Below are 576,716 nucleotides of genomic sequence, written 5' to 3'. Positions count from 1 at the left end.
ACATCTGACTTTAAGGGCTCATACAGATCAGAGCTCCTTTGCCTCACATAACGAGAGGACTGGTTGCTGGTGATGGGTCAGCAGCTGACCGTGCTGTCAGGGACTCAGTCATCCCTCACTTTCATCCACTGGATGAATTATAAGTGAGTCCACCCTGTTTAGTCCTTCTACTGAAGGGGAGTTCTACGCAAAGGTAGTTTTAGAGGCTAGAGAAAAAAAAAGTTAAAAGTAGTGTTAAAAATAATGAGCATGTGCTTTAGGATTTGGCAGTGTTCTCTCTTTTTTTTTTTTTTTGTGGTACGCGGGCCTCTCTCTGTTGTGGCCTCTCCCGCTGCGGAGCACAGGCTCCGGATGCTCAGACTCAGCGGTCGTGGCTCACGGGCCCAGCCGCTCTGCGGCATGTGGGATCTTCCCGGACCGGGGCACGAACCCGTGTCCCCTGCACCGGCAGGCGGACTCTCAACCACTGCACCACCAGGGAAGCCCGGCAGTGTTCTCTTTAAAAAGTGTTTTGCCTCATACCTGGTCCTGGCCCTTGTCATACTTAAGATAGATATTTTCTCTTTTGTTTTGTTCTGCTGCCTCATGTGCTGTAGGGCCAAAGTCATTGCCACGAGTAGGGGCGGTATAGAGCAGAGACAGCAAGGACTCTGGGCCCTGGAACCACACGAGTCAGTTGATCTGTGACCATTTTTGACCGAAGAAAAGGATGATATCTGGTAGTTCATCATAATCTGACTGAGTGTTGATTATGAAGTAACTTTCTCAGCTCCTCAGTGACCAAGCGAGGACTCAAACACTGTTTGTGGTGCCATGCCGCCTCTCTCCAATTTTTTTGGAACACTTTGGGTCTTCTCACCTCTGGGTAATAAAGCTAAAGATGGAAACTTTTCCTACTTTTCAAACTTTCCTGTGCCCCCTCAGAAGTTGTGAGAAAACACAACCAGCATCTTCTGGAAGATTAGGAAGGCAGTAAGATTCCGGAGCCACCTTCCGGCTGACATTTGAGCCCTGCTTTCAGCACGGTCAAGCCTTTTGGAGGCAGCGTATGGCTTGTATCAAACTCTATATTTAGGAAGAACAACTGTGAGCTATGACAGGAATTCTCTTTAACACTTATCCTTAAACCGAGTTCCCCTCCAGCCCCGAGCCAGGAGCAGCTCTCAATACCGGGTGAGGCACGGAGCACTTGAGCTATTTCAGCCACATGAAAAGCATCGGAACTGAGATCGCAGCTCAGAGGACACCGGGCGTCCCTTCCACTCACTGAGGAGCCTTGTATTCTTGCACCTGGCTGCCTGGAACTTTACTCAGGCAGGAAACAAGTACATAAAGCAGGTAAGCAGGAGGACCCAGCTCAGGCAACTGGGCTTTCTGAAGGAAATTTCCTTGCTACCTAACTTGAAGTGGCTACTTATAACTTTGTAGGCTTGTAACCAGTGGGTGTAGCTTCCTTGTAAATTCACTGTTCATTGGTGATGTTGCTGCCTCTGTTTTATAAATTGTTGGGGGGCGGGGAGGTTGAAAGAATATTGAACTAAAAGTAGTTTTCATTGATAGGGACATTAAGAAAATTTCCACAGTCCAGATATGATGACTGTGACCCTGAACATGAGATCATTTTGATTCTTATGGCCAGGATTACAGTCAGTCAGCTGCAGACTGATTCGGGCTGTAAGCCTAGAAATAATCAGGAGAATTTGGGTCAGAGAAAAGCTATAATGCTAGCTCTTTGGTTTACCTAAATGCAAATTATTGCCAGAGCTGTTAACACAGTACAAGATAAAACGCTTTTCTCCTCTCCCTAAGCACCAGGCTTGGCCTCAGTGATAAAGTTCTATCAACCTACAGATCCATTAATACTCCAGATCCATCTTTTTGAAAGCCTCACTTCGATCGCAGTGTTCCCCATACCCAGCAGAGTAGAGGGCAGCAGCCCTGTCTCTCCCTATGTGGGCACCAGATTCTGATACGTGGCAATGCTGAGTGTCTCTTCCCTCTCGGCATATCTCAGGCAGAGTTGAATAAAGACTTAGTTCGGACAGCTGAACATCTTTCTACACCCTTCTTGGGAATTATTTTTAGCAGCAGACAGAAGATAATTCCCCGTGAGACTGAGCTGTAGCCACTTAATTGACCTTTAAAAAGAACAAACGAAGCCCCCTCTCTCCATATATTGATTTATTTTCCTCTGAATCCCTGCTTATTAAATTAGCGATATTAATGTTCACAAATTTTTAGTAAGTGAAAGAGTCTTACTTAGAAGTCAGATATTAGATGCTGTCCAATCAAATACCAGCAGAGGTATACTGTACATGACTCAGCATACGGACCATTAAAGATCCCCACTGACTTGCAGAACTGCCAGGAAAACTCAACTGTGCTAAGCCGGCAAGCATTTCCATTGTAGTATAGGCTTTGTAAAAGTCAATATATGCCTGGTAAAACTTTCCATGTTCTCAAATTGTAGCCAGAACCAGGAGACACAGTAATATAGTGCTTTAAAGAGTACCTCTTTGGATGAAAAGCTGTGGCCCCGGTGTGAGTGGAGTTGTGCATCTAAGGCATAGCTTTCTTTTTTGGTCCTGGGATGAGGCATGCAGATACAGAAGGAAGGTGCATTCTACACCCTGCATCCCTAATGGAGGTGAACGCAGGGCCAGGGAAAGAGCCAGGGAACACTGTCTATTTTTATTCATCAGTGTGCTTTGCCCTGATTTCTCTGAGAATAATGAGGACAGCGGGAACGGCTGCAGAAATGATTTACACAAATGTTATCTAGCCCGTTTGCAAGGAATGAGAGCTGGGATCTGACCAACTTTCTAGAGGTGTCTGTCTCACAGATTGATGTATATGTTAAGAAGGAATTTGTATGCAAATGAGATTATACCAACGCTATACAAGGCCAAGGAATATCCATCCGCTAGGCTGAGAGGTCCACAAAATACAAAGCAATCCAGGACTTTAGCGAAAAAACAAAATCAGCCTAATTAAAAAAGAAGTCAATGCGGTATAAATAACACAATCATTCATTGCCTAATTTTTTTCCACATTTCAACTTGCTATTGTAATAACATAAAGAAATTCCTAATCTCCACATTTCAAATTGACATACAATAAATTTTTTAAAGTTCCCAAGTGATATTAGTTAAACTTTAATTGTACACGTACAGAGAATGCTATATGATGAGATATTTAAAGTCCTGTGAGAATTATTGCTTTGCATGTCTTCTAATAGCTTTTGAGGAATAGAAACATTAAAAATTAAACTACCAAGCTTTTCCTTTTGATATTGAGCTGTGTGTCCTAGATCCAAAAATTAAAAATCCTTCATTTGACTTTTTGACACTGCAGGAAAGACAGCAACCTATCTGAAACATATCATAGAGCAAAAATGCATTCCTAATTGTTCAACTTGTTATTGCTTTTTAATTTTTTAACCATATTTTAAAAAATAAATTTATTTATTTTTAAATAAATTTATTTATTTTTGGCTGCGTTGGGTCTTTGTTGCTGCGCTCGGGCTTTCACTAGTTGTGGCGAGTGGGGGCTACTCTTTGTTGCGGTGCACAGGCTTCTCTTGTTGCCGAGCACGGGCTCCAAGTGCCTGGGCTTCAGTAGTTGTGGCACTCGGGCTCAGTAGTTGTGGCTCGTGGGCTGTAGAGCGCAGGCTCAGTAGTTGTGGCGCACGGGCTTAGTTGCTCTGCGGCATGTGGGATTTTCCCGGACCAGGGCTCAAACCGGTGTCCCCTGCATTGGCAGGCGGATTCTTAACCACTGCGCCACCAGGGAAGTCCCTAATTTTTTAACCATATTGAAAATAGTTCTACCTAGACCCTTATGCATGGAGGTTGTATCTGTGTATTACCAAAACATTCAGGTGAAACTTAAAAAAAAATCCCATTGTTTTCATGTATGTGACTCCAAGGACTATATAGTTGAGTATACTAATTACAGAGATTTTAAAAAAATATGTAATTGTTTAACTTCGTATAATAGAGCCTAAGATTTTGAAGACCTCAGAAAAAAAAATAGGAAGTTTTTCAGAGTTCTCAGATCATAAATTTTATCTCTAAAGTGTGTGGGGCATCACTACAGCAGTTTTCACTCTGTACTTAGAGCTGTAGACCAGTATAGAACTAAAAAGTCTCCAGCTAAGGGCAATGGCAATAAAACAATACATATTTGCACCATGCTTTACAGTTCGCAAGGCATTTTCAGGAACCTAACGTCATCTTGATTTGTACCACAACCTGTGAAGCAGGTGAAATTTAAGGGAGAGGAAATGGGCCTAGAGATGTTGACTGACGTAGTCCAGAGGACACCGGACGTGCAGCAAATGCCAACACGGCTCTCGGTGTTCACTGACTCACCAGTGAGCCCACACACTTACACCAGTCAATTGAGGAAACTCTAGTCAACCCGGTTTATCATTTGGGTTTAAAAAGCAGCGTGTTTTTAATTCACTGAATTTCAAACTTTTTCACTCCGTCCTGTCGACATTTAATAGACCAAGCTGTAACATCACTTGTACAGAGGTGGGCTGTTCCCTGCTCCCTGAGCCCCAGTAAACCTCGGCCACTAGTCCCTGGGCTCTAAGTCAGGTCTCACGAACTGAAAGAAAGCAAAGGTCCTTTGGGAAGGAAGCACTGCTACCACTTAGGGATCTGACATGGTCACATAAGCCCTATTTGCCTTCTGAGACTGATTCGTTAAAAGAAAAGAAGACAGATGTGAGGCTTGCCTGCCAGCTGCCTGTTTTACAGAGCCCAGGCTCTGGACGCACAGAGCAGGGAGACGCGGCCCATGTCCCCCAGGTCTCTGTGCAGAACAGACACGTGCACAGCGAGCAGGGAGCATCGCAGTAGTAAGAATGTGGTACGGGCCATTTCTCTTTGGGTGTTTGACGGAGGCGAGGCGGTCCCGATGGACTGACGTGCAGCCCTGGCAACAACTCGGTTCAGATCAAAAGTTCAGTTTCAAGCAGAAAGCTTCTGAGGCCCCAAACAAAGGTGTCTTATTCCCACAACCTCTTTGCTTTGCTGTTCTTGGCAGGGGGGCAAGAGGGCAGGGAAGGAGATGATAGCGCCTTTCAAGTTTCTGATTGCCTATCATGAGCATCAGGGGCGAGGCATCTCAGCATTTCTCCTCCTGAATGATTTATCCAGCGCTCTAGTGTTCCCTCTCCCTGAGGCATTAGGAAGGAGAGTCTCTAAGTAACCGGAAACTGAGACTGAAAGAATATATGGCCAGTGAAAGGGGTGACTGCCCAGTTGAATCATGAGTTAAATTCAAATTTATCACAATTGAGAATCTGAATGCCGCCACCTCTAACAGTTTCTTACCTGTTTTTTTAGGGATAAGACCTTGTCGATATGTCGAAACAGCCAGTTTCCAATGTCAGAGCCATCCAGGTAAGTAGCCATATTTGTGTTTTAACATCAGCAACTTCCAGTCTGTTTGCTTAATAAATCAGACTTTTTGTGACTGTTCACCCCAACTGATGATTCACTTCAAAAAGAAAAGAAAGACTCGTGTAAGGTACAATTAAGGAAGGATATAAGGCTGGTAATGTACAACTGAGAAGGGAGAAGCTATTTTTGTAAGGGAGTCAAAGTTTATAAATGAGAATTAAATGGTCTTCTACAAAAATGCAGTGTGTATGTTTTTTGATATGCTTTTTGGTGTGTAAGTTTTTGATATGCTCATCGATCGGAATTTAAAAATTCATTTTCCATTTTTATATCCAATTGAGTTTGTTGACTCATCTGTTTAGAATACATCTTTCTTTAAATAACATCCTTTTCTTGTCAAGTGTTCTTCTCAAGGCTTGCATATTTATCTTTTAAGGTCCGTATGCTATTATGTCTCCTCATGCCCTCTCAACAAACAAATTCTTTGGTTGTTTCATCTGACTTAAGTGTTACCACAATAAGGGGAGGGGGAAGCAGGCATTTTGGAACACAAATACAATTACGGAGAAAATTTTAGTATTTGTTTTGACTCAATACTAAATTTGTTATTTCTCTTAAGAGCTTGGTGTTTAACTCTCAAGTGGCTCCCATACTGAGACGGTGGGCACAATGCTTTATTGTAAAATTCCATCTTTCCTTTCCATCAAGATGGAGCCATTTGTACTTTCTCTAAAGGAACTTTAAAACTTTTTCCCCCTGGGCTTTCCTGAATACCGCACAGCATATGGTAGTTTCTGAATACTTGGGGTCTGATGCACCATCATACATACACTAACCATAAGCAACTGACTGTATTTTGAAGGGACATGCATGTGGTCAGATTGTGGGGTGAGGAGTCCTAGCACACACCGGTGGTGGAAGTGGGTGGAGGGACGTATCTTTACCCGTCATGACTAATGCATAGCCTTAAATGGATGGGGTTCTTAAGTGGTAAGATATATAACAACCTCTGGAAACCTGTCACAGAACAAACCACCAAGGAAGGGCCTCTTGGTAAGGATTCAACTCTGCATTGCCATGTTTGGCCCTCTGGTGTCCATCTAGTGAGTTTCTGATGTACGTACCCTGACATTGGTAGTAGAATTCATTTTGCCTTCCAGGCCTGTGAGCATCCTTGAGCCTTTGAACCTTCTCTTTTACCCAGTGTGTACAGCTGTTAGTAGCATGGGCTGTGAAGCCAGATTAGTGGAGTTTGAATCCTTAATCCATTTGGTACTGGTGTGGGATCACGGGAAAACTACTTTACCTACTTTACTTCTCTGCCTCTGTTTCCACATCTGTAAAATGGGGACAGTACTCACCTCCTAGGGCTACACATATAAGATGCTTAAAACAGCACAGTAAGCCCTCATTAAGGGTCACATTGTTACTATAATACTTATCATTCCGGAATGCTCTGTGTTAAAGTGACAAAAAATAATACCATTTAATCACTGCATTTGAAGCTCTCAAAGTGCTAAACATAAAATTTCCTTTTTATTTTGCAGGACACAAAAACATAGTCTCTCAGGCTGCCTTTTATTCTCTTCCTTTTATAGCTGAAAGTGTGTTGATTTTTCTTCCTTAGTGCTTCCTGGCCTCCCTCAAATCTACACTGAAAATTCACCCGTATTTTATCTGTTAATTTTGACCTTGATATATTTTTAGGTCTGTAATATTTAGAAAGCTGCTATTGACTGTTCTCAATAGCTGTTATTATACTGCATTAAAAAAAAATCCATCTACTCTACCAACAAAGGCAGTGCTTCCTTATGGATGTGGTATTGCCCCTCTCAATATATTTTATGCCAGACAGAAAGCCTAATTTAATGCACCTTCAAATGAAATACTATTTCTTGTGGCTAAATAGGATCTGCACTGATATTTTCCTATCATTTCTGCATTAAACGTAGGGTCTATTAAATAAAATATGAAAATGGTTACTCTATACAAAATGCTTTGTAGTAGGAACATTACCTAGGCTATGGTCTTGTGTGGAACAAATAGAAACCCCAGCTGATGAAGGAGTGCCTTCGTTGTATAAATACTAAAGGTCTTAAATGTTCCATTCAACACACTCTAGTCACTTCTTTTTATTAGGATCTCATTTCCAATTCAGTTCAACTGTCACATTCTGGGTGCATACTTTGTTCCAGGCACCATACTAAGTGTTGGCTATGCAAAGATGAACTGAAACCTGATCCTTGAGTTTGAGGAGCTCATGGTCTCCAGGACTCACTAGCTATGCGACTTTGGGCAAGTTGTTTTATCCTCTTTGTGCCTCAGTTTCCTCATCTGTCAAGTGGGGAATTAATAACATGTGATCTCATAGGGTTGCTGTGAGGGTTAAATGAATCAATACTTGTAAGTGCTTAGGCCAGTTCCTGGCTCATTGTAATTGCTCAATAAATAGTAGCCATTATCATCAATCATCATCATCGTAATCATGTGGTTCAACAGTTCCCAAAGTGCGTCTCCTGGAATAGCAGTTTTATGGGATGTTGTTAGTTAAAGGGTTCCATGCTAAAGTGTTTGGGAACACAACATTAAGCAAAGTTGAACAGGATCTTTGCTGCAGGATTTCTCAGAGTCCATAACTTGCTAATGGCTTCATATAGTTCCAAGAAGGCAGTGATGTATACAATGTTTTCTAAACATATTGGACCTTTGAAATGAGTATCTTGTAGGATAGTATTTTGCAGTGCAAACTTCTAGAAGTAATGACTTAGATCTCTATTTTGTCTGGGTTGAGCATATTTAAGCCTCTGTCAACCATATTTCTAACAGTCAGGCATAGGTAGTTGAATTACTGCACCTATGTACACCAGACAACATGGAGCCAAATGGTTATAAATCTCTACCTGGCCACTCACTAACTCTGTGACCTTAGTTCACCCTTAGTTTACCCTTCGGTAAAATGAGGACAATCATACTACTTAACAGGATTGTTATAATGAATACACAAAATAATGTATGGCAAGTGCCTAGTTTATAGCACACAAAGTCCTTAAGAGATGGCTCTTCTAATTATCCAAGTAATGCATGGAATGGCCTTGTTTTCTCTTCAGCTGCTTCCATCTCCTCCCTGCCCCAGAATAAGCGGGAGGCCAGAATCAGACCCACCCTCAGAGGAGATGGACAGTTGTCTTTCACATCCACACTGAAGAAGAGATGGCCTTTGAATTGTAAGGGGATTCTATCTAAGTCTGCATTACTTTTCAGTTGTATTAGTGAAATCTCATTTATCCCAGGGACATAAAAACATCCTGAAGGAGTCAGCTGATTCTTCCATAGTCTGGAGAGGGCCTTTGTCTCCTAAGCAGCTGATAAGGCTCTAGACCAGACGTTGGCCCACCTTTTCTGTAAAGGACCAGATAGTAATCAATACTTCAAGATTTACAGATCACTGGGCCTCTGCTGCACTATTCAGCTCTACTGTTACAGCACAAAAGCAGCCATAGGCAATACATACATGAATGGCTGTGGCTGTGTGCCAATGAAAGTTTATTTACAAAAACAGGTGGCAGGTTGGATGTGGCCCATGGGCCGTAGTTTGCTGACCCCAGTTCTGTGCTCTGTAGGCTGCTTGTTAAAGCCCACTGTTGATGGGAATGGAGTTGCAACCAAGGTAACATCAGCACACTAGGCACAGTGGGTCTGATCCTTTCAGATGAAAGAATTTGACATGACAGGTGGTGGGGAAAGCTAGAGCTGCCGGGAAATCTAATCCCATCAGCGATCTGTTTGGTAAGTCTAATGAGACCAAGTGACACTGACCACTGGCAGCACCTGCCTGTCCTTCCCCTTCTTCCTGAACACACCCCCTTTGGCAACTGCCATGGGCGTCCCCAGGGCCTCAGCGCCCCCAGAGCCAATGTCCTCCGAGTCGTCACTGGCCCTTTCTCTTCACCACTGATCAAAGTAAGCTGAGTATTATTTGTTCTTTCCTGTAAGATCTGAGAGTTTCATGGTTGAACGGAAAAGAGCCCTGTGCCCTAGTCATAGCTCTGCTCCGTGACTTCATCCCCCGGTCCTCATGAGCTGCAAAGGGCAGGAGGCGGGGATGTTGCATTAAATGACCTGTAAGCCTCTGTCCAGCTTCTAATAGTTCATGAACTTCTTGAGAATAACTTCTAAGGTTTATTATTAGGACGATAATAATAGTTTCTTCAGGGTTTACTATGTACTTGGCACAGTGCAATGGGATTTCCATGGATTATAATGAAAGGTTTGGAGAAGCAAAAAAACTCACCCAGGATCACACAGCCTGTGAGTAGGAGAGTCAGGAACTGAACCGAGTTGCCTGATCCCAAAGCCCATGTTTAGAACCATTTTGCAACAGTGACTAGTCTCATTACTTACCATCTCCAGCCCGGCACCGAGAGTGAAGATGGAGGAGTGGGTGTAATCATAACTACCAAGGCTGCTTGAAGGACAATTACCATTTTATGGATGCTGGGTCCTCCCTTTTTTTTTTTTTTTTTTTGCGGTACGCGGGCCTCTCGCTGTTGTGGCCTCTCCCGCTGCGGAGCACAGGCTCCGGACGCGCAGGCTCAGCGGCCATGGCTCACGGGCCCAGCCGCTCCACGGCATGTGGGATCTTCCCGGACCGGGGCACGAACCCGTGTCCCCTGCATCAGCAGGCAGACTCTCAACCACTGCGCCACCAGAGAAGCCCGGGTCCTCCCTTTTAAAGCCCTCAACCGACATTCAGAAAGGGTGCCAGCATTTCAGCAGAAGCAGCTAATAGCTTACGCTGATTAAAGTCATCTTAAATGTAAGTTGGCTAGGAGTGAAAAGTACAAAGTAAAGTGACTCACTAACAAACATGGTCTTGAAATACAAATGACCATGGCCACTGAATCCCACCTCTCTGCTTAATTGACTTAATCAAGCTGCTCGTGAAACTAAAACTAACTCCTTTATCATACATTTTACAGGAATGATTATATGAGCCTTGCATCATTAGTTACTGTATGGCTTCCTACCATGGGAAGTTTCCATTGTCACCCAATCCACATGTAGAACAGAATATCTTGATGCCCTGAGTTTTAGTCCTTCTTTCCCTTCCCCACCCGTTACCATTGCTCTTCCAGTCTCCATTGCTCAGGGCATAAGGGCTCCGTGGAAGAAGAAAACAGCCCGACAAAAATATTTACAGACAGGTGTTAGGGACTCTAATTCCATCTAGGACTTCCAGTTTAAAAAAGAATTCAGGTATATGACAATCCTTGGTACAAAGGAACAGACTATCACCACCCATGGCTGGTCAGTTAATCAAATACATTTATTAAAGCTAATAATAGGGGCTTCCTTGGTGGCGCAGTGGTTGAGAGTCTGCCTGCCAGTGCAGGGGACACGGGTTCGTGCCCCTGTCCGGGAAGATCCCACATGCCGCGGAGCGGCTGGGCCCGTGAGCCATGGTCGCTGAGCCTGTGCTCCGCAACGGGAGAGGCCACAACAGTGAGAGGCCCGCGTACCGCAAAAAAAAAAAAAAAAAGCTAATAATAATAATGATGATACATACCTTCCTTTACTATTGCATTTAAATGCGAAAGATAAAATATGAACTTTCATTTGTCACGTTTTCCCTTTGACCTTGGATCTACTGTTTCTTTCTTAGGTAAACCACTATAACACAGTGTTTATGATTTCCACTGCTGGTTTCTTTGAAGTGTAGCCAGAACTTGAAATGTAGCAGTTTGATTCTAGAGCTACCTCCAGCTGGTGATCTTTGCTGCTCTGCCAGGGCTCCATATTGGTGACATATACTGACTAAGGGATGTCATTTTTTGAGGCTGACATTCACAAGTACTTCAGAAATATAACCTGCCTTCAACCGATTGTAGACATTCTCTTAATAGCTGTACGGTACATTATTGAAATCTACTTTCCCCTGGATGACAAGACTACAGTTGAGTCACTCAGGAAATTACTGAAGAGAACAAAAAGTGTTGAGAACAGAGGGGAAAAAAAACACAACAACCTTTCAGTATGAAACATCTTGGGTGAAAAACAGTGGCTGAGTGGGAGTTTCTCAAAATTGTATTGAGTGGGAAAGTTCTGTGTGTTCTGAATCTATTTCACATTTCAAGAATCCCTAAAGACAAAGAAGTCATGCATTCTAGTGATACAGAGCTTTATTTTAAAATGGGTTGGATATATTTTAGTTGGTGTATGTGTGTGTTTGTGTGTCTGTCTGTCTTCCTAATTTAGGCTAATATATCAAATAAGAAATCTTTTAAAATTAGCTATTGGGAAAACACCCCTCTTTCTGAGAGTCTTCTGTGAAGATGCTAGAAATCTCAAAATGTCATATCCTGCTCCATTCAGAGAAGGACTAGGACTGTAAGAACAGGAAAGCACAGAAAGAAATACTGTAAAATGCAACCCTATAGGGGTTCCTCTTCCAGCGGCTGGGCGAAAGCCATGGGGAAGGCCATAGATTCTGGCAGGTGCTGCTGGAGACCTTGGAAAACTAAAGATAGAACCCGTGGGGAGTCATCTGAAACAAATATGCAATGGCAGGAAACTCCAAAAGCCTGAGCGCTAAAAGGAGAGACGGAGTGGGGACGAAAAGGGAGGGGGAGATAAGAGAACAAGGGCTCTGGAAAGCAAAGTGGAGTGGGATTGTCAGTATCTAGTGGCTAGCAGCTACAGAATCCAGCCCACTGGGGAAAGATGCCATTGCACTGTAAGTCACACAGGAGCGGCTGGGGAGGGAATACTGTTTCCAGAATTCTCGGGCTCAAAGCCTGGAGCCAAGCAAGAGAACAATACAAATAATTAAGGGACAAGTGGAATTAACTTACAGGGAATTCTTTCGGCTTTTCTTCACCTGGTGAGATCAAGTGTAGTATTCATTTCACATCAGATAGGTCTATTATCAGGGAACTGTATCCTGTTCTGGCAAAAGATGATCTAGTAGATTTTTTCCATTCCAAGTTTGAGGATGTAACAAAGTATGTATAGCTTGGGAAAGTGATGCACTGGGTCTGCTACGTCAGGGGCATATTTAGAAATATCTAAGATGAATAAATCTCAAGCAGGGAAAAAAAGCAAGGGAAGGTGTTACAAAAGGAAAAAACCAAAGCCTGCTTCCTTTACACTTATACAGAATCTATATAGAGAAGGAAGTCCAACCTCGTATCAACTCCAGGTCATTGATTTCTGTTTGTTTATTCTTTCATAAAAACATAGCTCATATTCCAAACCCATTTTGAGTAGCGAATACCATGTTCAATTTGCAGATGGAAAAATTGAGTCATTGAGAGAGTATTTTGTTTGTGTTCAAACAGCAAGTCAGTGAAAGAGACAAGAATATGACACCAATCCTCTGGTCGATGGAACAAAAACAGAGAGCTACAGGTCTACACATTTCTATGAAATTCAAGTTATAAGGAATTTTTCTTATGGTTCTAATTTAGCCTATAATTTGTCACTCAAATATCACCGCCCTACAATTATATTAATGAATTGTCTCTAATCAGTTACAAAGCAATCCTCTGACGCTCCCTTAAGGTGTACATTAATGATTGGATACTTGACACGTTCACAGGCTGCTCTGGATCCTGTCAATATTTGCTGTCAAAAAAAACCATTTAGGTTCTGGGTTTCTTGAGTCATGCCTTAAAGATGAAAAAGCATCAGGCTAGTGAGTTAATGGCTCATTTTTCAAACGTGGCTTTTTTTGGATGCCTATTCTAGAATTATCCATTTGGCGTGCCCCTTTTCCAAGGCCATTCTCAAGGTGTAAGTTTGTGTGGCCTTGAGCATATCACCTAACCTCTTTGAGGCTCAGTTTCTTTATGAGTAAAATGAAGATGATAGTCTGTACCTCAGAAGTTTGTTGTGAGGATGAAGGTGTTATGACAACCTAGCTGAATCTTGGGGTTTTAGGGTGGATAAGGGTGGTTTGTGGTGAACGTGGGGAGGGGTAGTTACTGTTCCACAACCTCACCACCAGGTTAAGATGAAAGTTAGTCCCAACCCAACTCTGCCACTTTGTTAAACACGCATTTGTTAGCAAACAAGCAGAAACCATCCATACAGTCTGTCTGTGAGCCTGATGAAGCCTCAGCTCTTGTCCCTTTAAATGCTCTGAGTGACTGCCAGTTTGCATAAAAGGTTCATGGGAGGCAGGTGGGGATTCTGTTGCCCATAGTTGGCAGCAGCCAGCTAGAAATCCTCATTATCAATGACTGGAGACAGGCCCATTTAGGGACCACTCCTCTGAGCTCTGTCGCTAAAGATGTAAGCTAGAGGCATCAGATTCTTACACTCTGTTCAGCAGGGTGGGAATTGTCTCTAAAATAATTTAACCACTCTACATATCTTAACCTCCTCCAACTTCATCAAGAGAAGCCATTTCTAATAGTCATTCCATTATTTCACTGATTTTTTGCCATTTATGCAAATATTAAAGCCTCGGTTATTGGTGGAGATAAACCTAACAGAAAACACTTGAAGCAGCAATCTGGGGAACGTGGTCTTAGTAATATTTTACCACCTAACCACCCCAGGAGGATGAACTCCCAATGAGAGCAATAGTGTTCCCTACAGCTGTAGTTTAAACCAACCTGTGTGTATAAAATATCACACTGTCTATGCTAAAGTAGTTTAAAGTAAATTACAGACATCATAACAGTGGGCAGAGTGAACATTTTAAATGCACATCAATACTCATTCACTTAGGGGTGATCTCTTTCAATGGTTGTCAGATTTGGGCCCCCAAGTTCCTTGGAAGTGCTCACGGTCCAGGGCTTGGGGGAAGCAGATGGGGTCTGGGCTCCCTACAACCTTGGCCAGAGCAGCTCCACCTCCACCTAGTTTGCATTTCACATATTCTCACAACACTTTACTGAAAAGAAGGGTTCCATGGCAAGAAGGGTTCCATTAGTGAAGGCTAACATTCACATTAAACAAGTGGGGAAGAAAAGACCCAGAGCAGTTGTCACTCTTTCAAGTACAGAGAATCTACAGCCACTCCTAGCATTGGGCTCTTTTCACTACCATAGCCACCCAGGTACCATGGAGAGGCTACATGCATTGCTAAAATCAATCTCTGAGCAAGAAAAGGTGGTATTTCCATAGCATGCGCTTTACTGAATACATCATCCTGGATGATTTTTACATGTTCCATTACTGAAAACTACAACCCACCATAGAGCATACACTCTTGATTAAATGGGTTAGTTTAACAATCATATCTTTCAGAAACAATACGTTAACTTGAACTTCCCATTAGGAAGATGCCCTCTGTACATGCTTAATAAATGGGTCAGGGTAGTGGTGATCTAATTAAACTTTTAGCCAGTTAACTGTCTTCCAAATAGTCCCTATATCAACTTTTCCCCTCTTTCATCCAAACTGTAGTAATGGAAATAGTTATTGGTTCAATACACATCATCTTCAGTGAGTCTTACTTACATTGTTTTGATCTTATTTCAGGACCCTAGTGATATTTCATCCTATCTAAGACACTGCCAATTGTAAAATACCAGTATTTTATGTCCTAAGAAATAAAACAAGTGTGCCCATTAAAAATTTAAGATACCACTGACTGTAAGACACACTCTGATTTCAGAGATATTAAAAGAGGTGCATCTTGGAGTTCATGAAGTATGCTACCATATTTGCCACCATAGAAGACATGTTTTCCCCCTTGTCTTATACCTCCTCCTCCCCCCCACTCTAGGCCACCTGATATTTCCATTAAACAGAGGAATAGCATAGAAGGCTCAGCCTTAGTTTTTCCAAAATGCTTCCCTCTAAAATTGTGCTGCACTTATATTTTAGCATATATGATACATACTGACCCCAAATACTTCTTGGCTTGTTGGCCCTAGGAATGGTGATGTACCTCTCTTGATATCCACCACAAACACTTTGGATCTGTTTCCTTTCTGTGGGATCATCATTATTCTAGTAGAGACGAAAGTTTTAAAGCCCTATGTGGAAAAAGTCACTTCCTGTTCTACGGAGCAGAACATAGATCCACCATGTTGCATGAACACGGACACTGGATACTTCCTGTGTCTTGAGTTAAACATTCCCCTGGCAACAGAGCTCATATCAGGCAGTTCCAAATACCACACTTCCTAATGATTTTGCTTGGTGTGGTACCAAAATTGCCCAAACTGAGTCATACAGTAACAAAATATGCTGCTCCTTTTGCTCGGGCATCATTTTCATTCATAACATCACAGCGCAATTTCAACTTTTCAAGCCCACATATCCAACTACTCATAAGGCAACACTTTATCTCAAGTGGAAAAAAATACATTCTGCCTTAAAAAAAAGTTTTAATGCATGTTTTATGAGAGTGATACTCCTGGGTGAAGATGTTTTTGGTCTGCATTAAACATTCTTGCCTTTTGATAACAGATGAAGAAGTATGGACAAAATTCAGATTTACATATTCTCTTTCCCAAGTTTGAACTACTATGTCGGTATTTTCCTTACATAATTTAATGTTTAGCATATTTCATGTTTTCTAGAAGGTATTTTATGTTTACTGTGGGTAGAAATTGGTATTGCATCTTAATAAAGGACAAAAATCTATGAACTGTGATACCAATGAACTTGACTTTCCAGCACTCTCCTTACGCACTGACCCACACAGTGGGGTGTCGGGGAGAAGGTAAAAGAGTGTCAAATTACAGAGACCTAAGGCAGTGCTAGAATAGCCGTAGGACATTATGGGAAGGAGGAGGTGGTTTGGGAGGCGTGATTGCCCCCCTCCCGTGGTAAATCTGAAGGAAGCTGAAGGAGGGCTAAGATGTGGGATGGTTTCTGCAAATGCCATGGCCTCCTTTCCTATCATTATGTGTTCTTTCCTCATCCCAGAGAGCGGAAAATATTAGGCACCACAGGAGGGCAACAGCCAGAACAAACTGTCTTCCAATTTTTCCAGCCAGTAGGGAACTGTGAAATCACTGCACAGACCTAAGGATGAGTACAAGAAATCTGGAATAAATGGAAGTCAAATTTTCCTTGGCATATTTTTGTACTGTCATAGCAATTTTCTTGAGGTAAAAAGCTTTAAAGGCGTACTCTTCAGATTTGTTTTGCCTCACAATGATTACCATCTCAGAGTGTCATTGCAATTTCTTACTTTCCTTAAGCTAAATCTTCCCTGTTTTCTCCTTTAGGCAAATATCAATATCCCAATGGGAGCCTTTCGGCCAGGAGCTGGGCAACCCCCCAGAAGAAAAGAATGTACTCCGGAAACGGAGGAGGTGAGGAAAACTGAGCTGTCAGAGCTCAGCACCTTCTTTCTCCTCCAACATCCTGACTAGAGGAGGCAGAGGCAAGGCGAGGGCCAGCTTTCCAGGACAAGGAGGGCACAAATGCATGTGGGTCAAGGAGTCATCATGTAGTACATACATTTCTTTGGTTGTCTTGCTCAGTCAGCCACGAAACACACTGACCCGCACTTCCCTCCAGCCAAATCTAAGTGCCTGGCCCAGGTATTGAAGATGCTGAGTTTAGCATCTAGTTTATTGATTGCGTGTGTGTGTGTGTGTGTGTGTGTGTGTGTGTGTGTGTGTGTGTGTGTAGGGGGAGGGGGAACCTCTCAGATGCTCTTGGTTCAGCAACAGTCAGTAGCTTGCTAAGTTTTCACTCTGAAGCTTTTATTCAATCTAGCTGGATGTATGTAGTACAGCTTCTGATGAGTGATGAACCCCAGTGGGAACGCAGGTAATAAGCACGTGAAATTACTTGTGAATTCAAACAAAAAGCCCCAATCTCTGGGTATTTCCTTTGAAAAGAGGAACTTGCAAAGGAGTCTATCAATTTCTGTATTTTTCCCTCCCTTTATTTCTTTTCCTTTCCTCCAAATTCAAATACCCAGTCTTCTAAAATGGGGGCTAAAATTCATCATGGGTGCAATAAATATAGTTCCCTGCCCAAATGTTTATATTTTTTCCTCAATTCTGACTTTTCTGATGAAACCTGGAAGGTCTGGTTCTAAAAAAAGTTAAGGTCTTGGAGCAATAAAGCCACAGGGCATTGCAAACTGTATTTTATCTTTTTTAAAAGGTGAAGAGGCTTTTTAAACTTTTGTAGGTGACCTTTTTGGTATTTGCTAATAAAACTGGTTGTCCTGCATCTAACCTTTTTCTCTCATAAATAATTCCTGATGTGGTCCTAAGTTAGTGGTTCCAGCCTCCTATAAATAGAAAGATAATTTTTGAAAGGAAGAGATAGAGTATTTGAGTGACATCGCCATGTTCTGGAGTTTCAGTCACTAAGTCACCCTTGATGAACAACAAATTTTCAACATACAAGCTGAAAACGCCTGGCCCTACTCGGCTCTGAGGGTACATAATTTCAAGTTCTGCTGCTGCTAACTTGGCCACCCAGGTAGCTCATGATCATGAGCTCTCCCTCTGGGACTTTGGTCAAGTATCTGAGTCTCTGTCTGCAAAATATGATTCCGTCCATTCCTCAGAGGGTTGCTGTGAGGAAAGAGTCATGTATTCAATAAATGACTGTTCATCGATTGATCGAATTATCCAATTTTTATGAAGGACTCCTGGGCCTATTATTTCACATGTTGTAAGAAAAAAGCACAGGGAGGTAGAAGGGAGGGCAGAAAGGCATTCTTTCTACATCTCCATTCATCTGTAATTAGGTTTTCTTCCTGTGCTTCCTCGTAAGCTGTGTGTCACTGTGTCTGGCAATCAGTTGGAAGGTAGCCTGACTCTCTTTTCATACTAAATGGACTGATGTGCCTGTTGTTTTGGAGGCTTGCATCCATCTTACTCTGTGGTAGAGACGGCCCTCGATTCTTCTCTACAACTGGTACTTTCCTCCACACAAGTGTCCCAGTTAGGAGCTTGGGAAAGCACTCTGCTCGTACTCTTGCCTTGTCCCCAGCCTGATGGTTCCAGCACATTCTAAAATAACTAAGAACTGATACAGCCTGGGTTTTGAAAACTTACTTTATGACCAACCATATAAATGGTCAGCCAACATTCTTCTCAGGATGGAGGGAGCGGGGTATCCACAGAGATCCAGAGACCCCAGGAGTGTTTCTTGAATTGAGCTACACCTTCCTTGTGGGGCTCACCGGTCGGGAGGGTGGCAAGGGGTGGTATTCCCTTATTGTGAGAGCAGAAAGGGACTCTCAGGACTTGTGGGGTCTTATAGAGAGGTGGGATCTAATGACTCAAGTTCTGGGCTGGACCTTGGAGTAAGTTTCTCATGGAAACAATATTGCAAGTGGAGCAGTTAGGCAGCTTGGTTTGGCTACGAGGCCCCAGCCACCTTTGGTTGCATAATTTGAATGGGAAAATGGAATCTGAATTCAAATAACCTGTAGAGCCCCGCTTTTCTATTACTATCCAGTTTAATATCTCGGAATTGCTTACTTTCTTAGATTTGGGATTCATTGCTTAGCTTACCATTAAGATAACCACTGTCTAAAGTCGAGGGCATAACAAACCACTCCTGAACAGAACAGGCCACCTCTATCACAGCCAGGAGCTCCCCCATCTCAAACCTGCCACCATCTCAGACGTGAAGAAGATGGACCCTAGCAGGAAGCCAGACGGGCCATCTGACAAGGCCTGTGAGCACTGGCTGAGTCTCCCGCCTACCTATGGTCTCTGTAAGCCCTTGCTCTGCATAAGACAAGGCAGCTGCTTGATTAAAGTGATTTGAAGTGTATTGACAAGCCCCTGCTCTGCCTCCCAAATCTCTCAATTACATCATTATTAAGCCACAAAACAGCACATTGGGATTTTCCGTTAATTACTTCCCTCTCCACCTGATCCCTTCACATGATGCAAATACACTATTTAATTCTAGTCTTGCTACTTCCTATAGCTGTGAGGCCGTGGGCAAGTTTCTTACCCCCCCCTCACCTCGTGCCTCAGTTTCCTCAACTGTAAAATATGGATAATAATGGTAGCAGATTGAGAATTTTAAATTAATTAATTAATTAGTTAATTAATTATTTCTTGGCTGTGTTGGGTCTTCATTGCTGCGTGTGGGCTTTCTCTAGTTGCGGTAAGTGGGGGTTACTCTTTGTTGCCGTGCGCGGGCTTCTCATTGTGGTGGCTTCTCGTTGCAGAGCACCCGCTCTAGGTGCGCGGGCTTCAGTAGCTGTGGCACGCGGGCTCAGTCGTTGTGGCTCGCGGGCTCTAGAGCGCAGGCTCAGTAGTTGTGGTACACGCGCTTAGTTGCTCCGCGGCACGTGGAATCTTCCCAGGGCAGGGATCAAACCCGTGTCCCCTGCATTGCCAGGTGGATTCTTAACCACTGCATCACCAGGGAAGTCCCAAGGATAGAGAATTGATGTGAAGATTAAATGAGTTAGTAGGTGTAACTTAGAAGAGCTAGCAGTGTGTTTGCTGTTATTATTAAGTCTCCAGTGTATGAGCATAACAAGCACATCAGCCTGCTGTGTCGTACAGGAGAGAGTTTAGGGGAAAACTAAATAGGGCATCTGGTAGTAAAGAGGGAGATGAAGGTGAGATAGCTGGGAAATGGTTCACCATTTTGCCAAATTTTACAAATACTCTGTCACCCCCCAAGGGGGGCATTTCCCTTTGACAATAGCCATTTCTGAAACTGGGAATGGCGCGGGGCTGATAAGCCTTCTCTCAAGCTTTCTTTATCTAAAACCAAAGAATGTCTTCCATATCCCTTCTCAATTCAAATATCTACTTACAAAAGAAAAGAGAGCATACTTAGCCAAATGGAGCCATCTGGACCCTGCCTGTTCATGCCTTAATGTATTATAATTCTTATGATAACAAATTCATAGAAAAAAATGGAATCTGATTAACATTATTTTTTAAAAGATGAGAGAAGATTCAGTTAAGAATATGCACCACCACTAACCCCCTCCTGAGTCAATATCTTAAAACCTACTTCTTAAATATACCCACTTATAATTTTCCATTATATGTGACCTTACCAAATCAAGTGTTAAAAGTTTTACCTTGATAAATAAAACACAGTGCATTGAGGTTTTAATAAATTCAAGTATTTTCATCCTTTAACTGTGTATGTTTGCACAGTAAATCTTTGCACACAGACACATAACTGCACACGCTGGTTTTCTGTGTTAATTGTGCCAGTATAGCACATTTTGATATTAGAAAGATAGTGATTATGACTCACCCAGGAACTTAACAGAAGGAACTGGAAACATTTTTCTCCTTCATACTTCTTTATTAAGATCTACCCACCTAACAACCATGGGAACATTTATAAGTGAGGAAACATTTTTCATTTCACCACTACATATATATATATATATATATATTTTAAATGAGCACGTTATAGCCTTGTTTAAAATTTCTTTCCAAAAGCCCAACAAAGAACATTTTGGAATACCATGTCCTCCAAGTGGATGTTTAAAAGTTTTAACTATTGCTTCTAAATCTGCATTTATAAATGATGAATGTGTGTGCATGATGAAAGGAAGCTGAGCCTATGGCTCTGTACATTGACCTGGGGAAACATTTTCCAGATATTTACAACAGATATGTACAACAGGTACAGTCTACATCGAACTACTGTATCATTTAGTGTGGGTGACATGTTAGCTATTTCATCAGCACTGAGTCAGATTCAAAGAAAATGACTATAGGAAAAAACATGAGCCCCTCAAATAAGCAATTTAAAAACGTTTCTGTAAAGGACACATCTACCAAATAATTTGTTAAAGTTTGGGAAGCTTCAACATTTTCTGCCCTTTCCCTTTAGGGTTTAGACAATTTGAGAACTAGATGTAGGAGCCAGATGGGGGCTAAAGCACGGCATTGGCTTTAATACCCAAGTTACAGGGCTGCCTAGTAGGGCCGGCAACACATATGGGCACGGGGCTTGCACCTGAGAAAAACGTGCAGTTTCTTATTCTTTTTCCCAGAACTGTATTGGTTCACTCCGTTGCTGGCCCAGCAGGTGGAGCTCTGCCAGTCTCATAGGGGGCCTGTTAATTTGGGTCCTCCAAGAAGCAGATCCAAAGATGGGATTCGATGGGCAAAACATTTATTGGGGAAAACACTTGTAAGGAAAAACGAGAGGGTCCTCAGACCGTGATGCAGGTGAAGGAGAGTGGGACAGAGGGTTGGGCGGAAGCATCTTAGACAACAGTGCTGTTCTAAGGAAAATTCTCGAGCCCAAGTCCCTCCCAGAGGAGTCCCAGGTCTCCCAGGAACAGGCCCGCCTTAGGATCCTATGACACTCAGTCATTGGCCACGAGCAGCCGTGGGAAGTGTGACCTCAGCGTGGTGATGGGCGGGTTTCAGGGTGAAGCAGCTGGGCCTGTCATTCAATTATCCTCCCTGCAGGAAACTGATCCAAGAGGCGGGCTCCTGTGGCTGCCACAGAGATCAAATGTTCCTCCAACACCTTCGTTCCAGGGCCCTGGGGAATATGCCCCCCACTGCTAGAAAATAGGAGGAATGAGCTAACCAGCAACTGTCTGTAGTAATGAATTGGAGTTCTAGGAGCTACACACAGCAACGGATCTTACTGTTTTACAGCCACTGTTAATACATGTGTTTGGTGTATGTACATAGAGACATAGATTTGTCACTATGGCACATTCTCAGGCTTAATCAGCTAAACCACCATCAACAAGTGTGCCTATGCACTTCTGCCTCAGGAAACTGAGGCCACGGGCGGGTCCTATGCCAGCGGGGCTTCCCTGGTGGCACAGTGGTTGGGAATCCACCTGCCAGTGGAGGAGACACGGGTTCAAGCCCTGATCCAGGAAGACCCCACATGCCGCGGAGCAACTAAGCCCGTGCACCACAACTACTGAGCCTGCGCTCTGGAGCCCAGGAGCCACAACTACTGAAGCCCGCGCGCCTAGAGCCCGCGCTCTGCAACAAGAGAAGCCACCGCAATGAGAAGCCTGCGCACCGCAACGAAGAGTAGCCCCTGCTCACCGCAACTAGAGAGAAGCCCACGTGCAGCAACAAAGACCCAACACAGCCAAAAACAGAATAAAATAAATTAAAAAAAATTTTTTTTGGAGGAGCCACAGAAAAAAGTATAGGATATGGTCCCACCCTAAAGCCACAACAACAGAAAAACATAAAACGATAGGAAACGTAAAATACTTTCCAAAGCAGGAGGGGAGAGCTGGGCCTCCTCTGCCACTCCATCCTATCCCACCCATATTCAAAGAGGTTTTGCTTATGTCAGTTTCAGTTTGTTTCTGCTTCCCAGAAATGTCATTGTAATAAAGGCTGGCAGCCACTGCACCCCAAACAAAAGAACGGAAAACTCCTGGACCAAGTCCTTGTTAGAGGTAGCCGTGCACTAACAGTCCACAAACCTCTGCCCTTCAGGCGTCTAATTATGATACCAAATTAAATTTGATCTTGTAAGATGCTTCTCTTGGAAACACAACACAAATCCTTTTAACTAGTGGTAATTTTTATTAGCTATCAGACACTGAACAGTACTCTTGTGTTTTCTAAGTGATGCAGAAATTACTTGTTTTCTTCTTCCAACTTTATTCCCCTATAAACTTCAGGAGATCTTGAAACTCTCAGGGTATTCCAACAGCACAAGAAAAAGTCACTCTGCTAGAATTACTCTCTGACATTTTTTTTTGCGGTACGCGGGCCTCTCACTGTTGTGGCCTCTCCCGTTGCGGAGCACAGGCTCCGGACGCGCAGGCTCAGCGGCCATGGCTCACGGGCCCAGCCGCTCCGCGGCATGTGGGATCTTCCCAGACCGGGGCACGAACCCGTTTCCCCTGCATCGGCAGGCGGACTCTCAACCACTGCGCCACCAGGGAGGCCCTCTGACATTATTTTTGCTTTAATTGTTTTCTGCTTCATGTCCATGACCTAGAGAGACCAAATGTCTTTTTCGGTGAGCTAAATCTTTCTCCTTTTTTTGTCTTCAGGGTGCTCCTCCCACTTTGGATGAGAAGAAGCCAATTCCAGGAGCTAAGAAACTTCCAGGACCTGCGGTCAACCTATCAGAGATCCAGAATATTAAAAGTGAACTGAAGTATGTCCCCAAAGCTGAACAGTAGTTGGAAGAAAAAAGGTGAGTGAAAAACTATTTTCTTTGTCTCAAAAAGACCACTATAAAAATGGTTTATGGAAGCCTTGCGCCGAAGGAGTCTGGAATTCCAGAAGTGTTTACTAAGGATCAGGACCTTCAAGTTAGACCAGTATTTCCGGTGCAAAGTTTTTCTGGTATGTAAAGCCAAGCTTTTAAGCCTATCTTATTCCCAAACCAGTCAGAGGGCCATTGAGGATGTTTGCCTGCCATCCCCTTGCTGGTTACCTTCTTGGTTGGGGAAGGGTGGGGTTGGGAGAGGAAAGATGCTTGGGAGGGGGGCCTTGAGGAGCTTTTGATCTTCAGGTACAGGGAGCCCGCCATCATTGCATGCCTCAGTTTCCCTACCCAGATGCCCCAAAGAGCGATGAGCTACTTCTGAGCTGGAGGATCAGAGGGGCAAGGAGCTGCGGAGGTCTGGTGGTAACCCAGGTGTGTGTAAGGCAGACCAAGAGGACCTGGTAATGACTCTGTAAGTAGAGGAGGGAAAGGTAGGCTCAAAATTGTACCTGCCACCCGAAGAGGCACTGCAAGCAGGGCCTGTGACTTTATTTTCATTGGCTCTGTTCAGTAATGATCCCCTGGTGAGGGCTCAGCCCCACCCTTCACTGCAGACCTGATGCCTGCAGACTGGTGTGGGATTTCTGTCAGTAGTGGGCTTGTGGAATTGGCCCAAGTCATGGCTCTTTCTCCTATGAGACCCTGGGAGCTTTATCCAACATTACTGAAGGCCACCATGCACAGTTTATTCCATTTCTTAAGCAGAAGTTTAAGTCTAGAGGAGAGGAATCTATATTGGCAACATAAAACAGGTATTTATCTGGCTGACTGTCCATTCATTTGTTCATTCATCCAGTCATTCGTTTATTAAAACCAATATTTATTAAGTATCTGCTATGTACTGAACACTAGATACATATACTGATTACTTATCATGTGACAGGTACGGTGTGAGGAGCATTCTATTCATTGTTTGTTAAGTTTCATGATACACTCCCTGTGGGTATTAGGGTGACATCTTCTGACCACGTAGATGGCAAAGGCAAGCACAGCAATGGGGCCCTACAGTGTCTTCTGTAAACATAATGAAGAACAGACGTTCTGTGAGACAATCCCATGCGTGATGGTAAAGTTACTGGAGTCACGCTTATGCTGACTTACTAGGACATTTGCAAGTAAGTTCTGCCGAAAAGATTTCTTCATAGTGTAGGAGCCAGTTTGAGTTAAAAGAACAGAACAGTATCTAGTGTTTTCAGCACAGTTACATGAAAGAACAAAGGAGTAAGAGTAAAACACAGTGGATTCTATGACCATAGCATGAATCCCAGGAACCTGGATGGGGACAGAGTGATGTGAGCAGGAACTGACCTGAAGCATGGCCACACACACTTGGTATTAATTATGACAGAATGAAGCAAACTGATGACTATCATTATACTCAGTCCTGCCTGTGTTGCCAAGCTGAGATGAAATATTCTAATATGCTTGGGACAAAGCTACAGAACTTTCTTGTGAGAAAGCCCGCAGAAGTGAAATGAACTTTTGGGAATATTTATTATCATCACCCAACCAAGGCTGTTCAGTTAGACATGTGAATTTTTTTAAAATTAATTTATTTTTGGCTGTGTTGGGTCTTCGTTGCTGCACGCGGGCTTTCTCCAGTTGTGGCGAGCAGGGGCTGCTCTTTGTTGCGGTGCGCGGGCTTCTCATTGCAGTGGCTTCTCTTGTTGTGGAGCATGGGGCTCTAGGCGTGCGGGCTTCCATAGTTCTGGCGTGAGGGCTCAGTAGTTGTGGCTCACGGGCTCTAGAGCGCAGGCTCAGTAGTTGTGGCGCACGGGCTTAGTTGCTCCACGGCATGTGGGATCTTCCCAGAGCAGGGATCGAACCTATGTCCCCTGCATTGGCAGGCAGATTGTTAACCACTGAGCCACCAGGGAAGTCCTGACACATGAATTTTTAATGCAAATTTTAAAGGGTTTTGCTTTTATGAAATCCTTGTCAACCTAAATTTAACCCCAGTTCCAGTTTCAGAAGAATTTTGTTTTGAAGATCCAAAGGAATGCTGTTTTAAAATTAGTTCAGAGAGGGGATGGACTTCCCTGGCGGTCCAACACTTAAGACTCCACGCTTCCACTGCAGGGGGTGCGGGTTTGATCCCTGGTTGGGGAACCAGGATACCACATGCCGTGCAGAGTGGCCAAAAAAATAAAATAAAATTAGTTCAGAGAGAATCTTGTGGTGTTATTCAGCAGCGAGGCTGATTCTGTAGCCTTGGATCTATGGTTACAGTAATGGGGAACAATACCAACTCCATAAAATAGCAAAAAGGTACTAGAGTATCCAGAAAACATTTTTTATTACTTCATTTTCTCACAGAAGACTTTAATGATTCTTCTCTCCTGAAGAAATTCTAATAATGCAAAACCACTCGGAGAGGCCTATTTGTCCTTATTCTACAGGAATGTGAAAACCTAAGTTGTCCAGGTAATTGATCTGAATTCCTGATGAGGACAGTCATTGTTTTGACCCAAGGAGTGATCTTTATTTCTTGTAGGAGAGGTAGTGAGCTGGTTTGTTTTTGACTCATCAGTTCTTCTGCAAATCTGTCAGATTTTGAGACTTCCGTGGTCATGGTTTATGGTCACAGAGGGAGAACATTTCTTAACGTTTATTGATTCAGTGGAATCATAAACAGTAAATACCCTGGACCAGCCATCATTTAGCCCCTCACTGGCTGGATTTGATTTTCTCCTTTTGGACCACCACTTCATCACCTGCCCTCACCATGTATTGTTCAATGATTTAATCAAACAGGTCGTTGTTTGAAGACTGAGTGAATAAGTCCATATTACCAAACTATGAAAACCACAAGACTTAAGGCTCAAAGTCTAGGATATAACTATTACAATATTTTAGACATAAGACAGAGCAGCACCTCCTTCTAGCTAAGATCAGCACTTCCTTTTAAGTGGGGTTTCAGATTCTTTCCATGCCCTGTGTCATGGCTAGAATTGTTCATGAAAATAGATAAAAAACACTATAGGACAAGAATCAGAAAGGCCAATGACTAGCCAGTTAGAGATCAGTACTCACAGCTTGTGGCAAAGGAGTTAGGGCCTGGACCTCATCAGGAACCAGAACCAGGCAACACAGAGGCAGCACATACCAAGTCAAGACCAAGAGACACGGGAGAATCCCAAATGGGGCCCTAATCCACGCTGGAACAGGCTGGGGCAGGGAAAGGCAGGTGTTCAGCCCCGTACCTCTCAGGATGCTCCTGGCTGTGGTTTAAGGTGGCCAAATGGTGATTCAAGCAAGCCCAGGAGCCAGATGAAGAGACAGGACCAGCAGCAATGTCTGAAAACCAAGAACCCTCCCACACTCGCATGCCTGCTTTTTGCTGCATGATCAGGAATCCCCCACCCCATGTCCACCGTCAAAAGCCACTGTCAGCTTGTTTGCTTGTAGCTGCAGGAGATGCTACCTCAGACTTCACGGACAGGAGTCTGGGGAACCTGGAGGACTGCTAAGGGCGGGTGTCCAATAGATTCTGTGTCCACTCTCAATGCCCAGACCAGACCACAGGTGCCCAGTAACGAACCTTTGTAACTAGCTTCTGCACCGTAGGCATTTTCTTCATTCCGTGCTATAAGATATATAAATGTCAGACTTGGTCCCTGCTCTCAGGATACTTAGGTCTTGATGGAAAGATAAAAATAAAAGATAGGTAACAATTCAAGAACTAGATAGCAGCTCAGTGATTCAAGATATCCCATGGTTGTTTATGACCCACTAACAAGTAGGCAGTAAAGCAAAGCAAGGTTATGACTTACGAGAGGGGGAACTCACAATGATTTGGCATCAGGGACAATTTCAAGGAGGTGGTGGGAATGGAATGGTTTAAACAGAGGCTCAGAGATAACCTCTGGATGTAGGGAATGTCCAGAGCATCATTATTGGGCCAGCCTGCTGAGACCAAACAGTTCCTCTAGGGCAATACTTCTTAGACTTTTGGGGCAGAGCAAAACAAGATTCCACAACCTGCCTACATCATCTCTTCTCTTTTTCCAGCAGTAAAAGAACTCAGTGATAACAAAGAATTAGAGAGGAAAAAAATAAGTATCAAAGTAGCAGCAATGCAGCAGTTATGAGAAGAATGATTAACAAAGATAAACCCTAAGAAGAATTCTACAATTATGTTAATGAACACAAAGATAGCAGCAATTGAAAGCCCTGGGAGTGATGAAGCACTAGAAAGAAAGTGTCCTTCTGAAGTGGCAGGAATTACTTATCTCTGTGTTGGACATTGCAGCATGGCCATGTGTTGTGCGACAGCCAGACTTGATGATTATGTACTAAACCAGGGTTTTAGAAAAATGCAAAATTGTAGTGATTCTTAATAACTCACTTAGTAGCTTTTGGCCATGTATATAACTGAAAGTCTATGGAATGAATCTCCATTTTGTTGTAAGAACTGAGGAAAGCATTTGCATTTTGGAATCAGGAAGTCTTTCGAAGTCACCCAGTGGGCATTGGACCATACTTTGAGAAACATTGCTATAGTGCAATAAGTGAGAGTGAATTGGAATGATCTGTAACTCCTGTACACCCATACACTGCCCCATGGTCTCAAGTTAGTCTCTATCCCATACCCCACATTGGCCAACCAGCCTTGATTCTAGATTTTGTAGTTTGGAAAAGAACCATTATAATGCCCTGTTGGGGGAGGCATGCCGTCTCCATCCAGCACTTTGCCCCAACTCTGGCATCTTCTGTTTATGCTGTCACAATCCTTACCAAAGTGATGTATTCATTTGCTTTTTAAATCTTCTTCATGATGCCAGCATATAGCTTCTTAGAGGCTAGGGCACATCTGATACATCTTGAGCACACATGCCTTATTACTGGTGCCCTGACCACAGCAAGCCTGGTGTCCCCTAGAAATGTGTTCTTGTAGACTTTCCAAGTCCTTGTATTCTCAGGGAGATCACTACTTAAAAGCAAGACTAGCTTTTCTGTCAAGGACTGACGGTAAGATTGTTGACCGCAATCAGTAAAGGGCTCAGAAATTTGACTTTAATTCATTGATTATAACTTTATTCCTCTGGGAAACTGAGTAATTAGGGAAAATGTCAAGGTTGGCTCATTTTCCTCAAAAGAGGAGAAAAATATGTAAATCCAGAAGAAAATCATTTAATTTTCAAGAATTCTTTGGATTTATTTTTCAAAGAACGTCTATGTCCAGATAAGACATATTTACCAACCAGTCATCGAGAAAGATGCCATCTCTGATCGAGGAGAACATAAGGTGTTCATTACTCTTAAATGTTAAGCATTACGCATCACGATTGTTCTTGCTGATTCAAAGGCTAATTTTGACAGTGTTAGCAGAAGGGCAAATTGATGTACTCAGACCCTTGATGAAGTGTGTTTAGCACCTAACAACAGACCCCCAAAATACATGAAACAAAAACTAAGAGAACTGGAGGGAGAAATAGACAATTCAACAATAATAGCAGGCAACTTCAATACTCCACTTTCAATAATGAATAGAGCCACTAGACAGAAGATCAACAAGGAAATTGTCTCAGTCTCTTTGGGCCAGTATAAAAGAATACCATAGACTGGGTGGTTTATGAACAACAGAAATTCATTTCTCACAGTTCTAGAGGGTGGGAAGTCCAAGATCAAGGCACCAGCAGATTTGGTGTCCAGTGAGAACTTGCTTCCTGGTTCATAGATGGCCATCTTCTCCCTGTGTTCTCACACAGCAGAAGGGGCAAGGAAGCTCTCTGGGGTTTCTTTTATAAGGCACTAATTCCATTCATGAGGGCTGCACCCTCATGACCTTTCACCTCCCAAAGGCCCCACCTCCTAATACCATCAAACTGTGGATTAAGTTTCAACATATGAATTTGGGGTGGGGGGACATAGACATTCAGTCTACAGCAGAAATAGAAGACTTGAATAACACTATAAACCAACTAGATATAACTGACATCAGCGGCACACTCCACCCAACAACATCAGAGTACACATTCTTCTCAAGTGCACATATGGCACATTGTCCAGGACTTATTTCATGTTAGGCCATAAAACAAGTCTCAGTAAATTTAAAAGGATTGAAATCATGGCAAGTATGTTCTCAGAGTACAATAGAATGAAATTAGAAGTCAAGAACAGAAAGAAGTTTGGGAAATTCACACGTTGTGGAACTTAAACAACACTCGTAAATAACCAATCAGTCAAAGAAGAAATCACAAGGGAAATTAGAAAATACTTTGAGACAAATGAAAATGAAAATACAAGATACCAAACTGTGGCATGCAGCAAAAGCAGTGCTTAGAGGGAAACTAATAGTTGTAAATGCCTATATTAAAAAAGAACAAAGATCTCAAATCAATAACCAACCAATCAAATCAATAACCAACCAATCAAATCAATATTAGCAGCTCCATATTTGGGAGCCAGGCCCTTTATCATCTTAGAGTAAGCTTAACCCATACCTACATAAATGGCAAATGATTAAACTGATGCATGAATGGAAATATCAGCCCTTTTAAATGGTAAAATGTAATAAGCTAAAACAATCTATTTATATAAACACTGTAACAACATAATAGAAGCTGGGAAATAAAAAGTAATCACCTGTAAGATCACCAGTTATCGTAATACTCAAGTTGGTATCTTCCCTTCCAGTTTTCCCCTTGGGTTTACATATGGAATGCAATACAACTAAGTTGCTAACAATATGGGGCTTTAGGTCATGAAGACTTGGTCTCATTACCTTCTACCTTTGCAACTTTGAGCTCTATGTCTCTATTTCCTCGTTTCATAAAAAGCAGAAAATGGTGTCTCCCTCATAGGGTTTAGGATTAGGGAGATGTGAAGGATTAGGGAGAGGTATTTTAAGAAGTACATCTAGGCACCTGGTATAGAATAACTACACATAAATGGGAACTGGTTCTCCTTTTACTTTTTTCCTACAGAGCATCATTCATAGCACATGTATGGTTTTGAATCTTGCTTTTTCCACTTCACATTTTCTCATAAGAATATTTTTCCAGTTTTACTGAGAAATAATTGACGTACATCACTGCCTAAGTTTAAGGCATACAGCTGGATGGTTTGATTTACATATACTGTGAAATGATTATAGAAATAGGTTCAGCTAGCATTCATCATCTCATACAGATACAATAAAAAGAAAAGAAAGGAGAAAAAAGAAAAACTTTTTTCTCCTTGTGATGAGAACTCTTAGGATCTACTCTCTTAACAACTTTCCTGTATACCACACAGCAGTGTTAGCTATAGCCACTGTGCTGTGTTGTACGTTACATCCCTAGTACTTCTTTGCCTTGTAACTGGAAGTTTGTACCTTTGGACCACCTTCCTCCAATTCCCCCTCCCCCGCTCTGCCTCTGATAACCATATATCTGATCTCCTTTTCTATGACTGTGTGTGTGCATTTTAGATTCTACATATAAGTGAGATGGTATAGTATTTGTCTTTCTCTATCATAAGAATTTTTATGCTGCTTTGTAGCTTTCAAAATTAAGATGATTTATTTTTCATAGTCTTTGACTTATCATGATTTCATAACCTTTTCCCTCTGCCAGAAGACAGAGGACTGATTTATTGTTTTACACAGAACTAAACTTACCCAACAACTTCTCCAAATTGTCTTCTCTGTGGTTTGCTGGAAATTTTTTGTCCTCAATTTTGGAATGTTCCCTGCTTTGACCCAATTACAGAAGCTCTATTCATTTTGTTTGAAGGAAATGGTTTTATGCTGAGATTTTTCACTCTCTAGTGAAGCCACATTTCTTTTGATTTGTGATGCTCTTTTTTTTTCCTGCTCCCCACTTGGTTAGGATAAAGATGAGTTTTGCAGTGGTTCTGAACTGCATCAAGGTTTTATTCATTTGTTAACCTGCCTGGCAAAGCTACTGTTCTAGGCCCTGGTTACAGCCTGTGTGGGTGTAAAGTACTCGTGAGGGCAAACGTGAGGAGCCTTTGAGCTGATCGTGGCAGTTGCTTTAAGAGCCTCTCTACAGCAAACATACAGAAGCTACCTGGATGGTTTCTATTAAAACAGAGATCTGGAGGGCCTAGTGTGTGAATTCTCAGTAGGGATGTGGAATTGGTGAGAATAGATCCGAGCCCAGAGAAGCACATCTGCTCCGGCCAGCTCTCTAGAAGGCAGAGGTGACTCAGGACCAAATTTTGTAAAACCTTGTACTCTGGCATGTAGATTTCCACGGGCTAAAGGGCAGTTACCACTGGCACTTGCCCTGATCCCAATGCAATGGAACTCATTACCCTAACCCAGTGGTTCTGGGGGCAGAGGGCCATGTCTAGATACAGTTTGAGTTGTCACAACTTGAGGGAGGTATGGGCTGCCACTGTCACCTAGTGGGGAGATGGCAGGGATGCTGGTCAATGTCCCACGATGCCCAGGACAGCCCCCACCCCCCACAACAAAGAATTATCCAGTCCTAAATGTTAGTTGTGCTGAGACTAAGTAACCCTGATTGATCAATTTTAAAAGTTGATGTCAGGACCAACTTGCAAACGTTCCTTTCCAAGCAATCAATGCACTGCATTTTACAGAAAGCAAAACATTAATAAAAAGAGAATAGTAGGGGCTTCCCTGGTGGCGCAGTGGTTGAGAGTCCGCCTGTCGACGCAGGGGACGTGGGTTCGTGCCCCGGTCCGGGAGGACCCCATGTGCCGCGGAGCGGCTGGGCCCGTGAGCCATGGCCGCTGGGCCTGTGCGTCCAGAGCCTGCGCTCCGCAGCGGGAGAGGCCACGGTGGTGAGAGGCCCGTGTACCGCAAAAAAAAAAAAAAAAAAAAGGGCTTCCCTGGTGGCGCAGTGGTTGAGAGTCTGCCTGCCAATGCAGGGGACACGGGTTCGCGCCCCGGTCCAGGAAGGTCCCACATGCCGCGGAGCGGCTGGGCCCGTGAACCATGGCCGCTGAGCCTGCGCGTCCAGAGCCTGTGCTCCGCAACGGGAGAGACCACAACGGTGAGAGGCCCGCATACCACACACACAAAAAAAAGAATAGTAATTAACTGCCCAATATTTATAATCTCTTCACATTAATCAGAGACTTAGCAATCAACCACTCCTAAATATGATTCTGTTGTCAACTGGTAAACTAAATATATTTATGGTATATGGTACATATTAGGCCTTAAACACAACTATTTTTGGTAGGTTATTTTTTCACCGCAAATGTATCAGAAAGCAGTAGGTTATCTCAGCAGCTCATCAAGTCTTTTATTTATTTTTTAATCAATCAATTATTTATTTATTTATGGTTGCGATGGGTCCTCGTTGCTGTGGGCGGGCTTTCTCTAGTTGCGGTGAGTGGAGGCTACTCTTCGTTGCGGTGCACGGGCTGCTCATTGCGGTGGCTTCTCTTTGCTGTGGAGCACGGGATCTAGGCATGCAGGCTTCAGTAGTTGCGGCACGCAGGCTCAGGAGTTGTGGCTCGCGGGCTCTAGAACGCAGGATCCGTAGTTGTGGCGCATGGCCTTAGTTGCTCCGCAGCTTGTGGGATCTTCCCGGACCAGGGCTTGAACCTGTGTCCCCTGCATTGGCAGGCAGATTCTTAACCACTGCGCCACCAGGGAAGTCTCTCATCAAGTTTTTAAAAATGTGAATGTTAAACATTAAGTATTAGTAATCATCAGCACTAACATCAATGTCATCATTTTTATTGTCATTCTTAGCATTTGTTATATGTTCGTGATATACCTGACACTGTGTCTTGCACGTCGCATACATTATTTCATTTACTCCTCCTGCTGACTGCATGGAGTATATACTGTGATGCCCATTTCATTTATAGGGAAAAGAAGGCTGAGAGAGTTTGTGTAACTTGACCAAAGTCTTCCAGCTTTTAAGTCATGGAGATGAGATGCCAACTGTCATGTGTCACACTCCACAGCCAGTCCTTTTAATCACTAGCACCCACTGCATTCTTTAAAAATGTTATTTAACTGTAGTCTTCTGGGCTTCTCCAATATTTCACTGCGTTAGGTCACAGTAAAAACAAAGAAAGGCTTAAAGAGGCTGCAGAAACTGTCACCTCCACAAAGAGGTGACACCACAACTCTGACATGTTGGTTTATTTACTTGTTCATTTGTTTGCTCATTCATTTATCCAATTCATGCATGCATTCAGTCAGTCATTCAACAAGTATTTAGTGAGAATAAAGCATGCACCAGGCGCCGAGGTTGTCAGCTTTGGGGATTCAAATACACATCAGGGAGTCTAGCAGGGGTCAGGTGAATAGGCAGAATATTGCCTGGAAGTACAAATAATTTGCTCTATTTAAGGGTCTCGGAAAAACAGAGGGTTCATTAATGTCTGTAAATATCACAGAAAGCCTGAGAGAGACACTGAGAGAAAGGCCAAGGCAGCGAAGGAAAGGAAGGAAAGGAGGGGAAGAGGAAGGAGAGGGGATGGAACAGCAGCAGTGGTGCCTGCACCTGGGATGCCGTGGCCCTGGCCCAGTGCTGACAAAACTGCAGCAGAGGAAGGCCAGGCCTCTGCAGAGCCCTCCTTTGCTCCTGGGCTGAGCGAGGGCTTGGCAGGCGTCTCTGTGTCATCAAGAGGCAGCCGTCTCCTACCCATGAAGCCTTTTCTTTCATTCCTTCTCATGCTGTGTGCAACCCACGTAGAAAACTGGGGAAGTGAATTCCAGGCTGTCTAATCAGGCTTGGCTGCATCGTGACAGCGCTGCTCGTTTTAACTCCCCCCGCACGTTGTGGCATTTGAGAAGGAGAAAGAGTCACGAGGGGGAAATCGAGACTTGCACATTTAACTTGTACTCCCTCGCCACGGCTCCCTGCCCGGGAACTGATCATTCCACACCCTCCGGTTTAGTGCTTTACGCAGATGGCGAGGTGGTGGCAGCTTTAATCCCAGGCAGGGACATTCAATTGGCTTCTCACTGAGGGACAATTTCTTTTAAGCAGCGGACAGACTGGAGTCGTTTTCAACCAGGCGGGTGACACAAAGACTGCTCAGAACCATTCATCTTGACTGCTGGAAAAACAGCAGAAAGCAAGCCTGTCTTACCACCCAGAAGTCACTGGATGCCTTCCAGCAAGGACAGTGGCACTTCCTTCCGTGACATGTCACACGCGCAGCCAAATCCTTAGCACGTCATACACATTTTTCTGCGTAGCTCTTGCCTGAAGCCCAATTTTAGATACAAATGATAGGAACCATGGCTGCTCTTTAGTTCCAGAAGCAGGAGTTCCTGAAAACTTACCAAACGGGGTTATTAAATTCTGAGTGTTCAAACATCCATTTATTCAGACTCAATTTTAATTTCCTAATCATTTTGTACTTGGGCTACCTGGAATTTACTTTGGCCGAATTAACGTTTTTCTCCATAAAACAAGTTAACAGCATGAACTGAGTTTGAACAGAAAGGGTTAAAGTACTGGAATGAATTCACTCCTTTAGTAAGTGAACATCTGGGCACCTACTCCATGCCAGGCACTATCACACTAATGGTAGGCAATACAAGACAATGTCCCCCGAGGGACTCCCAGTCTAGTTGGGTGTGAATGTGAGAGGGGACTTTAGCACATAACAGCTGCAGCAGGAAGGAAGAAACAAGTCATGGCCTTTGAATACAAGTGACAGAGATTCTAGACAGGATGTTGGAAAACAAATATTCTACTGAAAGAAGGTTGAAGAGCACACAGTTTAGAGGTGATACAGGCGTAGGTTCATGCCCTGGTTTTGTTATTCTCTTGGTCTGTGATTTGGCTTAGCACTGTTTCCTTTTCTGAAAAATGAGAGAAATGCCTACCTCATGGGGGCAATTTCACTCCCCGTCCTAAGGGACATTGAGCAATGTTTGGAGACATTTTTGCTTGTCACAACGCAGGGTGGGTACTATTGGCATCTAGTGGGTAGAGGCCAGGGATGCCACCAAACATGCCACAACGTGCAGGACAGCCCCCCACAAGAAATGTCAGGAGTGTCGAGGGTGAGAAACACCAAGTTAACATACATGGTGTGTACAAAGTCCCCAGTGCAATGGGAGCTATTATTATTACTAACGATAGCATGCTACCAACTTAAGACACTGAGCACTGGACATGCTGGATGTAGTGGGACATACTTGCGTTCTACTTCCGGCTATGTCACGTAGTAAGTCTGTGATCTTGGGCAAGTTCCTGACCATTCTGAGCCACGTCTATAAACAGAAATGACAATCCCAATCTTCAGAGGCAACCATTAAAGACAGTGAGTTGACTCAGATGGGGCACCTGGCACAAAGTGGCATCTAGAAAATGTCCTTCCCTTTGTTGTCCCCACAACTTGCCCATACCCTCTGCTCTCAGCCCCTTTCTTCCAAGGCCAAATGTTGGTTGGTTGGTTTTTAAATGAAATACTCTCTGAAGAGTGGCTCTTCACATTTCCCCAGGGGATATGAAAAAGCTCACTGAAAAAGAAAACTCATTAATTGTTTGTGACTAATCTGAGCTCACTGAGACCCTTGTAAGTACCTGGGAGGACCCCTCCTTGAAGTATTCCTGAGATGATTTCTAACCTGCACTTACCATCTTTCTCCTGGAGGAGGCACTGCAGTCCCATTTTTCAAAACCTGCAGCAGCTCCTATTTCCAAAGCCAGCAAAATGACAAGCATTTCACTTCAGCACTTTCATTTGATTTTGGAGACTTCAAGGGATCTCTATTTCCTCCCCAGCCACTTTTTTTTTTTAATGAGAAAGCACCAATGCAGTTTATTTTAATTCTTCTAATTTATGAGAATAACTTCTTAATGCTACATCAGAAGTCAATTCATCAATACTGAATTTGGAAAGCACAATCAAGAAAGACCCAAATTTTTATTGGGACTACACAACTTAGCATATACTAGATACCACGATTCTAGAACAAAATCAAAAGCAAAAATCTGAAATATGCATGACAAAAGTTCTTAAACTCCAGGGGATCCATGAACCACCCCAAACTGTATACAGAAGATTGTGTATAGATTCTCCCCTCTTTTTGGTATCACTGGGTTCGGGGGATTTTCTTTGTGGAGGTTCCTCTGCAGTCCTAGCACTGACATCTTGGACATTTGCAGTAGAACTAGACGCACCATCGTTAGAAAAGCCATAATTGGCCTGATACGTAACAATAAAATCTTCAGTGATCTTGCCTTCTTAGTCCAGGTCCCACTCGTATGGGGTGTCAGTCGGCTGCTGCTGGAAAGAATCGTTTTCTCCACCGGGATCTTTCTCGGTGTCGCCGTCCTCAGTGCCTCCGTACAATTCTTGCATTCGCAACTGCTCATCAAACTCGTCGTTCTCATCCAAGTTGTTGCTGCTCATGTTGCCGACTTAGCCCAGGTGCAGTGTCCGGGAGAGCGAAGGGGCCGAAGTGACGCTGGCCCGTCCCGCTGGGTCTTGACACCGCCGCTCGAACCACAACGCGGCGGGAGCGGGCACAAGGTGTCTTTGCTCCCCGCCGGCCGATCCTAAGATGACTGCGTGTCCAGCCGCAACGTCTGGAAACCGCTTGACAACTGAGGCCCGCTCACGCTGACGCAGTCGCCATTGTTGACGCGTCGCGACGTCGCGGGTCCCGCAGACATGCCCCCAGTGGCGTCAACAGGCGCCGACGCGGGCACGCCAGCCACTTTTAACTACCAAATATGTCCGATTTGCAATTTCTGATCTTTCTCTGAAGAAAATCAGTTAAAGAAATATTTAAAGAGTCAAGCTGCCGTTCTCTTACTATCAAGGAAAAGTGAAACAATGCATTTCAGACACCATTTTACTGAGCATTTTGAACGGGCCTGATGGCCAAAAAAAGAGGCATCTCATCTTTTTAGTAATCTTTTGTACACAGACTGTGTACTGTTGAAGTCTGCTCCAGAAACTGAAACAAGATCCATGTCGATCTTAACATCCAGAAGTGCCCTTGTGTCTGCTCCATGACATCCTGTCCTGGCTTATGCCCCATTCACATCCAATCTCCCCACCTTATTATTCTCCAGGAGTGTTTTCTCCCTCTTTCTGATGTTACTTAATTTGACAATTAAGTCATGTCTACTTTGTAATAAGAGTGAAACAGGTAGGCAGTCAGTAATAAATACAGGTGCCACATAACACGGCAGCTTGGAGACTCTGTGAAATGGCCACTTTAGGGGGAGCCATGAACTTGGCAATGAGGAAACAGAGGCTTATTTAGAGTGTTATGGCAAGTTTTAAATCCCATCTTTTAACTAGAACCTACTTGTAGTAATAATATTAACAAGCCCTTGCTCTTGATTTTAAGAATTCCACCATACTTCTGTGTTCATTCTCTTTCAAGGCTCACAACAGTTCCATGAGACAGGTAGGACAGGAATCGAATTTGCAGTTCATTCTTATGTGACTTCCAACTTCACCCAGGGTGGAAGATTGTGGGATGTATCGTCATGTCCCTCAAGAGGAAGTTTGTTCTAAGACTAATTATTAATTAAGTCTAGTCACGTCCATCTGTAGAAGATGAGTGTGATCCCTTTTAATCAGAAAAGTAGGACCACCAATGCAGTGTGCAGCAGGTGCCAAGGAGGGGTTAGTTACAAACTATGCTGTGGTCCAGAACAGGACAGGTAATGGCTCTGCTTATACCCAGAGGGACTTCTCTCACTGACAGAGAAAGAGAGCTAGGATTAAGTTACCCACTTAGATCTATACATATATTTCAAAGGAAAGGTACTATCTCAATTTCCATTTCTATTTACTGTTTTCTTGCTGCCTAATTAAAAAAAACATACTGTATCATTTATACACACACACACATATTTGATCATGGAATTTGAAAATCTGGCTAAAATGTCTTAATTTCAGAAAGACCAGGTGGCAAACCAATGGGCCTGGGGAAAACTTCACTTTAGGATAGCCCCAAATCATCATCCTAAAGGTCAACTCTTCTGGAAAGCTCTCCATTGTCAGCAACAGCCAAGAAATGACATCCCAGATTCCCTGCAGAATTATACACGAAGTTTACTTCTGGTTATCTGTCAGGGGAGAGACAGCCTGGGAGTCAGTCTGAGCCAAATCCAATCCAATTATGGGTCAATTATAGACCTGCTTCCACTGCCAGGAGCAGGCTACACCACCGAGCTGGTCTTAGAGCCCCTGGCTGGCAGGGAATCCCAGTGCATGGGAAGAGCACGTGGCCCAGATAAGACAAAACAGCTGATAATGCTCAGAGACCAGAACAGATGGCAAATGCAACTGCACTAGAATGACCCCGAACCTTCCCACCATCTCACTGCCATCCCTTCATAATTGACTGCAGACTCTGTTTTCTCCTGGCTGGCACCCTTTCTCACTAGGTGATCAAATTATGAAATGCCAAGAGGTGATGGGCAGGGCTTTGCTCCTGTACTCAGGGTCAACCTGCTGCAATCCTACAGTCCTGGCCATGATGCTAACTAGAAATGTGGTGCCTGGATACCCACCATCACTGCTGACAACCTCACTGAACATGTAGGAGTTAAAATGCCAAGAAACTTGAGTTAGAAATTTGCGTTAGGTAAAAATAAAGCACTATTAAAAATCGCAACTTTGCGAATTTTGGCTGGCACTTCCAACCGACTGAGATCATTTCAGGTCCACATTCCAGCATCCAACAGTGTAGTTATCCCTCCAGGCTGGCTTTGCATCTCTGATCTGTTAATTTGAGAAGCAAGCTCGTCCCTATATTTAACTGAGGTCTTGAGGAGAGTGGGGACAAGGCAGCACCAAGGACAGCATCCTGTGGGCTGTGGCAATGGAAACTCTTCAGATTGGCCTAGAGTAGTGGTTCTCAAACTTTCTCATACATCAGCATCATCTGGAGGGCCTCCTGAGACTTAGATTGCTGGGCCTCACCTCCAGTTTCTGATTCAGTATAGGTCTGGGGTGGGCCCGAGAACATGCATTTCTGACAAGTTGCCATGGACTGTTGCTGCTGGTTTAGGGGCTACACTTTTAGAACCACTGACCTAGAGCCATCAATCTAGATTGTTTAGGCCTGGACATTCCAAATCCCCTAACTATCCCATTATCTGGTCCACGGTTTTACAGCTAGTATCCAAAGGTATAGTGAGCAACTAGGCCAAATTTTCTTGCTGAAATTCAGATACATAATGCATCAATGAAGCAACAATCATTAGTGCTTATAATAGTGCTTCCAAGGGTCAGGCACTGTCCCAAGCACTTTACCTTGTAATTCTTAAATGAGGTAGTATACATAAGAGCTCCGTTTTACAGGTGAGAAAACCGAGGCATAGAGAAGTTACATGACCTCCCCAAGGTGGCACAGCTAGACGGTGGGGCAGCCAGAATTCAAATCCAGGCTGTCTGACTCTGAACCATTGCCCCAGGCTGATTCTCCATGCGGCAGATGAAGTTCCATGGGGGTGAAATGTACTGTGTAAATTATGAGGGACAATCCTAATAATAATGCATGAGGAATGCTAGTGGCATCAACTTACCTACCAGTCACTTAATCTCACTGATACAATATTAATTTCTGTAACTGTTAAGTTCTAACACTGCTACAGTCCAAGGGTTGGCAAACCAGGGTCCAGGGGCCAAATGTACCCCACAACCTGGTTTCCTTTTTAAACTTTTTATTTTGAGATAATTTTAGACTCACATGGAATTGTAAGAAATAATACAGAGACCTCTGGATGCAGCGGTTGGAAAGAAAGAAGAGGAGTCACTTTTCCAATCTCTATAGAAATATTTCTAAGGAAGGCCTCGCCAAGTTTCAAATATATGCAGAGACCAAAAAGCCAGATTTGATCATCTTCATTCAATTATACTGTTATGGATGTCCAGGTAGTGGAAATAAAACACAGAAGACGTTCTAAATTTGAACATCTTTCAAGTCCAATACAAGACAGGACCAGGATCCCAGCTACCTGGCAGATTGATAGGCAGTTGTATAGCTTTTCTCAAATATTATGGCGTAAGAACTGAAGCCAGTTTCTGAACAACTGAGTTGTCCAGCCTTGGGCTTTGGGTGAGAATCACTTATTTTTATTCTAGTTATCTTAGTCCTGGAGTCAGGCAGCAGCAAGTTGCTGGGTACAGTTAGACCATCCACAGTGCTGACTGCACACTAGGATCACCTGGACTTGCCCAAGCCCCACCCTGACCCATAATTCCTTGAGGGAGGGGTATGTTTCACAAGACCTCCGGGTGAGTCTAATGTGCAACTCAGGTCAGAAGGACTGAGTTAGAGAATGTTTCTCAGATCCTCCACAGACAAACCAAACTGAAATCTTTCTTATTTGGAAAAGTATTTCTTCAGTTGAATGTCAAAGTGGCTGGGATGAAAGTCTCTAAACTATGGAAAAAAGCCACACGTTCTTGGAAAGCCATGCAGCATATATGTACATTTATTCAGAGGGTGATCCAGTGGTAAGCCACAGCCTCTGTTTGGCACAGGACATGGGGAAGAGATACTAAGTTATCCAGACTGCCACATGAGTCCAAAAAATAGCTTAGAAGGGCTTAGAAGGGGTTGAAGACATGCTGTTTCCCCCTAGTGAGTGTGCTGTGCCTTGTTAGTGTCGTGATGTGTGTCTATCCCAAGATACGTAGAGTCATATTCTCACAGGTTAGGGCACCACCAATGCCACTTAATCTAACCAAGGCCCAGGCCCATGCAGAGGTCCTCTCTATACCCCCTGCTTTACAGCTATGTCCCCCGCCCTGGAGAGTCACTTGAGTTTAACCATGAAATCAGCAACTTTTAACCCCTAGCCCAATTCATCTCATACTAAAAACTGCTAGGGGTGTTGTTCCCTCCAAATAATCCCAGTTGTACCCTTTGGAGTGACTCATTAAGAATAGAGCCCAGGTAAGTCCCCATTCCATTGAAGTTTCTTTTAACAAGTTCAGTGTCTGGGTGTAAACATAATATAAATGCGATACGTTTTTGGTAAGATGTGCTAAGGACTAATTGCTGGGTGCTGAACTATCGCACTGTAAGCTTTGGTTCAAGGTCAGCCAGCTGTGTTGGCCTGCTTCCACAAAGTTGAATCCATGAGTTCTCAGGACGCCAGGTCTCTAGAGACTGGCTACTCATCTTTTTAGAAATGCCTGAAGCAATACAGTCCTACCCTGCAGCTAGGATCTGGTTTTTGACATAAATGAAATGCCAACTTTTCAGGATTCCCAGAAATAACACCTATTCATTGACATATAAAATATAAGAGCTGGACTTGGCTTAAGGCAACCGTATTAGTTATATATTGCTGTATAACAAATTACCCCAAACCTAGCAGCTTAAAACAATAATATTATCTCAGAGTTTCTGTGGGTCAGGAATGCAGAAGTGGCTGAGCTGCATGGCTCTGGCTGGCATCCCTCATGAGGTTGCTGTCAAGATACTGGCTGGGACTGCAGTCATCTAAACCCTTGACTAAGACTAGAAGATCCACTTTTTTTTTTTTTTTTTTTTGGTACGCGGGCCTCTCACTGTTGTGGCCTCTCCCGTTGCGGAGCACAGGCTCCGGACACGCAGGCTCAGTGGCCATGGCTCACAGGCCTAGCCGCTCTGCAGCATGTGGTATCTTCCCGGACCGGGGCACGAACCCGTGTCCCCTGCATCAGCAGGCGGACTCCCAACCACTGCGCCACCAGGGAAGCCCCACAATCTGTGTTTTAACACGACCCCGGGTGATTTGTATCTCCACTAAAATCTGAGACGCACTGCTGTGGCAGTCATTGAGGAGGACCTCACGCCGTATCTCGTTTGTCCACCTGAATTCATCAGCAGATATGGTAGACGGTTTCCAACAGGCCAATAGCGTCAAATGCCTGCACCTTAACTCCTTGCAAGCCTACCGGAGTTGATGCCACCAGGTAAACCCACAACCAATGAGGGACTGAAGCCAGCGCATAAATGCCCCATTCTCCCCATCCCTTAAAAAATTTTTTAAATTTATTTTATTTTTTGTTTTTTGGCCACGCCACACGGCATGTGGGATCCTAGTTCCCCAACCAGGGATCGAACCCATGCCCCCTGCATTGGAAGGGCAGAATCTTAACCATTGAAAAGCAGTGTTAAAGGAAGTCAACTCAATTAGAGACGGAAAAGGCTGATCGTCGCACATTTTCTGCTCTAGATCAATATCAGAGAAGGATTTTTTTCCTGACTACATGTTTTCAAAACTATAAAGATGATATTATGATGACTGAAACAAAGTACTTTTTTTTTTTTTTTTTTTTTTTTGCGGTTCGCGGGCCTCTCACTGTTGTGGCCGCTCCAGTTGTGGAGCACAGTCTCCGGATGCGCAGGCTCAGCGGCCATGGCTCACGGGCCCAGCCGCTCCGTGGCATGTGGGATCTTCCCGGACCGGGGCACGAACCCGTGTCCCCTGCATCAGCAGGCGGACTCCCAACCACTGCGCCACCAGGGAAGCCCAGAAGATCCACTTTTAATTTGGCGCACTAATCTTAAAGGTGATCAGCTAGCTGTTTGGTGATGACTGTTATCAGGAGGCCTTGGTGCCACTAGGCTGCTTGAGTGCCCTCACAACATGACAGGTGGCTTCCCCCAGAGCCAGTGATCCAAGAGAGAGCAAGGCGGAAGCTGCACTGGTTTTTATGACCCAGTCTCGGAAGTCACACTTTGTCATTTCTGTAATATGCTATTGATTACACAAGTCAGCTTTACTTGGTGTTGGACAGGTCTATACAAGGGTATGAATGCCATGTGGCAAGACTCACTGGGGGCCATCTGGGAGGATGCCTACACAGCAGCCTACCCTTCTTCTTCTTTTTTTTTTTTTTTTTTTTTTTTTACAGATGAGAAAACTGAGGTCTGGAGAAGTGAAGTTTTGCCCAAAGTCACATAGCCTTAACATTTCAGTATTTGCTTTTCTTTTAACCTTACTGATCCTCACCATCCACAAGTTCTTGTATTTATTTAAAACACCAAATGTTGTTTATCTTTGGGGAGATTAGAAAGATTATTTCCAAATGTGAAGCCAGTTTCCAGGATGTTTTTAACAGCAGAAGCTTTTATAAACCAGACAACATATAAGCAAAGTGCAAACTCTGAGCACTTGGGAAACGTTTTTCTTCACTTCCTTGAGTCATTATAGAGGAGGTTCTCCAAAAGGAAGGAGAAGAAAGTGGAACCTCTTAGGGAGGGCAAATCCAGAAGTAAACTAAGAAGTCAGGGTCGGAGGGATAAATCTTAGCTTGTGGACTACTCCCTCTCCTCGCTTTGTTCTCCTATTGTGATAGTTTTCCTGTTCTCGATTTCCGAGGGTGAAAAAAAGCAGAGAGTAACACCAACAATCAATGGAAAGGCCACCCTCCTTAGGAGTTGCTGTTTCATTAATCCCAAATGAAAGACAGTGATCAGCCATAGGGACTCCCTAGGAGAAGCACAGAATTTTTTTCGGTAAAAACTTATGTTTCTGAAAACACATACACACAGGTTTTTAAGCACAAAACTCAAAACTGTGATAAATACTATCAGTTCTTTTCTTTTCAGGATCCTCTTTGAAACAGCCATCTTGTAAGAAGGACAACAACCAGAAAGAAACCTCTTATTCTCTATCCTTTTTCAAACAGTTAAAAAACAACAAGGCTTGTCACTCTGATCCACGTAACTAGCAGGAACAGGGCGACTTTCTTCCTGCCTGACCTATTTCGCCTAATGGGGCCACTCCTTCGCCCTCTGACAAGCTACCTTCTCTCCTGAGTTCCATTTATAGTAGGGCTTTATTAATGGTTAAATCGTTAGGAATGGGTCCTTCTTCCTCCCAAGGCTTATTTCCCCTGTTCAATAAATTAAGCCATGGGATCGGAGAAACTGTCCATTTCTGCTTTGTTTAAGCTCAGATTCTTCCTAGCCCACAAAATACTGCGCACTGCCAGGTGAGAGCCCGCGCGGCAGTCTGTGGTCACTTGTGATTTGTCTCGTATTTAGTTCTCCAAGTAAAGTGGGAGGCCCGTGGGAATTTTTCTAAGCCCCTGCTGGAAGTCTGAGATCTGGAGCAGAGATCCTTCGGTGGGGAGTCCCTGGGCCTTTGCTGATGGTGAGGGGCTGCCTTTCTCAATCTTCAGGCGAGAGCCCTTGGATAAGTGCTATGAGTTTCTGAAATGTTTGACCCCTCTTTCACCTTGAAAGCAGGTTTGCAAGCTCCATTCATCCACCATGCTTGTTGCTGCCACGCACGTGACCTCACCGAATAATCGGAGCATTAATAGCCCACAGCCGTCAGAGTGACCTGTGCCCTTCACTCCTTAAAGCCTTTTCTCCCTCGTTTTTCATCACCAGAGCCCTGTAGTAAACAGGTTTTTTTAAAAAGTAAAAACACAAAAGTGATCATGTCACTGCCCTGCAGAACAGGCCTCAGTGGCTCCGCACTGCCCCCAGGGCCTGCACCAGCTGGCTCAGACTCACCAGGTTCTCCCAACTGGCATTTCTGCCCACTCAGGGCATCCCTTGCTCCAAGCCACTTCAGGGAGGTGTCATGCTGACTCTAGGCCTTTATACATGCTCAGAATATTATTTTCCAATCTCTCTCCTCCCCTACCCATGAGCGGGCTAACTCCTACCCATCATTCAGGTCGCAGTTTAAATACAGTTTTGGGAAAGCCTTTCCATAGCCCCTTAAACTGGATAAAGCATCCACAGCTGCCTTTGTCCCATCACAGCTGCACCCATCACCATGGAGGAATGGATTGCCATCACTTATTTTCTTGTCTGACTTTCCTTCTAGATGTTCAGCTCCATGAGGGGGGATAACTTGCCCACCAGTGTATCCACAGTGCCTACCTAATACATTTTCTGGCATGTAATGTAACCAAAATAAAACCAGGCATCTGGTTTCCACCTTTAAGACCATTTAAGCACATTTAAGCACAGAGCCTCCTCCAAAAGAAACATAAATTGATCATTGAAAGCGGTGTCAAAAAGGAATGCAAATCTTCACCTTCACCTAAGATTAACATTGTAAAGTGACCTAAACATTCTTGATTCATTATCAGCCTGAAAGTCCTTCATCCTAGAGGCTTCTTACCCCAAATGTCTCTTCATTCTTTCCCCCGAATCCGGTTATCCGATTGCCCCAGCCCTTCTTTTTTCTGTAATTTCAACTCAATTCACTGCTTTCAGTGCTCTCCACCCATTTAGACCTCCACCAGCCATCAGCGCCACAAAGAGCTTGACGCCAAGACAACAAAGACTCAGTCTTGCTTGGACGGCAGAGGAGGAGGGCAGGCACGTCAATCTATAAGCTTTTTTGGGTCTTCAGCTTGGAGTAATAGTAACAGTTCACATTTATCGAGCATTTACTATGTGGGAAGCACTCTGCTGAACACCTTAAAATGTTACCCTCACAACAGCCCTGGGAGTTTGGTACTGTTACTTTCCTGTACTTAATAGAACACTTACCCAAGGTGAAGCAGCTAGAAAGTAGGATTGCTGGGATCTGAAAGCGGAGTCTGCACTACAATGTCTCCACAGAAGGCACTCAGTAAACAGTTGAATTTATAGACAGGGTCCACCTGGGAAGCAGCTTGGAGGCTGGCAAGGCAAAGGGTGTTGAAGCAATTTCTCTGATGAATTCATTGCCAGCACATGTCAAAGCTTTATTTCAAAGCTGCTTAAAGAGGCTTCAAAAAGCCAGTTCAAAAACTTGGAATAGGAAAAATTGTGGTTAGACAACACTGTTAGACTGGGTACAAGTGGTCTTTAAACTCTGTCACAAGGCTAATTTAGTGAGGCAGGTAAATCTAATTTCCCACAAGGGGCTCTTAATCTCATTAAAGTTGATCAGGAAAAAATCACTCATATGTTTTATCAGAAATGCTTCTCAGAAGGGACCACTCATCACACCAGAGCAGACAGCCTTCCAGCTCAGGTTTGGGATCATTTTTATTCACAGAACCAGCCCTCTCTAGAGTGGGGTTTCTCACCCTCAGCACTATTGACATTTGGGCCAGATAACTCTTTGGAGTGGGGGTTGTCCTGGGGCCTGTAGGCTGTTTAGCACATCCCTGGCCCTACCCACTAGATGTCAGTGGCACTCCCTCCTCCTGGTTTTAATAACCAAAAATGTCTCCACATATCGCCAAATGGCCCCTGGAGGGCAAAATACCATCCCTTTCGTTGAGAACCACTGCTCTAGACCCTCGATTCTCAAAGTGTAGTCCATGGGCCAACAGCAACAGCATCCCTTGAGAGGTTGCTAGAAATGTACAACCTCAGGCCCCATCCCAGGCCTCCTGAGTCAGAATCTGCAGTTTAACAGGATCACCAAGTACTTCCTCTGGACATTAAAGTCTGAGAAGTGCTCCTAGGCCAGCGGTTCGCAACCTTGGCTGCACATCAGAGGCCTGGGAGCTTTAAAAAATACTGAGCCCACCCGCAGAGACGCTGATGTCATTGCTCTGGGGGAGCCTGGGCCTCGGAAGTTTTAATAATTCACACAGATGATTCTAATGTGTAGCCAAGTTTGAGCTCCTGTTCTGGGGGGTTTAAAAAAACTCACCCTCCTCCCTAACTTTAGGAGTGATTTACCACAGCTTCTAAATAAGACCCCACACCTCCAAGGCGATGCTTTTCTTTCCATGAACATCCTTCTTTTTTGACCTCTTATCACTATTTTTTTTTTTTTTTTTTTTTTTTTTTTTGCGGTATGCGGGCCTCTCACTGCTGTGGCCTCTCCCGCTGCGGAGCACAGGCTCCGGACGCACAGGCCCAGCGGCCATGGCTCACGGGCCCAGCTGCTCTGCGGCATGTGGGATCTTCCCAGACAGGGGCACGAACCCGTGTCCCCTGCATCGGCAGGCGGACTCCCAACCACTGCACCACCAGGGAAGCCCTCTTATCACTTTTAAGGTAATAAAATTAAAGGCCTTTGATGATGGCTTCAAAAGGGAGGGTTTGGCTATAACTAACTTTAAAAATAATGGTTGGAATGATTTGGGGAAAAAAATGAAGGCATTGATTTAAGCTTGCCCAGATAGCTTTTTAAAGAAGAGCCATCAAAATCATCCCTCAAAATCTTGCTAATTAAAAATCAATTCCGTACTTGAAAAAAAAAACCCAAACATTAAATGGTGAACTCTATCAAGAAAAGTGTTTTGCATGAAGTGTACAATTGTATAAAGAGCCCATGCAAATTGGGAAGCAAAACATTAACACCTTAATAGATAAATAAAGGAAATGAACTCACAATTCACAGAAGTAGATGTATAATTAGTAGAGAAGCCATGAGAAAATATGCCTCACTAGTATTCAAAGGGGGATACTCAATGAAAAAAGAGTTAGCAATTTTTCTCTTGTAATATTCACGAAAATAAGTGGGAAAATGATCATGAAATGGACACTTGCTCATCCCCTCAACAGATATTGTCTTCTGTACAGCAGGCACTATGCCAGTCTAGATGATGAGGGTGTGGGGCTTAGTAAATGGAGAAAGTTCCAGCCATTGTGGATTTGTATGTCCTCCAACCCACTTAGGCCTTGATGGACGCCATCCTAAAGAAAATGTGTGGGAAAAGTTTTGTTCACTTATGATAGCAAAATTGATTAAGAACCTGTGTCCAACAATACGATTACGATTAATTCAACTCTCATATATCCACCTGATGGAATAGTATGCACACTATCTGTGCTATAATGAATGATAAATGAAAAAGAATACAAACAGTAGAAAACTGGATAAATGATTCAGTAATCAAGTAAATTTTGAAATGCTACATGATATCATCCTCACACCCAATATACACAATATATATTTGTAATATTTAAAGCTCTGAGGAGCTCTAAAACTAAGAAAATGGTTTATCTGTGCTTAACCCCGTATTCCTCAATTTATCTGACCATGGAAAGATTTTTTTCCCTCCCCTCCCCTCCCTTTCTTTCAAAGGTGAAACTTGCTTTATCATCTCTTGGAACTAGTATTTCTCAAACAAACAAACAAAACCTTGATGATATATTACTGGCATACAGGGTAGTATTTAAGAGTTATGTAAAAATAAGAGCCATACATGGGTATATACATACATAAAAAAATTCATGAAGCTGTTCACTAAAGATTTGTGCATTTTACTCTCTAAAAATATTAAAAAAAACTCTACTAAATTCTGACAAGGCAAAAATATCTTTTGAAATTAAAATTGGATGTTTATTAGAACAAGTACAAGAATGCCAAGTCAAATTATTTGTACATTACAGATACATTTCTATGTATCAGTTGTTCATGCAAGGTGCCTCTAATACCGTCAGTCAACATGTAAAGATTTATTGTAGGGGCTAAGAGCTCCAGACAGGCTTTTAATCCTCGACCAGCCATTAACTAGCTGTGTGACCTTGGACCTTCACCTTGGATTCAACCCCTCTGGATTTTAATTTCCTAATTTCTCTCTCTCTTTTTTTTTTTTGGCCGTGCTGTGCAGCTTGTGGGATCTTAGTTCCCTGGCCAGGGGTTGAACCCAGGCCCTTGGCAGTGAAAGCGTGGAGTCCTAACCAGTGGACCGCCAGGGAATTCCCTAATTTCCTAATTTATAAAAGGAGGAGCAATAAGAAAACTCAAGTTCCATTCATCTTCGAAAACAGTTTTACTATTTTAGAGGATTATAAAGCTTTTATACCTGCCTGATGGTGTACCAACGGCCAGGTTTTTAATTTGAATACTGAGATTATGGACCACTGACTACCATAATTGTTACTGTAGAAATAAACAAACAAAATGTCAATCAGCTCTAAGGGGATCTCTGTGACAATGTGCTTTCCAGGATGTCTTATTAGAGAGAGACAGGGAGGCCTACATTTATTTCATATGTTAACTTTATGTCAAGAAATTGCTTTTCCGTTTGGATGTCCCAGGACCTCTGACTGCCAGAGACCGTGCCAGACAGTTCTAAGAGGATACTGGGTATTTCTGATGTAAGCACCATTGTCCCTAGGTCTCAAATGCTCAAGCCTAAACAACATAGAAGGGTTTTGCCATCTTTGGAACCTCTTGTTAAGACAGCTGTCTACTCGACTTGTTCCTTACTTTGTCTACCTCTGCGCGTTATCGAGCTCTGCTTTACTAGGAAGTCTCGGGCCAGTGTTTCTCCAGTAAAATCTGTGGCCCCTTTAGAAACAGGGTGGTCTGTGCTCTGACAGGTGGAGAAACTGACCACAAAACTAGCAGCCACCAGTGGTGACTGGTCTTGGATTATACCCCTTATTCCACCAAGATCTCCCCAAACAAATTCAATTTTGTCTCACCTGCCGGATCCTGACTTGATATCCAAGGCAACAAACTCTCAATACAGTAGGATTAAAAAACCCCTTTTGAGCTTATTTTTAATGATTTGACCTGGACATGCAATTTGCCTTCTCCTTAAGGTCACTCAAATTCTCCTCACCCAGCATGTAACACTGTTGACTCTGGATTTTAGGTGCAGAATTTTACCCCTCAAATGTCCTGCTCTTTGTGTCTTTCTGCTCTTCCCTGCTTTTACTAGTTATTGGTAGAAACATTTCCATTTTCATTTTAGCCACCAAAGGCTTCATGACGCACAAAACCCAATTTGGGTGGATATTTTGCAGTTTAAGAAAAAAGTTTTAAAAGTTTTTACTTAGAGCTTTGTTTCTTTTACTTTATGAGTGGCTGGTGGGGATAAAATAGTCTTGGGTTTGGAGTTACCCGGGTGCAGTTTCACGCCGTGCACTTCCTGTGTCCCCAGCCTTGGCATGGAGGTGTGCTAGGAGCTCTAGGGGACTCCACAAATGCCCTCTAACAAACTCCAAAGCTTCAACCAGTTTGCTCTGGGTGCCTGGTCAGTCATTGCATATGGAACCAGATGGAACACAAGGCACGGCCTTTCTCTCGATTACGTTTGAGTGCCACTGTGTTTATGGCTCTATGATTTAGCACCACGTAGGAGGAAGTAATTATTGCACCGCCCCCGAGTATCTGGTTAAAGGACCAAATGCAGAGCAGTGTTGAGTGGACTCCATTTCCTAAATGATGTATGTGGGGCTGCGGCAAGTATGAGTAACACAGCTATAAATGGGTTGGGGCAGGGCGTAAACATCACATGCTCCTCAGCCTGGACCTAGAGTGACACATGGGAGATATCTGGCGTATCACCCTTGCACCAGCCAGGGTGTGCCTTTCCCAATGTAAACTTTTTTGCTTTGGGTACAAAAGGGGTGTGCCGGTAGCTGGAGAGTGACTTTTCTGCAGGGGGCCTCGCATTCGCCATCATTCTCACCAATGTCCCCGACAGGAGAACAGGACACAGGAGAATAGCTGACAGCTGTTGTCTAGGCAGCAAAGCAGTGTGGCCCTGGACACCGCCCAACACACTTGCATTCCAGCACCCCGACAAACAAGTGTGCTTTACAGCAGGGGCAATTTTAGCTCTGGATCCCTTCCCATTGTTCCCATTTTTAAATTTGAGCCCTCACCCAGGTCTCTGAATTCCTGGATTCTGGTATTCTGGTAACATAAAGGTGTTCTGAGAACACCCGGAGTCCCACCAGGCCAAGGACGGAGACTCTGGTCCTCTCGGGGCCTTGCACTCCTGGAAGGGCCATCTGTGACCTTGGCCACCAGCAGTGTCCTGTGTCCAGGGCTGCTGGGCCCTCTCAAATTCTCCTGGGATCCGGGAGGGAGGGGGAAGCTGGGGGAGGGAAGGGTGGTCTGCAGAACAACAACTGCAGTGACTCCTCTGTTCCATCAGCTGCCTCCTGCCCAGTTCCTTCTACAAGGAAGACCAGGGCTCACTCTGTAGATTAAATGAGGTTACTGTGTAAAGTCAGCGGTTCCTCCATCCCCATATGAAGCACAGTTCCCCTGGGGCTAGTACTGCATAAAGAATTGTGCATTTGCTTTTCCTAAATAATATGGTGATCTCAGTGGCCATGGTGGTCTGGGCAAACTGCATCAAGGTTTCCTTATGTTTCCCAAACTGTCTTAAAGTCAGAGAGGTCCACAAGCTGAAACCGGTCATGAGGGGCACCTTAGGGCTTTTAAACAGTCACTGGAGGGTCACTGCAAATGGCTCATCCTCTCTTTCTCAGTATAGCTATAATTCTACCGATTTGAGACAGATGTGTGGGGGTCAAAGTCCGTATCAAGCCTGTCATAGAAATGGTTCCTATTTCTGGTTGCAGATGAGGCTTCACAGTCTGGACACTTCTTGGAGAGAAATGCCACCTCATAGAACAGGCTTCAGTGACAATTTACTATGAATCATCACCCCTTCCATGCTGCTCAGAGAAGCCCAAGGAATGTCTCGGTTTCAAGGGCAGCTTGTGCTGGGCCTCTCACTCTGCTAGACAGACTGGCCATATGTCACCCAGCACAGTGACCACAGCAGTAAAATGGCTTGGGCACACGCTGGCCATGATGGGGCTACGGCTGGGGCCTAGGAGAGGTGTGACAGCACAGTGGGGACGCAGCGCAGCTCATCAACACTGACGGTTTCCTGCATCTTCGGTCCCTCGCCCACTCCTGCTGCCTCACCAGCACTCCGATCCCACTTCTTGTCCCGCTCTCACCCCTCCAGCACTCCACCTCACCAATCCCTAGGCTCGCGCTTTGTGTCAGGTGCCATGATAGGAAATGGGATGCAATAACGAATAGGGCATGTTCATACCCTTCAGAAGGTCACGGCCTAGAGGCAGGACAGCTATGGCGGGAAAGAGATGAGCCGGGAGAGAGGATGCATATAGGCAACTAATTACACCGCAGCCTATGATGTGGAGAGCCATGGGGGGAGGGGAGGATTTTAGTCAAAAGTTATCAGGCAAGAGGGAGTGGCCTGAAGGCTTGAATCACGTTACACAAGCAGTGAGTGTCCAACAAACTCGGTTCAGGTTGCGCGAGGGAGAAACAGACAGGCATGGGGAGGAGGGCGCCCTGGTGATGCTGGGAAGCTGCTGGTCAACAAAGTACATTTCAGGCAGGAAATCCTGGGCTGGGAAGGAGATGGTATCTTGCTTCTTCCTGGTGAATGACCTGGACTAAAAATTGAGTTTCTAAAAAAGAGAAATAAATGCTAGAAAAAATACGTGAGCCAGTGCTGACGGCTGTTGGTAACATTTTCAGTTCTGCACTCAATGATGCCTTCCTACCTTCCCCTCCAGTTCAAGGACCATCCAAACCTTCCCGTTAGCAGAGTGGAAGGAGCCCTACAGTCAGGACACAGGAATTCAAATCCCAGCTTTTCTCTTTACCAGCTATGAGACTTTGGGCTACTCACTTGGCTCTTTGAACCTCTAGGTGTTTCATCTCAACAATGAGTATAATACAACCTGTATCACAGCAATGCTATATAAATCTTAAGTGATGCAACAGGCTTTGTAATCTCTAAAGAAATACACAGGAAAGCAAAACTCTCTAAAAGACCTCTGCTGCAGAATTCTCCTCCGGGCTCAGTGGCCACAACTGCGTCACATGGCTGCCCCAAGCCATGAGAGACTGGGAAAGAGAGTATTTGGCTACCAGCCTTTGTAGTAGAGAAAAGCAAGGGAGAAGGGGATTGTGAATGGATATGGAGAGAGCCAAGTCACAGTGACTGCTGCACGGGGGTGGGGGGATCCTTGTCTCTGGAGTTTTGTTTCTACAGCCATTGGTACTAAAAAAAAGTAAGCATTCTATTTCTTAGAAAAGATTCAGCCCATCCACATAAGTAAAACATGCAAGAAAAGACAGCAAAGAATAATGGAAAACAAATGGGTGAATAATGTTCAACCATCTCGGCACTGCAAGAGCCTTTAAGAGAAATGGCACCGTATCAATTAGCTATGGCTGCATAACCAACCATCGCCAAATCCAATGCCTTAAAACAAAAGCATTTATTACTCTGGTTCATGTGTTTGTGGCTTAGCTGATATAGGCTGGGCTCACTAATGTATCTGTGTCAGCTGGGGGCTCTGTTCCACATGCTGCCCATCCTTCTCTGGGAACCCTCAGGCAAGCCTGGGCATACCCTACTTGTGGCAATGGCAGACATACAGGAGGGAAAATCAAAACACGTGATCCCTCCTGAGGCTCAGGCTCAGAACTGGCACACCATCACTTCTACCTCATTCTGTTGGCCAAAGCAAGTCACATGACTAACCTCAGGCATGAGGAATCCTACCCTACTCATGATGGTAGGAAACTAAAAAGTTACATGGCAATGGGGGTGGCTCTAGGGAGGGGTGGAGAATGGGAGCCATGAATTTACCAAGGCACCAAAGGTCTTGCAAGTCATAATCATAAGGTCGGCATTATAGTCTAATCCTTCAGAAGGAAGCATTCCTCCTTTAGTTTAGAATTACTCAGATCACTAGAGCCAGAGTTGATGGTGACACCTTCTACTCATAGTTCACTTTACCTTCATGGAATCGAGAAATGAAGTTTTCAAGTGAAAATGAGGCCTTCAATTTTGACTTGTACCTATCATATTGATTTACAAGCTGTCCCTAAAAGTAACTCATGGAAACTCAACTAATGGTTCCTTTGCTTTTTCCTTTGCAGGCTTGATGTGAAGAATTGAAGAGTAAGAGAATGGATTCAAATGAAAATAGCTCACTGAAAAGTTTTATATATTTGTATGAAGATTATGTACCTCCCGAATGCCTAAGACTCTAGCAGAAACGTCCTGGTTGTACATTTATATATCTTCCTTCTAGCTGGCTGCACTACTTACTTTATCTTCACGTTTGGCAGCTTGCAGAGCAAATCAGCTCAAGAATTCACCACCTGGAGGGTGTGGTTTTGAGGAGGGATATGATTTTATGGAGAAGGATATGGCAATATGCATAGCAATGATTTTGATTGAAAGTTCTCTGAGCTACTTCCCACACTATTTTGGTCAATATTTGGAATGTATTTTAGTTCTTCATCTTCTAAATTATGTCAATAAACTTTTTATGAGTTCAAATAAATATTTGAGTAAATGTAAAATGTGAATCTAGACTACATTAATTTTCATATCTTCAGATAGCTACATATTCCCCCACATGGATAGAAATGAGATGTAAGCGCCAACCAAATTCCACATTGCCTAAGTGGGGGGCTTCTCATTCTGAATTACTGGGGACCACAGGTAAAGCTATGGCTGACTTATCATTGCAAATGAAGTTAAATAATGCCTGAGGAACTGGGCATCACTGACATTCCTCCTTCAGGGACAGCTTTTATGGTGAGTGCATTTTACTTCCATAGACGCTCAGAAATTCCCCTTGGCCAAGTGGAGTAGAGTCCATTATAAGGCACAATAAAGTAAAGCTGAGCGATCAGAAGGAAAGTGAGGGGCAGCTCATACCTTAGCTATCCAAAGAAAGATGAAATGTGTCTACTGGTGCTAAGATGGAGAGTCTCTATGAAACAATCACAAGCCAAGAAGAATTAGCCATGCCACGCTAGAGTCTGCTGATCTTCCCAGATGTCCCTGTAACTTCACAATACGAAGATTTGAGGGACCAGGTTCTCGAGATCACACCGTTCTAGAGACAAGTGTATCACCCACTTGGTAGGCAGACACCCCAACACCATGACTTTTTTCCTCACTTCACTGCCTGCCATTACAAAAAAACCAGATGTCCTTTCAAACATCCCAAGCACAAATTAGTCTTTAGCTTTTCCGTTTCGTAGAGATAGGTTTCCAAAAGCAGGGCTATTACTGCACACACGTGACTGGCTGCAGATTAAGGCGGTGCCTGATGAGCTTAGGTTTTGTGAAGGGGCGCCCACCTGGTCGTGGGTCCCAGGCACCTCGCTGGGCTGTGGCTTAGCCTGATGATCTAAATCTAATGTAGACATACGGGGCGGGGAATGTCAAGCAGAACAAAATATACCAGATCATCATCTGTCAACAGAACAGATCCTAAGTAATATGGCGACGTGTTGCCTCAGGCCATTCCACTCCTTCCTAATTAGGGTAGTTGGGTAGGGTTACAAAATTTGCCCCAGTGTTCCTTTTGTTTATATATAAATGATCCATGTTCAGTTTCAAAATGAAATTCTGATTTCATGGTATAAAAACCGTCTTCATATTTTAATGCACTCTGTCTCCCAAGTCAAATTTGCAGCATAAAGACCAGAGTCATTAGACAAATTCAATGTATTTTTTTTTTTTTTTTTTTTTTTTTTTTTTTTTTTTTTTTTTTTTGTGGTACGCGGGCCTCTCACTGTTGTGGCCTCTCCCATTGCGGAGCACAGGCTCCGGACGCGCAGGCTCAGCGGCCATGGCTCACGGGCCCAGCCGCTCCGCGGCATGTGGGATCTTCCCAGACCGGGGCACGAACCCGCTTCCCCTGCATCGGCAGGCGGACTCTCAACCACTGCGCCACCAGGGAAGCCCAAATTCAATGTATTTTTTTAAAGTTTTTCACTTAATATGTATTTTATTTTGTTAAGACTCAAATTCACTCTATGGGATTTAGCAAGTTCCATAGTCTATCAGTCATTGGACAGTACATATAATCTAGGGAAAGACAGATTTTATTTTCAATGAAGTTATAATTTTAAAAATTCACACATGTCATGCTAAATGCCTCTTTAAAAACTCATCACACTGAAGCACTGTGATTATTTACCTTACAGGCTTGTAAACAACTGATTATTCTGCAGCTTTTCCGTGGGGGCAGAACAAGGTACAAGTAGTTGAAGTTTTGTTAGGAGAGAGAGAGAAAAAACTAGAAACAACACCGGTTTGAGTAATTAAAAGCAAGCACAGGTACAATGGCGTTTTCAGTGCATGTGCTATAAAAGGTCCAACTATCAGCGACTCTGCTGACAGGTGAGGATGTTTGAGGGCAAACTACAGTCCTTCCACCCACCTCAGCTGGCTGCCCACCTTGGGCAGGCTCCACAGGGAGTGCTGGGGGGAACACGGCACCTTCACCTAGAACATCCCCTTGCGTCTCTCCCCTCCCAGGGATGGGATTTTGTGTTCTGTGCTTGAGGCCCGAGTGAAAGAAGAAGGCCCCACAGGGTCCAGGACTGCGCGGGACACTTGAAAAGCTTCTCCCTCTGGAGCAGAAGCCATCTGGAACAAGTAAGGCTCTCCAGAATCGTCTCAACCACTCACTTTTTAAGATCTTTACATTTCGAGAGCACAGATTGGAGGGTAATTAGCTTTGCTTCCAAGGTTACTTCCTGAGTAGCTGAATGACACAGTAGAATTTTTAAAGTGAGGCCCAGGGCAAGGGGGATTATAATTACCCAAATGTATCACTCATTTTGAACTAGAGCAGTTAGAGGATTTACACAAAGCCTCCTGTTATGGTCCCTAGAAGGAGTGGGATGTGACTGTGCCATCCTGTGACACTCCCTCTCCTACACTCTTGGGCTGACCTAGAATTAGGGTCCCCCCTCTGAGATAAGATGTGGAAAGGTTCAAGGGGAATGAAAACAGAGCTCATTTGGATTCAAAGACCACAGGTTGATCAATTAAAACTTCCCTTGGAAGGCAATGTGGCATTCTCCCGTTGCTTTGCAGTCTCTAGCTTAAAATAGAAACTGCATTTAACTTGGTAATTGATGCTCCCTTGGGATTTCAACCTGCTGTTGAATAGATGCATCAGTGGGCCCACAGCTAGTTCCTTGCCTCACACACCATCAGTGAAATTTCTGTGCTTCTCCAAAGGAGATGATAAACTTTCCTAACATTCAGACGTGATCGTGTATTCAGTCAACAAGCCACGCACGGTGCTACCATTCAGGGTAACACGACCTGCCAGCATGTTGCTGGGCGAAGAAAACCCTTAGAGCTCATACACTGAGTTCATTTTTTCTCTAAGCAAATGACCAAACCTGCTCAGATCCCGCACTGAAGGCAAATCATACTGTCAAAAAAAAATTGTGCTGATTATAAAAGAGGGAAATCGGCTATAAAATAAGATTATAGCCTTAACAACACCATCACCTAAAGGTGTTCTTCAGAGAAAGAAAAACAACCTCAATTGAGCAATCTTTTTCAGATTCTGGGAAGCACTTGGCTCATATCCCTCAACACTATGCTTGTTTATTAAAGGAGAAAATAGCTCCCATAACATTTGACTTCAGTGCAAAATAATTCAGTGCCACCCCGGACTACGAGAGATGGCACTATAACAAGGCTCTTTTTTATGACCTGCTCTTCCCCTGGTTCAATGAGGATACAGTCAACAAGCAGAGTCCAGGAGGAAAGGGGGCTCCACCCTTGGGCATACCTGCAGATGAGCTACAAAGCAAAAGCAGGCCTGCACTCTAACATCTAATTTTCAAATCTGATCGCGAGTTGGGCGGAGCGACGGGGAGAGGAAGCGCAGGCAGGATTTCACCCTGGTGGGCAGGCTGCTCTCGACAAACAGAAAGATGGCTCTAGGCTTCTCTGCAAACCCCTTCTGCTCCTTAATATTGCTCAGGACGCTACAGTGCACTAGACAGGGCAGGGTCCCGGAGGAATTTCTGTTCAGAAGCACTTTGGAACACACTGACATTCAATCCACCTGCACACACAAGCTGCACTGCCTTACAGCTAATGGCAGGCTTTAGGCAAAAACAAAACAAAACCCCACCAAAACAACAACAACAAAACAAAAATGGGGAAGGTTTTGAGGTTTACTTACAGCTTTGTTTTTTGTTTTGTTTTGTTTTTTTTTGCGGTACGCGGGCCTCTCACTGTTGTGGCCTCTCCCGTTGTGGAGCACAGGCTCCGGACGCGCAGGCTCAGCGGCCATGGCTCACAGGCCCAGCCGCTCCGCGGCATGTGGGATAGTCCCAGACCGGGGCATGAACCCGTGTCCCCTGCATCGGCAGGCGGACTCTCAACCACTGCACCACCAGGGAAGCCCCTACAGCTTTGTTTTATACTGTGTCTTCTGGCTCCAGCCACACAAAGATTTTTGGGTTCACGCAATTCTCACCCTCCCTCACCCACTTCTAGGGGGCTGGACACCCACCAGGGCGTGGACATTTCTGCTTAGTATTGGAAATTAGGCCTTTGCCTAGTGTTCTAAAATCATCTGGGTGAGTCCAACTTTGTTATAATGTCTTGAAAATGGTATGTCGCCTTTATTTAAACTTGCAGGCAAGGAAACAGGCATAGCCGTCTCCAGTGATTAGTAACAATTGTGCATAGACCAAGACTCCTTAAACCTTAAACAGATGAACACCCCGCCCCAAACTTAGTGTTTTCCAAATCTTGAAGTCATTGCCAGGCATCATGGTTGTGATAATGATGGCCGAGGAGGGGGAGGGTGGGAGCTCCACTTGGAATACAGACAAACCACACACACACACACACACACACACACACACACACACACACACGTGGTGGGGAATTCACAAGGAGGAAATAGCCAGAGAGATGTCGCTTAATGAGAGACCCAATGGGCTCCAAACTCTGTAGTTAGATCGTGGTGAACTGCTGGGACCCCCAACCTATAGATTCAACATTGTGACCCTACTTTACTCATTGCTTGCTTATTTCCCTAGACTTCTCCCGACATTTTCTTCACCAGTTTGGGAAAGGAACCCCACTCTCTCCGTGGCTCTGCAATCTTCCCATCTGTATAACTGGACTCTAGCTGCAGATACTATACCAAAATGACTGTGGCATTAATTTCCTTGGAGAGTGTGCTTCTTCCTACTAGAGGCTTTACCAGTATCTACCACCCTGGAGTCATTCGTTCCATTTGGCCCCGGACCTAAACAGTAATGCCTATTGCTGGCTGGAAAATAAACCGTGGGAATTGGCATGTTTGTCAGTGAGAGGTCATGGGGAACAGCGCTGGCAATGGCCCGTGGTATCCCCCAGACCTTTCATTTAGAGGCCGAACAGAGGCAATGATCTCTAACAGATGCACCATTAGGCAAGACCTACATCTGAAAGCTTTGTTGATTCAGACACTCAGTAATTAAGTTGTGGGCCAGCGAGCACATTATCTGCAATCAAACATGTCTCCGATCAGCGATTAGATGGGCAAACATGTGACCTCATTTTGTCTGCCGAAGGATGATTATGTAACAGTCTCTCGTCCTCGGACAGCATGGTTATGTGCCAACTTTTGATCCCAGTAAATAAGCAGAAATCACTTGCTGTGTTCTGGGAATCAGATTTTCAGAACGACTGACTTCTCCTCTGGAGGCTTGATTGTACTCGACCTGATTATTGATGTACTAGAAACTCTACAGAGACCCAGACCCAAGGTCAGTGGGTCCAAGAGAGGTGGGAGCTGTGAAGGAGGGGCTGGCCGGGGGGGTGGGGGGTGGGGAGTGGGGAACAGCCTGGTGTCACATGACTTCACCCAAACAAAGACAGTCAAAGCACGTCTGCTTTTAAACTTCAGAGCTGTCTTGCTGCATAAGAGGCAGTAAAGAGAAAGGTGAGTAGGAGGGTAGGGGGAAGGGAGAGAGAGAATGAAACAACATGAGAGAGGGAGAGAGAGGAAGGGGAGAGGAGGAGAGTGTGAGTGCACTTGCTCTAAAGTAGAGGTGACCGAAGAAGATTCTGTGGCTTCTCTGAGGTCTGGCTGAGCAGGGGAAGCCTATCTGTTTCATACACAATCGAACACTCATCATCTATTTTCTTCTGAAGGGTATTAAGGAGGATGTGTGAGAGCTTTCAAGTGCATGTGGTGAAGCCAAGCGAGGACTAAAAGATAATCTGGCTTGGGGTGACCCGAGACATTTAAATGTCACATAGTCTCAAATGCACATGTGACCTGGAACTGCCCTGGGGTGACTCAGGCCCCAGCCCTTTCTTAATCCCTTATTTGCTCTCCTTACTCCAGTGAGATTAACACAGCCCTGGCCTGCCAAGCAGCTCCCGGCAGCCCTCCCTCCTGCTCTTAGCTTTCAGGGGCCAGTACCCAGATTTTGCACAGTTAAGAGCTTGGTCTCTGAACTGAGGCTGATCTGCATTTCAATCCTGGATGCTCTATTAGAACGAGAAACAATCATTTAAAATGCTTCATGTGTTTTCAAAACGAAGCCTACAACCCGATTGATAGGCGATGAGCCTCGATCCAGTACAGGGCCAGGCCCTGTTGGAGCAAACAGTACTGCAGTGTGGAGTCCCTTCACTCAGACACTTCCAGAGTTTTGATGAGTATGTTTGAGGGCTACACTGAGTGCCACGTTTGATGAGTATATGGAGAGCTAAATTATAGGGAAAAAATTATCAACAGTGATTTAGAATGAATCTATCCATCTAGTGATTTAAGTCATGCTTCAAGTCATTTTGATTTAATTTAAATCCCTCACAGTCCAGATTCCTCCAGGGTAATAAGCAAATCAATAAGCATTTCTTTTTGTTTGCTTCTGTGTTCATTTCTTTCCCCAGCAGCAGACTCTGAGACAAGGAATTAAGTAAAGGTAGCTTATTTGGGCAGGGAAGGAAATACCAGCAGGGGCTGGGAAGATGAAATAAGGCAGGGGAGGCAGCTGAAGAAGGAGGTTGTGAAGCTAGTTATAAAGACGGGTAACTGGAACTTAATCCCGCAGGGGAAGCTCTAGGAGTCTGAAGAGAACACACGCTCCAGAGTGGTCCCAGCTCGAGCGAGGGAGCTGGAGTATTTAGGTGCCAGCTCCCATCCATCACTGATTGAGGGCCACCTGCCACACCAGCTGGCAAAGTACACTTCGCAGGTCAGGGAAAGCCCCGCGACAAAGGTATGTGGTGACTGGCAGGTTGGAAGCTGGGTCATGTGATGAAATGTGGAAGCCAAGAGGATATGGGTGAGGTACAGGGTACAAATAGAAAAAAATAAAATTCTTATTGTAGATCATAGACATTTTCTACTGAAGATGTAACTGGCTAAATATACATCATTACTTTAAATCAGAAAGTGAATTATTCCTGGTATTTTCCCTTTACAAATGAGAGGTAGAATATCTTCTGGATAGGGGAGTGGCATCCTTGATTTTTCCTACAAGGGTAACCATTTTGAAACAGTATTGACGCTGAAAATAAATTAACAACTAGAAATTCTACAGGGCATCCTATGTCAATTAATTTCACAAATATCCCCATCCCCTCATATTTTCCAAACTACATTTTCATCATAACGCTATAGCGATAAAGCCAGGGAAGCCTATATCTATAGTAAATATACTTCTATATAAATATATAAATAAACATACCTATAGAAGTATAGATAATATTACATGAGTAACAATACTTGCTCTCCATATACAATTAACACACAAGATTACTATCACTATGAGGGCTTGTTTTTATTTTTAAAATAGATGTATCCCTAGAAATCAGTTGATTAGACCCAGATTTCCCTTTTCTGTAAAAGCAGCATGTTTTCATCTATTAGGATTTTTTGAAAGCTCCAATAAAATATCCTCATGGTTAAACCCCATGACCCCAAAGCACTTGAGACTGTCAGTCTTGTTTATGTAAGTCATTGCAAAACTGTACACGACTTGGGGCTTAAGTATCAGTTCAATAAGAAAGCACCATTGAATAAACTGATAAAAAGAGCAAAAGAGTAAGAGAACTTGAATATAATGTGTAATCGATATCAATGATTTGGTAGCCTGGTAGGCTGTGCAGTGAAAATGGCAAATGAGGTAGTAGCATCAAGAAGGAATAGGAAATGAAAGCACCAGCAATGGAAATGTGGTTGAGTATATCATTATATGATATCATGAGATGCCCTGAGATTGAAGGGTGGCAAGCAAGTCTCTTCCATTGAATGGCTTCCCTGCCACGGTGATTTGGGGGGTGATGGGAGCACAGAAAAGGGAGAAGGTAGTTTCACCTCTGTAAATGTAAAAATGTCTTGAAAGTGGCAGAGAGAGGTAGATGTCCACTGATACTCACTTTCCTTCCTCTTCCTCGGTAATGAAACCTCTGAATTTCAACTGGCTGCACAACTACTCTTCTTGCAGCTCACAGTGGCCCTGTGACTAAATTCTGGCTAAGGGTCATTGAGCAAAACAGTGTTTATAATTCGTGGTAAATGTCCCTGAAGGGAGAGGTCAGTTACTTCTTTCTTCCCCTTTTCCTCTCTCTACTTCTAGCTGCAGTGCAGATGTAATGATTGGAGCAGGAGTGGCCATCTTGGACCATGAGGTAGAAGCTGCGTGTTGTTAGCAGCCTAGGTCCATAGAGTCAAAATAGCAGACTTGGGCTGCTTACATTTCTGAAGGAAGAAAACAAAACCATTTTCTTGTCCTTTGGGGGTTCTGTTACTCAGAGCTGAAGTTTATTTTGACTAATATAAACTATTAACTATATACTAATATAAACTATTAGTATATAGCTAATATATACTATTAGCTATAAACTATTTTGGCTGTTCTTCCATGGAAATGAATATGGGATCCTGCAAGTTATTAACTAGAAATAGATTTCCCTTTTTGACCAACAACCGTATCCAGTTCTTCGTTTAGAGGTGCAGTCATTCTGAATCTCTCCCTGCCTCCCACACAGAAAGGATAAATACTTGCCTCCATAGGGAGCTAGAGCATGGGCTGTGTGAAGGCAGGCCATTTGAGTATGGAAAAAGGAACAGTGAACAATTTAGAATTTATTTAGAAATCATTCTAGATTGATGGTAGTGGCCTGCCCAGTCTAATGGCAGCAGTGTCTGAGGCAAGGCTCAGGACGGGGCAGTGGTACACTGATGTCCTAACCAAACTTTTCTGTGGCGTGTTTTTCTGTCATGCTCACCTCCTTCTCTTACTGTTTTTCCAAGCCTGTTTCTCCAGCACTGCCACTGAATATGTGAATTATCCAATATCCTTCCAGTGATGGGTCAGTATCTACTGCTTACAATCATAAACCTTGACCCACACATAAGTTGGTATCTGGGCATGAGCTTCAACAAATAGCCTTAGGGAAATGGAGGTTATCTGAAGGGAGTTATTGTCCTAGTTGAGTCTGAAGGCAGTGTTAAGGGGTGGGACTGTGGCAGCCGCTGGCAAACGAGCACCTGGAATAATGTCCTCTTTGAAGATGTGCTCCTCCTTGGACTGCCACATCTCCATTGGCAGCATCAAGAGTGAAACCCTCCCTCATGAGGGGGAATCATTTCTCTCCTGGCAGGAGAGATGAGGCAAGCAGCTCTAGGCCCCCATCTCTCTCGCCCTCCCCTCACTCACACCCCTTTACCATTATCTGCCTTAGGACCATCGGGACTAATCTCATTGTGTCCTTCATTCATCACAGGAAGCCCAGACCGCCACATCACCCTCATCTTCTGTGCTTCAATCCCGCATGGCTCTGCATATCCCCTATTCAGATCCCACCTCCCACCCCTTCCCAGCTCCTTTGAGGTGCCCTCTGTAACCCCTAGTTGGTCATCAGCAGAACCCCCTTGGCTTCAGTTTCTTTTCTGAATGACCCCTTAGCACAGGGTTCCCCAATGGAGCACAGGGCATGTTCTAACAGAAACTGTTAGAAAGCCTCAGGGCTTTTGCATGAGTACATTGCTTCCTCTGCAACCCTTTCAAATGGTGGCTGTTTTTATTTTTCATCCCCATCTTTCATACAGCATAGGGCATGGAGATGCCTAGATGTCTTCTTTGCTCCTCATGGCCAGTTCCAGACCATTCTTCCTCCCTCTTCCCTCCAAATTGGAGTCTCACATCAGACTACATTCCCACCAGCCCTCCTTGTTGCGGGTGGCCACTCTCCTACATTTATTGAAGGTTTTATCTCCTGACTCTATTGCTCTCTCCAGTACTGTTGTCTTTCTTGAGTATTCAGGTATATGATGTATGTGTATTGGTATATTCCTTTCTATATCCTAGTTTCTCAGTTCCTTGACCTCTCTCGTTGTCCACCTTACCTCATCCACTCATTCTCATGTTCATACACAGACCTTAAAATAGTCACCAAAAATTGCAACTCCTCCATAGTCTGAGATTCAAAGATCCAGTCTCTGACCATCACCTCTTGTATTTACAGCTTACTTCCTTTAGGACCCAGACTGAAACAATCCAGCCACATTAAGCTGTGTGAGTACAGAAATGGACTAGGCAGAGAGCTGGGTTTAACCAGGGTAGGTGAATGGAGTGATTGACCAAAGAAATTAAGCTGGATAGAAAGGACAATGGGGACCTAAAAGGGAAATATGAAAAGATGGTAGGATCACTGGCTGTAGGTCCAGTTAGTTCAGGGATTTGTTTGACAAGGTCATTACGGTGCCAATTACCCATTTGTCCATTCATTGTCTTCTAGAGCTGGACCCTGTAAACACTTCTCCTTTGCTAGCTAGTATGATCCTAAGGGCTGACAGTAGAGGAGTACTGCAAGTGCAATGCAGGAGGAAGGGGCTTCTCTTCCCGATCCTGGTGTGTTTGCCTTGTTTCTTCAGCATCCAGTGGCTGAAGTACAAGACACCCAGTGGGGCTCACTATCCAGCAAGTTTCAGTGCACCCCTGCGGGTGGTTTCCAGAAGGTTCCACCAGTATCTCAACAGTTGGCTTCCTAGTGAGTTTCACTGACATTCCAGCAGTTGGTTTCCTGCTTGCCCCATCTGACCTGCAGCATCTCAGGGAACTTCTCTGTCATCCAGGACTACAGTCATGCTCCCTTCACCAAGGTCTGAACTGCAGGCTTGGTGGATGGAGCCTCTTCCAGATTTGTTCCTTCCGTGGGTGTTCTGTCTTAGCTTAGAGGTAGTGGCTGCTGCCTATATCCACCATTCCTGTATTCTTTAAAGATCTCCATACTATTTAGCACCTAATCTCCTGTTACTAGATAGTAATCCTTCAAATTTCCCCCCAAATTACTATGTGGTTTCTGTCTCCTAACTGTCTAAAGAAAGAAGCTCAATAGAAAACCATTTCTCACTGTCTACTCCTTTGATCCCTAGAGTCAGATCAGCATGTTCTGGTAGCCAATGATCAAGTACCCCAGAAGAAGGCTTACACACCAAAATAATTGTAGGTTGTTCACAAAACTTTGGGGAATATATCTAGAAATGAGGGCGCTACACCAAAGACGGAAAGACATACTTTATATTAGGCTGAATTCATCAATATGGGTCCACTTATCAGAGATTCTGGATCCTGCAGCCTAGCTAAAGAAGCTGAAAGTAGGACTCTCCTGGCGGTGCAGTGGTTAAGAATCTGCCTGCCAATGCAGGGGACATGGGTTCGAGCCCTGGTCTGGGAAGATCCCACATGTGGAGGAGCAACTGAGCCCGTGCGCCACAACTACTGAGCCTGCGCTCTAGAGCCTGCGAGCCACAACTACTGAGCCCACATGCCACAACTACTGAAGCCCGCACGCCTAGAGCCCGTGCTCCGCAGCAAAGAGAAGCCACCGCAATGAGAAGCCCGCCCACCGCAATGAAGAGTAGCCCCTGCTCGCCACAACTAGAGAAAGCCCGCGCACAGCAACAAAGACCCAATGCAGCCAAAAATAAATAAATAAATTTTAAAAAGAAAAAAAGAAAAATTTCTTAAAAAGAAAAAAAAAGCTGAAAGTAATTCTAATAGTTTACTTGGTGGACTAAAACCTGATTCAATTGGGGCTCACCTCTTAAATGAGGTTGAGAAGATGCAAGGATTTGTAAGGATTCTGAAGACTTATGGACACAGTAAAGCTTGAGTTCATTCTTTGGTGTGTTTCCACTAATGTCACTTGAGAACTGACCAGAAGACAGTCCCTTCCCATGGCCTTGAGAAATCAACTGGTGAGGGGAGTGCTCTTCTCAGTAGGCCAGAATTACTGACAGGAGATGATATGTGGAAATGGGCTTCCCAATATCAATGTGTCCTACTATCAAGAGGCCAAGGGGCACTACTTAACCATCAGAAGCAAGATGATCATGGTTACTAGAGTGGGAATCAGAAGGGTCCGAGCCACAGGGATCTTTGGCAGTAATGGAATGACCATGGGATTGCCAGGTCTGAAGATCACGGGTGGTCTACCAAGGCCCTATTCGACTTTGATGACAACAACAAAACTCCATATCCACTTAACAGAGGTTAGGCATGTGCCCCCAAATAAAAGTACTGAGTTGAGAACTCTCACCCAGTTCTAAAATCTGAGTCACCCAGCTCCCAGACCAGAGCTCCTTGAACGAAGGAGAGGCTGCATGCACCAAGAAGGAACCCTGTAAAGGCTTCCCTAGTATCTCCTGGATCTTCCTTCTAGCCCTCATCAGAGAGAGTTCATCATTTACCATAGTAAATACATGCTGGGAAAAGGGACTCACATACATCTTTGGGGGATTTTTGGACACTGGCTGTAAGATAACACTAATTCCTGAGGACCTGGAAAGTTACTGTGGTTCTTTAGTTAGATTTGTCAGAAGATAAATGGATGTTAGACAGGAGTCCACCTCATGGTGATACCTATGAGACACGGAACCCACCCCAGGTTGTTTCTTCAGTTCCTGAGTATTGATAAAACATATTCTCAGCAACTATGGCAGATTTTATTTTCCAAAGATAGCTGCAATGCTATCTCCCATCCCAATGGTGTTCGAAAATGTGACCCTGCAAATACCCCAGTAAGAGGAAGAGTCTATTTCTCTACTGCCTTGAATCTGGGTGGGCCCAGTGACTACTTTGGTCAATAGAATAGGGCAGAAGTGATGCCATGCCAGTTCTACGTATAACCCTTAACTGGCCAGACACTTCCTGCTTCCTGCCTTTTGGAAGACAGCCGCCCTGTAAGAAGAGCAACTACCTTGAGACCACTACACTGGGAGAAGCCCAAGTCAGTATGAGATGCCATGTGGAAAAAGACATAGACAAGTCTGATTTCACCAACTGGTTTGACAATGAGGATGGGCTTTCCCACTTAGATGATATGGCAGACACTTTAACTTGAATGAGCTAAAGCTGCAGTTTCAAGCTTATGGTAAAAATGTAATTAAAGCATGTGCCAATATAAAAGCACTTTATAGTGTGGTGAAAAATAGTTAAAAGAACTTGCTAAACTTTTCTAAATGAGATGCCTGTTGGAGAAATCACACAACTATTAATTTTACTTGTTGTTCTAAGTCATAGTAATGTCTTTTTAGTTTACTTTCTGAAATGGAGAAAGTAAATGATGCAAAGAGTAGATGACAATTTCTCAAGTCATATAGTTCTAAGTTTTTGCCTTTAACAAGGTTGAAAATCCTATGAGCTGGGAACTGGTACATTATTAAAAATAGTTTTTGTTGATAGATCACCACATAACACTTAGCACATACTTGGAAAGAGTTCAACAAGTTGAGTGACATTGGTATGGCAAAACTCTTCCATTCCTATATACTTATTTGTGTGAGTAAGATTTCAGAACTCACATGTATAACAATGAAAAAATAGAATAAATTGTTGAATTGTTGCCAAACCCTACCTCAATCTAGCAATAAGTCATATTCATCCATGGATACATGAGCTAATTTTTAAAAAGTCAGCCACTTCCATATAACTAAGAAATCCAATTTCAATTACATTTTGCTTTTGTGTCTTATGATTGTCAACATTTATATTTATGTTGTTTTGGTCAACTGCGTACAAATAATAATTCTAATGATAACTTAGTCCAGAAGAATATTTTTAACATTTAGAGATAATATTTAAAATTTATAATTCCAGTCAAGATTATACATATATATACACACACACACACACACAAATTTGAGGAAATATTATTCCAATATTTCAAAACTTATCTGATCCAGTAAAGCAGTCATTCACGTCACTGATGAAGGAATGAAGTTCCATTATATATCTTCAATTTTTTTACTTCCATCTTACTTGTTAATGCAAACAGAATGATCAACCAATATCCATGTCAGAACTACACTCATTAGTTAATGACTCAAGCAACTTCCTGACTGAATCAGACAGTACCCAAGCCTTTATTTCTACTCTGATTTTGTCAAATCATGGTTGAGTTATGACCACAGGCTGGTAAAAACAACAACAGCAATAACAAACAACCCCCCCCAAAAAAAACCCCCAACCATTGACAATCAATTGGCTATATGGAATTTATAATAAAGAGCATTGTATATTTTATTATTAGTTTTAAAGTGTGTGCTAAACATCCTCTATATTAGTAAAATTTGTAATGAATATCTATTTTTTCAGAGAGCTGGTTAAACCTTACCAACATACCACTGCAGCCAGACCAGGTGGGGCTGAAGATAATGGGACCATGAAGGGGTAATAGTGGATGGAAGTCATAAATACCTCATCATCAGGTGCAGAAACAAGGACCACAGCCTCCACCCAGATTCTCTTCCTCACTGCACCACCTATTTATTTACACATTTTGAAGTGATTATCCTTTCTTTCCTTTTCCTTTACTTCACTAAAGCACATAGAGTGTGATGGTGGTTGAGAAGGGATTATGAGAGAAACAGATATCCCTCAGATGCCCTGGGCGAGGGCTAGAAGTGACGGATGGAATAGCAGGATATTTTCTTTGGAAATAGAGTAGGTTGCATTATTTGAAGTGGGAGCACTTAAAAAAAAAAAAGACACATGAGAAGATGAGTCTTCTGAGGTGTTGGACAGTCAGAGGGGTGGAAAGCTGTGTCTACCTTGAACCCTTTTCTATGTCTGGGAAACGGCCCACAGTGTGAGTCTTGGAGGGAAGAAAAGTCCTGCCTCCTACTGAGGAAACTCAAATTATGTGCTTTTCCTGACCCTTGGTGGCTGGAATTTTTTGCATGTTATCTAAGCTGAGAAAAATTAAGTCCGTCCACTTGGGATTTTGGATCTGGAGATAATGGGGAACAGTTCAGAATTCTTTGCAGCTGCAGCCACAGTAGCCAACTTCCAGAAGTGACAGTCAGGGGGTGGGTGGGCAGCATTGGTGGTTCAGAAGTGGCTTCTTTAATCAATTTTTCCTGTGATGTAATTTTAGCAGTGGATCCACCTGCTTGGCTTCCTTTGTTGACTGCTCATTGTCAGAGCTGATTCTCCAAATCTTCCTGTTAATTCTGTGAAGTATTTAATAAATTATTGCAATAAATGCATTTTCTGCTTAAGTACAGTTGGTTTCTGTTATTTGAGTTAATAAAATATGCCCAGATGGAAGCCTTTTAAAGGATCATACCATGATTCTAAAATGCAGGTATTTCCTAATGAGACTCCTGGTTAGAAGTCTGTTGCTGGGAAATTGAGAAGACCATTAAGGCTGTGGATGTGCCCAACTGTCTAGCCTAACATCCGTGGGAAATGACCAAGATAAATTGCTCAAAAGTCCCTGCTGTTCTCATATGTCTATTACAGGAGAAAATTGTCTTGATGATAGTTAAACCTCTTTTTTCCAAATATGCATTTCATTTTGAACATTTTTTTTTGCAATAGTCATAGCTCTGTGTCATATTTTTACAACAGGGCTGGCCAGGAGTAATAATTTCTGATGCCCATCAGCATTTCCCTTTATTATGTTGGAGGACTCTGTAGAAAGGAACATCATCTAAGTTGTCACCATCACAACTCATATTTGGCAAGTCAACAGTCAGGCTAAATGTTCCAGAAGTAAATTGAACACCAAAACTTGCCAAGTTTCTCATCTTTCAACTTGTGGTTTGTGTTAAACAGTTTTAGTGACATTCACTTTGATTTTTGGCTGGCCTGAGTTCTCTTCTGGAGGTTCTGGAGAAGAATCTGCTTCCAGTATTTAGGTCGTTGGCAGAATCCAGTTTCTTACAGTTATAGGGTTGAGGCCCCCATGTCCTTGCTGGCTGTCACCTAGAAACCTCTCTCAGCTCCTTAAGGCCATCTGCATCCCTCGCCACACTGCCTTCTCCATCTTCATTCCAGTGATTGTGCAGCATCTTTTCTGCCTCCACTAAGAGAAGGTTCTTTGCTTTTAAGGACTCATGTGATTAGACTGGACCCATCAAGATAATACAGGATAATCTCTCTGTTTTAAGGCCTATAGTCTTAACTACATCTGCAAAGCCCCTTCTGCCATGTAAGATAACATACTCAGACGTTCCAGGGATTAGGACATGGACATCTTTGGGGGGACAGTCTGCCTACCACAGTAATTCACCATCAGTCTTAGCCAAAGAATCCCAAGATCGGGTTTCCCACCACTTCTATTAAGCTGTGGCTAAAACTTCACCAAGGAGGTGAAAGACCTATAAACTGGAAACTATAAAATATTGATAAAGAAAATTGAAGGTGATTCAAAGAAATGGAAAGGTATCCCATGCTCTTGGATTGGAAGAATTAACATCATTAAAATGGCTGGACTACCTAAAGCAATCTGCAGATTTAATGCAATCCCTAATACAATACCCATGACATTTTTCACAGAACTAGAACAAATAATCCTAAAATTTATATGGAACCACAAAAGACCCAGAACTGCCAAGGTAATACTGAGGAAAAAGAACAAAGCTGGAGGCATAACCTTTCCAGACTTCAGATTACACTACAAAGCTACAGTAATCAAAATAGCATGATACTGGCACAGAAACAGACATTTAGATCAATGAAACAGAATAGGGCCCCCGAAAGAAACCCACACACCTATGGTCAATTAATCTATGACAAAGGAGGCAAGAATATACAACAGAGAAAAGACAGTCTCTTCAGTAAGTGGTGTTGGGAAAGCTGGACAGCCACATGGAAAAGAATGAAATCAGAACACCCCTTTCCTGTCTCCCTAATGACATCATCATCAGCTATTTGATTATGCCAAACACTTGGGATTCATCCTGTTTGCTTCCTTCTCCCACTCTCAGCCACTTACTCAATCATCCCCAAGCCCGGGTATATACCAAATCCTTTCTGTCACTTTCCCTTTACCCCACAGCCGCAGTAACTACTGAGCCAGGCAACCCTGATTTCTCCATTAAATCCACTGCTCCTTGTAGCAGCAAAATACATCTTTTACAAGCTTTAATTGGAAGTAACAAAGCCAAAATGCTGAGAGGTTATTTCTGGATGGTGGGAATGTGGGTGGATGTTATTTTCTTCCTGGTACTTTTTTGCACTTTAAACCTTTCCATAAAAAACTCAAAACAAAATGTTCCATAAAAACAAAAGCAAAAATAAGACGTTACCTTTTCAGAAGGGCTCCCTTCCCCTTCCCCATCCTTACATTACTATCTCTAATAGCATCCTGTTATTTTCCTCTCTTGGTCTTTATCACACTTTGCAGTGGTTTACATTTTATTTGTTTGCTGGTTTATTGTCTCTCTCTCTTGTGCGCGCGCTCTCTCACTAGCTGTAAGGCCATGAGGGCAGCACCATATTTATTGTGTTGATTACGATACACCCAGCACCCAGGCCTATGCCTACCATGCAGTAAAGGTTTAATTCACCCAGGTGTCCCTCATTATCTGAACTCTCACTATCCAGCTACCCACTAAAATTATTTGCAAAAATTCCAGATTTATTGTCTGAATCAAAACCTGTTATTGCATACCAGCAAACAAACACCAGAAAGCCTGTTTAAGGTGCAAGTGAGTACAGGTAAGAGAATGTAGATTATGTTGCAGTCCTATCTCAGTGGCTGCCTGATACGGATACTTATTTAAATGTGTACCACCGACATCCAGATGATCAGTGTTCCCAGTTATTAAGTGAAAATGTCTCCGCAGAAAGTAGTACTCATTCAGCTTCATGTTCATCATCATTTGGAGGAAAGGGAAGAAGAGGATCCATGTGTGGAATTTTCAAAAGAAACTGCGGATTACATGCACAAAACCATTGCTGCAGCCAACTGAATGTGATCATGATATCAAAGAAAGCACTGCACTCCAGAAATGCAATGACAAGCCCTGTCTTATGCTATCGGGAGCTGTATAACCTTCACCAAAGAGAATATGAACAGATGTTCATTTGAGAGTTTTCCCCCTACACACTGTTTCATCTACAGCTCCAGACGACGGTTCAGAGCCACAACCACTTCCAGAGTCTTGCATGCCAATCAGAGATAGCTGTCCCCAGTTCCTTGTGTTTGGACTTGTAGGATGTGATGCATCTACCGTTCTACTCAGTCTTTCACTCAACCCCAAACCCCAACTGTGACTGAAGCTTCCATCTCCTTCCTCTGGCCACTGGACTCTGCTCAGGCAGCTCTTCCATTGGTCAATAACCAGAATTTGAAAATTACCATATTATTTCATTTTATTTTTCTAAGTGAAATTTTCACTCATTATTTAAAGTATCGTGAACATTTTATTTCCACTATAGTTATTTATGTTTCAGTAATATTCACTGAGTTGGAAGAAAGATGAACTTCATCTATTCCACAACATTCCTCCTCTCAATGTTGTCCTGGACCAGACCAGCTGTGTCAGTATCACCAGGGAGCTTATTAGAAATGCTAATTCTTGGGTCCTAACACAGACCTACTGAATCTGAAACTCTGGGTCCCAGGATTCCATGCTTCAACAAACTCCCCAGATGATTCTGATGTACGCCAAAGTTTGAAAAGCCCTGCTATATAATGGAGTATTGTACACAAAAAATCAGATAGTTGATGTTTTAAATGTTTTTACATTATGTAGAAATCCTTGGTGGATGGTTTTAGAGGGCTTTAAGAATATTTTAGTGATATTTAAGAAAATTGGGTGTGGATTTTGGATGGGCTGGGAATACATTATTATTGCCATTTAAAATAATAGACTATAAGCTTCCTTTATCTGAAAATTTGCTATCCAACATGCTTTCAGGAATGGATTAGATTCAGATAGCAAGAGAGGTCTGCATTCATAAAAGGAATGTTGGAACTTTGAGAGGCATAAGCCAAGAATTCCTTCACAGCATTAAGAGCCTGTCTTGTTGAAAGGCTGACCCTTTCTTGCCTCATCTGTAACTGCCTCATGATAGAACATATACGTGGGCCAAAGAGGGAAAATCATGGGACAGTGGTATGAAATACTTGGGGAAATATGTGATGACTTTTTAGGATTTTAAGAAAAAAGAGTTCAAGGAAACACCAAGGGAAAACTCAAGGCTGCACAAAATGTCAGCTCAAATTCTCACTCCAAAAAGTAATGATGGAGAGAGAATGGCAGTTCGCAACTAGAAATGATGTGAACCAGATTCTTCAAATAGCTTATTTCTGCAGGTCTCTATCAACCACAGCCAGTCAATGACATGTCTAAGAGAAAACTCTGTTTCTAGTGGAGCACCACTTGGCAACTTTCCAAGGGCAGATGCCATTAACTAAGTTTACACTCAAATCTTGCCATTTCTCCCAACAGACATGAAGCAGTCTACTGATTATGTAAAGTTCCAAAGGAGTCAAACAGCATAGGCTGATCCAAAAAGAGAATTTCTTGTGGAGACAGGTGATCTAGAAAATCAGCGTTACCATTCTGTTTCAAATATACATAGTTCAACACATACACACATTTCCCTTAACTCTGGGAGAATCTCTGTAAGAATAACTTAAAATGCCTATCCAGTCCAGGTAAATTACATCTGGTCTGGAATACTCACAAAAGGACCCAGGATAGGCAACACCAAACAGAGGTATACAGAGAATTTCAGAAGAATAATGCTTTTAATTAGGCAGTTATAAACCATGGTCAGGGAATTTATTTCATGACCAAATGTGTGGCCCTAAATGATTTCAGAATTCACTCAGCATATACTGAGTTATTGGAGGGAACCAACAGTAACTTTAAAGTGGAAATTATACTGTTTGGCAAACCTTGATTGCATCAATAGCTGTAAGGAATGAACTGCAATACTCTTTGTTTATCTCTACCTGGAAAGTCTATCTGTTCCAGGAATTCTGGAAGTGGGTCGAGGTTAGTCCTGCCATAACAATTGAGACCATATGTCTTGATATTGAAAGCTTACTATATTTCCACCAGATATAGACAATGGAGGCAGTTGATTCTACAAAATTAATATGAAACTATATATTCTATAAAGCACTTGTCCTTTCTTGATACAGTATGTAATCAGCATTTTGTTCTATTTAAACAAACCTAACTCTATTCATAAGCACAGTATTTTTCTATCTGCACACTTACCCCTCAAATTATTTCCCTTATTTGGAATATCTTCCATTTTCTTTCTGAAAACAGGTAAATCTTATCTTTCAAACTCCTTTAAAACTTTTCCTTAAAACCTTCCCACACTAAAGTTAGCTGGCCTGGTCTTGTCAAAAAATACTTAATGAGCGCATGGAGAAGTTAGTCTCTACAGCAGGGAGGAAGGGAATGTGTATAAAGAGACTGCACCATCCTCTCTCTATTCCAAGCCTGACCTGGGGGTAGAGGAATCAGATGAGTTTTAAATTGACCTTGAGACTGAAATTTGAGAGTGAAGAGGACTGAGTATTTAAGCTGAATGGAAACTGTTCTGATAATCAAAAGTGACTGGTCAAGATGTTTTAAAGGACCTGCTACCGAGTACAGAACGGGGAAGCAGTAATTGAACAAAACCCAAACAAACAAATTGAGACTCCTCAATAAACCAGTTCCATCTGTTTAGAGGGCAAGGGAAGGCTTCTCATGGGAAGTGGTACCTTGCAATAAGTGTTAGTGCATCTTATTGATAATTCTGGGTTTTGTCACTCTTGGCACCTAGAAAGATTTTATGCTTCTGTCCACTGGATGTTAGGCAGGGCCTTGGGCTTGTGACTATTCTGCTAATGGGTTGTGTGAATGCAAGTGACGTGTCATTTCTAGGCCAGAGCAATCACTGGTTGGTAGGGGACGCAGCTCTCCCTTTCCCCTGCAACAGTGACTGTGGAGGCCCAAGCTGATATGGAGGTGCAGTGCTGAGTCAGCCCAAGGAGGAAAGCTGACCTTAAGGGTAGGCTAGGACAGCAAAGGACTTTGTGTGACAGAGAAAAAACCCCCGTTGTTTTAAGCTACAGAGATTGGGACTTTGTCACTGTGGCACGACTTAGCCTATCCTGGCTGATATACAAGTTAACTTGAGAGCCAAAGGTTAGCCATTGGAAGGAGGATGTGGGAAAAGTGTTGCAAGTAGGAGCAGTATGTGTGAAGTCTAGGAGGCAAGAAAGAGAATGGAATATTCTGTGACCTGAGGGAAGTACAGAAAGCTAACTGATGGTGGGGAGGGCTGGTTTGGTATCGTTGATGAGGCACCGGGAACCGGATCACGAAGGACCCTGTCAACCGTATTTAGGAGTTTGGGCAATTTTTATTTATTATTTATTTATTTATTTATTTTTGCGGTACACGGGCCTCTCACTGTTGTGGCCTCTCCCATTGTGGAGCACAGGCTCCGGACGCGCAGACTCAGCGGCCATGGCGCATGGGCCCAGCCGCTCCGCGGCATGTGGGATCCTCCCGGACCGGGGCACGAACCCGCGTGCCCTGCATTGGCAGGCAGATTCTCAACCACTGTGCCACCAGGGAAGCCCCTGGGCAATTTTTAGATCATGATTTCTGTAAGGGCCAGGCTACAATTTATCCTTCCCAATGAGTCCATTGCAGAGTTAGGTGTGGGACAAGCAGGTAGCAAGTGTTAGAGGTGGCTTTGCCACCAAATTGAATCTTAACATTCAGTTTTTTCATGGGTGAAATTTTGCTCCCCTTACTAGTTTTTTTAGGGTTCAAAGAAGGGTATCCGAGATCTTTGCAAATTGGACATTAATTTGAAAGATAAAGTGGCTGGCTTACTAACAGAGACTTCATAAACATTTATCAAGTGAACAAAAGCATGAATAAATAGAAGGCTGTTTTAATAGAGCCACTAAGCCGCATGCATCTCTTGGTTTCACAAACATGAGTGGAGAAATCGCCATTATTTTGATTTTGATATATGTCTCCAACTCTGTGCTTATTAAAGCATGGCCCACATGGCTATATACATGCTCCAATAATTCATGCAGTTTGTAAGAGATTAATAAAATATATCATATCAATGTCACCATAAGTTTGCATAATTCTACTGAATTTCTTCTCCTCACTAGACCTGATATTCATAATTTCATCAGATTCAATACACTGTTGATCTTCACAGCCTGGTTTGTGAAATTACCTCATCCTCTAAACAAATATTAATGAGCAATCTTTATCCCTTGAACCTGGAAGCACTGCTGAAACCCACAGAAGCTAAAAATAGAGAATTGGCCTTTTAAGTACCATGAGCACCAGATGCAAGAAGGGAAAAAACATTAGGCCCACGGCTGAGAAATTTTATATACATTAAAAAATAAAAACTGGAAAGGAGAAAATGACAAAAGAATGATTATTACACAAAGTTCCACTATGCAAGTTATTTATGGTGCTCCCGCTAAAACTCCTGACCCTGGGATCAATTTCTAAATCAACTGGAAACCAGTCTCATCCCAGAGTGCAACCCATACATTCCCATTCAGAACCAGCTGGTATCTTTCCATTGTTCTCCCATCATCCTCCTGTGGATTATATTTCTGGATGTGGAAAAAGGAAGAAAGGAACTGTCCTTTCTCATTTGCCTTCTGCCCAGGACAGTTTTTAAGAGACACTTATCACCCCCATGGTTCAAACCAGTTATCCATACTAATTCTTTGTGATTTTTTTCTTTTCTTTTTAAAAAACTTTTTTATTATGGAAACATTTAAAACATGTACCAGACAGAATAGTATAACAAACTCCCATGTACCCAGCCACTTAGTTTACCATTACCAACTTGTGGCTGATCTTGTTTCATCTATATACCCATTCAGATCTCCCCTCCTATAAGAATTTGAAGTAAATTCTACTTCATTTATAAACTTCCAGAATGTAGAGGGCTCTTATCATTGGATACGAAATTCACCACCCTTCCTCTCAATTCTCTCAGACGGTGACAACTGAAGGTTACCTGGTGGTGTTATTTAGAGAGTCTCCTCTTTGCAGGCTGCTCTGAAGGCACATATCTTGTCACGCTACCCATGTATCCCATTTCAGGAACTCTACTCTACTTGCAGGCAGGAAAAATGATGACCCACATGCATCATTCAACCAGCTGCCCCTCTTCTGGTCCGTGGCAGAAGCATGAAGGACCCGAATGCTTTTCATCAACTGTTAAGTTTTTGCTTATTTTTTCCCCTAGGTATATTTCTGCTATTGGTTTCTGGTTTAATCCACTGTAGTCAGAGAGCTTACTGTGTATGATTTCCACCCTTGATTTATTAAGACTAGTTTATGCCCTAGAATATAGGTTTATTTTGGTTAATGTTCCATGAGATTTCCACAGGTGTTCTGCAAATGTCAATTGGGTCATGTTGGTTAATGGTATATTTAAATTTTTTATATCTCCACTGATTTTTTCCCTACTTGTTCTAGCAATTAATGAGACAGAAGTTTAAATCTGTGCAACTAAGATTGTTGATCTGTCTCTACTTTTAGTTCTGTCAAGTTTTCCTTTTTATATATTGGAGCTATGTTATTAGAGCTTCATTCAGATTTAAGATCATTATGCCTTCCTGTTGAGTCAACTCTTATCATTATGGATCATCCTCTTTATCTCTAGTAATACTTCTTTCCTTAAAGTCTACTTTGTCTGGCATTAACATAGCCAGAGAATTTTCTTTTCAGTGTATTTTTCTCATCCTTTTACTTTTAATTTTGCTGTGCCCTGATATTTAAAGTTTGTCTTTTATAAACAGCATATAATTGGGTGTTGAATTTTTCATCTGGGCTGTCTTTCTTTGTCTTTTCATTGTAGTGTTTAGTCCATTTACATTTAATGTAATTATGATTCAGTTGGGTTTAAGTCTACCAAGTTGACTCTATTCCCCAGCCTCCCTCACCGCCCCAGAACTCAGCAAAAGGCCTGTTGGAGAAAACTAACTATATGTTTGGGGCTCCTTTTGATTCCAGTCAGTCATGCCAGCCACACAACGGTTAGAAGGTTCCCTCATTTGTTTTTACCCCTACAATGTCCTTCTGCATACAGCAGGCTTGATCCTCAGTCCTTGCCCACACTTGGAAAATGCTCTCTGGGAGGAAAGCAGTTGCTGATCTCTGCTTACTTAGGAATGGTCCTTCCCTCTTTGGAATTTTATTAAATGGAAAAAAAAAGGAACAGAGAATAAGTGAAATGTGGGGCAATGTAAGTGAGTCTAAATTTCCATATATCCTATGCCTATATTCACTAATTGTTTAACATCTTGCCACATTTGCTTAATCTTTACCCCTCCCCCCTCAACACACAAATGTTTTATTTTGTTTTCTTTTTGCAGACAATGAAGTAAGTTGTAGATATCATGGCACGTTACCTCTAAATGCTTCAGCATGCATCTTGTAAAAATAGACATTCTCTTACATATCCACAAGACCACTGCCACACCCAAGAAATTTAATGTTGCTACAATAATATTATCTAATATCCATTTCACATTCAAACTTCTCCAATTTTCCCTGAAATATCATTTGTATCTTTTAAAAAAATCTAGGGTCAAGTCTAGGATCACAAATTACATGTGGCTATCATGTGTCGTCTTCTTTAATTGAGAACAGTCTCTCCATCTTTACTCATCTTTCATGACTACTGAAATTTTAGATTTGTCTAAACATTTCCTCACTATTAGATATTGGTTAAACATTTTTGACAAGAATTCTACATAATTCTACTGTGTCCTTCCACTGCATCATATCAGGAGGAACACGGTATCAGTTTGTCCCATTACTGGACGTGCTAAGTTTGATCATTTGTTTACGGTGGCGTCCACCATATCTCTCTAGTATGAAGATAACTTTTCCCTTTGAAATTAATAAGTAATCTGGGAGGTGATACTTTGACATTATATGAATATCTTGTTCCCCAATAACCTCTCACTCATTGGTTTTAGTATTCATTGATGATTTTTGCCTGAATCAATCATTACACTGTTGGCTGTGAAATGGTGATTTTCAAATTCTATCATTCCTTCTATATGTCTCAATGGACATCCTTTTGTAAAGAACTTTCCCTCCTCCCACCTTTATCCTTGGTGTACAGTATTACTGTGGACTCACTGATTTCCTTTTGTTATAATCCATTACTATCATTACTCATTGTGATCCTCAAGTTATACCAAATTTAGCCAGTGGGAGTCCCTTCCAGCCAGCCCATTGTCCTTCGGATGTGTCCCCATTGTTTGAGCACTTCCCTGCTTTCTGCACCAGAGGATGTTCCAGGCTCACTTATTACCTGCCCCGTGCCTGGAATCAGCCATTTTTCCAAGGAGGGTAGTGGTCTTCATGGTGGTGTCCAGAAGTCAGCAGTGCACAGGGTATCAAAGCCCAGGGGAAACACTAACAGTGTCTATGTGGTTCCAGCTCTGGGGTGTGATTTGAGGCATTCTCCTAGCTCATAGCCTCCCAAGCCTTGTTTTCTAGCCCTGCTGAGGATTTTATGAGCCACCCGACACCAGTTAATCATTCCTTGTGCATTTAAGTGAGCCAGAGTGTCTGTTGCTTGCAGCCAAGAACCTTGATTGATACAACCACCAAATGATTCACATAATAAGCCTGAACTCCCTGTTCTCTGGGTGGCAGTAGATAATCCAGAGCCTGTGTAAAAGTGTGATGTGATAATGGCTCATAAGAGCAGACTTGATAAAAATGAATTTAATAGCGCTTTTCAGTTCCATGGTACTTTAAGCATCATCTTTAATACACTTGACATGTTTGAAAGATGTATTATTTTCCTCATTTGAAAGATGGGAATTTGAAGTAAATGTTATAAGAAAGTAAGCTCAAAATGGATTAAAGACCTAAATATAAGGCCAGAAACTATCAAACTCTTAGAGGAAAACATAGGCAGAACACTCTATGACACAAATCACAGCAAGATCCTTTTGGACCCACCTCCTAGAGAAATGGAAATAAAAACAAAAATAAACAAATGGGACCTAATGAAACTTCAAAGCTTTTGCACAGCAAAGGAAACCATAAGCAAGACCAAAAGACAACCCTCAGAATGGGAGAAAATATTTGCAAATGAAGCAACTGACAAGGGATTAATCTCCAAAATTTATAAGCAGCTCATGCAGCTCAATAACAAAAAACAAACAACCCAATCCAAAAATGGGCAGAAGACCTAAATAGACATTTCTCCAAAGAAGATATACAGACTTCCAACAAACACATGAAAGAATGCTCAACATCATTAATCATTAGAGAAATGCAAATCAAAACTACAATGAGATATCATCTCACACCAGTCAAAATGGCCATCATTAAAAAATCTAGAAACAATAAATGCTGGAGAGCGTGTGGAGAAAAGGGAACACTCTTGCACTGCTGGTGGGAATGTGAATTGGTACAGCCACTATGGAGAATAGTATGGAGGTTCCTTAAAAAACTACAAATAGAAATACCATATGACCCAGCAATCCCACTACTGGGCATATACCCTGAGAAAACCATAATTCAAAGAGAGTCATGTACCAAAATGTTCATTGCAGCTCTATTTACAATAGCCCGGAGATGGAAATAACCTAAGTGTCCATCATCGGATGAATGGATAAAGAAGATGTGGCACATATATACAATGGAATATTACTCAGCCATAAAAAGAAACGAAATTGAGCTATTTGTAATGAGGTGGATGGACCTAGAGTCTGTCATATAGAGTGAAGTAAGTCAGAAAGAGAAAGACAAATACCGTATGCTAACATGTATATATATGGAATTTAAGAAAAAATGTCATGAAGAACCTAGGGGTAAGACAGGAATAAAGACACAGACCTACTAGAGAATGGACTTGAGGATATGGGGAGGGGGAAGGGTAAGCTGTGACAAAGCGAGAGGCATGGTCATATATACACTACCAAACGTAAAATAGATAGCTAGTGGGAAGCAGCCGCCTAGCACAGGGAGATCAGCTCAGTGCTTTGTGACCACCTAGAGGGGTGGGATAGGGAGGGTGGGAGGGAGGGAGACGCAAGAGGGAAGAGATACGGGAACATATGTATATGTATAACTGATTCACTTTGTTATAAAGCAGAAACTAACACACCACTGTAAAGTAATTACATTCCAATAAAGATGTAAAAAAAAAAAAGGAAAAGAAAGTGTATTAGAACTGAACTGTTTGAAGATAAAAGATGTACTGAAAACTCAAGTTAAAAATTAGAAAAATATACCCAAATAAATTTTTTTGGAAGTCACTTCAAGAAGTCAAATCAACAAGAGCATCCAAATGTTACTATCTAAAGCTACAACTATCTTAAATTGTCCTGGACTGGTCATTTATCTGTAGAGAGTTTTAAACTGAATTCATGAAGAAACTCCAGTAATAATTAAAAGGGTTGTACTGAAAATACAGTAAGAAGAGTCAGCAGTAAAAAGAAACAGGGCGTAAATTACTGAGATAGAACGTTAATTTTAAATGGCAGTGGTCTGTCATAGCCAATTGAACTAAAAATGTGATCCACATTAACTTCACTCTCTTTTTGTAAACTCCCCATAACTACTCTTGACATTCTCACATGCTTTGTCTTGGCTCAGTAATTCTCCATCAGGGTGAATCGCCTGGAGGTGGTGTGTATTAGTATACATGAATCCAAGTGTATTAGTTATATTTGCTGTGTAATGAATTACCCCAGGTCTTAGTGGCTTAAAATAACACACGCTTAAGGTCTTACAGTTTCCGTAGGTCAGGAGTCTAGTTATGGTGTAGCTGGGTCCTCTGCTTCATGGATTTTCACGAGACTGCAATCGAGGTGTTGGTGGTCTAGGGTCTCAGTCTCATCTGAATGTTCAGCAGGGAAGGACCTGTTTACAAGCTCACTCTGTGGTTGTTGGAAGCATTCTGTTCGCTGCTGGCTGTTGGCTGGGGCTGCTCTCAGCTTCTTGAACATGGCCACGTGCTCCTTCAAAACATGCAAATTGAGAAGTCAATAGAGTCTGTTAGCAAGACAGAAGTCACAATCATTTGTCACCTAATCATGAAAGTGACATCCCATCACTTTGCCATATATTTTTGGTTAGAAGCAACTCAGAGGTCCCACCCACACTCCAGGGCAGAGGACTGCGCTAAAGTATAAACACCAGGAGGTGGGGATCACTGAGGGCCATCTTAGAAAGCAGCCTACCACACCAAGGACACGGTTCTGAATGGAGTGTCACAGTCCTTCAAAAACGGGCTGTTCTCAGTGAGAAGGAAAACAAACCTTGGGCTTACTGTGATCCATAGTATCTCTGAGTCATTGTTTCTTGACTTTCTAAAAAGTGGGCGCTTCGAGGAAATTGTGATTGCTGGACATTTTCGTTGTTTATTTTTGAGGGCAGATATTTCTTAAAACATACATTTTAATAAGTCAATCATCATTTAAAAAAGACATTAGGGACTAAATTTTATTCATCCCAGGACCACATGTGCAGGGAGGTAGGGGGAAGGATGTCCTGTATTAGTTTTTGCTGCATGTAAATATAAAATGTTCATCTGCTTAAAAGTATTGTCATTGATCCTCCTGAGATTCCTTTCCCCTGCTGTGTTTTTTATTTACATATTTTCCCGTTACCTAGCACTCACCTATAATTTCCCCTGATGAAGGGCTTTGAACCTCATCAGGAATCTCCTTTATTAGGTAAACTGCTTGCGTTTACCCTTTGAAATATTCCACATATTTTTCCTAAGCCATGTTTTTCTTATGATCCTATTTTTCTTTACAGACACAAGCCCCGCAGCAGTGAGTTATGGAAAGTGCCAGAAGGAAAGGAGGCTTTGGCCTCCAAAGTCTTTTTAAAAATTAATTAATTAATTAATTGATTGATTTTTTGGCTGCGTTGGGTCTTTGTTGCTGCTCGCGGGCTTTCTCCAGTTGTGGCGAGCAGGGGCTACTCTTCGTTGCAGTGCACGGGCTTCTCATTGCGGTGGCTTCTCTTGTTGCGGAGCACGGGCTCTAAGCACGCGGGCTCAGTAGTTGCGGCTCGCGGGCTCTAGAGCGCAGGCTCAGTAGTTGTGGCACACGGGCTTAGGTGCTCTGCGGCATGTGGGATGTTCCCGGACCAGGGCTCGAACCCGTGTCCCCTGCAGTGGCAAGTGGATTCTTAACCACTATGCCACTGGGGAAGTCCCTGGCCTCCAGTCTTGAATGATGCTTTATTCAGTTGGTTGAGAAACAAAGAGGGAAAAAATGGCAGGGAAATAAGTTCCCCTCATCTTAAAGGAGTTGTCCCCACTCTACCACCAGCACATGAGGGGCTAGTGGTAGCGGTGCTGAGGCGGCTGGAAGCTGGGGCTTCAGTGACACAGTGGAGCAGGTGGGAAGCCTGGGACCCAGGGCAGGAGCAACAGGAACATCAGAAACCCCTCCCAAAAGGAGTTCACGAAGGGTCAGTAGCAAGACTTCTCACCTATTCAGCCATCACAGGGTAGGATGAGAAGGCTCTAAACCGCCACTGAGAAAAGAATAATACAACCATCAAACACTGGAAAGTGGGGAAAGAGAGGTGTAAGGTGGTATGAAAGTATGAGCCTCCTCATTGTTTGTAGCAGGGAGTCAATACTGTCTAAACAGGTAGTCTAAACATTCTAACTCCAACCACTTAACAATATTTCTGAATCTTTTTTTTCTTAAACTCAGGAATATCTTAGAAAATACTATCTCGTGGTGAAGAAATATCAATTAGGAGTTCTTCAGTTTCACTTCAATTTCTTTTTTTCTATGATATTCAAGTAAAATTAAAAGTAACCTTTTAATTAAAATAGCACTTAGCTATTTCATGCTTACTTTAAGAAACAGCCTTTTTTAAAAACACTTCCCTCTCTGTATCTGTCCATCTCTCTACTAATCTATCTTTTTGCATGAGCCTAGGTAGTTGAAAGGAACTCTCCTAATATCAGTGATAATTGCTTCTGGATGGTGTTTTGGGGGTTACTGTCAACTTCCTTAACTTTGTACTTTTCTAAACTATTTGAGTTCTTCAAAATAAGCATGTTTTATGTTAACAAAAGAAGACTAATTTTTCTTTAAAAATAAAAAAATCAGAAAGAAAGGAAGAAAACCCACTGGTTAGAATGACCATCATCAAAAAGTCTACAAACAATAGATGCTACAGTGGGTGTGGAGAAAAGGGAACCCTCCTACACTGTTGGTGGGAATGTAAGCTGGTACAACCACTATGGAGAACAGTATGGATGTTCCTTAAAAAACTCAAAATAGAGCTACCATATGATCCAGCAATCCCACTCCTGGGCATATATCCAGTCAAAACCATAATTCGAAAAGGTACATGAACCCCAATGTTCACTGCAGAACCATTTACAATAGCCAAGACATGGAAGCAACCTAAATGTCCATCAACAGAGGAATGGATAAAGAAGATGTGACATATATATATATATATATATGTATATATATATATATATATGTGTGTATATATATATATATATATATATATATATATGTAAAATGGAATATTACTCAGCCATAAAAAAGAATGAAATAATGCCATTTGCAGCAACATGGACAGACCTAGAGATTATCATACTAACTGAAGTAAGTCAGACAGAGAAAGGCAAATATCATATGATATCACTCATGTGGAATCTAATTTTTAAAAAATGATACAAATGAACTTATTTACAAAACAGAAACAGACTTACAGATATCAAAAACAAACTTATGGTTACCAAAGGGGAAACATGTGGGGGAGGGATAAATCAGGAGCTTGGGATGAACATATACACACTACTATATATAAGACAGATAACCAACAAGGACCTACTGTATAGCACAGGGAACTCTACTCAATATTCTGTGATAACCTATATGAGAAAAGAATCTGAAAAAGAATGAATATATGTATATGTATAACTGAATCACTTTGCTGTACACCTGAAGCTAACACAACATTGTAAATCAACTATACTCCAACCAAATTAAAACAAAAAAACAACCCCCCACCAAAAAAAAGTGAAAAAAAAGAAATGAAGAAAGGAAGAGAGAGAAAGAAGAAAAAGGAGAGAAGGAGGGAGAGAGAGAAAGAGAAACCATGTAAACAAACAGGCCAAGATATTAACAGAGGTTTATTCTGGATGTGTAAATATGGACAATTTTTATTTTCTCCTTTATACTTTCTTGTTTCGTTAGATTTTCAAAAACTGTTTTGTGTGTTGCTGAGGATATGGGAGCTTTCGGTCTCTTTTCTCACAAAGGACAATTTGAAGAGTAGGACCACTATTAAGTGAAGGGTTGTAAAAGGTTTTTACTTTGCAATACGAGCCTCATAATGAAAGGCTGGGAGTGAGTCCATGGCCCAGCCTCCTTTAAATTACTCATGCAAAATTCCTGAGGGAGTCTATGGGTAAGTTTGATGGGACAGGGATATAAATAATTCACTGCTCCCATGTGTTGTTTCTCGTGGGTGAATCACACACTGGATACATGGCTCACTCAGTATGCTTCCCCTGGCAAGCAGGTGGCCACCTGGGGTGATAACACAACGAAGCTCCAAGGATTTGAGCATATTGACTTAGAACTAGTCATGTGGACATGCTTCTATTTACCTGTGAAAATGCGGTGGCCTTAAGTTTTGTTTTTAGAGTTACCCTTTGAGGTTTATACCTACAAAACCTGAAGATGTTCAGATGTAAGACTTGTGTAAATTTTAAAAATCCCTCTTGTAAAAACTAAGTAAATGTCAACTTGGAAGTTTCTGGTATTGTAACATTTTCTTTGGAGAAATGTTAAGCTTATCATAAAAGGAATTCTTGTGAGAAGAAAAAACCCAACTCTGTACTGTCTTTGGAAGGCCACTGAGAGCTGTGAGGGGGCTTTTGTCTTCAATAGATTTTTAGGGCATAACAATCTTAAGAAAGAAGCCCTTCTGCACAGTTCAAGTTTAGTACATCGCTTCACTATGGAAGAATAAATCAGTTAAAGAAGTATCCAAAAGGCAATAAACAAATAGAAAATTATTTCATAAAATCCCAAGACTCAAATCAAAGAAACAGCAGATTCATGACAGCAGATCAAGGACTGACTAAATGACTGAAATGGTTTGGAAATTTAAAATATCACCAGACATATATACAATTGAATATTACTCAGTCATAAAAAGAAATGAAATTGAGTTATTTGCCGTGAGGTGGATGGACCTAGAGACTGTCATACAGAATGAAGTAAGTCAGAAAGAGAAAAACAAATACCGTATGCTAACACATATATATGGAATCTAAGAAAAAAAAAAGGTTCTGAAGGACCTAGGGGCAGGACAGGAATAAAGATGCAGACGTAGAGAATGGACTTGAGGACACGGGGAGGGGGAAGGGTAAGCTGGGACAAAGTGAGAGAGTAGCATTGACATATATACACTACCAAATGTAAAATAGATAGCTAGTGGGAAGCAGCCCCATAGCACAGGGAGATCAGCTCGGTGGTTTGTGTCCTCCTAGAGGGGTGGGATAGGGAGGGTGGGAGGGAGTTGCAAGAGGGAGGGGATATAGGGATATCTGTATATGTATAGCTGATTCACTCTGTTATACAGCAGAAACTAACACACCATTGTAAAGCAATTATACTCCAATAAAGATGTTAAAAATAAATAAAATATCGCAGGAGAGGCCACCAAGGTCAGTGATACAAGACCCATCCATATGACTCTGAAGGCTGATGTCCTCCCTACTTTCGGGAGCTTAGGGACAGACTGTCTCAGTAGGTCTAGTTAACTCAAGAAAAGGACAGGCTGATAGCAGCTACTGGGTCTGGAGGCTTCCCCTTTCTAATAAGGCCACTCGTCCACCCAGGAGGCTTCCACTATGTTAACTAGTTGCATCAATGTCTCCTGGCCTCTTGACCCTAGAACTACAGTATGTGGAGCATCTTGGGGAGGGAAGGGTCCTCTAGTGGAACACTGGCCATGGTAAGCAATGCGACGTGAGTTTGGAGGGATTGCACATGCTTTCCTTCTCCTCTTTTATACATTTTCCCTCAATAAATGCTATTTTTTTACTTGCACCATGTGTCACTAATGGTGTGTGTCCTGATGGTCAGAAACTTGATTTTTGAAAAGAAGTTCATCTTATAGATATATGTCTTCATACCATGAAGAAAATGGTGCTTATCTCAATGTACAGTGATGTTCCATGTTCCCATCTAACAGCTTGCTTAAATTTACAGCCAGACTGAAGTTTCGTCTGATGCATAATCCAAGTAAAGCTGGTTAATGATGACCCAGGGCAGGCGCAGAACTTGAAGCTTTCAAAGCTTTCTTTGTTTTATCAGCACATCTCTCGGCTAGTTGCTCACAAATATGATCAGCTGAGTTTTCCAAAAGTCCGGTCAAAGAAACTGTCCCCAAATCTCGTAACTCTACATTTTAAATCTTTCTGATTTGTTATAGCAATATCAACGCAAGAGTCTTTGTTATTATCGATAATATTTTTAATAAAATTGATCATTTTCTCCCCGATGTAAAAGTAATACTTGTCATGGTAGAGAATTTGGTATATGTAGAAAAGCACAAAGAGAAAAAATATCCCCTGTAATACTCCCCTGGATATAACTACTCTTCATTTAAATGTATATCCTCCCAGTCTTTTTTTTTCTCCATATATGTGTGCAGATTTAGTCAGACTAATACTGCATTTACTCTTTTGTAACCTTATTCTTTCACTTGACAATAATATATTCTGGGCATATTCCCATGTCATTACATATTCTTCTAAAAATAATCTTAAAGGTGACCTAGTGCTCTGCCATTTGGATCTTTCTTGAATTTCACATATTTGAAAAAATGTTTATAAATAATATGATAATCAATATCCTTGTATGTAAATCTTGTATACTCATCTGATTATTTCCTTAGATTCAATTCCTAGGTATAGAATTGTTGGGTAATGGGTATGAGTAAGTATGAGGCAGCCCAATTATTTCCCCCTTGTAGATGCTTGCCATTGTCTTCCTGGATACTTGAATTTTTTCTTCATTTCAAAGTTCAAAAGCTTAAAAAGAGACTATATCTCAGTGTTGGATGTTCTGCATCATATTTCCCTGGAATGAAGTGTAACCTTTCAATCAGCAAATTCATTTATTTCTTTATTTCAGGGATATTTTCTTGTATAATACTCATGAATATACCTTCTTTCATTAGTGAGCATCTCTATTTCAGGGATGTCAATTATCCTTATGTTGGATCATCATTATCTGTCTTACACATATATTCACTTCTTTTTAATTGTCTTCATCTCTAATCCTTTCATCTATATTCCTACGATTATCCCAAGTATTTCTCTATAGCCATAATTAGGTTTTAGCTAATAGCTCTATGAATATTAAAATATATGATAAAATATATGAAAATTAAAAATATGGATGAGGAAAAAATTACCTACAGTTCACCCAGTTAGGATTACTGATAATATTCTGGCTCCTACCCTTCCAGACTTTTATTTGCATATTCAAGTGCTTATATATATGCCTACCTTTAAAAAATACATTCTTCCTAATCTAGGAATTCCACTCAGGGACTTTATCCTAAGGAAATAATCACACAGGAATGCAAAGATGTTTGTATAAGGATGTTCTCAGCAGCTTAGTTTATAAGAGTGAAAACCTGGGTGCAGCCATTATGGAGAACAATATGGAGGTTCCTTAAAAAACTAAACACAGAGCTACCATGTGATCCAGCAATCCTACTCCTGGGCATATATCCAGAGAAAACCATAATTTGGAAAGATACATACACTCCAATGTTCACTGCAGCACTATTTACAATAGCAAAGGCATGTTTAAGCAACCTAAATGTCCATTGACAGAGGGGTGGTTAAAGAAGATGTGGTACACACACACACACACACACACACACACACACTGGACTATTACTCAGCCATAAAAAAGAACAAAATAATGCCATTTGCAGCAACATGGATGGACCTAGAGATTGTCATACTGAGTGAAGTCAGTCAGATAGAGAAAGACAAATATCATACGATATCACTCATATGTGGAATCTAATTTGAAAAAAAGATACAAATGAACTTATTTACAAAACAGAAATAGACTTACAGATATCAAAAACAAACTTAAGGTTACCAAAGGAGAAACACTGGGGGGAGGGATAAATCAGGAGCTTGGGATGAAAACATACACACATACACACACACACACACACACACACACACACACACACACTACTATATATAAGATAGATAACCAGCAAGGACCTACTGTATAGCACAGGGAATTCTACTCAATATTCTGTAATAGCCTATATGCGAAAATAATCTTCAAAAAGAGTGGATATATGTATACATATAACTGAATCACTTTGCTGTACACCTGAAACTGACACAACATTGTAAATCAACTATGTGCCAATAAAAACTTAAAAAAAGAGTGAAAACCTGGAAGTAATCTGAATATCTATTAGGAGATTTGTTGAACTTTGCTATATTCATCTAAATAACAGTATACAAACATTAGAAAGGGTATTTATAGCCATAAACATTTACTGGGGAATATCCTCAAAACATATAGTTAAGTAAAAATCTTGACTTTAAAATAGCACATGTGGCGTGATCCCACCAGTGTTAGTGGTTACTAAATGGAAAGATTTCTGGCATTTTTGCTTTCTTTGTTATTCCTTTCTGTTTCATTCAAGATTTTGAAATTCCTATATCTTTGAAGAGAGATGGGGAAAATTAACAGCATAGTTTACTTAAGGGGAAAATGTGTGTATGTTAGAAAAATGCAAACAGTATGTATTACCTATTATTATGCAATGAGTCAATTGTAAGAAATGTGGTTCCATGCTCATAAAGACAGGAAGATGGCTGATCTCCTGCATAATCCTTAGTCTGAACACTGACACAGAATGTCATTACCAGGCCACCATGGTGTCAGGTGCACCCTCCAATTAACAGTCATAGGCTTATATGATGTGCTCTCCTTACAATGCCAACTTGTAAAACTATTCAATGTTTACTGTCTATTAAACATCTGTACTACACAAACTCATTCCTCATGGATTTTTGGCTGAAAGAAATGGTTTGCAAAATCCCTTTCTGCTGTTTATTTTAATCCGAGAACATGATTGCAAGGATACCCTCACTTGGTGCTACTTTTCATGTTGTGTACTTCCCAGGACATTGCTATTAAATACCATAGTTCAAGGGTTACTCTATGCTTTTCTGTAAGGTGCTTGAATATTTTGCCTGAGGAAGAATGAACAATATAGGTAAACTCTTCACTGAAAGTCATTTTTTCCAGGACTATGTGTATTTCCCTAATGTACTTAGGGAGAATGTCTATCTATGTTTATTATCTACATCGTACCCAGCACTATTAACATACCCCTCACGCCTGTCCTATGTATTTCTAGGATGAGAAAGCTGAAACTTGGGAATCACATGAATTGTCCCACATTAAATGGCTTGAGCATGGTAGAACCAGGATTTGAAACTGAACATGTTGGTCCCAGAGCCCACCCTAACACTGTACTAAATGTCTTTCTTTCTGTAGGTAAAAGCACAAAGGGATGAGTTACTGAGGGAGTCACAACTGGTTGCTAGGCTCAGGGGAATAAGAAATATCAATGAGGGAGATAGGGACAGATTGGGATGAGAGAGAAAGAGCAGGGCAGGTCCACGTAGTCACCCTCAGGAGTCTTATTTGGATAGGAATGTGCCCAGAGCTTGCCATCCTTCAGTGGTCCACAATGTCCACCTGGAGGGTGAGGGTTGGGAGATGCTAGATGACTGTTGCCCTAGTGGTGGACAGCATAAGAATGAAAGTATGTTCCAAACTCCCTCGCAGCACCTGTTAACTTGGCCCTGTGATTTGTCTATTTACTGATCTTTGGGCATTGAGCAGCATCTTTGGCGTCACCCGTCTTTAGTTACGCAGCCCCTGAGGACAAGTCTGTTCAATGCTTAATGGGCAACAGGTCTACTCAGCATTTCATGTCAAGCATTACCTTGGTAAGATGTGTCTGATCCTCATGATACCATCAATAGCTGACGTGCCTGGGACCACAGATATACCCATCCAGTCTTCTCCTGGAGTGGGAATGCTGGGGTCTCAGAACCTCCCTAGATGTATGTAGATGTCGCTGACTTTGTTAGTTCAATGTGGCATGGCAGGTGCGGTCAGTGCCCACCCATATCCCTTGGCCCCCTTTACCATTTTTGTGCCCACCTGCTTCTGGTGGAGGTGCCTTCATTCTCAACAACAAACACCTCTATCTCCCTTCTGGACGACCACCCCCAGCTGCTGGCACCTGCTCTGCCTGTGCAAAGAGAGAACTGGATGACTGACAGTCCAGGAGTAGCAACTCCAGCCTCTGTGCTCCTGATGGGGACAACTGAAGTGTGACCTCCACTGTCCTCAGAGCTCCCTCAGGACTGAGTCCAAGTTACCCTCCGTGGGCTTTGGTGGCTGCTGCACCGTTGCTTGGCCTCCTTCCTTCCTGGGCCCTTCACCTCTACATTAGTGTTTTTCTTGGGAATGCTTCCTACAAAATCACTTCCATGTGCTAGGAGTGCATTCAAAGTTCAGATTGCTCCCAAGTCTGCCCTGGTGTTTAGTTTCTGCCAGACTCCTACATCCCCTTCACACAGTGCAGGCTCTGTCAGTCAGGGATATGCGTACAAAAGTTCCTTGAAGGCTCCTCTGGGTCTGAAAAGGGAGACCCAAGACACGGTCAGGGAACAAGACAAACATGCCCACATTCTCTACTTCTATTCAACATAGAATTGGAAGTTGTAGCCAGAGAAATTAGGCAAGAAAAAGAAATAAAAGGCATCCATATTGGAAAGGAAGAAGAAAAGTTATCTCTGTTCACAGATACAGTGATCTTCTATGTAGAAAGCCTGAAGAATCCCCCCACCCCCACCCCATGCCAACAACACAGTCAGGTCTAGCCAGGCAAAACTGCCCAGAGAAAGAGAAAACTAAAATGTTTTAAACAATGAAATGGTATATGTTTGGGGTTTCTGGGAACAATCTGGGAGAGAGGGGGGTGGTGGGGGAAGGGTAAAAGAGGAGAGGGCAAAGAGACAGGGCCAGCAACATGGCATAGCGGCCCCTAGGGAGGAAAAGCTGACAGGTGGGCACTTTTAAAAACAAGAATAGCTATAAATTCTGCTATTTTATGCTTGTTGCTTCTCTGTGCCTGTCCTACCCAAGTCTTCAGTAAAAGTTTTATTTATTTTTTAATCCATCACAGGTTGTATGGGAAGTCAAGGGAGAGAAAAAAGGCTTAGGGGCCGTGTTCCTTGGGTGGGTAAGTGCAGAGTAGAGAGCATGGAACAACCCCAAGAAGCAAAACATGAGTGAAATGGGGCATCAACAGAAGCACGAATTGAAACAAGGAGTTACTAGGAGAGTTGTAAGCCCCTGGAATTTCCTCAAAGTTATTGGAGCAATGCTGGCTTTCCCCACCATCCATGGGAAGGCGGCTGGCACCATTTTTTACTAAACTATTAAAGGAAGCTGGAAGATTTCGGGCCAGCCAGGTGGCTGGGGTGGGGGTTATGCTTGTTGTACCTTGAATGGTTGTGAGTGGCCCTCCTACAGTGGGTAGGTTCTGGAAACACTGCTCTTGCCCCTGTGTCCTCATATTCTGGTGGCATTGTGCTCTTTGCAGGGTGACAGGGCAGGGCAGATCCAACTGCTTACTGGGAAATGTCTCCTGCTTAGGGTTCAAACTGAAACATCCTGAGTGACGACATTAAACGTTACTCAGAGAACAGCCACTTGTTTAATGACGGTTTCTTGCCCATGATTCTATAGGTAAGTTTTAGTAGATACTTTTGCAGAATGTTTCTTAACAAATGGACAAATGCCACAAGATTTTCAGGCTGTTAAGATTACGAATTATAAGAAGTTGAGAACAAAACTATCCTGTAAGCTCCCTGGTGCTGGAAAGATCTTGTGTAGAATTTTTCCCTGTTAGTCACTGGCCAGCATCATTAGAAAGAGATTCTGAAATAGCAGAAGTAATTGGCACAGTGGACATGCTGGCCATAGGTCAGACACAGAAAAATTCAGGAAAGGGTATAATATCTCTGTAGAAGAGTACTGGTTTAAAAAAAAAAAGCATTTAAAGTCTCAGGTGCAACAACTCCTTAAACAGGTGCCGGTGATTGGAGAAATTTACTAACACCCCGAGGGTGTTCTTCGATTTTAGTTCTGGTTGTGCTCAGATGACATATCTGAGCCACTTCCCATTGTATGACTTGGTTTGTACTACGCACTCATGTGGAAAGGTGTATAAGAGACTCTGAGGTTGATGTCAGAACATTGTTTCATCTTTCTGAAGAAGGTCTAACCATGGGAAGTCATAGGTTTGGTTGCCCGTACACACCTGAATGTGCTGACAGCTGGCCCTTTGGGGTCAGATACTAAGAGTAAACCACTTCATTGTGCCCAGAGGCAGGGATTCCTCCTGAGACAAGGATTCCTGTGAAAGTCATTTATTAGGAAGTATTCCCAGAAAAGACAGGCAGGGGGCTGGCAATGTGAGACAGGGAAGGGAAGGTCAAGCGAGTGTGTGACACCAAACAGGGTCCCACAGGAGATAGCTGTAGCTCAATCGGATAGGGGAGCTCTGGAAACAGTGTGAGCCATACCTGGAAAGGGGGCTGCCCTCCACCTGTCAGTCAGTCGTTGGTCAAGGGTAGCCCCTGGGAGATGTAAATTTGCGGGCACTTTTTGCTTCTGTTCATGTGCACGGGGAAGGTGGGCTCCAGCAGCCCAGGGGTGCCTGCCCACAAAGGGACACAGGTGCTGGTTGCTGGGAGCAAAAGCCACTGGGATTGATGTGCACAAAAATGGTAAAGGGATCGAGGGGATATGGGTGGGGCTCTGACAAGGTTTGCTAAATCACATCACTTTGGACAAGCTTCCTGTCTTCCCCGAGCCTCAGGTAACTCTTCTTATGGCCTGGCACGTTCTACTTCTACTTATATGTTTTCTTTCAAGGTTCTCTATTGCTAGAAGGTTCTTATTTATGCTGTGGCAAAATTTTTCTTCGTAACTTCCACTTACTGGTCCTGGGTCTGCCTTCTGTGCCTCTTGCCCTTCAGAGAGTTGAAAATAGCAATCATTTAACTCACCAGAGGGTTCTTTCCTCTTAGTCTAAAATCTCCAGCTCCTTCACCTGCTCTCTCCATGAGAAAGAACATTTCCAGACACTCCCTCTTTCTGGCTGCTCTCCTTGGGCATTCCCTGATTCATCAAAGGGCCTCTTAACATGTGGCATCCAGATAGGAAAACTGGCTACAGTTACATTCTGATTTGAGTATTCAATCAAGTGTTGAGAAAATGCTTCGGTTACCAAATCATCTCATGCCACAGAGATCGCTGTTAATATCGCCAGCTTGTCTGGGGTAGGGAAGGGCAAACAAGTCCACAATCTATTTTAAAGTCATATGATGTGGGGCACAGCCACTGAATTTTCCCATCTAAGTCTCCAACCTCTGACCTTTTGGAGCTAGTAGGCTTCCTCTCTTTTTTGGGGGGAAATGTTGACATTACGCCTGGAATAAGTTATTACTGAGATTAGTGAATTTGGGATGTAGCAGAAATTATGAACAATTCTCTATTACAGTGGTTCTCACACTTTCATGTGCATCAGAATCATTGGGAGGGCTTGTTGCGAAGCAGATTGCTGGGCCCATTCCTGGGGTTTCTGATGCAGTAGAAACCGTAACAGGTTCCCAGGTGATGCTGCAGGAGGACCACTGAAAACCACTGCTTTATTACATTTTCTGGCTGCTTGGCCTCTGGTATTATGAGTTTTCAGAAGGCTTTAAGGGAGGGAGAAGGAAGAGAAACTCACATCTATTGTGTATACTCGGGCCAGGAATGGTCATAGATACATAATTTTATTTTAACAGTGCTATGAATGTAGAAGCGGTATCCTCCTTTTAAAAATAATAAAATGACACTCACAGAACTTAAGTCACTTGTTTAAAGTCTAATGGAGCAGATCTGGAATTGGAGCCCAGGTCTGTCTGAGCCCAAAGCCCAGTCCCTTCCCCACCTACCACACTGCTTCTTTAGCTGTCAGCTGGGCCAGAATGCCAAAATCACTCATGACTAAAACACACACGCACACACTCCACCCCTTGAAATCCTTTCACTTGAACTGCATGTCACAAAGATAAAATAACATCTCACATACACAAAAAATGGTCTTGTTAACCTGGGTGAAGTTAACATGGGATATTTTTTCTCTACTGCATGTCTGTTATTGTTTGTAATCATGTTTTCACAATTAGTTTAGTTAATGCGTCAATTTCTAATAATAAGCTCTCCACGGAGGATGCTGGAAGCCGTGTGTTGGAAGTATATTGGTACTGAAAGGAGTCAGTAATGATAGATGATAAAGAGTTAACCTGCCGAAAACTGTATCCTAAATATCACAGGGCCTATTTTTTAGAATGTTGTGGTTTTGAGAAAAGGTTCCCAATGTTATTATTATACAAATCCTTTTTTTCCTCAGAAGTGCATTACAATGGATGAACCTTGAAAACATTATGCTAAGTCAAAGAAGTCAGTCACAGGAGACCATGTATTACATAATTCCATTTACGTGAAATATCCAGAATCTACAGAGATAGAAAATAGATCAGTGGTTGCCTAGGGCTTGCGGGACAGGTGGTACAGGGAAGTGAGAGTTAAAGGGCACGGGGTTTCTATCTGAGATTATGAAAATGTTCCCAAATGAGACTCTGGAGATGTCTGCATAACTCTGGAAATATGCTAAGAACCACTGAACTGTACACTTTGAATGAGTGAATCGTATGGCATGTGGATTATATCTCAACAAAGCTGTTACCAAAAAAAGCACATTACATTTGCAAAAAAAATTTTAAGTGCCTATTATACATGGACATCTGTAGTTTTCAAATTTTTTTGACATATACAATTATTTTAGAGGTGAGAGCTATGGAATTTACATTTAGCTAGGTAGGGCCAAGTCAGGGAAAGTGGAGCGCCACGGCTGACCAGCACTGCCACTTTGATGTGGGAAGTGAGGCGGGTGCTTGGAGGACTTTAGTTCTAGGCTCTGTCACAGGAGGTGCAGATGTATGGAAGGGATCATCGACAGCAGGTCACAGTCCTGACAAGGGGTGGGGAGTTCAAGATAAATTGCAGGGTCCCAACAGGCATGCTGGAGTGTGTAGCTGGGCCTTCGGCAGAAGCCTGGCCATAGAAAGTGGGGTGTGGAGGGGCTGCTGGGGCACCGGGGGCCCTGTGTCCGGGGAGGAGGAGTAGCAGTGTATCTGACTGGATGCCAAGAACCATGTGGGGCTGGCCTTGGTAAAGGACTGGGGTTGTAGAGCAGGGGGCTGGATGAAGTGGTAGGGCCTTCTCTCAGTTGCAGGCCACCCATGGTGACCCACTTGATTCCTAGGGATGTTAGCTCATGGCCATACCAGGGTGTGTCTGCAACCGAAGCTGTGTGAAGGGAAGAAAGAGAAGCAGAGAGAAAGAAGTAACTGCCTCAGTCAAGTTCCTAACAACCCTTTACTCCTCCCACTGACAGTCTCATTCCCTCTATCTGTTCAACTCAACATTATTTATGCCGAAGACTGTGACAGGGGCTGGATATACAAAGACCAAGAAACAGTCCCCAGCCTCAAGGAGTTCATAGTCTAAAGAGGGAGGACAACTTAGAAGCAGATCATTTTCAACAGAACAATCACATCCATTTTCAACAGAACAATCACATCCTAGTTAATATTGCCCAGAAATTAAAATATCAATACTTTCCATAAACATTACTCAAAGGACAAGAATGTTCTTGGATGGACTGACAGTTACATTTTCTAAACAAGACCTTGTAGACACATCTAATATGAAAATTTCTTCACGTAACACATTTCATCATATCCTCAATGGCAAAACATGTTGAGGTGGCATGTTGGGCCAGCAATGAACAGGTACTTGTTGTATAAAATTGGATTTTTGATGTCAAGAGTTTAAAATCTTCCACAGCATCTCTATTCTCAAGTAAGTGTGACATTCTGGATTCAGACTGAATGCATGGTGATGGACAGATCTGATGGGCTGTGGTCCAATTTCAGGGTGAGAAATATGCTGTTTAAAAAACTGTATTTAAACTTTATCGCTCTGAAATTTGGTTTAAATAAACTGACTGTGTGTTGCACTATTTTATTTTTATCATACATGAGGTCACATAATATAGTGGGGAGGGAGCCCTGGATTCTGGTCCAGACTCTGTAACTCAATATCCAAGTCACCCAGACAAACCGTACTCTCTCTGGGGCTCATTTGCCACATTTTTAAAAAGAAAAACAAGAAATTGGGGAGGATAGGGAGAGGGTTTGGCTAAATGATCTCAAATATCCCTTCTAGCAAAATTCTATCAGGTTGAGTAAAGGCCATTTAATTTCACCATACAGATCTGTGCACAGCGAACCAAACTGGTATTTTATTTTTGAACTAAGAATTTTAGGGCTTAAAAAAAAAAGAAAGAAAAACCCAAACCAACTAGCACTGCCCGCCCCCCATCTGTAGCTCTAACGTTAGGAATTCAAATTGCAGTATTCTTAGTCCCTGGAGTTTAAGTAAGCCCTTAACCTGAGCCCCTGCCTGCATTTTATAATTTGACTAATTTAAGTCATAAATCAGTTTCATCTTTGACAACAAAGCAAAATCATTTTACTAATATTTTTATGTACTTCAAGAATTGCTTCTAACTGGAGACCCTGTAAGTACCGATGGCATACCAGGAAGAAAACGATGAATTTTATCCTTCCTTGGATTTTTTTAAAATGAAATACAACCCTAACTCTCAGAAATGCAAGTTATTTCAGATGCCTTCAAAAGGTGCACTTAAAACAGATTACCAGAAGGGTTGCATTAGAAAATAGAAAAATCAATTCTAGATGAAAGCAAAACACACAGAACCCTCCAAACTGGTAAGAAAGAACAGCTATATTAATCATTTAGTTATTTAAGAGCAGGGTGTCAGAGATGAGAAATGCTTTCCTGATGTCTCAAGATTGGGGTGGTTTTAGTCATCATTTCCGTGCTGGGTGCATCTTATAAAAATAACTTCATGAGGATGGGCCCTTCAAAACTCCAGCCTCTACCGAGCTTTGCAACCTTACTGACCATTATCACGTCACGGCATTGAGAATGGAGCAGGCAGTAATTACATCAGAGCCTGTAAAGCCAGGGAGACAAACTGGAAAGAATTATTTTCTTAAATGAAGTGGTCATTCAAAGGCAGAAAACCCAAGTCACCTACAATCTCCTTGTCCACTTTGCCAAGGGATGGGCCGGGTGGGGTCTAAGAACACGAAGGGGGAACTCAGCCGGGGTCGGGGAGCTGGGTGGGAGCAAATTCCTGAAAGCGGAATGTGAGACAAGCCAGAGAGACCTCGGGAAGGGCGCAGAGTAGGCCCAGCATCTCGCAAGGGTGAATCCAGGTGAGGGGCGTGCTCCGGAGAGCCTCTGGCGAGGAGTGTCGCTTCGCCCCGGCGTGATTCCCGCCAGTGGCTCCTCTGAGCGCAGTGGCCTCCTGGGTGTCAGCGCGCAAAATCGCCGCTTAATCCCCGCTCTCGCTGGATTAATTAGGGCCTCCTCAAAGCAGAAAGTTGCGAGCCAGGGGCTTCTTTCCCAGGCGCAGAGACACCGGGGGGTCGACACTCCTCCAGACCAGCCGGGAGCCCCTCCCCAGACACCAACAGGCACAGGGTCCCCGCGACTGGCGCCTCTCCAGTGAGCGCCTCCCGCACCCCAGCCGGGTTCCCGGGACTCCCTGGTGACCGGTGGCTTGTGGGGTGGCTGGAGTCATGTCCCAGGCCCGGGCCGCTTACTCCCGCGTCCCGGCCCTCCGTTCTCAGCCAGCAGCCGGGGCGCGGGGCGGGGCGCACCGGGAAGGCCGAGGCCGCGCGCTATTCCTGTCGCTGTGAGCTACCGGCATGTTATGTGCGGCGCCCAATCACGCCTCCGACCCTCCGCGCTGACCCGAGCCCCACCTCCCTAATCCCCTAGGCTTTGATTTGATCCTCCGCGCGGAACAAGCTCACCTCCCTTGCCCCGTAGCTAGTTGTCCCCGGCCCTCGCGGGTGCCCGCAGAACCCTCCTTGTCCACCCCCGGGGAGGTCAGAGCCCTCGCCCCGCACTCCCCGGACGGCCCGAGTCGGGCCACATCTGCGCATCTGGGCCGTCGGAGATCCAGCACCCCACTGGAGTCAGTCTACCTGCAGCTCCACCCTTCCAGGTGATGGTGCGCGGCCACTGCGGCCCCTGGCGCGCAGGTGTGGGCTCCCCAAACTGGGCCGTGGAGGGGGCTTTGGGCAACGCTCTGGCAGCCTCAGCAGCCGCTGAAACCGAGCCCCGCACCTACCGGAAGACTCCAAACTCCGTGCCCTCCGCTACTAGGGCCTTCTGGAAACCGTTCCCCGACCGGATTTGCTCTGAGAGGGGGACAGGGAGATCTGCGGACCTGTATGAAGGAGGCCTGGGATTTAAGCTGAGCAGGCAAAAATGGGCCCCTGCTAGGGGCTCTTCGGCTCGCACGGCGGACCTGGCGGTGCCGTGTCCCGGGATGTCTCCGGCCGCGCCCGGCTGGCCCCAGCCCCGGCCCGGCCACTTCCCGCCCTGGGCATCATGAGTTACTTCCTGTCTTACTGCAAAGCTCATGGCGGCGCGCTGCTCACCGGCTACCAGGCCCTGCGCGCCGAGGGCTTCCTGTGCGACGTGACTCTGGAGGCCGAGGGCAGCGAGTTCCCGGCGCACAGGTCGCTCCTCGCGTGTTCCAGCGACTACTTCAGGGCCCTGTTCAAGAGCCACACCCGGGAATCCCAGGCGCCCGTGATCCACCTGCATGTGCCGTCGGCGGCCGGCCTGCAGCGCCTGCTGGACTTCATCTACACCGCCTGGCTGCCGCTCTCCATGGACACCGTGGAGGACACGCTGGAGGCCGCCAGCTACCTGCAGGTCACCGAGGCCCTGGGGCTGTGCGGCCGCTACCTGGAGCGCCAGCTAGCCCCTGAGAACTGCTGCTTCGCCGCCAACATGGCGGCGCGCTTCGGCCTGGTACACACGCTGGGCGCGGCCGAGCGCTGCATTGTGAGCCACCTGCGGGAGCTGCTGGCGCGGGGCGCGGGCCCCGCCGGGCTCCTGGAGCTCAACCCCGCGTCGCTGAGGGCCGTGCTGGGTGCCCCTGACGTGGCGCGCGTGCCCGAGGCCCGGCTGCTGGGCCTGGCCCTGGCCTGGCTGCGGCAGGAGCCCGAGGCCGAACGGCTGGCCCACTGCGCCGCGCTGCTCGAGCGCGTCCGCTTCGGCCTGGTGCCCACCGACGTGCTGCGGCGCGTGTACTCGGGCTCCGGCCTCACCCTGCCCTCCCGGGTCAAAGGCCTCATCATCCAGGCCCTCAACTACCACACGTCGCCCTCCCGTCAGCCGCTCATGCAGGGCGAGCAGACCAGCGTCCGGAGCCCCCAAACCCGCATCTTGTTGGTCGGGGGGTGCAGGGGGCGGGAGGTGGTGACTGAGGAGGTCGTCGCCCCCCGGCGGGCAGCCAGAGGGAGGGGCGCCGCGGCGGAGCCCGAGGAAGAGGAGGAGGAAGAGGAGCAGGTGGAGGAGGAGGAGGAGTGGGAGCTTACCCGGGACGTGGTGGCCTTTGACGGGTACAACCACCGCTGGCGCAGCCTCACGCGCCTGCCCGCTCCGCTACTGGGGCACAGCGTGTGCGCCGCGGGCAACTTCCTGTTCGTCCTCGGCGGGGAGATCCCGTCAGGCGGTGGCTCCTCCCCCACAGCCGACGGCCTGCGGGCGGTCACGGCCCAAGTGCACCGTTATGACCCGCGCTTCCACGCTTGGATGACTGTGCCCGCTATGCGGGAAGCGCGGGCCCATTTCTGGTGCGGCGCCGTGGGCGAGGGGCTCCTGGCCGTCGGGGGCCTGGGCGCGGGCGGCGAAGCGCTGGCCTCAGTGGAGATGTACGACCTGCGCCGGGACCGCTGGACAGCGGCCGGGGCGCTGCCGCGGGCCCTGCACGGCCACGCGGGGGCCGTCGGGAACTGCGGCGTCGTGTACATCTCTGGGGGCAAGGCGGGGAGAGGCGAGGGCGGCGCGAGCAGCCTCCGGGACGTGTTCTCCCTGGGACCCGGGGAGCAGGCGTGGAGCAAGAGGGCGCCCATGGGCACGGCCCGCTTCGGGCACCACATGGCCGCACTGCGCGGCGCGCTGTTCGCCTTTCTGGGGCGCTACGAGCCCTTCTCCGAAATCGAGCGCTACGACCCCGGCACCGACCAGTGGACTCGGCTGCGGCCGCTACCCTACGACCGCTTCTGCTATGGGCTGGCCGTGGTGGAGGAGACGGTGCTGCTGCTGGGCGGCCTGAAGTGGCGGGACTCACGCCAGGTGCCTACCCGCAACGTGGTGGGTTATGACCTCGACCTGGACCGCTGGGAGGACACTGGCTGCGCGCTGCCTTGGGCCTGGAGCGGCCTGCAGTGCGCAGTGCTGCAGCTGGCCGAGGGTGGGGATGAGGAGAGGGAGGGAGAGCCCGGAGAGGCGCCAGATTTAGTGCTGGGCTTAATGGGTCAGTGAGCAAGTCGCGCCTGACCAGGCTTACAGAGCAACCCATGGGCTTTTCCTTAGGCTTGGCCAAAGAGGAACATTTCCCCTTACTCTGAGAATGGGATACAGGATGGGTCAAATTTAGAAGGATATATGAATCATCTTCAGTGAACTGGGGATTTCTAGAAATTCTCATGCTGGGCTAGAGATGGACTTTGAAAATAAAACATGACCCTATTTTCCCTCTGGTAGTTAGTGTTTCCCAGGCGCTAAACAGAGATTACTTTTGTGCCAAACAGCCAAAAAACGTACCATAAGAAGTTATGTACAAGACCAGAAAATTCTTAGCTATAAAGACTGTAATAAATGGTTCTAGAAGATGGCATTATCTGAATAAGTAAATATCTATCTGAATAAATAGTGAAGGTAAAGTGCCTTGGTTAATAAACACATGCAATCATTGTAGGGAGAACTATGATTTTATGATCCAGAATCATGGTTATAGTTCTGCTCTGATGGTTTAATATAGATATGGAACTGAGAGGAAAAAAATCTCTAAGAAAGCACCATTTTTTTTTTGAGAAAATAACCTAGGTTAAGTTTTTCTGTACTTCATCCTTACTTACCCTAGTCTGCTTTTGCCCTGGCTTTTGGCAGCTCATTGGTTTTAAGTTTTATTTCTACAGCCCTTAGCCATAATAATCAGGCTTCTTTGGTTTAGTGGAACACCTAACAAAAACAAATCAAAACCCTATTTCATTCATCCTCTTTAAATGTTCATTCTGCAGACATGCTGTAGGTAATATTTGTAAAAAAATATTTTTAAGCTTATTTTTAGTGGTACCCCCCACCCTCTGCCCCACCTTCCCAAAAGAATCACAGAGAAACGAAAGAGGAGTAGGTGAAATTTTAAAGTTCCTGTCAGGTAAATGGGAAACCAGCTTGATTTTGCAGGATCTCAGAGAAGATTCTTGTATACACTGGACAGGTGCTTCTTCTGGCTTGTACCACCAATGGAGTGACAAAGTTAAAACTTGTAACCGGGGGTGGGGTGGCGGGGTGGCGGCGGCTGTGTGATTAGGTCACAAAGAAATGTGATGAGGACTGCATGAATAAAATAGGTGCTTTATAAGGATTCATTAAGAGCTGAATTTATTTGACTTCAGTTTACAGTGCTGCCTCTCTCCTAGATTTGAAACTAATGCAATAAAATGTACAGATATATAGTGTTAAAAGGTCTCTTTCATGCTAGGCTAGCCACGAGTCTTTTAAAATTCATTAGTTTAATTTTTACCATTTAAAACAACAGAGCCAACTTTACCAAAGTAAAAGCTGCTTAGTAGCAACACAGCTAGTCTTTCTATCAAGTGCTCACTGTTTCCAGGGCACAACCTGGCCACTGTATCCACGACACATCCATCAGGTACAGATATTTTTAAGTAAATGTACACATTTGGTCTAGTAAACATTAACAAGTCTAAACACCTGTAACAAGCACACTTCATTTTAGGACAAGAGGTTTTTGTTTTTTTGCTTTTTGTTTTTGTTTTTTTACATATACAAAATCCCACAAATTTAATGTGCGTCAATACCCATGCAGTAAATAAATGTTTTTACAAATAGTTTTTTTTAAATGATAAAAATATTACACCGGACCCAAAATTCCATACAAACATTAATACATGATTTCTCATCCATTTTGACTAAATATAGGATTACTGAAAATGTGCTGTAGAAAGGCCACTCTCCTGTACAGTTGTGCAAAGTCTGCAAAACGATAGTGATTCAATGGTGGTTTCAAAAGCAAAGGAAAAGATCCCCGCTGTGGAGTTTTTACTTTCTCCTCTACAGCAAAAATATTCATTGGCAGATATCTGAACTCTTAGAGATGAAAGTACATTCATTCACTGAGCTGTACAGGCAACAGTATAAAGCTGATTAGAAGTAGATTTTAGGATATAGAATAGTAAAGGAGGGTCTCTTCCTCCTCCTAAAAAAACAAAACCCAAAACCAGCAAATTGTGACTTACACGTTATGCAGCCAGACACTAAAAAGCAGCACAGTCATTATCATGCTGTGATCACTTTCAAAAATGAGATGCTTATAAATGGAAATATATGAAGAGGATTTTTTCATAGACTTCATCCACTCTATAGAACAAATCATGAAACTAGGAAAAACCTCTAAAAATTGTTTCTCTGTATAATTCAATGTAATATATCTCTGAATGACCATCATCCTCTTGCTCCTCAGGAGAGAGGTACATTTTTCTTTTTCAACATTGTTTTCTATATTAGAACATACATCAGCCTGTAAGTAAACATATTTTACTTCCCTGCCTGAAGTATAATTATATATAAAGTTTAACTAATGGACTAGGGGGAAAATTGACCCTAACTGGGAAGTTGATCCATTTACATTTATACCTTGTAACTTTTTAGAAGTTGGAGTTTAAAAACATGAGTTTGGGCTGAAACTATATATATATATATATATATATATATATATATATATATATATATATATATACACACACACATATATATACATATACACATATATATATGTTAGCTGCCTTTCTGGGTGAGTTAAGTGTGTTTTAAAAAATCCACTCTCAAAGTCCTCTATACACAATCAGCATTTCATCACTACAAAAATAAAGGAAGATTTAAACCAAGAAAATAAAGCAGCTCTATCTTCAATTTTGGTCTCAGTTACAAAAACATCTTACAAAGCTTTGCCCTGATACACCATTAAGTGTCCCCATGGATTTGGAATAGTATTTCCATTAACCAGCTTTCACAAGTTAATAGACTATTAAGACGAATATTAGATACCTGAACTTTTCTTATGTTGATGCTCTTCTGTTTTGCTTAACTCTTGTATGCGCATCTACATTTCACAAAAATAAAACTACAGCATTAAACTTTGTGCAATGTTTAAGAAAATTCTTAGAACATTTTAATAAATATAAAAAAGGTTTAAATTCTTTCCCACCCACAAGGATGTCTGCACCTGAAAAAATGTGATTTAGTTTTGAAGTCTTGTTTATATAAAATTAACTTAAAGGGAGAAAAGATGACCTTAGATAGAAAACCGCCTTTTTGTTTTTTCTACTTGAAGACCACCTGTCTTCAGAGTTGTTTGCAAAAGTTAATTTTAAGTCATTGAAGACAGCTGATTTTGCACATAGTAAACATAAGCTGAGCACTAACTGCATATAAAATATACAAATGCTCATTAAAGACAGTGGTATTATGACCATATAGGGTTTGTTTCATATAGTTTTGGTAACATTGAAGTATAGCTTGTCAAGTGTCCCACACGTTGATATAAAAACTACCTTATATACTTGTTCAAAGTACCAGAAGGTACCACACGGCCAGAGGGCAGAATACACTTACACATGCGTTTCAATGTATGAATGAGTGTGTGTTAGGGAGGAAGTGATTACATCTACTTCAGAAGAAATACTTAATGGGTCATTTGAGGTGGTGTTTTGACAGATATCCAAGAAAAGATCGAGGTACATCTGCTTCCATTGTTGGAATTCTTTTGATGTCAAGTCTGGATTGTCTAGGACTTTATCAATAATGGCTACTTCCCCTTCTCTGGCCTGAAAAGCAAAAGGATTCAACAGTTACAATAGGGACATACTGTTCTTCAAATTTAAAATAAAAAGTTAATAGGCAAACTATTAAGAAGCCCACAAGAAACAGCTCTGGTATACTCAAACTCAGCTATTTAGACTCAAATACTAGTGTACTTTTTCCTACACACAGGCATGCCTCGTACTGCCCACTCTGTATGGTTTATTTTTTCTTCTGGCCTGTCCTGTTTCCCATCTCTGCCTACAGAAACCTTCCTCATTCTATAACATCCAGTTCATATGCCTCTCGTTTCTTGAAGCCTTCCTTCGACAACTGGAAAAAATGTTTTCTCCTTCATTTAGATAAGTCCCCGTAACACTTGATCACTGCTGTTGAGTGGACTTACCACATTCTATGTTTTGAGTTACTTTTGCACAGTCCTTTTTCCTTCTGCTAGATGGTCACTTGGTGGTTTGGACCTGAATGGGGGTGGGGTGTGTAGCTCTGGGAGGAGGGAGGGTTAGGATATCTTTGGACTAGAATTGGGCACCGGAATTATTCTTATGAATATTATAGCTCTTTTAAAAATTCTGGTCTTAGTTACCAATAGGCCACTAAATTATCCCATGGATTTGCAATAGTATTCGCATGAATACCAACTGAAAGCTAACTGACTGAAAACTTGGCTGCCTGCTACCAGAAATGTTTTCAAATCATGCATTTCCTATTTTGTTTATCTCTTTGGTATTCACCTCTGTTTCAAAATTCACAAAACCTCAGCAGCATACTACAGATCTGCAATATTTCCCAAAGGAGCTCTTTGACCTTTTGTTTCCTGAAATTACTGCGTCACAAACTCTGTATGACATTTCTTTTCTGTTTTTGAGTTTTCCAGGGTGCAGGGTCTGCTTAGGGAGAGTGTGTATGGCACGCCCTCTCCCCTGATACACACACAGTGAGGGGGCTGACTCTTCTGGCTCCTTCTTCAACTTCCTGCCTCTGTTTCCCTTTCCTCACCACCTCCTCCCCAATCTGGGGGTGGCATAAGAAGACTGGAGACTATGTAAACGCTTATGGAAATGTATAATAGGAAAGTAACATGTCAGTTGGGAACTGATGGTGTATACAGAACAATTATAAAATTTCTACATGGAACATGAATCACTATGGCTTTACTCCAAATGTGCTGCAGGAGATATTCACAAAATATCTCAAACAGTTTTAGCACCCACTATTGCATTCTGCATGCATGCTATGTTCTTTTAGTAACTATATTAATTCCACGACATGGCATATTTATCTTAGGAAAACAAAAGACTGAGGAATAACACCAGCCCTGCATTTTTGGAAAAAAAATTAATTACGTCCTGTTTTCTCCTAGAACTAAGTCATATAACATTTAGTCAGTGCTTTGAGATAAAAAGTTTAACATTATTTCCTTTTGGCCAAATACACTCATTATGCTAAAGAAACAGCTCGGCTTCGGGCATTCGGTATGTTTATCCTCCGCTCCCCTACCCCCCGCCATTTTGTATTTTGTCCCCTGGAGTATCTGATAATCCACTTTGAGTTCAGGAATGAATCCCTTAAAAGGAATTTCTCCTTCCATTTCATATCTTACCTTTAAAGTGCTTTTGAGAATTCTTAGCCTGTGTAGTTTTTCATTCATCACAGGATCATTACATCTCTTTATAAATGATAGCTTGTATTCCATCTTGGTTGAAATGCGATGTTCTCCCAGTGGTGACAGACTGGCTTGCTCCAATGCCCTATATAAATCTTGCAAAGAGTCTCCTAACTTTTCTTCCCTACTTTCACCTGCAATGTCCAAAAAAAAAAAAAAAAGAGAGAAATAAATCCAGTGTAATAAACAGTTATTTGACACTCCAAAAATCTAAAAAAAATCTGAAAAACAGGATAATGAATGATTGGGAAAACACTCTCCTACATTAAAAAAAAACAACAACAACAAACCCCACCAAACCCACAGTTGCTAGTTATACTGGGTAAGACTAGCTACAGGCAGCCAATTGTTTTAGAATGATCAATTAATAGGATGCTTTGATTAACAAAATATTCTCTTAGTAGCAAATCACTGTACATATCTTGAGTCCATTAAGTTCAAAGAATTAGAGTACAAAAGGTACACAACACAGAAACAATCCTGCACGTAATTTAATATTTTAAAACATTAGTGAATATCCCTTATCATTATACTGATAAGCATAGAAGTGCTAAGTAACAGAGCTCTCCTGGTTTAGCAATACTGAATGAACTGATTTTTACATTTTTCCAGACTTCATAAGATGGAATGGCATTCACTGGAGTATATATCATTGTAAAAATCTTCTAATAGTGTGCCGTAGAGGATTATTAGGTTTCATGTGACTGCCATAGTAATGCCTGCCACATTGTAAATATAGTAAATGATCATAAATTATCATCAATAATAATGCTTTAATTAGAATGAGATATGGGAATGTTTATATGCAGATGTAAGCAAAAATCTGGCATGTACTAAAAGAAGCTACTTAACATTTGAAAGACCTGGGAAGAAAACACTCCAATTAAATAGTTTTGAGAAGAAAAAAAATTAGAGACTGGTTCAGGAAAGGATCTTAGATCTATCTGAACAAATCAAAACTCCCATATTATTCTTGAATTGTCTGAATATACTGATGTCATATCTTTCTCAATGATAAACAAAGATGAACTTGGATCTTGCTTGGATTGGGAGAGAGGATTAGGGTTATATCACATTTCCTCTAATAGAGAGCTTAAGAGTCCTATTTGAGGAATACTAATTACATTGGCCCAAGAAGTAAATATGGAATGTTGTTCATTCCACCATGGTCCATGTAAATATTTTAGGCTTTCTGTCATAGTTAAAAAAAAAAAAGACGCCCTAATTGGTAATAATGTAGTTAACATTTGTAAGTGCCGGGCAGTAGGGTAAATGCTTAACATTCATGATCTCATTTAATGCTCACAGCAGTACTAGGACTAGATCTATGTGATTTTCATTTTATAGCAGGGAAATACCTTGCTCAAGGTCACATTTAGTAAGTGGTAGTGGTAGAGCTAGAATTCCGACTGGGCAGTCTGGCTCCAGAATCTATGATTTTAACAAGAATTCTAGACTGCCAATTTTGTCAGGAATCATTTGAACTGTGTATTTAACAGTAGGTGTTAATGAATTTGTGAGACTTGCTTAAAATGCAGCATTCTAAAGAAAACTTTTTAAAAGAGTATACCTAAAACTGCCCCCAAAGCCCACCAACACAGTACCTTAACTTGAGGGGATCATCTTTAGGATGAAAAAGTAACTTCATTTAAGTTTCATATTCAATTTTTGGCTCTGCTGCTGAGGTTGGCAGCTATTGGTAAGTATGATTGTTGAATCCTTCTATTAGAAAGTTCTTTGTTATCAGCAACTGCTATCACTATTCCTCTATAACAAATTTTAACTTCCTAATCATATATCTAAGTTAGAACTATAATCTAAAAATACAAAAATCCCTTTAAACAGCGTTTAAATTCTGTTGGCTCATCCTTCAATGTCTGCAACACCTAGAGGATTTTGAGGGGTCGGGGGACAGAGGACTGTAAAAAGGAGGAACTGCCTTGTGGGCTAAGGAGATTGAAATGAGATAAGGAATTTTAACCGAGAATGGTTTGGAGCCAGAAAGGCACAAAATTATAACGTCATTCAGAGTAACTAAATGGAGTTGTAAAAACAAGGATACTTTTGAACAGCATAATTCCATTTCATAAAATCATAGGCCAGGAAAGAATCCTGAGGAATTATTTAGTAGTTACCATTCTTTCTGCCTCAAGGCAAGACTGCATCTTAAGCCAGATGTAATTTCATAGAGCAGAGGGTGGGAGAGAAATGGTAGGCCTAACAGATGTGAATTATAGTAGTCTAGGTATCAGGTAGCCTAATGTATTATTAGTTTTTCAGTTCTTGAAGGAAGGTAAAGAAAAAAGGGATCCAGATTATAGTTTTAGGATTTAAAGGAGGCAGAAGTATTTTCACATAGTAAACTTTTATTTTAAGATAACCTTCTTCCATATTACCTAACACTGTAGGGAGTATATATTTTGTTGAACAAACATTCTTACCCAGTTTTCTTTCTCCTCAATTCTTAAAGTTTGTGGAATACTGAGCCAGATGCTTGATTTTTTAATAAAATTTCAACGTAGTTTTACTTCTAGAAGTGTAAGTAAAGCTTTAATATAAAAAGTGACAAACATAGCTAAAAACTGGAAGTTTTTTTTCCTTCTTGCCATTAAGGGGGGAAAAGCGTTCAAACAAAGGACAACATAATTTTACAAAGAACCTGGTTTGACAGCTATAAGAAGAATCGAGTATGGATTTATCTCTGGGCAGCACATTTGAACAGGGAATCACAATGAGACGGAACACAGAAACATTTCCAAGTAGAGTAATGGAATAGAGATATTAGAGGTAAGTCAGGCCCCTTCCCCCACCCCTACACATCATACACATATGCAACACAAGACACAGTAGTGGGATGAGGAAGGATGAAGGATTGAGATGCCAGGCTACCACAAAATGCCACCAATTACTTAACATTTTAAGACTAGACAAAGAGTCCTTTTCTTTTCAAAGGAGGGGGAGTGAGGGGCAGAGCCACATTATAAATCTGATTCACTATGCTCAACAGTCAAAACAACACAGAACTCAACATTCAAGACGAAAACAGACCTTTATTTTCTTTTATAATTTTCAATTGGTTTCCTTCATTTTTTTTTCTCAGATGAATACCAATTAAGTCAATTGGGGCTACCGCTGCAAGTGAAAATGTGAAAGCATCTTTATCTTCTCTTTTTGCCCTCTTCTTCTTCATCTCCTTCTCACTTCTCTTCTGGTTTCTCTCTCTTTTAAACCCTTGCTTTTCTTCTTCTAGAAGAGGCTTGCTTTGGAAGAGGAGGCAAGCACTCGGTCAGGTCTGCTTCCTGATTGACTTTCTTTCAACGTGCCAGTTCAGCCCTTGGAGCACTGGCCCAAACCCAGCTTGTTTGTAATTTGAATGAATGTTTTCTGCAAGTTGGCAAAGTGTAGAAGACCACATGCAAACCACAGGACATATAGAAGAACCTTCTGTGATTCCTAATGAGGAAGTGTATCACTGCTACAATGAAATTTTAATTTGTATCTAACTTATTCAGGAATTCTGGGCCTATGAAGGAGTAAATTCCCTCTCAAATTATATTTACATTTACAACACGCAAATTAGTCCTGCCTCAGATGACACGCTTTTCTATTCCAATTTTATTAAAGCGAAGAGAACATATAAGGTTCTCTTTCCTATATAAAATTTCATTGATAGATTTGAGGATCACAATGAAGTTATTGATAACTTGTACTCTGAGGCAAGGGAGGGTCATTTCTGGCTGTGTCATAAGTGGCGGGGCTGGAAGAAGATCCTCTTTCTTGTTTCATTTATACTCTAGCTACACCATGAAACACTGTGAGGCTAGAAATACGCTGAGCATCACAACAGTTCGTTGTCTGGTTCTTTCAGGTTGCATATGACCTCCACGTAGTGATAAAGAAAGGCTCAAAGAAAAGATTAGCCAATGCAAAATAACAGTTGGTTGGAACTTTCTTGCAAATGGCTTATTAGCAGATGATAATGCATTTCTTCAAATACTACGAGGTGTTTGGTTGATGTATTTCCTTACATTCATGCCCAGTGGTTATTAAACTTTTTTGATTGTACACCCTCACCAGTTAAAACACTTCTGTTGATAACTTATACATACGTATTACTCTATATTAATAGATATGCCTATTATAAGATAGACACAGAAAAGAAATTCGAGAAAATGGGATATGAAACCTGAGAAGTCCCAATTTTTTTCTTCCTGTACCTCACCCCATGTGTACCCTCCTTCAGAGACTTAGACTGTGACTTTCCCTGAGTGTATATGCCTTGCTCTCCTTTGCACTTCCCAATCTTCTACCTGGCATGGTGTCTCATGCACCCAACGTTTAAACTGAGTGATGCTTTTCTCTACTTTAGACACTAAGTACTCCAAAGAGGGCTTCCTATCAGGTGACTGTGTAATTTGTACGCTAGTCTCTTGTGTAATTTTGTTCATGTTTCTTTGGTGAAAATTAAGGAGAACAGAATACAAATGTGGCGACCTAAAATGTCATTCTGGTGTCCTTGCTGTTTCCCTGCCTCTGCAATGATAATGTGGAAGGAGAGAGGAAATGAAAACAAAACAAAACAAAACGAGTATGCCAACTGGGCTCTTGAGGAACCAAACCAACAATGAATAATCAGTTCTGGTACATGTTTTGGAAGGGAACTGTGCTCTTTTAAAACTGGACAATGATGTCCTCGTCGAAACAGTTGTTCCTTCCACAACACAGCGGGGTAATGAGCACAGAAGGTTGGGAAAGGCTAAGTCACAAGTGGAGAGAAGGCTGGACATAGTAGCATTAGTCACCAGTCAAGTGTGAGAGGCATTCGGTCTTGTACGGCCACAGAGTGCTCCAAGGCTTCCAGGCGAATGGCATCACGTATGTGGAGCACTATTCTCGCCATGAAAGGCAATTAACATTTGCATTGAGACATGGGGCTATTTTCTGTGAATACTAATTTACCAGTGCGCCATAATGAACAACTTATTTATAGGTAAGGTGACAAAGTTTTAATGGGTTTAATGTAGATAGGTTTAATGTTTGTAGGTTTTATTCTAAAGATGATTATGTATTCAGGAGTTTACACTGTAATTTGAATTGTCTTATAATTAAAGATTCACTCTCTTTAATTCATGTTTTTATATGTCAACTAGCTATGCCTTGCATTGTAAAACTGGGGGAGGGCAGTTTGTTATATCAGAAAAAAAGCATAAGATTTAAAAACCTGGCTTTTACTTGTCACTCTGTAATCAACTACCCGTTTCATAATTAGAAGTAATTGCTTTATTTTCTTTTAGGCAAAATAACAATAATTTCTCTGATGAAAAAAATTGAGGAAAAAACCCTTCTTTTGAAAGGACAGCTTGAGTGAGTCCACCAATATTGCTAAGTGTATTTTTACAGAAGAACATGTGAAACCCACCCCTGTACGAATGACCTTGTGCTTCACCAAAATTAAGTACAGCCCATACCAGTGTCTGTCAATTCCTTCTGCACAACAGTAAAGCTTACTTCCATAAAGAGTTAACAAAAGAGACAGAGCTGAAGCTTATTCTACACTTCATTCTCTAAGCATGTAATTTCTGCCGAATTATGTTGTTTAATGCCACAAATATATGACCGTGATTGCATTTTCAGGGTATTACGGTAGTTTTTATGACAAATAGTTCAGATGGCAAAATCTTGGTGTCCTTGGCATTGATTTATTGTCCCAAAGGGAAGGTTCTTTGAAGGACAATCTCAAACATAAATGACAGATTCTATATTTGCCCACAGAATTTAGAAAATTTAACTAATAGAGACATGGAGGTCAAGGTACCTGCTTCTTAGGCAGGAATTCATAAAGGGGACAGTTTAAAAACAAAGCTAAGAGATGATCATATTTAAAAATTAACGTGGAGTCCCCATATTCCTTAATGAGAAAACAACTAAAATTCTTCATATCATAAAATTTTACTATGACTTAAACAGGGAGGACGACCCAAGACAATCCCACTAATATTAAATTCCAACAAAATGCTTTTTGATGCATTTCTATATACCAGAACCATCATTTTTATATATACTTAAAAAACACATTAAAATGGTTAGAGCACAGAGGCAACTGTAAGGCAGATCAATGTGATTTTATTCACAACACAAATTCCATTTGTGAGAAAGAAGCATAGATTACTTCTCTTTAGAAAGATATTTACTATCAAGCATACTTAGCAAATTATTTAGCTATCTAAAAAGATCTGATACCAATTGGCCATATTTTTATTTTTACGTAATTTATATTTTTACAAGTATTCACATTATGCAATACTACACACTGTGGCGACAGGAAGAAAAAAACATTTTCAAATACAATGTTAAATTATCTGTTCATTGCACAGTATGAAATATCCATTAATTAGCATTGAAATTATTACAGAGTATCTTATCCAACTAAAGGAAATTTCACATCCACTACAGAAGAAAAATAAGCAATATTGAGCCATAAGTGACCCAGTTACATAGTATTAAATAATATCTGAAGCTAGTTTGAAAGACAACCAGACAAAATACTTTTTCAAAAGTGAAAACCACAGCCTATAGATTTGGAAAATTTTACAGAAAAGAATAGCTCATGCCTGTCCTATGAGGCAACACCATTTGTATACAAGTGCCAAGAAATAAGGAGAAAGTTAGGATTTTAGCTGAGGAATCTAATAAAGCCTGGCATGTGGAATTTTCTTCATTAGTGTCACCGAAAGCAGTCTCCGTGTTGCACCTGAATACACTTTATAATAGAATAAACATAGTAAGTTTCAGAGCAGGTTGTGTATACCTTGCCTTAATAGATTACACTTAATTTAGTACAATACAGCACGTCAAGTTTTAAAAATGCAAAATACACTTAATACACAGAATTTGCTTTCTCTGCTTTGCCTTAAAGAGGCCACCGAAGAGTCCATTAAACAGCCAGGGTTTTCTAGTTATTGGAGCTGATCCCTCTCCTTTCCTGTGTCAGGAGAACACAAATGAGCCCTTCCCCAGTCAATAATACCCTTCCCCTCTGTTCTCCCACAGAAACAGCAGTTTTCTGTCACTGTGCTCCATCTTGATTGGCTTTGATCTTATGCTAGTCCCAGTGGAGAAAGCTCGCATTCTTCTTAAGAGTGGCCTGCCCCTCTTAATATCCCTTTAGGGAGGCCCCCAATCCAAAACACTTGATGATCTAAGCTTTTAAAAGTCTGTTTTCTGTTATAAACAGCAAGGACGAGGCCATTTTAGTTGCTTGCAAGAGGTTGATGTTGAGTCTGCGTCGTGCCGACTCTCTCCGATCTAAATTCTCTAAACATTAGCTTATCAATCTGTGAGTCCAATGGGTTGAGTGCCAACAGAAGTGGATCCGATTTGGCATGGAGAGGTTCTACCAACTCTCGCAGTGTATTAGCCTAATATGATAAAGCAGTGATACAATATGATGAAAGACCTGCGAGTGCCATTATTTCCAAAGCATATTAGTATTTGTATTAGAAATACCATCATGCAATACCCATGAAGAGAAAAGAGAAAAATATGGCTAGAATTGCATATGGTTTTAATACCATAATGTCTTTCTGTTGGCATGCAAGTCTACTTGGCCAAAAATGGGACACTTTCTGTTTTAAGCTTGGTTATCTGGAAACGCCAATCTTATGTATACAAAATAATACACAGTGCAGATACATCTTTTCCTGCCTCTATACCTGTATATGCATATCTATAATTTTAATCAGAAAAGTTTATGTTAATAGTATTCTCCACACACATGTAAAATGATCAGTCTTTCAAGAAAATTAAACTGTTGTTCTATACAAGATCTTTCCTCAAATTCATCCAATCAAGAAGTATGAGGAAAAGTTTTCTGGTCTACCTTCTACCTAACTACGCTGATTCACATGCTACCAGGTGCTAACTGGTGAGATAGAAAAGCCCAGCTAGTGTGGCTCCAAGGAAGTGGCCGAATGCTGACCAACACAAAGTGAAGAGAAGTGAAAAGCTTCACAGGGTCAACGTGATGAAAGGGTAACTTGACACCTGCGTACAAGCCACATTCCAAGGAACTAAGAAACTAGAGGAGAATAAAATTTCTGAATGACCTGGGACACTAAGAACAATTGGGCTAAAATAAACTAGTCTCTTTTAGTTCATTTTATTTTGGATTTTGAGGAATGCAAATATTGTCACCAGGCACAAATCAGTGGTATTTTTACTTTCTAGCCTAGGGCAGATCTTTATCTGCTACATCCTGTAGTACCTTTTGAGTTATATCAAGAAGAAGGAACAAAATGGGAGAGGGAACAGAGACAGCATGTTTTTCATTACTAGCTCCCTCAGAAAATGGGAAGGGAGCGTGCTGCTCATAGCACAGTATTTAGAAAATAGGATGCAGCTTGGTCCAGAAATCAGCAGAACTAATTTTTGTTTATCATATCATAACCTTCTTTTGCAGAAAAGGGGCTGAGAACTAAGCAATCTTCATAGGTAGGTCAAATGAAACAAAAGATAACACCTCATTTTTTAGAAAATTATAATACTGGAACGCTAGCTCTGGATTCTACTACTTTGTTTCATAAGATTAGGGAAATTCAAACTGCGAAATCAGAGGCAGTCTAATGCTGGGCACAAGGTGATTCCTAAATTTAAGCTGTTTCTAATTTATCTACGCAATTCAAACATTTCCCCCTCAGAAACAATGTCACATGAATGGTTTAATTTCTAGTGCACTTAACCCATACTAAACCTGAACTAGAGCCTTGGTAACTAAGTCACATTTAGTTACATCTAAAGACACTGTATAGGATTGGTAAATTCTACTTCAAGAGACTGGAAACACCTCCTCAGTTGAGGCCTTGCCAAAGTGCAGGATGGTGGGGAGTGGAATGCTATTTCAAAGTGACTACAGCTATTTCCTAGTCTGTATGTACTAACATAAGAGAAGATAACTCTCTTCAGCAAGGTGTCTCTTCAACTAGCAGTGGTCAGGACCACTGGCTACCAAATCTCAGGGGCAGAGGCTGGCTTGTTAAATACAGATTCCTGGGCCCTACACTTAATCTACTCAATCAGGATTTCTGGGTGTGGAACTCAGGAATCTGCATTTTAAGCAAGCAACCCAGGTGATTCTTGTGCCCACTGCAGTTTGAGACCTCCTGCTTTAGGCCAGTCACATTGTGAGGGCTGGTTGGAGTGATGCCAAATTTTTGTATCACACATATAAGTAGTTTGTAAGTTAGAAGCCTTTGTAGTTGGGCAAGTCACATAGGGCTTTATTTTTAGTCTCGTCACTGGTATAACATTGTATTATGTCACTCAAATGATTTCAAGGTTTTTGCTGAGGAATCTGATGGAAATATCCAGGTCTACTGAGAATACAGCAAAATGAAGGAGGCCGTGGTAAACTGCTTGAATAAATTCTTTCAAGCTACGCTTTTAGGTAGCATTAAATAGTTCCTCTTTATTTTTGATGCAAACAGAACAAATATACAGATACTTCCAGACTCAAGCCCGTTGAATCAACTCTATGTCTTGGTGTGTGCATTCTGAATCCCAAGTATGAACAGCATGGGCAGGCCAGGAGGGTCAGATATGATGGACTGGTGTATGGCTAATCTACATGAAATCTCTAAAACACAAAAACCCACTTCATAAAGATACTGTTTGATGAAAGCCTATCTTTGACTTCTGCGAATCTTATATTTATGTGTCTTTAAATTTTTGCAAGTTCCTTTCTGGTTCTCAACACTTTCCTTTTCTCTCCCTTTGTGTTTTCATTGGGCATTCTCTCTCTCCCTATTTCTACTCTTCTCCTTTGTAGCTGACAACTTCATTTATCCCTACTCAAATAGTCAAAACATTCAAACCAGTTAAAATTACTTATTATAGTGACAGAATAATTTTATGCCTGTTTTTTTTAAAGGACCAGTGGAAATTGCATGTTTCTTAAAGACCCTAAAAATTAAATTATATGGCTCTTGATTGTTTTGTTTTCTTTTGGTCAATATTCTGACTATAAAAAATATTTCCGGGCTTCCCTGGTGGCGCAGTGGTTGAGAGTCCGCCTGCCGATGCAGGGGACGTGCGTTCGTGCCCCGGTCTGGGAAGATCCCACATGCCGCGGAGCGGCTGGGCCCGTAAGCCATGGCCGCTGAGCCTGCGCGTCCGGAGCCTGTGCTCCGCAACAGGAGACGCCACAACAGTGAGAGGCCCACGTACAGCAACAACAACAACAAAAAAAAATATTTCCTACTTCCTGCTATTAAAATATACCTCACTATTTACCAAGCTTTTAATCAAGTACATTTTGAAACAACAGCAACATATCTATGCTACCCCAAGAAAATCAATAATGTTGCTGTTTGGCATATTACTTAAATATTTATTGAGCTTCCATTCATCACTGAAACCCCCAATTGTGAGGCCACCAGGCCAGATAGAAAGAAAAAGATCCTGTTTCCCTGTTACTAAACCCCTCGAGATCTGAATGGTGCACCCAGATGTAATGCCATGTTGAGTCATGTATAGGATGACTTCTTCCAGTGTTGATCCACTTCTCATGCAAGCTCTTTACGGACTGAATCTATGTAGGATATGTTGAGAAGAATGTTTCTTTCCCTTTTTGTTTTATGAATTTAAAACTCTTTCCACTCAAATAATAAGCAGAAATAGAAATTCTAGAAACATAAGTTTTGGAAAGGTAATCAGGCTTCTAATAGTGTACCTGCTAGGAAGAGCTGATGATCCTTCAATCAAATCCCGATGATTAGATTATAGGGTAAGGATGGAGGCACAAACATTTGCAAGAGAATGATTAAGTTTGAATACAAAATAGGTAAAAAAAAAGTTTTCCTTAATGAATGAAATAGAAGAAAATATATGAAAATGGAAATAAGAAGTGGTTAAGCCAGAACAGCATTTTCAAAGATTCCTACTTCTGAGTTCTAAGAGAAAACTGGATCCATATACTCCACTTCCATTATCAGTGAGCTTGAGGGCAAATTTAAGGGCAAAGCCACTGACAACTGGTCTTAAGCTGCTTGCAGATAACAAGGCAGACACCCAAGCCTATCAATAGCAACACACTTGGAGCTCCTGGGAGAGTAGAACTGTTTTGTGTGCTTTTGAAAAAAATCTAATTTATCACAATTATCTGGATCTCCCCCTTCTTCTAAATGTATGTGTTCAGATTTAAGTTTTTCTTTTTGTAAAACAGGAATATCTAACACCAGGAGTTGACCGTCAGTGATAATTACTTTTCTCAGTGAAAGTCTTGGAAAAAGTGGGCTGAAACCTAGGTTCAGAATGTTCAGACCAAGAGAGAGACTTAATTGTGGCTTGAGTGGTAGCTGTCCAAATTTTGAGGGCCTATTTTCTTGTAAAGGTGGAGTTCAAATAGACAGTATATCAGATTAAAAAAAATAACAATTCCATTCTCTGTGTATGATTCACGGGAGACAGAGTATTTCCTTATGAAAGTAGTATCTCATCTTAAACTACTTACCGCTATATTATGATCTTAGAGAGCACTTAGGACTTATCAGTATACCACACACTCTGGCTTTTTCTGTCTGCATTAAAACCACTATCTGAAATAAAGTTATACCTAAAATACCCTTTAACTGAAGCTTATATATTAGCAACAATTGAAAAGGTTTTTTATATTTAATAGTACAGAAGTACTTAATATGTTAATTCAATTTACCCTGAGTTTATTTTCAATGAAGCATCTATAGATATATCAGAAAAATGTACTATGGAATTCTGCCAGATTATATTGTCATCCCAAATGTCATCTTTCAGATTTTAAAACAGAAAATGGGAGGAATTCATTTTTATAGACATGCATGGTTCAATAAGGATTTAATGGGTGCCTATGGGTATATATACTATATCAAATGTTAGGGATAAATATACGAAGATGACAGTCTGACCTCAAAGAGTTCACGGTATAGTTGTACCTTCCCCATTTCTGTCTTATAATTTTATAGCTTATATCGATTATCAGTAAAATAAAGCTCTACTTTATTAGTATATATATATATATACACACATACATATATACAGATTCTATTATACGACTGTAATGTAATTATACCATTACCCTAACAATGTATATTATATGTAATTATACTACGTATAATTACATTAATGATATATATTATATGGATATATTAATTTAAATAGATAAGTATATTTGGAATACACAGAAAATAAATTATATTTGAACTTTAGGGCAGATTTAAAGAAGATCATTAAAATACGAATGTATGTGTGTATATACATATATATATATGATATAAAACAGCTGAGTTTTGATGCTTACAATAGATTTTAAAACTGAAGAGGACTGGAGCAGAATATAGAGCCCAGAAATAAACCCATGCACTTATGGTCAATTATCTATGACAAAGGAGGCAAGAACATACAATGGAGAAAAGATAGTCTCTTCAATAAGTGGTGCTGGGAAAACTGGACAGCTACAGGTAAAAGAATGAAATTAGAACATTCTCTAACATCATATACAAAAATAAACTCAAAACGATTAAAGACCTAAATGTAAGACTGGAAACCATAAAACTCCTAGAAGAAAACAGGCAGAACACTCTTGGACATAAATCATAGCAATTTTTTTTGATCAGTCTCCTAAAGCAAATGAAACAGAAGCAAAAATAAACAAATGGGACCTAATTAAACTTAAAATCATTTGCATAGCAAAGGAAACCACTGACAAAATGAAAAGACAACCTACTGAATGGTAGAAAATATTTGCAAATGATACGACCCGATAAGGGGTTAATATCCAAAATACATAAACAGCTCATACAACTCAACATCAAAAAGACAAGCAACCCGATTAAAAAATGGGCAAAAGACCTGAATAGACGTTTCTCCAAAGAGGACATGCAAATTGCCAACAGGCACGTGAAAAGATGCTCAACACTGCTAAGCATCAGGGAAATACAAATCAATACTACAATAAAATATCACCTCACACACCTGACAGAATAGCTATCATCAAAAAGAACACAAATAACAAATGTTGGTGAGGATGTGCAGAAAAGGGAACCCTCGTACACTTGGTGGGAATGTAAATTGAAACAGCCACTGTGGAAAACAGTATGGAGGTTTCTCAAAAAACTAAAATTAGAACTACTATGTGACCCAGCAATTCCACTCCTGGGTATATATCCGAATAAAACCAAAAACACTAGTTCGAAAAGATTCATGCACCCCAATGCTCATAGCAGCATTATCTACAATTGCCAAGATATGGAAGCAATCTGTGTCCATCAACATATGAATGGATAAGAAGATGTGGTATATATACATACAATGGAATACTACTCAGCCATAGAAAAGAAAACATTTTCATTTATAGCAACATGAATAGACTTGGAGGCATTATGCTAAGTCAAATAAGTCAGACAGAGTAAGACATACTGTATAATATCACTTATATGTGGAATCTAAAAAATACAACAAACTAGCAAGTATAGCAAAAAAGAAACAGACTCACAGATATAGAGAACAAACTAGTGGTTACCAGTGGGGAGAGGGAAGGAGCGAGGGGCAATATAGGGGTAGGGATTAAGAGGTACAAACTACTATGTATAAAATAAATAAGCTATGAGGATATACTGTACAACACAGGGAATATAGCCAATATTTTATAATAACTATAAATGGAGTATAACCTTTAAAAATTGTGAATCACTATACTGTGTATATCTGTAACTTATATAATATTGTATATCAACTATACATCAATAAAAAATAAATTAAACAAAACAAAACCAACTTCAAAAAAAAACTTGAAGGGGATCATAATATGCCACCTCAAAATATGCCATTTTGGCCTAAGGATTAGCTGAAGGTAATTAAGAAGCAGTAGACGTAGAAAGATCTTTGGCCATCCCCCTATCGACCTTAAAGTATGACATAAATTTCCCACTGTGAAGGTGTTCCTCCTCTCCTCTTACATACCAGGAGAACAACCCTTAACATTTGAAGACAGGAAGTTGGCATCAAGATGGGTCTGCACAAACAAATCTTACTAAAATAGCCCTTATCTTCTGTTAGTTTCTCCATATATAAACTTTTCCAAAATTTGCCACTCTAGAAGCCCAAACCCCTTTTCTGGTTACTTGTCAGTTCTCCATAATTTATCATGCTTTGTTAAAATGGTGTATAAAACTCAGGTCTAAGTGCTTCTTTGGGTCTTAATTTCTTTCCTATAAAGGCCTCTGTGCACATAAAAATTAAATTAACACAATAAAATTTATACGCCTTTTCTCCTGTTAATCTGTCATTTGTCAGTTTAGTTCACATTCCAGGTAAAGAACCTAACAGAGTAGAGGAAAAGTTTCTTTCTTTCCCTATAAACGTTTAAATCAAGTCTTAAACCATTCCATCCTAAGTCATCCATATTTTAAAATATTTATATTCAAAATATTTAAATATGAAGTAATGTATTTCATAGATAAAGTTATTTTGAAATAACTTTCAGCAACGTGGAGAGATGGCAGCTTATTGGCAGAATGGGTTGCTGTTGCAACCTATTTTATGATTAATTACTTATTTTAAAATAATCTCTTTAAAATCCTCATTTCTAAATGAAATAGCTATAGAGGCAACATAGCTGGAGACTCTTTTACTCTCAATAATGTAGAGATGAACAATGCATATTTTTAATTTATGAGAATTTTCAACCTCTACCACCACCTTACATGGCTATATTAAAAGGATGAAATTCAATAGATGATATTCAGTCTGGATGATAATCAGTGTGAAGTAACTCAGTGATGAGACGTGCCAATGGGGTGAACATGTAAATCCTATGTGTCACAACACTTCGTCTGTGACCAGACTATGTCTGGTCTGCCAAAATGAAAAGGCAAATTGGGACCAACTACATTTCAGTTGTTTTCTGCCTATTTCTTTCAATAGATTCCTCTTTGGTCCTTCCAACCCTATTAGGGCATTCTCTTTCCTAGGTGATAGGCACTCTAAAAAGCAGTTCCAATGTCAACTGAACCTTGAACCACTTATGCGACTGGGTGGTAAAAATGTCTTCAGAACGCTGATTATACTTCCACGACGCAAACTATTTCATTTGCCTATTGCACTTGACTTGAATTCTCCAAACTGGACATTCTGATGGAATAACAGGTAAGGGTATCTGTACCTAGGGGGTTGGAGTTGTAAAGATATATTTAGTCTGTTGAGTCCATCAGAACCTACTCAAAGTAAACAAAGGACTTTGTCCTACGTCCTCTTCTAAGTTGCTGATCAGCAAACATGATCTAGGATCGGTAAATTCTGATGCTATACAAATTGTGCATTTACTGCCCAGCTTGCTACTAAGGTAGACTAAAAGTACACAGTCAATGGCATAACTTCTTAATTCTTGAAAATTTGATCTAAAATAAATACTTACATATATTTTTTTCAAATTAACAGTAACATAAATCTTTGAGAACTTTTGCTCTATAGAATTCCACCCTATTCTTATTCACATACTAGATTCATATACTATCCTCTAAGTACTGCCGTCTTGATTTTGGTGAGCTTACTTTAAAAAAAAAAAAATCATTCAGTATCAGCTCCAGTATCATGATATCCCACCAGACTAAATGAGGGGGAAAAAGAGGTACTGATCTGCAGAAGTGAGTGAAATAATAAATTCTTTCCAACAAGAGTACAACAGTGGGTGTATGAGTGCATGTGTGTGGGTTGGGAGTAGAGTAATAAAAGGAGTGATTCTTATGCTAAAAGTTTAAAGACACTACTTCCTCTCACGTTATAACATTGTTTATGATTATAGAAGCTTGAAATGGACTTCTGCTTACTTCTCCTGGCTGAACTTATAATATTACAAAAAATTGCAATATTGATTTTCTCCCTTCAGTAACTTCTAAATGTTAATGCCTTATTACTCACCTCCTTGGCATACCAGCCTGACATTTGGGATCATTTGCTCATTAACAGCTCTGGCAAGAAGGAGCTACTTTGGGGGTTCTGACAACTGAATTTCTTAGCAGTAAAGACAACCAAAAATACCTTCCCCAGAAAAGCAAGTGACAAGAAAGGTAAAAAGAAAATTCAAAAGGTGTTTCTAATAATCTAAAATTTTATCTCAACAGTTACCTTCAGAATTCATATTTTTCTCTACCTCATATCTGTTATAAATCTAATCTCTCCCCTTAATCAATATTTTCATATTCTCTCTTATTTTTCAATCTATAATAATTACATCAGAGACTATTCTCATAGTCCCCATTGTTAGAGTCATCTGCATACTGTGATATTTAAATTATTACATTTTTAGGTATTTAAAATGTATTGTGTACACGATAAGAAGAAAAAATTATTTTGGTAAAAACCACTATAAAATCATGTTTATTAGAAATACAGCATGGATGTAAGCAAATTAGCACAAACATCCATCTTAGCAAAAAACCCAGAGGTTAGAATAATGAATATTCATACTCAGTCTTAGTTGTCTTGAAATTATTGGTTATTACATTTTGCACCAACAAACTCATTTTACATTTGGGATGGAAAACTATGGGATCTAAGAACATTTTTTTAATAAAATACCCTATTATATATGCATTTCATTTTTTCCACTCCTGACAAAATTGTATAGCATTGCCCTTTTAAAGAAAGTAAGTTTTACTAAAGAGTTGGATATATGCTGACTCTCAGTGTTCTTATGGAAAAATACAAATGACTTTATAGCTCTTGCAAAAGGTTTCCAGCTATATCTGTGTTTAACATTTAGCATCACATGTTGAATTTCACACTCCCCAGTATAATTACAGAAAACTAGAATCATACAGGGACTTCATTAGGGTGAGAGCTCGTTTTGCAAAATTCAAATGTTTGAAATGTCAGAAGGTTCTCCATATTGTAAAACTTAATTTGTATTCAAATATAGCAATGAATTGCTAACTTCCCACTAGTGAACAAAACAAAAAATCCAATTATATTAACAAATTTGTTTTCCATTTGTAAATTAATTAATTTACAGCAACTTTATGGTGCCAGTTTATTCATAATCTTTTTAAAATTATGGACAAGTCCATATTTAACTGAAGTCAGGCTTTTTCGTAATTCCTATTTAGTGTATTTATATTAAACAAGGACCATGCTCTCTTCTCTCAGGTGAAAAAACAACCGTCAAACTAGATATGTGAATTTGTAAGGATGTGCAAATCAAGGGGTGAATTTGGAATTCTCAAGTTCCACTTAAGACTTCCTTACCATCTCTTTTGACTGGTGCCATTTGTGGGGGAGGTGAGGAAACAATGATAGCAGCTATGGTGTAATTAGTACCTCCTTAACAAATGTGACTATCAAAGAACTCTGCAGAACTTTGGCCCTTTTTTTGATACTAATTTATATATATAAAAGAATACATTATTACTATAATAAAATAAAATTAAAAAAGAGAACACATTACAATAAGTTGTACTGGTGTATATGATCTTTTATAGATAGTTGAGCTGCTCTATCTGGATGTACTATAACTGGATTTACAGTGATACATTATACCAATTCTTTCTTGTTAAATCCATGTAGAGTTATGACCAAGGTCCTAGAATAAGTTTTCTCATACTGATTTTATTGTGACCAAGTGCAGAACTAATTTAAAAGACTCCAATACTGGATTTAGAAACAAAGTTAGACAATCCAAAACCAAAATTAAAAGCAGCATTTTAAGACCACCATGAAGTGTAGATTAAATATGTTTACTACTATTTAGGAAAACCGTCACATAATTTGAAAGGAAACATTCCTCCATAGTAACTGACTAAGTGGAGTATACACCATGAATACACACAAAACCAGAACTTGACCAAGGAAAATGTCATGATGACATTTTCTTTCCCCTTATTGTAAATCTTCAGCACAGCACTAGGAAGCCTGTTTTCTCTTTGTAGAAAATCAATAAATACTGCAAAAGCAGAAGCAGGAATTCTTCTTTAACAAAACAATACACTTTAATTATAGAAGGCCTTGGTTTCCAAGGCCTTAGTTTTAGCCATACTAGGAATGGTTGCAGATCTTACTTGTGTGGGAAGATCTGGTCTCCATGGTGATGAAAAAGTCAGCCTGGGAAGTGGAAAGAACTGTAGTACATTGCTCCCTGTAGAAACAGACAAGCTGAAATCAAATGCAGCTTCTGTATCTAGCACTGACAAAGCCTGAAGCTCCAGTAAAATGGTACCTTACCTCAGGAGTTACCATGGCAATCTGCTAAGAAAGGTGGGTTTCAGATACCCACATCATTTACTACTAAGACATCAAATTAAAAGCCAGAACATATGGGTTAAAACTGGTTCTGAACTTGGTTTTCTTAAATAGGATTTAGGAGTTTAATACTGGCATTGTTTTCACAAAATTCATAAAATCTAATTAGTATTTTAAAAAATTCTAGGAAGTAGCCCTGAACAACTTTTACTCTTCCTCAGTTTAGTGTAAATATTCTGAAGGCAAATCAATTATGATACTAACATTTGTGTTTTGCTTTCCACTTTATAAAGTGCTTTTATATGCAATATCTCCAAAGATGTGGAAAATATGAGAATTTCACTAGAGTTCAGTTTGGTAATGAATTTTCATTTCATACTACATACTGCATAGTACAAATGAGAAATTAGAAGTTGGAAACAGATGAAAGTGTGAATGGTGCATTCTTTAATAATTCCTTTCAGGGCACATGAATCAACTTTTCAGATTTGTAAGAGGTGATAGGAAGCAATGCTTTATCATGAGAGAAAACATAGTAATCCACAATACATCATATTTGGTACCTGTGAGTAGGAACTGGAAAGATCAGTGGCATCTTCCAATTTTACTCCTAAATCTGTCGCTTCTCTACTCCCTACCTCCACCAAAAAATTAAAAAAATTAATAAGCAAAAAGATCCTTTAGCTGATACCAAAAAAAAAAAAAGGCAGAAAGATTTGGATTGTTTCAAAGAAGATGGATAAAGTGGAACTTGGAAGAAAAAACTGAAGTAACTTTGTCTACCACATGAAATACTTTTCAAATTGGTCTCAAGACTCAATTCTTTGGAATTAGTTCTTTTTTTTTTTTTTTTTTTTTTTTTTTTTTTGCGGTACACGGGCCTCTCACTGTTGTGGCCTCTCCCGTTGTGGAGCACAGGCTCCGGACGCGCAGGCTCAGCGGCCATGGCTCATGGGCCCAGCCGCTCCGCGGCATGTGGGATCTTCCCGGACCGGGGCATGAACCCGTGTCCCCTGCATTGGCAGGCGGACTCTCAATCACTGCGTCACCAGGGAAGCCCCATGGAATTAGTTCTTTTTTTAATATCCCAGTATTATCTTGACACAAACTAACTATAAAAGGAATCATGTCAAAGTTTAAAATACTAAGAGTTTTGACTCAAGTGGTGGAATTGTTCCACTATTTATACAAATCGAGGGACATGATTTTTGGATACTGATTAGTTAAACTTGGTAAGTACACTAACTACAATTTTTAGTAACAAAGGGTAAAGTGGTGTGCAGGGTTTGATTTACTTGAAAGAGCATATTAATGGTGATGTTGACTTGCTGTAATAAAATTTAAACATTTTAGTTTCTTTTATATAGGTCTAATATATATACAGAAAAAGGAAACATTTTGCTAAATTTTAGCCTGAATTAAAATGATAGATCTGAGAGGCAATATGTGGTTGAGAGCATTCACTCTGCTGTCAGAATGTCTTAGTCTGAATCTCAGATCTGCTATTAACTATCAAGGAGTCCTGGATCATGTTATTTAAACTCAGTTTCCTCATCTAGGAGATGAGGGTAATAATAGTATTTACCTCTTAGGGTTGTTGTGAAGATTAAATGGGTTATATTAGGCAAGGACCTTAGAATAATGCCTTAGAATAGTTAGCACTCATGAAAAAATGTTACCTATTATTTGTGATAGATTAATATGTTCAATAAACCTACAAGATTTAAACTAAATGCACCATATTATAGATGTGCTGGCTTTACCTTAGGGAAGGCAACTCTATTATAGTATTTTTTCCATGTCGAAAAATACCTTTTCTCTCTACGTGAGAAAAGAATGAAAGATTCAGATTTATGGGCATGCCTAGCTTTGCAGATTGCATTTCAGGTCCAGACTATGTAGCATACCTTTATAGAAAAGGTAAATCACTGAAATGTTTTTCATTCAACAGACTGGTATAGTCCACAGGAAAGATGAAAAGAGTTTTCCTAAGACAACAGTGAAAGTAAAAGGACAAGTACATATAATCCAATCATTCTGTTCAGAATGTCCTTGATGTCATATTTAAAATTATTTTATTCAAAGACTGGTCAGTTAGTGATGTTGTAAACTTGACTAAGATGAATTGAGATTTACTTAGAATGGAGGTAGCAAGTTAAAACATCTTCAATTTTCACTTCCCTATAATTCAAGTTATGTTCATTAAATATATTTCATCAAATAATTGAAAGATATAATAAACCATATTAATACAAATGGGACTTATTTCCCATATCAATGGGTGTTTCCCTCTTACCATTAGACAGCTTACTTTACACAGTAACGTGGCAAAGTGTTCCAAAATTTATTTTTTTCTTCAAGATACAAACATAAAAGAGGGATATTGAAGAGTTATTTTGAAATAATTGCCCTCTGTGTTAAGATTCTTACTGTCAAATCCAAGAACACATATTTCACCTTGTCATCATGGGGAACCATGTCACCTCTGAAGTATTACAGCTCTCCGTGATTACAGCTTTCTCTTCTTCTATCTCTTGCACTGTGTCTAATCTTTGATCTAATTAAGAACACAGCCCCCCCTCCTGCATTCACTTCCTTGTCCAACCTGAACCACTCTGACTAGAACCCTCAATCTCCTCACCCTCTTGGATAGGTACTACCCATACACTTTCCAGTATTCAACTCCCGTTTCGTTATTCCTACCTGGCCACTGAGCATTGCTAGAAAAAATTGTCTATCCATGCTGACTGGCACCATTCTAAATTTGGGTTTTCTGACTTGTGGTTATTCAGGGCCACTTGGCAGACCTCTTATTAGTGCTTGGTTAGCTCAATTTCCAATTCCCCATTGGGGTGCTCCAAGCTTCCATTAGATTCTTCAAGCTCTACTCTCTACCTGTGGATCTTCCTTTGAACAGATAACAATTTGCCTCCACATTTGTAGAGGGGATATAATAACTTTCATCTGGACTGCTCAAATAGTTTTCTAACTGGTCTCCCCATCACTTGTATTCTCTCACACCAATACATCTTCTGTACTGCCATGACAGTGACCTTTCTGAAACTGACGTCTGATTGCAGCACTTTCCTACTGAGATCTCCAAAGGCTCTCCATCATGTTTTTTGGGATACAATCCAAACTTCTGGGCATGGAATACCACGACTTTTATAATTTAGTTCTTGCATAATTTTTGTCTCATCTCTACTCATCTATACTATATGCTGTATTTCTCTAAATTGTTCTTTGTTTTTCTTCATTTCTGCCCTTGCTGATGCTATATATTTTTTTAAACTACATAGAATGTAACACTTTTTTCTTTTCCTCCTGGTGGAATCTTTCATTAAGCTTAAAAGTCACATCCTCTCTGACACCTTGTCTAATTTCACAAGGTAGAAATAATGAAGACCTCTTAATTGCTTTCGTGGAACTTAACATGTTCCATCTTTTAAAACACTTACTATACTGTACATTTACATGTGGATGCTTTTCTCTCCCATTAGATGGCAAACTTACTGATTCTTCGATTTTTAAAAATCCTTGCTTTTCCTGCACTTAGCAGAGTGCGCTCTCAGGACATTGTGGTTGTTCCATAAATATTACTTAAATTGAATTGTTACTAAAATAATTTTAATTTAATGTCTAAGTATATGAGGTGCAAACTGAATATTCTATTAAACAACTGGATAAAATGCTTTACTTCACTCGATCTTCCATTTTAGTAAGAAGATCTACTTCATCTTTTTATTTATTTATTTATTTTTTATACAGCAGGTTCTTATTAGTTATCTATTTTATACATATTAGTGTGTATATGTCTCTACTTCAAGTCTTTGATGTGAATTATGTGGCAGAGGGGGAAACCTTAGGAAGATAGGTCACTGAGGTCAAAGAATGCCATTTATGGCACTTATGTCAAAGAAGAATGATCTAGACCTTACATGAAGTGATAGCCTAACCACTGGTAAAGGGTGATTTCTTTGAATGACCTAGATTGTCAAGTTATTCACATGTCATTCATATTCAGAGTAGATGAGGTGAGTCAAAATTTTACTAAGATTCAGGATGAGCTAGCTTTTAATTATAAATGTAGCCTATAACTACATTCTCAAAAGGTCTTCTGTTCACAGAGGCTGATTAGAAGGAACTACTGCAAAAAAATCTTATCACCTTGCTAACTTGGGAGAGATGTTGGAAGGTGTTGCAGCCAAATTACTTGATATGGGTTTATTGCTATGTCCAAAACTTAGTCCTTTAAGAAGCCTTTGAATGGCTAGGTTTCTATACCACATGGATCAGGCAAAATAGATACCATTATAACACAACCACTAGTTACTGTTTTAACAGTTAAAAATGCCATATTATATATCAATTCATCTCTATATTTCTGTAAAATATTAAAAAATTAACAGATAAAGAGTAGCCAAAATTTACCCAAATATTTCAATGATTTAACCTATTTGTTTATTCCTTTTTTTAAACTTTTAGAATATAACATGCTTTTATTTTAATAATCTTTTTGGAAAATCTAATTGAGATTGTTTTAATCCATTTACAATTAAATGAATTCTAAATGAATAAAAAGCATTCTCCAATCACTAAAAATATTTGATTTATTATAGTATCACTGGATCAATTAAATGGCTTTTCTAAAGATTCAGTCATCTTATTAGAGACAATGATAACATAGAAATTAGTATTCTACCTTTCTGAAACCTAATGGCTTGTATCACTCATACTTTCATTTAATTAGGCAATAACCACCTGAATTATGAGCTACTGGGTATAATATACAAGCTTGTCAGATATCTGAAATCTAAGACAAGCTCTGATTTTAGAGATTGAGCAATGAATAGAATAAAAGTTTGGTTAGGCAGACAAATTAATACATCATAATTCTACTTAACTTGGAAACCAATGGAACAAGTCATGATAGAAAACTATGAAAGGATTCCAGATTGCTCTTATTCTTTAGCCATATGAATTATAACTTCATAGGCACAATTCTCATCATTTAAACTCCACTAAATTCAGTTGCAGATACAATAAAATGTTCTTGAGTTTTTAGTCATTGGTCAGATATATGACCTTTTAAAAACATCCAGTTTATTGCTTTTATGATTTACCTTTGGGATGATAACTAAGCCCTGCATAGCAGGCTTTTGATGATTGTCAAGTAAAACAAACTGCATTATGTCCCTTTTCCTTCTTTTTCTTTTTTAAGCTTAAGATATAGTGTGAAATAGAATAGCTCTGCATTTTGTGAAAATAGTTTAACTGGATGAAAGCCCCTAGTTTGATGTCAATCATCTCAATATACTAAAAAGATACTTCTGAATGTCAGCAATGCATAGGACTTCTCTATATATTTCAGAAACTGAAAAGTGATTTGAAGTCACCAGTGGAAATATTACCGATGCTTAAACAGTGAGTGTCATTCATATAGTTTGGCTGTCTCATTATTATTGTTGGGGTGTATGTATTAAACTCTAAAAGCCCGAAAGTTATTAGCAAGATCACTGCTCAAAATAATAGGTGGAATTGCTAAATTTTAGCTGGAATTATAGAATAGTTAATCCATTCCCTTTTTTATTCTCCATATTATAATTAATCAGAAATCAATTTTTGGATACCCGTGTCTTTCTTCTTCCAACAGCATGCAGTGTTCTGTAAGCTATAAATCCTCCAAATAGTTTTATTCAGTATCTTTGTAGCCTTGGTTCTATGACAATGGAGTATATGCTATAAACCTTGTTTAATATACATATGTTCAGTGAACTATTAGCAAAGTAATTTTTTAAGGGTTAAATCTAGTTTGTTTGTTAATTATTGTGTTAATTATTCAGATAGGAGAGATATATCACTATGTGTGAAAATATCAAGGAACATGGACAATGCAGCTCAACACTACTTTTCATTAAACCACACATGAAATCTTACCATGTATTCTCTAAAAATCAAAGTAAAAGAGATCATCTTCAAGAAATATCCTTGTCTTTTATAGACAGGCAGCACATATCTAGCACTGGATACATTATAGCAAGATTATCCAATAAACAGAAGTATGAAAGTGTCACCCCATAAACTGCTTAGAGCAGAAATTGGTAGTACAGTTTTTTACTACCAAGATATTATTATTTTATATAAAAGGGCTTAACATGAAGAGGTTTGAATGCAGCTTGTTTCTGTAATTTGAAGCTACAGTTGATAGAAGATGTGACTTAGTTACAGTGTATAAATGCTAATTCTCAGGAACCACTGATTGCAGCTGACCAAGCAATATGGCTGATCAGGGATAGGACTCTGGGCTAAAAAAATAAGTTACTAGAAATCTCTGGTATTCTTATTTACTTACTCTTCCTAGGATTCTATAAATGGCCACTGTCTGTGTGGTTCTAATACTCTATCCTGGCACATTCTGGTATTGACTGAATGATGTAAGAACAAAAGATTAAAAATCTTGCAAACTGTCCTAATAAAGTAACCTAATTTTTATAGCTCCGGTTTTCCAATTATTTGCAGAATAAAAAAACTGGTGATCAGCTTCTATGAAACCTTCTGAAGAGGAAAAAATATGAAACAGTATAACCTGAGCTCCAATATCTTTTGCTTGTCACCAGTTTACTAACTATAGGATTTAATTCAATAAAAACGAGATTAATACTTGTAATTGCTGAGTGCATTAAAGCCCTGGTAATTTCATGTCTCAAAAATATAAAGAAATGAGTAAAATCTATTTAGAATCTAACACTGAACAACAGGGAAGAACTAAGTGGCACTCTAGACATGAAGGGAACTAGAAGAAGCTTAATTGTTTTTGTGTTTTCTAGTGGTGAGGAGAGAAAACACACAGTCGGATATGGACCCTAGATGATAAGAAATATGATTTTAAAACTTTAGACAGGCAAATATAAATGTTGAATGATCGGTAGTTTTAAAAAATGCAATTCTAGTAATACAAACATAAACTGTCCCAATGAGAGAAGGAAAGGAGATGCAGCTCCAGTCAAGACAGTTACAAGGACATTCCTTAGAAAAAGCTTTAAGGAGAATTTCTATAAAAGATGGAAGAGGCTACTATAAATGAACGAGTGGAAAATAATATCAATTGCTTGTAAGAAGAGTGCCAGGAAGGCAAATGTTCAGCTGAGGACTGTGAAAAAGCTGAAGACAGAGCTTAAAAAAATTTTTTTTAAAGAAAAAAGAATGACAAAGGAAAGTGGAAGTATATGACTTCAATGATATTTTAGGTGTTTCCTGCAAGGAGAAAAGTCTTTACACTAGGAAATTTAAAAGACATGCTTCTTGAGATAAGGGACTATCTTATCAAAAGACCCATTTTGTGGTCTCTTTGAACTAGTAGAATAATCTTAGGAACTGAATGAACTTTTTGGAAATTATCTCAGGGCCACCGTCAGAATGCCTTGAGACATTGCTTAAAGAGAGAGTTCTCCTATCCAAACAAACAAAACCCTGCATGGGTTCTTCAGAGAACACAGTGATAAACCTGATATAAATACATGGTAAAGTTTTAGAATAGATTATTATTGGGAGGAGTATCATTTTTTAATTTCATTTGAAGGACCAACATGGATTCAATAAAAACGAAGCATTTTAAACTGGCTTTTTTTCCTGGACAGTATCTCTAGGTTGGGAGACAAGCGGAAAGCCAAGGGCAGTATGCTTTGCATATGATGAAAGTTTGGATAGTATCTTTATGAATAAAGTGCTGTAAAGTGGACTTAGTGACATTACTATTAGCTGGATCCAGATAAGGATGTTGAATGACTGAAAGAAATTAATGTATGTAAAATTTCAGACTAAATGCTTCACAGCTCTGTCCTTGCTCCTTTCTTCTTTAAAATGTTTTGTTACAAATGTTCTTTCCTTATTCAGTGAAGCAGTTAAAAACATAGAAAGGATACTTAGAACTTTGGAGGGTTATTCAACAACAGGAGGAATGATTAGTATCATGGATAATAAAACTGAGAGTCCAAACTTTCTTAACAGGATTGAATATTGCTGGGTGAAAAGCTGAGAAGTTAAAACTTTAACAGAAAGAAATATAAATAGTTGCATTTAGGTTAAAAAATAAATAAGTGTGGGATGCTAACTTACAACTTGGTAACATATTGGTAACAATAAAAGCATTATATGAATCAACAGTGAGTTGATTCCACAAAAATATGTTGTCTAGATCACTGTAACAGTTCCAGTACACTTGGCCTGCAGACACTAAAGAGAAACAAGGTGTACAGATGTGGGTAACCAGGATCATGAATTATCTAGAACTTATGCCGCAGGTTATAAAGTTAACGTGATTATATGCATTCAGCTCAGAGATGAGGCAACATAAATTATGTTTGATAACACAATTCCATTGTATAGTTTTGAACACGTACAATGTGCAGAGCACACAAGACAGCAAAGGTGAGGCCATTATGCTGAAGAGAACCATAAAAACCTTAGAGTTAGAAGAAGCCATCATGTTTAACTGTCCCGCTGGCTCAGGAAGCCCTGATTGGTAGCTGGTTTTCAGCCCCTTCTTTTTTTTTTTTTTTTTTTTTTTTTTTTGTGGTACGCGGGCCTCTCACTGTTGTGGCCTCTCCCGTTGCGGAGCACAGGCTCCGGACGCGCAGGCCCAGCAGCCATGGCTCACGGGCCCAGCCGCTCCGCGGCATATGGGATCCTCCCAGACCGGGGCACGAACCCGTATCCCCTGCATCGGCAGGCGGACTCTCAACCACTGCGCCACCAGGGAGGCCCCTCAGCCCCTTCTTAAACACTGAGTAACGGGGAGCCTTCTAAACAGACAAAGACCAGTTATTACAGTCATGGGTAAATGCAACCATTGGAATGTTCTCCCTCATATCAATCTAAAATCAGCCTCCCTGTACCCATTATGTCCTCTGGAACTTCAAAGACTATCTCATCCCTGTTCCACACATGTCAGCCTTTCAAATCCTTGCTCTGTATTTTTCCAATTTTCAATGTCAAGATTGACAACTGAGTAGAAAATTTATGTCAGCTTTTATATTACTACAAGGAACACCTTTTAAACTAGAGCTGTCCAACATGGAATGCCCTGTCTTTGGGGGCACTAAGCTCTAAGTCCCTAAAACATTCAAGCAGAGTCTCAATAACAATTCTTCAAGTGAGTAAAAGGTATTTCCGTATTGGGTGGGAGGACGGATTATTTAAAACTCTAATTTCTATGGTGCGATAGCTAATTATTATGCATATTTACACATAGTGTGGCACATGTTATATGCTTACTCCAATAAAAAACAATTTACCTATTGTTAAATGAAATCTTTACCTTAATATAAAGCATTTAAAATGGGTTTTATAGCATTTACCAGAGAGACACTACTCACAGTAACACAAACAAACAAAAAAAGGTGTTATACATTTAAAGAAGATTTCAAAGTTAAAGCTAACTTTTCACTTAATGATTCAGCAAAGATATTCAACATTCAAACAGAATTATTTTTGGAATGGTAAACATCTTTCCTACCTCCAGTGCTGAGGCGCAATCCTTCTAATTAGGTTAATAAAAGATTATCATGAGTCTTAGAAGCCAGGATGTTAAAATCAAGAGATGGCTGCCCAGCAACCACATAGGGTATAAGACAATAGAATACAAAGTGAGGGTTGGGCTTACTGTCAGAGTTGGCAGTGAGTCATATTGCAGCCACACTGATACCAAGCTGTCCCTCCTCCCTGTTCTTTTTAGAAAAGGCATGAAAACCCCTGTTTGTTGGCATTGTTAAAGAACAAGGAGAAAACAACAGAGATGCTAGAGGAAAAGGAGTAAAGTTTAAGTTTAGTGGTATTGAAGTTATGGGCTATTTTTTCTCACCAAGAATCCTAAAGTGAATGACTGCTTTAAAATACCCACTTCATAAGGTTACAGAATAGACTCAAAATCAGGGCAACAACAACAACAATTTAAGGAAAATATTAAGAGAAAAGAACCAATAAAGTCATGGATGAGAAAATTCAGAGGTCTTAAGTGAATAGATCTTGGGTATTAAGTCAATAAACTCTACAGATAATTTATCAAAAGAGAAATAGCACAATAAATATATCAGATTCAAATCATGGAAGATATGGTATTATAAATGTGGAAGAAAGTGAAAAACTCTGTTTAAAATGTTAAGGTTCAAATTTCCCTAAAATAGACTTTCAAAATACAGTATAATTTTCTGTATTTGGTTAATGATAGGTTTTTCTGATAATCAAATTCCATATTAGCTGTACTATAAAATTGGGAAGCATCTTCTCAATCATCAAATAAATATTTATCTTGTGGTCAGTATAAAGTCAGTATAATATCATGGCCTATATATAATGTTATACTGATCATAGATTGATATTTCTTTGATGATTGAGAAAATACTTCCTAATTTTATAGAAATCAATGGGGATTTTTAGGCATCTGATTTGAGTTAATCAGCATATCTGAGTAACCAGGATGTATCTGCCCCAACCATAATGTTTAAGGAATGAGCCAAATCAGAAGTAGCTCTAAAAGTGATCTCATCCGATTCTAACCAGTTTTATAAATTTTGTATAAGTGATAAGTACCTTAAGGTGAACATAGAATACCTTGTGCTATCTCTCAAAGAATCATTTTTATAATATTATCAATTGGTTATTAGGGGAAATTATTGGCACAACGTAAGAAAGAAGCTGCATACTTTGAATTATTTGCTCTGTTTTATGTTATCAGAAAGATTTTTCTTATTTTTCAAAGATTATTTACAAATTTTTGTTGTAAGTAGACTTATGGAAGAGCTAGATATACTCTTAGCATAGTACCTGGCACATAGTAAATAAACAGTAAATGTCTCTTGAATGAATTTATTCAAATGTCTCTTGAATGAATCCATGCTTAGAACTAATTAGAGTATGTATTGATAACAGCAAACTAAAAGTACAAAATGGAGGTTTAGTTTACATTTTAGTGGGCTAAATGTAGATATTGAAATATTAGGGAATCCATGACTAAGAATGTTAAAGAATTTATAGCTGTGAAATGAATCCATGAGTTTAATAACTGTCACTCTTATTTTCAAATACTCTACGGTTTCTGTGAAATAGCCTAGAAAGTTGATTTTATTGGTATACTTTGTGTTTGTAATAGAAACAAGTATATATGAAATTGTCATAGTACATACCTGAGACAAGAACCTTCTAGAAGTTCTCAAAGATGAGGTTTAAATATTAAAAAAATTTTAATGACCAACTGTCACTTTTGCATTTAAAATACATAGTAATAGATACCTTTCCCTTATTAGATGTTATATTAATGAGAATATTTTCACATTAAAGGAAAAATTTCAGAGTGTAATAGATTGAGCTATTAAGACCAAATATTAGGTCTAAGGTGCCTATGGCTAAACATAAGAAAGTCTGGGAGGCCAGAAGAATGGAACTAGTGAGAACGCTGGAAAAAAGAAGTAAGGGAGATGCTTTAGTAAAAGGTTTAAAGCCAAAGTCATGTGTGAAAAAACTCTGACCACCGGACACAGTGGTTCTGAAGCCCATCTCTGAGTTCTACATTCTGGCTTTTGAAGGCTAGACTTGTTATGTTTTTTAGCTAGTTGGCTCTGGCTTAGCTGTTTTCATCACAGAGCTTTGGGATAAGTTGACATTACTGGAAGACCACCATAAAGGAGGGTGGGCAAAAGTCATAGAGCACTAAGGCATTAGGCAGGTAGGCATGAAGCTTCTGACACATGACTATGAGTGTGTGTGTGCAGGGTGTAAGCGTGCATATACAGCCATTGCCATTTCTTCTTTCTCACATTTCTCCTTCCATAATTTTTGAAATAGTCAACAGGTAACTGTTGCATCTTCTAGGGTGATATATGTTGGGATTGGGGCTGGGTTCTGAGGTGGTATGTAAATAATCTCACAAGACTGCTGCTTATATTATAAACTAAGGTCACATCAAAAAATGTTATACAGCAGAAACTAACACAACAATGTAAAGCAATTATATTCCAATAAAGATGTTAAAAAAATTTCTGAGGAAATACACTAACCTGAAACCAACTAAACCATACCTCGCCTCGCTACTCACATTGAGTTACAGGAAAAAGACATATGAGAAAAACAAATTCATACAAGAATTTTTAAAGCTTTAACTTTTAACAGAAGTTACCTCTGGAGAATAAGAAGGAGAGAGGGTTGCTTTTCACTTTCATCACTGTTTCTTAATTAATTAGTTTGTTTATTTAGCAACAAGCAAGTTACTACTTTTCAATTAAACAATAAAAGAAAAACATGTGGGGAAGTTTAAAAACTTCCAAGACATGTTTTATGGTGCATTCCTATTATGTTTTAACCTACTATCTTCCAGTAGTTGGTAACCATAGGTGGTAGACTTCATATGTAGAGAGAAAAAAAGGAGGCATTTGTGACCTTCAGCTTTCTCTGGCAAGGGTGACCAAGGTAAAAGGAGTCTAAACTTAGAACAGGTTTTCATAAAATGAGCTAGAACAAACTCTGCTGAGAAACTGACTATATGCTACTACTGATCTGAAGGAAGTGAATTGCCTTTTTGATGTGTGAAAATAGTAACAAGTAGCAGTATGGCTGAATCTAATCATCTTTCTTGGTAAAACAAACTGTAAATCATAACTTGTCTTACCTATACTGGTGAGGAGTTGTCATCCTTTTATGTGAGCTTTAACTCTTATCTGTCCACATCTTCTGCTGGTATGACTCTGTAGCATCTAGAATTCATTCTTTTGCCAATTGAATCTGGCTTCATTATTTATTATAAAACTTCTGAGAATATTTTCCTGGCTGATGCGGGCTATCCGTTAAAGTACAAGTTGCAATTTCAACACGTTTTACAAATGAATCAGGATGAAGCTAGGTGATGAGTGACTTCTGAGGGAGCCAGACTTCCTTCGATAGGCAGCAGATTTTGACCTAACAAAGTTAGGTCATGTAGTCAGGTAAATGTTATTTAGTGAGGTTTGCCAGGACTGATTCACTATTTAAGTACTGTAATTGCCCTTTTTGCTTAAATCCAAATCTGTATGAAATCTACATAAATTACATAATTATAAAACATTTATTGGATAGACTTACAGTGTGTCAGAAATGGAAACTTAAGTGCTTTCTGGCATTGCCTCATTTGATCCTCATACAACCTCAAAAGGTAGGTACTGTTACCACATCATTTAACAACGAAGCAATTGAGGTCTAGAGGTGTTAAATAATTTGATCAGTCATACCACTTGGAAGTGGTAAAGTGACAAAGCAAGGATGTGAACTGAGGAATGTCTCCAGAGACTGTATTCTAACCTCTGATCACTTAGTGTTTATAGGAAAACATGCTTATTCATTTCAAAGGTCAACAATAATTATATCTAACTTGCTATATTTTCAGGGTTATATAATATATACCCCCCTTTTGTTATCTAACATTTCGTTAGGGCCAAGACTTTTAAATGATGTGATCTGCAGTGTGTGTTTGCATATACACACTGAAAGAGTGAAACATTACTGGAACAAATATATTTGAGGATATAACATACATAATAGTAGAGAGGCTCATGTAGATAGTAATGATAGGCAGTCTAGTATACTCCTTTTCTTCATGTTATCTTAATAACAAATCAAGGTTAGTCTAAACTCATAATCATTCCATTTCCCTTGCTGTTTAGGCAGGGGCATATGATGCAGCCTTGGTCAATGAAATCTAGGGCCAAGTCTGCCAGAAGGATCCAGGAAGTTTTGATTTTACAAAAAGGACTAAGAATAGGGCCTGGTCTTTGGCTCTTTTGGATGCTATCTTATGAGAAGTGATGCTCAGAGCTGCTGGCATTACAGAAAAGTTAACTGAGTCCTGACACTGCAGAGCCATGACATTTACTCCAGAACAACCCCACCTCTGAACTTTCAGTAAGTTGGATAATTAGCTTTTCCTCATTATTTAAGCCAAAAAGCGAGGGAGGTGTGATTAAAAATCCAACCTGTAACCAATATTGAAATTATAGCTACATTCTACTTTATATCCAGTCTTCAGTGTTTTCTGTCTCCCTAACAATCTTTCTTCAAAATCAGACAATACAGTATTAAAAGAATATTTGTTTACTGCTTTCTAGATTTTTCCGTTTTTTAAAAAATATATATACTTGTTACATAACCAGCCAAGAATGGTGCCCTTAAACTTCACAAAAGTGACATATTTAAGGTTCTCTACTATTCTTTCTCTGACTTTTTGGTGCATGTCTTTTTATTCACATTGCTTGTATATCTTTTCCATCTATTCCCTTTAGACCTGAACTATAATTTAAGATATTATTGATGCTCTTCCAAACTCTTCGTGCTTGAACATAATTTATCTAGACAATAAATAAAACAGTAAAAAGTGCTGCAACATTTTTCTTTATTTTCAGCTTGCTCCTTTTTTTCCTTTAACACAGTTTCATATCCTGGGAATATCTTCCCCTAGCCCACATACTTCCTACATGAATGTTCTTAAAAATAAAATTCATGGCTTTTAGAAACTCTTCAGGAAATTACTCTAAGACCCTTAAAATAACTGAAGAAGATTAATCTATCTTCTTCTGCACGATATTGGTAGTCATTATCTAGCCTCTCTGCCTATATAATTTAAGATATTAGGGCACTGAGCTGCACATTTTGTACAGCTCTTAAGTTACCAATGGTGTGCAATGGATGTTAGATTCAAAAAAATAAATTTAAAATACATTTCTTGGCAGACTTCATTTTGAAAGCATCAGTAAATATCTTAGCCAGATAACCTGATATGTACTGTAGCTACTAGGTAACATTTTATCTTCCCCACCCTCAGCCCCCTAAAAAAAAAAAACCCTAGGTTTTGCTTTAGATTTCTAAGACCAAGCTAATAAATGTGTAAATTAAGTAAGAATGCTGATAGGTTATCCCTAAGGCAATGAAAAAGAGCACACTATAACCTCATTGAGTACTTGGTGGCACCAAGAATGCATGGCTAGTAAAGAGTACTCTTTTAACTGCCAAGAGGGAAATCAGCAGGATTAAGGGATAAAGCTTTCAAAAACCTCATCTAAACTGCTTAGTATGGCAAAGGAAAGAGAACTATTAGAAGCAGACTTCAAGCTGCATTAACCAAAACCATATTTTAGTGTTATGGCAGATGATTTCTGAATAAAGAATAAATATAATATCTTTATATTTTGTCCCACACTTTTATGATTTATACTCCTTGAAAGCTGCGTAGGCTGACATAATTTATAATTTAATTTCACTGAGGTATTATAAGGCCTATACCTCAGTCAGCTTCGAAACTGCTAATTGGGATAATAGGAAATTAGTTGTCTTCTCCCAAATGCCAGTGAAGTAGGTCAGGATAATTAATATTCAAGCTGACTTTTCTGTCAAAGGAAAACACAACAGGTCTCATCTGTGTACTTTTAGTACCATCCACTTTAGACTAAAATGAGTTCAGCCTCAGAAAAATCACAGTATGACTCAGTTAAAGAATTGAATTTCAAAAATAAGACAAAAGGTAGTTCAACCATGAGAACGTAGATTGAAGTATGCTCTAAAGAAGACTAAATTTACACCTCGTAAGCAGGGCCAAATTCCACCTGTACGAAGAAAATGAAAAAACATCTAGGTCACAGATTTAGGTACATCTTGCTTCTTAGATTGCTCTGTAAACTCATAAGCACTATATAATATAGATCACGAGAGGGGTTTGGTTGGTGCCATAATTCTTCACCCTTAAAGCTGAAGATAAGCTATATTTTCATATTTTCTCCCATGGCTCCTTCTGCTCACGTGCCTGGTACTTCCTATTTTTAATTTCTTGGCAAACTGAGAAAAATGTTTGGAGCTAGGGACGTGAAACTTATTTGCTCTGCAGGTCTGTACTTGATTAGTGCAAATTCACTTTAGTAGGTCACAGCGCTTGCTGGCCTCGAGCAGGACAGTTAGTAACACACCGCTGCTGGTCTTTGATTCTAACAAGCACGGCAGCCTGCTGACCGGAGCGGTAGCACAGTGAGAGCTCCGGGCGGAGGGCACGCTGTAAGTGTGAGGCTGAGGGGATGGCCACAGCTTCTTTCCCATGTATAATTTTGACTCTCCTGACAGAACACCAAACAGCTTGACTTGAATAAGCAGCCTGGAATACTTACACCTAATGGCCGACTCAGGGCAGTCATGAACAAGACACTCCTTAACTAGACCTTGAAGATTCTTTTGAAAACACTGATTTTAGAGCTGATATTTCCCAAAGGAGGTGCTCATCAAATTGCACACTCCTAAATATTAGAAACAGTAATGCAGAAAAACCATCATCGGGAAGGCGAACATGTACTCCATTAAGTTAAGAAGCATCTTGCAGGCAAGCATGAAACGTACTGCCCTGTTGAGGATGGTTTAAAGGACACTGAGACATCAAGTGGCAAGATTATAGAAAAATACCCAGAAAGAAATGGGGCCCTGCAAGATAGTGCACGGCTACCTTTAGTGAAACAGATCCAACTGAAATAACGCAAACTACCCCACGATATCGAACCGCAAAGACAGAATGGGCAATAATACCAAGTTTACCGACACACTTCTAGGGTGGTTCTGCCTTATCGCAATCATTCCACAAAGAGAGAGCCTGCTGAAAAAGATGGAAAGTATTGAATAACTGCCCACTTGACTCATTCGGGAACCTAAAGGAAAAACCCACCAACTTGGGAGTACATCTGTATGGCTAAAAATATATCCAATCAACAAAACAGCAAAAAACAGACACTAGAAGAAAAAATAATCGAACGCCATCTAACTAGGGATGCTCTGTGGGCTAGTGGAGCCTGAAGGAAGGGCGAGCCCAGGGCTAGGTTTGCCTTTCAGGTCCTAGGACACGTATTCTCCATTCTAGTCCTCCCTACACAATGCCCAGGAGGAACTGCTAAGTATCTAGCCAGTTGAAAAAGACAGCCTCAAAGACTTGTACCCGTGGCAATGATGGAATGTGTCATGAACAGGATTCTCTATTTCAGAGGGTTGTGCCTAATTTCAACATAATTTATTTTAAAATGGCAGAGATGAAGTATTTTCCCCAATGCGTTTGTAGAATGCTGAATAAACTTCACATTCACATACTTAGTTGTAGCAGTTGTGCAGCACATGGACAACAGTTGAAAGGAGGTTTCTAACTCATCCTTAGTTAAGTTTTAGAAAACAACTTATACTAATTATCTTAATATTAAAAATATATTATCATGCTTGCCAGAACTCCTACAGAGGCCTGACATGGTTCCTAGATTTTTCCTCCACAAGACTCTTCTATAATTTCTAAGAGATGTGAATGTTGTGAGGGCGTGGCAGGTAACCACCTTTCCTGAACCAACAGGATACCTTTTATAACGCTCCTCATGGAGATTATGGCTAAAATATGCTTTACATGGAAACTGCTTTAACATATGAATTTTATTATAAGCAACTCATATTTTGATAGTAGAAAAGGTCCACTGTATTTTCTTGTCGATTATCTCCAAAGTAACCCTCATTTTAAATGAGCCAAGCTTCAAATTGACATGAGGCTCCTGACCTGCTGGTAACCTGTGAGCTTTGAGTTGTTTTTCCAGTTGTGATGAAGAACTTACACTAATATATCCTGTAATCAAAGTCTCCATACTGTGTGAAATGGGCCAAAGGACACAGTCTGTTTGTATCCTTTAAAAAGAGAAGTCTAATGCCCTAGTGGGACCAAAGCAGTAACTGTGGTTTCATCAGCACCGGCTTGGGTCATCTGCACTAATTGGCCCATACTTCATTTTGAATAAAGAGATTTCCTACTATTTCTTCTATACTATTTTGGGGGGTATTTTATATTCAAGTTTTATAGCCAGAACTAGATTTTCTTTCTAAGTAAAATAAGTGAGTTATAGCCTTTCTCTTAAACTAGCCCGGGTTTCTGGACTGGTATATCACATTAGTTATAAACAGAAGCTTGGTATGGCATGTTGGATAAATAACTTGATAACTAGTAAACATGTTCTTAATGCCAATCAGAGGGTTACTTAATGACTTGTCTCTCTCTCAAGAGCTGATTCACATAAATTGAGCTTTGCAATCAACATACATACCAAGAAAGTAAATGGATGCTTTTGGCAAACTGGTTTCTAGAAACAGATTCTGCTATTTGAAGTTGACAGAAATGCTATGTAAAATTTCTTCTTCGAAAAATTCTTTTGGATTTTTCCTTTCAATCTTCTCATGGTGAAAAGGGAAGTTATATACGTATGTATGTGTGAGTGTGTGTATGTGTATTCACTTACTTATTCAACCAAGGTTCTGCTAACACCCTGCTTGAAGCATTTATAGCTTCTTAACCCAAACTCAGGGGGCAACAACTGTGGACCAAAGGGATGATGCATGCAAGTGAAAAGAAAGTGGATAAGAGGAGGCAGAAAAACAAATGAATGCCATCAACCTTAAAAGGCAGATGGGCAAAAAAAAAAAAATTATTTGCTCTAACTGTGGGTGTCCTGGGATGTAGGCTTCATTACTCATCTTTTTTCCCCCCAAGTTACTCAAGTTCTGAAAGTGGGACACCAAGGGATACCTGACTTCCTAAGCAGCAAAACCATTATTTTAAGAAAAAAGGGAAACAAAATTCTGTTTTCTTAAAATAAGAAGTTTGAAAAGGTTAGGAATGTGTGTATACAGGCTGAGGATCTCCATCAGCATACTTACTTTTGTCTCTTATGTTTTCCCCTGCTGCCTCCCCTTCCTCATCCTCCTCCTCCTCCTCTTCCTCCACCTCTGTGGGCTGCACGTCATCCTGCGGGTCACAGGCACTAACCGGCGCGTTCAGACAGCAGTGGTTGAACCCGCTATCTCGAGGCAGAGTAAAACTTCGAGGCTTGCCCCCGTTTCCATTTAACACTTGCATCCTCTCGCTCTCAGCTAAGGGGTACGGCCCATAGTGATCCTGTAGGTGGCACTTCTGAGTTGGAAGGGTGGACTGACGCCTGTGCTCTGGGGAGATGGCCGCGGAGTCAGAGAAGACGGAATCCTCCAGGGGCAGAGTCTGAAGATAGTGTAACCCTGAGCTCGTCAGGGGCGTCTCGATTAAATCCTGCCAGGAGCGGCGCTGACTGGCTGTCTTGCGAATGGGGGACACCACACTGCTCCCAGTCAGTTCCTGGCGAAACTCCTCATGGGAGGATTGCGACTGAGAGGTCTCTGTCGAGGAGAGCCGGCTGTGTTTTGCTTCCACATAAGGACTGGCACAACTCATCTGTGGAAAGGAGCCTCTGATCAGTCTCCACAGAAATAACAGACCATGCCTATCACCAAGGAACACATTTGATTTCCACCATCTCAAAGTTAGGCCCCAGCTGACATTTTAAGAGACCGAAACGTGGATGTATTGAAATACAGCCATGCTGGGCTCTCATGAAAAATGTGACATACTAGTGCAAGCTTTTACAACAAAGTATAAGGCAACGTGAGTGCCTATGTAAGAAATATTTAGCAACTAACAAAAAAAATCCTAAGTTTTGAAATCTCTATGCATTCAAAATCCTGAATTGTTGCCAAATGCATATTTCCAGATTTTATGGAGTCTGGGGATGAGAGCAAGGAAACAGGAGTTTGGATATGAAAACAAAGTGCCTCTAATTGGACACAAGCCTTCCTCTTCTTCATAGGTGAATGTCTGCTCCTAGAGTGTCAAGGATAAGCTTTCTTATAGTCTTGTCAGTTCTGTGGCACTTTCTAGAGAGTTAAAAATGTAGGAAGGATGAGATTACACCCTGATGGGAGTTAGCATTTGCCTTGAGCATAGCCACTTCAGAGCACATAAACACAAAAGAAAAATGGAATATTCTTATCCTTGGAATTTAAAGTTTGGGAATATATGTTACAGCACAAAGCACAACCAAGGAAAAGGACGGGCATCAAGTGAATGCTATAAAAGACTTGCAGGCACCCCTACCGGGACAAGCCTTACTCTAGCTCTGGGGGCTAGCAGACCAGCCCAGGCCCCTTCCTGGCAGGAGGAGCCAGATTTGTTAGATGTGATCATTACGATTGAGGCTGAGGTTGTGGCCAGGAAAAGCCCGACTAAGGTGAAAGTACACCTTCCCCTCTGGGTAAAGGAGAAGTTAAGTGGCATCTTCTGTGGGCAGCCAGTTTATCTTCCCACATGTTAATCACAATGTGAGTAGTTTCCCTCTTGAAATTCACAAGTTGCTATGATTAAAGAGCGGTTTGGTCAAGCTGCAGTTTCCCTTTCTCCCACGTTTACAAATATTTTAAAGGAACTATTTAGACCCTGATGTTTTAGGGAAAGAGGGAAAATATGATATAAACTATATCTTGTTACTGACTTCATTATTTCATTTGTCTGTTGCACTTGGTACACTGTAGCATCTATTAAGGAAATGTGTATACGGAGAGGAACAATTCTGCATTTCTGTCTACTTTTCTCCTTTTTCCCTTAGGTAAGAGATACTGTCATCAAACATTTCAATTAAAAATGTGACTTCCCTTTTAGTCCTTAGCCAAAAGTATTCATTCATTCATTTCAGAAATATTTATTGAGCACTTAATAAATAAGTACCAGTGCTGTGCTAGGCCATAGGGATGTACAATGAATAGAACGGGGTCCCTGTTCTCAAAAAGTTCACAGTCCAGTCCAGTGAGCTGTTTGCAGTCCCAAATATTCTGATTTAATATCTCTGGATGAGGCCTGAGCATCTGCATTTCTAAAACATTCCAGAGGTGATTCTCATGCACAGCCAAGGTTGAGAAGTGGTCTAGAATTATATGAATATCTTGCACAGCACCTTTCTTGTTAAAAATCCCCTGGAGTAATATGGAGGTAGAATTAGGTGGCTGCTATTGTCACTTAAATCCAGCTTCCATTTCCTATTTGGAAGACTCAGTCTCAAGACAGGCAGAATTGACTCTTATGGTACCGTGACCATGCAATGTATTGCCTAAAATGGGACAGCATTGAGACTCTTTTGGTAATTCTGATGGGAAATGGGCATAAAACAAACCAGGACAATTGTAAAGATCACGGTACAGTCTGTACACAGAATAATTTACACAGGTTTAAGAAGTCTTAAGAAGAAGAGCACCACATAAACACATATACATTAAACCAGACCCCGTGGCTGCCTGAAAAGCTACATGCCAAAACATGTTCAATACAGATATAATATAAATTTTTACAACTGCTTCTGAAGGACATAGGAATTAACTTTGTTAGTGTAGAATACATAAGGTCAATGTATATATCTTTTTCTAAGAAAACTTTTTTTTGTTGTTGATATTTTCATGAAGGCTACTCTGACACAAATGGTATGTTTTCTTAATAAAACTGGTAAGATATTTACTAGTGTGGAATCTGTGGTGACTGCTTCTCCTGAATAAATATTCTTTGTATACTTAAAATTTTTTTCCCTTATTGCTTTTAGACTCCCTGTTTTCTTTGCCCCTAAAAACCCCAAGGTCTGACATGTAATTCACTACATAATGTTTTTTAACATACAAAGGGGATGTCTCAGGTCAAAGAATCTGATGCTATATTGAGTATATTCCCACTGGCAACTTACGGAGGGAGGCCGTGGGTATGTATCGTAGGGGGGTGGAGGGCTGTCCTGTTTGGGTGTTGATGGAGTATCTGCTTCTTCCTTGTCACTCTCACTCCAGTAATCTGAAAATTCACACACATGGATACATCAACATTCCATTAAAAGTTTCTAGCCATATTTTCAGGAACACACACTACCAGCTAACAAAAGGAAGTTTAAATTCCATTCCGACACCCTGCTCCCCAGCACTCGCTACTCCAGGCCCACCAACTTTTATTTTCAGTTGGGTTTTGAGGAGGAAGGAAGAGTACAATCACCTAATTCCAACCTCCTTTTAAAGCAAGCAATTACACATAGCCACAATTTTCAGTAGGGCAATATGCCTCCAGTGGGGTGCTGGAGCTGACTTGTCACAGCTTGAGAAGGCTGATTATTAAATTTTCTGGAATTTTGCCAACGGTTGATATTGCATTGGGAGTTCAGAATCAGCCATGGTGGGAGTATTTATACCATGGAAATTGGCAAACACTACAAATTGAATTTTGCTCTCTTGTTGTCATCGTCAAAAAAAAAAAAAAAAAAAAGAAGGAGTTAAGACAAAGACACTGCATAAGTCAAATAAGGTTTAGGGTATTTCAGATTCCAGACCAAATTACTTAAAGCTTCAATTAATGAATGATGTCACATGATGCCTCTTAAAGGTGTATCATTTTATCCTAAAGATGAACACTCAAAGAAGAAATACATAGGTTGCTGTAGATCTCTACAGGTATAAACAGCTTCAAAAATAATGTTCTCAATCCTCTTCTGTGGCTTCAGTTCACTGGTTATCTAACAGTCACTGTTTCCAGAGTCATGCTGACATGAATCTCTATAACATCATACTCCCACCTCTACTTGGAAACACACGGCAAACCCTGATTCTTGCCAAACGCAAAAGGGCAAATCTGCTGATGTGGGCTGTAAGTTCCAAACTTCTAGAACTACTTAAAAGGGTAGAAAATGTAAGCCGCTAGACAAAGTGACTTGGCAGACCTCAGGCAAGAGGGAAGGGGAAAAACTCCGAGAGATACATTAGTCAAGTAAGTAAAATACAGCACAAAGGCCAATCATCAGAATCTGTTCTACCAATATCTCAACCACCCTGTAACTGCTGGGTTAATTCTTTATGTGATTTACAAGGAAAAACCTAGAAGTATTATCCATATGAATTTCAAATGATAAAAGAAGAGAAAAGGTATTAAAACAAAAGTTTCCTTATTCTTATGAAAATCTAAATCACAAAAGAACCTTAACTAATATTAAGATGTAGGTGAAAAACTGTGGCACATATTTTTTACAGGTACCCTTATCCACCCAGGAATTCCCATACTGTAATATTTTTATATATTTTCCTTGTGGTGCTGATTAATAAGTACAGCTAATATTTACTGAGTACTTACTATAATATACCAAATAGAAAGTAGTAGAACTGCAGTTTGAACTAAGAAATTGCCTTGCTCTAAGCCTCGAAGGGCCAAGTCACTGGGACTCTTTGTACGACTTAGCGGGAGAATTTAATGTGACATATATTCATGATCCTTCAAGCCCCCCTCCTCCTGCTGCTCAAAATTCTTTAGCAATGGAGATTATTATATTCAGGCCTCAGAATACAAGGTCTCTGAAAATCCAATTCCTACTTTAATTATTCCCTTTGAGTAAAGGATAAGCAAACACTAGTTAACCTAAATTTGAGATCTGGTTTTTACATTGGGTCACACCAGTGTTGGGCAGCATACTAAGTCTCCCCTCAAATGTGAATTGAGGTAGTTGCCCAGAAACGGACCCAGTAAACACTGGTGGGAAAAGCATGAACTATATACTCGCGCAGATGTAGGTTCAGTGCTTGGCTGTACCAATTACCATTTCTGTGTTCTTGTGATGGCTACATAACCTCTTGGAGTCTGTTTTGTCATCTGTAAAAGGGGGCTAATAATAACCACCTTTCAGAGTTGTGTGAGTGGGCTACTAAGGTAACGTATATTCAAGCGCCTTGCATCTTGAAAGCACTCAATAAATATTAAGATCCCTAATACTGGGTGGATTTGTAGGTAGCATGCCAGGACAGTCTGACCCAGATCACACAGGAGATAAATGGCTAGTGTTCATCTTCTTAGACATTAGTTTTTTCTTGTGGCAAGTTCCAGCAATGAAAAGTGAATTCTGGAGCTCTGGGGCCTCAGTTGGGTAGTTTTGTGGGAGCTTGAAATACTACTGGGAAATTATTGCTGGAGGTGGAGGTACTAAGCACCCCCTCACCCTGCTCCCAAGCAGTAGGTTTGTGAAGATCACTCTGCTTACCCTTCCCACTATTTCCAGAAACTATGGCACCTGTGCTGAGTTCCCCCTTCACCTTTGCACCGAGACCTTGGGTCTCAAGGAGTTAGCTCCTCAAGGGGTCCTATCAGCACACTGAGAGGGAGATGATCACCATTTTATCAAGATCTCTATAGCTATTATTACAAGTGACAGATTTAGGAGATTCTCTCTCTCCTCCCCCCGCCCCCCGCAACCCCCGCTAAATTAGGAAGAATTCTAATCCTTTATTTGATGTAATTCTTGGTTTATTAAAGAAAAGACACCATCAAACCGAAGTTTTCTTGGGTTGCCTAAGAAAAGGCTGAAACACCACTTTGCAAATTAACTTCATTTCACACACTAACCTGTGTGTCTTTGAGAGAGCAATGCCAGGGAAGAGGCTACACAGAAAATTTAGGCATTTTGGTTTTGTGTGGAAAATTACAGGCACACTGCTTCCCAGAGGCTGAAACCAGTCTGATTTTCATTCTAAGAGCAAATTAATTTATTTTTCTTAGCTCTCTATTTAGCACAAAATAAATGGATAGTTTTAATGTCTCTTGCAGTGATATTCAATTTTACAAGTAACTAATCATGAATAAACAGTGCCATCAACAGAAGAGGAAAATTTCCATTTTACTTCTCATGTTGATACAAAAGGATAATTTGAAAGAAATTGACTTTTTCATCTAGAACTATCAAAGAAATACAATGTATTTCATTCACTTTTATGTAATTAAAGCTTTACAAAGACCTTGTATGTGATTGAAAATAATGTGTCATGAATGTCTGATTTGAAGCTGGAAAAATATAGAAAAATGATTAGCAGATAATTAGCTAAATTATGATTTTGGCAGAATTTAGTGTAACCCTGTTTACTCTAAGTAAAACAATGCATAATGAAAAAGAACCCCATATCCTTTATACTTCTGTAGTTAAAGACACCAATTCACTAAACTTTTATTTAAGTCAATGAAAGAGTCACTTCCAAGCTGTACTGAGTATTTAAATAGAAACAGTGTTTGGCAGTTATTCCTTTGCATCTTTCTGAAATATTCCCAATTCTCAAAGAGCTATATTTTGTATCAAGTTTAAACTTCCCTACTGAGAATGGTACTTAGATGTCAAACAATTCTACAGAAGTGTGGAATAGACACGTGCATCCAGTAGTTGTCTATATAGAATACGTAAGACCTAATCCTGCGTAAGGTAGGAAGTCTAATATGTTTCTGACCTATGTTAGAGTACCTGATGAATGTATACTCTAGGTGGAAATCTAAATTATTTCAGAGATTCTGGTTATAGAGACCTGAACTGCAACTATTAGCTTCTACCTATGATTGTCTATCACATTCCAGTAGGCACTAAAATAAATACACACATGACAGACTATGGCAGCGTGAATCCATGGAATGAATATTTTTTGGAACGTGCATGTGCAATATGACTTACCAGTTCTTTCATCCATAATGAAATTTGGTTATATAATGCCAAGTACAAAGGAAATCCACTAAAATCAAGGCCATGCTCAGCTTCAAAGCAATGCCAAGTGATAAAATACAGAAGCCTGAAAATCCAAGGTTCCTTATTCATGCAAACCGACTTTTTTCAAGATTCATTCTCCTATTGGCACATTGCCCACACTTCTAATTCTTGCATCTTAAAAAACTGAGAAATAAATCTATATGCACTTTTAAAGAACAGTTCTCATGCTTTATAAAGTAATTTGAAAAGGAAGGCTGGTGTGTGTGTGTGTGTGTGTGTGTGCATGCATGTGTGTTTGTGTATTTAGCTCTCTTACTATAATTGTAGGCCTATAAATTAAGTAGAAGTATGAAAGTGGGGAATAAACTTTTAACAATGAAGAAATGTGACAATAAGTGGCCTGACACTTCATAGTCCTGGCTGGGATTTGCTTGTGCACAGTGATTTGATAGAGACGGTTTCCATGTTATTTGTGGAAGTACTCATGCTGCTTCCACTCCCAGGAATGTTTTATTTTATTACTTCTCATCCTGCGAGAACCAGTTCAGATAATGAGTCCACATAATGTTTTTTTCCCATTTCCCTCCTAGAAGGAATCTCTCTAGCCTCATTCCCATGGAATTTGGTTTGTACTTTCCCATGTTTCACTTTCCATATTGTACTAAGAGTATCTTTTCTACTAGAATTCAATGTAATTTCAGGCAGGATGGGTGCTTATTTCACCTTAATACAATTAGAGTGTTAGCTGAAGGCCTTATTCAGAAACACTTTAATATTTAATAAAATACCTTCTCTGCCTCTTCACCGCTAACTTTGTATCAGGCTCACTGATTATTTTCTCCAAGTATTTCCTCATTAATCCTGCCTCCTTCTCAGGTTTTTAAAAAAATTTTGCAGCCACTTAGCAATTTTTTAAATCAGTTGCATGTGGTACAAAAATTAGTACTCGTTTACTTTATGTTGCTCTTTAATTTTTCTTAGGCAGTTTCAAGTGTGAATTTTTTAGAGTCTCAATAAGATGCTGAATTTCCATTGGCAGTAACCATATTTTGCTATTTCTTGGAAATCTTCCTGCCCTATCTCCTCACCCTTCACTGCTCTAGTCACCCCCATTCTCTCATCGCATGGCTCTAAGCCAGGGGTTGATAAACTGTGGCCTGCAGGCCAAATGAGGCTCTTTGCCTGTTTTTATACAGCCTGTGGATCAAGAATGGTTTTTACATTTTAAATGGATTAAAAAAATCAAAAGAAGAATATTTTTCAAAATGTGAAAAATGTTATGAAATTCAATCTCAGTGTCCATGAATAAAGCTTTATTGAAGTACAGCTATTTCCCTTCATGTGTCTATAGCAGAGTTGAATAGTTTCAACCGAAACCTTAAGGCCTGCAAAGTCTAAAATATTTACTGTCTGGATCTTTACAGAAAGTTTGCTGACCCCTGACCTAAATATTTGCTGAAAGATTGGTTTTGGGATGTGGTTATCTTCTTTACATCTCTCTAACCATTAGTTCTGAGATGTTTTTTTTTTTTTTTTTTTTTTTGTTTTTGTTTTTTTTGTTTTTTTTGCAGTACGCGGGCCTCTTACTGTCGTGGCCTCTCCCGTTGCGGAGCACAGGCACCAGACGCGCAGGCTCAGCGGCCACGGCTCACGGGCCCAGCCGCTCCGCGGCACGTGGGATCCTCCCGGACCAGGGCACGAACCCGTGTCCCCTGCATCGGCAGGCAGACTCCCAACCGCTGCGCCACCAGGGAAGCCCTCTGAGATGTTTTAAAAAGTTTTCTCCGTGAGGAAACAGTAGGTTTTCAGAATCTTCATGTCGACCAACAGGCTAAGTCCACTGGAGACACAACTAGAAATATGTGTATCAATGTGTGGAATCCTTTTAAATTCAGGATGTCTCAAAAGTTTTCAAAGAACTATTTATGCTTCCAAGGGATGTATAGCAAACATTCTCTGGGAAATGTGAAGCTACTTTTATTTTTTAATTAATTAATTAATTAATTTATGGCTGTGTTGGGTCTCCGTTGCTGTGCACAGGCTTTCTCTAGTTGTGGCGAGCGGGGGCTACTCTTTGTTGCAGTGCGTGGGCTTCTCACTGTGGTGGCTTCTCTTGTTGTGGAGCACTGGGCTGTAGGCGCGCAGGCTTCAGTAGCTGTGGCTCGAAGGCTCTAGAGCGCAGGCTCAGTAGTTGTGGCGCACGGGCTTAGTTGCTCCGCGGCATGTGGGATCTTCCTGGACCAGGGCTCGAACCCGTGTCTCCTGCATTGGCAGGCGGATTCTTAACCTCTGTGCCACCAGGGAAGCCCTGAAGCTACTTTTAGAACGGTGACTACAACTTTTGTTAAGATTTCAATTTTGCATCAGGATACTGTATTCCATACATGTGAGGTCAATACTAAGGCAAGTTCCATAAGATCACAGAGCTAACATAGTAACAGAACTGAAGAACACAAGCAAATGAGATAATCTACGGAAGAAGGGATCATTCATCTGAGCTCTTTGCATAAAAGAGCACTTAAATGTCTGTGAAGCCACTAAGTAGAAAAAACAACTCACCACCAAGGACCTTGACTTGGGTCAATATAAAGGACCAATTCTAGGCTTTTTTTTTTTTTTTGCTGTACACGGGCCTCCCACTGCTGTGGCCTCTCCCGTTGCGGAGCACAGGCTCCAGACGCGCAGGCTCAGCGGCCATGGCTCACGGGCCCAGCCGCTCCGCGGCATGTGGGATCTTCCCGGATCGGGGCACGAACCCGTGTCCCCTGCATCGGCAGGCAGACTCTCAACCACTGCGCCACCAGGGAAGCCCTAGGCTTTTTTTTTTTTTAACATCTTTATTGGAGTATAATTGCTTTACAGTGGTATGTTAGTTTCTGCTTTATAACAAAGTGAATCAGCTATACATATACATATATCCCCCCATCTCTTCTCTCTTGCATCTCCCTCCCTCCCACCCTAGGCTTTTTAATTTTTTTTCCTCCATAGGAAGTAGACTGAAGAAGATGGCAACAAACAGGAATGAACTCCACATTAGCTGCTCCAAAAATTTGAGTTTATTTCCTGTTTAATTTACTAAACCTTACCCATAAGATGCTATGGTTTGGATTCAAAGCGCACAGAAGAGAAATAACCACAGACTGACATACGCATTTTCTCTCAAGTGATAGCAGTGAATCACTGTATAGGAAAACAGCAAGAAAAAGGAAGTGTAACACAATAGTAAAAAAAAAAAGTATTCCTTTACCTTGTTCTTGCTTAATCCTCTCTCTTTCTGCATATCCCGCAGTCAGCATATTAATTCTGTTAAGCCACCTGAAAAAACAAATATTAAAATCAGTAACATTGCAACTGAATTTTTTATACTTTATACTTAACTATTTTCTTGGGAATAGTTATTTTAAAATGTATAAGAATATATGGAATAATCCCAGATAAAGGGTGTGTTTTTTTGCTACTCTTTTTTTTTTTTTTTTTTTGCGGTATGTGGGCCTCTCACTGTTGCGGCCTCTCCCGTTGCGGAGCACAGGCTCCGGACACACAGGCCCAGCGGCCATGGCTCACGGGCCCAGCCGCTCCGCGGCACGCGGGATCCTCCCAGACCGGGGCACGAACCCGTTTCCCCTGCATCGGCAGGCGGACTCTCAACCACTGCGCCACCAGGGAAGCCCCTTTTGCTACTCTTAACACATGGAGTCTTCAATGAGCTCTAATTTGCTGTAGTACAAATTGCTCCCACACTAAAGATGCAATTTCACTAGAAAAGTCTTGGGCAAACCTGTTAACATCTGCAACATAAAGGTTTTTTTTTTTTCCCCCTTTTTTTGCTGTACATGGGCCTCTCACTGTTGTGGCCTCTCCCGTTGCGGAGCACAGGCTCCGGACGCGCAGGCTCAGCGGCCATAGCTCAGGGGGCCAGCCGCTCCGCGGCATGTGGGATTCTCCCAGACCGGGGCACGAACCCATGTGCCCTGCATCGGCAGGCGGACTCCCAACCACTGCGCCACCAGGGAAGCCCATCATAAAGGGTTTTGAGATGACCAAAGCCCTATTAATTCTGTTGCTCTAAATGTAAAAGCACTCCAAATATTTTTGCTGTTCTGTTTCTTCAGAACAAATGCTCCTTTAGAGATATTTAAACAATATCAGATATAATTTGTCCTAAGAAGGGAAAAAATTATAGACCTTGCCTGTCAAAATATGTTTTACTATGAAATATTAGTTTTGATGAATCTCCTTTAAGTTTAATGATCCAAAGGGAAACACATCTCAGTAGTAGTATACTTTGGAAATTTGTCTCTAAATACAAGGGTATTAGGTTTTTCCAAAGACAGAACGAGCATATACAATTTTAACTTCTGTTTAGATCTTGAAAATTTATTTCCATGAATAATAGTAATTTAAAAATAAATCTTAGTTCTTTCCTCTTTCAGGAGAGTTGCTATTGCCAATGTAGGGAACTGCCTGAAGCAAAGCACTATTTCAATCTCTGTCTTTTGTCCCACCAGGTCTCTCCCTGTGTTCATTATTCTGGATAACTGTTTACACTGCATCAGATTATCAAATCACAAAATCTTTAAGCTAACCTGACAGTTTCCCACTGGTCAATCCTGAGCTATGATCCATATATCTTCCCAAATAAGAAAGTAAGGAAGAATCAACCTTCCAAACTAGCTTGAGTAAGTTTGGAATCACTAGTATAGTTAACATCATTAAATTGTGGAATAATCTGATCGAAACATGTTTTTAGGAAAAAACTGTGTTTGAGAAGTTTTTCTCCTAGGAGATTATCTCCCCTGTCAAGTGGAAGATGACTTTCTTTGAAGTGACTCATATATTTCATCATTTATGCCAAGTGGTGTTAACTGTGCATCAGATACTTAGAATATCTTGAAAAGGGAGGGAGGAAAGTTGTTTCTCTAATGGACAAAATCACATCCATGGAAATTTAAGTTTTAATTTTAAGAATAAGTCACTTAAAGCACAACTTTATTTTGACAAAGCCTACAATGTAATGATCACCTCAACTATGGGAAGTAAAGAAGGGACTGGAGCAGAAATGGGAAAAAAATGGATCAAATGAATTCAGTAGCATGATACATACGATCCAGAAAATTATAAACTGTAAGTCAAGAAGTTAACTTCATGACAAATAACCTTTTTAAAATGACTCTCATCATTAGTAAAAGGTCAAAATTAAAATCTAGTCTATAGGTCATTTGTAGTAAGAAAGGGGTTGAATTTGTACTACAAGGTGAATCTTAGCACTCTTAGGAAAGACTGGCTTGGTGCTTTTTGGGTGGAAATGATGTTGATACCACTAGAGGAATATTTGTTATTGAATTTTAATTCAGTACTTCATATTTACTACTTTTTAATATATCACTGAAATTACATTTTATCAGAAGTCTAAAGAGCAGTGAGGTCTTCATGGGATGAATAAGGAAACTAAAAAGAGGCTTCTTAATTTTTCAGCTCAACAACATTTATTAAATGTCTGTTGTATGCCGAACAATGAGCTACGTTTTGTGGGTCCAAAAATGAATAAGACATAATTTCTGCCTTCGATGAGCTCCAGGATTCCTAAATTCCACAAGACAATTAAAAAATTAAACTACTTTTAGGAAGAAAAATTCTGTCCACAATAAAAACTCTTTACAAAGTGTATGCATAAACTTGTATGTATAGACACAAAAGGCTGAATGATACACGACTGTTGTTGCTATCTTGGATAAAGTTGTCCTTAGGCCTCAGTTAGAAGATGCTTATCCAAACACTTGCTGCAGTTATGGTTTGGTTTTTATATGCTATTATGAACAGCAGATATATATGCATTAATTGAGTTAAGAAATATTAATGTGTGCCAGGTACTGTTCTAGGCACTGAGGATAGAGAGAGAAAGATAAATGAAACGAAGTATCTGTTTTCATGACGCCTGTATCTTCAGTGAGGGAGACAGACAATATTTAAGGATAAGAGGATTGGGCCTATGGTGAATGTTCCAATGAAGCTGTCAACAGCTGACACAGAATAACGTACTGAGAGGGAAACAAGAATAAGAACTAGGGAAGAAATGTAAGATAATCACACTAAACAGAAACTGGTGAGTCCTGACAATTATAAGGACATATGGCTGACATGAAAAGGAATACATAGGCCAAGTGAATTCAGTAAATAAGTCTCAGAATACTTGAGAAACATGATGTTTTGTTTTCTTCCCACAGATTTCACACAGGCTGGCAAAAAAGTTTTTTTTAATGTTTCAATGCTCATTTCTGAGGATGGAACAGATGGATTGGTGGTAGGGTGCTCAAAAGTGTTTTTGCAGATTACCTCACAATCAAACTTAAAGCTACTCAAAAAATAGATGGTGAGATTTTAATATTCTAAGTTATATATATTTGGGTATATGTATGCGTGTGTGTATGTATGTGTATACACACATGCGGATTTTACAGAAGAAAATTAAATCTAAGGATTGCTTTTTCATTCCAGTTACTAGGTCCTGTCAAAACTAGCACTACATTTAAAAAATACATATGATAATACTTCAGAAATTATGAAATAACCAGGTAAGGCATTTATTTATAATTATTATAATATAATTATAATTATTTATACCTATATCATCTCTTGAAGGCTTAGGTACATGCCTTCAAAGGACCACATATAGAATGAACCAACACCTAGATCATCTTGCTGTTATGTAACAATCAGCTTATTAAATAAAGTTGTTGGAGGCTGTCTCTCCCCATCACCAATCCTCTGTGAATATTGCCAGCGCTGACTCTCCTCCATCCTATTGACAAGTAATTTTTAATAAACTTGCCTATTGAAAGCAGACATTAGGAATTTGCTTATTCAAAAAATAAAAAGCAAGGCAAAACAATAAAAGTCCACTATACTTAAATTTTAAAAAAAGATTCAGTATTTCAGGACAATTTAATTCTGAAGGTTGTAGTACACCATGGCAAGGCTTACATAAAACAGCACTCTTAAATGTACCATGTGGAGATGACATATTTGATCAGATTTATTTATTTTTTTCTTTGACCCATTGCTTAGAAAAGGCAACAAAATGAAACATATGGGTTTGGTTTAGCTTCTTCTCTGATATCCTCAACCGGATACATCCACAGGAGTATTAGGGAAGAGTTAGTGACATCATACACTTCTGAGTTATTGCTAACACAGGGTAGAGAATGGAGGTCAAGAATGGTTTTATAGTTCACAAAAATGCATTTTTGAACAGGCTATTTGCTAAACCTAAAAAGACCCTGATTAGCAAGTATGACAAAAGATTAATTTATGTTAATTCCTGGATGGAAGTAACTGTGTTCTAGTGGATCTATCTTGTAGAAGAGGACATGATTATATATACCACTTATTTTCTGTTTGGTTATGATGTAAATCCTTCATATTTATCCTAAGGGCATTGAGCTCAATTGTGGTAAAATGGATAGTGAGTAACTACAACAGTAGAAGTATAAAATAGTTAAAACACAAAATAGAGTACCACCCCTCCCCAACGAGTACATAAACATTTTCATTTTGAGAATAAGCTCTCCAAATTCTGATTGGCTAGTGTGAAATTTCAAGAATGGTAACATGCAAATCAAGAGAAGATTATGGAAACCAAATACAAGGCTCAGTTCACAGAACTAGAACAAATAATCCTAAAATTTATATGGAACCATAAAAGACCCAGAATTGCCAAAGCATTCCGGAGGAAAAAGAACAAAGCTGGAGGCATAACACTCCCAGACTTCAGACAATACTACAAAGTGACAGTAATCAAAACACCATGGTATAGGCACAAAAACAGACATATGGATCAATGGAACAGAATACAGAGTCCAGAAATAAACCCACACACCTATGCTCAATTAATCTTTGACAAAGGAGGCAAGAATACACAATGGAGAAAAGACAGTCTCTTCAGCAAGTGGTGTTGGGAAAGCTGGACAGCTGCATGTAAATCAATGAGGTTAGAATACTCCCTCACACCTTACACAAAAATAAACTCAAAATGGCTTAAAGACTTAAATATAATATGACAGCATAAAACTCCTAGAAGAGAGCATAGGCGAAACATTATCTGACATAAATCCCAGCAATGTTTCTTAGGTCAGTCTCCTAAGGCAATAGAAATAAAAGCAAAAATAAACAAATCAAACTTATAAGCTTTTGCACAGCAAAGGAAACCATAAACAAAACAAAATGACAACCTAAGGAATGGGAAAAAATATTTGCAAATGATGTGACTGACAAGGGCTTAATTTCCAAAATATACAAACAGCTCATACAACTCAGTAACAACAACAAAAAACCCACAACCTAGTCAAAAAATAGGCAGAAGACCTAAGTAGACATTCCTCCATAGAAGACATACAGACGGCCAATAGGTACATGAAAAGATGCACAACATCGCTAATTATTAGAGAAATGCAAATCAAAACTACAATGAGGTATCACCTCACAGCAGGAACGGCCATCATCAAAACATCTACAAGCAATAAATGCTGGAGAGGGCGTGGAGAAAAGGGAACCCTCCTACACTGTTGGTGGAAATGCAGATTGGTGCAGCCACAATAGAAAACAGTATGGAAGTTCCTTAAAAAACTAAAAATATAGCTACCATATGATACAGAAATCCCACTCCTGGGAATATATCTGGAGAAAACCATAATTCAAAAAGATACATGCACGCCAATGTTCACAGCAGCACTATTTACAATAGCCAAGACATGGGAGCAACCTAAATGTCCATCAACAGATGAATGGATAAAAAAGATGTGGTATATATATACAATGGAATATTACTCAGTTTAAAAAAGAATGAAATAATGCCATTTACAGCAACTTGGATGGATCTAGAGATTATCATACTAAGTGAAGTAAGTCAGACAAAGACAAATACCATATGATATCACTTATATGTGGAATCTAAAATATGATACAAATGTACTTATTTATAAGACAGAAACAGACTCACAGACATAGAAAACAAACTTATGGTTACCAAAGGGGAAGGGGGGGATGGATAAACCAGGAGTTTGGGATTAGCAGGTACACACGACTATATATAAAATAGATGAACAACAAGGACCTACTCTATAGCATAGGGAACTATATTCAATATCTTGTAATAAACCATAATGGAAAAGAAAAGAAAATATATAAAACAATCACTTTGCTGTACACCAGAAACTAACACAACATTGTTAATCAATTATATTTCAATAAAAGAAAGGCTCAGTTCTCCTATTAATTATAAAAGATTTTATCAAGTTTTCTCAACACCTTTCTTTGCCCTCTCCTTGTATTCATATCCTTGGTTTGGAAAAATCACGCCTATACTCTGAAGTGTCAAAGAACAAGATTATTTATAAAAGCATATTAAGTGTCCATTTAGCGTGTTCAAGCACATTTATGAAGCTCCAAAATTTTGTGCTTAAAAATATCTGAACACTAACTCTTTAGAGATATACAAAGAAAGTTATATGGCGTGAGAACCCAAAGTATATAAAAGGAATACATATTGAAAGCAAACACTTATATAGCACTTACAATTTAGCAGGTACTGTTCTAGGCCCTTTACGTGTTCTTATTTGCTCCTCATAGAAGTTCTATGGATGGAGATGGTTATTATCTCCATTTTTTAAAAAGAGTTAATACTTGACAGAGAGAGGTTAAGTTCTATATCCAAGGTCACACAGCTACTAAGTGGGACGGCTGGAATTTGGACAGCCTGGTTCCAAAGTTCATACTCTTAACCACTATGCTATTCTGCGTCTTCCTAACTGTTGGCACATCATATGTGTAACATGCACTGCCTACTGAGGACCTGTGAAGGGGAAAATTTTGAATCTTAAATCCAATTTCTACAAATCTAGAAAAGGGAAAGGAGAAAGGAAAGAAAAAGGAAGAAAGGATCAAACTCATAAGAGCCAAAATGGAAACAAGAAGCAGTATGTTGTAGATAATGAAAAAATATATATCCAGATTTTCCCAGAGCCACCAAATAACCACGTGCCATCTAATCACTTGGCTGCACAATCCTGTCCAGTGATAGAAGAAAGGTGACAGAGAGATACACCAACTATGCCTATGCCTGAATTATTGAGATGGATATTCTGTCATAAATACTCAGCACTTGGAAAAGTCAGCTTTTTTTGTGGGTATCCTTTTTTCCTCGCTTGGGAATAAATTTGAAGACATATTCTTGAAATGGACTTAAAAATTTTTTTTTTCTACAGTGGATTTTTTTTTTGGCCTATATATGGATTCTGGCACATTTTTGGTAAACTTGACGAAAAGTTTTGACTTTTTAAAATGCCATTCTTTAAAATTAGGTATGGCTACATGGTCCATTTTATTTTAAACTTATCTAGAAACTTCAGTGACATTATTCTCTAGGCATTGATGTGGAAAACAGAATTCTAAGCCTAACTGACTTTCTAAGTATTTTGAAATTTAAGTAACTTTACCTGTTCATATCATCAAGATGCTCAGCAGCAAAATAAAAGCTTTTGATTTTAGGATGACAGGCTTTGAATGCACTGCAAAAGGAAACAGAGTATATTTATTTATTTCAAATTGGGAAATAAGTTAGAACCAAACACTTTTTTTTTTTTTTTTTTTTTTTTGCGGTAGGCGGGCCTCTCACTGTTGTGGCCTCTCCCCTTGCGGAGCACAGGCTCCGGAGCACAGGCTCAGCGGCCATGGCTCACGGGCCCAGCCGCTCCGCGGCATGTGGGATCCTCCCAGACCGGGGCACGAACCCGCGTCCCCTGCATCGGCAGGCGGACTCTCAACCACTGCGCCACCAGGGAAGCCCCAAACACTTTTTATGGATAAAAATTACCTCAGATCTAATCTGAGTTCACATATATAATGCTTCTGCCGTGATGACAGAAATGAGTGAAAAATTCAATTTTCTGCCCACAAAACTGCTTTCTTATTACCTCAATTTGAAAGCATTAGACAAGCAACCTATAATTTAAAAGCTAGAAATTAAAAAAACCCACAAAACTACCCTTCCTTTCTCTCCCTCGCCCCAAATAAACTCAACTTACTATTTCTTGCGGCATTCACTGGCTCTATCAATTTTAAATTCAGGCAGACTGATGAATCCTTCTGCTTTTTCATCCTAAAGAGGCAACACTCTTGTTTAGGGTATTATATACAAAGGTTTGAAGCTGGTGCTACTATATAACTATGCCTTAAATATCTATACTAATAAATCAGTTCATTTAATCCTTTAAATTAGACATTTTAGAGATCAGAATTTCAGTCTTACTTGTTATAGTCCATTAAATTGAAGGTATATTTTGAACATTTAGAATAGTACAAATTAAAATACATATAGAAATGTTTAAAAATCCTTTTTATATTAAAATAAAGATAGAAAAAATTTTAATTCTCAAAGTGAAACCTGTTTTATAAGTAAATTTTCCCTCAGAATGTATATACACATTTATAACATAAAATAACTGTAGTCCACATTTACAATTCAATTTTCTACCATTTTAAATGTTCAGATATAAAATGTAGGGACATTTACTAATTCAATTCCTTTTCTGTCTCCAAAAAAAAATCTCTTAAACCTGAATTAAATAATTATTTTGTGTACTCAAGATTTTACAAATGAAGAGATTAATTTGATTTTCAAATATCTGACTTGGTTTACATGTTATATATACATAAAAGTCATGTTTCACTTGGAAAACTGAATGAAATCCATAAAATGCCCCCCCTAATGTGGGATGGGAATACAAGACAGGAGAATTATCTAAAATCTTACATCAGATGCAAGTTATTACAACTAGGCTAAGATTATTTTTGGCTAAACCCTTTAAATGTTGTTGTCCCTTTCATGTTCATGAGCCAACTCCTCAGACTTTTAGTCCTAAACTTTGATCTGTGCTGTACCAGTTCATGGCTCCTTATATATCAAGTTCAAGAGACATCATACTCCCATCTGCCATCTCAAAGAAAAAGAATAGGAGTTCTCAATTCTTTTAGTGTGTGTGTGTGTGTATGTTTATATGTAAAACTTAATAAAATTTGATGCTAATGATAGTGACTAAAATGTGTGTGTTATATGCAAGAGCAGTATAACTTCCAATATTTTTCAATATTTGAGCATTTTTTTCTTCCAATCTTAGGGTAAATACAATAGTCTCAAATCTCTTAACTTTGATTTGTGTTATGTTACCCTTGATGTCTTTAATGTTAAAATTAAAAATTTTGAACAATTTAAAATACTTTTGGGGTACTTATGATCTCCCCATGAAACTTTGAAAGACAGAATAGCATTCAGCAGACAATCTACAAGTGATCTAAAATAAAGAGAAACATAAAGACGTTATGTTTTTATGCTACTTGATTGGCATACAAAAAGTTTTTAGCCAGCACACTACATTAAACCACATACATTTTTATGAAAAAACAAGCTAACAATAGAAATTTTTGTTTAAAAAACTTAAGGTGAACTGATAGATGGCTATGGCAAAGGAAGCAAATGTAGAGTTAAGGGAATATCAAAAAATAAGGTATACTGTATATCTCTTGTGATATGTGACAGGTTATATAATTACTCTGGATATAAATCTGTTTACTGGAAATGAAACAGGAAATCATAAGAACAATTTGCATGTATTATATACCCTCTCCCTGCTGTCCCTATTGGGCCAAATGAAATGAATGCTTGAAGATTTTTGAAACTAGTCTACTAGTTCGTTTATTCCTTAAGAAAAACTGAAACAAATGCAGGTGGTATTAATTTAATTTACTTAACTTACTAAAGGACTTCCTCCCAAAAAAGCAAACAGAAAAAAATTTAAAACTTTGAACAAAAGTAAGACATTTAAAAATCTTTATCAAATTTCCATGTATAATCCTTCTGAGTAAGCTATTGCTTGAATTAGTTTGGTATTTTTAATTAGATATACAGAATTTTACTATACATTATCTGTATTTCAAATATGTTGCTACATTAGAATAATTGAGACAACTGCCTTTCCAGAACCCCACAATGCAACCATTTTAAGAAGGCAGACTGAAAAATAACCAGCAGAAGTCTCCTGAATTAGCCTTAAGGTGATTATATGATTTTAAAATGTAAGTCTCAAAACGATGATTCTTTTGGTTAAAGATAAAATGAATGAGAAAACAAAATGTGCTTTGTCTTACCTCCTCATTAATATACCAATATAGGGATGCATCCTTTAGGACAAACCAGTATTTCTTCCATTTTTGTGAAAAATAACTCTTCGCATCTTTCTTTTTCCAAAGCCAGCCCTCACAGTCACCACGGCCAAGATCTTTGCAAGAAATTCGTCTTTTGCTCTTGCCGGCTATAGGACCTAAAGATAATAGTGGGTAAAAATGCTGTTTAAATTTTGTATAGGTGTGAAGGTAGAAGATTAATCTATAGATTATAAAAATAAGTGTGGATACTTAACCTTAAAAATTCTTATTTTCTCATTGTATCAGAATAAAAAACTATGGAAAATTTTAATACCTTTTCGCCCACATGAGTGACATACAATTTAATCCGAAGTGCGTGATCCCAGTCTGAAAACTTGTTGAGACCATGTGTTGGAAAAGGTACCTTGTATCATAATTGACCTGAAGGAGAAGCCGGTCTTGGTAGCTCTTGTGCTAGGGGGTTGTTCTCTTCTAAACCACACTGGGCTCAGGCAAGAGAGGATGGGTGAACTGTGCTGGTGATTATCCCAGTGCAAACTAAGCAGCTAAATGTTTCATTTCCTTTTCTTACCTTTGTTTTTCTTCTTTGATTTGTGCTGCAGAGAAGACTGCTGAAATGTCTGAAATCAAAGATAGGGAAGAATGTTATTTGATATGCAGGGTGCCATCGGAGTGTCAACAAGCTGCAGAGAACACTCAAAAGCTGAACGGTGACTCTGAACCCCGGTCAGTGAAAGTACCTTCTTTTTCCAAAGACTCAAAACAAATTCATATATATCATGCCGCTAAACTTTCTAATTTCTCATGAAGCAGGAGAGAACAATATTATCTTGGTCTCTATTTTGTAGGCAGAGAAATAGGGACACAAAGCAGGGCTGAAACTAAGAGCTCATACATGCAGAGCACTACCTTCCTTAGGGGTTTATAGTGCTTTCTCAGGCAATATCTCATTTGATTCTCACAAAATCTTATGAAGTTGTCAAGCAAATATGACTATCACTTGTTCCTTTGAATTTCATTATATTCCATAAGCCACCATGAGTTACTGATCTCCTAGGCCCTCCCCCTCAGTTGCTAAATATTTCAGCACTTGAATCAATATTTTCTTCTCACATCTACTTCTGTCTCTATTATGGGGAACTAACCTTCATGTAGGTGATGTCAGTATGTTGGCTTTCTCAGTCCTTCATCTCCAATGTTCTTTACTTCTCCACTCTTCAGCTACCCACCCCCATGACCCTATGTTTGTTACTCTTAAGCATACTCCAACAACTGCCTCCATTATCTCCGTTTTACACAGTATAATACCTCCAACCCAGCAATTTTTAGAAAATCTTCACTGAGGCATCCAATTTATTGACTTTACCACCTTTTGTGCCTTTATTTCTCTTCTTCCACTTGCTTTCCATGGGACATCATTATAACATTTCCTTGAGCTATATACTTCCTACATCATACTTGCCTAGCTAACAACCATCCCAGTTAAACCCACCTATCAGTCTATTCCATGCTAAGGACCAGAATAGCATAATGTCTTAATAGAAAAATCCACAACTGTATGATTGGTCTAGCTTTCAATTAATGACTATAAATCACTGGTTCCAGTCAGACAGTCTACTAAACTAGATTGTTCACTGGTCTAAATAAGGTTAATTATGTTCATATGATTAGCTAGCTAACAGGGTAGAGAGATAGCACGTGTAATTTTAATTCACAGATAATCCTTCAAAACGAATTTTAGGTAACAGATTCTTCTTCATATCTGTAAGGGGCAATTGGATTTTGTCTACATAAAATTTGCTGGCCTTGGTTTTATAAAGTAAATTCGTATTCTGTGACATACTTCCTTATTTAGTATCTTTGCTTGTAAAATAACATTCTACTTACATAATAATTTTCATGATTTATATATGGTTTACATAATTCTTAGGAATATAATATTATGGGTGGATATGAGTCCTAAAGATAAGGGTCAGATAATTTGCTGACAGTCAGTGTAATGCAGAAATAATCACCCAATTGTCAAAGCAATATAAATACATATATATGCGGGGTGTGTGTGTGTATAAAACTTTGCAGGATTCATGGCTACAGAAATTCACAATCAATTTTGGAGAGAGAGCATAAAAGATAAAACCCATCATGCTATGTTAATTTTCTTGAGTGCACTTTGCTTCAAAATAATAACTCAGGCTAGTGTGCTTAAGTATAGTTAATTTACATATAGTTATTTTCCCTAAATTGTTTGGCTGTAAAATTACTGATTGGGTATTTTTCCTTTTGTGTTTCCACAAGTAATCATTATAATTTTACAGCTCATTATTTTTAAAAATGACAAAGATGGGGGTGGTTTGTTTTTAGGCAGCTACATGGATAACAGACAGCTCAAAAGAATTGAGTTATATAATGTACTTCCTATGCTTTTTGCACATTATTTCTTAGAACCTGAAGGTCTACTTTAAAATCTACACAAAAACATATTTTATGCTCTCCAGGTTTTCTTTTTTAACAAGATTATCTTTTCTTTCCCTATAAAAATATATTCTCATACTGATAATGATTGCAGGGTATAATCAGTATACATATTGTTGGAACCTAAGAACTCCTAGGCACACAATACAGATTTATCCATCATTCAAAGAAGCAAAGCTTTAGCTGTCTTTTTAAAATATTGTAAATATTACAACGAAATTCTCTTAAGAGAGACGTCATTATTTTTCCAAGTGATGTGACATTTTCTAAAATGAAAGAGTTAATTGAATTATATGCTTTTGAAAGTAATGGAAAAAACAATGAAAACTACTGTTAAGGAAATAGGTCTCTGTGTAGAAAAGAGTAATATAGCAGTCCTGAGGCTGCTATCTTAGAAAGGTCTGCTTGCAAGGTTGGCCCTTGGCTGACATATGGGAACTTGGCTGGTAAACGGTTCCCTGTACTGACATGAAGCTTCCCTAAGCGATAAGATGATTTTGCCCACCTGGGGACTAAACACTTGCTTTCATTTCAGGAAAGGAAAAGTAGTTGCTAGGCAGAGGGTGCCTATGTAACCAACCCATTAAAATCCTTGGGTACTTGAGTCTTCAATGGGCTCCCCTGGTCAGAGACACCACACACATGTGACTGTATTTTTGCTGCTGGGGAAGTGTGCACTCTGCATGATCTGTCATGAGAAGGAGAGAGCACAGGAAACCTGCACATGGATTTCTCCAGATTTCATGGGTATCTTTTTTTCCTTACTGATCTGGCTGTATACCCTTGCTGCATCACTGTAATAAAATCTTAGCTGTGGGTACAACTATATGTTGAGGTTTCTGAGTCCTAGTGAATCACTGGACGTATGGGTGATTTGGGGACCCCTGAAACATTCATTTTCAAAGATTCCTTAAAAACTTGTATCAGAAATTGCCCATTATTCATACACATAAATAAATCCTGACAGTGAAGGTTTCCTCATGTTATCAGCAAGTATGATTAAATACCTTGAGGTGCAGATTTACAATCTTGTGTAGTCTTTTCTAGTAGAACTGATGGAATTATTCATTCTGAGTGATAGATATTTAATTGTTATCATTTTCCCAGTTTCTAGTGATATAATGAAATATTTAATAAGAGCAAGACATTAAGAACAGATACATGACTATGATGGATAACATAGCAGATCATATAAGGTATTATGACCAACTTAAAAAAGAAAGAGGCCTGGAATCTTTGCTTTAATGATGATGAATGTTTTTCTCATCAGACAGAAAATTTGTAATATATTTTATTTCTGTATTTTTCTTCTCAGTTTCAGATCACCCTTCTTCCAGGTTCATGCTCAAGTATGTCCTTTAGAAGTTCTTTCATAGCAGTCTGTGAGTAGCAAACACTTCTAGATTTTTACGTTTGAAAATATAAAAACCCTTTACTCTTAAATAAAATAATACCTTAGCTGGGTATAGAATTCTGAGTTGAAAATAATTTTCCCTCTGCATTCTGAATATATCACTTTATTTTCTTTTAGCATCTATCATTGCCCTTAAAACATCTGTAGCTAGGGACTTCCTGGTGGCACAGTGGTTAAGAATCTGCCTGCCAATGCGGGGGACACAGGTTCACACCCTGGTCTGGGAAGATCCCACATGCCGTCGAGCAACTAAGCCCGTGCGCCACAGCTACTGAGCCTGCACTCCAGAGCCCGCGAGCCACAGCTACTGAGCCTGCGTGCCACAACTACTGAAGCCCGCATGCCTAGAGCCCATGCTCTGCAACAAGAGAAGTCACTGCAATGAGAAGCCCGTGCACCGTGATGAAGAGTAGCCCCCACTCGCCGCAACTAGAGAAAGCCCACACGCAGCAACAAAGACCTAACACAGCCAAAAAAAAAAAAAAGATAAATAAATAAATTTTAAAAAATCTGTAGCTACTCTGTCATTAGTTATAATTTGTCTTTAGTCTCTCTGTAGCTTTTAAAATATTTTCCTCTTTATCCCTGATATTCTGCAATTGCTCTATGATGTGTCTAGGTTATAACTGATTTTAATTAATCCCATTTCACATTCATTGTGTTGTACTTGAAGGTGTTATTTCTTCAATTCTGAAAATTCTCAGGTATTATCTCTTCAAAGGGCCTTCTTTACTAGTCTCTCTCTTTTTGTCTCTAGACTTATGTTGGTACCTCTCAATTTATCATCTATGTATCTTTCGTATTTCTGCAATGCTTTTTAGGTGAATTCATTCTGCTATTTTCCAACTTCCTAATTCTCTCTCTGATTTTATACAGTCTAAAGTATATTTTACCTATAGGGTGTTTATTTCACTGACCATATTTTACACATCCAGGATGTCTAGTTGGTATTAGTGCTTCTGAATATTCAGTGTTCTTAATCATCTTGTTATTATTTCAAATTTTATTTTAAGGGGTTTTCTGGATTTCCCGTAATTTCCATTTACTAAGGAAAGAATCACCTTTATATGAATCAGCGCTCTGGTCAATTGCTGTATCTTTATTCAACCTCCTTATACTCATGGGTGAGGAAGCTCTGCTTGCCTTCCCAGTTGGTTACACCCAGTGAGTCAATCTTCAGTTTCCTGCCATAGCTGTGGTCCATTTGTTCTCTGATCCCCATTAGAGTAGACTCCCAGTCATTTCTAGCTCTTTCTGGACTCAGAGCCTACCAGGTATATGGCTTTAGTTCCCATTTATTATTGTGTGCAATTTTGTTCTTTCTTCTAGTCCTTGGAGACTAGACCTTGTTTTTGACCATGACTGTATCTTTTTGTGTTTGGGGTAGGGTGTGTGTGTGTGTGTGTGTGTGTGTGACAGAGAGAGAGAGAGACAGAGAGAGAGAATTCAAAGTATAATCTCATAAGGCTTACTGACCACCAAAAATTGACTCCTTTTGTAAACATTTGTGAAGGTCCATTCTCTTAAAAAACATATTTTTATCTTTTTTTCCTGAATCATCATTCAATAAAATCTTTCTAACACCATCATTAGCACTTTCTGTTTATTGTAGTGAGCATCTGGGTGAAAGTTCTTTGAACTTTCTCCCTAAGAATGTTTACAAACTCTGAGCTTTAGCTACTTATGAATTTATATAGTCAATTGGGATTTCTTGACTGAGCTGCAGGCTGCCTAACTCAACTGATTTAATGTGTACAAAACTGAGCTATGGGCTTTCCTGGTGGAGCAGTGGTTGAGAGTCGGCCTGCCGATGCAGGGGACACGGGTTCGTGCCCCGGTCTGGGAAGATCCCACATGCCGTGGAGCGGCTAGGCCCGTGAGCCATGGCCGCTGAGCCTGCACGTCCGGAGCCTGTGCTCCGCAACGGGAGAGGCCACAACAGTGAGAGGCCTGCGTACCACAAAAAAAAAAAAAAACCCGGGCTTCCCTGGTGGTGCAGTGGTTGAGAGTCCGCCTGCCGATGCAGGGGACACGGGTTCGTGCCCCAGTCCGGGGAAATCCCACATGCCGCGGAGCGACTGGGCCCGTGAGCCATGGCCGCTGAGCCTGCGCGTCCGGAGCCTGTGCTCCGCAACGGGAGAGGCCACAACAGTGAGAGGCCCGCATACCGCAAAAAAAAAAAAAAAAAAAAAAAAAAAACCCAAAACCAAAAAAACCCAACTGAGCTCATGATATCCACCACCCATCAACCGAGTCTGCTCCTCTCCTAGTCTTCTATACCTTAGTAAATGGCAATTCCATTTCTCCCCACAGTGGCTCACACCCAGAATTCTAGAGTCAATCTTGACTCTTTCCTTTCTCTTATAGCCCATAGTCAATCCACCAGCAAGCTGTATCAGCTCTGTATTCAAAGTATGTTTACAATATGACTTTTTCTTACCATCTCTACTACTACTATCACCTTGGTCTAAGCCGCCATCATCCCTCACCTGCATCACTAAAATATCTCCTCACTGTTCTCCCTTCCTCTGCTCTCACATCTTCTATTTTTAACATAAGAGCCAGAGTGATCCTGTTAAAATATGATCTGATCATGAAAACTCTCCAATGGCTTCTCATCTCACTCTGAATAAATGCCCAAATCCTTCCACTGACCCTGAAGGCCCTGTATGACCTGGCCCCTGTTACCTTTGCTTCCTGCGCCTACCCTTACTAACTTTGCTCCAGCCACACTTGCTGTTCCTAGATTATGCTGAGTGGAGTCCCATCTTAGGGCCTATACCCTTGCTGTTCCCTCTGTCTGAAATGTTTGCTCAGATACTGAAAGCAGCTCTTTTGCCCCTTTCCTGTTTGCCCATTTCTGTTCCCCTTTAACCTTAAAATAACCTAATTATAAGAATGAGATGACTAAGCAATTGAAACTAACTCCTGACCTATGTTCTCCTGAATGCACACCATGCCTTGTCTAACTTGTTGATTCTTTTCCTAGATAAAAAGAAAGAATGAAGAATTAAGCAGTTAAAAAATGACTAGCTCTCTACCCCCAAAAGCTCCCTTAGCAATCCTGCAGTCAGATCATGCAGGCAAGATAACATGTGAAGAAAGAGTCAGCCAGTCTGCACCCAATGGAGAATGATGCAGAACGCAACCTCCTGCCTTGATGATTCACTGAGATTCTTCACCCCCATTTTTCCCTTTAAAAACTGTCATGGCTGACCAGAATCTTCAGAGTTGGTTTCTGGACACGTGTCCACCTTCTCCCCAGATTGCCAGCTTTTCTGATTAAAGCACCTTTCCTTTCTACTGACACTTGCCTCTCGAATTACTGGCTTATGAGCAGCAAGCAGCGGAACCTGGGTTTGGCAGCAATACTCATGTGGCTTACTCCCTTACCTCCTTCAGATCATGAGTCAAATGTTTCCTTTTTAGTAAATTCTTCCCAGGCTTCCCTATCTAAAATTGTTATCCTTATCATCCTCAACACTTACTGCTTTCCTTCCCTGCTTTATTTCTCTCTTAGAACTTAACATTACCCAAAGTACTTATATTTCTTGTTTATTACTCAGCCTTCCCTCCAAATATAAACTACACGAAAGAAGAGGAATTCTGACTGTTTTATGCACTGTTTTATCCTTTGACTAGAACAGGGATTTTAGTACTTCCTCTGTGTAAGACAGAGGAAGTACTAAATAAATACTGGTTGAGTGCATAAAAGTTGAACAAACCACCAGCAAAGAACACAGGATGTAGTCTTAATTAACTGATTGTTTTAACCTGAAGTCCTTCAGCAGGAAATAAACAAGCCAGGTGTCTTTTCTCCAGTAATCCATGTACAGCATATTACTGATGTTCTGTTCTTTAGTAGACTGTTCCTTTTGGTAGATAAGAAAAAATTCCTTTTTATCCAATCTCCTTTAACATTACTTGTAATGAGATTGTTTTAGTGCACTTAACAGTTTAAATTTGAATTCAAGATGTGGCGGGCAAAAGCGCATTAAATGTGTCAAAAGATATTTATGCATATAATTATATGATGAATTATGAATGGATGTGTTGAAATCACAATTCAATCCATAAAAATAGAATGTGCTAAAATAAAAGGCCATTATGAAAGCATTGTTTATCCTCTTCTTAACCATGGCGATGCATGCAACAGTATTCTGTTTGGCTATAAAAGATTCCTTTTTCAGACAGTTGCCTGAAAAGAGCATTTGTCTTTCATTTTGTCCACAGATGTTCTGTTCAAGCTCTATTCCCCCCTCTTCTGGATGAGGAAGTGAGGGGGAGGGTAATTTGGGTCATTCTTATCCTGAAACTTTCAGAAGCACTTATTTTAATTGTGGAAGAAAATGACAGTTTCTGTGTTACATTTTGAAAGCTCAGCTACTATTAAATTCTTCTCAAGTTGCAAATTGCCACACTTACAGAAAAATTTGCAATCAAAATACTCTCTTGTTGCAATATAGCAACTTCCTCTTACTGTAATTTTCTGCAAAGTTCCAAGATTTCTTCAGTGACTAGTCAAACCAATAGCTTATTTCTTATACATAAGAAAAGGTGCTTAGCAATTTGAAACTCTTGGGACAAATGACAACTATTTCCACATATTTAATCTTTTTAATAAACAAATAAACAAGAGCCTTTGAGATTTAAATATTTCACAAAGAAACGTATTTCCCCTTACTTTCTCATTATTGTGTGTCAGCAGAAAAAGTCTAAATATGAGCAAGTGGGGTAAGATGGTAATGGGAGTAAATAGTATATCAAGAAATCTTCCATTTACGTGAAATAACAGCATAGAACTGAACAAGTTTACTGTTGATGGTGGTCTTGCCATTCTAGTGCACGAGAGAGAAACTCTGCGCTGAACGGGGTGGGGATGAGGCACTGCATGCATGCTGGGTCTTTGAGGGCAGTGGGTGAGCTTGCTCTGGATTCTGTCAATAAAGTTAACCTGACTTTATATTGACTGAAAATGGCTCTACACACACTCAAAAATAAGCATGCTTTTAAAAATAACAAGCATGCTAATAAATTATGAGTCAAACAAGAACAAAAAGGCAGTAATTGGGCGGAATTTAGAGAAGGTCAAACTCAGGTTGGGCAGGGTCAATGTTTCATCAAAAGAATATCATGCATATCAGATTCTGAAGGAGGGAGGGAAGTGAATCTTATACAAGATTCCATAAGGCGATTCCCCTTTCCTATTGGACAGTAAGTGGTAAGGTGGGAAGAAGAGCGATTATAGTGGTGAATGGTTAGGAAGGGTTACAAAAGTCACCACCCTTGGGAAACAGGAACTGTCATTCTTGGATCGTAATAATTATCATTTACTGAGGGCTTATGTGTGAGGCACAGTATTAGGGACTTTTTATAGCAGTTATCAATCTTAATCCTTACAATAAATTTGTTCCGTGGTGATCATTAATGCCATTTCAAAGAGGAGAAAACTGAGAGTAAACAACTTGCTCAGGAGCTCACAGGTAGTGGCAGAGTCAAAGTTCAAACCCAGGTCTATCAATCCCAAAACCCGTTCTAACCACTCTGTGCAATACTGCCTCTCAAGCAAATATGCTGTAGTCATGGTAACCATGGGAGAGAAAAGAAGAGCTGCTTCTGACATGAAGACATCCATTTATGAAAACCTCCCATGTGATATAAGTACACTGCTATGTGGCAAGATTCTATAAAATAAAAAGATATTAGGATGACACTTTTATATTAATGGAGATAATTCAAACCAGTAACATCTTATCAATCTCTAATTTTCATGCTTTTGTCGATTTTAATTAGCAAGTTATACTGCTCTGTGGGTTTAAAAAAAGATTTGCAGTTTTTTTTGGCAACCATTAATAATATCTTCATGAGAGGAAGGCTCATGTTAACATTTTAATTTTGCAAATGAGATAGGAACTAAGGTACAGACAGGTAATAAGGCTCAGCCAAGTTAGACAAGGATAGGACTGCAATCATATTTTATTCCAAACCTATTAACAGTGTTAATCGAACTCAGCACAATCATAAAACCCTATGTCAATACTGATGAGGAAACCAGTGATCCAAATAAGGCAAGCCTGCCTCTCCACTAATTCTTTACACAGGAGAAATCTCTTGGAGCTGATTCATTGTTATGCAATTTTTCACTTGATCCACTGCTGATTATTATGCAATGCCTTAAAATTACTTGGTTCACTTTCTCAACATGTGGTTTTTAACTACTGCATTAGTTTCTACAAAGGCAGAAACCATCTCCTTAGCTCACCACTCTCTGCTCAACTCCTAACAATGGACCTGACATATGATTTTCTATTGAAAGCATGAATCCAACAGTTAACTGACCACCTATGTGTGCGACAGTGAGGCTATGGGTTATGGCATCTCATATGCAATCTGTCAGCACATCCTGTCCACTCTCCCTTCAAAACATATCCAGAGTCCACGCCCTTCTCACCTCTTCCACTTTAGCACCCAGGGCTAAGCCCCTATCATCTCTCACCTGAATTGGCCAGATCCTATCTTGTCTTCCTGCTTCCACACTACCTCCAGCCACCTCCAGCCTATTCTTAACACACCAGCTGGAGTGATACACTTTGAATGTTTATGTTTCAGCAAGAATGGAATGCACAGTACCAGGAGAACAATACTGTGGTAGTGATCTGGAGACCTGACTTCTAGTTCTCCATATTCCAGCGATATGACTATGGACAAGTCACTGAAACTAATCTTGACCTCAATTTACTCATCTGAAAGACCAGAGACTTGGACCAGGTGCTCTTAGAATATCTCACAGAGCACTAACTGTACGTGATCCTGACTTAAAGGGAAAAATGGCTAGTTACCAATGTACACCCAATTACTGATGTTTTAGGAATTATGTATACCTGCAATCAGTGTCAATCTTAACACAATGCTAGATTATTCACTGAAAGGCACTTAGTTTATGCTTAAGCTCCACCATGTATGGAAAGTACTTATCACCAGCCATATTAGACACAGCTATTTTGGGGTGCTTGATTAATGTGTACAACATGAGGCAGAGGCAGAAAGTTCAAATAGGTGAAAAGCAGAACTAGGACAGTGCCTGCTCCTGACACTTCTGTTTGACAAACTGTCGACATCTAGGTGTCAGAGAAATCAGGGTAGGCTTGCCTGCCTTTTATGACAAAGAAACGTTTATGACCAGAAAAAATTGAGAGAACCAGATTTGCCTCCTGAACGCTACTAAATGACAAGGAAATAAATTATATGTAAAAGAAAAGAGAGAAAAAATAATACAAAAGAATCACCTCTAATGAAGAATGTACAAAACCTAAGAATCTCAAATAAAGTCAATGTATATGGCATGATAATTTTGTCAGCAGTTTTATGACAATCAAAATTACTGGAAAATTTTCTGGCTACTGACTTTATGGCTTCATTTTAAATAATCTGAAACTAAAGAGTTTTGGGTCACCTTCATTTCTAGGTTTGTTGCTCTGATAGATTGTACATATTTTCTCATCATGGAATTCTTGCCATGTCATTGTAATTCGTTCCAAGAATGTCAGTTTTTCTCTAAATACCTTTATGGCTAAGAGTATCTTTATCAGGCTCTTATTCTGAGATCTTTGCTCTTATAGAATAGATAAGCTCTCCCAGACAACCACTTCAAATGTTTCTACATCTGCTAGTTTAGCTGCAGTTTTCTTGATCCAGAGATTGTTTTTCCTTAACAGAAAATCTCTCAAAGATAATATTGGATAAAAATCAAAGTTAAGTTTAGAAAGTTTCAAAAGTCACTATATGCAATTCATTTTATAGTAAAATAACTGAGAGATAAATCATACTCTTCCTTCTCTTCCATACTGAACCATCTAGTATGACATGATTTTAAGACTAAAAAAACAAAATTGGTTTTATCTAACAGAAGGGAAAAAAGAACTTGATGGGGAGATTTTTTTTAAAAAATTGTGTTTGCAACAGGAATCAAATCATCATGATGCTGTCAGTTTAGATGGCATTTTCCATAGTCCTCTTTGCAGTGCCATGCTCATTTTGTAAATAAGAAAACTGAGTAAGAGAAAGCAAGCAATTTATGCAAGCTCAGATATGAAAAATTAGATTTCTGCAGGGCCTGAAGTTTGCTGCCACTTCTCCAGAACTCGTTGCCTCAAATGCACCTAGATTAGGGTTTGGCTTGTTCTCAGCCCACTGGTGAGGACATTTTGGTAGTATGGTTGGAGGAAGGATGCTAAGAATATTTGGGCACTACCATAGTGCCAGACACTGTATCAGATACTTTATATACATCATAATCACAGGGAGCCAAAGCTCTTACCCAATTATCAAAATATATATGGGGGGACACAAGGGAAAAATACAACCTCCTCAAAAATATTTTACTAGCAAACAAAGAAGTGAATTTCACATGGCTGTTTCTTGTACCAGCCATCTGATAAAAATTGAGGACATGATGCTAAAACGCAACTAAGTGAAGGAGATTCAACAACTGGCTAAGATAAGATGGTCTAGGTACATAGCTTTCTGGTACTCTTCCTTAAACAGGGTATGCAAAGAAATTCTTTAAAGAATTGCCTTACGTGTTTTAGCAAGTAGAAACCTCTTTAGGTAAATTAGACATTTTATCCTAATTATTACTTATACTAGTCAATCTTTTGATTTAAGATAGATAAAAGACAATTTGAAGTTATATTTTCCTATGTGCTCTGGGGAATTAAGTAAGTAGGCTGTGGGGATGATACCTCCATAGAGGTAGGCTGCACCTTGAGTCCACTCCAAATTTATGATCATTTAGAATTTTTCAGTTTACAACTGATCCTCATACAGACTGTCACTAGAATTTTCAAAGCAGGTTTTACCTGGTAGGTGCCTATAGTGCCAACAGAAAAGGAAACCTCAGTGTGGTAGTTATCTACTATGTCAACTTAGCAAAGCTATAACTATTAATTTCAGAATTCCTCTCCCTATCTGGTGCTAGTTAGGGCTGGCCAATGTAAATTTGTGTGAATTTTGGAGAATACAAGCGAAGCAGCAGCCTTTCTGCCCTGAAGGTCAGCGTAGGGTGCCGGTCACTGCAGCAGTGCACACATACTGCCACTTTTCTGCTGGCTCACCTTGCTGGGATAGGTCAGTAGCCAGGCGTGAAACTCCTTCAGCTCCTCTGAGTCCTGGACCAGGAGCCTATAAATCTCCATGGCAAAGGGCACCAGCTTCGTTTTGAAGTTGGAGGCAGGCTTCCAGTCTGTGCTCATGGATTCTAGTTTGTCTTGCTCTCCCTGGCTTCACATCTAGATTTTCTTCATGACCACTGGCTCTGCTGAGGTTCTTCACCAGCTCCTCAACTGAGTAAGATCTAGTCCTTTATTCCATGCCACTTAGCGCTTCTGCTTCCCTGACTGAACCCTAGCCGATACATTCATTAATGCCCAAAGAGGACAGATGTTCTAGTCCTAGAAGCCTTTCTGACTTGCTCATCAGGAAGCAAATCCCCATCCATGTAAATGAATCCATTTCCTTTCTGTATGGCGTTAAGAATAGTTACTATGTGCCCAGCACAGTGGAACAAACTTTATATACAGTGTATGATTTACTTCTGAAATGCCTGAGTGAATTAAGTATTATTATCCTCTTTCTACTGATGAGAAAATGAGGTTCAGAAATGTGTCTAAGTTCAAACAGCTCATGTTCTATTAACTACAGCATTATTCTTGGCCATCTGAATCTTAGAAAAGACAATTCTTTTCTTTAATGTTGGGCCCTTTTACTTGGAGGTGGTTAGATACAACAGCCATTGTCTCTTGAGGCCACTCTGAATTTATGATAATAAAAGAAAACACAAGAAGGTAAATTATTCTCCTATTCTGAGTTTCAGGAAAGTTTGCATCTAGTTAATCTAAAATTATGTGCATATAAAGAACAGGGATTGAAACACATCTATTTCTCAACATTGCAGATTGTTTTGGGTTCAAGTCTATTAGGATACTGTTTTGGCTTAACCTGGTACTTGTAGAGATGCTAAGAAACAGATTTAGCAGTATTATTTAGAACTGAGACTCTAGGTTGAGCTCATGCACTTGGCCTGCTGCCAGTTGCTGTCTGAGCCAAAAGCCAAAGAAGAATCCCTTGAAGGCTGCAAACAATTTAACATTGTTCTTGGAAGTTATCTTCAAGAAACTATAATGTAACAGTAGTCAATAATTGTGCCTTAAACCTCATTCTCACATGAGATCTGGGCCAAGAGACTCCGACATGTAGTGTACTACGAGGAATCTTTGGATGAGATTTGGGTATATACAGCAAATCATTAGGCCTATAGTTTTGTAGAATTGGATGGTGCTGAAACCATCCAGGAAGTAATGTATTTTAGGAGTTGAGTGAAGAAGATAATTTGATATAGGTTATGGCCCTTCAATCAGAAGAGGTTTTAAACAGTTCTAGGGGTAAAATAATTTTACCTGGAGTTTCATTAAACCTGAGATGCTTGATGAAGTGAGTTATGGTGGTGAGGTAATATGGGTAGAAGTGATTATGGGAGCAAAAAAGGTCTACTGCCAACAAAACTTGAGGAAATTTTCTGAGGTTATAAAACTGGGAGAGACAGGCCTACAACATGAAAGAGAATGGGGTTTCTTTAACCCCTCTGATCAAGGGCCTCTCATCAGAATTTAGGTTTTATTTTATTTTTTTAGAAGGCAACAAGGAATTTGTAATAAGATTTGAATTTAATAAATTTCAACTCAATAAATTCCAAATTCAATTCTTCTGTGTTCTGTTTTGCATGATGCCTCACTAATTAAGCCAGATTTTGTGTTTTCCTTCCTGGCAGCCATTATCTAACCAGGAACTAGCAGAATGAGGCCCCCTTTGGCTCAAAAATGAAACTGAAAAGGACCGGCTTTACATAATCTGCTTTAGACAGTGTAAGCAGAAACCCCTCTCAAGAGTGAGGGCGTATTAGTGAATCTTTTTGTTTGATTGTATAATGCTTAATTTATTAAACTTAAAAAAATTTATGAAACAACTTTTTCAAACATTTAAACAATATTTTCACAATTAATAAAATTTATGAAGTTTAATCAGTCTCCTAGGAATTCCATTAAGTCACAAGCCCTATACATCAAACATTTTACATGCTGCCAACACTTTAAAGGCACCACAGAACATAACAATAAAAGTCAAATGGATTACTCTTGCACTTAAGCAATATAAAAGTGCAATATGTTTGGTCCTTTTTTCAGTATTTCTGTACTTATTTTTTGGAAGTCTTTTAATGATTAATTAATTTCCTTTAATAGTTATAGGACTATTCAGGTCATCTACTCCATCTTGGGAGAGTTATGTAGCTAGTGGGTTTTGAGGAATTGGTCCATTTCACCTAAACTGTTAAAGTTAAGTGCAGAGAGTTGTTCATAGTGTTTCCTTATTATTCTTTAAATGTCTATGAGGTTTGTAGTGATAACCCCTCTTTCATTCCTTATACTGGTACCTTTAGTCTTCTCTTTTTCCCTTTGTCAGTCTTGCTAGACATTTATCAATTTCTTTTTTGATTTTTCAAAAAAATTTACAGCTTTTGATTTTCTCTACTATGTTTTCTGTTTTCAAATTTCATTTCTTCTCTCTATTATCTTCCTTATGCTTGCTTATTTCTTGTTCTTTTTCTAATTTCTTGAGGTGACAATTTTCTCCTTTTCTTTTATTTATTTTTTTGGCCATGCCACATAGCTTGCGGGATCTTAGTTCCCTGACCAGGGATTGAACCCGGGCCCTGGCAGTGAAAACGCTGAGTCCTAACCATTAGACCAACAGGGAAGTCCCTCTCCTTTCCTGAGATAAGCATTTAGTGCTATAAATTTTCCCCTAAGCATATGCTGTGTTTTCATCTTCATTCAGGTCAATTTTCCTTGAGATTTCCTCTTTTATCTATGGATTATTTTAAAATGCGTTCTTTAATTTCCAAGAGGTTGGAGACTTACTTTTTAATTGTTATTGATCTCCAGTTTGATTCCATTATGGTTAGATAACATATTTTGTATGATTTCAGTTCTTTTAAAATTAAGGTTTATCTTATGACCTAAGATATGGTCTATCCTGATGACTGTCCCATGCACACTTGAAAACAATGTGTATTCTGATGTTTTGGGGAGTCAGATACCGTTGGTGGGTAGTCGTTCAGCACTCTATACCCTTGCTGAGTTTTTGTTTAGTGGCTCTATGAATTACTGAGAGGGGTGTTCAAGACTTCAACTATAATTATAGATTTGTCAGTTTCTCTTTTCAGTTCTGTTGGACTTTGCTTCTAGTATTTTGAATCTCTTAATGCATATACATTTAAGATGCATATAAGATTTAAGATGCATAAAAAATTTAACATTTTTATGCCTTCTTAGTGAATAGATGCTTTTTACACCTGTTGCAGTGGAGGAGGAGCATGATTTTTTTTAATGGTTTTCACTAAAATAACTATTAGCATAAATGGGTCAGGAAACACAAGTGAATTTTCCTCCTAGACTTCTTCATGGACTTGCATTCTATAAAACTGTTTCATATTTATAGACAAGAAAAGCCAAGATTTCATTCCTTCTACTTTTTAAAACCACATAACTGTATTTAAGGCAGTGGGTCTCAACAAGTTTTGATTGTGACCCTCTTAGGTCAGTAGGCCCTGTGGTCCATTTGTCCCTACTTTCCAATGGAAAATTAACTAGGTGATACCAATAAAATATGACTGTAAGTACTGTAGGGTATGGATAATTCATAGTACCATTTTTAGAAAATCTGGGTAATGTGAATTACAACATGCTAGAAGGTAAAGCAAGCAACCTAAAGCAAACTAAAGTCAATAGTCTAATGATAATTTATAATTAAAAAAAGCAACTGAAGTTTCCCGGACCTGCGCGCAGCCCCACCTTGCCGAATCGTACGCAGCCATGCTCTCCGTCCGCGTCCCGCTCGCCACCATCGCTGACCCGCAGCAGCAGCATCCCCTCCAGCTCTCGCCTATGAAGGGGCTCAGCCTGGCGGACAAGGAGAACACTCCCCCGTCCCTCAGCGGGACCCGCGTGGTGGCCAGCAAGACCGCGAGGAGGATCTTCCAGGAGCCTGCCGAGCCGAACCCTAAGCTATCTGCCCCCAGTGTGGAGGATGAACCACTTCTGAAAGAAAACCCCCGCCGCTTTGTCATCTTTCCTATCGAATACCATGATATTTGGCAGATGTATAAGAAAGCTGAGGCTTCCTTTTGGACAGCTGAGGAGGTGGACCTTTCCAAGGACATGCAGCACTGGGAAGCCCTGAAGCCTGAGGAGAGATATTTCATTTCGCATGTTCTGGCCTTCTTTGCAGCAAGTGATGGCATAGTAAATGAAAACTTGGTGGAGCGGTTTAGCCAGGAAGTTCAGATTACGGAAGCCCGTTGTTTCTATGGCTTCCAAATTGCCATGGAAAACATCCATTCTGAAATGTATAGTCTCCTCATTGACACTTACATTAAAGATTCCAAAGAAAGGGAATTTCTCTTCAACGCCATTGAGACAATGCCTTGTGTAAAGAAGAAGGCAGATTGGGCCTTGTGCTGGATTGGGGACAAAGAGGCTACGTATGGAGAACGAGTCGTAGCCTTTGCCGCAGTGGAAGGAATCTTCTTTTCTGGTTCTTTTGCATCGATATTCTGGCTCAAAAAACGAGGACTGATGCCCGGCCTCACATTTTCCAATGAACTTATTAGCAGAGACGAGGGTTTACACTGTGACTTTGCCTGCCTGATGTTCAAACACCTGCTACACAAACCTTCGGAGCAGAGAGTCAAAGAAATAATCGTCGATGCAGTTAGGATAGAACAGGAGTTCCTGACGGAGGCCCTGCCAGTGAAGCTCATTGGGATGAATTGCACTTTGATGAAGCAGTACATCGAATTCGTGGCAGACAGACTTATGCTGGAGCTGGGTTTTAGCAAGGTTTTCAGAGTAGAAAATCCATTTGACTTTATGGAGAATATTTCACTGGAAGGGAAGACTAACTTCTTTGAGAAGAGAGTCGGCGAGTATCAGAGGATGGGAGTGATGTCCAGTCCGACAGAGAATTCCTTTACCTTGGATGCTGACTTCTAAGCGAACTGAAGATGTGCTCTTATTTTGCTGATTTTTCTTTTTTTCCTTCTCATCAAAAGAGAAATCAGCTACTTGAACTGTATTAACCGGCTACACCATAAATCGCCCATAAAGTTCATTAATGGCATGTTTAAAACTGTGTAGCTACCTCAAAGTCAATCCTGTTAATGCTAGTGGGGTCACCTAGGTTGAAAGCGTAGACAGAAGCTACTCGGATTCTTACGAAAGATCTTGTCCATGTTTGGCGTTTGCAAGCAGGCTGGCTGTACACGACTTCACCCTGGCTCTTAACAGCACCTTCCTTGGCCTCAAAGTGTAGGGAGTCAAGCAAGTTCGATCCAGCAGGATTAAACAGTTACTACCACAAGGCAGTAGGAAGACATCAGACTCACTGCTTCAGATTTTAAAGCAGATTTTAAAGTTTACTTATGATTTGTATATAAAACTGGCACTTTACACACAAATAAACATAGTTTGTACTGTCAGGGTGAAGGCTTGATTTAACCTAAATTTGTTGGTTTCTACACCAAATACAAAAGTATTCTATTTACCACTAACGGGGGCCAATTCAAGATTTACTAGGTGATCAACATAGGTTAAGCCTGTGTAGACTAAGGGTGTTATTTTTATTCTTTCTTTTCTTTGATGAATTGAAGAGCTTTTTAACTCAGTCCTGTGCACACTTAGGTATCAGTATCAGCCAGGTGGTGCCACACAGAACACAGGTTGGTTTTGTTTTTCTGTAGCCCACGTCGAGTATTGCGGGGTAAGAGATGTGGAGAAAGGAGACTCTTAACTTAGGTCATTAGGAACTGAAGTGTGATCGGACTCACTGTGGGTAACCTGGGTGTGCATGAGGGGTGGTATCATTTAATTTCTCAAATTGTATGTCCCCCAACTTCAAGTTAGTATGAAAGGTCCTTGAAGAGTTTTCCTAGCTGGGATCCAAGATATTAACTTTGTAAATTGGTTTTCAAATCATCCCTGAATGAAAGGACCCACGTACGATCTTTCTCCTATTAAGTGGTAAAACCAGGACTGAAATTGCTTCTCCTAAAAGTTGAGTGTTTATTCTGATTTTGTTTAATTTGTGTGTAAGTAGGTACTGTTGACTTAACCATTTGTACTTTAAGTTAGAAAGTTGTTCTGCTATATTTTTTTTATATATCTGTAGTTCATACTTTGAAATAATTACCCAGTATTGTTCTGCAGTTCGTAACTGATTGAGTGGATATTGTTCCGTGCAATTGCTCCTAGGATTTGCGTAAATGTGAGCATCATCTACTGGATTCTTAAACTTCAGTAGAAAGCTGGTGTTATGTGAATAATTAATACATGTTCCACTCAAATATTAATTTGAGAGAAAGTATAAACTTAATAGATATATTTAATAGGGCTAGTTTGAATCCATCTGCCTTTCTGTTCCCTCCCGCCTCCAAAAAAGATGTTACGTGGAAGGTAATGCATGACACACACCGATCCTTTGGCCGTATTTGTTAACACATTGTGTTGTGTGTTGGCTGACCACTGGCCTGTTCTACTGTCAGTTTTCTTCATTTATTGTATTAATATAAATGGTAAAATAGTCAATTTAAACACTTCTGTAGTATGGGACCCTTTTCTACCTTTTAAATTATTGTTATAAAGTTAATCTAGATTTTATGGTCCTTACACTTGTGCAACACAAAAATAAACACTTTGCCTGGCGTTGTCAGGTGCAGGTGGCACTTGGAAGCAGATTTTGGGATTCTACCTCCCATTAGCTGTGTGATACAAGCACTAGCTTCTGCCAACTAAGATTCGGTTTTTTAATCTGTTTAAAGGGAAACATTTTGTCTAAAGCATTTCAGAGTCCTGATGTTGAGTACTGCACAGGTGTCAGTGATTTAAATAAAACCGTTCTCATGTCCGTTCCTTGGAAAAAAAAAAAAAAAAAAGCAACTGAAAACTATAGGTAACTTAAAAAAATCCTGATGATGTACCAATATAGCATTCCTCCTGAAAACTGTGGGAACCAGAACCATCTACACTTGGGCTTGTGCAACAAGAGCACAACTGTACTGTTGGTTGCATGGATACTAGGCATCTTGGAAAAATAGTGAATTAGAATATTCAGTAAACTCTACTAATGCATTATTTTATGATTATTCAATTTATAACCTTTTAAAATCATTTAGTAGGTTACTAATAAGCAATATCTAGTCACAAGTGAAAATTAAAGTCTGTGAACTTATGTGTTATTTGCCCATAAGAATCAAAGGAAGGACTGCCATTTCTGCATAAAGCCTCAGTCACCAGGAGCCGTTTCCTAAGGACAGCCCAATAGTTTGAGAATCACCACTCTAGTGAAGTGCTCCAATGGGAAACACTTGTCACAGTCCAGGCTGTTCCCATGTAGGCTTTGCCAGTGCTACTATGAATTTGGCATCAACACTCTAGAAATAGTGAAGCCACCCACAGGAACCAGAGAATACATATGATATGAATACAATAATATTTAGAATGGATATCTGCATGCACCCCGGTGAGGAGAAACATCATGTCACACTGTACCATGGCTGTCATCTAGGTGAGTAAAGTCAAAGCGTGGAGAAAGTGGTTATTATAAACAATTGTTAGCTCAGAGATGGTTATCTAGCCACTGAAACTAACTGCCCTCTTATTTTAGCTACATTGATCCTGAAACAATGCAGCTAAGACAGGCCTATATTAGACAAACCAATCTTTATAACTGTAGATAAATTTAATTATAAATGTTTATAGGCTGACAATATAGCATATTTTTCATCTTTGTGATAATAATAGCTCTGGTTTCTCTAATAGATGGTAAAATCCTTATGAGTAGACATGGCTTTATTCATCTAAAAATGTGAGTTTTGGAGTCAGACTGCTTGTACTCATATTTCAAGTCTGCTACTTTCTGGCTGTGTGACCATGAGCAAGGTAAACTCTGTGTTCAGTTCTTCAAAATAGATATAATAATAGTAGCAACCTCAGTAGGTCAATTTGAAGGTTCAATGAGATAACGTATGTAAGTTCTTAGCATAGGAACTTAGTAAGCAATAGGTAAATGTTAGCTATTATTAGTAGTAGCGGTGGCAATATTATTATTATTTATATATATTCCACAGCACTTATTGGGCCTTAAAGATAGTTGGCACTACTAGAATTGCTGTTGAGTTTCTGCTAAATTATGTTATTTTTTGAGGGGCAATTTGAAACACTTCGGATAAATGATAAATACTTCTACATATTTAATTTTTTAAATAAACAAACAAAAGACTTTGAGATTTAAATATTTCACAAAGAAAAGTATTTTCCCTTTCTCATTATTGTGTGTAGGCAGAGAAAAAGTCTAAACATGAGTAAGTGGGGTAAGATGGTAATGGGAGTAAATATTAAATCAAGAAATCTTCCATTTACATGAAATAACAGCATAGAATTGAACAAGTTTACTGTTGAGGGTAGTCTTGCCCATCTGGTGTATGAGAGAGAAACTCTGCCAATGTTCAAATCCCAGCTCCACCACTTAACTACTTATTGTTAGTGCCTCAGCTTCCTAATCTGTAAAATGGGGATAATACCAGCACCTTTCCTCATAGGTGTTTTACGAGGATTAAGTGAGTTAAAATTTGCAAATTACTTAGAATAGTGTCCGTTTCATAATGTTTATTTACTTGTTAAATTTTAAAAAATAAGATGTCTTTTAACAGCTCTCCACCTCCTTCCTCCAGAAGCTCCACCAAAAATCCTTTCACAATTTGATGGAAATGGCTAAGAGTACTTATCAGAAGTGAAATAACTGAGTGTTTGCAGTTATATCCTAAATAACTAAGACAAGCCACGCACATGTTGGAATGTTATAAAACAAATCATCCAGATTTTTTAACACCTACTCAAAATCTGTTTTAAATAAGCCACCTAAAATCACATTATTCAGTTTATGAAAGTGTACCTGCATGTTGCCTAGATCCATTATCAAATTTTACTTTTCTGGCTTCTCAGCATGTAGATTTAAAATAAATTATTATTTTGTTTATGGATTTAGTTCAGCAGCTTTAATGTGAGAGCAAGGTGTCATAGGTATATCATATTAGGCAAAAAAAAAAGTCTTGATTCTAATCATCCCTTATCTAAAGGCTTTCATCACTACATTTGGATTTCACACACACACACACACACACACACACACACACCAGACACTGCTGTCTGCCTTTGCTTCATGTGCTCTCAGGTCAGACGAGGGTTTTGGCAGCTAACAACTCCATTTTCAGACAGAGAATCAGTGAGTAGGTAAAATAAAGTTATACTCTTTTGAAAAATACCATCACATGCTTGGCTGACAGGCATACTGCGACCTCCATAATGAGAGGGCAGTGATAGGAAGAGAGCAAGAACTAGCTGGAGTGGAGGAGATGAGGCCAGGCTGAGGGGGAGCTAATCCTGTTGCCCTGGTGGCACCTGTGGAGCAGAGAAGTCTTGTAAGTCACCCTGATTAAAGGTACAAACTGGGACCTGCTTTGATAGGGAGCCCAACATGGTGAGTGTAAATTACTAGGTGCTTCCAATACTCTCTTAAATGGGTGGGTGGTCAGAGTTAGGCTCCACATGGTCTGTCGTCTGTATCAGTAAACCAGCCAAACCCTCATTGGAGGAGGCGCCAGTAAGGGCAGAGTTCCCATCTTTGGAGTGAAATGGAAACCTAATCGATAAAACAAAGTAGAATTTAGTCATGTGGACTAGACAAACATGATAGAAGACATTCAGAGCCCTATGCCTCTCCCCAGGCACATGGGACACTGAGCCTATGGTAATAGGTTCCTGGTGGTTCCCACTATGAACACACCCCAACTGAAGGTCAGCTTGTGCTGGGCAGGGCTGGTCATGGAGGTGGCTCTTGTTTTTGCAGGCTGAGGACATCAGCTGAGAGATACTGAGAAAGGGATTGAAGTTCCTGTCACATTCACTCACTCATTCATTCATTTATTCATCACATTTTTATTGAGCACTTGTAAGGTACTAGACCTAGACTAGGTACTAAAATATAGTGCTGAACAAAATGGAGAAACTATCCTTTCCTGTCATGGACACGGACATGCCCTCCCTACCATATATAGTGAAGAAAGATACTAAGCAGATAATCACACAAATAAATATGTAATTATGAATCATAAGAAAGTTTTCAAAGAAAATATACAGGGTGCTAAGAGACTATAATAGGAGAAACTGATTTAGTTTAGGGCGTAGTGGTCAGGGAAAGTCTCTCTGCAAATTCAGGTTTAGATAGGAGTCAGCCAGGGGGAAAGATGGGGTAGAAGCTTTCTCAGTAGAGGGAGGGACATGTCAAAAAGGAAAGAGGTGGCAAAGACTGGTGATAATTAGGGTAGTTAGAGCATAGTGAATGATTTCTTTTCAAATAAGTTTAAGAAAAATACATAAATTGGAATAACAAATATATGGAATTAATAAAAAATAAAATAATGTATTTTACAATACCATAAACTTCTAAATCTTCTTTATTATTATATAAACATTTCTGCTATAATTGCTAAGAGGAATGAGTCATGCTGAAGTCAAACTGTATTTGCCTGGCTTTGTGTATTTTTATTAGGCTGCTTTCCAGAATAGACTAACGGGAATTATAATCTAGGAGCTTAAAAAGGAACACCCTGCACACACACACACACACACACCTTTAGTAAATTATTTAAGGGTATTTAATGCTGATATGATCCTGCTATTAAATTCAACTAAATTTTCTCTAAATTTCAACCCAGACCACATGGAACTAGTATTATAGCAGAGATAGCAGCCTTACGAAACTCATTATTCCATCTTTATAATCCTCTTCCACTTAAGTCCTACTTCATTAAAAATAGTTGTGCTATCCAAAGGAATAATTGGTAAGAATGAAGATTAATGGTTCATCATGAAGGTGATTGGATTACATATTGATACTGATCTTATGTTTTTTAAAAAATTAACATAAGTAAACATCCTTTTATTTTAAATAAGTACATATATACAGATTAAAAAATAAAACTAAAATTCCTGTGAAATATAAAAAGCAATCATTTAAATATATTTTATTTTGCCTCCCAGGTCCAGGCAATTTTAACTATAGTACCCTGTAGTCTCAGTAATATATCATGCTGAATAACTACTTGTGTTTTATAACAGCAGTAGCTCTGTATGTTTTTCTGAACTTAATAAAAAAATAGTAATATAGAGCAAAAGAGAAACCTGGGTAGAAATCAATCCAGCTACCAGAGATGTTATTAAAATCAACATATGAGTGCACACGTTTCCTCAAGTGAAACTTTTTCAAAATTCACTCATTTAGTTATTAAAGCACAAATTCATTTGTGTATGCAATGCCTACCATGCATGGAGGACCAGGGCAGAGTGTGGAAAGATCCCTGCAGTAGGTGGTTTGGGTTCTAGTCCTTACTCTTACACTTTTTTGCAACACAGCTTTGGGTAACTCACTTAACTTTTTTGAGTTTTGAGTTTTGTCATTTGCAAACACGGTTGTTGTGAGGTTTAAAAGACGTAACAAATGTGGAAACTCCCTTGATAACTGTAAAAGTACTAAATAAATGCAAGTAAAGTCCTCTAAGGAACTTAAGAGTCTAATAAAAAACTCAACCATGAATGTTCTTTCTTTTTGAACACTGGTTATAGACATTGAACATACACTTTGGGGCTAACAATTATTTAGCTTCTTTTAAACCAGGGAATAGTTAGAAAATGTCCAGCTTTTCACTCTGAAATTAGTGGGTTAGTGTTACGTGGGAGGACCTCCTCCATGATTAACAATATTCCTTACCCTGTGCTGTCTCTCTGTTAAAAATTAGTTGGGATAAATATCATCTATCTGGGAAATACCCTGTTACAGACTCAGGATATAGAATAAAAACAGGAGGCAAAAGTAGGCTCTGCTTTCTTTCTTGGAATAAACTTCTAGAAGTGAAGTTACTAGACCAGGTTCTTTGCACACTTAACTAAATAATGCCTTTCAGAAAGGTGGTAACAATTTATAGACAATACTAGACTATACTCACAATATTCCTGATTAGCAGTTTTACCTTTTACTATCTTCCATAATTTAATTACTCAGAATCCACAAGGCTCAGCTATTTTCCTTCCTCACACAGTATATTCCTGTCTGGACGTGCACGACAGGATGGCACAGGCTGAGTGCTTAAATGAGCCTTCAATGGCTTACCGCTCCTCTTACGACAAATCCAAACACTTTAATAGTTTACACGCTCTGGGTGAAGTGGCCTCTTCTTCCCTCTCTAGCTTCATCTCTCACTACCAACTTCCCTCTTGAATAGGCCAGCTGTCTCTTATGTTTAGATCTTTGTTCAGGCTATTACTTCTGACTAGTACACCAGCTTCTCAGTGTGAAGATAACATTTCTGACTAGTGATAGCAAAAGTGGCCCCCGCCATACAGCTATGAGTATTGATTTCAGAATGACTGCAAATGTCTATGGAAAAAATAATAACCTGATTTGCCACTTATTCAAAGTAGCAGGTTTTGATATGGGCATTATTCTCTTGGAGAAGAAGAGGCTGGTGGTATGTAACTGGGGACAGGAGAGGACAGAGAACGAGCACCCAAGAGTGCTAACTGCACTCCTATGTCAACCCAAATATGAAAACATTTTTCTTCATTTTCGTTTTATGAGAGACCTAGCGAATAAGTAATTAGATGATTTAAAAGATATACTCAGGAAAGCAACTCAACTATGAGTTGTTAAATCTTTCACATCTTGTATATCTAGATGGTCTGTCTTCCACAGCAGTGACAGATTAAACTTTTTTGATGCTGTGTACACTAAGCACAGTTGTTCAACTCAAAAACCTGTAGTCCATGTTTTTCAAGGGCTTCTAATAAGAAGCACAACAAACTCCCTTTTAACCAAAATGTCATAAAATGGGTTGACTTTGTGATTTGAATGTTTTGGCTAACAAGATTCTCAGCCTCCACACTGCCATTGTCCTAGTTTCTCATCATCCACCTGGCCTTAATGGCCCTGCCTTTGGCCTCACATCTCTTGATTGATGCTCTGTACCAGAGAGATCCTATAGGCCAATCTCATCATGCAAGTCCCCAGGTCAAAATTCTTCAGTAGCTCTTTATTACTACAGGAAAGAGCCTAAGTACTTTATCATAAAATTCCTGATCTAAGCCCCACCTACCTCTCTAGGGGGGCATCTACTGCCCCTTCTCACATGCTTTCCTTCAACTTTTAATGAACCAGTAATTCTGAGCCACATGAAGTCCCTGGAACATGCCATATTCACACACATTTGTGGCACACCTTCATACGCCTTCCCACAAAAATACTGCTTTTCACTCTTCACCCAAATGCTCCCCATTCTGAGCCTCTTCTCACTTCCCAAGAAGGCAAAGGCTGTTCTTCTCCTACACTTCTTGCACCCACCCATTACAAACTGTATTGGGACTCTTGGTGTGTCTTTCTTTCCATATTACGGTGTGCTATGTCTTCTCATTTTTACCTCGAGAACCATGCTCCAAGTCTAGTGCATAGTAGATGTTCATTTTTAAATGAAATCATAAATATATTAAAAATCTTATCTTTAATGTTGAACTTTACAGCTATTCATTTACTGTGTATTATCATACTAATGAGTAATCAGCTAATTAATTATTAGTCTCCATAAATTCTGTGCATATTAAGTTATTTCATTAAAAATATAACCTGCTACAACACATGAACTCATTGAACACATGAACTGAAGAACAAATCAATAAGCCATCAATTTTTTTAAACATTTTTTTCAGGGCATAACATCTAAATTTAGGATCTTTTGTGAAAATCTGACAAGAGGATAAAGATAAATAATCTGGAATTTACCAGAAAGAGTCATTTGCCCGTCTGCCAATGAAAGTATCATAGAGTCTTTGAAATTTTACTTACATGGTATAGTGTGGCCTCCGGCACAGGTGTGCCCATGATATCTTGTCTCAGTGCATCCATTTGCAAACTAGGTAGCAATGAATAGTGAGTCGGGCTACTACTCTTATCACCCTTCTTTTTAGACTTCTTCCCTGTGTCTTTTTTGCTGTTTCTCTGAAACATGTATTCTTCTTGAGCAATTTTTTCATTGCTCATATATCGGAGTAGAGAGTTTTCTATATAAAAGAAGATAAATACAGCAATGTAAATATGCAAATATTCCAAAGTTCCTATTCTTCCTTAATTGTACTATGAGATTTTGTTTCAGAAATGTAACTTGACCTCATTTATGAAATACCTTTGTAGTGAAAATATAGAGGATCTTAATTATTTGGGATCATAGGGAAACAGGAAATAGATAGCCTATAGATTATTTCTCCAAGTTTTAGGTCTGAACAAACTATATCAGAATCACCTGCGGAACTTGAATCAGAAGTTCTGGGTGTGCGGCTCATAAAATTTTTAACAAGCTCCCCCAGGGAGATTCTGCAAAAATTTGATGACAAACACTGACCTATGGCAGGCTAGGGAGCATCCCTGGAGAAGTTAAAACCCACACTATGGACCAATAGTGAGGAAACTTAGTTCATAAAACCTATGCTTAAATTGATAGCCAGAACTTAGTATGGTGCTTCATAAGGCCTTTTTCCCCCAAGATGTCACTATCATATCAACTCCCAAAAGAGTGACTCAGAGAAGGCATATAAGTGTTTCCCTTTTAATATTTTTCTTGATTAATTCTATAAAACAAATGAGGTTAGAAACTGAAGTTTGGAAGACGGAATGAATATATAGATGTAAAGGAATCTGTCAATGTTCCTATATTTACCAACACTTCCAGAAATTCTCGCTGCATGAAACAAGTGTTAAGAAGTCTAATGAAGCAGATAGTCATGCTTGCTTATCCCTGTGTAGTCTGTGGATCTGTGTATTAATGAAATAAATTCTGCACACTGGCTAGAAATAACAGGCAAGTGGGTTAAACATGTTATAAAGGAAGCTTAGTGACTTTAGGTTCTACGAAAAGTTTTTTGCTTTGTTTTGAATGATTTTAATTTTCCTCTATAACCTTAGGGATCTCATTTCAGAAAATGGAAGTAGCAGCATGACCCACTGGGCCCACCATAGCCACACTTGGTTGAATCCCATTTAGTAGCAAAACTTCCAGTTGCTCTCTTTACTGCTCACCTCAATGGCAGGATAAGTGAACATAAAAACTTACTTTTGGTAGATACTTCAAGTGTAGCCCACCCCCAAGTAAGAAGATAACCCTGAACAGCAAACAGAAGAGAAAAAAAAGCAAAGCAGTTTTTTTTTCCATTTCTATATGGTTTTCAGTAGAGTCACTGGCCCAGTTTCTATTAGTTTTCACCCATGTGCTTCAAAGCTCAATTTAACGTTATATTAATACAAAAGTAGTGAGGTTGGCATTGCAGACCAATGGGGACTGATCACAAACTCTTTCTATTTGCTGAACTTAATTCTTTTATGCAGTTTCACACTTCTGACCTTGTTTTCCAAGTATTAACTTTCAAATAACACTCAGATATTAATTTTTTACATTGTACTTATCTACCCTGAATCCCTTAGGAGGCATTCAGAGAAGATATCTACTTAATAACAGATCAAGATAGTTAAAGGTTAGTCTGAGTTGGTTTGGGTGTATCATAAAGTCAATGAGAGAATGAATAGTTTTCCACTGAAGCCACAACATCCTATTTAAAAAACATTTAAATTTGCTTTTTGTTTCAACAACCCAGCCTACACTGAAATTCTAGAACACTTACCTCTTCTACTATCTCTCTTCATCTTATTTGGATCTTCATAGTCCCCCACCCAATTATATTCCACTGGCATAGATATAGGTCGTAGCTTGCCTAAACACAGAGAACAAAATTCACATCACATTGTTTTTCTTCCCCACGTCCGCTCAAACTTAAACGGACTTTTAGCTACAGTCTGCAAAACACACTCACTCATATGCAACATTATGGTTGGCATTTGTGAAGGTGAAAAATATGTGTGTTTTGAGCCAGAAGGTGAAACTGCCTGTGGCAATTGGCCAGGTGATAATGCAAACTTCAGGCACTTTTTATAAATAATAAAGAACAGCCTAGGTTTGCTCTCTTAGGAGCCCTAGGCCTTAAGAATGTGGCCCTTTACAAAGAGAATCATCATTTTAGTGACTTCATTTTCAATAACTGGATCTGTCTTATTCCCCAATGCCCAAGTGTCTTTATCTTGATAGCCAATCTCCAAGATAGTAGCTCCTTGTGTTTAACCTGCCTGCCAGAACATTAACCCATCATTTCATGTTGGAACACCACAATACTAACTTCCCATCTTCACTGCCTCCTAACTCCTATCTGCTTTTTGGATACCACCATTCTTCAGCAATATGGCTATACTCTCTTTTATGGCCTAAAGCTGGGTCTGCCCCAAGCATCTCTTGCTATTGTGAACTCTAGTTTCTAGTTCCAAGTAATCACTGTTTTGGCCTGTCCCATTTCCCTCTGGGTCTGTGTTCTTACTAAAAAGCATTTTAATTTTACTTTAGCAAGCAGAACTCATGGCATAGACTTTAAGGATAGCTTTTCGGTGAGGCTGCAGTGTATTATTTCTGATCAACTTGAAATTCTTGAAGCACAAAACAGCCAAAAGAAAATCATACCAAAGTTTAAAAAGGATACCTAGCACAATGTCTGGCATATAAATTTACTAACCAACATTGTAGTTGGCCTTTGTGAAGGTTAATAAATTCTGAATGAATGAAAATTAAAGACTCATGTGGGACTGGGTCATAATAATAATGATGATTATGATGATCATGATAATAGTACTAACATGTATATATCTTACCATATGCCACATATTGTCTAAGGGTTTTTATAAGTATTAGATTGTTTAATTATCAAAATTATGAGAAATATACTATTACCCTCATTCTACCAGATGAAGAGCCTGGGACAGGTTATGTAATTTACCCAAGGACACACAGTTGGTAAGTGTGTAGTACCAGGGTTCAAACCCAGGCACTCAAACACTACTTCTGTAGTAATTTTTGGTGACTTTAATATTCACCCTCCAATATTTTGGCCTCTCAGTTTCTTGAGGTTCTCTCCCCCACCCATTCTTGTGGTCATATGCTTAATCTTGTCACCTGAAAAGGCTGTAATTCTTCCCAGTACCCCAACTTCCTATCACCTTCTGTATTTTTAGCACGTCCCCTACAGCACTCCAACAATTCTTCCTCCTTTAATCTACCAATCTTCCCACCTTTCAACACCTCCTGGTCACTGTATGTCCTCTTCACTTCCCTCCTTGCCCAGATACATTTCACAATCAAATTGCTATGAACACTCCATGGAGTTAAAAAAATCCATCAAGATACTTCTTTCTCATTATGCTCTTAAGGAAAATGTGCCAATCTTATGGCATTTTATTATGTATGCTGATACAGCTTACTTAGTATATTTTCCTAAGCTCTTTGAAAGTCTGAGGATGAACTAGACATGATAAAATTATTAATGAGCCCCCCAACGAAGTATTTATTTAATGGCTTCCTTTCAAGGTGTGCAAACGACTTTATAAATGATCATCTCAGTTTCCAAATTTTCATGGGGTAGATTTCTGCAATTTTACAGAGGGAATTTGGGTAAGCTGATGCACGTCAATATATTCTGCCCATCCAGGGTGGCATAAAGGTTTTAGGAAAGGTCTCATTTTGTCATGTCTATTCAACTGCTTTCCAAAATCAGTCCTCCAGCTTTTCAATGTTATGAGTGCTATATTTTCAAAGTTCTTACAACTCATTTCTTTAGAATCTGGTTTTACGGATAAACTCCATTTCAGCATGGGCACTAAAACTGAAATAGTTAACAGCTCTAACACTGTTTCTACATGTCACCAAGAAAATCTTTTGAAAAGTGAAAAATCCAACAAATAAACATTGTTTTAAATTTCTCTCGCTAAGAAAGAAAACAGTCTGATAGTTTTTGAAGAATTGTTTGGAGTCAGATATATGTGCACAAAAACAAGAAACTTCTCACATAGAATACAAAATATATAATTGTATTCGTTGTATTTTACATCATATTCTCTGAGATTTTCATGGAACTAAGCCATGAAAGAATGTAATTAAGCCTTTGCTATATGTCTGGTTATATCATTCACCATAGGAAAAAAATTTGCAGAAGGTTTAAACACTGACCGTTTATGGAGTGATTTTTTTTAAACAGAAGTATACTGTATATTACTGATACAAAATTGAGGAAGATATATTGAACCAGACAAAAAACTGAGATTAAAAAGTCTTAATTAAAATTTACTTTTATAGGACATCAAGCTTTTGCTTTTACTAGTTATAAAGCTATGAATTTTAGCAATGTAAATCAAAATAAGTATTTTTAAAAGTAAAGTGTATGATTTGTTTAGTTATAACAAATAATGTTACTTATAAACAATGCTTTTATAAATTTTTTATTGTGCTAAAGTATTGAAATAGATTTAGTAAAACAGTTAAAGTAATAACAAGGTAGCATTCTTATATAAACAACAGTCTTTGGCAAATTAAAAAATAGACAATGGCTTAAATTATTTCTTATTCTAAGTATACAGATCTTTGATTGCAGCTTGGAAATGTTTGCCACTGTGTATTTATAGCAGTGTTTTAATTTCATAACAGCAAAGTTCAAATAGAAAAAAATCTTTATGGTTTGATGCTATAGTGATGCTAAGAAAAAGAGTTCTACATGCATTATTGCTAGATTTAAATCAAATGTACACTATTATTAATACAGGCAAAGTATTTTTATGCTCGTATGACCTTTTAAGGCTTATTAAATTAAACACATCTGACTCATTCTGACGTAATTGTACATAAATTAGTAATAAATCTCTGAAAAATAATTTGGAAAATTGAAAGGTATCTCTTTATGTAATAACACTATTTACTAATTCATAATGAAAATTAATAAAAGTCAAGAATATAGTAGGGCTTCCCTGGTGGCGCAGTGGTTGAGAGTCCGCCTGCCGATGCAGGGGACACGGGTTCGTGCCCCGGTCTGGGAAGATCCCACATGCCGCGGAGTGGCTAGGCCCGTGAGCCATGGCTGCTGGGCCTGCGCGTCCAGAGCCTGTGCTCCGCAACGGGAGAGGCCACAGCAGTGAGAAGCCCACGTAATGCAAAAAAAAAAAAAAAAAAAAAGAATATAGTAAAAACATGAAGATAAAAGCCCATTTAAAAATTTTGCTGACCCCTTCCTCTTACAGAAATTTTTTATTCCTCTAAGCATGAAACATTTATTAATTATAGAGTTCATTTAACACGCCATCATAAACCTTGTGATAAATCTGTGCTAGTATCTCATAGTTAAATTATTATTCTGTTACTTGGCTTTTTGTATCTGTTGCACATATGGAGCATTCTAACTGAGATCTCTATAGAGGCGGGAATTGTGCACTGTATTTCTTATTGTAGTCTAATAAATGTACAAGAGGTCAAAGATAAATACTTTTGGATTTTGTTTGAATTTTATTCTGAAATTAATGGCAAGTAGCTTTTTAAAAATAATGAACTATATTTAGCTGCAATTAAACACAAACAGAACCCTAAATATAATTTAAAGAATATTTAGCACAGGGAACTATAATTCAATATCTTGTAATAATCTATAATGGAAAATAATTCAAAAAAGAATCTATACATATATATGTATATATATGTATATATATATATATATACACACAACTGAATCACTTTGCTGTACACCTGAAACTAACACAACGTTGTACATTAACTATACTTCAATTTAAAAATGGTTAAAAAATAAAATAAAGATATATTAAATCTAAAAAAAAAGCAGATAGGAGTTTTAGAAAGTCCAGGAACAAGCCAAACTAAACAGCATATTATAAGGGACATATATAAATTGATAAAAACTATTCTAAAAAAGCAAAGAAACAATAAATAGATAATTCAGGATAGTAGTGATATTAACAAGATAGGGTTGGACAGAGATCCACTGTTGGAAGCAAAGACAATGGTTAATATTCCAATTATTGGCAGGTTGCCAGAAGAACCAACCATGTGATTAGTGGGTTGGAACTTTCAGTCCTATCCCCCACCCCCCAACAACCTCCAGAGATGGGAGGGGGCTGGAGATTGAGTTTAATCACCAAGGACCAATTATTTAATCAATTGTGCCTATGCAATGAAGCCTCCATAAAAACCAAAAAAGGACAGGGTTTGGAGAGCTTCCAGGCTGGTGAATAGGTGGAGATGCTAGGAGAGTGGCGCACCTAGGGAAGGCATGGAAGCTCCAAGCCCTTGCCCCATGCCTTGCCCTATACATCTCTCCCATCTGGCTGTTCCTGAGTTATAGCCTTTTATAATAAACTGGTAATCTACTAAGAGAAAAAAAAGAATACTGATGTGATGGAATGCCTTATAATGATCTAATACTGTTTTAATATGAAATTGCTATGTTTTAATACTAGTGTACAGAATTGCTTGAAAATAAACCAACTTTTTCCTTAGACAGTAAAACATTTTCAATGCTACTACAAATGCTACAGTGCTCTTTGGCAGAGTTAATTGCTCACTCTCTTGGGCTCCCTTAGCTCTTTCCTAGTGCCTTTTGCATATATGATCCTTAATTATACTGTATTGTATCTGTCTGTTTATGGGTTTTTCTCTTTTTGGCAGGAACTTATATATCTTTGTTATGGAAGTTCCTGGCAAAGATTCTGACCCAGAGCAAGTATTCATTAAATTTCTTTTGAATGCTTGAATGAAAGGATGCTAGACATTAGGGAGATCCCAAATTACTGGACTGTTCACTGGATTCTACTCCCTCTTTCTTACTCAAGGGCATCTCTTGAGAAATTCTACTTACTTTCTCCTGTAGCATCAATTTTTCCCTTTCAACCCAATGATTCCCACTAGCATACAAACATGCTGTAATTTCTCCAACCTTAAAAAAAAACCTTTCTTTGGCAATAAACAGCCACCCCGCTACCACTTTAATTCTTTGGTCCCCTTTAGAGAAAAACTCCTAAAGTCTCACTTCTATTCTCAGTCTCCAATTTCTCTCCTCCTCTTTTTCTTCCTAGCTTTACTGAGGTATGATTGACAAATTCAAATGTTATACATTAAGGCTGTACAGCATGACTTTTTAAGGTTTGCAATGTGATTATACACACACACACACACACACACACTGCAAAATGATTACCACAATCAAGTTACCACATCCTTCACCTCATATAGTTACCATCTGCATGTGTGTGCACGTGTATGTGTGGTGAGAACACTTAAGATCTACTCTCTTAGCAAAATTCAAGTATACAATGGAAAATATTACAGTGGTTCCTCAAAAAATTAAATATAGAACTTCCATAGGATCCAGCAACCCTACTTCTGGGTATATATCCAAAGGAAATGAAATCAGTCTCTCTAAGAGATATCTGCACTCTCATGTTCATTGTAACATTGTTCACAATAGCTAAGATATGGAAACAATACAAGTGTCCATCAGTAGATGAATAAATAAAGAAAATGTGGTATATGTATACAATGGAATACTACTCTGCCATAAAAAGAAGGAAATCTTGCCATCTGTGATGACATGGATGAAACTGAAGGACATTATGCTTAGTGAAATAAGCCAGACACAAAAAGACAAATACTGTATGATCTCACTTACATGTGGAATTTCCTCCTCTCTCTTGAACCTTCTCCAATTAAGCTCTTGCCCCCTGAACTCCACTAAAACTACTATTGTCAGGGTCACTAGGGCTTCCACGTTGCTAAATCCAATAGACAATTCTCAGAACCCTTGACTTTTCTGATCTGTCTGCAACATTTGACACAGAGGATTATTCCCTTCTTGAAACACTTTCTTTACCTGGCACCCAGGATTCTGTCTTTCTCTGGTTTTTGTCTCCTCTTCTCTTCCTAAACTCACATGCATCCTTCAGAGCTAAGCAAAAATGTCATTTCCTCAGGGATACTCTCCTTGACCATGTTCTAGGTCAGGTTCCTCTATGTTTGTTTTTATTTTCTTTTGTAGTTTTTTTTTTAATAGCATGCCAGTTATAGTCAAATAAGTATTTATTAAATTAGTTGCTTCAATTCTGTCCCTATTCTAGAATGTAAATTTCACAAAGGAACAAAAATTTCTCTGTCTACCGTGGTATTCCCAGCACTTAGCACAGTGCCTTAAACATAGTAACAGCTCAATATTTGTTAACTGATTACTTGTTAAGAAAGTAAACAGGGGACCTTCCTTATACATTGGACCAGAAAGGTCCAAGCTATACCGTTAGTTTCTATTTTCAAAGTTTCCTTCCCCTTCCTTCCTGTCAACTTTCCATTCCCCTCCTTTTCACTTTCCCTCCCTCACTTCCTTCTAAAGAACCTGACCAACCACTTTCATTATTCTAACAAATTGAGCCTAACAGAGCTGTTTGGTAATCAAGCCAGAACCAGAAGTCCTGCCTCCTGATTTCTTATCTAGAAACATTCCCATATTAAGCTACCCATGATGTATGCTGAAATACTACTGAATTGCTGCCTTTTTCAATTGTATCCCTTCCCTACCTTTTAAAAACTCTGCCCCCAACATGCTAAAATCATTAAGTTTCAGGGTGATATACAGCATCTGAGAAGTAATCTTCTCAATTACAGTTGTCAAAGAGTTGAAAAAAAAAGACTGCAGAGAAATTTCTCTTTACGTCTGATATACCCTTTAATGCTCACAAAAGAAGCTTTCTCTAGAGGCTAAGGAGAAAAAATATATGCATACACACATATACACATCTGTTCTGAATATTTTAGCCAATATTTTGATGAAAATGAGTGTATTAAGGAATGTTAAGCTATAAGCATGCCACATACACCCATCAAACTCCCCACATACCAGACAGAAAAATTGCTTTCAGATGGTTGACTGCATTTCTAGGAAAACATCCCGAGATTATTTAAGGTAGAGAATCACACATTTAAAGAGGAGTAAAATTGAATTAAATGGAAAGTCAGTAATTTTTTAAGGATAAAGGCAACATATCTGGATCTAGTAAAATAAGTAAAAATGGGCACTTTGATCCCTAGGGCCATATTTTTAAAATTTCATTTCTGGATAAAAGAGCTTGGGGAAAAAGTGGCTTGTAAACATCACAATGTGATGATTATTTAAGTACTGGATTTAATGCCTTATAATATAAATCAAATATAAACCTAATGATTATTAATTTGAAATCGTTTCAGTTGCATTAATGGAGAACAAAAACAATTAAAATCTCATTTCAAAGAATAAGCCACATCTTGTTTGTGAATTTTCCTATCGCTTCCTAAAGGTGATCTAGACTTTAAATGGGGAGTCACATAAAAATTGTTGAAGGAGAAAATTTTGAACTGCATCAAAAATTATAGGGAACTTTTAACACTTGATTCCAAGGCTAATTACATTTTGAATCAAATTACATTCTACCAAGAGAGCAAATGTGCTGTACACACTGGAGTTCAGAAAGGTTATTTTAGTCAAAATGTTGCCACTGTGCATAGAGATGGGGAAGGATTCAGATGGTTTAAATACTAAGTGGCAAAAGAGTTCTGGGTTCTCTTTTGAAGGCTCTGGTGGGTAACAAAACAATGGGCTCTGCTAAATACTTTTGCCCCCTGCTGTGCTCAGCAATACCATTGTGGGAAAGAAAGATGATGTGGGGTAAATAGTATTTGGTTAAAAACATCCCATTTTCAAGTTAAAAACTACAAGTAAAGCAAACTATTTTTAAAGATCTTAGTAAAGCAGTATCTTGAAAATCTTATCAACATATAGAAGACAGTCACCCCTTCTCATGAAAAGCGAAAAGGACAATGATTAAGACCGTCAGCTGAAGACCCTCATTTGAAATAAACAAAATGACATAATAACTTTATAATTCCTTTCACATATTTTTCTCTTTGGGATCATATTAGTCAGTGAAGTTAGCAAGAAAGGTAGAGATGAAAAACTTCACACACACCACAGTTAATTTCTTAGGATTTCACCGATAATTAGTTTTGGAGTCAGCCCGTGAATGTAGACTTTGAACTTCTATTTCAGTACTCTTTTCACTGCGTTAAATTGCCTCAGTGATGAATTCAAGACCATTGCATTACACAAAAATCCAATTCATTTTTCTTCAAAAATAATTCACTGACATGTATGATTACTGCTTTTTAAAAAAGTATACTCCCAGCCAGTTTGCAACTCTTGCAAAAAGTTCTTAAAGGCTAGGTAAAGAACTAATGCAGGGTTAGAACATAAACTGTAGATGTAACTGTATTTGTTGTCCATCCCTTAACAAAGATGGAAAATAAACTGGTTTGACATGATGTGTTATTTATAAAGTGATGCTAGGTTGTCATACTTTTAAATGCCTGTATATTGGTTTTAATTATTTCCTCTAATGTCTCCAGTCATTAAGATAATCAGTGTATAATTTTTAGTCATCTCCCTTTTAACAAGATTGGATATAACACTTGACATTTTCTATCCCCAGGGTTCTATTTCCTTCATGATTCTAGCAAATTGTTTTGCAGTGATACCAGTAATTCTATGAGGAGCCATGCACTGATCTTTCCAGTTAATATTTATTACTTTAGTTTGGACTTTCATCACAAATAAGATTTACTCTAGAAAATGGCTTTTCTGCACAATAAAAATGAAGATGACATTCAACAAGCTGTCTGCTGGGGCAGACTTCAAGTTAAGAATAGAGGCTTTTCCAAATGCTTATCTGTTAGGTCAGCTGTTTGCAACTTAAAACAAAGAAATTTTATCATTGGTATATTGGTTTCTAAGAGGAGCTGCAACTCTATTTCAGCCTTTCCAAAATATATTCCATCAAACATTAGTTCCATTGGGAGGTTAATAAATATTTTGTGACCAAAACCAAAAAAGATGCAATGTACACATACATGTGGGAAACAATAAGCTAACCCCAATTCAACAAGATTTTCAAAGCCTTTAGTATGCTAATGTGCATTTATTAATCTCCAAGAGGGGGATAAAATATGCAGAGCTTCCCAATCTTATTTAACCACATAACCTCTTTCATTTACAAAGATTCTCTTTCAGAACTAGTGATCTGAAGAACATACATAGGAAAATGCTGGATTACTTAAGCCACATCGTGATTTGAAAGCACAGTAACCACTCTATTTAAATTTCACCTTGCTGCCATTTATTATATCTTTTTCCCATTGAGGGAAAATGCATTCCGATTTCAACTAGGGACAATGAGTTCCCTCCTGTTCCAGGGGATGTCATGATTAGGTTTTCTACTATAGAGCAGGGTAGGTCATCTCAGATACTCATAACCTTATACTACTTCTGCTCAGAGAATATGCTAAGTTTGAGTAAATGCAGGTCTATCTTTCCAGAGCAGTAAGTTCCCAGATTCTTTGAATAAAAAAAAGGCAATTGGCCCTATGTCATACAAGGGCTCTTTGATTTTCTAGTCATATACATCTGCTTCTGTATTCAATTTGTCTGCAACTGATTCTTCTTAATTTAGCTAGGGTTTCTCAACAGCAGCACTCTTGATGTTTTGGACTGGATCATTCTTTATTGTTGGGGGCTGTCCTATTCATTGTAGGATGTTTAGTACCATCTTGGGCCTCTATTCACTAGATACCAGTAGCACCTCCACTCCCATTTATGACAACTATCAATGTCCCCAGAAATTGCCAAATGCCCCTAGGGGGCAATACTGACCCCAGTTGAGAATCTCTGAGTTGGACTGTTTCTATTCTTGGCTTTCCCATTTTGTCTTTAAGGGAAGCACTAATATCTTTGTGTTAATTCATTTGAAGAGTTTTTCTTTTCCTCTAATAGTTCCATCAGCTTTGTTGATTTGGTTTGCTAATCCTTCCTTTTTATTCACATATTAATATTCTGGAACTTTATTAAAAGTTGTTTTTTTTTTCCTTAAGCTTACTGTTTTATCTATTACCTAGTACCTTCAATTCTTTCAGGGCAATCTGATCTTGCCAGGTTTCATTTCTTTGAAAGTCTCCAACTATTTAACTTATTTCACATATTATTTTCACTATCCTTTTTTAAAAGCAACTAATCTTAAACTTTAAAAAGGTGTGGGGTTTGAATTGTTTTCAAAATTTTGATGCTGAGAGGTTATAACTAGGCCCTTCTGCCTAGCATATGAGGTAGTGATTTCAATAACAGAATTTAAAAGAAGACTTGGGTCATGAAGGTTTCTAGTGTTACGAGCTATTTGATGCTCTTCCTTCTACTTTTCAAAACCAAACCAAAAGAAACAAGCAAACTCTATATTTCTTTTAATTGGTATGATTTAAATGGCTGGTTATTTATTGGGTAGGTAGAGGGACCAAACCGAGGGAATACTTCCATTCCTTTTGTTCTTTATTAAGTCCCTCCACAGGAAAGGAGGAAGTGTTAATTTGATCCATCAGCACTTCAGAATCTTTGAGACACTTTTATTTATGAGCAGCAGTAATTTATTATGCCATTTAGGCACCATTTCTTGTAAGCATGGTTTCTTTTTTTTTTAAGTCTTTATTGAATTTGTTACAATATTTCTTCTGTTTTATGTTTTTTGGCCGCGAGGCATATGGGATCTTAGCTCCCTGATCCAGGGATCAAACCCATACCCACTGCATCGGAAGGCGAAGTCTTAACCACTGGACCACCAGGGAAGTCCCTAGGCACCATTTCTTGAGTACTTTCTATGAGGCAAGACCAGTGCTAAGTACTTGAGATATAGTATCTCATTTAATGCTCATTAAAACACTAAAAGTAGTATTGCTATCCCATTTTACAGATAAGGAAACAAAAACACAGTGAGGCTAAGGCTCAATTACAAGGTCAATCAGTTATTAAAGGCCGAGGCTTGGCACCAAATTCAGGTCTATCTGACCTCAAAACTCATGCTCTATTTCTAACAGTAAAATTATACAAATTAAAGAAGAGTGCCTTCCCTAGGTGATTACTCTAATTTTTACATTAGGAACAGGCTATTTTCTATTTCTATGCCAAAATATTGCTGAACTACTTTTCCATCAGTTACATGGTCCCTTATCACCATCAACTTGATATTCAAAATTATTTTGTGAAGCTAACATGCAGTCTTTATGAAGTGTATTAAATAAGTCTAAAGGAATAAGAATTCCTGTGAGTATAGTACATATCTCATATTTCTGAATTTTTGATTCACTAATTTCTATTTCTATGTTTAGTTCTGCTTTGGAAGTAGTGTGTTTTACTTGAGCACAGAAGTTTCTTGTGGTTAGAATCCCATTTTCTTTTCTCTGTAGCATAGCTGATGAATGACAGCTGAACTTTTATTTGATAAGGAAGATAATTTATATTCAAAAATCACAGGAAAGGGAACAAGCTTTTATTTGGAAATAAAGAAATGCAAAAATGTATTACGTGTACCTTTAAGAAATGTTTGAAATAACGCTACTAATTATAATTTAACTGCCCAAAAGATAGAATGAAGTTGTAAGACAGAGAAAGGTGATTTTGAAGTATGAGAGACCCTGGAACCTTCAGACCATATCCCTACCTCACACTGATAAAACTCAGTTCACAGTATCACTGCCCATAAGTCCTTCACCATGCTACTGTTAAATCACTTCAAGCCATTTGCTATTCATGTGGATAAAAGGGACATGGTATTTGGTTTTCTCTTGTCCCAACTGCTCTGGTGGAAAATGTTCAGGTATAATATTACAGAAATTAATTTTCCTCAATGCACAGTGTGTACAAATAACATTTCTGAGGAGCACTTGTAAAATACCAACCTTGCATTCGTTCATGTGCTTTTTGTGAGGTCCTGGATTTTCAATACATCAGAAAAGGTCTGAATTCCTTCAAACCAATACTATTCTATAATATTATTGTAAAAAATACGTTTTTATCCTATTCTTATAAAATATGACCACTCACAACCACAAAGGGACTCAGCCAACTGTGTCTACCTTTTAGCAGGTTTCTATGCACAGAAATGTGCTGTGATGGAACAGCAAGGGCAAGGAGTCTATGAACAGTGAAAAGGGAAAGCTGATGGGAAATATTACCATTCTGAAAAGTTGCCAAGCAACTGATCTCATAAAATTTGAACCTTTGCCTTTGAAGCATGAGCAGATGAGACCAAATAGTTAAAGTGATTTAATGCTATCCTTTTTCACCCTTTTACTTTCACATTAAAGTTTTTTTTTCTGAACTTTCTGTTTATTCACTCCATCTTATTCTTCAAAGACTTTTAAATGGCTCATATTATTATTATTATTATTTACCTGTTGAGATATTTCAGTTCTTTGTTTTTTTCCCTAGCTTTATTGGGGTATAATTGACAAATAAAAATTGCATATATTAACATGATGATTTGATATTATATGTAAATATTGTGAAATGATTACCACAATCAAGCTATTTAACACATCTATCATCTCAGATAGTTATCCTTTTTTTGTGGTAAAAACACTCAAGATCTATTTTCTCAGCAACATTAAAGTCTCTATGTAATAATGACAACAGTGAAAAGAAATATCTAGCACATACTGGGCACTTTCTAGGCAATTTACAGTGTGTTGTCCTTAAATTCTAACAAAAAGTCTATGAGGCAGATATTATCATCTTCATTTAACAAATGAGAAAACTGAGGCCTTGAGTAACATTCCTAAGGTCACACTGGACTAATGAGATGGCAGTCAGGATTACCAAGTATGGCTGATGAGAAAGTCAATGCCAGCGATCACTAGTCTAGGTTGCCTCACCTACTATATCTGTATTTCCAGAAATCATTCTTGTTTATTGTTTTAGGAAAGTAAAACCTATTATATGCTCTCTCATTTAAAAAGGGCATACACATTGTTGCTAACTGTACCCTTAATTTAGCTATCTTTTCCTAAGGTGTGTTAAGGCCATGTCTATGTAAATGCATGTTTATTATAGTGTCAGGAAATACAAAAGATATAGAAGAACATATACAATCAGATCTAGTTCTGCTTGCCTGAAATCAAATGCTTGAATTTGGAAGGGGTAATGAAATTTTTGGAAATTATTTTCCTACACTTTTGCAAATTATTTTCATAATAGTTAGTTATCTAGTACCACTGGTAGAGTCAACAAATATCCATGGGTATTTAATCCCAGCTCTACCACTTACTAGTTGGGTAAGTTATTTAACCCATCTGTAAAGTGAGGATTCTATTAGTATCTACCTCACAGGGTTGTTGTGAGGATTAAATGGGTTAATGACTTTTACATGCTTAGAAGAGTGCCTGGCATACATAAATCTCAACAGGTATTATTTACTTATTTTCTAGACGGGCCATCCACTGTCTATCCACACTGTATTTATCTTACAGCTTAGGGCAAATAACTGATCTTTTAATTCACTCTTAGCCACAAAGAGTGGGTTCATGATATAAAATGAGAACTTTGGTTAATCAATACATTTTAAAGCTCACAATTTGGATATTTTCAAGTATTTTTCTTTCCATCTGTTTCTTTGTCACAGTGTCTAATAACAGAGCTTCCCTAAATATTTTTGTCTTATATATCTATCATATGAATGAAACCAAAAGCACACACTAAAAACTGTATCATGTTTCTCCCTTGCTTCTCAAAATCCTATTTAGACTCTTATAACTCTAAACCTCTTTGAGTAAACAGGTAAGCTGGGAAGTTAATAGGTAGTAATGGTGACTAAGTCCACATACTTGAAGATAAGGGTATTTGTAACTAAGAACTAAGTTGAACACTGTAAGGCTAAAGGAATTATACAATGTCTTTTAAGGTATTACACAAGTGCTAACAGGTTAAATCACTGTCATTTTCAGAAAATATACAATGTGAACTTTTTTGTAACTTCAGGGTTTTTTTTTTTTTTTCAATATACTTCAGCAGGATCAAGTATTTCATTATCACTGTTTTTAAATCCAAGAGAATATTGTCACACTTGGGGGGTCCATGTAATGGGACCATTTTATAGGTTAAATAAAGAAGTTGTCATCAATTATTGCTTATTAAAGTTTGAAGTTACTTGAGGCCTTTAGGGTCTGGGCTGGGAGATTTATATAAACCCTCAGATTTCAGATCTAGGTTTGAGAAGGTGTCAGGTATTTAGTGGGGATAACTAGCATTTAGAAACCCTGGATGATGACTATTCATCATTTAAAACTCAAGCATAAATGTCACTTTTATTTATGTGACTTCCCAGGAAGACTCTGGGGCTTCAGCTCCCAGGCTACTGCAGCACTCTGCTCACACCTTCCTACTTACCTAAAGTGGCTGCACTGCATCTCTTTGTTTTTTCCGTCTGCATTGTGACTGCCTTCCAGGGAAAATGTATGTTTTATTCATCTTTGCATCCCAAGTGCCTGGCTGACCTGATGTACACAACTAATATTAGCTGAATGAGTTAACAAATGAATTAATCTTTGGGAATACTATGGCCACAAATTCACGTATGCGAAAGGTAAGTTTTATTATTTAAGAGCTGATTTTAAAAAGGTAAATATACATTAAACTGCTAGTTACCTGGAACAACTTTCAAGTTGTGCCAGGGAATCTCTCCTGAAGTATCTATAAGTATCTCTAGTGAAAGTTCAGACTATATGACCAAAAGTAAAAAACTTTTGCTTTTACTTCCTTACCCCTCTTTTAAGCATATATACATTTCTTTTCTCCTAAGTGGTTTATAAAAGTATATCAAGTGTCTATAGGATATCTACTTTTTCTAAAATTTAAATTGTATTCTATTTTATTGGAAGAGATATGATCTGTGGAACATGATAGCACTAGGTGCTTTAAACCATAGTCTGAAGGAACTAACAATTCATAGCCATTTAAGTAAGAACTTAGTAAACTATTTTTTTATAAAGCTGTCTATAATCAACTTCATCTGGTGACTATAAGTTCCCCTTAAATTAAACATTCTTATCTACTTCAACACAAGAAGAAAATAGCCAGAAAATTCTGGGACATAACAAAAGAAGAGTTGATATACATTAATGTCTATCCAATAATAGGTAGTCAATAAGTACTTGTGGAATGAATTAACAAAAATAAAAATCTCATGTGATGGGCAGGGGCAGGGATAAAAAGATGGCAGGCCTCTATACTGCAGAGGTTTACAATATAGTAGTGGAGAAAAGCAAAGGTGCAAATACCTTCAATTTATGACAGTTCAAAATAAGTGCCACCAGAGTAGTATAATTGAGGAGGAACACATGATAAAACAGCACATGTACAGAGAATAACACAAAGCAAGATAGGTATGGCTCCTATTATTTAGGATAGTTTTGGCCAAAACTTTTCATACATACTTATTACCAAAGAGCTGTAAGGAAATAGGGCATGGGTAATAAGGTATGTAATATTTCGGAACCACAGGAGGAAGGCATATGGCCACAGTGAAAAAGTAAGGGAGGCAGGTGGAAAGAGAAAGTTAGAAACAACTTTCCTTCTGCTCAGCTCCCACTGATCAAGTCTGGACTAATCAGCAAGGATCCTGCCCTTCCCCCAAAACTGAAAAGGAAGGAGCATAGAATTCCAGTTCAATACACTCATTCTTGCAATAGGACCATAGGTGTTACTACTTTAACTTTAGGCAACTTTATCTGCAAATCTTTCAGCTACACTATATCAATTTTTAAGTATTTGTGACTGGGTTACTTTCTTGGTCATGCATGGAAAAACAGGAGTCAGATAAAAAATCCTGGGACATGGTAACTCTAGGCCCATCTTTGCTTTAAATACATTATGTCCTTCTTATTTAAAGTCCACTCAAAATTTACAGCTTCTTATAAAAAACAAAAATTGAGATGAGATTTTACCCAGAAAAGTCCATCTAAAGATATTTTAATACCTGAGAAATAAGGAAATTTTATTTTAAATAAGTCATGTTAACAGTAAATATTCATTAAAAAAAGGGAAAAAAAACCCCTTGAACTAGTCCAGTTTGGCAACACCTGACCTACAAAAATTACATGTGAGTCAAAAAGGTTTCCGTAAATCATTAATGAGTTAAAATGCTACCTACCATTCTTGCTTATTTTTGGAAAACTTAGAATAATTTCTAATGTCATGCCTCATATTGTTGAGATTCCACTTGGAAGCACACGACAGACACAGATCAATTATAAAGATTCAAAAGCTATCAAGTAATTTTCACAACCCAAAAGCCTAGGAAAAGAAATTGAGATTCTCATACCAGACACAAGCTCTTTCATCAATGTAAGAGAAGAACTCTTACCATAAGTTGGGGTGCTTTCTCGTCTTCCTTGACTACTTGATCTTCCCTTTTCATATTCATAACAATACAAGACAGTATCTTCCTCCACAATATTAAACCTCTTTCGATATTCCTGGTCCAGAAATGAATTTGGTGATTCAGATCCCTTATGCACTGGCTTGCCCACCATGTGTCCTCTGAGGTCTTCACAAGGAAGGTTTCCTTTTTCATCCCTAAAGAAAGGGTAAAGGAGAAGGATGTAGAAAAGTGTTACACTGGTAAAATGACAGAGACAGTCTAAAGTAGTAATAATATCCTTCCTATATATCTTCTGATCTTTCCAAACTTTCTTTGAGGTTTATAGGGCAACTTTAAATTATTCCTGTTTTGCAGGGAAAAAAATGCCAAGGCTCAGAGAGGTTAAATGACTAGCCTAACGGTTACGCAGCTAGACATAGGCCATGGATCTTCTAACTCCTGCTCTAGTCCATGTTCAATACTGTGGCACATAAAAGAAATCATCTTAGCTCATAAATTGCTTTTAGTGCTTAAGAAAATAGGTATAATGTTAACAATGCTAACAATGTAGCTTTCTTCTGCCAGTTTATCTAATTGACTCATGGTAATATTTGCACTGCTTAAAAACAAAGATGTATTTAAGAACTGCCACTTCTGTGAGGGTACTGTGACCTTAAGAACTAAGTTAGCACTATATAAACTGGTGTTGTAAGAATTTCAAACAGCTTGTTATTAATTTAAAATAAACCTTAATGAAAAGAATTATTCTCTATTTAAACTGTATTATCTCTCTTTTTTTTTTTTTTTTTGCGGTACGCGGGCCTCTCACTGTTGTGGCCTCTCCCGTTGCAGAGCACAGGCTCCGGACGCGCAGGCTCAGCGGCCATGGCTCACGGACCCAGCCGCTCCGCGGCACGCGGGATTTCCCGGACCGGGGCACGAACCCGTGTCCCCTGCACTGGCAGGCGGACTCCCAACCACTGCGCCACCAGGGAAGCCATGTATTATCTCATTTAATAGTAAAAAAAGATATGTTCATGGAACTCATTCTAAATGGATATATCAAAATTTAATTACACATCAGCAACATTTCTTGTGGAGAGAGGGTGGAGAAACCTTATCATATATAGAGTTTAAGAATGGGATTTAAGATGATGGCAAGTTGATTTTTTTTTCTATAGGATTCTGAAGTGAAAAATCTCTAATTTAAATTTATGGGATCCCTAAAACTGTTACTCACACATAGTAAATATTAATCACACAGCCCAGGTGATTGGGACAATAATGAGTGGTATTTTGGTAGAAATATTCCATTTAGGATTAATTAAAATGAACCTTGCTTATTTTATGATAATTTCACTGACTAGCTATAAAATTTCTGTTAGAAAAGCTCATATTCTAGAACATGACTATGGATGTAAATGCAATGTTTCTTTCCTTGTTGATCACTAATTTTATTTCTTCCTAGTTCTTAATTGTTTCCAGTTCTACCCTGAACAGTGCCATGAATACTATCAAACAAGATAAAATTTAATTTTAAGTGCCAAGACTGAAATCTTAAATCCATAGAATAAACTGAATTATAACAAGACAGACAAAAATAACAAATTTTTAAGTGACCTATTAAGTCTTATGAGATGGTGATGAGCTTATAAAGCTAATGTCAATTCTAAAATATGAGTTTCAGTTCACCAAAAATATTATACTTTTATACTACAGTATACTATACTTCTCTCTCAGTATACAAATGTCTAGGTTGGGTTTGTCCAAATGAAGAGAACTATATTCCTATTATTTGAACTATGTAGAAAGTAGTAAATAATATTCTCAAGACTGACTGAATCAGCAAGCTGTCACTCTTTTATTTTTTTAAATAAAAGTATTGCTTATTACCAAATTGTAACTATGAAAGCTAGTTCTTAGGCAACACAAAGAAAATAAATATAAAATCCAGGCACAATTTTATTTTCGGCTAGCTAAAAACTTTTCCTTAACAAATTGCCTGGTGCTTTTTGTTAGTTAGTCCTCTAGCAAAAAGAAACTGACACTGCAATTAGCTTGGAAACAGCCCTAATGAACTTGGGGCACTGGGGAAGGTTATGCCTACCCATAAATGGGCAGACGTTTCTGTCAGGCCTGTGACATGAATGTTAATACAGCTGAGATCAGAGGGTGATTCAGCCCTAGTTAATCTACCACAGCCCTAGTTAATTTACCTAGTTTTCTACCACAGGGTGGTAGAAAATGGGAAGGGCTGGTATTCCTTACTCTATAATGATATGAAAGAGAGGCCTTCTACCAACAAAGATTTATTAGACATGTCTATATGGGATGCATTCAATAAAGTTGAATTAAGAAAAGTACAGATCAAAACCAAACTTTGCAATAGAATGAATTGATACATGTATTGTGTATATAAGTGGGTGTGCCTGTGTGTATATGTACTCACATTATGAGACCCTGAATAACTCAACATATTAATTTGTACTGCTATAAAAATTTTCTTAATGTTATACATCTATACATATATATAATAAATCTACACTTTTGCTCTAAAAAGGATTTAAGGGAACAGATGGAAAGTTAGAGCACTGCTTCACTGGACTATCTTTATATTTAATGGCTCACAGTAAAATTAATAAGAGAAATTAGTATTTAAACTTCATAGTTGTGCAAGACCTACAAATTCTTGGTTTTCATGATAGAAAAAGAAATTTGGTTAAGTATAAAAGTTCACTGTATACTATGACAATGAAATTGTATACAGTCATATAATAAAAAACTGACCAAATTTCACTCACTTCACATACATGAGTGTTTTCTCTTTTAGAGAAAAAGTCACTTTTGCAATCACATTCTTTTTCTGGAATAAATGTGTTCAAAGAATTATAATCACATGAAAAAAAGTCTACCTAATTTGACAACTAGTCCTACCATTTTTAAGGTTTTTTGGTTTTAAGATGAGAAAGCTTTTATTATTATTATTATTATTTTTTTTTAACGGTACGCGGGCCTCTCACTGTTGTGGCCTCTCACTGTTGTGGCCTCTCCCGTTGTGGAGCACAGGCTCTGGAGGCGCAGGCTCAGTGGCCATGGCTCACGGGCCCAGCCGCTCCGCGGCACGTGGGATCTTCCTGGACCAGGGCACGAACCCGTGTCCCCTGCATCGGCAGGCGGACTCTCAACCACTGCGCCACCAGGGAAGCCCAGCTTTTATTATTTACAATTCAAATTATCACCAAAATGCCTATCCTACATAAACAAAAGTTTTTAATGTAGGAAAAAATAAACGTTCAGATGAGTTAAATTAGGTGAGCCTCATTCATCCTCAAAATGAGAAAAAAAAGCCACAGCTGTATCTATAAAAGAATGACAAATGCAAAAAGTTTTATGACTATAACTTCAAGTCAAACCCGAAAATGCAGATAATTTATATGAGGCTGTGGTACAAAGGGAGTCTCACGCACATATTTTCTAACTGGGCTATATCAAATGATTGTGTGACTAGGTAACTAATAATTTGACTCAAAAACGTTTAGAACATTCTGTTAAATTACACACTAGACTAAGAATCAATTAAGGTGACAGATAATACCCTAATTATGATTTTTACTGAAAAGTATGGAATGTTCAAGCAATACTACCAAAACAATTACCACTATGCTGATACTTCAATCTCTTGCATTCTCCTGTTTTTGTAAACAGCATGTTTAAAGCTTTTTATTGATTTCAATATATTGCCTTCATCATATTTGCACCACACTTAGAGGACAGAACTGGATTCTTTAACTCCTTTGTCTTCTGAAGTACATTTTAAATACATTCTGTCTAGGAAATACTCTCTTTATTACAAGTTCCTCCCTATCCAAGAGACAAGGAAAGAACATCAAAAAACCGCAGAGACTTGCTAAAAATAATTTTCTGATGTTTATCTGTACATGGAGCCCTCTGATGAATAAGGTCTTTTAAATAATCATTTGCACTGAAATAAAAATCTTTCCCATTAAAATGAAAACAAACCAAAAGAGTTATTTCCTATTTGAAACACACATGTTTTTATTGCTCCTCTTACAAGAGTATTCAAAAAGTCTGACACTATCTTAATAGAATTAAAATTCAACTTGAATTTGACTAGGATATCAGATGAATTTGTACATCTGATTGTAAATTTAACATAAGACTGTAAATTATACATTAGAACGATTTTTGAAATGCCAGCTTAGTAAATTGTATCTTCTCACAAACCATGTTCTCACAACCACATTTAATTCTCAAAAAAAGTCCTAAAATGTTAATAAAATTGACTGCAGTTTTATTAGTAGATGACAACACAGTATTTGCAGACATGCCATGTTGTCATGTAGCATTTAGATGGTAAAATGTCAGTACCATCATATCCAACAGAATGAAACGTTAGGTGTACTAAAGTAAAGAATAGTGAAAATTAATTAAAACAAGGAATTTCAGTACTTTTATTTATTAAAGAATTTTAATATTAAGTATAGCTTGAAAACAAGAGACCTTAAATTATTGTTTTTGAATGACTGCACAACTAATTTAAAAACTGAATCAAATACTTTGTGATTGGTATTAATTATCCCCATTTAGTGCTGGCCCTTTTCCATAATCTTTGTATTCCACAAGGCTGGAAATCATAATACTTTTGGACAAAATGCATGATGGCATAAAGTTATAGTCTTCCACCTGCCAAGAATTTCAAATAGGAATTTGGAACATGAAATGGAGATACAGCCTCCAGAAATCTGAAAATAGACTTTAAAGGCAACTCATTCTCTTGCAAACTCTCTCTACTTTCTGAAAGAAACACTAATGAACTCACCAAGTGGAAACTGTAGAGACAGAGGTATTGGGGGAAGAAACACTCTCCTTCATCATCATCCAAGAAAAAAAAATCTTCCTCATTACATACATTTAAGAAAGCACAAAAGTTATCTCTAACTTTCTCTTTTAGAAATAAAGTATGAAATGCTTCAAAGTAACTTGAGATTTCCTGTGGCTTCTTACCAAAGAGCCTCACTTATTTTTTACTTACTAAAATAATCCTAGCTGTTATTTTATATTAGTTTCCTATTATGTGAAATAATGCTTGTAAGATATTTAATGTAGAGTGTTTAATACAAATTAGTTATTTTTACTGTTATTATTAACTAGAGTACAGTCTCTATAAGGCAGTCATTTTCCAGAATGTGCTCAGAATTCTTAACTGAGAAAGTATTCAAGGTGTTTCGTGAGAATTTACTTCACAGTTTACATGCACTTAGGTTAGTCTTTAGCTAGAAGCTACGTAGAACAACATGATGGTTAGTTTTATACCTGGGAATATATGGTTCTGCAGGAGGAGGGGGAATGTAGAGATCCTGGAGGGCGGAACTGTCTCTTTTGGTAGGTGTACTGATGGTGCTGGAAGGCGTGGCAACGCTGCTTGTGGGACTTCTAGGTATAAGAGGCTGGTTAAAATGAAAAAGAAAATACATACGCACACAAACAACACACAAAACAACAACAACAATGACACATAGTTATCATTTTTAAATGGTCTATTTCTACAAAGTTTTTGAACTTGGCTGAAATCAAGAAGCATGTTATTTAGCACACGGATATTCCTTTGAGTCTCCAAAAACAAAAAATTTATCGCTTTAGAGCTTTTCACTTAGTTCCTAACTCACCTTATTGTACAGCATAACCGCGTAAAAGCTACTTATAAGGTAAATCTATTATGCAGTGTTTCATAATGGGGAGATTTATCTCACAGTCAGAAACGTATTTAAATTTACTTTGTTAGAATCCCACTTTTGAAAGAAAGATAATAAAGAGTAACTTCCAAAAAAATTAGTTCACTCACATCCTGACTGGTATACAAGAAAGATAATTCAGATCGTTTCCCAAAAAAGATACATTACACTCCTAAGTCAGTAGAATGTGACAAGATTCTCAAAAAAGTTTACAAAAATGGAGTATGAAAGGCCAATATGAGAATATTTTCTAGGAAAATGTACTTTTTTCATAAATATAAACAATACTGTCTTCTGCAAGTCATTTTATGGTACATCTTCAAAAGTATGGTGATTAGTGTGACACAATCATTTCATTTTTCATAGGCACACACATTTACCATTGTTTAAAATAATTTTTAGTTGCATACCTATAGATGTCACTTTCATGCCTGTATTTACGTATTAAATAAGTTTTTTTAAAAGTTAAGATTTTCTATATACTGAATTAAGCAATACATCAGGATGCATTAACTTACGAGCACTCCCAATTCTAAACGTCACAGCATTTGGAAATGATATTGTGGTTCGAGAAATTATTCTAAAGTGAAACTAAAATTCACAAATTTTCATGTTTATCTTACAGATCTTACTGCTTAGCTACATATACAATAACATATTAAAAAATAAGAACTTTAATGCAATCGCAAACAAAAATAATGATCACAAAATTAACTGTATCTTCCCATGACAAGATGTTGCCATTTTAGCCAGTATGAAAACACTTTTTAGCATATCTATATAGACCCATAGTTCTATTACTTTAACACGTATTGCTGGACACTCAAAAAATGGCATAGTACAACTATTTTATATTGTGACAATACTTTTGTACAGATAAACAAAATTTGTTCAAAAATCCAAGCATAAATACAATGTACAATGTAGGTCACTGGGGTAGGCTACATAGTTTATGACTCAGTTCATGGTTTTTGACCTTCCTTTTTACACAGCTCACCTTAATAGCTTGAAATCACACATCCTGCCAAAATGACGGTTAAGTTTTAATCTATGTGAAATAGAAATTAAAGAAAGAGAGAGAGAAGGGAAAAATAATTGATAATTTATTTTGGGACTCTACAATATTCTATCTTATATGATGTAAAAAAATAGTCAGGAAGTTTACAAGTTGAGGAATTTTGATATATTTTGAAAGTACACAGTAAAGACTATTATGTTTAACTATGCTGATTTGGAATAGCATCCAGTTAAACTATGCGTGTCTTTTAGAAACAAAAATTTTGGCAATGGGAAATCCTGAAATTTATATAGGTAATCAGGAGTTACCTGTACAGATGAACACCATGAAGCCTGAGGAAATAAAGAATTATATTCTTTCTAAGGATGTATTACATGCCTCTACAACAGATCTTTGAATGATAGGACCTTTTTTTTTTTTAACTGGAGTAAAATTGCTTTACAATGTTGTGTTAGTTTCTGTTGTACATTGAAGTGTATCATCTATAATGTATACCTATATCCCCTCCCTCTTGGGCCTCCCTCCCACTCCCCCTCCATCCCACCCATCTAGGTCGTCACGGAGCACCAAGCTGAGCTCCCTGTACTATACAGCAGGTTCCCACTAGTTATCTATTTTACACATGGTAGTGTATTTATGGGGTTTGATAGGACCTTTAGATCAAGTGTGATCTGTGATGTGACTCTGTTTATCATTATTTCCTCTCTGTCAGGACATCTTGGTATTAAATACAAATGACATCAAAGAACAAGTCTAACCAAAATTTAATCATTATAGAAATGTAAAGAAAACATTCATTACACAGTACATTACTTGCCAAAACTTTCTATAACAGATGCACTGTGAGAGAAAAACTTATATTCAGTATGCTTTTAAAATGCTCTAATATGCTCTTATTTTAAAATATCCTAACACTACAAGTAAACGTAAAAACAAGTTCTAAAAACACAAGCATTTAAAAAAATAATCTAACAAATTTTTATTCTCTTTCTTCTTTTCGAGGGTCACTACTTCTATTTTGAAGACTTCTCTCCTTTTATTTTACCACCTGTAGAACTAAAGGTAATTTCTCCTGGTTAGTACCTATCCCTGCCCTCCCCAAACAAAGAGGAAGGAAGGAAGGAAGGAAAAAAGGAAAAAAGGAGAAGTAGTAGTCAATGATTACAAGTATATTTTAAATACACCTGAAGTGTGAGGTAAGGACCAACAAAATATTTTATTCTGCCTGGACTATTACCAGGATTGTCTGTTTAGGGTACTTGTTCCTTCCCCTTCCAGGAAATTTAAATATTAGCCTTGTCAACCTCCTTCAAATTGATATTTTCTCTAGGTTTCTATTTTCAACACGGAGTTGCTATTAATGTCCTCAGTTAACACAGTTAGTTAAGTTAGCAAAAATGTAGAAGAAAAAGACTCTTAGATAGGCTTAAACAGATAACAGGTTTGATTGTGCCAGCTGGTTCTATTAATTGAAGCGGTTGAAAAAACACAACTTCTTTCAGAGAAAGAAGAAATTAGTCAATCCTGTTGTTTAACTCTTACTGGCTATTTTATTAACTGGTAAATCATAGAAAACATTTAAACTGGTTTATCATGCAGATATCATCTGGCTAATCAAATATGCCTGTACTAAGTAAAACACATGGTAAATACTAAATATAGTCATTGTATTTTTGTCTACTAATTGTACTATTTTTGTCAAGCTAATCCAAGCTAAAAAGTAAACATTATTCTTGAGAATCTCATCTAAAATAGACATTAGGCAATGGAAAAATAAAATATGGTAAAATAGAAGCTTCATGGGAAAATGGAAATAGCTACTTAACCCCAAAGGAAATTTGTGATAATTTAAAATTATAATGTCTTAAAAATGTTCTAACTTTGGACAAGAATTGAAAGGGTACAAAATTAAATGACTAAAAGAATGAAGAAGGCATTAAAGAATATTAGAAAGATAGGCAAAATGTGACTAAATCAAGCACGGAATAAATGATGCTATTAGCTGAAATTATCAGTGAGAAATTCCTAGTTGTAACGGTGCCATTAAAATTACACCTATTACCGATAACCAACAAGTACGTGAAAATACACAAAAAGTGACAAATACAGCCTCCCTCTAATCAAAAAAGTTCTCTCAGTGTTTAATTCAAAATTTAATAGACATATGCCTTAGTTTCAGAAAAAATACCTAAATATGTAAGTATAATAGTGCAGAAGGATAGTTCTTCCTACCTTGGTAACATTTAGTTTTAATCATTTCTTCATAACATAGTATAAGAAAAGTAGTTACCGCTGTACTATAAAGAATTTCCAATATAAGGAAAAAATAGAATTAAAGGGTAATATTTTTTTATTTTACCACTTTGCCTTTTGATTCTTTCTCTTAACTGGTAAAATCTGCACAGGAAGAGAATTAAGAGCTATCATCGCTTATGCATAAAATACAAGGGTATTTTAAGACTGCATCTTCTTACTCAAGTAAGCATGAAGCTTCAGTATAACTTGATCCACTATGGTATGCAATCAAGTATGATATGGATCCATTTTGGATTCTATCCAAGAGGATTTATTTCCTGGAAAGACCTTGCCATAAAATTTATTTTTCATATCTAAATGGTCCTACTGACATAAAGTTTTCCTTCCAGATTCAATGAGGCTCCAACAGGGAGGACATATTTTGCACATATGTTGTTACTCTTCTAAAATAAATCTATGATAGATTTTGGGGGCACTGGCATGCATCTCTTAAAATATCCAAATCCTAAATAAAATGATCATATGCATCTCTTCAAATATACATTTATAACCTTAGGTCAATTAATGATAACTTACTACTGTGAACAGGACTCAGAAATTTATTAGGTTACGTACACATACGTTTTTCATATTGTCCGTTTAAACTATATAAATACCCTCAAATTGTATCCCACAATATGGTATGGCACAAATCTTCCTCTGAATCATGAGTGATGACTCACTATAGTGATAATATCCTACTCATCCAGTTTAAACATCATCGGGAGACTGTGATTATTATAAAATAAAATTTTCAGCTTTGGAAAGGGGATCACTGAAATCTCACGTTAAATCCTCTGATGGCTCAGGTCTTTTCCTTGTGTCCCCAATTCTAACGTCTCTAAGGTAACTGAGCACACCTGGAAGGTATTAATGTACCTCTGAAAACACTACGGTTTTAAAGACTATGAGAAAAGAACGTCTATACTTTAAAAACTACATCTGATGTTAAAGGTTTTATTTGAAACAATTTACATTTTAACAACTCTTGGCAAGCGTATCTTAATTTAGTTGTCCCTCTATCTGGTAAGTGACCCAGCTTTCATAGAGCTATATAAAGTCTTGAATGAAACCAGTGACATAAAGACAGCCCCCACGTTGAAGATTAAAACAGTGCATTACACATTATGTAGTGATCTCTAAAATTCACTAATGCAAATATCACAAAGAGTTTGCTTTGTCTTCCAGGGGTAATATACTCATTGAAATATGAATGATTACATCAAGTATAAAACCTGGCCATTTATTTTATTCACTCTTGGGAATAAGCATAGACTCAAATGGATCACAATATCCCATTATTCTAGCACAGAACATTCACACAAGTCCTTATTCAGTTCAAACACGTTTTTATTATAATTCCCAATACAAGTACCAAAATATTGTTTTATGTTAGCAACTCTGAGTCATCTAAACAAATGCTCCAGAGAAAATGTATTCTGGATTTTGGGAGGCAAGAAGTTGCATACAATCTTGTAAATTTCTTGACCATGTAAAGAATGTTAGATCTAATTTGGAAAATTATTGGGCATAATTTTTCCTGGGCAAGCTTTTCTTAAGTAGTAAATTATGTGAAAAGAGCTTAAGCAAGAGAAACACTTGTATTCAAAATTCTCGCACTCAGTTTTTTCACAGCTTTTTCTAGAATCCAAAGTTATAAATACAAAAGATTTGAGTCTTCTTTTTTAAGCATGTAATCTTCCCTTTCCTATCAGACTACAAAGAAAACAAACATTTTTCCAAGCATATATTTGATCAGGAAGCTATATCTATATAAGTTAAAAATAGATATATGGGACTAAAAGTCAGTATGTAGCTACCCAATGTACAACTAATATAGACTTTAGAGTCACACTACAAAATGGCTTTTTCCAATTAATCATCAAAATTTGCACATTGTACTGAAACTACCACTAGTGTATTTATTGCTGTCCACTCTTATTGGCATAGTTGATACTGCAACATTAAAACTGGACTTGCAATTTTTTCAATTTACAGTAAGCATCATTTTTAGGAAATTAACTAAAGAAAGAATAGGAAGCTAAAGAATAAAGAAACTAAAAATAATTTTTCATCTTAGGTGATTATTTGTAGTCAGTGTTAACATTTTGAAAGCATTTGGTTGAAAAACACAAATGTGATTCAGATCCTTTAATTAATTTGCTTAAACACTGGTGAACAAAAATGTAATGTGACAACTGCTTGCAGCTATTTACTAATTTGAGCATGTAAAACATACAATTGTTTCTGCCTCCCAGTCAGCACGTTACATTTTTAGTTAAAACTTATTTTCTTCTCGTGTCATATCTAATATTACTTGTCTTTCTCTTCAAAACATGCTTTTAAAACAAAACTCTCAGAAACATATAAACTTTGCTACCAATGTTTTTTTCAGTCACCCCAACCTATAACTTTGATATTAAAATAAATTTTATTATTGCTTACGATTTTTATTTTTACAGAATGAGTTTAACCATTCATATCTGTATGTATTTGAAATGTAACAATCAATTAGTGTTCTTCAGTCGTTACACCAGTTGAAAGACAAAATTGACTCCTATGACTATTTGCTTTCCATTTCTTTTTCTGCTCAAATTTATTTAATTTAAATATCCTGTAAAAATGGCATCAAGGTAATGCTAAGCAATAAAATTTAAAGTGAAAAGCACAAAAACCACACAAGAAACTATCACATTGATTTAAGAGACTTATGGATTAGAACAGTTCAGGAACAATTCTAATGACACAGCTTTATATCATTTTATACTAAAAATGTATTTAATGAAACCTATATCAGTATATCAAATTCCAGCATTGATTTTAGTGATTATTTTTGAGATGCATTCTCACCAAAAAAAAAGCTGGGTTCCTAAATGTTTTTAAAAATTGTTGATTCCCAGTGATGATTTCAATCAACATTCTTGCCAGTGTCCAGCTAATTCTCCCATACATCTCTTGTAAGAAGAAAATGACACCACCTGTGCAAGCTGGTGACCTATGCACACTAATTTAAAACCACAAACATCAAAAAATATACATTGAGGTCTATCCATAATTCCCCGGGATTTGTGTCATCGAATTGGAAGAACTTGGCCATAAGCAATCACCATGCTTACCAAAATCCAGGACATTAGTAGAGGGTGCTACTAAGGACGTGTTTTAAAAACAGTTCTCAGAAAGCAAGGAATTGCTAGTTTGCTTTCTTAGAATAAAGATTCTACCTCAGGTAAAACATCTCTACTATATATGAATGGGTGCCGATGACAACAGAATTCAAGTCCAGATTAAATCTGCTTGTAGTATTTGACTAAAGTAGCTTTAAGTCTTTCAGTTCTATTGCAAAATGTCTGAGAAGTCAGAAATTTAACAAAAGAGCTGCCAAATTTCATGAAATGTGCTAATGAAATTGCTCTGTGAGCATGAAGTTGAATTGTATGCTTTTGCTTATTTGGCTATAATTCCATGAATGATTTTCAAAAGAAAATCCAAATTAAAATTTATCATTGCAGTTAATTAATAATAGAAGCTACTATTCACTCTAGAACTTCCATTAAAACATGTGATATTCCTTAAAAATCTTCTACCTTAGGGTAGATAAGGTTATGTTTTAGTTGTATAGGTACAAATTATTTCCTTATTAGTTTAAAAAATAATTATTCCTTTGTTAGAATGAAGTTGTTCTTTTTTTTAGAGGCATGTATTAGCATCTACCTCCCCATTATACAAACTTTGCCATATTTTATCTGAAAATGCTAAGCCTGGTATTGTATAAGAAAAAGATAAAATAGACATATTGAGGTTAAATAAATGCCACAGATTGTTTCTTTTTGTAAACTCTATTTTAAATAATTCTTAGTAGACTACTGGTATAGCCTATGAAGAAAGGAATAACCTAATGTCCAATTCTTCAGGTTCGAATGCTGAAAATTTATATTTAGGTGAGTTAATGGGCATTTTAGCTCCAACGTATTCATACACATACCAGAAGCAGGAATACAGTAAGAATGGTACTTATGTCTGCACAGAGGACTGTTGCTACATTAAGCACGTATGTTTCACATCCCAGGTCCTTTCTTAGCCACTAGGAAAAATATGTGGCCTCAGGCAAAGTCACAAAGAATCCAGAACTGCCTGCAAGACCTTCTCATCCCACTATTTCTTTGATTTTTCCCCTTCTGGAAGCGAACCCTCAAGTTTTGTCCATCTTTGGTTGTATACATCCTCTAAAAATTCTGACCACATAGTTTCCATTATGCTTCTGGTTTCTTTTTGCATTTTAGCACAAGCCAAAGCCTTATGATCAAAAACGAACTCTGTAATGGTACAATTTCAGGTCTTCAAAATAGATTCCAGGGAGATTTGGTGCTGGTGGTGTGGTATGTTAGAGTACTTATCTATTGCCCTTACTCCTAAGACTTTGTTTTACCACCACTTGAAAGTATTTAATTAAAACTAATACTCTTCCTTCTGCTCTGTAAAAAGTCAATTTTCAAAGAAGTTGAAAGCAGGGTCCTCCCCTGCCCTCACTAACAGTATTGTTTATCTATAAGGCACTGAACCTGGACAATACATTTTAGGTGAACTAAATTCAGTTGAAATAAATTTACAAAAACGTCAATACATATAAGCACTTATGTAAATGCTGATTTTCTTTTTTTCTGATTTCAGCATTCCGAAAAAGTAAATTTACAAATATACTCAGAGTAACTGAATAGGCAATGAGGAATAAATATAAGTAGTGATCTGATGAGGCACATTTCTTGGCATTTAGGAATGAAACTAGAAACAGTGCCTTAAACATCTATTATGATTATAATTAAGGAATGATGTAGAGTAATTTAAAAAATTAAAGTCTTTGTTCTCTAGCTTTGAATACACACACCAAATGTATGTGTAGCAAAAAAAAAATGCAGGTCTTTCAATTATTTCAGCATTTTCTATAAAAGTGATTCTTAACTAGATATTGTCATTACCTTAATTCTCCAGTGCTTGTGGAAAGGAATCTAAAAGAGGACCAAATCACCAATTTATTTTCTAGAGATATTCCCTCAAATAGAGTTCACGGATCAACAAGAAACTAGTGTCTTTTTGGTATTCACCATGAAACAGAAGGTACTAGAGAGAAGTTGTTAAATTTAACCACACATATAGAGAAGGAAACCTAATGGCTGAAAGGGGTCTCTTCTTCAGGGTTCCCACCTCTCGGACTCTGAAGAAGGATCTTTGGGGAAGACATGTCAATAGAAAACTACAGAGTGGAACAACAAAGCAACTTATAATGCAGCGAGAAAATAAAATGATGTGATGGGAAGGTCTGATCTGCTAATCTACGAATTAATGAGTCAAACACTGATCTCTCAACTTTAATGATCACCAAAAATCTTTGATAATAAACATATACTGCAAGTCAAATGCATTTGGACATATTAATATAGTTTTTAAATATAGTTTTACGTATATTTGAAAAATAGAAAGATTCACATTAAAAATTTAAAGACCTGATGTTAGTATATTTTATATGTTTTTATGTTACTTAAGTATAATGCAACTTTGAGGCCAAGAAGTAGGAAAGTTTTAAACAATGAGAAATCATTATAATCTATAAGGCCATTCATATGTATGAAGAACTTAGGATTTTAGGGAAAAAAATCTAAGAATGGTGTAAGGTACTAATATAGAACAACAATTTACATAGCAGTGATAACAATGGCATTTTCATTTATTGCTTTTCTTTTTAATCTGAACAACAGGCAATGTTCTATTTCAATGGGCAATTTTAATTTTTAAAAATTAACCTTCTATGGAAGGTGATGGTCTTCTATTTTAAAAGTGCAAGTCTTGTGAAGAACAAGAATTTCTTCTATGATATGTTTAAAGATTATAGCCTGACTGAAATGGAAGAAAATGTATTACTTCCTTGTCTTTATCAATCAGAATAATATTTTTATAACTTCCTAGATACCTCTGGTTCTTAATGAATGTAATTTACTGACATCCAGAGTAATTTTGGAGTGACATTTCACACTGAAGAAAAATGCAGAAATTCTAACGCATCAATTTCCCTATTTTTGCCTCCGTACATGGTAGAAAAGAGAAAAATGATCAGTCAGGAAGAATGTAATAGGTAGATTTTAATTACTATCTAAAAGTTTCTTTACCTACTGTTTATAAACAACTATTTTTTATCTCATGACCTGTTTTTAAAAAATTCTATAAACTATCATCTAGTTTCCTTAAGAATTATATGTGGGTAAAACTTTTAAATAGAAGATTGTATCACAAAGTGAAACCTCTCACTTTCATTTCTATCCACATTTTGGCTTCAAAGAACTTGTGGTTTTTTGGAATTATGCTTTAAATGTTTACAAATTAAGGCAGAGTTCTTTATCATTTGGGTTTTAATTATAGTAACTTTGAGATTTCATCACAATTAAGCCTATTAGGATAAGCTGTGAAGAGATCATTTCATAAACAAATTTTCAAAAGCATACAAGATTAATCCATATGCTGCTGAGATGAGGCACAATAAAGAAGCATTACTGAGATAATCTATGGCTAAAATGATGGTGTATGACTTATGATTAAGCTTCATTACCTGCAGAGCAAGGGGCTTCCATCTCATATTTTTCAGTAAAGCTGGTGCTGAGGTAAGCATGCTCTGAGGTCGCTTTTTCAAAGTTAAGATAACACCACTCGGGTCCTCTCGTAGTGCATTCACCAAATTTTTCAACTGCCACCCCACCTGGTAACCAGCAAAATCATTACAATAAAATTGAGGTACAGTATTCAAAGATTTAATGTTCTCCCCCTTTAATAAGATTAGTAAGAAAAAAAAAGAAAATCACATAATTGGTGTACCATCCTATCAATTTTCAGGAGATATAAACTCAAGAAAGAAATTTTATTTTTGAGTTGATTAACCATGTTATTGCATTTAGAGTCCATATCATTATGAGATAACATAATGGACATTTACCAGTCGAAGCAGAGACTAAAATGGTATCCTACCAATGGAGTAATTTAGAATTTAAAGAAATTATGTCATCATTAATGCTGCACAAGGTCTAGATCCAAGCTTTGTTCACAAGTACAATTTAAAAATCCGCATGCCTGAAACAAGGATTTGGCAATGTCCTGAGCTTAAGAACTACACCACATGCTTTCTCATCACCATCTTTTAGAGGTAAGTGTCCCTAAGTTAGACTGACATTATACTACCAGTAGCTGGTAGTGACACACCAAGGAAACATTCTGAGCGGGGAAGACAGCATCAATAAAATAAACCTTTAACCACGATATAAAGATAGAATAAGAAACGACAAGGTAATGCTACTCTAATGCAGCAGCTATTGGAAATGTGTTCCAAAAGACCCTATAAACTTAAAATATAATGTGCTAAATTTAATGAAGCCATTCTATTTGAATATCACCTCAAAACATATTGTATAATTAAACAGAAGTACTTGATAAATGTCCTGAAACCTGGCTCTACTGTTATCCATGTTAAATTTTTGAACACAGAATAATTTTTGTTACTTTGCTTTTAAGACATGCTGGTTATGCAGTTATCTGAAATCCTAGAAGTATGCTTTAAAGAACACATTAAAAATATCTATTATTCCAAGGTTTAAAAAATACACTTCACATTTAAAAGAGAGAATAACCTTTTATTCCAACACTAATGGATTAGAATTTTCCAGGGTGTTTTATATAAATACATTGGGTCAAAATTTATTCTGGATTGCAAGCAGGACTTAGCAAATGGTCTGAACAGTGATCTAGTTTCTTCCTAGGTACCTAAATGAAAGGGAATGGGTGCCTTTGCCTACTATTCATCATGTTTTTGCCTGGAAAATAATGCTCAAACTGTAAAGAATGAGCACTTCCATCAAAAAAAGCACAGATCCCAGAGACTATGATGAAGATGTACTCTGGACCATAGCCACTGTAGGATAATGAGAGACTTTAATTTATATGAGTGGCCATTCATTTAAACTATAACCTCTACTATAGCTGAATTGAGTGATGGTGAAGAGAAAGAGTTAGGACAAAAAAGAAGCAAGACATTATAATACTTAAAACCTCAGGGGTCTCAGATATGAATCAAAATGATCATTATGATACTTGCCTACCCCGAATAAGAGGCTGCCAGTTTTTTGAAAAATCACATTAATGTGGATCAGCTACAGTAATGGAACTGGTCAAATGTCTCCCATTCTATATAAGTGGAGATTATTATGTCCCCAAAGGTACATTACTTTGATTCTGATTCTTCTGATAGCTAAGTAGTGTCCCTACAGCCATTTCTATGAGCCAAGAATCAAAGCAAAGTTAGCTCAAATCCAAGTATTCATTTTGCTTGCCAAAAAAATATGCGAGCAGATTTCTGAGTTCCAGATTTGGAGGGAGAAAACATACTGTTTATACAAAGAGTATAACCACTTTTTATCATTTACTTTATTTATTCAAATAATTGCTAACTATACTAAAGCAGTCAATATGATGACTGTACCCGTCTTTCAGCCTATCTACTCTTGACAACAAATTACACATTGATTTCTACCCACCAATTTCTTTCCATTTTCTTGTATGACATAATCATTGTGACTAGTTGAAAATTTTAGGGCTAGATGGTGTTTTCCAGCGTAACGTTCAGTGTAATTTGATTCATCCTGCTTTTTTCACAGTTTCTCTATGCTCTTTTTGAATACACAATTCCAAAAACCAGAATTGTTTCTGCATGAGAAAGTGAAATTGTTTTTTTGATGAGAAAGTAATAATTTGGTTACTCTTAAACTTTATAGCTGAATGTTACTTAATGGCAGAAAATTATATAACTTTACTACTTTTTAATCAGCCTTCCCACACTCACTAACATAAGATTAGCAAGATCTTTAAAAAAGTGACCCATATGAAGTATTTATCTTTGACTCCCAAATTCTACTTTCACTGCCAAAAGAAAATGATTGGATAAGAGCACAGAGATAAATGTGCAACATGTGTGTTGCAGTACTGTTTAAACCAATGAAAAACTGTACATTATGTAAATGCCCATTAGCATGGGGTATAAAAATTGTGTAGAAAAACGTTTAAGAATAGCTAATGTACTTCAATTCTATTTTTGTAAAAAATTTTATATAAATATAGAAAACACAGAAAGCTATACAACACCATTAACAATGGTTACATTAAAGGGGAGTACAGACTACAATATATATTTTCTTCTTTATTCTTTTATTTCCTGAACTTTTGGCAATAAACATGTTATTTTTATAAACAATAAAATCAATAAAATAAATGGACCTAGTGTATGAAAAGTAATATTCCAGTTAGAAAATCGTGAATTTTATGAAGTATCTAGTTAGGACTGTTTGTTATGGATGGAAAATTCCCACAAAAAAAGAACAGAACCAGAAAGATAACACTATTTAAAACAGTAAAAGGTGGTGATCGGGAAATGACATCTGCTCTGTGCATTATACTTCTATATAATTATCAAAAGAAAAACAAAATTATTATTCAACTGTGCACAATAAGTCAAGAACTACATTATCTGTTGTTTTTTTAATTCAATGAATGATTTCAGTAGATACCTCACTTAAGTGTTAACTCAGGTTCATGTGGAAATTATGAATAGGAATGAAGCTGGCTGAGTAATTCCGAGTCTATGTGTAACATTTTCCTTAATAACAGGTAGGTTTTAGCTATATCAGTCCCATCCCAGTACTTGTATACATATAAACAGCAACCAGACAACATGACTCTCATGCGAATAATCCTTTTTTTCCTTAGTCCTTTCTCAAGCTCCCTGAGTTGGATCATTTCTTCATTACTTTTTATCTTTTCTACTGCATATTATTCTTAACAACTGTCCCCATTTATTGGGTTGTACCACGTTCTATTCAAGGGCAAATATGGAATGGTCTTAGAGCTCCAGGAAAAATAATTCTCAGCTCTGGTTCTGTGATACCTTCACACATCTTCGAACATATAATTAAGTGTAATGAACTATTGAAATAAATTTATTTCTCTTTAACTGTTATTGAGATATTTATGGTTGACAGATTATAGGGGGGCATGAGTAGATGGTATGATGAAATGAGGCAAGTATACGGGTTACAACTTCAAGAAATTTGGGAGCCCCGTGTTCGGAGCTAAATGTAACGGTACATACACGTCAAAATAGGTAAAATATATCAAAGCGTGTTAATCATTTTTCAAGATTAGTTTTCCATTTCCTCATTTGAGTTTCTGGCTACGATTTTAAAGTATTAAGTGTGATAGACCTGAATTAAAAGCCATGTGAAGATACAACAGTAATATGAAAAATGATTGTAAAATATTCTTTACATTGGGTGCAATGAAGGTCTTTCTATACAAGGAGATACAGGGAGCTTTGAAAGAAGGAAGAAGGGAGCCTAATGGGATCCTAACATAGGAAGGAATTAAATAAGGTACAAAACTTTAAGAGATAATGGGTTTGGGATACATATGAAGAAAAACATTTTAATAATCAAAGACATCCAAAAAGGAATTGGCTGACTTGTGAAAAAGTGATCTCAACACCAAAAGAGATATTTAAATATTCTTGCACAGGCTAAAGGATTAGATTAGACTTCCAAAACCACAATACATTACAACTCTAATATGCAGAATGGGTAGGAAAGTGCAAATAGATGACAACAGATGAGCTTTAGTAAAAGGATGTGGTCCTGGCACATCTCTGATTACTTGTCTTCCATCTTTTCTTCCTCCTTACAACCAATAAATGCAGGTATTTCCTCTAGGCTAAGTGTTCTACCCCTAATATTTCATGCTGTCTTCTTACAATAATTTCTTCTCTTCCCAGAGCTTCCACTAACAACTTGCTGCATGAATCCCAAATCTTTCTAACCATCCCTGCTCCCTATCAAGAACTCGTGACATATTTCCAACAGTTCAGTTCATCCATACTAATAGCTACTGAATAATCAAGCACCAGTAATTCACTACGCTAGATTCTCCCTATCTATATTACATTCCTTTTACTTATATTTTCATTCTTATGACAGCCCTAGGAAGTAAACTATTAAACCCATTTTACATGTGACGAAACTGAAGCAAAAAGAGATTAAGTTTTCTTTGCCAAGATTACAAACATAGTAGTAGTGGTAGTTCAAATGAATGCAACACTTTAAAAACCAAACTTAGCTCCCTGTTCTCATTCAACAGCAATAACAAAAAGTTCCCTATCATCCTCTCAAGTTTTGAGTATGGAGTCACCTTTGACAGTTCCCCCTCTTTTTAATCCACATGTATCCTAAAGAATAGATTCTAGCAATTAATACTTCCTCTCACTGCCTTATTTCTGGCTTGGATACCTGACTGTTAGACTTAAAACAGAGTCCTAATGGCTCTTTCTACTCTGATCTTTTGCAGCTCCAAAATACTGCTACAGTATAGAAGTGTTCTTCCCCTCAAAACCTTTGAAAAGCTCTCCAAAGGCCTAACTAAAGAATCAATTCCTGTGACAAAGCGAAAGAGAGGCATGGACATATATACACTACCAAACGTAAGGTAGATAGATAGTGGGAAGCAGCCGCAGAGCACAGGGAGATCAGCTCGGTGCTTTGTGACCGCCTGGAGGGGTGGGATGGGGAGGGTGGGAGGGAGGGAGATGCATGAGGGAAGGGATGTGGGAACAGATGTATATGTATGACTGATTCACTTTGTTATAAAGCAGAAACTAATTAAAAAAAAAAAGAATCAATTCCTCAAATAGGTCCTTTGCCAATATGGCCATAGTTGTCTCATATTATTTTTCTTTAATGTGGTTCTTAAACTTCAGAATGTGTTAGGTTCTCCTGGAAACCCCAGAGTTTTTGATCCAGTAGGTCTGAGGTGGGGCCCTAGAATTTACATTTTTTTTTCACAAGTTCCCAAATGATGCTGATGCTACAGGTCTGGGAACCACATTTTAAGAACAGCTATATTAGACAATGACTGTCTTGAAGGCAGTGACTTGCTCATGTCTAGAATATTTTAATATGTTTTTAAGATTAGATATTATAACTTATAGAATCACTAAGTATTTATTGTGTGCCTTCTATGTATTATGGATACAATGGTACTTGCAGTGCAACCTGTGACTCATTAAAAAGCATAATGAACAGGCGAGAGATGAGCAGGTCAATGAACATTTACAATAAATTAAAAGAAGTACGTCAATAGAATGGATACAGGGTGAAATGGGAGCCTCCCAAAGGGGCATCTAACCCATTCTTGAGGGTTCAGGGAAGGTTTCCTATTAGTCTAAGCTGAATTTCTTAGGAATTGGACATGTGAAGGTGATGTGGAGGTTGAGGGAGTGAAGAAAGCCGTGAGACAAGGTAAAACCAGTTTGAGCAACTTTCGGTAGTTCAGTATGGGTGGAAGAGTTGGTGAAGTTAGTATTATGTTCCCCTCGAACACTGTGCTTTTCTCCTCAGCTATATCCTTGCAAAAGCGTTCTTCCTTCTACTTGCAATTTTTCTCCCACCTATAAAATCTTACATATCCATAATGGCACTTATTAAATGCAGTACCATCATAAAGCCTCTTATAGCTAGAACCTTATTTTCCTCATGTGATCTCATGGTACACTGTTTGTATCTCTCCAGTGGCATTTTTTTCATGCACTGACTCTTATTAAAGTTATATATTTTTCCTCCCCCCCCCATCATTTACCCTCACAGAACTTTTTGAGGGTTTTTTTTTTTTTAGGATAAAAACTGAGTCTTATTTGTCTGGATATACCTGCAATCAGTGCCTTACAAATGGCAGAGACTTAATCAGTATTTGTTGATAACTAGTGAAACGATATGGTGACATGAGAATGTAAATGTTTCAGAGACAATAAAGTGCCTAAAACTCCAAAGGGAGTTTAGTTTTGTATGTAAAACCAAGATGTAGTTTTAAATTTTTCTCTAAATGTAATATACTTGATACTAAAGCTATAATAGACATTGTTTCCCTCAAATTACCAAATAAACTTCCTTATAAATGAACATTTGAAAAAAAACCAGTATTTATATCCTGGATACTTCAGACCTAAAGTCATAGTGATTTATGACAAGGAATATAACTGTGGATATAGTTGCTATTTGTCATAGAAAGATTCTGCTTTATTATTATATAAACACTGTTAGGAAAGTTTTCTTCTAGAAAAATATTTTGTAGTGGTTGTACATAGTCCAAGTTTCTCTTCCTCAATATTTTAATAGAATATTTCATTCACATTAAGTTCATGGATTGGAATGAACCTTTAAAAACCCACTTATACATCTTACACAAAATATGCCTTGTTATTAAAGATAATCTGCTTTTCACATATGCCGAACTACTAATATTACCTTCCTGATTGTCCAGGTAGCAAAAGGCAGTGTCCCTAAACAATGGCAAGTCTTACTAGTTAAATGTAATCCCCAACCTGGACATTGAAATGCATTTTATATACAACACAAACAGGATTAAAATTGTCCAAGAAAGTTTTTAAGGTATCCCAAGAGTTAAAAGCCAGAGGCTCTGCTTTCTTGTAGATGGGGCTTGTAATTGCTTTGATCAGGCTGAAGAGGATACCAGGGGTTCTTGGGTTAACACAACATAAGTGGGCAGGTCCTTGGACAATGGGTTGCCCAGATTAGATGCACAAAAGACTTTGGGGTTGGTGCTGAAGAGGTGACACTCTTCCTTTCCTCTTTGTACACAGAGGGAAGAAGTTGTCTCTGACCCCTTTAGGACTTTCTCTAGCCTATCTGATTTCGAAACAATAGCTGGTGAATTATTTGACCAACATATGAAAAGAATCTCTACTCTATGGTCCCAAGTAGGCAAAGTTAAAAAATAAAGTAAGAATGTAAGTCTATCAACTTAGACCTTCTTTACCTTTGTCACAACTGTATTTGGAGTTACAAGAAAACATCTCTACACATACAAGCAGGAAGATAGGACATTCTTAAAAGATTTTCAAAGTTATTATCCTTCAGAAGACAAAGTAACAGATCCATTCATTTACAATTACACATGCTCCTGTGTATACACTGGCTCTTACTAACAGTTTGTAATGTATAAATGATACCCCTTCACAAAGGAAATTTCAAAGAGACTTGAAGTGTGCCTATATGAATGTCTGATGATATGTCACACTATACCCAAACGTTCTTCTGCTCCTTTTAAAAGCACTGAAGAGACTTAATTCAATATACAACCCATCACCCTGAGACTAATGACACTGTTTTTGCCAAATTTTTTGGTGCTGAGATATTTATTATAGTGCTCTGTTCCCCTGCATTACTAAAACATTTGAAAACATTTCAGAAGTAATGAATTTTGATACACAATATCTTTCAAAGATCCTAGAACTACTAAATTTGAGTACCAATCTACAAACTTCACCTTCACCTAAATTTATTTTTTTCACATAATACTAATGATAAAGTCTTACAATATTAAACTATAGTATATTTGGAGATATCCTAATTTTGCTCTTCCACAATTATTCATTTACTGAATAGAAACAGAGAATTACCTACGGTTCAAATATAAAGAAATATAAGCTGAAAGGTATGCATTTGGTTAAGTAACTAAATGCAAAAAAAAAAATGTGACCTTAAATTCCAACATGGAGTAATTTAAATAGGTAATTCAGAGTATTCAGAAATGACCCAAGGTGTTATCTATTTTAAATAAAACCTTAGTACTGATATTTTTACAAACATGATTAGAAGAGATAATCTTGGGAGAACATGAAAGGAACAAACATTCGAAAAGAAGGAATATGGGAATTAAAAAGTTTTATTTTCATTAGAGGAAAAACTCCACAATTTTATGTCTTTATTCACTGAGCCACTCTTCACCTCACAGTCTCCTTAACTTTAAAAGGCACTTATCCAGTGAAATAAGACTGCATACATCAAAGCATTTGTGTTTTTTTTTTTTTTTGCGGTACGTGGGCCTCTCACTGTTTTGTCCTCTCCCGTTGCGGAGCACAGGCTCTGGACGCGCAGGCTCAACGGCCATGGCTCATGGGCCCAGCCGCTCCAGGGCATGTGGGATCTTCCCGGACCGGGGCATGAACCCGTGTCCCCTGCATCGGCAGGCGGACTCTCAACCACTGCACCACCAGGGAAGCCCCAAAAGCATTTGTTTTTTATGTGGCTTAATTTTACTGTAAAAGTTGGACCGTGTTGAGCTGCTCACAATTTGAATTTACACATATGTTTTGGTAGTTAATATTTTCATGTGCATTTCACAGACAGTCACATATATAATGTGTGTGTGTGTGTGTGTGTGTGTGTGTGTGTGTGTGTTATATTTAAAGAGAAAGCATAGAGAACACGGTTTCTCACTTCTGAAGATGGACAGGGAGTCCAAGAGAGAAAGCCAAATTGGAGACTACAAGAAGCTAGTACTTTGTTTCTCACCTATTGTACATCACCTTCCTGGAGTCCTTCTCCGTAACCAAGAAGTTCTGAGGGTTAAATCAGAATTTCTTGATTGGCTCATGAGGAAGCTCATGGGAGGAAGAAAATAATAATCATAATTTTTTCCATTAAGTTCTACAAATCACCCACAATGTTTTCACCAAAGGTGATACATTTCCATATCCTATTACTTGCATTATCTCCTGTTACCTAACACTGATATTAACTGCAGCCTTTGTATCACTGGTATCTCTGCTTCTGTGGCAAGCTGATTTAAAAACTATGGGTATAGTTTAGCATCTTGAACCTACCGCTCTCTCCCCCTTCTTCCAGCTCAATACACTATTTGGTAATATTTTGGGCTCTGAAGGCCCAAAGTTTATTTTTGGGGCTTCATGGTTTACGTTCATATATGCTATAGAAAACTAAATTGAAGCCCATTTTATTTTTATTTCATTATCATTCATGGTATTCTTTAACTTCTCCAAAACATAAAATTGAGTGAGTCTGAGAGACTCTGCTAGGGAGACGTGGAGAAGGAAGACAATCACATCACAGTGAAAGACTGTGGGGATGAATCTTTGGTCATATCACAGAACCTCATTCCCCCCAAAATCAGTAAGCTATTTTAAAAGAACCACAATAATACAGGTTTTTAGCTAAAATTTTTATAAAGATATTTGCATAGGTTAAATTTTAACACCATTTTGTATTTGCATATATATGGAAATTATTACATTTCAGCCATTCCTTCCTATGTTTCATTTCTGTTCTCCTTGCAAAGACATTGGAAATATGTGTATTTTAAAATAAAGAGTCTTAGTCACCAAAGCTAAGGGATGAAATAAAGCATTGTTATCTAAAAATCCATAGATCCTATTTATAAGAATTCTGAGAAGAATAAAAAAAAGTCTATACTTATGGAAAAATTCAGCTTAAATTTAATTTAGGAATCCAAACGAAAAACATAATTAAAAGGAACCAAAGCCCTAGTATTCAAAAAGTAACATGTTTAAAAATCTACAGCTTTTCTATGAATAATTTTTATAATGTCATTTACTGGTAGACATTTAACAGATATGTGTATTTGAAAATACTAGCTAATATTGCAATAGATGACTATATTTATCAAAACAAAACCAAAGAATGTGTATATATGCATTTATATAGCTAAGTAAACAGCATTCTACATCTTTATTAATAAAAAGTTTTAGTTTAAGAACTTCCATAATGGTCATAAATACTTTCACTGTAGAAGTTATCTTTAGAAATCATTTTATCAGAAATGCAACAACCCAGACAAAAAAGGTAACTCAGTGTCAGCTCTAAATGGGGCCACAGTGAACTCTCTCTGCCATTTGTCTCAATTTTAAATTCCCCTTATTGCCCAGTATTAGAGTAATAAGATGAGAGGGAATGTGAAAGTGATCAGTGGTTACATTACCTAAAATTTCAGCCACCAAGCTTATCAGCATATTAATTTAGTGGATGAAACCTATATTTAAATCCTAGGGCTAAATAACCTGAAAAGAATGTGAGACTTTTATAATTATCTCTTGAATTTCCTATTTTATGATGTTCTAATGTGTTTCCCTTTCATGCAATAATTTTTAATCTTCATTAGGCAGTTAACTGTTATCTACTAATGGCCCACTCCTACTACAGACAGAAAGTAAATCAGGGAATTGTGACTGGCCAACTTTTGCCTTTCTGATAGATGTAGGAAAAGGGATATAGTTATTGACACTGATTTGCAAATGAGTTGCACACTTAATAAGCCAGAGTAGGTAAGAACATCAGCCAACAGATACATTTGAAACATACAAAATAATCACTTAATATGGGAACCTTCTAAAATTCCATGTAAAATAACTAGACCATATTAACTGTATGTTGACACTGAAAGATGTTTCTAATAATAAAAATAAATTAGCGTTAATCATGTTTAAAACCAATTAGTCTTTTCCTGGTGAAGCTAATAAGAACTTCATAAATAAGAAAGAAATCAGGATGCAGAGATCTGCAGAAAAAATAAATTGGTTCACAGGAAGTTACCAATATTAAGGTATCATACAACTTATCTCCTTTATATAAAGACTTAAGATAATTTTAGTTTGATAACAGAAAAATCATAAAATATTATATTGGATAATAAAGTAATGAATTGATTTCTCTAGGGAAAATAAAATATATATCAATATGTGGCAATTCAAAACCAGTTTCCACACATCTCATCAAATCCACGATATTCAAGGTAAAATAAAAGAAAAAAAATCTACCACCATCTCATAAATGACATACTATATAAGGTAGAACCTGAAATAAAATATTACTATGAGTAACTGAAAACTATGATGCATTATTTCTTTCAATTTTTGGTGTCTCTTCATGATATTTCTCCCTTCCAAAAGAGAAAAATTCACGTGCTCTGTTTTAGAATACCAATTTCTTAGAATCCTAATGGAGTTATTTTAGGATATTATCATAACCATTTATTAAGCAATATGTTAAACACCATGCTAAAATATTTAATCTCTGTATTCCAGCAACATCTTGTGTTTACAGGAATAAGAAAGGAGGTGCACCACAAATACTGCCATTTGAGGCCTCAGTTTTCAATATTTTGGTTATAAGGAATTATAAGATAAATACTTTCTCTTTTGAGAAAGGAGAACAGAAGAAAATAGGCAAGAATTAAAAAAAAACCCTGAAAGAGGTGAAGAATGGAGGAGAAATAGTCCAGTGAGAAGAGATGAGGATGGTAAAGGAAAGGGGAAGAAAACTGAATTAGAAGAAAAACCTAAAAAAATAAAGACAACAATTAAACAAATTAAGAGAGAGAGAAAAAGCACATCAGTGTTAGCCAATACTGTGGTACTGATTCCACTCAATGAGCCACTCCTTCCTTCCTGCTGAAGTCCAGGGGCAGGGCAGTAGGGTGAGAGGGAGGGAAAGGGAGAGCTGGGTTTTAATGGGTCACCACACTCTCCATCCATTCTGATTACATTGGTTTCCCTTTCAAACAATACTTGCCTGTTGTTCTGGGATTGAAGGAACAAGAGGGTGAAGAAAGAGTAAAAAATGAGAGACTAGAGTGAGAATAAGAGAGAATAAGGGAGACGCCATTGAGAGTTACATAAATGAAGCTAGAATGACCTTTCGAGATAACTCAATAGTCCTTTAACTTGTTCCCTTCTCCTCACCCCCTCTGCCATCACCTGCATTCTTGTTCAGCAACGTTTACCACTTGGGGGTAACAAAACACACTAGTTTATAGTGTTCATCTTCCATCTCTCACTGATCAATGTCTAACACCCTATTTGTTGTAGTCTATATTCTTCATGAGTATCCCAACCCAGTTATTTCCCAGTAGGATTTATAGCCCCATCTATTGAACCATTTCTTGCCATAATGTAGTCACCAGGTTCCAGAAGACCTTCCAAAATAATAGTGAATATGTTTTAGTATATACACAAAATAAAAGGAAAATTTTCCAAATGCTGGTTCAACCATCACATACCCCACTCTTTTCAACTCATATTCCTAAGAAGAAAATATCTGTTTTTAGTATGGATAGAATCTTTATAACACTTACACACCAAAAACAGCATTGACATGAAATTTTAACAGATTCATTAGGAATACGCCCAGATAGATTTAATAACTATAAGTAGTCTCATCAGCTAAACAAAAAAAAAGTGTTAAAAGTGCATCATGAGGGCAGAGTTGTTGGTTCAAACTATGCCGAGGTATCTCCCAGAGAGGAATGTAGTGGCAGATGAAGTGGAAAAAATCTTGGGAGATTCCAGCAGCCTTTGAGGAGTTGGATCTTCACTGGCAGGGAAGACATGCAATAGGACTCAGTCTGCTTTGCTTGGATGTTCATGATTTTTTCTTCTTCCTACCTGGTAGCCACAGTTTCTCAGCCACAGAAGTATGTTGAATAGAAAAGCTTAAAAGCCACTTATAATAAAGAATATAGCAACGTGAAAAAGGACATAAAACTTCCAGTTTCATTTCAAATAAGAAAATGTACTTTTTTAAAAAAAGAGCAAACTAGAAACACACAAACACACACATCTAATTGGACATCTTGAAGATATACCATACTAGCAATTTCAAAAAATAGTATCTGAATTCATCGATTATTTAACTTTCTCATACTCTTAGGGATAAATTTCACATTGCTTTTCTAGGTATTTTATAATAAGAAAAGTTATCAAATTTTATATTGTACATTACTACCTGTAGCAGTAGGAAATTTTAGAATTACAGAAAACTACTAACTGGGCTAATAACATTCAAAATATAAAATTGAACATTACTCTTTTCATTATTGAATCTAAATTGGTATAGAATAATATTGGCAAAATCTCACTATTCTGGTCAGTTAATTACTGGATTAAAATATCATTAAATATGTATTTCAAATATATTAGGCCGTACTTTAATGTAATTATTACATCATAACCAACCCCTAATGTCCCTGGTTATGAATGCAGGGAGAGAAGGGGTAATTGCAGACTGCAAATAACTTATACTTGTTTCAACTAATTTAACAACCTATCAAGCCTTTTGTAGTAATAAAACTCAGATAATGTCCATTTCCCCACCTCTGTATATTGTCTGGTAAGAAGTTAAAAGCACTGCACAGACCACAATGCAGGCAATAGCAAGAAAAAGAGGACAGAGTAGGGTGCATTTAATGAAAGGTACCATTCTTGCACAACTATGCCTCTACTTGAACACAAAGAAGACAATCTGGTAATTGATCACACTATTAAGGAAGGCTACTTTCATGGAATTCAACATAATTTCCTGACAGAGAATGTCTCTATTATCATCCAAAATCAATTTGTAGGTTGTAGTAGCAGTCTGTCAAGGAACTGGGCTCCAATTGGCCCAACTGTTGTAGTAGGTAAAAGGGAGGAAGGGAGGTTGGAAAGTTAGTTTCTTTTGAACTCCTCATGTGTGCCTGGCATTGTGTTTTACATATCTTGTCTATCTGAAGGAAAGGAGTGAGTGAAGAAGTGGCAGTCAAGTTAAATTTCAACCCCATTTCTAATTTCAGTTCAGCTGAACCACCACCCCAGTTATGTAAATTCTCACTTCCTCTCTTCTTCTCTACCCTTGGCTCCATGTAATCTCTCCCTGAATCCTGGGGTTTACTTACAGGATTATTAGAATTCCTCCCCCTTTGTTTGATAATTTTATAATTTGACTTTGGGGAAGGAGTATAATAAAACTGAAGTAAGAGCATGGGCCTTGTAGTTAGTGAGCTTTGAGCTGTGGGTGGGTTAAATAATCATTCAATCTCCACTTACACCTTCTTCATAGGATTATTGTGAGGAGTAAATGACATAAAATATGTAAACTACTTAACATGACGCTTGGCACACTGTAAGAACACAGTAAGTGTTGGCTATGGTTATTATTATTAAAAAGATAAAGTTAAATAGTTACCATGACTCACTTAAAACCGTAAGTCAGTTTCAGAGCAAAAACTGAAAGCAAGTTCCCCCAACCATCATTCTGTGTAGTTTTTAATATTTTAGAATATTCCTGTGATGCAAAGATGTGTTGACACATTCTCACAGTATATAAATATCACCAATCCATAGAGATTTTATTAGTTCACTTGAAGTCTTTTAAAGACTTTCATATACAATAGACATGAGAATCTGCTCCACAAAGAGTATCATTTTAACAATTTTATTTTTCATTAGAGACTAATCTCTACCCTCTTAGAATTGACCAACTGGAAATAGGCCCAACTATCCAACAGATGTCATATTTGTTAAGGTTACATTGTAGAAATGGAGGCAGCATGAACATTAGAAGAAGCAGCTGCTTTATCCCACTGCCCCAAATCCTCATCCTAGGGGACAAGAAACTTTACTCAAGACAATCACTTTGTATAGTTTCTAGTAATGAGAACTTATCATCAAAACTGTCACAGTGTAGATAGGCTCTGTCGATTACCAATATTCTCCATTAATTAACTAACAATAATTAGTATTAACTTTACACCCACACATTTAATTTTTCAAACTTTCATTAACTTTTATTCACTTAGATAATGAACTCATTGAAGAAACATCATAACTTTAATTATCAGTGTTCAGGAGCCTCTCCAAAATATCACAAACTTCTCAGTTTATTCAAAACCAAAATTGAAATAGCGTCTGCCTTAATATCAGAATCACTGAGAAAGATCAGACTTTTCACATGAGTCTTCTTACCCCCAAAATACAGCCTTTCTTCTATGACTAGAACATGCAAAACCAAATTTAGTTAAAAGGTACAACAGGAAATAATTACTCACTCTGAAGAGTTAGTGAGCCATAAGTGAATATTTACCAGGAAAAAAAACCACTTTCTTTTAAAATGGGGATTATTAATCAATAATCAGATTATTTTAATTTTAACTTCATTTAAAAAAACCTTTATACTTTAGTTTGGCAGAGATAGATCAACTGAGACAGAAAGTAGTCCAAAATGAAAATCAGATGATGTTCATTTTCTAAATCTAAGATTAAGAAAAATTGCCGTTGAAAATCTACCATAGGCACAGAATGCCACTGTCATTCTTAGCTAGAAAGGGAGTTGTGAGGTTCATAGAGCAAAAAAATTTTATGAACTTATTTAGTTAAGTGCAATAGTTTTAAAACTTCAACTATAGTCCTCTTTTGGGAAATGAAAAGCCAATTCAGCTATTCCAATTTAAAATTTAAAAACTGACATTAAAATAAACCAATCTGCTTTAATGAACAAATCAATGTTAAAGTAGATGAATGAATGTATGCTGTTACAAAACATATCTACTAGGTAATTTGATAATTTATAAAATGAAACTTAAAAGTTATATCAAGAAAAGGTTGAATTTGTATGCACTGTCACTTTAATTTCTATTCCAAAATGATCACCCCAGTTCATAGAGTAATATTATCCTGCACCTGTCCATATAGAAATGTACATCTAAACTCAGCCACCACCAATATTTCCTCATGTTCGTTTAAAACTATGCCTTACATTTCTTCAGATAATTAAGAAAAATAGTTATTTTTTAAAAGGCTATTCAATTATTTTGTACACAAACAGGCCTTTCATTCCACTGGTATTCTTTCAAAGCTCTAGGCAATCTTTATATTAGTGCCTCCCACTGACTTGTAAGGTAATTATACATACCACAGTCTGATGATTAACTTGAATCACTTCATCACCAGCATGGATTTTCTTGCACCGATCTGCAGGTGACTAAATTTAACATAAAGGAAATGATAAAGAACATAAATTTTATCAGTCATTTCTTCTCTGTGGAAACACTACAGTAAGTTCACCCTTTTAAATTAGATCAAGAGTTAATTATAATCTTCAAGAAAATAAACTAGCAAAAATGGTTACTAATATTTGATATACTATTTGTATTCTATGTATAACTAATGACAGAAAGCAGGAATGTAAAACAATATATAGGTATTTATGTTGTAAAAGACCAATATGTTTCTGACAGCATTAAGGGAAAATGATAACTGCACACTTTAAACAGACAACCCTCTCAGGCTCTATTGGGCAACTGATTCAAAAATATATATGTCAAAACATTATTTTTTAAACATTGATCTTTTTCATTTAATACAAATAATTCACATTAACGTCAGCAAACAAGTATTTTCAAGTACATGCTTATGATCAGCATCAAAGCTCTGTCAACTAATGATGAAATTGCTAATTTATTTCATCATTAATACCATCAATCCTGAATAAATGAGAAAAGCAAATTAAAAGATGGATTGCCACTTGTTCAAAGTTATATTATATAACATTCTCTCTCTAAGTATCTAACTACAAGAGAATCCTATTTCTTATGTTTCATACAGTGTAACATATAGGCAAATAAAATCACATTAAATAAACTAAAATGCCAGCATTTCTACAGGATGTAACAATTTTATCATTTTTTTCCTTTACTCCCCAAAGACATTAAAAACAAAAACAAGCAAAAAACAACTTTGGTAAGCTAATGTTGACAAGTTTTATGACGTCTTTAGGAAACTAAAATGAGATTTAAGACAGAAATTTTATAATATTGTAGGTATGGATAATTAATTTAAAATTACATTCTTTATTTTCCCTCTAGTGACTATCGATTGTTGATTATGCATATTATTAGACATTTTAATGATAATATGCATATGGACTTTTGAATATACAGGAAATGTGTTTTTATGAAAAAATATATTTGTGTATTCATATGTGTGTTATCAAACACAACTATAAATACTGTAATATTACTCATGCGTATCTACTGAAAGCTAAAGAAGAATGATGTGGTGATGCAATCTGCAAAGTAAAATGCTACTTTTGAGACACTGGAATAGGATTTTCTTTAAAAGTGACTTCCAGTTCCTTTAGTTTTTATTCATTTCCAATTTCCAATTATTTCCAAAATAAATAAGTCTTAAAACAATCAATTTAACGAATTAAAAAATTCCCAATAAAATTATTTGCCAGAGGCTGGAAACGGAGATTAGCTGGCATCTCAGGGAATTCCAGTTACTGAAGTAATAACACAACCATATGATTAAGAGAGTAGTTCATCTAGGATGTGAACCCAACCCTAAGAATAGTGTCATAACAAGAAAAAACAAGTATTTATTTTACAGCACCTACCAAATCAAACAAGTACCATGTAACATTTCTGAATAGTTCGTAAACCGATCAAACAAGTACCATGTAACATTTTTGAAAAGTTCGTAAACCGAGCTGTAACTATAGAGTCAGTTTCTGTGCTTTTGGCTCATAATTGATCTTTTAAAAGGAGAGTATGAAAAAAAAAATCAAGCTAATGGCTCTAAGTCATGATGTAAAAAAAATGATAGTTGATACATAAAATTCAAAGAAACCGAAACAACTTTTTGCACAGATGAGTAAAAAAGGAAATAATTCATACAAACTATAGACTTTCAGTGTTAAAAGAGCTATTTTATTCAAACCCCTCATTTTACATAGGAGAAAACTAAGAAACTAAGGCACAGCAAAGCAAAATAACTTACCCACTTAGTGAGCAGCTTTACTAAGACTCAACACAGATCTAATGATAAATGACTGAGGGTACCAAAAATAATAAAATATTTTCAAGAAAAAAGAAATGATGACTCTTAATATATGGATTATATCTGAACTACTCATAGAATCAATCTTTCTTTGGTCACTCATCCATTTATCAAATATTACTGAGTAATATAAGCAATGCATATAGCGCTCAAGCTTTTTTTACAGACTCCATACAATATAGAGAGATATGTTCCTATCAATTCTTCAAGATACAGTTAGTTCAAAATGACCATTTCTGTGATTCCTTCCCTGATTTCACTTGGCAACATTTACTATTTTTTCCTTTGTCTATCTATGCAAATTTCACTACCTGTTTACACTGATAAACCCCTACTTTTACTCCTTAGGGGCAGCAAGCTACTTTAATTTAAAAATTGTTTCAATACCTAGTCCTAAGCCTGGAACACAGCAGACATGAGGCAGAGGTTTGTTAAATGAACAAATGAATAAACAAAGTATCGGGGAATGTACACACCAATGAGAATGATCAATCAGTGACAAGAGCACAGTTTATACAGCATCTCACTGCATTTAAAAATTTTAAATAGTTGACAATATGCATATAAGTGATATTCTTGATCCCATATAACTCTCTTATTTAATATCAATGTGAAGTCAGTAAAACAATACAACTGCAATGTATATTATGTTTCACCATTCACAAGAAACTAAGTGAAGCGGAGGGGGGAAAAATCAATAAATGATTAAAGTAATAGGTGAATCAGGTGAAAAGAATGTTGTCTTTTTTAAAAGAAAATGCTGGTAAAATGTTGAGAACAATAATAACTTGAGATTAACTAATTCCACCTCAGTCTTCTTTGAAGGAACATGGTATAAACATGCAACCTGTCAGAATTTCTAAAAGAAAAAATTTCAGAGCTCAGAACCTGCTTAAGAGAAGTGGGATGGAAATCTGGGACAACCAAATGCAGAAAAAATGACTTATTATGCAATTCAAATCTATTACACTGATCGTGTTAATGTCCAACACAATCACTTCACATTTCTGTAGCTCTTTCTTTATAGCATAGTATTTCATATTTATTAGCTTATTTGATTTTCACAACAACCTAGTGAGGTATGTAGTGCAGATGATGTGTTATTTGATATACTATTTCCAATTTACAGTTGAGGAAATTAAAGCAATGACAGGGTAAATGACTTGCCAAATATTACACTGCCATTAAAATGCAAAATTGGGTGTAGGGCCTAGGCCTAGGGACTCTGACCCACTGCTTGCAGTGGTTCTCAAACTGGAGCATGTCTCAGAACCACCTGTTAAAACAGAATCTCTTATTAAGAAACAGGCTGGTCTCCAGAGCTAATTCAGTGGGTTTGGGGTGGGTCATTCCCAAGGGAAGCTGATGCTTCTGGTCCAGGGACAGACCTCACTGTGAAAACACACTGATCTATACCATGCTGCCCCTCCACTGAATTAAGTTCAATTATACTTCAAGTATTCAGAAAGCCTGACTTATCTGATGTTTCTTTCTTACCTGAGTTAAGTTTCCTAATAAAACTAAACTGTCTGACAGATGGAAGTGGATTCTTTTAGATGTCACAATAACTTGTCATGAATCAGAAAATACTTAACAAAGACAAATCTCTGGCTGTGAACAAAAAACATCCGATTTACTTCAGGTAAACAGCTATTCTAAACTAACTGAAATGACTGAAATTCTCCCCCCAAAAGCACTTACTAACTCAGTATGTCTTTTTAATTTTATATCCTAATCTGTCATGTCCTCAGAAGTGAACCTCAATTATGTGAGTTACATAAGTTGTTTAACAATAAAAAGAAAAACACACACCAAAATATGAAATGTTAGAATACTTACATTTTCTGTAGTGCCAGTAATTACATGGAGGCCATCATATGTTGATTTAATATACATACCCTAAGAAAAAGACAGCATAGAAAAATAAGTGAAGCAACTGAAATATTTTCAAGTATATTATAACCTCATTTACAAAAAAAAAAAAAAAAAAGCCTTATCAAATTAGAATTGCCATTGCCCCGGGGATGAATCCATGATCCAATAAGGCTGTCTTTAAACTGGTAAGAAATTCCTCTCTGAATGTTCTGGCTTCTAAAGTCTGCCTGAAGAAGCCTGTACTCAGCATAATCAAATGATTTCTTGAAAAGAGAATTGCCTATGAAACTTACGAAATGCAGCATGGTAATTCAATATCCTGAAGGAAGAACACACCTCACTCCCCTCAAAATCCATACTACATGTTCTGTGGCAAAATATAAGTTACAATGGGAAATTCAAATATTGGGATGTTATTAGCTTATTATACTTGATTCATATTACACAATAAAAAGTAGGTTTCTCCAGAGCCACTAAAGAACTACTGGAGACAGAAAAATGATAAAATAGTTTATATAAAATTTTTTTCCATTCCTCTTTTGTGGTATCCTACATTTTCTGCCTTAATTTCTTATTGATGAAGTTTTAATAATTACATCCAATCATCTCTGTATCAATCATTAAGAGGTGGAACTCCCTGGCGGTCCAGTGGTTAGGGCTCTGTGCTCTCACTGCTGAGGGCCCGGGCTTGATCCCTGGTCGGGGAACTAAGATCCTACAAGCCTCACAGTGTGGCCCCCACAAATTTTTTTTACTTCTAAACAAAAATTAAAAAAAATAATTCAGAGGTAATGTGTGGCAACCCCTCCTCCCAACAAAGAGGGTGAGATTCCATTTCCATTTATATAAAGCGATTTTAGAAAAAGCTTCATTAAAGTTGAAAGATTATCCAGAAACCTTCAAATTCTGCAAGCTTTAAGAGCAAATGAAAGCTTTAAATTATGCATAGTGACAGGACCTTAAAAGAAAAAATATCACAAGAAAGTATTCACATTTTAAATATTGAAATATTTTCACTTAAGTAAATCAGAAAAAAAAATAGATGATTCTGTGAATGGACTTTTTTCCTGTCTAAGGACGATTCTGTTACTTTAAATTCTCTTCGGGTAAAAATTAACTGAGTTTTACGTCAAAAGTGCTTTGCATCTCAAAATATTGACTTCAAAAATTAGAAAGTACTAATTTTAATAAAGTTGAAGTCTGAAACATAAGGGACTTAATAACTAACAACAATCATTTCAGAAAAAGCATATATTTTAACAATTATGTGAAGTAGACAATTACTGTTAATTTCCTATAACTTTATGTCAATTATATATTTCTATACCTGAATATACATGTGTTTTCACTGAAAATAAGTAACAAATAAAAACAAGAAGCAGTAAGTTCACGGCATGGAACTATTAAGAAGTCATTGAGTAGATTTTAATTCTGAAAAGTCATTTCAGTAATGTCATATGTCTAAGATGTTGGTACCAATTAGAAAAATGGCTGAGCCTGGATCTCTGATGTGAAACAAAATGAATGTAATTTTAAAAGATGTTAATTTATCTGTGAATTCTATTGTGCTAAGGACTGTTTTAAGTGTTTGACATTTATTTCACAATAGCCTGTGTGGTACAAACTGTCATTATCTCTGTTTCAGAAATAAGGAAACTGAGGAGTCTGCCAAAGGAGGTGAAGCCAGGTTTCAAGCCCAGGCAATCTGACTCCTAACCACACTCTCCATCATGAGGCTCCTAATTTACAGGTTTATTAACAAGAGAGTTGTACACCTTCACTTTTCTTATTAGAACATAATATTTGGAAACTAGATATTGAGTCAAACATTCACTGTTTAACATCTATTCTAAAAAGACTAAGACCTCTCTAGCACACATATACTACGTGCAAAGTGGTTATAAAGAGTAACTGGGTTTGATATTTTACAAATTTAATTAAATCACCCATCTCTTCTGACAATTATAAGCAAAAGCTTATTATATTTTTCTCCACACTTCTTTCAACACTGTGCATTACTGTTTATGAATTAAGGTGTTGGACAAGAGCTCTATATAATTTCTTAAATGATTGGGTCATAGAGAAAGTCTAGTCTCCTAAGATAAATGTTTAGAAAAGTCATTATATTCATTGGGATCATAAGAACTCATGAAGATAATCTAGTTATGACTAATGAAATAAAATTCCTATGTAATTACTGCACATACCAGGAACTTTTAAAATGGCAATTGTAAGATAAAGCAAGTTATCAGTTATAGGAAGAGGATTTCATCATTATTTATATATAATTAAATGTTATATAATTTATATTAAAGCTAATTTTTTCAGATGAACAAAAATATTTTTTAAATGCTTAAGTAAAGAAGGATAGAGCTATGTATACAGAGTTCAGTTCTAGCAACTTATAGTTATGAGCAATTAAATAGAAATAAAGCACATCTTTAAAATGCCACAAAGAATGAAGATATTTTGTTTTATGCAGTATTTTCATTTCTAACCTCAATAAACCATTAGTTGTAACTGCTTTTAATAATCAAGACTGACTTCTTCAGCTTTTTTATCTCCCTCTGGTAGTACTAATGAGAAAAATGGCCAAAAGTCAGGAACCAAAAGAAAGTAAGAGAAGAAACAAGTTGCTTGGATGAGTTTCAAACTAATCATCTTCTGAATAATGAAGAGTCCACAGAAATACATCTGATCACTTGGTCACCTCTGAGAAAGGGTCAAACAGCAGGAGGACATGTAATTCAAATGGCTCTTTTTCTGGAACTGAGATAAATCTGGTCTTCCATTTCATCAAAATCTTCATTCTTCCTTCTTGCATTTTTTTTAACCAATTAATTAATTCTGGAGCTGACTCCAACAGCTCCCTCTCTTCTGTTCAGCTTGCCAAAATGACATTTGCTTCACCGTCTCCGAATGTCGGTTAACCAACGGGAGCCAAAGCCACCTCACAGTCAAGTCAATGGAAGAAGGCATATTTGGAGATAGTCCAAGTGCCTAAACAGCAAAAGAACTCTCTGAGGCAAAGAGGCTTCCCCAAGGATGCTCCCCAAGCCCTTTCCTCTCTATTCAACCTATCTCTTGGCTCTGATCTAGTTTTGATATGTTCCAATAGCTCTCATTTTCCTTCCTTTAACTTTCTGCTAATTATTGTTGTTTAAAAGCATTTTAGAAGCTAGTTTGATATATTTTAACCATTACTAAGCACATTTCCCACCATTCCTTATAATGCTCAGGACTCTCAAAACTAAGAAATTCTAGGAGATTTGACTAATTAGGTAGAAAGCTGATGAACCATCTATCCAGTTTATCAGTGCAAGAACAAAGCAGTTACCTTTTACCTATGTGAGATGTTCTGTTTTGAAAGAGCCAGAAGACCGTCTGCAGATGTTTTAAGCTGATTAAACTTCATTAAAGTTTGGTATTCTCCCACGTCTTTCTATTTCTTTCCTTCATTTAAACACTTCCTATGGCTAAGCACATGCTCAATGCTACCAAAATCCTCAAATCTATTTCAAATGTGACTGACTAAACTTACTTAAAGGTGGCTGATTTTTAAAATGATGCCTTGAGTAACTCATATAAAATTTCCATTTAGTTATCTCCCCTTTAACATGAATCACAAGAAATGGTTTTACACTTAACTCTTTTTATTAATATTCAACATGTTAGCTTTTTCTTTCCCTCCCTTGGAATTATTTTCCCAATGAAGTGTTGCTGATTGTCCTTTAAAATGGATTTCTCTAAGTAGTTCTAGTTTTAAAGTCATCCTCCTAAACGTCTCATACCTCCCTTTAGCAATCCCAAGTTTAAATGTGGGATAATGGAATAAACTTTGTTAAATTGTACCTCATTTAGATTTACCTGGATTTAAACCCTGCCTCTACTGTATATTACCTCTATGTCATACATGGCAAACTGGTAAGGACCTGTGAGTAGGTAAGGATACCTACTCTATAGAGTTGTGAGGATGATACCTGGAAGATGGTAGGCACTCACTTGTTCTCTTTTCTCTACCAGCTGTCTTCCAGACTAACTGAATCTGGTGCTTAGCATTTTAAGTTCATGACTATTTCAAAGAGCAGACCCAGCTCTATGTACTTGAAATTTTAAAAATAAAAGACCTGTCCAGGGCTATACCTTCACTGAAAATGAAAATCAAGATGTCATCAAGTCCATTAATGAGCAATGTGTTGACTCACTTCACATGGTTATTTCACCCCCATTATTTCAGTGGTAATTAGAGGGAAAAAAACAGGCTCTTTTCTTAGAACAATACCATCCTCAGAACTACAAACTCATACAGCTAGAGGGAGCTTTAAAGAGGATCTAGTCCATCCCTTCCTACCCCCAACATTCTACAGATGGAAATATCAAGGCCAAGGAAGTTAAATTTACTCCCTCACCTGCCCCAGATCACACTCACAGCTACATTTTATGTAAGTGATTTGTATCCAGGTTTTCTGTCTCCTAATCTAATTAGTTCATAATTTCCAACTCTGCAAATCATGCTTAGAGAGCTTTCTTTCCTTCAGAACTACTGAAAGGGGAGATATTGAAAGGAAAATCTTTAATACTATGGGTGGAAAGGTGCTTTAAATAAAACTGGATGTTGTAAATGTGACCAAAAAGAATAGTCAGAATTTAAATCATAAATATTACTTCAAATAAGTTTATAAACATTAAAATAAAATTTTTAAACTAATCAAAGATATAACATAGATATAACACTTATAGGTTACAATGATGACATACTTTGGCTATGTCTGAGATGCTGAGTTCCATCTTTCCAGGAAAATACAGATAAAAGCCACAAAAAGACAAGGAACTACAGTTACCCAAAAGTAATTTGTTAAGTAAAAGGAGAGAAGTCACTCTATAGAATAGAGGGCTTCAAACCAAAAACTCACTGGTGACCAACGAAGGCTTTGCCCTCGGAAGCAGTTATACACACACACACACACACACACACACACATATACGGCTGAAGAAGAAAGGCCACATAAAAAGTTAAACCTGCAGAGAGATCTTTAAGAATATATTATCTGAATTAAGTTGTTAACACTAGTTTTCAAGATTTCTACTTTCTAAAACATCATTAATAGTATCCTTGGAAAATTCACCTCTAGGGAGAAAGTAGAAATGCTGTAGCACCAGACTAACATGTAATAGTTGTGTAGTAGGTAAGATATTCTACAGCCAGTTTCTTGTTTTTTGTCTCTCCCTCATTAATATTAATATTATACGCTTTCTTTCTAGAGGCTTATTAAAGGAAAAGCTCTCCCTTGGGTTAAATTTAGAACCAATACAATTTTTAATCAGATGAACAAAATATAGAAGATGATTATCTTTATTATGACATAATAAAAAATACATCTCATAGATGTTAGCCTAGTTTTAGCAATATCCACCTGCTTACTCACCCTTAAAAGAAAGAGTAGAATTATAAAGAATATCGGGTTTGTTTAGCTTACACAACCTAAGGGAAGAGAGACCTATTAAAACTGGAACAAACAAAAGCAAAATAAACAAAACACTCATTTTCATGGGCAGGTAACACTGTGGTTCTTATTATAAAACTCATAACTTAAACTTCCTTTAAACCTAAGGAACTTTGGTAGGGGGTGAAAATGTAACTAAAGCTAATTTATTTAGCAAAGTAAACAGGATAATTCAGAAATCACCATTTTAAATTCTCTTTCATTTTCATTTACCTTTATAAAACTTCTTATCATGACTGACTCCCACTACCTCAATTCCTCTAGGGAAAAAACCCCCCAAACCATTCAAAGTTTGTTAAAATTCATGGATTCTCATGTCTGGGGACTGCTCTGCCCATACCATTAGCTGTCTGTTGATGGGTGGTGGCTTTGATAAACATGGTATCTCTTACCAGCCCTTCACTTGGTTTGATGTTTGCCAGCTGAATCACTTCAAGGTGGGCAGACTGCGAAACTAGAGGATCTGATGACAGGGATATGATGTGGTCACAGACTCCAGAAAGAGTTTTACACTGAAAGCAAAAAAACAAAAAACAAAAAGCAAAAAAACATTATGGTAAATACATGTTGTAAGTAACATATAAATCACTTTTTATTATAACATTTTTTACAAGGAAAAATAAAAAACAGTAGAAGAAAGTAGTTTGCATTTTATTCTATGAAGTCTGTATGAAAAAGGTATTCAGGTTAAGAAATACCCACACATAAAACACACCTATATTCTAAATTATGGATATAAGAACTATATATCAAAATATTCAAGAAAGTTATGGTTATGTTTTGTTTCTATTATTTGATTCATCAGACCTAAAATAAAATGATTATTTCTAAACAATCTTAATAATCTGAAAACTTCTTGATGCCAACGGTTAGATGGAAGTGAATTCAATAAGTTCATAAACCTTGATGGTTTTTACTTCATGATCAGAAAAGTTTAGAAAAAAATCCAGCCAAAATCCAGGGAAGATGAATCTTCCAAATCTGTTTGGTGAAACCCTCCCACTCATTTGTCTAGACTCTCCTGCTCAAGGTTACCTTTCCAAGCTCCCCCTTACTCCAGGCAAAGTTTGGCACTCCCTCAATCCTGCTTTCTCAGTGTTCTATGAACAGTCTGAAATTGTATGATAACTTCATTCTGAAGCTCTAAGGCAGGGACCATGTCCTACTCATCTCTGACTTCTCTTCCTCCCCTACCCCTGGAAGACAGATCCTAGAACATATAAGGCAATTAATATGAGTTGAATAAACTGAAGAGCAAATGAGCTTTAACAATTAGTAGACTCGCTTGATTGAGGACAGAAAGCTAGTGCTTTAGTTAGTATAAATCTGTTCATGCTGATAGAGAATAATAGATTTAATGTATGTTACATCCATAATAGTATGGTTAAGACTGAGACATAGTAAAATCATGAAGAAAGTAGAACATAAGTGAATGAAGCTTGGAATATACTGTTCTAAAATGTTCTGGCCCTTGGATGCTTCACAGACTCTCATTTACTTACTGAAGCCTGGTTGTCCAGCATTGGAGGTTGTTTTATTTTGTTTTTGTTTTCTTGCCTTTACTGTAGGAGGAGCTACAATTTTGCAGCACTCAAGGTGTCACCTTGTATTCATCTCCAACATGTTACATTTGTTCTTTGACCACTGCATTACTCTACTGTAAGGGAGAGAGTCCCCTCCTTGTGGTCAGGACTCTCTATTTGCTGCATTCTGTACATGGTCCATGGCCTCAGTCTTTGCTGGACTCAGCTTCGTCACCCCACAGAAACTGCCAGGCTAAATTTCTCCCCCTTCTTGCAGTCCTGCTCTTTGCTTCTCACAGCTGCACTTTTATTGTGGCTATCAGCTCCTAAGGACAGACAGTGGACAGCATGCAAAGCACATGGGCTTGGTATGAAGAGATGTAGGCAATCACCACACTTCCAGTTACTTGCTGTGTGTCTGTGAGCAAGTTATTTTATGTCCTTGAGGTTTAGTTTACACATGTAGAAAATGGGGTAATAAAGATTACTTTACATAGTTTACATGACTAATCAGGATAATGTACAAAAAAAAGTCTGATATGGCTCCTATCCAAAGAAGACACCAAATAAATGCTTATTCTCCCCTGTTGCTTTCCATAAGCTCAAAGGGCTCAGCTCTTACTCATGGGATGAATTATGTCATATTCTTAATGCCATGGCCTTGCTGACCATCTTACAATGACCAGTAATCACACTGCACGGTCATGATGGAGAAGAGTTCACATCTCTTTACTCTCTCTGATATTCAAGTTTCAGTGCTCTCAAGAGATACAATGAAGGTAATTACCCTGAAGAGCTGCTAAGCAAAGTGCCAACAGGAAGACCACCTCTCAGAAACAGGGAACCTTACAGGGCCAGCCTCATGGGCATGTGACCTGTGCACAAGGGCCTGCATTTAGCATTATGCTTTGCTGGTGCCATTTTGGAATTGTTAATTGTTTTTGAAAAAGGGGCTCCATATTTTCATTTTGCACTCCCGTATTATATAGTCCATCCTGGGACCCCAGTCTCTGTGTGTGTGTGTGTGGTTTTTTTTTTATTTCTCTTGAAAATATTTATCAGCAGCCACGGGGAAAAGACAGAATGGCAGCACTTTACAAAAACTGGCTACAGTTCAAATTGCTACTGTTTGGCAGGAAGAAAAACAATTTGGGGCAGATTTAAATCTTTTAACTATTCTTTTCCTTCCATATGTGGTTTCATTTTCATTCTTATTTTCTCTTTATCTCAAGGGGGTGGAAAACAATGCTAATGTGAATGGTTTCTATATAGGATACTTAAATTGCATGATAATCTGAAAATTAGTAAATCAGTATGCTAAAAAGAACGCTTTGTGGTTTCTACAAACTGAAGCATATTTCAAAAGAGTCCAACGTATAAATAAATAGGAAGGTAATGGATATACAAAAATGGCTCAACACGTGTGCATTACAACACTCAGGGCCTCATATAACACGCTGGTTGGTAATGAGCAATAGTAGCTCTCCAATGCAAGCACTGGAAGCACTTAAAAGTGGAGTAGAAGGAAGAAAGGCAGAAATACTACATTGTAGGTGTTTTTACAAAAAAAAAAAACAATTAAATCTACTGTATTAAGTTGCAAATCATTTTTCCAGATTTCTCTTCTTGAGTAATTTTGTTTGCGAAATGCCTGCTATGTGCTAAGTCTGCCAGGAATACGAAAGATGAGCAAAACACTGACTTTACCAGCAAAGCTATCAGGATTTAATAGATTAAAGATATTGGGAAAAATAATAGAAACACTTAGAAAAGAAAGTCCATTAGAACCTTGCTGCCTGTTTTAGAGATAATGTACTAGAACCTTTATACTGTAGCAATTTGGCACTTGGCTAAATAAGCCAATTAGAAGGGGTATAAAACGGCCTGGCTTTAAATGCTAATTCTATACTCATTACTGTATCATACATCAAGCCACTGCAGGAAACCACATTAAGGGTACTACAGCAAAGTTCCAGGGAAGTTATTTATTTTTATTTATTTATTTACTTATTTATTGAACTTGAAGTGGGGTTTAGAACTTCTTTTTCTTTTTTTATACAATTTTTAAGGGTTACTTTCCACTTACAGTTATTACAGAACATTGGCTATACTCTCCTTGTTGTACACTACATCCTTAAGCCTATCTTACACCCACTAGTTTGTACCTCCCACTCCCCTACCCCTATACTGCCCCTCCCTCTTCCACTGGTAAACACTACTTTGTTCTATATATCTGTGAGTTGGCTTCTTTTTTGTTATATTCACTAGTGTGAATGAAAAATGTTGCCTGCCATATCAGCAAAAAAAGGATGCTGAGGCCACCAAGCCAACAGCCACTACTGCTGCCCCCCAACAGTGAGCCCTGAGGGAACTCAGAATGGAGACAAATGGGCTGCCCACTACCAAGCCCTCAGCCACTGCAGCCATCCTCAAAGGTGCACCCTGAGGTGACTTGGGATGGGAAAGAACAGGATACTGGCCTCAGATAGCTACGGTGCATATCAAAAGAATGATTTCAATGAGCTGAGGCTCTTGCATCTTCCCGTACATAGAAAAGTACTAAATTCATTAACTTGAGATGTCTGGTTTTCTTAATTAACATGATATTTTTATGTTCCCACTACCTGGTCTTTGTTGCAAAAACCCATGCATATCCTGGCCCCTCCCTTACCTCTTCGGAGCAGTCCCTCAGAGATATCTGAGAAGCTGCCTCTAGGGCTTGAGTCCTCAGAAAGTCCACCAAATAAAACATAATTCTCAGCTTTTAGATTGTGCATTTTTTTCAGCTGACACTAGTTTGTTGTATTTTTTAGATTCCACATATAAGTGACATCGTACAGTATTTGTCTTTCTCTGTCCAACTTATTTCATTTAGCACAATGCCTTCCACATCCTTGTAAAAAGTGAATTTTTTCCTTCAGTGAATTTGTGATATTATGTTGTTTTAAAACACAGTATTATCTATTGCTACCTAATAGTCCAGAAAAAAACTATAATATAGCAAGAAAAATATATTCTTTATTATTAAAAGTTAACATCAACATTATAGAGCACCTACCATGTGTCCCGCACAACGCTAAATACTTCATTATTTCATGTATTCTTTTAACAACTTCCTGAAGTAGGTAGTATTATAGCCAGTTTAGCAGATGAGAAAGCAAGGCTAAATAAATAGACAAAGGTCATTGCCTTGGCCAAAAAAAAAAAAAAACAACTGGAATCCTTAATCATTATGCTTACCATTTCTTACTTCTATCCTTAAATCTCCATTTGTTTCTGATCAATTTCATTTTTGTATTGTTTAAAAGCTGTCAGTATTAAATGGATGTTGTATAACATGTTTAAACTACACAGTATAATGAAATATAAGGTGAGCCTGGAAGTGTTCTTGCAATTTAGAATGCAGTTTAGATAAGGACTAGTAGATCTGAGACTATGAAAGACACAGCTCTCTGGGAAAACTTGAAATTTTAGCAGCAAAAGGACAACTCTTTTCTAGCAAGAAGATAACTGGTAACCACTTGTATAAAGGGGATTCTTCTGCTATTTTTGCAATATAAATACCAAAGGATTTTAAATTCTATTTATCTTTAGTTCTAAAAGCAGAAGGAAATTTTTAAATTTTAAATTAAAGCCTAGTAAATAATATGTCTTTAGTAAAGTTAAAGAGAACATAAAATGGCAATGAGTATTATAACTGATCCTCTGGATTCTGTTTATACTACCCAAATGGTGACAAAGAATTTGTGACTGAATAGCAGTTAACAGAGGGCTAGCTATGACTTAAGAAACTTTTAAAACAGAAGAGTGTCATGGGCTGGATTTAATGGTATTGTCTTTTTTTTCTCTCCAGTTGTTTATATTAATTTCAAATATGAATTAATATAATTATAGAGCATACTCTCAGGAAGAAATGGGACGTTTTCATGTTCTGTTCTGTATACATACTATATTTTATATAGGTTTGCATATAGTGTATGGCTGGTTCACCCAAATCTAAAAGCTCTTAAGGGGAAAAAAGATCTGAACATAGCACGTTTAGTATAAAATAAACAGCTGTTTTTAAAAAGTTGTAAAAGCAACATTTTAGTCACTGTGAAGATACGAAAAACAGCAACCTTACATTAATATACTAACCAATTAGCAGACAGCATTATTTCATTATCTCTGAACAGCATTCTATCATTATCACTGAATTTATCAGACACTTTTTAGATTAATATGTGAAGTTTTAGCTTTTGTTATTTCAAAAAGGAAATGTGGAAAGCATTCTAAGTACAAACAATAGTGAAAAGCTAAGGAGTAGGTAAGAAGTCTTAAGTTAGCCTCTTAGCCTCAGAGGACACTCAGCCAGACATGATTGAGCCACTTAAAGTATTTTTATTTATGTTTTTCTAAATAAGTGGAATACTGGTTATTCTTCTGAGTATATTGGAGGAAATGAATGGAAATATCTTTAGATTTAAAAATCAGACATTCATTTGACGTAGGAAAGAACCTCAGGTTCATAAGCTTAACAAAAGGTTTTACAAAAGGAAATTTCTACTTTCAGATATACACATACATAAAAGGGACAAGAGTATAAAACCAAGATGAACTGAGGAAACAAACAGATGAATATGCATTTTAAGAAGGCAAGAATGATGTGAAAGCTACAATTTAAGTATAGCTTAAATAATCCAGGTTTCTTATCAGTAACATGGAAAACAGTAACAAAAGTTTAATTTTGATAAATAGTGTATACATATTAAAATAGTTATTGATATAAATAATAGTTCAATTAAAATAGTCTAGAGGACAGAGCATATTTTTATTTTATTGTTTGGTTTATATATTAGTATAATTCAGTATTATAAATCATACAACTCTGTGCCAACTGAGCAGGATATTTGCATCATATTTGGTGAACAAGAGAGGCTTTGTTTTTATAAAATAGTGCAAATTTATTCCATATTAAATAGTGAGAACTCTAAATTATATAAGCCTCATTCAGAAATACAGTATTTGTAGTACTTGCCAGATCTCTGTTGAGCTAGCAATTTTGCATTTCTAATTATAATGGTACCCTGAACCTATACTGTATAGCACAGGGAGCTCCACTCAATGTTCTATTATGACCTAAATGGGAAAAATAGATAAATGTATAACTGAATCACTTTGCTGTATATCTGAAACTAACACAACCTTGTAAATCAAATATACTGCAACATAAAATAAAAATTAAAATAAAGACACAGGAGTGAACAATCACAGGTAAATTTCAAAGAGTAAAATTCATAAAGAGAATTTAAATTGATATTAAAAAGTATTAATCTACATACATATTCCCCAACACAGGAATAATTTCTTGCTCATATGAGTAAAGAGAACTGAATAGAAACAATTTTTTAAACTTAAAAAACTAATACAACAGAATAAAATTTCAACTTTAAACCCATGTAAAAGTTATATTTGTACACAGCAAAGATTAAAGAGTTTCAAATAGCTTCAGAAAGCAACTATATTTGCAAATAAATAATAAAGGTCATATGAACTTTGTTCCAACAAGGCCTGGGTAACTCTGCAATCCCTTTAGGTTTCAAACTCTGATGGTGGGGAAAAAACACAACAAAACAATTAGCAAAATGGAAAGAAATCACCACCACCACTGCTTCATTAAGCCATTCATTCATTCAACAATCACTGAGTATCTGCTCCATGATTCAAATGCCACTGCTATGCTCAAGGATTTCTCAACCTGGGACAGTGTTTCCGGTGATGTATTTGGCTTTGTCCTTAACATCACTGATATTAACCATGCTGTCCTTGTGTTCCTGATCATGGAAAAGAAGCAATAACACTTTAAAATATTAATCATCTAAGAATGATGAAGTCAGTACCAAACAGTGAGAGAACATCAGTCCCAAATGTGCACCTACATTGATGAGCAAGAAGTGGACCCATGACACTTCCAACTTACAACTACTTTCCTGAGACATCCTGGTCTGAATTAAAGCTGGGACAAGAGCCTCCATTGCTCCTCTGATTTCTGATAGGGAAACAGTCAGCTGGAAACCAGAACTGGATCTGGGAAAATCTCCACCCTATTTGCCTGCTCTCTCAGGGCAGGAAGCAGAGCCAGGCAGGCTTGCAGGGAGTCCCCAGACAGATGAGAGGAGTACTCATTCGTGGGCACACTACTTTCCAAGCTCAAGATTAACAAGGGTCTGGACATATTAGTGGCTCGAATAAGATGTAGGTTATTAGGAAGATGATTTAATTTTACTTTAGATTCAAACAGCAAGAGTGAAGCTGTTCATTATGATTAGATGAGCTTCTGGAAAATCCAGGCACTATATATACAGCTTATGGGCAAATAGGAAACAAATAGCAGAGACCTGGGAGCAATGTCTTTACATATAGTAGAGAAATTCAAAGTTGCCATATATGATTTTATGGAGAAAAGAGCTAATTGCATTGTACCAGTTATTCGTTTACTGGTTCTCAGCTCCAAATTCACCCTTCAGTGTTTGCTCTATGATGATAGGCAGGTCTCTTCAAATATTTCTACTTCACAGTAAGGACAATGTTAAGTTTGTGCCAGTAGAGGGTGCTGGAGGGATACTGCAGGGAGAAGGAGGCTTCTCTTCCCTTTGGGCAGTGTTTTGCTTTTTCTTGCTTCTGCTACAATGTCCATCAGTGACACATGTGTGTGGGGACATCCATGATGCCCAGACTATGCAGTCCCTCAGTGACCTCACAGCCTCAGTCTGGGCTCAGTGACCACCATCCTGTGGCCCTCTCAGCCTCATACCCACGTCAGCACCCGACTCTCTCTGTGAGCTCTCCTACCAGCATCACTTGCCTGTATCCTCGAAGGTTGCTTCCTGCTTGTCTGGACCAGCTCTGGTTTAGGCAACTCAGTGAAGCCGCAACCTGACTGTTCTAATGATTTCTGACCCTCAGTGTGGGGGAAGGTGTCCACCTCAAGCTGTCCTTCCTTGGGTACTCTCCCCCAGTACTAGGGCATGCTTTAGAGTCTCTTTACATCTACATCGGTACTCTTCTACCACAGTTTAGTAATTATTTAGATTAAACTTCCCTTGTTTAAGTTACCGTGTGATATCCATCTCCAGACTGATTCAATTACCTTTTTGAAGAAATCTTTACATTTACAGTAACAATAACTATAGTTTTAAAAAATCCATAGTGTCTTTGATCACATAAAGAATGGTCTTAGGGCCTCCCTGGTGGCGCGGTGGTTGAGAGTCCGCCTGCCGATGCAGGGGATGCGGGTTCGTGCCCCGGTCTGGGAGGATCCCATATGCCGCGGAGCGGCTGGGCCCGTGAGCCATGGCTGCTGAGCCTGCGCGTCCGGAGCCTGTGCTCCGCAGCGGGAGAGGCCACAGCAGTGAGAGGCCCGCGTACCACAAAAAAAAAAAAAAAAAAAAAAAAAAAAAAAAAAAAAAAAAAAAAAAAAAAGAATGGTCTTAGATTAAGATAGTCCTTCAATTTCTCTCTTTTTTTTTTTCCGGTACGTGGGCCTCTCACCGTTGCGGCCTCTCCCGTTGCGGAGCACAGGCTCCGGATGCGCAGGCTCAGTGGCCATGGCTCACGGGCCCAGCCGCTCCGCGGCATGTGGGATTCTCCCGGACCGGGGCACGAACCCGTGTCCCCTCATTGGCAGGGGGACTCTCAACCACTGCGCCACCAGGGAAGCCCCAATTTCTCTCTTTTATGTGGTCATACTGTTTTCTACTGATCTTGTGAGTTAGTCACCAAAGATTTATGGCATTTAGACCTTTGAAATCACAGACACTCCAATCCCCCAGCGTAATCAGAAAGGCTAATTTAGTTTGTTCACAGCTAGTAAGTGCCAGAATGGGGTCAGGACACAAAATCTTTTTAACTCTCAAATTGCTGCTCTTTCTATTACATTACTCAGCCTCACTTGACTCAACAACTAAAATGAATACTCTTTGAGAGTGAGGATTGTACACTCAGAGTCAATCTGAATACGAAAGTATTTTACAATGTATAATGTTTTCAGCAAATGTCATATTAGCAAAAACATTCGTAATATATCAACTTACATACTGTCTATCCAAATCATAAAGACACACGAAAAAATCACAGTGAAAACAGATTATTTTGATTTTTTTATGTGTGGTTACATTCCCATTAGTATATACACTTTTTTTTTTGTCCCATAAAAGACAAACATCTTCTAACTCCATCATATTCTATCTGGATGGCTTCATTCCTGCACAAGACATCAGTTGTGGAGAACTTAATTTACAGTTAAAAAATTTATAAAGCAATAAAGCACCAAACTGCCAAAACCTGAAGATAATCTAATATGACACTCAAGAAATCAATGCCTATTTCAGTAATAGAGTTAGCATGCTTCTTTAGATTGACTACAAAGACAGTGAAGGGGGCCAAAATAGAAGGGTCACATTAACTTTCAAAATAAAGAAGGATCCTAATGCTTTCTATCATAAAATTCAGTATTAGAATTAATGTTTTAATGAGACTGACCATAATTTGTATGTTCAAATGCTACAGTTACAACCAAAATGTCAACCATACAAAAACATTCAGTTTGCAATGGCCCAAGAGCACAGCTTTAAGAGAAGAGTCTATAATTGGCAAAGCTGCCATTTCATAGCTTCAGGGACCAACATTAGATTATTTTTATAAAGTAATTAGACCGCCACTGTTTTCCAGAAATCTCTAAAGATAAAATATTAATATGATGACTTTTATTTTATTATGGGGCATGCTGCTGCCCTAGTACTTACATCTGCAAGGTTTTGGGAGATTAGAAGAGGGAAACTATGCTTACATAAATGATATGATATAGATGGTGGGGCAAAGTCTAAAATGACCTTTTAATTTTCTCCTCCAGGCTCTTCTCTTAACCTAACTGTTGGTTCTATGCGGTTTTAGCCATTTCTAGTCTAGATAGCGGAGAAAGGAACAATAATCTCAGCCCAAATGGAGCTTAGGAGTAAAGAACGCATACACTTAAAGGAAGGAAAAAAGTACACACAAAATTTTCATGAAATAAAACAAATAGTTAATAAGCCAAAATAAGCCTAATTCATGATCAAACCTAAATAAGTAATGAAAAAAATAGCTTGGAGAGAAAAGAGAGGAGAGAGAAGAAAGAGCATTCATGAAAATACCCTGTAAACTGTAAAGTACTATATATATAAGATAGTGTTAACACTAAAATAATAAAATAGGCATTTACTTTATTTATTCCTCTCATTATCTTTATAAAAATGATGAGGGTAAAATGCTAGCACAAAGCAAGTGCCATATACAAGATCACACTGTTGGTTAATGTAAAAGGTGTATTTGAGTTCAGTACAATCTGATTTAAAAATTGTGACTTTAATGATCAATGCCTGGCCTGGGATTTCCATGAGCTTATCAAAGCTGACAAGTGTTCGCGGTTCACCAGCGAGAGCAGCAGAGCTGTGACAAGCAGAGTAAGTCTGCTAAAGCACAAGGTCTGAAATGGCTTCTCAGGAATGCTTCTCTCTCCAGATTCAAAGATTGTAGTGAAAGGTGGGAGTAAGGGGAAAGTAGGGTACAGAACTGAAGAGAACTCCAGATTCCCTGCATCTGATTTCCTGTATAAAACAAGGATCTGTGCAGAGCAAAACCAGATGGGCTCCAGCATGCCAGGGAACGCGTAATCAGCGACAAAGCCTAACTGAGAGGGAAATATCAAATCAAGAGAGGTGAAATATATTCCTTTTTATCATCAGGTGACAAGCACTCAGATATATAGTACATTGATATCTGCATTTCCTTCTGTCCTTTATGGTCACACTCTGCCATCTGTTCCATTATATTTAACGGCAAATTCCAAGGAAACCCAAGCTTCCCAGTCTCCTAAAAATTCATTCTCACGTTTCATATTAATAGACATCTCTGTCTACCACTGAAACCAACCAACCCTCTTTTCTACCCAGCTTTTTGGTCCTCAGAGTCTACTACTTTCTCATAAACAACTCTCTCCAATTTTAAAGATAAAAAAGCTGAACAGGAAATGTAACCTATGGAATGTCCGCGTTTCTTTAGACTATTTCACTATGTAGAGAATAAAACTATCCATTCAAGGCCATCAGGATTATAAACATAATAAATATTTACTTTTATAATGAAAAATTATAAAAGTAACATAAACTAACTGAAGAAACGTGGGAGGACATTTGAAATGAACAAACAAAAAAAATCAGCTATCATCTTACCAAATAAACACAGTAAATATTAATATAGAATATTTTCTTTTTCAATTTTCAATGGTGATTTATTCTGTGTTTATAATGTTTTGAATCTGGTTTTTACTTAACATTATCATTTAGAATGTTTCCATGAATACTGTCACAAAATATTTTTGGTATATTCATAAATTTATTTATGGATAATTTATTCATAAATCATATATTCACTAATACAACTTCAAATAGCATGAATATTTAATCCTGTGAATGCACCATAGTTTACTGAAGCATTAACCTATTATTGCCTATTTTTCATTATTACATATAATTCAGCTATAAACTCTTTCTACAGAAAACGTTATTGCGTTTTATAATTTATTTTTAGACTAGATTCCCAAGATAGTATAGGAATATGGACTCTGGGGCCAGACCAACTGTGTCACTTGGCAAAAGTCATCTAACCTCTTTATGCTTCCGTTTCCTCATCTGTAAAATGGAGATGATAGTAACAGTACCTACCTCATAAGGTTGTTATGAGGACCAAATGAGTTAGTTTATACCGAGCATTTAAAATAGTGCCTAAGGCATATGTTAAACACTACATAAATGTTAGTACAGTATTAATGTTTTTGAGCCTTGAAATTGACTAAAACTTAAAAAGGTTTTATGAACGTACATGCCTAGCAATATGCTGTGTCCATTCTAATTTCATCAGATTCGCACCAGCATTTTGATATTTTTAGTGTGTGTTAGTGTGTGTATGTGTGTGTGTATTTGTATTTATGAATCGATAGGTGAAAGTTTGTATTTCATTAGTTTTACAGGAAATCCTTGTTTTCTGAGGATAACTGGAAAGTAATGGTAGTCTTCGTGGTTTAATTTAGAAATACAGAGCTTGTCTCTTTAAAAAATATATAAATTCAATGATATTTGCATTATATTTTTGATTTATCATTAAAAACCCTCATTTAAAAAATAGTAGTTAGAACTCATATACTTGTTCATTCCTCTCCATCTGTTATAGACTCAAAGTTTGTATCCCCCCCCCCCCCAAATTCATACGCTGAAACCTAATCCCCAGTGTGATGGTATCTGCAAGTGGAGCCTTTGAGAGGTAATTGGGTCATGAGTTTGGAGCCTTCTTGAATGGGATTAGAGTTGTTATAAAAGAAACCCCACAGAGCTCCCCTTGCATCTTCCACCATGTGAAGACCCTCTATGAATCAGGGGACAGGCCCTCACTAGACACCAAATCTACTGGTGCCCTGATCTTGGATGGCCTAGCCTCCAGAAGAGTGAAAAATGTTTGTTGTTTAAGCCACCCAGTCTATTGTATTTTTGTTAAAGCAGCAGGAACGAACTAACCATCTCATCTGGTTTTGTTGTTCACCTTCAGGCCTTTGCTACCACAACCTTCCTACCCCGGAATTCAACTTTTGTTTCATTTATTTGGTAAACATATTCAAGTATACTTTTCAAAATGGTCCTTTAGTGATCTTGCTGATCTAAAAATATCTTTTTATTGCTTTCACTTATGAATGATAATTTAGTTAGATATAAACAGTTTTGCTTCAAAGGCTTATGGATTTTGTTCCATTGTCTTCTGGCAGTTAGGGTTTCAGAGTAAATATGTGAATACACTCTAAAATTTGTTTCTTTGAAGTCAAAACCTCACATCTCTCTCTTGCCACTGGTTGAATGAATGTAAAGTTGCTTCTTGCCATAGAAATTGTAAAATGTTACAGAAAATACCTTGAAATTGTTCTTTTTTTAAATTGAAGTATAGTTGATTTACAATGATGTTAGTTTCAGGTGTACAGCAAAGTGATTCAGCTATACACACATTTATATCTATTTTTTTTCAGATTCTTTTCCCTTATAGGTTATTACAAAATATTGAGTATAGTTCCCTGTGCTATACAGGAGGTCCTTGTTGGTTATCTATTTTATATACAGTAGTGTGTATATGTTAATCCCAAACTCCTAATTTATCCTTCCCCCCACCTTTCCCCTTTGGTAACCGTAAGCTTGTTTTCTATGTCTGTGGTTCTATTTCTGTTTTGTATATAAGTTCATTTGTGTTGAAGCTGTTATCTTTCCAACACATTTTCTGACTTTGTTGAGTAATCCAAATTTCCCTATTTTTTTTCTAAATTATTCTATTATATCTTTGTTTCCTATTACTTTCTTTCTTAGAAACTAACAATTAATTGAAGGTGGGTTAACCATAATCTATACTCTATAGCTATTATCTTCTCTCATTTTTTGTCTTTTCATTAATTTACTAAATATCTGAGCATCATTAAAGTTTATCTTGTGTCTCACCGTTTCAATTTTCTTCAATATCCAGTCTGCTTTTTGCTGCTTTCAGCATGGTTTAATTTCTTTTTCCATGTTCTGAGTTTTAGAGACTGTTTTCTTAGCCCATATCATGCTCAGTCTATAGTGGCCTTACCTTCTTTATAGTATGGTATTCTATTTTAATAAAACAATGTTCTTTTAGTTCTTATTGAGAACATTAAATAGATGTTCTTAATAAACTTACTTCATGGGAAAAGATTTTCTTCTAATATATGAGAGGATATTTCCTCTTCTCTTTCCCATTCTTTTTCTTTACTCATCTTTAAATAGAGATCTATGTCAGGAAAAGACACACCTCACAACTTTCCTGAGCTATTTCAGTTTGCCCAGGTATTGAAGAACACTCTGATGCTTGTATTGCCTCTGGAATTCCTAGGATAGAGCAGGTTTTCATAAGTGATAAGTTCTGCTTCCTCTTGACAAGTGCCTCCCTTACCCTCCAGACAAAATAAAGATATTGGGTCTGGTCTGAGGCGGTTTATGTTCTAGTGCATATCTCAAGCTACTGTAATCTCTACTAGGTTATATGAGTACACATACTCACCTTACATATTAAGAACAAAGTCTCTTACAAATATTGAATCATTATGTTGTATACCTGGAACTAACATAATTTTATCTCAGTAAATTTTTTTTAATTGTTAAAATTTACCTTAAAAAAGAGCAAAAGCTCAAAAAATGTTAAATCACTTGACTAAGGTCACTGAGATAGAAAGTGATAGAACTAGGATTCAGACACAGATTTTTAAACTCCAAGTGATTTCTTGTATATTACAGGAAACCCAGAAAGAGACTTTTCTGAAAATTTTGTTTTAAAGAAAGTATTCCATTGTAAAGTTAACTATGCTTCAAAAATAAATAGATAAATAAATAAAGTGTCCCAGCATTACATACCAAGTGGAATACTATACTATTTTATTATTTTTAAAAAATAATTCTTACTGTGAGAAAAGTAATACACAAGTATACAACCTTCTAGTGAAAGCTGGGCCATCCTTGCATAAAAAGGCCAGGAAGGGCAGTGGAATAATAACATGAAAATACAAGAGCTTTCTGAGCTGAATTGATTGGTTAATGCCATCCACTGTCTCAATCATTATCAGACAAGATCTTTAAATTCTCACTAGCTGAAATGCAAAACTGCCGAAGTAAATATATTACTTTTATTTCTAAACTTCTTCAATGTTATTTATGTTGTCACTCATCTCTAACAGAGGTGAAGTTATTAGGGCAGATGAGCATCAACCAAGAAATGGATTAACAAAGAAAAGCAGCAGCAAGGGCTTCCCTGGGGGCGCAGTGGTTAAGAATCTGCCTGCCAATGCAGGGGACACGGGTTCAAGCCCTGGTCCGGGAAGATCCCACATGCTGCGGAGCAACTAAGCCTGTGCGCCACTACTGAGCCCGTGCTCTAGGGCCTGCGAGCCACAACTACTGAGCCCACATGCCACAACTACTGAAGCCCGCGCGCCCAGAGCCCGTGCTCCGCAACAAGAGAAGCCACCGCAATGAGAAGCCCGTGCACCTCGACGAAGAGTAGCCCCTGCTCGTCACAACTAGAGAAAGCCCGTGTGCAGCAATGAAGACCCAATGCAGCCAAAAGTAAATAAATACAATAAATAAATTTATTAAAAAAAAAGAAAACCAGCAAACTTCATTAAGAAGAAAGAAGATGCCTTTCTACAAAGTATAATGTACTCATACTCAGTATTTCTAGTAATAAAATAAAATACATGCAAAGTCATGAATTGATTCAATAAATAAGGCCAAGTTAAAATTTAGAAGGTTGGTGAACACAGAATCAGAGTAAAGGCAGTTTGATTATTTTATGAAGTACTTCATCCAAATGACAACAGAGGTAAATTATCTCTGTTATACAACCAAATACTTTTCTCTGATCTCTTTTTGTCACAGGTCAAGAGTGAAAAATTCTTATTTCAAATTTCCTTTTCTCTAGATTCTTTATTTTATTGCATTTAAACCTTGCTACATACTACAATCTTAAAGTACTGTGTCATATTTTTCTATTAAGTTACAATAGAATGGTTATAACTAATATAAGCTGTTATGTTTTGACTTTTTTGTACTTTTCCTATAAAATACACAGGGCTCACTTTTTTATAGGCTGTAGCTTTTTACTTAATAGCTAGTTAAACAAAGGAATACATATTTTGTAATGAAGGTGAAAATAAATCCAAGTATACTTACCACATGAAGAATTTTATTCTCTGTTTCATATACAGTACAATCCTAAAAATAAGAAACATATACATTAATTTTAAAAAATCAAGCATTCCTTTTAACTAATCTATTCACATTGGTTAGCTCTGATGGTCAGTTACAGGGATATTTTAATTTTTGCTTAACTGTGTTTTCTAATTTTACTAATTTTAAACACACATAATAAAGGACAATATACATTGAATAGATATAAAAACAAATATTGGAAAAATTACTATAATCATTTCCTGTCTAAACTTTTACATGTGATAAATGTATTTTGTTGAAATATTTCCAACATTTCAAATACTGATTTATTATAGATTGGAACGTTAAGAAAAACACTAGTACTTATTTCAATAGTCATATCAAAAATCTCAAAAATACTTTATTGCAATATATTAAATACACTTTTATTATGCACTTAAAATTGATATATGCTACTAATGAATATCAAGTTTATAGTTCTTGCCTAAATTTGAGTTCCTGAAATTACAAAAAAATTATTTTTAAAAATTCACCATTGTCTTTTTATCTGCAATTGCTAGACTTACAATAAGCAGTAATATAGCAAAATGATCTTTGCTTAGAAACTTCGTGTTTCTATGGTTCAGTTTACTCAAGGAATTTATAAAATGGGCACGTATTATAAGTAAACCAATAAGGATGTGTGAGAATCAAATGAAGAAATGAAATAAATGGCTTAGCACTATCTGGCATACAGTAAATGATAAATACATTTTAAGTATGAATTATTGTTGCTCTGTATCATTTAAAAATTTTAAACTAATTACTTTTATGTTAAAATATAAAGTTAACTAATTATTATTTGGCTATCTAACTTTGAAAAAAATATCCATATTCCACAATACTGCATATTTCGAGGAATGAGAATGCATGTCATTTTTACCCCTGAATTTAATTTTGACACAAAGGAATCTTACTCAACATAGCTTTTGGTAATGCCACTTCACCACAATACCTTGTCAGAAGAAGTACATATTCTTATGGGGCCAAAATTTTTCAAGTTAAATTTGGCCTAATTCATTTCACAAACTAATAGAAATACTTAAGGATTGGGCCTTGCCATTCTGTGCCAGAGGAGAAGTTTGTTACAAACACCATCATATCTGTGTCTATATACTCATATAAAGTCAACTCTTAATAATTAACTATGAATTATGTGTACAGAGGAGCCAAGGTGTAGATAAAACATTTATATTTGGAAAGTGCATTTGTACTTACATCTGAATTTGGAAGAGTCCAATTTTACAGAATTAACTTCAAACACAATTACACTGGGAAGAGATGATTTGGGAAAAGCTGGGAAGTTGCCCAGTTTCCCCATGCTGCCTCTACAGCTAGCTTCAGCTGTAATGGATGCAAGTTTCATTAATTACCTACCTTCCTAGAATCAGAGGATATGATTAAATGTTCAAACTTCAAAGGGATTCTTCTCAAGGAAAAAGGTAAATATGATCTAAATGAATATTCTGCTAGTGATAGAATAATCACACAGAGTAACTATTTCAAGTCTCCTTAAAATATACTCTACTTGTACCTCCCTAGTATGATATAAGAAAAAGAACTGTTAACCAAAATCTTATACTATTTTCAGTAATCATATTGTTGGTAGTAGTGTTGTTATTCTGTTATTGTTTTGTTGAAACTGTTGTGTGTGCTTTATAGGATGAAGCAATTGAACAGTTATATGACAGTATCGTTCTATCACTCTTGGTGACATTGGTAAGTAATTTTAGCATGGGAGAAAGCAGATACATATATAAGCAGTTAAGTAAAAACCTTAGAGTCTCTTGATGTATTATGTATGTATGTATGTATGTATGATTCTCTTAGCTCTGTCCACTGAAAAAGCATAGAAACAATGACCAATTTAGTAATAAATGAATTCCCCACAATTGGTGGTCTTCAAATATCATTTCCCAAGCCTTCTTGGAAAATGGCTAATACCAGATCTGGGATAGGAACTGTACAAGAGGAGCATGGATTATATTGTGACACAAGATAGAAAGAAGCTATTAAAGACTATGAGTATTGTGTCAGTAGGACTCAGAAGCCAACATGAAGAGATTCTCACTGGCCAGAGATGGAGCAATTTGAGCATCTAAAAGGATAACTGTAATGGATGGAAACAGTAAATATTACTAAATATTAAGTATATTAATATGTTTGAAGCTAAATTTTAAATACACTAAATGTATCTAAATATATTTAGTAACAGTTTAATAATATTGAATATATTAAACCAATTGGATAATGTATAATAAATGTACTTTTCCTCTTGATTCAGCAAATATTAATCACCTGTGTTAAGGATGTAAGGATGAATAAAACATGGCTTAGAGAAGTGCAGTTTAAGGAGATAGGCATTCACACAAATAAGTTAAAATATGTAGAATTCTACAGTCTCCATGCAGTTTTAAGTTTCAATAACTTTAGAAGTATAAATGCCATGAAGTTACACAAATCAACATATGAAAGGTCAATTATTTAAAATTTAAAAATATTAATATATTTCTTATTAAAATTCAACAAAACCACTGTGTTGGGCTATACATTGTGCAAGTCAAATTTCAAACTTTGTAAAAACTTTCATCAGCTGCTCCTCCTCAGTGACTAAAAGGATTACATTTGTGATCCTGGCCTTAATATTATTCAAAGAAATGAAGTACTGATGCATACTTGACAATTTTGAGATGACCCCACAAAATAAAGTCTAAGGGAGCTACATCAGGTGACTAAGGTGGCCGAGTATTTCCATGGGTCTAAAAAACTGTCACACACAAATATTAAAATTAAAAACTTACCATTTGAAATAAAACTAAATGATTGTAAAAGAAATTGAAATAATTAAAATTCAAATGATGTTTGTACCATATTTATATATGTGAAGTTATTAAAGCTTAAATATGCACTAAGACTTTTGGGACACCAATAATTACTATAATAAAGGCAGGATCATGGGGCTGGGGAAGCAGAGGAGGAAACAACTTTAACTTTGCCTTAAAAAAAATCAGGACAGGTGGCTTTTAATTGGGTCTTAGAAAAAGTAGGTCTTTTAGGCAAAGAAAATAAAGGCATTACTGCAAAAGCAATGAAAGTACACCCAAACACAGTTAAGCTACTGCAGTGATTTTTCAGATTTTACTTCTGTATACATGTGAGAATCACTTGGGGAGTGGGTTAAAATGCTGATCCCCAGGTCTATCCCCAGAAATAGAGATTCAGTAGATCCAGAGTACGGGTCCTCAAGATGATTTTGATAAAGATAATATTTTGAGAAACATGTATTCTATTTTATAGGATATCATGTGATAGAAGAATACCAAACCAAATCAAACCAAAAATGATCAAATATATAGAATCCATAAAACAGTAAACTGCTTTAAAAAACAGTATCTGCTAGCTCACTCTAAACAGTTCTCAGCTTCTCAGAGCTTTGTGTTTTGGTTACACGTTCCCCCAATTTATTGATTGGTTTTTCTTTTTTCCTGCTAGTAAACTTATTTCTCTTTAAATAGCTTACTACTTTGAATACTGCTTCTACTTGTCTGTATCTCTACCTTCTTTCAGCCAGAATGCCTCTTCATTATTGAAAACCAAAGGCTTTCACAAAGGTTGAGACACAGCAAAAACAAAACAATAAAGCAGAACAACACAAAAAGCACATATTAACCTGCTGCTTTATATTACGGAGAAGAATAGAAACTAAATGACTATGTGCTATTTAGTTAAGCTATAATTTCCTGGAGTTCATTTTATCGTGCTAAATATTTATACAGCCTTAGGCACTTTGAGGGAGTCATCTTATCAGTAAGTTATTTTATTTCCATCAAATTGTGATTTTAAAGTATTTGCTTCTGAAGTGTTGGTTTTGTTACAACTTAGGGCCAAATCTTTTCCCAAAAGGTCATACCCCCAAGTTTTAAAAACAAAATCGCACTGCATATGGAGAAATCTCCATTTTATGAACTTATTCATACTATGGAAAGGTACACCTCTGACGTTCTAGTTATTTTTAGGTTAGGATTAAATTTAGATTTTTAAAATTGGATTTAGAGCTATGCCACCATATACTCCCAGGAATTTTCTTCAGTAGCTCATGCTGTCTTTTACTGTACATGCAAAATAACACTTGCATTTATTTCTTCTTTATCCTTTTTACATATAATGCTTATACAAACCATGTATTGCACATTTAAATGCCCTAAATTCCTAATATGACAATATTCATAAAAAAGAGGAGTGTTTCTTCAATTTTGATCCCTTTTTTTTCTTAGCAAAATAAGATCATCCACACAGGATCATAATCAGTTACCCTTTCTGTGAAACAATGATCCAGTTGCTATACTGAGCAGAATACATAAAAAAATTCCATCATATATTTTACCATAAATGTTGAATACTTTGTCACCTGGGGATTAGGATGCTCAGTACAAGTAATATTTCTCATCAACCGTGTATTATAGATAGTCACAAGAACAGTACATAAGTTATTAATATTGAATACATAAAGAGAGAGTGAAGAGAAATAGTGTATGTCTCTAATGTTATATACTATTCCATGGAACTTTATAACTATAAATGCTATAAATTTTCATCTGTATCTTTTTAGAACATATATTATAGTACATTTATACAAATAATATAAAAAATATTGCTTTGCTTACAAGTAATATTTAAATAATCCATCTATGCAATCCTTTGATAATGGTACTTGCATAATGAATACTTCACATATTCTATTATTAACGTATCAAAATTTCTTCATATGCTGCTTCAGTGATTAATTCATGTAATGAGTTAGTGTTATACTCTTATTCATTCATTCATTCACTCAAGTCACAATTCCATTCACCAAAAAGGTTTTTTTTTTTTTTTTGGCATCTTCTAAATGCAATTCACTGTCAGGGACTGTTGGGTGACCAAAGATAAATTAAACTTGGTCCTTGGCAATTATTTCATTATTTAGTAGAGAAGTAGGTGAAACTATTCAAATAATAATACAAGGTAAACAAGATAAATGCTAACAGAAGATCCCCCCAAAAAGGAGATAAATCCTTACTTGTTAACTCTGGAATGACCTTCTGGAGGAGATGATATTTTAGCTGGCCTTAAATAGCTTTTAAATCTGGAAATTGGGGGTTCATGAGGAAAGATCGTTCCAAATTATGTGAACACACTGAACAAAGGCACAATCAGGAGTAAGCAAAGCAATTTGGCTGGAGTGTAAGGTATGTAGGGTGAGTGCAGTGAGAAAGAAAGCTTAGAAAAAAATGTCATATTGTGGAGAGCTACTAATGATAGGCTGGAGGAATTTTGTTGTTTTAAAGGGAATACAAGCTTTATTTTTGTATAACAATCTATTTTGAAGACCCATTCTATTAGGGTAGCAAAGACTTAACTCAGTCGATTGACAACTTCTTGTGACTTTCATTTGGGCGAGGTTGAAGTCAGGGTAGCTTACCTAGTGCCATGGTTGGTGTTAAACAACAATGTGAATGATAAGCGTGTGTGTATGTGTGTGTGTGTGTGTGTGTGTGTGTGTGTGTGTGTGCTGGGGGGATACAGGGGTGAGGTGGGGTGGCGTGGGAGCAGAGTTCAAATTCTCTGGTCTAGCTTAACAACTCAAATAGACATCTCTTGTTCCTCTTCTCATAGTTCCTTTCCTCTTGTTCCTTTCCTTTAGTTACAGGAGTAACTTTGGTGCCAGGTCTCAGATAGAAGAGACCTGGAAAGTTGTGTACCTTTCTAGACGTACCAAGTAGACATTTCAACTCTAGGGAGGATGAATAAGTATGCTCTTTACTCTGCTACAAGGGAGTGCTCACAGATGTGTGAGTATGGGAAGTATGTGATCAAACATATGTTTTATGAAAATGATGAGGAAGAAAGCATGGATTCGGAAGGGAGAAAAGCTGGAGGCAGGGAGGTCAGTCGGAATACTTTTTCAATAGAAAACGTGATATGTAATTAGGACTTGAACTGAGGTTATGATGGTGGAAGGGGAGATGAGAAGAGGTGGATGACATACATGTAGCCAGGAATGAGTGAACTGGGTGACTGATTCATTAGATACAGAGAATAATGGGGAGAGGCAAGTTAAACATTACCCCAGGCCTAATGGATGAATAACACTGTAGAGATGATAGGAGGAGAGAATTTAGGGAGAATAAAATAATTCTATTTTGGGCATATAAAATTAGAAGTTGCTGAGAGGACATATACAAAGCTGTCCAGCAAGTAGCTGAAAAAGCTGAAGTGGATCTAGAACACAACCAGATCTGGGAAATATTTACATTAAAGAGACAATTAAAGGTACAAGAAAAACAAACAACAATGAATTCATCAAAAAAGAATATGTGTAGTGAGAAGATAGCTAAGGACAAGATCAGACAATGCTTATGTTTAAGAGCCAGATGGAGGAAGAGTTAGTTGTGTGGCCAGGAGTAAATGGAGAAAGTGGTGTTACAGAGACATATCTAATACAACTTATAGTGATAATAGAGTTATAATAATATATTCTATGTCTGTGCTATCTAATTCAATAGTCATTAGACATGTGTGGCTATTAAGCACTTGAAATGTGGCTAGTGCAAATGAGGAACTGAATTTATAATTTTACTTAATTTTAATTAAATTTACATTTCAACTGCTACATGCAGGGAATTCCCAGGCAGTACAGTGGTTAGGACTCCGCACTTTCACTGCCGTGGCCCAGGTTCAATCCCTGGTCGAGGAACTAAGACCCCGCAAGATGTGAGGTGCGGCCAAAAAAACCCCCAAAATTGCCACATGCAGCTAGTGGTTACCATGTTAGACAGCAGTGCAGGTCTAGAGAAATATACTATAGTCCATCCAACAGTTGGAGAAGCCATTTACCAAGAAACAAATAACAGTAAAAGCAATATCTGGGAAGAAAACATAAAGGGATTTAATTTCCAGTCATTAACCAGATCCTTCCGTTTTTTTTTTTTCCTTCAGCAAAGGGCAGATTCCAGTCTACTATGACATCTACAGTAGCCACACAGTACAATGACACCAATTCTCTCTGTAAGGTAATATATGGAAAAGCATGAAAATGAATCCAAAGTACCCATCACATAGCTTTGTGGGCACAGAGAAAGCAGTGCCAGTGATAAAAGATTTGCAATGGATGAAAGATAAAAGTCCAAACTAAATTAAGATTCATCAGAGACAGAAAGCTGACTGAGTGTCCCGAGTGCAAAGAAGAATGTCCACGGTGAATAGACGGGCATCGACATCCTTCCTGAACGTGTTATCAAAACACCATGGTTTAATTCTTTCAGATAAATGTTCTTGGCAAACAAGGCAGAGGTACAATAACCCCACAACTACCTCCTTGGCAATCCCTTCACCATTGTGACTGACTCAATGACCACATACTTGTTAGTCTTTCTGATGTTATTTTGGAATGAGAAGAAGAATGTTCATGAAGGATGGTATCTGTTGAAATTTAAAAATGACCAGTTTTTAAAAGAATTGGCTAAGATTTTCATTAGGTTAAATAAGGTTACAAGTTGTAATATAAAAAGTGCAATTAACAAAGAATGGGAGGAGAATGTGTGGGTGGGCACGACCTTAGAGGCCATCTTAGTCTTTCTGTTGGTAAACATAACCATATTCTTCTGCATCTTGGATCATATTCCTCTTCAAAATTCTGCTCCAGTTCTCCCCCAGGGAGGTCATCTAAAATTAAACCCCATTTGACTCTAATCACTCTTGCCTTCCAATTGACAATGAAAGACTAATGTTCCAACAGCTGAATGGGTGTGGAAACGAATCTTTTCGCATATAGAGCCTTGCGGGTACAAGCAGAAGTGAGTCTGATTGTTTTTTTCAGCATCTAAATGGCTCTCCAACAAATCCAAAAACCACTGAGGCTTTTCAAGATTGAACTGTCAAAAGGCATAAAAAGTAAAAATGTCAAGTCAATGTACCATTGACTAGAAAACTCATTAGAGTGAGATTGTGATCCTGTAACTTTAATAGCTTTGTTTTGACAATCTGAAGGGGCAGTGAATGAGCTAATCCCCATTATGAACCAAGCTTGTTTATTCTGCATGTCTTGAGTCAAGACCTAAATGATTTTGAATGGCCAATCAGATAACTACTAACTGTACATATTTTATGTTTCCAACAGTAATCTATTTGTTAGTCTTAGTCTTTCCCATTAGATTGTCAATATTTTCAAAGAAGGAATCTTATATTCAACTGCACTGTCTCTTTAATTTCTCAAGGTGCTCTGTACACTCTATAAATAAAATGTGAATTTATCAGTTATGATTATTTTCTTCCATTGATTCTCTATTTTCATATTCCACAGTAAATATTTAACACTGGTTTTATAGGTTAGGTGTAAAAAAATGAAACTTTTAAAGCCATATTTTTAAAACAAAACTAACTGCTATACAAACCAGTACAGTACACTTAGTCTCTTCATACTCCTATTTTGTACAAAAATAGAGTTTCACAGTTTTAAAATAACTTTAAACATGAGTTTGGTTTTAAACTTTAATCTGCATGGTCTCAGCAGATATTTTCAACAAAAATAATTGGGCCTTTCTCAGCATGAAGATTCATATTATGCAAAAGATATCAAGAATTTTATATTCATTCAATGAAGCTAAAATTTCTTTGTAAGTCTCTCTAGCTTCCACATGTTCAAGTTACTTACTGTAATGACCATCTAATATATCACAATGAAAAGAATATCTATAGGGTCTAAAATTGGGAGACAATTTTTCCCTTGTGACAAATTCAGCTAAAGAGTTCAAGCAAAGATAAATACCACACCCCATTACAAATAAACATATAAATTAAACATTAATTCTTCAATTCAAGATCATACACTTGGCTGCCAGAAAATAAATGAAAGTTATAGTATATGTGAAACAAATTCTAAGTATTAGTTTAAAAAATTCCTTAAGCTCATGTATCTTTGTCCTTTTTATCTACTTAGAATGCACTTTCTTGGACAAAATGAAACCATTTCTTTTCAGTAACTGTGTCCAACATATGAAAAAGTGCCACTTACCTGGGCACTCAATAAATATTTATAGATCACTGATGATGATAAGATATTTAAATCCTAGCAAATACTAAATTGTCCGAGTAATACTACTAGCTCAAATCTAGGCTTAACGTGGTACACCTTCAAAATAGATATTACACAGAATCAGTATCCATTTAGTGTTTCCTAGTCATAACACTGAGTGATTATAAGGCAGAATTTTATGCTTTGAAAGATTCGAGAAGTCTCCCCCTCCCACCAAACCTACCACCCCATATTCCAGTAGATTATACTTAAAATACCAAGAGACACACACATGCATACAAACACACTATTGAGGGAAAAGAAGAAATTCTTCAAATTCAACCTTTACCAAGCTGTTTTCTTGATATTTAAAATTTCAGCACCTAATTTTATTGTCTCTTTCCTTATATTCAAATAAACATTGTTGTCCTTAAAATTCTAGTATAATGCTATATTGGAATTGTTTAGAGATTCGTTACTGTAGCAGATTTGTATTATGATTTCTAAATATATACTTTCTTTTTTTAAGGGAAAAGTAAACTTCCTGGAGCCACTGATGTTGGCCATGGATCTATGACTTACTTTGTTCAACAAAATGTGAGCCAAAGTGCTATGTCTTATTTCCATGCAGAAACTTTAAGAACCAGTACATAGTTCACCATGCTCTCTTTTCCCTCTGCCAGCAGTGTTCAAGAAGAGGCTACTCTGAGCTTTGAAGTGAAGAGGATGTGGAAAACAGCTATAGCAACCCAGGATGGACATGGAACATGAGCACTGGACATGAGTATTATTAAAAGCCACTAACATTTTCAGGTTGTTAGTACAGCATAATCTAGCTTACTTTGACTGATACAATCCTCCATAAAAGAAAAGAGGGAAAAATAGAACACTCAAGCAAATGAAGACCTAACCAACGCAGAGTTTAATGCAATAACTATTCTATGAATTTTACACACTGTACCTCTTCATTTCAGGAAATATGAGGTGCTATATCACTCCTCACACAATGTAATTCACAATTAACCTCAGATTACATTCTGCTACCTTCATGCAAATCTAGTCTTTTCCCATCTTGTATTTTAGAGAATTTTTGCCTCATTTTTTAAAGTTTGATTCATGCTCACTTGTCCTAATTACTTAATTCTGACTAGTTCTTCAACCTGCCACTATCAATTACAATTTCAATCCATTATTTCACTTGTGTTAGGGCCTAATTTAATCTGAATTACCTATCTGATGTTGGTGGTTATTCTGACCCAACTCAAGAGGCCTGGGTTATTAAAAACTACTTTGGCAGCAGGGCAAAATGCCTCAGAAAATCAGTGCCTATAGCTAGTAGCTCTATATTTTCTTTGATTTGCTGCGTTCATCTTATGTAAGTATGAAAATCTATGTCATAGATTTTGTGTAATGATTCAATGATATAATCCATGTAAGGCATAATATGATTCATAATAAATGCTAAAAATGTTGTTATTATTCCTTCCTGTTTTAGTAACTCTAGTTCCTGCCTCTGTCTGTTGACACATTAGTTTCTAGCACTGGTTCTCCCCTTATTACAAATGCACAATGACCATTTTTGTTAATAATTTATATCTGATGTTTCAAAGGACAAGTCTAATCCCTTTGGATATGCATGTACAGCACAGATAGACTATGAATTGATAACTACAGTTGTAAATTCAAAACTTTAACTAGTGTCTTTTATAAAAGTGTGGGCTCTGGGCTGATATCACCTATCAATAGTTGAACCTCCTGATCCATAGTTCTCAGTCATTCATACCGTGCTGTGGTGAAGCCCAGGGAATATGCAAGTTTAGCAAGCTTCCCTGGGTGAATCATGGTCCATGGACCAACCATTGGTAAACACTGTTCTTGATCACATACATTTTCTTCCCACCTCACGTTCATCTCATACTAAACCAGTAAAGTGTGGCTATAACACAGTGGTTATCAACTTTGGCTCCACATTAGAATCAACTGAGGTATCATTTAAAAAATACTGATTACAACCCCACCACAGAGAGTCTAATTTAATAGGTCTTGGATGGGACCCAGATATCAGTGTTTTTAAATAAAGAGTTCTTTACTTGATTCTAAGATGAGGCCAAACTTGAGAAACAATGAGCAAGAAGTATTACAAACCATGTCAAAGCACCTGGAACTAAGTCCTCGCCATGTCACTGACTATGTCACTGTCCCTCTCTAAAATTCCATTTACTCATTTACAAAATTGGGATGATATCTGGTCTACCTACTTCACCTGATTATTGTGAGGAACAAATCTGATAACATGTTGTAAAAGCATTTTGCCAACCTCAAAATAGTAATGATACTATTGCCTGCCTATTACACTTTATATAGCCCTTTTTTTCTTGCTAATACTTTTTAAATGTCATAAGGAATAGGATTTATCCAGATGATATGGTTTGAGGGAGGGGTTAAAAAGATGAACAGAAGAGCCAAAGGCCGAATACATTTCAATTTTAAAAGGCAGTTAGGAATCTTTGTGGGGAGACAGGGCAGAAGAACATTTGTGCAGACATTTTAAATGGGAGGAAACAGGAGGCCTAGTGAGGTATTTAGTGGCGTGAGGAGGGCTGTGGAAAACAGTGAGACATTGAAAAGGAAATTAATAGTTATGGTATTAATAACTGCTGAATAGTGCTAGGGTAGACATTTCAAAAGGCATTAAAAACTTTGCAGATAGCACTTAAATAAGAGCAAGATACCCAAGAAAATATTTGCAGAACCAGAACCAATAAAGTTACCTAATCAAACCTTTTGATTTTTCCCTTTAGGTACTTTGATAACTCCTGCTATGGCATTGCATAGTCCAGTAACATCATGTTCTATATTCCTTTAGGGCTCAGGTTTCTAAATTTGCTATCAGATCAAAATTGGAATTTTTAAGCTACAAAAGCATTCTAAATGCTACTCGGAAATGCACACATGGATTTATTTGGAGAGGGTGGGAAGCAGACTGGACAGTAATAGGAACCTTTTTTAGCTCCAAAACCAGCCCTCCCCTCCAAGCTTCTGATCCTCTCCACAATAATTCCTTTCCCCTCCCCTCCCCAATTCACTAGCTCATTACCAGTTTCACAAGGAGACTGGTGCCATCACCACTGTCTCTCCCAACTCATCTCCCTGGAGTTACAAGCATTAAAATGAGAAGAAATAGGAAAAAGCAGCCTTAAAATTTTAAGGACTAATTTTGTATCTAATAATCATGATATATCTGGATTTTATCAACTTTGAAAAAACTATTTTCTGTTTAGTTCTCTCTCAGGTTTTCATCAGCATCAGAATGAGTTACAGCAGCTACATTTAAAATCCTGTAACCCTTTTTTAGGTGAAATTTTAAGGGGAAAATTAATCCTTTCATTCTTTCAACAGACATTTATTTGCCAGGCACTGGAGACACAGAGGTGCAAAAGGCAGACAACTTGCATTCACCACTGCAAATCTTTTCTTAAATGGATTAGTATTACTTTTGGCTTGATTCTTTAAAAAGAATCATCACAGGGCTTCCCTGGTGGCGCAGTGGTTGAGAGTCCGCCTGCCAACGCAGGGGACGCGGGTTCGTGCCCCAGTCCGGGAGGATCCCACATGCCGCGGAGCAACTAAGCCCGTGAGCCATGGCCGCTGAGCTTGTGCGTCCGGAGCCTGTGCTCCGCAATGAGAGAGGCCACAACAGTGAGAGGCCCAAGTACCGCAAAAAAAAAAAAAAAAAAAAGAATCATCACAGTACATTACAAATGGGAGCATATCAGGGATTCTCTTCTGAAAAACTGACCACCTACAAGGGTTAAGAATCACCTAACCCATCTTTCTACATCTGTTTCCTTATATATAATATAGCAATAATGGTAAAAGTTCTATCTTCTTGGAGTCTTTGTGAGAAAATTTTAAAAGCCTCTCAAAAGATGAGCTGCATAATAAGACAAAATATAGTAATTCAGAAGGTAGGAAGACAATGAAAGTACATTACATAAATAAGCAATAAAACTTTGAGAACAGGATGTGGTACATTTGTAAAGATGAGCATGTGTATACTGTATAAGTCAGCAATTACCCTCCTACATACATAATTAAATGTGAGTATATATTCAAATATTCATGGTCAGGAGAATGGATACACATTGGAGTATATACACACAATTAAGTATTATATGAAGTGAAAGTGAATGAACTACAGTGACTAAACAAAACATGAATGAGTTCAGAAATACATCAAGTGAAAAAAGTAATATGCAGAGTGATACTATTTTTATAAAGCACAAAGACAAGCATAACTAAATGAGATGTTTAGAAAATGTATGCAACTATTTTATGAAAAAAAAAACACCCTGAGAAGAGGCAGGGTAATGAGATGGGGAGGAGCACAGTTATAACTAAGAAAATGTTGGTAATGTTCTAGTTATTAAATTAAATGGCCAATTTACGAGTATCTGATTATTCTTATGCTTCATAACATATATATGACATGCATTCTTTTGTGTATATATATAATATTACATAAATTTAGAAATGTAATAGTGACAAAACAGATGTCTGAGAAACAGTATCCTGTCATTTGCTATCTAAAAGAATTTGATTAGTATACTACACCACATATCTAGTTCTTCTGTTATTATTAATGGTGATACTATCTACATCTTTAAAAGTGTTCTGGTAAGATGCTCAGATAACATGCAATATAGTCTAGGTTTGTAAAAGAATAAGCCTATAAAAACAGTCTATTTCATTTTTATATAATATATAGTAAGTTTTAAAGTTTTTTTCACAAAAAAAGTGTCAGAAAGATGCTTTCCTAAAGTCTTATTATCATGTAATAATTTCATCACTCTTCTTTACCTCTCAGTCTGAGCCTTCAGAAAATTTGCAGCTACCAATAATGATGGTTTTTTTTAACATCAAGAATAAGGATTTCTCTTTCTCTCTGTTTTTGTATTTATATCTATTCTGATTATAATGCTATATTCTAGGCCTTCAAAGGGATACAGGCATATACACACAGCATAATCTCAGCTTTGCAAATTCTATATGTTTTTAGTTTTATATTTGTCTTCAGAAAAAAAGTCCTCAAGCTATCTGGGTACTATGCCTAATAGTTCTATATCTAACTCCTGATTCATTATGTTAGGATTATAAGAAAAGTTTAAAAAGATAATGGCTTTGCTTATTCATCATCAACCGAAACAACTGAAGAAAACTTAAACGACTGAGCATTGAACTAAAATATATTGCTTAAATATAAAATAAAAAAACAGTATCTTTCATATTGCCTTCAACAGGTATGCTAAGTAATGTAATTCGTATTGTTTAAAAATTACATATAAAGTTTGTCCTCGTTTTTGGTCTGAAATGTACCAGTTTCAAATCCCAAGAGCCCAAGTCCATTTTTCAGGTCACCTAGAATGTCTGATTCAGGAAGGCTTAAACACTAACCCTGAAAATATAGCAAAAATAATATTTAAAGCTGTGCTTGAGACGAATGATAGACTATCCTGGCTGAGCTTTCATATGGTTTAATACTTACTACATGAACCACAGAATATAGCCTGCCTACCCCAGGATAATTTATATCCCCATTTTAGAACTTTACATGTATTTCACTACTACTTGAATCTTAATATCCCTTTTACAACACACATTCTGTAAGACTGACTATTTATTATACACTAGCCTTTTACCTTTTGAGTTTTCCATTTTCAACTCTAGGTTGCTTGAATATGTGGATAGGGATGGCAAATTCACAAGTAACCAAAATTAATTTCTGTATTCCATTTGAACATGGACATTTCAAAATATCATCCAGAATATGAAGCATATATAGTTACCAATTTGCCTTAAATTCTAAAAAGCATCCGAAATTAAACCAAAATTCTTTAAAAAAAAATCACTCATTGTAGAAACAGGTCTTTCTTCATTGCCACTCAGTACCAAAAGTAAGCAGAGAATCACTCCTTTAAATTTTGTGTGAAACAACAAACTAACTGAGCTTAGAGTTTCCAAAGATCTTTTGCTATACAAGGTAACTAAAATTTCCATTTATTAATCTCCCACTAAAATGCCAGATCATGAACTAGATCAATTTCCAATAGTCACTTAAATTCACCTACAATAATCCAACAAGGTGGTTGGTGATCCACTTTACAAATAAAGACAGAGTTATCAGAGATATGAAGTAATCTGTCCAAGTTCATACAGTTTGTAAAGAGCAGAGCCATAATGAATTCAGATCTACTTTATGTCAAAGCCCACTAACCTATTTTGCCATAAAAGGTAAGAGTAAATAATATAAAGTGTCAACTAGGAAGGTAAAGGATGTAATATTCATATAGATAAAACATAATAAAGTAAAATATGATAGCTATTGTCAATAAACTCATAGGCTAAATTTTCTTGCTTAAATCCTTAATAAAATATAAAAAATCATTTCTAAGGCTATTTTCACAAAATTCTGTAATCTTTTATTTTAATTTTTTACTATTTAAAAATACACACCCTAACAGTTTAAACCACAAATACCAGTTCAATTAAGTCCTAAAAAAGCTCTTATTTTCTCTTGGGTATGTACCTTGAGTAAATAACAACCCGATTAAGATAAAACAGGTTAGATTAAATTCAAGCAGGAATATTTTTTAAAAAGGGTTATATACTCAATATGTTCACTTATATTTTTATTTTAAAATGTATATTTAAAGAATAACTCATAAATAGTTTACTTTTACTGATATGTATTTAAAATGGTGTAAAGGTAACAAAAGTGATTAGAAAGCACACACACACGTAATTTAGAGGAAGATGTCCATCAAAAAGAACCATTTCCACTATTGACCTTTGAAGACTATTTTTTCCATTTTCTTGAACAAAGAGTTAGAAAGGAACAAAATACATCAGACAGGTAAATATGGGGAAAAAAATCAAACAAATGAACTGTCATAAAGTCAGAATAACAACTTAAGTAAAGACATTTATTAGAGGAAAGACCAAATCAGTGGCACAGTTGTTTCTGGTGCTTAAGCTGGGATGACAGTAACTATTCTTCTTTATAGTTTTCTGTATTTTTTACATTAACGAGTATTATTATTTTATAAACTTTTTAAAGGACAAAAGACTTAATAACTATGCAGTAAAATTAAAAAAAAATATGGCACAATACTAAATGAAACAGACCATTTTGAAAATATACATGTGTATGTAGATGAAAACAGGCAAAATGGCAAGTAAAACAAGCAAAATGATAACAGGCGTTTTCTTTGGGTGGAAAGATTACAAACAATGTTTTTTTTCTTTTCATTACTCTAAATTTTTCTATAAAGCATATTACACTGCTTTTATAATTTTAAAAAATATAGAAAATAATTAGAGGAGTATAGAGTGTGCTACATACAAACCTTTACACAGATGGCATACAACATCAATGGAACAAATACAAGCTAGGACCATATAAGCTCTCTTTCAACATCTAAAAAACCTTCCAGTTCTCAGTGAAGATTCTCTCAGTTAAAATTTTTTGAACAGTACATGCTATTTCTTCAAATTTTAGAGGGTGGGAAAGGAAATTGTTGACCATGCAGTAGGTAAAAATCACATATTTAAAATAGATTGATGTTTTTAGAAAGGTTTCTAAAATTTCTCTTTTCTTTGTATTTTTTCTTCTCAAAAATTATTTATAACCATCTTAGGTGAAAGACTATTGATCTTTTTTTTTTTTCTAACTTTAAGCTGCGAATGGTAAGGGAAAGAAGTATGTTTCGAACACTATCCAGAAAATCAGTGATACTCAAGGACATGGAAAAATGAGTCTTAAAAGGGTGAAAAATGAGCAAGCCCATGAGAAAACACAAGAACATTTTATAATATATAATTTAGAAGGGACCATTTCAGGTAAGAGTATATCAGCAGAACTTGAATTTTAAAAGAAAGTCTTCATTTTACAATTGCATGTGAATCTACAACTATCTCAAAATAAAAAGTTTACTTACAAATTAAATTTAAAAAATTTTTCAATAAACAAAAAAGGAAGTTTTCACTCTGCATTTAACAGTTCAAAATCTGATTTAAAATGTTTCACATGTTGAAATTTTTCTCTCAGTATCTCCTTCACTGTATATGCAGCTGAAGAAAACTAACACCAAATGGAGAAAAAAATCTGTGTACATTTGTTATTTAAAACAAACTTGTTATTCTAGTTCTTTGTATCAAGTCTTTTTCTCATCCATTTTATAATTAATATTACTTTACTTTTGTCTTTCACTTCACATTTGTGAACCATTTTTAATACATCTAATTTGATTCTCACAATAATAGATAGAATTATTTCTGTTTATAGATGGTTTGTCCAAGGTGAAATGCTCATGAAACAACAGGGCTAAGCCTCAAATCTCCCAGTACTCATTGTCCCCACCCTCCGTCCATTGTCCCAAGTATTCTAAGTTCCACCAAAGTTTCACCTTGCAAACCGATACTTTTGCACCCATTTCTTAACTAGTGACAATCTAATTAATCATTTTTTGTGTTTGAACTGGAAAAAATTTTAAATGGTGCAGTAGAATAATTTTAGGTTAAGCTGATACTCATTAGGGTAGGCATCATGGCAATTATTTCAATGCTGACAAGAAGTGCGTGGGTACCTGTCTCATTTTTCTGTTTCAGGTGCTGACAGTGCTCTAAATATCTGAAGCTTCAGTTCTTTGTGAGAATTCTTCCCATTTAAGATTTTAAAACCAGTTTCCCTTTTTTCTCAAATGTGTTATTATATCTTATGTGGGGAAGAGGTGTTGGGGGGAAGAATCTCTTTAAAAGACTTCAACTATAACTGTCTAAACCCATCACATCTGGAAATAAGAAAAACAGATACAGTAAGATTAAATAAATTCTTCCAAACAGAGCTTGTTAAAAGAAATTTCTCTTTCTCCTCTAATGTTTGCATTACTTTAAATATAAATAGCCAATATCAAGAAGCACTTTCCACTTACTCCATAGTACCACTCCTTTGTGTTAAGAAGGGAAAAAAAGCTATTTGTGACAGTTTATTTTTAGATATTGATCATCTCATCTTGCTCAAAGGGAATAAAAATAATTAAAGTTGAGTGAAAATAATTTGAAGTACAGCATATTTCAAAGCATAACTATCATCATAACTGTTCAGATGAGATTTCTTGAAAGCCTGGTAATAAATGCATGCCCTAGATATTTATTTTAAATCTACACTTTGCTTATTCAAGTTGGCCTCTTTTACTGGCAGCTTAAGTTTAATTCTGTCTTTAGATACTGCATACAATTCCAAGTGAATGAGATGATTAGTGTGTATTTAATGGCTGAATGAGACCATTAGATGGACACTGACTGTTTGTAAACTATGTAATTTATTTTAAAATATAATAAGTATTCATCTATGCTGTGCTCTTTCATCAAACTGAAAGTAGTATTTCTTCAATGTACATAGCATTCATTTTATGTTTTTCTGATAACTCAAATTCATTTTAGAAAATCTGAAAAATACAGAAACGTAGTCTAAATAAACTAAAATCACCTGTAGTTTCATCATCAAGAAGCAAACACTTAACTGTTTTATTTCATCATTTTAATTACCATCCTCATTCCCATTGCCAAGATAGGTAGCAACAGACCACAGAGCCCAGAAAGACTTGGTCCCAAAGATATGACATCACACAACAGTAGAAAAATAATAGATTATTTAAGAGATGATTTACAAACATTCATATCATGCCTACAATTAAGTTTCCTCTAAAAAAATATATTTTGTTAGTGTTATATAACAGCATAGTGTTTCAGAAGTTTTGTTCACTTTCATTCTAGCACTGGAAAATGGTTATGAAGATCAATAATTTTATTTTAATTAATGAATAAACTGAGATGTAAAGTGATGGGTATCTCTGGATATCTCTGGGGTTCTTTATATGAGTAGCAGAGACAGGACTGCAGCTTTTACACAGGAGTTGAAATAAAAATAAGTAACGATTTAAGCATTTAATTCTAGATTTTTCTGGAAGAGTATAAATGAGTATGTGCTAACCACATGGGGTAACTGGGGCTCAGGTCAATTTATTTTAACAAGTAAGTAATGAGCACGACATTGTTCCTGTTTTCAAGAAGATAACAGTCTAATGGAAGTCAGATAATTATGATTCACAGCAGAATATAACTGGCAAGATGTAAAATGCATGTAAAGTGAGTTTAAGGGATTTCTACCCTTGCTCATATAACAAACAATTGTAGCTGATAAGTCAACAAAGGGGACAAACTGGAATCATAAAAAATAATTAATACAGAAAAAAGAGCAAAGACCAGATTGGAGACATAGAAGACAAAGAGCAAGGTGGTATATTTAATTTAATCCCAACCACATCAACCATGGTTGATTAAATATAAATGGTCAAAGTAGGGGGTATACAAATAGTTATGAGAAATAGTAAAAGTTTCATGAGTGGGGTGGCATTTCCTAGAGGCCTTAAAGGATGGGGCATAATTTTGACAGGCAGCGATAAAAAGATATATGGGACATGTTCTGAGGAGGCCTCACAACATAAAAAGATGAAACTGCAAGATCTATTTTACCAATAATAACTCATCTACATGAACTGGATAACAATTAAGATACAAACGAGTACTAAAAGATAAAACTGAAGTTATCTTAGAACCTTACTTGGAGTCCTTTGAATTCCAAAGAGAGGAATTTATAATCAATTTGCAAATTAGGGGAAAATTGCTGAAAGCGACAGAATTGGAGCTGGGCTTTGGGATGACTAGTCTGAAAGTGATCCATTCTATACTTATAAGTAGATTAAATCAGAATGTCATGAAGATGTATTTTATTGAGAGAAATTTACATCTAATATTTCCTTTAAGGTACCACATAAAAGACCTGGTTAAAGTAAGTGAATTAAGATATCAAGTCAGGTAACATATTGGGAGTGGGTAGGCAAGGCAAGAACCAAGAACACCCATATACAGAGAAGTTTCTGTTTGAAAGCATCTTAAAGGTGACACATGGAACAGGACATGTGATGGGAAAATGAGGGTGAGGTAGAAGGAACTGTGAGAAATGTTACGAGCTACTGAACTTTAAAAAAACAGAAATGGGTAATGTTTCTGTTACCCAAGAAGGGCAAGGCATCCTCTTCCCAAGAAGGGCAAGGCATCCTCTTCAAAACAGAGTGTACAGTGGTCGAGGGTACAGAAAGTCCTTCTACATCCTCAGTATACTTGGAGTATTTCAATTATTTGGTCAAGACAGAACGTACTTAAAGTTCAATCTGTAAAAGTATCTCTCAGATTCTACCTAATGTCTCCTGATCTGTAAATAGCAAAACTTAAACCCATTATGCCTTGACGTAAGATTCCTAAAGAGAATGTTGAGCCAAACAGTGCAGCTGTTAAAAGGTCCTGTTGTGAGCATGAACAAGCCTCTGAGGGCAATATCAGAATAGCATATGTCTTCTATTAAGTAGATGTCTATAGCAGGTGTTCATATATTCTGGAAACAAAAACTGCATCACTTGTTACTTAGATGGTAGGTTCTTAAAATAGCAGAATGGGTGGGTTAGTCCTATCTTACAAAAACTGCACTTCCACCCCTGCACGTGCCTCTACAGGAAATTTTAAGTCACTGAAAATCATTTCAGCCATTCGTAATGTAACATTTGAAGGTTAGCGTGACAGAGATGTTCTGGAACCTGTGAGTTCTAAACATAGAAAACTTTCCATTTTTGACTTCACTCTACGGTAAAAGTTAAAAGAAAGGTAATTTTTTTTAAAGATCACTTTGTTTATCTATTTTTGATATGGGAAGCATTAAGTATGAATGAATTCAGTGAAAATGAATACACCTGATTCTCCTTCAAGATTTTTCAAGAAAACTTATCAGAGTTGCCATTTAGAATTGCAGTCTTTGTTTACAAGGCAACAAAGAGTGGGCCAATTAATCAAAAGTTAACCTTAAACTGGCCATCCAGATCCAGATGTTTAAAGGAGACATAAGAAATTAAAAACACCCACTTTCTGTCATAATTATGCATGGAAATGACATTATTTTAGAAGGTGACATCAGTTGGATTGTATTCTCATAGAATGGACAATACGTATGAGTTTCTCATGTTTAAAAAGTTGAAAAATAAACTCAATTCTCCCATTTAATTCCACAGTATTTCAATTATCTTGGGTCTCATGTATAAATGAAAATCCTAAGTAATACATATAATAGTTATCACAGATCTTGTCATGTAGCGGATAATAATAATTATTGTATTATTATGACTGTCGGCATATAGATTGTTACTGAATACATATCCAACGTGCTATGAATGATTATCATACAAATACTGTGCAGTAGGTATCCTTAAAGCAGAGAAAATTTCTTTCTCTCATGGTAAAAGGGAAGAAACTAATAGTCTATTATCCACATCTCAAATCTCTGGTCAAGTTTAATGGCTTAAAAAAAAACAGCTTTAGAAAACATATTTTTGAAGAAATGTCACTGACAATACAGATCTACAAGAAAAATTACCCATAGATTATATTATTGTTCTTTCCTATGCCCTAGAACAGTGTATGAGAACCAGAATCACCTGGAAAACTAGTAAACATGCAGATTCCTGGGCATTCCCCACAGTACATTTGGAGTGTGTGCCAAGAATCTGAATTTCTAACAAGTTTCTGTGTGATGATAATGCTACTGGCCCACGAACCACACTGGACTAGCATAACCCTAGAACATGAGTCAGCAAACTGTGGCCCAGGGCTAAATTCAACCTGCTGTTTGTTTTTGTAAAACAAGTTTTATTGGCACATCACCATGTCCATTCATTTCACTTACACATTGTCTGTGGCTGCTTTTGCAGTTGAATAGTTGGATCAAACACCCTATAGCCTATATCATTAAAGACTACAAAACCTTACATACTTAAAATTTGGCCTTTCACAGAAAACGTTTGCTGACCTTTGCCCTAAAATGCCACTCTTCTCCCTAATATCCAGTTGAAATCTATGACTTTCAGAAATAAAATTTACTGATAACAAATATGAAGACATGTAGTGAGACAACAGCATTTCAGGGCTGATAAAATGTTTATCATCTTCATCCATGTTTGTGACTAACAGCAGTGAGTTACTGACTTTCTTACTGCTACGATATAATCCTGATGAATGTCTGCTGTATTCCACAATTAAAAGTCATAAACTTACTCTCCTTTCTATAAACCTGCAATTTCAGAGAAATGGTGCTAATAAAATCTATACGGTACAACAGAAAATATATTGAAACATTTAAGATTGTATTAAAAAAAATTCTTATTTGAGAAAACACAGGCAATATAAGAAAATTAGCCCTCGTCATAAACGACAGGGAGTAGAAGGATAAATTAAATCATGAATTTCTCCAATAATCTTCTGTATCATCACATTTTATCCTCTGCTTTCCCTATTTCTGCATCACTGGATAGTTTAACAAAAAATGGCACCCTGAGAAAGTAGCAGCAGTAGCAGCAATAGGTTGACATGAGGCTTACACAGAGTGGTGGTTGCTAGCCTCACACCTCTCAGATGTGTTTTGTTATTAGATTTAAACAAATTTTTGCAGGATATGTACTAGTCAATTCACTCCTCTACCATTTCTCCATATGTTATGCCAGGATATTTATATCAGCTGCTGCACTACTGAACACGTTTGATTTGGAGTCCCTGGCTTAAATAATATTCAAAGTAAAAAAACTGGGTCATGTAAATAGATCATTTAAATGATTAAGGTGATAATTAAAGGCTACTATGTATACTTGTTTGTATGTATACCTATATAAATGAAACTATAGTCGTACTAATAAGGAATTAATGGTGTCTTAGAGCAAAAGTCTCAGATTGTTATTCAAATGGGTTAATTTAATTTTGTGAAAGGCCATACAGTTTAGTCATCCCCACTAAAAGTGTGAGAGTAACCGACTTATTTATTATAAAGCTGTCTCTGGAGGTTCAGATTACTTTTACATCTGCTGATAAATAAAACTCTTGTTTACTGGGCTATATGCATAGTTTTCCAATGAATTATGTATTTGGTTTCTTTTGAACCATTTGTCTTTGAATGAGAAAAATCCCAAACCAGTATTTTATAAACTCTTGGTAAATACAAGTACTTCTCATTGTTAGAATATGAGATAGCTAATAAATTAACTGAAGAAAAATTTTCCAGCTAATACCTGTTGCACGATTGTTGTTAATTCCAAGCAGAGCTGTATGACATTATTCCTTGTAACTGAATAGTCTGTGACAGCAGCAAATGGTGATCTATAAAGGAAAAAGGAAAACTGTGATTAATAGGAACAGCTTTTGAAAGTTCCCCAAATACAATAGCCTAAAATAAGATTTTGAATAATATGAAATGAACTGTTCTGAAGTTTACATAGTGATAAACAATATTCGGAACATATTTAAGGAAGAAAATCGAGGGAAATGCTTGGAAGAGAATTCAAGAAAAATGTTTGCTTGACATCAAATTTCTCTTTTTTTAGTGCTTAATATTTAAAAGTTCTTTCGTACTTCTTACGAGGTCTCTTCACTACATCTAAAATAAAACAACACCAAAAAGGCATGCTTTAGCAAAGACAGTTTAGTTTATTTTCAAATGAAGGTAAGATTTTGAGTCCAGTGTCTTCTTGAAATAGTCACAATTCAGAGCTAGTCTAATGACAGCTATCACCTACCGAGGACTTACTATATGCCAGTTACTTTTCTAAATGTTTTACATGTACCAAATAATTTTCACAACTCTTATAAGATAGGCACTATTATTATTACCATTTTACATATAAGAAATGTGAGGTAGAGAAAGGTTAAGTGAAAACTAGTAAGTGGTGGAGCTAGTATTCAAACCCAGGAAGTCTGACTCCAGACTCCACAGCCCAGAGTTAAACACTAATATACCACCTCTATGAACTTAAGTAGGTTTTTATTTGTACCAAATCAATTACTTACATCACTTCACATCCCTTTTCAAACAACTTGGCATGTAAATAATATATATTGGTACGAGGTTTATATTTTCAAGAATGTTATAGACAGCAGCAGTCTTCCCAAGCAAGTGTTTTGCCACCAAATGAATTCAGTGGCTTTCCATTAGTCTTTATCCTCTCTTGTCTATGAATGTCAATCAGGTTTTTGTGGGGCCAAAGCTTATATGATTTGGGAGGCCCAGTTTAAAGAAAACAAAATCACAAATAGAAAATAAGGTATGGGGGTAAAAATTTAGTCAGATTACTAGAACTTTAGTGCTTTGGATCTCTCTACTGATAACTCTTAAGGCAATTTACTATAAATGATTATATAAGACTGCTTCCTGGTTACAAACTGAATTTGTCTTTCTTCTAGAAAATTCTACAACTCAAGAACCTCCCATTGTCACAGGGGTCCATATGAGAGGCCCTTTATTGGTTACATTTTTATTTTTATTTTTTTATTATTTTGCGGTACGCGGGCCTCTCACCGTTGTGGCCTCTCCCGTTGAGGAGCACAGGCTCCGGACGCGCAGGCTCAGCAGCCATGGCTCACGGGCCCAGCCGCTCCACGGCATGTGGGAACTTCCCGGTCCGGGGCACGAACCCGTGTCCCCTGCATCGGCGGGCGGATTCTCAACCACTGCGCCACCAGGGAAGCCCTATTGGTTACATTTTTAAAAAACGTATTTTTCACTTATGTATTTTGGCCATTCTAATAGCTATGTAGAGGCTTATCACAGATTTAACTTGCATTTCCCCAAAGTTATATGTATTTGCTCTATTTATATATTATCTGTATTTAATCGTTAACTATATTTCCCTAATAATTTTCTAACTGGTTATGCTGACTTGTGCATATTTGCTATCCATATATAATCTATAGTGAAATGTCTGCTCAAGCCCTTTGCCCATTCTTTATTTAGATTTTTGGCATTACTATTTTTAGAGACTTCTCAGTATTTTCTGTATGCAAGTCCTTTGTTGAATAGGTAACCTGTAAAATTTCTTCTCAGTCTGTGGCTTCTCTTTCCATCCTTTAACAGGATCGTTAGCAGGTCAAAAGTTTTTTATTTTAATGAGGTCAAATTTTTCGATAATTTCTTTTCTGGATTGTACCTTTAGCATGATATCTAAGAAATCTTCACCTGACTCTAACTCAAGTTTTCTTCTAAAAGTTTTTTATTTTACTTTTAGATCTATGACTCATTTTTAAGTCAATTTTTGTATAAGGTGTGAGGTTTGGGTCGAGGTTCACTTTTTTCCCTCTGCCTATGCAAGTGTTCCAACACCATTTGTTGAAAAACTAACCATTCTCCACTGAATTGCTTTTGCTCCTTTGTCAAAAACTGGCTAACCATATGCATAAAGTTCTGGACTCTGTGTGTCTATCTTGCCACCAATACCAGTTTTGATTACTGAAGTTATACATTTAAAATAGTATTAAAAAACTTCAAAATTGACGAAGTATTATGGTCCCTTTACTTTTTAATACAAATTTTAGAATCATACTGTCTGTAGCTATAAAAAAAATCCTGCTGTAATTTTTAGGTGGATTTTATTAAACCTACAGGAAGATTTGAGAATTGACATCTTTACTAAGTTGAGTCTTCCAATCCATGAACACAGTATGTCTCTCCATTTATTTAGGTCTTGTTTGATTTTATACATCAGTGTTTTATAGTTTTCACATACAAATCCTGTAGATATTTTGCTAAATTTATATGTAGGCATCTCATTAATTCTAGAGCAACTGTAAATTATACCATGTTTTTACTTTTTGTTTCCAACTGTACATTGCTAGTATACAAGAATGTGATAAATTTTTCTGTGTAGACTTCATGTTCTACAACCTTGCCAAATTCACTTACTAGTTCAAAAAGATGTTTTGTAGCTATCTTGGAATATTCTACACACAGACATATATTATCTGCAAATAGGAAAAGTTTTATTTTTTCCTTTCTAATCTCTAGGTCTTTTACTTCCTTTTCTGGCCTACTGTGTTGGATATAACAGCAGGGATGAGAGTGGACAGCCTTGCCTTATTCCCAATCTTAGGAGGAAAGCATTGTCTTTCACAGTACAAGGTCAGCTGTTGCTTTTTATATATGCTTTATATCAAGTTGAGATATTACTACTCTATTCCTACTTTGCTGAGAATTTTTCTCATGAACGGGTATAGGATTCTACTGAATGCTTTTTTTTTACATTAACTGATATATGATTTTTATTCTACAGCACATTAACATGGTAGACTACACTGATTTATTTTCAAGTACTGAAGCAGCCTTGCTTACTTAGAATGAATCCCACTTAGTCAAGGTGCACAGCTCTATTTATATGTGGTTGGACTTGGATTGCCAATATTTTGTGGAGGATTATAACATGTAAGTTTGTACTATCTTTGCCGGGTATTGGAACCAGGATAATGATTGTACCATAAAATGAGATGGGATGGATTACCTCTATGTCTGTTTTCTGAAATAGACTGTGTAGAATTGGTGTTATTTTTCCTTTAAACATAGCATTCACCAGTGACATCATCTAGGCCTGGACCTTGTTTCCCCTACTCCAAAGAGTTTCTAAGTACAATTCAATTTCTTTAATAGTTACAGGATCATTCAAAGAATCTATTTCATCTTGGGTATGTTTTGGTAGCTTTTGTGTTTTTGAAGGAATTGGTTCATTTCATCTAAGCTGTCAAATGTATGTATAAAGAGTTATTTGTAGTATTCCTTTATTATCCGTTTAATTTTGATTGACTTCTCAACATAGTGTGGTTCCATTTTCAGTCTCATTGATTTCTGTTCATTTATCATTATTATTTGCTCCCTTTTGCTGCTTTGGGCTTATTTTCTACTTTCTTTTTTCTTTAATTTTATTTTTTTAAGAATACTTAGCATGAGATCTAACCTCTTAACAAAAATTTAACTGTAAAAGACAATACTATTAATTATAGGTACAGTGCTCTACAGCAGATCTCTAGAACTTTTTCATCTTGCTTAACTAAAACTTTACGCCCATGCTTGTTGATTAGCAATTACTTTTCTATTTTCTTGAGATGAGAGCTTAGATAATTGATTTGAGATCTTTTTTTTTGATATAAGCATTCAGTGCTTACAAATTTTCCTTTCAGAATTGCTTTAGCTGCGTGCCTTAAAAATTATGACTTGCTCTAATTTTCATTCTGTTCAATATATTTCTTTTTATTTCCCTTGAGATTTCCTCTTTTATCCATGGATTAGCTAGAAGTGTGTTGTTTGATTTCTAGTTTGACTCCATTATGGTTAAAGAAGAGATTCTAACTGATTTAAATTATTTTAAATGTGTTGAAGTTTGTTTTATGATGCAGATATGGTGTACCTTCATGAATGTTCCATGGGCACTTGAAAAGAATTTGTATTCTACTGTTGTTGGATGAAATGCTCTCAAAATATCAATTATATCTTGTTATCTGGTGTTGTTCAGCTCTTCTAATCCTTACTTTCTGTTTTGAGAGAGGAGATGAGGTATCCAATTGTAATTGTGGATCTATTTCTTCTTTTAGTTCTGTCATTTTTTGCTTCAAGTACTTTGAAATTATTCTGTGGTATATACATCTTAGCAGTTTCTGTTTCTTGTTTTTTGAATTGTCTATTTATAGGCTCATCTATTGCATTTTGGTGTTCTTCATTTTTAATTTAAATGTAATATTCACACAGTACACATTAACCCTCTGCTTCTCATAACTGTTTGTTGCAAGTATTTTCCCCAGTTTGTCATCTGCCTTATACTTAGTCATGTTTTTCAATTTTATGTAGTCAAAGTCAAACAGCATATTTCTTTGCATTTTATTCCATATTTTAAAATACTTAATAATAACTCTACATCTAGAAATCATTTTTTTGTCTATATTTTCTCCAGTTTTCTTATGGATTTATTTTTCCCTCTTAAATAAATGATAGGCCTAAAATTACTTTAGTGAACAGGTAGTGTTCTATCATTATTTATTCTCCAAAGGCATAATCAAGTGCCCCAATTCCACTTATTAAATGACCCTTTCTTTTTCCAGGGGTTTGAGCATATTGTTTTCTAAATGATTCTATATACTGCAGTCTATTATGCGTTGTCTTCCACTACTGTTTATTCCTATTCCAAAATGGTATATTTTTCAACATAGTTTACTAAAACAGAAGGAGTCATTAAGAATTCAAATAATGATAATTAGAACAAAATGCATGTAATTAATTAATCTGAAGTCATTGCATAGCTATATCTAAATTTATTAAAACTCATTAAACTTAAAATGGATAAATTTTATATAATGTAAATTAGGCTTCAATAAAACTATTTTTTAAAAGATGTTAAGATATAAGCACTTCTAGGAAAACATCATTTAAAAAAACCACCCCAAGACCATTTTTGCTGCATTGAAGCATAAAAATTGGCATTTTAATTAAGAATTCAAAAGTGCTTCTGGCATGAAAGAGCTTGGGTTCCTAGTTTTGCAAAGGTCAAAGTCTGTTAATAAAATCTAAAAGCTTCACTCAAAAGTGATGAGATGAAGTACAGCATGATTTTCCCCATAAAATCTTAAAAAAGACTCATTTGATCTTGAAAATGTACCAAAAGAAAAATCTATTTGATAACTGAATGCCTGTAGCAAACTGAATTCTAAGGCGTGTTTTCTACTTTCCTGAGCACTCATATTTCAAGTGGGACAAGCTTCTCGCTAAAGATTAAATGTCAAAAAAAAAACTGGAAAAAAAATCTAAGATATACCTAGGAAAACATGTATTTTATCTTGTAGTGAATTTCCCTAAAGTTTTCATTTTAAAGGCAAATCACATACAACCACACTAAGAACCATTCTTAGCCAGCACATCTTAATGTTTGGGATGATGATTTTGGCTATACACATACATAAATAAAAGAAGGCTGACAGGTTCCAATCTTTGTCAGTTACCAAAGATGAACACTCAATCATGACTTAATGAGATAAAGAAATGGATCTCTATAGAATAGCTGAACATGATCAACTTGAAAACAAAACAAAATTAAGAGAGGAATTTGTTCCTCAGTCTAAAGAAACCCCAAGTTGGAGCTCAGGCTACTTAGAAAAAAAAACACGTGGCTGACTCAAGGTAAAGAAAATAAAATTCATGGCAGGAAAACTTTTTGATGCCAAAAAGTTAAAAAAAAAAAGATAAAATCCTTGGCTCATTAATAAATGGCCATTACAGGAATCATCCTACTTAGATCTTAAAAGTTACACAACTATCCTCAAATCATCATATGGATAATAAAATGCTTATACTTCTTTCTAGTGCAAAAGTTATTGACCTTATAAAAATTATTTGTTGTACATTCTTTTCAAACAAAAGCATTTATGGAAAGGTTATTAATGGTTCAGAAATCCTAAACAAATTAGAAGCTAACAAGAGAAGCTAACAAGAAACGCTAAGGAGTTAATTAGGAAATCTGGAAGGCCTTACTGTTTCTCAGGTTGGCACTGCTGAGCCTGAGGGGCATTCTATGAACAACAGCCTTGCTAACATCACTGCTCATTTCTGGAACAAGAGGTGCCAAGTTGGAGCACTGAGCACACAGAGGAAATAAGACCAAACAACAACGAGCCACAGCATTTGGTAGTGTTTGGGGTAGTTTTCTTTGTCTCTGTAATTTTCCCCTGGTATAGAAATAATTTTTGTCCTATAGTTTCATATCATGGAAGAAGAAATTAGTTTAACCACTTTCGTAGATAAAGCAAAAGATTTCAAAGAATACATTTTCTCCCTTGGCATCCTAACCCTTATGCCTTAAACATTTAAAAGGTTTTCAGTGATATAAAAAGACATCTCATTGATCCTTTCAAAACAGAATGATCTTAAAATGTATTTCAGGAACAATTAGAAAGAGGTATTAATGCTAAAAATGAGAGAAAAGAATAAATTTTCATTATAAATAGCAAAATAAACTTTTTCTATATATAATACTTTTGAATATTTTTTAATGATGTTACTGTACAACATGGTACATACAGCGATCTGGAAACCTCCAAGTATAGATTGATTTGGCAAAGCCATATAAAACTGCAAGAAAGATGAAGTGTGAAAAACAGCAGGATGTAGGTTAAAAATAGACAAGTAAACCATGAATTGAAAATAAACAGTAAAGCTACCAACTGTGATTCACCTCTGAGGCTTTTCCTCTGGGAAAGTCTGTTGTTTCACTCAAGTCAACATTTAAAATAAGAAGAAAAAGGGGATTTCTGTTAGCCTTAGATTTTATTTTATTTAAGAAATGTAAGGAGCTAATTTTTGAAAATAAATGTTACTTAAATGGAAGCTCCACTGAAATTGCAGTTTTTGTGATTTGTAAACATTTTCCCTAGCACCCTAATGCTTTTGCCTTAAACATTCAAAAGGTTTTCCATGATATTAAGAGATATCTCATTGATGTCTTCTAAGTAAAATGAGAAATAAACTTTCTTTCTTTTTTTTTTTTTTACAACTTTATTGGAGTATAATTGCTTCACAATGGTGTACTAGTTTCTGCTTTATAACAAAGTGAATCAGTTATACATATACATCTGTTCCCATATCCCTTCCCTCTTGCGTCTCCCTCCCTCCCACCCTCCCTATCCCACCCCTCCAGTCGGTCACAAAGCACCGAGCTGATCTCCCTGTGCTATGCGGCATAGCACAGGGAGAAATAAACTTTTCTATAAAAAAATTCTATACAGCAATTTGAAGTATCAAGGCCAGAAAAAGAAAAGTGGTATTCTTGTTTAGCACTTGAGGAGAAACACCAAAGTACAAATAAATGTTTATATACGCCACGTTCCTAAGAATCGCTTCCTCAAAATCCTTAAGAACTAGTCCACGTTCAAAAGGAGATGTAGTATGACAAAGGAACATGATAAAAGAGAAACAAGAAGGGCTTTGGTATCACAACAAAAATAGATTCAAATTATAATTTTCAAACTAGTGAATAACTTCAGGCAAATTACTTCATGTTTCATATGTAAAATGGGGATAATGATACCCGCTTCGTGAGAATTCGATAAGTCAATACATGAAAAGCATCTAGTTCAGTATGGAACTAAATTAAAGATTTTTTTCCTATTCTTTCTTTTCCTTTCTCCCCCTTCAAGTGACATAAAATAAAAACTGCAATAAACTCATCATATTGCTGTGCATGCAAGTTCTCCCCAAAATGTAAAAAAAAATTAATGCCCAAAAGTCAGATTTTTTAAAAACTAAGCCAGTTGTTTGGCATCAAAATAACCATAGTTAACTGACAGAATTTTTCATTTTTCAACTAAAGAATTATATTATATTGTACACTAAAGGAATAAACTAAGGTTAAAGATCCAATGCTTGGCAATATTCGATCGCAGTGACCATTTTAAACCCTCCAAATTAAAGACAATCTACTATGACAAGTCAAGATATTAAAAATTTTTGATCAACATAATTTCTATGGAACTTTTATGATTAAGTACTTAAGTTCTAAGTTATTCAAAACAAAAATAAAAAAGACAAGATACATTCTTACCTTATATAAAGAAAGCACAAAAACAGATTAGTTTTGGTCTAGAACTTAATATTAACTAAATTTAGTCAGAGAAGAGGTAGGGAGTTAAATCATGATTCTACAAGTCACCAACAAACTTTGTTAGTGTTTATTCTTTGAAATTATGTAAAGGGAAATAAGACGAATATATTCCTCATATGGCTTTGGTGAACAAGGTCAATGATTTATAGAATATTAGTGCTTAGAAGAGAACTTCAAATTCTGCAGGTCTTACATCCTTATTCTCAAAAGAAAATAAAAACAGAGGTTAAGGTTCAAGGTTACCCAGGGCCAGAGGCAGAGCTGAAGCTCAACTCTCTCTTACTTAGCCCTTTGTTCTTTTATACTATTTCACGATGTATTTCGGCAGGGATTCACAGCAGCGGTCATGGAGAACACTGCTCTTTTGGCTTTTCTAGCATTGATTAATGTGTTTTGCTTCCTGTGTAGTTTGCAGAACACACTGAAACAAGAGGGCATGTGGAATGTTGTCTTGTGCTCTTGCTGCTACCTAGAAAACATTTTTTCTTTGAAAGGAATAAAAATATAACTTAAATACACATCCACTAACAATCTCTAATAAAAGTCTGGGCTACTTGTCAGGAAAACAAACAGCGTAAACATTTCACTTGGCACAGTTATAGATAAAATCCTATTACAGGGCTTCCCTGGTGGCGCAGTGGTTGAGAGTCCGCCTGCCAATGCAGGGGACACGGGTTCATGCCCCGGTCCCGGAAGATCCCACATGCTGCGGAGCGGCTGGGCCCGTGAGCCATGGCCGCTGAGCCTGCGCATCCGGAGCCTGTGCTCCGCAAGGGGAGAGGCCACAGCAGTGAGAGGCCCGCATACCGCAAAAAAAAAAAAAAAAATCCTATTACATTTAAATTGATTTTGGGACCTTTTGAAATTTATATTAGCCAAGGAGCAGTTAAGATAGTCATACAATCCATGGAAGAGAAGGAAGCAAAGTAAGTTCCCAGATATAGAAGTAGCCCTCATCATTTGCCTTTCCTCTTTTCCAACACCTCTAAAAGATGGAGTCTATGAAACGTAGAAGTTAATATTATACAAAACTATCCTGAACTACAAACCACTTCACAGAAAAATTTCTTCAGAGGAGTTATCACTTACCTTTAACTCACAATCAACCCAAGAATTCCAGTTTTCATTAATTCTAAGTAAAAACACTACACTGTTGTTGGTAAGATCACATATATCCTGATTCCCTAATTTACCACACACTTACAGCCTTACCCTGCCTAACCTGTCAGCAGCATTTGACTCTACTGACCATTTCCTTTTTTTCCCTAAAACTCCTTATTCCCATCTTAAACGTTCTCACCACATACACAAAAAAGGTAATTATGCGAGGTGATAGATTATATTAATTAATCTTATGGTAATCATTTTGCAATGTGTATGTGTATCAAATCATCACGTTGTACACTTTAAACTTACAATGTTATATATCATTCATATCTCAATAAAGTTGGAAAAAAATAAAATAATACTAAAATATCAACACTGCCCCCCCCCCCACCAAAAAACTCTTTACTCCCTTTGCTACCGTGACACCACTCTCAACTAATTCTATCCTATGGAGTCTGGTTATGTCTTCTTATTTTTTTCCATAAGCTGAACTTCTAATCATCCTTCGGTTCGTGGTGGTATGCAGAGGTCATTCCTTTTCTCAGTTCTCTTCATTCACTCAGAAAAATTTATTGAGCACCCACTATAGGACAGGAACTCTTCTAGATAATTGTGATAGCAGTGAACAAAGCAGATGAAAATCCATGCTCTCCAGAAGCATACGTTATATATAGAGCAGTCAGACAAAAACAATAATAACACATAAGTAAATTACATACTGTGTTAGAAGGGTTTGTGTTATGGAAAACAAATAGAGCAGGATAAGAGGAATCCATTCTAAAAATCTCCTTACACCACCATATTAATGTATTCAGGACTTTAACTACCACCTATATTTTAACTATTCCCAAATCTCTATCCACCGTATATCTTTTCTGAGCAGCAATACTCTAAAGACCTTTTCACAATCTATCATGGCCAACACTCAACACTTGTCCTCCACCATAACCTGTTCCTCCCGTTTTGATAATGGCATCACCATCCATTGGGTCAGCGAAGTCAGATACCTCTTATTCACCCTAGGTGTCTCCTTTTTCTTAGTCTCTCTGTCTAACAGTCTTCTATCCTCACTGCTGCTTCTCTAATTAAAGATCTTAGTAAATAGCAATGGAGAGAATCAACTCTGTAGTCAGGTGCCTGGAATGAATCCTGGCTCCACCACTTACTTCCTATTTGGTTTTGAACTTAACTTCTGCCTCTGTATGTGCTAGTTTTCCTATCTGTAAAATGAAGACAACTCTCCTAGGTTTGCTTTGAGTGTGGCTGGTAAGCATCAGAATCACCAATAGTAGCAGCAGCATGATAACAGTTGGCACTCCATACTGGCAGGTCCCATATCCATGGATTCAACCAACCTCGAATCGAAATATTTGAAAAAAAATTCCAGAGAGTTCAAAAAAGCAAAATTTGAATTTGTTGTACAAGGCAATTATTTACATAGCATTTACACTGTATTAGGTATTATAAGTAATCTAAAGATGATTTAAAATATAAAGGAGGATGTGCGTAGGTTACGTGCAAGTACTGTCATTTTATATAAGGGACTTGAGAATCCTCAGGTTTTGGTATCTGAGGGGGTCCTGGGCAGGTACAAGGGACAAATATTCCTGAAACAACCTCTTAACTGGTTTCCCTTCTTCCAGCCTTATTCTTTCCCTAATCTTTCCCAACATTATAGCCCAAGTAATCTTCAAAATTCAAAGGTCTGAACACAACAGTGACCCTAAACAGCTCCCCATTGCCTTCAGCATAAAGTCCAAATGCCTTAAAATGACAAAGAATTCTTTTTCTCCTTCTTCTTTCCTTTTTAAAACTAAAGCTGTTAAAGCATAATCATTATAGACAAGCCAGCCTGGAGCTGAACTTTCCTGAGAAAAATCTTCAAAATATAAACTTCAGTTTCTTTTTTAAATTTACAGTCTCAGCAGATTTTAAAGTTATCACAAAGTTGTGTCTTTTCCTTCTAAGTATACATTTTATTTTTATGATCAAAATGTTAAATGGCCTTTGATTTAATGATCACATAGGTAGTATGATAAAACACAAAATAAGCATTGTGAGAACCTTTGCAGCAATGGAAGCCAAACAGATGATTTAAATTATTTCCTTCAGACTTTCTGTCACATTTTCTCTTTCTATGAAACAAACACAAAACACCATTGATTGACTTAATGGATTACTATGTATGTGTGTGTATGCTCATGTATGTTTGTAGATGAATTGGCATTTACTAAGGACATCTTATTAGATGATAAAAATAATGCCACCATAAAAAATTATATAATACAATAAAATCTCAGAAACTACTATATAGTGTTCTAGAAGCCATTATGTGATTTTATAAACAGCCATACCTGCCATTAAGAAGTAAAAACATTCTCTAATCATTCTATTTATTTATTTATTTAACAAGGACTAGTGTAAAAAGAAAATAATGAAATTTACCAAGTATAAATATCAAGGCTGAGCTAACTTACAATTATAGGACAGGTGATACTTATAAGAAGATATAACTAAAATCAAATATATTTTCTATAAGTTTCTGATTACTGAGAAGCCTCCTGAAACAAGTATACTACGTTACTTAAGGATAAGCCATATTTTAAATATATTTACTTATTGACCATTATACAACTTGTAGAATTTACATGTTTAAACGGCAATTACTTCATACAATGGATAAATGTGGTTTAAACAATTAATGAGAATTTTCATGATGTCATAATATAAGAGAAATATGCTGTCCACCGATTAATTATCAAAAAGCTAATAATTACAGCTTAGCGTTCAGATTTGGATTTAGTATTGTCATGTTATATGTTATTAGTAATATATATAAATTTAGACAATATAGAATTAAGTAAAGTTACCTTAACTTTTACCTTAGACATACAAATACTGTGTTTTTAATACAGTCTCATATTTTTAAAAAGCTAAAATATTATACAGTTGAACCTCAAACAAAGAGAGGGTTAGGGGTGCCAACCCCACACAGTCGAAAAGTCATGTGTAACTTTATAGTCAGCCCTCCACATGCACAGATTCAACTAATGGATGATTATGTTCATGTAGTAATGTAGTGCGTATTTATTGAAAAACTCTGTATATAAGCGGACCCATGCAGTTCAAACCCACGTTGTTCAAGGATCACTGTGTTTATATGTGTATATATATGTATATGTATGTAAATTCTACTGACATTTATTCAAGAAAGAATTCTAGTAAAATTCTACATATCAGAATTTCTTATAAGAGACAAAATGTTTTTTAAGATTTGATTATGTAACCATCATAACACAGTACATGTCCCCTACAAAAAAATTTTCAAAAATGAAAGAGCTTATTTAGTTATTTTTAAATAGTTGTAATGTTTTACCATTAAAATGTTTAATCACATATACAATTTTAATCTAACTTTTTTCATTTTATATTATGAAAACTTTTATGTGTTCCAAGACAAATGAAACTTAACTAAATTAGCAAAAAAGGACCAAAATTGTTTTTATAATATCCAAAATTGACTGTGCAATGTGAATAATAATAAAGAATGAATAAAGCAAAGGTAATGAGACATACAATGCATGCTATGAAAGTTTCAGTGTCTAATTACCCATTTAAAACAATAAATAGAATACTGATGGTCACTTCCTTAAATATGATCAATGAATGAACAGAATACAGAAAATCAGGAGACAAGGTAGTATTATAAATCTTGTTATGACAGCCAAAAATGATTTTCCTTATAGAGCAGCAAATGTATTTTGAAACTGTCAGGGACTAATTATTGATTAGCTACTTGGATATAAAATTTTGCAAACAGTTAGTATCTCTTTGATGATATGCTTATATTGTGGTAAATCATAATTAGGCATTTGTTAATATTCCTCGTACTTATCTAATCCTTTCACAAGAAAAAACTGAAATAACGTTATATTCACACTGATGCCTGAGGAGGATAACTTATGAAACATGTGAAAGATTTTACCTGTCCAACCAGGCAAGCAGACTCTTGGCTGCTCCAATCAGATCCACAACCGAAGTCAGAAAATCATTTGGCAATTTTCGGCTGGTTCTCCCATCATAATGGCCACTCCTTCTCCTCCCTGTTATAAAATTCTGTAGATTTTTGGCAGATGCATTCAACTTGTGAGAAAGGGTTTTTAGATTTTCTGTTTCCAAGCCATAATTCTGAATTATAAAAAGACAGAGAACAAATATACTTAAAGTCAATATTTTATTCATTCGTTAAAACATTTACTGAGTACTTTACTATATGTACAGGCAGTGGAACAAGTATTAAGAGTTACACATAAATAAGATAGGATTCCTGGCCTAGCAGAGCCCATAGTCAAATGAGGATTTGGGGAAACGTCAGATAAACAAATTACAAGAAAATGTGTAAGTGCTAATATGAACATGGAAAGATGAGGGCATTATATCTTGGAATTATGCCACCCAAGACAGAAAGATTATAAGGACTCATAAGCAGTTTCTTTTTTAACCCAAACCTAAGTTCATTTACTTGTGAAATTCATTATTATCAACAATTATTTTTGAGTATTTATTCTATTAGCATATGCATAGTAATGAATGTAGGCACTAGGAAAAATTCTGCTTCCCCAAAATGAGAAAGTACAATCCAACAATAAAATGAAATAGCAAAAAAATAAATCATATACAATAGAACTTTTCTTCTGTGTCCTCTTCATAATGACTCACATAAGAAGTTTATTTTATGATATGGTATACCAGGAAAACCTCTGCATCCTCAGGGAAACCAATACGCTTTCTCCTTTTTATAATACAAATTATAAAACTAAACTTATTTATAATTTTGTCATGGTTGCATTAGCTCACAGTCAAATATGAAGCACATCTAAAGAAATCATAATGACTTTTTGGTAAGTATAATTGTTCTTCTTTTCCTTGGTCTCACTTTTCAATTTCTATTAATATATATTATTTCACCCTAAATGTTTTATCTATAAATTATTGCAAAAAGGCTTTATATGAATAAATACAAATAAACTTTTTTTTACCATATTCAATAGGAAAATATTGTCGGATCCCCTCAAATAAACTTTAGGGAAAGATTTCACAAGTCACAATTAATTTTAGAACAGATCATTGTGAGTTGTTAACCTGATCAGAGGATGACCTTGATCAAAGTACTTAGCAGTATGTACGTTACTGTCATTTGTAAAATTAAAAGTATTATTAACTTACAGAAAATCATAAAACCCAAAGAATGTTAGATAGCCTCTGAGGCCCAAATAAATTCTAAGTTTGATTTATCCCCTCCTTTTACAGTTAAGTAAAGTGAGACACAGGGAGATATTTTGATTTGCTTAGAGCTCAGAGCTTAGAGTAGACAGAAATCAGAATGGGACTACAAGTCCCCAGGCCACCTGTGAGGCAGTACCTCTACCCCCACTCCTTAGCACCAATAATCTATTGCTGTTCAAGCAGGGTAGTAGAAACAAGTGAAACAAAATGGAAGAAAATACTGGGGGAAATGAAAAAGGGAAGAAAATGGCACAATGAATTTAGCTATATTATCAAGTCAACAATCACTGGGTAGCTAGTTTATATGAAATTTAGGTTTACTTTTTCTATTTAAGGAAAGAAATAACTTAGAGGAGAAGAAAGGAGGGTGTAGAGGAAGATTTGGATGCATAAACATTAATAGCAAGTTCTGTATGTTACCACTAAAGATTTAATAGTGATAAAAATCTGATTGTTCTTTGTTGAGAATTTACATTTTTACTAAAAGAACACTGTTTTGGAGCCATGGATTTGTTTTTTAAAAAACATAGTATATTATACATTCACTGCTAAATTTGAATTGCAATAGTCTCTCAAGTTAAAAGGTTTGGTTTACACAAATAAAACAACATTCTATTCAAATTCTATTGCATCTGAGCATGGATTATTTGTGAAACATTTGGGAGATTTTATCCAGCATGTATCCTCTTATAAGAGATATTCTCTAATGACTAGATAATGACTAGATAACTTGTATCAACTAAACTGAAAATGATACTTTTGAAGTACTTGAAAGTATTTTCAGAAGCTTTTCCCTGTGTTAAAGCATTTTCCCTTAAGTACAACAGTGTCTGTCTTTTTCATTTTTGTGTATTAATGATTTTAATGAGAAAATATTTGTTTACAAACAAATTATAAAAATTTCTCAGAGAAACTCAAATTTAAATAGTTTATTAGTGATGGGCTTCCCTGGTGGCGCAGTGGTTGAGGGTCCGCCTGCTGATGCAGGGGACACGGGTTCGTGCCCCAGTCCGGGAAGGTCCCACATGCCACGGAGCGGCTGGGCCCGTGAGCCATGGCTGCTGAGCCTGCGCGTCCGGAGCCTGTGCTCCGCAACGGGAGAGGCCACAACAGTGAGAGGCCCGCGTACCGAAAAAGTGTAAAAAAAAAAAAAAAATAGTTTATTAGTGAGGAACCTAATCAATCAACCTGGTAACATAACTTGCACTCTATAGCCATTAGCCCCGACAAAAGATTCATTTAAATTATCTCTTCTTATATTACCATCCCAAATATTTTATTAGAAAAGGTAAAAATGATTTTAAAAGAATACAGATCTTCTCATAAATAAAAATCTGAAGGCAAAGTAAAAATACTTTGAAGATTCCAAAATTTAAGATAGCATTACATTAAAAAAAAATACAACTCAAGAATTAGAGAATAGAAAAATCTTCTGGACAAAACCTGGTAAGATACTCTGAGGTCTCCTAACTTGGAAGCCTACTAAAGAAATATCCTATATGGAGGAATTTCAGGTAAAAAATACAGGCCACAGAGGAATCCAGTAGCGAGAAGAGACAAAAAATGTGTAGTAGAAGATGGAGAAGGAAATTCTTAAAACTTATTCTAGTTAACAAATATAACTAGTTAAATTAATAATTCAAAAGCATTTAAGAATTCTAGAAGAGTACAAAAATAGGTTAGAAGCTTCTCTGTATATAACAGTGTCTGTGTGATACTATTTGAACAAAAGAGATGGATTAGTTGATGTCTCAAGTTAACTTTCATCATCACAGTTCTCAGTTCTAAGTAGCTCAAAATCAATTACTGACAACACAGATATCTTTTTGCTTTTTCCTTCATGAAAGTGGACGGTTTGTTGTGACTCACTAAGTCACCAGTAAATCACACTCCCCTGCCTACCATGTAAAGAAGCAACAAGTATATGAAGCGCCCCTTTGCTTTTGGCCAAAGGTATGCAGATGAGAAGTACTGTCTCAACTTTTTAAAAATGCAGGTTTATTCACTACAGACTTGCTTTTTACTGGATATGCATGGGACAACTAGGCATTACTATTGGTACAGAAAGGACTACATCAAGTAAACAAAAGCTTGGACATGAAATGTACTTAGCGACTTTCTTTATCCTATATGTTACCTACGTGGCCAGTAACATTCATGCCAGGAACCAGGTGTGACTCCACACTGATTCAACATAGCCAGTCTAATCTTAAGGAACTGATGCTAAGTTTCTACTGTTCTTCTCTCAGTTATACGCATGCAAAAGCACATGAAAGAAAGAAACAACATTTTAGAAAATCGAGCTGGCTCCCTCACTAGTGGCAAACTGTCACTAAACACTTAACTGGAAATATTGGCACCATGTATTTTACAATGTCAATGCTATTTTATTCAGAGCTCTTAATTTGAATGCATCATGTAGCAGGTGTTAGGTTTTATAATACTTTGCTTTATAAATATGTGTGAGTCCTAAAAAGATTGCTTTAATGAATTTTTTTAGAAATGAATTATTTTGCGATGAATGAACCAAGCAATTATGTTGCAAAGAAACAAATCCTAGCAATGGCAGGCATCAAATTTTTCCTGCAAAATACCTATTACATGAAAAGTATATGAAGAATGAAATGCAAACTATTCTTTTTTTTTTTTTTTTTTTTTTTTTTTTTTTTTGCGATACGCGGGCCTCTCACTGTTGTGGCCTCTCCCGTTGCAGAGCACAGGCTCTGGACGCGCAGGCCCAGCAGCCATGGCTCACGGGCCCAGCCGCTCCGCGGTATGTGGGATCTTCCCAGACCAGGGCACGAACCCGTGTCCCCTGCATCGGCAGGCGGACTCTCAACCACTGCGCCACCAGGGAAGCCCTGAAATGCAAACTATTCTTATCCTGTCATAAGTGATTCACTTGTACTTCTCAATAAAAGGTACATTGTCAAAACATAAATTAAGGGCTATACATTAAACTATATGTATTTTATTTATGCTTTACTATTTTAGTTAATACAAGGTGCTCTCTATTGAAGCACACCAAATGATAGCATAACAGCTTGAAAGAGTTAATATAACTCCAAATCATGAAAAGCTTATTTCTTTCTAGGATAACATGGTACAAACAGTATAGTTGGTGCTTAATAAATATATGTTGCATGAATGAACAAGTTACTAAATAAACCTTTGATTTTCAACAGCTGCCATAACATTTATTCCCCATCAGGACTAACTTCAAGACAAGGCAGATGAAAATATTCCATTCCTCAAAAAAAACAAAGGAATTTGGTAATTTTTCTGTGTCTTCCTTATTTTAGGAACAGAAACTTCAGAGTCTGAGGCTGTGTCGGCAAGAGAAAAAAATTACAGTTCTCTGGAGAAAGGCAGAGAACTTCATTCAGTAAGATAACATTAATTTAATATCCTCTACTTGCTAATCACTAGGCAGAAAGCATATCAAGGACCAAAAAACCTAAGCAAAGAATTATAAGGTGATACAAAGTGTAAGGTGACGTTCTTCCCATCACTTCCCACTCTGCAGCAGCTAAATCAAAATTCTTATTTTTCTCTGATCACTGCATACTCTTTCAAAATTCTGTCTTTACACATATTTTTTCTGCCTAGATAACTTTTCTCCAACTTTTTTATCTGGCAAACATCTACGCATCCTGCAAGTCCCAATGCAAATCCCACTTACAGTTCCTGGATCCCTCAGTAGTGTTCATCATCTCCTTCTGCACTCCCCTGGGATTTTAAAAAAAATATCTATATTATCTTTTAATGACTTTTGTCTTTACTGGACTGTATACATCTTAAGAGCGCAGACTATGCCTTTTTAATCTTTGTATTCCCTGTGGTAGCACTGTATGAGCATGAATATATAATTGCTAAAAGAAGAAATAAATACAGTAGATGTAGGAAAAAGTAGAAGAGTCAGTAGAGACATTACAGTTTTGAAGAGACAAAACATAGTTCCCCATTGCCAACAGCACAACTCCTGATGCAATCAACTCAGCTTGCTGAAGAGGGATGTCACCTCCTGATTTTATAATGGCATGTAGAAGTAAATCAGAATTCACTGCTCAGAAATTTGCTTTATATTCACTGGAAAACATCTGGTGCATAAACTGTAAGATATGTGCACTTTTAACATGTTGATGTATAGCCGTTAGGAAGCAGTGAAAAGGAAGTTTAATATTTGACCTCCTCGGAGAATAAACATAGAAAGAATGAATTTAATGTTTTTATTTTTGTTTGTTTTTGTTTTACGGTACGCGAGCCTCTCACTGTTGTGGCCTCTCCCGTTGCGGAGCACAGGCTCCGGATGCGCAGGCTCAGCGGCCATGGCTCACGGGCCCAGCCGCTCCGCGGCATATGGGATCCTCCCGGACCGGGGCACGAACCTGTATCCCCTGCATCAGCAGGCGGACTCTCAACCACTGCGCCACCAGGGAGGCCCGAATTTAATGTTTTGATTTATTTTTTTCCCAAGAAAATGATGCAACACTATGCTGCTTAAACCCAGAACTGCATGGCAGTGGTCTGTATCTCTGATACCATCCTTTTCAGTAAGTCTAGGTCAGCAGAGCTTACCCCAGGCCAAACTCCAAAGCCTACAGGTCTAGACTATCTGTAGGTAGTACCGTAGTCATCAATCTTATTTCCTTCTTCAAAGTGGCAGAGTGGAGCTCAGCATGTGAGTGGTTCATCTAAGAGAAGCCCTACTTATGACACATACACTCTAGACTTCAAGCTGTGACACACTCAACTTTACTATTATAGAAGATGTGGCAAATAGGGGACTGCTAGGTCAGATACCCATCTCCAAGCCACTTATATTGTACCTTCATAGCGATTCTGACTCAGATTTGGAGACCAGTATGCAAAAACACTGTGGACTCTTACCTTACCCTGAGTACTAGCTTTTATTTCAGGCATGATTTCTGCAATCTGATTCAGATAAGGCAGAGTGCAAGTGCATGCTCTGGTCGGAATTAATTTCTTTTATCTCAGGAATAAGGAAACAAGATGATCCCCAAATTATCATGTGAAAAATATGTCAAGTCTCTTTCATCACTGCTTTCAAAAAATGTTTATTCAGCATCTACTATTGCCAGGCATTTGTGCTACACACTAGGTGTTCAATAAGCAATGTCACTTTTCCCACATAGCTTGTAGCAGAAGAAACAGACATTAAACTAATAAATACACACATAAGTATATAATTATGAAATGAGATGAGGGTTAAGAAAGAGAGGAAGAGTGGGGGGCCAATTTTAGACCAGGCCAGGGTGAGGGAGTGATCAGGGAATATCTCTGAGGAAAGGACAATTAAGGTAAGACTGAAATGTGTAAGTGGGAGGTACTATTCAACCAATCTGGTTTCAGATTCTTTAAAAACTATTTTCAATCAGTTCTTTTCCCCTTGCTTATTCTATTGGCTTTTAGTGAAATTTGATGACATTATTGGTGTTCCTTAATGAAAATAACAGTTCCCATTGCTTTTGTGACAACTCTTTCATAGTTGTCTTCATGCTTCTCTGACTACTCCATAAGTCTCCTCTGCAGGCTACCCTTCTTCCTTCCCAGCTGGAGTGTCAAGTTGTGTCCTTTGTTCTTTATATTCTACAGGCCCTTCCTGGGTGATCTCCCTATCTATGGATTCAATCCCTATATACTTGAGACTCCCAAATCTCTATCTTCAGTCACTTCTCAGCTCTAAATTCATAAATTCAATTGTCTGATGAGTATTTCTTTCTGGATAACCCAGAGATGCCTCAAATTCAACAAATCCAAAACTCAATTTATATTCCCACCTAAATCTATTCTTGCTGCTATTGCCTATCTTCATTATTGGAAGATCTTCTACTCTATCTCTGCAGCTAATAAGATGGAATCTTCCTCAACTTCCTTTACCTCACTCACCACTCCTAGTCACCAGGTCTTCTGTATTCCTGTTGCACATCCTTAGTTTAAGCCCTACTCATAGCCTAAGTAGATTATTTTAAACATCTCCTAATTGTTCCCCTGTCTTCACTCTATGTCCAGTCCACTCCACCCTTTTCACTACCATCAGTTACCTTTTTAAAGCAAATATTTGATCATTCTTGCATAGTCCTCCAGTGCCCAGATGAAGAAGTACTAATCTCTTATCAGGATATTAAGGTACTTTACAGTCTGGCCCTATTCTATCTTTTAAAGTCTAATTTTAGGCCACTATTTCCCACTTATTTTTGGTGGAAAAATAGCTTATCATTTTTCATACACACCAGGCATGCTCCTTATTCTGTGTGCCTCTGTATGTGCCGTTTTATCTACCTGGAAATTCCTTCCCTCTGTTCCTCCACCTCTTAGAACACATGCTCGTCCACCACTAGGCTGTTAAAGATCACCTCTTTTGCAATACGAACCCATTTATCTTAGTCAAAACTTCTGTGCCCCTAATACTCAGCTCATAGTTTTATTTTAGTAATTATACTATAATATTGTGATTATTTATATGTCACTCTCCCCCCACTAGGCTTTTCAAGATGGCAGGAACTAGATCTTACATCTGTCACACACAGTGCTGACTGTACTGATTCCTGAATTACGTTTAATTATCTACACATTTATTATTAATCGTCATCATCTTAATAATAGTGACTACTTAGTGAATGCCTACTGTGTGCCAGGCACAGAAATAGGTACTATTCAAACACTATCTCCTTTGCTTTTCACACCAATACCAAGAGGTAGTTGATATTATCTCTATTTTTTTAAAAAGAACTAAGGCTGTGGTGAAATGACTTGCACACAAATGTCAGTAATTGACTGAGTCAAATTTCAATCCCATGTTATTATAAGACTCATGTTCTTTTTCACTGTAGCTCTAGCCCCAGTCATGTTAGTGTCATCTTACCTAACATGGGGAAAAAAAGTCTATGTTCCTCTCAGAATATCTAATGTACTATCAGAATCTTGCAGGATTCTTTTCACATTGATTTCTCATGTCTGACTAGGCACTGCTCTTTTAACACACAAAAGTAGACATATAATGTACAATATTCAATTTTCATTGATGTATACACAAAGAACACTAAAATAATTTAATTATTTTAAGGATGGTTTTTCTAAAATAGGATTACTTAATATTTGGGACACTAAAGCAAAACTTTTAGAAGGAAATGAACTTTATAACTGATTGTATGCAATTGTACATCCCAAATGCTCTGTGAAAACTCCCTTGGTGAGTTTTCAAGTAGTTTTTCAAGTAGCTAAATAAAATGTCACCAATTCAGTTAATAAGCCCGTTTAATTTTTAATTTGGTACTGCATAGTACATCAAATTCAACAAAGGAGGAAAATATCACCACATCCAGTTGGCTGATAATTAGGGGAATTTTTTTTCTGCTTGAAGGAGAAGAAACAAAAAAATTTTAAGGAAAAAAATTTTAAAGGAAAGAAAACAGGAAAGAAAAGCAAAGTTTCCCTTCCCACCATTTTTATGATGTCCTTACCAGTGCACACAGAAGGTCAACTGCTTCCAAGATCAGTTCCTGATGGCCGATGCGGCTGACCCCCAGATCCTCTAGCTCCTGATGTGTAATGCGCAGCAGCTGGTCTCCACTGATCTTCTCCCTCTCAAAGTTCTTAATATACTGCTGCAAACAGTCATCAAGACCTGCAAAAGAAAAATACGGAAGACCAGAATGAAGAAAAAAAGACAGTTGAACCAAACAAATTTAAAAAATAATAAAACAAGCATTAACTCCTACCCAGTCACAAGTTAAGTCCATTTCAGCTCTGGACTAGTTCAATCATCCACCTTTCCTCAACCTATATATGGGCTTCACTGGGGAAAAGAAAATCACTTCCTCATATCCCAGCTGTTAGGTTCCTATTTGAATTTTCCTCAGCAACTACTGGAACTCTTTACCTCTCTTCTCAGCAGTTCTCTTTGTTGCCTGTTTCTCAAAATGTGCTAATGGGCAGGTTCCCCTACTTCCAAATTTATCTGCACCCCACTCCTCCTTTCTTCTTTCAGAGGGAGAGGTACCCTTCTTTCTATACAAGGCTAATCAATCTTCCTCTGCTCTGGAATCTTCTGCCACCTTAACACTACTTCAACAATTAAAAAATTAAATGCTCTATTTCAACCATTTCTTTCTTATTGACTCCTTTGTTCAAACCTCTGCCATCTTAAAAAACAAAATAAAACAAAACAAAAACCTTTCCTTGATTTCCTTGATCCTGTGTTCGCCACCAGTCTGTTACTCCCTTCAGAGCCAAACCCCTTACACCTTTATTTCCTCACCTATAATGCACTCCTTAATCCACCATCATTTGGAATTTACCCAGATCCAAAAATGGAAATCCACAGTGGATACATTTTTCAAGATTACTCAGGGCACCTCATAAGTGATTGGCCAGGCTACAGATTGGGTGGCTTCAATCACCTAAGAAATGACCTGATATAAATGATGAACTGGACTAACAAGATTACTTCTCTCCAGATTTTTAAGTAAGGAATACCAAGAAAATGAGGCAATCACGAAATCTAAAAGGTCTTGATTATATGTCAAGGAGGGAGACAAAAGGCCATAATGGGCAACGACCCAGTTGAAATTATGACAGAGCAGAAATTATAAGCAAGTAGAGAAAGCAGAGACGAGGTTACAACAATTGTGCAAAGGGAAGCAAAGTCCCATAACAGAAATTATGTAGCCACTGAGAGAAGAAAAGAGACACTCCTAAAAGCCACCTGGTTCCTGATAGGATAGTTTAGTACCAGGCCACACATGTCCTTATTGTCTTTTCAAACTTTCTTGAAGTAACTTGAGTTACCCTGCAGTCTCTCTATACTACCTTTCTTTCACCTTCCATTGGTATATGCACATCACTCTTTCCTGGTTCTCTCTGTCCATTCGTTCTCCGTACCCTTTCAGCATGTTTTCTCCAACTGTCCTAAAATATTGTTGCTCTCCACTCCAGGGACCCATTCCTGGCCCCCTTACCTCTCCTCTTTACATTCTAACTGAACAATCTCATCCATGCCCATGTCTTCAACTGCGATCTAATATCTCATACTTCCATTTCAGATCTCTCTCATGAATGCCAGACCTACAAATCTACACATCGTAACATGCCACAACACAACTCATTTTCCCCTCCAGAGGAGTCTCTGCTGCATTCACTGTCTCAATGAATGGCACCACCATCTATCCCAGTATAAAGACTAAATACATGGGAGCCATCTTACATTTATCTATCTTCCTTATATCCCTGCATCCAACCAATCTCCATGTCTGAACAGTAAGTCCTCTGAAACATCATTTATATATATATATATCTTTTCCTCTCATTCTTCACTGCCATCTTTCTAAATCAGGCCACAAACAGTTGGCCTAAAACAGTTTTACAGTTTTCCTCCTGCTAGTCATTATCCTCTCCATCTTCCCCAACATAAAAATTCCGATATCATTCTCTACCTCAAAAATGTTCACACAGCAAGATCCTTTTTGAACCACCTCCTAGAGAAATGGAAACAAAAACAAAAATAAACAAATGGGACCTAATGAAACTAGAAAACTTTTGCACAGCAAAGGAAACCACAAACAAGACGAAAAGACAACCCTCAGAATGGGAGAAAACATTTGCAAATGAAGCAACTGACAAAGGATTAATCTCCAAAATTTACAAGCAGCTCATGCAGCTCAATATCAAAAAAACAAACAACCCAATCCAAAAATGGGCAGAAGACCTAAATAGACATTCCTCCAAAGAAGATATACAGATTGCCAACAAACACATGAAAGGATGCTCAACATCATTAATTATTAGAGAAATGCAAATCAACACTACAATGAGGTATCACCTCACACTGGTCAGAATGGCCATCGTCAAAAAATCTACAAACAATAAATGATGGAGAGGGTGTGGAGAAAAGGGAACCCTCTTGCACTGTTGGTGAGAATGTAAATTTATATAGCCACTATGGAGAACAGTATGGAGGTTCCTTTAAAAACTAAAAATAGAACTACCATACAACCCAGCAATCCCACTACTGGGCATATACCCTGAGAAAACCATAATTCAAAAAGAGTCATGTACCACAATGTTTATTGCAGCTCTATTTACAATAGCAAGGACATGGAAGCAACCTAAGTGTCCATCATCAGATGAATGGATAAAGAAGATGTGGCACATATATACAATGGAATATTACTCAGCCATAAAAAGAAACGAAATTGAGTTATTTGTAGTGAGGTGGATGGACCTAGAGTCTGTCATACAGAGTGAAGTAAGTCAGAAAGAGAAAAACAAATACTGTATGCTAACACATATATATGGAATCTAAAAAAAAATATGGTTCTGAAAAACCTAGGGGGAGGACAGGAATAAAGACACAGATGTAGAGAATGGACTTGAGGACACGGGGAGGGGGAAGGGTAAGCTGGGGCGAAGTGAGAGAGTGGCAGGGACATATATACACTACCAAATGTAAAATAGATAGCTAGTGAGAAGCAGCCACATAGCACAGGGAGATCAGCTCGGTGCTTTTTGACCACCCAGAGGGGTGGGATAGGGTGGGAGGGAGACACAAGAGGGAGGAGATATGGGGATATATGTATATGTATAGCTGATTCACTTTGTTATAAAGCAGAAACTAACCATTGTAAAGCAATTATACTCCAATAAAGATGTTTAAAAAATGTTCATTGTTTCCTCATATTTATGACAAAACAAAATATGAACTACTTTACATAGTGTTCAAGGCCCTCCCTGACCTGGACCTTGCCTTCCTATACAGACACATTTCAGACACTGTCCACACTTCCCAATCTACCACTCTACAGACCTCCATCACAACAATGTCCACATTATAATTCTTTGTTCCCATGTCTGTGTGCCCAATAAATAGACTGGAAATTCCTTGAAGTTGGGCACTGTGTCTTCTGAGTTTGGAGAACCCAGGGCTTAGAGCACAGTGACTGACACAGACTAATGCTCAATAAGTGTAAGCTGAATAAATTAATAGACATTTAATTTTATGCTATATAACCTGGTCAGAGCAAAAAGGGAACTTTTTTTTCTTTTTTTAAAAAAATTTATTGGAGTATAGTTGATTTACAATGTTGTGCTAGTTTCAGAAAAAAAGGAACATTTTAAATAAGAGCTAAATCTAAAATCAGAGGGGCCAAAGAACGTTTGGTACATGGCATTTTGAAGCACTCATGTCTTGATACACTGCAGAATAATATGAGATAGACTGTTATTATTTTGAGTTGATTTTTCTTACAATTCCTCTATGTAAAGGAATGATAAAGGATTTCCTAGAGCATCAAAGACAGCATCATTATTAAGGTTACAGACCAAGTCACATACTAACTGGCCGGGTAGAAATAAGGAAGAGAGACTTATCCTGTATCACATTAATTGCTGCCTAATTTAATTATCAAGGTATATTAGCCCATAATATAGGAAGTATCTTGGCTCCTCTATTTAAAATGTAAAATATATGGTAAATATGCAGCTAGGGTATTATAATACAATCACAATAATGTCACTTTATGTCAATATATGTATTTATGAACCATATGAACCACATATATATTTTATTCTCAACTGAATTATAAGTAATCAATGACCTTATAATATTTTAGAGTTGTTGTTTTGACTGAAAGGTCAAAAGCAACACCTCACATCTGTGTATGGAGAAAATATGGTCCAGAAAGAGTAACCTACAAAAACCATAAAAATGAATACATTACAAAATTGGGCTAAAGGTCTGAACCTCATGATTCCAGGATCTATGCAGCACATATGTGATCATTTAAACTCCCCTCACTCATACACTGTTTTATTTAAAGTAGAACTATACCATTTTCAAGAAGGAGAGGTTCTTTAGTGATTATGTGTCTAGTCTTCAACACTGTAACATTTATTAAGTAGATAAAATGAGAACTAATATATACCAGATTTTTAAAACATTATTATCCATCCCATTTTCCTAAGATTTTAAGCTTTAATGTTGCATGAATTCTTTCCTTAGGTACCACTAAATTTTACCCTCTCTTGTTGATGTTCTAAATAATTATAAGTAAAATTTATAACATCCACATACAAATTCCTACCTATTTGTTCTTAAGAAAACATACAGAAAATGTGTTGATCCATACTTTAAACCACACAAATTTACCTTGAAGACAATCATGCACTTTTGTCAATTGAAATATTAAACAAACTATACACTAAAACAATCAAAAGGAAGGCTTGGAATCATTACTATGACATGTCTCTGACTTTCTCAGTAAATTATACTGCTTTCTGCCATCTGCAGGGAAAGGAATGAACATAATCAAAGCTCTAGAAAGAGGTTCCAAAAATAATGAAACATTTACAAAATGATGATGTCAGAGAGATATCCTAAGGATGTATAAATTTTCAGTAAATCAGTGATATTACAGAAGATGGAGTAAAATAAATACATAAATCCATTATAATGTGGAAGTAGAGTAGAATATACAAATTATTATATTTAATATTCAAAATCTTAAAAACCCACTTAAAATTGATGTTAGAGGATGACTCTATCCCTACTCCAGGAAATTTTACTTTCTACATCATTTTATACACAACACGTGCTCTCATCTAAAAACAGAACACTCTCTGATGTTTATAGCAAAAAAAAAAAAAGGTAAATTCTTTAGAGTTCTATTGCCACTCATGATGCACTGTGAAGAACAAAGATTGACATATGAAGGTTTGTGAGGACCTATGTCCCACTTCTGCAAAATAAGGTTAGGAAGTTATTAAAACAAACATGCATCAGTCCAATATCCTTTTGCTTACTCTAATACATGAATGATAATTCAAGGCAGAATATTTTACTTTTAATCTAGTTTTCGGCCCCCTCGTTTCACTGACACTGCTTTTTGCTAAGATCGACAATGATGGGTAACACCTGATTCAATTGCCCCATTTCCAATCTCAATCTTCCTATAAGCAACTTAGTTCTTTATTTCTACCACCATTTTTCCAGTCTCAGAGCCATTTATGATGACTTCCCAGTTTAATCCCTTATCTTGTCATTTAGTGAGAAACATAATTTATTCATTCAAAATAGCTCTTGCTCTGTCCTTTCATTTCTGATCACACTGTCACCAGCTTACTCATGCTGTATATAGCCTGCCCTGATTCCCAGCTGCTCCCCCTGGCATCAGTCTGTTCAGTCTATCACACAGTCAGATCTCTAAAAACACTCTTCGATCAAGCCATTTACTGATTCAAAAACTTCAAGAACTCCTCCTGCCAAAAGGTTAAAATCCAAAGATCTTAAAAAAAATTTTTAACTATTAAAACTTTTTTTTTGGTCCTGGATGTTATTTTGTTAATTGCGACATCTACTATAGACAATACAAGCATTTTCTATAATATAAACAGCCAGAAAGCTCATATGACCATCTTTTTCTTCTATACATAGGATACTATAAAATGATAAATGATCCAGCAAAAGATAATTCACATTTAAGATCTTGTGGTACCTCCTAAATCATCTAAAAAGGATGAAATTATATTTAGTAGTGTTTCAGCACTAAGAGAATTTTACTGTATGCTAATTAGTGGAAAACTGACCAAACTACAACAATATATAGGCTACTTAACAGATACCTAGCATATCTAATAAATCAAATTCCTGGAGCATTCTAGAAACATGAGATTTTGCTCTAGAACCCATGCAGTTAAAATTTGTTTTAACAATTCCCATATAGTTCTGGGATGATATAGCCATGTAAATTCTTGATCAAATTCAGCAATAAGCTGGCCATCACTCTTACTTAGTAAGTAAAGGTGTATTTACTCTTTGCTCTGCTTTTTACATATTCAAATTTATATTTTGTTCAACCAAAAAATAAATAAGAAAAACTTTTCTTCAAAAGCATTTATGCCACTAGATAATTCTAAATTCCAACAAAAATTATGCAATATCTGCTGTAACAAATGGGAAATAATGTGAACAAGAGTAACAAACTGTGGAGCAACCATACCATGGAATACCACTTAGCAACTGAAAAGGAACTATTCACATACACAATAATTTGGATGGAGCTCAGAGTATTATGCTGAGGGAAAATGACCAATCTGAAAGAGGTTACTGAATGATCCAATTTATATTACATAGTGAAAAAGACAAAACTATTGCAGCAGAAAACAGACCAGTAGTTGCCAGGGATTGGGAATATGAAGAGGTTGTGACCAAAAAGCAGCAAGGAGGGAGTTTTCTGGGGTGAAGAAACAGTTTTGTGTCTCAATTGTGGTGTTGGTAATGTAAATCTATACACATATTAAAACTCATACAACTGTAATGCCCCAAAAGTCAATTTTACTCTGCTAATTTAAAAAACAGAAATTAAAAAAGTTATAAATGAACTACAGGCTATATAACATTTGGAAAACACTATTAAACTAAAATTTTAGTTGAAGAAATTTCCCTTCTGATATCATTTTATCGTAGTGTCTGATATAAAAGACCCAGACCAGGGAATAATGTTTCCAGCAATCCATTCAGCCACTGTTTATTAAGTACCTGCTAGTAACTTTGGGGCAGTGTGCATTCATGCATTTAACTACCTTTGAAAAGACTCCTTCACACTGCTAATTGGCAGAGCTGAGAGACTATAAACAGAATTCTCTCTAAGAAGCTGTATATGATGTAGCGTGTGCAGACTGATGCAGTAGAAAATCAATCAGTGCCTGTGGTCTTTAGAAGACTTCTTAGATGGCCGAGCCCCACTATACGGATCATCACCATTTCTACTCTTCTCCTCAAACCTAACTTTTTTCTCGAAAAACTTAACGTTGTCTTTAAGACAGAGACTAAAAAACAAATCTTGACTGGGTGACTGGGTGGTAATATGTCAATTGTTCCATTTTGCAAAACAATTCAGCCTTTTTACAATCTGTTGCTGGTTCTTCATTTTAAACCAGAGCAGGTTTTAAATGCCAGGCAACTTTAAAAGAAATTTCAGAGAAATATCTGCTTTAAAGCTCCCCTCTAGGGACTTCCCTGGTGGCGCAGTGGTTAAAAATCCGCCTGCCAATGTAGGGGACAGAAGTTTGATCCCTGGTCTGGGAAGATCCCACATGCCACGGAGCAACTAAGCCCGCATGCCGCAACTACTGAGCCCCCATGCTGCAACTACTGAAGCCCGTGCTCCTAGAGCCTGTGCTCCGCAACAAGAGAAGCCACTGCAATGAGAAGCCGCGCACCACAACGAAGAGTAGCCCCTGCTCGCCGCAACTAGAGAAAGCCCATGCGCAGCGACGAAGACCCAATGTAGCCAAAACAAAAAACAAAAACAAAAAAACAAAGAAACTCCCCTCTCCTAGAAAACGACCAAAAGAAAGCAAAAGTAAGAAAGAAAACTTCGTCAGCACTGAAACTAGGAGACAGTGCCAAACAGATAATAGACAGACTAAAGATTTAATATTAAAAAAATAAAAGCTAGGTACTAGAAGAAAACTGGGTTCTGTATCAAACCAAAGCCAGAAACAGTAAAGAACATGACATAGATTTGAGTATACAAAAATTAGGGTTTTGTTACGACATATCAAACCAGAACATTCACAAAAGAAGTACTTAAAATATCTCCAGTGATTTATTACATCAAGGCCAACTAAAGAGGGCAAAGAAAGCCACAGACATGCTATCAAGTTGCTTAAAACTGCTCAGTTTTAAAATACTGAGATATGGTAATCTGAGATAGCAACCTTAAAATAAATGCACATTACACAAAGCAATGTTTGAATGGTTTCATAATTTTGTAATTTTTAAAGTTTTTGATTCAGAACATGGTAAATCAGCTGGACAAGCAGTTTTTCTCAAAGTGATTTTTAAGACAGCTTACACAAACTTTTAAATGCTCTTACGATGAAATAAACGGTTAGAGTATTATATAATTATTCTGCACTTCCATGTTTTAATTTTTAAAACAAAGTCTAAAATGATTTTAAAGACATGTTCAATAAACAAAGACTGCCTGCTACTGTCATGGAGCTTAAAGCTATTACATACTTAGGAATTCATATACAATACTTTTAAAGGATCACACTTAGTCCCCCAAATTAATAGGCAGTTTCAGAGACAGTTTTAGCTAAAACTGAAACAGTTTTTCTCTTGTCAAGTCTTAATAGTCCTTACTAAAAATATTTTATTAACAGAAAACAACTTTAATATGAATCACAGGGAGACACAGCATAAGAAATTAGTTGCAAACCTAGGGATTAGTAACGTCTTTCATTTTATAATCTTATAGGTAAACATTTGCTGTTTGTTTATTTAAGGAAGCTTAAGGACATCTAAGCCTTTCATCTTTTATTCTGGCATTCAATGACCTCCAAACTCAGGTCCCAACCTATCTTTCTAACATTATCTCTCATACATTCATATATTCTACACTGCAGACAACTTGAACAACTCAACTGCTTCCTTCACAGGATCCCAGTTACCCAGAATATCCTCTTCTACATATTTAGTTGCTGAAATCCTGTCAGGTCTTGATCATCGAATCAGATGGATCCCTCTTCTCTTAATACCTTTGGATTTTACACTATGGTACTTATTAGCCATGCTGTTTTTTATAACCTCCTTATTAGTGTCCCCAATAGATTATAGAGTCCTGAAGGGTAGCATCACTGACTTCACACAACACTGAGCACAGCGGGCACCTGATACAAGTTCAGTCATTCCTTCATTCAATCAATATTTACCGAAGTGATTACTATGTGCTAGGCACTGGGAATCAATGCCAGGCAAAAACTGACATGGCTATTGACTTTATGAAGTTTATAGTATAATACTGAAGACAAACATTAATCATTTAATTGCCAAAATAGATGTATAAATACAAGCTGTGATAACTATTATGAGGGAAAAAATACACTGTACTGTGAGAAACAAAAATGGAGACTTACCCTAAGCTGAGGTGGAAGTCAGGAATGGCCTCCTCGAGGAATCAATGACTGTACTATGATCTATAAGCCTAAACACTGTTAACTAGGCAAAGCGGAGGAAGAGAGGGGACAGTGTAGGCAAAAGAAAGATATATGCAAAGACTCTGTGCTACAAAAGGAACACGTATATTAAAAAAACTGGAACAGGTTTGTGTGACTGAAATTCAGAGACGAGGAAGAGAATGGAGCAGCATGGGGTTCAAGAGATGGGCTAGAGCAAGACGATGCAGGGTCTTGTAGGCCATATTCAGAATCCTGGTCATGACTCTAAGATCAATGAGAAGGTACTGAAGGGTCTGAAACAGGTAGCATTAAAAGTGTTTTGTGTTTTGTGAACATTACTGCAGCTGTAGTATGATAAACAAATTGGCGGCTGCCAAGAGGGAGGCAGGTTGGGTGACATTTGAAATAATCTAAGTATGAAATGCTAGTAATTTGTCCTAGGATGATGGCAAGAAAGGAAGAGACAGATTGGAAAGAAGATAAAATGTGCAGGACTTGGTTCTGGATTGGATGTGTGAGGTAGAGCAGGCCACAAGAAGTAAGATGATGTCTACATTTCTGGATTACAGAAATGGATAAATGGTGACATTATTCACAGACAATGGAAACACCAAAGGAGAAGCCATTTAGAGTAGCTGGCTCTCTTCTGGACGTGTTGGGATTACAGTTCCTTTGAGACAGCCAGGTAGCAATGAAGAGTAGTCAGTCAGAAATAAAGGTCTGCTCTGGAGATATATATTTGAAAGTCATTGGTATATAGGTAGAAAATTGGCTAACTAGGGAAAATGAATAGAGTGAAATGAAGATTTAGAACAAAACTAAATGTAAAGGCAAAAAAAAAACAAAAAACTGAAGAAGTACAGCCAGAGAGGAATGGTAAAAAATGAGAAAAGTGTGATGTCATGAAGGCGAAAGGAAGAAAAAAAAATGTTTCAAGACTAGCAGTTACAGGACTGTGGTAAGAGAAAACTCTGGGTCACATGTGCCACAACTACTGAAGGCCAGGCGCCTAGAGCCCGTGCTCCACAACAAGAGAAGCCACTGCAATGAGAAGCCCGTGCATCACAATGAAGAGTAGCCCCCGCTCGCCGCAACTAGAGAAAGCCTGCGCACAGCAACGAAGACCCAACGCAGCCAAAAATAAATAAATTAATTAATTAAAAAAAAGAAAACTCTGGGCCAGGTGGCCAGAATTCAAAGCCCACTCTGAATTTGACAATAAGGAGATTATCAGGGACTTTAACCAGGATATCATAATAGTAAAAACAGAAACCAGACAGAGCATGGAGTTGAGGGGTGAGAAAGTAGAGGCCTGGCATATAGAATATTCCTTTAGGAGAGTATATGGTACTGGTGAGGATGGAGAGTTGATAAGGAGGTACCATGTCGGCAAAGGGGCTATTGTTATACCAAGTTTAGACATGAAAGAACTAAAGAATATATGGTGGAAGGACCTAAAGGTGAATAATGTTACCATTTATCCATTTGCAAGATTAGGTAACTCCCTAAGTGTACACAGTAACTGACCAGCAAAGCAAGGATTAAAACCTAGTCCCAGAGGATTCTGAAGTCCAGTCTGTTTTGACTACATCAGACCATTTCAAGATTGAGAAAAACAGACCTCAACAATAATCTGTATGTTTGCAAAAAGAAAGAGGTAAATGGAGCTAGACAGAAACATACGGTTATTAAAATGAAGAAAGGATAACATAGTACAGTGGCTAATAAAATCATCTTCTTCCAGAAGTACAGGAAAATATTATTTAAAACTACCAAGGATGAATTCCATGTAAGTATACTCTGATGAATCGAACATCGTAGGGTACCTGATTGCCATTTGATCTGAAGCTGCATTCAAATGAATGAAAGAAGAAACACTGCCAAGTTTTTAGATATCACTGAAACCAATACAATACATGCTGACTTGAGAACTCCTCTTCCTTATATTCTGTAATGTCATCCTTCAGTCACCCTCCTTCTACAAACAAGCAGTTCCTCTACTACAAATAGTATATGATTTCTTTTCACAAGGATTCCCAAGAAAACCAAATAAAATAGAAAAAGGAAGGTCAATTTTCTTCTGGGTCTGTTCTCATTTACTCTGTCCTAATTTCTTTTAGAAAATGCTAAGCTGGCAATAGTTTTCCATTATTTCCAAATGGAAGAGTTGATGCTGATTAACAGTAATACCTTCCATTTATTTTTTGTGCTGTGTGCCAAACACTGTTTTAAGGACTTCACAAATATTTTCTCATTTAATCTGTAGGACAATCTTATGAATTACATATCATTATCTTGATTTTACAGATAAGAAAATTGAGATTTAGAGATCATGCCCTGGATCCCACAGCTTAATAAACAGTAAGGTTAAGTCTAAAACCAAGTCCATCTGACACCAAATCTCTACCTTTAAGGCCTATGCTAAATTAGAAGGAATTGGGATTGTTCCCAAAGTGATCATATGTACCATACCAGAAAGACATTATGCCAAAAATATTTTTTCCATTTTCCATTTAAAACTTTAAAGACATTGTTTTAAAATCCATTTACTTAAATTTTACTTTGTATCAAAAGGGGTTTAAGTATGTCATTTACACACACACACACACACACACACACACACACACACAATTCAGCAGGATAACAGAAATTAAAAGTAGATGATAGACATTTCTCCAAAGAAGATATACGGATTGCCAACACACACATCAAAGAATGCTCAACATCATTAATCATTAGAGAAATGCAAGTCAAAACTACAATGAGATATCATCTCACACCGGTCAGAATGGCCATCATCAAAAAATCTAGAAACAATAAATGCTGGAGAGGGTGTGGAGAAAAGGGAATACTCTTGCACTGTTGGTGGGAATGTAAATTGATACAGCCACTATGGAGAACAGTATGGAGGTTCCTTTAAAAACTAAAAATAGAACTACCATTCAACCCAGCAATCCCACTACTGGGCATATACCCTGAGAAAACCATAATTCAAAAGCAATGTTCACTGCAGCTCTAACTACAATAGCCAGGACATGGAAGCAACCTAAGTGTCCATCATCAGATGAATGGATAAAGAAGATGTGGCACATATATACAATGGAATATTACCCAGCCATAAAAAGAAACGAAATTGAGATATTTGTAGTGAAGTGGATGGACCTAGAGTCTGTCATACAGAGTGAAGTAAGTCAGAAAGAGAAAAATAAATACCGTATGCTAACACATATATATGGAATCTAAGAAAAGAAAAAAAGGTCATGAAGAACCTAGGTGTAAGACGGGAATAAAGACACAGACCTACTAGACAATGGACTTGAGGATATGGGGGGGGGGAAGGGTAAGCTGGGACAAAGTAAGAGAGTGGCATGGACATATATACACTACCAAACGTAAAATAGATAGCTAGTGGGAAGCAGCCGCACAGCACAGGGAAATCAGCTCGGTGCTTTGTGATCACCTAGAGGGGTGGGATAGGGAGGGTGGGAGGGAGGGAGATGCAAGAGGGAAGGGATGTGGGAACAGATGTATATGTATAACTGATTCACTTTGTTATAAAGCAGAAACTAACACACCATTGTAAAACAATTATACTCCAATAAAGATGTTAAAAAAAAGTGGATGAGAAAAATATGGTTGAGAGAAAATATGATTAGTCATAAAATGGAGCCAGAAATAATGGTAATAAAAAACTTCATACCAATGAAAAATATTAGACTTGCTAAAGTGTGGGAGGAGCTAGAACACTGCCTGTATATTGTCTAGAAGCTAATAAAGAGGAAAACTGGATCAGGTACACAGTTAAAAATATTCATTAGATAAAAGCAAGCCAATTTCTCAGGGAAGTCCGTCTATTCCTGATACTAAAGCCAAAAAAAGATTTCCCACTGGAAGAAATCCTTGTGTGATGTAATGAATACCCCCTTCAATAAACCCCTTCAATAAATACAACTACAGGTTCCAACTGGAGTCTCTTACAGCAATGTTGAAATACATTTTTCCAAAAATTATATTGTATTGTACACCAAACAGTAACTGATTATCATGAAGACAGAAAAATATTTATATTTACTGGCTTTAAAGATGTTACAACTTCTCAACAGAACTTCTAATTCTAAGGAGAAAATAGCTAGCAGAGTTTCTCTTTTAAAATGGTAAAAAATGAATAGGTGAGTTGGAGTTGAATCATCTTCAGAAAATTGATAGTTTGTCAACAGGTGCCTAAAATGTTTTGGGATACATACTATATATTCATTTAATGACAACTGAAAATGAAAAACTTCTACTGTCAGACTTCTTATCTCAAAAAGCATATTTACAGATTTTGACTTTAAAAAGTACAAGTCACAGGCAACAAAAGAAAAAACAAAATTGGACTTCATCGAAATAAAAAACTTTTGTCCATTAAAGGACACTATAGGGCTTCCCTGGTGGCGCAGTGGTAGAGAGTCCGCCTGCTGATGCAGGGGACACGGGTTCGTGCCCCGGTCCCGGAAGATCACACATGCCGCGGAGCGGCTGGGCCCGTGAGCCATGGCTGCTGAGCCTGTGCTCCGCAACGGGAGAGGCCACAACAGTGAGAGGCCCGCGTACCACAAAAAAAAAAAAGGACACTATAAACAAGAGTGAAAAGACAACCACGGAATGGGAGAAAATAATTGCAAATCACAAATCTGGCAATGGATTAATATCCAGAATAGAAAAAGAACTCCCCTGTAACTCAACAACAAAAGAACAACTTGATTAAAGAACGGCAAAAGGCTTAAAAGACATTTCTCCAAAGAAGATATATACATAGACGCTCAATAAGCACATTAAAAGATGTTCAAAATCACTAATCACTAGGGAAATGCGAGTCAAAATCATAATGAGATACTACCTCACACCCATTAGGATGGCTATGATCCAAAAAAACAAAACAAACAAAAATACAAAATAACAAGTGTTGGCAAGGATGTGGATAAACTGGAACCCTTGTACACCGCTGATGGGAATGTAAAATGGTGCAACCGCTATGGAAGACAGTACAATAGTTACTCAAAAAATGAAAAAAAGAACTACCATATGATCCAACAATTCCACTTCTGGATATATATCCAAAAGAATTGAAAGCAAGGTCTCAAAAAGATATCTGTATACCCATGTTCATAGTAGCATTATTCATAATAATCAAAAGGTGGAAGCACCACAAGTGTCCATCAAGAGATGAACAGACAAACAACAGAATATTTTTCAGTCTTTAAAAAAAGGAAGGAAGGGCTTCCCTGGTGGCGCAGTGGTTGAGAGTCCACCTGCCGATGCAGGGGACATGGGTTCATGCCCCGCTCCAGCAGGATCCCACATGCCGCGGAGCGGCTGGGCCCGTGAGCCATGCCGCTGAGCCTGTGCGTCCGGAGCCTGTGCTCCACAATGGGACAGGCCACAGCAGTGAGAGGCCCGCATACCGCAAAAAAAAATAATAATAAAATAAAATTTAAAAAAGGAAGGAAAATAGGACTTCCCTGGCAGTGCAGTGGTTAAGACTCTGTGCTTCCAATGCAGGCAGCGCGGGTTCAATCCCTGGTCAGGGAACTAAAATCCCGCATGCTGCAGGATCTTTTTTTTGGCACGGCCAAAAAAAATTTAAAAATTAATTTAAAAAAAGGAAGGAAATACTGACACATGCTACAACATGGATGACCACTGAGGACATTATGCTAAGTGAAATAAACCAGTCACAAAAGGACAAATACTATATAATTCTACTTATATGAGGTACCTAGAGTAGTGGAATTCATAAAGACAGAAAGTAGAATGATGGTTGCCAGGGGCTGAGAGAAGGAGTTAGTGTTTAATGGGTACAGATTTTCAGTTTTGCAGGATGAAGATTTCTGTGGATAGACAGTAGTGATGGTAGCATAAGAACATGAATGAACATAACATCACTGAAATGTACATTTAAATATGGCTAAGATAGTAAATTTGATGTCATATGTATTCTATAATTTAAAAAAATTTAATGATAAAAATGGTAAATTTTACATTATGTATATTAAAAAAGTACAAGTCAACTAACAAATTAATCTTAGCCTAAATTTGCTACTTTTGAATTTTAATTAGACTTAAGCATTGGGGAGGCATATGGGTTTATGAAAGCCACACCTGTAAGTTACTATTTTATATTTGATTACTAATGGTATGTCCCTGTGTAATCAGATTTCTCTAACAGAAACACAATTTTTCTTTTCGTTGACTACAAAGAAACCATCAAAGGCAATGATTTACTAAATTCAGTGAATCTTACATGGAACTCCTCAATATATCTCAACCAAGCTAATTAATCGTGAAGAAATATTTAGCCTAATCACAATGGGATTTAATACAGCTGTTATCATTTTTTTTACTATTTTCATTTAATGTCTAAACAATATTGTTGAATGTGAAGACATGCCACAAAGTTTCAGCAATGTGTGGATTTTGAATTTTATAAAAAACTGTACATTAGCTATACCAAGGGGGGAAATGAATTTTGCATCCAAATGCCATCCAGGTAAATGCTGAAGGAATAGTAGCACAAAGGATTAGTCAGTCATCTTTGAGTGCTGGGAGAGACTTCGTTCTCCAGGGAGGACATGTCCATGGGCAGCTGTGTGTGTGTGTGTGTGTGTGTGTGTGTGTGTGTGTGTGTGTGTTGAGGGGGGTTGTGCAGTGTTGATGTGGGGACAACCCTGAGTCATGCCATTAAAAAGGGCAAATCTTGTTGATACAACTTTACTTCTGGAGAGACATCTAATCTTGGTTTCTCTCAGCCCCAGGCTTCCCTTAATACTCTTGATTTCTTCAGGTTTAAATCAGGTTCCTAAATCAATAACTGTTCCTTATACTTCCACCATAGTACAGACCTCTACATGATCTTCCTCTGACCAATTAGCTTGCTGAGCTAGGAATATCTCCCTTCCTGTCCCCAATATTAGGATCCCTCCCAAGTGCTTTTCCAATTACTGATACCAACTTTCATTTATTTATTGAACAATTTATTTGTTGAACAATATTTATTGAATCTTTATCAAATGCCTAGTTATGATCTAGCTATTATGCTAGGGAGTATGAATAAAAGGTAAGCAGAAACAGACATGGTCTCTTCCTTCATGGAGCTAATAGTTTAATGGGAAAGAAGCACATTATGTAAAGAATCACACAGCAACCTTGACAAGTAAATCAAAGGGAAGGAAAGGTATCTCTGCATGGTGCTCCAAAAGCCTGTAATAGGGGGATATGACCAAATTTGACACTCAAGGTAGGTTTTCTGGGAGAAGTGTGGCAAGAAGTGAGGTCTAGAGGAGTGTGAGTCAGTTAGGCAAAGGGGGAGGGAAGAGCATTAGACTCTGGAAACAGCAAAGACCCAGGGGTGGGAGACAGGATGGAGAGTGTGAAGCACTGAAAGAAGGCCAGCATGACTAAAAGTTGCATTCAGACTTGTGTTCTCAAAAGCTCCCTCTGGCTTCAATGTGTAGCACAGTGACTTGTGGCCAGTTCACCTTTTGCCAAGAAAAGATCATCTTTGGCAGGAACTCATCTTCCTGTTCAGTACCTTCACTTCATTGGTTATTCCAGCTATGCGTCGAATACAGCTTTCCCAAACATGTCCTTTCTTTGGCTGTTTTATTCCTCCATGCTATCTACATCCCCCCACTACCACCTAGTCTCCTGGTAACAGAAGGTAAGCAAAAAACCTACAAGTAGAACCTATTCCATGTTTTTATATCTATGGTCTCCTGAATAACAAATCAAAATCAATGGAAAAAATATGACAAAAGGTAGAAACATCTTTTAAACTGGTGATTCGAGAAAAACAGTATGGTAATAGGGAAGTAAAAAACTGCCTTTAGAAGTTACAGATGATCATTTTAATCCAGACATATGCAGCTCATTAATTCTGACTGAAATAACTTCCACAAAAGAAAACTCTAGCATAAAAGTTACTGCAGAAACAAAGGGTACCATCCACTGGTAAACCTAATCTCAATACATCTCCTACGACCCTTCCCTAATTACAAAACAAATCTTATTCAGCATTCCAAATCCACTGTTTGGAGCCTCCTCCTCTGGTAAACACACACACACACACACACACACACACACACACACACACACATTTCTCCACGATAAACTAATGTTAGCATTATTAACTATTCAATAATTTGACAAGGCCAAGCCAAAATGAAACCTTTGGTGTTTTAAAATTTTTATGACTCCTAAAACAAGTTCTAAAGTATTAGACCCAGTTTAATTTTCAGTCAACATTTACCTTCCATCTAATGCTTATATCACTTAGTTTTACTGAATATTAAAATGAAAATAAAGCTATGACTTTTGATCTTTTAACACAAAGTTAAAGTGTATTCATAAGGATTTATTTTCAAGATAAAAAGAATCCTACATTTATCCCACAGTCATTTCTGGGTTATCTAATAAAAACGTAAGTGCTGATACTGAATTTTATATTTGTTTTCCTTCATGTATCAGAATCAATACATAATATCATACAATTATATTAAAAGCCAAATTATTTTTATTAGCCTATGATGTAAATTTTGCTTTGCCTAGGAAAACAGGCTATTTGGAGGGGCTGATTTTTTTCCCTAAAATTCATAAGACCTCCTCAAAATAATTCTAGTAATTATAACTCAAAACAATGTCAGTTTTCCATTGCTTCTCAAGCTTCACGTGCATACAGAAGATCTAGGGATCTGATTAAACTATAGATTCTGATTCAGTTGGTATAGAGTGGGGCCTGAGATTTTGTATTTCTAACTAGCTCCCAAGTAACAATGGCCATTACTACAGCAAAGCTTGTCAGAGGCAAAAAGAGATGATTTTTTTCAACAAGTGATGAGGTCATTATCAAATAGGACAATAACGATGACCGGTAATACACATAAACAGACACAAGTAGGCTTATGTTGCTAAATATCTAGCCATGTCATTTACAGGTTTAGCAGTCCTAATTAGGAAATATATTTATAATGATACCCAAGGATCAACAAATATTTGCCATAAATTTATAAACCACAAGGGAACAAATTTCTCATACTGTAACTTAAGCAAATTATTTTAACCAAGTGGAAAGAAAAAAAGCTATTCAAAACTAATTGTAATTATGCTTATTTGAATAGATCCCTAATTGCAGGTTTTAAGAATAGGTATTTAGAAAATGTCCTAATTTTCCAAAACATGAAGTCTATGGAGAAACTCACAGCCTAAATGAGCACATTAGTCTCATCTTTCACAATATTATCATCAATCATAAAAGAGTGCAGTGGAAGTTCTTCAAAAAAACGAAAAGAAACCACAAACAATACAAACTTATGTTCCTTATTGCTACCAAACCCAAGTTTGTGTGTCAGAGTTTGGAGCAGAGAAAGGTTTATTGCAGGGCCAAGTTTGGAGCAGAGAAAGGTTTATTGCAGGGCCGAGCAAGGAGAATGAGCAGCTTGTGCTCAAAAACCCAAACTCCCAGATGGTTTTCAGGGAGAAGTATTTATAGGCAAAATTTGGGGTGAGGGCTGTAGGGTGTGTAACTTTCTTCTGATTGGTTGGTGTTGACGTTAACAGGGCGGTACTCCAGGAATCTTGTGCTCAGCCTGAAGTTACCATCCTCCACCTGGGTGGGGGCCTTAGTTCCTGCAGAAGAACTCAGAGATATACGGCTATGTGTATCCCTTGAGGAGGAACCAGGACCCAGCTTTCATTGCTGCACTATAGTTTCTTGACAGCTCCTCCTTTGTTTCTGCATTCCCTCACTTCCCTGATTAACAACCATTTGAATCTGCCCTTTGGAACTCAGAGAAGGTCTTAGGAGGCTGAATGAAGCCTATTTCCTACAAATAAGAAATGAGGGACATGGAAAGGATTTGTATTTGGGAGGGCCCCACAGGGTCCTGCTTGGTTTCATTATTATTAAGCATTTCTCAAAGGGCTCCTAGAATATGAGAATCTTCTAATATTTCTCATAATTCCTCTCTGCTCAGTAAAATTCTCTTTCACCGTGATAGCATTCTACTGCAATCACCATCAGTTAGGGAAGCGGGGTTCCTCCTTTCTCCAAACTGGAAAACGGTGTCAGTGAGCACTTCGTTCCTTCCAGATGCCAAATTCCTACCCAGGGACCAGAATCAGAAATACCACGAAATTAGAAAGGAAGGAGGAAAAAGTTCTACAGAGATGTATATGAATGGAAGGAGAGAGGGGAGGAGGGAGAGACAGAGGGAGGACATCAGAGACTTGGCTAAATACTGTGTCAAAAAAGACCCGCTTTTTTTTTGCTTAATCTTGCCCTCACTCCTTACTGCAGAGACAACACTGCTTCTCTAGTCACAAATTAACCTCCAAAACATCTGTTTCTTAGCAGATGGAGATGGCAAGTACTTGCCAGGAATTTAAGAATTAACTTTTAGATGACATTTGCAAAGTTCCAAGTCAAAATTTAATCCTAGATTCATATTGTTGGCAACCCAACAGTTAATGGAGCTTAATGGTCTCGTGATTCTTTTGATTAAATTACTGCTCACAAGCCTAGTTTCACAGACAGCAGTTTATAAGAGAAAGATATATGGACATCACTTCACCCAGGTCTCACAATTTAAAAACTGTCTAACATGAAATTTAACTTAAGATCACTAGATACTGATGTCATATGAGAACATAATTTTTTAAAAATTACCTCCACAAGATACAAATAATAAACAATCAGCTCTTCCAGGGAAAGGAGATTAAGGAAGAAGGGGAAAAAAACGAATGTGAGGGCTGGGAGAGGTTAGGGCAAGGGCAAAGACCCAACACATGTAATGACTTTATATTATGCAAAGCGCTACCCAAAAACTTCTGAGCTTGGTCCAACAAGAGCGTATTCACACACTCTCCTATGAGACTTCGGTCACTGCCTGAAAGCAGCTGTGCAAACAATCTTTTAGCAAGCTTTTATTACAATTCAATCCCAAATCTCTACATTGGTTAATTTCAATAAAAAGACCCTGAGGGATGCAAGCTTTGCATACATATAAATATGCTACCATTGACTGCAGCACAGGCCTATACTCAAGACAGCTATAAATCAACCTGTGAAACGAACCAAGCGCTTACCAAGAATCATCTTGAGCAGCCACAAACTAAGCTATTTCTTGCTCTTTTGCAAATGCTATAAATATAAAAAGTAAAAACTGTGATAAGCATTACAAACAACCCCGGTGAAAGCTACAGAAATACTGGCAGACATTTCTAAATGTATATGAGAAAAATTAATATTGTCTATTTTAATTTTATAGTTGAGTCAAAACTGCTCCTTTCTTGAAGGCAATAGTTCACTACTCATAACTTTTAACAGCAGACTGTGGAATTCAAGGTATTTTTCCAGAAATGGAAAAAAATTTGAAGGAACCTAGGGTGAATATGAATTTTTCATTTCAAGAAAGAAAATACGAGTTGTACTAAAATATGTAACAAAGCATGAAAAGCTACAATTACTTTTTATTGTCAGCAGCCGCCCAGGAAACATGTTCTTTGGTTACAGCATCACAGATTAAAGTCATTTAGAAAGAGTGTGATTCACTCGATAATGATAAAGGCAACTTTAAGTTCTTGTTAAAGTTTTGGACACTTCTAGTTATGAACAAAGCACTCTGATCCTGACCTCCCAGTGTTATTAAACCAAAAAAAAGGTAAAGAATTCAAAATAAAACCTTGCATTTCTATCCCAAACTGAGTCATGTCAAAAGCTGATTTCATTACTTTTCACAGCAATCCCAAACCTTGTCAAAAAGGAGGAGAAAACCAAAATTATTTCCGCTTGAATAGGAGAGACATGCAGTTGGTGATTATCTTGTAAGGATACAACAAGAAAAAGGAAAAAAAAAGATTTAAAAGACTACCATAGGAAACAGAATAGAGCTAATCTGGAGAAACTGGTCCTCTCTGGAAGGAAACATGGCCCAGGTGCTTTACTATGGCATCTTCTCTTCAACACATACAGTGCCTTCCAGCCTTGAGGTTAACTTTAACTAGTTTAACCTTGGGCAGCTAATGAATACCTAAATTAGGGGCATTTCTTCTGGAATAAGATTTATTTCTTTTTTTTTTAAAAATTAATTAATTTATTTTTATTTTTGGCTGCATTGGGTCTTTGTTGCTGTGCACGGGCTTTCTCTGGTTGCGGTGAGCGGGGGCTACTCTTCGTTGCAGTGTGCGGGCCTCTCATTGCAGTGGCTTCTCTTGTTGTGAAGCACAGGCTCTAGGTGCACGGGCTTCAGCAGTTGTGGCACACGGGCTCAGTAGTGTGGCACGCGAGCTCTAGAGCACAGGCTCAGTAGTTGTGGCGCACGGGCTCAGTAGTTGTGGCGCACGGGCCTAGCTGCTCCGCAGCATGTGGGATCTTCCCAGAGCAGGGCTCAAACCCCATGTCCCCTGCATTGGCAGGCGGATTCTTAACCACTGTGCCACCAGGGAAAGCCCCTGGAATAAGATTTATTTCTTTATCCTTCATTTCCACCTTCAAATAATTTTAAGAGTACAACGTTAACTACAGGTTTACATTTGCTTCAAAATATCTTACAGCTCTTAGGTTTATTTTTAAAATAATAAAGTTCTAACAATGTTCCACAATTAAAAGCTCCGGCAGAGTCTGTCAAATGGGAACAGTAGTGTTACTCTGCAACTAAGACCTAGTAAAGCCATAAAATCAAAAGTATTAAAATGAGGAGCAGAACCAATGAAACTTTTCAATTTATGGTTCTTATACATTTTGATCTTTAAGGAAGAAAAAGAGCAGAACACAGACAACACTTACCTTCTGTTTTTTAAAAATAGGCCTTACATTAGCAACAGATTAATATTCCTTGCATATATGGAAGACCTCAAAAAGACTGTACACTTGTATTTCAAATCGCTATCTCTACAAACTGAAGAGAGACATGACACTGACTCTCCTACTCCCATTTCTTCTACTCTTGACAGGAAGGAATGAAGGTGAAGATCAGAAACAATGGAATACTCTTTGGCCCAACAGGGAGTGGTCCAATAGTCTCACCTCTCCACTTCTTTATTCTCAGAGGCTAGCTTTATGCATTTCCAGAGGAATACAAAAAAGTTTTCAGGAAATGTCTACATAATAATGGGTGCAGAGGCTCTAATGGTTCAATAATTAAAATGTTAATGGTATCATCAGTACATATAAATAAACTGAAATAAACTCAAAAGAGAATTAATTTCTACAGCTAAAACCATATTTTTATAACATATGAAAACAAGTTACTTGATAAACTAAGTTACTAAGTGAAAATATGTAAAAATCATCCTCAACATAAACTTGCTTCCTAGAAGATAGGAAGCTAAATCCTTAAGCCTCAGAGACCACTAATGATCATTTCCTTAAACTAACTTTTCTAAACCAATTGTTAGGACTTATGTAAATATGGGATATTTATTTTTAATGACAAATTTTAATTATAAATTTAAAGGTTAATATATCAATTTACCAGGCCTTACTAAATGCAGAGACACATTTAAAACAATTCAGAATCATATGATCAACATAAAAGTTAAACTTAAGAAGCATTCTCCGTAAGGTCAAGAATATTCAACACTGAGCAGTAGCTCTAGCCAACACAAAAAGGTAAGAAAAAGTAGAAGTTACGGATATTAAGAGAAAAAACTATCAACATACATATGCATAATATGATTGTCTACTTAAAAAATTCAAGAAAATCAACTGAAAAACTATTAGAATAAGCAAGTTTATTAAAGTGGCCAAAAACAAGAGCAGTATACAATAACTTCCCTATACACAGCAAAACCAATTAGAAAATGTAATGAAAGAAATTCCATTCACAATAGGAATAAAAGCAAACTACCAATGAAAAAAACTAACAAAAAATGTAGCAGACACTTATTTTTTAAAAAGCTTTCAAATTTCACTGAAGGATATAAAAGAAGATTCAAGTAAATAAAGAAGACACACACACGTTCCTGGATAAAAAGGCCCAATAGTGGATGGATATCAATTTTCTGCAAATTAACTTATAAATTCAATGCAATCTCAATCAAAATCCTAATGCGATGTTTGTTTGACTTGACAAACTGAACCCAAGTTTTCATATGAAAAGAAAAATAAGCAATAACCAAGAAATATTTGATACAGTATAACATGGTGGTGGGGGGAGGCCTTGTCATTCAGATAATGAACATTCTGTAAAGCAACATTAATTCAAAACTGCACTGAATAGAAAATAGATAAATGAACCCAAAAAGGAGAATCCAGAAACAAACCTATCCATGTGAATTTTAGTTTATCTGATTGAGGTTTACCAATTGATTCTTTCAACTAATTAAGCTATTCTTGAAATCTAGTTTACTTTATGTACATATTGCTGCATGTTTCTATTTATGAATATAGAAGTTGCAATGGAAGATACAATGTGGAACAGTATGTTACACAATGCTATTTTCTGGAAGCAGGTTTTTTTTTTAAAATGCTCCAGTTTACCCTTTGTTCTGACAAGTAGCATGTGGTCTAAGTGAAATATATAGCAGCTGTATAAAGAACGGAAACTTTTATACTGGAGCCAATATAATAACCCTTATGTAGGATTAAGATTATACATTTAACTCCATATACTTAGTATATGGGACTATGGGACTATATGCTATTTTTGTATTTCCAGAACAGAAGGTATTTAATATATGTTTGCATAATAAATATCTTTTCCTTTATTTTAAAATTCAACAGATTTAAAGTTAGTTTTGTGAGGTTTTTTTAAACTTTTATGAGATTTACTCCTTCTAAAATCTTTATTTAGTGAACTATCACCAGTTAACTCATTTTTCTCTATAACTGAACTTTACACTCATCAGTCATAGTCACAAGTAGAATTTAACATTCTTTCCCTGTCTCACCGTCTTGGAATCTGAGTTGTCACTGATATTTTATAGTTAGATAAGTTCATACTAAAGTTCATGGGAAAAAAATTGAGGGCAGAATTGCTAATGTATATAAACATATCATGGTCATTGGGAGTGAATCTATTCTTAAATAATACCAGTGTGAATTCATAGTTTTGACAGTGATGTTTTTAAAAAGAGAATATACTGGGAGGTAAGATTGAGAGTACAGGAAAACTGATTTCCCCTATGCCTGTTATCTGCAAATGACCGTATTTGCAAAATGAGGGAAAGAATGTTCCATTTTAAAAGGAAATTTTTCTATTGTATGGAAATTTTCTTTAAAAATGTAGACCGCGGTTAAAATCTGGTTTTTCTAGTACTCTTGTAGTTTCATTTTTTACATTTAGCTCTGTAAACCATTTGGAGGATATTTTGTGTATGGTAGGAGTTATGGCTCTAATTTTACCTTTATTACATAATAAATTTCTGTATGTGCTGGGGTCTAGTTCTGGGCTTTCCATTCTATTCCACTGGTATATTTGCCTGTCTATGGGCCAGCACCATGCTGTTTTTATTATAGAGGCTTTATAATGTTTTAATATCTCGTAAAGCTAATCCCACTTTATAGTTTTTCTTTTTCCGTGTTTTCCCAGCTCTTCTTTTTTTATACGTTTATAGGTTTGATGATTGATATACTCAATCATGAGCTTAAGGATTCAACAGATTAGTTTAAGAATTATGCCCTAAACATAATTAGGATGGTAAACCAAGCACAAAAAATTAAATTATGTCCAATAAATATAAAAATTCACTGCCTACTATTTTAACATGATCTTTTGTTTTGCATAAATATTTAAGAGCTAACTAAATGTCAACTACTTTCATGTTCCAGAATACTAAAAAATGTATTTTCATTTGTAAGATGTAGTATAATCTATGTAATCATTTGCCATTTAAATTTCAGATTAGTTGCTAGAGTAGAAATGGAAAAATCATAAACATAAGTTTTCTTTAAAATTATTAAACCTGTTACGTATCATCATAAATCCAAACATAGCCTTTGGCATAAGCATTTACATTACCTAAACCAAATATGAACATAAACTAAATCATCCTAAAATATTAATGATTTATTCTAATATTCTCATTTTTTTTAGATAAGCAAAACCAGGAATTTTATGAAGTTTCCCCTTACTTGCTCTAGGTTTCAACTGCATGTCCTTACTTATCCAAGGACACCACATACAGTTGTGCAGGTTGTGCACTGTATGCTTGCACAACCATATACAGGATAGTAAAAAGCTACACAAGTGAATCTGGCAGCCCTGATTTTGTGCTTATTGCTATCAGAGTAGAAAACCACTCCTTCAAAATCAGCAGGGTGTCTGAGAATTCAATTCAACTCAATTCTGACACTATCAGAGGCTAATAGCAAGCCCAGGTTGTTACTTGTGCTTCTGAGCGACCAGCTACAAATTGGGAGTGTTAAACGATCCCCTCTAACTCAGGATGCCAACCACAAGTCCAGATTGTTACTGAAATAGAGTAAGACCCTGCAGGGCCCTCCCAGGCACAAAAGCCCCTCTTTGTCTCCCGTTTCTTGCTTGTAGAAAAAGGCTTTAGTCTCATGGGCCTTCCTTGAATTCCAAATAGCAGGCTCAAACAGTTACTAATTAAGGAAGTGAGGGAATGCAGAAACATAGGAAAAGCTGTCAAGCAAGAAGATAATAATGGCTTAAACAATAGTTCAGAGATATAACAGGGTCCTAGTTCCTCCTCAAGGGATATACCTAATAATCAGACACAAATCTTTTGAGTTGTTCTGCAGAAACTAAGACACTTCCCCACCCCCACCCCATACCAGGTAGAAGATGGTGACTACATGCTAACCACAAACACATAGGCCTCAGACTGGTTGGAAGTAGAAGGTTGATGATTAAGATTCCCGAAACATCACCCTGTTACCTCACCACTAACCCATCAGAAGAAAGTCATACACCCTACAACCCTCAACCTACATGTTGCCTTTAAAAACCCTTCCCTGAAAGCCATGAGGGAGTTTGGGTCTTTTGAGCATGAGCTGTTCATTCTTCTTGCTTGGCGCCCTTTCAATAAATGCTGTACTTTCCTTCACTACAACTCGGTGTCAGTATATTGGCTTTGCTGTGTGGTGGGAGAGTGGACCCAGGTTCCTTTTGGTAACATTACCTCTACTTCTGATCAAATGGCTATGAATCAAAAGTTCCCACAACCCCCTCCTCAGGTTCCATTAATTCGCTAGAACAGCTCACATAACTCAGAGAAACATTTCACCTACCAGACTACCATTACTATAAAAGGATATAACTCAAGAACGGCCAAATTGAAGAGATGCATAGGGCAAGATATGGGGAAAGGGCAAGGAGCTTCCAAGCTCTCTCTGGGGAGGCCATTCTCCCCAGATCTCCAAGTATTCACCAACCTGAAAGTTCTCTGAACCCTGTACTTTTGGGGTTTTACGGAGGCTTCACTACGTAGGCATGACTGATTAAAACACTGGCCATTGATGATTGAACTTTCAAAAGCCTTTATCTTCCCCAGGGGTTGGGGGGTAGGATTGAAAATTCCAACCCTCTACATATGGTTGGCTCCACTGGCAAGGAGCCCACATCCTTAGGTGTAGTCCAAAAGCCACCTCATTAACATAAGACACCTTTATTAATCTCTTCACTTAGGAAATTCCAAGACTTTTAGGAGCTCCGGGACAGAAACTAAGGAAGAGGAAATATATATTTCTTATTATATATCACACTCCCTGAACCCACAAGCAATATTTTTCTGGTTTTGAAAAAGGCCAAAATGAATTATTTCTGAGCCAGATCTTAGTAGTTCATGCCATCACCATTTTGGTTAAGTGTTTGCAGAGTTAGATAAATATCAAAAAATAGGAACATATATTATTTCCAATTTTAAAACACTCTATTTTTAACCACATAATGTAGAAAGTCAAAAGGTTGCTGTCTATACTTAAAATTTTATTGGACTAACCTTTTAGTGGACTATCCAACCTTCTTACTTTTTCCTGATCATTTCTTAACCCAGTTTTCTAAGCTCATTCATTCTAATACTATTAGTATCGCAAACATCCTCACTTATAATAGAACTCCTAATTTAGCAAATCACTGCTCAGAAAAGATACAACTTGGACAAAAGGAACAAGCTTGAACAAGGTATAGCTGTAGGTTTAAATTCCAGAGTGTTCTTCAAAAGGACTAAAAGATTTTAAAATGTATTTGTATACTTCTACCACTGCAAAACACTTGTAAAGAACTAAGGAAGAAAGGAGTGACTAAAACACATGAAAGTTTTTAAATGTTCTTTCATCCACTCTTTCTTCTCACTCATAATGAATCCTTCAAATTCAGGCCTAGTTTGCCCAAAAATAATTAAGAAAATGTATTCATGTTAAAGTATTTTCTTTATATATTTTGATCTTTTTTTAAATAAATGTTATTTATTTTGGGCTGCGTTGGGTCTTTGTTGCTACGTGCGAGCTTTCTCTAGTTGCGGTGAGTGGGGGCTACTCTTTGTTTCGGTGCACGGGCTTCTCATTGCAGTGGCTTCTCTTGTTGCGGAGCATGGGCTCCAGGTGCACAGGCTTCAGTAATTGTGGCATGCGGGCTCAGTAGTTGTGGCTCGCGGGCTTAGCTGCTCCGCGGCATGTGGGATCTTCCCGGACCAGGGCTTGAACCCGTGTCCCCTGCATTGGCAGGTGGATTCTTAACCACTGAGCCACCAGGGAAGTCCCTTGATCTGGGTTTTTATTCAGGCAACAATCTTTGAACTTTCAGTTCATAAAAGGAAAGCTTTCAATAAAATGTTTAATTTATACAAACAGATAAAAAGAAAGTCTCTGCTCCTGGAATTCAATAAAATTTATCTTTCTTAAGTCTTAAAAGAGAGGAAGAAAAATATTCCTGGCCCTGTAGCTAAATTTAAATATGAAACAGAAGTTTAAGAGCAGTAGTTATCTTAGATCAGGTTTTAATAGCTTGGGTGATTTTACTCATTAGTTCATTCACAAATACTTATTGTACGAATGTACCAGATACAACTCTTAAAGTCTTCTGAAACTCAGACATTGCTAAGTCTATTAAAATATTATATATAACCAAATGAAAATATGTAGAGTTCTACATTTCAGAAGTATGATTTTTTTCATGGTTAGAACAGGATTATTCAACTATATTAAGGCATGAGCCACATAATCAGAAATTTTTGTATGAGTAGGCCATGTTGAGTTGAATGGTCCATTCCTGGCAAAGAGTCTTGATTCTGACTCAAATGTAAACTAAGTGCTTATGGAATCTTTATGTCTATTTTTATTTTCTCAGTAATCTTTTCTTTTTCTCCAGTTTCATTATACTTATAATTCATTTATAATTTCAGTAGAGTTAAATTGGAGTGGCTCAAAAAAATACCTGACTATTTACATTCAGCATCAATTACAGTAATTAATTATTTGTAGGCTAGCATCATGACTTTGTATTGCTAGTGGTAACAATAATAACCAATACTTTTCCAGCTCCTACTATGATCTTTGCATACATTATCACCCCCTGACTACAACCCTCTTTTATAGGTGGTGTTAGTGGTGGAAATAATCATAGTCAATGTTTATTTAGAACTTACTAAGTACCAATGACTGGGGTATATCATTTGCATAGATTACTTCATTTAAACCTCAATGCTCTTTAAGGTAGGTGGTGTTATTTCCTCATTCTAAAAAGGAGAAAGAGGTTACTATGTGCCCAGATCCATACAACCGATAAGTAGCAAAACTGGGATTTGAATCTAGGTATATTTAGCCTCAAAGCCTACATTTTTGCCACTGTAATATAGTGACTACCGGAGTAGACTGTATAATACAGTGACCACTGGAGCAGATTACTGGAGGTGGTTATACGATGGTGATGGTGGACAGGCCTGATGGGAGTGTAAATTAATGTGATTAAATAGTAAAAAACATTCTAACAAGACTTAAAATTAGAATGGGGGCATTCTGATCACTTTAGCAAAAAAATAACAACTATCCCAAAAGGTTTTCATGTTAGACTCCAATGTTCAGAGCAACTTTTAAAAATACATAATTATGTAGCAACACATGTTGCATTTTACTATTAAAAAACTCAACAACCCACATATAAATAAAAATATTACCCAATCCACAGAATTAGTTCTGATATAATTAGCAAATTACGTGTTTCAAGTAAGACTACAAAAAGAGACAGAAAAATGTCTCTAAAACAAATTTCCTTTTATTTGAAGGATATATGTACATCTAACTTCCATATAGAAAATATAAGGTGCAAGTTGAGGATGTACATTAAAAAAGAAAGAAGGCATTCAGTTAAAGATTTTGTTTGTTTTTATAAGGTGCTTATTTTAGTCATGCTGACACTGATAATATTAGTAAAATACTCTAAAATAGCATTTATGCTTTAAGGTTGTCTATTTGAGTAGGTGGAAGTGAGCAGTTTCTGGTTCCAAACTTTATTGGTATTTATGAAGGTAATCAACCAAATTTTCTACTATTGTATTACTGTTCTGCATAATTGCATAAATACTTTAGATATACATATAAATTAGAAGTCCAGCAAATGTCTAGGCTAAATTAACAGCTGTGTATCTATGACAGACATATAGGAAAAAACATTAAGGTCATATTCCAGTGTTATCTGGGCTGTTGAGATGGGTTAACACACTAAAAAAAATATAGGAACAAGACCCAGTTCTTTAGCTATTCACTATACAAGGTGCTTTAGCTTTACCATTTCAAGTTATAATATAAATTTTGTTAAAACACAATTACAAATTTGTTGAACAAGCATAACTAAATTAAGAATTCAAAGCTGTTGGTTCAAAATAAGTCACAGACTTCAGCGTTTACACTCCTTAACATTAATTTTTCCTAGGACTTAGACATTTGAGAAACATTTCAGTTACACCATGTGCCAGTTTGCCATCTGTCATGGAACATGAAGAGCCCAGGTGGCTGCCAATGATGCTAACTTTTCCGACTGGCCCCAGAAGTATGACTCAGTGCTTGTCCTGAGGTGACCACACTTCTTATAGTGGCAGGAAAAGTGTTATTATTCCATCTCTGACAGCAGCTATCAGAAAATGTGCATAACGCCACAGTTCATTCTCAAGTGATTAAGTTACATAATTTTGCCTTTCTTAAAAGGATGACAAAGCTTGAAAACTAGAATACCTAAAAATTAACGTGTAAAAGAAAGTAATTCCTAAAGGACAGTAAACACCACTAGAAATTTAGAATAGAAAACACAATGGCATTTCAGTGGTGAAAGAAAAAGTACCTTACATTTTCATCTAGTTACGGAATACCCAACAGCACACCTAATACAAGAGACCTACACACATTTTAAACTTGAAAAAAATCCATTAATATGTTTGTTTCCATTTTGTTAAATACTTTTATTTAGTCACTTCTCCCTATTTGGCATTCATATATTTATTAAAAAATAGTTACCAAAATCTCACTATGGTCATGAAATTTACTTACCTTATCAAACCACTGATAAATACAGATGTCACACTGTGAAGTTACTCTAGATTTTAAGTAAGTAAATATTCTTTGAAATCAGGGACTCCAACTTGCTGAAGCTTTAACACAGATATAGGAATGTTGGAAAGAGAAAGGAGGAATGAGAACAGTATAAATGATGCAATATCTACTACATAGAAGAAGGAAGCAATGTTTAAAATAGGCATCAAGGAGGACATCACAATAAATAAACTCTATGAACAAATCTTAAAATAACTTGATCATTCAAATACACTTTTTTGATGTATCAAAGACAGCTATTTGTATTTGGTTGGGACCAATTTATTTCAATACACTAATTCTAGTAGTATGAATGAGGTTACTTAAGTTATATAGTTAAAGAATACAGGGTCAAAAATTATTCCACATTTAGAGTTTTAGGTACATGTATACCATTCATAATTAAAATGGAAAATTATTAAAAATACATAGTGAACTGTAATAGACTATTCAGCACAGCAAACCATTTACAGCTCTGAACAGACCACAAAATCTACTGTGTGTCCAGATTTGGATTTAATCCTGTTGCACTTGACTATGCTAACAAACTGCAAAGCCTTAGAAAATGACATTTAAAATCACTGAGTCATAGCACACAGAGATTAGAAGACCATCAGAAGTTTTTCTAGCAGTTAATAGCATTTTAACTCCCTGTAAATGGGGTTTGGCATTCTATGAATCTTACATTCGATTATGATAAAATGAAACCTAAACTAAACATTCTTAATGAGGGGATTATTCTATGAAGTAGTCTTGTTGCATGTGTTAATCAAGACTTGTTCTAGCTTTGACACCAGTGATCAAAAGAATTCATTCTCTTTTGTTCCTAACAGAGATGTCCTTATAACAATGAAAAGATCTATGCATCATACTCTTTCTGAGCTGTCTTTTTGTAATTTTGGTACTAGAAAGATATGTGAATCTAGACAAGTCCTTTAACCAACCTGAGCTCAGTTGGTTACATGTAACATGATGATGGCAGAGGACCAAGAGATTTCTGTAACTTCTTTCTTATCAATTCATCTATCAATTCATCTCACAGAGAACAAGAGTGTCAGTGTACATAAACTAAGCATGTTCTTTTATAAAAGAAATGTTACAAACTGTTTTAACTAATGATGTGTTTCAATAAAGGGACATAAGTACTGTATTTGAGTTTATTTTGAATTTGCCTATCAGATATAATTAAAACCATAAATGTTAAATGTTTGTAAAAATACTTGTAAATTTTGCTAAGAATTTAAGGGACGTACTTGTATTACATTCATTAATACAAATCTGTTTGATGCATTTGCACATATCTAGAAATCACTTAACAGAACGTTACACAGACCCTGATTTTAAAGGGATGATTTAAAAATGAACACCAAGAACAAAAAGCATTGTTTTTTTCCAGATATTCCATGTCAACTTGCACATACCACATATTCTAATTTATTTTTTCCTTGGTCTTGTGAGTGCATTTGTAATTCATATTTTTATTTTTATACAGTAGGGCTTCTCACTACCTTAAAAAAATTTTTAATATTACCAAGTAGGCAGAGAAAGAATGTGAGGAGTTAGACTATACAAGGGACCAGGAGGTATCTGCTCCTTGCTAAACTTGTGAGTTACAGTTTTCAGTAGTGAACGATTATAGAAAAGGGGAAAAAGGAGAGAGATTTGTTACCTAGTATCTTAGGAATTTGCTAACCAGAATTTGTCAAAGTAATCTGGCACTGATGGCACAGACTTGAAGGATTCAGATCCACCTACAACATCAAAAATACACCTTCTGCTTTTGTTACATAACAAGTCTTTATGTAAAGTACATGAAGTTTTATGCATGACATTCAATTTATAGAACAGAAAAAAATTAAACCTTCTAAAAATTCGTAAGTCCCAACTGTCACTAAAGTAGATATAAAGAAAATCAAGAATGCTCGTCATTCATTGCTTCTAAACCAAATATGAGAAGGAATTAAAAATTGAGAATCAGAGAATCTTAGAGTTTTAAAGGAGAACGTGTCACCCAATTTTTTTAAAAGAAAACCAGAAGTCCAAATTATTTACCCTAGGTAACTCTGATAGAAGTATAGCTGTCTCAACCACATGATCTCATTTTTTAAAAGACATTCATTTAATTTAAAATTTACATGGTTTTAAAAAATGAGTTATAAATGGCTCAGGGGTGACCAAAAAAAATCCAAATGATCTTCAAAGTTTGAATGAAAGAATAAAATATGGCATATTATTGTCCTCTGTCATTTATCATACAAAATCAAAAAGATGGAGGAAAAGTAGTAATAAAATCATGGAGAAAAATATTTCTCAAAAGCTTTAAAGTCAACATTGTTACACTGTTATTACACTGATTAAAAGGAGGCTCTTAATCAATTTCTGTATTTTAAAAATTCTTCTAAACCAAATTTTATATATGAGTTGACATCATTTACATGAGTGCACCAATGCTAGATATATGGAGCATTTTTCCAAGGAAAACACAAGTGCAGATGTGAAACATAAGGAGAAAAACAAAACTGCTTGTAATTAAAAAAAAAATCTAGCATACTAGCACTGGGGAAGTACACTTTCCAACAACCATTCCATAATATAAAATACAGGAACTAATTTGTAGTCTTAATGCTTCTCAACTGTCCTCAATCCAAATACCACTTGTGACCCATGAATGAGAAAAGGCATTGTTTTGCCAGTGATTCCCCCTTGTTTTCAGTGATCCAAGCTCAAATGAATTGGTTCATTTGTTTCTTACAATTGACTGTTTCTCCTATGAAAAGTCAATACATTCTTACCACTTAAATGGAGCTCTAGTGCTCATAAGTGCCTGTTATTTTTATTGCAGATTCAGTATTTAATAATTTTGATCACCTTGTATATGTCTGTGTTGATAAAACTCTTATATTCCGATCTTCTGACAATGGCTGAAAAATGAAATTTCAATGGTCATGAACCTTTTGGTAAAATAAAGATGAGAAGTATGAGGAACCATGATATGCAAGGACTACTACTGAGATGAGGCTCATACTGTCTGAGACTTAGCCAGGGATGGTGGAGCATCAACAGCAATGCCTTTAGGACTTTTGTATTGGGTTTCCTGCCAGGAAGAGTGAGATATACCATTCTAATAATTAGGCTGAATTACTTAAGTGATCATTTGACTCATATAAGGAAAAAATTGGAGAGAAAGGCTCCAATAAAGCTGTTAGAGAAGTGGCTACACACAAGACAAAGAAGCTAGTAAGAGGAAAAGCGTTTCCAAGAGAGAGCCAGCCACCTGAAATCCATACTCCAAATACATTTTAAAATCAGTATAATCTTCTTGGTCTTAAGGCAAACATATGTGAGCTATATCCAGCAATTTATTTCTAAATTGGAATACTTAAAAATTATTTTCCATAAATATCATTTAAAAATCCTGTTCAGTAATTAATAATAAACTATTTTTGCCATTGTCAAAATGTTACTCCATTTCTACTCGGACTACATGTTGACTATTCTTCAGAATTCCCTATAAAGCATATTTTCCTTACCCTCGTTTTCAGATAAAGAAACGGAGGGCTTGAGAAATGAAGAGGCGAGTTAAACACACACGATGGGACAGAATTTAGGTTGGGTCACAACTGGAGAGATTTCCAGTTCCAACTCAGTACTACAAATAATTTGTATTGTCTTCTACATACAGTGCTTCCTACTAGATATTTGTCCCTTTAATCTTTTTTTTTATTCATCTGTATGAAATGTAGAGATGCGGGAAGAGAGGGGTACAGTAGGGGAGTGAGTCCTTTGGCATGGCTACAGGTAATAAAGATGTTTTCAGCAGCCTTGAAAGGCATCATCTGGCATTTTTATTGGGGAAAGTAGAATATTAAATTCATGGCAGCCTACAAGACAGTGGTTACTATACAACGATTACTCTTAATTAACTTCTCTGAAGAACTCATGTCCATCTGCACTCTGAAAAAGCTTCCAAGTCTACTTCTCGCCATCTGTATTTCATAAGTCATGCAAATCACACAATTTGCTTCTAACATTCTGTTTTTAATTATTATGAGACTGTATTATCATAATAGCTAGTCATCCTAAATCTGTGTACTTTTGTTATGAAAAGTATCATTGGAAAGTTGTGAAAACAATTTCAATCTAAATGTTGCCCACCTACCTTGGGATAGATTCTATCCTGGGATAGATATGGGAGAATCTTGGAAAGTCAACCCATCTTTTCCAGTCACATATTCAAAGACAGCTTCAAATCCTTGATACTTAATGTACAATCTACACAGACTGGTTCTTTTTAAAGATTTCTTTAAATGCAAAACATTCTTACCTTACTAAAACAAATCAAAGCAGAAAAAAAACAAAATAAACTCTCCTTCATTCTTGTGAGCATACCTTAAGAAATCCCTTGTACAAAAAACAGAAGTATTTCACAGAGAACACGTTAATGCATATCCAGGCTGATACTCAGAGCATGAAGTCAGGACAAGCCAGGGAGGCAATTCTAAGACATTCACATCAGTATCAGCAGAATTTCACACTTTCATAGAAGTGGATTAATAACAAAGAATCAAATATGATAAAATTGTGATCCATATAACATTTCAGTTTATTGCGGCGAGAAAAAAACCCTGATATCAGGTTAATGCGTTAAATTCCCGGTCACAGTTTTATCTACTTATTACCAGAGCTTGTTCCTTTTAGAATTTTCATGCCACTAAACTAGAAAACAAGGAAGATAATAATAAAAAAGACACAGGAATAAAGTACAAATATTAAAGTAGTTCTGTTTTGAAATCAAATATAATTTCTTAGAGATGTGACCAAAGGAGGTGTTAAGTTACAGCCACTCTCATACCCAGAACTCAACTACTAAACACACTACATGACCCCGTAATACAATGAAAATAAGGTGTTACATTTAGTGACAAAAAGAAAAATGCTGACTTTCTCGTAGAAAAGCAATGAGAAAAGTTCATTTGGTTATATTCCATTTCAACATATCTGCCCTAGGCAAATACCTTGCCTACGTAAATACGCATGCATATTTATATACACGTTTATATATTCAGCCTAAAATCAATTATTATAAACCACATTTATTTGCTCAAAAATGTTCATGCCTTGTTTAACATTCCTACACAGTGTCTGCAGGAAACAGAAACTACAATTAGAAAAAGTGCTGGGAATCAGGCTTTGTTAACAAGGTTTAGAATAGCACACTCTTCTGTCCAAGAGTTTACCTGCAAATCTGTTAGCAGTGAAGTAAAATACGTAAGGAGATGGAGCTAATTTTGGTAGTCTCCACCCTATCCCATGTACATTCAGTTTCCTTTTCTTAAACACATTTCCTGATTAGCAAAAAGTTAAAAACAAAAGCTAATCAAGTAAAAGATTAACTTCAGTTGAAGGGAAACCAGGTATGACATTCATTCAAAAAATTATTTTTTCACGTGTGGAAGAGCATGAGGTTTACACAGGAGTGAAGAGGTAAGGCAGAGGTTCTTGCTGCCAGGCCAGGGCCAATGTTGTCCCTTGGGTGCATTTTGAGTATCCTGAGGAGTTTGTTATCACAATGATCGGGTTACTGAATGATTGCTAGACCAATGAATGCAACAGTCCCACACTTAAGAACTGCCTGTATCCCACATGACTTTTTTTGTTTACATTTGAAAGAGTTTATTATTAACACTTACAAAAGGGCAAACCTAAGTTATTTCACGAGATATTGCTTACATTTTGGTATAACCAAATTTGAAAATAAATTTAACTCTATTTTATTTAAATAAACTATTTCAGAATAGTTTTAGGTCTACAGAAAAGTTGCAAAAATAGTACAAAGTTCTTGCATACCTGTCATCCATATTCTATTATTAACAGCTCACATTACTGCGACAACATTTATCACAACTAAGGAACAGCACTGGTATATCACTATTAACTAAACTCCACACCTCATTTTGATTTCACTAGTTTTTTCCTATCAGGCTTTTTCTATCCCAGAATCCTATCCAGGACACCATAATACAAATAATCCTCGTGTCTCCTTAGCCTCCTATGGTCTGTGTTTCTCACATTTTCCTTGTTTCTGATGACCTTGACAGTTTTGAAGGAGTAGTGGTCAGGTATTTTGTAAAATGTCCATAAATTTGGATTTGTCTAATGTTTTTCTCCTGGTTAGATTGGAATTATGGGTTTGGGGGAGGAAGCCCACAGAGGTGAAGTGCCATTCTCACCACATCATATCAAGGGTACATGCGATCAACATGACTTATCACTGATGATGCAAACCCTGATCACCCGGCCGACGTAGTGTTCACTAGGTTCCTCCAATGAAGTTATATTTCCCCTCCCCACACTCTACTCTTTGGAAATAGGTCACTAAGTGCAGCCCACAATCAAAAAGTGGGGAGTTAAGTGTCACCTCCTTGAGAGGGGAGTATCTACATAAATTATTTGGAATTATCTTTATGGGAGATTTTTCTCTCCTCCCTCATTTCTTTCTTTATTCAGACACTTATTTACATCAGTATGGACTCATAGATTTTTATTTTATGCACTGAATTAAAATCCAATACTATTTTTGTTGCTCAAATTGTTCCAGCTTCAGCCATTGAGAGCTCTTTCAGAATGGCTTCCAAGTCTGTGATGTGCCCTCATCATTGTGTTTTCTGAGCACTTCCTTACTTTCTGGCACAAGATGCTCCAGACTCATCTTAAATTTTCCCTTCTCAGCTCTAGAATCTGCCATTTCTCCAAAAAGCTGAGGTTCCTTTTAATATGACTTTTAAATGTTCAACAGGAATTATTAGAGTGACATATCAAATGAGTCTAGCCTGTTACCTGTTCTAACGCTCATTTTTATTCCAGTGTCTATCAATTCATCTGCTCTTCCATTTTCTTGTACTTATAGAATGACTTCTGAACTTACTGCTTGCTTGTCTTAAATCCAGGTATGCTCATCATAAGTAGGCAAACATATCAATTATAGTTTTTTATAGTACAGCCATTTTAAGCACATACATACAATAGAAACCTATCTTATTTTTAAATTATTTTCTCTTTTTATTACAATAAAGGCATTACAGTGAATTTTTTTAATAATATGAGGTAGGTTTTATTATCTATGAATTTTATTTCAAGAGACATTAAATAATGTCTGTCATGTAAAGCGAGTACTGAGTCCAAAAGGATTGATGTAGGAAAAAAAATAAGGTAGACTACAATGTGTGGGCTTTATTTGGATCCTGATTTAAGGAAAAAAGAAACTGTAAAAATGTTTACGACATTTATGAAACTAAAAAATTTAACTAGATATTTAATATTAAGAAATGAATTTTGGTGTAATAATAGTGTTGTAGGGGTGAGTGTGTGTGATGTATATATTTTTAAGTTCTTATTTTTTAGAGATACATAACCAGCCTTAATTTTTTGTGATCTTATTACTGGTACATCAGTAGGAAGAAAAATGTTAGTAGATCCCTAGGTATTATTTTGCTGTATTTATTTTATTTTTTTTAATTTATTTTTTTATACAGCAGGTTATTATTAGTTATCTATTTTATACATGTTAGTGTATACATGTCAATCCCAATCTCCCAATTCATCCCACTACCACCACCACCCCCCCCGCCACTTTCCCCCCTTGGTGTCCATACGTTTTTTCTCTACATCTGTGTCTCTATTTTTGCCCTACAAACCGGTATTTATTTTCTCTGTGTGTGTTGGTCACAACTGTAAAAACAAGCTGGCAAAACAGTCTCATATGAAAAAAAAACCCCTCAAAATTAGAAACCATTTTGTTTAAATATTAAATTAGACACATCTTAAAATAATGTAGATGGAGATTCATTATGTTACCATATTTAAAAGTCTATCTCTTACCAGACCACTTATCAACACAGGATGTCAACACTTTTTGAAAAACAGTGACGAAATTCTCAAAAACATGCCCAAACAAAATTAATTTTAATTTGTATGGATTTAGAAAGATAATGAGCACATTAGGAGAGAAGAAGTGCTTTACACAATCAAATGGACAATGCTAAGGCAACTTCAAAATACTTGGTAATTACCACAGTTCACAGTTGATGTTATTTTTTAAATGTCTATTGTCCTGGCTATTGTAGCTATCATAAAAAGTGAGAGATTTCAAATCATTCTCTCCACAACCAAAGAACAATTAAGATGTTTTCACTTATTTTAAAACTTCCAGCCTAAAGCAAACTCACCTCAAGTCTATTAAAGGAAAATAAGGAGAAACAGAAAATATCATCTTTGTGTTTTTACTCTGAACAAATCTTAAAGTTTCAAAAATACATGCCAGAATATATATTTTAGATACACAGACAAAACCATGTGTATCATTTTTTTTTTTTTTTTTGTCCATGGCTCATGGTCCCAGCCGCTTTGTGGCACGTGGGATCCTCCCGGACCGGGGCACGAACCCGCACCCCCTGCACCGGGAGGCGGACTCCCAACCACCACGCCACCAGGGAAGCCCCATGTGTATCATTTTAAAACATAATGTGGATGTAACTGTTCCTATCATTACCATTTTACAAGTACTCAATTGATCAAACATCTTTAGCTCAACTTGACCACTCTGTATCTTACGATTTCACAACAGTTTTCTGACAGATAATGATTAAATTTTCTCCAGCATACATGTTTTTTGAGTGATTCACTATGCTATTGTTTCATATCACAATTTGGTCTACAATAAAAGAGTTTCCAAACAAAACAAAATAACTTGGGGCGAACAATTACCATTTACTAGGTAGGTAAGGGTTTCCAAGCTATAGAAATGTACTGAATAAAGTCTGCTGTTCAAAGAAACACTAATGAAATGTATTGCAATAGATAGCAATGCTAACCACTACTAGGTAAATATAAACAACAGAATATAACCAAGGCCCTCACAGGTGTACCTCATTTTATTGCACTTCACTTTATTGTGCTTCGCAGACATTTTGTTTTTTACAAATTAAAGGTTTGTGGCAACCCTGCATTGAGCAAGTCTATCAGTGACATTTTTCCAAAAGCTTTTGTTCACTTCATGTCTGTGTCGCCTTTTGGTAATTTTCGTAGTATTTCAAACTTTTTCATTATTATATTTGTAATATAATCTGTGATCAGTGATCTTTGATGTTACTACTGCAGCTTGCTGAAGGCTTAGATGATTGCACATTTTAGCAATAAAGTATCTTTTAATTAAGGTATATACACTTTTTTAGACATAATGCTATCGTATACTTAATAGACTACAGTAGAGTATAAACACAACTTTTATATGCACTGGGAAAACAAAAAATTCACGTGACTCACTTTATTGCAATATTTGCTTTACTCCCGTGGCCTGGGACAAAACCCCCAGTATCTCCAAGGTATGCCTGTATTTGTAGTAAAATGTAACGCTCCTTAGGAACAGCTATTATCAGGCACCATTACTTTTGGGGGGGAGGGGATTTTTAAATTTATAAGTGCATATTAAATATATTTTTTAAATACTCTAGGTGTTTATTCATACTTACTGGAAGTATCAGTTCTTTTACAAATTTTTAAAAAACTTTTTATTGAAGTATAGTTGATTTACAATGCTATATTAGTTTCAGGTGTACAACACAGTGATTCAATATTTTTACAGATTATACTCCATTTAGAGGAATTATAAATAATGGTTATATTCTCTGTGCTGTACATTACATCCTTGTATCTTATTTTAACTTATACATAGTAGTTTGTACTTCTTAATCCCCTTCCCCTTTCCCATCGGTACCTCCCCCGACCCCTCTCCCCACTGGTAACCACTAGTTTGTTCTCTGTATCTATGAGCTTGTTTCTGTTTTGTTATACTCATTCATTTAGTTTTTAACTTCCACATATAAGTGAAAACATACACTTTCAAGTAAGTCGTTCTCTGTCTGACTTACTTCACTAAGCATAATACCCTCTAGGTCCATTCATACTGTTGCAAATGGAAAAATTTCATTCTTTTTTATGGCTAATATTCTATTTTGTGTGTGTGTGTGTGTGTGTATATACCACATCTTCTTTATCTATTCATCTGTTGACAGACACTTAGGGTGCTTCCATATCTTGGCTACTGTAAACAATGCTGCTATGAACGCTGGGGTGCATGTATCTTTTCTAATTAGTGTTTTCATTTTCTTCAGATATATACCCAAGAATGGAATTGCTGGATCATATGGTAATTCTATCTATTTAATTTTTTGAGGAATTCCATACTGTTTTACATAGTGCCTGTACCAATTTACATTCCCACCACGAATGAACTAAGGTTGCCTTTTCTCCACATCCTTGCCAACATTTATTATTTGTGGTATTTTTGATGACAGCCATTCTAACGGTGTGAGGTGATATCTCATTGGGGTTTTGATTTGCATTTCCCTGAAGCTTAGTGATGTTGAGCATCTTTTCATGAGGCACCATGTACTTTTATTAGCAATCCTTTGAGAACAAAACATCTCAGAACTGGGCTGGTAGTAGTAGTAGCCTAAAGTAGATCTTTTGCCTAGGTCTAGACTCAGAAGAGGAGAGCGTCAAACTCCTGGAGTTCACTTCAAAATAAGAAAGATGATGGGCTTCCCTGGGGGCCCAGTGGTTAAGACTCCATGCTTCCACTGCAGAGGGCATGGGTTCGACCCCTGGTCAGGGAACTAAGATGCCCATGCCGTGCAGCATGGTCAAAAAAAAAATGTCACCAATACTATAGTTGTATGTGGCATTTTTGTCACTGGCCAAAGTCCTATTTTGAGTGGAAACGCTTTACCACCAACAAACAACACACACAACACACACACACACACCTCTATAGAGGTCAAAAGAACCAGTGACCACATCCCACCTTACCACACACTAAAGAAAGTAGGTCTGACGGAGAGGACATCAACATCTTTGCAAATGTTCCCAGGATTCCTCTCATGTCACATCTACCTCTGGTAGAAAGGCAAGGAAAGCATATTATGTTTTAGAACCAGTTAGAAATTCATTCAAATTCTGCTTCTTCCACTTAACATTTATTCATTCTTCAAAATATTTATTGAACACCTGCTTGATAAATATTTGGGTATACAGGACAAGTGATTCAATGCTTCTAAGAAAAAGTTTCTGCATCTGTAAAACAGGGATAATTCCAACCTTTCAGGGCTAGGATAAGTATAAGATGATGCAGGGAAAGCACCTAGCACACTACATGGTATATAGTAAGCAGTCAATAAATATTATCTATTAACAGTTCTGCCTCTGAAGATTACCAATAGAATGAAACTTCTTCCTTAACTAAAAAAAAGCTGACATTTATCATGCACTTGCTGTGTGCTAGGCATCGTTTTAAGCATACCGTAACCCTATGAGGTAGGTAATATTATCACCCTTATTTTACAAAAATGAGAAAACCTAGCAAGTTACTTCAGCTCTCCCTCACTAAGATCACACAGCTAAGAAGTAATGGAGCCTGGATATAACTAACACAGGCATATGATTTCAAAGTACTCTTTATTATATACTAAATGGTGCCAATTTTTAAAAGGTAGAAAATTCAGAAACTTTTAAAAAGTCAAGTCTGAAGATAATTACGTATAAACTTGAACTATGTTCTTCAATCACGAAAGTGTAAATCCAATCCAGTAGGCAGAAAAAAAAGAGTTAATGTTCAACCTAATTCCATCACTGAACAGCTGTACATCTCTGTTGAGCTGCTTAACTTCTGTAACTTACCTGTTAAAGGGTGTTAACAACTGTCCCTTATTTCACTTTTAAGTACTACTGCTAATAATAGATGTGAAATGCATGAGACCTTTATGACATGGGCCAATGAGGGGAATAACCAAGCTGTACTACAGGATGTTTGCAAAAAGATTCCAAAAAGTCAAAAAAATGATTCCAACCAAGTATGCAGAAATTCTAACTAAAAATATAACTCATTTCTAGCTTGCATACTTTCACTATGGAAATGGCTCCTGGAAAAGTACGATACTTGAAAATACCGCATCCTCCAGGGTCAAACAATTTCTTTCCAATCTTAATTACATTATTAGATTGATCAGCAAGCCCTTTCTTCACATATCAAAAGTAAAGTTCAATAGGAACCTACTCAAGTTATCACAAATCCCAAATAAACAGAACCTGAATTAGCATGTTTTTACCATAAATAGACTTAAAACATTATGTCTAGGGACAGATTAGAAAGAAAAATTATCTAGCTCTAAACATTCCATAGAATGAGCTGCTCTCTGCTTGTCACAATTCAACATCAAATTGAAAGCCTCTGGTCTGACAGCTGTTAGGCAAGGTAGCAGCCTTCTAGATAAGCAAACCTGTCATTAATTTAATGCAACGTTGGTGCCAACAGAGACTGTCGCAAAACTCACCATGTCACCAATGCAGAGGGAAATGGGGAAGGAGCACCGGCCTTGCCATCCATATGCTGGCTCGCACCACACTGAACTTGGTTTCCACACAGGCTCTGGCAGGCAGGGAGGAAAACTAGCAACTGGACTATAATGTCTATTTTGAGGACCAGTAGCAACAACTCTACAATTCTTTCTCTTTTATATATATTTTTAATAGCCCAGTACCTTGTTTACAAAGCCAAAATATAAGTGAATTACACAAAATTAAAATATGAATTTTCTGCTCAGCCAGGTGAAAAAAAAATCACAAGTCGCCAGGACTATCAAACATTTTGAAAATAATATGGATAGCTGAAATAAACTCCCACATACACATATAAAACATACCAAAATTATAACAAGAATTCAGCTAATGCTGTTGAAATTACTCATTCAGCATAATTACTTAAAACCAGTATTTCAAAGGTTTTTAATTAATAAATTAATTAGAAGTCTAACATCTTGCTAAAAAATAGATTATTTCATAATTGTGTAAACAAGTTGGAAAAAGTAAAATCCAGGATCTAAGTCAGCCTTCCATTGATTTCTTCTAGATATTACTTCAGAAACCATGTTGCGAGCCCATTTTAAAAATAGCAGATATGGCTGAAACAAAGTAAAAAGTTCAAACAAACAAGAGGATATTGGGTAACACTTTAAAAGCAAGTAACAACGTAGTTTCTTCTTATCTATCATCTTATCAGAAGACTATCCAACCTACCTAATAAAACTAATTTCCGGGGCTTCCCTGGTGGCGCAGTGGTTGAGAGTCCGCCTGCCGATGCAGGGGACGCGGGTTCGTGCCCCGGTCTGGGAAGATCTCACATGCCGCAGAGCGGCTGGTCCCGTGAGCCATGGCCGCTGAGCCTGCGCGACCGGAGCCTGTGCTCCGCAACGGGAGAGGCCACAACAGTGAGAGGCCCGCGTATCGCAAAAAAAAAAAAAAGCAAACTAATTTCCAAGAACATTAATGTCAAGTAAATATAAAACGGACAAGTATGCTACATTTGATATTAGTTATGTAATAGTGTTTTTACTGTGGCAAACTAGAATACATTAATGCCCTTGTGAGTTTTGGTTTATTTAATAAATCTTGGTTTTTAAAACAATTTTATGTTGTGACAAAATACTCAATAGATGAACACAGAAAACTAAAACAGCAGTTATTGTACTTTAGTAAAATTTAAAATTCAATGAATTTATGCAAATACCCACAACCCTTTCTTTCCTGAAATTGCAAGAATAAGATTAAGATAATGAAAACTTCTATTAGAATTAATGACTGTAATTTAAATTGGAATTGAACAAGAAATTAAATACATCTTTCAAGTTAAAAAAAATACTAGCATGTTTATTGGTTATTTGTAATTCAAACCAGGGCACAATTGCAATCCACTGATTTGCAGTACTAGCTAGAACATTTAAGCCTGAAGGTGTTGTTTTATTAAGAGTTAACAGACAGGCAAAGTTATGTTAAAGTCTTAAAATTTTCACTTATTCTGATTTATGTTTTAACCATTCTAAATTTAGGGGGAGGGGCACATTTTATTAGAAAAATCTCTATAACGTGCCTACTAGTGATTATCCAGTAGCATGTAATTCACAAAAAATCCACATGAGGCACCTGTATTCAACAAGTTATGCTTTACAGTAACTATCTACATAGGTTCTTAATGAGTGCTCTTCAAAAATTAGTCCAAATAAATTTATATCTGGTTTAAAAAATTAAAATTTATTTTTCAAAATCAGAGTGAGATGAAGTTATATAAGAAATGCTGATTTAAGATGCATCTTTAAATATCTTAATTTTATTCCTATTAATAAAAATGTAAATTCAACATTAAATATAATGAGAAGATAATGGTTCTCATTAAGCTAACGGGCTTTTTTTTTCATTTTATCCTCTATATTAACAAATAAAGGGCATTTTCTTCTCACAACAGAAAAATACATTTAAATTTCTTATATGAACTTTATTTTCTTTACTTTTTTAAGAGGAAAAATGTAAGGCATTTTTTCAATTTCATTCTACCATGCATTCCAAAATATATGGTGTTCCTTTTTTTTTTTTTTTTTTTTTTGCGGTACGTGGGCCTCTCACTGTTGCGGCCTCTCCCGTTGCGGAGCACAGGCTCCGGATGTGCAGGCTCAGCGGCCATGGCTCACGGGACCAGCCGCTCTGCGGCATGTGAGATCTTCCCAGACCGTGGCACGAACCCGTGTCCCCTGCATCAGCAGGCGGACTCTCAACCGCCACAAGGGAAACCCATATGGTGTTCTTTTAAAAACACCAAAATGAAGAAACAATTAGAAAATCTGTATGAAAGAAAATACTTAAGAAAAGGGGTATGTTTTAATTTTTTAAGAAGTTTGCCTATTGTGTTGGCCTATGAAATGACATCAGCAAATAATATTTATAGCATAAACACGGAAGTGTTATAGATTCACTGAAATTATTAACATTTCTTAACGAAATGAATCTACACCATGATTTAGATCATTGAATTGGCTAGACAGCAACACAACTATGAAAAATGGACAAAGCAACCCTACTTACACTGTATTCTGGCACACAGTATACAACTTGTCTCTGAAGTATCCATTAGGGCATTATAAGGGACTTTACGTGCATCGTCATTTAGGAAAGCAGAGTTGTCGACAGACCAGTAATCTGTGAATAAATTTATTTATTCCTTTACTCAACAAATATTTCCTAAGTGCCTACTTTTCACCAGATACTTTTTTATGCACTGTTATGCAAAAAGATGGGTTCCCTGCCCTCATCAAATAATCATACAAATAAAGGTAAAAAATAAAACTGGCAAATGGAACAAAGAAGATATACACGGTACCAAGAGAGTGCATAACTGAGAATCTGATGTGATTTGGGGATTCAGGAAGGCTTTTCTGAGGCAGAGGAAGGAAGGCTTGAGATCTGAAGGATGAGCAGGATTTAACTGGGTGAAGAAAAAGTGCAAATGCTCAAGGACTGGGTAAACAGGACTGAAAGAAAGCCCGAGTAGCTAGTGCTAGCAATGAGGTTTACCTCACAGGCAACAGCCAAACCTTCCAGGGTCTTACAGGCCATTTTAAGGACTTTATCATAAAAACAGTGAGAAACCATTAAATTTTTTAAGCTGATGGGGAAGATAGGATTAGATGGGAATCATTCTCAAGAAGTTCATCCTGACTACAGGTTTATGGATCAAACAAAGTAAGATGTTGTAATTATCATGACCTTGACTGAAAAGATAATATTTTATCCTTTGCAAGAGGAGAAAAAGAGGAAGCAGAGTACATAAGTTTTACCTTTTCTAAACCCAACCACCACTTCGCAAACTTTTCCACTGATGTATCCATAATTGCTGACAAGAGTGTACTCATAACCCTGGGAGGTCTGGGAAACGCAGCTTTAAACAGCCTGCTGCAAGGCTAAAATTCCTGTTAAGCCTCTGGTCTCATCTCTAAAATCATGCCAATTTTGCTTTCTATACCATGAATATAATATCTATGTTTATTTTAATATAAAAATATTTTAAAATACTTAGCAAAAATCAACTTTTTGGCTTTTGATCATTTGGCTTTCACAACCACAGAAATGTACCATTTTGGGTAGCACAGGCCTATGCTATGCATGAAAACTGAATTCACTCACTGAATGCTATTCAAAACAATGAGCCTATTCTTCAGCCAGACACTAATCCATGACAAACTCATAAACATAAAGCTTTAGACTCCATTTTGTTTTTCAAATTACTTACCCTCCCTTTCCCCCACCTTTAAATTAGTACTGATGATCCATCCTTCTAGGACTCTTTATAGAAGCTAATGCTTCATCTTTCACAATAAGCCTTGTGTGTGAAGGAAGTAACATAGAAAGCTAAAAGTCATTAAGAAAATGTTAGGTCCTAATCTGAGGTCACTCTGCTATGAATGAAAATGATAATTTATCATTGCTTTAAGAACAACATCAACATTTAAAAGCCAATCTGCATGCTTCATGTAAGAATTTGGATCAGTAAAATTCTAAATATCCAACAACATAATGTTAATGATGTAATTAATCTTCAAAATAACTCATTTTAACATTATTTCCAAATTATTCCCGAGAAATAGAAATGGGCTTATTTTTGGCAGCCAAAGTTTTATAATGTGGTATTTATTTAAACTCAGGACATGATGAGAGTTTTATTGCCTTTGTGAAATGCAGATTTGTTCTTATACTTTTGTGCCACCTACTCATGCTCCTCCCTCACTTTCCCTGTACTGCCTACCTTTCTCTTTCAACCAGACAAACGTAGACTCAACCCCTCTGGTTAATCGCCCCATCTCAACTCTAGAGTCTCTTGCTGTGCTTCTACATTTAGAATACATCCCTCTTAGAATATACCTTAATTAAATAAACTGCTTAAACAGTTGCTCAAACCTTCCCCATGGATTCCTTCCTGACTTACTAAAATCATCATCTTCTCTTTCCATTGGTGCTTGTATACATATGCAAACTCTTAAAATTTACCAAATGTACTAGTTGGTACCTGTCTCTGTCTTGGCATAGGTTTGCCAATGTCACTGCCATCCCTTACAGAGACTAATTTCTCCAAAGCAGGGAATTATTTAAATTCATCCATCAAAGCACCTTCCATGCTGAAGTACTAAGTAAATATCTAAGAACTAGAATACATCTACATAAATATCCTCTTTTTTTTCCTACTATGCACTACATCATGTGTGTTACCTTAAGGAGCAAATGTTAATGACACTACAAACAAAACGTTTCTTGTGAACTAAACTCTACATATCAAAAAGGTAAATTTCCTCTTTGTATAAAATGACAAGAATTCCTGTTCCAAAAATGTCAAATCCAAAGCAGGTGATTGTTGGTTACTATCTAGTCATGCTGCAATTGAGAAAAAACCTAATTTTTCAAAAAGAGGTAATAGCACCAATTTAAACATTTAGCATATATTTTTTTCCCCTTACGGTGTATACTTCTCAAGTTCCTGCCACAAAATTATTTCTGATCTCTCTCTCAAAACAGTTTCACTCAAAATTTTGACATTTTCCTTCACCTGATTAAGATAAATTTCAACTTCAGCTCTGGGTCCTATGAGGGGGAAAAAAATTACTAAAGGGCATTGTACCTGTCAAAACTGCTTTCCGTTATCGGACACATTTTCCTTTACAGCATGTAAACTTTTATACTAAATAGACCTTATTTCATCACTGCATTTTCTTCTTTTTAGGGTTGTATGCAAAACGTTGGGTTTATCTTTGTTTTTTAATACCTAAAATAATGTATTTCATTTTCTGTCCTCATGAAGGCTGAGTCATCAGGACAGAAATTAGAAGTCAGTGAATGCTTCTTAAAGAAAATGGTTTATAGTAAACAGGAAAGACCAGAGCAGTTAATTGTGGGATGGCTTCAGAGGCTACCTTAAAAATTTAGACGATTTTAGGAATCATAATAACATAAGAGTGCATGGAGCTAAGTCACAGAGACCATAAGAGAAGATCAGCAAAGCAGGGCCTGTCAGTTGACTCTGAAAACAATAATCCATTTTATTTGATCCAGAAAGGGATTAAAGATCACTGGAAAAAATGTCAGAAAGGGAGCTGGCCCCGGAAAATAACTTTATCTTAGTCATCTGGATATTTTGAAAGAATTTCAAAAGGCAGAAAAGGTGTGAGAAAAAAACTGGAATTATTGGGTGTGACATGGACAAGGAAAATTAATGATAAAATTAATAATAGGGGCCCAAACGTGTTCAAAGGTTTTTGTTATATTTCAGAAGGCAAAAAAAGTAGACTCAAGCAACTGCAGATTATGAAATATTTCCAGGCCCTGCAAGTGAACAGACAGGAGCTGAGAAATAATGTATTTTAGAGTAACAGACTGAGCAAAAATTAGAAATAGTTATTGGCCTACTTTTCTACCTATAGCTTTTCCCAATAACTGCTTTGCTTTTATTCACTGTAAAAAGGTTTATGTTTTAAAATTTTGTCAAAACTACAGGAGGACTGAATGTAATTTCCAACTGAAAAAGGTTAGTTGCAAGCACTAAATGATGAGTGTTTGATTTTCTCAAAAAATATTTTTATAAAATCAATTTTTAAAATTAATTTTGAAGGCTATGAGACATTTCTAAATAGCCTGAAGTACTATCAGGATAATGTGGGATATAAATGCTTATTCTACTGACTCATGAGGAGTTCATATATTTACTGGAACTAACATTGACACTGTGTCACATCAAATTTTTATTGTCAGGAGAAAATTCAGTAAGTATTGGATTTCACAAAGAGTGGAGTTGGGGGTGAGAAAAAAAAAGGAAGTATTTCCTTATAGCGTTTTTTTTAATAATAATTAACATAAATTTAATACTTATGTGTCCCTCAAATATATTTTAATAAAAAGTAATAAATTAAAGTGAATTGCAGTGTATATATGGTCCTTCATAATTAATCTTGAATATATTCTACCAAAGCTTAATAATCTTGTCAGCCAGGGGTTTTTCCCTTCATTTCCCTCTCTGCTGACTGAGTTTCTATTGCACTTCTATAAATTGTCTGGAAGCATTAAACATATGGCCATGCTATTCTTATATGCTTAATGGTTCCTTTTCTGTTCAGTGAAGAAAAAAATACCCTAGAAAGAGCATAAAGCATATACCTTACTAAAGAGAGTTATAACAATCTACGATTGTGACTGGGTGAAAGCATATGCCATATATATGCTTTAAATGTTAAGGATGATGAAACTGTCACATTAGGAGCATGTTTTAAAGAACTCCCACAATGCTGCAGTTGTTCAAAAGTCCTGTTCATCCTTTGGTACTGCCTTTATAACACTATACATTATACAACACTAAATGAGGTTTGGCCATTCCAAAGCTACAGCCTAAATTAATTGACTTTTAAACATTAGTGCATCTGAAGAAAGGGTGAAAAGTATTTTTTAAGTGTATTTTGTAAAGTTTATTTGGGGAAAAGGGTGGGGGGGATTAATTAAGCTAATAGTGTACGTTACCTGAATTAAGTTAATTAATTTGAGGAAATGTCTGTTTCATCTTAGTATTTTTTTAAACTTTATTTTCTGATAATATCTCAAATCAAATTTATATGAAGATTATGGAAATTTCAGCAGTAAGCAGTTTGGGACTTGAAATATACAGATAATGACATGAGTTATTCTCTTCCAGTCTAATGTATACAAAGATACACAAATTCTGTCTTTTCAAATAGCTCTAAGATGCATCACCAACAGGTATGAAAATAAGTTATTCAACTTAAATATAACAATCACTTAAAATCACAGCTAATGATGTAAGCCCAACTCCAAAGAAGCTGCATTTTAGGCTGGAGAGATTTTTAAAGGACTAGTGTACTGAGAAACTAAAAATGTGTGTCAGAATATGTACATCATATGTTCTACGTGCTTCAGTGGACCTAAAGTGTAGAGAGTGGGGAAAGTGCAAGAATGTACTGGGAGGGTGGGAGGTGAAGAAGATGGAGTATGCAGCACTCACTACAAGCATCATGGGAATTTGTGAGAGGTAGTCTCTGAAGGTAATCTGACTCCCATGGAGCCAAGATAGCTTTTCTTTGAGTATTTCAGTAACAAGACTCAAATTGAAGTAATCTTTTAGGCAAATTCAAAGAAAGGGTTTTAATTAAGCATTCTTGCTTTTCGCATGTGCTCTGGCTCTTTCTTCCATGACTGAGAAACACAGAAGTTAGATGTTTGTCTGCATCTGACAATCCGAAGGGGGGAAAAATTGGTGGGAAGCTAGGAGAGCGGAATTTCAGAAGCAATATGAAAACAGAAGAAGAAACAGAAAAAAATAATGAGCCACTGCAGGACTTTGTCTTAGTCATGGCACCCATGGCACCTTAGCACAATGCACCGCACACAGGGAGGCAGTCGATAAATAATGAATTCGATTTAATTCAGTACACTCTCATTTGTACTGCGCTTTGCAGTTACAAAGCACTTTCCACATATTAGAAAAGAAAAACGAAATAAAGGAAGAATAAAGGGGCAAGTAAGGGAATAAAAGGAAAGCAAATGGATAAAGGAAAATCCACAAGACAAGCAAGAGGCTGAAAAGGCTCGGGGGAAAAAGAAAAAAATTGAGTTTCCCTCTGCGCTCTCAATCAGTTCCACTCACCCTACTTTCGTTCTAAAGTACCTGGAGCTTAGAAAGTCTGACTGCTAAGCAAGCCCTAAGAAGGGGCTCCCTCATCTTTGGAACTGCATTTGCAAATGATAAGCCTTTGGTCCCTGACTAGTCTGCCCAGAGTTTGTGCCTAGGAATAACCACGAGCAAAACTCTTAACATCTCCCAAGTGTGGCGAGGAATCCCTTTTTGTCCATCCCCTCCATCCCCTGTCAGCATTCCCCAAATCTTAGGAATCTTGGGGATGGGAGGGGGCGCAGTGGTCGTGAGGAGAGGGTCCTCTAACTCAGACAACAGAGGGAGATAGTGAGGCAGGAAAGCCCAGGGACAGAGAAAAAGCCCACGTTTGAGATTAAGAGGGCGAATGTCTTTAAGTATGCTTATTAGAAACTGCCCAGGGGAAAAAAGGGGACAGACTTCAAGATGGAATAAATGAGGGGGCACTTGAATGTGATCACTTTACACCTGGGGTCGAGCCCCCAGTAAAAAGCCTTAAGATTCACAGCCTCAAGCGGCCAGAAGAGGAGGAGGCAAAGGACGCGGGGGGATGCACAGGAGGGAGCCACAGATACCAGCGCAGATGCTGTCCCAGGGGAAGCATGTTTTCCTCTCCCCCAAAGCAGCGCATCCCCCGAGCATCCTCAGCCCAACCTGGGGAAGAGGGAGCTCTCCGGACCCAAACCCCGGCGGCCGCGTCCTGACACCATTATGTGGGCTTAAAAGTTGCAGGGAGAGTTGGCGCAAGAAAAGGCACTTGGCAGGGGCGGCCGCCAAGGGGGCGTCAGGATTCCCAGGAACAAAGGGGCCGGGGAACGGACGACCGTCCCTGGGGGCTCCTCCCTGAGGGGAGAAGGCAGGGTCGACACGTCCTCCCGGCCTGGGGGGCACCAAGGGGAGCTAGGAGCCGGAAAGACTGACAGGGATTCCGCCGTCCGGCTCCCAGCCTCCCATCGGGTCGCCCCGGCCACCCCCGCGCTCTCCGCACCCCTCTTCGGCTGGGAAGCCACTGGCTGGAGACAATAGGAGACCAGGATCCCGAGCCCCAGTCAGCCCTGGAGGTCCCCCGCTGCCCACGGCGCCCCACGATCAGCAGGCTGCAGCCCCGAGGGCGGGCTCGGCCGCGGCGGGCGCCCCTTCCCTCCCACGCGCCGGGACCCCGAGCCCCAGGGCCGCCTCGCCCTCCGCACAGCGGGCATTACCTTTCATCCAGTCCACTACTTGACTCGGAGACCATTTGCTCACCGGTTCCATGATCAGAGCCATGAGCACAGGGTCGGTTCCGCGCGGGGCGCGGAGCTCGGAGCTCAGACACAAAACGAACTCAGCAGCCCGAGCCGCCCTCAGGTGGGGTCCCTCGCTGGCCGCTGCCTCGCTGGGCGGGCGGCGCGGAGAAAGCGGCTTTTGTGTGTCGAGTCTCGCGGCTGCAGCGGTGGGAGCGGCGACGGGGAGGGAAAGGCGCCGGGGTCGCGGCTCCGCGCCGGGTCTGCTCGCTCCCCTCTGAGGCGGCGGCTGCTGCCGTGGCTCCGCAACTCCGCTCGGGTCTCCGTCCCTCCGGGGCTTCAGTTCATGGCTTGCACTGCCGAGGGTCGCAGCGCTAAGGGAAGGAGCTGCCGCCACACGCCCGCAGCCAACTTGCCCGTTCGCCTCGTGCGCGAGAGTGAAGCCCCCGGCACGACCAGCAGCCCGGCGGAAATGACGAGGGGCCTCCTGCCACCCAAAATATCTCTCCGCAGCCCTCGGGTGCGGGGCGCGCGTACCACGAGCCCCCCGCCCGCTCGCTGCCGCGCGGTCCCGCCCCCGGGGCCGACGGCAGCCGCGCCAGGCGCGTGCGCGTGCGCGCGCCGGCACGAGGCACGAGGCCCGGTCCCGGGGTCCGCCTGTCAGTCAGGCAGGTGCGGGCGGCTAGTAGCGTCGCGTTCCCGCCCCGCGGGCCGCCCCGGGACGGAGGCGGGCGAGGAGCGCGTGCGCGGCGGCGGCGGCCGTGGCGGCGGCCCGGGTTCCAGCCTCGGGTCGGTCGGTCAGCCAGCCAGTCAGTCAGTCAGTCAGGTGCCGGCGGCGGGAGCGCGGCTCCGAAGGGCCTCTGAGCGGACGTGGCGGCGGCGGGACGGGCTGCCCACCAGTTGAGCGCCGACTGCTGAGGCGGCTGAGGAGGTACCTGCGGCCCCGCCGCCGAGGGGTGGGGGACGCCGCTGAGTTCGGGGGTTACAGCGGGAGCCCGGGCTTTCCTCGCTCCCGCCCTCCCCGCTGCTGAGTGGGCTCCTGAGGTGATTCCCGAGCCCCGCGCACGCCCGCGGAGACGGAGGCGTGGAATGCCGCGGACGGGGACCGGGCTCCGCCAGCCAGAAACGCAGCGATGACGAGGCAGGAGGGCCGGTGCTGTCGGACCGCCCCCAGTGCTGCACCGGCCCTGGGAAATCAGGCGCGGAGCCTGGAGCCTTCGTGCGCCGGCCGTGGCGATTCCGAGGGAGGTTCGGCCCCACGTGCCTTTTGAAGGGCTTGGTGTCTGGTTTTCGGCCAACTCCTCCGACGCTCAGAGCACCCAGTGCCCATTTTAGAGGATGTCCTTTTGTTTTCAGATATTCTTGTATAAGAACTGAAGGGTAACACTGGGCTTGAAAATGAGTGACAAAGTGTAAACAACATGGTTCTTCAAAACTCCTGTTCTTCCGAAATCTTACACAGGCTCCTGTGCAGTCCTTAGTAAAACAGACAGTTTGCCTAATGAGGCTCGATTTAAACGACAAATAATTCATCCTAGAATGTTTGGACGCAAATTCTCTGCCACCGTCGTAGATGTTTTCTCTTTGTCATTCTTAAATAGCTCCACTGAGTAAAAGAGAAACTCATTTTATTTCTACAGCCATTGCAATAATGGCAATAGGTTTTGCCAGTTCTTGCAGTAACCCATTTTCTCTAGTTCAATTGCATGAGATGCAGAACTGCCACTTTTGTCAACTAACATGAGTTGACATCACCCCCACCTGCCCCCGCCCCGCCCACAAAGAGCTGAAACCACAGTAAAAATATTTTTGATCTTTTCAGGCTAGTGATACACAACAAGTAAAACTTAAGATGGCCTGTCTCTAGGCTTGTTATTTATTTTTCTAATAATACAAACTTAAAAGTATATCAGAGATCTTGGAAACAAATGTAGAAGATTATCTAGACAAGTCTACACTCAGACGGTACAGGTATAGCACTTTCCTTTCATAATCCAGACCGTGGTTGTGATTTACAGTTTTTTTCTTGGCTGACCAGGTGTGAAAGGTATTGTATTTTGAAGTGCCTACATTCCAGTGTTCTCGGAACATTGCATCAATATTTCTAGAAAAGATCATTTCCAGCATCAGTACTTTATGGAGTAGCTTTATGTTCAGAAACGTAATGGAATGGATGCATTGTGAATCATTAGAGGTTACAGTAACAGGGAGATGTTAAAAGTCATTTGATCAAAATAATACTGCTAATAATAACAATGAACATTTATTGAGCACTGTGCTAAGTACTTTACATATATTTTATCCTCAAAACAGCTCTATCATTAGCCACGTTTTACAGATGAGAAACTCTTGGTTATCACATTCACTTCCTATCCCCAGAGCCTATTACACATAGTTCAATAAATGTTGAATAAATTAATGAATAAAGCTTACAGAGTTTAAGTAATTTGTCTGAGGCCATGACGCATGATTGTAGTACCGAGTTAAGGTGATTCCAGAATATGACTTTTAAAACTAGTAAAACGGTTTGTATCAGTGTCCCCAAGTGAACAGTACTTTGGAAGGGGAAGGTCTATTGAATGTTAACTGAATATGTCTCATCAGAAAGTTAACTACAAAGGAGGCTAAGAGTCACCATGAGTGTTCCTGCACGGTACCAACTGTGAGAATATAGGAAGTGAAGAAATTTGGCTGAAACACCAAACAGTATATCCTGACTGTGCTTGTATGACAAGCAACCAGACTACATCATATTGCAAGCAAGCTTAAAGTGAGATATTGTTTGCATAATAAATGGAGTATCAAAACAAATGCCAAACACCAGGATGCAGTAAAAATAAAAGATACATATTTCATGAAAGACCAGTACCAAAGAAAATGGAAAAAAAGGTCCTAGAGAAAGAGGATTTTGAGAAATAACAACACAGAATTAAGTTGTACATGTTCTCCTCCTATATATGTTACAGTAAGGAATTTATTTAATATAATCACCTGAGATAACTATTAGAAAAGTAATTGTAAAAACTAGGAATGACTGAGCCAAAATGTGAGTGTGGGGTTATACTATCTAATAGCATTCACCAAGGCCTTAGGTATTTTTCCCAAGTCCTCCTCCCTGAGGTTTCCCCTACAAAACATACAAAACATCAAAAATTTGCCTTAGATTTTGACAGCATAATAGGCATTAATTATTTCACTTAGTTTGTTAAGAACACAACTGACTTCACTCAGATAGTCTTGATTTGGGGAGAAGAAAAATAAAATGATTAAATCATCTTTGCCTTCACTCTTTTATTCTTAACTCCAAATGACTCAGCTAAATCTTTCCTGCATTTTTCTTTCCACAACTTTTCAAATAAACTAGCTTTTATATTTTTTGCCTATTATTCACAATGTTAATGTCTTGCCCCATTTTTGTTAGTATAACGTTATTACATACAAACTTCAACCTCTTAGTTTTGCCTTCTCTTAATGAACAAATCTCAAAGATTAGGGGAAAAGGTATGTTATCATAAACTACATATCCAAACATTGCACTAAATGATATGTGACACATACTTCAACAGTCTAGATATAAAAGCCAAACTGATTCTTTGGAAGGAGACTTGGATTCTTTTTGGAAGCAGGCAAAGGAGAAATATTAAACTGATTAATTGGAGACATAGAACTTCTGAGATGTTTGCAACCATATCAGAATAAACCACTTTAACGAGCCACAGCTGCTGAGCCTGCATGCTACAACTACTGAAGCCCGCGTGCCTAGAGCCCGTGCTCTGTAGCAAGAGAAGCCACTGCAATGAGAAGCCCGCGCACCGCAACGAAGAGTAGCCCACGCTTGCCGCAACTAGAGAAAGCCCACCCGCAGCAATGAAGACCCAACATGGCCAATTAATTAATTACTTTTAAAAAATAAAAAATAAACCACTTTAAATCATTTAATCCAATTGTTATAGTTTTGTCTTTTTTGTCTTTTAGACCCTCTAGAGTTCAATAAAAAATTAAAGTCTCTTGACCAAAATATTTTCAGTTAAGATTTTGTATATGTAATGAGTCTAAGTACTTCAGATATGAAATTTACAAAGGTTCTCTGACTAGAATCTAGGTGCTCAGTGGATCTGACTCTTAGGGATGAGGGCAGATGGGGGAGGAGCCTAAAGCCTTTGTCTCTTTGGGGCCAAAGACAGGAGTAAATAGTGTGAATGTTTCTTCTGGAGCTGCAAGTTAAAGATTTCTAACCTCCACATTTCTAACCTAGGTTATTTTTATAGGGGCCTTAATCTTCACTTCCTATTCTTCTGCTAAGAAGCTTGCTCAGCATCAGACCTCAGACTTGCTAGGCAAGACATATTTTAATGTTTTTTAGTTATTTAACATTTAGACAAAATGTCTTGTAGAGCCCTTTCTGGTGGTTTTCCCAGTTTGCTTAGATTGTGTTTTTGCTATAGCTCTCTGTTTAATGTTTAGATTTCTTGCCTTTTTAATGATTAATATATTATCATAATTTTTTGTCTCTCTTTTATCTTTCATTTTTGAATGATTAGTGAGAAGTGACAACACAGAACAGCTGTGTGGGTCGTCCCTGTCCTAAAAGAGAGGAAGGGATGGGAGCCCTCTTTTTTCCACTTAGTTTTGCCCAAACCTTTCCTATAATTCTAAAAGCAGGTGTTCTGTGCTGGCCCAGTTGTATACCTTGATCAGAAAAATTAGCTAGGCAATCCTGATGAGACTAGTAGTGATTAAACAAGATACAAGTTATTCTCAGGAACAATATATAAAACTTGCTCCAGAGAAAGTTAAGCAAAATTTCTGGAACAATGTTTTTATTTTCTTGTAGTATAATTCAACTAATAGCTATGAGTAAAGAACTAAAGCCTCATAGCAATATGTCTATGCCTCCAGTAGTCAGAGAAGCAAGTAGGAAGAGATCTTTAACTGTAAATGGGCCTTCAAGTGTGCTTCTCTGGGCCAAACCTCCCTTTAGATTATCAGGGAGAAGCACCCTGAGACTATAATTAAATTAGTAGAATCCTTTCTTTGCTGTTCTGCCTCAAGGGTAAATTGTATTAAATCAAGCCATGTCCTTTCCAGACCAAGATTCACAGCAGTCATCTCTGAGTGAAGAAAAATTGGCTGGAGTTGAAGTTATCCCAATAGGGTTTTTTTAGGGCTCTTTCCAGGTATTCCCTGCTGTTAGATTTTTATTAATCACAATCTAATAAAAATCCCAGAGCCCACCTAAGATTAGGAAACCTAGTTTTCTTAACTAGCCCTAGCCCATCAGGGAAGTTTCTGGTGCACTTAGCAGCCATTAATGAAAAACATATAAACTTATTGTTAAATAAACATTTTTTGAACACTACCAATGTGGTGGCCCAAGTTGTATCCTTTAATGAGAAAAATGAGCTTGATTTTGTGAATGCAAAGATGACCAAGATGCTCATAGACTGGTAGGGGAAACAGAAACAATCACAATTAATTTAATAGGATAATGTGATAAGTGCAATGATAGATGTGCCCTGTACTATGCACAGAATGGTACCTAACAACTGGGAGGAAGACTATATGTGTGAGCAGTTATAGAGCACTATGTAGAGGTGCCTGGATGGCTGGAGTTGAAAAGCAAAGCAAGAGGTAATGGGAGATGAGGTGGGAGGGGTGGGCAATAGCCAGATCAGGGGGAAAAATTCAAACTAAAAGGTAAACTAAAAAGATAGAACCATATAAGGATTTTAAGCAATAAAGTGACTTGGTCATATTTATATATTTATTTTTACATTGACTGGCAGCCATGGAGAGCACAGATTTGAGAGGGACAAGATGGAGGGAGAAGTCAGTTTGAAGGATGTGGCAATAGACCAATGAAGAGATGTCTTGGGTCAGAAATAGATCAGTGGAGGTGAAGATGGAGAGAAGGGGATGAATTTAATAAATATTCAGGAGAACTTGGTGGCTGATTGGATATGAAAGGTTAGGAAAAGAGCAATATCAAGAATGATTTGCATGATTCTAGCTTTGGTGAATGGGTAAATTATTTCTTCTCCATCTAAAATAAAAAATAAAAGTGGATTTGGAAGAGGGAAGTGATCTGAGATATTCTGTTGTGGACACTCTAAGCATGAGATACCCATGGGACAGCTGAGAAGGGTTTTCCAGTAGGCAGTTTCTGCATTCACATATAAGGGCTGAAGATACAGACTTGAAAGTCACTACTAAAACAAGAATATGAATGAGGACCAGGAGAGCGTGAGGTGCCCATGGAGGAAGCCCACAGAAGAGAAAGAGAAAATAAAAAAAATTATAAGGAGGACCAAGAGAATGCAATGTCATGGAAACCCAATGAAAAAAAGAGTTTCAGATAGAAAAGAGTGCAAAATTGTGTGAAATGCAAAAATGATGTTCCAGTAAGCACTGAGAAGAAAAATCTGGTGTTTTTGTCAGTTTAGATATCCCTCGTGGCCTTATTGATATCTGTGGAAGAACTGGATGTCAAAATGGGAAGGCTTGGTATATACGCCATCAACTTTTTCACAAGTTGGTTTTCCTTCTTCCTCATAACCCACCTAGGTGTATATCTTATTCAGATGGCTCCATGATGAATGGTAACAATTCTTCAGTTTACCACTACCACTTGCAATACTATTTTCTGATGAAATCCCAGGAGCTATTGATGATCCCTACTCTTATCTGATTATACTTTCACCACTTAGAGAATGATGGCCCTTTTAACTAGGCTGACTTTGAAATCCTCACCTCCTCATCAGATTATAGGAGAACAGCTTTACCATGGCACTCTGGTCATCTTGCACATCTCTGCATAGGCTGTGTATGCAAGGCTCAACCACAGTCTGACACATGTCATGGCAAATGCCCTGTGATCTTTCCTGGAATATGGCAAGACGATCCTGTGAGGAGCTATCCCAAGTCCATTTCTTATCTGCCACCCTGGTTCCAGTGAGGCATGGGACTTGCCATCTCACAGCGGCTTCAGGTACAGCTTCAGACTAAAGAACTGTTCAACTATACTTTAGAGTTGGCTCCTCAATGACCGAGTGACCCACCACTTGTATCATCTATCATCTGGCCCCTCCAGTTTGGTATCATCCTGTGGGACTAGGGACATGGGGAGTTGACACCATGCTGATATTTTGTTGCTGTCTGTGTAAATAATAAACTTTCCAAATTCATTTGGGGTCGTTTTTGCCTTACAGGCTGAATCTATGGAGGTGTGATAAACCAATCTAGCAGCTGCCACCACGCTGCTGCTTAGGTACTGCTTGACCACTTGGCACAGATCTGATCTCGGAAGTCCATAAATACTCCCAAAAGGAGTGAGTTCTGCTGAACCTCTGCCTGGATAAACTAGGCCAGTCCAGCCCTGGCCTAGTAAATCAGCAGCAACGGCAGCAGCAGGAGCTGGATTTCAAATTTGAAAACACTGCATTTGCTTCAATCATTGGGGCTCCCTAAGATAACCCCATAACTAATGAAAGAAAAACCCTGTGTTAATATTGCAGGATAAAAACAAAACCCTGATCTAAACCCTTTCTTCTGAGCATTATTTATTTACAAAACATCTAGCTCTTAGGGAATTCCCTCATATTCAAGATGTTAGGTCCATTTTCATCTGAACATTTAGCAGTCTTATTTGTAGTCACAAATGTGAACTGGCAAAATTGGTGCTAGATAAGTTCAGAGGTTCTATTTATAAATTAATACAGATCTATAAATCAAAAATTTTAAACATAAAAAGTACTTAAGGTAGGAGACAAATTGTTTGATCCTTGGCTAATAATTGACAGAATACAGAGGAATAAAGATGGGGAGTGGGAAAAGAAGATTTCTTTCTTTCTCCATAGATATTGTCATTTTTTCTCAAATGGGTCTTATTTACTTCTAGGAAGATTGGAAAATTAAGGATGCTCATACCAAGTGGAAAAAATCATTTATTCCCACTGACCAAGAACTGTATCCAGAAAGAGAGAGAGGCATGTAAGTTTGTAACTGCTTTTGATATTTTCTTGATTTTGAAAGGAAACTTAGTTATTTGGGTCATCTAAGTAATGAAAATATTTTGGTTTGTTTAGTGTCTCTTAGGAACTATTTCAAATACTTTGTAGCACATTGCAGAAGCTATCATTTATTGATTTTTCATCATGAGCATCTACTCGGTGTAGGCCATGTGCTAAGGAATATAGATACAAAAATGAGTAAAACATGGTAGCTATCCTCGAATCCTATAAACAAAAGAAAGCATACAAATAGATAGTTTTGACATAAGGTAGCAAGCAAAATGACAGAGACAAACAGAAGTATTTTTGGTGTATTTCACAATATGAAAATATGAATGCATACCAAATAAATAAATAAGCATCTTTCTAGATTATAAAATGGCAATGTAATTTGTACATTGTATAATGTTCTGTCTCCATTCATTCATTCAGCAGACATTTATTAAATGGTTACTGTGTACCAGGGACTCAGCTAAGCACCATGGATAAACTAGTGAATGTAATGAATATGGATCCTAAGCCTGTGAAGTTTACAATCTAGTGGAAAACATACAATACACTAGTAAGCAAACAAAATATGTATATATAAATGCAGATCATGAAAAATACTGGCATGAAATGTACAAAGTGTAGTGATAGAGAACAACTGCAGCAAGGGAGAGAGGAAACTCCTTACAGTGATCAGAGAAGACTTCTCTGAGCAGGTGACTTTTAGGCACAGTGTTCAGATATACAAAAAATACAGGCAGGCCAAGATCAGAAATAACTCATTCAAGGGAGAAGTAAAAGCATTTGTAAAGTCCCTGGGGCAATAAAGAGTTTGATGTGATTGAGGAACAGAAAGGAAGTCAGCATGAATCATAGTGAATGGGCGAGGGCATGAAAGAGGCTAGAGAAATAGGCTGGAAAAAACGGTCTTCTAAGTCCATTTGGTAACTAGCTTGGAGTGCAGTGAAAAACCTTTAAGACTTGTAAGCAGGTCAGAAACATGATCTGATTTATGTTTATAATTTAAGGAGGGGAGCTTCCACTTACAGAAAGACCAAGGAGAGGTATATTTCCCTAGTCCTCCCACTAAATACAACTAAAAACCCTGGACAGTATATATAAAACAAACATAAGAAGACTTTGAAAGGTAAAGAGAAGAAAGCAGACAAGCAAGGGAACTCAGACCCAAGGAATGACTGAGTGGTGAGTTCCCCAGGTTGTTTATTTTTTGTTCATCACAGACTTAGAGCTGAAGAAATAGCAACCTGGAAACACCAAAGGCACAGACAAAAGAGTCCCAAGAAAAGCCTGAGTTCTCTAGTTAAATGACCAGGAAAGGGGCAGCCTAGGAAGGCAGAAAACATTGAGACAGTAACCACTCTACTCCAGCCAAACGCCACATGGAAAACTGAACCCCACCCCCACCTTTGCCAGCAAAGGCAAAGTAGGGCACCTAGACTTCTTTAAATTTGCCAGGGTGTAGCAAGGCACTCCAACACCCCTGCCATGGTGGTTTCAGAGAATGCCAAAGTGGAACTGGGTCTTTCATCCTTGCCAGGCAGTAATGATCTTCCCCACCCCACTTCCAGTGTCAGAGGAACATGGATTGCTTCTTCCACTCAGCAGTAACAGAGTATCCCCTTCTCTGCTGTAGTGGTGTTGGAGGAGTCCCTGTGGAGAGTAAAGACTTTGATCACTGCCCAACAGTAATGATACCACCTCGCATCCCATGATGTCAGCGGAGTCCAAATGGTGAGCTTAAGTAATGAAACACTTCTACCCCTCCCAGCCTTGGAGGTATTTGTGGAAGTCTGTAGGAAAGTCAGAACTCCAACCATGGCCCAACAGTAATGAGAAGCCCCACTTTCAGGTGTCAATGAAGGCTGAGTGGGGAACTTGGACTTTTATGACACCTGGCTGAAAGAGGGCCACACCCCTGCTTCCTCTTTTGGAGTGGTGTCACAACTAAAAACAAAGGTTTATATAAGATCCAGAGGCCCATAACATAATACCCAAAATGTCCAGATTTCAATTGAAATTCACCTGTCATACTAAGACCCATTAAAATCTCCAAGTGAATGGAAAAAGACAATCAATAGATGGCAACAACAAGATAACGGAAATGTTAGAATTATCTGACAAAGATTTTAAAGCAGCCATCATTAAAAAGCTTTAATAAACAATTAAAAACACACTTGAAATATATGAAAAAATAGAAAGGCTCAGCAAAGAAATAGAAGACAAAAAAGACGCAAATGAAATTTAAGAGCTCAAGAATACAATAACTGGAATAAAAATTCAATGTAGAGGTGAAACAGCAAAATGGAGGTGACTCAGGAAAGAATCAATGAATTGAAAGATAGTATAGGGACTTCCCTGGTGGCGCAGTGGTTAAGAATCTGCCTGCCAATGCAGGGGACATGGGTTCGGTCCCTGGTCTGGGAAGATCCCACATGCCGCAGAGCAACTAAGCCCATGCACCACAACTACTGAGCCTGCGCTCTAGAGTCCGTGAGCCACAACTACTGAGCCCATGCACTGCAACTACTGAAGCCCGTGCACCTAGAGCCTGTGCTCTGAAACAAGAGAAGCCACCACAATGAGAAGCCCACGCACCACAATGAAGAGTAGCCCCTGCTCACCACAACTAGAGAAAGCCTGCATGCAGCAACAAAGACCCAACACAGGCAAAAATAATAATCAAAATAAAAAGAAAGATAGTATAATAGAAATTACCAAATCTGAACAACAAAGAGGAAATAGACTTAAACAAAACAAAAAAAGAACAGAGCCTCAGGGTCCTGTGGCACAAAAACAAAAGATCTAACATTCATGTCATTGGAGTCCTGTAGGAAAGGAGAAAAAGGGCAGTACTGAAAAAGGACTCAAAGAAATAATGGCTGAAAACTTCCCCAAAGTGGCAAAAGACATAAACCTACAGATTCAAGAGGCTGAATGAATCCCAAACAAGATAACCGAATTCAAACCAAGGCATGTCATGCTCAAATTTCTGGAAACTAAAGCAAAACAAAAGAAAACAAAAATCTTGAAAGCAGTCAGAAACAAGACCTTACCTATGGGGAAAAATAATTTGAACGACAGTTGATTTCTCATCAGAAACCATGGAATCCAGAAGGAGGTCAGCAAGATTGCAAACTAGGAAGCTTCAAGTTCTTGTTCCCCAATGGAAACATTTTTAAAAAAAAGCAAAAAAACAAAAACAAAAACAAATTTACATGCAAGAAAATGAATTTGGACCCTTGCCTTACACCATATACAAAAACTAACTCAAAATGGATCCAAGACATAAATGTAAGAGCTAAAACTATAAAACTCTTTGAAGAAAACACTGGAGACAATCTCCATGACATTGAATTTGGCAGTGATTTCTTATATATGACAAGAAATGCACAGGCAATGAGAGAAAAAATAGTTAAATTGAGCTTAGTCAAAATTAAAAATTTTGTGTGTTAAAAGACATTATGAAGAAAGTAAAAAGACATCCCACAGAATGGAAGAAAATATTTACAAATCATATATCCAATCAGGAATTAACATCCAGAGTATTAAATATCTCCTACAACCTAAGAACAAAAAAATAAGCAAGCCATCTAAAAAAATGGGCAAAGGACTTGAATAGACATTTCTCCCAAGAAGATATACAAATGGCCAAAAAGCACATGAAAAAAACATTCACCATCACTAATCATTAAGGAAATGCAAATGAAAACTACAGTGAGGTAGTACTTCACACTCATTTAGTTGGCTACTATAAAAAACCAGAAAATAAAAAGTGTTGGTGAGGATATGGAGAAATTGGAACTCTTGTACATTGCTTCTGGGAATGTAAAGTGGTGTAGCTACTGTGGAAAATGGTTTGGCAGTTCCTCAAAAAATTAAAAAGAATCACCATATGATTTAGCAATTCTACTTCTAGGTATATATCCAAATGAATTTAAAAGCAGGGACTCAATCAGATACTTGTACAGCAATGTTCATAGCAACATTATTCACAATAGCTAAAAGGTGTAATACCCCAAATGTTGATCAACAGATGAATTTATAAACAAATGTGGTATATACATACAATGAAATGTTATTTATCCTTAAAAAGGATTGGAGTTCTGATACATGATACCACATGGATGAACCTTGAAAACACTATGCTAAGTGAAATAAGCCAGACACAAAAGGATGACTATTGTGTAATTCCACTTATATGAAGTACCTAGAATATGCAGAGTCACAGAGACAGAAAGGAGAATAGTGATTACTAGGGGCTGGGGCAGGGGAGAATGGGGAGTTATTGTCTAATTGGTAAGTTTTAGAAATGGATAGTGGTGTTGGTTATACAACATTGTAAATGTACTTAATGCCACTGAATTTTACAGTTAAAAATGCTTAAAATGGTAAATTTTATGTTACGTGTATTTTATCACAATAAAAAAAATGCTACAAAAAAAAGGAAAACCATAGAGTCCAGAAAGAAGTGGCACAGCATCTTTCAAGCATTGAAAGAAAAGAACTGTCAACCCATAATTTTATATTCAGCAAAAATATCCTCCAAGAATGAAGAGTAAATCAAGATATTCTCAGATGTAAGAAAACTAAGAAATTTTGCCAGCAGATCTACCTTAAAAGAATGGCTAAAAGAAGTTCTGTAAACCGAAAGGAAATGATAAAAGAAGGAATGGTAGAACATCCAGAAGGAAGAAAGAACATGGTATGCAAAAATATGGGTAAATACAGTATAATATAGACTTTCCTTCAGGTTTTCTAAATTATGGCTGATGATTGAATCAAAAATTATAACACTGTCTGATATAGGGCATAGAGGATATACATAAGACTGTTATAGTACAAATGAGGGAGAGTAAAGTCATATAAAAAAAAGGTAAGGTTTCTAAACTTCAATTGAACTGGTAAAATGATGACACCACTAGACTAATAAGTTATGTATATATAATGTAATACCTAGAACAATCACTAAAAAGCTATATAAGAGTTACACTCAAAAACTATCTATAAAATGAAATTCTAAAAATATTCAAGTAACCTACAGGAAGATAGGAACAAGAAAAAAGAAGTGAAAAACAGAGAACAAACAGAAAACAAGAATTAAAATGGCAGACTTAAGCTCCACCATAATAATTACCTTAAATGTAAAGGATCTAAGTTCACCAATTAAAAGACAGATTAGCAGAGTGAATTTAAAAAAACATGCTGCAGCTAACAACAAGGTCCTATGGTATAGCACAAGGAACTATATTCAATATACTGTGATAAACCAAAATGGAAAAGAATATGAAAAAGGATGTATATATATATATATATGTATAACTGGGTCACTTTGCTGTACAGCAGTAATTAACACATTGTAATTCAAATATACTTCAATTTAAAAAAATCCTATTCATTATCCTTTCCACTGAACCCTCATTAGCACAATAAAATAAAATAAATCACAACCTGATTCTCTATGTCATAAAGCATATTATTCTACCTAATATTCTACATACTCCTGTTGAAGAAATAAAAATTTGTGGGAAAAAAACCATGATGCAACTATATGCTGTCTACAAGAAACTCCAAATATGACAATATAGGCAAGTTGAAAGTAAAAGGATGGAAAAAGATATATTGAGCAAATATTAATTAAAAATAAGCAAAAGTGCCTATATTAATGTCAGATAAAGTAGACTTCAAGGAGGGAAGAAAACTAAGGGGGAAAAATAGAAGTGCTGAGACACTCCTTTTGCACGGCAAAGAGTCAAACGTTACTTTATAGAGTTGATGAAAAGGAAATAAACAGTAAATATATTCCTTAAAGTTACAATGGTAAGAAATATAGGAGCTGAAAATAATCACATTGGGGAGAATTAATGAAGCAGTAGATTTGGTATGAATTAGCTAAATCCTCTTCTGCCTTGGCAGAAAGTCCATGGATAGTGTCCTAAATTAACAAATTTATTAATAGTGACAATCGGCTTAAATGAGTTAAAATGGGAGTTCTTAAGAGTGGGGAAGATGACTATGGCTTGCTCATGTAAGTCCTTCTATACCATTAGATTATTAAGTCTTGTGCGTGTATTACTCTAGTAAACATTTAAAAATATTTTAATTAAAACCAGAAGTGTCTACTGTGACTGACAAGAACATAATGACTGAAATCCCTTGCATGGTGTTTGAAATCATTTACAGGCTGACCCCAGCCTAGTTTTACCTCTCTATTTCTATCCATTCCCTAGAACACTTTGCATTAGCCACATCAGAAAACAAAGTTTACTTCTCTTGTTAGCTCTTCAAGTACCCTTCTCACCCATCAAGACCCTACTGAAATGTAAATTCCTCTGTGGAGCCTTTCTCAAATCAAGCAGGCTTCACCCCCAAGGGTAGAATTATTTTCTCCTTTCCAGCATGTTTTTTTTAATTCCATTTTTATATGCAATGGGTATACAATATACCTTTTGAGTAAAGTAAACAGAAACATAAGTAAACAGAAACATAAACAGGGAAACATTCACATAACATAAACAGAGAAACATAAACAGGGAAACATTCACAGGGAAAAAGTGAAAGGATTGTGCATGTAATAAGAAAATATAGGGGCAACCACATGAAAAAAGGGACATTTGTTAGTGGGAAAGTACAGTCTGTCCCCCTGGCAATTCTAATGGAGCACATTTCATGACAACTCCTCTTCTCTCCCTGACTTCATGAAGATTCACCATATGTCTTGTAAGTCAGAAACCTTATTTTTAGAGCAATATATTACTTCTAAGCTTCACTTCAAGCCGCACATATTTTCTACTTAGAGGAGATATACTGTTTCCAATGTCAAATAATTATGTTAACCCAATTTTAATGGGATTTGGAATGTGATAGAAGAAACAGGAATCAGTTGATAATGAGAATCTGACAGCATTTTCTTGCTTCCCAAGCAAATAACTTTCTGCAAAATTCCTGTTTGAAGGCATAATTACCAAGCTTTTTTCCATTGGTATGTGGCTACTTCTAATATTCTATGAAAACAGTCTTATTTTGTGGTTTATTTCATGGCAGATTATGGCCATTCAGTGAAAGGGTACATTATTATTTATTTTCCTTTGAATGTGTCCAGATTTTTAAATTGTTATCAAGGACTGGTTGTTCTGATGCAATGGCTCTTATGGTACCATATGTCCGGAAATTTTGAAACAATGATTTGAGGATTTACATATGCTTAGTTATTAATCTGAATGTGTAATTTCAAAAGGCAAAGTTAAGGATGTTTTCAGTAGCAAACCTTAGTTTTCACTGAAGTATATGTCCTTATCAAAATTATAGAGCAGTTACATAATTATATTATTACAACTTATATGAAAATATATTTCATATAAAATTACTCAGCCATAAAAAGAAATGAAATTGAGTTATTTGTAGTGAGGTGGATGGACCTAGAGTCTGTCATACAGAGTGAAGTAAGTCAGAAAGAGAAAAACAAATACCGTATGCTAACACATATATATGGAATCTAAGGGGGAAAAAAAGGTCATGAAGAACCTAGGGGTAAGACGGGAATAAAGACACAGACCTACTAGAGAATGGACTTGAGGATATGGGGAGGGGGGAGGGTAAGCTGTGACAAAGTGAGAGAGTGGCATGGACATATATACACTACCAAACGTAAAATAGATAGCTAGTGGGAAGCAGCCTCATAGCACAGGGAGATCAGCTCGGTGCTTTGTGACCACCTAGAGGGGTGGGATAGGGAGGGTGGGAGGGAGGGAGATGCAAGAGGGAAGAGATATGGGAACATATGTATATGTATAACTGATTCACTTTGTTATAAAGCAGAAACTAACACACCATTGTCAAGCAATTATACTCCAATAAAGATGTTAAAAAAATTACAAGAAAAATAAACTTGCCAGAACATGTAGAATTGCAAAGTGATATGGTGTACTTAGAAAGAGAGCTAAATTAGGAGTGAGAAGAGTTGGGCCTTCTGTCTAAACTTCAAGTTCAAGGCTCTGCAATATTGGGCAAATCATATAACCCCACTAATCCTCAGTATTTTCATCTGCAATATGGGAATTCCCATTCTTAAAATTGTCATGAGGCTCAAATGAAAAAAATGTGTTCAAAATCACTGTAAACTTACAAATATAAGGTAATGTTATTATTCAAATTGCATAGAATTTGTAGCACAGTCTTCTAAATATCTTCAAAACTGGCAACCTTTTTTTCTTTAAGGATAACTTTGATAGTCAAAATTCATCTGAAGCCATGTCTGGTCAGTAAATTTGATGCTCCAATTAGCTAATACTGTTTTCAGTTTAGAAATAAAAAGAGCTATAAAATAGATATTTTTAAAAGCAGTCACATAAAATTACTGAAAGCAATGTTTTAAAAGTTCCCAAAATGTTTTGAATTATATCAACATCCCAAAGATGACTAGTTTGAAGCCTTAACACTAATTGATTGCATTTCTTTGGTTATGTTTCTTAAAAGAATATGTTTATCTGCTTTTAAAAACTGTTTCCATATAAGCTCCTAGGTTATTCTATCTTAAGTCTACATGTTTGGTTTAAGATACTACTCTACAAAAGTTTAAAGTAGAGCACAAGACAATTAAGTAAATTTATGTTTGTAAAATGAGACATATGAAATATTCAGTTATTCTTGTGTGGCTATGGAAAGGTAAATAAAAGGTCAGCTCCTATAAACTATTCCTTTTGTCAGGATTGTGAGTAAAGATAGAAAGGGGAAGGGAGAAAAATGTTTGCACTACTAAAGTACCACTTCACTATCAACATATTTAATGAGTACCTGAATAAAACAAAATTGGGTTAAAAAATTAAACCTTGCCTTTGTTTTCCATTTATGGAAATACCCTTTCTGCAAGCTAGATGAAGGTAAACTGGTTCAGTGTTCTCCCTCCCAACCTAGGTACCTGTAGTTCCTACATAGCATTGTCAGAATCCTCACATGGCAGGGGGAAGCAAAGGTCATAGAATTATTATATGTATTTTTCTCAAAAAAAAAAATACTGTGCCATGGGGAATTCCCTGGCAGTCCAGTGTTTAGGACTCCATGCTTCCACTGCAGAGGGCATGGGTTCCATCCCTCTTCAGGGAACTAAGATCCCGCAAGCCTCTCGGTACAGTCAAAACAAACAAACAAAAAACAAAACAAAACAAAAACAAAAACTGTGCCATGCTTAGAAAATATAGAACCTCATTTCCTTAATGGCACAACTTCTGGTATGCATAATCTCATGGAAAAAGACTGATCGCATGCAAAATTTATACCTGAACAGGAAGATGAAGTTGTAGCTAATTGGGAAGGAGATTAGAAAGATGATGGAATTAATAACTAAATCCAACATTTAGTTTAAAAACACTATTCAGAAATTATACTGGGTACCCAATGTGATCTTGCTTTGGGGGTAGGGATATTGTTTTCCTATATGCAGTGAGTTTCTCTTGTATCATGGCTTTTTAATACTGTATTGATTACTCAATTTTTCTTGGTCCATTAGAACATAAATATGTAAAAATAGCAGGCTATTAAGTCTTTTTCAAAAACTGTTAGTATAATCAGAAGTGTTCTGTTAACATGCAGTGTACCTCATTTTTAGTATGAAAAATATACTTGGGGTCTGATGGGATCTTATGGAGGTTTGGTTCAACAGCCATGTAAAAATGAAAAATCTGTTAATACTAATTTACCTGTTTTAGTAAATCACACAAAAGAAGCAACCTAAAGCAACCATTGATACAAAGATTTCCTGTATGCATTTGATAAAGCTGACTCGAACTGATATTTGCCATTTATACAATTGTATTTTGCATTCACTTTGAATAGATCAAAGAATTAAATAATTTGCTAACACTTTAGTTGTGCTTCTTAGAAATCAGTTTCTGCAGATTAACATAGCTGCCATTATCACTGTAGGGGAGACAAAATAATTTTCCCTCTACCCTTCTGAGTTCTTAGCTGAGACCTCAATAATCAAAGATGGGTTAACAAGAGAGGTGGCTTTAGAATTCAGGATTAAACACCACCTTAATAGGGAAAGGAGAGGGGGGTAGTAGGCCTCTTAGGGGAGATAAAATGATTTTTAGGGAAGATGAATGGGGGCTTTAAAAGAAGAGATGGGAGGTATGATAGTTTGTGACAAAGTTTGTCTGGGTGTGATGTGTACTTCTAGACTCTCCTGTGTTAGGAGTCAACCCTCTTTGGTTGATGAAACTCCTAGGGAGGGGATTTATGATAACTGAATTCCTTTAGGAGGATTTATCTTTAGGGAGATAAGGGGAGTTCAGAGAAAGCCTCTCCCTGCATTTGCTGTTTTCAAGTGACTTCAGCTCAAAATAATCAATATACCAAGCAGCATATTTTGGGGTGGCATATTTTGCTACCTTTCATTACCTTATGTATTATCCTACAGTCAAGGCCTGGAAGAAATATATTAAGATTGGTAGAGAGAATCAAAAGCTCAAGGTAAGTGGAACTTGTGCCACTTTCTCCATAAACTGTTAGAAAAATATTCTCAAGGAAGGAAATTTATGACAATTTGACTTTGATGTTCTACTTTAATGATCTTTCTTTTCCCAAATGAGTGTAGTCAAAACCTGTTTCCAAAATTCACCAGTACCTAATGACTTCCTCAGACATAGACATCAGCTAAGCTCTACCATCAAATAGTTTGGAAGGAGGACCAATATGATCAGTGGTAATTTGAATAGGGACGGGCTAATTTAGTACGTCAAAACACTTTTGGTTGCATAGATTTGTGATCAAATGCGGTGAATTCTCATGCCTCAGATCTAAGCAACATATGTGGCCAAAACATTTTGCTGTTCAAGAGAAATGAGTTAGTATAGTGACATATCAGAATCATGAGCAAAAGAAGGTTTGATTGTTTCAGAAGAAAAACTTACTGCCATAGCATCAGCATTCAAGAAAAATTTGTAAACACCTATAGAGATACATAGAAGACTTTTCAAGAAAAAGTAAGCAAAATCATTGAAGTAGAAGGCAAGCCTCCTAGAAAGTTGTTTGCTACGATGAAACCAAATGCAAGGTTTCATTAAAATAGAAGAAATCACCATGCAATCTGCTCCTCCCCCAGTATTTATCACAAATAGACTTTTGGGGAGGCGTTTGTACACATATAATGATCAGTGAAAATGTTCATAACAGCCAACCTAAACTTTCAATTCAGTTTAAAGGTGTTGGAGAAATGAAGAATGTCTGCAGTTATCTAATGAGTACATATTTCTCAGACTGCAAATTCAGTTGTGATGGCAATGTGGGATCCTGGATAGGATCCTGGAACAGAAAAAAGACATTAGTGGAAAAAAATTGGTGAATTTAGAATAAAGTTTGTAGTGTAGTTAATAATATTGTATCAATGTTAATTGCCTGTTCTTGATAATCAAACTATGGTTATAACATTAGGGGAAGCAGGGTGAGGGATAAGGCATATAAGAGAACTCTCCCTGTACTACTTTTGCAACTTTTCTGTAAGTTTAACACAGGCACATACAGAAAGAGAAGCTTTTCTTTTTATATAACTAAATGTAATCTCTAACTCAAGTGCCCAGAAAATTTTATCTAGTGACAGAAAAATTATCTATATCTCAGAAAGTTTTATTTGGTCACAACCAGGTAAAGTTGGTCACCTTTAACATTTTTCTTAAAGAAATTCATGGGTTTTGCCTTCTCCCCTTCCCCAAGATAGATGTAAAGCTGGAAGGAAGCTTAAACAAATATTTAAAAGTTTCCATAAAGTAGGCACATCTACTTGTTATGTTTGATTTGGTTGTGTCCTAAACTGACGTCCTCTGTAATGTGACTTCTCCTATCTAATCCTTGGGCCTATCTCTGGCATGCTGACATCTGCTAAAGTCAAACTATATACCTGTCTTGATCTCAGCTGTACATTCCTCTAGTTTAGTGGTCATTAGTAACACCTTCAGATCTCTCATAGGCTCATTAACTATTTCCCTTCATAGCTACTCTAACTCTCCAGGACTTTCAGATGCCACCCCACTGGAAATTCATTGGGTTTTCACTGGCCCGTTCCAACATGGGCAAGCAATAGCTATTGCACTTTTAATAGTTTGAAGGACTTTTCTTAAAGGTTGGCATCTCCTTGGTCTTTACCCAGGATTCTTTATACCGTCTCACATACTCACACTTAGAGCAGCCCTCCCTTCCTCCACTACACCTGGCTCTCTTGTTTTCTCTCTTCAGATTTTCCTCCCTGATTTGCCCTACATCGCTAAGGCTTTTATTTAATCTGGGGGAGTAGAAAACTTATTTAGCCAGTACACTTCCTAAGTCTTTTAGTCTTATATATAGATCTTGAGTTTTTTGGAAGTACAATTTAAATGCAGCTAAATACTCTGTGTGTACTGTTCAGTTTTGACAAATGCATAAACTTTATAACCCATACCATTACTAAGACCCAGACTATTCTCATCACAGTTCCCTTATACCCCACCTCAGTGAATGTCCCCCACAACAACCATGATCTGATTTCTGTCATCATAGGTTATTAGTTTTGTCCATTCTAGAATTTCATGTAAATGAAATTATGCAATGTATACTTTTTGTGTCTTGCTTCTTTTTACTCAGTATAATTTTTTTGAGATTCATCCATATTGACACATGGATCTATAGTTCATTCTTTTTTGTTTCCGAAAAAATCCCTGAAAAGAAATGTTAGGAATCAAGTTTTTATACATTCTGTTTAATTTTAATTACTTAATACATAATTTTAAAGGCATAGTTTTACCCTATGTATTTAGCTGATCAATTATGGTCTGTTTGTGGTAAGTAATTTAAATCTAAGAATTAAATTCTATCCCATAATTTTGTACATACAGGAAATTAGAATGGACTTTTGATGGTTCAACATGTGACCATTGTCTAGGAACCAATTAAAGACTGAATATTGCCTTCATCATAATCTTTAAATATTTCTGGAACATTAAGAAATAAAGAAGGCTTTAAGCAGTTGTCAGATGACATATAGAGGAATAGCATGTTGATGCCAGCTGAAGCAAAATATTGGGAGCCACTTGGCTGAGCAGCTGCTCTCATACTAATATATCCCACATATAAGTATTAAAATGGTTACCAGTAAAGTTTTACATACTTCTATTTGAGAAGACTGCAGCTTCACTGGAAGACTCTATGTTTACTAGATTCTTCAGTACCTTCTAGCCTTCACTTATACATCCTAATAACATAAATATCAAAGGCTTTAGTACACATTTCAGGTTCTCCACAAAACTGGCGAAGTTTAAAGCCTATTTTTAAATTTTAAAAATTGGTGGTCAATAAACTGTCTTGCCTCCTTCATAGAAAAAAAAAAGTTCAGGCCATTATGTGAAGTTTTCCTAAATGTCCATCCTAACCCTAATTAGTAGATTAAAGGTCAAAACACAAATCAACCTCCAGATATATACAGGAAAAAAATTTCGTAAAATTAAATATTCAATCCCTATTTTAAAAAAATTCTAGTAAGGTACAAACAGAAAACATTGTCTTCTTTAAATAACTTTTGGGGAGACCTCTGGTTCTAGCCCCATTCCTTCCAGGTTCTCCCTCTTACAACTAAAAAATCCTGGACATAACATAACAAACAATCATAGACTCTAAAAGGTAAAAAGAAGGCTGACAATCTAGGTAACTTTCTTTTTTTAATTTATTTTAATTTTGGCTGCATTGGGTCTTTGTTGCTGTGCGCAGGCATTCTTTAGTTGTGGTGAGCGGGGGCTACTCTTCATTGCAGTGCACGGGCTTCTCACTGTGGTGGTTTCTCTTGTTGTGGAGCACGGGCTCTAGGCACGCAGGCTTCAGTAGTTGTGGCATGTGGGCTGTAGAGTGCAGGCTCAGTAGTTGTGGCACACGGGCTTAGTTGCTTTGCAGCATGTGGGATCTTCCTGGACCAGGGCTCGAACCCGTGTAACCTGCATTGGCAGGTGGATTCCTAACCACTGCACCACCAAGGAAGCCCCAGTCTAGGTAACTTTTGACTTGAGGAAAGACACAGTGATGAGTTCCTTGGGTTTCCTTGTTGTCTCCCAGATATTCTTTTTTTTTTAACTTTTAATTTTATATTGGGGTATAGCCGATTAACAATGTTGTGATATTTTCAGGTGCACAACAAAGCGACTCAGCTATACATATACGTGTATCCATTCTCCCCCAAACTCCCCTCCCATCCAGGCTGAGACAGGGTATGGCAGAAGCCTCCCACCCAGAACTACCAACAGGCAAAGTTGCAAGAAAAGCCAATTCCCACTCCCTAGCCAAAGTACCAGGAAAAGCGTGGCCTAAGAACAGAAAACCTTTTTGGCAAGACCCACCCTATACCAGAGAAACAACATGGGGAAAAGTATGTCTCAGTGATAGTCCTCTTGGCGCAAGTAAGTGGCACTCTGATTTCTCCACTAGGTGGTGTTAGCAAGCTAAGTGGGGATCTGAAGCAGACAACAATTATCTGATTCTCCTGTAGAGGTAGTAATGATTGGACCAAGTGGGCAGTTGATTGTCCATCCCCTGCCTGATGGAAGCAGGTGGTGCTCTGATTCCCCTACCAAGGTACTATTAGTGGGGCTGAGCGGGGAGCAGATCTTTCATTCCCCACCTGGCAGAATCAGGCAGTGTTCAGACTCCTCCAGCAGGGTAGTTTCAGTGGGGTTCAGAGGTGAGCTGAGCCTTCAGTTGTACCTAGCAGCAATAAGATTTAACGAGGTAGTGGGAGGTGGAGCTATACCCCCTCTCCAATGTCAAAGGACTCAGTGGGAAACTAAGCCTCCACCTCTTCTGGGATCAATGAGACTAAATAAATGGTGCAAGTCAAGCCTAGTAAGCACCCTGCTTTCCAACCACCTCTGGTGTCAACAAGGCCAGTGCCAAGTTGAACTTCCAAACTCACCCAATAACAATGAGACTGAATGATGTGGTGGTAAGCAAGTCTAGACAACACTTCTGTCCCCTCACTGATGGTGTCAAAGGGGCCTAGTAGGAAGCTGAGCCTCTACACCCACCTGACAGCATCCTAGTTTCACCAGGAAGGGGTCAGCAGGACTGAAGGAAGAGCTGACCTTCCACCCCACCTATCTGAAATGAGACAGTGTGAGTCATTGCCCCACTTTTGCCGAGGTAGTGTTGGCAGGAACCAGCAGGAAACATAACACACACTCCACCTGGTGTGGGAGCTACACCTCAGCAGGTGGACTGCCTGATCAAATAAAGATTAAATAGGATCCATAGTCTCATAATACAATTTCCAAAATGTTGAGGATATAATAAAAAGTCACTCAGCACAGTAAGAACCAGAAAAATCAAACATGAATGAGAAAAGACAATTAATAGATGTCAACGTCAAAAGGGCTCAGATGTTGGAATTATCTGACAAAATTTTTAAAGCAGCTATCACAAAGATGATTTAATGAACAATTATGAATTTTCTTGAAAAAGTAAAAATCTCACCAAAGAAAAAATCTATAACAAAGAATAGATGGTGAGGACAGAACTAAAAACACAATAATCAAAATGAAAAACTCACTCACTGGCTCAAAAGTAGAGTAGAAAAATAGAGATAGAATAAATGAGCCAGGGTACAAATCAGTAGAATTTACCCAATCTGAAAATCAAAGAGAATAGATTGGAAAAAAATTGAACAGAGTCTCAGGGACCTATGGGACCTATGGGACAATAACAAAAGTGAACATTTGTATCATCAGACTTCCAAAAGGAGAGGAGAGAGACAGTGGGACTGAAATATTATTCCAAGGAATAATGACTAAAAATGGTCCAAATTTGGAAAAAGAAATAAACCTACAGGTCCAAGAAGCTGAACAAGTCTCAAATAAGATAAACCCAAAGAAGTCCATGCCATGACACATCATAATTAAACTTCTGAACACTAAAGACAAAGAAATAAATCTTGAAAGCAGCCTGAGAGAAATGCTGCATTACTTATAGGGAAACACCTATTGGTATGTGGTATAGGTAACACAATTGGTATGACAGCAGATTTCTCATCTGAAAATATGGAGATCAGGAGTAAGTGGCAGAACATTTTTCAAGCACTGAATTAAAAAGAATTGTCAACAGCAAGTTCTATATCTGACAGAAACATCCTTCTGCAATGAAGGGTCAATAAAGACATTCTGGGACAAAGGAAAACTAAGATTATTATTTTCTAGCAAAACTCCCATTAAAGAATGGCTGAAGTAACTTCTCTAATCAGAAAAGTAGTGATAACAGAAGGAGGCGTGGAATTTCAGAAAGGAAAGGAAATTGGAATGTGTAAACATAGGGGTAAATATAACAGATTATCCTACTTCTCATGAGTTTCTTAAATCATATTTGAAGGCCGAAGCAAAAATTATAACACCAGCTGCTTGCTGCTTAACATAAGTAGAGGACACACTTTTTAAAAATATGCTTTTTAAATGGTGAGCATAAAGGGACCTAAAGGGAAGTCATTTTTCTATACTTAACTCAAAGTGGTAAAATGTTGAAACCAGTTCACTGTTATATCATATACATATATGTGTATATTGTGTATATCTAGAACACTGCTAAAAAAAACTACACAAAGAAATGTACTCAAAAACACTATACATTTATCAGGAGAGAATTCTTAAAAATGTTCAAATACGCCACTGAGAAATAAGAAAAGATAAGAAGCAGAATGAGAAACAGAGAAAACAAACAGGAAACAAATAATAAAATGGCCAAGTTAAGCCAAAACATATCAATAAATAGCAAATGTAAATTGTCTATATACACCAATTAAAAAAGAGATTGGCAGGATGGCTAAAAATAATCCCCACAATTCACTTACAGTTTCTGGTCCAACATGTAAAGAGCTTGGAAGTTGTCATTCCCATCCTCACAAGAAAAAAGCTGAAGAAACTGAAAATCAACAGCTCTTCTTAGATCTGTCAGCGAATTGAAGTCACAGGGAAAATTACAGCTCCCTAAACTGGAGAGACAATTGAATACAGAGACTTACACCTTACCAGGATCAGAAGCTGTAGCTGGAGCCTGTTAGAAACACATTGCTGGAGACTGACCATGGACTAGCTTGAGAGATTAAAAACTCCTAGGGACTCAGCCTTAGGAGGACACCCATACTTCTGAGTTAAATCTCCAGGAGCACCACCAGATTCTCAGGGTGAAGGTTGGAGAAAAATCCCCTCTTGCTTTTGGCAGGGGAAGGGGAAAAGTAATTATTTTGAAATATGCCCAGGGCATTCTGTTCTTATTAACAAAGACCTGTTCTCAAGAGAAACTATTTTACCAGATACTAACCCACATAGATTTTACCAGAGACTAACCAATGTGGAGGAAGGGAAATACCCATCTCCATCCTCCTTTAGCCTTCCTGCCTCACCTAAGGAAAGGAAAAAAGCTGAGAAGCACTCACAAAGGTTACAGCCCAGGGGCCCAGGACAAGTGAAAGATGAAGCTCCCTTGATAAGAATATATAATGCTTCTCCTTCCACGTCTTTCCACAATATCAACAGGGCTTCTGTATAATAATAGGGAATTACAGCTGAAAGAACTGCAAGTCTCAGGCTGAAGTTAAGAAAGAGCTTCTAGGGAAACCCAAAGATAACAGAGAAGACAAAAACAAGGGCACTAAAAGAAATCTTAGCTTCCCATACTTATAGTTACAGCAAACGATAAACACAGCCTAACTCCTAGCCAGATAAACATAAAACCTCACACTAAAGGCCTGTTTATCTCATTTCCTTTCCTGATGCATCATGTCTGGCTTTCAACAACAACAACAAAATTACAAGGCATGCTAAAAGGCAAAACAAAACAAAAAAAAAAACCCCAAACAAAACAAAACAAAAAAGCCATCTGAAGAATCAGTCCGAGCATCAGAACCAGACTCACATATGGCAGAGATTTTGGAATTATCACAGGATAATTTAAAATAATGATCATTAACATCCTAAGGACTGTAATAGAAGATTGGATAAATGCAGAAACAAATAGGTAGCGTAAGCAGAGAGATGGAAACTCTAAGAAAGACTCAGAAGGAAATACTAGAAATCACAAATACTGTGCCAAAAATGAAGAATGCCTTTGTGGATTCATCAGTAGACTTGACATAGCTGAGAAAAGAATTAGTGAGCTTGAACATATGTTAATAGAAACTTCCCAAATGAATATAATGGGTGATTATAGCTTACAGATAAGTGAAGTGATAAGGGACGTCATAAGGGACAAGAGGGAGGAATTGGTAATATAAGGTACCCACACTACCTAAGAAGTGTATAGTGTTATTTGAAAGTGTACTTGGATTAATTGTAAATGTATATTTCAAACTCTAAGACAACCACTAACACTTAAAGGCTGAGACTGTCAAAGTGGATAAAATAATAAGACCTAGCTATAGCACAAAAGGCAGAAAAAGAGTGGAAGACAAAAAAAGAAACAGAGAACAAGGGCAACAAATAGAAAACAGTAACAAATATGCTAGCTATTACTCTATCTTAGTAATCACTTTGAACATCAACTGTCTAAATGCATCAATTAAAAGACAGAGATTGTCAGAGTGGATCAAAAAACAAGACCAAACTATATGTTGTCTACAAAAAACCCACTTGAAATATAAAGACACATATAGATTAAGTAAGTGGGTGTAGAAAGATGTACCATGCTAATACTAATCTAAAGAAAACAGGAGTAGACATATTAATTTCAGAGTAGACTTCAGAGTAAGGAAAGGTATCCGGGATAAAGAGGGACATTACCTAATGATAAAAGGGTCCAATTTCCAAGAAGACACAATGATCCTTAACTTGTATGCACCTAACTCTCTCTAACAGTAGAGTATCAAAATATGTGTGGCAAAAACTGATAGAACTGCAAGGAGAAGTAGATGAATCCACTATTATAGTTGGATACTTCAACACCCCTCTATCAGAAATGGACAGATTTGGCAGGCATAAAATCAAGAAATAAAAGGCAATCCCAAGGAATGTACAAAACATCTCCTAGGGCTAATAAGTAAGTTCAGCAAGGTATAAGTTCACAGGCCACAAGATCTAGATAAATAATCAATCTCATTTCTCTATTGTAACATGTGGAAACCAACATTAAAAATGTACCATTTGAAATTGCTCCAAAGAAAATGAAATACTTAGGAATACACTTGACAAAACATGTACAGGATCTGTGTACTGATAATTATAAAATTCTGCTGCCAGAAATTTTAAAAAGATCAAAATAAATGGAGGGATATACCATATACATGTATTGGAAAACTCAACATAATAAGGATTTCAGTTCTCCCTGAATTTATATATCGATTTAGCGTGACTCCTATCAAATTCCCGCAAATTTATATGTAGATATAGACAAGCTTACTCTAAAATTGATATGGATAAGAATAGACGCTGGAATACCTAAAACAATCTTGACAAGAAAAGATAAATTGGGAGGAATCACTCTACCCAATATGAAAACTTACCATAGGGCTTCCCTGGTGGCGCAGTGGTTGAGAGTCTGCCTGCCAATGCAGGGGACACGGGTTCGTGCCCCGGTCTGGAAGGATCCCACATGCCATGGAGCGGCTGGGCCCGTGAGCCATGGCCACTGGGCCTGCACGTCCGGAGCCTGTGCTCCACAACGGGAGAGGCCACAACAGTGAGAGGCCCGTGTACCACAAAAAATCCCCCAAAAAACAAAAAAAAACTTACCATATAGCTGCAGTAATAAAGACAACATGGTATTGGTGGAGGGGTAGGCAAATAGGACAATGGAACAGAATAGAGAACCAAGAAATAGACCCACACTAATAAGCCCTACTCATTTTTGACAAAGATCCAAAAGCAATCCAATGGAGGAAAGATAGTCTTTAAACAAATGGTGCTGGAGCAATTGGAAATCCATACACCAAGAGGAAAAAACCCCTCAATCTTAAGTTCACACCTATGCAAAAGTGAACTCAAAATATGCGATGGGGGCTTCCCTGGTGGCGCAGTGGGGGGCTTCCCTGGTGGCGCAGTGGTTGAGAGTCCGCCTGCTGATGCAGGGGACGCGGGTTCGTGCCCCGGTCCAGGAGGATCCCATATGCTGCGGAGCGGCTGGGCCCGTGAGCCATGGCCGCTGAGCCTGTGCGTCCGGAGCCTGTGCGCCACAACGGAAGAGGCCACAACAGTGAGAGGCCCTCGTACAGCAAAAAAAAAAAAAAAAAAAAAAAAAATGTGATGGACTTAAATGTAAATTTTATAACTATTAATCTTTTTAGAAAAATCTTAAAGGAAAATCTTTGGAATCTAGGGTAAGCAAGGAACTCTTGGACTTGATACCAAAAGCATGATACATAAAAGGTAAAATTGATAAGTTGGACCTCATCAATATTAAAAACTTTTCATCTGTGAAAGACAATGTGAAGAGAATGAAAAGACAAAGCTACAGACTGTGAGAATGTATCTGCAAAGCACATATCCAACAAAGGACTAATACCTAGAATGTAGAAAGAATTCGCAGAAGTCAAAAGTAAGAAAAAAATGCAATTAGAATATGAGCAAAGACATGAAGAGACCAAGGAAAATACACAGAAGACAAATAAGGAATAAAAAGATGCTCAATATCATTAGTCATCAGAGAAGGGCAAGTTAAACCACAATGATATACCACTACGCACTTATGAGAATGGCTACAATAAAAAATAGTAACAGCACCAAATGCTGCAGAGGTTATAGAGAAACTGATCACTTACATCTATTGATGGTGGGAGTATAAAATAGTATAGCCACTCTGGAAAACAGTTTTTCAGTAGCTTATAAAACTAAACATTCAATTACCATACAATCCAGCAAATTCCCTCTTGGTCATTTACCCTAGAGATATTAGAACTTGTGTTCACACAAAAACCTGTACATAAATATTCATAGCAGTTTCATTCATAATAGCCAGAAATTGGAAACAGCCCAGTTGTTTTTCATAACTAAATGATTGAACAAACTGTGGTACATACATGCCACAGAGTACTAGGCAGCAATAAAAAAGAAAGAATTATTAATACATGTGACAACTGGATGAATTTCCAGGTGATTATACTGAGTGAAAAAATCCAGTCCCAAAAGTTTACATACTATATGATTCCATTTATATAACATTTTTGAAATGACAATATTAGAAATGGAGAATGGATTAGTGGTTGCCAGGTGTTAGGGGACAGTGAGGGTAGGTGGGTATATTTATAAAAGGGCAACACAACAGTCCTTCTGTTAATCAGACTGTTCAGTGTCTTGACTGTGGTGGTGGATACATAAACTTATGCATGTGATAAAACTGTATAGCCCTAAATACACACACATGCACACAGATAAGTACACATAAAACTCTAAATCTTAATAATATCAGTGCATTGTATTAAGGTCAATGTACTGGTTGTAATATTGTACTATAGTTTTGTAAAATGTTACCATTGCATGAAACTAAATAAAGAGTACACAGGCGCTCTCTGTATTACTTCTTACAACTCTATGTGAATCTACAATTATCTTAATAAAAAATTCACTTTAAAAACATATCAGGGCTTCCCTGGTGATGCAGTGGTTGAGAGTCCGCCTGCCGATGCAGGGGACACGGGTTCGTGCCCCGGTCCGGGAAGATCCCACATGCCATGGAGCGGCTGGGCCCGTGAGCCATGGCCACTGAGCCTGCGCGTCCAGAGCCTGTGCTCCGCAACGGGAGAGGCCACAACAGTGAGAGGCCTGCGTACCGCAAAAAAAAAAAACAACATGATATCATTTATAATCACTCCAAAGAAAATTAAATACTCAGGAATGTACTAATAAAACAACACATGATGCCTAGAGCAAACGGACATATGTAGACCCCACCAAAAAATGAAACTTGACCTAAACCACACACTTTATACAAAATTCAACTCAAAAAGAATGAAAGACTTAAATGTAAAATGTAAACCTATAAAATTTTCAGGAAGAAATAAGGGAAAATCTTCAGAATCTAAGCTGAGGCAAAGATTTCTTAGACATGATACCAAAAGGCTCATAAAAGGAAAAATTGACCTCATTAAAATCATTTGCTCTGTGAAGCACTATATTAAGAAGATGAAAGCTGGGATGAAGTGAGAGAGTAGCATGGACATACATACACTACCAAATGTAAAATAGATAGCTAGTGGGAAGCAGCTGCATCGCACAGGGAGATCAGCTCGGTGCTTTGTGACCACCTAGAGGGTTGGGGTAGGGAGGGTGGGAGGGAGACACAAGAGGGAGGGGATATGGGGATATATGTATACATATAGCTGATTCACTTTGTTATACAGCAGAAACTAACACAACATTGTAAAGCAATTATACTCCAATAAAGATGTTAAAAAAAGATGAAAGTACAAGCTACTAACTAGGAGAAAACATTGCAAACCAAATATCTGACAAAGAACTAGTATACAGAATATATTAAGAACTCTCAAAAATCAACAATAAAAAATTAGAGAAAGGGCAAAAGGCAGGAACAGACATTTCACTGAAGAGGATGTACAGATAGCAAATAACACATGAGAAGGTGTTCAAAATCCTTAACCATTAGGTAAATGCAAATTAAAACCACAATGAGATATTGCACACTTATCAGAATTGCTAAAATTAAGAATGACGACACCAAATGCGGGCAAGGATGTGGAGAAACTGGATTATTCATAGATTACTGGTGGGAATGTAAAATGGTACAGCCACTCTGTAAAACTGCTTTGTAGTTTCTTACAAAATTAAACGTGAAACTGCCATGCAACTCAGCAATTGTCCTCTTGGGCCTTTATCCCAGAAAAATAAAAACTTAACGTTCACACAAAATTCCATACATGAATGTTCATAGCAACATTTTTATAATAGCAAAAACTGGAAAAAAAACCCAAATATAAATACACTATTTCTAGTAGAAAAAAATATAAATATATCAGATGCCAAATATAAATATACTATATGTAAAAAATCTACAAAAGAAAGGTGAAAGGATGGAAAAAGGTATACCATGTAAACATTAGTAAAAAGAAAACTGGAGTGGTTATATTAATATCTAACAAAGTAGACTTTAAAAAAGGAAAATTACCAGGCATAAAAGAGGGACATTATTTAATAATGAAAGGCTTTAGTTACCAAAAAGTCAGAACAATCCTAAACATGTATGCAGCTAACCACAGAACTTAAAAATACATGAAGCAAAAAATGAGAGAAAGGAGAAATAGAAAAATCTACAATTATACTTGAGGTCTTCAATACACCTCTCTCAGTGATCAGTAGAACAAGTAAATAGGAAATCAGCAAAGATATAGAAGATTTGAATGACAGTATCAATGAACTTTACCTAATTTACATTTATACACTACTATATACAACAGCAGAATAGAAATTCTTTATAAATGTACATGAACATTCATTAAGATAGACATTATTCTGGACAATAAAAACACCTTAACAAATTTTAAAATGATACAGCAATTATACTCCAATAAAGATGTTTTAAAAAATGGTGCAAAATATATTCTCTAACCATAATGAAATTAAACTAGGCATCAATAACTCTCTAAAGAATCAAACTCTCTAAAGAATTAAAAATTGTATACAAATGAACCTATTTACAAAACAGAAATAGAGTCACAGATGTAGAAAACAAATTTATGGTTACCAAGGGGGAAGTGGGGGAGGGATAAATTCGGAGATTGGCATTGACATATACACACTACTATATATAAAGTAGATAACTAATAACCTACTGTATAGCGCAGGGAACTCTATTCAGTCCTCTGTAATGACCTATATGGGAATAGAATCTAAAAAAAGGGTGGATATATGTATATGTATAACTGATTCACTTTGCTATACAGCAGAAACTAACACAACATTGTAAATCAACTATACTCCAATAAAAATTAATTTAAAGAAAGAACTAAAAATTTTAAAATAGACTTCTAAATAACCCATGGATCAAAGAGTAATTCTCAACATAAATCAAGAAATTATTTTCAACTGAATGAAAATATAACACTTCAAAGTTTGTGGGAAATAGTGCATAGAAAGAGATGTTTGGCATTAAATGAAAGGTCTCAAAAAATTTAAGCTTCCAAAATAAAAAACACGAAAAATAAGAAAATTAAGCCCAAAGCCAGCAGACAACAGAAAAGAATAAAGAGCAAAAATGAATGAAATTGAAATATCAAAATAATAGAAAAAACACAATGAAACCAATACTGACTCGTTGAGAAGATCAATAAAATTGATAATCCTCCATCCAGACTGAACAATAAAGGAAAGGCAATCAGGAATTACCATCAGGAATAAAAGAAGGAGCATCATTACAGACCTTACAGACATTAAAAGGATAATAAGGGAATACTACAAAAAACTTTATGTCCATAAATTTGACAAATTAGATTTAATGAACAGATTCCTAGAAAGACACAAAACTCATTCATAAAATACAAAATGGGTAACCTGTTACAGCTCTATATCTGTTTTTAAAAATTGAATTTATAGGTATCAGTGTTCCACCGAAGAAAACTCCAGGCTCAAATGGTTTCACTGTTGAATTTTACCAAATATTTGAGAAAGTAATAACATCAATGCTACAATTATTCCAGAAAATAGAAGAGGAGGTTACACATTCCAACTAACTTTATGAAGCCAGCATTATCCTGATATCAAACACAAAGATATTACAGGAAAAGAAAACCACATACCAATATCCCTTATGAAAATAGATGCAAAAATCCTCTTCTAAATGTTAGCAATATATAAAAAGGATAATCTATCATGGCCAAGTGGGGTTTACCCAGGAATGTAAGACTGGTTCAACATTCAGGAAGCTTTGCTTTTGCACTTTGGTGAGAATGCAAATTGGTACACCCACTGTGGAAGACAGTATGCAGGTTCCTCAAAAAATTAAAATTAGAGCTACCATATGATCCATCAATCCCACTTCTGGGTATATATACAAAGAAAATGAAATCACTACTTCAAAGAGATATCTGTACCCCCATGTTCTTTGCAGCATTATTCACAATAGCCAAGACATGGAAACAACCTAAGTGTCCATCAACGGATGAATGGATTTATATGTGTGTGTATATTTAAATGTGGTATATATTTATAATGGAATATTTTTCACCCATAGTAAAGAAGGAAATCCTGCCATTTGTGACAACATATATGAAACTTGAGGCCATTATGCTAAGCGAAATATCAGAGAAAGACAAATACTGTATGATCTCACGTGGAATTTTAAAAAGCCAAATTCAGAAACAGTATATTGGTGGAAGCCAGGGGCTAGAGTGGGGAGTGATGGGGAGGAGATGTACGTCAAAAACTACAAACTTCCAGTTATAAAATGAATAAGTTCTGGAAATCTAATGTACAGCATGGCAACTGTAGTTAATATTAAATCTTAAATGTTCTCACCACTACCACCACCACAACAAAATGGTAATTACTTGAGGTGATGGATATGTTAAGTAACCTTATTGTGGTGATCATTTCACAATATACAATATGCACGAGTATCAAATCATCATGCTGTACACCTTAAACTTACACAATGTTATATGTCAATTATATCTCAATAAAGCTGGAAAAGATCAATGTAATTAACCATATTAATAGACTAAAGAAGAAAAATAACCTATCATCTCAATAGATCCAGAAGAAGCATTTGACAAAATTTAACATCTACAGGGGATATATTCCAAGACCCCCAGTGGATGACTGAAACCACAGACAGTACCAAACCCTGTATATTCTATATTTTTCCTATACTAATGGGTGGGTAGCATATACAGCATGAATATGCTGGACAAAGGGATGATTCATGTACTGAAGGGGCAGAGCTGGATGGTGCAAGATTTCATCATGCTACTCAGAATGGCATGCAATTTAAAACTTATGAATTGTTTATTTCTGGAATTTTCCATTTATTATTTTTAGACTGTGGTAGACCAAGAGTAACTGAAACCTCAGAAAGTGAAACCACAGGTAAGGGGGGACTACTGTATTAATGATTAAAAAAATTTTCTCAGCACACAGGGAATAAAAGGCAACTCCCTTTATTTGAGGGAGTTACCCACACCACAGCCAGCATTATATAATACTTAGTGATGAAAGACTAATGCTTCTCCATCAGATGGAACAAGACAAGGGTACTTGTTCTTTCTACTCTTATTCAACAGCATACTGGAAATTCTATTAAGTGTAGTAAATCAAGGAAAAGAAATAAAAGATCTCCAGATTATAAGGAAAGAAACAAAACCATCTCTGTGCTCAAATGATATGGTGTCTATATAGAAAGCCTCAAGGACTTTACAAAGAAGCTCCTAGACCTAATAAGTGAGTTTACCGAGGTTGCAGGGTACAAAGTCAATATAAAAAGTCACTTGTATTCCTGTATACTAGCAATGAACAATAGCAATGAACAATTAGAGTACAAAATTGAAAAAACAGTACCACAGTGTTGAAATACTTAGGTTCAAATCTAACAAAATGTGTGCAGAATCTGTATGGTGAAAATTAAAACACTGATGAAAGAAATCAAGAACACCTAATAACTGAGGTCTGAACCCAATTCCAATGTGTGGAGGGGGGTTTCCTTCACACCATCAAACAATTCTTGGGACACCAGCTGATTGTCCTACAATTCAACTCAATCCTGACACTATCTACCTGGAGATAGCATCAGATCCCACAGGTTAAGGGTTTGGTCCCGTAAGTTTGCCCTCCCCCCTCCCCCAGTTAAGATGCCAGTCCGTCACCTGTGCTTCTGACCAACCAGCTATAGATCTTCTGTTCCAACAGCCTCCTCCATGGGTTCAGTTAATTTGCTAGAGCATCTCACAGAACTCAAACATTTTACTTACTAGATTACCAGTTTATTATGAAAAGAATATAATTCAGGAACAACCAGATGGAAGAGATGCATAAGGCAGGGTATGGAGAGGGGCTGTGGAACTTCCATGCCCTTTCTAAGCATGCCACTTTCCCCAAATCTCCACGTGTTCACCAATCCAGAAGCTCTCTGAACTCTGTCCTTTTGGGGTCTTATGGAGTCTTCATTACATAGGCAGGATTGTTGGCCATTGGTGATTGAACTCAATTTCCAGCCCCTCTCCCCACCCTGGAGTTGGGGGTGGGGTGAGGGGAGGGTGGAACTGAAAGCTTCAGTCACGTGGTTGGTTCCTCTGGTGACCAGCCCCCATCCTTATGTGACCTAGGGGCATTCCAAAAGTCACCTCCTTAACATGAAAAGAAACTCCTCTATCACTCTCATTATTTAGGAAATTACAAGGGTTTTAGGAGCTCTGTGCCAGAAATGGGGGATGAAGACCAAGTATATATTTTTTTTATAATAAATCAAAATATCACACCTAAATAAATGGAGATGTTCACCATGTTTACGAATTGGAAGATTTGATAGTGTTAAATGTCAGTTCTCTCCCAATTCATCTAAAGATTCAACAAAGTTCCAATCAAAACACCAGCAGTTATTTTGTAGACATCAACAAGCTGATTCTAAAATTTATACTGAAAGGCAAATTAACTAGAATAGCCAAAACAGTTTTGGGGAAAAAAAACCCCAACAATGTTAGAGGACTCACTACTACCTGATTTCAAGATTTAATATAAAAACTAATCAAGATAATATGGTATTGGTGAAAGATTAGACACAGTCTACAAATGATAAATGCTGGAGAGGGTGTGGAGAAAAGGGAACCCTCCTACACTGTTGGTGGGAATGTAAATTGGTGCAACCACTATGGAGAACAGTATGGAGGTTCCTTAAAAAAATAAAAATAGAACTACCATATTATCCAGCAATCCCACTCCTGGGCATATATCTGGAGAAAACCATACTTCAAAAAGATAAATGCACCCCGATATTCATTGCAGCTCTATTTACAATAGCCAAGACAGGGAAGCAACCTAAATGTCCATCAACAGATGGATAGATAAAGAAAGTGTGGTACATACATACAATGGAATATTACTCAGCCATTAAAAAGAATGAAATAATGCCATTTTGCAGCAACATGGATGGATCTAGAGATTATCATACTAAGTGCAGTAAGTCAGACAGAGAAAGACAAATATATGATATCACTTATATGTGGAATCTGAAAAAATGATACAAATGAACTTATTTACAAAACAGAAACAGATGCACAGACTTAGAAAACAAACTTATGGTTACCGAAGGGGAAGGATAGTGGGGAGGGATAAATTAGGAGGTTGGAATTAACATATTCACACTACTATATATAAAATAGATAATCAACAAGGACCTAATGTATAGCACAGGGAACTCTACTCAATACTCCGTAATAATCTATATGGGAAAAGAATCTGAAAAAGAATAGATATATGCATATGTATAACTAAATCACTTTGCTGTGCACCTGAAACTAACATAACATTGTAAATCAACTATACTCCAATATAAAATAAATATTAAAAAATAAATCAATGGAACAGAGTCCAGAAATTGACCCTCACAAGTGCAACCAACTGATTTTTTCCAAGTTGCAAAGGCATTCAATTGAGGATAGACAGTTCTTTCAGCCAATGGTGTTGGAACAATTGGACATCAATATGCTAAAAAATAAACCTTTACCTAATCCTCACACCTTACGGAAAAAGTAACTCAAACTGGATCATAAGCCTGAAGGTGAAACTTAGAGCTATACAATCTCTAGAAGAAAACATAAGAAAAATATCTTTGTGACTTTGGATTAAACAAAGAGTTCTTAGATATGACACCAAAAGAGCAATTCATAAAAGAACAAATTGAGCCACCATCATCTCTCTCTTCTCATATAAACTTCTAAAAAGTCTGAACTCATCTCTACTTCTTCATCTATCATTTATCAATGAAGCTAATGCAGTCAGCTTTCTGCCTTTATTCCCTACTGAAAATTCTCTCATTGTGTTCTACAAAACCTACTAATTATCAAATATGACTGGACATTTTCAGTTCTTATCCAATTGGGCCTCTTTGCTGTATTTGACATGTTGATAATTCCCTCCTTGAAATTCATTTCTTATTGTTGATACTATTCCTCTTAGCAGTTTCTCTGTTCTCCCCTAAGGTCTACTCTCATGGTTTCAACTGCCAAAATGTGATGGAGGTATACTTACATATCTAACTCTCTGATATACAATTCCAATCATATACCCCAGCATTATCTCAGATTCAGCATGTCTGTTTACATTCTTCTTATCCTTTCTCCAAACCACCTCCCCTTTTTTTTCATTCTGTAACTCCTTTGCAAGCAGTGCGATCACTTATCTGTCCCAGTTAGGAACCTGGGAGTCTCTTCCTCACAGCTCACATTCCGTCAATCACCAAACCCTGCTAAATATTTTTGGAACTCATCCCCTATTTTCCAAGTTCAAGGCCTCACAATCTTTCACCTAGGTTATTGTAATACTGTTTTCCCTGTCTTCAATAGTGTGCTCCTCAAATCCATCTTCATTCCGATTCAGATCATCTTTCTAAAATGCAAATCTAGCCCTGTCATTGCTTTTCTTAAAACTCCTCAAAGGGCTCCCTTTACTTCCAAATTCCATAATATGGAAAAGTAGGCCCTCTGTTATCTAGATACTGCTTGCCTTTTCTGCCATCTTCTGCCACTCCTTTCTTCACTGTGCTTCAGTGACATCTAAATGTTTACATTTCCTCCTACATGCCATGTTCTTTCTATTCTTTATGTCTTTGCTCAAACCATCCTTTCTGCCTGACTGTTTCCTACTCATTCTTTAAGGCACAGTTTAGGAAACCTTCCCTGAACCCTCTGGGCTGGAATAGATGCCCTCACCCTGCTGTCCCATAATATCCTGTAGTATAACTCTGTCTTTCGTTGTAGAAATCTATTTGGTCAACAAGATTGTGTAGTATTTAAAAACTTGGATTTATCTCTTGTTCAGCTTTGTATCCACGACATTTAGCACACAACCTGCTATTCAAATAAATGTTTATCAGATGAATTGAATGAGTGGTTGTTGATTTTACTTCTGTGCAGCCGATCTCATCAAAGAAACTGACCCCTTAACAACTTTAATTATTTATAATAGCTCTCATTTTTTGGACATTAAGGAGCATAAAGCATGGAGTACTGGTTTTGAAATTAAGCTTGTGAAAAACTACCATTCCAAATGGCAATAAGGGCAAGAATGCAAATTAAGAATGTATTTTCACCTTCTACATTTTTCCATGAACTTCATTTAGCAGCATAGTCAAATAACTGATATTGTTCCATTGGTAATGGCACTGTTCTGAAGGGTAGGTGATCCCCTATAAACACCAGAATTTATTGAGTGCATTATCTAGGAACTGAGAATAAAAAGATAAACAAGATTAATTCCCAAAGGAGCTCACACTTTCCTGGGAACTAAAGAGAAATGAGCAAATAAGTGGGAGGAGCAGCTTACTTTGGTTATGGGTTAGGGAGGCAGAGTTGATGGATTTTTTTTCCTTCTGTATGTCTGTTTCCCATCAATCTGTTTCTAGTTACAGACTCCCCATAACCAATCAGTGCATTGGTCAAGAGGAAAACTGCCAGGGATTGTGCATGGGTAAGAAAAAACTTTAAACCGCTACTGGGAAAACAAAAGCAAACATAGTCAAAAAACACAAAACAAAAACACAAGACAAAAATAAAAACAAATAACCAAACCCCCAAACAATCTTAAAGTTCATGTCTTACAGATAGTGAGTCAGTTACATCACCTTTCTAGATGAAGGACAGTTCCTGATTCATTAGTGATTGTAGTGGTGAAGAAGTACTTGTTTTACTAGTAAAGGCCCTGAAGTAAACTACTAATATTCGAGTCTCTGGTTTGGACTTTTTGTGGTGAGTTATTTCACAGAGTTGAAATAGTCATCATAAACTCTATGTGAAAGAAATACAAAAGATGGATAATTATTCCACTCTCTTTTTCTGAAAGACAATTATTCAGCTCTGTCACCAGACATCACATTTCTCTTTCAATTAGGTCAAGTCGTCTCTGCAGAGCAACCAAAACACACGTTTATTCATTTTGCCAATAAGCTTGCAGAATGGTTGCATAACTTTTCATTTTCTTTTCCTTTGTTTTAATTTGAAGAAAACAAAATTATTATATACCAGACAGTTGTTTTCTATTAAAAAGTATTTCTTTAAACAATAGCATTTATGCAAAGTCAAGCAATCTGGCTTCATCAAACAGGCAATTTGATTTGCTATGTGATTTTATTTTATTAGGTCAGGCAACCAACTTGGACTTTTTCCTTAGTTAGTCCCAAATTAAGCTACCAAGATTCTTTAAAAAACCTACCGCTTTTCTATATATGCTGTGCATAATAAAATTTTTATGAAATCTCTTTTTAAAAGGGTATTTTTAGGAAAAAGAAGAAAGTTTAGTTCTGGTAACCACCCTAACCCTAACCGTACCTCCTATGTGTAAAGGTTAGCATTTAAATACCTGATTGATGCCCAAGTCCAAATACCAATGCCAGTATATCAGAGTGTGACATATTTCCCCCTTACCTACCTTACAAATCAACTGTGTTTCCTCACCACTCATCTACCACCTTTCTACCATCATTCACAGTTCTTGAAGGATTCAGTTCTGGGCATTACCACATGAAAGTCGACATACAATATGTATAGTGAATTGTTTATTAAAGAAATTAACAGAATTGATACATAACTTGGAGGGAGGGGAACATATAATGCAAAGCTATGGCCAGAACAACTGAGGCCTGAGAAAGATAGGCGAGGATGATGTGTTAGTCAGAGCCCTATGGGGAAAACAGAAACCATGCTAGGTGTTCGAATGAGGGATTTAATATAGAGAAATGGTAACCTAGGTGTTGGAAGGCTGAAAGAGCACAAGGGGAAGTTGAAATAACCATTCAGATAATAGTAACTCTTTTAATTAAAATAATAGAGGAAAGAAAAACAATATAGTTAATATATTCATAACAACCAAGGAAGTAATATGCATAGCTACTACAGTTTTATTTCTGTAACTAGTCAGAAGGTCATAGTTGGTATTTATAACTTCTTTCTTCCACTACTCTTTCCATGTTTGCTTTACTGTGAGACAGAAAATCAGTTGATTGGGTCTTTACATGGTAAGGTAATCCCAAACTTCATTCCTGAAGTGTCTGAGTCCTTATTAGTCCTTTCTTAATTGGATTGCTCTAGTTCTCTATTAACTTTTACTATTGGACACAGAAATATGAACTGATACCCCAGAGAATCCTTGAATTATAGACAATGTTCCCTGTTTTGTAGAAATGTCCTTTGGTAATACGGATTGATCACCCTAGCCCTTATTTGCCTTCTGGTTCGGTGGTATGAGGAGGCCCAAATGACCAGGCGATGGCCTCAGCTTCCAATTAAATGGAAACATTGTCCTCTCAGGTAGAAAGTAGAACCCCAAATTGTGTTATTAGACATAAGAGAATCAGGAACCACTCTCATTGCCCCCTCTTGTAATTCCAGGATTCCTGTATTCTGAATCTGTGGGAGAAAGAGTGTCATGTATTTGTGGTTGGTTCAAAACATATTCCACATCCTGTAGAATACTATAGTAACCTCACCAGGTTTTTTTTTTTTTTTTAACTACAACTGTAACTTCCAACTGCTGCTGTAGTCTTCAGTTGGCCTTTGCCGACAGGTAAGGTATATTAGTTTTCTTTTGCTGCATAACAAATGATTACATACTTACTGGCTTAAAACAATGCCCATCTGTTAGCTCACAGTTTTGTAGGTCAGAAAGCTGGCATGATGTGGCTGAGTTCTCTGCTAATAGTGTCACAAGCTGAAGTCAAGGTGTTGCTGGACTGAGTTCTCATCTGGAGGCTCTGGGGGAAATTCAGCTTCCAAGTCCATTCTTGTTGGCAGAATTCACTTCTTTGCAGCTATAGGATAGAGACCCCTGTTTCCTTGCTGGCTATCAGCTAGAGGCTGTTCTTAGCTCCTAGAGGCCACCTGCATTCCTTATGATGTGGTTCCCTGCATCTTCAAGTCAGCAAACACATGTTGCATTCTTCTCATGCTTTGACTCTCTGACTGACTTCCTCTCTTGTGACCAGTGGTAGAAAACCCTCTTATTTATTTTATTTTTTGGCCGCACTGCGCAGCATGGGGGACCTTAGTTTCCTCACCAGGATCGAACCTGTGTCCCCACAATGGAAGCTCGGAGTCTTAACCACTGGACTGCCAGGGAAGTCCCGAAAATCCTGTTTTAAAGGGCTCTTGTAATTAGGTCAGGCCCACTCTGATAGTCTCTTTTTCTTAAAACCAACTGTGCCATATAACATAACCTAATCAGAGGAGTAAAATTCACTAAATTCACAATCCTGGAGATTATACAGGGTATATATACCAGGAGTTGGAGGATATCGGGGGTCATCCTAGAATTCTACCTACCACAGAAGCAAATCCATATCCAGAATGTCTATTCCAGTGAGAAAATTGTTGCTGTTTTCATGATGGAAATTGTCTCATATAATCAACCTGCTTGGTGGTCCAGCTGAGGAATGGTGCCATGTTGGGAACTTCTGTTGTTCAGACTTCTGGTTTGGGTAACCTATGGATTGTGTTTGGACTTCTGGTGGCAGGTGCCCCAGAGCTAGTTCTCGGCTGGCATGGTGAATCTGGGAAATGTAGTTTGCAGATTCCATGCCCCACCATCACAAAACAAAGTATAAAAGAATAAATTTGGGACTGAAAGACAATAGTTAAATGGCCATCATGAATATGGATGTCTCCTGTTAATAAGGGAACAAAAGCATAGACTCTTCTCCATATTTTCCAGCAAGGATTTATAACGCAGCATAATGTCCTTCCAGCATCACTCAACCATTGTATACCATCTACTATGTTACTTTATTTTGAAGCTTCTGCTCTTATTCTTTCTCCCTGGCTCAGCTTAAATTCTCCTCAGCTACTTTCCTCTAACTACTCCCTAAGGCTTCAACCTGGTAAACAGTTTTCACCTTTCCTTTATAAATGATCACCTTCTTCCTATAAGGTGGCATTCATGCCTAAAAAATGATGTGACTACAAATGAGAGATATTTCCAAATAATTCAACATTCAAATGGGTGATACATACATACAAATGGGTGATATTTCCAAATAACTCAAGATTTTTTTTCCTAGATATTTCTTTTTGCTCCATGGCTCTCCAAATTAAATCAGTGATATTTCTATACTGTCTGAAGAGGTTTTTATACAGCTGAATTAAAGTTCCAGATTGATTTATTTATCATTCAGGATAGTCTAGATTATGGTACAGTAGCAAAAAAACCCCTCAAATCTCAGTGGCTTAATCCAGAAAAACTTTAATTCTTGTTCATACTAGGTGTCAAACATGAACAGGTGGGGAGAAGGAGCTCTGTTTATTGCAATCAGTGACCCAGGTTTATGGAGGCTCCATTTCAACACATGCTTCTGTATTAAGGGCTGTTGAAATGGGTTGCAGTAAAATGCACACTGGCTTTTACTTCTGCCCAGAAGTGACATGTTACTTCCTCTTGCATTTCTTTTCTTTTTAAATTAATTTTTATTGGAGTATAGTTGATTGACAATGTTGTGTTAGTTGCTGCTCTACAGCAAAGTGAATCAGTTACACATATACATTTATCCACTCCCATATAGGTCATTACAGAGTACTGAGTAGAGTTCTCTGTGCTATACAGTTAGGTTCTTATTAGTTATCTGTTTTATATATAATAGTGTGTATATGTCAATCCCAATCTCCCAATTTATCCCTCCCCTCCCTTTCCTTCTTGGTAAACATGTTTGTTTTCTACATCTGTGGCTCTATTTCTGTTTTGTAAGTAGGTTCATTTGTACCCTTTTTTTAGATTCCACGTATAAGCGAGACCATATGATATTTGGTCTGTCTGACTTACTTCACTTAGTATGACAGTCTCTTAGGTCCATCCATGTCACTGCAAATGGCATTATTTCCTTCTTTTTTATGGCTGAGTTATATTCCATTGTATATATGTACCATCCTCTTGCATTTTATTGGCCAAAGCAGATCTTATGCTAAGCCTAACTTCAAAATAAGTAGGAAAGTTCATCCTACCATGTTTCTAAAAGGAGAAATGTAATTTGTGTACAGTCTTAATGATTACTTACATTTTCTTTTTTGACTCACGGCAATAATCTTGAAAGCCAAGGCAAGTACCTGAGTTTTTTTGTGAAAAAAAAAAGTAGGAGAGATTGAGTATCAAAAGTCTAAAAGACTGAGGACCCAGAGCATGAAACTTTTAACATAAGAGCTGGTTATCACTGAGAGAAACTGATATTGAGTTAGAATAAGGAGATGAAAATAAAAGAGCTACTCCTTGGTGTGTATCCCTGATACATATCCTGAATGTGGGAATTCTATATCCTGCCCCTTCTAAGTTGAGAGGATTGATAAAAACACCAGATAAGTTTGGTTGATCCCAGTATAGAGGGAAACTGAATCATGATTCTCTGGCAATTCTTCTGGAGAATATCAATCTCCAGCTTGATGCTGATAGGGAAGATAGTATTGGCTAAGTTTGGAGGGATAGGCAGCCTCACTGAGCCACAAGCATCCCAGTGTGGTGTGGGAAGGCTGCCCAGCATTCCTCTGCACTTCAGGGTGGTTGGGACACTAAATTACTGAGAGGAGTCTGAGGTCAGAATTGACATAGAATACATGGATGGACCTGGTGGTTAAGGGCCATGGCGAGCTAGCAGACATCAGTAGATGCCAGCCTATCCTTGAAGAAAACCAAATGACATGAGTTATACTTCAGCAGAAGCTAGTGAAGATGGGATGGTTTGGGAATCAGATATCCCATGCCTCCCTGATACAAAGATATATTTATGACTCTTCCTTCACCCTCTCTAAGAACTTAGATCAACACATTTTACCAGCTTCTCCAATCACCCTGAACCAAATGTAAGAAGAAGGGGAAGAGGGAGAATGAAGAATTGACTGATTAACACATAGAGGGTAAGAAAAAAATCTGAAAGTGATTGAATTAACAAGATTAGGTTTTATACTATCAGTGAAACTAGAGAACCAGAAATTAGGTTATGTTTAGTTTTAGAAAAGTAAATAAAGTTGCATGTTCACCTACCTGATTTCTGTGATTGTGTATATTTCTTAGCCACTGTATACACTTTATGGATTATTATGGGTATTACCACACATGATATTATAAAATACACAGGGTAGGTGTTATTTTCTCTATTTTATATAATTTATAGATAGGTCAATCTGAGGCTCAGAGTGTGTAAAGGACTATGCCATGGGCATAAAGCTATAAGTGCTGGAGCCTAGATCAACTCTTAGACACTGTGATTATTAGAATTTTTCTCTACTCTCCTTACTTTGGTAATTTTTGATAAAATATATCTTAGACTTGAGAATAACTTCAAAATCTGGGCAAATCGACTTTCTTTCTCTGCTTGTAAAGATTAATATAGCTATGAATGGCGAAGATGGAAAGAAAACACTCTCAATGTTTAAAAGAATAGAAAAATGTAATAACAACTCTCATTTATAGAATGTGTTATGTTTTTCCAAGTGCTCATAATATCCTACAAGAATGAATTTAGAGAATCATATATTTTTAAAAGTATTTTAAAATAGATAATATATGCAGATGGTACAAAATTCGAATGGTGCTAAGGAGTACATGGTGAAAAGCAAGTCTCTCCAACTCTTCACTAGCCACTCAGTTTTTTTCCTGAGATAATCACCATTATTAGTTATTTGTTTCCTTCCAGAGAAATGCATGTACAAACATACAGGTGTAAAAATACATCGTGGAATTTTAAAGATAAGCCTCAGGAATAATAAATATTATATTACAGCATCATTTCTCATCTGTCTTCTATTACTCAATTGCATTTAGAACATTCCTTCCATTAAACTATCAGCTCCTCAGGGAGTAGCCTTACTCATCTATCTTTAATGTTACTTAACATATATTTTTGCCATTATAGGAATTACTTATTCAACTCACATTAGGAGAATTTAGACAAAATAACTTATTGTCCACCAATGTTCAAGGAGGTCAAATTATTTAAGATAGTGGCTAGATATTTGCCCAGTCCATGGTAGATGTAATGATGATACAAGACTGCATACATAATTGGCATCTGTTTCCTTGTCTCTATTCCCACTGCTGCTGTCCTATTTCAGGTCCTTATTACCCCTTACTTTTGGTAACGTATCCTAACAGGCCACCTTCTCTCCATCCTTCTTCCATTCTTCTCTCCATCCCCTACCTCTCTCATAAATTCCCTGTATACTGCTGCCAAGTTATCCTCCTAAATCCACAGCTTTAATCATCTCACTTTATAAACCTATTCCTAAGTTCCAGTAGTTCCCACTGTCTATCAATGTAAAGTTCAAACACTTTTGTACAGCAAGCTACTTCCAATCTGACTTCAAATTACTTTTCCAGCTTTATCTCCAGAACTCATGTGTCCACTTCCTTCAAGTTGGACTACTTACATTTCCACTAAACAAAAGTTGGTAAGGTCCAATATCATATGACAAAATATAATGCATTTTTCTAGAGTATTATTTTCTCTCATCAGCAAAGTATATTTTCTTATAATTTATAGTTCAGTTTTTTTCATACTCAATGAATAGGTAGCAGACGAAAAATTAAACACTTCAACTTAGATGTACAAAAAATAATGCACAGACCTTCGTGTTCTATACTAGCATGACTTAAGAGACTTATAATTAAGTCAATTTTACTTTTAAAATATAGTATTAATTCCTCTGGCCTTAGTGTGTTTTTATAAAGCAAAATAACTATATTTTTGAATAAGCGAAACATTCTTTTCCCTATGTGGATGCGCTAAGTTTTGTGCTGACTTTTACTCCTTTAGAGTTACCACATTTCTTATGCACTCTTCTTCAGATCTGAGCATTTCCTTCTAAAGGTTTAAGAAGCTTGCTTAGAGAGAATTTACTTCCCAAACTTAATGAACATTAAACTTGGAAAGCCATTTGCCAATCCAATAGTGAAAGAACAGTACTCTTGAGGTTTTGCAGATTTTCTTTTACTTTGTCTTAAATTTTTCTGAATCACTGGTGAGGTGATTTTGCTATGCCTGTGAGCTGAATCACTCTTTAAAAAAACCCTAAAAGTACACTCTAATTCATGCAGGTCCCAGAAGAGCTCAGAGTTTGCTTCTTCTATTTCCTCTACACAATAGTTATTTTTAAGGCATTTCTAGCTGTCAGATAATCTCAGTGATGGGAACCTTCAAAAGAACAGGAAGATACATATTTATATGTCTTTACCCCCTAAAGTGTGAGTGGGTTATTTCTCTCCAAATGTCTATCAACAGTAGAAAGGATAGATAAATTTTGGTACATTTATAACTGAAATACTGTATAGCAACAAGAATGAACCAGTTATTATTACACCCAGAATGAGTGAATCTCACAAACTACCCAGCAAATACTATAGCATTACTGGTACCTTAGAGTACCTTAGAATACTGGGTCTCTAGTACTTCATGAAGATGAACCCTCTTATTCAATACTTCCCCTCCATACAACCATTTGTTTGGGAGGGATTAAAAGAGTGCTTCACTACTGTCTCCAGGACTTTCTCCAAGTCTCTTACTCTCTTTCTATAAAACTTGATGCTGACGCTTTTTGTGTTCATGCATGAATAGGCAGTCACAGTTACATTCCAATTGCTGCCTGGTTGACAGTAATTGTAAAATACCTCAATTATGAGATTCACTTCAATTACAGAGATGTAAAGTGTAAAAAAAAATATGTGCTTTGGAATTGATGAGATTGATAGTGGGTTTTATCCTTGAAACTTAATCTGTGAGAATTCTTGAGCCTCGGTTGGTGTTGCCTTCCTATAGTGAGGAAGTTGAAACTGGGGGCAGTTTCAACTTTGAACTGTTGATACTTTATATCATATTCTTTGCTCAAGATACTTTTTGGTCATGCAGGTAATATGAATTTGGACTACAAATTCCTGGGTTAACTAGCTTGTCATTATGAATGAGTTCTCAAGGGAGATATTTTTTCCATTCTACCCAATGTCAAGGTTAAAACTAGCAATTTTTTTTGCTGTCCCTTCTACATGTTTTTTTAGTTTAGTTTAGTTTTTATCTGATTTTTCTTTCTAATTTACCCTTACACCTTTGGGTCCCATTTTTATGAAGGGTTTCTTGGCATCTGGACTTTATCTCCTGTCCTCCTTCCATGTTCATGCAACTGCTAAGGCAAAAGGCTAAAGTCTCTAGGATCCAGTAGAAACTCTCAGGATAAGGCTGACTTTGATGTTAACTTAAATCCAAGGTTTCACTTCATTTTACTTCTACAGAATTCTTCCTTTTGTATCAGCTCATCAATACATTTAAAAAGATGTTCTTTTTTAGTTGAGAGGTGGATCAGGGTAACTAGTTACCCTAGTTACCCTAGTTCCCAGGATAGTCAGTCTGCCATCTGACTATCCTGGAAACTCACTCATTGATTCATTCAGGATGATAGCTTTAGGATGAAAACAACGTGTCACGGACATATGGTCACCTTATCTTTGATAAAGGAGGCAGGAATGTACAGTGGAGAAAGGACAGTCTCTTCAATAAGTGGTGCTGGGAAAACTGGATAGGGACATGTAAAAGTATGAGATTAGATCACTCCCTAACACCATACACAAAAATAAGCTCAAAATGGATTAAAGACCTAAATGTAAGACCAGACACTATCAAACTCTTAGAGGAAAACATAGGCAGAACACTCTATGACATAAATCACAGCAAGATCCTTTTTGACCCACCTCCTAGAGAAATGGAAATAAAGACAAAAATAAACACTAGGGACCTAATGAAACTTAAAAGCTTTTGCACAGCAAAGGAAACCATAAACAAGACCAAAAGACAACCCTCAGAATGGGAGAAAATATTTGCAAATGAAGCAACTGACAAAGGATTAATCTCCAAAATTTATAAGCAGCTCATGCAGCTCAATAACAAAAAAACAAACAACCCAATCCAAAAATGGGCAGAAGACCTAAATAGACATTTCTCCACAGAAGATATACAGACTGCCAACAAACACATGAAAGGATGCTCAACATCTTTACTCATTAGAGAAATGCAAATCAAAACTACAATGAGATATCATCTCACACCAGTCAGAATGGCCATCATCAAAAAATCTAGAAACAATAAATGCTGGAGAGGGTGTGGAAAAAAGGGAACACTCTTGCACTGCTGGTGGGAATGTGAATTGGTACAGCCACTATGGAGAACGGTATGGAGGTTCCTTAAAAAACTACAAATAGAACTACCATATGACCCAGCAATCCCACTACTGGGCATATACCCTGAGAAAACCATAATTCAAAAAGAGACATGTACCAAAATGTTCATAGCAGCCCTATTTACAATAGCCCGGAGATGGAAACAACCTAAGTGTCCATCATTGGATGAATGGGTAAAGAAGATGTGGCACTTATATACAATGGAATATTACTCAGCCATAAAAAGAAACAAAATTGAGCTATTTGTAATGAGGTGGATGGACCTAGAGCCTGTCATACAGAGTGAAGTGAGTCAGAAAGAGAAAGACAAATACTGTATGCTGACACATATATATAGAATTTAAGAAAAAAAAATGTCATGAAGAACATAGGGGTAAGACAGGAATAAAGACACAGACCTACTAGAGAATGGACTTGAGGATATGGGGAGGGGGAAGGGTAAGCTGTGACAAAGTGAAAGAGCGGCATGGACATATATACACTACCAAACGTAAGGTAGATAGCTAGTGGGAAGCAGCCACATAGCACAGGGAGATCAGTTCGGTGCTTTGTGACCGCCTGGAGGGGTGGGATAGGGAGGGTGGGAGGGAGACGCAAAAGGGAGGGGATGTGGGAACATATGTATGTGTATAACTGATTAAATTTGTTATAAAGCAAAAAAATAAAAAATAAAGATAAAAAAAAGAAAACAACGTGTCATAATACGATTGCAGCATTGAAGTTTTAACTATTCTGAGAAATAGCTATTCTATATATCTCTTTAATTTTGGGAACTACCTTAGCATTGTTCTTATCTGAAGTTCTAGCTTAGGTATCAACGTCATTGGTAGAAATGGAAAACCTTGAGACAAAAAAATCTCAAAATTATTGTTTTAAGTTTTCAGAATTAGGAAGACCACCCAAACCTTTATTCTTAAATCATCTGTCTTGTTTTCGTAACTAAGATTTAGAAAATGAAAATTTTCTGAGCCAGAAGAGATGCTCAGTACTATCATCATCTTTGTTTGTATTAGTTATTGTTTATTTAAACTCTTTTAGTTTCTGGTTTTCACTAAGTAAGACGACCTACTACCCATCACAAAATTGGCACATCTCTCAGTGTACCTTAGTTCCACCTAAAGTCAGTTATATTAAGGTTTATTCTATTACATATTATTTGAACGTATAGAATATCAAACTATGCAGTCACAAATGAAAATAGTAAGGCAGCATAGCTGTGAAATTCGAGATATTGACAGAGACAGACCAATCTGGGTTGTAGCAATTAGACATGTAGAAAGGTTTTTGCTTGCTTGCTTGTTTGATTGGCTAGATATAGAATTCTAGGCTGGATTGATTATTTTGAATATGCTAAAGAAAAACAGTGGATCTTAGACTATATCTACATCCAGTGAAAAATGCAATTGCCCAGGAGTACAAATATTGTATTTCTGAGGGGTCAATATGTTTACTTTGGGGCATACTGATGGCTAAACTAAGCAGTTAAAGTAAAGAAAGTGTGTAGCCCAGTTTGCTGATTCATGGCATGCTTTTTGCATAAGTAGACATGTTGGTTAAGGAGACAGAGCTGTGAAGAGCAATCGGTTTTGCATTTGTCTAGATTAGGTTAAATCCTTTTGTTAGGTGCTCTTCTTCTTTTACTATACTCATCAAGCTTATAATAATGTATTATCACTTTTTTCCATTAGACTGTAAAGTCTTTGAGGGGAGAGCATTTGGCTATTGTTTCCTTCTGTAGCTCACTAGCTGTCACATTGCTATGTTTTGAGTACACACACACATGTAAATACATATATTTATTTATATGTTTACAATTCAGTTGTTACAGCTGAGAATTTAAGGACAGTCTTTATAGACATTGGGTGGACAAAGAACTGTTTATCAAGCATCCCTCCCCCCTCTTCAAATACTGCCCCCCACACACACTTGAAAACAATGAGCATGATCAGCATTCAGTTAAAATGACAAGACAAAATACCCAGTTCTGAATTTTCAGTGCTAGGCATTGAATTAGCAGTACCACAGGAAGATCCTCAACTCTGTCAGTGAAGGATTCAGTGTTTCACATCAGCAAAGCAGAAGGTAACTCTAAGCACAGACTACTTTTCATTTCCAATCCCCTGGCCACTCACCATAGAATACAGCACTCTAAGAACATACAATTGACAGCAAAGTGAATTCCATTTGACTGACAAGGTAACTCATCTATTAAGCAAAACTTATAGTCAGTTTGGTCTAAAGTAAATTTAAGAAAATTAACAGATCTGTTCGTCTTCTCTCTTTATTCAAACACATCAGATAACCATCAGCTTCATTTTTTTTTCCCCCTTGGAGATCTCCTTCCTGGAAACCACTGTCCCCCTCTTCCTGATTGGTTGCTTTTTAGGTTTGCTGCCCAGCCTTCTCTTGAAACTTCCCTTTGTCATCATGGGAATTTCCTTCATCCCTTTCCTGTGTGAATTAATTTCTCTCTTGGAATCCATGTCTTCTTCTTGGTTTATTCCCCTTTTGGTGGTGCACATCCTCTAGTAGTTTTTGGAAAAAGGGAACATGAGAGATACATTTAAAAAATTCTTACAACTGTCACATTAGATTGGCTATATACAGAAATCTAGATTGGAAATAACTTTCCCTCAGAATTTTGAAGGCAATGTCTTCTTCTAGCTTCCAGTATTGTTTTAAGAAGTGCAATGCCATTCTAATTTCCAGTCGTTTATAAGTGCACTGTATTTTCTCTCTGGAAGGTTTGGAATCATCCTTTTATTCTCAGTGTTCTAAAGTTTCACTATAACACGCTTTGATATGGGTCTCTTATTCATTGTGTTGAACACTTGTTTGGTCTGTGAAGAAATTTGTTTGGTTTTTAAAAAAAATATTTATTTGTTTATTTATTTAATTGGCTGCACCACATCTTAGTTGCAGCATGCAGGATCTTCGTTGCCGTTTGCAGGATCTTCATTGCGGCATGTGGGATCTTTAGTTGCAGCATGCGAACTCTTATTTGCGGCATGTGGGATCTAGTTCCATGACCAGGGATGGAACCCGGGCCCCCTGAATTAGGAGTGCAGAATCTTAGCTACTGGACCACCAGGGAAGTCCTGAAACTTGTGTTTTTTGATTGTGGCAAATTTTCTTGTATTATTTCTTTGATCTTTTTTTTCTCCTCTGTTTTCTTTCCTCTCTCTTTTTTGGATCTCCTAATTCTCAGTTAATAAATGCGTAGCATGGAGTCTAATTTTCTTGTATTTTCTATTTTCTCTTTATTTTTTTATACTTTTCCCCATAGATTTTCTCAACTCTATTTTCTAATTCTTCTATTCATGTTTTTTATTAAGTAAATAGGATTTTTATCCATGAATTCCAAAGTTAACCTTCAACATATTCAATCTTATATTTTATTGTTAAGATATAGCAACTCTTAATCAGATACTTTGTATTTTAATCTTTACTCTTTCTTGGTTACAAAAGCAGTACAGGCTAGATTAAAAACAATAGCAACAACAAAAACAAAAGCTCAAAGAATACCAGGTATATAAATAGTAGAAGCTGAGAATCTCCTATAATCCTATTACTTAGTAAGAAACCCTTTTAGTAGTTTTCTATGAAAATTTTAATGTGTGTGTAGTTATACCATGGATACTGTTTTGTAACTCAAGAACAATATGCTTGGACATTTTCATAGTCTCTTTTTTAAATGACTGCACAATATTCCCTTTTATGGATGTACCATTATTTATTTAACTATTCCTTTATTGAAGGTTATTTGAGATTTTTGTAAATTTTTTTGCTTATACAAAAATTCTGCAGTGAAAATCCACGTACATATATCTTTGTACACTTGTATGATTGTATCTGTGGGATAATTTCCTAGAATTGCCTTAACTGGGGTCAGTGGATAAAGTTCTTAAGTTTATAGCATACATTTAATAGCAATTTGTCACTTTGCTGCTTTAATTGGTATTGAAGGTGTCACAAGAATTGCTTTTTCTTCTATAATCAGCATTGTACTTACTCCTGATTTCTTACTAAACAACAAGCAGTTACAATAATTACCATTTTAATTGGTTATGAATCGATTGCGGAATCTGCAGAATGTGTATAAGTAAAGGTAAAGACAGACCAAATAAGCCATGGCATGACCGGCTCATTATCCTAATGGCATAAACTTTATTATCAAATATGTGAAGTGTACATATCCCCACTTAGATGCTTCATCAGCCTAGAAATAAGACATAATGACTTGGCAAGAGAATGAGAGTAGGAATTGCCTATTTCCCAGATTACTCCCAAGGAAGGATGTGTCAGAAGTTATGGATCATTTCTGTGCAGATATGTAGAAAGTTTGCTTTTCCCAGTGTGTTAAGGCAGCACTCACAGACCAAAGGTTGTTCTTGATTACAGAAAGGATCCTAGTCTATCTCAGTGCTTTTCAGCTAGACAATATCCTACACTCATGCTGGGAACTCCTGTCCCTGCTAACCTATTTTTCCATTTTTAAAATATGTGTAAAGTGTTAAAGTACTTATAAGTATTGAGAAATAACTAATGAACATGATTGCCCAAAATGCTGATAGCATAAAGGGCTATAGAAATCTAAATAAATTTATAAATAAATAATAAATTTCTGCTAAATTAAACTTTGTTCTCTTTAAAATGTGTGAAACAATCAATTATTTAAAATATATATTTTTCTTCAATACTTAGTGTATTATAGCCTTCAACAAATATTGAGCACTAATGGTCATTGTTATACATTTGTTGTGGCATTTAGAAACATGTTTGAGAACAACTAAGCTTAAGAAATTAAAGAAAACTTTCAGAATCCTATTTAATATCACTCTTGAGTTATATATAATAGGTAGCAAACTTTGGAAGTGGAATCATAGGAGATGGTAATGGCAGAAAATGTAATAGCACAAAGCTTATTAATTACAATCATAGTGGATTAATAGGGGAAACTAGGGTTATTTGGGAGCGTATTTCTTACATTTTGAGAATGATGACCTAAAAACATCCAAATGTCCCATCTTGCCTCTGCCAGAGGAAAGGTGCTACAGGTTTTTGGACCTTGGAACTGAGCCCTTTGGCTATATTTTGGCCTGACCATTTTCTTCATCTAGAAGAAATGACCCAAATAATATTTATCCCATGGTTATTCATTACTCTTATATAATGATCTAAAAAAAAATCTCCTCTTTACTCATTCTTGAACTTTACCTTCGTTTTGTCTTTCTCTAGGACTCAGAGACCCAAGTTTAGGCTCTGCTTTGCTATTGACTTACTCTATTAGTCTTTTTGACTATCTAGGCATTACTGCCCTTATCACTATAATACAATAAACTATTTAAACAAAATAATCACTGTGCTCTCTTCCAGTTTTATATTTTGAGATTATAAAAAGGTCAATCCCTCCATAGTCCTTCAGTGGCTTTCTACTACACTAACAGTAAAATCAAAACCTCTTTCCATGGTGTCTAAGGCCTTGCATGATCAGCCCTGCCTCCATCCTCTTACTTCCATCTCATGCCGCAATCCTGTGCTCACTATTAGCCGGCCACATCAACTTGCTATCCTTTTAGGGAATCAGCTCAAATATTACCTTTTCAGAAAGATTTTCCTTGACCCGCTTATTTAGCTTAAGCCACCTCATGTAAGTTACTCAGGCATTATCATATTAACATTTTAATCTCCCTCAAACTCTTTATCAAGACCAGTTATTATCTTTGTTTCTTCTCATGCCAGATTAGGATATTAGCTCCATGGGGATGGTACATGGTTTATTTTATTTATCCCTGTATCTTTACTGCCAGCACAGTTCCTGGCATACAAAATACTTGCCAAATACTTATTGTTGGAAAGAGACTGATAAGGGTAGAAATGATATATGAACCAAGAAGCAGGGGCCAAAAGAAGTCTTATAGTATATTGTGGAGTTTACAATTGTCAATGAAACCCTGCAGTCTACTTATAACAACCACACAGCTAAACAGTCAATCTAAATTGATGTCCTGGGTAGCTCTGGTATAAGCCATAGGAGAAATTGCAACTTTTGATGGCTTTTTCTCAGGAAGATAGCCCCGCTGAGAGGACTGAGAGTGGCTTCATGCACTTACAGGTCCCCATTGTTCTCTAACCAGGGCTTTCTTCTTTACCTCTTCTCAGAATGGGCTCCAGAGAGAATAATATTAGGAAATCTAAGCTGAAATGGACCCTAGAGTAGAGCAGTTTCAGGGAAGAAGGAGTCAGGGTGAGGTTTGGATGATATAAAATATTTTATTACTTAGCTTTCTGTTGTTGTTACAATGGTGTAAGTGTATAAGGTGGAGAAAACATACTGGAAAAAATCCAGAATTTAGGATTTAATCAAGTTTCTACCCGATTTAACCAAAATCCTAGAAAGAAACAGGTTAATAACTCTTTTTTTCAAATGTAATAAAAGCAACTTAATTCATAGAAAAAGAACATGTATATTAGGATCTCAGCAGCCCAAGTTTAGGCTCTGCTCTGCTGTTGACTTACTCTATTAATCATTTCAAATCTTTAGGCCTTAGTGTCTATGTACATACACATACATATATATATATATATATATATATATATATATATATACACACACACAATAAAATAAAATGATCACTATGGTCTCTTCTAGCTTAGTATTTTGTGATTTTATGATATGGACCAAGTAATAATATGTGGATTGTGATCTTTGCCTTTTAAAAATTTGTCCCTTGAAACTGTTTTGGAATGAGAAGTTGTAATGTCAGACTGAGAATGAAACTGAGTATTCAGAAAAAAATTAGAGGCAATACTGTGTGCATATTCTTTATAGTGCTTAACAAGTAGCAGCCACCAATTCTTTGGGTGCTGTAATTAGCTCAGGCCCAAGCTAGGGCTTATTTGACCATATCCAACCTATCATGATAGAACAACTTTGGATAAGCAGATTTTCCCCCAAAAGCATACCTACCACATTTGCAATATGTAACTAAAATAAGGATAATGTCCCATTTATTGGAATGAGAACTAAATGGCCACTGGAGATGGCTGGATTGATCTTCAGGGAGAAGTTCTTTTTCCTTTTCCCCTAGATATCCAACAGGAAGTGTTTCATTTTGGTATTGGCTTTGTCACTATCTACATTTATGTGGATAAATATGATTGACTGTTAGGAAAATCACATCACAGCTATTTCTCCTACTTTGAACAAAGTGACCTTTCTCATTCACATTCACCTGCTGTCTTCCATGTGCCACAAAGGAATCAACCACCATGTGAGAAATGAGTCATCTATCCAAAGAAAATGCAGCCTGCTAAGATCCATTCTTCTTTTACTTAACTCACGTTAGGTTGGAAGTTCAACTGTAGTGACTAGGTGGGATTATTTGCTTAGGCAACATATGCAGATGAATCTTATTTATAATGCTTTATGTAAATAATAGTTATGTTAACCAAGAAGCACCACATAATTTGAATTGCTTTGTGTTATGCCTGTGAGGGATATCATACTCACCACATGCTTATTCACAGTGTGAGGAATCTTGCTATGGTAGCATTTGGAAGACAGAGGCAACATAGTTCAAAAAATAATCCCAAAACTACAAGGAAGAAGCAATTGCTTGAGAAGAGACTCCAGGTGAGGCCCAGAACTAAATCAGTCCTGAGAATATAAGATATACAAATATGATGTAGTCACACAGTGATTTGTAGATTTTAAACTTTTTTCATATTTATTCTCTCATTTGTATCTCATTAGCTGGTGAATTAAGAGGGCAGGCATTATGATTATTTTTAAGAGATGAAACAAGTGTCTTGTTCTTAGTAGACAATCAGTGGTTAGTAAAAGTAAGGGCACACTTGGGCATTTACTGCTAATTTATTTTCTGTATGTTTGGGTAGACAGATTATGACCCAAAGCAAATAAGTTTTGACACTGAATTGCCCGGTGACAGGTCATTATAAAAGTAGATTCTGCTCTTTTGATATTCTAATTGACTACACATAATATTAGGAATTTGTGTTGGCTATATAAATGCCTTATTATAAGAATACAAGATAGCTTCATGAAAGTTGTTTAATACTATATTTTATCGGTTTTCAAGCACAGATTTGACATCTATATACCTTGATTTAAAAGTTTATATTTTATTTTGTATTCAGCTCATACCAAACTAAGTTTAAAATGAATGCAAGCATAGTATAGGGCATAAGTTATTTAAAAGTAAACCATTTGTCATTGGTGTGAAATCATGTCATGGGATTTATGGTAGCTGACAGTTCAATGAAATGGTGCCCTCTTATTATATCTTTGAATCATTCCATTTCTCTACATTTGTACCTCCATCATCCGTGCCTATTCCCATGTGCTAGCTGCTATTATATTCCACAATAAAGGGCATAGTTTTAAACTTCCTCTACTTTCAGAAGGCATACTTTTCTTGCAGTTCAGTTTATGAACAAAAATGATCAATATTTATTATTTTAGTGAAATCAGTACTCTGATTTATTTGCCCAAAGTTAATTAGGACCAATTCTTTGTATTCTGCTAATAAAAAAACTCACTTTTTTAAATTCAGGAGAAACATTAGCACCTTCCTTTTATCATTCTTAAGCAGCTCTCTGGAAAAATAATGATATTTTAAACTGAATCAAAAGCTCATAGGGTATTAAGACACATTTGTTAGTATTTCTTATATTTTAATGAAATAGCGACAATGACAGCCTTCCACATTTCTTTTAACATTCATGAGGTCACTTAGGCCTTATATTGTGTGAAGAAATAATTATCATCAAAACATTGTCTCTTACTCAATATGAAAAGCATTCTAATTCAAATTTAGTCAAGCATCAAGAATGCTAAGGGAATGAGATATATCTGTTTTGAGGCGACAGTAAAAACTTCCTCTTTGCTGTGGCTAGGAATGCTCCATTCAGAGATGGTACAAGAGACTCAAGAGAATACTCAAGAAAACATGGTTTTAGCAGCTTAATGAAAGAGCAGAGCCTTTACTTAGGAACTATAATTATAAAGACTTATAATCATCGTGCTAAATCAGGATGGGGAATTTTCAGCACCTCACAGTAATTATCTAGGGGTATGAAAGAACTAAGAACACCTGGAAGCTCTGAGAAAGTACATGACCTGAGGCAGGGTCAGCTTCATGAGCATGTGATCTGTGCAGTTGCACAGGGCCAAGGACTCAGAAGGGCCCTGCACTTAGTTTAATGCTCTGCTTTTGCTTTCTTAAAATGCCTAATAATTTTCGAACAAGGGGCTCCACGTTTTCCTTTTGCTTTGGGCCCTGCAAATATGTAGCCAGTTCTAACCTGCACTATACTGATCCCCCCAGCATACTGTTCCATACCTCTGAGCACATACATATTCCTCTTTGGGAAGCTCAAAAAGAAATATGAGAAACTGGAGCAGTAGCTCGGATATATCAAATCATGGAAGACTTTTTGTGTCATGCTATGGAACTTGAACTTTATCTCGGTGATTTTTCAGCAGGGGAATAGCATAGGCAGAGTTGTGTTTTTAAATAGGTTCCTCTGACTGCAGTGGAGGATGGATTTAAGAGGCCAAGACAGGGCCTAGGGCAAGTAGAAAGCAAACTAGTATGTTACAGCAATGGTCTCAGCTTGCTCACCAAATCTCATCAGATACACATGCTTGCTTATTAAGATGTTCTACTTGGAGCACTTGTCAAGAGAAGTTATAAAAATAGTAACAGAAAGAAGCAATTGAAAAAACTTGTAATGAAAATGTTAAGTGTTTGAATCTTAATGACTTTAAGCCTATACTTAAGAGTGTCCACTCCTATTTCCTTCCCCACATTGCCTTTCTGCTTCCCCACAAATCCAAATACATTTAATTTATCTTAAATCAAAGAGAGATTCTAAGTGAAGACAACTTCAGCTATCTCTGTGGCATCCACAAAAGAAGTCAAAGGCCTACAGAACAGGGGTAGAGATGGTTGCTATCAGGGCTATATTAAGACAATTGAGGAATATTCCACAGACAACTTGATCTATACTTTTCAAAAATGTCAATATTACAAAAAATAAAATAGACTAAGGAATCATTTCAGATTAAAGGAGATTAAAGATATATGATAACTAAATGCAATCCTGGATTGGATCCTGGATTGAAAATATTTACTATAAAGGGCATTGTTGGGACCATTGGAGAAATTTGAATGTGGACTAGGCATTAAACAGTAGTATTGTATTGTAGGGAAGGAAAACTTTTCCTTTCTTCCCTTCTAAGTTTTTTGAGTGGTCTAATAATTAAATTGACATGTAACAAATTAACCGGAAGAAAACATATAATTTCATATGTATGGGAGCTCATAAAAAACATGAGACTCAAAGAAGTGACCAAAGCAAGAAGTTTTTATACCTTTTAGACAAAGAAACAATAAATTTGTGAAGAATTGACAAGTTTGGGCTTGGGGTAGTAAGTTTGAGGAAGTAACAAGGTTTGTTCATACAGCCTTCTCGGCCCTAAATTCCCCATCTCTGGTGATATGGGTACCTTCTACCCTCCTGGTACAGGAAGGGTACCTTTCACATGGGAGATTTATCTTCTGCTTTCAGGGGGAAAAAGAAGGATCAGAGTGTCCTTCTTGTACCAGCTGTTTCTTAAGTAATTTTAATTCAAAATAATCAATATGCCAAAGTGGCATATTTTGGAGTGGCATATTTTGCTCCCCTTCAGTATCAGTGCTACATTTCCTGAATTGATCATTGTAATATGGTTATATAAGAGAATATTGTTATTCTTAAGAGATACATGTTGAAATATGGAGGGTCATGATATCTGCAACTTAAACTTACTCTTACATGGCTCACCAAAAAAAATTGGAATATGTTTACACATAAAGAGTTTTTGGATACTGCTGTTGTATTGGTTTCCTAGCATATACAGTTGACCTTGAACAACTCAGGGGTTAGGGGTGCTAACACCTGTGCAGTGGAAAAATCCCCTTAAACTTTACAGTCAGCCCTCTGTATCTATGGTTCTGCATCCGCAGATTCAACCAACTGTGGATCATATAGTACTGTAGTACCTATTTACTGAAAAAAATCCAGGTATAAGTGGACCTGCACATTTCAAACATGTGTTATTTAAGGGCCAACTGTATTGAATTTGTTTATTGGATAATTCAGGATTGGTTGAGGTAGGGAGAGGAATTAAAAAGAAAATTTATTTTGGTTGCATAAATTTATTTTGGTTGAAAATTTTATGTGATAAGAAGAGAAACTTCCAAAGGGGAAGGGTCTCCATCTTTTCAGACCCTAGATTGTACAAGTGTTGATCTTTACAAAGCTGTGAAGTGAGCTGCTAAAAGTCTAAATACGTCTATATTTACCCAGTGGTTAGGTGACTAAGAGGTTTCTAACACAGCTGTTTTCCTTTTATGACCCCTCCTAACCCTCACATATAAATGTTTGTATGCCAAACATTTGTCAGAGACAATTCATATAAAATCCCAAATTCTTGATGAGATGGAAACTCTTGTTTCACACTTATGCTGCTTTTCAAAATTCCCTGGGTGACACTTCTCCAAAACACAGATCTACAGAAAAATGAAAGAATTCTGAATTCTCTTATGAATTCAGTTATGAGGCCCTTTAAACAGTAACCAAAACACAGACTACTTTGTGTTGCCTAATGGATTACCAAGGAATTAACACTGGGAACGGACTTTAATAGGGGCAAAATCTTGTGAGACCCACCACAGTGAACAGATAAGTCTTTGGTTCATTCCATTGTTCAAGAAAAGACTTACACCCATCTTCAAAAGTGAAGTATCTAGACACTAGTATACATTCTCTGTTCACATTAGAGAATTTTATGTGATACTAACAAACCATGAACACTGCAGAGACTGTTGGTATTAGAATAAAATACTTTTTAGGACATTCAACTCAGGCCTTACCTATAATACACAAAATGTCCACTAAAGTTCAAAGGTAATTTGAAAAAGAATTTATTACAATCAGTGATAAGTTGAGTAGTTACAGTGTAAGTATATATAGAGTACATAAAACCTGCTTGCCTAGTTTTACAGATATTATTTTATAGATTTTCATTCAATAATTAAAATATAGGAACAGTTGAAATCATTAGAGAAAATAAGAATCTCCCCAGAAATATGTTTTTTTAAGATTTTAGCATAGACATATAAACATAAATTCAGAACCATCAGATAGTATGATAAATTCTGACTATAAAAATGACATTATGCATTGTGAAATTTCTTCCATTATTCAAATATAAAAATAAAATTAAAGTTTCTTAAATTTTCTCTTGTCATTGTTAATTATGACTATAAAGGTAATTGCTGAAATGTAGGGAAAATATATCAACGATTTTATGTTTCTTAAGAAAGGGGAAATTCCATAAGCATATGAATAAAAAAGCTTTACTACTTTAAGATATAGAGTTGAATTAATAAATTAGAAGGCATTATAGTATTATTCTAACCTATAAAATTATAATAGGTGCCCATTTATTGTGGTAAGTAGTAAAGTAAGTTAAGATGAACACGTAACATTGGATTGAAATAATTAAATAATGATGTGACGTGTGTGTGTGTGTATATATGTATATGCATAAAGAAAGCAGTTGTAAACAACTGGAATAAACAATTCCAAATACTTTAATGTTATTTTTGATAGAGCTTCTTTCAAATTATTCTACTCTTTCAGATCACTCTAGAAAACCCTTGTTTTAGATATAGCAGTTTCTGTTTCCTCTCTTTTCTTTTTTTTTTTTTTTTTTTTTTTTTTTTTGCGGTAGGCGGGCCTCTCACTGTTGTGGCCTCTCCCCTTGCGGAGCACAGGCTCCGGAGCACAGGCTCAGCGGCCATGGCTCACGGGCCCAGCCGCTCCGCGGCATGTGGGATCCTCCCAGACCGGGGCACGAACCCGTGTCCCCTGCATCGGCAGGCGGACTCTCAACCACTGCGCCACCAGGGAAGCCCCCTCTCTTTTCTTTTGATTCCACATAGTTATTATGACTGAATCAATTTATAGCTAAAATATATTGAGATATTTATTGGCAGAGTGAAAGTATCCCAAACATTCTCAACTGAAGGATCAGCTATTCCCAGTCATAACTATAGTCATTGGGTTTATTTCCAGTACTTCCTGGGCATAGTAGATTCTTTACAATAAAATAGAAAAAAAAAAACCCTGGTAAGTTGAAGGTTATTTTTTTTTTTTCCTACCGCATTTCCTATTGTACATTGTTATATGCAACAGTATTCTGGGAGTTTGGCATATATTTCAAAATACATGAATAAAATTACTCATGCTTACAGTATGAATTTTGTTGTATTGTTTTTGGTCAATCAAAGCAGCATTTGTACCTATACATAAATACAAATTTTAGAGCTGTATCTGATTTTAGAATTCATGAAAAGAACAAATTCTTACTTTTCAGTTGAAGGAATTGAAGCCTCAAGAAGGCCCTGGGGATGCAAATCTGAGGTGCTTTCTACATGTTTCTTGGCAGGGGTCCCATTGGATTTGAGCCCCAATTACCCAGAGCACTACCTTGCTCAAAAAGGCACTCTTTGATTTGCTTTTATTCCTTCCATATTTCAGCCTTCCCATATCCCCCAAATAAACCACTTGCATATAAGCCCTTGAGTCAGACTCTGCTTTTTTGAGCAATCCAAGCTAGGATATACAGTTTTCAGAATATCACTAATATAAATAAAGTTTGATGTGTGGTATTAAGCAAAATGAATTTTAAAGGAAAAATAGCTCCAAAAAATTTTCTCTTTCACCAAATAATACTGTAATTTTTACTCATATTTTAGAAGTAATAACTCTTCATGTTTTATAATTTATATTTATATGAATTATGTTACATGATATCTGAATCTCAGAGATTTGTCTTGATTTAATCTTTTTTTTAAATTTATTTATTTAATTTATTTATTTTTGGCTGCGTTGGGTCTTCGTTGCGGTGCCGGCGGGCTTCTCATTGCGGTGGCTTCTCCTCTTGCAGAACACGGGCTCTAGAACACAGGCTCAGTAGTTGTGGCACGCAGGCTTAGTTGCTCTGCGGCATGTCGGATCTTCCCGGATCAGGGCTCGAAACCATGTCCCCTGCATTGGCAGACGGATTCTTAACCACTGCGCCACCAGGGAAGCCCTTGATTTAATCTTATTCCAATGAAAAGAAACAATGAAAAATGCAAGTAAAATTCATTCTCCATTCTCTCCGTTAGAGTTCCTTGCTCTGGAAAACTTCTGAGGCTGTGTATGTAACACCAGAATATCCCATAAATTTATTTTAAATCATCATGTCACTGGTTTAAAGTTGTGCTGATAACCCAACTGTGATGGTTAGAAATTTTCTGGCTAAGTAGCAAAAGACCCAACTGAAAGGGGCTTAAACAATTAGGATGTTTATTATGCCACATAACCAGAAGTTTGAAGGTGAGATTTTTCCAGATTACAGTGGCTCAATGACATATTTGTGTCTGACTTGGTTTTCCTGAGATTCTCTCTGTCATCCCTCCATGGAGGCAAGATAGCTGTTGAAGTTCTGAACAACCTGATGACTTATACATATGCATGTATATAGCATATAGCATTTACTGGTGCATACAATGCATATATAGGTGCAATTTGCAATATTCCATGGACAGCTTTCCATATTAGTACATATAGCTATCCTCATTCTTTTTTCTTGCCCCCTAAGGAAAGCTTTAGTCTTTGATCAAAGAATGGAGAGGTAGGAGCTCGCTCTCTAGAGTACATGCTCTCCCTCATTCTTTTAATGGTGGTACAATATTTCATTGTATATTTGTTTCATAACTTATTTATTCCTTCCCGTTAATGGACATTATAATTAGTCAATATTACAACAGTGCTGCAGTATGTATTACACGTGTTCTTGTGTGCTGGCACAAGAGTTTTATAGAATAAATTTCTAAAAGTGGACTTACTGGATCATGAGCAATGCATATTTTATAGTTTAATAGAAAATGCTGAATTGCTGCCCAAACACTTGTACCAATTTATAGCCCTAACAACAGTGTCTGAGAGTGCCTGATTCTCTATACACTTGTCATCACTGGGCGTTATTACACATTTTGATTTTGGCTAATCTGGTAAATGAAAGAAAACTCTTACTTTAGTTTGTTGTTTATCATTGGTGTGGTTTTATTATCCATTTCCAATCTTTCTCTGGTGAATTACCTGTTCACATCTTTTGCCCAGTTTATTATTGGCTGTCATTCCTGGGTCTTTGTTGCTGTTGTTGTTGTTTGCAGAAGTACTTCTTCTTTATACATGTTACAGATATTTTGCTCTGTTTCTTATTTCTCCTTTAAATCCATAATCACATTTTTGTGTAGTCACATAATCAGTGTTTTTTTAAAAGTGTTTCTGGCTTTTGTGTCAAATTAGCATCACCTCAAGATTAAAAAACTCTTCTCCTATAAATTCTTCTAGTATTTTTATGTTTTATATCTAAGTATTATATTTATGTTAAGTTTATTTCAATGCAAGCAATGTTTTTAACATGTATTTTTCTTTTCTACTTGGCTGGCCAGTTCCCAACTCTATTTATTGAACAATTCATGTTTTCCCTCCAGGCTTGAAATTTCACCATTCTTATGTGCTAAGTTCTTATAGATATTAGACGTAACCAATTTATTCATTTTATCTCTTAGTGTCTTCCTAAATCAGTAACTTACTATTTTAATTACCAAGGTATATATTATATTTTACATTTTGACAGGATAAGTGCATCATTATGTATTTTATTATTATTGAAATTAGAAAATTCCTGGTTATTTTCACAAGTTTCTTTTTCTAGATGTACTTTATAATGGTTTGGGGTTTGGGACTGGGTTTCATTAAATGCTTATATTTTTGTGGTCAGAATTAATATTTTTTATTATTGAAACTTTCTACTTAGGACAAAGTCTGACTTTCTATTTGTTGAGTCCTTATGTCCCTCTGCACTTCTATAGTTTTCTTATATAGATCCCTCACAGTCCTTACTAAATTTATTTCTAAATAACTCAGTAGATTTTAAAAATATACCTTTATCATAAAACATAATAATAAAAAAATATGTACAATTTATATATGTCCTAAAGACCTATAATAAAATGAACACCAATGTATTAACCTCCCAACTTAAGAAATATCATTACCAGTACTTATAGCCCTATCTGTGCCCTGTTCTGAACACAACCCCTATCTGCCCCACCTCCCCAACCAGAAGTAATCACTACCAGAAATTTTGAGTTTCTCAGTCCTCTACTTTTCTTTATAGTTTTACCATATATTTATGAACTCCTGAAAAATATATGTTTACTTTTACTGGTTTGGGAACTTTGAATAAATAATAACTTTGTGTTCTTTTGCATCTTGTATTTCTTCATTCAATGACATGTGGCTTATATTTGTATTTTCTTGAGGAGAAGCTGTTTTTCACATGTTTTTCATATTTATTCTTATGGTAAAATGTCTCTTTATGACTTTTGCCTTTTATATTGGGTTGTTGATTTTTAAAGGGTCATTTATATATACAGGTGTACCTCAGAGATATTGCAGGTGTGTTTCTGGACCATTGCAATAAAGTGAATATCACAGTAAAGCGAGTAACACAAATTTTTTGTTTCCCAGTGCATATAAAAGATATGTTTATGCTGTACTGTAGTCTATTAAGTGTGCAATAGCATTATGTCTAAGAAAGCAATGTACATACCTTAATTTAAAAATATTTTATTGCTAAAAATGCTAACCATCATCTGAGCCTTCAGCGAGTCATAATTTTTTTGCTGGTGGAGTGTCTTGCCTTGATGTTGATGGCTGCTGACTGAGCAGAGTGGTGGTTGCTGAAGGTTGGGGTGGCTGTGGCAATTTCTTAAAATAATACAACAATGAAGTATGCTGCATCAGTTGACTCTTCCTTTCATGAACTATTTCCAGTAGCGTGCAATGCTGTTTGATTCCATTTTACCCATGGTAGAACTTCTTTCGGAATTGGAGTCAATCCTGTCAAACCCTGCCACTTCTCTATCAGCTAAATTTATATAATATTATAAATCCTTTGTTGTCATTTCAACAGTCTTCACAGCATCTTCACCAGGAGTAGCTTCCATTTCAAGAAAGCACTTTCTTCACTCATCCATAGGAAGCAACTCCTCAACCATTAAAGTTTTATCATGAGATTGCAGCAATTCAGTCACATCTTAAGGCTCTACTTCTAATTCTAGTCCTTTTGCTATTTCCACCACATTTCCAATTACTTCCTCCACTAAAGTCTTTTTTTTTTTTTTTTTGCGGTACGCGGGCCTCTCACCGCTGCGGCCTCTCCCGTTGCGGAGCACAGGCTCTGGACGCGCAGGCTCAGCGGCCATGGCTCACGGGCCCAGCCGCTCCACGGCACGTGGGATCCTCCCGGACCGGGGCACGAACCCGCGTCCCCTGCATCGGCAGGCAGACTCTCAACCACTGCGCCACCAGGGAAGCCCTCCACTAAAGTCTTGAACCCCTCAAAGTCATCCATGAGGGCTGGAATCAACTTCTTCCAAACTCCTGTTAATGTTTATATTTTGAGCTCTTTCCATGAATCATGAGTGTTCTTGATGGAATCTAGAATGGTGAATCTTTTTCAGAATGTTTTCAATTACTTTGCCCAGATCCATCAGAAGCATTGCTGTCGATGGCAGCTATAATCTCATGAAATTTATTTCTTAAATGATAAGACTTGAAAGTCAAAATTACTCCTTGTTCCATGGATGGCAGAATGAATGTTGTGTTAGCAGGCATGAAAACAACATTAATCTCATTGTACATCTCCATCAGAGCTCTTGGGTGGCAAGGTACATTGTCACTGACCAGTAATAATTTGAAAGGAATCTTTTTCTGAGCAGTTGATCTCAACAGCGGGCTTAAAATATTTAGTATACCAAGTTGTAAACAGATATGCTGTCATCCAGGCTTTGTTGTTTCATTTAAAGAGCACAGGCAGAGTAGATATAGCATAATTCTTAAGGGCCCTAGGATTTTCAGAATGGTAAATGAGCTTTGGCTTCAGTTTAAAGTCACCAACTGCATTAGCCCCTAAGAAAAGAGTCAGCCTGTCCTTTGAAGCTTTGAAGCCAGGGAGTGACCTCTCTCTAGCTATTAAAGTCCTAGGTGGTACCTTCTTCCAATATAAGACTGTTTTGCCTACATTGAAAATATGTTGTTTATCGTAGCCACCTTCATGAATTATCTTAGCTAGACCTTCTGGATAACTTGCTGCAGCTTCTACATCAGCACTTGCGGCTTCATCTTACACTTTTATGTTATGGAGACAGCTTTTTTCCTTAAACCTCATGAACCAGCCTCTGCTAGCTTCATACTTTTCCTCTACAGGCACCTCACCTCTCTCAGCCTTCATAGAACTGAAGAGAGTTAGGACCTTGTTCTGGATTACGCTTCGTTTTACAGGAATGTTGTGGCTGGTTTCATCTTCTAACCAGACCGCTAAAACTTTCTCCATATCAGCAGTAAGGCTGTTTTACTTTCTTATTACTCATATGTTCACTGGGGCAGCACTTTTAATTTCCTTCAAGAACTTTTCCTTTGCATTCACAACTTGGTTAACTGGCTCAAGAGGCCTACCTTTTGGCTTACCTCAGCTTTCAACATGCCTACCTCACTAAACTTAACTATTTCTAGCTTTTGATTTAAAGTGAGAGGTGTACAGCTCTTTCTTTCACTTAAATGCTTAGAGGCCTTGTAGGATTATTAATTGGCCTAATTTCAATATTGTTGTGTCTCAGAAAATAGAGAGGCCTGAGGGGAGGGAGAGAGATGGGGAACAGCTGTTCAGTGGAGCAGTCGGAACTCACACAACATGTATCGATTAAGTTTGTGGTCTTATATGGGTGAGGTTCATGGCGCCCCAAAACAATTACAATGGTAGCATCAAAGATCAGTGATCACAGATCACCATAACAAATATAATAATGAAAAAGTTTGAAATATTGTAAGAATTACCGAAACGTGACACAGAGACACAAGGTGAGCAAATGCTGTTGGAAAAATGGTGCTGATAGATTTGCTCGATGCAGGGTTGCCACAAGCCTTCAATTTGTAAGAACTGCAATATCTGCAAAGCACAATACAGTGAAGCGCAATAAAACGAGATGGGGCTGTATTTTTTATAGCCTATTTTTTAACCTATTGAGGTAAAATTGACGTGTTAAGAACTGTACATATTTAATGTATATAACGATGAAATTGTAGATAAATATAAACTTGTGAAACCATTGTCACCATCAAGGCTGTAGGGATATCCATCTTCTCCCAAAGTTTCCTTCCACTCCATTTATTAATATTATTATTGTTATTATATTTTTGTGCTTGTTAAGAACACAACATAAGATCTACTCTAGGGATTTCCCTTGTGGCACAGTGGTTAAGAATCCGCCTGCCAATGCAGGGGACACAGGTTTGATCCCTGATCCAGGACGATTCCACATGCCACGGAGCAATGAAGCCTGTGCACCACAACTACTGAGCCTGCGAGCCACAACTACTGAGCCTGCGCACTCCAGGGCCTGCGCGCCGCAACAAGAGAAGCCACCACGATAAGAAGCCTGCGCGCCACAATGAATAGTAGCCCCTGCTCGCCACAACTAGAGAAAGCCCACGCACAGCAACGAAGACTCAATGCAGCCAGAAATAAATAAAATAAATTAATTAATTTTAAAAAAGATCTACCCTCTTAGCAAATTTGAAGTGTCCAATACAGTATTGTTAGCTATAGGTGCTACGCATTTTAGTAGATCTACAGAGCTTATTTATCTTACATAGCTGAAACTTTGTACCCCTTGAATCATCACCTCCCCACAGCCCCTGGCAATAACCATTCTACTCTCTGCTTCTATGAGTTTGACTGTTTTAGATTCCACATAAAATTGTACAGTATTTGTCTTTCTGTGTCAGCATAATGTCCTCCAGGTCCATCCTTGTTGTCACAAATGGCAGGATTTCCTTATTTTTTAAGGCCGAATACTATTCCGGTGCATGTACATTCCACATTTTCTTTATTCATTCACCTGTTGATGGACATTTAGGTTGTTTCCATATCTTGGCCATGGTAAATAAGGTGTCAGTGAACGTGGGGGAGTGCGGTTATTTCTACAAGAACCTGATTTCAATTCCTTTGGATAAATACCTAGAGGTGGGATTGGTAGATCATATGGTAATTCTATTTTTAATATTTTGAGGAACCTCCATGCTGTTTTCCATAAAGGCGGTACCAATTTACATTCCCACCAACAGTGTACCAGTGTCCCCTTTTCTCCACATTCTTGCCAATACTTGTTTATTTTTTTAATAATAGCTATCCTAATACATGTGAGGTAATATCTCATCGTGGCTTTGATTTGCATCATTTTCCTGATGATTAGTGATGTTGAACACCTTTTCATATACTTGTTTGCTGTTTGTGTTTTCTGGAGAAATGTCTATTCAGCTCCTTTGATCATTATTAATCAGGTTGTTTGTTATTTTGTTATTCAGTTATATGAGTTCCTTATATATTTTGAATATTAACCCCTTATCAGATATATAGTTTGAAATATTTTCTACCATTATGTAGGTTGCCTTTTCATGTAGTTAATAGTTTCCTTTTTTGTGCAGAAGATTTTTAGTTGGATGTAATCTCACTTGTTTATTTTAATTTTTGTTGCCTGTGCTGTTGTGTCATATCCAAAAAGTTATTGCCAAAACCAAAGTCAAGGAGTTTTTTTTGTTGTTGTTTAATTTTTAATTGTTTAACATCTTTATTGGAGTATAATTGCTTTACAATGGTATGTTAGTTTCTGCTCTATAACAGAGTGAATCAGCTATACATATACATATATCCCCTTATCTTGTCCCTCTTGCATCTCCCTCCTACCCTCCCTATCCCACCCCTCTAGGTGGTCACAAAGCACCGAGCTGATCTCCCTGTGCTATGCGGCTGCTTCCCACTAGCTATCTATTTTACGTTTGGTAGTGTATATAAGTCCATGCCACTCTCTCACTTTGTCCCAGCTTACCCTTCTCCCTCCCCATGTCCTCAAGTCCATTCTCTATGCTGTGTCTTTATTCCTGTCCTGCCCCTAGGTTCTTCATAACCTTTTTTTTTTTTTTTTTAGATTCCATATGTATGTGTTAGCATGCGGTATTTGTTTTTCTCTTTCTGACTAACTTCACTCTGTATGACAGACTCTAGGTCAATCCACCTCTCTACAAATAACTCAATTTCATTTCTTTTTTATGGCTGAGTAATATTCCATTGTATATATGTGCCACATCTTCTTTATCCATTCGTCTGTTGATGGACACTTAGGTTGCTTCCATGTCCTGGCTATTGTAAATAGAGCTGCCATGAACATTGTGGTACATGACTCTTTTTGAATTATGGTTTTCTCAGGGTATATGCCCAGTAGTGAGATTGCTGGGTTGTATGGTATTTCTATTTGTTGTTTTTTTAAGGAACCTCCATACTGTTCTCTATAGTGGCTGTATCAATTTACATTCCCACCAAGAGTGCAAGAGGGTTCCCTTTTCTCCACACCCTCTCCAGCATTTATTGTTTGTAGATTTTTTGATGAGATCATTCTGAGTGGTATGAGGTGATACCTCATTGTAGTTTTGATTTGCATTTCTCTAATAATTAGTGATGTTGAGCATTCTTTCATGTGTTTGTTGGCCATCTGTATATCTTCTTTGGAGAAATGTCTATTTAGGTCTTCTACCCATTTTTGGATTGGGTTGTTTGTTTTTCTGATATTGAGCTGCATGAGCTGCTTGTAAATTTTGGAGATTAATCCTTTGTCAGTTACTTCATTTGCAAATATTTTCTCCCATTCTGAGGGTTGTCTTTTCATCTTGTTTATGGTTTCCTTTGCTGTGCAAAAGCTTTTAAGTTTCATTAGGTCCCGTTTGTTTATTTTTGTTTTTATTTCCATTTTTCTAGGAGGGGGGTCAAAAAGGATCTTGCTGTGATTTATGTGACAGAGTATTCTGCCTGTGTTTTGCTCTAAGAGTTTTATAGTGTCTGACCTTACATTTAGGTCTTTAATCCATTTTTGAGTTTATTTTTTTGTATGGTGTTAGGGAGTGTTCTAATTTAATTCTTTTACATGTAGCTGTCCAGTTTTCCCAGCACCACTTATTGAAGAGACTGTCTTTTCTCTGTCGTATATTCTTGCCTCCTTTATCAAAAATAAGGTGGCTATATGTGTGTGGGTTTATCTCTGGGCTTTCTATCCTGTTCCATTGATCTATATTTCTGTTTTTGTACCAGTACCAGACTGTCTTGATTACTATAGCTTTGTAGTATAGTCTGAAGTCTGGGAGCCTGATTCCTCCAGCTCTGTTTTTCTTTCTCAAGACTGCTTTGGCTATTCGGGGTCTTTTGTGTTTCCATACAAATTGTGAAATTTTTTTTGCTCTAGTTCTTTGAAAATTGCCATTGGTAGTTTGATAGGGATTGCATTGAATCTGTAGATTGCTTTGGGTAGTAGAGTCATTTTCACAATGTTGATTCTTCTAATCCAAGAACATGGTATATCTCTCCATCTATTTGTATCATCTTTAATTTCTTTCATCAGTGTCTTATAGTTTTCTGCATACAGGTCTTTTGTCTCCTTAGGTGGGTTTGTTCCTAGGTATTTTATTCTTTTTGTTTCAGTGGTAAATGGGAGTGTTTCCTTAATTTCTCTTTCAGATTTTTCATCATTAGTGTATAGGAATGCAAGAGATTTCTGTGCATTAATTTTGTATCCTGCTACTTTACCAAATTCATTGATTAGCTCTAGTAGTTTTCTGGTAGCACCTTTAGGATTCTCTATGTATAGTATCATGTCATCTGAAAACAGTGACAGCTTTACTTCTTTTCCTATTTGGATTCCTTTTAGTTCTTTTTCTTCTCTGATTGCTATGGCTAAAGCTTCCAAGACTATGTTGAGTAATAGTGGTGAGAGTGGGCAAGCTTCTCTTGTTCCTGATCTTAGTGGAAATGGTTTCAAGTTTTCACCATTGAGGACGATGTTGGCTGTGCGTTTGTCATATATGGCCTTTATTATGTTGAGGTAAGTTCCCTCTATGTCTACTTTCTGGAGTGGTTTTATCATAAATGGGTGTTGAACTTTGTCAAAAGCTTTTTCTGCATCTATTGAGATGATTATATGGTCTTACTCCTTCAATTTGTTAGTATGGTTTATTGTAGTGATTGATTTGTGTATACTGAAGAATCCTTGCATTCCTGGGATAAACCCCACTTGATCATGGTGTATGATCCTTTTAATGTGCTGTTGGATTCTGTTTGCTATTATTTTATTGAGGATTTTTACATCTATGTTCATCAGTGCTATTGGCCTATAGTTTTCTTTCTTTGTGATATCTTTGTCTGGTTTTGGTATCAGGGTGATGGTGGCCTCATAGAATGAGTTTGTGAGTGTTCCTCCCTCTGCTATATTTTGGAAGAATTTCAGAAGGATAGGTGGCTAAGCTTGGTTCAGTGGGTTGTGTAGGCTTCCTGGTGGAGGGGACTAGTGCCTGTGTTCTGGTGGATGAGGCTGGATCTTGTCTTTCTGGTGGACAGGACCGTGTCCTGTGGTGTGTCTTGGGGTGTCTGTGACCTTATTATGATTTTAGGCAGCTTCTCTGCTAATGGGTGGGGTTGTGTTCCTGTCTTGCTAGTTGTTTGGCATAGGGTGTCCAGCACTGTAGCTTGCTGGTCGTTGAGTGGAGCTGGGTCTTACCATTGAGATGGAGATCTCTGGGAGAACTTTCACTGTTTGATATTACGTGGAGCCGGGAGGTCTCTGAGGGACCAATGTCCTGTACTGAGCTCTCCCACCTCAGAGGCACAGGCCTGACACCTGGCTGGAGCACTAAGACCCTGTCAGCCACATGGCTCAGAAGAAAAGGGAGAGAAAAGAAAGAAAAATAAATAAATAAATAAAATAAAGTATTAAAATAAAAAATAATTATTAAAAATAAAAAAAGAAAGAAAGAAGAGAACAACCAAACCAAGAAACAAATCCACCAGTGATAATGAGCACTAAAAACTATACTAAAAAAAACAAAAACAAAACAACCAGAAAAACAAAACAAAAAAAACCAGACAGACAGAACCCTAGGACAAACGGTAAAAGCAAAGCTATACAAACAAAATCACACAAAGAAGCATACACATACACACTCACAAAAAGAGGAAAAGGAAAAAAAATATATATATATCTATATATTAAAAAAAAGGAGGAAGAGAGCAACCAAGTCAATAAACAAATCTACCAATGATAATAAACTCTAAATACTAAACTAAGATAAACATAAAACCAGAAACAAATTAGATGCAGAAAGCAAACCCCAAGTCTACAGTTGCTCCCAAAGTCCACCACCTCAATTTTGGGATGATTCATTGTCTATTCAGGTATTCCACAGATGCAGGGTACATTAAGTTGATGGTGGAGATTTAATCCACTGCTCCTGAGGCTGCTGGGAGAGATTTCCCTTTCTCTTCTTTGTTCGCACATCTCCTGGGGTTCAGCTTTGGATTTGGACCCACCTCTGCGTGTAGGTCGCCTGAGGGCATCTGTTCCCACCCAGACAGGACGGGGTTAAAGTAGCAGCTGATTAGGGTGCTCTGGCTCACTCAGGCCAGGGGGCAGGGAGGGGGTACAGAATGCGGGGCAAGCCTTCAGCAGCAGAGGCCAGCATGACATTGCAACAGCCCAAGGTGCACTGTGTGTACTCCCGGGTAAGTTGTCCCTGGATTACGGGACCCTGGCAGTGGCGGCTGCACAGGCTCCTGGGAGGGGAGGTGTGGATAGTGACCTGTGCTTGCACACAGGCTTCTTGGTGGCTGCAGCAGCAGCCTTAGCGTTTCATGCCTGTCTCTGGTGTCCGGGCTGACAGCCGCAGCTCGCGCCCATCTCTGAAGCTCGTTTAGGCATCGCTCTGAATCCCCTCTCCTTGCTTCCCCAAAACAATGGTCCCTTGCCTCTTAGGCAGTTCCAGAGTTTTTCCCCGGACTCCCTCCCAGCTAGCTGTGGCACACTAGCCCCCTTCAGGCTGTGTTCACGCAGCCAACCCCAGCCCTCTCCCTGGGGTCTGACCTCAGCCTCAGCTCCCAGCCCCCGCCCGCCCCGGGAGGTGAGCTGACAAGCCTCTCGGGCTGGTGAGTGCAGGTCGGCACTGATCCTCTGTGTGGGAATCTCTCCACTTTGCCCTCCGCATCCCTGTTGCTGCACTCTCCTCTGTGGCTCCGAAGCTTCCCCCCTCCGCCACCCGCAGTCTCCGCCCGCGAAGGGGCTTCCTAGTGTGTGGAAACCTTTCCTCCTTCACAGCTCCCTCCCACTGGTGCAGGTCTCGTCCCTATTCTTTTGTCTCTGTTTTTTCTTTTTTCTTTTGTCCTAACCAGGTACGTGGGGAGTTTCTTGCCTTTTGGGAAGTCTGAGGTCTTCTGCCAGTGTTCAGTAGGTGTTCTGTAGGAGTTGTTCCACATGTAGATGTATTTCTGATGTGTTTGTGGGGAGGAAGGTGATCTCCACGTCTTACTCCTCCGCCATCTTGGAGGTCTCCCCATATCAATTGTAGAATAAACTTGTCAAGTTCTGCAAAAAATACACCTAATTTTAGTTTTGATTAGACTTTTATTGAGCTTATGGATCATCAATATAAAGATAATTAACATTTTTAGTTTTGAGTCATCTGATGTGCGAAAGTTGTTTGTCTCAATTTACTTTGGTATTCTTTTATATTATCCTTTCACTTTCTGCCTATGTGTGAAGTGATTTACTGTTTTACCATTTAGAATGATATTTGCAGTAGGGTTTTTAAAAAATCATATTAAATTCACTATTTTTAGAATTCTTAACTTTTGGCTTAGCGATTTTGTTCTGAATGGATATTGAGTATTAACATGATGTTTTCTACATCAATTAAGATGAAAATGTATATTTAAATCTCTCAGTCCCCTAATCAATTTTCTAATGGTCAGCCAATCTTTCATTCCTATGATAAATTCATTTGTCCATGATTTATTATCTTTTTTGTACATTATTTATTTGTAATATGATTTTCATTCATTAAAGGTTATATTTCTGTCTTCACTTTCTTCCCTTAAGTATACCAGCTTCTTTTTAAAAATTAAGTTTCATTGTCTTAATTTCTTAAGTCGTACATTCCTTTGGATTTCTTATTTCAAAGGATTAATTTTTTAATTTGTATAACAGTGCAAACTACTTTTTGGCTATTTTTTCCCCAGTTTCCTTGAATAATTCTTCCTCTAGTAAGTGTATGATTTGTATTTTGTAGTACTTTTGAATATGTTTCTAATAATGGTGCAATAGTATCCAAGCTGTTTTAGCCACTAAATAATATATGGAGTATTCTGCTTAATCCTACCATCTTTTCCTGGGCACTACTTGAATCGTTTTGTTAGAATTGTACTGGGAGGTATGTGTTTTTTTATATAGTCTTTCAGTTGTTTGAAAAGCAGGGCTGATGAGCTGAGGCAACAGAAAGTTGGCTGCTGTAATTTAAATGGTTCCTCACCATACTTTTGGAATCTTCTACTCTCTGCTCCAGATGATTATTCAGTATTTGGGAGGAGGAGGGATGGAAAAGAGAATTTTGTTTCTCTTGATTTTTATGTAAGGACTTTATGCTCAAAGACTTTCTTTTGTCATTGTTTGTTTGGTGTTATTTACCTCTGCTCAGTGAACTTTATTAAGCAGCTATATATTTTGACTACAAGGTTATTGTTGTCTCCCTTTGCCTTAACCATATTTCACTTGTTTGGTACATTGCTATTTCCTAGTCTTTTTGTCTCCCACCTCATCTTCATGCTGTTCTGATTGGCTCAAAGGCGGAATACGGAAAAGTAAAAGTCATGTAACTGCATGGTGGACTTTCCTTTAGCCGTGTCTCCCCTGTGATACTGCTGTGCAGAAACTGGCTCCCACTGGAATGCTTCCACTATGGCCTGCCAATATTCCTCAAACTTCATTTCCAGGTTTAGGGATTTTGGTATGACTATTCAATAGTTTTTCACTTTTTACCTGATAATGTCACCCTACACTGTGCATCAGTCTTGGAATTCTTCTTTAGCTTGATCCAGATTTTATTGTATATGACAGATATTTCTCCAAGTATCTGTCATGTGCTGTGGCATGGGTGTGGGGTGGTTTCCATTGCTTTACTTCGCATGGAATTTTCTTCTCTTTTTCAGTTTATTGTTTTTTTTTTTTTTTTTTTTTTTTTTTTTGCGGTACGGGGGCCTCTCACTGCTGTGGCCTCTCCCGCTGCGGAGCACAGGCTCCAGACACGCAGGCTCAGCAGCCACGGTTCACGGGCCCAGCCGCTCCGCGGCATGTGGGATCCTCCCGGACCAGGGCACGAACCTGCGCCCTCTGCATCGGCAGGCAGACTCCCAACCACTGCGCCACCAGGGAAGCCCAAGTTTATTCTTTTATATGGATTTTTGAGATAGGAATTATGCAAATGTGCAATCATTTGGCTATAGTCCCCAGTAATTCAATAGTGCAGTTGACCTCCCAAGAAATATATGGTCATTTCTGCTTCCTTTGAAAGTTTTAGTCATAGAAACAAATAGTATAAGTTAAAACCTTCACCTGAGACTAATAAGATCAATGCTACTTGTCTTAAGGATGAACTATAATTTCCCTTCCAAGTAAAGTCCCCATCAAATACAGTAGAAACCCCTTATAAAACTGATATCAGGAGACAGATCTTGGGTTATTTTTACCTTTTTTATGTGTTAAGGCCATAATTAGTTCCAAGATATATTTGGCCTGTATACTCTGTCATATACATAGTAAAATAATTTGCAATTAAATATCATAGAAAACATTCTTATCTTGTTAACATTTTTTTGCCATGATTTCTAGTAAATCTGTAAGTCTTTTTTTAAAAAAAATTCAAACGGAAAGAAGAATAAAATTTTACTTCTCATCTAAATGATTCTCATCCACCTAATAGTAATGAGAGTATAATGCAAAATTAAATCTAAGGGTAATACTTGATTAAGTATTACTATAGTTTATTGTAGCATTTTGTTGCTAGTTTTAGTATTACATCCCAGGAAGGAAAAAAATATCCCATTTAAAATACATTACCTTTATTATTATTACTTTGATTCCCACCTGGTTAGATCCAAAGCTTTCATAAATTGAACTCCCATAAATTTCATAAAATTCCTATTCCACATTTCTTGAGACTCAAAAGGGAAAATAAAAGTAGGGCTAGCAATGGTTGTTTTCTACAAACTTAAGCATCATAGATTAATGAAAAGATCAGTAATATTCATATGGCACCTTCAATTTAAAGGGAAATAAATATTATGAGTCTTGAAAAAGAAACCCAGCACTGTTTTTATTTCATTTTTTATTCCATGAAGTATACTAGTAATTAAATTAGCCATAATTCATTAAAGTACACATGGGCCTCTTTTTTTAATAAAAATGTGGGGAAGCACTAAAATCTCTAAATTACAACACTACTTTTAATGAAAGTACATTTGAAATACTACAGAGTTGCCATCTACAGGTAAAATGTTTTAAACTAACGAAGAAATCTTTCTACAGCAGAAAAATGAATTACTAGAAAGCTCATGAATAATAAAAAAATGTGTTCGACCATTTTTTCACTAAATTGGTTAGATATAATGTTTTTGAGCAGTGACAAAAATAAATAGATAAACAATAAGGGAAATTTCTATAAACAAACACTAAATTTGGGGGATTTTAATTATACTCCATTTATATCTTTCACTGATGTCTTCTATTTCTCAGCATGAAATTATTCTCTGGGACAAATGCAAGCCCAAGGAGAGTCAATCCCCATCACGGCATTGCCAAGTGTGATGTAAAAGTTGAAAGGCTGTGATATAATAAATCGTGCCAGAGAAATAATCAAGCAGCTAAGGAAATACATTTTGGGTAGAATTGGCAGTCTTTGCCTTAGAAAAGCACAGCACTAGAGTAGAATCACAATATTTTGGAATAGGATAAGGAAAATGCTTGCAGAAATCCTGGATAACTTGCAACACATCCAGAAATTTAAAAAACCCTTGCTGAAGAAGTATTCTCCAGTGGGTGGTGTTTACCTGGTTTGCCTCCTCTAAGATTCAAACAGGGTTGACCCAATCTAGATAGTGATCTATAATTTTGTAATTCAAGACCTTATGGATATAACAAAAGAGTTGTTGAAAATGATTGAACCCCTCAGAATTACATGAAATTTATGTATAGTTCTTCACTATGATAAATTTCAACATAAACATAAACAATAAACTCTAACAGCTATATGGGGCTAAAAGGGGAAGTTTTAGTATAAAATTTTAGCTCCTCTTTGTTAACTGGTGAAAATCATTTGCCAGGGTTGCTAGAGAATTTTGTGTTTTTTGGTCTGGCATAGATTCCTGTAATGTAGCATACTGTTTATTGCTTTTGAACCTTTGTTTATGCTGTCAACTCTTTCTGGAAGGCTCCCAACCCTGCCACCCTAACCAACACAAACATTTACGTGGATAATTACTTCTCATTCAATAAGACTTCCTCTTCAGTGTTGTATAAGTACTTGTGCATACATGTCCATACTTAAATTGTATGTATCTGTTTAAATATCTAATTTATCTTTGTAATTCTAGTACATAGACATAATAGTGTTCAACAGAATGCACCCACCTTATTTGTAGAAAATTTCCAACATGGTACTAGACCTATTTAATCATTTCATTTTATTGTAGAACATTTTGTCAGAAACAATCATAAATTTACTAAATAAAACTTATTTCTTGCCATTTGAAAACCACTAAAATGGTATATGCCTCTCTTTTTTGCCTTTTTAATGTTTATTTGTACATTTATTTGCCCTACCCCTAGTCCTCACTGTAAATTCCTTGGGATCTTGAAATCCGTGGTGTATACATTTTGTATTTTATGTCTTTACTGAATACAGTGCTGACACATAGAAATGCTCAAGAAGTATTTGTTGAATGAATGAATGCATGGATAATTTTTCATGCTTTTGTTTCTTTCTATTATACATACAATTTTAAGTTACCTCTACTTTGTTGACATCTAGTGAATATATTGCCTAAGGGACCAGGATGAAATAGCCTATGCATGAACACTTTCATTTCTGGAATCCTTTTCTTAAAGGTTAGCCATTTTTGTTTGTTCGATTTTGGAATGACTGTGTAGGAATGGGAATAAATAATCTAGTACCCAGGTCTGAGTTCTGTAGCTAGAGGCTTTTACTGACTATATCCACATCTGACTCTTGAGTGGCTGAAACCAGGATTAGAGAAATTCCAAAGTTATTCAACAAGCCTTTTCTCATTATTGTTAAGGATCAAGCTAACTTTCAAGAACTATGCATTTAAAAGTCCCTCAAAAAAGAATTTTCAGAATATCACAAGAACTCATATCTTTTTGCCAAATGGTGATAGACAACATAAAGATAGTTGAAAATATTCTACTTACTAGTCTGCTTCTTAGCCTCTTATATTTCTTTTGGTTTCCTTTTTTCAGCAATATTTGATTTTTTTCTTTGCCATTGTGAAAATGCTTAGTGCTTCATCAGGATGTCTTTGAGAAAAAATGAATATATCATTACTGATGCTCAAAAGTTGTAATAATACAAACAAGTCACTGAAATTTAAGGTGGCATAAAAGAACACTGCTTTTATCTGTATTTTAGGCAAAAGAGCTTCAATTCATGTTTTAGAAATTTTCTGTATCAAATTTAGGCTCTTTCTTCATACATTTACATAAAACTCCTATATTTCCTATGAAAATAGTGATGGTAATTTAAATCCAGATAGTCAATCACTGTCAGCATTTGTCACCACCTGCCGAAAATACTTGTGATGTATCTATTTTCTTCATTTTAAGAATAGAAGAGGGATTTGGGACAAATTTAAACAGAAAAAAAATTACCAAAGCCTTGAGTATTAGTTATATTTTGCTTCATAGCAAATTACTCCAAAAATTGATGCCTTAAAACAACATTTATTTTATCAGTTTCTATGGGTCAGGAATCCAAACATGACTTAGTTTGGTTTTCTGGCTCAGGGCCTCTCATAAGGCTGTAATCAAGGTGTTGGCAGGGGCTGCAGTCATCGCAAGGCTCAACTGGGGGAATTACCTGTTTCTAAGTTCACTCTAGTTGTTGGCAGGATTCAGTTTCTCACTGGCTATTGGATTGAAGGCTTAGTCCCTCACTGGCTGTTGGCCAGGGCCTTTCCTCAGTTCCTGGTCACATGAGCTTTTCAATAGAGCATTTCACAACATGGTAGTCTTCTTTCAAAGCAAGCTAGAGAATGAGAAAGGGAGAGCAAGAATCTTTATGAAATTTGATCTCAAAAGTGACATACCATTGCTTTTGCTGTATTCTGTTCATTAGAAGTGAGTTACTAGGTCTACCCCACTCTAGAAGGGGAGAGGATTACATAAAGTTGTGGATATGAGGAGTCAGGGATGATTTGGGCCCATCTTAGAAGTTGCTTACTACACTTCTTTTATGGAAAGGCTTATTCCCTTAGGCTAGCTGGTTTGGAGTAGAATGGCAACTGGTTCTAGTTTTGATTTTTTTAATATTCAAGGTTTTGTTTTTAAAGCCAGAATAATAGCACCTGGCATTTCAGCAGAGAGACCACTTCAGGCCAAAATGTACTGTTAACATTTTTTTAAATTAAAATATATTAAAGATTAAGTAAAACATGGCAACAAGTGTCTGAGACTATTAAGAATTGAGAAGGGGGATCAACTAAATAAACAAAGATAGTCTTCCTCATGCCTTCTTCACAGTTACATAAAATTTTCTTTTTAAAATTTTACATGGCAAATAAGAAAAAGCAAAGGTAGAGATGATGCAAGATTAATGACAGCTGCCCATTGAGAAGAATGGGGGAAATAGGTCTCATTGAAAGACACAGAATTGGGAGTATGGGGCCTGAGGGTGAGAAATCAAATGACAATCTTAGTTTCAACATCTTGTTAAAAGACTTTGAAGAAACAATACAAACAAGGGATGGTAAATACATAGCCCTCATTCCAGAAATAAAGTCTGTTAGAAAAAAACAAAAACAAAGCCAAAAAGCTTTTGCTTTTACAACTTGGTGTAAAAGGGATCTCAAAGCATAATCTCATATCCTTATTGAGCTTTCCTCTGATAGGGCTTATGGAGAGTGGTTCAAAACTATATTATAATTTTTAAGATTATGCCTGTGGGATTACAGTTAGGTACCTCTTCTATAGCATGAGCTGCAGAGGTATGGTTAATAGGAAAATGCCGTATTATACCATAGCTCCTATAATTTGTCAGAAATTTTTCCACATAAGGACTCAAATAAGAGTCCTGGAAATTAGGTAACAGCACTAGTCCAAAAGCATTCCTGTGATGAGGCTGTCCTTACTGCTCTAAACCCTTAGCCCCATCTAGCTGTTTGTTTTTAGAGCTAAAGGGGTTGTAGTAGATGCTGCCTCACTCAGATCCTCTTTACTGAACTGATGCATCCATTTGCCAGCTGCTGTGAATGTTGCCTGCTAAAGGCTCACAGCTGTACCCTTCTCTGGAAGGAATTGACCTTGGCAGAGGAGAACTGCCTTGCCTGGGAGACTAGCACACCTCCCTGTGCGGCAGGGGACAACCCGAGGACAATGACAGACTGAAACTGAGGTATCAAAGCCTAACCATTCTTGTCTTGATGTGAAATTCAAACCTTAGAACTGCCCAGGTGATAAAAATGAAGCTAATCTCCTGCTGACACAACATCTTTGGTTAGCTCTTCCCCTGCCCTATCTTGATTCCTTCACTCCTTTACAGGATTCTTCTGAGAGCACTCCCTCTATAAATGACTTGCACAAGAATTTCTATCTCAGGCTCTGCTTCTGCGAACCTGATCTAAGACATGAGTCAACTGGAAATCAAATGGGGGGCTGGGCAGTTCTTTTTTTTTCATTGATTTATTTATTCATGTTTTTAAAAAATTTTTATTAGAGTATAGTTGCTTTACAATGTTGTGTTAGTTTCTACTGTATAGCAAAGTGAATCAGCTATACATTTATCTCCTCTTTTTTGGATTTCCTTCTCATTTAGGTCACCACAGAGCACTGAGTAGAGTTCCCTGAGCTATACCGTAGGTTCTCATTAGTTATCTATTTTATACATAGTATCAATAGTGTATATATGTCAATCCCAATCTCCCAATTCATGCCAACCCCCTTTCCCCCCTTGCTGTCCATACGTTTGTTCTCTACATCTGTGTCTCTTTTTCTGCCCTGCAAACCGGTTCATCTGTACCATTTTTCTAGGTTCCACATATATGCGTTAATATACAATATTTGTTTTTCTCTTTGTGACTTACTCCACTAGGGAAGTTCTTTTTAACATTAGAGAGTAAGATCCTAATTTCCTTTTTGGTTTAGGGAGCTGTTTATCATTGGAATTATTCCCTTGTGTGGAACTTCTTCCTCCCATCTAAAATTATAGGATTGAAAAATAGGTAAAATGGTTAACCTATAATACCCTAGCCTTCCTCCTTCCTTTGAACAAACCTCCCTTCCTTCCTTCCTTTCTTCTTTCCTTCTTTCCCCCCTTCCTCCCTCCCCCGTTTCCTCCCTTCCTCTTTTTCTCCCTTCCTCCTTCACTCTCGTCCTCCTTTCCTTCCTTCTATGAGTTGCTCCAGAAAAGATTTAAGGTATCTAAATTAAAACATGGATAGAAATGGTATATGGTAAAAAGTGTACTTGGAATGCCCTTCTCACAAAGCTCTCTAGGCCAATATCCCCCTTAGTGGCTAATATTGAATTCCTACTCTACATGGAACAAAGAAATGGTCAAAATCTCTAACTGGAATTCTTAGTTCAAGAAGATTGAAAAACAATTAACAGAAAAAATATAGAACTACCAATTCCATATGTTTCACAAATTCTTTACCCTTAGTTCATATACACCTGATAAAACCCACATTTTTGGAAAGAAAATCAAATGGGAGGTAGTCACTGTGGAGGACATTCTGGAGGCCACCGGTTCTGGAGGCCAGAGGCTCTGTGCTACTGACTGTTGAGCTACTAGGTCCTCACTCACTTTCAGTGGGTGCCTTTTAAATTAATGCTTTAACAATTGTTGACCTGCATCCAAATTCAGGAGATATTCTGCAAAACTCATATTTTCATGACCTATGGATTTTTTGTTTTTGAGAAAAGAGGGTCACATCTAAACTTAGTACATTTCTGACTGCCCCTAGCTTGTCACCCTTCATACTTTTTCCCATAATACATACTTTTCCCCAGCACAACTTCTTATGTTGTTTTGCCAGTGTGCCCTGGTAAAAGCAACCATGGCTAAAACAGGTCACTTTATGTTTCACTTACAGTAGAAAACTGCTCAAACCAAGCACACAAAACAAAGCTTTCTGTAAGAATCAAACATGACCCTTTATATGAATTTTAAATAGCTGTAATCAACTGACAGATACTCTGTGTCTTTAATGATGTATCAAAGTCCTCTGCAGGAAGAACTTTTTAAGGGCAAGGACTGAATCTGATGTCCCTTTCATGGTTTCCATTGGTGCACCCCGAAAAACTGCTTACAGAGAGCCACAAGGCTCTCTCAAGAGCAAGAAACATTCACATTTGTGCCCTTGAATGACAGCAGAAAATAGATTTCTACTACCAAAGGACATTCTCATCTCTTCTTCCAAAACAACAGCTATGCCATTTTACATGCCATCTCTCTTCTGAACCAACAGCTCCCCTAGGTACCTTCATAACCATATTGTAATATAAGGATGGGTTATTCATTCTGCATCTCATACTTAAAAATTAGAAAGGCCAGAGTTTTCAAATGAGGCAGTTTAAATTTTTAAAAAATATGTAAAGCAGAATATAGTGATATGGATGCATCCAAACAGAATTGCCATTGCTTCCCTAAGGCAAAATCGAAATATAGGCACAGTTCATCTCCATCTTCCTTCTTTCTCCCTTTTCATGCCTCTCTTTTGCCATCGGGAACGTAGGTCATCATGCTTTCCCTTGTCTGCCAGAGTCTCTCCATTAAATTACGTGTACTGTTTTCGCTTACAGCCTTTAGACTCGGCCTCATACCTTGTTTGCCCTTCTCTTGTCAAAATTTACCTGTTTTATGTCCTATGTCTTACTGTAACGGTTTGACATATTAATTTATTTGAGTTTATGCACTAAAGACTGTTGATGATTTAATATTTTAACCTCTTGGAGTTATGTTAACAGGCACTCTGTGGAGGATGAAAATTTTTAACTCAAAGGGAGAACTGGTGCAATTTCAAGCCCTTCACTAGGTTGGTGGGAGCAATGTTTTAGAGAGGGAGGCCAAGGTCTTTAATGGAGAGCTTGCCTGCTTTGTTTAGGTATTAAGCTGGCCCTGTACATATGGCCATTATTTTGGTAAACAACAAAGGATAAGCATGTTTAAGATCTGAAAGTGCACACTATGGACATCTTCTGTTGAAGAGAGATATATGGTTTTGTTAAAAGAAACTTTTCTACATTATGTCTACCTTTTCAAGAATTGTTTTTTCCAATGGAAATAAAGGAAAAATCTGTTCCAGCTGCCTTCAGTTTCACAACCAAAGTATCCATTTTTGTTACACTCAATCAGCTCTAATCATTGCTATGAAAACCTGAAATTTGTTAATCCAGGTACACAGCTCATCCTGCTGACTCCATGAGTAGCAAATCTATGTCCTACAATGTGTGGTGTTTAATGCTACGTTGGTTGCTGCCTGCAACTACTTTTTTTTCCTTTTTGGCAGGAACTGGCTAACTGTTGTTTCATCAAGGGAATGTGGTGGCAGCTTCAAGCTTAAAATATTTTGACATAATACAAGAGTGACTTTCTTTACTTGACTCCAAGGCTGTCTTTTCCTTAGAAATTAATTTACACAAGGCTATGATTTTGGGGGTTCAGCTGAACAGGGATTAAGTCAATTATTAATGTTTTTTATATATCACTGGCAAAATGCATATATTAAATGCATGAAATTTTTACAGTTGAATCAGAAGAGAATTGTCAATGGAGGTAAAGCATTGCTGAATAGATATATCATTTGTCATCATAATACAGCTAATACTTCTGCCTTGACTTGGCACTGAACAAGACAGAATTTGCTGCACATTTTAAGACTGTAATATTTTCTACTTTCTGTATCTTATTACCTTTTTCAAATTCCTGTGCTGAACCAATGTCTATAAAATAGTGCAAAAAGCATTTGATGTGTAAGCCATTAAAATGACCTGATGAACACAAAGCATTTTCCCCAAAGGGACCTTGAATAAATGTTAGTTATTGATATTATTATTATTACTATTATTATTCTGAGCAGAAATCTCAGCTTCATTAGTACCATAGGGTTAATAAGCAACCCAACTTCCCATAACTAGCTCTTTGTGTGCTTGGTAGCTAGAGACTAAGTCAGGACAGATTCCATCTATGTTGACATTTTCCTAAACGTTTAAAAAACATCCTTTGAGCACAAATGTTATCTGTATGTACACAGTGAAGGAACAAAAGCTGGGTATTTGATAAACACAATTGTTAAATTCATTTTTAAATAAATTAATGATGACTTTTAAAATGAATGAATGAATCAGTGATTAAATGAATAAGCAAGGCAAGTATATTGAACTGTGTTCTGTGTACCAGGTTACATAATGTAACACTCTTTTAGAAGTGCCGGAAAACCTTAAAGAAGTTATAATATAGCTCTTAATTTTGTAGGTAAGGAAGTAGAGGTAAAATAATTTGCTTGATCACAATTTTAGTTGATGATGGTCCAAAACTCTTAATGATTTCCCTTCTTTCCATGACATATCAAGTGGGCTTTCTCCAATATACCTTAGGCCCTGAGAGCTGTGTAGGGCATTACAAACAGCATGGGCTTGAGAGGCAGAGAAACCTGGGTTTGGAGTTCAGTTTGCATTTTCCAGCTGTGTATTCCTTGGCAAGTCATTTAACCTGACCTTAATTTCTCAACAATGTCATGACATCTGTCTCACAGGGCCATTGTAAATGATGTGACTGTGTAATGTACTCTTTGCTGGCAAAGAGTAAACATGAATTGGTAATTCCCTCCTCTGCCTTCGATGTAGCATATTGTAAAAGAATTATGTGAACAGAGGGTATCAGTTCACTGAGCCTACATAATTTACTTTTAATTTAAAACTAATGCCAGAGCTGATCTTACCATATCACTGGCTATCTGAAGGTAAGAATTTTATTTTCCATGATAGAAAATTTCATTTCACTGTTTTGCCATCTTTATGGTCAGGCCATTCAGGATGGCTGTTCTCTTGTTCTCTGTACATCTCCTGCTCAACTAGTCCCTGCTTCACTCACATGACTATCCAATCCTCTTAATTATAGGGCTTAATCTGTAACTACCTCCATGCTTGCTCCCTGCCCCAGCTGCTGGTTTCCCTGGTAATTAATAAGCCAACCTGACATCAATTCTCCCTATAAATGGTAGCCTCTTTCTCCCCCAGTAGGAAGGAGTGCTGCCATGTCTTGCCTGCTGTGTTACACAGTGGGGTGTTGCTCCAGGACCTTTTGTTTCAGACTTGTAAGATTTCCTATCCCATAAACCGCTGATGTCTTTGTCACTGTCTGTGGGCTCTTTCTTCGGTCTTGAGGCTGGGCAGTTATAAGGCTTGTAGGCCTTCCGGGTGCAGCCCAACACCATCTAAGAAAACACAGATAATGAATTGGTTATAGTATAGATTGTTATGGATAACTTGAGTTGTCTTACCTACTTGAATTCTTCCTTATTAAAATACATGAGAGGTGGCAAAGTTATTTCTCATTAGGGTTAGACACTTTGAAATTTTGAGATTTTTTTTGATACTCCAATCCTAAGTCACACCATTGGCCTTAAACCCATTTATCCACTTGGCCCATTCTCCTGTTTGCTAAGATTCTGTAGAAAATTCTGTCATTGGGTGCTGAGAGTGCTGAAAGCAAACAGCACTGTCTTCTGCATCCTAGAATGACTGACAATCTCCTAGAAAAGATGTTGTATCTGGAGCAGGGATTCATAGATACAAACCAAGGAAATTAAAAACAAGATAAAAGACACAGGTCATCAATCATCTTTGCCAGTATTTTTTTTTTCTGAAGAAGTGGATTAAATCATTTCTCCATGTTGGGAAATAAAATGAAGAGTAGCAGCATGACTTTTGCTCATTTTATTTTCTTCATCTGAAAACAAATAAAAATCATGATAGAATGACTAAAACAAGGATTAGTGCATAATTAATATGTACTAGGGACTTGTGTATTATTATCACAATAGCCCTGTGAACTAGGGAAACAGTCTTAGAGAGTTAAATAATTTAATGAAGATCATACAGGGAGTGGGTCTAGTACACAAACCCTTGTCTGCTTTTAATCCTACTTAATATTGCCTGGATATTAATCAGCCTACTTTTGAGGTTTTAAAACCACACTGAAAAAAGTGAAGTATAGCCAAAATGTGGATAGATTTGCCTTGCTCGGTATTACCCATTGGAAGCAGGCTGATCCCTGAGAATCAATTTACCAAATGCCATTTGACCAAAAGCTAATTTTTCAAATGACTATTTCCCCAAGTGACCAATTTGCCAAATATACCAAATTTAGAAACTTACAAAAAATATGATTTGTATTCAAAGACTAAGAATATACATTAAATGAGTGTACTAATATATCCTTGATTAATATATTTACATTTGAGAATTTAAAAAAAATTACTCCATATTATTCACAATTATCTTCCTTATAAATATGTTGATTAAAAAGGATAGATTCATTGAAGACTGTGCTATTCTATGACCCTTAGCTTTTTTTAAAAATTAATTTATTTTTTGGCTCCGTTGGGTCTTTGTTGCTATGCACGGGCTTTCTCTAGTTGCGGAGAGCGGGGGCTACTCTTCATTGCGGTGTGCGGGCTTCTCATTGTGGTGGCTTCTCTTGTTGCGGAGCATGGGCTCTAGGTGAGCAGGCTTCAGTAGTTGTGGCACTTGGGCTCAGTAGCTGTGGCTTGTGGGCTCTAGAGCGCAGGCTCAGTAGTTGTGGCACACGGGCTTAGTTGCTCTGCGGCATGTGAGATCTTCCCGGGCCAGGGCTCGAACCTGTGTCCCTTGAATTGGCAGGCAGATTCTTTTTTTTTTTTTTTTTGCGGTACGTGGGCCTCTCACTGTTGTGGCCTCTCCCGTTGTGGACTCTCCCGTTGTGGAGCACAGGCTCCGGACGTGCAGGCTCAGCAGCCATGGCTCACGGGCCCAACCACTCCGCAGCATGTGGGATCCTCCCAGACTGGGGCACAAACCCGTGTCCCCTGCATCGGCAGGCGGACTCTCAACCACTGCACCACCAGGGAAGCCCATATGACCCTTAGCTTTTGACCAACTGAACATTCCTTAAAATGCTACTAAGAAACATATAATTACTGAATATATTAACTGATAAATTCAAGGCTATTCCTTAAAACTTGCTTTGGTAACTTGATAAGTTTAGCAAATTTGGCAAGGTGGTCATGCCAGTGGTCATGTGAACCTTAGTGTGCATCATTTGGGGATCTTGTTAAAAAGCAGATTCTGAGTTTGTAGGTCTGGGTGGAGCCTGAGAGTCTGCATTTCTAGCAAGCACCCAAGTGATGCCTATGTTGCTTGCTTCAGACCACATTATGTGTAACATAGATTTATAGGGAATTAGCCTTCAGTGAGTTGATACTGGGTGAACTGAATTAGAATTGCATGCATCACACCTATTTCACTCTCTCAATTGCGCTGACCTTTGTTTAAGATTTCCTGTATAAAGAATATTTTGCTTAGCTATTAACATGACTAATCTTTAAACTGATGCAGATTTGGGTAATGAGAGAAAAGCAAAAAATTGCTTTATTATTGTGTCAGTAATCTAAACAGTTTGAGGAAAGCTATGATACCATCTGCTATCCTGTCTAATTTCTCCTAAGCTCTCAGCATGAAATATGTCCATAAAATTTTTAGCAGTTAGAAACATGCATACTTAGAGTTATTGCATAATAATGGAGTTTTAGCAACTCACTGACAATTTTAAGTACCTGTTTTTATTGCATTTAATTAAATGTGTCCATTTCAGATACTTTGAAAACCAGGATAGAAAGAAATATATTATACGTCATAGTTTTTTGACCTAAATTATCTTGGTGAAATTAATTATTATTGATGGTCAAGAAGAAAAAATATATATATTATCATCTACAGCTGTGAAGAATATTTTATTATACTGACAGAATTGCTTTTTGCTTTGAGAAAACTATCTTTCAAATAATTATTTTAAATATCCAGTTAAATATAATTGGTAATAGAGCTGAGTTGTAGGTTTTGTTTAGTGCAGTAAGTCTCAACCTTGGTTATATCTTAGAATCACCTGGGGAGCTTTCAAAAAGTCCCAGTACTCAAGCCATTCCCCAGATTAGCTACATTTGAATCACTGTATAGATTTTTTAAATGATTCTAATACACAGACAGGTGATTCTAATGTACAGACAGGGTAGTGCTGCTTTTCTCATTCTCTGAATTTACCTAGTTGTTCCTTATTCTCCCTTTCTGAGCATGCCATTATCACACTGCTCCAATTCTTCCTGTTCTTTTGGTTATTTACATGTAGGACCATCTGTTAAAATGGCATGATTCTTGCTTATAACTTGGACTAAGGCAGAAATTCCAGACAAAGACATACAAATACATGGGTAATCTTTATAAACCCATTGTTTACTGTATGACAGAACTGAGACCCTTTAGGAAATAATTATTATTTTAACCGTATGTCTTTGGCCTGGGTTCACATATAATCATAGAGCAGCAAATAAGCAGAAAAACAAAGCAATTGTAATTTGAATGACATATGAAAGCAGTTCAACTCATTCCATTTGACAGTATCTTTATGGCATGTAGTTCCATTTAAAAGTGCTGGGCTTGCACATAGCACAGGGGAGGTCAGCTGGTGCTTTGTTTCCACCTAGAGGGGTGGGATAGGGAGGGTGGGATAGGGAGGGTGGGAGGGAGGGAGACGCAAGAGGGAGGGGATATGGGGATATATGTATACGTATAGCTGATTCACTGTGTTATACAGCAGAAACTAACACAACATTGTAAAGCAATTATACTCCAATAAAGATGTTAAAAAAATAAAAATATAAGTGCTGGGCTTGGACACTTATAGACACTATTTAGTCTTATGTATTTTTTTAAAGGTTCTACTTAGTTTCTGAAAATGCCATACCATGGTACTAAGAACTGAAAAAATGTGTGAGAAGCTGATGTATTGATATGTGGACTTTTAATGACATTGCTATATGTACATATATTGTTGTCTTCTTTTTATTTCTGGTTAAGAAATGGAGGAGCAGTTTGGCAAAACCTAGAGGGTAAGCTCCTAAAAGCACAAATGGAGATTATTAATTTTTCGCTCTCCTCTCATCCAGGGCTTACCATTTGACCTAGCACATAGTAATAAATTTGACTAATGTAGAGGAACATAATTTGGGTAGAGACCCATATAGGTGAATCAGATAGAATAAGAATGCTTTATTTCCAAAGCAATTATCTTAATTCAGAGGATCACAAAACTTAAACATTTAGTAAGAAAGGAATAGGATCTCTTCAGAGATAGGGAAAATAAATCAGATATAATGTTCAATAACAGATGAATAGAAGGAATGAAATAAGAAATCAGAAAGTCTGACTCTGTTAAACACTCATATTGTTATAGAATGAGTTCTCTATTGGTCCAAACACAGGTTAGTTCTTGGTTTTTCTGAAAGATCTTATAACACATGATATGGGCTAAGAAGAGAGTAAGATAATGGAATGGAATAGAGAAGAGAAAGCATGGAGAAAAGGAATGGGGTCAAAAAAGCATTTGTAAAAAACATTTTTAAAAGAAAAAATTCTTGACACTTGAATTTGTGAATTTGAGGATAAACTAGACATTTATCAGGTTTGTTTCATTGAATCTGATTTCACTAATTCACAATTCTAAATTATTTATCAGGAATTAAGGAGGTAGGGGGAAAAGAAACAGCAGGATAACATAGAGAGCGGGCTATCAAACTTATCAAAGCCAGTGTTCCCTTTTTATAACATAGTTTTGTAGGTTCTCTTTATTACCCTGAGATAAAATTCATATATAATATAACCCACTTATGCAGATAAGTCTTTTATAAGAATTAAAAATTTATATTAGTTACTTCAACACTAATTCAGTCAAAAGACTACAATAAATAATCAGTTGTGACAGAGAAAGAATATTATTCTTTTGTTTTTCATGAAGTATAGTTGATCTACAATATTATATTAGTCTCAGGTATACAACATAGTGATTTAATATTTTTATAGATTATACTCCAATTAAAGTAATTATAAAATATTGACTATATTCCCTGTGCTATACAATATATCCTTGTCGCTTATTTTTTTATACATAGTAGTTTGTATCTCTTAATCCCATATCCCTAATTTGGACTCCCCCCTTTCTTTCCCCTGTAGTAACCACTGGTTTGTTTTCTATGTCTGTGAGTCTGTTTCTGTTTTTTTATATTCATTAATTTGTTTTATTTTTTTAGATTCCACATATAAGTGATAACATATAGTATTTGTCTTTCTCTGACTTATTTCACTAATTATAATACCATCTAGGTCCATCCATGTTGTTGCAAATGGCAACATTTCATTCTTTTTTATGGCTGAAGAGTATTCCATTGTATATATATTTATATACACAATGGAATACTATATATATACATTTCATATATATACACACACACACACCACATCTTCTTTATGCATTCATCTCTTTTTTTCTTTTATAAAATTTTTTAATATTAATTGTATTAGCTTACATTAGAAAGCTAAAATGGACTTATTATGCAATGTACTTATCGTACCAAATCCCATTTAATCCTTGCACAACTCCATATAAAGCAGCTATCTTTCTTCCCATTTTATATGATGAAATAAAATTTAAGAAATTTAAGTAATCCCCTCAAGGTCATACAGAAAGTAAACAAACAGGTAGCTTTAAGATGGAGATACATTTACTTCCAAAACCCATACTCCTTCTAGGATAAGATGATGTTTATTTATATTACTTATATTGTGTTTTCCAGATTATGCAGCACTTGGACATAAAGGGTTATTAATTCCAACAGTGATTCCTAAAGTTCTTCAAGTGACTAACTTTTTTTCCTGGTCTCTTTCATAATCAAATTACATTTAAAAGGTGCTGGCAGATTACTGTGGTGGAGACTTAAGAGCATATTGGATGACAACCCAAATGACACATTTAACCACTCATTCATTTTTCTTTGGTGTGTCCAGATATGACTGAAGTTACCCAAATACTTAAGTCCGTAATGCTAAGTATTCTTTTAAGAATATAAATTCTACATCAGAAAGGAGAGTGACTTCTGTGTATAATGAGGTCTCAGTGTTCTCCCAGTGAAGTGGGTTGAGTTGTCCCTTTTCTTGCCCATTTAGAAGTCTGCCTGCAGAGACTCTATAGTGTCATTGACTGTCCATGAATCCTGAGAGTAAATACTACCAGTAACTCTGAAGGAGAATGTATTCTCTCTTGCGGATAAGCCTGGGGAGAGAAAGCAGCCTAGAACAAGCCAGTGCTAAGAGGCTGTGAAGGTTTACAAAAATCCCAGAACAGCAGTAGTTTAGAGTTGAGTAAGTTGGCAAAGGTGACAAGTGGTTTCCTAAAATAAACTGATTGTAAGCATTCCTTATGGATGTTCAGATATAACTGGGAAGTATTTGGGAAGGGGAAGGGGGGGATGTGTGTATAAAAATGCAAAATAATTTATATTTAAAACTTGAACTAATTAAGACAGTAGTACCTCTAAGAGACAGGTATAGGTATAATTTATCTGGGGAGTGGATAGTTATTTGTTTCACAGAAAATTTGATAACCTACTTTGTGTGTGAATGGTGAGTACCTAAAGACATGGATTTTAAAGGGGCAATGAAACAAGGAATATATACCCAGGAGTGGTATTGCTGGGTCATATGGTAGCTCTATTTTCAGTTTTTTGAGAAACCTCCATACTATTATCCACAGTGCCTGCACCAATTTACATTCTTACCAACAGTGTAAGAGCGTTCTCTTTTCTCCACATCCTCACCAACATTTGTTATTTGTGTTCTTTTCTTTTTTAACATCTTTATTGGAGTATAATTGCTTTACAATGGTGTGTTAGTTTCTGCTTTATAACAAAGTGAATCAGCTATACATATATAATATGTCCCCATATCTCTTCCCTCTTGCATTTCCCTCCCTCCCACCCTCCCTATCCCACCCTCTAGGTGGTCACAAAGTACTGAGCTGATCTCCCTGTGCTATGCGGCTGCTTCCCATTAGCTCTCTATTTTACGTTTGGTAGTGTATATATGTCCATGCCACTCTCTCACTTTGTCCCAGCTTACCCTTCCCCCTCCCCGTATCCTCAAGTCCATTCTCTAGTACGTCTGCATCTTTATTCCTGTCCTGCCCCAAGGTCCTTCAGAACCAATGTTTATTTATTTATTAGATTCCATGTATATGTGTTAGCATATGGTATTTGTTTTTCTCTTTCTGACTCACTTCACTCTGTATGACAGACTCTAGGTCCAACCACCTCACTACAAATAACTCAATTTTGTTTCTTTTTATGGCTGAGTAATATTCCATTGTATATATGTGCCACATCTTCTTTATCCATTCATCTGTCAGTGGACATTTAGGTTGCTTCCATGTCCTGGCTATAGTAAATAGAGCTGCAATGAACATTGTGGTACATGACTCTTTTTGAATTATGGTTTTCTCAGGGTATATGCCCAGTAGTGGGATTGCTGGGTTGTATGGTATTTCTATTTTTAGTGTTTTTAAGGAACCTCCATACTGTTCTCCATAGTGGCTGTATCAATTTACATTCCTACCAACAGTGCAAGAGGGTTCCCTTTTCTCCACACCCTCTCCAGCATTTATTGTTTGTAGATTTTTTGATGATGGCCATTCTGACTGGTGTGAGGTGATACCTCATTGTAGTTTTGATTTGCATTTCTCTAATGATTAGTGATGCTGAGCATCCTTTCATGTGTTTGTTGGCAATCTGTATATCTTCTTTGGAGAAATGTCTGTTTGGGTCTTCTGCCCATTTTTGGATTGGGTTCTTTGTTTTTTTAATATTCAGCTGCATGAGCTGCTTGTAAATTTTAGAGATTAATCCTTTGTCAGTTGCTTCATTTTCAAATATTTTCTCCCATTCTGAGGGTTGTCTTTTCATCTTGTTTCTGGTGTCCTATGCTGTGCAAAAGGTTTTAAGTTTCATTAGGTCCCATTTGTTTATTTTTGTTTTTATTTCCATTTCTCTAGGAGGGGGGTCAAAAAGGATCTTCCTGTGATTTATGTCATACAGTGTTCTGCCTGTGTTCTCCTCTAAGAGTTTGATGGTGTCTGGCCTGACATTTAGGTCTTTAATCCATTTTGAGTTTATTCTTGTGTATGATATTAGGGAGTGTTGTAATTTCATTCTTTTACATGTAGCTATCCAGTGTTCCCAGCACCACTTACTGAAGAGGCTGTCTTTTCTCCATTGTATATTTTTGCCTCCTTTATCAAAGATAAGGTGACCATATGTGCGTGGGTTTATCTCTGGGATTTCTATCCTGTTCCATTGACCTATAGTTCTGTTTCTGTGCCAGTACCAGACTGTCTTGATTACTGTAGCTTTGTAGTATAGTCTGAAGTCAGGGAGCCTGATTCCTCCAGCTCCGTTTTTCTTTCTGAAGATTGCTTTGGCTATTCGGGGTCTTTTGTGTTTCCATACAAGTTGTGAAATTTTTTTGTTCTACTTCTGTGAAAAATGCCAGTGGTAGTTTGATAGGGATTGCGTTGAATCTGTAGATTGCTTTGGGTAGTAGAGTCATTTTCACAATATTGATTCTTCCAATCCAAGAACATGGTATATCTCTCCATCTATTTGTATCATCTTTAATTTCTTTCATCAGTGTCTTATAATTTTCTGCATACAGGTCTTTTGTCTCCTTAGGTAGGCTTATTCCTAGATATTTTATTCTTTTTGTTGCAATGGTAAATGGGAGTGTTTTCGTAATTTCACTTTCAGATTTTTCATCATTAGTGTATAGGAATGCCAGAGATTTCTGTGCATTAATTTTGTATCCTGCTACTTTACCAAATTCATTGATTAGCTCTAGTAGTTTTCTGGTAGCATCTTTAGGATTCTCTATGTATGGTATCATGTCTTCTGCAAACAGTGACAGCTTTACTTCTTCTTTTCCAATGTGGATTCCTTTCAGTTCTTTCTCTTCTGTGATTGCTGTGGCTAAAACTTCCAAAACTACGTTGAATAATAGTGGTGAGAGTGGACAACCGTCTCTTGTTCCTGATCTTAGTGGAAATGGTTTCAGTTTTTCACCACTGAGGACGATGTTGGCTGTGGGTTTTTCATATATGGCCTTTATTATGTTGAGGAAAGTTCCCGCTATGCCTACTTTCTGGAGGTTTTTTTTTTTATCATAAATGGGTGTTGAATTTTGTCGAAAGCTTTCTCTGCATTTATTGAGACAATCGAATGGTTTTTCTCCTTCAATTTGTTAATATGGTGTATCATGTTGATTGATGTGTGTATATTGAAGAAGCCTTGCATTCCTGGGATAAACCCCACTTGATCATAGTGTATGGTCCTTTTAATGTGCTTTTGGATTCTGTTTGGTAGTATTCTGTTGAGGATTTTTGCATCTGTGTTCATCAGTGATATTGGCCTGTAGTTTTCTCTCTTTGTGACATCTTTGTCTGGTTTTGGTATCAGAGTGATGGTGGCCTCGTAGAATGAGTTTGGGAGTGTTCCACCCTCTGCTATATTTTAGAAGAGGTTGAGAAGGATAGGTGTTAGCTCTTCTCTAAATGTTGGATAGAATTCGCCTGTGAAGCCATCTGGTCCTGAGCTTTTGTTTGTTGGAAGATTTTTAATCACAGTTTCAATTTCAGTGCTTGTGATTGGTCTGTTCATATTTTCTATTTCTTCCTGGTTCAGTCTCGGAAGTTGTGTATTTCCAAGAATTATTCCATTTCTTCCAGGTTGTCCATTTTATTGGCATAGAGTTGCTTATAGTAATCTCTCATGATCTTTTGTATTTCTGCAGTGTCAGTTGTTACTTCTCCTTTTTCATTTCTAATTCTATTGATTTGAGTCTTCTCCCTTTTTTTCTTGATGAGTCTGGCTAATGGTTTATCAATTTTGTTTATCTTCTCAAAGAACCAGCTTTTAGTTTTATTGATCTTTGCTATTGTTTCCTTCATTTCTTTTTCATTTATTTCTGATCTGATCTTTATGATTTCTTTCCTTCTGCTCACTTTGGGGGTTTTTTGTTCTTCTTTCTGTAACTGCTTTAGGTGTAAGGTTAGGTTGTTTATTTGAGGTGTTTCTTGTTTCTTAAGGTAGGATTGTATTGTTATAAACTTCCCTCTTAGAACTGCTTTTGCTGCATCCCATAGGTTTTGGGTCGTCGTGTTTTCATTGTCATTTGTTTCTAGGTATTTTTTGATTTCCTGTTTGATTTCTTCAGTGATCTTTTGGTTATTAAGTAGTGTGTTGTTTAGCCTCCATGTGTTTGTATTTCTTACAGATTTTTTCCTGTAATTGATATCTAGTCTCATAGCGTTGTGGTCGGAAAAGATACTTGATAAAATTTCAATTTTCTTAAATTTACCAAGGCTTGATTTGTGACCCAAGATATGATCTATCCTGGAGAATGATCCATGAGCACTTGAGAAGAATGTGTATTCTGTTGTTTTTGGATGGAATGTCCTATAAATATCAATTAAGTCCATCTTGTTTAAGGTATCATTTAAAGCTTTTGTTTCCTTATTTATTTTCATTTTGGATGATCTGTCCATTGGTGAAAGTGGGGTGTTAAAGTCCCCTACTATGATTGTGTTACTGTATTTCCCCTTTTATGGCTGCTAGTATTTGTCTTATGTATTGAGGTGCTCCTATGTTGGGTGCATAAAGATGTACAATTGTTATATCTTCTTCTTGGATTGATCCCTTGATCATTATGTAGTGTCCTTCTTTGTATCTTGTAATAAATAGTCTTTGTTTTAAAGTCTATTTTGTCTGATATGAGAATTGCTACTCCAGCTTTCTTTTGATTTCCATTAGCATGGAATATCTTTTCCCATTAACATAGAATATCTTTTTCCATCTGCATCGAATATCTTTTTCCATCCCCTCACTTTTGGTCTGTATGTGTCCCAAGGTCTGAAGTGGGTCTCTTGTAGACAGCATATATATGGGTCTTGTTTTTGTATGCATTCAGCCAGTCTATGTCTTTTGGTTGGAGCATTTAATCCATTTGCATTTAAGGTAATTATCAATATGTATGTTCCTATGACCATTTTCTTAATTGTTTTGGGTTTGTTATTGTAGGTCTTTTCCTTCTCATGTGTTTCCTGCCTAGAGAAGTTCCTTTAGCATTTGTTGTACAGCTGGTTTGGTGGTGGTAAATTCTCTTAGGTTTTGCTTGTCTGTAAAGGTTTTAATTTCTCCGTTGAATCTGAATGAGATCCTTGCTGGGTAGAGTAATCTTGGTTGTAGTTTTTCCCTTTCATCACTTTAAATATATCCTGCCACTCCCTTCTGGCTTGCAGAGTTTCTGCTGAAAGATCAGCTGTTAACCTTATGGGGGTTCCCTTGTATGTTATTTGTTGTTTTTCCCTTGCTGCTTTTGATATTTTTTCTTTGTATTTAATTTTTGATAGTTTGATTAATATGTGTCTTGGCATGTTTCTCCTTGGATTTATCCTGTATGGACTCTCTGTGCTTCCTGGACTTGATTGACTATTTCCTTTCCCATATTAGGGAAGTTTTCAACTATAATCTCTTCAAATATTTTCTCAGTCCCTTTCTTTTTCTCTTCTTCTCCTGGGACCCCTATAATTCGAATGTTGGTGCATTTAATGTTGTCCCAGAGGTCTCTGAGACTGTCCTCAATTCTTTTCATTCTTTTTTCTTTATTCTGCTCTGTAGTAGTTATTTCCGCTATTTTATCTTCCAGGTCACTTCTCTGTCCTTCTGCCTCAGTTATTCTGCTATTGATTCCTTCTAGGGAATTTTAAATTTCATTTATTGTGTTGTTTATCATTGTTTGTTTGCTCTTTAGTTCTTCTAGATCCTTGTTAAACGTTTCTTGTGTTTTCTCCATTGTATTTCCACATTTGGGGTCATCTTTACTATCATTGCTCTGAATTCTTTTTCAGGTAGACTGCCTATTTCCTCTTTATTTGTTTGGTCTGGTGGGTTTTTACCTTGCCCCCTCATCTTCTGTGTGTTTCTCTGTCTTCTCATTTTGCTTAACTTACTGTGTTTGGGGTCTCCTTTTTGCAGGCTGCAGGTTCGTAGTTCCCATTGTTTTTGGTGTCTGCCCCCAGTGGCTGAGGTTGGTTCAGTGGGTTGTGTAGGTTCCTTGTGGAGGGGACTGGTGCCTGTGTTCTGGTAGATGAGGCTGGCTCTTGTCTTTCTGGTGGGCAGAACCGCATTCGGTGGTATGTTTTGGGGTGTCTGTGACCTTATTATGATTTTAGGCAGCCTCTCTGCTAATGGATGGGGTTGTGTTCCTGTCTTGCTATTTGTTTGGCGTAGGGTGTCCAGCACTATAGCTTGCTGATTTGAGTGGAGCTGGGTCTTCTCATTGAGATGGACATCTCTGGGATAGCTTTTGCCGTTTGATATTACGTGGAGCCGGGAGGTCTCTGATGGACCAATGTCCTGAACTCAGCTCTCCCACCTCAGAAGCACAGGCCTTACTCCTGGCCTGAGCCCCAAGACCCTGTCAGCCTCACGGTCAGCACCTGCACACGTTCACCAACTTGGAAGCTCCCCATTCACATTTAAAGTCATTATTGATAAGTATGTACTTATTGCCATTTTGTTACTTGTTTTTTATTGTTTTTGGTACTTCTCTGTATTTTTCTTCTTCTTTTAGTTTCTTCCCTTGTTTAATGATTTTCTTTAGTGGTATGCTTGTGTTCCTTTCTCTCTAGTTTTTTTTGTGTATCTGTTGTAGGTTTTTGATTCGTGGTTACCATGGGGTTTAATATATGTTGACCTTTACTACATCTGGTAGTCATTTAAGTTCAAACACATTCTAAAGGATCTACATTTTTTACTCCCCTCCCCCTCATTTTGTGTTTTGATGTTATATTTTACATCTTCATGTTTGTCCCTTCACTTTTTATTATAGTTATACTTTATATTACAATTTTTTGTCTTTTAATCTCTATCCTAGCTTATTTAAATGGTTGATCCACAGCCTTTACTAATGGGATTTTTCCTTTTCTTATAGATTCTTACTTCTTTTGTACCCTTTTATTTTCAATTTAGAGAAGAACCTTTAACATTTCTGTCTGGGTAGGTTTAGTATTGATGAGCTCTTTTAATTTTTGTTTGTCTGAGAAGTTCTTTATCTCTCCAATTCTAAACTATAATCTTGTTGGGGAGCATATCCTAGATTGCAGGTTTTTGTTTTTCAGTCCTTTAAATATAACATGCCCCTCCCGTCTTGCCTGCAGAATTTCTGCAGAAAAATCAGCTGATAGCTTTATCGGGGTTCGCTTGTATGTGACTCTTTGTTTTTCTCTTGCTGCCTTTAGAATTCTCTCTTTATGTTTAACTTTTGCCATTTTAATTGTTATATGTCTTGGTATGGGTCTGTTTTGGTTCATATTGTTAGGGATTCCCTTTGTTTCCTATACTTGGATATCTGTTTCCTTCTTCAGGTTTGGAAAGTTTTCAGCCATAGTTTCATCAAATACATTTTTGACCACTTTCTCACTGTCCTCTCCTTCTGAGACCCCTATAATGCAAATGGTACACTTGATGTTGTCCCAGGGGTCCCTTAAACTGTTCTCATTTTTTAAAATTTGTTTTTCTGTTTGCTGTTCTGATCATTTGATTTCCATTATTCTATCTTCCAGATTAGTTATGTGTTTTTATTATCATCTAGTCTGCTGTTAATTCCTCCTAAGTGTATTTTTCATTTCCGTTATTGTATTCTTTAGTCTGACTGGTTCCTTTTTATATTTTCTATTTCCTTGTTAAGATTCTCACTGTGTTCATCTCTTCTTTTCCCTAATTTATTTAGCATTCTTATTACTAATGCTTTGAAGTTTTTATCTTATTAATTATTTATTTCTGTTTCATTAATTGCTGTTTAAGGGATTTTCTCTTATTCTTTCATTTGAAATAAATTCCCACGTCTTCCCATTTTGCTTAACTTTCTCTGTCTCTCTGAGATTAGGTGAAACAGTTACCTATTCTGGTCTTGAAAGCATCTTTGTGTAGGAGTGTTACTATACATTCTTTGTGTGCCCAGCGGCTTTGGTGGGAGAGGTGGATCTCACATGAGCATAAGTAACATCTTCCCTTAGGGTGTGCTGGCAGCTATCACCTTGGTAGGAGATGGGGCTGGAGATGGAGGGGCTAGAGCCAGAGCCAAGTGTGAGCCTAGCCTTCTCCTCTGCTCAGTGGCCAACACCACCCTATTGGGGTGGTGGCAAGTCCCAAGTTGCTGGAGCAGAATCCCTGAGGATCAGGTCTGAGCTGGCTCCATTCCCTCTAAGTGTGTGCTCTCCTCCCTCCCAGCACAGGTACCCTCACCCCAGAGCGGTGGTGGAGCAAGAGGCGCTGGAGCAGGCACTAAGCATGGGTCGAGGTGCAGGATGTGGCAGTCCCAGCCTAGTCAGAGTCCTGGATGCTGTTCCAGTTTCAAGCTGGCTCTGTCACAGCCATGCACTCCTCTCAACCACGGCAGCACTCACCCTAGTGTCGAGCTGCATAACATAGCAAGCGAGGTTGGAGCTGGGGTTAGTTGCTCAGTTCAGGCTGGGGCATTCTCCAGGGAAGTCACAGGAAACCAGCCAGAGTCTCAGGCAGTTTCAGTTTGCTTCCTCAACCTGGTTTCTGGAGCAAGCAGCATGTGTACACTCTTCATGAGTGGTGTTTAGGTTTTTTACAGCCCCACTGTCAATCTCGGTGGTTTTCTAACCAGCTAAGGGGGCATGTCCTCCTGATGTCAGACCCCAGGGCTCACTCCCCAGGGAGGATCTCTACACCTGTGTAATCCCTCTCCTCTTCTGTGTCCCCTCCTGGGGGCACAGGTCTCTACCTGATTGCTTCTCTTCCCTTCCTACCTGCTCCTATGTGGATCTTTGCTACAGCCTTTGTTGTATTGACATAAGAGTCTTTCTGCTAGTATTCAGTTTGTTTTTAGTGAGAATTGCTCCATGTATAGATTTTTTTTGATGTGTTCATGGGGGGGCGGTGAACCCCATGTCCTCCTAGTCTGCTATCTTAATCCTGTCTTCACACAAATAAGTTTTTACAAAGCAGTAAGATATCCAAATTGTAATATAAAGAGAAATAAAAAGAAAGTAATTTATAATAAATGTGTTTCAATGATGTGTTTTATAATGTATAATGTTTCAACAATGTATTTTATTACATATAATATATTACACAGAAATATGTAGTTTATAATATATTTCAGTATGTGTTTAGGCATGACTGCACTTTAAGACAATGTCCATTGCTTACATCTATCTATTATAATCAGTGTGAATACAACAGCTACAGCTGTAGACAGATCCAGGTGTGTTGTACTGGTAACTCAAATACATACACAGCATTGCCTTAGGGATATGATTTTCCTGAAATGTAAACAACTCTTGGTAAAGTTCCAAGGAAAACTCATGAAACAAAATGCAGTCTTCCTTTGATTTATGCAGTGGTTGCATTTCTAGAAAATTCAGTGCAAATTAACACTTTGCAAAAAACACTTTGTATGAGTTAGGTTCTACGTGTAAATACTTATAAATGGAATTTTCATCTACATGACTATCTGACAAGACATTAGAAACTCATGTGGGGTTTAGAACAGTTGTTTGTTATATGTCAGTGTCGTGCTCATTGTAAGATAATCAATATCTATCATGCCTAGCCCACCGAATGCCAGAACCATCCCCAGATCATTGGGAAAATTAAAAATTCCCCTTCAAGTTACCAAAATGCTCATTATTGGCAGTTCTTGCCCTGATGATTGTTGGGGATCAGCCATATACTTCAGCCAAAGCTTAGTTTTACCTCTGACACTAGCATTCTCAGCCCTTGGGCAAGTCTACATCTTTTTGAATCTCAGTTGAGAGAATAGGGTGAAGGATGGGAATAAAACTAGGGGTGCAGAAAGGCTATTCTGCATTTTAAGGTGGAGAGAGACTCTCTCCAACCATATAGCAGTTTCAAGATTCTTAACTGCTAGTGCTTTGGGGGGATCTTGTGCAACATTATTTTGGGCTCAGACCTCACTGTTCTCACGATAAAAGTTACCCTTGATATAGTTAAAATTTTTCATTGTTGTGGTTGACTCTTGCTTTTTTAGACCACCCAGTCTTTTGAGAAAACCAAGACTAGGAAAACTCTCACTGGTACTCTCCTCACACTACCTGATTCCCAAACCCTACCCCAAACCATAAGAATTCTTACTGGACCTCCAAGTCAGAGCCTGTTTCCCACCTTACACCTTGGAAGCACTGTGATGTCAGCACAGGCTGTTTGATCAGGCCCTCTGAGTCTAGTCGGGGAGAAATAATGAAGACATCATTAGAATTGAGAGCACATTCCAAAACTCAGATTCTCACCCTCCAATAGGAAGGTGAAAAAGTAAAATGTCTTCAACTTATATCAGAGTAGAGCTAGTTGCATGTCCTTTTTTCTCTTTATAGTAGAAAGCAGAAGTGATAGATGGTATTATTTGTTTATGATTCTTTCCCTCCCTGCCTTGCCATGGATTCTCCACATATAGATTGTACTTCCTCAATCCACTAATGTTTGGCTTAGTCATATGATTTGCTTTAGCCAGTTTAACATGGGCAGAATTGAGAGTATGACAGTTTTCAGTTACAGGCCTCAAAGAAACATGCAAAGTTTCTGTCAGCACCCTTGTAAACCTATCCTTTGTCATGAAAAGAACTTGAACTTTTGAAAAGCTGCTGGTTCCAGAATGAAGAGACGTGCAAAATAGTCAGGCAGTCATTCTTAGCCAGGAGCCAAGCCAGGTAAGCTCAGTCAAGTCCATTTGACTAACAGCTGACCTTACTGTAGAACTGTACTAGAGAAATACATATTTGTGGTTGTAAGCCACTGAGAATTGGAGACGGGATGGGAGGGAGAAGTCTTCGTTAAGCAGCATTAATGTAAAAAACCTGAGTAATACAGCAGGGTAGTTTCATAGTAGGCCCCTCACAACATCATGAAGGAAGACACCACACATTGTTGTGGTCAATAGCCAGGTTTGCCCCTTGAAAAAGAGGTTCTGACTTGGAGATTCAGTAAGGTACTTAGGTTTTTGGCAGGGAGTGAGGATCAGGTAGTAAGAAGAGATGAGTACCACTGAGAGATTTCCTAGCTTAGATTTTCTCGAGAGACTGGGCAGTCTAATAAAGCAATAGTCAAATGAAAAAAGAAAAATTTGCGCTGTATCAAGAGTAGCTCTTATCTTGAGAATGGTGATATCTGAGTCCCAGAAGCCTATTGGGCAAGATTCCTCCCAAAGCATTAGAAGTATCAAAGCTGCTATGTAATTGATGTCCTCTTTGTACTTTAAAATTATTTCATTCACTGGAATGAATGAAAAAGAGGAACTGCAAAGGAAGTGGTTAGGAATAGCAGTAAAATGACACTCCAAGTGTCTGAAAAAAATTTGAGCAGAAAAATCTGAAGCAGAGAAAAGCAGTTTGGTATGAATTGTAATGGAGCCCATATTGGAGAGCTGCTTCAGAGTTAATTAGCACTTAGAGACTTGGTAATGAAACCTGAACAGTTATGCTGGAATGAGGGGCATCATTTACACAGCTGAAGGGAATGCTTAGATTGCCAATTGAAGTTACTGTGGAGAACCTTATTAAATTAAGTCTAATGATGGAATGGGATAAAACATCATCAACTATATTTTCATCAACATTTTAAATTTCATGGGATCATAGAATATTTTCAAGCTGGAAGGCATCTTGGGGTTTGGGCTCATGATTTTATTTTTACCAGGAAACTGAGCTTCAAAAAAATTGAGTAGTTCTGCCTAAACTCACACAGAGAGGAGCAAATTTGGCACTAGAGTCCAGGATCCTGAGTCTACTGCCTCTTTTCATCTTTCCTTCTTTGTCTTGTTTATTCTAAATTTTAATCATAGAATCGAATTATCCTAGAAAATGAAGAAAAGAAGAAAAAAATTCTCTTAGAACTGCTACCTAATCTGTTTCTTGAAGGTTTGATATTATGCTGAGAGAGTATGGGTGATTGGTTTAGACCCTTAGCTGCTTTACTTTCTACTCTGACAAGGTATTTGAAGACATTTTTCTTTCTACTACTGTTACTTGGAAATTCTAGTACTTCAAAGCCTTATGTAAATTTCACTTCAGGGAGGAGGAGCTGGCAAAACAGGTGGCAACATGAGTGGTTTTTAAAGTCCTGAGGACATATCCCAACAAAAATGTATGTCTCTGTTTAAGGGAAGAAAAATAATGCCTAGATTACATCCCACTTGTTCTCAGTGATTCTGTGTAACCTTTTTTTTTTTTTTTTGCGGTATGCGGGCCTCTCACTGTTGTGGCCTCTCCCGTTGCGGAGCACAGGCTCCGGAAATGCAGGCCCAGCGGCCATGGCTCACGGGCCCAGCCGCTCCGCAGCATGCGGGATCCTCCCAGACCGGGGCACGAACCCGTGTCCCCTGCATCGGCAGGCGGACTCTCAACCACTGCGCCACCAGGGAAGCCCAACCTTTTTTTTTTTTTAATTGAAAACTTTGAGATAATTGTAGGTCACATACAGTCGTAAGAGTAGCACAGGATATCCAGAAATCCCAATTTCTCCAAATGCTAACATCTTGCAAAACTATAGTTCGGTATCACAAAGGACATTGACATTGATATAATCCACCAATCTAATTCAGATTTCCACAGTTTTACCTTTATTCTTGTGTGTGAGTGTGTGTGTGTGTGTATTTAGTTCTATATAATTTTATCACGTGTGCTCACTATTATGGTCAAGGATAAAATATAGTTCTGTCACTACAAGGATCCCTTGTACTGCACAGCCATTTCCCCCTACCCAGCCTGCATCCAGATACCTAATCTGTTCTCCATTTCTATAATTTTGTCATTTCAAAATATTAATGAAATTATTCACCATGTAACCTTTTAGGATTAGCTGTTTTTATTCACCATAATTCCCTGGAAATTCATCCAAGTAGTTTTGTGTGTCAATAGTTTGTTCCTTTTTATTGCTGAGTAGTATTCCATTGTATGGATATACAATAGTTTGTTTCTTACCTGTTGAAAGACATCTGGGTTGTTTCCAGTTGTCGGCTATTATAAATAAAACTGCTATGAACATTCAGGTATAGGTTTTTGTGTGAACAAAAGTTTTTATTTCTCTGAGGTAAATACCCAAGAGTGAAATTGCTGGCTTGTGCTATAATCACATGTTTAGTTTTTAAAGAAACTTCCAAAACTATTTTCCAGAGTGGTTGTACCATTTTACATTCCCACCAGCAATGTGTGAGTAATTCACTTTCTCCATATCCTCACTAGCATTTGGTATTATTGCTATTTTTTATTTTAGCCATTCTGATGGGTATATATTGATATCTCATTATGGTTTTATTTTGCATTTCCCTGATGGTCTATGATGTTGAACATCTTTTCATGTACTTGATGTGATGTGATTTTTGAAATACATATATCAAGTTTCTTCTTTTATGGATTGTGCTTTTGACGTCAAGTGTAAGAACTGTTTGTGTAGCTCTAGATCCTGAAGATTTTCTCCTGTTTTTTCCTAACAGTTTTATATTTTGCATTTAAGTACATCATCCATTTTGAGTTAATTTTTGTATAATGTGTGAGGGTTAATCAAGATTTTTCTTTCCCTATTTCTATCCAATTGCTGTAGTACCATTTGTTGGAAAGGCTATCTTTCCTCCTTTGAATTGCTTTGCTTATGTACCTTTGTCAAAAATTAATTGGATATATTGATTTGGGTCTTCTTCTAGGTTCTCTGTTCAATTACATTGATCTATTTGTCTATCCCTTTGCTCATACCACAGTTTTTTGGGGTGTCCAGGGTATTTTGTTGTTGTTGTTGAAGTATAGCTGATTTACGATGTTGTGTTAGTTTCTGGTGTACAGCAAAGTGATTCAGTTATATATATATAATATATATATATTATATAATAGACTCAGTTATATACATATAATATATATATTATATAATATATTCATTTATATATATACATTCTTTTTCATATTCTTTCCATTATGGTTTATTACAGAATATTGAATGTGGATACCATATAGTTTTGATTATGTAGCTACATAGTAAGTATTAATATTGGGTAGACTGATTCTTCCCACTTTATTCTTCTTTTTCAAGATTGTTTTAAGTATTCTAGGGCCTGTGCCTTTTCATATCAATTTTAGAATAATCTCATATCTACAAAAGTATTGATAGAATTCTGATAGAAATTATATTAAATATATAAATCAATTTTAGGAGAATTGGCATCTTTGTTGTCTCCTCTAATACATAAACATGATATGTCTCTCCATTTATTTAGATCATCTTTGATATTTTTTTCATCAGCATTTTGAAATCTTCAGCATACAAAACCTGTATGCATTTTGGTAAATGTATAACTATTTACTTTTCTTTGGAGTGATTGTAAATTATATCATGTTTTTAATTCTGCATTTCTTTGTTAGTATATAAAATGCAATTGATTTTTGTTTCTTTTTTTAAATTAATTAATTTATTTTTGGCTGCATTGGGTCTTTGTTGCTGCGCGCATACTTTCTCTAGTTGTGGCGAGCAGGGGCTACTCTTCGTTGCAGTGCGTGGGCTTCTCATTGCAGTGGCTTCTCTTGTTGCAGAGCACGGGCTCTAGGTGCGCGGGCTTCAGTAGTTGTAGCATGTGGACTCAGTAGTTGTGGCTCGTGGGCTCTAGTGCGCAGGCTCAGCAGTTGTGGCACGTGGGTTTAGCTGCTCTGTGGCATGTGGGATCTTCCTGGACCAGGGCTCGAACCCGTGTCCCCTGCATTGGCAGGCAGATTCTTAACCACTGCACCACCAGGGAAGCCCAATTTTTGTTTCTTAATATCGTATTTTATGACCTTGCCCACTCACTTATTAGTTCTAGGATTTTTTTGGAGATTCAGTGGGATTTCCTACATAGGTAATTATTTCATCCACAAATAGGGATGGTTTTATTTTCTTCTTTCCAAACTGTCCCCTTTTATTTCTTTTTCTTGCATTATTGCAGTGGCTCTAACTTCAAGTACTATTTTGAAAGAGTGATGAGAATGGCCATCCTTCCCTTGTTACCAATAATAGGGAGAAGACATTCAATCTTTCTCCATAAAATATGATGTTAGCTTTTGGTATTGTGTAGATACTCTTTTTCAAGTTGAGGTAATTCCCCTCTATTCCTAAGTTGCTGAGAGTTTTTATCATAAATGGATATTTGATTTTGTCAAATGATTTTTCTATATCATTTGATATGATTATATTACCTTTCTTCTTTAGTCTGTTTATATGGTGGATTACATTGATTTTCAAATGTTAAATCAGGCTTTCATAACTGTAATAAATCGTACTTGGTCATGGTCATCTTTTACACACTTTTGGATTTGGTTTGCTAATATTTATTTTTGAGAATTTTGTATATAAGTTCATAAGAGAAGTTTTTCTGTAACTTTTTCTGTACTATATTTGATCAGTTTTGCTATAAGAGTAATACTGGTTGTCATAGAATGAGTTGGGAAGTGTTCCCTCCTCTTCTTTTACTTGGAAGAGTTTATGTAAAATTGATGTTAATTCTTACTTAATATTTTGCAGAATTCTCTTGTGCAACTATCTGGAGATTTCTTTTTCAGTAGCTTCTAAATTATAGATTCAATTTCCTGAATAGGGCAATTCAGATGATCTATTTCATATTGGTTGATTTTGGTAGGAATTGGTCTGTTTCTTTTAAGTTGTCATATTTATGAGCATAAAGTTGTTCATATTTTTATTGATTTCCTAAAGGCTGCCATAACAAAGTAACACAAACAATAGAAATGTATTGTCTCTTATTGGAGGCTCAAGATGTTGTCAGGGCCATGCTCCCTCTGAGACCTGTGTGGGAAGGATCCTTCTTTGACTCTTCCAGCTTCTAGTAATCCAAGTTGTTCCTTGGCTTGTGGGAGCATAATTCCAATCTCTGCTTCCATCTTTCCATGGTGTTCTCCCTGTATCTTCTCACATCATTCTCCCTCTGTACACGTCTATCTCTGTATCCAAATTTCTCCTTTTAAAAAAGACACCAGTGACGTTGGATTAGAGCCCACCCTAATGACCCCATTTAAACTTGATTACCTCTGTGAAGATCCTATTTCCAAAAAAGGTCCCATTCTGAGGTACTAGGGTTTAGGACTTCAACATATCTTTTGGGGGAGGGAGCATAATTCAACCATAACAATATTATTCCCTTATTATCATTCTGGTGGCTCATTATCTCTTGTGATAGCCTCTGTTTCATTCCTGATATTGGTGATTGTGTCCTCTCTCTCTTTTTAATTTTTGTCAGTCTTGCTAGAGGCTTGTCAATTTTATTAACTTTTTTCAAGGAACCACCTTTTTGTTTCATTGATTTTCTTCTGTTTCCAATTTTCAATTTCATTAATTTCTGCTCTTATCTTTATTATTTATTTCCTTCTGCTTGCATTGGGTTTACTTTGCTCTTCTTTTTGTAGTTTCTTGCAGTGGGAACTTAGATTAATTGATTTGCCCCTTTTCCTCATTTCTAATATAAGCATTTCATACTATAAATTTTCCTCTCAATACCTTTAGCTGTATCCCACATATTTTGACATGTTGTATTTTATTTTTTTATTGAAGTATAGTTGATTTACAATGTTGTGTTAATTTCTGCTGTACAGCAAAATGATGCAGTTATGTATACATTCTTTTTTTTTTTTTTTTTTTTTTTTTTTTGTGGTACGCGGGCCTCTCACTGCTGTGGCCTCTCCCGCTGCGGAGCACAGGCTCCGGACGCGCAGGCTCAGCGGCCATGGCTCACGGGCCCAGCCGCTCCGCGGCATGTGGGATCTTCCCGGACCGGGGCACGAACCCGTGTCCCCTGCATCGGCAGGCGGACTCTCAACCACTGCGCCACCAGGGGAGCCCTACATTCTTTTAAAAATTCTTTTCCATTATGGTTTATCACAGGCTATTGAATATAATTCCCTGTGCTATATAGTAGGACCTCGTTGTTTATCCATTCTATATATAATGGTTTGCATCTGCTAACCCCAAACTCCCAATCCATCCGTCCCCCATCCCCCTCCCCCCTAGCAACCACAGGTCTGTTCTCTATGTCCGTGAGTCTGTTTCTGTTTCATAGATAGGTTCATTTGTGTCATATTTTAGATTCCACATATAAGTGATATTGCATGGTATTTGTGTTTCTCTTTCTGACTTACTTCACTTAGTATGATAATCTCTAAGCCCATCCATGTTGCAGCAAATGGCATTATTTCATTCTTTTTTATGGCTGAGTAGTATTCTATTGTATATAAGTACCACATCTCCTTTATCAATTCATCTGTCGATGGACATTTAGGTTGTTTCCATGTCTTGGCTATAGTGAATAGTGCTGCTATGAACATAGGGGTCCATGTATCTTTTTTTTTTTTTTTTTTTTTTTTGCGGTACGTGGGCCTCTCACTGTGGTGGCCTCTCCTGTTGCGGAGCACAGGCTCTGGACGCGCAGGCTCAGCAGCCATGGCTCACGGGCCCAGCCGCTCCGCGGCATGTGGGATCTTCCCGGACCGGGGCACAAACCTGTATCCCCTGCATCGGCAGGCGGACTCTCAACCACTATGCCACCAGGGAAGCCCCATGTATCTTTTTAAATTATAGTTTTGTCTGGGTATATGCCCAGGAGTGGGATTTCTGGGTCATATGACAACTCTATTTTTAGTTTTTTGAGGAATCTCCACACTGTTCTCCATAGTGGCCGCACGAACTTACATTCCCACCAACAGTGCAGGAGGGTTCCCTTTTCCCCACACCCTCTCCAGCATTTGTTATTTATAGACTTTTTGATAATGGCCATTCTGACCAGTGGGAGGTGGTACGTCACTGTAGTTTTGATTTGCATTTCTCTAATAGTGATGTTAAGCATCTTTTCATGACATGTTGTATTTTAATTTTAATCTATCTTTAATTTTCCTTTTAGACTTCCTCATGGACCAATGGATTATTTAAAAGTGCATTATTTAATTTCCACGTGCTTTAGGTATTTTCCTATTGTCTTTCAGTTATTGATACCTAATTTGATTCTGGTATGGTAGGAGAACACAGTGTGTATGATTTCATTTCTAAATTTGTTGAGGGTTGTTTTATGGCCTAGGATATAGTCTAGCTGGTGAATGTTGAATGTTGAAAAATTGGTGTATTCTGCTGTTTTGGGGTGGAATGTTCCATATATGTCAACTAGAACCTATTGGTTGAATGTATTGTACAGATTTTCTATATCCTTATGGATTTTCTATTAGTTTTTGTTTGTTTGTTTGTTTGTTTTGGCCACGCTGGCTTGTGGGATCTTAGTTCCCCAACCAGGGATTGAACCTGGACCCTCAGCAGTGAAAGCTCAGAGTCCTAGCCACTGGACTGCCAGGGAATTTCCTCTACTAGTTTAATCTGTTGTTGAGAGGGGGGTTTTGATGTACCTAACTATAATTTTGGATTTGTTTATTTTTCCATTCAGCTCTATCAGTTTTTGCTTTATATATTATGAGGCTCTTTGGTTTGGTATGTATACATTTAGTATCATTTTGTCTTCCTGGTATAGTGATCCTTTTGTCATTATGTAATTTCCCTCTTTACGTTTTGTGGTTTTATTTGCTTTGAAGTCTTCTTTGTCTTATATTCATATAGCCACTTCTGCCTGTTTTCATGGTGTATTTTTTTCCATCTTTTTGCTTTCAACCCATGTATATTGTTGAATTTGGAGTAAGTTTCTTGTAGACAGCATATAGTTGGGTCATGCTTTTGGAGTGATTCTGCCAGTCCCTGTCTTTTGATTGTTTTATTTAGCCCACTTACATTTAAAGTAATTATTGATATTTTAGAGCTTAAGTATGGCATTTTATTATTTGTTTTCTGTTTGTTTTCACTGGTTCTCATTCATTTGTTTCTCTTTTATGCTTTCCTGCGTGTTACTTGACTATTTCTTAGGATTCTATCTTGATTTATTTATAGTGTTTTTGAATGTATATCTGTAATAGTTTTTATAGCAATTTATCTGTGTATCATTATATATATGATATCTAAATCATTATATTTATATGATATCTACTGATATTAACATTTTACCTCTTCTAGTGAAATATGAAAGCATACTTCCATTTACCATTTTCTATTACCACTATTATTCCATTTACCATTTCATTTACACTCCCCCCTTTTAAATATCATTGTGTTGAGTATCAGGTAGTATTATAATTTTTGTTTTGATTATCAAGTATTATTTATAAAACTCATGCAGATGATAATCTATTTTATATACAAATATTTTTGTTATTTCCATTGTTCTTTCTTTCTTCCTGATGCTCTGAGGTTCCTTCTTTTATTATTTCCTTTTTATCTGAAGAAATTCAGATAAAATTCAGATTGGCTAAAGGAGCCAATCTTTAATGGTATATTTGCTAGTGACAAATCCTTGTAGATTTCTTTCATCTGAAAATATTTTTATTTCCCCTTCATTCTTGAAGGATAGTTTCACCAGATATAGAATTTGAAGTTCACAGTTCTTTTCTTTTGGTGCTTGAAAAAGTTTTCCACTTCCTTCTGGCCTTCATAGTTTCAGATATCATTGTAATTGGTGTTCCTCTATAGGTAATTTGGTGTTTCTCTTGGTGAGTTTTCAAGAGGCTTTTTCTTTGTCTTTGGTTTCCAGAAGTTTAAATATGATGTGTCTTTATGTGGATATCTTTGGATTTATCCTACTTGAGTATCACTCAGTTTCTGATGTCTGTAGGTTTGTGTCTTGCCAAATTTGGGAAGTTTTCAGCCATTATTTCTTCTTATACTTTTCAGCCCCATTCTTTTCTTCCTCCCTTTTTATAACTTTGATGATAGGGAACTTGAATCCTTTGCCATTGTCTCACAAGTCTCTGAGGTTTGGTTTGTTTTTCTTTTCAGTCTATGTTTCTCTCTGGTTTTCAGATTAGGTGAATCTATTGATCTGTCCTCAAGTTCACTGATTCTATTTTATATCATCTCAACTTTACTATTGAGCCCATCCAGCAAGGTATTTTGTTAATCTCTTATTGTATTTTTTAGTTTTGTATTTCCATTTGGTTCATTTGGTTCTTTTATAACTTTGGTTCTTTACTGAGATTTTCTATTTTTTCATTTGTTAAAAGAGAATTTGTAATTGATTGCTGAAACATTTTTTTTATGATGGCTGCTTTAAAATCCTTCTCTGATAATTCCAACATCTGACTCATCCTGTTGTTGGTATCAGGTGATTGTTTTTTCTCAATCAAGTTGTGATTTTCTTGCTTCTTGGAATTATGGGTGATTTTTAAATTGTGTACTGTATATTTTGCTATTATGTTAGGAGACTCAGAGTCTTATTTAAATCTTTTATTTTAGTAGGCTGTCACCCTCTTTAGGTTTAGCAAGAAGGCTTTGTTCTACTTTTGTGGGCTCTAGTTCCAATGACAGTTCAATTTTTCAGAGTTTTTACAGTAATTTGGTCTGCTCGGTTTATCTGGTGCCACTAGGGTTCCTACTGGTATCAGCTGGTGGTGCCTGAGGAGGTAGAAAGAGTTTCTCCAGGTTGGGATGTCCAGTTTCTTTTGATGGGAGGGGAGACTCTATTTCAAGCTTGTGGGGATAAAGAGGCTTCCCAGATTGGCTGCTTTTTGTGGCAGTGTCTCTCTTGGTACTGCCTGGCTGGCCTAATAAAGTCTTTAAAGTCTTTTAAAGTTACTTTACTCATCGTTTCATTTATTCATTTATTCAGTAAAGAAATACTTATGGGGCACTCACTATAGGCTAGTCTCTGGAATTTTTGTGATTCTCCAGTTGTTGACAGATAAGAATTCTTAAGTATTCTTAAGAATTACAATCCCACATTTGAAGTGGTTGTAGGAATGTAAGATCTTAATTAATTTTAATCAGAGTTTAAATTTAGCTAAAGCTCAGAAAAAAAGGCCTTAGTTTACTTTTCAGAGGTATAGCTAAATGAGAAATGTAACAAGGGAACGCTTGACTCAAAGGTATTACTCAATTATATGTTTTGGACTCTTTGTTTTACACTGTCAATCTAAGTATTTATTTTTCTTTTAATGTATTTCATTATAGAAAATTCTACTCATCTTTCAAGACTATATTCCACCTTTTCTGATTCCCACTCGGTTGGACTTGTCTTACTATGCATTTGGTTCTATAGTGATTGCAAAAATGGCCCCAATCCTTCACTCCTCCCTGCATCCACTCTTTTTGCACTGACACTTTGCTGCCCCTTCTATCAGGAGTTAGAGCCCATATAATTACCCCATAAATCTGGATTGTCCTTGTGACTTTCTTGCCGAAAGTCCTTGGCGAAAAGGATACAGTGGGAGTGACAGTGGTCCAGTTTCAAGCTTAGGCCTCAGGAGCCCTTATGCACTTCTTCTTTTTTTCTCTGCCCCTTTCCATGAGAACTATCTTGGGCTAGGCTGCTGGAGGATGAGCAAGCACAGGGAGCAGAGATAAGTGGTTCCCACTAAGACTTTCATAGACCATAATTAGCTGGCTTGCAAGTTGACTTCATGTCCATCTCATCAGTAGATATGAGCTTTTGGAGAGTTGGAACTATTCATTTCAGTATCCTTTGAGTCTGGGAAAATGTCAGGTACATAAGTAGTTGGCAGAATGCTAATAGAAAGGATAAATAAACAAATGATCAACAGTGATGAGTCGAAGACCAAAAAGAGGCAAAACAAATGTGTTGTTGCATAATAATTTATTGCAAATATAAGATTAATTTTTATTGGAAAAAAGGAATGCTAAATTATGTGATTAAACTGTGAGACTATTTAAAATAAATGAAAGTTTTTCAACTAGATTGAGTTGGCGTATGGTTCTTCTTTGGAGAACTTAATTAGAATTAAGGAAAGACCATCTCTTTATTTCTCCAAAGAATGTGTTATCTTCCTTAAATAATATCTGAAAAGTAGAGGGAGGGAAGGAAAAAGTATTATTTAGCCCTGATTTAATGAAAAACCTTTGTTTGGAAAATTCTTTTTAGCCTTGCTATTATGCCTTTTGATTTGTTTATTTTTTTAATTTGCAGTAATTAGCTAATCTTGGCGATATCCTTGTGAATGGCAAGAGCTATTACCCACATTGCACAGCCAAGCAAAGTATTTAAACACAAATAAGAACTCTTAGTAATACAAAGACTACTTAGAAAGGAAGGCCTTGATGCTTTGCCATGATATGAGAAAAGATGGAATGTAGTGTCAGTTTTCTTAGAAAATTGTCACTGGACAATTTCTTTCCACTGTATTTTTGTTATGAGAGGACTTAATTTCCTACTGACATTTTTTTTTCAGGAACAGTTCTAGATCATTTCAGGAACAGAGGATTATAATTTGGTGGTGGCTGCAGAGGCCTTTTTACTGTGGTGAAAGAAAAAGGGTAATAGGGAGTCAGAACATATTAATAAAGGGTTTGGGAATAACCAAGAGATAGAAAAGCTGGAGAACAAATCTTTTTTCATCATATCTCTTTTCTATGCACTCCATGACCTCCGTATTTATTGTGTTCTCTGAAATGTAGTGCTACACGTGTAATTAAGAATGGGTTCTACATGTGCTCTCTACTTGCAAACATGCAGTCGCTACCATGGCAACAGCAAAGGAATCAGCAGAAGAGGCACTCTCTGATTAATGTAATTACACAGCAAGCTCTATAATACCCTTAAACACCATTTATTTCTGCATGAAGAAGACATTAAAATGGGTATTATGTTCAACAAGTTAACATCCCCAAATTCTTTAGGATCACATGACTTTTATGTTATGATTAAGATAATATTTATCTTGTTCATTCAAAATCATAGCCTAGGAATAGCTGTTGTGTTTTAGTTCAATTCAATTCCTCAGACTATTTGCTGAGTGCCAACTATGGGGCAGGAGCTATTTAGACCTGCAAATGTTACAACCGTGTGTATGATATGATCCCTGCTCTGGAAGACCTTACAGTCTAACACACCCAGATTGTTACCAAGCAAATATGATTTTTTAAAACATGGAATGTTGCAGTAGACTGGAAAAACACTATTAATCCTTGTGAGTTGTCAGGGCATGTTGTATCAGTCAGGGTCTCTGCTGAAAACAGATGGCACACACAAATTGGGTAATCTGAGAAGAGTTTAATAAAGGTACTATTTACAAGATGTGGGCAGGGTACAGGGAAACCACAGAGTTACAGGAGATGGTCACAGCAAGGTAACATCAACACTGAAGGGACAAGGGAAGAAGAGACAAGGGAACCTGGCGAGAAAGATAGATTGCATGATAGAAATTGTGATTTTCAGTTGAGGAGGTGGCCAGCCATAGTGACCCTATAAAGAGAGAGGAATAAGGAGAGTCAGAGGAGTAAATATCTGGACTTTTTTTTTTAACTTCTTTATTGGGGTGTAATTGCTTCACAATGGTGTGTTAGCTTCTGCTTTATAACAGCGAATCAGCCATACATATACATATATCCCCACATCCCCTCCCTCTTGATCCTCCCTCCCACCGTCCCCATCCAACCCTTCTAGGTGGTCACAAAGCATTGAGCTGGTCTCCCTGTGCTATGTGGCTGCTTCCCACTAGCTATCTGTTTTACATTTGGTAGTGCATATAAGTCCATGCCACTCTCTCACTTCATCCCAGCTTACCCTTCCCCCTCCCCGTGTCCTCAAGTCCATTCTCTACATCTGCGTCTTTATTCCTGTCCTGCCCCTAGGTTCTTCAGAACCAATCTTTTTTTTTTTTCAGATTCCATATATATGTGTTAGCATACGGTATTTGTTTTTCTCTTTCTGACTCACTTCACTCTGTATGACAGACTCTAGGTCCAACCACCTCACTACAAATAACTCAATTTTGTTTCTTTTTATGGCTGAGTAATATTCCATTGTATATATGTGCCACATCTTCTTTATCCATTCTTCTGTCGATGGACACTTAGGTTGCTTCCATGTCCTGGCTATTGTAAATAGAGCTGCAATGAACATTGTTGTACATGACTCTTTTTGAATTATGGTTTTCTCAGGGTATATGCCCAGTAGTGGGATTGCTGGGTTGTATGGTAGTTCTAGTTTTAGTTTTTTAAGGAACCTCCATACTGTTCTCCATAGCGGGTGTATCAACTTGCATTCCCACTAACAGTGCAAGAGGGTTCCCTTTTCTCCACACCCTCTCCAGCATTTATTGTTTGTAGATTTTTTGATGATGGCCATTCTGACTGGTGTGAGGTGATACCTCATTATAGTTTTGACTTGCATTTCTCTAATGATTAGTGGTGTTGAGCATCCTTTCATGTGTTTGTTGGCAATCTGTATATCTTCTTTGGAGGAATGTCTATTTAGGTCTTCTGCCCATTTTTGGATTGGGTTGTTTGTTTTTTTAATATTGAGCTGCATGAGCTGCTTGTAAATTTTGGAGATTAATCCTTTGTCAGTTGCTTCATTTGCAAATATTTTCTCCCATTCTGAGGGTTGTCTTTTCATCTTGTTTATGGTTTCCTTTGCTGTGCAAAAGCTTTTAAGTTTCATTAGGTCCCATTTGTTTATTTTTGTTTTTATTTCCATTTCTCTAGGAGGTGGGTCAGAAAGGATCTTGCTGTGATTTATGTTATAGAGTGTTCTGCTTATGTTTTCCTCTAAGAGTTCAGACCTTTCTTTTTTACTGCCCTCTGATCTTCTGCTGGTGCTCCTTCTGTGGCCTGAACAGGAAGCCAGAGGGTGAGGAAACCTATTGACATAATTTATATAGTTCAGTCTCCCAGAATACAAAGCAGGTAGAGAAGAGTGGAGAGTGGATCTAGGGAGGGATATGGAGAAGGGAAATGGAGGATATCCAGTATACATATGCATATATATGCATACTCACTAAAGGCACACACACACATCCATACACACATATCCCAGATACATATATCTGTATAGCCAAACTTTTATATCTTCATATAGTGCCTATATCCCCTCTTCATTTTGCTGAGACTGTCTCCAGATATTTTTATATTTGCACAAGATCCATGAGGTCTGAAATCATCTCTGTCTCTAGCACCATATAATAGAGAATGAATTAATTTTTAGATGAAGGTGACATTTCAATAAATGTGACCCCATGCACCATTTTTCTCTCCAAGTGACATATGGACTGAATTACAGGTTGTGTATCATCACCAAATATTTCTAGACCATGTCCCCATGAGAATATGCCACCATGGGAAGAAACCTGAAATGGGAGTTAGGAGACAGTCATTCAACAAGCAATTATGAATATGTACTGAGTTTCTGCGTTTGCTTCATTGACTCAGCTAAAGGGAGGCACCAGCATGAGACCACAGAATATGAAGAGTAAGAGAGGCTGGGATATCTCTTCCCTGTTCCACCCAGCTTTGTGCCTTGGTTCTGGCTGTGGTTGAGTCTCTACATGACTACAGCTTCTCCTGGGTGTCTCCTCCTCCATGGTTCCAACTCTCAGTGGTTTCTGTAATATTATTTCCTCCCCTTTCCCCTTCAATCCTAGGGCTGGTAATGGCTTCCAGCCATGACCCATCTCTGGATACCTCAACCTTCCTTGTTGTTTCCCTTAACTCCACTCACATATCTGAAAGTAGTCCTTTATGAAAATCTCCTCATTGAATCACCTGAATAGAATTCTATTTCCTGCCAGAACCCTGACTGATACACTTCTTTATTAGAAAGTGGTAGCTAAAACTACCATGCAGTTGAAAAGTTATGAATAACTGTGTTCTTTATATAGGGATGGGAACAGTATGACAGGAAATCAGGCTTCTTTCCTGTCCATAGTCCTGAATCTTAATGCCAAGAAAAAGAGTTTTCCCTCCTCTGTAAAATTTATAATATAACACAAACACAGCTGACTTTCTGGTTCCTGGGATATCAAGGATGCTGTAAGCTATTCACGCATACTCTTATCAAGACTTATAATGTGAGCAATATGTGACCAATTAATTTTGCTCATTATGTACTACTTAGTAACACAATAAAATAGTAAAAAAGAAAATGTTTGTGATACTTTGTTCCAGGTAATATACTGATATTTCATAGAAGCCAAAGATAAAACTACTCTTGGAGGGTAATTCCTCTCAAAGGCAAATTGATTCTTCTTGAGCATCAAGCATAGGTCCCATTTTCCCTTTGATTAAATCGGTTTTTTAACTCCATGGTGGTGATATGAACATTATGCTTTCACTCTTGATTCCTCAGAGAGGAAATCCTCTAAAACTTGTTGATCTACATGAGATTCCCAGTGTTAGTAAATTAGGTTGGCCTCAATGAAACAGATTTCCTGTCATAAGGCTGACATCAGTGTCAAACTAACCTGATATGGGGTTGTTGTCTATCAAGACAGTGACATCAGTGTCTCCTCATACCCTTACCTCATTAGAAGAGAAGAAATTAAGTCCCCAAATGGTGGTTATACAGCTAGTTAGTTGGTGAGCAAGGGCAATGACTCAGGGCTCCTAACTGCTAGCTCAGCATCCTCTTTCATACCTAGAACCTGCACAGAACCCAGACACTTAGAACCCTGAGAAAGCAATCATTTTACCCTTCAGTCCCATCCCATTGCTTGGCTAACTTGTTTTACAATGCTTCTTAAAATATGCAATTCACTTCCCAGTGATGCTATTATATTTCTGTGTAACTCTCCCTTACGTTGATTCAGATCTGTCTTCCTGAAGCTTTCACCCATTGGCCCAAGCTCTGTCCCTTGGGGTCATAAAGAACAAGTCAAATCCAGCTTCCATGTGACACTTATTTAGATATTTGAATTCAGTTAAATACGTGTTATCAAATGTGTTTCCCTTGCCCCCATGTTCTCCAGAGCTCAACAGCCAAATACTTTAAAATGTTTACCATGTCATATGGTTTTGGATATTTTAACCTCCAGTCTGTTTATCTCTATCCCCAAGCTCAAAGTGTGTCTCCAAGCACTTATTAGTGGCTGTGTTAGCTGTGGCTATGAGTAGGCTGCTATTTCTGTCCTTTGCTGGGGGAGGTGCTATTTTGAGAGTGAATGTAGATATTTAACACTGTAACTTCACAATGCTAGAAGAAAAGGCCATGGCACTGAATGGAGAATATGAATGGAGAAAGAATTATGGATCCTAGGAACCAATTGCTAATACAACCTTGTATATCCTATTTCCAGTGCTGAGATTGAAAACAAACAAAAAATATATATATACATATATATATATGTATATATATATATACACACACACATCTATCTATGTATCTATGTATGTATGCATCTATCTAGATGTGTGTATATACAGAGAGATAGATAGATAGATATAGATACAGATATATGGCAGGAATGTCAGCAGGATAGTTTATGGTTTTTCTTCCTGTCACCAGCCTCTTTCATGAATTATAACGCTCATTAGAATGACTGTAAATATGAAACAAATAAACAAAAACCCTCAACTGAGCTAAAACAGGTGATGATGAGACCATAATTTCTGAAGCTTCCTGAGCACAGTCCCATAAAGAGTTAACAAGACCAGAAGGGGGAGGGGAAGGGGAGGGGGGAAAAGATAACAACTAGTAAGGGGCAGCAAGGTATTTAGTCCAAATGAAGCTATTATTTTTTTCAGATGATAGATAATTGTTTTATACAAATGACCTTTTTACCCTTGATTTTCTTAGAGTTTTACCTTATAGTTATGTTTACTTTTGCCTGTTTTTGAACTTTAATAAATGGAATCATACGGCATGATATCTTTTCCAACTTCCTTCATTCTCTGATTTTTATATTTTAGAAATTCATCCATGTTGTGATGTGTAACTCTAGCTGATTCATTTTTACTGCTCTGTAGTATTCCATTGTATACATACACCATAATTTATTTATCCATTTTATTAGTGAAGAGCTTCTGGGTTGTTTAACTTTTTGATGATTTGAGAGCACATTTGCTGCTATAAACTTATACATGTCTCCTGGTACACATGTACAAGAGTTTCTCTAGATTAGTCCCTTTATTTACTTTTATAATTTTTTATGTTGAAAATTTTCAAACCTATGGGGAACTTGCAAGAATAAATTAATCTATATTCATAATTGTTATCGTTTACAGAATCATTTGCAAAGAAATTATAGACGTGATATCTCTTGACCTAAAAATACTTCAGCTTGTGTCTCCCAGGAATAATACATTCTTTCACATAACCATGATACAATTATCCAATTTGGGACATTTATCATTGATACAATAGCATTATCTTATATACCATAGTCATTCAAATTTCTTGAATTGTTTTATCGATGTCCTTTAATGCATTTTATTTTTCTGATCCAGGGACACTTGTTGCATTTATTTGTCAAGTCTTTTTAGTCTCCTTTAATTAAGAACAATTTTTCAGACTGAATTTTACCTTCACAATGTTGATTTTTTTGAAGAGTAGAGGTCAATTGGTTTGTAAACTATTCCTTACTTTGAATTTGCCAACTATCTCATCATGATTAGATTAAAGTTAGCTCCTTTCTTTTTTAAATTCTCTTCTTCCAAGTTTTAAATTTTATGTGTGAAATATTTCTAACAAAGGGTCCTCTAAATTCCTTCTTGAATTATATAAAAATCCAAATCTGCTGTAGATGTCTAATTAAACAAAAGTGAGTACTCCTAGGTTACTTGAATTATTCTCATTGACATGTTAGTTTTAGAGAATAAAGAGGAGCAAAATGGATTTTTTTTTTAGATTTAGTTTTTAGAGTTTTACATGCGCTAAGTGATTTAATTTTCTGGAGACCCCGATTAAGAATTTATTCCTACAATATATATATTACAAAATGATGCTAACATAGTGACCACCTCCTAGCAAAGGACCAGAAATGAAAAGACACACAATAATTTTCTAGTGCAATTGCTTACTTTACCTTTTATCAAGCCCAAGAGCATTTCTTCGTCAGCCCTAATCATTATCCTGAGAGTTAGAATTTATTCACAGTTCCTAATTTGAACTGGAATTCTATTTCAGGGAGTTTTGTTTTTAGTTTGTTATGTACTGTTAGATAAACTATTCACTCCATTTTAATTCAACAGATATTTATTTAGTATCTACTGTGTGACAGGCAATATGTTAGGCACTAAGGTAAAAATGGTGAAAATGCAGCATTTTTCCCTTCAGGGGTTCATGGTTCAATAGGGGAGTCATATATCTATATAAATGATAGTATAATGAGATAAGCACCTTAACAGCATTATGAATGAAGTGTGTTGGGAGCTCAGCATAGGGAGCAACTACCTGTTCTGGAGGAGCATGAGGGTTGACTTTTGAGCTAAGTCTTTAAAGATCAGTAAGGGATCCCTACACAGAAAAGAAGAGACAGAGACTATGTGCTAGACACAATTCTAGATACTTTGGGGGAAGTCTTAATCTAACAAAAGAAACACACATAGATGTAAACTGTAATATGATGCAGTCCTACTGTTCTAGAAGCACAGAGCGCAATGAAAGGACTGAGATGTAGAGATATAGTCTGACCTGGAGGAATGCATGTAGAGGGGAGTGCATCTCAACTTTCATGTCTACAAACAAAATTCCTGTACAAAAATCTCTTTTTGTGTGGTACAGAATATGACACAGGTCAGTAAATTCCCTCAAAGAAAGTTGACCAGACAGCAAAATTCTATGTGGATTATAGGATATTAAAAATTCCATCAGTTCTACACTTTGGTGTGTGGGAAACACTCACTGAATGTCTTCCTCCATTAAGTTGGCATAGATGTCATCAATCCTAATAATTAGATGAAGGGTCCAGCTAGGTAGTTTTATTTACAGTCCACTAGAATAACAACATATTATTATGTTCTTGTCCGGTTTAATAGAGACAACTATAGGATTTGTTTGCTTTGAAAATCATTCAGTCCCAATAATTATCCTCTATTTATTAAATAAACCAGATTGCTCACTTCATGCTCAGCTTTCTCATTTTTCCTCTTATAAGTGCCTTATCATAATCTATGAATACTTTTTAAGCTCTAAAAATCTTATTTTTACATGATTTTAAGTTCCTGTCCTAAAAGTAACCCTCTTCCTAGTTAATAATGCCTTATTTCTATTAGAGTTTGGTAGTCTAGTCAAATGTACTTACAAATCATCCACCCATTTACTCATCAACTCATCTATTCATATCATTATTAATCTTTGCACATGAGATAGCATGGAGAGTTATCCTCAGGCTGTAGCAAATCTAGGAGAACAACCTGACCCTTTTAGGGTGAATCCCACATTTGTCAAGATAGCTTAAGGCGGTGGCCTTCCTGGTCAGTGCTAAAAACCACCCTTGTGTTCATAAACAAACCACCCTCAATCAGCCAGCCTTTTCATCATCAAAGCAAAGTGGGCTAAACCAGCTTTTCCCCTTTCATACACATCCCTGAAACCACTTGTCACCATTTTTGACATGTTGTCCCCTTAATGATTTCCCTTAATGTTCATTGTAAACTGATTTGATCAGAACAAAAACGCATGGAGGCACAAGGCAGGGTTTGCCTTCACATTTCCAAGTCCCTGAGTGAACTGTACACCTGCAACTATTCCTTCATAAGCATTACAGAGCACTTAGGCATGGGTATACTGAAAAGAGCAAGCTGGTCTCTGCTCTTACGGGCTCCCAGTTCTAACCGGGGAAACCCAACTTTGATAGACTTATTCTCTGAGGATATTATGAGAGCAGAGAGAAAAAGAGCTTGTGACTGGGGAGACTAAGCTTTGCAAAAAGAGCAATTGACCTGGAAGAAAAGGAGAGTACACAAAACTTAATATCCTCCTATGAAATTCATAGTGGTGCAAGAGGACACAGGAGTTAAACCTACTAGATATGCATGGCAAGATTATATTCTGAAACATTATCCTGTGTTTCTTTCCCTACTATTTCCTGCTGCTCAAACCGATCACTCATTCAGATAAAGGTAAAGGTATTCCTAACGGATGCTGACAGAACATAATTTGCAGAAGTGACTGGGATTTTATGCCACAGCGCCCACATTCTCTCCTTCTTCCCTCCTCTCCCAGTAGGCAGCTCTTAACCAATGACTGATGGCATGAGAGGATAAGTATTCCAACTCCCTTGTCCCTCCCTTGAGGGGGAAAACTGTGAGGAGTGACCTCCATTGTCTCCAGGGATAGGGTCTGGGATAGAGCCAAAGATACCCTCTTACAGGACTTAGCTTAATATTACACCCTTGCTTGGCCTCCTTCCTTTCTGTATTCTAATTTCTTATTCCTCTACTGTTTTTTTAAGGGAACATGTCCTAATAAATTACTTTCACACAAATCCTCATCTCAAGGTCTGCTTCTGGAAACCCAACATGAGAGAATATTCTATACTTACTGCTATCAGGGTACAGTTACTTCAAAAGAAATACAAAGGGGAAAGAAAGGAGTCAATGCTCAGCTTTTTAGGCTCAAAACAGCTCCCAGAAGAGATGATAATGTTGAGAGTAAAAAATTTTGAATTGAATAGTATCGAAAGTCAGAGCCTCAAAGGATTCAGGAGAGGGCTTCCCTGGTGGCGCAGTGGTTGAGAGTCCGCCTGCCGATGCGGGGGACATGGGTTCGTGCCCGGGTCCGGTAAGATCCCACATGCCGCGGACTGGCTGGGCCCGTGAGCCATGGCCGCTGAGCCTGCACGTCCGGAGCCTGTGCTCCGCAACGGGAGAGGCCACAACAGTGAGAGGCCCACATACCGCAAAAAAAAAAAAAAAAAAAAAAGGATTCAGGAAACAAAGTTTATGACATAAATAGAAGACATGAAAAAATACAAAGTGAGTCAAGTCAGTTTTTCCCACCTGCTTAAATTTGATAGGGTTCTCACAGACTGGTGTAGAGGAGTGGAGGATCAGGAGATGCAAATATTGAGATAGATTTTGGTGTGTGTCCCTGAGAATGGGTCCTCAGGTCTCATTTCTGAGAACTGCTCCTGAAACCCCCATCCCAGTCCTCTCCCTGAAAGGAATGAAGAAGGAGCTGAGTGGAGAGAGGGTAAAGAATGTGTGGGGCTGTATGGTCATGGGAAGGAGGGCACAGATTTCCCTGCATATCCTTGACAATTGGAGACTAGAGGGGAATGAGGATGCCTCAGAATCTACTAGCAGAGCTAGAAGATAAAGACTAGATAAGTGGAGCCTTAATTGTCTCAGTAGATTCCAGATTGGATAGATTATGACACGTGAATATCACTCACACAGTGGTACACCATGGCTTTTCTCCTGGAGTGGGGTAGAAAATTTTGGTGTCCCATACCACATTCTCTTGTCTATCCTCAGATATTAACTGCAGTTCTGGTGGATGGTTCTTACACAGTCAGCAGGCTACCCCACTTTACTGTCTTAGGATGTTTTCTGAAGATGTAGGGGTTTTCTCAACCTGCATACACAGGCTAGTGCAGAAGTACAGGGCAGTGAATGCCTCCAGGGGAAATTCTCAACCAACGTAGAGTGAGAGTTGGAGGATAAGTGTTCCAACACCCTATTTTTCAGAGGCAATTATGGGTTGCATTCTAACCAGCGATTAAGGGGTTGCAGTGGGATAGAGACCCAGTTGCCAACAGCTCAATAGCAAACTCTTTACTGTTTTTTTCTTCTCCCATGTCTCACTCTCTTTGCTCTCTCATTGTTAGTTTCCAAAGATACACCTCATATAAACTGCCAGAATCTGATTCCTCATCTCAGATACTGCTTTTAGGGTCACCCAAACTAAGACGTGTGGAAAAGCAGCAAGGGAAGAACTCTTATTTGACTGAGAAAACCCTGAATTGAGTGACTTACCTTAAATTAACAAAGCCTAACTTTTTGCTATCAGCAGAATAAAGTTTCAAAATAAGAATTCAGTTATAGAGAAATAGAAGTTATTTCTCTATTTCTCAAAAAGCCTACCTCAATTTGTAGTCTGCAACTATCTTATCCACTATACATGCTAGTTGTCACTGACAAGCCTATTATCTCTTTTTGAGGAGAATCACCTGACTCAAATCTCCAGACTGAGGGAAGGCATCTTGGTGAAGAGCATCTTGGGCTGGAAATGGACATATGGCTCAAGAGCTGCCAGCCCTGGTTTGCTGGCTAGTAATATATGAGGAGATTTGTGGCCAAAAACTGTACCTAGAAAAGTAATGACAATTAAGTGAGTCAGTCATAGGCTGTACCTTTGGCATCTGAGCTGGAATAATGGAAAGTATCAGACAATTTCTAGTAGAAAGAGAGAAAAGATATATAGAAAGATAAAGAAAGCAGGAAGTGAAAAGAATAGTGGTGGAACACTATTGCAAAGTTCCATAGAATCTTGCTGCTTAAGGGTTGACCAAGTGGCTTGATGCCTTATATCCTGAGTGGCAGCTATTCCTAGTTTTGTGTGAGATTCTTTTCTGCTACATTAACTCATAAAGTTTTACAATAAACCCTGAATACCTTAGATGGATAGAATTAGTCTCTGTTTCCTGTAATCTAAAGTCTAACATCACCTGTGTCCAGGAAATTGCAAGTAGTTCAGTAAGGGGCTGAAATAAGAGGCAAGATGTATGACTGGAGACCTAGGTAGTTAGAATAACTATCTTGAAGATAATAGGTAGTTAATGAAGAATTTTAAATGAAGGAATGCTTCCCTCCAAATTCCCGAATGCTGAATTGAATATTTGAAAGTTGAAAGATTGGAAGTTGAGAGAGTAGTTTGGATGTTTTTTTCTATAATCAGGGCAAGAAAAAATGAAGGGCTGAAGCTGAAGTTACAGCATGTTTGATTGGGAAATCATGAGATCAGTTTTAGACTCTGTGAGTTTGAAGTCCTTCTGGTACTTTCAGATGAGATGTCTAGAGGCTGTTGGATTCATGGGTCTGAAACACAGGAGAGATATCTGGGCTTGTGACATAGATGTTAGTCATTAGTATTGGTTGAAGCCATGGCTGAAGGTAGAACCTCCCCAAAAGATTATGCAGAGTGAAAAGAAAAGAGGACAGAGTGTAGATTTGTGGCAACAGCAAAAACTAAAGGGGAGGGGAGAGGAGGAGGTACTCATAAAGGAGATTGAAGAGTTGCCAGATAAGTAGAAGGAAAGAGGTGCCAGATAAGTAGAAGCACCAAGAGGTGCTCTCTCTATGAGTTATATCAAATGCATACATCTGTTGACTGAATAAATGTCCCCCATAAATCCTTGGAAAGTATCCTCTGGAATTTATAATTATTTTCATTTATTTGGTTAAAACTATATAAATTTGCCTTTGTAATACTTGGTAGACATATTAAATGAGTCCAATGCAAGACAGGAATGAAACACAAGCGTTTTCTACTCACACATAGCGGTATATGTGCTACACTTTGACTCACAGTTCAAATGGTTTCTTCATCATTACAGTCCATGTGCCCATCCTATACTGTCTGTTGCCACAAGTAACCACATATTCACAGCATCCACTTATTCTTCCAGTACTTATTTTTTAAATAAAAACTAATTGTAAGCTTTCATATACTGTATTGATATATTATAGAGTACAGCTTCTATCTCCTCCATTCTTATATTTGCTCCCTCTTCTCCATTCAAATTGGCATGTGACGTTGCTCTCATCAAGTGAGTCATTTGAAGTGGGAATATGAATTTAACAGGGTAGGCCATCTCAAAAAGAACTGCATTCCAATCTTTTATATTGATGACAAATATAACTGTAGAATGAAGTATAAATTCACAACTCTTAGTGGTTTGGAATGGTAATACATTTCCACCATCATAATTTTACAAGTAGATTTTTTTTTTATTTTTGGTGACACTATGCTTTTGTTTCTCTTGTAAACATCATTATGTTTCAATGAGATCTATCCAGGTGGTATATCTGTGTCAATTGAAGTGTACCCCTAAAATGATATGAAGTGGAAGTTATTCTACTTTTCAGGATTGGTTAAATGCAATATAATGAAAATTATGTAAACTAAGGATGTGTACAAGCCTCATCATGGATAGTGTTGAGGATTTCTTCTTTTACTATTTTCTTTTGACCTTGGCTTTTAAATGTATAAACTTCTATTTTTGAGTTAAAAATCTAATATATGTTCACTGTAGAAAACTTTGAAAATACAGAATAGCACAAAGAAGCAAATGAAATCATCTATAATCTCACTATCCTCTTGTCATTTTCTTTATATACATGTATGTAATTGAAACAAAAGATATCACACTGTATATACATAGAGTTTTGATTTTTAAAATTAATATATTGTGCACATTTCCCCTTATAATACATATTCTTAGACACCATTTTAGTGGCCTTGTGATTTGCCTTGACAATGACTTACCATCTTTTATTTTCTCAGATTCTGCTGTGCAAATGAGTATTTTAAATGACAATACAAAGTCACTTAATTGTTCTAGTTGGCATTACAAATGACTGACAGTACTACAGAGGATCAAATGGGGGTAATACACATGGAACACTCTGAAAAGGCATGAAAGCAATTCTGAAAATGTTGTAAGTGAATCAGGAAAGTAAACATATCAAAGGTAAGAAAGGCAAAGTGGAATAAAGCTCTGACTCAAGTGAAGTTTTAAAAAGGAATAGTTCTCTATAATATCCTGTAAGTGGAATAAGCATACACTGAATTTTCTGAGATGATTTTGGCTTTATATATTCTGTCTTGTTGACCACTCACTAACCATCAAGTGTCCCAAATTCTCAATATTTAAGCACTCAAACTATCTCTCAGACTGCTCTTTGCATCTGGAAGCAGCACAAACACCAGTGGATTTTAACACGGGGATTCGAAAATATGATTTTCATATAGGCATGAAACAGCCGAAAGTTGACTGTACTTCTATTTTCCTTAGCAGATTATAAGTCCTGTTTAATGTTAAAAAGTAATTATTACCAGGCTTCCCTGGTGGCGCAGTGGTTGAGTCCGCCTGCCGATGCAGGGGACACAGGTTCGTGGCCAGTCCGGGAAGATCCCACATGCCACGGAGCGGCTGGGCCCGTGAGCCATGGCCGCTGAGCCTGCGCGTCCGGAGCCTGTGCTCCACAAGGGGAGAGGCCACAACAGTGAGAGGCCCGTGTACCGCAAAAAAAAAAAAAAAAAAAAGTAATTATTACCTATATGTATTTAAATTTTTCTACAATGAATACATTATTATTTGTGTAATTTTTAAAAGTTATATATTGTCAGAGACTGTATTTTCCAATGATGGCCATAACAATATCTCCCATTCTACATTCTCTTCTTAAAATGTACTTTGCCACTCCCTCATTGAGAGGCGAAGTCTATGTTCCCTCCTCCTGAAGCCAGGTGAGCTTCTATGGCTATATAGACCAGTAGAATATAGCAGAAGTGAAGCCATATTACTTCCAAGACTAGGTTATAAGAGGTGATAGAGCTTTTATCTGGCTCTTTCTCTCTGGGATACTTGCCCTTGGAACCTAACTGCCATGCTGTGAGGAACTCTAGGCAATGTAGAGGGGTCATATGTTCACGTTCTGGCCAACAGTTCCAGCTGAGATCCCAGTCAACTGCCAGCATCACCACCAGCCATGTGAGTGAGGAAGACTTTGAGATGAGTCCAACTACCTGCATGCAGCTGAACAAGAGACTCTGAGCAAGAAGTGCCCAGCTGAGTCCAGTCAACCTCAGAAATGTGAAGTAATAATAATAGATGATCCTTGCTGGTTTGCACCACTAAGTCTGGAGTGGTTGTTATGCAGTAATGGACAGCCAGAACTTACATAAACAAATAAATTAAAAAGGGGGCCATAAAACATTATCAGTTTGCCTACATTGATGAAATGCTTGTGCTAATCCAGTCCTACTATACAGTGGTAGGCAACAGACACTCCAACCCCTATCGAATGGAGAACTGAAGTAACCACAAACTGAGAAGGCAAAGGGACCTTTTAAAAAACACTGTTAATCACAGCTGCAAGAGAGGACAACATTGCTGGGCATGGCTGGAAAACACTAGCAGCTGCTGGACAGGGCTGACAAAAATCTGAAAGGTGCAGAAGAGCCCAGTTTGAATGATAGCTCGAGGACAGCAGTGTCTCTGAGAGGCAGGGTAGAGAACCAAGTGACTCTGCAAACAGTGGTCACAGCTGCAAATCAAAGAGCCATTTCACATTTGGATTTTGGCCATATGATGGTCATTTTTTTCAGCACTCATGCATATGGTCATGAGGAGACAGCTATCATTGGTTCAAACCAATACTTTGAATGTTAACATTCCATCAGGCATATTTCATTAGTAGGGTGGTGCTCTGCATAACCTTATCCACACTTTTTCTTTTTAACCGATTAAACAAAGAGCACAGCCTAAAATGAGGCAAAACTGTTCTTGAAGGATCATACAAGTACGAGGGAGATTCTGGAAACTGGGTCACAAAGGGTATGTCACAGGAATACCAGTCTTCAGTGACAGTAGGCTCTAAGGAGGAGCCTCAGGGTCTATGAAATCAAGGGCAACAACTGAGAGCTGGGAAAGTAGATCTGGAGAGTGTATAAGGTTGGGTCACAGACTACAGAGAGAAAACAAACAAGGGCAATTTGGAAACTACTTGAACATTTGTCCATCGCTTCATCCTTAAATTTGGCACTAAGTCTTTTGTAAGGCTAGGGATTAATTCTTAAAGGGCAAGTCATGATCTCCTGGCTCCCAGAGCCATGCTAGGCTTTCTTTGAGTTCATACAATGGTAGATTTCACACACTTAAAAGTTTGTTTGAGGTAGAATGAGTAATCAGGTTGATTCTTCTGTCCACACTTTTCCATCTCATGGTTTGTCAGTCTGGGGAACTGTCTCAGGAAATTCACTGTGTGCTTATCCTGATTCTAGGACATTGTAGAGGACTATTTCTTTCTAAAACTTCACTTAATTCAGAGCTTTATGCCACTATGCCTTTCTTCTCTTTGATGTGTTTGCTTTCCTGATTCACTTAAAAGAGCATTTTCAAGTTTCTTTTATGCCTGTTCAAAGTGTTCCACATGCATTACCCCCTGCACTGAATATTATTAGCCACCTTTTTAATTGCTGGGAACCAAGTGAGAGGTGGGCTTCTATGAGGCCTGGCAACATAGAGAATGTTGAAATACAAAGTGTGTGCATACATGTGGTGGTGATAAGCTGGACATAGTGAACAATCAGGTTGACTGCCTATGTGACTCAGAGTTACATGTTGGGCTCACTGGGAAGCAGACTCTAAGAGAGACATTAGCTTGCAGGAGGTTTATTGGGGAGTGTTCTACATATCAAAACCTGGAGGGTAAGGGAAGGAAGTGTACCTGGCAGAGGGAGAATTTGGGTGTTAATACAGTCTTAAAAGAGACTTCAACCAACACCAAAGGGAGTACTGAACCCTGAAGGGCTGCCCCACATTACAATAAAGGGGCTATGTGTTTATACTTCCCCATTATACTCATGGGATGCAGGTTGCCCCTGGGAAAGACACATGACCTTAAGCGGAGCAGCTCTTTCCAACTACAATTTTTGGAGAGGGCTGCCAGCTGACACCTGTCCCTTGGCTGCATTACCAGAAGCTGAGGGAATGAAGAGGGATCTAGATGGCACAACACAGTATCTACTATACTCAGAATGGATCCGAGGACACATCTTCAAGCTTGTGCCAAATGTGGTTGATGCATTTGGCCTGAGAACAAGTGCTTAGGAGGAAAGGGGAAGCAAGGAAAGCAGCTGCTGCCCCTGACTACATTCTCTCAAAGTGGAATCTTTAAATGCTTCTCAAGATATAGCTATAAGTTGAAAAAATATTAGAGGAAACAGTTTGAGATATCTGAGGGAAACACCAGTGTTCAGACCATGAGATGAGTAGAGATGGTAGTCAAAGGGTGGTGCCTCGTATATGAATGGTCTGTAAAGGAAATCCATTAGAAATGGAAGAGGAGAACCACAGAAGAATTATGTCATGAAAGCCAAGGTAAAAGATAGTTTTAAGAAGGAAAGTGTGTTCAGCAGTATCAAATTTCAAGTAAGAACCTCCCCCCACCCCCAAATTAAAAGGCTCAGAAAGTAGGCTGATAGTGGTCACTTTGGACAAAATCATTTCAGATGAATGGTTGGGGCAAAAGTCAGACTGCAGTGGATTAAAGTGTGAGTGTAAAATTGGGAAGAAATATGAGAGCAAATCACTTTTTTTTTTTTCAGTATTGCGGAGAGAGAAAATATGGGCTCATCACTTGTATTGAGATTTTGGTCTGAGGAAAGTTTGCTTTTGAAAATGAGAATGAAGTGAACATGGGTATAGACTGAGAGGAAGGAGCTAGGGGAAAAGAAAAGTTGAAGATAAAGACAGTTAATTGGGGCTTCCCTGGTGGCACAGTGGTTGAGAGTCCGCCTGCTGATGCAGGGGACACGGGTTCGTGCCCCGGTCCGGGAAGATCCCACATGCCGCGGAGTGGCTGGGCCCGTGAGCCATGGCCGCTGAGCCTGCACGTCCGGAGACTGTGCTCCATAAAGAGAGAGGCCACAACAGCAAGAGGCCCGCATACTGCAAAAAAAAAAAAAAAAAAAAGACAGTTAAGGATAATCGATAAGTTCTGGTCCTGAAGCTGATAGGAGGCAATGGAATCCATGGCGCACATGGAGTTAGGTTTGATTGGTGATCCCCCTCTTCAGAAGCAAAATAAAAAGAGGGAAATATAATTGTTTTAAATATTCATGAATGTTACCACTATAACCTCTTATTTATTAAGGAATAAGTAAGAAAGACTACCACACAGCAAGGACGGCCTTAAGCTAATAAGAAACAATATGGCTGCCTCATGGTTCCTTAAGCTCATTTAAGAAGTAGGTGACTTATTTAGGATTATAATACTGCATCAAGCATACACTTGTCATTATCCATGTGCTTGGCTGGGATATTAGTTATTAATAAAATTATACAATTTTAACTAAGAAAGGGGCTATTTTAGACAACTATGACCATCATAAGCTTTATTAAGGAAAATGGCCTAGGCAGTTTCAGATGCTCAGATGACCTTGTTGTGTACCATGTGATTCCCATACGCCTGGCCTCAGCTGCCTGGACTGGGGAGACCATCCAACTCTAAAGCAGCCAAACTATAGGCTATCTAGTGGTTTACTGGCCTAGAGGTGCTAATAGTCCCAGTGGCCTGTGAGAACATTGTCTGTCAGGGATGATGGTGATGGATTGAATCAATTTAATCTCCTTCAGTTACATTTAAAGATTCCACTTCTCAGCTTCTTATTCCTTCTTGGGATAAGAAACAAAAGGAAAGAACAGGGAAATTGTTAGTGGCAGCAGAATCTGAAAGAAATACAAAGAGAAGGCTGGTAAGAGAGGCCCCAAGGCAACTTGGACTGTGAGGGACTCATGGATGAGAGGAAGGTAGGAATAAGGAGGAACTAGAAAACATACAGAGAAGAGAATGAAGTCAATGTAATTCTAAGTGCTTGGCCCAAGGTCACAAACTTGGTGACTAGCAAAATCTGAATAAGAATACTATTTAGCCATTTTTCTTTCTGTTTCTGTAACAAACAAATGACTTCGACTATCCCACAGTGCCTTCCAAATCTGGCTGTGAATCAGAATCACTGAAAAGCTTTTGAAAAAATATTCGATACATTGCTGATCCCTAGGCCTCACTTCTGGTAATTCTTCTCCATGAAGTCTGGCTGTAACCTTTGGGTCTGTACGTTTGACAAGCTCCACAGGTGATTCTGATATGAGAGGTCAACTGACCTGTGTCTGGGAATCACTTTCCCAGAACATAGCTCTGTACCCAAGGGCTCTTAGGTACTCATTTTAAATTCAGGTCCAGGAAGACTTCATCGTTACTATGGTGACAGAGCAGGCGTTAATAGGAATATTTATATTACTAAATTGGAAATGAAGGGAATTGCATCACTGGCATAGCAATTACTCTTTCCTGGGCTGGCATCAAACCTAGAAGCTCCTGTTTAGAAAGCAGATCATGCATTCCTTCCCCTGAGTCTATAGCAAAATGACTAAGCCTGAGTTTCCACTGCATTTTTGTGATTTTTCACATCTTTGTAAGCATACCTGTACATAGGAAAGTATTTTTCAGGAGTGTCTTCCACAGAATGAAGTCTTAATGTAATTACGTTTGAAATTTATGGCAAATATATGGGGCACATCAGAAGAGTGCCTGTGCATATGGAATGGATATTTAAAGAATAGAACCTTTTTTATGTTAAACACTGTACCCTATATCTTTTGTATCTACATACCTACACAGCAGGATCAGAACTCAATAAGTCATTTATTGATTGATTGATTAGGTCCTCAGGTCAAAGTATGGTAGTCTTATTTTCATCTCCTTTCTGCCATTACCATTTACTCTTCTTCCTTCTCCAGATGAAATGGAAATCAAGTGAACCAGTATCTTGTAATTTGGAGGCCTCCAAGTAGTCCTTCTAGTCCTTCAAGTCCTCCATGTCCTCCAAGCAAACCATGCCTTCTCAATGGAGGTGATATCACCTCCAAGGGGGCACAAACTTGTTCTTGGTAGGGCCAAAAAAATCTTAGATATTATAATGATTTGTAGCCATCCAATGGGCCACATAGTACATAAACAGATACACAGTGACTCCATATTAAAATTTCATGGTTTGGGAAGGTTATTTGGGCAAATATGTCTAAAAAAGTCTCCTTTGGTGGGGAGTGATAATCAAAAAAAGGCTGAGGAACACTTTTAAGGACACTACAAAGTCCTGGCCACCTAGCACCTAGGCTTTGTCTCAGTGCACAAACAGATTACTATGAGGAGTTTCACTGGTGGATTGGCAGAGTGAGTCAGTCAGGAGGGCCGGCTCCCTGGCTGACCATTAAAGACTCCTTGGGCAGCAACACATTAGCAGCCAAGCAGCCAAGTGTTCTATTTGAGGAGTACTTGAAGAGTTAGCACTCTTCGGAGGAGCCTGAAGGATTTAATACAATGAACAGGATTTCAAAGGATGGCTGGGCTTTTATAGATGGAGTTCCCTAATTTATGTCTACAAGAGGAAATGGGAATCAACTGGAAGCATTAGAGTAGCGGAATAGCCAACTGGTAAATGAGTATTGAAAACGCTATTCATCCCGAGATGCTTCAAGAAATGGAAGAGAGAGACAAAAGCCTAGAAGTAAATTAACCCAAACATCATGACTTCGTTGAATATGTTGAGTCCAAAAGTCATTAATGCAGCAGAAATAATGCATCTGAATAGTGTCTGGAAGCATTTCTATCTGAAAGTCTCTGATGGAGTATTTTTTTTTTTTTGCTTTTTTTTTGTTTTCTGTAAATGCACCAGTTAATTTTTTAAAAAACATCTTTATTGCAGTATAATTGCTTTACCATTGTGTGTTAGTTTCTGCTTCCTCTAGGTGGAAGAAAGCAGAAATCCTTCCTCCCTCTTGCGTCTCCCTCCCACCCTCCCTATCCCACCCCTCTAGGTGGTCACAAAGCACCGAGCTGATCTCCCTGTGCTATGCGACTGCTTCCCACTATCTATCTATTTTACATTTGGTAGTGTATATATGTACATGCCACTCTCTCACTTCGTCCCAGCTTACCCTTCCCCTCCCCGTGTCCTCAGGTCCAGTCTCCACATCTGCGTCTTTATTCATGTCCTGCCCCTAGGTTCTTCAGAACCTTTTTTTTTTTTTTAGATTCCACATATATGTGTTAGCATACAGTATTTCTTTTTCTCTTTCTGACTCACTTCACTCTGTATGACAGACTCTAGGTCCGTCCACCTCACTACAAATAATTCAATTTCATTTCTTTTTATGGCTGAGTAGTATTCCATTGTATATATGTGCCACATCTTCTTTATCCATTCGTCTGTTGATGGACACTTAGGTTGCTTCCATGTCCTGGCTATTGTAAATAGAGCTGCAATGAACATTTTGGTACATGACTCTTTTTGAATTATGGTTTTATCAGGGTATATGCCCAATAGTGGGATTGCTGGGTCATATGGTAGTTCTATTTTTAGTTTTTTAAGGAACCTCCACACTGTTCTCCATAGCAGGTGTATCAATTTACATTCCCACCAACAGTGCAAGAGTGTTCCCTTTTCTCCACACCCTCTCCAGCATTTATTGTTTGTAGATTTTTTGATGATGGTCATTCTGACTTGTGTGAGGTGATACCTCATTGTAGTTTTGATTTGCATTTCTCTAATCCTCAGTGTTGTTGAGCATCCTTTCATGTGTTTGTTGGCAATCTGTATATCTTCTTTGGAGAAATGTCTATTTAGGTCTTCTGCGCATTTTTGGATTGGGCTGTTTGTTTTTTTGATATTGAGCTGTATGAGCTGCTTGTAAATTTTGGAGATTAATCCTTTGTCAGTTGCTTCATTTGCAAATATTTTCTCCCATTCTGAGGGTTGTCTTTTGGTCTTGTTTATGGTTTCCTTTGCTGTGCAAAAGCTTTGAAGTTTCATTAGGTCCCATTTGTTTATTTTTGTTTTTATTTCCATTTCTCTAGGAGGTGGGTCAAAAAGGGTCTTGCTGTGATTTTGGTCAAAGAGTGTTCTTCCTATGTTTTCCTCTAAGAGTTTTATAGTGTCTGGCCTTACATTTAGGTCTTTATTCCATTTTGAGTTTATTCTTGTGTATGGTGTTAGGGAGTGTTCTAGTTTCATTCTTTTACATGTAGCTATCCAGTTTTCCCAGCACTGCTTATTGAAGAGGCTGTCTTTTCTCCATTGTATATTCTTGCCTCCTTTATCAAAGATAAGGTGACCATATGTGCGTGGGGTTTATCTCTGGGCTTTCTATCCTGTTCCATTGATCTATATTTCTGTTTTTGTGCCAGTACCAGACTGTTTTGCTTACTGTAGCTTTGTAGTATAGTCTGAAGTCTGGGAGCCTGATTCCACCAGCTCTGTTTTTCTTTCTCAAGATTGCTTTGGCTATTCGGGGTCTTTTGTATTCCCATACAAATTGTGAAATTTTTTGTTCTAGTTCTGTGAAAAATGCCATTGGTAGTTTGATAGAGATTGCATTGAATCTGTAGATTGTTTTGGGTAGTATAGTCATTTTCACAATATTGATTCTTCCAATCCAAGAACATGGTATATCTCTCCATTTGTTTGTATCATCTTTAATTTCTTTCATCTGTTTCTTATAATTTTCTGCATACAGGTCTTTTGTCTCCTTAGGTAGGTTTATTCCTAGGTATTTTATTCTTTTTGTTTCAGTGGTAAATGGGAGTGCTTCCTTAATTTCTCTTTCAGATTTTTCATCATTAGTGTATAGGAATGCAAGAGATTCCTATGCATTAATTTTGTATCCTGCTACCTTACCAAATTCATTGATTAGCTCTAGTAGTTTTCTGGTAGCATCTTTAGGATTCTCTATGTATAGTATCCGATGGAGTATTTATTTGATTATTCAGGTAATTTCTTGATCTAGAGTTAAGTGAATTTTAAGTTATTTTTGTCAGATTATTGACTTTTTGTAATCAAGACTAAACCAGTTGTGTTAATATGAACAATGCATTAAATTAAAGTTATAATTACTATTTACATAGTGACATTTTGGGAAACATAAGAAATTAAAGATTAAGTTACAAATATATTTAAGTTTTTCAAAATGTGTTAATGTAGACTCTGAACTGCACATTAATCTCCTAAAACAGATTATTTCACTTCATGCATCTCTAATATGTTGTTGGTAAATACCTGTGATCTATTAAACCAGTATAGTTCTGGGATGCTGAATTTTCTGATAATAGTTTAGCAGTGCATCATAACTGTAGACTACCGTATTTACAATACAGTATACTATTTATTATACAGTTTACTTAAATTATTATATTCATGGTAGAGTACATGCTGTATTAATCTTGCCTTTCACATTATGACATGAAGAGGTCTTGGCATTATCATTAGAGTAATGTCCAGAAACATCCAATGGTGAGGCAGGGCTTCTCGGCTGAATGTCTTACTTGTGCCCTTTTATATCCCATATCCTTGTATTACTCTACCTGCTACTCTGTGCCCAGGGAAGCTGACCTCTGCAGACTGCCTCAGTAAGTTTCCTTGCCCTTTCGCTTCCCATTTGGCCAACAGGAGGCACCTGCAAGAAATAGGAAAGTGGGAGGAATAAAAAAGAGGGTATTTATCCCCTGGCTCCTTCTCTGACTAGTCACCAGGAGCTCACTGCTTCCCTCTAACTGAAGGCCCTAGCTGTCTCCATATAGATACTCTCCCCAGCTTCTAGCAATGACTCCCTCCCCTTGTTTCTTCAAGCTTCAGATTCCCACACCTTTGTAAATGGTCCAATCCTTAAATTCTCCTCCATTACCCAGTTTGAGTGTGCTATCTCTTTCTTCAGGAACCTGGGACACCACACCATAGTGGACTATAAGATTATGTCAGATCATTGACCTTTTACTGTATTATGCTCTCTACAAGCTAAATTGCTAGAAAAAGACATTTGACTTTCTAAGCCCCAGATATCAGTAAATGAATTAGTTATAGCCCAGCTGTGAAAGCTGGAATATTATGCAAAGGTTGGCACTACTGCAGTGCAGAATACTGTTGCATGCCATTTAAGACAAATTGAGGTGCCCATTAATTGTGAAGAAAAGCTGTTGGTAATGCAAACATTTTACCTTCAATTTGAAACAAGCAGAATAAACAATGGACATTTTGGAAGGTACTAGCAAAACACTGGATCCAGAGAGCTTTGCCTTTATTACTAAGAAAGGTAACAAAATTAATTTCCTGTGGAGACTGAGTAATTTTTATTACTTCCCTTAAGCCAGAATTAATAATTTAGAATGGTTCAGAATAGCCTTAAAAATACCTCAAACTTGGTGTGGACTTATATAGCAATATTCATGTCTACCTATCAATGTGCAATTTTTCAAATACAGAAAATACAGGTAAGAGTTTATTTCCATATATAGGTAGCTCTGAAGCTAATAGGCTAGTGCTACTTCAGGTTTGCTCTTTTATCCTGAAAAGTGTACATGGGACTACCACTGACTGTGCCTGCCACTGAGAAATATTAAGCAGTAAATTTCAGAGCAAAGGAAACTTAGAAAATTGTCATCACTTTGCATTTGGAAATCCTTTAATTCAGCTTTGTTCCATAGAGAACTGAGAGGACACTGGGTTATCTCTTTATGCCTTCCTTTTTGTAATCAGATTCATCTGAAACTGCCGAATACATTCTAAGTGTCAACATTATTACCCTTCATTTTTTTGAAGAGGAAAATTAGATGTGCATATTTTTTCTATAGTGGGGATTGTGGTTTGTTGACATTCTCTAAACATCTTATTGCAGAGAGCTCTATAAGAAGGTCTTTGGCACAGGCAAAGGCAGATCTATCAGACAGATGTACCTCTTATTCGCACTGGAATTCCTCTAGGGTCATATATGTCTACATAAGGCAGATGGCTTAATAATTACTTCTGAAGAGTTCAGGCAGACCAGCAATTCAAGGTCAGTGGGGGTGCTGGAAATTTCCATATTGATGAATACATTCCACACTAGTAGTATGGGCAGATAGAGTGATTGTCCTTATTTGGTCCCCTACCCCCAGCTGGGCCTAGCTCACTGTGGACACTTGATGAATATTAACTGAGGTGGAAATTAATTGAAGCAATGTACTCCCATTGAGGGAGAAGGACAAGGACTGAGAGCGTGCTATCAATTGACATGTGATGGGTTTTCCTTTTTTCCTGGAACCCTAGAAGAAGTAGATTCAAGACCTAGTCATTTTCCCCTACTGGCAGCTCCATTTGGCATCCATGTAGAGAGGTATGTAATGCAAACTTTTGTTTTGCAGTGATACAGAATCTGGCACTGGGTTTCCATGGGGGTTAGTCAGTGGAGAAGCCCTCCAAGTGGACTCCCACAGCTAGAGTGGCAAAGAGCCTTTGCTAATCTTTTTCGTCTCTATGGGTTTAGCCCTTTGAATTATGGGACCAAGCCATAACTCGGCATGCAAAAGCCATAATAATGATGATTTCATCTCAGGCTGTTTGTAGAACTCTGACTTCCCTGTAGAGCATGAGAGTTAGGGGAAAGACAGGTTACATAACAGGGAGAAGTAAACACAGATTGGCTGGCTGTAGTATCTGGGGTTTTCATTGGTATGAGTAGAAAAATATTTGTTCTGTGAAGAAAAGCAAGAGAGCCTTTTTCATTTATATCATTTTGGCATTTTGTTCTGAGGTCTTTTCTAACACTCAAACTATTATACTGCCAGAGTTTTTTTTTTTCCTCCAAGGGCAAAAAGCATTGTGTACACATTCTCTCTCTCTCTGTCTCTCTCTCCCTCTGTCTCTCTCTTGAACTGCTTGGGTGTATTTGTGATATACAGGTTTCCATAGTCTTTTTATTTTATAGTTCAGTTTTTTTGTCCTATTGTTCTTTATTTCACATGACAACATTTTGGACAATTCTTAAGCATGTTTTACTGAATTATATTATTCCAGCTGACCTTGACTGAATGTGTTGAAATATGTAGACTCACCAAACTGCTTGTTTTGAGATGATGCCAAGTGAGGCATTTAATGCCTCCATCTCACCCCCATCCTGTGCCATTATCACACAATTAATAATGAAATAAAGTTTGCCATATAAAAGGTACAGAAAATCTTAATTTAAATATTGTTATCCCAGTTTGTTAATAATATACATACTTTATTATTTTCTTAAAAGTGAAAAAAGATGGAAATATTTAAATTCATCCAGTCACCTGGATCATTAAGTGAAAAACCTCTGTTTAGAGGTGACAAGACACTTTCAGACCACAAGATAATCATCAAAGATGCTGAAATCTTGGTGATTTACCCAGTGAACCTAAGAACACTCAGATTTGTCTTAATGGTTGATTTACAGACAGCGAGAAGATGGTACCTTAGAATCTGAGAGTTGATTTCATGTTGAGGTTATTTACTTTGAGAGAATCAGAACTGAAGTGAGCCTACTCTCAAAGCATCAGATACTTTAATACCTCCTTTTCACCTTCCTCAAGTGCATAGAGCATATTTTTAAAAGGAGACCTCTGGAAAATAAACAAGCAAAGAATCCCACCTCTGCCCATCCCATGATTTGAAATCAAGCACAGCCATACCAGGATAATGCTCCTAATCTCTTTTCTTTTCATTGAGGATGGCTGTGCACTGTGTAATAATTCAGTTCTGAATAGAACATATCGTTTAGCTTTCATGGGAAATCAGTTTGCTTCCTGCTTTGGAATAATATTAAGTTGTGTTTTTCCCATCTGTGCCTGTGAGTACAGACCAATGAAGGATTCAATGGAAAAGTTTTCAGAGATTTGATTCACATAAATCTTCTATAGTTGGGTACACATTTAAAGCTTATATAAGACTTAGTAAATTAGCATATGGCCAAAGTTGTATGTCTCTAATCCTTAAAGATGTGCATAGACAGATATAGTGGATATTTCCCCACAGGTATTTCATGAGCATTTCTAATGCAACATATTTCAAACTGAACTCATTACCCCACCTCCCTCCAAGCAAACCTATATTCCTTAATGCTACCACCAATCATCCAGTTAGCTAATCTGAATATTGGGAATTACTCTAAGATCTTTTCTTTCCCTCACTGATTATGCTGAGACTTCTAGGTGTTTTCCAAAATCCATTTCTTTTTCTTCCTGGGCATGGAGTTAGACTATATTTCCCAGACTTCAGTAAGATGTGGCCATGGTGCTAAGTACTAGTGAGTGGAATATGTGTGGAAGTGTTATGAGCCATTTCCTAGCCAAAGCTTTTCAAATGAGGGTGTGCCTCTTTCACATTCTCCCTTGCCTTTTGCTGACTATCACGAAGTTCTAATGGATATTGGAACCATAACATGGAAGGAGACTGGATTCTTGAATCATCAAATGAAGGAGAGCCTCCAGCTGACAAGGAACATCTTTCTTAGAGAGTTAGCAAGAAATAAACTTTTTATTGTTTGCACCATTGTATATATTTGGGTCTATTTTTTTTTTACTGCAACTTAGCCTTCCTAACTAATACACTGCTATTCCTAAGTTCATCAATACTGTCTTGTAGATAGCTCTTGAATTCTTCCCATCACCTCCAGTCCAGCTGTCCTTTCTTTTACCTGCGTTCTCACCCTCCTTAGGCTGAGACTCTACAATAGCTGTGAATTAGTTTCCTGGCCTGCCTTTGGCCTTACTTCTCTACAAAGAGTTATTTCAAACTGTCAATAATTACCTATTAAATGGGAATACATTCCCAGCTTGAAAACTGTTCAATGATCCTCATCATCTATATTACAAATTCTATGCCCTTGGCTCAGCACTGAAAGCTCTTCATTGTCCCCTGCCTTCTCTTCTGGTCATACCTCTTGCCTCATTACCACCCTGTACCCTGGGATCTGTCTTCACTGATCTGCTTCCAGTTCCAAGAAGATGCTTATTCTGCTCCTTCTCTTCTGAATGCCCTTCTTCTCTCTGTTCAGTCCTTTGGCGTGGAGGGGCAGTTCATAGAATATCTCACTGCTTCCACTTCCAAGGAGGAGGAGTATTGCTATTGTCACTCAGGTCTTTTTTTTTTTTTTTTTTGGCTGCGCTGAGAGCATTGTGGGATGTTAGTTCCCCAACCAGGGATTGAACCTGCATCCTCAGCAGTGAAAGAGCGGAGTCCTAACCACTGGACCTCCAGGGAATTCCATCACCCTGGTCTTTCTGAGCTCCTCCAAACTGAAACTCCATTCACATAAAATGATTAGTGAATAATGAAAGTTGTATCAAGTGTTTCAAAGGGGACTTATAGGAGAGAAGTTTTAGTTCACAATGCACAGCAGTCATTGAACTAAGTATTCGATGCTTTGATTCTTGCTCCAAATCTTTCTTCAGGCACTCTAGCAGTCAGGGGCCTCATCTCCTTGATCCTTCCCCCAGGAAATTCCCAAACTTGTTCTTATTTAATATGCAGTGACCCTCTTTCATTTCTGATGAAACTTGAGCAATCTGAGAGTTATTTCTACCCCATGGTGAGCTTATCAAAGCCCCTTTTAATAAAACTGTTCTTTCCCTACAAAATGTTCTTATACCACCTGCTAAAAAAATGAAATGTTTTCTCACATAATTCATATATGTCATTCAAGTTCAAGGATGCAAACTGAGACACGTTCAGAGAATGGGATTTAAGTGGGAGTAATAGAAATAGAACACTGCTGGGACAAACACTCTTGTTGTTCTTCCTCTCAGGAACACCAAGAGCAACCCCGTCAATTTTTCACTCTTTTTCTTCCGATACTACATCTACTTCTATGGCTTCTATTACTACCATCTAAGTATTAGCAATTGACAACATTTAATGAGCTCTCATAGTGTGCTAGGCATTTTTCTAAGGCATTTACATCTTATAATATATATTTATTGATTTTTTTGGTCTTCCTCTAATCCTAATATTTATTTTTGTGGGGAACTGGATAATACGGTAAATTAAACTGAAAACTCTCCTACAGTGTAATAGTTAGAAAATACAGGTAAACTATTATAAACATTATTAGAGTCATAGCTGAGCTTGCGAGTAAGTGAGGGAAACCTTTAGACATCAAAAATGAAGGAGAAGTGGAAAACCGGTGGGTGGGCACTCTAAAGTATATAGTATATAACTCTACAGGATAACCGATGTGGTCTCCCAGGAGTTCCCAGCAGGATTCTGTCCCAGTTACCCACCGTGGTCATTTGCTCAGTAATGTACTCTTTATTGGCCTTCTTCCCTTTCCTGTCTCCCCTGGAGCTTCCTGGAGTCACTTCTCAAATAAACTACCTGCACTCAAATCCTCCACTCAGACTCTGTTTCTGAGGGAAGCCAAACTAAGACAGGCTTTCACTCATTTGTTAATTTTCAGTATATTATGATATCTTGTACTTTAAATGTGCTCTAATTATAATCGCTATTATATTAATCTAACCATAGTCTAGATGACCCTCACAAAATTGACAAATAGCTTAAAAGATTTCTCTGAAGAATAACAACAACAACAACAATTCAGGCACAAATGAATAAAAAGAAAATGGAAGTGTTCTTTAAGAATTAAATACAGGGAATTCCCTGGCAGTCCCAGTGGTTAGGACTCCATGCTTCTACCGCAGGGGGCACAGGTTCAATCCCTGGTTGGGGAACTAAGATCCCGCATGCCGAGGGGCGTGGCCAAAAAAAAAAGGGAAAAGAAAAGAATTAAATACAATGATAATTTAATCAGTTTCGGCCGAAGTCAACCCCTAAAATTATTTGATAGACTATTTGAAATATGGATTTAGGTACATGCACTCTGATGATGAAGTATGACTTACCTATATTGTGTGCCTCAAGATACTAATGGTAGCTGGGAATGTATAGTATGTATAAGGAGGTTTGGTAAGGGAAAGTGTGTTGACAGCCAGCCTGCCTGAGTGCTACCTTGCTTCTGTATCCTGAAGTGAGGGCTGCCATTTAATGGTGTCCTACTCACAACTAAAAGTTGTTAGCTCTTTGATTATTCAGAGAAGTGGCTTTAGAGCACAATAAGTGTGCAACCAAGGACCATCCTATATTTGAGAAAAGCCAACAGCACAGAAGTGAATAAACAAAGCAAATAAGTCTACAGTGGAATCAGATAAGTCACAGAAGAGAAGTTTAAAAAAATTTAATGAGTATCATCAGAGACATTTGAGAAGAGGTTTTATACAAAACAAAATTCATCTAAGAAAAAAGTTATCAGAGTACAAATAAGAGCAACATAGAAGTTTCAAATATTATTGTCAAAATTATAAAATGAATAAAAAGACAGGAATAAAATAATCAAAGAAATCTTCTGTAACAGAGGAGAAAGACAAAGAATGTAAAAATATGAGAAAAAGGAAAAGAAGATTGATCCATGCTAAATTCCTAGAAATAAGACAGAGGTAATGAGGGGATAAAATTATGGGAAAAATAATATAATAATATTTCTAAGAGCTGAAGAAAAATTGTAATGTTCAGATTCAAAGAAACCCCTCTAATGTCCAGCAAGATAAAGTAGACATATTCTTATGCAATTTCAGAATGTCAAAGATAAAGAAAAGAACATAAAATATTTTAGAGAGGAAAAAACATGTTAGCTACAAAAGAATCACAATAAAATTGTATTAGTCAATTATTAGGAGGCAATAGAGAAACACCTTCAGATTTCTAATGGAAAATTATTATTACGATTATTATTAGCATTAAAAAATTTAAATTGTGTAAAATGCACATAACACAAAATTTACCATCATAACCATTTTTAAGTGTATGGATCAGTGATGTTAAGCACATTCACATTATTGTCCAACCAAATTCCAGGACTTTTTAATCTTGAAAAACTGAAACTCTATACCCTTTAAACAATAACTCCCCATTTCCCCCTACCACAGCTCCTGGCAAGTACCGTTCTACTTTCTGTCTCTATGAATTCATCTAATCTGGGCACTTCATATAAAAGGAATCATACAGCGTTTATCGTTTTATGACTGGATTATTTCACTTAATAAAATGCCCTCAAGTTTCATCCATGTTGAAGCCTGTGTCAGAATTTCCTTCCTTTTAAAGGCTGAATAATATTCCATTGTACGTACATTCTCCATTTTGTTTACCCATTTGTCCATTGATGAACAGGTGGGTTGCTTTCACCTTTTTGCTATTGTGAGTAATGCTGTTGTGAACATGGGTGTACAGATATCTTTTTGAGAACTTGCTTTCAATTCTTTTGGAGATATATCCAGAAATGAAATTACTAGATCATATGGCAGTTTTATTTTTAACTTTTTGAGGAACCACCATACTGTTTTCCATGGTGGCTGCGCCATTTTATTACATTCCCACCAACAGCGTACAAAGATTGAAATTTATCTACATCCTCACCAACACTTTTTATTTTCTTTCTTTCTTGTTTTTTATATTAGTCATTCTAACAGGTACATGGTGATTTCTCATTGTGGTTTTGATTTGTATTTGATTTGTATTTCCCTAATGACTAGTGGTATTGAACATCTTTTCATATGCTTGCAGACCATTTGTGTATCTTAAATGTCTATTCAAGTTCTTTGCTCATCTTTTTTTTTTTTTTTTTCATTTTGGCCACACCACACGACTTGCGGGATCTCAGTTCCCTGACTAGGGATTGAACCCGGGCCACGGCAGTGAAAGTACCAAATTCTAACCACAAGACCACCAGGGAACTCCCCCCTCATCTTTTAATTGGGTTATTTTGTTGTTGTTTTTGAGTTGTAGGAGCTCTTTATATATCTAGATATCAACTCCCTATCAGATATATGATTTGAAAATATTTTCTCCCATTCTGTAGGTTGCCTTTACACTTGGCTGATTGTGTCCTTCTATGCACAGAAGTTTTAAATTTTCAAGTAGCCCTGGAAAATTATTTTCAACCTAGAATTCTATATACACCTAAAATAGCAATCATTTATGAAGGCAAAATAAAGACATTTTCAGATTTGCAAAGGTTCAGATAATTTTCCATTCTAGAAATACTTATTTGAGTTTGCTTTGAAGTAACATGAAGTTGAGAAGAGGGTGCTTCTAAGAAGCAATAGAATAATGTAGGGTTATACTAAAAAGAAGCTCCCAGGATGCAGCAGACCCAGAAAGTAGTAGTATGACTAGGAAATTGCATGATCTTAGTGACATAGTAATAAAGGTACATATTTTCTGCTCATTAAGATAAAAGAAATTCTCCAGAAAGAAAAATGTGTACAAGGAAGTCACAACTCAAATATAGAGCAAACTAATGCATGATTTGACTTTAAGCAATTCATACAGTGTAAGAAAAGAAAACCAGTTTAATCGCAGCAATTGGAGCAGTGGCACAGGTTCTTAGAGTGCTGAAGGTTTTGTGACATATATTTAAATGTCTTTATTGTACAATCATGCACCTTGAGTCACAAGGAAATAAGATTTACATTAATCATAAGAATATAGATATGTTTATTGGCTTTTGGTTGCAGAATCATTTCATAGTAAATTTGATTATAGTAAAGGTAAAGCTGACAGAGGGCTGGGAGGTGGAGAAAGGATGAGAGGTAGACAACAGTAACAGAGGTTAAATTTCTTACCCCATACAGTGAAAGTCAATATATACCATGTAAAGTATCAATAAGTGAAGGTTGCATTATAAAATACTGCTAATAAGTTGATTGGCTAAAATATAGAGATACAAATGTATAATTTATAATAACATTTTTCAAAGTTCATCCCATAAACTACCTGAATCAAAATTACCCACAGTAGTTTTTAAAAATTTAGATTCCTTGGCTACACCCCACATGTTTTTGGAGTGATGCCCAGGAATCTCCTTTTTAAGCAAGCAACAAGCTTTTCAGGTAATTATTGTGTATACAGAAATTTGAGAACCACTAATTTAGAGTAATGGAAGTAACCACCAGAAAAATTAAACATAAAAACTGCCCGTTACAATTGGAGATTAGGATTAGGGGTGGCACAAAGGTGGGAAGGAGAAACATTTTAAGCTTTCCTTTTATTTACCTCTGTATGGCTTTAATTTTTATTCCCATATGTAAGTATTATATTTATAGTTTTAAAAAGTGAGGCAGGATGGGCGTCTTTACTGAACCCCTTCATCTCATCCTCAGATTATTAGGAGACACAGGAACCACTTGAGGAGGACCCAGTATATGTTCTTCAGTTCTGACTCTGAGTCATCTGTGGAATCTGGGTGCTCCCTACTATTAATGATAATAATATTTGTAACCCCTTAGTTATCTCTTAGTTATGTGTAATGTCTGGGATGGTATGCACACACAGCTCATTGCTAAAAATAAAAAATAAAAGGAGAGAAAGTGAGAGGGAAAGTTATAAAATTATCTTCAATATACAGTGAGTATAGTGGCTGGGATAAAATAATTTTGTACTGATTCCATAAAGTCCTAAGAGTCCACACAAAGTTACCCTTATTTTTATGGCTTCTGCCCCTTTTCTCCTCCCCCAAGTCCCCTCAGATCCATCTAGTCCTGTATATCTCTGGAGAAGAAATTTAATTTCTTTCTGTTGTTTAGAGCAAAACACAAGACAAACACAGTTGTTGTTGTTTTTTCTCTGATACTGACCTTGCCTCATCTTGTAATTTCTATGTGTTACCTCACTAATGCAGTTTCTGTTTCTTTAATCCATTTTACTATAGTTACCATCCTGTCCTACACTGTAGCAATAAGAGGTGCCATGTGTTCTGTTGATTCTATGCCAGGAACCGTTCCAGATGCTTCACAAGCATTATTGCCCTTAATCCTCACATCAGCCTTATTTAGTAAAGGTATTAGTTTCATCTTATAGATAAGTGGGTCTTAGAGAGGTTTAGTGACTTGCACAAAATGACACAGAGAGAAAGTGGCAGACAGCTGATTGAACTTCAAGTTGATCTGTCAACAGAGCCCAAGTTCTTAACTTCAACAACATTCTGTCTCCCTGATTAGTCCCTATCAGGCTGCCATACTTGTAGTCATCCCCATATCTTTTATCCCAACTCAGATTTTATCTCACAGAGGTGTATGTGGCTCAAGACCAACATCGTTCTGGAACTTGAGATGCCCACATGAAGGCATTAGACTTCCTTTATTAGAGTGAAAGAGTAGGACTCCTTCTTTTTCCCCTTCCCCAAATGGAGTTATAGGACCATATTTCAGCAAATGCTCCAAATTTCAAGGGATGTAGGTCTGGTGAGGTAGTTTGAGCAGGAGTTTTCAATTCAGACAGACTTCAATTTAAATTCCAGCTTCACAACTTATTAGCTCTGTGACCCTACACAAATTGTACCAGCTACCTGAGCTCCTTGCACCTCATGGAAAAGTGAGACAATTCTGTTGTGTTTAACTTAAGAAACTATTGTGAGGTAAGGTTGTGTAAAGCTCCTAGGATGGTGCTTGCCAAATGGTAGTTGTTGCTCTTGTTAGAATTATCGTCTTTCATCATCATCATCACAGTTACCATTGCTAATTCAGCAGCAACTTTTTTTTCTTTTATAACAGGTTTTTTGAGATATGATTCACACACTGTACAATTCACCCATTCAGTGGTTTTGGTATTTTACATTATTAATATTTTTAAACTGTGGTAAAAATATATTTAACATAAAATTTTACATTTTCATTTCTAAGTGTACAGAATTCAGTATAATTAATTACATTTACTATGTTTTGCAACCTTTGCCACTGTTTCCAAAACTTTTTTATCACTCCAAACAGAAACTCTGAAACCATTAAGCAATAACTCTCTGTTCTCCCCCTCCCCCATAGCCTGTTAACCTTAATCTACTCTCTGTCTCTATGAATTTTACTATTGTAGATGCCTCGTGTAAGTGGAATCATGCAGTATTTGTCTTTTTGTATCTGGCTTATTTCACTTAGCATAGTGTTTTCAAGGTTCATCCATGTCGTAGCGTATGTCAGTACTTCATTCCTTTTTTTTTAATTGAAGTATAGTTGATTTACAATGTTGTGTTAGTTTCTGGTGTACAGCAAAGTGATTCACTTATACATATATATGTATTCTTTTTCAGATTCTTTTCCATTATAGGTTATTACAAGGTATTGAATATAGTTCCCTGTGCTATACAGTAGGACTTCATTGTTTATCTATTTTATATAGTAGTGTGTATCTGTTAATTCCAAGTACTTTTTTCCTTTTAAAGACTGTATAAGATTCCATTGTATGGATATACTACATTTTGTTTATTCATTCATCTGTTGATGGACATTTAGGTTGTTTCACCTTTTGGCTATTGTTGATAATGCTGCAATGAACATTATCATATAAGTATCTCTTTGAGTCTCTGCTTTCAATTCCTTTGGGTATATATACCAAGAGTGGAATTGCTGGGTCATATGGTAATTCTTGTTTAGCTTTTGAGGAACCACCAAATTGTTTTCCATAGCATCTGTACCATTTTACATTTCTACCAGCAATGCACAAGTGTTCCAATTTCTCCACTTCTCCCACACTTATTTTATTTTATTTTTTTTAAATTATAGCCATCATCATGGGTGTGAAGTGGTTCAGCAGCAGCTTTCTAATCCAGGATTCCTCATGAATGTGATATGTGACCAAGATACTAGATAATGGAGATGGACCACACTTTTGGATACTGTGCTCAATCCTTAGCTCTAAAGGGACTGTTGGTATAATTTTACTATAATCTCTAGACAAAAAAGACAGTCTTCCTGTGTTTACAAGATTCTTGGAGAGTAATTTAATTGCCAAGAAGTTGCCTTAATTTGTAAGGTTTTCGGTAGGTTACATGTATTTGCAGGCAAACAATCACAACAGACAATTAAACAAGCTTTACAGATGAGGTCCAGTATAGTAACACAATAAGCAATCAAATTTTAAAAATTGACTTAAGACACTAGTTAGAGGTTTGTGGAATCGGCACCTAAAACACAATTTCTATAGAGACAAGTTTATGATAATAGTGGCTGGAAGAATACCTGAAACAACATCAAAATGATCCATTACATATTTAATAGGGTTTCAAAATCTAGCAAAAAAAATTAAAGTATGTTTGTGTGATATCAGGTGGAACATGAGCTTTCTCCTATTTTCTCTTACCTTTAGATATTATACTCTGTTTGTAATGCTGAGAGTGCATGCCACCCTGGGTGGATATATTGGATTGACTTCATGTCAAATCAATGTTTATCTGCCTTCTGGCACAGAGAAAGTAGAAAAGAGTGATTCAAGGTGTACTTGAGCTGAAACAAAGAATAGTCACTAGGGCCATAAAAGTTGTGACATTTTCTTGTCTGCCAATATGGCAAGAACTGAGGACACTCTTCCCTAGTGATTCTAGTAACATTGGCAAAATATATGCTTTTGTGAAGTTAGGTTTTGTTTTGTTTTTTGGTTTTTTTGCTACTGTTAAACAGACATACACACAAAAACTAACACACACACATAGCTAATCTTTGTAATACTACGTAGAGCCTTGTGAGTGGACCTATCTGACTCAATGAATGGAAATGTTTACATAGAGTTTGCATAGAGTTACTATCTTGATTTGGGAAGTGGTACAGACTAGTTTTTTTGAGCACCAACTTAGGACCTAGGGAAACCTGGCTTTACCACTTAGCTGTATGACTCTGAACACGACTGTGGATTTCTTTGAGTCTCAGTTTTCTGATCTGCAATACAAAAATCATGACATCTACCTCATAATATGATTGTGAGGATTTTATGAGTAAGTATCTGTAATGTGCTTAATATTATGCCTCAAAGATCCCCTAAGTGCTCAATAATAATAAAATAACTAATGTTTATGAACTCTTATTATAATGGCTCAATAAACAGTATCTATTATCATGATTTTATATGTGGGGGAAATACTTGTCAGATATCTTGTTAGTACAGTAGATACACACTGTGGTATTATTTTGTATAAGTATAAAACAGTAATAAATATAATGATAAAATCTAGTTATGGCAATCTTAGAGTAATACTTTATTACTATGAAGAGACTGGAAAGGAAGAAATGTTTCACTCTAATATGATGACGAGCCACCCAAAGATGGAATTAATCAATTTGGAATCCAAGCATTCTCTGGAATGCTTTTAAGTATAGGCAATGACCAGTTGGTGGGAACATTGCAGAAGATATTTAAACATAAATGACCTCTGAGTTCTCTTCCAACTCTGAGAGTCAATGCTTTATTCTCATTTCCACTGATCCCTTGATATCAAGAATGGCTTCTCCATCATTCATCAACAGAACAGAAGGTTCAGAAAACTTCACCCCCAAACCTTCCCTTAGAACAACTGCAGAAAGAACTAGACTCAATTTTGTTCTAATTGGTGGAGAATACACTCCCTTGGGCTCCTTGAATGTCAGGTATAACTTGATCTGTTTCCTTTCTATTGAAAATAGGTTGTATTTACTTCCTTTTCTAAGCTGAGGTTTCTCAACCCTCGATAGGTAGATGAAATATGGTTCTACTTCTAAGGAAGTGAAGCAAAAACACCCACACAATAATCATTCCTCTCTTTCTATCCTGGCTGAAATAAGCCAAGAGACAAAGAGCAAAATATCAAGCTGAAAATCTTTCAAGGATAAGCAACCTTGGGGGCTGTGTTATTCTGCCTAATTTTGCCACAGACAGTATGGTTGATGTAATAATAATTTGCAGTTAGATTAAGAAGTGCAGAGATGCATCAAAATATTAACACAAAGCTAATTAAGTTTTAGGAGCTTTATGGCTTCAGAGGAAGGTGTAATTTTCATTTTCATCATAAGAAAAAAATTAGTTATTGTTTTGGCTAACTTATTCCAATATTTCTTTTTATACCCCATATTAGAACAAATGTTTTTAGAGTATCTTAGTTTCTGTTTATTGAATTATTTTCTTTTATCCAAAAGGATAGATGTAGCCCTGTGTCTCAGGACCTTACAAGTAGTCTAGTGCTTAGGAATCAAGACACTGTAGGCATACAATTTAGGTTTCAATCTTAAAATGCCACATACTCTCTGTGTAACCTTGCACAATGTCCTTTATTTCTCTGGGCTTCAGTTTTCTCATCTTCAACATGGGGATAATAATACCTTCTTAATAGGGTTGGTATAAGGATTAAGGGAGATAGTGTATGTAAAGATGAGACAGTATGTGAAGTCTAAAATGGCCTTTAGGTACTGTTTCATCTCTTAGCTGGCGATTACTTCACCTCTTCTGCCTCAGTTTCCTTGTCTATAAAATGGTGATAATAATTGTACCAGCTACACAAGGTTATTATAAATTAAGTAATATATGTATAGTGCTTAAAACAGTGCCTCAGGGCTTCCCTGGTGGTGCAGTGTTTAAGAATCCGCCTGCCAATGTAGGGGACATGGGTTCAAGCCCTGGTCTGGGAAGATCCCGCATGCCGTGGAGCAACTAAGCCCGTGTGCCACAACTACTGAGCCTGTGCTCTAGAGCCCGCGAACCACAACTGCTGAGCCCACGCACCACATCTACTGAAGCCCGCGCACTCTAGAGCCCGTGTTCTGCAACAAGAGAAGCCACCGCAGTGAGAAGCCCGCGCACCGCAACGTAGAGTAGCCCCTGCTTGCAGCAACTAGAGAAAGCCCATGCAGAGCAACGAAGACCCAACACAGCCAAAACTAATAAATAAATAAATAAAAATAATAAATAAATTAATTAATTTTAAAAAAACAGTGCCTCAAACATAGTATGTGCTCAATAAGGGCTGGCCATAATTATTGCCATTGTTATTATAATTATCATTACCACTACTACTGGAGTTTCTGAGAAATAAGTTGTCCAAAATGATCAAGAAGTAGGACTTGATACATGTAAATCAATGAAGTTAGAACACTGCCTCATGCCATACACAATAATAAACTCCAAATGGCTTAAAGACTTAAATATAAAACTCCTAGAAGAGAACATAAGCAAAACGTTCTCTGACATAAATTGTAGCAATGTTTTCTTAGGTCAGTCTCCCAGGGCAATAGAAATAAAAGCAAAAATAAACAAACGGTACCAAGTCAAATTTATAAGCTTTTGCACAGCAAAGGAAACCATAAACAAAACAAAAAGACAATGTACAGAATTGGAGAAAATATTTTAAGATGATGCAGCCAGCAAGGGCTTAATTTCCAAAATATACAAACAGCTCATACAACTCAGAAATAACAACAACAAAAAAACCCAACCCAATCAAAAAATGGGCAGGAGACCTAAATAGACATTTCTCCAAAGAAGACATACAGATGGCCAACAGGCACATGAAAAGATGCTCAACATCACTAATTATTAGAGAAATGCAAATCAGAACTACAATGAGGTATCACCTCACACTGGTCAGAATGGCCATCATCAAAAAATCTACAGACAATAAATTCTGGAGAGGGTGTGGAGAAAGGGAGCCCTCTTACACTGTTGGTGGGAATGTAAATTGATACAGCCACTATGGAGAACAGTATGGAGGTTCCTTAAAAACCTAAAAATAGAACTACCATATGACCCAGCAATCCCACTCCTGGGCATATACCCAGAGAAAACCATAATTCCAAAAGATACATGCAAGTGGTCATTGCAGCATTATTTATAATAGCCAAGACATGGAAGCAACCTAGATGTCCATCAACAGAGGAATGGATAAAGATGTGGTACATATATACAATGGAATATTACTCAGCCATAAGAAGGAATGAAATTTTGCCATTTGTAGAGATGTGTCATACAGAGTGAAGTAAGTCAGAAAGAGAAAAACAAATATTGTATATTAATGCGTATATGTGCAATCTAGAAGAATGGTACAGATGAACCTATTTGCAAAGCAGAAATAGAGACACAGACATAGAGAACAAACGTATTGACACCAAGGGAGGAAGGGGGGAGGTGGGCTGAATTGGGAGATTGGGCTTGACATATATACACTACTATGTATAAAATAGATAACTAGTGAGAACTTACTGTATAGCACAGGAACTCTACTCAGTGCTCTGTGGTGACCTAAATGGGAAGGAAATCCAAAATGGAGGGGATATATATGTATATATATAGATAGATCTATCTATATATATATATATATAGATATATATGTATATATATAGATAGATCTATCTATATATATATACATATATAGATATATATATATAGATACACACACACATATAGCTGATTCACTTTGCTGTACAGCAGAAACTAACACAAAATTGCAAAGCAACTATACTCCAATTAAAAAAATGGGTGAATAATCTAATAAGGACCTACTATATAGCACAGAGAACTCTACTCAGTACTCTGTAATGACCTATATGGGAAAGAATCTAAAAAAGAGTGGATATATGTATATGTATAACTGATTCACTTTGCTGTACAGCAGAAACTAACACAACATTGTAAATCAACTATACTCCAATTAAGATTTTTTTTAAAAAGTCTACAAATAACAAATGCTGGAGAGGGTGTGGAGAAAAGGAAACCCTCCTACACTTTTGGTGGAAAGTGGGTGTAGCCACTATGGAGAACAGTATGAAGGTTCCTTAAAAAACTAAAAATAGAGTTACAATATGATCTAGCAATCCCACTCCTGGGCATGTATCCAGAGAAAACCATAATTCAAAAAGATATACACACCCCAGTGTTCATAGAAGCATTGTTTACAGTAGCCAAGACATGGAGGCAAACTACATGTCCATCGACAGATGAATGGATAAAGAAGATGTGGTACATATATACAATGGAATATTACTCAGCCATAAAAAATAATGAAATAACGCCATTTGCAGCAACACGGATAGACCTAGAGATGATCATACTAAGTGAAGTAACTCAAACAGAGAAAGACAAATATATGATATCACTTATATGTGGAATCTAAAATATGATACAAATGAACTTACTTACAAAACAGAAACAGTCTCACAGACAAAGAAAACAAACTTATGGTTACCAAAGGGGAAAGGGGGTTGGGAGGGATAAATGAGGAGTTTGGAATTAGCAGATACAAACTACTATATGTAAAATAGGTAAACAACAAGGTCCTACTGTATAGCACAGGGAACTATATTCAATATCCTGTAATAAACCATAATGGAAAAAATATGAAAAAGAATATACATATATATGTGTAAGTGAATCACTTCGCCGTATGCCAGAAACTAAGGCAACACTGTAAATCAACTATACTTCAATTTTAAAAAAATTTTTAAAAAGAAGTGGGGCTTGAGGTTGTCCTTGAAAGGTGGGAAAATTTTGATTTCGGTGGAAAGGAGAAGGTAATGGTAGAAAAATGAGTAAAAACCCATAGATATAAATGGATATAGCTGTTCTTGGTGGTAGCCAGATTAGAGAAGTCAGGATGTCTTGGTGGGAAGCAATGTTAAGTCATTAATTTTAGACTTGATTCTAGAGGCTTAATTACCAACTGCTGACTCTAATTCTGACTTTACGTTTTCTTTCTGTTTAAGTGTCCACCATCCCTAATTGAATTCAACACTCAAGAGTCTTAATTCCCATGCCCAGAAGAGAATTTGACTGGTTGGCCCAGCCTTGGCCATGTGTCCATCTGTGGTCTAATCACCTGTGGCCAGGGGTTTGAGTTATGGGGCATATTAAGTTGAGGAAGTTAAGAAGTAAGGCAATGATTAGCAAAGTAGACATCATTTTGCTTACATATGTGGGTTGGGGGCTGAGGCAGGCCAGCATGAGCTATGAACAACTTGGCTAGAGACTTTGTCTTATTCATCATGGTCTCCCAGCACATGGTAATCACCTAACCCAATGTTTACTACATTGAACAGACACTCAAAAAGAAGGAATGTATTTAGAAATTCTCCATCTCCTTACTCAACTTCACAGCATATGTACACAGAGCCTCTCCATTGGTGTCACACTCAAAACAGTGTCACAAACTGCTTGAGTGAATAAGAAAGCCCATGCCAAGTCTACAAGTGCTTTACAATTACTTTCTTCAAAGGAGTGGTCCATATAGTTTGTATGTTCCAACTTTCAAATTCTTTATGAAGTATAGTCCTAAAAATGTACCCACAGTCAAGATTTTCTATATAGTTGCATTAAGGCTTAAGAAGAGTCTCATTTGCTTAAGCATAAAATCATTTAGTTTGATCATTTCTTAATCCATAAAGTTTTCACTCTTCTGACAATTTGCCCATTATAGAAATAGCTTATGAATCAGTTAAGAAAAGTCCATTTAGAAGATCAAATAGCAGGTGTCAAGACATCAGACATAATGTTTCAAACAATACAATAAGTAAATATTTTTACTTATAAAAGGCTTGCCTATTTTTCTTTAATAACTCCTTCTTCAAATATATTCTAAATTAAAAGCAAGCATCTTTTAAATGGTTTATTTTTATGTCTTTTTTAATCTCAATTCTATATGTCACTTGTTATTCTCCTTCATCTAATTATATGTCTGTGATGGTGTCACCCTTCTATAATGAAGCATATTTTGAGAGGCCCTTTGAATGATGGAGGTATGAAAATTTCAGAGGTCTTCATTAAATCCAGCTAAAGGCAGGGGAAAAAAATATGAGCCATGATCCTCAAAGCCCACTTGGTTTCATGTATTCTAAATTTAATTCACATCCCATGACTTCATCACTTTTTACTCATTTAAAAGTATCCTAGTCATAGACTCAATCATCTTATTAAGATCTGAAAAACATTTTTCATACTTTAATTCCACTACTGAAACACTTTCTTTTTGCCTATAAAAACTGGGACCATCTCACTCCTAAAAAGGAAAATTCATCTCTAAAGAACATTTCAGTGGCAAATTTGACCACTTTAAGTATTATGTTACCAATATTTTGAACTTTTTTTTCATTTAAATTGCATTCTGAATCATTTAAGGCCCTGAATTACTAAGTAGAACAACAATATAGCATGCTTTTTTCCAAAATAGATTTTGTATTTGTAGGGCCTTGTGACATTATACATATATGGAAACCCCTAATTCAATGTTTATTGGCCACGCTGTCATTGACAGTCTTTTGGCCAGGCTGTCATTCTCTGCCCCTGTCCTCGATGGACTTTGGTGAATGACTTAATTGAAATTCTGCCCTTGTATGTGCTCTGCCCTTCAAGCATACTGATAGGAGTGTTCTGGAATGAACCAAATGCACTATCTTATGGCAGGTCTGTAACTTCTTCCCTCTCTTCATAGCTCTACAGAGATAAAGCAACTAATATTTTGAGTGACCTTCTGCACTTACAGTTCCCATCTGTTGTGGCCTGAAATTACCATCTAAGTTCTTGCCATGTGAGGATCTGCAGGGTGCCCCTTGATCTGTTGACCAAGCATGAGCAGTTACACAAATAGCACACAATTTCAAAGCCAGACAGGCTGGTAGAATCAGGCTCCATTTGCCCATTCTTTTACCATGTTATAAAACTAAGCTGTTCCCGTCTACTGCTCACAGACAGAGGCCTTTTTAAAATTCTAGCAAACCTGATCCCAGGTACTTGCCAGCAAAGTCTTAGTCTTGTTAACTGATACTGGTAATGAAGTGCATCTGAAACTGAACTTTGTATGAGCAATAGGTATCTCCATTTTCAGATCAAATTCTTTCATTTTTAGATTAATTTTTTACCTGATTGTAATCATGACGTGTCTATGGTGGAAAGTTTGGAAAATACATAAAAGAATAGGGAAGGAAGTAACATCACTCAAAAGCCAATACCTGCAGATTACCAGTGTTAACCTTTAAACATGTTTTCTTTCAAACTTGAGATTTTACTCTGCACATAATTTTTTATAACATTATATCATAAACATTCATTTAAAGGAATATTTTAAAGCATTATTTTAATGAATGCATATTAGCCCATTATCTGAATACACTGTAATTATTTTTTTATTAGTTTCTGCTTTATAACAAAGTGAATCAGTCATACATATACCTCTGTTCCCACATCCCTTCCCTCTTGCATCTCCATCCCTCCCACCCTCCCTATCCCACCCCTCCAGGCGGTTACAAAGCACCAAGCTGATCTCCCTGTGCTATGCAGCTGCTTCCCACTATCTATCTACCTTACGTTTGGTACTGTATATATGTCCATGCCTCTCTTTCACTTTGTCACAGCTTACCCTTCCTCCTCCCCATATCCTCAAGTCCATTCTCAAGTAGGTCTGTGTCTTTATTCCTGTTTTACCCCTAGGTTCTTCATGACATTTTTTTTCTTAAATTCCATATATATGTGTTAGCATACGGTATTTGTCTTTCTCTTTCTGACTTACTTCACTCGGTATGACAGACTCTAGGTCTATCCACCTCATTACAAATAGCTCAGTTTCGTTTCTTTTTATGGCTGAGTAATATTCCATTGTATATATGTGCCACATCTTCTTTATCCATTCATCCGATGATGGACAGTTAGGTTGCTTCCATCTCCGGGCTATTGTGAATAGAGCTGAAATGAACATTTTGGTACCTGTCTCTTTTTGAATTATGGTTTCCGCAGGGTATATGCCTAGTAGTGGGATTGCTGGGTCATATGGTAGTTCTATTTTTAGTTTTTTAAGGAACCTCCATACTGTTCTCCATAGTGGCTGTACCAATTCACATTCCCACCAGCAGTGCAAGAGTGTTCCCTTTTCTCCACACCCTCTCCAGCATTTACTGTTTCTAGATTTCTTGATGATGGCCATTCTGACTGGTGTGAGATGATATCTCATTGTAGTTTTGATTTGCATTTCTCTAACGATTAATGATGTTGAGCATTCTTTCATGTGTTTGTTGGCAGTCTGTATATCTTGTTTGGAGAAATGCCTATTTAAGTCTTCTGCCCATTTTTGGATTGGGTTGTTTGTTTTTTTGCTATTGAGCTGCATGAGCTGCTTATAAATTTTGGAGATTAATCCTTTGTCAGTTGCTTCATTTGCAAATATTTTCTCCCATTCTGAGGGTTGTCTTTTGGTCTTGTTTGTGGTTTCCTTTGCTGTGCAAAAGCTTTGATGTTTCATTAGGTCCCATTTGTTTATCTTTGTTTTTATTTCCATTTCTCTAAGAGGTGGGTCCAAAAGGATCTTGCTGTGATTTATGTCATAGAGTGTTCTGCCTATGTTTTCCTCTAAGAGTTTGATAGTGTCTGGCCTTACATTTAGGTCTTTAATCCATTTTGAGCTTATTTTTGTGTATGGTGTTAGGGAATGATCTAATCTCATACTTTTACATGTCCCTATCCAGTTTTCCCAGCACCACTTATTGAAGAGGCTGTCCTTTCTCCACTGTACATTCCTGCCTCCTTTATCAAAGATAAGTTGACCATATGTGCGTGGGTTTATCTCTGAACTTTCTATCCTGTTCCATTGATCTATCTTTCTGTTTTTGTGCCAGTACCACACTGTCTTGATTACTGTAGCTTTGTAGTATAGTCTGAAGTCAGGGAGCCTGATTCCTCCAGCTCCGTTTTTCTTTCTGAAGATTGCTTTGGCTATTCGGGGTCTTTTGTTTTTCCAAACAAATTTTGAAATTTTTTGTTCTAGTTCTGTGAAAAATGCCAGTGGTAGTTTGATAGGGATTGCGTTGAATCTGTAGATTGCTTTGGGTAGTAGAGTCATTTTCACAATATTGATTCTTCCAATCCAGGAACATGGTATATCTCTCCATCTATTTGTATCATCTTTAATTTCTTTCATCAGTGTCTTATAATTTTCTGCATACAGGTCTTTTGTCTCCTTAGGTAGGTTTATTCCTAGATATTTTATTCTTTTTGTTGCAATGGTAAATGGGAGTGTTTTCTTGATTTCACTTTCAGATTTTTCATCATTAGTGTACAGGAACGCCAGAGATTTCTGTGCATTAATTTTGTATCCTGCTACTTTACCAAATTCATTGATTAGCTCTAGTAGTTTTCTGGTAGCATCTTTAGGATTCTCTATGTATAGTATCATGTCATCTGCAAACAGTGACAGCTTTACTTCTTCTTTTCCAATTTGGATTCCTTTTATTTCCTTTTCTTCTCTGATTGCTGTGGCTAAAACTTCCAAAACTAAGTTGAATAAGAGTGGTGAGAGTGGGCAGCCGTGTCTTGTTCCTGATCTTAGTGGAAATGGTTTCAGTTTTTCACCATTGAGGATGATGTTGGCTGTGGGTTTGTCATATATGGCCTTTATTATGTTGAGGAAAGTTCCCTCTATGCCTACTTTCTGCAGGGTTTTTATCATAAATGGGTGTTGAATTTTGTCGAAAGCTTTCTCTGCATCTATTGAGATGATCATATGGTTTTTCTTCTTCAATTTGTTAATATGGTGTATCACATTGATTGATTTGCATATATTGAAGAATCCTTGCATTCCTGGAATAAACCCCACTTGATCATGGTGTATGATCCTTTTAATGTGCTGTTGGATTCCTTTTGCTAGTATTTTGTTGAGGATTTTTGCATCTATGTTCATCAGTGATATTGGCCTGTAGTTTTCTTTCTTTGTGACATCCTTGCCTGGTTTTGCTATCAAGGTGATGGTGGCCTCATAGAATGAGTTTGGGAGTGCTCCTCCCTCTGCTATATTTTGGAAGAGTTTGAGAAGGATAGGTGTTAGCTCTTCTCTAAATGTTTGATAGAATTCGCCTGTGAAGCCATCTGGTCCTGAGCTTTTGTTTGTTGGAAGATTTTTAATCACAGTTTCAAGTTCAGTGCTTGTGATTGGTCTATTCATATTTTCTATTTCTTCCTGATTCAGTCTTGGCAGGTTGTGCATTTCTAAGAATTATTCCATTTCTTCCAGGTTGTCCATTTTATTGGCATAGAGTTGCTTATAGTAATCTCTCATGATCCTTTGTGTTTCTGCAGTGTCAGTTGTTACTTCTCCTTTTTCATTTCTAATTCTATTGATTTGAGTCTTCTCCCTTTTTTTCTTGATGAGTCTGGCTAATGGTTTATCAATTTTGTTTATCTTCTCAAAGAACCAGCTTTTAGTTTTATTGATCTTTGCTATCATTTCCTTCATTTCTTTTTCATTTATTTCTGATCTGATCTTTATGATTTCTTTCCTTCTGCTCACTTTGGGGGTTTTTTGTTCTTCTTTCTCTAATTGCTTTAGGTGCAGGGTCAGGTTGTTTACTCGAGATGTTTCCTGTTTCTTAAGGTGGGATTGTATTGCTATAAACTTCGCCCTTAGAACTGCTTTTGCTGCGTCCCATAGGTTTTGGGTCGTCGTGTCTCCATTGTCATTTGTTTCTGGGTATTTTTTGATTTCCTCTTTGATTTCTTCAGTGATCACTTCGTTATTGAGTAGTGTATTGTTCAGCCTCCATGTGTTTGTATTTTTTACAGATTTTGTCCTGTAATTGATGTCTAGTCTCATAGCATTGTGGTCGGAAAAGATACTTGATACAATTTCAATTTTCTTAAATTTACCAAGGCTTGATTTGTGACCCAAGATATGTTCTATCCTGGAGAATGTTCCATGAGCACTTGAGAAAAATGTGTATTCTGTTGTTTTTGGATGGAATGTCCTATAAATATCAATTAAGTCCACCTTGTTTAATGTATCATTTAAAGCTTGTGTTTCCTTATTTATTTTCATTTTGGATGATCTGTCTATTGGTGAAAGTGGGGTGTTAAAGTCCCCTACTATGAGTGTGTTACTGTTGATTTCCCCTTTTATGGCTGTTAGTATTTGCCTTATGTATTGAGGTGCTCCTATGTTGGGTGCATAAATATTTACAATTGTTATATCTTCTTCTTGGATCGATCCCTTGATCATTATGTAGTGTCCTTCTTTGTCTCTTCTAATAGTCTTTATTTTAAAGTCTATTTTGTCTGATATAAGAATTGCTACTCCAGCTTTCTTTTGATTTCCATTTGCATGGAATATCTTTTTCCATCCCCTTACTTTCAATCTGTATGTGTCTCTAGGTCTGAAGTGGGTCTCTTGTAGACAGCATATATATGGGTCTTGTTTTTGTATCCATTCAGCCAATCTGTGTCTTTTGGTGGGAGCATTTAGTCCATTTACATTTAAGGTAATTATCGATATGTATGTTCCTATTCCCATTTCCTTAATTGTTTTGGGTTCGTTATTGTAGGTATTTTCCTTCTGTTGTGTTTCTTGCCTAGAGAAGTTCCTTTAGCATTTGTTGTAAAGCTGGTTTGGTGGTGCTGAACTCTCTCAGCTTTTGCTTGTCTGTAAAGGTTTTAATTTCCCCATCAAATCTGAATGAGATCCTTGCTGGGTAGAGTAATCTTGGTTGCAGGTTTTTCTCCTTCATCACTTTAATTATGTCCTGCCACTCCCTTCTGGCTTGCAGAGTTTCTGCTGAGAGATCAACTGTTAACCTGATGGGGATTCCCTTGTGTGTTATTTTTCCCTTGCTGCTTTTAATATGATTTCTTTGTGTTTAATTTTTGACAGTTTGATTAATATGTGTCTTGGCATATTTCTCCTTGGATTTATTCTGTATGGGACTCTCTGTGCCTCCTGGACTTGATTAACTATTTCCTTTCCCATATTAGGGAAGTTTTCAACTATAATCTCTTCAAATATTTTCTCAGTCCCTTTCTTTTTGTCTTCTTCTTCTGGAACCCCTATAATTCGAATGTTGGTGCATTTAATGTTGTCCCAGAGGTCTCTGAGACTGTCCTCTGTTCTTTTCATTCTTTTTTCTTTATTTTGCTCTGCATCAGTTATTTCCACTATTTTATCTTCCACCTCACTTATCCGTTCTTCTGCCTCAGTTATTCTGCTATTGATCCCATCTAGAGTATTTTTCATTTCATTTATTGTGTTTTTAATCGATGCTTGATTCATCTTTAGTTCTTCTAGGTCCTTGTTAACTATTTCTTGCATTTTGTCTATTCCAATTCCACGATTTTGGATCTTGGAAATAGAATCTTGGATCATCTTTACTATCATTATTCTGAATTCTTTTTCAGGTAGACTGCCTATTACCTCTTCATTTGTTAGGTCTGGTAGGTTTTTATCTTGCTCCTTCACCTGCTGTGTGTTTTTCTGTCTTCTCATTTTGCTTATCTTCCTGTGTTTGGGGTCTCCTTTTTGCAGGCTGCAGATTCGTAGTTCCCGTTGTTTTTGGTGTCTGTCCCCAGTGGCTAAGGTTGTTTCAGTAGGTTGTGTAGGCTTCCTGGTGGGGGGGACTAGTGCCTGTGTTCTGGTGGTTGAGGCTCAATCTTGTCTTTCTGGTGGACAGTTCCACGTCTGGTGGTGTGTTTTGGGGTGCCTGTGGCCTTATTATGTTTTTAGGCAGCCTCTCTGCTAATGGGTGGGGTTGTGTTCCTGTCTTGCTAGTTGCTTGGCATTGGGTGACCAGCACTGTAGCTTGCTGGTCGTTGACTGAAGCTGGGTGCTGGTGTTGAGATGGAGACTCTGGGAGATTTTCGCTGCTTGATATTATGTGGAGCTGGGAGGTCTCTTGTGGACCCGTGTCCTGAAGTTGGCTCTCCCACTTCAGAGGCACAGCACTGACTCCTGGCTGCAGCACCAAGAGCCTTTCATCTACCCGGCTCAGAATAAAAGGGAGAAAAAGTAGAAAGAAAGAATTAGTAGAAGAAAGAAAGAGAGAGAGAAAGAAAGGAAGAAGGAAAGAAAGGAAGGACGGAAAGAAGGAAAGAAAGAAAGGAGGGAGGGAGGGAGGGAGGAAGGAAAGAAAAAGAAAGAGTGAAAATAAGAAGGGAGGGAGGGAGGGAGGAAGGAAAGAAAAAGAAAGAGTGAAAGGAAGAAGGGAGGGAGGGAGGAAGGAAAGAAAGAAAGAAAGACAGGAGGGAGGGAGGAAGGAAAGAAAGAGAGAAAGAAAGAAAGGAGGGGTGGAGGGAGGGAGGGAGGAAGGGAAGGTAGGAAAAAAAGAAAGAGAGAAGATAAAGTAAAATAGAATAAAGTATAAAATATAGTAGCGTTATTAAAATTAAAAAGTAATTATTGAAAAAAAAAACGGACAGATAGAACCCTGGGACATATGGTGGAAGCAAAGCTATACAGAGAAAATCTCACACAGAAGCATACACATACACATTCAGAAAAAGAAAACAGGGGGAAAAAATCGAAAATCTTGCTCTCAAAGTCCACCTCCTCAATTTGGAATAATTCGTTGTAAAAAGAGGAAAAGTGGAAAAAATCTTAAATCTTGTCCTCAAAGTCCACCTCCTCAATTTGGGATGATTCGCTGTCCATTCATGCACTCCACAGACGCAGGGCACATCAAGTGGACCGTGGAGCTTTAATCCGTACCTCCGAGGCTGCACAGAGAGATTTCCTTGTCTCTGCTCTCCCAGCTCCCGGGTCTCAGCCTTGGACCTGGCCCCGCCTCTGCACATAGGTCGCCGGAGGGCGTCCGTTCTTCGCTCAGACAGGACGGGTTTAAAGGAGCTGCTGATTCGGGGGCTCTGGCTCACTCAGGCCGAGGGAAGGGAGGGGCACGCAGTGCGGGGCGGGCCTGCGGCGGCAGAGGCCATCGTGACGTTGCACCAGCCCGAGGCACTTCGTGCGCTTTCCCGCGGAAGCCGTCCCTGGGTCCCGGGACCCCAGCAGTGGCGGGCTGCAGAGGCTCCCCGGAAGGGGGGGTGTACAGTGACCTGCGCTCGCACACAGGCCTTGTGGCGGCGGCAGCAGCAGCCCCAGCGTCCCACGCCCATCTCCAGGGTCCGCGCCTTTAGCCGCGGCTTGCGCCCGTCTCTGGAGCTTCTTTAAGCAGCGCTCTTAATGCCCTCTCCTCGCGCACCAGGAAACAAAAGGGAAGAAAAAGTCTCTTGCCTCTTCGGCAGCTCCAGACTTTTTCCCCGGACTCCCTCCGGGCTAGCCGTGGTGCACTAACCCCTTCAGGCTCTCTTCCTGCCGCCAGCCCCAGTCCTCTCCCTGCCCTCCGACTGAAACCGGATACCCAAGCCTCAGCTCCCAGCCCCGCCTGTCCCGGCGGCCGAGCAGACAAGCCTCTCGGGCTGGTGTGTGCCTGAGGGCACCGATCCTCTGTGCGGGAATCTCTCCGCTTTGCCCTCCACACCCCTGTTGCTGTGCTCTCCTCCGCTACTCCGAAGGTTTTCCCCTCCGCCACCCGCAGTCTCCGCCCGCAAAGGGGCTTGTAGTGTGTGGAAACCTTTCCTCCTTCACGGCTCCCTCCCACTGGTGCAGGTCCCGTCCCTATCATTTTGTCTCTGTTTATTCTTTTTTCTTTTGCCCTACCCAGGTATGTGGGGAGTTTCTTGCCTTTTGGGGGGTCTGAGGTCTTCTGTCAGCGTTTAGTAGGTGTTCTGTAGGAGTTGTTCCACGTGTAGATGAATTTCTGATGTATCTGTGGGGAGGAAGGTGATCTCCGCGTCTTACTCTTCCGCCATCTTCCTCCGTCCCCCTCCCACTGTAATTATTTTATTATGCTATTTTATTTAGTCGTTCACATAATATTGGACATTGTTCATTTAGGTTTCCAATTATTCAGAATGATAAATAACCTTATCAAAATATTCGTTGGTCTCTAATTACTTCCTTAGGATAGGTATACTTGTTCATCTTTTAAGTAAGTTCTCAACAGTCTCTCAGATTGCTTTCCAAGAAAGCTGTAATACTCCCACCTATATGCTAATTTTATAGGTGGAAAATTATATCTTACTATTCCACTTCCTTTTAATTAAAATTTGGCTAGTATAGAGACCATTCTGGATGCAAATGAAGAAGAAAAGAGTAGAAGGAGTGGTGACTTTGACTCTTATCATGGTCCAACTATGGGTGAAAGACAGTGCCCATGGCTTCCACTGCCATCTTCTCTGAGTTCTTGTTTGGTGGCCAAGGAGCTGCAAAGAGAGATCTTTCTGTAGGAAGACTTCTTGTAATAAAACCACAATTCACATTTTATTAGCACTTTTCAGCTTATTGTCCTTTCACATCAATTGTCATAGATTCTCAAACAACCCTTCTAAGGATGGTGTTCTTATGGAGATACATGGGTCCCTATGCTCCTGGGTTGCTAGGGTCCTCCATTTTCCCTAGCCTCTCTGACCATGGAAGTGTTCTAGGCTGGAAGTAATAGATTAGGGGCTCGATGGCCATCATCAAAAAGTCTACAAACAATAAATGCTGGAGAGGGTGTGAGAAAAGGGAACCATCCTACACTGTTGGTGGGAATGCAAACTGGTACAGCCACTATGGAGAACAGTATGGAGGTTCCTTAAAAAACTGAAAATAGAGCTACATATGATCCAGCAATCCCACTCCTGGGCAGATATCCAGAGAAAACCATGAGTCAAAAATATCATGCACCCCAATGTTCATTGCAGCACTATTCATAATAGCCAGGACATGGAAGCAACCTAAATGTCCATCAACAGAGGAATGGATAAAGAAGATGTGGTACATATATACAATGGAGTATTACTCAGCCATAAAAAAGAACAAAATAATGCCATTTGCAGCAACACGGATGGGCCTAGAGATTCTCATACTGAGTGAAGTCAGACAGAGAAAGACAAATATCATATGATAATGCTTATATGTGGAATCTAAAAAAAGGCTACAAGTGAACTTATCTAGAAAACCGAAATAGAATTACAGATGTAGAAAATAAACTTATGGTTACTGGGGGGGTAAGGATGGGAAGAGGGATAAACTGGAAGATTGGGATTGACACATACACACTACTATTAATATATATAAAGCAGATAACTAATAAGGACCTACTGTATAGCACAGGGAACTCTACTCAATACTCTGTAATGGCCTGTATGGGAAAAGAATCTAAAAAAGAGTGGATATATGTATTTGAATAACAGATCCACTTTGGTGTACACCTGAAACTAACACAACATTGTAAATCAATTATACCCCAATAAAATTAAAAAAATAGATTAGGGGCTCAAAATCTAACTCCAAATATAATACTCTTTCTGTTATTCTTTCTGTTATACCAAGGTCCCTATTACAAAGGCAGGTATACTGAAAAGAACTTAAGCTTCCAGGCCCCTCAGTTGCATAGGTCCTTTTGAAGGCCCTGCACTTAATTTTCTATTTGTAGTTTTGCAGCCTTTTTCTCAGAAAGGGCCCTCAAAGTGTATAAGCTTCAGGTATCCACAAAACCTGGATCCACCCCTACTCCACAGATAGTAGGACAGTAAGAGCACAAATATAGCTTCCAGGGGTTCTGGGGTAGGAGAAAGTAGTTAGAAACTTCCAGTTTGGGCCAGAGAGGGAAAACTGTTGCTAGAGTGTGGGCTGTGAAACTGATTTTAAGGGGCCCCACACACATCTCTCTCAGTAACCCCCTCTCTCAGGCAACAGACTCATTTTCTTCAGAAAAATCCTGGGTCATTGGCCTTCTCAGGGACAGAGCTTAGCTGATATATCCAAAGCATCAAATCAGGACCCAGGACCTGGGTAGAAGGGAGGCACTTCCTAAGCTGATGACCTCATAGAGAGTGCACAGTTGAGGCCAGATTGAGCTGATGTAAAAGAAAATGGATCTTGCTGTTTATAAGTTTTAGCAGGCACAATACACAGAACAAGGACCCGTTATCTCAAATTATGAATAAATTAGACATTGTATTAAAGACTTTAAACCCAACATGATGGGTTACCTATCTTGCCTTGGCTGAATTGCCTTGTTTTCACATCTGACAGGGCTGCCATCTATGGTCACGTCCATCAGTCAGGAGTTCTCACCCTTTTTTTGTGCCATGAGCCCCTTTGACATGTGATGATACCTATGAGTTGAACCCCCTTCTCAGAATGTTTTTAAATGTGTAAAATAAATTATGCAGACTTGCAAAGGAAACCAACTATACTGAAATATTGTTATCAAAATACTTATGAAACAAGTCTGTGATATAGTGAAGTAGTATTTCTTTACTAATCCATTAAAAACCAAGATCCAGTAGTGAATCTGCAAACTGTCATAATTTCAACGTAGTGATGAGCATAAACAATATTTGAGACATCTCCAACAATTGTAATATGATATGAAAATATCTGTGATTTTTATTGATGATGAAGTCATAGGTACAGCTAAGGCTAGTGTGGTTTATTGCTTAACATTCATATTTGAAGGAAATCCTAAATTTCACTTAGATGTTTGTGAAAATAAAGATGTGATTTTTTTTCCCATTTATGTTCACAAAACCCCTGAATTTTATCCACACATCTCAACTGACCAGTACAGATGTAATCTCAAATTTTTAGTTGCTTGGTGGTAGATATAAAAGCTCCTGTTAAGGGCTGAATTCTGTCTCCTTCAAATTCATATGTTGGCATTCTCATCTCCAGTACCTCAGAATGTGACTGTGTTTGGAGATAGGGCTATTAAAGATGTAATTAATGTAAAAAGAAATGATATGGGTGAGCTGTAATCCAACATGTCTAGTATCCTATGTGTGTGTGTGTATCCTAAAGAGATTAGGACACACACACACATAGAGAAAATCATGTGAAGACACAGTGAGAAGATGGCCATCTACAAGCATGGAGAGAGATCTTAGAAGAAACCAACCCTGCTGATGCCTTGATCTCAGACTTCTAGCCTCCAGAACTGTGAAAAAATAACTTTTTGTTGTTAAAACACAAAGACTGTGGTACTTTTTTATGGTAGCCCTAGCAGACTAATACAGCCCCTGAGCCAGTCCCCCAAGAGTAGAAGAACTACATCATTCTCCTAGGTGAGGAGGGGGTAGGGAGCACAGAGGCAGGGAGAGCATGTGTGAAGACCTAGAGGCAAGAGAGGGCATATGGCTCAATGTAGCTGAAGCATGGAGTGAGAAAGGTATCTCAAAAGATAGCATCCAGATTAATAAATATCTTGATAGCCTGAAAGATAACATTTAACAGTGGTAATGATGCTTTAACAGTGGTAATGATGCTGAAATTATGACTTTGTAAAGCATTTTTTGGCATTCCAAACTTTTTCACATACATTAACTTTCTGACACTAAGTCAACTGTGTGAGGTATGTAGTACAAGCAATCATTATTATACAGATGAGGAAATAGAGGTTCCCTAAAGATAGGTTCCAATGTGATTCAGAAAATCAGAAAACAGTTTCCATAATTACAGGGTGCAGGAAAACTGGATCAATATCAATAGTAGTTGTTATGAAGTAAAAGTTTTTATGAAGTAAAAACTAAAATAGCTAATCACAAACTCTCAGTATGAAATGGACTCTAAGATAGTTATCCAAGTTTAGGTTGTGTTAATGGCAGTATAATGTCTAGATCTACACTGTCCAAAAATGGTAGCCACTAACCTCATGTGGCTAATAAATTAAAATAAGTTAAATTAAACTTTCAGGTCCTCAGAAACACCAGCCACATTTCAAGTGCTCAATAACCACATGTGGCTAGTGGCTACCATACTAGATAGTGCAGGCATAGAACATTTCTCTCATCACAGAAAGTTCTATTGGACAGCATTAAATCAAAGTACTGTCCAGTGAGTACTCAGATAATATTTGGTGTGCTACATGTAAAAGAATGAAATTAGAACATTCTCTAACACCATACACAAAAATAAATTCAAAATGGATTAAAGACCTAAATGTAAGATAGGATACTATAAAACTCCTAGAGGAAAACATAGGCAGAATACTCTTTGACATAAATCACAGCAATATCTTTTTGGATCTGTCTCCTAGTAATGGAAATAAAAAACAAAAATAAACAAATTGGACCTAATTAAACCTAAAAGCTTTTGCACAGCAAAGGAAACCATAAACAAAACAAAAAGACAATCTATAGAATGGGAGAAAATATTTGCAAACCATGCAGCTGACAAGGGATTAATCCCCAAAATATACAAACAGCTCATACGGCTCAATATCAAATACACAAACAACCCAGTCAAAAAGTGGGCAGAAGATCTAAAAAGACATTTCTCCAAAGAAGACATACAGATGGCCAAAAGGCACATGAAAAGATGCTCAACATCGCTAATTATTAGAGAAATGCACATCAAAACTACAATGAAGGTATCACCTCACACCACTCAGAATGACCATCATTAAAAAGTCTACAAATAAGAAATGCTGGAGAGGCTGTGGAGAAAAAGGAACCCTCTTGCACTGTTGGTGGGAGTGTAAATTGGTACAGTCACTATGGAGAACAGTATAGAGGTTCCTTAAAAAACTAAAAATAGAGTTACCATATGATCCATCAATCCCACTCCTGGGCATATATCCAGAGAAAACCATAATTCGAAAAGATACATGCACCTCGATGTTTATTGCAGCACTGTTTACAACAGCCAAGACATGGAAGCAACCTAAATATCCATTAACAGATAAATGGATAAAGAAGATGTGGTGTATATATATGTGATGGAATATTACTCAGCCATAAAAAATAATGAAATAATGCCATTTGTAGCAACATGGATGAAATTAGAGATTATCATACTAAGTGAAGTAAGGCAGACAGAGAGAGACAAATATCATATGATATTGCTTATAAGTGGAATCTATGATATGATACACATGAACTTATTTACAAAACTGAAATAGACTCACAGACATAGAAAACAAACTTATGGTTACCAAAGGGGAGAGAGGGAGGGGGATAAATTAGAAGTTAGGGATTAGCCTACACACTACTATATATAAAATAGATAACCAACAAGGACCTACTGTATAGCATAGGGAACTATACTCAATATCTTATAATAACCTATAATGGAAGAGAATGTAAAAACAAAGAATATATATATTTATTTATATATATATGTATAACTGAGTCACTTTACTGTACACCTGAAACTAACACAGCATTGTAAATCAACTATATTTCAAAAAAGTTTTTTTAAAAAAAGATAATATTTGATGTAACGTATTCTGTATCGTGTGACATGGTAACTAAGTGGCATGTATCAAAAAACAAGATCCAAGACTATGAAAAGCCTGGAGAGCATGTTATATAAAGAATAGTTGGAAGTAATTGGAAGGTTTTGGAGAAAAGATGACAAAGGGGAAATATATTATCTTCACATATAACTTTTAAAAGGTACAATTTATTGGTCTTCTACTATGAGGAACTGGATCTGTTCTTGGTGCTTAATGTATAATCTGTGTAATTGTCTCAACAACTTAGCAAGATGATCTTCTCACTTCATTTTGTGTATGAGAAAAATAAGGTCAGCTAGTTAGTAAGAGATAGAGATAGAACTTGAACCCATGGCTGTTCCACTGTATGCTATTTTCTACTATCACATCATATGAAAAAACAGTTTAACTTATTCCACTATATTTTGGAGGATGGAACTGTTATCAATGGTGGAAGTTACAGGAAGGCTGATTTTAATTCGTCTAAGGAAGAACTTTATAACAATAACAGTGATTCAACAGTGAATTTGGGAACCTTGGGTGAGGGTCTCTGGAAGTATTTGGGCAGAGAACCACAAGTTGTTGGAGAGAAGACTTTTATATCTAGTTTGAGGGTTGGACTTGATGACCCTAAGATTCCTTCCAACTCCAACAGTTTTTATAATAGTTCAATTATATTACATAATAAGACTTGTAACCATTTAATGCCACATAGCATCCTCCAATTCACAATGAATAGATTTTTTTGCCGATTAAAAACTATTTTCAAAGCAATATCAAAAGATTGATTTGTACTTTTTAGTTAAATTTTTTATTATCCGTTTATCTCCATAGAACATAATATGAAATTGGCTAAATTTTAACATATTTTTTAGATTGCTGAAAATAAAAAGTGAAAAATGAAGTTGAAACATCAAAGAAACTTAGGTTCACGTAAATCATCTTTAGGGAAATACTAAAAATTTTGAGAAGAACTAAGGAATAAGAATAGTTTTAACATATTTTTAACAATTAGAGACTTCCAATTCTGCAACAGTACAATATAAATGGAATTCAAGAATAGCTATATAGATGTCAAACTTCTCCCACACTTTTGTGTATCTCTCAGAGGTAGAAGAATCCCTCTGTTGCTTTTATTTTATTTTTTAGTAAACTTTAAAGTATAATTACATACAGAAACGTGCACAAATCACAAGGCCATAAGTGTACAGTTGAATGAATTCTCAGAGTGAACACAGGCATTACATTACCTGCACCACAGAAGGCCCTTCTCCCTTCCAGTTAAAACCTTTTCCCCTCACCTATAATGAATTAGTTTTATCTGTCTGTAAGCTATATACATGTAATCATACAGTATGTCTTCTTTTGCCTCTGGCTTCCTTCACTCAGTATTACGTTGTTGAGAGTCATCCATGTGGCTGTGTGTAGTTTTAGTTTGCTCATTTTCAAAGCTGTATAGTATTTCATTGTGTGAATATACCCCACTGTGTGAATGTATTTATCTATTATACTGATGATGGACATTAGGGTTGTTTCTAGTTGAGGATATTAAGACTAGTGTTGTTATAAGCATACTTTTTTCTCTTTTTAAACTAATTTTGGTAAAATAGACATAAAATTTATCATTTTAGCCATTTTTATGTGTATTTTCTTCAAAATGTTGCACAAGTATCACCACTATCCATGTCCAGAAATTTCTCATCATCCCGAACAGAAACTCTGTACAGGCATACATTGTTTTATTGCACTTAACTTTATTGCACTTCCCAGACATTGGCTTTTTTTTTTAATAAATTAAAGGTTTGTAGCAACCCTGTGCTAGGCAAGTCTATTGGTGCCATTTTCCCAACAGCATTATTTTAAAATTAAGGTATGTACATTTTTTTAGACATAATGCTATTGCACGCTTAATAGACTGTAGTTTAAACATAACTGTTTTTTTTTTTTTTTATGGCTGTGTTGGGTCTTCGTTTCTGTGCGAGGGCTTTCTCTAGTTGTGGCAAGTGGGGGCCACTCATCGCGGTGCGCGGGCCTCTCACTATCGCGGCCTCTCTTGTTGCGGAGCACAGGCTCCAGACGCGCAGGCTCAGTAATTGTGGCTCACGGGGCCAGCTGCTCCGTGGCATGTGGGATCTTCCCAGACCAGGGCTCGAACCCTTGTGTCCTGCATTGGCAGGCGGACTCTCAACCACTGCGCCACCAGGGAAGCCCCTAAACATAACTTTTATATGCACTGGGAAATCAAAAAATTCATGTGACTCACGTTATTATGATATTCGCTTTATTGAAAATGAACCCACAGTATCTCTGAGGTATGCCTGTACTCATTAAACAATAACTCCCCATTTCTTCCTCCTCCCAGCCTCTTATAACCTTTACTGTACTTTCCGTCTCTATGAATTTGCCTACTCTAGGTACCTCAGATAAGTGGAATCATATAATATTTGTCCTTTTGTGACTGGGTTCTTCCACTTAGGTCTTTTTAAAGGTTCATCCATGTGGTAGCATGTGTCAGAACTCCATTCCTAAGCATTCTTGTACACATCTTTTGATGAACACATGCATTCATTTCTGTTGGGTTCCACCTAGGAATGGGATTGCTGGGTCATATAGTCCAACATTTCCCCAAGGCTAGCACAGTCTGCTTCACTTCTCTCGACACTTTCTCTCCATACTCCTTATTCTTCCTTGCCTTCTGTCCACAATCAGTGCAATGCTCCTCCAGTATGAAAAAAAATCTTCCTATTACTCTATTTTCTCTTCAACCTACTGGACCATTGTTGTTGTTTTTGCTATTGTTGTTCACATGTATATATATAACAAAAAATAATACAATGAACATTATACACCCATTACCCAGCTCAAGAAATAAAATATTAGTAGTATCTTAGAGCTCCTCCCTAATCACATCCTCCTTCTCCTCCTCACAGAGATAACTGCTATTCTGAATTTTTTGCTGATCATTCCCTCCAGTTTCTCTATTTTTGGCCACCTATATATCCCTAAACAATCTATTGTTTAGTTTTGCCTATTTTTGAAAAAGGCATGGGAGCTGGAGTATTTATAGTTTTGTATTTGTCAGTCATTACTTAAGGGCTGCCCCTAAGGGACATCAATTTCCAGGCCCTGCCTGCTCTGGAAGCAGGCAATGGGAGGGCTCTGGCAGCCTGGGGGCAGTCCTCAGGCCACGAGATGCAGGTGCTGGCTGTTGGGAGGGAAAGCACACTGGGGGCCAGTGTGCATGAAAATGGTAAAAGAGTGAAGTGGGTATAGGTGGAGTCTGCTCTATCTATTGACTGTGATAGCTTCCTAAGTGAGCCTTCCTGCCTTGGTTTCTCTCCCATACAACCCATTTTCCAGTCACAATTATTCATTGAAATACTCAACAAATATTTATTGAATACTTATGACGTGCCAGGCATGGTCCTTGCCTGGTGAATCTTATAGTTTAGTAGGCAGACAGACTCTAGACAAATAATTAAAACTCGGATGCATGGTATGAAATAGGAAGTAAGATCACGGTATTATGGGGTCATATGTCTAGAGAAAGCCTATCAGAATACTTCAATGGAGTCCTGAAGGAGTTGTCTAAACAAAAAAGCAAAGGAAGGGGGCAGGGTAGGGGGTGAGGGATGAGGGATGAGGGTGGAAGGAGAGCATTCTAAGCAGAGGGGACCTTTTGTGCCAAATTTCAGAATTGAAAGAGAGCATTTCAAAGAACAGAAAGTACCAAGCACAATGCCATGGTTGTCTGGAGGAACATTTCTTAAAAATTGTGTCACAAATAAAACTTATTATGAACTGGTTTGTGGCTAGAATGAGGCTTGAGAAACTGGGAAGTTTGAGCCTTCAGAGATCTGAATTAGGTGAAGGGAACAGATGCATCAGCGTGAGCAATATTTCAGAAACTCCCTTGCCTGTTAAATTAGAAAAGGCATAATCGATGGAAGTAGCACCCTGTATTTATTGGGCTGATTTTTATCTATATTTAAATCTGTATGTTTTAGCCAGTGCCTGAAATGTGGCCTGTCTGAAAGCAGGAAAGATGAATTACCAGATTAATTATTTAGGGCTCTGGTCACTATTCTAATCTCTTCTAACCATTTCGTGATGTGAAACCACAACTTCTTCCTCTATTCGAGTCATCATTATCTATCTTTGAATGCATTTGGATTTCAACATGAACGTATGGATTTCACATATTTTATGTGCCAAGTCAGGGATGGAGCCTAGTGTAAATTTTAATATATTAAATTTCATGCCAAAGTAAATAGCCTTGCTTACATTTCAAATGTGTATCTGTATGTGATCTCAGTAGCACCCCAAAGTTCCTGACTCCCTTGACCTACCACCCAGTCAATCTGGGCAATCCCCAGCTCTGGGTAAACTTCCTCATCCATTTTCTCACCTTCTCAAAACTCCCAAGTATTGTTTAAGAAAGTCATGTAACCCTAATGATTAGTTACACTTGAAATTCCTTTTATATGATATCAGGTTAAAGCTATTTAATTCCTTTGTTTTGACTCCTTTATTCCCTTCCTTATATTCATTTTTCCAATCCCACCCTTGCACTTTCCTCAAGCTCCCTCCATTACTTTCCCACTATTTATCTCAGCCTCTCTGACCAAAAAAAAAATATTTTCTTCCATTATTAAAGGAAAAATGTCCTTTTCCTTTCCAGAAAAGTTAACCTTTCTCTCCATTTGAATACAGACTCCATCTTTTCCAGGACCCCAACCCTCTCACTTTTATCTGCAATTCTCACTTGCCAGGGCCCCCTTTCTCTCAGCTTACAGATGTTCTCATTGTTTTTATCCTTCCAAAGCATTTTCTCAACTTACAGTTGAGAGTGGCTATCGACCTCCCTTCACTTCCATGGTTAGTACTGTAAGAATGGTCTACATTCACTTTCCCTGTGTCCGCTTCCAATTTACTTTTCGACCCACTTGAAACTCGTGTCACTCAAACCTGTTCCTCCTCACTGCACTGTTCCCCTATCAATACCTCACTTCACCACTTGCTGCCTCTGTAGCCTAATTTCCCTCTCTTTCTTCAAACCATTTCACTCCTCTGCTGAAATAGCACCTACCACAGTGGTTCTCAACCTTGGCTGCATATTGGAACCACCTGGGAAGCTTTTAAAAGTCCTGATCCCCCAGCTGCACCTCAAACCAATTACATCGAAAACTCTGGGGGTGGGATCCAGGCATTAGAAGTTTCCATATCTCCATTTATGTTTCCAATGTGCAGCTGGAGTCGAGAACTCCTGCACTAAGCCTTATCTTTGGCTTCTGTGTCAAAATCCTTACCTAAAGCTGGTGGCAGGGAGGCAGTGTGATGTTGGAATGAGACAAATCTGACTTTGAATCCTGGTCACACCACTTATTATTTATGTAACTTTCAGAAAGTTATTTAATTAATGTTTATGCATCTCATTTTTCTCAACTGTAAAGTTAGGATAGCAATACTTAATATTTGTAAAAATTAAATGAGTTAGCTTACGCAAGATACTTGGCACACGTAGACCCTCAGGACATGCGCTTTGTATGGCTCTCTGATTCCTCCTTCCCTTCTCTCAGATGTGCTGAGTGTTCTTGTTCCATCCTCCCTCCAAAGCAATGCCATTTCCTTCCTTCCTCTTTTCTCTATCTTTATCTGTATTTTCTTTCTTTGTTTTAATTTTCAGTCCTAATCAAATGATTCCCCTATTTTGTTCTCTAGGTAAACTGTCCTCCTATGCTGTATGCTCCTTTTCCAAGTCCTTGTTAGGCATCTTCTGATATATGTCTTTATCACCCAGGGTTCTTACTTTGCAAACCATAGAAATTGACTCTTATGGATTTAAACAGAAAAACAACCTATTGAAAAGATGTTGGCTATCTCCCAGCATCCCCGGGAAAGCTGGAAAACCAGGGTGGAAAACAGGCAAGATTGTGTAGAGAGGTTTCATACCTGGGACTCTGGCCAAAATTACTCAGCAGAGCCAGAGTGGTAAAGACAGCACTTCTGAATACTGGATACTGCAGCTTCTAATGGACACTGGATCCTGCCACTGCCCTCACCTCCAAAAGAAGTCTCCCCTAGCCTTACATTTTTGCATCACTAACTCCAGATTCAAACCCCAAGATGGGCATGTCTGTTTAGCGAAAGCTAGTTTCAGCTGTACCCTAGCTGCAAGAGGAGCTGGAAAGCAAATATTTGGCTTTTTAAACTTCTGTAGTGGGAAGTGGGCTCTACCTTCTAACAAGACGTACACAGTGGGGACATTCCCTGGTGTGGGATGGGCACTCAAAAATGGCAAATGCCTATTACAATGCCCTATAAATACCTCAAACTTAACATACCCCAACCAATCTGTATTCCACTCCACCTTCACTCCTCCCACCCCTTGCTCAAACTGGGCTTGCCAATTGGTTTTCTTATTCAGTCAATGATATCACAACTCTGATATTTCTTGAGCAATTTTCAGAAGCTGTGGATTTGCTTTTCTTCTTCTTCAGGTTAGATCCTACTCCTTCAACCTTCTACATTTATATCTACTTGTACCAAATGTGCATGATGAAGCTTTCTCATTTCTTAATACTCATCTCAAAAATCACCTCCTCCATGGGCCTTCTCTGATCCTTTAATCAGGATGACTTTCTCCTTCCTTTGTGTTTGCACAGCACTAAATTTTGCACTTATTTAGTTGCTTATATGTGACTCTACCTTACTATGCTGTTAACTCTGAAATCAGAGATACATTCTATTTATCTTTGCCTCCCCATCACCTAAACCTAATGCCTTGTACTTAGTAAGTCACTCAAATTATGATTTGTTAGTTGAAATGCTTCATGCTAAAGCTCTTTCTTGTTGTAGATAATTATGCATATCACCAAATCAGACACGACTGAGTGTAAGCCATATTGTTGTTTTATCTGGTAAATAAAATAAATAAATTTTAAAAATTGCCAATGAAACCACAATATGATACATCATTGACTGTAAGATGCATCCTGATTTTTAGATGTAAAAATGTATAAAAAAGTTGCACCTTAGAATTTATGAAATACAGTAGTTATTATGGTTTAATATATTCTACAAAGCCATTAGTTATGGATACTTTGCAGTATACTAAAAAAACAAATAATATTTTGGGTTACAGTCTCTCAAAAGCCCATAGCTTGGATACTTACACTAATCCACTTATGCTTCATTTATTTTTGATGCTTATGCATTTGACAAACGTATTCTCTGTTGTCAGGGATATTTTCTTTAAGTATTATGGTATTTACCGTATTATGGTATTCTTTAGGTATATGGCTTGGCTCATAAAACTTATGAGGCTGCATTTAAATTACATGATTTGGATGGCAGGGTCCTGACGTTTGAGAAGGTGGCTTTTCACTTGTTTTTGTTTCTTCCTTCTCTCTCTTACCTGATGTTCTGGGAGGGTCTTGGGAAAAAAGCGTAGGGCTTATGACTCCCGACCTGGGGGGCGGGCAGCCATGAAGAGGAGAGTCTCTGTACAAGTGGCTAGACACAGGGAAGTTCTGGCCTGGGCAAGTTTCGTAGGAGAAATCACCTCACCAAGAGATCCACAAATAGTATATGTAGTGTTTTTTAGGTAAAAAGAAAACGTTGCCCAGAGTGAAATCTGTTGCTTCTAACTTGGATTGACTTAGGTTGCTCTCCATCATGCCTCTGACAGCCCCAATTGCACACAGATGATAAGAGCTACACAGGTATTTCAGCTCAATTTATCAAGAGTACTGGGACAGGAAAGAGATGAATGAATGGTGATATATTCATTAAAATGTTTTTTTAAAATATCCTACTGCTTGCTGAGTGGTTTTGCTTCAAAAATTATGGACAAATGGAAATTTAATGTTCTCTTTTTCCTTTTCCTCCTTCCCTCCTAACCCCAAGGCCAAATCTAATGGATTCCACTTTTCGCTCTGTAAATAAGACAGCGTCGTGCCCAGAGTTCCTCTCCTCCAGAGGTAGGTAAAGGAATTTATCAACCTTATGTCCATCCCATCCCCCATCCCTCCCACGCGGATACTTAAAATAACTGCGGAGTCATAGTACCAGAGGCTCCCTCAGCCAGCAGAGTTCCATAACAAGGCAAGTGGGGAGCTCTTCTGGGTGAAAATGAAGGTTCCCTGCTTATGTTTTGTTTAACCATAGCCATTTTGTCATTTTAAAAAACCTGAGGCTACTTTGAGGCTTGGTTCGCTTGAAGGTTTCTGTGAACGTTCTCAGTGGAAGTAGTAGCAAAAGCTCATTTTGTCAAAATGCCATATATGTTTGGAAAACAAAGAAAGCCTGTTTTTTTTAAAGACAAATGTTCCCTGAAAATAATGATATTTTATTTCATTATTTAAATTCAGCTGCAAGTATCTGGACCCTCAGACTGATATTTATTTTGCCTGATTTCCCCTTCACCAGAAAGAGAAAACATTAAAGATCACTCTCCATATTTTCACGAGCAGCTTTCACAAGGGTAATAGCTGTTGAAGTCTGTTTAAATTCGGGAGTAATTTGTTCCTTACGTAACAGAATATTTCAGAAAGCACCAGAGTACAGGAGAGAGTGCACTTGTCAAAAACAAGGCTTTTAGTATGGAAATAAATTATTAAAATCAACGTTGCTTTTCGAAGCCCAGAGGACAAAGCTAAGGAAGTGGGGGCCTGGGGAGTGAATGAGATTTAAGGTCTCTAGGCTTCAGTTAGAAAACATCTTGGGTGCAGTCTGTTATTTTGAGAGCATTAAACTCTTATTTACGGTTAACATGTAAGAGTCCACGTGACTTGATATTTTCAGTTCTGTGATTGCAATGACTTGAAAGAAGTCTGTAGACCAGTTTCTCCAAGTATGGTCCCAGGTCAGCAGCATAAGCATCACCTGGGAACTTGTTAGAAATGCAAATTCTCACCCCTACCCAGACCTGATGAATCAAAACTCTGAAGATGGGGCCTGGCCATCTGTGTTTTAACAAGTCTTCCAGGGGATTCTTTTTTTTTTTTTTTTTTTTTAGCATTTGGTAGACCTTTTATTTTTTCAATTTATGTCACAAGTTTTATTGAGCTTCCTTTGACATCCTGTTTTCTATAATTCTTTTTTTTTTACATCTTTATTGGAGTATAATTGCTTTACAATGGTGTGTTAGTTTCTGCTTTATAACAAAGTGAATCAGTTATACATATACATACATCCCCATATCTTCCCTCTTGTGTCTCCCTACCTCCCACCGTCCCTATCCCACCCCTCTAGGTGGTCACAAAGCACCGAGCTGATCTCCCTGTGCTGTGCGGCTCAGGGGATTCTTATGAATGCTAAACTTTGAGAACTACTGGTCTAGGGCAATGGTCTTAGCTGAGTAATTTTCCTAAAGAATATATCTTTCTCACCCATACTGATAATTTGAAATTGGCTTACCAATTTCAAATTTATTTACCTTCTTGTCTCACCTTCAATAGACAAGAAGGTAAATAACCTTCTTGTCTATTCCTATCAAACGCATCTATAAACAAGTACCACTTGAGAGTAGTCAATCGCACGAAGATTAAAGTGATCCTTATAAGCAGACAGTAGAAAGCCAACTTACTGTTTTGTTATATATTATTCTAACACTGGTCCATATCACAAATAAATTATTTGGGAAACTCGAGGCAAGCACACCAGTTGCAATTTTGAGCATCCTGGAGGATGGAGGCCTTCCTAAAATTTAACATTCCCACACATACATACAGTTTATCCTCCAGTGTCTGTGATTTTGCATATGCTGTTCCCCTTGCCTGGAATACCACTCTCGCTTTCTAACCTGTCCTACTCTTGCTCCTTCAGTCTTGAGGAAGCCTTTCCTCAACCCCTAAACTGGCACCTGGTCCTTAGCTTGTTCATAACTTGTAACAACATGCGGTTTTATAATTATTTTTTTGTCTCTCTGTGCACTAGCTTAGATACTACTTGGGTGAAGGGTTGTTTTTAATAACTGTATACCTCAGTACCTAGCACAGTACTTGGCTTGGATTGGGGCATAATAACATTCTGAATAAATGAGTGAATTAAAAACCACATGCCCCATATACAGGCAACTTGTCAATGCTCAGAAAGAAATTAAAATATTAACTATGCTCTCAAGTATCGCCCCTGTGGGATAATCTCTCTTCTCCTTCAGTTTTAGTTTTTGTTCATTAAAGAATAAAACAGTCCAGAGATTATATTAGCCATGTGTTTTACATCGAATATTCAAAAGATATGAATAAGGGGTTAATAGACTCCTAGGAGAGCTAATTTCAAAGGACTTTCTTTTTTCCGAAGAACTGTCACATCCTGTTGTTTCATTTTATAGAACTGTATTCATCTACCTTAGGATAAATGTGCATATCAAGAATATTTCACAATTTTAAACAGCGAGAAAGGTAATGAATGTTTCAAAAGGAAGTTGAAGGCAGAGGTATTGTGGCAGTACCTAGTAAGGTAATTGAATGAATGAAGGATTAATGCTGATTGTTTGGAAGCTAGGTAAAATGCAGGAAAAACCTCAGTAGTCTAATAGAAGCAAAATGAAAGGAATAAGCAGTTAGATGAAACAAATTAATGAAATCATGTGAATGAGTGTAGAGGGCCAGGTGTCACTGACTGTACTATTCGCCCACTAAATATGTTGGGGAAAACTGCTATGGTGAATACTTAGAAATAATTTGAACAGTGAGTCCCAAAATATTCACAACTTGGTACTGCATCTCCATTTTTTTTTCATCCTTCTGTTCTAGTGCATTAGAAGATATCTTTCTTCCCACCTGATACATGTCCAAATGAGTGTGAACTAATTGGCAAAATGGACAGTTTTTTCAGGATGCTGAACACAGATACTAATGGGTAGGAAGAATTGGCAACCTCATCTCTGAGGTCATTTTGGAAAACTTGCTCTTAAGCCCAAGACCAGACGTAGAAGTTTGTCCATCGTCCTTCCCTGAAAGAACAGTGTTGGTTTAAAAGATGGCATAGAAATAGGGGCAGTCTGGATGGCATGATGCTAACACACATAGGGAAGAAAACGATTTGATTTTTACTATTTCCAGCTCTTTATTGCCAATATTCTTAGGTGATAAACCTGGGGAAGCAAATGGAGGAAGAAGTGATTGTATTGGAAGGGAAGGGGAAAGTTCTTGCGTGAATGCTTAATAGTAAAGCCTGGACTCATACTCAGAAGTCTAAGAATGAGTCAAGTAGGGTATTGTGTAGGGCATTGCTCAGGGAACTTGTCCTGTTTATTAGAAGACAGAGTTTTCTTATCCAATCCCTGCTGAGAGGCAAAATAATTTCTTAACTCTTTACACCAGAACTAGAGAAAGGGACAATTTTAATAAAGATGGGTTACTAATTTGGAAATCAACATGTCAAATTAAGATATTTCATCAGGTAGAAATACCCCAGCCTGCTAAGGCAAATGTTGGCTTTAGCTGGATTTCATTGACAGATAAACTGGTCACTGCCACCACGTTTCTTCTCCATTATTTGTGCCCACCTACTCTTGGTAAATCAGGATACAAACCTGCTCATGAAAGTCAAGAGTCACTGTGTGCTCATCACTGTCATCTCCCACACTCTTCCCCACACCCTAACATAGACATACCAGGGGATTAGGGTTAGCACACCATGTTTGACCTGGGTCCTAATATAATGTTTTGAAACATAGAAACAAAGGTTTACCTGCAGAGTTGAGGTCCATGTATTAGTTATCAAAGAAGAGGTGATAGAAAGGGTGGATTCATACTTTCAGGGTTAGAGAGATGAGATTTTATTTACATTTGATTGCCCTAAATGTGATCTCATCAAAAAATTGCTACCAAGAACCTGTAAAATAAAAAGCTTGTTTGTGAGAGTGTGTAAAATCAAATGGGTTTATTATTTAGGATTTGATCTCACCAAAACATGGAAGCTCAATGACTTTAAGGAAATTAGAATTTGACTTATTCTGTAGTCTAACCTGCCTGGTACACTATAAATGCATTTTCTTTGACAGGTTTATTCCTTCAGCTGTTTTGAGTTTAATTGGGGTCCTCTGTATAAACCACAGACAGCTTTGGGAAATGTGGTTGTTATTTATAGAACACCACAAGCCTACACTGTACTTTCAGTAGAGCTTAAATTGGACTGAATCTCTCATGCTATCAGCTCTGGGTTCTTTTTGGAGGAAGGGAAAAAACTCACTGCATTTTTTTTTTGCCCCTGTGTTTGTACTATTAGAAAATGAAAAGAAGCTCTAAAATACATTATGATTTAATGAAAGAAGTGGGAGAAAAAGAAAGGAAACAAGATAGAATAATGGAGTTTTGAGCTTTTTTCCCTAAGAAAATGCAGTAAGACTAAATAACACAGAACAAAATTGTTACAACAGACTCCTCTGTGAGATGTTCACAGAGAAAACTGGAGACTAGAGAACAGGCAGACACCCAGCTGCGAAAGTGCTTCCTTTTGGAGAATTTGGAAGGCCAAGGGGAAAAAATGAGTTATATGAAGATGTGAGATATGTTTGTGGGGGTGGGGGATGAAAGGTCTATGAAGAACAAGGAGACAGTATTAGGCTGTGGGAACATCAGGAAAACAAGACACGGTGGAGTCACAAGTGGGCGAAGAGAAAAAGAGAAGCGTGAAGAGGAAAGCACCAAGGGAAGAGGTGGGTGAGTAGAAGGAGGAGGTAATGATGAAACTTACCCACAGACTAAAGTTGTGAATAAAAAGCCATTTTCATCATCAGTACAGGGGAACATTCTCTGCAGGGTCAGAGACAAGGTAGCATGTCCTTCACACACACAAATAAGCCTTGGATCATGGCAGGTCTCTACTTAGAAAGTTCTAGTTGGATATCTCCGTGTACACCTGGATGGGACTGTCAGGCAGGGCTGGACTGAGCTAAGGAGCAGAAGGGAACTGAAGACCACCAGGCTTGAAGCCTCAGCTCTGTTATGGGAGAGTTTTCTTTTCTTTTTAAATTTTCATTTATTTATTTATTTTTGGCTGCGTTGGGTCTTCATTGCTACACACGGGCTTTCTCTAGTTGTGGAGAGTGGGGGCTACTCTTTGTTGCGGTGCGTGGGCTTCTCATTGCGGTGGCTTCTCTTGTTCTGGAGCACAGGCTCTAGGCACGCAGCTCAGTAGTTGTGGCTCACAGGCTCTAGAGAGCACAGGCTCAGTAGTTGTGGCACACGGGCTTAGTTACTCCACGGCATGTGGGATCTTCCCAGACCAGGGATCAAACCCGTGTCCCCTGCATTGGCAGGCAGATTAGTATCCACTGAGCCACCAGAGAAGCCCTGGCAGAGCTTTCTTGATCCCCATTGAAAAATTTTTGACAAGCCTCTAAAATATTGCTCCCTTTTCCAAGAGTGTCTGGGAAATACTATAACAAGAGCACTGTAACTAATCCATCTGATATGAGGCTCCAGAGAAACCTCAACAAATGTCCATTTGGGAGAGAATTGAAGATTAAAAACTATGCTCAGGGTCTTAATTAAACATTATGTTAATTTTGTGAATTCCAGGTTTTAAATATGAAACCACTGGACTCCTAATGATAACTGACTTGGGGAAACACTGTACTTTGCTTTCTATGAAGCAGGATGATTATCATATCCCCTCTTACCTTTACCTCCCCAGACCCCCAAATAGGCATGCTTGTTACATTGAGGAGACTTCTGGCATTTCTGCACAGCCTTATATGTAGGCAGATGAACTTTCAGACCAGGCTTTGGAGGAGGAAATCTCATAAGCTTGGACCATATATCATTACTAAAAATTGGACCTGGCGTTTATCACAGTTATTTGTTCACTTTCTTCTTCCCTCCCTCCCTCCCTCCCTTGATTCCTTCCTCAAACCTACAGATTCAGAATCTCCAGTGGTGCATCCCACGAATTTGGATTTTGTAAACACTCCTGTAATCCTGATGCCATCAGCCCAGCACTGGTTTTGTGAACACCTTAGAGGTTTCAAAACAGGACCTGCTTTCTGTGTAGGTTGCTGAGTAATCATAGGTGATTTTAAGGGTGGGGGAAGAGCACTCCTGCCTCCCAATATCTCACATATCTTTGGGTTGATTTTTAAAATGCATTTGGCAGTGGACAAGACCTTTCAATTCACATCAGGGTAAAGAAATTTCTTTCTTTTTTCTTTTAACATGTCTAAGGTGTAAATGATTCACACAAGATAATTTAATAAGAACAGGTGAGTGGGGGGAGAGTAAGAAGGCGCCTGATATACAATGATGGAGAAAGGGGGCATCATCTCCTAGAGGGAATGGGCAGATTTCGGTACACTCTTCACAGCCTTGGTAAGGGTTGAGCTTACTTGAAACCCAATAGTTTATTTTTTAATTAGATTATTTTATTTATTTGTTTGTTTGTTTGTTTATGGCCGCGTTGGGTCTTTGTTGCTGCATGCGGGCTTTCTCTAGTTGCGGCGAGTGGGGGCTGCTCTTCGTGCGGTGCATGGGCTTCTCATCGAGGTGTCTTCTCTTCTTACGGAGCACGGGCTCCAGGTGCGCAGGCTTCAGTAATTGTGGCTCGTGGGCTCTAGAGCACAGGCTCAGTAGTTGTGAGCACGGGCTTAGTTGTGAGCACGGGCTTAGTTGCTCTGCGGCATGTGGGATCTTCCCGGACCAAGGCTCGAACCCGTGTCCCCTGCATTGGCAGGCGGATTCTTAACCACTGTGCCACCAGGGAAGTCCCAGTTTATCTATTTTTAAATAGAAGAGGTGTGTTAGAATAAGCCTAAGGGACACATACTTGGAAAAGTTAACAGTAAGGACTTTGCTGTTAGGTGAGTTAAGTCCAACAATTTTCTAAGACCTTAACAGAAAGCCAGGAAAGCAAAATTCTTAAGATGTCCCTCTCCAAAATGACTATCTTGTATATGGCACAAATGCCCAGCGCACAACCGCAAGATGAATAAAAGATGAATTCGTTGTAAAAGGCTTAGATGGATAGATGACATTTACATAATGATGTAAATTTGTACATAATGATGGAGAGTAGTTCATTTCTTTGAAAGCTGATAATGCCAGCACTCATGAAAGTAGTTTCATGTTAATTTTGAGTCCTTCAAATTTGGACAGTTTTTTTCAAAGGAAAAAGACATACTTTCTACTCTTAGAAAGATCACAGAATTAGACAGCAATCATGTTCCTTTTTTTCCCAAGATCTGGGTGCTTTTCATCATTGCCAAACCCTAAAATTGAAAATTCCATACAAATGAATTTTAATATTTTACTGCAAATTGTCATGCCATAGATGAATTCCAATTAGCCTTCTTTTTCTACTTTATAATTAGGAAATAGAGCTGAGGATGGGGGGAAGGGGGGCATAATTCTGGGCAGTGGCCAGGAAAAAAAGTGTAAAAAATTATATTGAGCACAGATTTACATAGTTTTACCATCTGTCTTCAATGACTTAGATCTAGTCTTGCTTCAGGAACTGGGACTATGTCAGATAACTCTTAAAAGTTGTTTCCAGAGTTCTGGTTCCCTCTTAATCAGGTGCTTTACATAAGTAAACATTGAAAAATAATGGAGTAAGGAAGACTTGGGGAGGACTGGATAGCTGTCTTCAGATATGCATAAGGCTGGCAGGTAGAAGGGGAAATACTTTGCCCTAGCTCTAGAAAAGTTTTAAGTTACACAAAAGAGTATCTCTACGCAATCCAAGTAAGAAATAAGTAGAATAGATTGTCGTGCTGATATTCAGCTCTATTTTCCTGGAATTCTATAAGCAGAGTCTGATGGATGTCTATCAGTGATATTGTAGAAAACTGCAGTGGGTGGGAGACTGAACTGGGGGACCTTTCAGGTTACTTCTGAACTAAAGCTGGAAGGGAAGGCAAGGGAATGTGGTATTATCTTAGGCGGGGTTGCACCAGAAGTAGACTCTCAGGGAAGGATTTGAATGCAAGTGGTTTGTTGAGGAGGTGATCCCAGGAAGTATCAGTAGGAGGGTAGGGATGTGAGTCTTACTGGGGACTTCTGGAACGCATTTCAGAATTGTCCTACTCAAGGGGTAAGTAAGCAGGGGCATCTATCCTCCATTTTCGTCCCTCCTGGCTAGGCACTGCTCTCTGGGACATTAAATCCCCTGTACTCCTGGTCTGCCCTGTGCAGGTGGAAAAGCATGGGTCCTTGCCGTGGAATGCCATGGGCAAGCATGGAGTAGCTGACAAGTGCCAAAGGGATGTGACTGGGGCATGACAAAATCTGCTATAGTTGTAGAGCATTGGCTGTGGAGTTAGGCTGATCTTGTTTTGGTGCTTACGTCTCCTTCTTATTAGCTGTATGACTTTAGACAACTTATGTAGCCTCTCTGGATCTATCCCTTATCAACAAGTCAGAGGTGATGTAGATACCACACAGGGTGATTGTCGAAATTCAGTAAAATAACAAACTTAAAGCACTTAACAGAATGATCTAAAAAAGGTAGCTTTTGTTATTATAAGAATAAATCTTGCTTCTTAGATCTAAAATGAGCTCATTCCCAAAATAGTAAGATATTAAAATCTTACATGCTGCCAAAAGACTTTACAGGTAATACAAATGCTAGAGAAAGAAAATTTTAAACTACTATAGAATTTAGTCAGAAATTATTCTTCTTTCTTCATATAGCAACTAACAAGTATTTAATATTTATTGACTATCAGGTAAATATCTGGCACTACTAAATTCACAATGAGCATAAATGCCTATTCAAGACTTGGCTTAAGCAGCATTTTCTCGTGAATAATAAAATTATTTTACAGCTAGACTGGGACACTGACTGACACTGACTCTTGGCCAAGATAAGGGCAGTGGGCTAACTAATGATGTGTAACATGCTATTTAAAGTTTGAAACTCCCCTGACAGCACCTAGGACTGGTTTATTTTAACTTTTTTCTTCTAGCTTTATTGAGATATAATTGACATATAGCATTGTATAAGTTTAAGATGTATAACATAATGATTTGATATATGTATATATTGTGAAATGATTACCACAATAAGTTTAGTTAATATCCATCACCTCACATAGTTACAGTTTTTTTTCTTGTAGTAAGAACTTTTAAGATCTACTCTCTTAGCAGTTTTCAAATATGCAATACAGTATTTTTAACTATAGTCACCATGCTGTACATTACATCCCCAGAACAAATTTATTTTATAAGTGAAAGTTTGTACTTTTTACCACCTTCACCCAGGCCCCCTTCCACCTCCCCAGCTCCCCACCTCTGGCAACCACCAATCTGTTCTCTGTTTCTATGAGATCGGTTTTATTAGATTCTATGTATAAGTGAGATGATACAGTATTTGTCTTTTTCTTTTTGACTTATTTTACTTAGCATAATGCCCTCATCCCTGCTGTTCCAAATGGCAAGATTTCCTTTTTTAATGGCTGAATAATATTCATACATATATATCTTAAGACATCTTTATCCATTCATGTGGATGGGCACTTAGGCATTTTCTTGTCCTGTAAATAATGCTGCAGTGAACACAGGGCTGCAGATATCTTTTTGAGACAGTGATTTTATTTCCTTTGGATATATACCCAGAAGTGGAATTGCTGGATCATAAGGTAGTCCTATTTTTATTTATTTTTAAAAGTTATTTATTTTTTAGAGCAGTCTGTGCCTTTATTGGCCAAGCAGGCTTCATGAAGGGGATGAAGCTGGAGAAGTGGGCGACCCTGATGTCTGAGCAGCTCGTGCTTCACAGGCTTGTAGGTGATTGAGAACTTGCCCATACAGTGGCCAATCATCCCAGGCTTGATTTCCACCTGGTTGAGGATCTTGCCCTTGTAGCTGCCCACTATCTTGAGAACAATGATCATGTCCCACAGGTGCATCTTAACAACCTTAGGCTTCTCCGTGGGTGGTGCCTTGTTCTTGGCCTTGCTCAGGCACTTAAGCAGCGAGTGCTGCTTCCTCTGCAGGCCAGATTCAGCCGCGGTTGCTGCTGGGTGCAGTACAACTGCATGAGCAGCTTGTAGGACTTGTCCAGCAGCTGGTTGAGGTCCACGCCTGAGGTAGGTGGACTTATGGAAGGTCTGCCTCTTTTGCTCCACTTCTGCCACCTCGTCAGTTATTGGAAAATGTTGGTAGTCCTATTTTTAAGTTTTTGAGCAACTTCTATACTGTTTTCCATAGCGCTGCATCAATTTAGATTTCTACCAACGGTGTGGAAGGGTTCCCATTCCTCCTCTTCCTTGCCAACATTTGTTATCTCTTATCTTTTTGATAATAGCCAGTCTAATGTATGTGAGGTGATAGCTCTTTGTGGTTTTAAACTGCATTTCTCTGATGATTAGTAATGTGGAGCACCTTTTCCTGTGCATGTTGGCCATCTGTATATCTCCTTCGGAAAAATGTATATTTGGGTCCTTCACTCAATTTTTAATTGAATTATTTTGTTTTTGCTACTGAGTTATATGAGTTCCTTATATATTTTTGGATATTAACCCATTATCACATGTGTGGTTTGCAAATATTTTCTCCCATTCTGTAAGTTGCCTTTTCATTTTGTTGATTGTTTCCTTTGTTGTGCAGAAGCTTTTTAATTTGATGTGGTCCCACTTGTTTAATTCTTATTTTGCGTGCTTGTGCATATCTAAGAAATGACCAGTGTTAAGGAGCTTTACCCCTGTGTTTTCTTCTAGGAGTTTTATGGTTTCTGGTCTTACATTTAAGTCTTTAATCTATTTCCAGTTAATTTTTGTGAGTGGTGTAAGGTAGGGATCTAGGTTCATTCTTTTGCATGTGAATATCCAATTTTCCCAGCATTATTATTGAAGAGACTGTCTTTCCTCCACTGAGTATTCTTGGCTCCCCTGTCAAATATTGGTTATCTGCATATTCGAAGGTTTATTTCTGGGCTCTCAATTCTGTCCCATTGATATATATCTTTTTTTATGCCAGTAGTATACTATTTTGATTATTATAGCATTGTAATGTAGTTTGAAATCAAGAAGTGTGATGCCTCCAGCTTTGTTCTTCTTTCTCAGGATTGCTTTGGCTATTCAGAGTCTTTTGTTGTTCCAAACGAATTTTAGGATTGTTTTTTCTATTTCTGTAAAAAAAAAAAATGCCATTGGACTCTTGATAGGGATTGCATTCAATCTATAGATAGCTTTGCATAGTATGAACATTTTAACAATATGAATTCTTCCAGTCCATGAAGACAGGATATCATCCCATTTGTGTTTTCTTCAATTTCTTTCATCAGTGTCTTATTGTTTTTAGTGTGGAGATCTTTCACCAACTTGGTTAGATTTATTCCTAAGTATTTTATTGTTTCTGATGCTATTGTAAATGGAATTGTTCTTTATTTCTTTTTCAGATAATTAATTTATTAGTGTAGAGAAGCACTAATGATTTTTGTATATTGATTTTGTATCCTGCAATTTTATTCAATTCATTGATTAGATGTAACAGTTTTTTGGCAGAATCTTTAAGACTTTATATATATAAAATCATGTCATCTGCAAATGGAGAAAATTCTACTTCTTCCTTTATGATTATGATGCCTTTTATTGCTTTTTCTTGCTTGATTTCTCTGGCATAGGCATGGTGAGAGTGGGTACCCTTGTCTTATTCCTGATCTAGGGCCAGTTTATTGGTGCTTTACAGCTGGTGTAACCAGTTTAACAGTTGGGCTTGGTTATGTGACCAGAAGGTCATGGAAGAATCTGCTGGAACCTTTTAGGGAGCTCTCCATAAACAAAGACTCATTGCACAAGTCTTTCACCTCCTTGGGTGAATAAGAAGGACCATGGGGAGCTGTGCTTGGGAGGCTCTTGGGAGTCTTGTGAATATGTTCAATTATCTGGTCCTATTGTAGTCCTTGAGGGAGTACTAATCCTACCAGGTTACTTTTGGCTGTCTACCTATATGTCTTCCCCATAGATGTGAGAGTTTTGAGAGCAAGAGCCCTGTGTGCATATTGTTTACTATTGTATCCTTCATACTGAAAACATTGCACAGAACACCATGAATAGGCAAAAATGTTTGTTGGATAAAATGAGTGAATGAAGTAGTAGTTGACATCATGGAAAAGGCTAGATGTTTATTAACTTAAATCCACAAATATTTATTTAATGCCTTTTATGTGCAAAATGTAATAATTGTTTTTTAAATATTTTCTTTTTAAAAATTTGATATCAATTTTTATAGTAAATATGGTTTATTTATAGTCTGTATTTAATAATTCCAATATATAAAGTCATTATAGTTCTATTTCTATCATATATTGGTTCTGCATGTTTTCTTTTCCCCTTGTGTACCTTGTTGTCCTTGAGTATTTGCTGTTCATTGTATCTGAAAATTACCTGTAAGAATAATTTAAGTCATAGAATGAAAGTAAAACTTCCTTCAAAAAGAACTTGGATTTGTTTCTACCAAATGCCTGAAGTTACTACCGGTCTAGGTTCACTTTAATCCAAGTTCAATTTTTAAGTTCCCTGGACCACACAGATGACATGATTCCAGACTGAAAGACCACTTACCCTTCCTTGAGGGTGTAGCCCTTTGAGGTCATAGCTTTTTATGCAGACAGTCTCCTAGTAGACTTCCCATCTTCTATGGGCCTTGGGCTTTGTTCTCAATGCTCCTAATCCTGTGAGAACATCACAATAAACATTTTTATTTTGCAGAAATATCCGAGAAATAATAGGCAACATGGTGAAGGAGTAAGACGTGGAGATCACCTTCCTCCCCACAAATACATCAAAAATGCATCTACATGTGGAACAACTACTACAGAACACCTACTGAACGCTGGCAGAAGACCTCAGACTTTCCAAAAGGCAAGAAACTCCCCACATTCTTGGGTAGGGCAAAAGAAAAAACAGAGACAAAAGAATAGGGACAGGACCCGCACCTCTGGGAGGGAGCTGTGAAGGAGGAAAAGTTTCCATGCACTAGGGAGCCCCTTCACTGGCAGGGACAGGGAGTGGGCAGTGGGGGAAGCTTCAGAGCCATGAAGGAGAGCGCAGCAACAGAGATGCAGAGGACAAAGCGGAGAGATTCCCACACAGAGAATCGGTGCCGACCAGCACTCACCAGCCTGAGAGGCTTGTCTGTTCTCCCACTGGGGGCTGGGAGCTGAAGCTCTGGCTCTGGAGGTCAGACCCCAGGGACAGAACTGGGTTTGGCTGCATGAAGACAGCGTGAAGGGGGCTAGTGTGCCAGCCGGGAGGGAGTCCGGGAAAAAGTCTGGACCTGCCAGAGAGGCAAAAGACCTTTGTGTCGGGGTGCATGAGGAGAGGGGATTCCTTCCCAGTGTGCCCACAGAAGGCAGAGCACCGCCTAAACGAGCTCCAGAGATGGGCGTGAGCTGCGGCTATCAGCTCAGACCCCAGAGATGGGCATGAACCACTAACGCTGCTGCCGCTGCCACAAAGAATCCTGTGTGCAAGCACAGGTCACTATCCACACCCACCTGGGAGCCTGTGCATGACACCACTGCCAGGGTCCCGTGATCCTGGGACAGCTTCCCTGGGAGAACACACGGCAAACCTCAGGCTGTTGCAACGTCGCGCCAGCCTCTGCCGCCTCAGGCTCACCCCTCATTCCAATTATGACTACCATACCCCTCCCTCCCCCCAGCCTGAGTGAGCAGGAGAGCCCTAATCAGCTGCTGTTTTAAGCCCCTCCTGTCTGGGTGGGTAAAAGACGCCTGAGGGTGGCCTACACACAGAGGCAGGGCCAAAACCAAAGCTGAACCCCAGGAGCTGTGCGAACAAAGAAGGGAAAGGGAAACTTCTCCCTGAAACCTCAGGAGCAGCAGATTAAGTCCCCACAATCAACTTGATAAACCTTGCATCTGAAGATACCTGAATAGACAATGAATGTTCCCAAAATTGAAGTGGTGGACTTTGGGAACAACTGTATACTTGGGGTTTGCTTTCTATGTCTAATTTGTTTCTGGTTTTATGTTTATCTTAGCTTAGTATTTAGTGCTTATTATCATTGGTGGATTTGTTTATTGGTTTGGGTGCTCTCTTCCTTTTTTTTAATATATATATATTTTCTTTTGTCTCCTTTTTCTCTTTTTGTGAGTGTGTATGTGTATGCTTCTTGGTGTGATTTTGTCTGTATAGGTTTGCTTTTACCATTTGTCCTAGGGTTCTGTCCTATTTTTTTTTCTTTCTTCCTTTTCTTCTCAGCCATGTGGCTGGCAGGGTCTTGGTACTCCGGCCAGGTGTCGGGCCTGAGCCTCCGAGGTGGGAGGGCTGAGTCCAGGACATTGGACCACCAGAAACCTCCTGGCCCCACGTAATATCAATTGGCGAGTGCTCTCCCAGAGATCTTCGTCCCAACACTAAGACCCAGCTCCACCCAACGTCCAGCAAGCTCCAGTGCTGGACACCCCATGCCAAACAATTAGCAAACCAGGAACACAGCCCCACCCCTTAGCAGAGAGGCTGCCTAAAGTCATACTAAGTTCACAGACACTCCAAAACACACCAATGGACGCGGCCCTGCCCACCAGAAGGGCAAGATACAGGCTTACCCACCAGAACACAGGCACCAGTCCCCTCCACCAGGAAGCCTACACAAGCCACTGAACAAACCTCACCCACTGGGGGAAGACACCAAAAATAATGGGAACTATGAACCTGCAGCCTGTGAAAAGAAGACCCCAAGCATAGTAAGTTAAACAAAATGAGAAGAAAGAGAAATATGCAGCAGATGAAAGAGCAAGGTAAAAACCCACCAGACCAAGAAAATGAAGAGGAAATAGGCAGTCTACCTGAAAAAGAATTCAGAGTAATGATAGTAAAGATGATCCAAAATCTTGGAAATACAATGGAAAAAATAAAAGTAACGTTTAACAAGGACCTAGAAGAACTAAAGAGCAAACAATGATGAACAACAAAATAAATGAAATTAAAAATACTCTAGAAGGAATCAATAGCAGAATAACTGAGGCAGAAGAACAGATAAATGACCTGAAAGATAAAATAGTGGAAATAACAGCCACAGAGCAGAATAAAGAAAAAAGAATGAAAAGAGTTGACAATAGTCTCAGAGACCTCTGAGACAACATTAAACGCACCAACATTCGAATTCTAGGGGTCCCAGAAGAAGAAGAGAAAAAGAAAGAGTTTGAGAAAATAGTTGAAGACATTACAGTTGAAAACTTCCTTAAGATGGGAAAGGAAATAGTCAAGTCCAGGAAGCGCAGAGGTCCCACACAGGATAAATCCAAGGAGAAACACACCAAGACACATATTAATCAAGCTATCAAAAATTAAATTCAAAGAAAAAATATTAAAAGCAGCAAGGGAAAACCAACAAATAACATACAAGGGAAATACCATAAGGTTAACAGCTGATCTTTCAGCAGAAACTTTGCAAGCCAGAAGGGAGTGGCAGGACATATTTAACATGATGAAAGGGAAAAACATAAAACCTAGGTTACTCTATCCAGAAAGAATTTCATTCAGATTCAATGGAGAAATTAAAACCTTTACAGACAAGCAAAAGCTAAGAAAATTCAGCACCACCAAACCAGCTTTACAACAAATGCTAAAGGAACTTCTCTAGGCAGGAAACACAAGAGAAGGAAAATACCTACAATAGCAAACCCAAAACAATTAAGAAAATGGTCATAGGAACATACATATTGATATTACCTTAAATGTAAATGGATTAAATGCTCCCAGCAAAAGACACAGACTGGCTGAATGGATAGCAAAACAAGACCCATATATATGCTGTCTACAAGAGACCCACTTCAGACCTAGGGACTCATACAGACTGAAAGTGAGGGGATGGGAAAAGATATTCCATGCAGTTGGAAAAAGGTATTCCATGCTAATGGAAATCAAAACAAAGCTGGAATAGCAATACTCTTATCAGACAAAATAGACTTTAAAGATTATTACAAGAGACAAGGAAGGACACTACATAATGATCAAGGGATCAATCCAAGAAGAAGATATAACAATTGTAAATATTTATGCACCCAACATAGGAGCACCTCAATACATAAGGCAAATGGTAACAGCAAACAAAGGGGAAATCGACAGTAACACAATAATAGTAGGGGATTTTAACACCCCACTTTCACCAAAGGACAGATCATCCAAAATGAAAATAAATAAGGAAACACAAGCTTTAAGAGACACATTAGACCAGATAGAGTTAATTGATATTTATAGGACATTCCATCCAAAACCAACAGAATACAATTTCTTTTCAAGTGCTCATGGAACATTCTCCAGGATACGTCATATCTTGTGTCACAAATCAATCCTCAGTAAATTTAAGAAAATTGAAATCATATCAAGTATCTTTTCCGATCACAATGCTATGAGACTAGATATCAATTACAGGGAAAAAAAACTGTAAAAAATACAAACACATGGAGGCTAAGCAATACACTACTAAATAACCAAGAGATCACTGAAGAAATCAAAGAGGAAATTAAGAAATACTTAGAAACAAATGACAATGGAGACACGACGACCCAAAACCTATGGGACGCAGCAAAAGCAGTTCTAAGGGGGAAGTTTATAGCAATACAATCCTACTTCAAGAAATAAGAAACATCTCTAATAAACAACCTGACCCTGCACCTAAAGCAATTAGAGAAAGAAGAACAAAAAACCCCAAAGTTAGCAGAAGGAAAGAAATCATAAAGATCAGATCAGAAATAAATGAAAAAGAAATGAAGGAAACGATAGCAAAGATCAACCAAACTAAAAGCTGGTTCTTTGAGAAGATAAACAAAATTGACAAACCATTAGCCAGACTCATCAAGAAAAGAAGGGAGAAGACTCAAATCAGTAGAATTAGAAATGAAAAAGGAGAAGTAACAACTGACACTGCAGAAATACAAAAGATCATGAGAGATTACTATAAGCAACTCTATGCCAATAAAATGGACAACCTGGAAGAAATGGACAAATTCTTAGAAATGCACAACCTACCAAGACTGACTCAGGAAGAAATAGAAAATATGAATAGACCAATCACAAGCACTGAAATTGAAACTGTGATTAAAAATCTTCCATCAAACAAAAGCCCAGGACCAGATGGCTTCACAGGCGAATTCTATCAAACATTTAGAGAAGAGCTAACACCCATCCTTCTCAAACTCTTCCAAACAATATCAGAGGAAGGAACACTCCCAAACTCATTCTACGAGGCCACCATCACCTTGATACCAAAACCAGGCAAGGATGTCACAAAGAAAGAAAACTACAGGCCAATATCACTGATGAACATAGATGCAAAAATCCTCAACAAAATACTAGCAAACAGAATCCAACAGCACATTAAAAGGATCATACACCATGATCAAGTGGGGTTTATTCCAGGAATGCAAGGATTCTTCAATATACGCAAATCAATCAATGTGATACACCATATTAACAAGTTGAAGGAGAAAAACCATATGATCATCTCAATAGATGCAGAGAAAGCTTTCGACAAAATTCAACACCCATTTATGATAAAAACCCTGCAGAAAGTAGGCATAGAGGGAACTTTCCTCAACATAATAAAGGCCATATATGACAAACCCACAGCCAACATTGTCCTCAATGGTGAAAAACTGAAACCATTTCCACTAAGATCAGGAACAAGACAAGGCTGCCCACTCTCACCACTCTTATTCAACATAGTTTTGGAAGTTTTAGCCACAGCAATCAGAGAAGAAAAGGAAATAAAAGGAATCCAAATTGGAAAAGAAGAAGTAAAGCTGTCACTGTTTGCAGATGACATGATACTATACATAGAGAATCCTAAAGATGCTACCGAAAAACTACTAGAGCTAATCAATGAATTTGGTAAAGTAGCAGGATACAAAATTAATGCACAGAAATCTCTGGCATTCCTGTACACTAATGATGAAAAATCTGAAAATGAAATCAAGAAAACACTCCCATTTACCATTGCAACAAAAAGAATAAAATATCTAGGAATAAACCTACCTAAGGAGACAAAAGACCTGTATGCAGAAAATTATAAGACACTGATGAAAGAAATTAAAGATGATACAAATAGATGGAGAGATATACCATGTTCCTGGATTGGAAGAATCAATATTGTGAAAATGACTCTACTACCCAAAGCAATCTACAGATTCAATGCAATCCCTATCAAACTACCACTGGCATTTTTCACAGAAGTAGAACAAAAAATTTCAAAATTTGTTTGGAAAAACAAAAGACCCCGAATAGCCAAAGCAATCTTGAGAACGAAAAACGGAGCTGGAGGAATCAGGCTCCCTGACTTCAGACTATACTACAAAGCTACAGTAATTAAGACAGTGTGGTACTGGCATAAAAACAGAAAGATAGATCAGTGGATCAGGATAGAAAGCCCAGAGATAAACCCACGCACATATGGCCAACTTATCTTTGATAAAGGAGGCAGGAATGTACAGTGGAGAAAGGACAGCCTCTTCAATAAGTGGTGCTGGGAAAACTGGACAGGGACATGTAAAAGTATGAGATTAGATCATTCCCTAACACCATACACAAAAATAAGCTCAAAATGGATTAAAGACCTAAATGTAAGGCCAGAAACTATCAAACTCTTAGAGGAAAACATAGGTAGAACACTCTATGACATAAATCACAGCAAGATCCTTTTGGACCCACCTCCTAGAGAAATGGAAATAAAAACAATGATAAACAAATGGGACCTAATGAAACTTCAAAGCTTTTGCACAGCAAAGGAAACCATAAACAAGACCAAAAGACAACCCTCAGAATGGGAGAAAATATTTGCAAATGAAGCAACTGACAAAGGATTAATCTCCAAAATTTATAAACAGCTCATGCAGCTCAATAGCAAAAAAACAAACAACCCAATCCAAAAATGGGCAGAAGACTTAAATAGGCATTTCTCCAAAGAAGATATACAGACTGCCAACAAACACATGAAAGAATGCTCAACATCATTAATCATTAGAGAAATGCAAATCAAAACTACAATGAGATATCATCTCACACCAGTCAGAATGGCCATCATCAAGAAATCTAGAAACAATAAATGCTGGAGAGGGTGTGGAGAAAAGGGAACACTCTTGCACTGCTGGTGGGAATGTGAATTGGTACAGCCACTATGGAGAACAGTATGGAGGTTCCTTAAAAAACTAAAAATAGAACTACCATATGACCCAGCAATCCCACTACTAGGCATATACCCTGAGAAAACCATAATTCAAAAAGAGACATGTACCAAAATGTTCATTGCAGCTCTATTCACAATAGCCCGGAGCTGGAAACAACCTAAGTGTCCATCATCGGATGAATGGATAAAGAAGATGTGGCACATATATACAATGGAATATTACTCAGCCATAAAAAGAAACGAAACTGAGCTATTTGTAATGAGGTGGATAGACCTAGAGTCTGTCATACAGAGTGAAGTAAGTCAGAAAGAGAAAGACAAATACCGTATGCTAACACATATATATGGAATTTAAAAAAAAAAATGTCATGAAGAACCTAGGGGTAAAACGGGAATAAAGACACAGACCTACTTGAGAATGGACTTGAGGATATGGGGAAGGGGAAGGGTAAGCTGTGACAAAGGGAAAGAGAGGCATGGACATATATACACTACCAAACGTAAGGTAGATAGATAGTGGGAAGCAGCCGCAGAGCACAGGGAGATCAGCTCGGTGCTTTGTGACCGCCTGGAGGGGTGGGATGGGGAGGGTGGGAGGGAGGGAGATGCATGAGGGAGGGGATGTGGGAACAGATGTATACGTATGACTGATTCACTTTGTTATAAAGCAGAAACTAATAAAAAAAAAAATACCTAGAGACAAATGACAATGAAAACATGATGACCCAAAACCTATGGGATGCAGTAAAAGCAGTTCTAAGAGGGAAGTTTATAGCTATACAATCCTGCCTCAAGAAACAAGAAAAATCTCAAATAAACAACCTAACCTTACACCTAAAGCAATTAGAGAAAGAAGAACAAAAAAACCCCAAAGTTAGCAAAAGGAAAGAAATCATAAAGATCAGGTCAGAAATAAATGAAAAGAAATGAAGGAAACAATAGCAAAGATCAATAAAACTAAAACATGGTTCTTTGAGAAGATAAACAAAATTGATAAACCATTAGCCAGACTCATCAAGAAAAAAAGGGAGGAGACTCAAATCAACAGAATTAGAAATGAAAAAAGAAGTAACAGCTGACACTGCAGAAATATAAAGGATCATGAGAGACTACTACAAGCAATTATATGCCAGTAAAATGGACAACCTGGAAGAAATGGACAAGTTCTTAGAAAAGTCCAACCTTCCAAGACTGAACCAGGAAGAAATAGAAAATATGAACAGACCAATCACAAGCACTGAAATTGAAACTATGATTAAAAATCATGGACATATATACACTACCAAACGTAAAATAGATAGCTAGTGGGAAGCAGCCACATAGCACAGGGAGATCAGCTAAGTGGTTTGTGACCACCTAGAGGGGTGGGATAGGGAGGATGGGAGGGAGGGAGACTCAAGAGGGAAGAGATATGGCAACATTTGTATATGTATAACTTATTCACTTTGTTATAAAGCAGAAACTAACACACCATTGTAAAGCAATTATACTCAAATAAAGAAGTAAAAAAAAAATCTTCCAACAAACAAAAGCCCAGGACTAGATGGCTTCACAGGCAAATTCTATCAAACATTTAGAGAAGAGCTGACACCTATCCTTCTCAAACTCTTCTAAAGTATAACAGAGGGAGGAACACTCCCAAACTCATTTTACGAGGCCACCATCACCCTGATGCCAAAACCAGACAAAGATGTCACAAAAAAAGAAAACTACAGACCAATATCACTGATGAACATAGATGCAAAAATCCTCAACAAAATACTAGCAAACAGAATCCAACAGTACATTAAAAGGATCATACACCATGATCAAGTGTGGTTTATCCCGTGAATGCAAGGATTCTTCAGTATACACAAATCAATCGATATGATAAACCATATTAACAAACTAAAGGATAAAAACCATATGATAATCTCAATAGATGCAGAAAAAGCTTTTGACAAAATTCAATACCTGTTTATGATAAAAAGTCTCCAGAAAGTGGGCATAGAGGGAACCTACCTCAACATAATAAAGGCCATATTGAGAAACCCACAGACAACATCATTCTCAATGGTGGAAAACTGGAACCATTTCCTCTAAGATCAGGAACAAGACAAGGTTGCCCACTCTAACTGCTATTATTGAACATGGTTTTGGAAGTTTTAGCCACAGCAATCACAGAAGAAAAAGAAATAAAAGGAATCCAAGTTAGAAAAGAAGTAAAACTGTCACTGTTTGCAGATGACATGATACTATACATAGAGAATCCTTAAGGTGCTACCAGAAAGCCTCTAGAGCTAATCAATGAATTTGGTAAAGTAGCAGGATACAAAATTAATGCACAGAAATCTCTTGCATTACTATACACTACTGATGAAAAATCTGAAAGAGAAATTAAGGAAACACTCCCATTTACCACTGCAATAAAAAGAACAAAATATCTAGGAATAAACCTCCCTAGGAGACAAAGGACCTGTATGCAGAAAACTATAAGACACTGATGAAAGAAATTAAAGATGATACAAAAAGATAGAGAGATATACCATGTTCTTGGATTGGGAGAATCAACATTGTGAAAATGACTATACTACCCAAAGCAATCTACAGATTCAGTGTAATCCCTATCAAACTACCCCTGGCATTTTTCACAGACGAGAACAAAAAATTTCACAATTTGTATGGAAACACAAAAGACCCCGTATAGCCAAAGCTTTTCTTGAGAAAGAAAAACAGAGCTGGAGGAATCAGGCTCTCAGACTTCAGACTATACTACAAAGCTACAGTAATCAAGACAGTATGGTACTGCCACAAAAACAGAAATATAGATCAAGGGAACAGGATAGAAAGCCCAGCGATAAACCCATGCACATATGGTCACTTTATCTTTGACAAAGGGGGAAGAATATACAATGGAGAAAAGACAGCCTCTTCAGTAACTGGTGCTGGGAAAACTGGACAGCTGCACGTAAAACAATGAATTTAGAACACTCTTTAACACCATACACAAAAATAAACTCAAAATGGATTAAAGACCTAAATGTAAGGCCAGACACTATAAAACTCTTAGAGGAAAACATAGGAAGAACACTCTTTGACCAAAATCACAGCAAGATTCTTTTTGACCCACCTCCTAGAGAAATGGAAATAAAAACAAAAATAAACAAATGGGACCTAGTGAAACTTCAAAGCTTTTGCACAGCAAAGAAACCATAAACAAGACCAAAAGACAACCCTCAGAATGGGAGAAAATATTTGCAAATGAAGCAACTGCAAAGGATTAATCTCCAAAATTTACAAGCAGCACATGCAGCTCAATAACAAAAAAACAAACAGCCCAATCCAAAAATGGGCAGAAGACATAAATAGACATTTCTACAAAGAAGATATACAGATTGCCAACAAACACATGAAAGAATGCTCAACATCATTAATCATTAGAGCAATGCAAATGAAAACTGCAATGAGATACCATCTCACACCCATCAGAATGACCATCATCAAAAAATCTACAAACAATAAATGCTGGAGAGGGTGTGGAGAAAAGGGAACACTCTTGCACTGTTACGGGAATGTAAATTGATAAAACCACTATGGAGAACAGTATGGAGGTTCCTTAAAAAACTACAAATAGGACTACCATACGACCCAGCAATTCCACTACTGGGCATATACCCTGAGAAAACCATAATTCAAAAAGAGACATGTACCAAAATGTTCAGCAGCTCTATTTACAATAGCCGGGACATGGAAGCAACCTAAGTGTCCATCAACAGATGAATGGATAAAGAAGATGTGGCCCATATATACAATGGAATATTACTCAGCAATAAAAAGAAACGAAATTGTGTTATTTGTAGTGACGTGGATGGACCTAGAGTCTGTCATACAGAGTGAAGTAAGTCAGAAAGAGAAAAACAAATACTGTATCCTAACACATATATATGGAATGTAAGAAAAAAAAAAAGGTCATGAAGAACCTAGGGGTAAGACGGAAATAAAGACACAGACCTACTAGAGCATGGACTTGAGGATATGGGGAGGGGGAAGGTAAGCGGTGACAAAGTGAGAGAGTGGCATGGACATATATACACTACCAAACATAAAATAGATAGCTAGTGGGAAGCAGCCGCATAGCACAGGGAGATCAGCTCGGTGCTTTGTGACCACCTAGAGGGGTGGGATAGGGAGGGTGGAGGGTGACACAAGAGGGAGGGGCTATGGGAATATATGTATATGTATATGTATAGCTGATTCACTTTGTTATACAGCAGAAACTAACACAACATTGTAAAGCAATTATACTCCAATAAATATGTTTAAAAAAAAAAGAAAAAAACATATCCAGTGTCCTCAGGGTAAAAGTGGCTTCCTTGTGCACTTTTTGGATTCCTGATTTATTTTGCTTTTGTTGTTAGATCTTTTGCTTTGTAAGAGATTTGTAAAAGAAAAGAAAACAAAACAAAACAAAAAACAGAAGTCCTTCCCTCAATATTTTTGTTTTCCTCTGGCGGTTTGGTCAGAATAACTGAATCTCCCATTATTGGAAATTAGAAATCTCGCTCAAATATATTGTCGTTTTCAAAGACCTTGCAAATAATTGCAGTGAGAGACAGAAGTGAACCCAAGTAAGTATAGGACAGGGACTGCTAATCTTTCTGCCATCATCTCCTACAATTTTCTGCCTCTCTTATCTCACTCAAGTCATATGAACCTCTTATTCTTCCTCATACATACTTGCTATTTCTTCTGTGTAGAACCCTCTTCTCCCAGATCTTTTACGCCTGCCAATTCCTGTTGTTGTTCCTCCTTCCTGACACTAGAAGCTTATTTTTTACTGTTTCACATTTATTAGCATCTCTACTACTGAGTGGAAAAAATAAAAGGAGATAAATCTTAAATTAATTCATTTTAGTGAAATTAATAGGGCTGATGAGAAAAAGTAGTTGTAGAGGAAACTAAAACTAACACTTGAAAGTATACTTTTTAGATTTTCTATGATGAAGTGAAAACCAAGAGGCGTGGGATTTGGCCCTGATGCTACCACTGTTCCTTAAGGTGGACTTAATTTCTTCTCTTGCAAAATAAGTGAGTTAGATTTCTAAGTACATTTTCAGCTCTAAATTACTTTATTAAACAATTTATATTATTTCTTCGTGCTACAGGCTGGATAACATCAAGTGTTTTCAGTGGTTTCAGAATCTGAAAATCCATTTCCATGAAATTCTCTCAGGTATTAATGTCTTAGGACTATATAACAATCTTGAGATAATGTGTTCACAGTCTTTAGGACTTGTGGAACATTCTAAGTCAGAGATTTTTAAAGAAGAGTACATATCTGAATCACCTAAGGAGTATTTTCAAAATGCACATGCTTGCACCCTGCCCATTCCAGGCCTACTGAAATCAGAACCACAGGAGTGCCTTTTCAAGCCTCTGCTTGCATCAAGTTTGTAACTATTCATTTGGTCAAAGCATGTCACATGGTCAGGCCCAAAGGCAGTGTGAGAGGGCACTATAGAAGGGCATGGATACAAGGATACATTAAAAACTGGGACTATTAGTGCAATCAGTCTCCCCCAATCTACCATATATTTATTGAGAACATGCGGTCCAGCACACTATTCCTGCGCATAGTATATATGCCATGGGAATCTATTGCTAACAGTATGCTAAATAGTTGAGAAGCATTGCCTGTAAATAATGCTGCAGTGAACACAGGGCTGCAGGGAAGGCGGGGAGGAGGGATAAATTGAGAGCATGTGATTAACAAACAGATGCATATACCGTATATAAAATAGATAAACAACAAGAATTTATTGTATAGCACTGGGAACTATACTCAATATCTTGCAATAAACTATAATGGAAAAGAATTTTTTAAAAAGAATATAGGTATATACATATACTTGTATAACCAAATTACTTTGCTGTACATCTGAAACTAACACAATATTATAAATCAGCTATTCTTCAATTTTAAAAAAAGATTTGTCACAATATTATTTATAATAGCAAAAATTTGGGAAATATCTTAAATGCCCAAGGATGTTGAAATTGTGACACATTATGGATTATTACATAGTCATTAATAATCATGTTTATAAATAATCCCAGTTATGTTAATTAGAACTAATACAAACAGAGAAAATTGCCCAGAATTTAATATATCAAAATGTTAACTTCTGGTGATTTAATTATGAATGATTTTATTTTTTTAATACTCTTCTGTTTTCAGCAAGGAACATATATTATTTTTGTCACCAAAAATGTTATTTAAATTAAACTTATGAATGCTTTAAAAATCTAGTAAAATTCATTAGAACCAGTCCTGTCAGACTGAGCAAGCTTGTTAGAATTCTGCTCCATGTTTTGCCTTCTCCCGCAACACCCCCCGTTTTTCTTCTCTTTGTGACTCAATCCTACCCCAGAGAGCAGGTTGGTTCTCTTGTTGGGTAGAAAACACAGACCATTCTGTGGAGAGATGGTGGGATGTTAATGAATTACAATGTGGCAAAGAGGGGAGCTTTCTTTCTTAAACACAGAAGATCCTGTGATGAGGTTCCTTTGATATCTAGTACTGATTACACTCAAAGTAATATTTCAATCAGGCTGTGGAAGTACATTCAAAACCTTGTCATTTGTCCCAGTGTAGATTGACTAGTTCAGGTAACTGAAGTATCCCAAATCCTTACTATATTCTATTTCCAGAAGTCCCATGGAAAATAGTCCAAGTTTTCACGTTATCCACTCCATTCCATTTCTAAATGGGTCTGCATTGCCAGCACTTGGTGATCAAGAATTTGTCAAGTTTGTTGTTTCAGTATTCTGTAGCAAAGAGTACCAGTATGTTAGTCTCCAGAGTACCAGCAACTGAATGATAAACAATTCAGGTGTGAGGAAAGGCTTGCTGGCGTGATAGCTTCTGCTTCTCCTTGGGGAACTCATTAAAAGCCTGAAAATGGCTAACAGTCTCTGAGAGCCTGGCTGCACTAGCACTTTAACAACAATGAAATTTGTTCTCCCAAGGGCATTTCCTAGATGACTGAGCATTATGTGGAAATCTCCTACTAAGTAGTCTCCCCTTTCCATTGGTGTGTCATAATTTTAACTCTAATTCTTCTAACCAATCTGTTGTGATAGATCTAGTTAGAGGCTGGATGTAACCCCCAAATCACTGTTGAGTTCAAGAAAATAGGCTGGACCCAGACATACCAAATGTAGGATTCTAGGGAAAGCAGAAGCAGCAAGTATGATAATTACAACAAACATTGAGAGCTCACTCTAAACCAGGTACTGTGCTAACAGCTTTACATAGATTATCTCACTGAATTCTCCTGGACATCTTTAGAGAGAGGAGCTATAACAAATCCCTGTTTTTACATATGATGAAATTTGAACCCTCGTGATTTGATGCCTGAGCCCCAGCTCTTAACCATGAGATGAAAGTGAAATACATTTGAGAATGTAGAACCTGTGCTTGCCAATCCGAGTTCAACAACTTCTGGTTCCAGTCTTCAAAGAGTTTCTGGGTGTGTTACATTTTCAATTCATAGACCTGAGCAAGCTGGTCACCTTCACTGGCAGGGAGAATCGTGTCTAAAAGATTCAAATGCTTAGCTATACCTGTTGGTACTCCTCTACCTGTCATGGCCAGCTGATCACCTCTATGTCTAACCTGAATGTATCTTACCCAGCAGGGCAGTGGAAGACTCAGAGAGATACAAAGGAAAATCTTTCCCCCACCAACCAAGCTTTCCAATACAAAATAGACCTAACCATTTTTTCTTTTGATTTATCTAAGATGATCCCTAACATTCCTTGTGTATTTTTAAAATCATATGAATGTATGAACAATCCTGTGCTGGATGAAGTCGAATTCTTTGCACTTGGGAGCTTGAAACTACATGTTTCAAAAGCCTGGAGATTGTTTTGAGAGTAGTTATAGCCACAATTCATAAAGCACTTGGTATTTGCTCAGCACTCACATCAGTAAGTACTTTACATAGTTTCACATTTAATCCTCATAACAACCCTACTAAATAGATGTGATTATCCCATATTTTACACATGAGGGACCTAAGACTAAGAGATACTAAGTAACTTGCCCAAGGTCCCACAGCTAGTAAATTGAGCTTGGGTCTCTTTGATTCCAAAGCCCCAATTTGGGACATCAATACCTACTTCAAGGCTCCTCGGACTTTAATATGTGTAAGAATCACCAGAGAATCTTGTTAAAATGCAGATTTTGCTTTAGTACATCTGGAGTGGGGCTTGATATTCTGGACTTCTAACAAGCGCTCTGCTGTGGTTGATAATCCTGGTCCTTGGACCACTGTTTGAATAGCAAGGCTTCACAACTTCCCCAAAAAGGGAAAGACCAGACTTTTGGTAATTTAATACTTCAGGTTAAAGGTGAAGAAGGGAACTTTTCCTAATTTGTCCTTATGAATAAAAATAAATATTAATATAAAAATAGCAGTAACTGAACAAGCCAAATATTATTCTAAGCACTTTACATGTCATATCTTATTTAATTCACTCAACAACCCTCAGAGGTAGATAATATTACTATCCCCTTTTACAGATGGGGAAAATGGAGTACAGAGTAATCAATGGATAGGTTTTGTTTTCCCCAGCCTCTTCTTGCTCTTCCCCATTCACATATTTCCTCGATTCCTGAAATTCCTTAGAGATTCATTCCCTTGTTTCCATTTAAAAAGCAATCCCCTAGATGAAAGTAATACACTGCTTTATCATTTATTTATACCTTAGTCTCTTTTTTATAATGAAGGGGTAGGGAGGAAACAAAGTACAAAACATATGAGACCTTCAGTTCCTAAAGAAGGGAAAAAAAGAAATGGAAAAGATAGACTGAGTCTCTAATGAAGCTTGGCACTACTTGCTTTGCAAGTTGCACTATGAGCCCTGATGGCTTCACCCACACATATTCCAAAGCTGAAGCCATTGGTGATTTCAAGATAAGAAATAAAATTAAGTTGTAGATTTATTAGCTATGCAGAGATCACCATGGAGACAACTGAAAGAACTCTCACCATGGAGATCTCTCCCTACCCCTCTCTTCCTGAAATGATCAGTACATCATATAAACATCATAAATAAATTTGGGAGGGAAGACTACAAAGCAAGCAGACTAGAGCCCCAGAAGGAGTGGTGATGGGGTGAATTAACAATCCAGAGAAAATTTCTAAGTTTGGTCTTCCAAAGTCACATGTTTCTGGGTGCTACATAGTTTCTTCAGGGAAGAAGAGAAATTTCCAGAACTTAGTTCATGTCAGCATGGGATGATTGGAGGAAGGTCAACTTAGAAAGTAGTACCAACTCTAACCCTGTAGTGCAAGGAAAGAACCTCAAATGAGGCTCTTTCCACTACAAGGGAATCGCTATGTCAATATGACTCCTGGTCCACTCCCCCGTGTCATCAACATAATGATGAAATCAAAATGTCCTAGGGAACAGTAACCTTGGCAATGTGGATTTTTGTCAAGCAGCTCTGACCCAGAACAAGTGTCCTCTCAGAGAGTAGACTCCACAAAATGCAGCACTTTGTCTTCAGTGGACACTTACATTTTCAGTATTTTGTATAAGGAGAGCATGGAAATAATATTATCATAGGTAGAGCTCCCCAGGAAGCCGACTTTGAGATGAAGTTTGACATGTAAAATATTTATTAGGGAGTGCCCTTGGGGCATAGGGGAAGGGAGCAGGGCTTGGAAAGAGGGAGAAGTTGAGGTACAAGGTAGGCCTGACAACAGCCATGGCCTACCTTACAGAGAGCTCTGAAACTAGAATGGCTCTTCAGAGTTGTTCCAAGTTGGGTCAAGATGGCCACATCTTTTTTCTCTTGCATTGATTGTTCATTGGATGTGGGTCATTGGGTAAGGGGAATTGGGCCAGATGGCTCTTTGCAGCTGAAGCAACCATGAAGGGACTGACAGCTGAAGGCTGCCTGCCAACAGCACTGCCAGCAGCTGAGGCAACAAACCCTTCACTGAAGGGAAATCAGGGTAGCACATCAGTGTCTACCATAGATAGTAGTGATTTCAAAGTACCAAGAGCTCCAAAGTCAGATAAGTGAGATTTGATCTTTACTTTTAAATTAAGAAAAACTTTCTGAGTCATAAGCCACTTCCTGGGGCAAATATTGCTTTGGCCAAAAAGTTCATTCGGATTTTTCTGCAACATGGAAAACCCGAACGAACTTTTTGGCCAGCCCAATATTTAAGTGATTCTGCTAAGTATGAAAAGGCATTTCACTGGTCTTGATATTCAGAAAATTAATAAAAAGAAATGCATTTTTATCCCTTATTCTGAATAAAAGCCAAATGGATTACTCATTCCAGTTTTACAGTGTACATATGTGTTTAAATGTCAATGTGTATTTTTTCCATTCTCTTAGTGAGTCAGGAAAAGGTGCAAGAAGATTTAAATAATGAATTACCATATGGGTAATATACTCATTCATTCATTTAGCAAATATTTATTGAGCATCCATTATATGTCACAGCACCACACTAGCCATTGGCTCTATAAAATTAGTAATAACATAGAACCTGACTGAATAACTATGTCAGACAAACTCTGAAATAATAAAGAGTAGCAGGAGGAATAGAGGTGGGTAGAAAACACAGGTAGGAAGAAGCATTTACTTCTTCCAGTTGTCCTTTTCTACCTGCCATTTGGTAAAGAAGAGATGGGCATGAGCAGTCTCAGCAGGTAAGGGTAAATGAGAAAAACAACCGTTACCAAATTAGGTTGTATGGACCCAGCTCGTGCCCTAGCCTGGCCAAGGCTTCTACCTCCGTTTGGGTTCTAGTAGGCAAATAATGAAACCAAAGCTGAGATCAGCACAGCACTTTATTCAGTGGCCAAAGAATGGAGAAGGGGAACTAAGTTCATAGATCATCTTCTTCCCCACCTGGCGAGAGGGACTTGATTTTAAAGAGTGAAGGCAAAGGGAGGAGGAGTGAGGCTAATGATGGGAAGCTATATGCATTATTCTACCGGGGAAAGGGCAGGGCTTTTTCCAAGGGAGTGGGGTGCCACCCCCTTTGTATTCTCTCTGGGTCCTATTAATATCTGGTCATGGCTGCTGGTAGGTGTGTCATTTAATATGCTAATGTATTAAAATCAGCGAATAATGAGACTCAGGGTCTGCAGGAGGTCAGATTCATAGCCATCTTGGTCCCAGCTGGTTCCATCTGGTTTCTTTGTTTGTTTGTTTTTAGCTTCCTTATCTCTGGACACTTTAACTTAAAGATTTACGTTAACTCCTGCTAAAGGTTGCGGGGGTTGGCAGGTTTTGAGCAAAGCAGTCCTGCTAAAGGTGGTGGCGGGTGGGGGTTGATGGGTTTTGAGCAAAGACCTGGAGCAACTTTGGCAACACAACCATCAACTTCATTTTTTTAATCAATTCTTTATTACATTCCTTCTGTCTTTCTGGTTACCTTTTTAAGGTGACTGTCCTTCTCTGGGGTTAATAGACTTCATGAGGTTCTTCCATTGTTTGTGGAGTGAACTTCCATAGTTAATAAGTTCAAATCTGCCTGTAAAATGACTAATGATTATTAATGCACTGGATAACCGTGAAAATGGGCGTCTAAAGACATGAGAAGCAGAGATTGGAGAAAAGTATATCCCTTCTTTCAGTGTGGATATAACAACTTGGAAAGACTAAGTACTCCTTAGCAGTCTGAGAATTTTGCTGAAAGAGGTTCCTAAATTGGAAGACAGAGGTCAGACAGCTTCTTGGATTAAAGAGATTAAGGACACCATTGTCTGTTTATGTTTACATTCTTGAGCAAGCAACTAAATTCAATAGGAAGCAAGACATCTAGAGTGAAGAATATTTCTTGGAATCCTAGGGAGAAGATTTCACCCAGAGGTTGTACCAACCAAAACAGAATAGGTCTTTACAAAACAGCCTCTAATAGTACTTTATTTACTCCACTTCTGAATGCCATACAGAATAAATTTGCTTTCTTTCTTTAATTGAATCTCATGTACCTTTGACCCATTCTTACCAGGACATCTTTCTACTTGGTGTTTACCCCACTTTATTTTTATTGAATTTAAAAAGTTATTTTAAAGTAAATCTCCTTACCTTTGTAAAGAGTTGTGAAAAACTGGTTCAACTGATTCTCACCCCAAGATCTGTTGAGACACAGGTGGAAGCTGAAAGTTGACTTAAACTTTAGAGTTTTGGACCAGCAGCATCAGCATCATCTGGGAACTCGTTAGAAATGCAGACTCTCAGGCCCTACCCCAGAACTCTTGAGTCATAATCTGCATTTTAACAAGCTCCTAAGGTGAATCGTATGCACGTTAAAGTCTAGGAGGCACTGATTTACAGCATTTGTGGAAAAGTCCTTCCTCTATAGCTAAGTTAAAAACACAGAACAGTGAAATACTTAATTTTCTTTCCCGAGTCTCTGTTCACTGTTCTTAATAACATTGTAACAAGTTTGGAATACAAAAGAATTATCAGACAAGAGACCTTTCGTAAAATACAGCTCACAAAGATCCAAGGGGCCATCTGAAATGGAGTCAAACTTTTGGAAAAGCTGAAATAGAACTTTTCATTCATTTCTTTTTCAAATGGTTTAACTGGGGGAAAATATCTAAGAAATATATTACAGATGCAAAAATCTTTAAAACAGAACCAGAGGAAAACATTTTGGAAATGGTTTTAAAACGACTCTGATAAAAATGTAAGAAACTTGAACTGTTTCCCCATGAAAGGAATACAGCTGGAGGCAGCATTTACAGCTGGCAGGGAAGAAGCTCAGCTAGTCAGGGCGAACTGGCCCAATTTTACATCAATTATTATTACATTATGTTCATTTAGAAAAACATTAAATGTTCCTCTTTGTAGCTTTTCTTTGCCATCTCTTTAGATATGAAAGGATATTTAGTATATCTACCAGAACATGAAATAATGCTCATGAAATATAATCACCAAGTTGGTCATCAGCTGCTGGTCTAACCAGTCCTGCTGAAACATTTGAATCTCCTGCCTGCACCCTGAACTCAAGCAGGTGGCAGGTCGGCAGCAGTGGTGACAACTGGCTACTGAAGGGGGCATAAGTCCAAAATGAAGAGATCACATTCCTTGCTGTGGAGGACCAGAGGCCTATTGTGCTTTTCCAGCATGATCACAAACAGGCAGTTTTTTGGGTACTGCAGGAAGGTGGAATGAAGGACTCTTAGATGAACCATCACTAACAACAAAAATTCAGATTACATGTAGAAAGAATAACAAGCAATGCAAGTAAGGCTGAATTGAAACAATAGGTTCCAAAATAGAGCACTCTATTCCAAAGGATCATGCTCTCTAACTCGTGAATCAATTTTTTTTTCTGTTTTGCTCCTTAGTAAATTGGACAGAATTGTTATTTTTATTTTATAGACAGAGGAGAAGGGAGGTTAAATGATTTACCCACATTTGTACAGCTTATCTACAGAAAAGAAAGTTGAATTTGAGCTTTTTGATTGCCTGTCCAGTGGGCTGATATGCTTTATCATGCACAGTAATACATTTGAAGCAACTTGCTCACATTTTATAGTAGCAGTTAATGAGCTCTTTGGTATTGTTTATCAGTTGTTTCAAATGTGTTGTTGTTTCACAAGCACTTTCCCCAACTAGGTGCCAAGTATCTTGTGGACAGGCCTGGGCATATTTTATGTGCTCAGTGAATGCTGATTGAATAATTACCAAGGAAAGATGAAACATTTGGAAAAGAAGGGAAAAAAGGAGTGGAACATAACGGAGCTGGGGAGAAAGACACAGCTCTCAAAAGTTGCATCCTAGTCATTTAAATTTAGGGCATAATATCACAGAATATTATATTTGGAAGGGTCCCTGGAGATGATCTTACCTAACCTTCTACCTATTGAGGAGTATCTTCTATTATTTTCTTCCAGTTTTATTGAGATATAATTGTTGTACAGCACTATATAAGTTTAAGGTGTACAGCATAATGGTTTGACTTACATACACTGTGAAATTATTACCATAATAGATTTAGTAAACATCCATCATCTCATATAGTTACAACATTAAAGAAACAGAAAAAAATGTTTTCCTTGTGATGAGAACTCTCAGTATTTACTCTAACTTTCATATATAACATACAGCAATGTTAATTATATTTAACATGTTGTATATTCCATCCCCGGTACTTACTTATCTTAAAACTGGATGTTTGTACCTTTTGACTGCCTTCATCCTATTCCCTCTCCCCCTACCCTAGGTTTACCTTCTATAGAACCCTTCATTGGCATCCCTCTAGTTTTGCTTAAATATCTCCAATGTTCTGGAGCTTATCTCCAATCAGGTCTGCTCTTAGACTGATTTATTCCTTAAGTTTTTCTCTGTCAGTTAAGCAATCATTTATTGAGCAACTGTCTCTCAGATGGCATGCTAGCTGTCAGAATACCAAGAAGAAGAATAAATCAACTTCTCTGTCATGTAAAGCCTAAATGGGTATTGCTGTTCTGCGGGCAGCTCTCTTCCAAGTCTTGTTTTATGGATCCAGCCTCCTTCCATCTTGTGGCTCTGGTGTGTTCAACTTAATGCTTGCACGTTTCCCATGCTCATTTGCTGCAAG

The 576,716-nt window shown here is 37.7% G+C and overlaps 4 protein-coding genes across 7 annotated transcripts; 3 read left to right on the top strand and 1 right to left on the bottom strand.

The window, feature by feature from the left end:
• Positions 1–5,375: 5,375 nt before the first annotated feature.
• On the top strand, positions 5,376–23,472 carry SMPX (small muscle protein X-linked; the record flags this gene model as incomplete). Its single annotated transcript, XM_079727174.1, has 3 exons — positions 5,376–5,414; positions 16,607–16,693; positions 23,341–23,472. 3 exons carry the CDS (start codon positions 5,376–5,378, stop codon positions 23,470–23,472), a joined length of 258 nt encoding a protein of 85 aa, XP_079583300.1.
• Positions 23,473–99,908: 76,436 nt separating this feature from the next.
• KLHL34 (kelch like family member 34) lies at positions 99,909–101,855 on the top strand (the record flags this gene model as incomplete). The annotated part of the gene is made up of 1 exon (XM_079727265.1): positions 99,909–101,855. One exon carries the CDS (start codon positions 99,909–99,911, stop codon positions 101,853–101,855), a length of 1,947 nt encoding a protein of 648 aa, XP_079583391.1.
• A 3,371-nt stretch (positions 101,856–105,226) lies between these two features.
• CNKSR2 (connector enhancer of kinase suppressor of Ras 2) lies at positions 105,227–365,007 on the bottom strand (the record flags this gene model as incomplete). Of its 4 annotated transcripts, XM_079727709.1 has the most annotated exons (22): positions 105,227–105,442; positions 107,038–107,234; positions 144,088–144,634; positions 146,961–147,061; positions 154,009–154,076; positions 161,252–161,323; positions 161,840–161,913; positions 163,959–164,131; positions 164,548–164,596; positions 190,921–191,135; positions 192,747–192,836; positions 209,251–209,462; positions 214,582–214,715; positions 224,909–225,055; positions 240,942–241,010; positions 244,709–244,768; positions 250,641–250,760; positions 266,561–266,602; positions 289,874–289,961; positions 303,357–303,559; positions 312,142–312,305; positions 364,944–365,007. In XM_079727709.1, the coding sequence occupies 22 exons, from the start codon at positions 365,005–365,007 to the stop codon at positions 105,227–105,229; spliced, it is 3,105 nt and encodes a 1,034-aa protein (XP_079583835.1). The 4 variants fall into 4 exon arrangements, with proteins under 4 accessions (XP_079583835.1, XP_079583836.1, XP_079583837.1 ...); XM_079727710.1 differs by lacking the exon at positions 192,747–192,836; XM_079727711.1 differs by lacking the exon at positions 224,909–225,055.
• On the top strand, positions 180,789–181,967 carry LOC307068941 (ribonucleoside-diphosphate reductase subunit M2-like; the record flags this gene model as incomplete). Its single annotated transcript, XM_079727075.1, has 1 exon — positions 180,789–181,967. One exon carries the CDS (start codon positions 180,789–180,791, stop codon positions 181,965–181,967), a length of 1,179 nt encoding a protein of 392 aa, XP_079583201.1.
• Positions 365,008–576,716: the final 211,709 nt, after the last annotated feature.

This window comes from Hyperoodon ampullatus (assembly GCF_949752795.1).
Source record: "Hyperoodon ampullatus genome assembly, chromosome: X".
Classification (NCBI taxonomy): Eukaryota; Metazoa; Chordata; class Mammalia; order Artiodactyla; family Ziphiidae; genus Hyperoodon; species Hyperoodon ampullatus.
Note: the sequence above shows the minus strand (reverse complement) of the source record. Positions and strands in the feature narration are given on the sequence as shown.